The sequence below is a fragment of the Sinohyriopsis cumingii genome, unplaced genomic scaffold (genome assembly GCF_028554795.1).
Source record: "Sinohyriopsis cumingii isolate HCF-2022 unplaced genomic scaffold, ASM2855479v2 utg000552l, whole genome shotgun sequence".
NCBI lineage: Eukaryota > Metazoa > Mollusca > Bivalvia > Unionida > Unionidae > Sinohyriopsis > Sinohyriopsis cumingii.
The window spans coordinates 300550-877265 of record NW_028315908.1 but is presented as its reverse complement, the minus strand read 5'-3'; the positions used below and the strand labels follow the sequence as shown (position 1 = coordinate 877265).

The 576716-nt window shown below is 36.0% G+C and overlaps 7 protein-coding genes, 1 long non-coding RNA gene and 1 other non-coding gene across 20 annotated transcripts in view; 6 read left to right on the top strand and 3 right to left on the bottom strand.

The window, feature by feature from the left end:
* Window positions 1-143455: 143455 nt before the first annotated feature.
* Window positions 143456-286398, bottom strand: LOC149773814 (uncharacterized). Its single transcript, XM_089945968.1, has 5 exons — window positions 284443-286398; window positions 155444-155599; window positions 147952-148103; window positions 146123-146236; window positions 143456-143940 (listed from the first exon to the last, which is right to left on the bottom strand). The coding sequence occupies exons 1-5, from the start codon at window positions 285338-285340 to the stop codon at window positions 143692-143694; spliced, it is 1569 nt and encodes a 522-aa protein (XP_089802094.1). The 5' UTR covers window positions 285341-286398; the 3' UTR covers window positions 143456-143691.
* Window positions 286399-287781: 1383 nt separating this feature from the next.
* On the top strand, window positions 287782-296937 carry LOC149773813 (uncharacterized). The gene is made up of 3 exons (XR_016417267.1): window positions 287782-287918; window positions 295305-295410; window positions 296152-296937. It is a non-coding gene; the product is annotated as an uncharacterized LOC149773813 (long non-coding RNA).
* A 14532-nt stretch (window positions 296938-311469) lies between these two features.
* On the bottom strand, window positions 311470-347694 carry LOC149773812 (cytosol aminopeptidase-like). Its single transcript, XM_089945949.1, has 14 exons — window positions 347584-347694; window positions 339410-339531; window positions 338521-338681; window positions 336448-336516; window positions 335013-335124; window positions 333046-333207; window positions 330160-330312; window positions 324986-325110; window positions 323619-323707; window positions 319056-319158; window positions 317386-317465; window positions 315489-315638; window positions 314846-314939; window positions 311470-311712 (listed from the first exon to the last, which is right to left on the bottom strand). Exons 1-14 carry the CDS (start codon window positions 347668-347670, stop codon window positions 311651-311653), a joined length of 1569 nt encoding a protein of 522 aa, XP_089802075.1. The 5' UTR covers window positions 347671-347694; the 3' UTR covers window positions 311470-311650.
* A 516-nt stretch (window positions 347695-348210) lies between these two features.
* LOC149773811 (arsenite methyltransferase-like) lies at window positions 348211-379235 on the top strand. 2 transcript variants are annotated; one of them, XM_089945951.1, is made up of 10 exons: window positions 348211-348285; window positions 351341-351515; window positions 354469-354619; window positions 356368-356504; window positions 359193-359262; window positions 362062-362143; window positions 364826-364957; window positions 367823-367962; window positions 373081-373206; window positions 375777-379235. In XM_089945951.1, the coding sequence occupies exons 2-10, from the start codon at window positions 351349-351351 to the stop codon at window positions 375867-375869; spliced, it is 1098 nt and encodes a 365-aa protein (XP_089802077.1). In that variant the 5' UTR covers window positions 348211-348285; window positions 351341-351348; the 3' UTR covers window positions 375870-379235. The 2 variants fall into 2 exon arrangements, with proteins under 2 accessions (XP_089802077.1, XP_089802078.1); XM_089945952.1 differs by lacking the exons at window positions 356368-356504; window positions 359193-359262.
* An 18655-nt stretch (window positions 379236-397890) lies between these two features.
* On the top strand, window positions 397891-439420 carry LOC149773810 (arsenite methyltransferase-like). 2 transcript variants are annotated; one of them, XM_089945985.1, is made up of 10 exons: window positions 397891-397990; window positions 402813-402987; window positions 408052-408202; window positions 409951-410087; window positions 412776-412845; window positions 415704-415785; window positions 418468-418599; window positions 421471-421610; window positions 426722-426847; window positions 429420-439420. In XM_089945985.1, the coding sequence occupies exons 2-10, from the start codon at window positions 402821-402823 to the stop codon at window positions 429510-429512; spliced, it is 1098 nt and encodes a 365-aa protein (XP_089802111.1). In that variant the 5' UTR covers window positions 397891-397990; window positions 402813-402820; the 3' UTR covers window positions 429513-439420. The 2 variants fall into 2 exon arrangements, with proteins under 2 accessions (XP_089802111.1, XP_089802112.1); XM_089945986.1 differs by lacking the exons at window positions 409951-410087; window positions 412776-412845.
* Window positions 439421-447657: 8237 nt separating this feature from the next.
* Window positions 447658-576716, top strand: part of LOC149773802 (arsenite methyltransferase-like) — a 248677-nt gene continuing 119618 nt past the window's right edge. Inside the window, exons 1-10 of one of the 3 annotated variants that reach the window (XM_089945989.1) lie at window positions 447799-447916; window positions 453570-453744; window positions 457874-458024; window positions 460353-460489; window positions 466046-466115; window positions 469133-469214; window positions 473177-473308; window positions 476771-476910; window positions 478309-478446; window positions 483197-489555. In XM_089945989.1, coding sequence (XP_089802115.1) covers window positions 453578-453744; window positions 457874-458024; window positions 460353-460489; window positions 466046-466115; window positions 469133-469214; window positions 473177-473308; window positions 476771-476910; window positions 478309-478446; window positions 483197-483283 — 1104 coding nt within the window. In that variant the 5' untranslated portion in view covers window positions 447799-447916; window positions 453570-453577 and the 3' untranslated portion in view covers window positions 483284-489555. Of the gene's footprint in view, window positions 447745-447798; window positions 447917-453569; window positions 453745-457873; window positions 458025-460352; window positions 460490-466045; window positions 466116-469132; window positions 469215-473176; window positions 473309-476770; window positions 476911-478308; window positions 478447-483196; window positions 489556-576716 lie in introns of those variants that run through there. The other 2 variants (XM_089945988.1, XM_089945987.1) reach the window with 2 other exon arrangements.
* Window positions 494918-532776, top strand: LOC149773809 (uncharacterized). Of its 3 annotated transcripts, none has more exons than XM_089945965.1 (10): window positions 494918-495042; window positions 504544-504604; window positions 506761-506876; window positions 508803-508866; window positions 512210-513629; window positions 516016-516183; window positions 517473-517758; window positions 523048-523256; window positions 527189-527434; window positions 529475-532776. In XM_089945965.1, the coding sequence occupies exons 5-9, from the start codon at window positions 512210-512212 to the stop codon at window positions 527431-527433; spliced, it is 2328 nt and encodes a 775-aa protein (XP_089802091.1). In that variant the 5' UTR covers window positions 494918-495042; window positions 504544-504604; window positions 506761-506876; window positions 508803-508866; the 3' UTR covers window position 527434; window positions 529475-532776. The 3 variants fall into 3 exon arrangements, with proteins under 3 accessions (XP_089802091.1, XP_089802092.1, XP_089802093.1); XM_089945966.1 differs by having other exon boundaries at window positions 508803-508889; XM_089945967.1 differs by lacking the exons at window positions 494918-495042; window positions 504544-504604 and adding an exon at window positions 505297-505565.
* Window positions 545466-556850, top strand: LOC149773807 (uncharacterized protein CXorf38-like). 6 transcript variants are annotated; one of them, XM_089945960.1, is made up of 4 exons: window positions 545473-545745; window positions 554753-555346; window positions 555961-556119; window positions 556434-556850. In XM_089945960.1, the coding sequence occupies exons 2-4, from the start codon at window positions 554810-554812 to the stop codon at window positions 556467-556469; spliced, it is 732 nt and encodes a 243-aa protein (XP_089802086.1). In that variant the 5' UTR covers window positions 545473-545745; window positions 554753-554809; the 3' UTR covers window positions 556470-556850. The 6 variants fall into 6 exon arrangements, with proteins under 6 accessions (XP_089802087.1, XP_089802086.1, XP_089802085.1 ...); XM_089945959.1 differs by having other exon boundaries at window positions 545474-545745; window positions 553878-555346; XM_089945957.1 differs by having other exon boundaries at window positions 545474-546054.
* Window positions 546926-546998, bottom strand: Trnar-ccg (transfer RNA arginine (anticodon CCG)). The gene has a single exon. It is a non-coding gene; the product is annotated as a tRNA-Arg (tRNA).

Sequence of the window (576716 nt, the reverse complement as noted above, 5' to 3'; positions counted from 1 at the left end):
TTACAATTCTGGTGTTCATTCTCTTGATCAATCAACAAAGGTAGCTAGACTAACGAGCGATTTTCAATTTATACTAAAAGCGCGGACGTGAAGGAAAACATCCCCTAAAACAAAATTGATCTTACCTAGATCATGACCAAACAACGCGCGGACTTAAAAGAAACACTCACTGACTTTTTTATACTACCCATCACTATTCTAAAAAATTGTCATTTAATCAATAATATACTATCCACATACGCAAAGCAATCAAATCAAACCCCAAATCTACTCTCCCCACACGTCAAACAGCAAAAAACATGATCTTAATCTACTATCCACACAAACGTACGTGAGCACTTACAAACACACAATCATATACACAAACACATACACTCACACTATAAAAAAGAGTCAGTGTTTATATTCACACTACTCTACATACACACATTGGCAAATGGATTGTTATTTCTTTTCTAGAGTATTGGGTAGCCCTGAAAAGGGCTGTTGTTTTGCTTGTGCAAAGTTGAAGCTAGGGCGATCTTTAAGTTTCTAAGAATGCGATGTCCTCTGACGATAGACTTTCTGACGATAGGTCTGCTTCTTCGGAAAGAGAAGAAGAACTCTTTGGTGTCGATAGGACAATCGACAAAGCCTCTGTCAGGTTCAGGTTTCTGCTGCTGCTGTTGTTGCTGCTGTTGCTGCTCTTTCTCTGTTGTTTCTGAAGTCTGTACTTCTCTGTCCATTCTTCTTTCTCCCTGTTCACTTCTTCTCTAAAGAGCTCTTCTATCAGGTCTTCAGTGACTTTTAGCATTCTCACATTCTCTATCTCTTCTGGCTTCGGTATCAGACTGTGTCTGACCCTATGCAAATTCACGTAGGCTTCGTTTAGCTTAGCTAGTTTGGAGCACATCTTCGTAGGAGGATGAGTCGACAATGGATGGTTAGACTGGAGGCTACCCCGGCTTTAAAGTCAAAGCACGGACGTGAAGGAAAACATCCCTCCACGGTTTTCGAGCCGGAACGTTCAATGAGTGCCATGAGAGGGATAGTAAGAAGTCAAAGAGCATGAATCAAAATTCTTATAGCCAAACAAAAGACAAAGGCATTTTTTTCAAAACACAACATTTTTTATTCAAAATCACTTAACACTAACAAACAACTCTAAGATTTTTTAACAATAACTCAGCAATATAACATCAAACATTTTTTTATCAACTAACACTCTACTTTAAACAGGGCTGACAACGTTGTGAATGAAATTGTGATTTCTACTGTTGGAAATCATTAGGCCATTGATGGACACTACGTTTCCTAGCTTGAGACAAAAGATAAGCATAATGGTCACAAAACCATTGATCTACTTTCACATCATTTCTAGAATAAGAACGAGGATCAAAATGAGTCACTAAATGTTCTAAGGAATAGCCCAGGCTGCGATGATGCAGAAAATACGCACAGTACTGTCCACACACCAAGGAATCTGTGCCTTGTAATTTCACATTATTGAATCCGGTGGTCTGAGCATTTCTTCTCATAAAGTCAATGATATCGTCTTCCAAAGGGGGCAATCCGTACGAATCGAAATATTCCACACATCCTTCTTGAGGAAAGTAAACGGCTACCCAGTGGGTTCCTGGGAGATGACTGTCGTCCGTGTTGATCACATAAGCTAGATGGTCTTGAGGTTTGCGATGAGGGAGTTCATCTTTAGCACAGACGACAGGATTCCAAGAAGCCGTATACGAACTGTGGTTCAAAAGGTAATAAAGTTCCCAGGTATCCATTGATTTGTGTGGTTTTCTTCTTCACAGGTAATGATAAGTGACCAATTCGATCCTGACTTTTTGCTTGAAAATGCCTGACAAGTAACAGGCGTTTAGCTTCGTCTCCCCACTCTGATTCAGAAGAGCTTCGATACGATGGATCTCTTGAGTGGTTATTGGTGGACAAGATTGTTCACGCAAGTCTTTCTACCACTGATGCAACACGACTTCGTCCGAGATGAGACTCCAAGCTTCGTCCAGATACTCGTTCAATTTTTCTTCTTGACTTAACATCAGACATTTGTCGTGTTGAATTTGACTGGGATGATCGTTTTGACATCCATAGCAATCTTTCTTGATCAATTCCGTCATTTTTTCGACCAAGTGTTTGGCAAAACAGGAGACTAAATGGGCTTCTTGTTCTGGCCATCTTGACTTGATCATGATAACTTCTTCGTCTTTGTCTTGAGATTCTTCTTCCCCGGTCTCCTTACATTCCATCTCCAAAGTTTCTCCACTAGGTAAAGAGGGATAACAGTCTTCCATGGCTTCTAATAGTCTAGAATGACTTCTCTCAAACTGTTGATTTCTATGGTATTGTCAAATTCTGCATACAGGAGGATGTTCACCGTGTGATCTGGAGGTGGATTTGCAAACTGAAGTTCCACACGAATCTGACCCGATTTTATAGGGTGGAAATGTCCCTCGTCGCTGCCTTGGTCTGGAGTGAAATCAAAACCCCACAAAGCATAGCCTCCTGCATAATCGTCGTACGAAATACCGTGACTGGTGTTGGTTCCTAACTGTCCGGTGGCTTCGTACAGGGACAAGTACGATCTCAAATAATTCTTCGCGACACCAAAGTTAGGCTCAAAGGGTCGGGTACACAAGGTCTTGCCGTCGAGACTGACTTCGATCTTGGACACATTGTAATGTTGAAACTCAAAAGGATTTTGATCGTGGGTTCCGTTGAAGGCTGAATTCCTGACGATACCAACAATCAAACGCTTGGGTAACTGTCCTTGGAACAGATGATCTTCGATCATGGATCGCTGTCCAGCGGGAATGGTGAACGTTTTCACTTCGACGCGTCGTATCGTATACTTGGAGGTCGTTCTGCTCAACGTCTGACTGACGCCGTTTCCCACTTTAGGTAACACTTCCACACGACGGACGTAAAGTCGGGCTTCTTGAATAATAGTTTTGTATTCATTGGCATGGGCCATCAAATGGAAAGCGGCACTGCTACGATTCAGTCTCAGACGGATATCCACCCCGTTGAGCAAATACTTTTCTTGTAACCACATGTCCAAATGAAAACGATCCATCAGTTCTAAACTTCGCCCTTGCAGAATTTTCTTACGACGGTCGTTAAACTCCACATTGTGAGGATTGTCATCTTCTGTCAGGACTGTGTCGCTAAACGTGCCTACACCTGCCGTGTCAGGTTTCCATACCACGCAAGCATCCAGATAAGTATTCTTGGCTTCTTTTCCGTACGTCAAGAGATTTTCCAGGTAGGCACGATATGGGTAAGTATCCATGCTGCTGCTGACCAGTTTGTTATTCAAGTACAAGTCCACTTCGCTAAACAAGGAATGCATGAAATTGTTGACAGGAGCTACTCTAGCATCGCCTCCTGGATTGGTGTTGTCCGTTTTGATCACTTTCACTTTCAAATACAGGTAACTGCTATTCAGATCGATGTAATCTTCGGGTTGTCCTTTGATTTCAAACTCGATGGGAGCGGAATCCGTCAAAGAGGAGACGGGATGAAATTCCACCCACTGGGATTCTTGCATGGTCATCATGGTGGGGGGCATGGCAAACAGATCCAGTTCCGACTTGGAACAGGCGCAAGACTCTCGGTGCATCATTTTTTTTTCTCTTTCTCAATAATCGAAAACGTCTAAGTCTCGAACGGTTCTTCTTTTCTTTGCCTTTCTAGCTTTAGACGTGTGAAGTCTGGTGAAAGGGTGTTTTCTTCGTCGTCTCTTTCTGCCTTGTCCTTGCTGAATGCTTGACTCGGTAGCGTGCAGGGCATTTATAGGTGTTTCTCGTCGGCCCAAAAGGTCTTTGCCCGTTTGCAGCAAGACATTTTTGCCTGCCCTCATGAAGGCTTCTTTAGGATTTTGTTTGTCGATGATGACATTTTGGAGAAATTCTTTGCCTTGCGTCAGTGCTGCATCTTTCAAGGCGTGCAATCCGCGTGTCACCATCGGTTTCAACACCGGGGCCACCGAACGAAAGGCCGATTTCAGCATATCTCCTAAACCGTGTCCTCGCTGTCGAGCAACCCCTCGGTACACTGGATACATGACTTACGAGTCGTGAGAGAACCGTTTTCGAAAACGGAGTTTCACCGTGACTTTTCCTTTGGTGAATGGAATATTTTGTCCCTGATCTCCTTTTATAGCAATGTTGACCGTGTCCAAATAAGACTTACTGACAGGCAAATGGTGAGGATGTACAAATTCGCGGTGAACGTGGTAAGTGTTTCCACCTTCCTCGTCAGCGGTCGTGGCAGAATCCACTTTGAAAGGAATGACACGCAGTAACGGCACAGAGGTGTGTCCCACCACGTTGTACTCCACCACATCGGAGTACACAAACATCAAATTCAGTCCTTGGTTCAGTTCTACCGGGGCACGAAATAACTTGCTAAAAGACTCGTTGTCGTAAATGATTGGTAATTCGTTTTTCTTGAGCATGGCCTTTCTCATGTCCATGTCTCCGCCCAACATGTCAAACAATTCAGGACAAAATAAAATGGACACGATTTTACTCCCGTCAAATTTCATCAAGAAGCGACGAGCTGCTTTGTGGTATTCCATGGTGACACTTTTTTTGACACTTTCCAAAGCTTTCAGAAACACGACATTCAACCTGGAAGTTATGGTGCTCACCAAATGTTGACCACTAAAATAATAGCCTGGGGGAACGAACAAGTGATAGGTGGTGTACTTTTGATTTTTTGTGCCAGGGGTTTTCTTGTCATATTTGCCATAGGTATCCAAGTACTGTTGCAATTGTTCGTTATGAACTTCCACATCAAAAAAATTTTGATTGGGAAGGACATTGAGGACTTGAGTCGGGTGAATGATTTCTACTAAAGCCACTTCCCAATGGGCTTCGTAATCTAATGGGATGGTCTGAGGTAATTTGGCCGTGTAACAGCACAACGTGTTCTTGGGAAACACCTCCAAGGAACTGTCACTGGGTAAGGTTAAGTAAAATTGGTTTTGGTTACTCATAATTCCAGAGTTCTGTGGCTGTCCGAGGGGTTACTGGACGTCAGAGGCGTGTCTCCGCCCAAAATAGGGTTGTTGTTGTTATTGGAGTGGTGGCTGACACTGGCACTGGACACAAGGTTCCCGTTGTTCCCGTTCGAGGAGAATTTCAGGGAGGGATTGGGAAGCAGGTAGCCAACGTAACTGCTCAATAAAATGGTCCACAGTTGTTTGTCTCCTTGTTGCAAACTCAAATTGGCAATGGCTGCACCGATGACACAATACGCCACGAAGATTTGGCAGAAAAAGACGATTTGCGTTTTAGGCACACGTTCTCCACACCACACCCACAAAGGTTGTTTTTGTAAATCTTGCAGAGAAGAACTAGGTGAAGGAGTGGTCGACGTAGCTGCGTCTGCGTGAAAGGGCATGATGGTCACTTCTTTTTATAGTCGATGACTTGCGAAGCGTCGATCCAAGAATCAAAACTGGGTGGATATCCTTTCCAACGTACTTTGACTTCTTTGACACGTCGTTTACCCACTTTACGGGTTCTGCGTTCGAGAATGCTTTCGATGTCGTACACGTCGTCTTCTTTTTTGGTGACACGTTGTAACTCGGGCAAATAAAACGTTCCTTTGAGCACTTCTCCGTTCATGTCTTCCAATTTATAGACGGCAGGATCACGGCCATGCACTCGTCCAGTGACACGAAACAATTCGGTCGTCCAGTTAGGTAAGTAACCTTTGTCGAAAGTGCGTTTGGTTTTGCCAATGCGTACCCAATCTCCTACGGTCAACACTCCACTTCTCTTGGGGGCAGCCCTCGTCGGGGACGTACGAAACAGGCGCTCAAACACCAGCACTTCGTTCTCGGGAGTCACTTCTTGCGGGGCACGTCCGATGCTTCGATGGTAAGATTGGTTGTACGCTTGCACCAGGTGCGGTAAGATGTCGATGTACTTCAGAGTGTGGTGATGCGTAAAATATTTCCACATACGTTCTTTCAAAGTGCGTTGAAAACGTTCCACGATGCTGGCTTTGGTTTCGGGATTCTCGGTGGTAAAAAAATGAATGTCACGTTTCTTTAATTCTTTTTGGAAAGCTTGGTTCAGAAATTCGGTGCCTTTGTCCGTTTGCCATCGAAGAGGGTGACGACCACTTTGTTTCAACACTCGTTGCAGGGCTCGCACTAACTCGCTGCTCGATTTGGAAGTCAAGGGTACGACCCAGGCAAATTTGGAAAAGACGTCGATGACACAAAACAAATATTTGTAGCCGCGATTGTAGCTTCCCAAATGAGAGACATCGGCTAAATCGGCTTGCCATTGATGATCGATGCCTTCCACTCGGGTGTGACCTCTGGAAAACTTGCGTCGAATGGGTTTGTGTAAAGTGTAGGTAGCTTGTTCTTGTAACCATCGTTGCACTTCAGGTAAACGGAAATTTTCAGTCGAGTTTTGGCGGCACGATACAATTTTTGAACTCCTGCGTAACCTGCAGGATGGGAGGGATCGTAGTAAATGCTGTCTAACACTTTTTCCATTTTGTGTGTGTGTGTGTGTGTTAATAAGGCACCCACTCTTGGAAGATGCTACTCTTTTTCTCTTGGGGTACTTTCTTGGATTGCAATGCTTTGCGTGTGCGACCAGCAATAGGTGTCGCAGAGGAGGATGTCGGAACAGGGGATATCGGTTCTTGTTTCACTTCTGTCTTCACTTTCTTTTTCTCTTGTGATGAAGAAGGGGTGGTCATTATCTTTTAAATCCATCCAATTCTGGAGGTAGGTGGTGTTGTTAACTTGCGTACTTTTCCTGGTGGAGTTTGAAACCCTTCTTCTTCTTCTCCTTTTTCTGTCTTGGTCACTGGTAGTGGTGGTGGTGGTACTGGTGATGGTGCTGGACTTTTCATCAAGGTCTTAAAACCTTTCAGAGTGGGTAGAGCTGTTTCGTCTAAAGCTTTCTGGTGAAAGAGGTGTAGTCGTTGCAAGAGTTGACCGTACTTTTGCGATTTTTCTGTTTCGGACAAATCTTGGCGATCCATCAAGGACTGCAATTCGTGTTGTAACTGGGACATTTCGCTCAAATGGTGATTAGGAGGTAAATGCGGGGTGCGTTGTTCTTGCCAACGATGGTATTCCATCCATCGTTTGTAAGGCACTAAAGCTAGTTTTCGTCCTTCCATGGGGTTGTCAAGGGTCGATTCTGAGATCTTGGGACTTCAGAGGGCCTTTTTATCTTGCTCCCATCAGTCCTCCCAACATGGTTCCCAAGACTCCTTACAGCAATGGGCCTAACAAGAGGGGTAAAATGCCTCCACGTTGGACCAACATCTCCTTCTTTTGACGAATGGGGATTTTCTTTTGAACCATTTGGCGAAGAACGTGACGATGTTTCCCTAAGCATTGTTTCTGGTGTTTGGACAAAGGGATCGTGCCTTTCAAGACGTTCAAACAACATTCGCACACGGTATCGATGACCTCTTTGGAAGCTGATTGAATGAGTTTTTTTCGTAGGGGTGGAGAAGCTTTGGACAGGACAGATAACATGTCCCCGTGTTTGACTAAACGTGGAGCAGTCCTTTCCTTTTCTTTCCTTGGGGTTGTTTAGAAGAGCGATGTTTTCTGGAATGTGACATCTTCAGGAGCACCAAAACACTGATACCCTACTTGGTCACACACCTTTTTTATACTGGATCGCGTCGCCACTGATTGTCTTTACGTCGTATCATCTTGAGGACAGGCATGACACGTCGTGCAGGGGTACGTAACGGACTAAATCGAGTCAGTTCTTGCTTGGACAAATCCAGTAAACTTTGTAACATGCCCGATCTTTCTTGGACTTTGATTTTGGGAGAAGGTACTTTGTGAGCAGCGGCCACTGCCACTAAATTGGAGGGTCCTGCCACTGGAGAAGTTCTTGGGGTCATCAACGGAGAAATTCTTGGTGTGATCAACGTCTCCAAGTACTCTTCAGTTCTTGGTGACATCAACGGAGAAGTGAATGAACCTGAGGCTACCGGAGACGCGGTCACCGCCGTGGCAGGTCGTGGCTTGCGAGTGTAAGGTAGCGTCCTGGCCGAAGTGCCTCTCTTGCGACTAATTTTCTTCTGTGGACTTTTCTTTTTCTGGGGGCTTTTTCTCTGTTTCTTTTTCTGGGGGCTTCTTTTCTTTTTCCGGGGTGGTGTCTAGTAAGAGGAGGCTCCCGCCACTGGAGAAGTTCTTGGAGACACGGGTCTCCTTGGAGACCTGGTCTTTTTCTTCTTCTTGGAACTTCGTTTGAATTTTTTGTTGGGGAGAACTTTGGGGGGGGGGGGGGCATTAGGATCCCATGTTAAGAGAGAGCGAATGATGACCCCTCCTAGAGTACCGCTCCCTCCAGGTTTCAAAATGATTTGTTTTTTGGTTTGAGTGTCGATGCGGGGATCGGCCAGTTGGGTCAAAGCGACTTTGTTTCGATCAAAAAAGCGTTTGGTTTGATGAGGAATCTGAATGATCCCTTGTAGTAATTGATGTGCTGTCACCGTGAACCATCGTAAGACTTCTTTGAGACTAGCTTCTAAGACACGAGCTCGTGTTTGTGGATTTTTTTCTCGACTGATGCCATACAAGGCACGAATCAATTTGACGGGAAGATGCGACTGAAGGGACGTCATGTTGACGTTGTGTGAGACAGACGAAAAGTGTCTGAGGCTTTTATAGATTTTTTTTGTGGAATGAAGTTAAGTCGAGGACGGAGACGTGTACAGGACAGGCCCTCCGTCTTGGCACCAGTGGTGAAACAAGTGGGTACGAAATCGCAAATCCTCGGGGGTCGTAGGTTTCAAATCGACGAGTAAATAGGCGTGTGGCGTTTGAGTGGCATCGTCGTACGCCTGAGTCAGCCAAGGCGTTCCTAACTGTTTGGCTAAGACTTGCACTTGCGATTTATCTCGAGGGCTTTTAAACAAGACCACGTAATACGCATTGAGACTGATGGTGCGATGGGCTTTACTTTGTTGAAACAAATTTTGAGTGATGTAAATGACACTGGCATTACGATGATGCCCTTTGCGCGTGAACCACAGTTTAATTTCTTCTTCGTCTTCTCCTAACATGTCGTCGAAAATGACCAAATGGGTTTGACGGGAGTCAGAGACGATTCCGTCGTCTTCTTTAGGAATGCCTTCCACAAACACGATCGAATCGCCTTGACTTTCTCGCAAGAGGCTGTACGCCGATTGCCACTCTTTGTAACACCACACGACCCGCTGAGGTGGTCGATCGATCAAATGATGTTTATGTTCGATCAAGCGTTTGACGAATTCGGTTTTGCCTGAACCGCTAGGTCCAACAATAAGCATGTTAAATATAAGGCGAAGATACAAAGCCTCCCAACTGGCACAATCTAAGTGTTCGTCGATGACTTTGACAGTAGAGGAAGAGGAAGCAGAGACAGCAGAGGTAGCCATAGTGTTAGGAATGTCACTTGTGACACGAAAACAGACAAGACAAGAGTTTATATACTTTTTCAGAACACGTTTATTGAATGTTTCAAACATGAACACGAAAGACAAAAATACATAAACGCCAAAGGCTTAAGTACAACGATAAAAGGCACATGATAACCATCAACGTGGAATAAACACAAGTGTCTGTACAACATGTTTTGGGTAATGTTCTGACCAGTTCTATAGCGGGTAAGGTCACACAAGTGTCCTCCCGAAAGGGTCTTTCAGGCATGTCCACGACAGTCCTGTCCTGGGTGACGGGTTCTTCTGGCACTGTCGCTAACACAGGTTGAAAAGTGACTTTTTTCCTTGAACAACTCTCGTGCATACTGGGCCACTTCTTGGGTCCAAGCCTCAAAACCCCATTCTTTCCAGGCACGGACATCTGTCCAATGGGGGTGTAAGTCACAAGCTACACACACATCGTCATACACGTCTTGGGTAGCTAAAAGTTGACGAATCTTTTTTTCCTGTTGAGGTCGAGAAGTATCCAGAGGAAAACGCAAGGCTTTGAGCAAAAGGAGTCTTTCGTGACCATTTAAGGTCATTGGGGTGGTAAGTACTGTTCGTAAAGAGTCCACAAGGAATCGGCTGGTAAACGAAATCCCAGAAAACAAGTCACTAAGACACACACCACTTGTCGACCCAAATTGAATGGATACAGTTCTTGTAATAATCGATGGTAATGATCCACGGTTTGAATATGGTCATTGAGTTCCTTCCACGGAATCTGTTCAATTACATGTGACATAAGCCGTGGCATGGATTCCTGATTTTATAGTCTCTTTGTTTCGGAAGCAATAAAGGTACTTTCTAACTAGACATCTTCGTTCTCCAGTAGGGAATCTAAATCTTGCATACTGTAACCGAAACGTCAGAGTTTGTGTAGATGTTTCGTCTTCCGCTAAGCAGATTCCACGTAAAATATGTTGGTAATCCTTTAACTCGTCTTCCTCAATACGTTGCACTAGGTGAATCTCGAAGTAACCAAAATTACGAACGTTTAGTTCATTCACTAACTGAAAGTGTTCAACAAGATCTGACCACTGAAACAATTTCTGACGAATCAGTCCTCTTATACCATTCAGATACCAGTGGTTAAAGATCTGGTGACGTAACGGATGCAACTGTTCTTTACGTTTGACTTGTATTTTGACCAGCTCTCGGTAAATGGGTTCTCTCAACTCCACAGGCAAAGCACGAATGTTCTCTTGTAAAGTATCCATGAATAGGTCAGTCCGTACAATTCACAATCTTGTCCTAGAGCAAAAGTAATCCACATAGTGAGTAATTTCTGACCACTGCCATTCAGGGTAACGTCCAAGAATGTCACTGAACTCTTTTGATGTAAACGGTCTAGAGTAATACAATAGGACGAAGGTCACAGCGTACAGCATCGTTCCCATCGCAAGGCTCACAATCGCATTCCACTTCAGAAGCCCCACACTTGAATTGTGCCTTTTTAAACTTGTTTTGTGTTTCTCTGAAAGTATTCATCTTGTTCGCTTGGTCTTGGTAGTCACAATGAACTATCGATCTTGCCTAGGGTTCCTTTTTATATACAGACCAATACCCACGTGTCCATACGGTAAGGTGAAATGATTGGGAAGTCGCACTCGCTTCTGGTACACGATTTGATAGACTTTTTCCAAAGGTCGACTGACGATGTGGTGAGTGGGTAAACGTACAATCTTGTTGGGTTGATAGTTGGTCACTTTAAAGTGTTCATCCTCTCCAGATTGCAACGCTTCTTTCAATACCCCAAAGTTGACCACACGACTGGTACGATAATTCAGAGTCAATCCTTTCACTTTACACTTCGTGTGCATTTCTCCTTGTGGGTCCCGGTATTCGTAGCCGTAATTTTTTGGACTGCCACTGACGAAACTTAGAATCTTGTCGTCGGGATGCTCGTCTGTCCAGGCTCCTAAACGGTCTCCTTCGATGTCAGGGTGCTGTTGACTCGGGTGATGAATGTAGATGCAACTGTCCATGTCAAAGTACAGGACGCGTTCCCCTAACAGTTCTAAAGCTTCGTACAATTTTAAGCGAGCATGAGCTGTCACGTAAGCCGCAATGATGACATTTCCAAACGGGTCGTCTTGTACAAAGTCCAGATCTTCTTCGTAATTGACCAAGATCAAATCCTCGCGAACGACGTCCACGTGTTTCATGAATTTCGTTTTGTCGTGAATCATCTGGAAATAACGGGAAGGTTCGGTCAAATATTCCGTCTTGGGTAAACACGGTCGTTGTGCCATTTTACCCCACAAGCAATTTAACATCACTTTGGCAAACGATCGTCTGCCTTCGTTTTTCTCGATGTGATCTAAAGTAATGCCTTCTTGTGCCCAGTATTTCTCTTTGAATGTCTTTTGGTCTTCGGGAGTGTGACACCAGGAAGGATAGCCACTGGCTTCTTCTTTCAGTTTCAAAAAGGCATCCACGTAGTCGGCGAAAATGCCTTTCTGCGTGGGGTCACCTTGTGGTATTGTTGTGTCTTGGGAAAGTGACAAATTTCGTACACTTCTAACAGTTGATATCCCATGTCCAGAGCTTTGAACAATTATACGCTGACCCAGGTTCCCGTCAAAGCCCGTTCATCCTGGGTGTGCTGACAAGGCTGATCTTGGTTGCACGTTTCGGCACAAGTACGGCACAAAGGAAACATCAGTTTGCCTTGGCAATGGTGAGGTAGCACGGGATGGTACAAGTTAGTGGGAGGCAAGGCTTTGCACTTGATCAGACCTTCGTATTGTCGAATGTTTTTCAGGTCGATGTGTTCCGTGAACAATTGTGGGTGTCCTGCAGGAAAGCGACAATATTTGCACACGTAGGGATACAGCGAACACACGTCCAAGTATTTGATTTCTTCTCCTTTCTCTTCGTCGGCTTGGTACAGCAAACAGGTGGCATTGGTCCTTCCTTCGTACAAACTATCCCTCGGGTTCATGGGGTCCATGAACTGGTAACTTTCCACGAGGCGTTTAAACTCGGGATCGGTTTTCAAACGCTGATAGTATTCCTGTTCCCACATTTCCACCACTTGGCATCTTTCCTGTTCTAACTTTAGGCGTCGCTGACAAGTGGCCTGGTACTAGTTTTCCATGGTTCGTTGTAAAAACTGATTTTTAGTGCCACGGTCAGGATAACAGACGGGACATCCGTGAAATAAGCAACCGTTAAACTCGTACACGATCTTGGGGTTTTCTAAGTCTCAGCCATCGACCGAATGCGTTCCGATGGTCTTTTCGCCCCCTCCGTTGCGGGCATGCTGAATCCACTTGTCTTCCTTGTCGTACAAGTAATGTAACCAGCGTAGGGCTTTGACCGAGTATTGACGTTTGACATAGTTGGTCGTTTGAGGACTGATGACAGCTACGGTGTTTCCAGGCATGAATCGTTGCCGGTACACTAAGGAACACGCTTTGGCAATGGTGCAAGCTTCTTTCAAAGGATCGACCCCTCCGTGTTCCATGAACAGTTCTCGAAATTTTCCACAGCAACGTCGTAAAATGTCCACGTCGGAACGACAATACTTTAACATTTCTTCCTGAAAGTCGAAAGGGTCGGAGGCGTGAGCCTGGTACCAAGCGTAGAAAGCTTCTCGTTGTTCGGTACGCATGTTGTCGGGGTCGTAATAGTGAGCCTCAAGCAAATGGGATAGAACGGCGTGTTGATTGGCTTCCGTATTGAAAAAGTGTGGAAAGTACCCTTTAGCAATTTCTGTCATTCCAAATGTTTTAGGCATTCGACTCAAAGGCATGGCTAAGTAACTCATCGAATCTTTAAACTGCAATTGTCCCACTTGCAAGAAAATGATTTTGGCTCCGTTCAAAGTGACTTTAGGACGTTCGGTGCCTTGTTCCGTAAAGTATCTCAAAAGAAACTGTCCATCGTATCCGGAGAAACTGTGAGCCATCACTGTGGCATGACGATGACAATCTCCGTAACGTTCGATGTCCTCTTGGCTCCACGTCTTGTCGATGGGGTCTAAGACCCATTGGGCAAAATCGGCTAGCGTGTTCGGTCCCCGAAAGATTTGTTCACGCCCTCCGGCAATCTTGCTGCAGTGAGGGCAATAACTGAAGATAGGTTCTTAAATGCACTTCTCGCACGCTCGATGAGCCACGCAGAAATTAGGAATGTGAATACCGGTCTCTTGCATGCATTCGAAATCGAAAAAGATGAAATTGCTTTCTTCTTGTGTCCATCCTCTTTCTCTGGTGGGGATTGGTATTTTTGCACGTTGCATTGATGTTCCAAGTCCACGATGTGGTGAGAAATGTGACATTTTTTCTTTCCTGAACATACGTGTGCCTTGGCACTGTTGGTACGTATGCATTGTCCACACGTAGGGCACAATCTCAGGAGTTGACAAGCACATTTCTGCTGTGAACCTTGCGTCTTCAGATGTTGGTAACAGGCAGGGCTGACAAACGTACGCAGACAAGCAGGACAATGCACTCGTTCTTGCCCTTCGCTCAGACAGGGTGGAGAGGCCAAACATCCTGAGCATTTCCATCCGCAATGTTTGTGTTGCTCTCGATTTTTATAGCCATAGTCACATTTCTCACAGTAATAACTGTATCCCAGGAATGCAGTGATACTGGTAATGGTACCGAAATGGTCATCGTGATAATAGACATGAATGTATTTTCCATCCTTAAAGTCTTTCCCTCAAAACAACAGAGGCCCGCGGACTTCTTGAGGGTGCACTTTCAAGGTGTAGAATGGAGCTAGGTGATCTTGCAAGTTTTGCATTTCAGGAATGCCACAGGGTGTGTCTTTGGACAGGCCGGCTTGTTGCAACAGGAGTTCTGCTTCACTTCGTTGTTTGGCTTGGTTCGATTTTCGAATGTTCTCCCAGTCTCTTTTCCATTCTGCCGTGTCGTTCTTGTCGGCATAGGTTCGTCCCACCACGATGGCTCGGGCTAAACACATCTGGTCTTGAGAATTGTGAATTTGGACGAGACTCTTTTTGGTGCTGCGAAGGTCGTTCACCAATAACACCTTATTGCGTTGTCCGGTCCCTTGAGGAGGAGAGACGTGGGTCATGTCGAGTGTGGCTTTTCCATCGGTGATGTCAAACTGGTCATTGGATTGTTGCACGTGTTGAATCTTGTCCATGACTTTGGAAGCGGTCAATTCTGCAGGGGTGCTAAACTCGATCCAAACAGGGGATTTCAAACCGTCGTGTTGTATGGAGAGTCTCAAGCGATCGTCTTCTTTGGGTTGACATTGTCGCTTGAGTGTGGTGAGCAAAGAATCCCACACCCCAGTGATGAACCCTTCTGCTTTCTCTAACGGTACTTCGGACCTGAGATCTTTAAACTTCACCGTGTATTTGTAAGCCGTGGTTCTAAATTTTCTAGAGGAGCGCTTTTCGGTCTCTCGAATGGAATAGTATTTTTCAGGGTTGACTTAGGGTGGCGAACTTTGTTTAGAGGGTTTGGATTCTGGTTCACTCATGTCCTCTTCAAAATCACTGGCATGAATTTGTGCCAAGACTTCAGCTCTGGTAAGAGGCGATAGATCACGTTTCTGCCTCTTACTTTCTTCTTTCTTCTCAAATGAATTGGATCGTTTCATCTTGAAAGCAAAAAGTCAAATGACTAAAGTTTAAACACCATGGGCTACTTTATAGTCATGGCGTACCAGCATATATAAAAGGGTATGTGTCTTGTCCTTTCACTATTCGTTTCACTCTCTAACCGAGCACAATGATGGAAGAGACTACCCAGATCGAACGTTTCATCAGAGCTTTGCGAGGGGTCATTAGAAAATTCTCTTCAGACCAGCCGACAGACTACTCTCCTTCCTTGCGAGATAAAAGTCAAGATACTTGCTATATCTGTCAGAAGAAAGGGCATTGGTCTTCAGAGTGTCCAGACCGTGAAAAAAGCAAAAAAGGGGTTAGAAAAGACAAAAGTCAAGATACCTGTTATCACTGTCAAGAAAAAGGGACATTGGTCTCCAGATTGCCCAAAAACGAAACAAGAGGAGTCAGAAGAAGAGAGGGATTCTTCAGAGGAAGAAGAGGAAGAAGAGGAGGAAGAAAGCAGACAGGTGAAGAAAAAGAAACAGGAGAAGAAAAGAAGAAGGGAAGAAAGTGAAGAGGAAGAAGAGGAAAAGACTGTGAAGAAATTGAAAAAACAGAGAGAGTAAACAATGAGACAGAAGAAGTCGATGAACATTTTAAAGTACTCTGTTGTGAATTGTGATATGGATTGTAACTATTGATAAAAAAATAAATTAATTATAAAAGGTAAGTGTCTTGGGGTTTTGATTTTAAAATAAGAACGTACACTCAAACACTCATAAATACGTACTATAGGGATAAAATGGGTTGGGTTTTTTTTTTTTTCTTTTGAAATTTTGGCAATTGAAAGTGTATCTCTTTTCGAGAGACGTGGGTGGCCCTGAAAAGGACCTTTTTTGATGTAGGGGTGAGTTTAAGCAATCAACTTTAACTGTCTTAAACCTTTGCCACGGCCGAGGCCTACTTCTGATGATGATGATTTGGTTGAAATCACTAAGGGTGGTACGGTAGGCTTAGTCACAGGGTTGGCGTGTTTAGCTCGGGAAGGTAGTATTCTCTTCGGTCGTGATAAAGAAGTCTGATACATTTGTTTCAGACTTCTTAACTCCGCTAAAATGTCCAACAGTACCGTGACGATTTGACTTTCACCCTCTTGTTTCTTTGCTGCTTCTTCTTGTTGTTTTTTTCTTACCTCTTCTTCTTGTTGCTGTTGCTGTAGGAGAAAAGCTTGTTCTGCTTCCTTTTGCCGCTGTATAAATTTCTCCAATTCTTCTTTCTGTCTCTGTCTAAAATTCTCCACTTGCGGTAATGAAGGTGACGAAGGTTACGGAACAAATTCTTGCGAGGTAAGAAAATCCACAAAATCCCAATTTACCTCTTCTGAAAGTAAGTCCGGGTTCCCTTGGGCGGTCTCCACTGCTGGTGCAGCCCAATTGATCGTTTTCTGAGTTTCCGTCATGTTGAATAACTGTCGCATAGATTGACTGCGCACAGGCGCTAGCGAATCTATATAGACCACGTGACGTCACAGACTGCTCTCTTCGGATTGGATGCGGGCTGACTAAATTTTGTAACGCGTGTTTGGATTGGTCAACAAACTCAATCCGTTTCAATCCTACCTCTACCTATAAATAAGCGCAGTTCACTGCATTGATTCACCTGTTCTCGGCGCCTCAAGATGTGGACCGATGTGCAATCTTCTACGCTTGTGTCTTCAATGATGTTCCGGACGGACATACCCATGTATGTCCGATCCAACTGGACAGTTGTCCACAGGACAGACACCAGTCTGTGGATATGTAGGATCTACGTAGAAAGACAAGGATGCCTCAAAAGAGTCGTGATTTACGGTCCTACAGTGCGACGCAGCCTAAGGACAAGAAGAAGACCAATGCGGTGCCCCTTATGTTAATGGATACATTAACATAAACCCAAAGGCACTTTTCAGGGCCACCCATATCTCTCGAAAAGAGATAGACTTTCAATTGCCTACCCGTTTTTGTTTTATTTTTATTTTATTTTATTTTATTTTATTTTTTATTTTTTAAAAAAAACACAAAAAAATTCCCATGTTCAATTCCCCTTGTCCCTAGAATTGCTTTTTTCTCCCATGTTAAATTTCCCTTGTCCCTAGACTGACCCAAAATAGATTCCCATGTTAATTCCCATTGTCCCCAAAGTGCCGGGCCAGTTTTCCCCATGTTAAATTTACATAGTCCCCAAAGTGCCGGGACTCTGTTTTTAATGGTAAGTCCCATTGTCCCTTAATCGCCCCCATTCACTACTACTATTCACCCCTTGTCTTTGTATTTGCTAAAATAATTTATTTGTATTTTTCATCAAGTCTGTAGTTCTTATGTTAATTAAATCCAATATTTGCATTATATATATACACGCATATATTCATAATTAATTGCTCATGCAAGTCATCCATTATTAAACATTGTATTTATATCATCGTCAAAAGTGTTCTGTTGTGAATCCGAAAATCCCACCCGGTTATCTTGTTACACCATGGTGCACCCTTATTTCGCTGCTTTCTCTCGACGAAATGCCAGGACGTCCTTGGTTAGTGGACTTTATACCCTAGGGTTAAAATATCAAAGAAGGGTCCATGTAAAAACTTAATAAAGAGGGGACGTAATGGCTCAAATGGAAACGTAAGATGTAATCTGACAGCATATGTAGAGCTCTAATTACTTTATCTAGCTGGGATGTTCTAGAAATAGGCTGGAAATTTTTTTCTAATTTTCCTACTGTTAGAACGGATCACTACTTTCGTACTGTTCAACAGGCGTTGAAATCAAAATCCTCTAATCAGAAGTTCAGTTAGTACAAACTCTTGATTCAGTCTATTAATCTGTGCGTGTTTTTCATACCTGGTACCCGTCGGACGCACCTTATATCGCGGTTTGCTATCGACGAAATTCGTCAGGACTTCGTTCGAGAGTTGACTCTATCCCCTAGAGATAAAATATAACAGAAGGTTCCATGTCAAAAGTGTATAAAGATATAATGTTCTCACGGCATGTATCTTACTCGACTTTCATCTAGTAGTAGATTTCCCGAAATAGCCTCGATGATTTTATTTTTAAATTTTGTTTTAGAACGTGTACCTAGTTAGATAATATGCAGGAGACGTCGAAATCAAAATCCTCTTGGCAGGTGTTCAGTTAGTACAAACTATCGATGCAGTATATTAATATTTGCGTGTTGTTGTTTTTGTTGGGGTTTTTCGGGGGTGGGGGTGGGGTAATACCAGATACCCATAGGGCGTCCCTTATTATGCTGTTTCCTCTCGACGAAATTCGCCATGACATTCATGGATGGATCTCTATCCCCTAGAGCTAAAATGTCAAAGAAGGGTCTATGTTATAATCTTACGGTATGTGTCGTACGAGACCTCCGTCATCTAGCTGATTTCTCGAAATCGGCTCAACGAAATTTCTCGGGACTTCTTTTGTTACTACACTATCTTCAAGAGATAACATCTCAAGAAGGGTCCTTGTCAACTCTCTTTAAAGATGATACTTAACGACCAAACTGTATAAGTAAGATATAATCTTGCGGCATGTGCTTTACCCGCCGTCCACTCCCATTTATAACCCCAATTTCTGGAAAATGGTTACAAGTATGCTAAGTTCCCCAGTTCCAAGGACTTCAAGACAATATTCAAGTCAAATGAAGACTTCTTAAACTCGTAAATACTCCACTAATTCTCCTCTAAGGACATGACGACCACACAAGAGAAATCTCCAATTTCACACTTGTATTGTTTTTTGTGGTTTCCCTTTTACTTGAGCCATTAGTAAGTTTTTCGAACCCGAATACTAATACTTAACGCCATGCAACACAAGACACGACCCAAATGCCTAACACAACTAATTAATCCTATATCAAATTACAAAACACGTATTCCCATCAATATCCTAAACCATTCCTACATATAGTCCGTGATCTGTCTATATTTAGCTTCATATAGCACTCGTATTTCTCAAATCAGGTTAGGGGTCGTCCATTAATTATGTCAACAAAATGGTGGGGGGGGGGAGGGGGTTTGAAGAAGTTTGACAATTGTTGACATGGGGGAAGAGGGAGTTCAAGATAAATTGACGTCAACAAAGTTATTTTTTACAATAAATTTAATAAATCCAAAAAATAGGAAATTAGTCGGTGCGTTGGTATGGCACACACTCGCTCGCCCGTCAACAGCCCACCAGTTTAATTCTAAACCGGTTGAGCTCTTGCCAAGGAAGTCATAGTCTTGCATCATCATATTTTGTTTTTATTCAGTGTAGATTGTAGACTGTAGACAGATTTTGAAGGGAAGCTGTTACTAAATTCAAAGACTGCACTGAGCCATAGACATCTAAATAGTATAGCTATCCATGGACTTCTATTAAATAGCATCTATGTTATATGTATAGATGCTATATATATTGAAGTCCATGAGCTATCCCTCCATGGATGGATAACTGAGCCTAGGAAACTTGAGAGCTTGACTATTATACAGTCATCTTTAACATAATACATAAAATAAATTATGTAGCCTAGACAAGCATACAACTTCTTCAACCAGATGCAGTAACCTTACTGCCTTACAAATATTGTACACTTTGATAATCACCCGCGAATCTCATCACATACAATGAATCAACAACACAAGTAATTCCATCGGAAAAATGCACACACATTTAACATAAAAGTCAGCCGTATAAAATATTGTTAGTTTGTAGGGGGGTAAAATTTTATTAGGAGGGTCACTGAAAGTTTGACAGTTGTTGACAAGGGGGTGGTGGTAAAAAATTGCCTAAAAATTGTTGACATAATTAATGGACGTCCCCTTACAGTTATACCAATGCATGCCCTAAAACGCTTTCATCTGCATTAACTAAGTGGTAACCAATTACACACTGAATTGGGAGTAATGAATAAATAATTAAAAAAGCTCTGTGCGAATAAGGAATAAGTATTAAAATGTATGTGAAATTATTTGAATCGGCAATAAGTAACTGGTTACTTATTCCTTATTGAATCGGCAATAAGGAATAAGGAATAAGTAACCAACTTGATTTCGCTGGTTGTTCCTTCTATTATGTTCTGCTTAAGGTCTGACAGGGTAGGTTGGGAGTGTGTTATAATTTTTCTTTAAACCGGTTTCGTTTAGGAAGTTTAATATGTTTCGGCATGTTATATTTATGTTTATTTTTGTTATTGTCTAGGATTTGCGAGTATGGCATAGGGAATCCAATTTCTTTTTGGGCCTTTTTGAATTTAGTTCTTGCCAACTGATATTAAGAGCAAGTATTGATCGAGGTCCTGTATCATGTGGCAGTGGTAGCAGTTTGTGTTTGCGGATTTGGGTCCTAGAAGCTTACCAAAGCTGCCAGCTAATTTTCTCTTGCCTATCATAATTCGATTAACGATTTTTTTGGTCCGAGCTGTTTACTTTAAGTGTTTTGATGGACCTGTTAACTTCATTCCGGGTGGGGTATAGCTTTCTACATTTCGGGGCAGTATTCCAGTATTCCTGCCATTTTTTGTTGATGTAGGTTTTATTAAAACGTCGGGCTTCTGGGATGCTATACTTAAGTGCGGCAGGGTTTGGGTTTCCTAGTTTACTTTTTGCGACTTTTCAGCTTGTTCGTTACCAAGGATTCCTATATGCGATGGTATCCACATAAATTCAACATCTGACTTCTAGTGGATAACTCTTTAAGCAGGTGATAAGTCTATACAAGGAATTTTTCTCTTGATTTAGTGTTATGGGCTTTTATTGATGTGATTACGCTAAGAGAGTCGCTTGAATACTGATCTACGGAAACGAAATGTTGATAGAAAACACTTCTAAGTATTTGACATAAAACAAAAAACGAATTGCTTATAGACACAACTCTATTTTTTTAACGTAGAGATAAGCACAAATACACACATTTTTGGCAATTGGACTATTATGTCTTTTCAAGAGTATTGAGGGTAGCCCTGAAAAGGGCTGATTTTTGTGGACGGGGAGTTATACCAATCTTTTATCGTCTAAGACTGCGTCCCCGTCTGGCAGCAAGCTTTCTCATACGAGAAGGAGAACTCTTTCGTGTCTACACGGTAGTTGACAAATCCTCTGGCTGGTTCCTGCTGCTGCTCTATCTGCTCTCTTTGCTTCTGAAGTCTGTACTTCTCCGTCCATTCTTCTTTCTCTTTCTTGGTTTCCTCTCTGAAGACCTCTTCTATCAGTCTTCGGCCACTTTCAACTTCCTGACATTCTCTATCTCTTCAGGTTTGGGTATCAGGCTTTGCCTGACACGATGCAAATCCACGAAGGCATCGTTTAGTTTAGCTAAATTAGAAGGCCTCACCATAGGTTGGCGAGTCAACAATGGATGGTCAAACTGTCAGTCAGTCAGTCATTTAATTATAGTGATGTGCGTTCTTATGATCATGTATCACTGTTCAGTTTACATGTGATTTATAATTACTCCTGAGGGAAGGAATGGTGCCACATCCCCCAGGCTTTAATGTACTCACAGAGTACTATTTAATTCTAGCCGTTAGGTTGTAGGACTATTTAGTCCTCAACAACCTAAGTGTAAGGCTTTTACATGAGTAAATGCCCCGGGTGTCAACCCAAGCAGTATGTGACGTCCGCTACGATTGGTCGTTAGCGATGACGTCACATTAGGACACCTGGGCTTGTGGCAGGTGGAAATCGTTCCACATTCTGCCACGTGTACGATGTCCGAGCGAGGTCAAGGAGGAAAAGGTGCTCGGCAAGCCAGCCACGGACGTCAATTATTCCCCGAAACGCCAGCCCGTACTTGGTTCAAATCAAGTCCAGTAATTCCTAATGGACAATAAAAATACCAATAGTGTGTTAGCCACCTGTGCAATTAGTTCAAATCATACAAGTCTAATAACTTTCCTACTTCCTAAGTAGCCTTATCTAATGCTAGTACTTAGTGTACATGAAATTTGCCCTAATAGTCCTATTTAACTATATGTCTAAGCGACATTTAAAAGGTTTGTCACTGTTAGGGCATAAAAGGTTTAGAATTTGTTGCGGTGGTCCGATGGATCAGATTAGTGTAAATAAAAAATGTTTTATCATGGAGGGATACCAAGCCAAAATGGTTCCCTATGAGTAAGAGGCAATTTTGATTAGTCCTTAGAAGGGCTATTAGTTTTCAGCAGGTTTCTTGAAGGTATGTCGACTGGATTCCTCTTCACATACTTTCACAGCCGTCCGGGGTTCCTTGTATCGCCGGGTGGTGGGTGACTCTAGCTTATGACGTTGTGCTAGGAATTCTGCTGCATCAATGAGGGTCGACACCGGATATTGTGTGTTGGCAATTTTGTAGTTACGGTGGAGTACATCCCTACCGTCATTGCTGTATCCAGGGTTTTGTGGTTCTTAGTGATCTCCAAGCTACACAATTAACGGCCTGTATAAACTCTTTTGCTTGAGTTGGTTCTACAGCAGCGTCGTGCAGTTCGAGGGCGTGGATTCGCATTATATCAGGGTCGCTGTCTTCCTCGATTTGGGTTGCCTGTTTCTTCTTTGCCGCTTTTTCCCGGTTTTTGTTTTCGTCATGTATATTTTGTTCTTCTGTTAGGCGGGCTGTTTGTACTCGAGCCGTGTTTAAGAATTATTGTACCTTGCTGGTGATTAATTATGTGTCCAGCTGAGCTTGAGCTGTTGTTGTAAGAGTAGATGTTACAAATTTGTGTGTCCATCTCTTGGGTGGACTGGCAACAACGCTCGCAAAAGTTAGTTGTTGTTGTGGTTTTGTGTTATCCAAATCGAAATCTGGTTCTACTTGGGCAGTCGAAAACTTGAGTCCGGCCCTAGTTGTTTTTGTTGTTTGCGTTTCGATTAAAACAACTGGCCCTTCTAGCTGCCTTGGTTGGTTGGTTTCTTTGTTCGTAGTAGATGCCCGTGGCAGCTGTGGTTGCTTTCTTTGCTCCCTTTCTTCTGTGTCCAGCTTCTACTCTGTTCGCTGCAGACTGGAATGGAATGATTGTCAAACTGCTTGCTTGCTTAGTTAAATTATAGTGATTTTCGCTCCATTGGAGCATGTATCACGTGTCAACCCAAGCAGTATGTGACGCCCGCTACGATTGGTCGGCAGCGATGACGTCACATTAGGACACCTGGTCTTGTGGCAGGTGGAAATCGTTCCACATAGTGCCACGTGTCCCTTGTCCGAGCGTGGTAAAGGAGGAAAAGGTGCTCGGAAAGCCAGCCACGGATGTCAAGTACTCCCCAAAACACCAGCCCGTACTTATTTCAAATCAAGTCCAGTTTTGCTAATGGACAAAAATACCAATAATGTGTTAGCCACCTCTGCAATTAATCCAATTAATTGAGTTATAAATTTTGAATAAATATTTACGTACAAGTTGGAATTTAGTGTACATAGTGTACTAAAATGTTAAATTAAAAACCAATCGGTCCAGTCTAAACGACTTATAACAGTTTGAGTCACGCATGATAAAAAATAAGTGTAAGAATTTAAACGGCGGTACCAAAACGGGTCAAATTTGGTAAATTGTAAAAATAGATATTATCAAATAGGTTCTTAGGCCAAAATGAGAACCAAACATTCAACCACGCAATTTGTTACGCTGCTCGACCTTTTCAAATCGAGTTCGGGAACGTCACCGACATGTCCGGATTGGTCTCCACTGATAATTATCAGAAATGACGACTTTTTGGCATAGGGGATAATTCTATGCTAATATCCCGCAAGTCACTGGTATTCCGCTGTTTTTTCAACGGTTGAGAAGGCTGGGTAGCTAGGTTTCCGTGGACTGCATGCTCCGTGTTAAAGGTCGCGCCCCCTTTCTTGCATTTTTGATGCTGGTTAGTCACGACCCACGTTCCGCAGCTATGTCCACTCCTCGCTCCCTCCATTAACTCTTTTCCCTAGTAGCTTGCTGTCCGGAATAATTCTCTGTGTCGTTCTGTCTTCCAGTGTAACTTCGCTAATCAGATGCCCTTTGTGCTGCAAGGTGGATATTCTGTCTAGTACCACGGTGGTAGGCTGCACTGCACTGCTTCGTAGCACGTGGTCGGCTGCCTTGCACTGCTCAAGGCTTTTATGTGTTCATGGAACGCTTATTAATTAGGCCGTCAGATCGAGGTACTAATTAGTTCCTGGCGATCTGAATGTAGGGCCGTAGTGAGTGGGATTGGACCCAGCACGCACTCATTGCTTAGGTTGCATTGCTTTGCTGATTGAGACGAGTGGGATTGGACCCAACGCGCACTCGTGTATATTGCTATGGAGCGTGCACTGCACGCATGATGTTTGATGTCCGGCCGTGGTAGAGGAGGAAAAGATTTATGGATAGGGTGGCGGTTCATGACACAGTTTGGCGTTTCTAGGCTCCAGGGTATAGTTTCTAAAGTGTCGTCTTGCATAATTTGGAGGATAACTCTGTGCTGTTTAGAGTTGGTTAAGGATAGATTTCCAGGTTGACAGCCATGGGTATTGATGTTGCAACCTTGTGCAGCGGGCCCTGATGGTCATGGGTATTTGAGACCACCTTGGTTGGTATTGGTTTTAAGGTCTTAGTATTCTAATAGTGCTGTTTTTTCGTTGCAGCTTTGTACTGCTGGATCTGATGGTCTTTGGGTTTTAGACCACCTTATGCGTGTTAATTTGGGGTTTTATTTCCTAATGCAGAGATTTTTTGTTTTGCAGCCTTGTGCTGCGGGATCTGATGGTCTTTGGAGTTTAGACCACCTTATATATTGATTATTTTGGGTCGTTTTGTTCCTAATTTGTTTGAGTGTGGACTATCCTGATGGTCTGGGTTAAAGCCCACCTTATACGATCTGATTTTGGGTCCTGTCGGTAATTCTAGATATTTGTTAATGGCTGTCATCTGGGATTGAGTGAGTGAATTCGTAGAGGTGTTAATTTTCATGCCCGATGTTGTTTAAGAGACAAGGAGAAGGGAGATATATATAAGGTTAAATAGTAAGGCAGGACAGAAGTATAGATTAAAAAAAAAATTGTTTAAATTTAATTTAAATGTGTACTTTAAAAAAAATTATAAATAATTTTAATTTTACGTCTTGCAATTTATAATTTCCAGGCCATGTGTTTTATCCCAGGTGGTTGTCCTTGTCATTGATTAATCGAACCAGAAGGGCCTCGAGGTCACCTATTCTGGGCGGTCCCTATTTAATTGGCCTGGTTCCCTATAATTAATAGTTTTGTATTTTATTCCTTATTTTGATTCCTTATCTTATTGATTTGGAGTATGAATCTTGTTTTATAGTTATTTAAATCTTATTATATAGTCCTGTTTTAATTAATTCCTATTTTCCTATTTTAATTTTTTGTGGCCTTGGTTGGTTTTTATTATTCGGGCTATGAACGGCTGTGTCAGTCTGTGAACCCACGAGATCGAGTCGGCCGTCATAATTCCCAAACAGTGATTTTGTAGATGTATTTTGACTGGTCTTCATTTACTTTTTAATTTTTTTTAATTAGATTAGATTCATGTATGAAACTTATGATGTTTTTGAATGCTAAGTTAATATTGGGGTTTGTGTTCATCAAGAATTCTTGGTATGTGGCTGGGGATCCAATCTTGCTTTGTTTAACTTTAAACTTAGCCCTTTCTTTTTTAAGTGTGTGGCAGTTGTTAGAAATATGCTTTAAGTCTTCTGGGACCCGGCAGTGGTAACAGTTAGGGTTGTGTGGTTGTGGTCTTATGTACTGTCTGAAGCTGCTAGCCAGCTTGGTTTTGTCTGTGAGTATTCTGTTTATGAATTTTTGGTCATTGCATTTTGTTTTGGGTGGTTTCCTATTTCTACAGACTTCTTTAATGATGGTTTTTAGTTTCCTGCCTTGGGTGTATGTGTTCCATAATTCCGGTCATTTATTGCTAATGTGGGTTTTAGATATGCTATAGAGTTCACATATGCTATAATCTAGGTTGATGTGAGTGGTTTCATTTAGTTTTTGTTTAGCTGTCATATCTGCCATATCGTTACCTGATATGTTAATATGGGATGGTATCCACATAAATTCTACTTGTTAGTTATTATTGTTTAGTTTTTTTTTAACAATATATTGGTTTGCCTAAGATAGTTTTCTCTTGATTTGGTGTTGTTATTAAGTATTGAATTTATGACGCTTAGCGAGTCACTTATTGTTACCGCTTGGGGTATTTTGTTCTCTTCGATCCATTTGAGAGCTTCAAGAATGGCCCAGAATTCAGATGTGTATATAGAGCAAAGGTTAGGTAATCTTCGTCCTACTTTAATGTTAAGTTCAGGAATTACGTAAGCTGCTGCTGTTCTGGGTGGTTCTGTTATTTTGGATCCATCAATGTACATCTTAATATAGTTGCAATATTTTGTGTTGATCTCTTCTGTACTGATTGTTTTTAGTTTGAGTTCTTGTTCGTTTTTATTGCAATATTTCGTAATGAGGGTGTTAACTGAAGGGTTGGTATTTATCCATGGCTCTTTTGTCATAGTGATTTGTAATTTTTGCTTGAAGGTTGTCTATAGGAAGTTCTTCAACTAATTGATGGACTAATTTCCCTGATGGTATGTTTTGTGTTAATTTAGTTCTAAAAGGTATGTTGCATTTATTTATAGCTAGCCGGGTGGGGTGTGTATCGGGATGTGTAGTCCTGCATAATTTGGAGGATAGCTCTGTGCTGTTTTAGAGTAGGTTAAGGCTAAATACCCAGGTTGACAGCCATGGGTTTTGATGTTGCCACCTTGTGTAGCGGGCCCTGATGATCTTGGTTATTTGGGACCACCTTGATTGGTATTGGTTTTTAGGGTCTTAGTATTCTAATTAGTGCTGTTTTCGTTGCAGCTTTGTGCTGCTGGATCTGATGGTCTTTGGGTTTTAGACCACCTTATACGTAATAATGGTCAAACTGGAGACTGCTTCGCTTTATATGGTTCAAGCGCGGACGCGATAGAAAATATCCCTGCCAGTTTTGTTGGGTCGTAACGCTAAGATAGTTGATTTTAGGGTGAGAGATAGAGAGAAGTCAACGAGCATGTATAATGATACAAATTAAAAACAAACGACAGACACATTTTTTCAAAACGCAACATTTTTTAATTCAAATAACTAACAACCAACAATTAACAATAAAACAAACTATTTTTGACATGGTTGACAACGTTGTGAAGTTAAGTGAGATTTCCACCCTTAATGTACATCTCTGCACACACTCTTTTTGGTACACCATATATGCCTAAAACAGAATAAGCGGCAAACTATTGTCAGCCACTGATCCATTATGAATCAACCCCACTTTCTGTTTCTAAAAGTATTTACCAGGCACAATTACAATCATGCTGCATTCTAACTCTTTCTAATCTACACATCTACTTGCATTATTTATATATATATATTTTGTGTGAGCAACTTTAACTAGTGGCATATGGTTGTAAGGTCCCAAGAGAGATACAAAAGTTTCAATAAATATAAAATATACCATATTTTGTGTTTTTTGCTTTACTCATGTTAGGATATCAGGTTTGGGGCAAGCTGAAATTTTCCATGGAAAATTGTTTTCTGGCAAGCTTGCCCCGGGCAAGCTGACTGATAAAATTTCTAAATCCCTGTACTGAACATACCACCATAATGGCTGCAAATAAATAAAGGGAAAAGAAACCACCTTGGCAAATTCCTTTGAATGATATAAATGTCATATAAGTAGAGCATTGTTTTCGCAAAATCATTTTATCATCATATGCCAAACACTCCACGATAATGCAGTCTTAATAGAAGTGACTTTTTAATTGTTTTAAAATTAATAGCATAGTATTTAAAATGAAATGGTATGACCACATTTTTAAACAAAATATAATTTGGAAATTACTAATTATTATTAACATTATTACTGAACTCACAAAGAACTATAGCCATATCCATGCAGACTTTAAGTAAAATGTAAATATTCTAGTGACATTTCCTTCATTTTACAGAAGAAATGACAAATATAAGTAAAATTTTTTTTAAAAAAAACATTGTAAAATAATAGCCATGATTATTCATAATTGAAAAAATAAGAAATTTAATCAGTTTTTCAAATCAACAAAATACTTTAATGATAATACCAATAATTTATATATTATCAGAGTTTTTTTTTAAAAATTCCATGGAAATTTGTTTTGTTGTACTACTACTACTACTACTACTACTACTAATAATAATAATAATAATATCCGTACAACAGACGGGGTTCCTGATCTTTTCATCGACATTCATATCATTAAGTTTGTTTGTTTTTTTAAAATTATTTCATAGACTGTTCATTTTGTTGTCAGTCATCAGATTGACTTGCACATACCATTTAATCCTTGAAATCTACCACTTTCAAAAATTACAAAAGAAAATTAATGAAAAATATAAGTAAACAAACCCAAACACAGTATTTTCATGTGTGCTATCAACACATTTGAGAAACCTGACAGAATCAAACTAATTAGGGACCAGAAATGTTTCACCAGTACAATGACCAGTGCAATGATGCATGTCAGATCATTGTTCAAGGACACTTGACATGTGTATGTAACTGTTAACTGATTAGTTTATTGGTGGAATTTGTGGTGTTTAATATCACACACTGCATGTCTTTTGAGGTGTTATATGTAATAAAAGAATAAAGTGTGGTCATGTCTTCTGAGCCTTTGATGAAAATCAGCCAACCATGACCAGAGGGGAGATAAGATAGAGAAACCAAGCATAAAAAATTATTTGGCAGGCACACTAGAGTAAGTATTTGATTTTTTGCCATGCTAAATTACTACTGTATTGTTCAAGATGTTTTACTATTGTATTGTTCAAAATGTTTTAAGAAGACTATTTAATTGCAGATTTTGCATTTGTTTTTGTTTGATTCATGACAAAATGACAAAACGTGTGCTTTCTCACAATTCTAAGAAACTATCAGTTAACAAATATGACAGCTTCAACAGTGCAAAGATATCCGAGATTTAAGCATTATCAGGCAAAGGTCCTGAGTTTGCATTGTGGTTTCAAAGGTATGCAAGATTTGTATTTCATGTGCATAAATTAAGCTCAATCCGTACATAAAAATATATCATTTAACAGTATATTACAAGATAATTAAGTTGGGATAAAGTTACCATACAAGCATAAATACATCATGTATTTTTCACTGCATATTTAAAGTCTAAAGTCTACACAACCACCAAGCATTCCTGACATTTCTTTAAATAATACAAATATATAATGCTCATATCTATATTTTTAGTCTCTTTGAAACATGTTTTAAGGTTTCCTTTTGAACACATTTTTGAGTTATACACTTTACAAGGACACACACACACACACACATAAATGCCACGTACATTAAAAATAACATGGTTTTTAAAGTGTTGGCATAAAGCAATTTGATATACCAATACTGTTGGTATATCAAATTGTGATCTGTCCATGGTGCACTAATATGCATACATATATAAACATTCTTGCAATGTGTGCTAATGATTAAAGATCAATGATGAATTTCTACTCGGTTATTATTAGTGACGTTTGAAAATAATGATAACAAGTATTAATAATCCCCATTTTCTAAATGAATTTAATATGGTATGCAATTTCAGCCCAATTCTTTCGGCTTATCATTCCCCCTCCTATCTCATGCATGCGTGCATAAGGGACAAAATACGCAGAAATCTGGAGAGAGAGAGAAAAAGAATTAAAGCTGGATGTAGTCACTGAAACTGAACTTGCAACAAGTAACCTACAAATGTATGGTTCATCATAATGGTATGTGTACACTTTCCTTGGGATGTATATGCAGTATTTATATAGGACCTAATGAATGACACAAAGTTGGAATAGACTCTCCACATTATACGGTGAATTTCTTGGTTACATGGCATCCATACTGTAGAGTATTTAATGTGCTATTGTTGTTGTTGCTGTTGTTTCTTAAACCTATTATAATATTCTAAAATCGATCATTATTAATTAAATATGAAAATGTCCAATGCCATCCTCCTCTGGACAATCGTAGACAAGCGTAGAGAATTTTAGCTTGTGTCATCCCACATAGCACAGTGTCTAGATTTATGAATGATGGTAAATGTTAAGTCAAACCAACCAAGGGATGAGAGAGAGAGAAAGAGAGTGAGAGAGAGAGTTTTATTGTCGGTAGTAATGTTATTAAAGCAAATTAATGACTTAGATTAACTATAAATATATTAAAATATTTTAATTACCTCTTGTTGGTTCATTTAGTTTTTATTCCACGCTAACTTCAATGCGCCTATACGCAAAAGGCTGAGCGTACATGTGAATGGCATAGCTAACCATATGTTTTGCTCTACTTTCTTCATTAAAACCATCTTTCATGTTTAAATCATAAGTGTGTCTTACATTGATTCAATCAAAGTGAATAAAAATGGAAACTCAAAAACAAAAACAATCAACTTATTAATACACAAAGGTGACTGTAAATAGCAACAAAAGTCATAAAACTACATTTTGTAGTGGACACACTCGGAATGGATGTGAGGAGTTCATTCACATACTTGCCTTTAGTCAATCTTAAATTACACTCAAATGGCAAATATATGTATTTGTATGTGATATAAATAAAATATATGTACAGTATGTATGCTGCATCAACGATATACCTACCACTCGTATAAATTTTTCAGTAAAAGCAAACTCGGCAAAACTCGTTTCCTTTTAATGAAAAATGTATACGTCGAATAGTATATATCATTAATCCAGTGTACATACTATATATATATATATATATATATATATATATATATATATATATATATATATATATATATATATATATATATCCACACACACACACACACACACACACACACACATATATATATATATATATATATATATATATATATATATATATATATATATATATATATATATATCCACATTTCAGAAAAGGACTTAAGTATATTTAATTTATCTCAGTGTCCTTCCATCAATTCATACACACAACATATTTCTTGTAAATGCAAAACACTTTCTTACTGTTTAAGATCAAATGACTATGGATAATACATTTTCACGGTTGTAAGTCTGCTTGTTGTAGATTAATAATAATTTTTGAAAACAGTAGCATGTAATTAAATACTGTCGTTCAGTGACATTCTATAGCATAGTGTTTTGACAAAAATAATTATTTTGATGAATAATCAGTTTGAGAGAAAAAAGTTAATCATGGAAGGATAATAATAATAATATGAAAGCAGCGACAAATCCAAAACCAATGGCAAAACTTGTTATATCTCCTTTCAACGTTTTCATACTAAATTTGACAAATATATTACTGCCATGTCAATATTCATAAAAAATGTTCACAACATGAGCCATTTGAAATTTGGTGTGTGTGATGTTGTTGTTCTTGTTTTTGTAGGGTTTAACGCCATTTTTCAGCACACGATAGGCTATACTTGGCGACCAGTATTAATGGTGGAGGAAGAACCCGGGAAATCCCCGGAAAGAACCACTGACCTTTGAGAAGCTACTGGCAAGCTTTCTCACATACCCACATTGGCCGAATTCGAGACTCGAACCTACGCAGACAGAGGTGAGATGGCAGTGATCCGTAACGGAGAGCGTTTTAGACCACTCGGCCACTTGGGGCCCCGGTGTGTGTGATGTGATGTGTTTTGGATTTTTAACGTAGCTTTAACAATTTTTCAGTCATATTGCTACGATGTCTGCAGTGTGGCAGTTTATAGTGATGTCTAGCAATTGGGCATCATGCCGCAGACATGTAGCATGATGTCCCACCCAGTCACATTATCCTGACACCAGACCGACCAGTCTTAACACTAACCTCGTAATGCTGAGCGCCAAGCGAGGCAGCTGTTAGTACAATTTTTGTAAGTCTTTGGTATGACTTGGCCAGGGATCGAACCAACGACCTCTCGCATCCGGGGCGGACACTCTAACCACTAGGCCACCGGAGCGGTCATGCAACAAAAATAAATAGATAAATTGATAAACTGATTGGCCTACAATCAACTATGATTTGATGATTGATACTCTTGAGAATACACTAAACAGTCCTCGAAGGGACTGATATTGTACTCCAAGATAAAACCATTTCTTCTTTTTAACTGCTGATTGTTGACATCATTCTTGATGTTCCTAAGTGATTTTCAAGATGGCCATTATGAATGTAAGATCAGAACAATTTTCATTTAGGAGCAACTAGACATCACAAGAAACCTTTTACCGAAAACTCCATGTTCATACAGCAATCTATTCAGGGCAAGTAGTATTAACATGGTTTTCAAGATGGCTGTTGTGGTGGTCATATTGACTGTCTGAGCAAAACCATTTCAGCTAGGGCTAACTAGACCTTGTGTCAAATGTTTAAAATTTCTTGCCAAATTCAAAGTTGTTTAGGAAGCATAGAAATAATAAACTGGTGCTAACAGACAGACAATGACCGATGGACAACAGGCCATCCCACAAGATGTTTATACATCTATGACCAAAAGAGATGAAAATGATGATCCCTTGATATTAAAATATAAATAGACAAGAATTCTGACAGGGGATCTTTTGATGCAGAAGTTGACTCTCCCCAAAAGCATAGGCAGCTAGCCTAATATATTTGTCATGCACAGGAGCACTAATTAATCCTATCCAAGCCAGTATTTTTTCATACTGAACATAAGAGATCTGTATACAGCTTATGTGGTCACAAAAACACATTGGTTTAAACACTCATTTTCTGAATAATGGTTTTATTCTGAATTCCAAAGTATGCAAAAGTAACTGATACATGATTGGTTGTTTTCCTGAAAGATTACTTTCCTTCACCTCTATGACTGCTGTAAATTATCAACTCATTGACAATGGAATTAAATTTCAAATGTTTTATTATCCCATAAATCTAAAATAGGTGTGAAAGATTTATGTTGTGGTAGTCTCAAGCTGAGGATTATCTATATGACAGGTATCAATCAATTTTACTGATTCAAGCAAGTCGTGGCAGAGAACAACAAGTTTAATTTTCACAGATGGCAATATCCAGAAATGGGAAAAACAAAATGTATACACTTTCAACTATCAATTTCCTGTGCAGAGAACTTATGTTACATGCTTAACTTTCTGGACCATGGCCTTGTGTCATTTCTTCCCCATACACGTTTCTAAAAACAGCCAATTCTAATGCTTACCCATCCTACTGTTTTGAAACAATTTAGTATACTGAGACTATATTAAAACAAATACTGTTTTGGACATGTACTGTATGTCAAACCATGATTAAAGTATTGCTGTACATTTTGTGACCTTGACCCCAAAGATCAAAGGATTACATGAGTATATTACAGAATGAGCTGTCGTAGCTTCCCGTTCATCCTAAACACGAACAAAATCCATTATGGTGTTTAGGAAATATAAGTGAATGAAGACACTTTACCCAAAGCCATAACACGTTTTCTATGACTGGGACCTTTACCCCAACAGTTAAATGGGCTTGTGAGTGTGTTACAGAATAAATTGTCATAGGTTCATAATGATTTGTTACAAGTGTGAAGAGAATCCATTGACACTTTAGGACATCAATGATAATGAAAAATTTCACCCAAAACCAAAACACAAATTATACATGGCCATTAATTTTACCTCAAGGTCAAAGAGGCTAGTGAGTGTTTTGCACATTGAACTATCAAAACCTCAGAATGATTAAGCTCAGATATGAACAGATGAAGAGAATCTATTCATGGGTTTTTGAAACATGTAAATGAAAAATTTAAACTAGAACTGTACCAAACTGTTGACAATGACACTACTGGTACTGGAAAAGTGATTGCTACGTGTTACTTTCCCACTAATGTGGGCTCAACCAGAACATAGAGGTTAATTTCATCTGTTTGCCAACTCACCTGCCATGCCATTTTAACTTTAATTTAATGACATTAACTAAAGTTTGTCTAAAATAAAGGCACATCAATCCTTTTTAAATTTAAGGCTGAAGTATTCTAATATTCGTCTGCATAAATATGGTATATGTATCATTATAATTTGGTTTTGGTTGACATGTATGTACTGTCAATTACAATGTTTTAATTTATCATAATAAGATGGTTGTGGTTGACAAAAATATCCTGTTAATTTGAGTTTTTAGTACAATATTCAGAAAAATATTTATTGTGTACTGGTACTTGCATCTTGCTTGCATAGACTGTATGAGGTATGTATACATGTAGTATAGTTTAACAACACATCAGCTAAATAATGTCTATATAAAGTGTCATGTACATGTAGAGTTCTACAAATTTTAAAACAAAGATTTGCAGAAAAATCTTAGGTCTGTATGAATTGTCTTTTGCACATCAAAGATGTATATTAGCACGTTTTTCACGATACCTTTGTTTCCAAAATGGATACTAGACTTTAATCTCTATTCTAATGAAAGGTCAAATTCATGATTCTTGCCATCACACACTTCTGACAAATTGTTACAGTATATAGTCTGTCCTAAGATACACTGGCTGCAGCAAACACACATTCAAATGATTTTAATTTGATAAAAATTACAAATATACAAAAATACACATGGCCACAAAGAAGTGAGTCTGAGTTTCAATTCTGACTTACCTGAACTAACAGCAGGCAGAGGAATCTTTGAAAACATCTTTGTGTTGGCCTCCACAAGAACATTCATGATGGTCATGAACAAGTCCTTTGCATACTCCTCCTTTACTTTGTAATCTGGCCACATAGGTCTCACTGCATGTATGACTCCTTCATAAGGCATTTTACCAGCTGAAGATGTAAAGTTCTTTCCCACAGCTAACTTTGTCTTGTTCTTAATATAATTGTGGCATTCTATTTCTAGGGCACTCTTGTCACCACCTGCAGCCATGGAAATGTGGTACGCCACACCACCAATATGCTTTAGATCCTCATTGGCAGCATTTACAACAGCATCAATACCTGACAGACTGACAATGGATGCCTCATACACAAAGACCTTAATTCTACCAGAGGGTGTAAAAAATAGTAGTTTATTATCTGAACTTTTTTCCTCAGAACCAGAACTATGTGAGGATGGTCTGATGTATGATCTGTCCCTCTTAAATTAGTAGGAAAATTTTGATGTCCAGATGCATCCTATGACTGCATTAAAGTATTTTGTTTAAAATTTTCAGCAATATCAGTTGATGTTTCTGATATCACTGATTTAATTTGGTTATAACCACAAGCTTTTACATTAAACTCTTATATGTCTGAGTGATCATTTCTTTTTATCGCTTCATCACTGTATATTATTTGTACGTTACCACAGTGGTCATGCCTACCCAATGCTACAAGTAATTTGAGTTTCTCCACTTTTGGTTTCATATCCTTAAAAGTCTTTATATTACAAGTGATGCGTAATCTTCCTGACTTTTCATACTGAACTGATTCTTGCACAAGTCTTTCTACTTCTACTTTTTTCTGATGATAATTTGGAGGCAAGGTCACCCCAAAACAACTATACAACATGGCTTTCTATGATATCTGATAAGGGGTTCTTTTTGTCATCTTAATTATATCTTCTAATTTATCACTGTTTCTTCTTTTTCCTTTCTAACCATGATTCCAACAAATTCTCAACAAAATCCAATAATTCTATCCCATCAGCCTTTATCTCAAACACCGTTTTTGATTTGTTGACTTGAACCTCAAGTCTGTACGTTTCCTTCACTAGCTTTACTGCCTCCTCAACAAATTTCTTCAAATCCTCATAAAATGTTTCCTGGAGTGCTGTGCTAACTGCTATCTGCAATGTAATATTTAAAATTCCAGAATAAAAAATATAAAGACTTGAAGTTAATTGGTAAATGCCATAACTGTATCTAAAATGGAGTCAAGAAGACACAACCATAGAAGGCACATCTAGACCACAAAAAACCCAGTAACAGACCAATGCAAGTCTGTGAAACAATGTACACATTAAATTGCATCAGAATATGTTGAATGGTTCATGAGCTATTCTTACTTCAAAGACCTGCTTTAGCAGAGATCTAACAATGTTGAAAAATAAGGGCAATAACTCTGTCCAAAACAATTAAACACTGAGAACACCCAAATCTTCGAAAGGGACATCAACATGTAATAAGCAATTCAACTGTCAAATAGCAGCCAATTATTTGAACAGATTACAGAGCTTTGTTGGTTACAAGAGGTGTGAATGGACAAACAAACAGGCAGACAGACGAAAGAGGTGATTACAACATTGCTCCCACATCACAATGCTGGGTCCTAATTACAGTACAGACAATATTTATAAATGTTTTGTAAGTTTGAATAAATCCTGAAAAGGAGGACACAGGATGCACCCTTAGTGATATTGTGGTGGCAACAAAAGAAAGTAGAACCTGGCTATGGTTTTAAGCAAGTTTAAATAACTACTGTGAAGTAAGTCACATATAACCATTTATTAGTATGTAATAAAACCTCATTCCAATATGAAACCCAAGAGCAAATTTGGTGGCTATAGGTGAAAAGGTATTTGAATTTTCAACCCAGGCACAATCTTTATCCAAGTTTGAAGAACTCAGTGAAAGTAAATCAATGTGACCCAATTTGGTAGATGAAACACCTTCATTCTAAGATGTGACCCCAATTTAATTTTTTTGATAACAATAGATGAAAAAGTATTGAAATAATACCCAGAACACAGTTTGAATTATGTCTGAATAAATTTGAGAAAGTAGGTCAGTGACCCACTGATGGGGTGCAACACAACTTCATACCATAATTACCCCACTATGCAAATTTGGTTTCAGTAGTTGAAAACTGGTAGCTTTTAGCCAACTAGCATATATCCTAATATATTTGCAATTCTTATCTTACCCTATTCTAAAAAGGAAAAACAAAATCTAACTTGCATACCTCAGACTTTATTTTTCTTCTATGCTGATACTGCGCAGATGAATGAAAACAACATACACAAGAAAGTGACACAATCCTATAGATTACAGTGAGCAAAAACCGTTTTCGCAGCATACATACATGTACCATTGAAATCTATAACCATCATATGTCCTGCCTCAGAGATGGTTACTGCATTAATACTAATATTTTGTCAGTTGAGCAGCTTGGTGCATTAAGTACTGAGTCTAATAACCCATACATAAAAATCTCACCAATTCACATGAGCTGCTCATAAGCTGCACATGAGAACCTTGTTAGAAATGTATGCAAATTGGGTAGATTTTGCAGGCTTATGTGTGCAGTTTGTTAGATCTTGTAAGCCAAGGAAAAACTAACCTGATTCTCACGTGTGCAGAGTTTGCTCACATGAGAATCTAAATTTTCACATGAGAAAGTAGAATTTAGAAAACATTCTTTTCCATTACATACAACCATGTTTGAAAGTAAGGCAGAGTTCTAATTTCTCATGTGAGAAAATTGGACTTGATTCTGAATAAATACTTAATTCAAATTGATTCAAAGTTGGATTTTCTCATGTGAGTTATCACATGAGCAGTTTGGACTTAAATATTTTGTGTAAATGCTGAACGTCAAGCATCCCCATTATTGTCAAGTAAACATTATTTCTATTTTGCACTTGCTGTTGCTTTGTTGTATTTTTTAAATTTTAAAACATCTTCAACTTATTTTCTCACAGTGAGTTTCAATCTTATTTTGACCCAACAGGCTACTTGTATTTGAACATATTAAGGTTCATTTCACTTTTCCTAAAATGAAACAATTCAGAATTAAGGTCTTGTATAACCAGACTACCCATTAAACTTTAACAGCTGTCAAGTTAATAACTTGCATACTGATCATGGTTGATGTTTAATAAAGTAATCCGTACAAAGGTGAAATGTTTCTCTCCCCAAAATACGCAGTTTACAAATATAAAAAAGAAATAAAACTTTTGCCCTAAAATGAATGCTATGTACCATACACATATGATGCAACCCCTTTATTCACAAACTTCTCAAACCCCACTATAAAATTGTAAAACAAATACATAGCCACATATCTGGAAAAAATAAACACTGATGCACAGTCCTTTTGGCCTAATAAACTCTCAAGTCATTTTCCAGAAATTTTGGAGAATTACATAAACTACGTCATTTTCTTCATCCCTAACATTCACACAAAAGTCAATACAATCTTATACTTACTGAATTGTGTAATTCGGCTTAGGGGACATCCATTTAGTACGTACGCAAAAATCTGGCAAAGCTTGACCCCGCCCCCCCCCCCCCCCGGTACGCATGCATACTTTTTTTATGCCCCCCTCCCGCGTACGTACGCTTGATATCCCCTTCCCTAATTCTATAGAACGGCATATATTTAATCCACGCAGAAACCATAAAGGATTAATAATATTAACGTGTCTAATAAAACATAGACCACCAACGTTGAATGTCTGGCATCAAAGAAAATATACGATGCGTAACATCAAACAGTTTGTCTAGTGTCCGCTAAAATTCAAACACCGACTGAACAGTTACGTATTAGACAAATTATTATCGAGGTTTCACCCCCACCCTGTTTCCTATGCGTATGTACATTATCAGTAAAAAAGAAGAAAAAAACATACGCAAGCGTATGCATTTGGGTTACCCCCTCCCCCTCAATGCATATGTACTAAATGGATGGCCTCTTATTACTGGCAACGATGTGCTCCATTAGTCTTATTTTCAGTGACATTATCATAAAACTCATGCAAGACCTTGTTAAAGTCATGCTTCACAGCAAATCTGATTGAAAGGAAACAGAAGAAAAAAAATGGAAAAATATTCACATGCCAGTGGGATATCTGTTCTAAGCCAAGCAAAAGCTTGTAAAATATAATACAAATCAGATCATTATCAAAATATGCAAGGCCTTTTTAAGATGAGCTTCAAAACAAATTTGGTTGAAATAAAATGAATGTCAGTGTTAAAATCTCACAAGTCTGAAGAAAGCCTAGTATAAGTCAATCAAGAGCGAAACAAGTTCAAATATATTCATCATAAAACCAATGCAAACTCTTGGTGAAAAAAAAGCTTCATGGCAAATTTGGTTGAATCACATAAAGAAGGGTGGGCAGGAGCTGGTTAATCTGGCTAACACTGACCTTGACAGTCAAATATAAGCTGGTAAGGAATCTGGCTCTGTGAGTAGGATGCATTCTGCTTAGATTTCTTAGACGTTGTTGATTGTACGCAATAATAGCTATTTCATGGTTATTAATTTTTATTACAGCAAAACCTGTGCCAAAAAATTATGGTCTCTGAAGACAGGTGGTCTCTCCTAACAGGTCACAATGATATATAATCAATACATCTATGGATTGCGAATATGGTCTCTCTAGACAGTTGGTCTCACATAGTGGTCTTACAAGACAGGTGGACTGCATCTTCATCCATATCTAGAGGCACATCAGCATAATCTTTCTTTTAATGAACATACATTATGCCAAGATGGTTTCTGCCAAAGATGGTTAAAGTAGGCTGAACAGTTTTGATTCAATACAGTTTGTAAAATGTTTTTCAATTTTGTGTAATGGTAACCAAATTTGATGGTGGATTTGACATGATTTGTTCAAAATTGTAAAACCTTCATGCCAGTATACTTTCTGTCAAATGTTTCTTCTGCTGAGTTGTTTTAGAGAAGTCATTTAAAGGTTTGTCTATTTTTAGTAACAGTGGCCATATCTGATGGCATATTGTCACCATCTATACACAATTAAATTCCTTCATTACTTGATGTTTTCTTTTAAATTTGGTCAAATTCTGTTCATTTATATCTGAGAAGTTTTTAAAGGTTTATAGCTTTAGTAGTGGTGCCAGGTGGCCATATCTAATGGTAAATTAGCATCATCTGTACAAACTTAATAGCTCTGTATGCCAAAATGCTTGTTGTAGTTTCATCAAACTCTGCCAAGTGACTTTCGAGAAGCCTTCTATAGATTTTTTTTATTTTTAGTAATGATGGTCATATTTTGATTTAAATTGTAATTCTTTGTACAACAGACAAAACAAATGAAAGGTCCATATGACAAGATTATTGCTGTCAAATTTGGTTTAATTTTGTTCAATGGATATGGAAAAGTCATCATTTCAAGACTGTTCTATTTGAAAGCAAATCAGCATTATTTGTGCAGTTCGAAATGATTTTTATGCTTAATTTAGTTAAATTCTGTTCTTTTTCAAAAGTGATTTGAAGGTTTTTAGAGTAATGGCAGCTATTCAATCAAAAATAAAGGACAGCTTTATAAATGTAAAAACCCCTAAAGTTAAGATACTTTCTCTCAAGTTTGGTCACATTCTGCAAAGAATTTTTTTTGATGTCACTGAAAGGCTTTTCTATGTTTTTTTTTCTGTAACAGTGGTTATGCTTGGATGTGAATTGACATTGTTTGTATTGAAAAAACTTTCATGCCAGTATGCTTTATGTCAAATTTATGTTGAGCAGTTTTTAAGAAGGCATAATTTAAGCATTTTTTTAATTTTAGTAATGGTGGCAATATTGGTAATGTGTGTAAAAAGTTTAAAGCAATTCATTCCATGATGCCTTCTTTCAATTGTAGCCAATTGTCTTCAGCATTATTTGAGGAGTCATTTAAAAGTTTATCTATTTTTAGTAACAGCAGCCTTATTCAATGTTGAAGCAGCATCATTTGCAAAATTTGATATGTCTTCTTGCCAGGATCATGTTTGCCAAAGTTGGTTCAAATCCTGTTATAATGGCCTTAGATAGGCTACAGACAATGCAAGATGGATTGTGGGCTATAACATTACTTGAAAATAGATGTCTACTAGCCCAAGGCAAGTAGATTTTATGTTGGACTAGTTGTATTCATATGCTCAATAACCGAATGTTGCTAATCAGCTAGCAAAGAAGGACTAGTGAAGATTCAGCAGGACTAGTAAAGTCCTTCTGAATATATTGAAATTTATGTTCAATTCTAGCTTTTCCATTCCATAATCTCACTTTGTTTTATGACAGAGACAAATTGGCTATTTATGCTGCCTGGGCAAGGAATTGATGGTCATGAAGCAATGAAGACAATAAAATTTCATTATTGATGAAAATAATTAATACCACTTAGAGTAAGAACCAATGCTACATAATGAAGCACTAAACATTTCATTCAAATGCTCCAAGCAGTATGATAGTTTATTATGATACAAATCCATAACTTTACTGTGATATCATCATTGGCATTCAAAAAATCAAAATTTACAATTAAGAAAATGAAAACCACTTTCCAGATGATTTATGGAGGTGCCTGGTTCAGTTTTTATCCATTTAGGTGTTTGACTTGAATAGTAAACAAGTTCCTTCTTAGTCTGTTGGGCTCAAAATTAACTCTCATCCACTAACCTGAAGTAATTTTGCTGACGGATCACTAAATCCCATGCTCTAATCCATTGGCACAGTAAAAATTGCTATCAAAACAGCTAAGAAGTGGTCTTGAGTAGTATGTATAAAATAAAATGAGTCAGCATTCCCTTTAATGTTTATTGTGTTAACTGAATACCTACCAATATCCTGCACTTGACAAGGTACAATAAATGCTTGAGGTGCAAATGGACAGGTGTTAAACCACTCTTCCACTCATGAAGTAAGTTAGTGCGATCCTTGTCAAAACAGTTTTCAAACATGTGAAACCAGCCCAGTAAATTGCCATCAAGCACTGATTTCATTACTGAGGATAAATAAGGTATTGGGTCTCAGAAATCTTTTTACCAATCGGAAAAATTCATTCACTGACTCAAGGGATAATCCATAATTGTACCAAACAATGAGTTTTAATATTTGTCTTTGTTGATATACATTCAGTGCTCTCTACAGTGACAACTGTAAACATGTGCAAGCATTTGCAAGGTACAAATCCAACACCGAAAATGGTAAAATATTGATGATGACAAGAAACAGTACAACTGAAAATATGATTAAGAGAAGAAACTAAGAAAGTCAAAGAAATGCTGAAAAAATGAATGTAAAAGGCAGAAGTATTGACAAAGAATGTGATGCTGTGCACTTTTTGCAATGAAGATTCAGAGAGATATGAAAGTGCACTGGGTACCTATTTATGATTTGTTGATGGGTTTAAACACTGTCAAAAACTGTTGCTGGAATCGCACTAATCTTGGTTCTCCTTAACTCACCAGACGTCAAGGATCATAATCCAAGAGATGCCATCAAGCCATTGCATTCTAGAAGGTCAGAAACTAGGTCTTATGGATCTAGATCTTCAGATACAGAAAATGAATATGAGCTTTCATCTTTCAATGAGTCTTGTTTGTGAAATACAGTTGTTATTGTTTTGAGTTGAGGTTTATGAATAATAAATGTTGAATTAAAAACTGAATTGGCTTCTATTTGATTTTCACAGAATCAGCAACATATAGGCATGCTGATCCTGTGGGTTAGTGAAACAAAAATCATAATTTCAAGACCCAGACTGTCATTCGGTTTTGGTACTAAATTTTTATTGCTAATAACATAATGAAACCTATTCCCAAGGTTTTTCAAGACTAACTTTGAGAAATTTTATATCAGAATTTGTAAATTTTAATTCATTCTAAAGGGAAAGACTTGAATAAACAAAATGTTTCCACAAACCTGAAACCTGAGTCAGGCCCAGTGTTGTCTTTATGTCAAAACCATCTTTGTCATTTTGTTCAATACTTAAACTCAAAATTAAAACATATTTAAAGCACACCACTGTAGAATATAAACTTAAATTAGTACCAGTACATCTTCTTTCTCTTTTTTGTCTTCTCTTTAGACTGCAGAATAATGTCTCACTAAAGGTTACAGCTGCATTCGGATTATTTGGTCATATTTACTAGAACAAAGATAAATACCTTCTCACTTCTAAGCAGCTCAGAAGATTCTGAACTGCAGTGAGTAACCTCTCTTTAAGAAGAGAATTCTTTATTTCAGACTACAAAGTCCATACCTCTAAATTAAAATATAATTATAAAGTAAAAACATTGTAAACATAAAAGAACTTATATATCATACATACAAATATACACATACATTTAAAACAAATAATTGTGCCATGCAGTGTTAAGAAGGAAATTAAATGGCACATTTAAAGAGTATAAAATGTCCCACTGCTTATTTTTTGGTGAGCTCTGGCTTGATGGTAAGTCTTTGATCGTGCAACTGGGATTTTACTGCAATTTATACAAAATATTAAAAACACACTGACCTGAGCTCTCTGAATGCAAAAAAAGTTACAGATGTCACATAGATGTAAAGTCAAAATTGTTCTAATGCTCACCTGTATATAGCAATCACCTGGATACAAAGACCATTCTAATCCCCCCACCCTAATGAAAATTTCCTACAGATATGTCCTGTGTGTAAGAGTCACTGCCTTCTGTAGTACATACCCTGGTGTTTCTTAATCAACAATGGCTTCTCCCTGCCTTAAGCAGTCACTGGAGCATAGTAAAGGCAACTGCTCTAAGTATGCAAATTAAACTTCTTTTCATGAGCAAGGCATTGTTTAGATAATTCATATCATAATTCACTTGTACTCGCCATCCTCCAGTGTCACTGTCAGTCTAACTCAAAGATGTAAAAAGGTCAGGTTCTAAAGCAAGGTGGTTTTTATCCATAGAAGAGAGGATAGTGGAAAAAGTAATCATGTAGTCACAGCATATATGGGGCTTGGGCAACCAAGGATATAATGGATAAGCAAATATTATGGACAATTTTGAAAACAAAGTTTATCTTTAGAAGCGATCCAAGCTACCTCCTTTTCATAAGGGTCTCGAGCCACTGAATATTTAAAAATTGTTAATGTCAGGCAAAGTTTTGGTTCATGAGTCACAACAAATTTCCATATATGGCGTCTTTTGATTCACTATACAACACAGGCCTCTCAAAATAAGAAGACAATATTTGGATCTCTGTGAGTTCAGCAATCATCAAATACAGATATGTTTTTGAAGCATGAACAGCTGTTAAATCAAGGCCTAATGTATCGAAGCTGCCAACCAAAGAGTGAGTCCTCTGTTTTATAGTCATACATAAGCTGTCAATCAGTAGTGAATTTAAAGTTTTGTCATAATGGTACACAAATCAAGATAAATTCAGTGCTTATTTGAAGTCAGTGCTGATTTTAATTACATCATGGATTAAAGTGAGCAGGATCCTGAAAACTTGTGTGGAAAATAATTTGGGAGAAAACAACTTATAAACATATTTTATCATTCTGCTAAATAATGCACAATAAACAATTCTGATAACAAAAATGCTAAAAAAATAATGGCAATAATAATATCAATAATAATAACAAAAATTATATTGGGTGCATAGTGTTTGTTCAGAAAACAATTTTGATAGGCGAACCTGTCTACAAAGGCCAGTTTTTCCTTTTCCCATGGGAGGCTGCTATTGAAAGGTACTAAAGTTATCATGGCACATACAATTTGATCACTGTTACATATGGGTAACAGGACTGGTGTAACATATGCATAAAAGTGTAGCTTTTACCTAATACTATTTGAGACAGAAATAAAAAAAAGAAAAATGATATTAATTAGAAGTGAATATTGAAATGAAATAATAATTTCATGACATTTCCTGAAAATTTAATTCAATTTTTGCATTAGCCAGAAATCTACAAACTGTGTGCTGAAAGATGCTTCAATACATTTTGTTTAAGGGAAGTAACACAAGATGAGGTTAACATCACAGCAGGATGAAGTAAAAGGCCCAAGCTTTAAAATGACTTGAATGCTATCTTATGTCACAACTGTGGTGCAATAAATGAGCAAACAAATATATTGGAAGTCATTACGCTGGAGCTACCAAAATGTTAATAAAATCTTGCTCAAGTAAAACAATGATCTAACTCAAGTCAGCGTAGACCCTTGATTAGATTACATGTCAGTGGAGGCACTTTCACAAATCAGTGGAGTCCAACATAGGCTGAGAGAAGCTTGCTAGAACAGCTATTAAATGTGAAAGGTAGCTGACAGCTTTTGAGACTTTAAAAAAATTAAGATACATTGTTGCACTAGACAAAATTTTGAAAAAAAAATGTGTTTTCTATTGCACTAGTTTTAAAGTTAAGACAGGCAGGTTCTATTTTTTAAATATTATATATACTTAATGTGATTTTTTGTGATTATGTTTTTTACCATGGGGGAAAAAGAGCTAAGGTCAGCAATGAGAAACAGGGATGGTTATCTGACCGAAAACATATACTGGAAGGGGGGGGGGGACCTTATTATGGCTTCCTGTTTGCATTATTCGGTAAGATTAATTTTTACTTTAGAAAGCTACAAAAAAGTTAATGCAAAAAAGTTAATTACAACAGGAGTGGTTATTAAAACCTGGAGCCTTCCTGGAAAATCTAGAATCATCAAATATGTGAACCTGTCACACGTACCCAGTGTGAAAATGTCCTTTGTCTTTGCTTTTAAAACAAGATCAGGAAAATGTAGAATAAACAGAACATAACAATCTGAAGATTTAAATATTCAAAATATTAAACGGAACAGACATGGTAGATAGCTCGGAGGACTTACATAGTAATTCACCCCAAACAGTACACATTATCAGTATTGCCACTCAACATGATCAAATTATATAATGAATGGATATTGACGATTGTAAGAATTGTTAGTCACCTGAATACCTGACTTAAATCATTCCACAGGGATACAACATTTTGTTTAAACACTTATTGCAATTGCTCACAACCCCAACTGGAGTATCTTACTGGATACGCCACCTTAGAACATTGAAACCAAGTGGTTTAAACCATGAAGACTAGGAAAAGACAGCTATGCTCAAATAAAATTATCTTTTGCAGCCGACACACTTTCTTTTAAATAATTCACTAAATTTGCTTAATAGTTTATATTTACTACTATAACAATAAAATATCCGGGATATTATTTGTGCTTACCTAAGTTTACATAAAAAGCAGATGTCGTTATGGCTCATCAATTTCTAGGTCAATACAAATATTTTCAAGTATTAGGGACAAGCTGAAATAAACTAGTTGAAACGTAATAAAGATAAATCAATCAATCAATCCTCTCTGCGCCGTCTGGTGCTTGAGGCGACAGCAAGGGAGCTCCATTTTGGTCTGTCGGCTGCTGTTATGGGGACGGTCTGCTGGGTGAGGCCTCTGGTCTTGAGTTCTCGCTCCACGGTTCGGAGTTAGGTCTCTTTGGGTTTGCCACGGTTCCTTTTCCCTGTGGAGTCCATCTCAGTGCCACCCTTGGTAGTGAGTCAGGGGGCATTCTGCAGACGTGGCCGAGCCATCTCCATCGACGAGTTGCAATGGTCTCAGCGATGGTGCTTGCGCCCGTTCTGTGCCGGAGTTCCTCGTTCGAGATCATGTTTGGCCAGAAGACCTTCATGATCCGTTGCATGCACTTGGTCTGGAAGACTTCGAGCTTGCGTTCTATGTTAGCAGTGGTCTTCCAACACTCTGACCCGTACAAAAGGACGCTCAGCACGTTGCTCTTGAAGATACGGATCTTCGTGTGGGCGCTGAGGTTTGTTGTCCTCCAGATGGGCTTCAGCACTGCGAAGGCCTGGTTGGCCTTAATCTCCATCCGTGGCGACCTTGCTGCCCAGGTACGTGAATTCGTCTACTTCTTTCAGAGGCTGGTCGTTGATGGTGATTGGGTCACCCACTCTAGTGTTCTTCCTCAAGACTTGTGTCTTCCCTATGTTGACTCGAAGACCTATGGTGCTTGCTGTCTGTATTAACTGTTGTGTCTTTTGTTGGATATCCTGGTGTCTGCTTGCCAGCAACCCAATGTCGTCGGCATAATCCAGGTCATCCAGCACAGAGGTCAGCGTCCACTGTATTTCTTGCCTCCTGCCCTCTGTGGTGCGGCGCATGATCCAGTCAGTGGCCAGTGAGAAGAGGATCGGCGAGAGAATGCATCCTTGCTTCACTCCGGTTTCCACCTTGAATGGTTCAGTGAGTAGGTTGTTGTGGATGACTCTGCACTCAAAGTTCTCGTACATGGACCTGATGACGTTGACAAGTTTCTGGGGGATGCCGTAGTGTCGTAGGATCTTCCACAGAGAGGCTCGGTGCAGGCTGTCGAAGGCCTTCTCAAAGTCCACAAAGACCACATAAAGGGACCCATTCCACTCATGGGACTGCTCAAGGATCTGTCTCAGATCGAAGATGTGGTCGATGCAGGATTTGCCCTTCCTAAAGCCTGCCTATTCCTGGCGTAGGATGCCGTCCACAGCTGTTGTGATGCGTTGGAGAATGATGCGACTGAAAATCTTACTGGAGATGGATAGTAAGGTGATTCCTTGCCAGTTGTTGCAGTTCCCCAGATCTCCTTTTTTGGGAAGTTTGACGATGATTCCTGCTTTCCAGTCATTCGGGGCTTCTTCACTATCCCATATCTTTTGGAGACTCTAGCAAAGAAACTGCGGTGTCTTTGTGTCTTCTGCCTTCAGCATCTCGGGACATACTCCATTATCGCCAGGTGCCTTCCCATTCTTCAGCTTGTGGATGGCCTGCTTGACCTCCACAACAGTGATGTGGTCGCAGTTGATGTCAAGGTCCTCCTCTGCTTCAGGAATGTCAGCGAGTACTGGCGGGTCTGGGCGATTCAGTATGGACTCAAAGTGTTGCCTCCATCTCTTCAGCTTCTCCTCCTCCACTGTGACATGGGTTCCATCTTCATCTCTCACTGGAAGGTCGTGGTGCTGGCCGTAGTCGCCCTCCAGTTTCTTGGTGTTCCGGTACACCGTCTTCATGTCTTTCTGCTCTGCTGCTGCCTCCGCCTCCTTTGCTAGTCTCTCTGTGTATTCTCTCCTGTCTCTCCTTGCTGATTTCTTCACCTCCTTGTCTTTTCCTAGGGGCCCCGAGTGGCCGAGTCGTCTAAAGCGCTCACTGTTACGGATCACTGCCATCTCACCTCTGTCTGCGTCGGTTCGAGTCTCGGATTCGGCTAATGTGGTTATGTGAGAAAGCTTGCCAGTAGCTTCTCGTGGGTCGGTGGTTCTTTCCGGGTTTATTCTGGGTTCTTCCTCAACCATTAATACTGGCCGCCATGTATAGCCTATCTTGTGCTGAAAAATGGCGTTAAACCCTACAACAACAACAAGTGTCTTTTCCTCTATACTCCTTGGAGTCCAAAAGTCTCTTGTTAATCTTAAAGATAAAATGTTTAATTCCTGTAGAAACAGACATGTAAAATTTCGCAAACATAACCGTTCTTCTGTTTATTTGTTTGTCTTGTCTATGTTTTGTATTTGCCTTTGAAAAAGACTCATTCAAGAGTCGAAAATGCTCAGGCCAGATAGATACTAGTTTCGCACGGTTTGTTGTCAGTTTATTGCATTTATCTAAATCGATCCCTGACACACGTGATTCCTTGCCAGGATCCAGTGCACTTGAAAGGATTGTTATTCGCAATATTATATATATATATATATATATATATATATATATATATATATATATATATATATATATATATATATATATATATATATATATATATATATCCACCATAGCTATTAGCCTTTAGAAGTGAGACGGAAAAGTATCTGTTTAGCAATGCTATACAACTTAATTAAAGCGAGACAGCTTTTACCAATATCCCCCTTTAGCTTCGCACTTTCCTCACTTTTCTCCATATGGCTTTCGTTGAAATGTTTGTGTACAGGACATTTATAAGCCCACCATTATCTTATATATGGCACGACGTGGACGAATTTGTAAAATTTGCTTCATACAGATATCTTCATCTACATTGTGCTGGCAACTATAGTGTCGTTTCATATTTTTCTCAAGTATTGAACATGGTGTCAGTTTTCACCTTTTAGTTTATGTGCTTTATGTACAATGGCTTTGAAAAGTATGACATTTACAGACGCAGTTTCTTTCTTCATCTGCTTAACACTGTTAGTGGATTTTATTGATGAGATATAAACTATTCTATCTGTCCTAAAATACTTATCGGTACCGATAACATCAGGAGCAGCAGAGGGGGCGAACAGACCACTTGTCTGAAACGTGATTTGCTTAAAATATAAGCTTCTTCCGAAATAAAAAAATAAGGTCACTGAACCAAAGCGTCTAACCTGACCAAGAGTTTTTATTGCAATCTGCGTTTACCCACCGGACGTCTCATTGAGGCCCCGCCCCCTCTGCTGCTATAAATTTATCAAAATATTTTATCAAGTCCAATACAATATCTTGTTCTAGGATCATGTAAATTTATTGTTATAAACCCGTACTGGGTTGATTGTGCTTGTGAAAAGAAATTTCTGAATTTAATTATATCCATGTCACCGCTACACCAAGTTTGATGAATATTTCGCAACGTATGCATATCAGCTCCATTAAACATAACTAAAATATTAGTTATCTCTGATTACTTTTGGTATTTGTGTGTATCGTTGAGTAACATAAATCACATCAGTGTTTTTATGTCTGCCACGTGAAAAAATTCTAGCAGGATTTGATTGCTTATCCAGCATCACATCATCGTATACAACTAAATTATTAATAAATCCGTCTAAAACATCAACATTCGGCGCTTCATCAATATCGGTTATAAACTCGATAACATCGTTATCTTCGTCCAGTAATCTTGCGTTTTCATTAAAATCTTTAAGTACATCATAACATCGTTGATCATCAACTGATGGAGAGCTACTAAATACAACCATCTCATTATCAGATTAATAATAATTGCGTCTTACCCGATCCAGATGGACATATTATTATCATTCTGATCGAATTTGGCAACGCAGGATGGTGTTTAACTGGCTCTTGTTTTCGTGTCGCTGAGAAATCAATTATATCCATATTATAAATAATACGAATCTATGTTGTTTACATTGTAAAGTTAAAACTCCAACTAATGATCTATCTACTGTTACAACAAAAAATAAAAGAATAGCATATGGTGGAAGGTGTGCAGTATGTAACAAAAAAGTTTTCTTTTTTACCCAAAAAGACGGTGGTGATATTGCTACCATTAATGTCAAAGTTTCCAGGAACCCCATGGGCTAAATACCCTGGAGAAAAACATCTACCAGGATATAATTATTGTGGTCCTGGTACTCGACTTTATATCAGGCTTGACAATCAGGATCAACCAAAACCAGGTGAGTATCCCACAAATGATATTGATAAAGCATGTCATGTTCATGATGTGGCTTATAAAAATAAAGATCTACAACATAGGCATATTGCAGATGTGAAGTTGATTCATTCGCTAGATTCCATAAAAAATAAAAATATCAGAGAATCATTTAGCTAACTGGTTAGTAAAATCTGCGATGAAAGGTAAACTCGTATTAGGAGCTGGTAATTAATTATAAATGTAATCAATTTATTATAGTCCAAGGGGATACTGGAGGGGTAGAGCAGCAATTAGTAAACTCGCTGATGCAGCAGAAGTCAAACAGTCTACTGCTAAAGCGTGGTTATCCAAACAAGCAATATAGCAAATTTACCTACCATCACCGAAACGAATTCAGTACTCACATTTCGATGTTAGTGTTTCTAATGAAGTTCATCAAGCAGATATTCTGTTTTTACCTTATGATACGATTAAAGTAAATAGACGTCAAATAACATACAAATACGCCTTAACTGTCATTGACGTTGCAAGTAGATATAAAGAGGCAGAACCATTATCAACGAAAACATCTTCTGAAGTAGCCGATGCGTTTGAACGAATTTATCAACAAGGACCATTACGATGGCCACAACTATTACAGGTTGATCCTGACTAAGAATTTCTTGGTCCAGTATCATCGTTAATGAAGCAACATAATGTCAAAATCAGACGAGGACATACTGCAATTCATCGTGATAAGGCAATTGTTGAACGATTCAATGGAACACTTGCTGAGCGGTTATTTGGATATCAATACGCGAAGGAATTCATTCAAGATAAAAGATCTCGCGAATGGGTTGCAAGATTACCAAGTGTGATAACTGCGTTAAATAATGAGATTACTCGAACAACCAATATGAAACCTATTAACGCAATTACCAAACAAAATATACCTGTACAACGACGTGATTTTTCAGCGCAGCCAGTATTGGGTAATACACTGTAAGATATTTATATGAACCCGGTGAACTTGAAGGTGGTAAAAAAGAGCGACTTATCCTATTTGGAGTATTACGACACACAAGATATCTAGCGTAACAAGATCCACTGGTAGACCCGCAATCTACAGACTGGATTCAACTGCTCCTCAACGTGGTTATACACGTGAACAATTGCAGGTGATTCATGAAGATACACAGTTACCACCGCAATCACTCAACTAGCACCCCTACGTCGATTAGACTCAAGACAGGTCAACATCGTGTTTTCTCGTGTATGGCCGAGATAGTTATCTTTCCTATCTATGGTAAATTGTCTTGGATCATTTTTCAGATACCGCCATAACATTACACAATTACAACTTGCACAGTGATTATTCTGCTGTTGTTTCAGCGTATTAATAAATTCAACGTCAAGATCAAAGTCGAGTTTATTCTTTTTATCACACTGTTTATAACCAGCTAATTTTTTTCTTATTATATCGCTGTCAATATCATCATCATTGATCACTGACTCGTTCATGATAATCCTTCGTAGTTGAGATATTCTTCTGACTCAAGACACTGCGAGATAAACCAAATTTGACCACTCGATACGATCATCGACGATCCAAACAACTGTATCAGTAATAGTTAATCCTTGAGAAGAATGAATCGTCATCGCGTATCCTAGCGTCCACGGGGATTTATTTGTTTTTAGCGCATCCTCAACAACATTGACATCAACTGTGACAATATCATTTAATACTAAATTCTGTTTCTCGATCTGTCCTGGTATATCAACATCAATATTTTGCCGCCGTGTATCAGATGGTTGATAACATAACGGAACTGGCAACGTTGGAAACTTCTCTCGTTGTAACTGAAACAACCGCTGCTGAAGTGTGTCTCTGACCATCTTTCTACTTGCAGCTATCAGATCGTTTGGTCTCAACGTTTGCAGAAAGTCTTTCATGGGTGTTTCTGAAATTATCTCACGCATTACTTCACATTGAATTGTATTCGGCTGTAGTCTGATTAATTTTTTAAACTCACTTAATTCTGGATCAAGTGCTCTATGATCATCAGCCACTTCTTTGAAGTGGTCAACAAAATCTTTCAGCCAATCATGTGGAGATGGTCCAACAAAAGGTGGTGGTTGACCGTGATCGCCACACATTCTCACATCAGTATTTTTTGTTAATAGCCAATCTAGAAATGTTTTTAATGTTTCTAACGGTACTGTACATATTTCATCCCAAACGATAATCCTTGGAATATATTTCTATCCCAGCCTCGAAGAAGTACATGCATCACCCTTCCATCGGAAGAAGCTGTGATAGGTACACGACTGCACTCCTCGTTGTTTCATCTCTCGCGCGAGTCTATGTGTAGGCGTTAAAACAATCATATCTGAATTCTGAAATAATTCGATTGCTCGAGTCGTCTTAACAGAACCTCCCGGTCGGTTCCGATAAACCGTTTTATTTCTGGTTATTGGATCGTACACCGATGGTGCAGATGATAATTTTGATATCTGATTATTTATCAGGTAAATATCTTTAATCGTAACATCAGCGGATTTGGAATAATCGAGTATGTTATCTTTTTTTATTCTCCACGAACTTCCATGAACCCCACTGTGCACAAGTATCGATATGTAGTTGTTCTAGCAATCCTGAGTATTTTTTATTGATATAAAACGAATCCAGGGCAACTATGACAGCAAATTTAGAAACCTTATTTATCATCGATAATAGATTTATCGAAACATATGCGAGCATTGAAGATCTTAAATGAGTATATTGAGGTGACTCACTGTCCATGTAGCTCACAATTGTACCTAGTTTATTTCCATTTGGCAGGAAAGCTGTTTTTCGATTTATAAACGTGTTTCTACTCGTTGTATCAGCGATTATAAAATCTAACTCAGCATCGTCCATGATCAATCTTGCACAATGTCGTTTATGATCGTATGATCCTCCTTGACTGAACTTGACAATTATTTTTCTGGCAAGATCTTTCGTAATTTTATTCTCGTAATCTGTTTTATCCAGGTTTTCATCATCAGAATAGTTTTTGTTGTGGTAACCAAACTTCGGTTTGTTTCCGATATGATATAATTGCTTCGTTTACAATCAATGATATTAACATCGCACAATCAAGCATATACCGTAATAATACTATTGGTACCTACATTTTTTCTGAAAAATATTTTGAAAAAAACCCATAATAAATTGGATGAAGTCCCATAGCAAACTCGAATGACTCGATACAAGCGAATCCAGTCAGGTCAAAATCCGGTAATGGTCCATTTATTGATACTTGTGTCATTTCGTGTGTCGGATGACCGAATCTTTTAAAGTACATAGAACAATCTCCCATCAGGAGAAAACTTCCGGGATAACACGCGACCATATCAACCGAAATAACATCTATGTGATCATATTTAGTATTCCATAATCCACCGTGTCCATATTCGACACAACTGGATATTATGTCATTGAGAAATCAAATCTAGTTGGTTTCCACGAATTTTTCTTTCTAGCAAAATGAGCCGCAACTGACGGAACAGTAAAACAGTTGCTCAATAGTTCGTCAGTATCATCAGTATATTGCAGTGCAAGATTTTTCATTTTCTCGTTGAGAAGATCTTTTCGATAAATAACGCCATTAGGTCGTACAAACTGATCAAATTAATTTTTTTCTTCCATGCATGATTCTTCGTTAGAACTCTGAAATAACCATACTGACACAGGATCGTCTTTACTTATTTCGTTGATAAAATCAAACATATCTCCGATAGTATTTAACAGTTCGATTTCGTGGAAACACTGTTACTGCGCTGGTCCATGCATGCGCGTTATGATCAATAATTTTAATCGAAGCTCCTTTTGATTTATATTTTGATTCATATAATATTTTTCCAGTTATCGTCGCTACAGTTATTGGGAACTTTAGTTTTTTTCCTAACTCAGTCACATCTTTGATTGACGCCCCGGTATCTTTAACCATTTCTCCCCACGTTTTCATTATTTTACGTCTATTATCCGTTAAGCCGTTTCCACGAGTCGAAACGGTAAAATGTTCTGTTACTCGTTCAGCCACACGGTTTATTTTTTAAAATTTCATCGGGGCCAGTTTATCAACACTGGGTTTTTCATTTATCACATAGATTCCATAAATAACTGCTGTTGCAGGACACGCTCGCTCATAATACGGTTTGTCAATGCCAGTCAATAGACCTGGTTTGGAATCTTTACTTAGTACGACAGTTTTTTCACCCTTGTGTACAGGATCATATTTGTCACGGATAATCCAATTACCTGTTTCTGTTAGCACGACAAATTTTATTCTGAAAAGATACTTTCGATTATCAATATAGTTAATGATAGTTGGGGTTCGTTCGTCATTCATCGTAGCGTCGATTACACCGTTGCGTATAATCTTGAACGTTGACCATACATGAGATGCACCATCTGTGTGAAATTCTTTCTTGGCGCCGTGAATTTTATTAATCAAACTTTTATTTTTCGGATCAACCAGATCTCGCATCGGTAGGTCTGGAGATATTCTGTCGAGATTAAATTTATCTCCGCTCCAGGGCTTGATTTTGGATAATCTATCGAACTCGTTCATATTATATTTCAAACAAGTATTTAAATCAAAAATATTATGAATAATGTCTCGATGCAAATGATTGATGATCGGTTCATTGACTCCTTGTAATAAATCCTGTAAAAACGAATTCTGCGGACAACACTTGCAGAGCAATCACCGTGGAAACTTGGGACCAATACCGTGCCTGCGATGTGGTGTCGGAGTACGAGAAAAAACACAATTATGCGCAAATGTTGGTGGAAGAAAATATCGTGAGCTTAAAAGATACTATGATAAAAAATAGTAATGACAGTGACAGATCTATAAAATCCGTAGAGGACTATCTAAATAAGTCTTCAGGCAAATTATGATTTAAACAAATACTATTATTATATAAATGGAGCAAAATATGAACAACGAGTTTATAAAGCATCCTACAATAACAAACTACGAATAAATCGTAATGGTATGATGAGACACGGTCGGTTGAAAAGACCAGTTGGTGTTTTTAATAATACTGGTTATCTAAGATTTACTGTTGGGAAGAAAACGTATCATTGTCATCGATTCGTATACGAGTGTCACAAGGGGATGATTAAAAATGGTCTTGTGATCGACCATATTGATGGAAATAAACTTAATAACAATTTATCCAACCTTCAAGCTATCTCAATGTAGAGACCGGCGAAGAGATGATATTTCAGTCAATAAATTCAGCTGGCAAATACTTTGATATTCATCCGCATTCAGTACAAAAAGTCGCGGAAACTATAACCAAATCCGCTTTCTCTAAAAAATATGAGCAAAGAATCATCTTTCAACATCAATAATGGAGATAAATCATCAAGTCAGTAAGTAATTACCTCGAATTATATTTATTAACTATTTATTTAGTATTTAATTTTTTTTTGGTCTGTATTGCACTCGCATACTACTTACCTGAACAAGGGAGATAACTCCGTTGAGCATACTCATGTAATTGAGTTACTTCCCTTTGACCATGTCACGGATCCGCAGACGTGTTTACGATCGTAAGCGGAAAATTGTTGTACATAAATATAAACTTGTAAATAATATTTTTTCTGTGTATTTCTAAAGTCAGTTGAGTTCGACAAACCGTACTTATTTAATTTCGATTTGTCTAGAGCTGGCTAACGGGAAGAATATCAGTTTTTTCCGTTGTCTTACAGGAAGAGTATCAGTTATCTCCCTTATTTTATATCCGTGACTGTCATTATGGTATATTTAGCACAAACAATATACTTTTAAGAAACAGTATTTTTTATTTTCTTAAACTCGTTCGGTTTTCCTGGTTCATCTGTATTGTCTTCTGCGATAGTAATTAATAAAACAAATAGCAAGTAGCCAGAACGTTTTTCGAATCGTTTTTCACGTACATATATTATCCCGAAAAATAACTAACTTTTAAATCTGACTTGTTAAGCAGAAATACGTTTTATATAGCGTATTTCTGTGTTAAGAACTGAAAATCAGTTGTATTTGGGGAAAAATACCCAATACTGATTTCTTCAGCGAATGGCTAACTATATAATAACTTCTGAAACATATACAAGTAGATTAGAACCATGGCGCAAGTGGTAGTGCATCTGACTCTCATTCTGGGGGTCAGCAGTTCGAATCTCGCAACAGGCATATTGTCGACGGTACCTATGGTAGAGTTTTTCTTGTATAAAGTGGGGGCGGCAGCAGCCAGTGTACATCTCACACTACGAAAACCACGTAGTGTGAGTGCATTTTTGCAACCCCGGGTTTTCTCCTGGGGGGTGTACATGAAACTGGCGCATCGTCCCTAAAATAAACAGCAGCGTGGATGTATAAGCTCTAAGTCACATGGGTAATCACAAAAAAAACATTCAGAAAGAATGTTTGGCTAAAAGAAACGATCATGGAATGCCGAGAAAAGACCATCAGAAAGGTCTCAAATGAAGACAAAAGTCTCAAATGGAGACAAAAGTCTCAAACAAAGGATCCCATGGAGACACAGGCCAGTGCAAGAACCCATGAAATTGATAACCGCTCATCATGCTACTGTTTATTTTTGTTAAAATTTATTTTAAAGATTTATTTATTCTGAAATATATATTTCTGAAGTATTTTTTTATTCTGAAGTATTTTTTATTTATCATAAATCTGATCGATTTGAGTACCAACCACCCCATCAGAAATAACAAACTGATTGATTTGCACAATTTTAAGTACCAACCACCCCATCAAAATCAACAAACTGATTGATTTACATGATTCTGAGTATCATTTACCCCATCAAATTAACAAACTGATTGATTTTGTTAATTTTGAGTACCATTTACCCGTCAATTTCTGAATAAATAAAATATTTCTGAATAAAATATTTCAGAATAAAATAATTATTTCAGAATAAAATATTTCAGATTATAATAATTATTGCAAAACTGATTGATTTGCACAATTTTAAGTACCAACCACCCCATGAAAATCAACAAACTGATTGATTTTGTTAATTTTGAGTACATTTACCCCGTCAAAATTAAGAAACTGACTGATTTTGTTAATTTTGAGTACTACTAACCCCAATAATAATAAAATATTTCAGAAAAAATATTTCTGAAAAATCTACGATTTCACATACAGCTTCACAATTAATTCCTCTCCCCGCAGGTCAATTAAGCGTCCGAGGTGGTCTGTGAACTTAAAATTTATTTCTTGTTAACATATTATTATGAACCGCTAATATACAGGATTGGTTGGTACTTGCACGATCAAATACCCAGGGGAAACATGTGGTGTGAACGTCTATAAAATGTACCCTTGTTGAGCCTGATTTGATTTTCCAAGATCTATTTGATAGCTACCATCGATCACATCACAAACGAGATTAACCGCAATTGTCGATGTTATATTAACGATTCCTGGTGAAATATGTCTGCCGCCGCCTTATGGATCGTTATCATGTTTGAGAACAAGCGGAGGTGGGGCTATTTTTCTCCATGATTCGATGATTTTAGGAAAGTTTTGGTTGATAATATCGTAGAGTGATTTTACTAGTTCGTCGGCATTAAATCCTGGTATTACAAATGTTGGTAATTGTTGTTCAGTTATTTTGTAGTGATTGAGAAACAATCGTTCAAGGGTCCTTGTTGTACGTGGTTCTGTATAATGATCAGCATCATCGGAGCTAATCATACTCCAAATGACAGTTTTATTGATGTATCTGAGATCTGATATAACCTGATTTAGATGTTTTATGGTCTCAACGATTTGTTGTTTTACATCATCACTGTAGTATTTTGTGATGTCAGAAAAGAAATTTCGTAGTTTGTTGATTGATTGTCTAAATTCAGAATTAACAGGATCAGAAAATGACTGAATAAATCCTCCATCGATGATTGGATTCATTTTATCATCATGGGTACACAATTGTTCTATTATTTCAGGAAGATGTTCACCATCAGGAGCGGTTACAATTCCGATAATTCCAGTCCGTCTCCAAGGATATTCATCTCGATATCCTGGAGCTGTTATAAATTTCTTTTCATTTATTGTAAAATCATCCCGACGTGGTTCTGGTGGTCCATGATATTTTGGCGCAATATCAGACCAACCTAGTACGGATCTTATCGATGATTGATAAATATCAACGACGTAATCAGGAGAATGTATCTCAACCGCAGAAGATAGCGTCGGCTCATGAACGTTAATTAATATCTTTGCTTCTTTTCCGGTTATTGATTTTATTCTACGCGCAAATTCTTCATTGATCTCTTCAATCTCATAACTGCCAGTGGGTATCCCAACAACGTTCCAGTCAGGTGTTCCATCATCTTTATTTTTATTAGCAAATACAAGCGAATTATTTGCTGGTGTACCATTAAATGATTTTGATCTGATATTTTGCCAACTGTAATATACTCGTAACTCTGCCAGTGCGATTTCTTTTGCTGGAATCGCAGTTGGAAAACTGACATTAAATTCAGGATTAGTCGAACTTACTGAGATCATCGTTGTTTTTGGTGGAGTTGTGTTTGTCACGATCTGCTGCAGTAGCTCTAGTGATGTCATTATTTAATATATTTGTGCCTTTAATACCATCGCATTCGTGATATATTTTAATCATTTCTGTAAACTCAGAATCGGAGATGATTCCATCATTAAGACTCGCTGATAACAACAAAAATAACTTTGAGTATGCTACCGTCGCTGTGTGTAATTTTATCATGTAATCGGATAATTTTTTATTCGTGCAAGTACTTATCTTTTTTGCAATGATATTGAGCACACCTGCAATTGATGTTGTAGCTGAAATACAGATTGTTACGGCTACTGGCGCCATAATTGTTATCGTTGATAATAATACGCCGGTGGACACAACAACAGCGGATACTCAATAAACGATTACGTCAACGATAACTAGTCGTCGTCGATATTTATTTATTTTTACCGTGTATTGTTCGACTCGATTTTTTAAGTTCGTTTGCCATTCACGTGCTTGACTGTACCTGTAATGTTGCGATGCTGAGGTACTCATTATATTTTATACAGTAACCAATTGAGGTGTTTCAGCTACAAATTCTAGACACCGCCAGAAAGATGTTGCGTTAATTTCTTATCAGCTGCTTCCAGAATAAATATTTCTTCGCTTCCTTTATTTAATATGATAGGCACAACTCCAGAAAACGTGTCGGTGGAATGACGTCATGGGTACGTTGTGAAAATCTCGAATTTTGCAGCACTGAACACAGACAGCCTATACAAGCCAGTGACTGTTGCGGTATATTTAATAGTTTTATTTTGCTGTGACCATGCTGCGAATCCAGATGATACTGTGCATACGATATTTTAATATGCCCGGGAGTTATTCCGGCTGGAATTTTAATCAGACTAATTTTGTTAACGATATCAGGAATTCCACTTACGACATCTTCGAGTGTTTTTTTAGTTGCGTCTAGGTTAGTTTTGATATCAGAAAGTTTTATGTCAACAGTGTGCGGAGTGCCGAAGAATGTATCTATGACTTCATCGGTTTTTTGAAAATTTCTTCGAAATCTTCCAAAAGCGCCTACGTGCACATCATACTCGGCCCGCAACGTGGATAATTTACCGTCAACGGTATTGTAGTTAACGTCCACATATTTTTTCGTCGCGGCATCTTCGTCGGATGTTGGATCTCTTAACACTTTTATCTTGTTTCCGTTCATGCTGAGTTCATCTGTCATTATGTCACCGGTATTTTTTAAGCGATTAGCAACACTTTTTGCAATTTCATCTCTGATGGTTATAAACGATATACTTGAATCACTGATTCTACCGCCGTCAGTAAACACGGGAATGTTATCCGTGACCGCACCGAGTACTCGTCGAACTATATCATTCTATTTGATAATGCTAGTTTTTAGTTTTCCGTATCGGTTCTGAAAAACAACAACTTCATCTCGGTCAACTCCAGCCAGGTTCATAATATCAGCGAGTTCATCTTTAGTCGCGTACTTCGACAAATCAATGTCATCGGATTTTTTCTTAGTGGTAGAAGAAGATCTTCCGTAAATATCAACCATTATAATTTAAGATCCGTTCAAAACGAAGCGGTTACTTGCATAATCATGCACGACTTTATGAGGTGCCGTGGAAGACTTTGATATAGCGTCGAGTACATTAATTACTTCACTGCCGCATATTGGCGGATCCATCATTGTTTGTGTTGGTAGCGTTGAATACCAAACCGCTGCGTGAAGGGGCGCGACATACTTGATAATCTTACGAGGTGGAGCAAACCCGTACGAATCGAAATAAACGATTCCAAGTGGATCAATTGCGTATGATACCCAATGAGTATCGGGTTCTGAATTATCATCGAGATTAATGATACCCATTTCAGCGCTGTTTGGTCGGTCCGGCAATTGATCTCGCATAAAAACACCTCTGAAGTTTTTTATTTTTAGTTGTTTAGCAGCATCAAGTAAATCAAAATTTGATGCTGGAATAATTAACGAAGTGTTCCTGGAAGCCTCAGACCTCTTCCCCAACGTGATCCCGGTAATCTTAATCCGGTCCCTCTTTTTTAATCCTCGCCCTGTTGCTTTCTTTAATGCCATTCCAGCAGCGGTTCCAACAGCACCTAATGCGGCTGCTTTTGCTACGGCAGGTGCGGCTGCGGAAATTAATGCTGGAATAGCCACGAGAAGTGGAAACATACCACCTGTTTTAATTGAGTATTTAACCGCACCCGCAGAGAGATTAAGTTTGACGCCTGTCTTTGATTGTATAGCGCCGTTGAAATGTTTAAGTTGACGTTCTGATAATGATAATTTATTTTGACCACCCGTGATCTGATCTCGCTTTAGTGATATTTTCATTCCGCAGTTTTTTGCTGAATTTGATTGAAGGTTTTTAATCTGACCAGGAGTCAGACTGACACTAACGTGATGATATGGCATTTTATGATAAATACTTGCCACGCTCCAAATAATGGATATAGATTTTCCACTGGTGCATCAACGACTCTCATTCGACCACTACCACCTTCAAGTAACATTGCTTTATCGCTGAGTATGACCGCGATTGCTCTGTAGAGGACACCACCACCTGGCGGTTCACTAACACGAGCTCGAAAGTGTATATCAACGACGGATTGCTTGGATAAATCAAGATGCTCCAGCGAAAATTAATAAATCGGATACAGATTTATAAAATCTAACTGTGATATTTGCAGCCCAGTATCCACGTTTTGATCACTTTCCATAAATGACATCAAGCGATGATACGCACGCGCTACGTGATTTTGATTAAAATTTAACGAAATATCTTCAGCTGGTTCTTGATGTCCATTTATCCGCAAGGAAACTTCATCAACTCCAAGTTTGTCAAATATCATATGTGAACGTTCTTGACTATTCAACCGATTACTATTTTGCAGCGCAAAAAAATATGTCGTGGCGCAGAAACACCTTGCTGTCATGCTATATGCCATGTGAATAAACCATTAAGATTACGTTGAATAGCATCTGTGGTTACTGTTAACCATGATAGCAATGATTTACCGCCTTGATCCTTAAAAGAGAGTAATTTTTATTGTTCAGCAATAGATGGAATCATTACAGGCATCCACAATGAAAGTTTCGTTATATTTACTTTACCAGCATCATCAACAGCAGCACCTCGCCAGATTGCATCATTATCATCACCTTTTCTTACGAGCACAACTGTGTGTTTAGCTCCAAAGATGACCTTTCTAACATTTCTGCAAAATCCAAAGATGTGAGACAGTGGAATTACACATGAAAAATCTCTATCACCTCCCGACAACGCTGCTCGGCGTGTTGCAAATCCTAAGTTGTAAGTTGTATTAACTTTTCCCATCATATCAAAAGCAGCACCTGGTCTAGCTTCATGTTCAAAATCAACTGGTTGTGGATCGGTTGCAGTACCCTGTGCTGTCCGTATTTTAGTATATTGAACATGATCAGCGTGGTTAGTAATATCCTTAGCAAACATCATTGTTGGACCGGCTGATCTTGTGTAATCATCAGAATATCTCGCTAGACCAATTATTGTTGTAGCAACATCAACATCCTTCTGAATTGATTCAATATTTTTTCCATCAATCATGTATGTGGCGCTATCAAACAGTGCCACAATCCCGTTGTTGACAAAACCAGCTCGCAAATTGGCATTATATGGCGTATCAGCTGCAACATTCGTTACAAGTTTGCCTTCTACTTCAACAAACGCCTCAGCGGGCAAGAAATATCTACTTGTATCCTGAACCCGTAATTCGATTCTCCCCCGCTGATTTGGTTGTCTTGCGTCATAGGAATAAAATTGATAATCAGGCACTGATTAATCTTTGAGGACCGGTGCATCCATGTCAAATGCTGGGTCGGATATACGCTTGAACATTTTATTATAATTACCCATTTTTCCAAATGGTGATCTAAATTATCGTTGTCTGACATGAAGACCACTTCCTGCCATTAAATTTGCAGTTATATTTCTTTCTGCTTCTTCAGATAATTCGGCTAGTTTTTTATTTGCGGCTTGATTTATTATTTTACTGACATTTGCGGGCATAACTTCAGTGCTGTCCAGTTTTATTGGTTGCTGCTGTTTTCTTCGTACTAATCGAGATAGTCTGTCCTTGACTGCTGCTTCAGGTGTGTATATAGAATTATCTCTCGAGTTATGTGCCTTAACAATAGCGGTGACGATCATCTGCTGGACGCTTTCCTGTTTTCTTTTAATAGATTCCAAAAAATCGTCTCTTCGTCCTTGGAATTTAGACCGGTAAGTTATAACAGAAAAATAAAAACAGTAATCTTACCGTTACCGTAACTCCAAAACATTAATATGGCATTTATTTGCCTAAATGAATTAAAAATTTACTTGCCTAAATAAAATATTAATTTATTTGCCTAAATAAATATTAATTTATTTGCCTAAATAAAATATTAAAATTAATATTAATTGGAATGTTTCTAATTATTCAAGGTGCCTCAGAACTGAGTTTTGAAACATATAACTCGTCGACATAATAGAATAATAGGGAAACAAAGCACTAGGTAATTATGGACAAAATATAAAATCAAGTAGTGATGTGATGTGATTTTGATTTTTAACGTAGCTTTAACAATTTTTCAGTCATATTGCTACGATGTCTGCAATGTGGCAGTTTATAGTGATGTCTAGCACTGGGGCATCATGCCGCAGACATGTAGCATGATGTCCCACCCAGTCACATTATCCTGACACCGGGCCGACCAGTCCTAACACTAACTTCTTAATGCTGAGCGCCAAGCGAGGCAGCTGTTAGTACCATTTTTGTTAGTCTTTGGTATGACTCGGCCGGGGATCGAACCCACGACCTCCCGCATCCGAGGCGGACGCTCTAACCACTAGGCCACCGGAGCGGTCAAATCAAGTAGTGACTCATAAATTAGTGATAAAGGTTTAAAAAATACTGCTCGACATTTTTATTACAAATGGTGAAAATAGTAATCTGACGAAACTGAATATGATTTTAATGGCATAACGATCAAACACAATTAAGTAGGTGCTGGCGAAGACATGATTTCTTGATTTTTTTACAGTCACTGTAGAACAGTGGCGGTGGGTGTGGATATGACATTTATTTCCATACCATATTCGGATTATTGGTTGCAATTAATTGATTGTTAAACCTTTTATTTCTTATTAATATGTTCCTACGATGCAAACCCAGGGTAGACATTCACCAGAACTAGACAGCAAAAAAGGAAGAAAACGATACAGTATATTCTTCACGAATGATATAAACTTCTGTTTTACTTTAACTGCTGTTGGCGTGTCAGTGATGTTTATTTTTAAATTTTACTAAGAAACATTTTCAAAATTAATAAATGGATCTATTGATAATGCACCTTACTCCCTACATATGTTTCCTGTCTTTATGGCACTCTTTGTCTCTTTGTCACTCGTATACCTTTTACATTTATCAATGTCATCATAACAAAAATCAACAAGTATGCGTCATTGTGTTTTCTTATTCCATGATAGTTATTTCATAATTAATTACGTATTGTAAATAAAACCCATCACAGTACCCATGTTATCATAGCACCATTCAACATAGTTGGGCAAGATGTACATGGGATATGTTAGCAAGATTATGACCTGGAATAAATCCAGCATTTAAACTGTATCACCTTGTTTCTGCCAAAATCGAAACGTGAATCTATCTCTTTTCAGGGTAATCGAGGTTGCAAACACACACAAAACACAAACTGACCGTGAATGAATTTATTTCTTGGCCATAGTATCAAAAAACCGTGTTCATTTTTTCTTGTAGTGGAATATTTATGATGGCCAAGACCATTCGAAAAATAGGTATAATGTGTATGCATCCTAGTATCATTGTCTGGAGAAACTATTTCGTGCTCAACGAGTATGTGTCGTGCATAGATACGACTATGTTTTATTTACTTCAGTAAACCAAGCGTCGCTATTTTTTAAAATGAAAAAGTCACATGGAAAGTTCATTCTAGGCGACCTATACATATTGTTGCTATCGGGTACGCATGCGTCAACCGACTGAGGTTTAACAAAGCAAGTTCTAGTCCACGAAAGGCGCAAGATAGCATTTCTAGGGTTTGACGGTCGTTCTCACTTAAGATAGGGTCTGACTTCCGTTTTCAAGTGATTGCGACATTTTCGAGAATTCGCTTGTGTAAAAATCTGCCAACATAGGAGGAGTTAAATTGTCTACCGGAAATATTTTGGAATAGAACATATCCTGCAATACATTATTTGAATATGATATTCTTTGTAATATATTATTTGATTAGATTTATTTCCACAACCTATCATATATCTATCTATCTATATATCTATCTATCTATCTATCTATCTATCTATATATATATATATATATATATATATATATATATATATATATATATATATATATATATATATATATATATATATATATATATATATATATACCAACATTTGTCTTTATTTCAACATTTGTCTTTCTTTCTGTGTATAACGCTTGCCAAGCAGAAGGTTGCTAGGTCGAAACTCGCTGCGGTATCAATTTTTTTAAATACTTTCTTGTATTTTTGTGTTCAAACTTTATTTTTTAAATCGCTCATCCTAATTTATTTGGTAGTTTTTATTTTCATTTTCTCCTATCCTTTCTGTATTTTGTATGCTTTTTTATGCTCAAACTTCTTTAAAATTCGATCAGCCCAATGTTTTTAATTTAATTTTCTTTAACTATTTTTATTCCCGTCCCAGGACTGGCAATCAACCTAGTTATTTGAATAGAGTATGTTTGTTTAAAATAATATGTAGACTTTTATCTGATAACAAGTTTTATTCTACTCTCTATGTAATAATCGTCAGACATTTTTTTTAAACGTTCTGAATCTTAGTACGCATTACAACAAAAATCTTTATTAGTGATCAATGAATCTTCTCAGTGTACTCCCTATGCACCTATACACACATTCTCAGACTGAGTATCCAGTTATTATATGCCATTTGGTATTCACTTTCTGATATGTGGTTCATACACTCGAAACACGCACTTCTACCTGCATGGCGACTTTCTGCCCCTCGGCTTTTTTGACAACAGAATTCAACGAAAAACTCACTTGGAGTTAAATCAGGTCTGTATATAAAATGTGGCAATGTTTGGACGTTGTACTCCTTCAAAGAAGTCTGTCACGAAGCTGAAATTGTGCAACGGTGAGTTGTCCTGGATTATATGGATATCCCGGTTAGAGGTGCGCGGACGGGTGATTTTATAGTGTTGCACCGCTTTGGGCGAGATTTTGAAGATCTCATAATGCCCAATGACAATAGAGAGACAGGTTCAGGTACTTGGGTGACAGTAACTTTTGCATCGAATAATAATGCGTGTAAAACTCTCTTGACAGTCTAACTATGTTGAGCAATATGTTGTCTCTACTCGTTTTCTCTCATCCAGACTGTGTCAATGTTTTTTTCAACCCGAGTCTGATTTAGACCAACCGTCAAAACATACGGGACCCATTTTGCACAAAATTAGCAGTTTGAAATGATTATTTAGTATATTAAAAAAGTTTACGAATAAATGTCCCTGATAATAGAAATATCTTCTACTGTGTATCGAGCATATTCATCAATTTCTCCCATCACTGTAGCCAGAGCCACTCACCAAATGGAGACACCGGTCCTCCATAACAAGGTAAAGCTTCAGTGGATTCGCGGCCATCTTTAAAGCAATGATGTTGTTGTTGTTGTTGTTGTGGGGTTTAACGCCATTTTTCAGCACGATAGGCTATACATGGCGGCCAGTATTAATGGTGGAGGAAGAACCCCGAAAACCCCGGAAAGAACCACCGACCCACGAGAAGCTACTGGCAAGCTTTCTCACATGCCCACATTGGCTGAATCTTAGACTCGAACCGCCGCAGACAGAGGTGAGAGGGCAGTGATCCGTAACGAAGAGCGCTTTAGACCACTCGGCCACTTAAAGCAATGAAACTATCTCAGACTTGTAGGATATGACACAAATAATTATATCTATAAATTTACCCAGGTCGGCCTTGAATTTAGTTGGAGAGTATTTTAATAGCGCCCGGATGCATCCTTTTTTTATTAGAATCGTTCTCCTTGTCCAATATTTTTACGTCACTCTTATTTACCTATGTTACGTCACAAGCATGTATCTGCATGCATCATGCGTGCTGTAGGTGGAGCTGAAGATTTTGTTATTTTATGTAATTTTGTATATCAATTGGCATTAAATCTACTGACAGGTTCAAATAAACAAGAAAGTTTAACACAATATTCCGAACATTTCAAATAGCCCTCGTGTGCAATGTGAGATGTGACATGAAAAGTAAGGTATTTAATCGGACATACTAGTAAGTCATACATTTGGTTCACTGAAGACGGAGACATTCGCACTTTGATGGATGTTATATTATTCAGACACTGTAGTTCGTAATATAATTGTCGTGTTTTCTATTTGTTAATATTTATATATAAAAAAATTGTTTCTTTTACTTGTGACCTTTGTCTGTGTTCTAATCCATCCCAGAGTTGTTATTTTATCTTCGCTGGGGAATGTAATGGTGAAACAGCTGTTACCTTGTGTTCTGCCCGTTGTAAGTACTGTTTGAGGCTAGCTGGTTCCGTTGGCTCATTATTGTTGTGAGCATCATTTCAAATGCATCTGTCATTATCAAATTAACATTTCGTTTTTCATTGGTGGGTCCAATTTGTGTCCATTTGCAAATTTCTTAGCCACTGGAATCGACCTGACACCAAGTCCTGGTTGCGAAAGTATGACTGGTTTGTTTTCAGATATGCTCTTCAAGTTGGTAACACCGGCCGAGTTGTTTGGTTTTATTGATATTTGGACACCGATTGCATCATTATATATCTCTTCATGCTACAAAGTTGAAAAGAAAACCAAAGGTAATGCAATAAATGAAGCTTTGCTTTTGTTCAGAAGGCGTGGATAGCACAGCAGGTGACATGTTTTCTTTGCAACCTGCAGTTCTTGGTTCTATCCCCATCTTCAAAGATGTACAGGGTTATATACAGTGTTGCATCTTGGATGCGTTGTCGGGGGTGGGTGGGTGTTTTATGCACCTATGCCCTACTATAATGAGCAAGAAATGGGGATTGATTTGCTACATTTAGAGGTGGATAAATGTCCCTTTGTGATCGTTCAAGGTGCAAGTCTGTATACATGGTAGTTTCCTCCACCCCAAAGACAATTCAACAAGTTCTGAACTGTTGAGATTGCAGGATATGTGTAGGCACTACTACTTTGTATTTGTTCTACAAGACTGTGATACTCTAGCAATTGAATCCTATGGCAAGTTCTCTCAAACTAAAGTTTGTAGAACATATATCCAAGTCCCTCTCTCTCTCTTTTATATATATATATATATATATATATATATATATATATATATATATATATATATATATATATATATATATATATATATATATATATATAAGATTTTCATCTGGTTCTGGCTATTGCGTGCATTAAGTGAATTCGTAAACATTTTGAAAGCAAACGAACAAGTCCCTCGAACAATAAAATAAGCTAAAATAACGCCGATGTCCTATCAACACTTCTGTTTAGCGCAGAAATGTGGCCGGTCACTAGAGACCAGGAAAAAGGCAACATGTTTTTGGACAATATTTCCTACTTCAAATGCTCACCATCTCCTGTGAGAACAAAATAAGAATATGTCAACCACAGGAACATTTTATTTGACAGTTTCAAAGTGCAATATTTAGGTTTCTTGATGAAACTTAAGCAGGTTAGATTGTATGTTCTATCTGGATAGATAAAGTGTGAATAAAATTACCGCAATTTCATATTAACCGAAGGAGCTTTTACATATTTGTATCCTTAACAAATACTTGAACTGACATTATTTATGGATGTGACAGGCGTCTGTACCTTTCTAATGTAAGAAATAAAAAGCAAGTGCGCGGGCTAGAAGATTACCTCTGGTTTTCTTTTTGTTCATAGATATATAGTATGGTGATATGGAAATACTATGCTGACACGGATTTAAATTTCGTTTAGATTCGTTTTCAAGTGGCAAAAGACAGAAGTATAGCCGTAATCATTCATCTGTGCGCATGGCATGTGAAATATTCTGTCAAGTTATTTTTTTGAAGATTTACTTTTCATAGAGCTATGGAAAACCCTCGTTTGATTTAAATGGACTTAAACAGACGTGCATACGCATACGACGCAATATTGAACCGGAATAAAGCTGAATAGGGATTCAAAGGACACTCTTATAAAACGTTATTGCACTACTGAAACCAGAATTTAAGTAGCGATCTATTGAATAATATTGATTCTTACATAAACAGTTGCTGGGGAAATATTCATTATTTGTTATTATACAGTCTTGTGTTTCTTTATTCCCTACGACAAGGAGTTTATTGATTCCAAATTTCGACTATTTTACAAATCTAATTGCTTTTGACACAGCCTCTTATATTCATTTTTGTTTTAAAAATGGGACAGGGTGTTTTCGGTGCGAGCTTTATGTATTTTAATGGAACTTTTATGCATCTATTTTAACTCAATTTGGCATATACTACACCAGGAATTAAGGCCTGCTTTTATCAACTATAACTATCAAAATACATTCTGAATATCTGAATAGAAACGTTGATATGAACCCTCTGTCCCAAAGAAAAATTTCATGACACGCGACACCAGTGGATGAAATCACAATAAACTGAAGATAATTAAATAGCTGTGTCAGTTATCATGGCAAACTGTTAAAAGTCTACTGTTTTTTTTCCCCCGTGCTTATTATTCTGTTACAACTAACTTTCGAACAAGAACAATCAGTAAAAGATTACCTCCACAAAGGTGTACTTATTGATCTCTAACAAAAAAAACCCAAAAAACAAACATTCGCCCCACTAATGTCATTTCATTCTTAAATTTCTGAAAAGAGGACACACACAGATACAAATATGTATGTATGTATGTATGTATGTATGTGTGTGTGTGTGCGCGCGCGCGTGCGTACGTGCGTGCATGTGTGAGTGTGCGTGAGGGCAGGCGTATGTATTGGGAGCTTTCTAAATCCTTCGTGTATTTTACACACTTTAAAACGATTGTAACATGCTGTTTACACATAACATATGATATGCAGGTATTGTAATGAAATTTAAATGAACTAATTACCAATTATTCGAAAAAATCCATCGTCACAATAAAACTCTTCTGTAATCATTAAGGTTCATTAAAGCTTGATAATTTTTTAAAAATATAAATCCAATGGCCTGCGTAAAGGAAGAAGGAACGGATCACTGTAGGAAAGTTAATGATATACATGTACATATACTTATCATAGGTTGGTACAAACAGTAAGATAGGGTACGGAAAGGTTCGCTAACCCAGTAACAAAGAAACGTTTTGAACAGTTCTTTTCAATGATAGGAACCTGTATTCCTTTCAACAGAATTTATGAGGAATCGATTAACTTCTTTGCAATCGAATTAAAGAAGAAAACCAAATTTCAATAACTGCTGGTAGTGAGACGCTGGGGGAACTATTTTGAAACGACACGAAATCGTAATGTACGGTAAGAAACGGTACGTATAAAATTGAACCGATTAAAAATGTTAAGGAAACTGTGAGCAACTATGTTAGCATTAGGCATTACAAGTACTGCAGATGTGTCCTTGAACATTGATGCCAGAACATTGCCATCATCTGCTACAAATACATAAGAAAGTACTTCTGGAATGCATCAGATACCATAAAAAAGCAGAAAAATCTAGTCAAGGTTGGATTGCACATACAAGTCGCGAATCTGACACGTAACTGATAAATTCTAGTTGTACCATTAATCAATGGCAAGAGCATCAGCATGCAACCTTTTTACATTCTATGATAGATCACTGTCGACACTGAATGGGACTTGTATTAATACAGACCTAAGACTTCTTTGTAATCATTGGAAGTTTTAACAGTGTTTTAGTTATTTTTAGTATTATCAATCCGACAAGAATAACAGCTCAAAAAGACATAACCGATATATAATTAAGGCAATTTCGCCTATATGGAAGAATTTTGTGTCCATAAATGAAGAAAAAAAACCCCACGCCTTAGTATAAAAAGGGTACTTATCGTCAGTCTCTGTATCTTTATATTTATCGAACATTTATATCTGTTACCCTTCTTGAATGAAAAGGTGGATCATTGGTAACGTGCTGTTTTGCAATAGTTTGGATGAAACTTGAGTGCATTTACTGGAATTTTGAAATACCACATTTGAATTGACTAGCCTTGGAACATTAACATTAACAGATCCGTCATTAATTCAATTACCACAATACTGATAATTTATATTAATACCAGAATTATATGAACATATAGGCATAATGACTAGATGCTAATCAAAACATATTAAAATGACAATATTGATAGCAATGTCGAATATCATTTGACTAATAATAATAATAATAATGAGTACTTGGTACAGAACTTAATCTTTAAAATCTCTTTGCGCTTTAAAATATAATCACACACACACACACAGAGGATTAAAAACAAACACCGTCAAGCTACAAAGAAAAGGAACGCTGAACAAAATTAAGGGTAAAGAAACATTGTGATGTCAAGTCTGTTCTTGCGGTATAATAGGTGAGCTTTTAGAGGACTCTTGAATGAGATCAGTGTGTCGTTGTGTCTAAGTTCAAGAGGTAATTCATTCCAGGTAGCTGGGCCATGAAACCCAGAGAATGTATTCCAGGTAGACAGGCCATGTTATGCAAAGAATTATTCGCAGGACATGGATTTGATAGCTAGAATAATGAGAATACTAGTGTCAGATGAGGAACACAAATATCTAGACTACGTGTCCACGCAGGTGAGGTCAAATAGGTACGTGGGCTGGAGGCAGGCAACGAAAATAAAACATAGAGAACATATTTTGTTTTTGTTTCTGGGGCGAACCGATAGACAGTGCAGGTACAATGCAGGGGAGGGGAAAACTTGCTCAGTTCTTGTTACTCTAAGGATGATCCGAGCAGCTGTTTTTTTTATATAACTTTTTGAAGTGTCTGTAGCAGACGCTGAGATGAACCAGAGAGTAGCGAATTACTCCAGTCAAATCTAGAAAGTACTGTGGAGCACATGTGTTTTTCGTAGCCTCAAGAGAAAGAAAATTTAATTTTTACTTTAAATTTACAAAAACTTACAAATAGTCTTTATTTGTAATATAAAGTTTTACGATTTTCAATGCCGTGATGTAAAAAGATCAGTATTGATGTCAACAATGATCGCTGATTAATAGGCATATTTGATAAAGGTCCTGTTACTAGCTTTTATCAGAATATTAAAAAGGCAGAGTTGAACGTTATTTAGCCCCCAAGTTGTAGAATGAGTTTTTGACGCCATAATAACACCAGCTGCAGTGTAATTGTAAGCAATTAACTACACTCCATATCAACCATTAACAATGCAACAGGCGGAGCAATTGTATGTACTTGACATATTTAACTTTAGAAAAAAATTACATGATTAGAAAAGCAGTATCTCGTAATTACGCTACTCATTTCCAAGCAGTCAAAAACAATGCATCCTTTGCTTGGATTCGACAAGTACCTTTACAAGTAGAAATGATAATATCAGGCGAGGAATTCATAAATAGCGTAATTAAAAATAGTTAGACTATTGTCTCAAATTATAATTATAATTTATCTGATAATAAAACCTTGAACATTTTGTGTTTTTGTGGGTTTAAATCCATTAGTAACCATATGATAGGCTATACATGACGGCTAATATTTTTAGTGGAAGAAGGACATGGCAAAAGTCGAAGAAGAACCGACCTGCTGTCAGCTGCTAGAAAGCTTTGTTACACACCGATGTAGGCTGAGCCAAGACTCGGACCTACGCGGACAGAAGTGAGATGTCAGAGTCTGTAAAGTCGAGTGTGTTATACCACTCGGACAACTGTGGCCCTTCTTGAAAATTGTAGAATTGTGATAACTAGTGTTGGAATTTTCCTGCAATTATCTCAAGTAACTCCAGATCTGAATGATCCGATATTTTTTTTACTAACTTTGAATTCCCTCTTTTACCAACTGAAAATGTAGTTCCGCTATACATTTAACATTAAATCGTAATTTTTGTATGCAGTGATGAATACTCAGGAATTCGTAGCATCGAAAGATGAATCTTTACTAAAGAAGTCCTGACGCACGCCCCAAACAATTTATACTTCAATAGTCGCCCTTGAGTACATGATAAATAGTATAGTGGGGCTTATAAGGATAATGGAAAACCCAGTCAACAAGGTCGTGGGGCTGTATATGACAAGATTTATAGGGACAAGGGAAATCACAGTCAAAACGGTCTTGGGGCTGTATAGTAACAATGGGACTTACCATTAATATAGGGAAAATAGGAATGGAGCAGGTAAGGTGACGTTACGGTACTGAAGATTGGTAACAATGTAGCAAGGGGCTGACCTTAATCGGGACCAAAGAGAATTGTAGTTCTTTACATAATGTGTGGATCATTTTCCAAGATGGCGGGAAGGGGACGAGTCTCCGGCTAAATGGGATGTTGCATTTGTTAATGATGTTCCTTGTTGGGTGGTTCGGATTTTGTATCTATTCTTCTGTCCTTAGTGTTAGAGATGTTTCGCTTGTTAGGATTTGTATTTCTTCTTTAGAGGTATTTCGGAGTGTGCCTGTGCATATACGTAAAGCTTTCGCTTGGATTATGTCAAGGCGTTAGAGTATTGATGGTTTGGCAGATGCATAGATCTGGCATCCATAATCCATTTTGGATCTATTTAAGGCCCTGTAGAGTGTTACCACTGTATCTTGGTCTGCACCCAATTGTGAGCCTTTTGTTTTTCCCCCAGACGATTAAGGTCTCCGCTGTATTTCCGGATTTATTCGGTGATGTGATGGTTCCATATGAGATGTTGGTCGTAATACATGCCTAAAAATGTTGCCACTCTTTCAAATTTGGTCGGTTCGCCTTGAGTAGCCAGACTTACTTACTTACTTGCTTACTTAGTTGCATTAAAGTCGATATGGTCCTGTCGGACATGTGCGACTGTTTTATGCACGCACAGCGTGCTTGTTAATTACTCCTGGGGGACGGAAAGAGAGCCACATCCCCCAAACTTTTATGTGTTCATCGAACACTTATTAATTAGGCCGTCAGATCGAGGTACTAATTAGTTCCTGGCGATCTGAATGTAGGGTCGTAGTGAGTGGGATTGGACCCAGCACGCACTCATTACTTAAGTTGCTATGTTTGCTGAATGTGACGAGTGGGATTAGACACAGCACACACTCGTGTATACTGCGAATTTGGTCGGGCACTGCACGCATGGTGTTTTGATGTCTGGTCGTGGTAAAGGAGGAGCGGTCATGGGTTGGGAGGCGGTTTCATGGCACAGGTCAGCGCTTCCAGACTCCAGGGTATTTTGTTTAAAGTGTCGTCCTGCATAATTTAGAAGATAACTCTGTGCTATTTTGGGATGGTCAGAGATAGGTACCTAGGTTGACATCAATATGTTATTGATATTGCCACCTTGTGTGACGGGCCCTGATGGTCTTGGGTTTGAGACCACCTTTGTTGGTATGACTGTCTTGGGTCTTAGCGGTCTATAAGTGCATTTTATCTTGCTGCCTTGTGCTGCTGGACCTGATGGTCTTTGGAGTTTAGACCACCTTATACGTATTAATTTGGGGTCTTATTTCCTAACTGAGTTTTACTTTGCAGCCTTGTGCTGCTGGTCCTGATGGTCTTTGGAGTTTAGACCACCTTATATGTGATAATTTGGGGTCTTTGTTTCTAAAACTGTTTAAGTTGAACCACTTAATGTGGAGGGTCCTGATGGTCTGGGTTCGAGACCACCTTATATGATCAATTTTTGAGGTCTTGTAAATAAATCTAGGTACTTGTATGGCTGTCACCTAGGTTGAGTGGGTGGATTTCATAGAGGTGTTAGTTTATCAGTACGAACGCAGGATGTTTTTTAAGAAGGTTGTTGTTATTAAGGTAAGTTGAGGGGGATGTTGTAATAGGGTTGAAGGATAGTAGGGGTACATGCTAGGGCTAATTTGTCTATTTCCTGTTATTTAGTATTTCTGGCTAGGTATATTTGTTCCAGATAGATGTCTTTGCCGAGTTTTCTGGTCGCAGAGGACGCACAAAGACACCTGATATGGGTCATCCCTAATTTGTTAGCCTGTTTCCCTATCTATTTACCTTTTTTTTCTAAATAATGTAAGTTTAATTTTTTTAAGTTTGAGATTCTATTTTTAACTAATCAATTTTTATTTTAATTTAGTGTGGTTTTAATTGGATTTATTATTTAATTTTATTTACTTGATTTACTTTGATTGCTATTTATTGCTGAGGTTTGGATATTTAGAATTTCAGGCTACGTATATTTTTGTTCCATATAGATGTCTTTGCCGAGCTTTCGGGTCGCAGTTGACGCACAAAGACATCTGATTTGTGTCATCCCTATTTTATTAGCCTGTTTTCCTAGCTTTTTAACTGGTGAATTAATGATTGTATTATGACTAATAATTGTTTACTTGGATTGTTATTTATTATTGGATTTTTGATATTTTAATATCACCGGTTAGGTATATTTTATTCCAGATAGGTGTCTTTGCCGAGCTTTCGGGTCGCAGTGGACGTACAAAGACACCTGATCTGGGTCATCCCTAGTTAATTAGCCTGTTTTCCTATACAATTAATTGGTGAATTTTATGATTGTATTATGACTGATATTGTTTTAATTTTATATTTTTTAAGTAAACTCGATTTGTGAATGAAACTTATGTTTTCAAATGTTAGGTTGATATTGGGGTTGGTATTCATCAAGAATTCTGGGTAAGTTGCGAGGGATCCAATCATACTTTGTTGAACTTTAAACTTAGGCCTTTCCTTTTTAAGTTTGTGGCAGTTGTTGAAAATGTTCTTTAAATCTTCTGGGACCCGGCAATGGTAGCAATTAGGGTTGTGTGGTTGTGGTGCTAAGTACTGTCCGAAGCTGCTAGCCATCTTGGTTTTGCTAGTGAGTAGTCTATGATTTTTTTTGTCTTTGCCATTGATTTTGGGTGGTTTCCTATTTCTACTGACTTTTTTAATGGTGGTTTTTAGTGGCCTGCCTTGGGTGTTTGAGTTCCATTATTCCTGCCATTTGTTGTCACTGAGATTTTTTGATATGCTATAAAGTTCACATGTGCTATAGTCTAGGTGTATGTACGTGGGTTCGTTTAGTTTTTGTTTTGCTGTTAAGTCGGCCAAATCGTTACCGGTATGTTAATGTGGGATGGTATCCACATGAATTCTATTTGAAGGTTATTATTGTTTAGTTTTTTAACAATAGATTGGCTTGCCTAAGATAGTTTTCTCTTGATTTGGTGTTGTTGTTAAGGATTGAATTTATGACGTTTAGCGAGTCGCTTATTATTACCGCTTTGGGTAATTTGTTTTCTTCAATCCATTTAAGGGCTTCAAGAATGGTAGCCAGACTAACGACCTCTATACTTTATATACTTTAAGCACGGACGTGAAGGAAAACATCCCTTACAATAACTTAACATATTATGTACTATCCACACAAACGGACTCGAACGCTTACAAACCCAAAATATTCTATCAAAACCGCCAATATCTACTATCTACACACGGGAAGGAGAAAAAAAACCCAAATATCTACTATCCACACAAACTTACGCAAACTCATGCAAACACACTCTACTATCCACAAAAACGTACGTGAACTCATACAAACCCTAAATTTACTATAAACACAAACTTACGTGCACACACACACACACACACACACTATCACATCAGTAAAGGAGTGAGTGTTTATACTCATACTACTCCACACTCACGCACATTGGCAACTTGAATAGTCTAGAGATTTGGGTAGCCCTGAGATGGGCTGGTTTTGTTTCTGAACTCCAGATACACCTGATTAATGGTGACATCTCCCAGGCCGAGCCCCCCACACACAACGCCGGCTCCTGTCATTGTCCCAATTGTCTATAGCTCCTGAGAGTGCGGAGGCAGCTTGAGTGGCCTCATCATCCCTAGCTTCAGTTTGTCGGATCCTGAAGACTTCCCTCTGTCTTCTCCTGTGCCAGACCCGTGGATGCTGTGGTTGTCGTGGTTGCTGTCTGAACTCCTCCTCCCAGTTTTCCGTCTGTGGGATCACGGCTGTTGGTACTCGTGGCAGAGGCTGTGGCTGATGTTGCCTGTGGAGGTGTCCTAACCATTGGCTTCACCTCGTACGGAGGCCTTAGCATGAGGTGAGGCAGGATTCCGTGCTGTTTAAGGTTAGTAGAGCATGCAAGTAGAGGTAGAAAAAATTATTTTTTTGTTTATTTTTTATATATTTTTTATTTTTTTGTTGCATATATTCAAATTTCAGTGTAAATTTAAATTAAAATTTAAATTTTTTAAAAATAAATTAAAAAAATTAAATAAATAGATAACTGAAGATTAAGGGTTATTGTATTTTATTGTTCCTGATGCGGTTTGTTAGGGTTGTTTAGTTTATTTTGTCGTAGTTTTATTGATGGAGCTATTATTTTATTTCCAGGCTAAGTTTTATTTATTAAGATATATGTCTTTGCCGAAAGATCGGGTCTCTATGACATGTCAAAGACATTTGATCTTATTTAGTCCCTAGTTTTTACGTTTATTAGCATATTTACTAATATGATAATTGATGTTGTTTTGCTTTATTTATGTGTTATTTAATTTCAGGCTAACTCTTTTTCAATAAGACATATCTTTGCCGAATTACTCGGGTCGCTTGGAAGGGTCATGAATATCTGAACTTATTTTGTGATTTTCCCCCTAATTTTAGATTTGTTAGCCTGACTGCTAGTTATGGTTGTTTTGTAGGTTTTTAATTAGAGTAATCGGTTTTCGTATGGTGATAAGTTTTGTGGAGGAGGTTATTTGATACTTTTTAATTGGAGACGGGTTTCTTTGCTGAAAAATGACGTCTCGTTAGACGTGTCAAAGTCGCACGTATCTTGTTACCTGCCTGACAAGGTTGTTTGGGGCTGGTTATATCCTATTTTTAAGTTCTGTTTTTTCAAGCAATTTTAATATATTATGGGAAGCTAATTGTATGTATGGGTTTTAAAAGTCTAGGATTTCTGAAAAGGTATGAGGGGATCAAATTGATTTTTGTGCTTTTTGGAAATTGGTTCTTGCTTGTTAGAATTTAGTGCAATCCCTGAATACATGTTGCAGGTCCTCTACTGTGTGACAGTGGTAGCAGTTTATGTTTACAAGTTTGGGGCCTATGTATTTGCCAAAACTGCCTGCTAATTTGGTTTACCTGTCATTATTCGGTTAATTATCTTTTGGTCAACATTGTTACATTGGGTCGGTTTAATGGACCTGTTAACTGTTGTTAGGATGGAGTGAAGTTTCCTACCTTTAGGGGTGGAATTCCAGTGTTCCTGTCATTTTTTATTGATATATGTTTTTACGAAGCATTGAGCTTCTGTGATACTATATCTAAGTGTGGTTGTCTCCTAACTTACTTTTTGCGTCCTATATGTGATAGCACCCACACGAACTCAACTATTTGATGTCTTGTGGATAATTCTTTGAGCTTATGGAAGGCCCCGGCAAGGAACAGCTGTCTTGATTTAGTTTTTCGGTTTTTAATCGAGTTTATTACACTAAGGGAGTCGCTAATAATGACTGCTTTTTGCTTGGATGTTATTGTTTTTGATCCAATGAAGTGATTCAATAATTGCCCAGAATTTAGTAGTGTATATAGAGCAATGGTCTGGTAGCCTGGTTCCTATTTTAATGTTAAATTCAGGGATTCCTATTGCAGTTGCCGTTCTGGGTGGCTCAGCTGTTTTGGACCTGGCTGTGAACATTTTATTGAAACAAGGGTAGTTGTCCTATATGTCATTTGCGATTATGGATTTTAGTTTATTTTCTTGTTCCAATTTGTTTCCGTATTCTGTGGCCATGGTATTAACCCTTGGTTTGGTTTGTATTCAAGCGGTTTGGTCAGGTGGTTTGGTGTAATCTTCCTTCAAGTATTGGAAGTTGTTCCCTAAGTTCTATGATTACTTTACCGCCTGGTATGTGTGGAACTAGTTTGTGGCTAAAAGTGATGATACATCTGCTAATGGCAATTTTAGTGGGAATGCGTATTTGGATGGTTAGCTAATCGAATGGAGTATTTGAGTAACAATTCTTGTCTCAGTTTTAGCAGTAGTTCCCCAGCGATACTTGAAGCTCGTCCGATGAGGTGGAGGGGAGTGTTCATGTGCAAACGATTAAGGCTTTTCTTTGGATGACATCTAGTTTATTTAGGAGTGGTTGTTTTGCTGAGTTATACACTTGGCAACCGTAGTCTAACTTGGATCTTACAAGGGCTTTATAGATGGTAAGAAAGGTTTCTTGGTTGGATCCCCATGTGGTACCTTTGATGTTTCTTAAGAGGTTTAAGTCTTTATTGCAGCTTTGTATAAGGATATCTATATGGTGTTCCCAGGTTAGGTGGCTGTCGAAATACATTCCTAGGAATCTTACTACCTTGACGTATTTGATCAGTTGATTTTGTAGATAGAGGTTAGGGTAGGTTAATTTGTTATTTCGTTTTGGGGTAAATATTATTGCTAAAGTTTTTGCATGTGATATTTTTAAACCCCCATTTATCCACCCATCTCCCTATGTTATCTAAACTTTTTTGTATTTCTGTAATGATTGTTTTGCTGGCGGCGTTTCCTGCTATCCAGATGCCACCGTCGTCGGCGAATTGTGAGATATTAACTTTAATGGAGGCTAGGTTATGGTCAAGGTCGTTAATCATAAGGTTGAAGAGTAATTGAGTACGCTCCCTTGTGGTGTTCCAGCTGGGGAGACTTTTTATATATTATATACCCGATTTGATCTTTTCCGTGTGATGTTTCTTTCTTTGACCCTAACGCTATTTCCCATTCGTATAAATTGATTTCGCTATTTAAGTCCGAATCTTTGGTTCCCCTGTCTTGAAATAGGTGTTGAAGGGTGTTGTCTGCCGTATTTCTTTGGTCTTGTAATTTTTTGAATGGTTCTTGTCGCTGCTCATGTCGGAGAAGTGACTAGCAGGCATATCGGCCTTTTCTTGATTGGTGGTAGCACCTATTAGTTTCGGGTTGAGTAGGTTGATTTTCTTCTAATAGATTTTTTTTATATCCCAGACTTGTTTGGAATTTGATTTTAGGTTTAATTTAGAACAAAAGGTTTGCCAGGATTTTTCTTTAGCTAATTTTATGATGTGTTTAAAATTATTTTCCTGATGTTTGTAGTGGGCGAAGTCTAAGGAGTTTCCCGTGTTTACATTTATTTAGTGGTCTTTTTTTTCCTTATGTGCTGTGCTGCATTGGTCACTCCACCAGTGTATTGATTATTTAGTTGGGATCTTACAGTTTTTGGTATGCATAAACTAGTTGTATTGTGGATGGATTTCATTATACTATCGTGGAAGATGTTGGTATCTGGTTTTTTTTAGATCTTTAGTGTCTATGATTGCCGATATTTTTGAATTTATCCCAGCCTGTTTTGTTACATTTACATCTAAGGGGGACTTCAGTGGGGTTATGTTGGGTTGTAATTTGGATGGTGATGATGGGGAAGTGGTCACTGTCTAATGTATTTTCTTGGTCTACACACCAGTTAGTTATTTGTGAAAGTTTGGGTGTGCATCTGGTTAGGTAAATGACTGAGAGGAAGCCATCCTCGGGATTTAATCTGGTCTTTGATTCGTCGTTGTCGATGACTAGATTATATTTTGTTATCTAATCTTCGACCAGGTTTCCTCTTTCGTCATTCCTATTTTCTCCCCATAATTCACTGTGTGCATTGAAGTCACCACAGATGATTAAGTTGTGTGTTGGGCTTTTGGTGATAGTTTACTTGTTGGTCATTACCTCCTGGGTCATATATGTTTGTATGTTGAATAGTAGTTGTTCCATAACTTATTAGCATAGATTGTATTTCAAGGATGTTGTTGGGTTCATTGGCAATTGGAACTGGTAGGGTTTCTGAGTTTGTTAACGTTTCTAATAAAAAAATATTGCCAGGCCTCCTCCCCTTTGTCCATTAGTACGGTGTTTGAATATGCCTGGTGAGTACCCTGGGATCTTAGGTAAACGTTTTAGGTTCTATGATAGGTGTGTTTCTTGGAGGCAAATTATATATGGTTTGTTGATTGATTTATTAATTTTAAAAAGTAGCTCTGTCAGGTTTTTAATTAATCCCCTACAGTTCCATTGCCAGATTATAATTATTTTTTTGGTTGTATCATCCATTGTTGGTGTTAGATCTTTTTCTGCTATATTGATGGTCAGGGGAGTAATTGCTAGTGGGATTTGAAATGCTTAGTTATTGTTGGGTTTATTGTAGTTATTATGGTTGCTAGGTTAGTTGGGTTGTTGCTATATAATTCGGATAGTTTCTTGAGTATGTGTAAGAGAACGGGCCATGTTACTGTGGTTTTACTATCATTGGGTGGTGGGTTTATTTATTTGTTACAGCTAGAGTAGCTATGATGCTGATTTGGTTTAGGTTTTTCCTGTGTTCGGTTTGTTTTTGTTTGTTGAATATTGGTTAGTTATGGTTTTGTTTTGGGGGTGGGGAAGTTGTCATTTTGGGCTGGGGTTTCTGCTTAGCATAGTGTGACTTTGGTTATTTAGTGTTTCGCTAGCCTGAGGTGGGTTGGGGGGTATTTTTTGTTTTGTTTACTATGTTTTTGGCTGCAAGGTATGTAAGATGTTTGGTGTTCATTAGAGTAATGATCATCCTTTCTTTAATTGTGTAGGGACATTCTGCTGCTTTGGGATGGTGAGGGTCCTTGCAGTTAGGGCATTTTTGGTTGTGTGAGTGGCATGTGCCCTTGTGTTGGCCGCCATTGTTGACATATTTGTATCGACATTTGAGGGCATAGTGTCCCCATTGTTGACATGTTGTCCAAAACCTAGGTTTGTTAATAAAGGGTTCGAGTCCGTGTCTCACCCCGTATGGGCCTAACTTGATCAATGGTGCTAGTGGTTCGGTGGATTCTAGTACAGCTTTTGAGACGTTTTGTCCTTTGTAATTTAGTTTTTGAATAATATTTCATTGTATGGGTCTTTCTTGTGACCTTTGAGTATTAATACTCCCCTTAAAGTGTGTTTGTGGGGTTGGTTTGGTAGGTTCATTACATGGGTTTGCATCATTTGTTGGTTTGGGGGTGTTGATTTATAAGATGCAGGGTTGTGTGGTATTTTTTTTGCATCTTGCAGTGCCTTTCTGTTTTAATTTTAATGTGCCCTATGTTTTCAATTTGTAGTAGTTTTTCTACTTGACTGAGGGTGCTGCAGTGGATGATTAAGTAGTTAGTTTTTGGCATTAATAGTCTAAACTGTCCTTGGTGAACTCTTAGTAGGGCTGACATGATGATGTTAGTGCTTAAATTTAACAGTTGGTTGGACTTGCTGCTGATGTATAGTGTATGTTCTAATGAGTGGTTTTTTGGTTTGTTGTCTTGATGGTGTTATGAGTGGGTTGTCCCTATGTTTTTGGTTCCAATATGGTTAGGGTTTGTTTGAGTTTTGGGTTCCATGGGGCTCTTTCCTTTCCCTATGTATGTAAATTTTCCGGTGGTTTTCTCCTAAATAGGGGGTTGACCAAATTTGTTAGGTGTGTTGGTGTTCTGTTTGGGAGGGTTTTTGCTCTCAAGGTGGGTCCCTGATGGTGCTGGGGTTTCGTTGTTGTGTATTACTAGTTTTTGTGGTTTTGGATGAACACTGTTCGAATTGGTTTTATTAATTATATTTTTTGTGGGGTGGTGGTGGAGTTTGATTTCTTGTGGCTATTTAGATTTCTTGTGGCTATTCTTTGTGGGGAGGTTGTCCGATTTAGTTGAGTTATTTGGTTTTTGTTGGGATTTAGTTCCCTTTTTGCTTGTGATTCCTGATAGGTTAGGTGTTTGGCTATTACGGATTACTTCCTTTTGAGTTCTTGGTTTGGTTGTTCTGTTTACAGTTTTTACTTTGGTTGCCCTATTTGATTTGTCAGTATTTTGAAGTACTTGCTTTGGTTCTAGTTCAGTTGGTTTTTGTAACCGTATTGGGGCTGTTTTGGATTCTATGTTTGTTCCTAATTGTGGAGAGCTTGTGATCATGGTAAAGTCTCCGCAAAATATTTTCATTTGATGACATGGGGATAGTATCATCTAGTTCTTCATATTTGTATGATGCATTTGGGTCTTTGAAGTAAGACCGGTGAGAGTATGCATTCTGGGTTTTGGTTAGTTTGAGTTACTTGTTTTGGGCTAGTGGGTGTCCTAATTGTGCATTTTAGTGTTTTTTCTACTAATTGCTTGATGGACGGGTTTTTGTAATGTTTAATATCGCCTATTGTTATTTTGGGGTGAGGTACTAGTGGTGCCCTGAGAATGGGGTTGAGTTTCTGTGGTATCCTGAGACTGAAGTTCCATTTGGCCAATTGTTTTGTAATGGTGTTTTGTTTCATAGTTATGTTCTGCCTTTGGTTAAATGCGGCTTTGTTAATTCCAGTTTTTTGAGACATTTTGTTGAGATAGTTGTGTTTTCGGTTTGTCAATATTGTGAAATGAATGAAAATTTTTTAGATTTAATTAATTAGTTTTATTTTTTGTAGATAGTTTGGGGTTATTTTTGGTTTGTTATAAGAAAGCGATATCCTCTAATGGCAGAAAATCTATGCAGAGGTGTGTAAGAGCTAACAGACTTGCTAGGATTCTGCCCAGGTGTTTACTAGTGTGTTTCCTAGTACCTGTTTTCCGATTTTCTTTTCGCCTGAGAGGGGTTAGGTTTTTAGTAGAGAAAGGTTGGGAAAATAGTGGAATTTAGAGGTGTTAGATTATCCGATAACCGTGAATCTTAGTGTTTTTTCTTTGTTCTTAGAAATATGTAAGGACAAGGTCAAGGTGAATGCTAGTGTGCGGCCTAGCACCTGTTTTCGTAATAATCGGAAAAGGTAGAATATTGATTAGTTAATAGTGATTAATATTTGATAGATTAGTAGGTAGCAGTTGGCGTTATCTAATAACTGAGAATCTTGCAGTGGTTTTCGGTGCTTAAAATATGCAAGGACTCGGTCCAAGTGTTTCGCTAGTATGGTACCTAGCACTTGTTTTAGGTTAATGGCGCCAAAGAAAAATTATTATGTTATGTAGCAAAGAAGAATAGATGTGGAATGGAGTAGTTAAAATTAGTTAGAAAGTTATTATTAGTTTAAAATAGCACAGCATTATTGTTTACCCGTAGGTTTAATGAATGTTTTTAACCTTATTTTTTGTTTGGCGGTATTCCTTTGTTCCAATTCCTTTGTTCTTTGTTTCAGCTTGGCATGCTTCTATTGTTGCTTTGGTCCTCAATTCCTTTGTTCCGGACTCCTGTTCTTCTTGTTCCCCTCTTGTTCTTTCTTTCTTTATCCGAAGATGGTTCACTACAGGCTCCTGCTAAACAAAGCACATCTCTCTGCAACAAGCACACAACCGCGCGTATGTGTGTATCAAAAGCCGTGCTTGGAATGGAATCTTGGTCAGACTGGTAGGTAAGTTAAACCGACGTCGATTTCGCCCGTTAGGGCACGTTCGACGATTTATTCCAGCTCAGCTGGACGTTTAATTACTCCTGGGAGAAGGAATTGGTGCTTCATCCCCAAGCATTTATATGTTCAAAGAACACTGATTTATTTGGCCATCAATCGTAGGACAAATTAGTCCCTAACGACATGAATGTAGGGTCGTCATGAGTGGCAATGAACCCAACACGCACTCATGATTAAAAGTTTGAATTCAGTTGAGACTGAACGCACCATGTGTCCCCCAAGCAGCATGTATCGTCCGCTACAATTGGTCGGCAGCGATGACGTCACATTAGACACCTGATTTTTTGACTGGTGGGAATGGTCCCACATTACGTCAAGGTGCGATGTCCGAGATAGGTCAGGAAGCAAGGGACTCGGAAAGCCAGCCATGGATGTCGTGTACTCCCAGAAACGCCAGCCCGTACGTATTTCAGATCTAGTCCAATTATGCTAATGGACAATACAAAAAACAATGTGTTAGCAATTTTCAAATCGAAAAAGTGATAATTTTTGAAAAAAAGATCCATTAATGAGTTAGAATTTAGTGTACAAAGTGTACATTCAATAAGCTAATTAAATACCAATCAGTATAGTCTAAATGACTTGTAAATAGTTTGTATCACGCATAATAATTTAAGAACAAAATTTTGATGGCAGTATCCAAAATGGGTCAAATTAGGTTTTGTGAAAAGAGATATTATTAAATGGGTTCTCTAGCCAAAATGAGAACCGGATACATTCAACCAGGCAATCTGTTACTCGACCTTTTCAAATAGAGATCAGGAACGTAGTCCAGGTATGTTCGGAAATGGCCTCCACTGCCATTTTATCAGTCATGACGAATTTTCGGCATCAACGTTAATACTGTGCTATTAATAACCGGTCACTTGTAATCCGTTCGTTTTTGTTTACTCGGATTCTAAGGCTGGGTAGCCGGGATTTCGTGGGCTGCAGTCCCGTGTATGTGGCCTCGCTCCTTTTCTATCTATTTTAATGGCTAGTCACGGCCCATGTGCTGCATGCTATATCCACACCTTCCTCTTTCCTTTTCTTTAGTGATGGCCGTTCCGGAGTGTTTCCCCTGTAACATTCTATTTGTCTTCCAGCGAAGTTTATTCGGCAATGCCTTTTGCTGTCCACTGCTAACAACTTGTTAGTGTCTGGCTGGTGGCTCATCAATAATCTCCAGTCTTAGTTGCATCTTTATAGCCTGCACGTGGACGCTCCGCTGCACTGCTCTGCGATGTTCACTGGAAGACGTTCTCTGACTGAATGGAATGGAATGATTGTTCAGACTGGAGACTACCTCGCTTTATATGGTTCAAGCGCGGATGTGATACGGTGAGGGATAGAGAGGAATCAAAGAGCATATATCATGACAAAACATGAAAACAAACGACAGTCACAATTTTTCAAAACATTTTTATTCAAATAGCTAACAATCAACAATGAACAATTTTTCAAACAATCAAATAAACAAACAAACATTTTTCAAATAACAAACTATTTTTGACAAGGTTGACAAGATTTTGAAGTGTAGCTAGACTTCCACTGATGGAAATCATTGGGCCATTGGGGGGGGGGGGAGCACGTCCGATCCTTCGATGGTAAAATTGTTTGTACTTGAGAGTGTGTTGATGCGTAAAATATTTTCACATCTGTTCTGTCAAAGTGTGTTGAAAACGTTTCACGATGCTGGCTTTGTTTTCGGGATTCTCGGTGGTGAAAAATGAATGTCACGTTTCTTTAATCCTTTTTGGAAAGCTTGGTTCAGAAATGTGGTGCCTTTGTCGGTTTGCCATCGAAGAGGGTGACCACTTTGTTTCAACACCAGTTGTAGGGCTCGCACCAACTCACTGCTCGATTTGGGAGTCAACGGCACGACCCAGGCAAATTTGGAAAAGACGTAGATGACACAAAACAAATATTTGTAGCCACGATTGTAGGTGGCCAAATGAGATACATTGGCTAAATCGGCTTGCCACTGATGATCAACGCCCTCCACTCGGTGCGACTTCTGGAAAATTTTCGTCGAATGGGTTTGTGTAATGTATACGTAACTTGTTCTTGTAACCATCGTTAGACTTGAAATAATCAGACTTTTCAGTCGAGTTTTGGCAACACGATACAATTTCTGAATTCCTCCGTAACATGCAGGATGGCATGGATCGTAGTAAATGCTGGCTAACACCTTCTCCATTTTTGAATAAGTGACCCACACTTCACTGATGCTACTTTGGACGGGGCGAGATGGTGGTTTGGAAACATCTTCACGTGTCCGACGTGCCACAGGAGTAGAAGTCGAGGGTATTGGTGACGGTGGGGATGGTAATATGATGGCTTTGGTATTCTTTTCTTTTTACACTTCTACTTTCTCCTTTCTTTTTCACTTTTATCGAAGGAGGAGTGGATATCATCTTTTTAACAAAAACGTTTAATTCTTTTTGTTGGTGAGTGGGGGATGGGGTCAACGAGGACACTGCAATCTTACTTGGAATGGGAGCTGCTGACGCTGTTTGAAAGACTTCGCGTACCTCTTCTTCCTCAGGCATTCGTGGTGCTGCGTCTATCTTCACCTCTTGGGTTGGTGGTGGTGTTGGTGATGGACTTTTCATCAGGGTCTTAAAATCTTTCTGAGTGGACAGAGCTGTTTCGTCTAAAGCTTTCTGGTGAAAGAGTTTCAGTCGTTGCAACAGTTGATCCTACTTTTGTGCTTTTTCCGTTTCGGACAAATCGGTGCGATCTATCAACGATTGCAATTCGTGTTGTAACTGGTGACATCTCGGTCAAACGAGGATTGGGAGGCAAATGCGGGGTACGGTATTCTTGCCAACGATGGTATTCTATCCATCGCTTGTTAGGCACTAATGTCAGGTTTAGTCCTTCCATTCGATTTCATTGGTCAGGTCTGAGTTCTTTTGACTCCAGAGGTCCCTTTTATCTTCCTGGAAGCATGGGTAAAACATTTCCCAGGAGTCCCATTGTAGGTCCTACTATTGCTTTGGTAAGAAGTCCTAACAATGGTAAAAATCCTTCGTGTTGTACCAACATATTTATCTTATGACGAATGGGTATTTTCTTTTAGACCATTTGGCGAGGAACGTATAGATGCTTGGCTAAATATTTTTTCTGGTGTTTAGACAAAGGTTATCGTGCCTTTCAAGACGTTCAAACAACATTCGCACACGGTATCGATGACATCTTTGGAGCTAGTTTGAATAAATTGTTTTCGCATGGGTAGAGAGGCTTTGGACAGGACGGACAACACGCCCCAATGTTTGGCTAAACGAAGAGGCGGTCATTTCTTTTTCTTTACTTTGGGGTTAGAAGAGGGATGCCTTCTGGGGGGTGACATTTTCGGGTGTTCAGGAGCACAAAAATACTGATTCCCATTCTTTGCCTCAGGTCTTTTTATACTGGAATGCGTCGCCACTGATTGTCTTTACGCCGTATCAACTTGACGATAGGCATTACACGTCGTGGAGGTGTTGGCAAAGGACTAAATTGGACAGTTCGTGCTTGGACAAATTCAGTAAACTCTGTAACATGCCGATCACTCTTGGACTTTTAGTTTGGAAGCAGGTACTTTGTGAGCAGCTGCTACTTCAGCTAAAGAGGAGGAGGGTGTCACCGCTAGAGACGTTTTTGGAGACGCGAGTTTCCATTGTTTCGTCAAATAAGGAAGAATGGGTGTCAAACTTGGTTTGGCTGCCATCACCAGCAACAGAGAAGTGGATGAATCCGAGTCTACTGGAGACGCGGTCACTGTCGCTGCAGGTCATGGTTTGCGAATGTAAGGTTGCGTCCTGGTCGAAGTGCCTCTCTTGCGGGTAGCTATTTTCTGGGGGCTTTTCTTTTCTGGGGACGTTTCTTTTTCTGGGACTTTGACCTGGTCTTGACACCGTTGCTCTTTTTTTGGGGGGTTCGTTTGACCTTTTTGGGAGTGGGTTTTTTCTTGGGGAGGACTTTGAGGCATTAGGTTCACATTTTAAGAGGGAGCGAATAATGACACCTGCTAGAGAACCGCTACCTCCAGGTTTGAAAATGATTTGCTTTTTGGTTTGAGTGTCGATGCGGAGATCGGCCAGTTGCGTCAAGGCTGCTTTGTTTCTGTCAAAAAAGCGTTTGGTTTGATGAGGAATGTGACTGATGCCTTGCAGTAATTGACGTTCTGTCACCGTGAACCATCGTAAGACTTCTTTGAGATTGGCTTCTAAGACACCAACACGTATTTTTGGCACGAATCAATTTGACGGGAAGATGAGACTGAAGGGACGTCATATTGACAGACCGAAAGTGACCGAGGTTTTTATAGATTTGTTTGTTAAGTCGATGAAGGGAACGTGTGCACGACAGGCCCTCCGTCTTGGCACCAGTGGTGAAACAGATGGGTACGAAATCTCAAATAATCGGGGTGGAAGGTTTTAAATCGACGAGTAAATAGGCGTGAGGGGTTTGAGTAGCATTGTCGTACGCATGAGTGAGTCAAAGTGTTCCTAACTGTTTGGCTAAGACTTGCACTTACGATTTATCTCTACGGCGTTTAAACAAAGACCACGTAATGAGCATTGAGACTAATGATGCGATGGGCTTTACTTTGCTGAAACAAATTTTTGAGTGACACTGGCATTACGATGATTTCCTTTGCGCATAAACCAGTTTAATTTCTTCTTCGGCTTCTCCTAGCATGTCGTCGAAAATGACCAAACGGGTTTGACTGGGGTCACAAGAGACTGTACGCCGATAACCACTCTTTGTAACACAAAACGATCCATTGAGGTGAACGATTGATCAAATGATGTTTATGTTTGATCAAACGTTTGACATATTCGGTTTTGCATGAACCGCTGGGTCCGGTAATTAACATGTTAAAAGGATGGCGAAGATACAAGGCCTCCAAACTGGCACGATCTAAGTGTTCGTCGATGACTTTGAAAGTGGAAGAAGAGAGAGCTGAGACAGCAGAGATAGCCACAGTGTTGGTAATGTCACTTTTGACACGAAGACAAACAAGCCAAGAGTTTTTATACTTTTTCAGGACACGTTTATTTTAAAATAGAACACGAAAAACAAAAATACATAAAAACCAAAGGGTTAAGTACAACGATAAAATACACATCGAAACGATCAAAGTGGAATATAAACAAGTCTCTGTACAACATGTTTTTGGTAGCAAAGTTGTCCTGAGGTCAGTGTGTAATTTTCTTACAGTCTCTACATTGGGTACAGTCACACACGTGTCATCCCGGAAAAGTATTTCGCGAATGTCGATGACAGTTCTGTCCTGAAGAGAGTGGTTATCCTCGGTGTCTGGTTCTTTTTCGTCTGACACTGTCACTAACACATGTTTAAAAAGTTACTTTTTTCCCCAGGACGTTTGAACTGAGGATCACAACTATTGGGCATAAATGGCCACTTATTTTGTCCGAGCCTCGAAACCCCAACTTTTCCAGTTACATACATCTGTCCAGTGAGGGTGTAAGTCACAAGCAACACACACATCTTCGTACACATCTTCAGTACCTAAAAGTTGACGAATCTTTTTTACGTAGAGGTCGAGAAGTATCCAGATGAAAACGAAAAGGTTTTTAACGGAATAAGTCTCTCGCGGACATTTAAAGGGACTACTTTCATGTTTTATTTGGATGTTAAGTACTGTTCGTAAAGTGTCCAAAAGGAATCGGCTGGTAAACGAAATCTCAGAAAGCAAGTCATTAAGACACACCAAACGACGACCCCAATTAAATATACACAGTTTATGTGATAAGTGTTGGTAATCCTTCACCGTTTGAATACTCTCATTGATTTCCTTCCACTGAATCTGTTGTATCACCAGTGATAAAAGGTCGTGGCATGGTAGCCCGTTTTTATACCTCGTTATGTCGGAGACAATAAGTATACTTTCTGAACAGAGATGACCGTACTCCAGTGGCGAACCTAAATGGTTTAGTCACTAACTTGCACATCACACTCCGCTCAAAAGTTTCCTCTTGAACTAAGTTTACATTGTGTAAAAGATTTGGTAATCCTTTAACTCTTCTGGAATTCGTTGTAGTATGTCTACCTTGTAGTAAAAGGAATGAGTCACAATAAACCAACCTTTCTCGCCCACGTCCAGTTTAACAATGTCTGAATACTGGAACAATGTCATCTGAGTCAGTCCTCTTATAGCATTCATGTACCAGTGGTCTCAACATCGGTGACGTGACGGATGCAATTGTTTTTTGCGTTTCACTTGTATTTTGACCAACTCTCGGTAAATGCGTTCTCTGAATTCCACAGGAATACCACGAATGTTCTCTTGTAAAGTATCCACGATCATGTCAGTCAGTATTATGTAATTTAAAATCTTCTCGTAGAGTGAAAGTAATTTCTGACCACTACCATTCAGGGTAACGGTCAAGAATGTCAATAAAATCTTCTAATGTAAACGGTCTAAAACGGAATAATCAGATGAACGCAGACTTGATCCAGAGAAATCTGACAAATTTGTTGACTTTTTCACTTTCCTGTTGTGAATTTCTCGATACAAAAGTTCTACAGTCACCAATTTAGATTTTGCCCTGTCAAGTCTCCGCCAAACATCCTTGTAGGTTTTCTCTTGCAGTTCGTTTGGTAATCGTTGAATATTTTTTAAATCGGGTTTAAATACTTCTCTAGGTGTTGTCCAATGTTTGACTCCTAGCCAAGCTGGTATCTTAAACGACATCTTATGCCATTTCAATGACTATGTCCCACTAAAGGCAGGTAGTGACAATGCGGAGGCCATCAAGCTTGTTCTAGGTAAGCCGAATCTTTCTGCTCCCACTCGTGAAGTGACACACGGCAACTGAAGCACTTGACTTTATCCCCTGTGCCCAAGTAGAAAAATCCGTCTCTGACTAATTCTTCGGGGATAGGTCCTCCAAGATATTTAGGTCATTTTCCTTGGAAGGTTTGAAATCGACTTTCAAAGTTGCAGTATTCAGGCAAACGCACATGGAACGAATATTCGTCTTTCACAGGTTCATTTCGATGAGGGTGCGGTGAAATCCGCAGGAGTTTACTTATGGTTACATGACATCCGTAGGGTGGTAGCTGCATGGTTTCATGTGGAGGATGACATTGACCATGAAAATCAGTACAGAGTCCACGATAACGAGTGGTATCGCTTTTTCATACGTCAAGTTTGACACGCACATCACTACTTTCCATGGTACGTACGGTAGTAATAATCATAACAAAGTTACCATGATGTGGCACTGAATCATTGAGGTCACAGTGTACGGCATCGCTCTCATCTCAAGGCACTGCAGCGCACTCCACTTGAGAATCACCGAACTTGAATGATGTCTGTTTTAAAATATATTCATCTTTCTCGCTTGGTCTTGGTAGATGCAATAAACTATCGGTCTTGGACGTTGTCCCTTTTTATATGCTGACCAATATCGACGTGTCCGTGCAGCAAAGTGAAGTAGTTGGGAAGTCACACTCGCTTCTGGTACGCGATTTCATACACTTTTTCCAAAGGCCGACTGACCGTTTGGTGTGTGGGTAAACGTACAATCTTGTGCAAATCGTAGATCGTCACTTTAAGGTTTCCATCCTGTCCAGACTGCAAGGCTTCTTTCAGTACTCCATAGTTCACCACTCGACTGGTGCGATAATTGAGAGTCAATCCTTTCACTTTACATTCAGTGTACACTTCTCCTTGTTTGTCCCGGTATTCGTAGCCGTACTTTTTAGGACCACTACTAGCAAAACTTAGAATCTTGTCATCGGGGTGCTCGTCCGTCCAGGTTCCTAAATGGTCTCTTTCGATGTCAGGGTGACGTTGACCCAGGAGATCGATGTAGAAACAACTGTCCACATCAAAGTACATAACGCGATTTCCTAACAGTTCTAAAGCTTCGTACAATTTTAAGCGAGCGTGGGCTGTCACGTAAGCTGCAATGATAAAATTTCCAAATTCGTCGGCTTCTACAAAGTCCAGTTCTTCTTCGTAATTGACTAAGATCAAGTCATCACGAAGGGCGTCAACGTGTTTCATGTATTTGGTTTTGCCGTGAATCATTAGGAAGAAGCGAGAAGGTTCTGTCAAATATTCCGTCGTGGGTAAACATTGTCGATGTGCCGTTTTGCCCCACAAGCAATTCAACATCACTTTAGCAAACGATCGCCTTTAATTTTTCTCGATGTGGTCTAAAGCGATACCTTCTTGCTCCAAGTATTTATCTTTTAATTTCTTTTGGTCTTTCAGAGTGTGGCTTCTTGTTTCAGTTTCAAAAAGGCATCCACGTAGTCAGCGAAAATGTCTTTCTGAGTATCGTCGGCCTTCTGGTACTTTTTTGTCTTGGGAAAGTGGTAAATTTCGTACACTTCTAACAGTTGGTATCCCAGGTCCAGAGCTTTAAACAATACCACGCTGACCCACGATCCCGTCAAGGCGTGTTCTTCCTGGGTGTGCTGACAAGGTCGGTCTTGGCTGCAAGTTTCGGCACAAGCACGGCGCGAGGGAAACATCAGTTTTCCTTGGCAATGGTGAGGTAAAACGGGATGGTACAAGTCAGTGGGAGGCAAGACTTTGCACTTGATTAATTCTTCATATTGTCGAATGTGTTGCGTCAGCAATTAATGGTGCCCTAATGGAAAGCGACAATATTTGCACAAGTAAGGATACAGCGAACACACGTCCAAGTATTTGATTTCTTCTCCTTTCTCCTCGTCGGCTTGGTACAACAAACATGTAACATTAGTTCGTCATCCGTACAAACTGCCCCGCGGGTTCAGAGGGTCCACTAGCTTGTAACTTTCCACGACGAGTTTAAACTCGGGATCGGTTTTCAAATGGTGATCGTGCTCGTGTTCCCACATTTCCCCCACATGGTATCCTTGCTTTTCTAACTTCAATCGCCGCTGACAAGTGGCCTGGTACAAGTCTTCCATGGTCCGTTGTAAAACTTTATTTTTAATGTCACGTTCAGGATCGCAGAAGGGACATCCCTGAAATAAGCAACCGTTAAACTCTTACACGATCTTGGGTTTCCTAAGTCGCAACCATCTACCGAATATGTTCCGATGGTCGTTTTGCAGCCCCCGTTGCGGGTATGTTGAATCCATTTGTCTTCCTTGTCTCACAAGTAATTTAGCCATCGTAGGTCGTTGACCGAGTATTGACGTTTGACAAAGTTCGTCGTTTGAAGGCTGATGACAGCTAGGGTGTTTTCGGGCGTGAATCTTTGGCGGTACACGAAAGAACACGCTTTGGCGATAACGCAGGCTTCTTTCAAAGGATCGACCTCTCCGTGTTCCATGAACAGTTCTCGAAATTTGCCACAGCAACGCCGTAAAATGTCCACATTGGAACGACAATACTTTAACATTTCTTCCTGAAAGTCGATGGAGTCCGAAGCGTGAGTCTGGTACCAAGCGTAGAAAGCTTGTTGTTCGGTGCTCATGTTGTCGGGGTCGTAGTAGTGATCCTCAGGCAAATGGGGTAGAACGGTGTGTTGATTGGCTTCGGTATTGAAAAAGTGCGGCAATAGCCTTTGGTCATTTCTGTCATTCCAAATGTTTTAGACATTTGGCTCAAGGGCATGGCCAAGTAACTCGTCGAATCTTTAAACTGCACTTGTCCCATTTGCATGTAGATGTACTTGGCTCCGTTCAAAGTCACTTTTGAACGTTCGGTACTTTGTTTCGTACAGCATTTCAGAAGAAACTGTCCATTGTATCCCTCAAAAATTGTGAGCCATCACCGTGGCATGGCTATGGCAATCTCCGTAACATTCGATGTCCTCTTGATGTTCGGAATGGTAGTTTTTAATGTAGCATTCGTGTTCCAAGTCCACGATTTGGTGACAAATGTGACATTGTTTCTTTTCTGAACATACGTGTGCCTTGGCATTATTAGTACGTATGCCTTATCCACAAGTACGGCACAATTTCAGGAGATGACAAGCACTTTTCTGCTGTGAACCTTGCTTCTTCAGATGTTGCTAACAGGTAGGGCTGACAAAAGTACGCTGACAAGTTGGGCAATGCACCCGTGGTTGTCCTTCGTCAAGACAGGGTTGAGAGACCAAACGTCCCTCACATTTCGATCCACAATGCTTGTGTTGCTATTGATTGCTATAGTCATAGTCACATTTCTCACAGCAATAGCTGTATCCCAGGAATGGGGCGATACTGGTGATGGTATCGAAATGCTCATCGTGATCATAGACGTGAATTTGCCGTCTTTGAAATCTTTGCCTCGAAACAACAGAGGTCCGCGCACTTCTTGAGGGTGTACTTTCAAGGTGTAGCGTAAAGCCAAGACATCTTGCAATGTTTGCATTTCAGGAATGCCACAGGGTGTGTCTTTGGATAGCCCCGCTTGCTGTAACAGGAGTTCTGCTTCACTTCGTTGTTTGGTTCGGTTCGATTTTCAAATTTTCGCTCAAGCTCTGTTCCATTCTGCCGTATCGTTCTTGTCGGCATATGTTCGTCCCACTACAATGACACGGGCTAAACACACCTGGTCGTGAGTGTTGTTAATTTGAAAATCGCTATGTTGATGCTAAAAAATTCGTCAACCAATATCACCTTTTTGGGTCCTGTCCCTTGGGGAAGATACACGTTGGTTATGAACAGCGTTGCTTTTCCATCGGTGAAGTGAAACGTGTCGTTGGATTGTTGCACGTGTTGAATCTTGTCGATGACTTTGGAAGGTGTCAGTTCTGCCGGGCTGCTAAACTCGATCCAAACGGGGGACTTCAAACTGTCGTGATGAATGGAAAGTCTCAAGCGATCGTCTTCTTTGGCTTCACATTTCCGTTTCAGTGTGGTTAACAAAGAATCCCACAACTCAGTGACGAACACCTTTGCTTTCTCCAACGGTACTTCGGACTTGAAATCTTTAAAATTGACCATGTACGTGTAATTCGTACTTCTAAATTGTCTAGAGGAGAGCTTTTCCGTTTCTTGAATGTGGTAGTACTTTTGAGGAGTTAATGTTGGTGAACTTTGGTTGGTTGTAGACTCTCTGGGTCTGGATTCTGGCTCACTCATGTTATCTTCAAAATCGCTGGCATGAATTTGAGCCAAGACTTCAGCTACTGTGCGAGGCGATAAATCGCGTTTCTGCCTCTTACTTTCTTCTTTCTCGACGAAATCATGCGATCGTTTTATCTTGACTGCAAAAAGTCAAATGACTACATTTTAAACGGCATGGGTCCCTATATCCATGTCAGACCAGTGTCTTCTCTCCCAGTAATCATTTCACTCTCAAAGTGACCAGAACGGTGGAAGAGCCCACACAGATCGAACTTCTGATCAGAACTTTGCAAGTTGTCATAAGAAAGTTTTCTTCAGACAAGCCGACGGACTACTCCCCCTCCTTTCGAGATAAAAGTCAAGTTACTTGCTATATCTGTAAGAAGAAAGGGCATTTGGCTACAGAGTGTCCAGACCGTCAAAAAAGCAAGAGATGTGTCAGAAGTGACAAAAGTCAAGATACCTGTTATCATTGTCAAGAGAAAGGACATTTGTCTTCAGAATGCTCTAAAAATCAAATGGAACAAGAGGAAGAAAGGGGATCAGAACAGGAAGCAGCGGTACCCACCCAAAAAGAAGAACTCAGACACATCTAACAAGAGAAAAAAGAGAAGAAAAGTAGACGGGGAGAAAGTGAGGAAAAAAAGGAAAAACCTGTGAAAGTAATGAAATTCAACACAAAAAACCAGAGAGAGTGAACAAAGACACCGAAGAAGTCTGATTTTTTTTAAGTGTTGTGTTGTGAATTGGATTGTAAAATTTGTAAAAGAACAGACCAGAAATAAAACTTAAGTGTCTCTTGGTTTTGAGTATTTAGAATAAGAACCTATACTTACTCATTCACACACCTACATCATGGGGCACAAAAGGGATTTTGAGTTTGCATTGATTTTGGCAAAATGAATGCTATATCTTTTGTAAAGTGGGTGGCCATAAAAAGGACCGTTGGGTGTTTGTTTTTAAAAGAAACAACTCAGGAACGGGTCGTAATCCGCTTTAACTGTCTTAAGCCTTTGCCACGGCCAAGGCATACTTCTGGACTTGCTTCTGTAAATCATTTGGTAGAAATCACTAGGGGTGGTATCTCAGGTGTAGCAACAGGATTGTGCTGTTTGGCTCGGGAAGGTCTTTTTCTCTTGGGTCGCATTAAAGAAGTCTGATACATTTGTTGCAGACTCCATAACTCTGCCAAAAAGTCTAAGAGTTCCGTCACCGTTTGACTTTCACTGTCCTCTTTCTCTCCTAAACCTTATTTCTTCTCTGCTGCTGCTGCTTCTTGTCGTTTCCTTCTTCTAGCTGTTGCTGTTGAAGGAGAAAAGCTTGTTCTGCTTCTTTCTGCTGCTGTAAAAAACTCAAATTCTTCTTTCTATCTCTGTTTCAAATCCTTGACGTGCGGTAAAGAAGGAGAAGGTGGCGAAGGTACTGGTATCGGAACAAATTCTTGCAAAGAGAAAATCAACTAAATCCCAATTAAAATCGGTCTCTTCTGGAAGTAAGTCTGTGTTGACTTTGGTAGCCGCTGATATGCCATCGCTTCTCGTCTCCACGGCCGGTGTACCCCAGTTCAGTGTCTTCTTAGTTTCCGTCATGTTTGAAAACTGTCGCATTGATTCACTGCGCACAGACGCTAACGCATCTATATAGAAAATATGACGTCACAGTCAGCTCTCTTCGGATTGGAAGACAGACTCCGCACTGTAATTGAATTTTGTTACGCGTGTTTTGATTGCTGAAAAAACTCAATCCGTTTCGATCCGCTTTTCCACTATAAATAACCGCGTTCACTGCATTCCCTTCACATGTTCTCGTCACAAGATGTGGACTAATGTTGAATCATCTACTCTCGTATCGTCGATGCTGTTCCGTACAGACTTACCCATGTATGTGAAATCATCGTGGACAATTATCCGGATCACCGATACGATTGTTTGGAAAAGAAAAATTTATGTGGAGAGACAAGGCTGTCTTAAGCGAGTTCTCATCTACGGTCCAGAAGTGAGAAGAAGTTTGAGGTAGAGAAGACCTATGCGATGCCCCCAATGTTAACGGAATGATTTTAACATAAATCCAAAGGCCCTCTTCAGGGTCACTCACATGCCTCGAAACGATTTGCTTTCTTGCCTACATTTTTTAGTCGGTTGTATAGTTGTTTGTGTGATAGATTAATGTTCATCCATCTATGTATGTATGTTGTATGTTGTACGTGTTATATATGTCTATGTCCCGGTACTCCCGTTCCCGCCAAGCGTTCTAGGTATTGTTTTCTTTCAGCTCTTTGGTCCCGACTGAGGTCAGCCCTTTGCTATATTGTCACCAATCTTCAGTACCGTGAAGTCCCATTGTCCCTATATAGCCCCAATATCTTTTTGATTGGGATTTCCCTTCTCCTTATAAATCTTGTCCCTATACAGCCCCACGTCCTTTTTGACTGGGTTTTCAAGTGCCCCTATACAGCCCCACTATACTACTAGGATAGTTCATTATAGTCATATGTATGGCATTTGATGAAAAGTGACGAGTTTCCACATTTCCATATGGTTCTGGTTAGATATAATATACGGAGCGGCGATAAAAGGGAAGTATTGAGATTTGTTTTTTTTTCCAGCACACATTGTTTCTCGAATTCGCAAAACTACGACTATGTCAGATGACATATTGTAAATGTTTCACCACAGTGTTATGACTGACTAGCACATTGCAAGAAACGTCCGTATTTTTGGCTGCACCTAACCTGGAAATTATTTATGGCTGTTCAAAATAATGATCAAAACTCACTCCAGAAAAATAACTTGTGAGTATCGAAGAACACATCCCTTTGAATAAGAAAAAGATATATGGTTTACAACCTGTTTAACATGCAACTAGAAACAGAAAAAACCTACTTTTTTGTACTAGCTATGGTTGCTGATTTAAGTTGTATACAACCCAATAATTTCTTATAGTCTCTTCCTTTATACTCCGTACCTTTCTTGGTCTACTTGAGATTATGGGAACGCTCTTAGCAGCTCGAGGTGCGCTGTATTACCGTTATACCACGATCCATTAGCAGCACAAGAACGGTTGTGAAGGATTAGAATGTATTGATAAATGTTGTGCAGAACCTTGCGATTCCATTTTCGATAAATCCGACGCTAATGTTATACAATATTTTTCCTTATTCACCGCTTCACGGTAAAATCTATTTTGGTGGATATCCGACTTTGGCAAGAAACTAAAGTGTGTGGGCATGCGTGTGTGTGTGTGTTGCGTCACAGGGGCATGTTTGTTCAAACGTGCCTTGGCAATTGGAGTAAAGCGCCATGTCATTGACGCATCACTATAGCCGATCCAGACTAATCTGATGGTGGGTATCGAACTTGCAACCTTTGGTCACGAGTATAACGCCTTAACCACGGAGTCACTTCGGATCCCAATAGGCGTGGAGGCAAACACAATAAAAGCTACTGGTATTATTTATTTGACGGAAGGATTTAATTTTGAAATGATACTTCAATCTTCTTACCTTTACTCATTGCACGACAGATGTAAGAGAATAAGTGTGTGTGTGTGTGTGTGTGTGTGTGTGTGTGTGTGTGTGAGAGAGAGAGAGAGAGAGAGAGAGAGAGAGAGAGAGAGTTGGATTTTGTAACGTAGCTTTAACAATTTTTCAGTCATGGCAGCTGTTAGTACCATTTTTAAAAGTCTTTGGTATGACTCAGCCGGGTAGAGAATAATATCTACTTGTTGGTGCAAGAGGATGACGTGATAGTATACCATTAATACCACATTGTATTGAAATTAACTACAAGGCGAAAGCATACGAATTGTTGGTAAGTCAGAACGGATTAAAGATGGAGCAGTTGCTCCAAGGTCACCGCAACGCATTGCAATGGTATTTAATGGTGGGGGTGGGGGTGGGGGGTGCGCCTTATGCAATTACTCTAGGGACTCCTACCACCTTAATCTGGCTTTGTCGTTAAGTGTTCCAAATTAACAATACAGTAATTCTTGTTTATCGGTAATAAGCCCAAAATACAGGCATGAATGCTTACTCGATTCTACAATTGTAAACACTTTGCTTACTTTTATGCATTAGTATAGTGCCCATCGATCAGCGCCACGTGGTGTGTTGCAACGCCGTCTGTAATATTATACAGATCCAGCAAGATAGCCATCCTAAATTATGTGGCCTTGATTTCTACAAAAACTGCCAAGTAGTGGTACAGGATTTTTCATACAGCTGTATTTAATTTATATATTACATTAACTATACATATAATAATTTATGTAAAAATGTTTGATTTGATGTACTTTCATTAAAAAAATTATGAAATGAAAATAAACTGCTTTCTCGTATTTGTAATATTTACCACTGGTTCCTCTCTTCTTTGCGAACAGAAGAATCCCAACACTGTTCACCTTGTGCAAACAATTTGTGCGATGATTGTAACGTAGTCGAGCTAACACCCTTTGAGACTGAATTGGTATTTAAGAAATAACAAATACATATGTGAGTGACAATAAAAAGATGTATTACTCTCTCACACTAATGATGAAGTAACATGACATCAAAATAAATACAAAGGTACATAATATGGATCCAATGGAAAACCATGATGAAGAACATAATTATTTGAAACGTTCAATAATTATAAAGTTGTCTCAGATGATTAAACACTACCATGCTTTTTGTCTCTATGGTCAACCAATATGCTGACCTTTCCCTATATAGTCAAACACTAATGGCATTCTTATAGTCAAACACTATAATGAAATTCTCTTAGTCAAACACTAGGACCTTCTTAAATTCTTATAGTCAAACACTATAATGAAATTCTAATCGTCAAACACTATAATGATATTTCTCTTAGTCAAACACTATGACCTTCTTATAGTCAAACACTATAATGCAATTCTTATATGTATGTCCAATGTTTACTTGACATTTCATATGCCGTTTGACCCGCTTCCCGGCTCGGTCACTTCAACCATCCAGACTTTTCATGCACATATACGTTGGCACTTTCCTGACGGTCTTTCATCACTATTGCTGCGGCCTCTGGCTACACCTAGTCAGTCCGCACACAGTTATCCACACCTAGACACTCATACCTAGTTATCCGGACATAGGACACAATTAATTTTGCTATATGTTCTCTACATTTGTTTCTCAGTACTGACCTTTCCACTGTGTGACAATCAATACAAATCAGATGTTAATCTAAAATACCTTCAAAGATGACTTCACAGTGAAGTTCTCGTCAAAGATTGACCTGCTCTTTTTTAGATGCTGGACTGTCAACATAGCATGTAAACAGAACACAGATTTCACTTCCGGATCATCAACAAGGCCTTATTACTCACTGTGCACTGTCGCCGAAATACACACAGACAACAACACCCTGAGCTCATATTATCAACAATAAACAGTTACCTTTAAATCCCTACCAAAAATGCATAAATAAAACTCTTCTATCACCACCAAAATGAGAGGAAAAAATGTTCTAAAATTAGACTAGAACTACATTCGTGGGTACTGAACTGGAAGTATTAATTGTGACGTAATTCCATCCACAACTAGTAATCCACGCCTAGTTATCCACACCTAGTTAGCTGAATATGAAAAGAAACAACTTTCCAAATAGTCTGCTTTCTGTGTGTCTAGATTAACATATCTGAGCATTTCAAATGGATTAATACTAACACACCTGAAATATTCCTAATGTACGACTGTGACGTACGAATGGCATACCAAAAGAAAATATATAGAAATATGATACACTAAAACTCTAATACATACATAATACGTCTTCAATATTATAGTAGCGACAAGATAACCCACCAACAGGAGTATTGCATATGTGTTCATATCCCTGTTAATAATCCGAATCGTACCATCTCTCGCTACCAAATTACATAAGCCATACACTCTTGATGAATTAAACTACAAGTACGATAAAATAACGCAAACGTATATTACAACATTGAACGTGTTTTGCGAAACTGAAAATTAATTAAAAACAGTTGATTAAAAAGAATATGACTCACCCAACTCGTTGGCTCAAACTAAGTAAGACATAATGGTGATCCCACCCCGACAGCTAAACACGTCATGAGCTTCCCTCTAATGGCTGTCTCAGTCAAGATCCCTAAGTAACATATATAGTCGCGCGCGTTAACGTGTATTACGCACGTGCCGCGCAAGCAATGAAGGCGTCACGAGATGCAAAGAAAAAGTATATTTACAAGATACTATGGCGCGCAAAACAGGTCAAATACTGGAATTTATGGTGGTCTAAGCAATCCATATCAGGTATTTCGTAAAAAAATGATACAGAAAGATCACAACTCTCACCAGAACAGCACACCTGTCATCGAGGGTCGAACTTTTAGATGACCGAAATAAGATGTTAAATAAAACTTTAGCTTTGTCAAAGTACATCACACATCTTATGCTGCCTCAATGTCACGTTCAGCAAAAATAGGTCACTGTGTCACATCCAGAGTATTTAAATAAAGGAGGAACAAATTATTCTTCAGGCCCGAATGCAGACTTGTCTTAGTTTGTTTTACGGAATCTAGGCCCCAATGCAGACCTGTCTTAGTTTGTTTTACGGAATCTAAGTTTTTTCCCTTTCCCAAATTATACCAGCAAGGCACCAACAGTTGATGTGATGCGACAAAAGTTGTTACTGGACTGTAAAAGTAAAAATTGACGTGCTTGACTATCCGACACAACACGACACCATTAATAATTACAGTTAATATTACAGATTAGTGAGTAATTATGTAGAAGAGTTTCTCGAATTGCTTTCAATGGGCTGAAACTTAATCCAGCCGCAATTTTTAATCATCACCTGAGGCCAGAGGGTATGCCTGATTTTCATGTTGGAGGAAGTCTGTTAGATTTCTACCTCAGTTTATGATTTCTATATAAATACAATATCACTGAAGTTCATTCTTCACCGAATCAGTCTCCAGTTTTATTTCTTTAAATGGGCTCTGAGTGGGTCAGTCCTTTTATAGTATTCTGACAACTGTTCTTATAGCAAACAGTCACTGGCTCATTTGAAAGTTTCGGTTGCTTTGATCATCAGACTCAACTCTTCAAAAATTATCCTCCATTTCTTAAAAAGAATTCCAGTCAAAAATTAAACGAAAATCACTATAACGAAAACTAGAAACATTTTTGCATGTTGCGTATAGATGCTTGCTTCCTTAAAGTACATGAACGATACGTGACACGTTTACGGACGCTCGACTTGAGCAGGTCAATTATTGGGGGGTGGGGGTGGGACAAAAGCAATCAAACCTTTCAAATGATCACGAAGGTGCTGAAGTCATATCTGATTTGTTGCTGAATCTAATGGAACAGCTGAATGTAACCCTCAGATTCGAAATCGTGACAGGAGGAAGAGTTGTCTTATTCCGTGTGGATTTACATGTTGTGAATCTTTGGATTTGATCCAGAAATATTCTGTACATATCTCTGAAAGGACTCTTCATCCGACCTTAACTAAACAGCAGCCAAAAATACATGTAGGTGTCTAAAATGTACACTGATGTGTTGCAGACGAAAGTTTAAGCACAATTGCCCGATTTAATGAATAAGTAATATAGGGTCCAAACGGTCCGTTAGTAACAGTACAGGTTTGGGGGCTGATTTATCGTAAGCAGCAGGGAGGGCGAACAGACCTAGGGGTTCCGACAAAAAATAAACCTTCCACAGAAATCTAATCCGGAGAAGGCTTCTATTTAGCGAATAAAGGCTTCCTGGAAGAGTTACATCGTTACTGACCCTCAATCCGAAAATAAAACCTTAGTTCGAAGATATAGCTGCAGAATAATATGTTCATGATTTTTTTTGTTTTATTGATTACATTTTGTCGACCGGCTATCGGTGGGCGCCCTCCCTGCTGCTGTCGTGTTTAAATGGAATTTAATTCTCAATTTTAAGATACAAAATTAAAATAAAATAATATGGATGTTGGAGAATCACTGAGAAGTAGAATAGCACGAAAGAGATTAGAAGCAATAAAGAAATATATACCAACGAAAGAATCAGTTAAACAAAAAATAAAAGCTATTCGAGATGCGAAGGAAGGATTCGCGGAGGCAACTGAGGAATTATTTAAACCAGTAACTGAAACAACAGAAAAAGTTCTCTTAGGTGATGTAAAGGATCTTGAGGTGAGAAAACACGGTATCCTTCCTGTGTTGAAAAGAACTGAAGAACAAACTCGACCGCAGCCTGCTGCACCCGCTATACACGTCGTACCTCCACCTAGAGTTGCGCCTGCGGTAGCTGCTAGGGCTAAAAAAATAATGCGTTCTGTTTCACCCGCAAAAAATTTACTAATCGAGGAATAGATGAACTAGATATAGGAGAACCATTAAAGCATTTGAATTTGGTCGATTAGCAAGTAAAACTTTTTTATCTAAGAGAGTTTATTTATATCCTGAGTATCCTGTTAGCAGACGAAAGGAGTGGATGGACTTATTATTTAAGGCGAAACAAAATATTGACAGACTAAATAAAACTAATGAAAAGTATAATGCGTATGCTGAAGGATTTAGATGTGAAGAAATTGAACAGAGGGAAGCGAGAGGATATCAAAAACAACAAGAAATAGAAGATAGAGAACAACAAAAAAGACTTAAAATACTTGAGAAAAAAATAAAGGAGGATAAAAAAGCAAAAGCAAAAGAACAAAAACAATTAGAAAAAGAACAAAAACAATTAGAAAAAGAACAGAAAAAAATAGAAAAAGAAAAACCAAAAGAGGAAAAGAAATTTCCTGTGAAAATATATCAAGTTAATCCTATACCTCAGGAAATACCCGAAGATTACTCCGAAATGTTCTCAAATGCTGCTATTGATGTAATTCGTTCCAGTGAAACTACGGCGGCTAATGTGGCGGCTACTAGTTATGAGAAAAGAGATATTTATTTGAGACCGGACTACGTTGATTTAGTGCCAGAATATTTATGGAATCAAGTAATTTATTCTGTTTATAAAGATAAAAAAATGAAACCTGATGATCCGAATTTTAAAGATTTTCTCAAAAAAGTTAACACGATGAAACAAAAATCTCCTTTATCCTTATATTCGCCTTCACCTCCATCTTCACCACCATCTGATGCTACGGGCGGTCCTGATACTCCACCAGCAACATCGGTACCAGTTCCACTTCATTTATCTGTTAAAAGCGGTCCAACTGGTCCTCGACCTTTCCCTGCTAGTTCTTTACCTGGTGAATCTACTGCTACTATATTTTGGGAGGAGGGTTCCAAAAAGCCGTCGGTTGTAGATCGTTACAAGAAAATTCTTACCGATCAAACTACTTCGAGGATTCAGCGAGGTGATAAAGAAGACGCAATTAAAATTGCTTCTCGATACGCCATGAAAGATGCACTGTATATAAAACCAGAACATTCTGGTTTGGATATACCAGAGAGTATATGGACGCGCATGATATATACGGTGTATAAAAATAAAGAAATTGATTCTGCTGATCCAGAATATAAAGATTTTTATGAAAAAGTAGAAGGAACAAAAAAAAGGGAAGGATTTTTACGACCTTCTACCGGTAGCGGATATAATTCTACCTGCCCCGATAGCTTCGTTAATGATGTATCTCAATTGGAAGTTCTTATTGGGGGAAAACGAGCTGGAAATAATTCACACGAGATAGTTAATGAAGCATCAGAAATCTGTCGAACATTGTTTCAGGGAAAAGTTATTGACGTATCTATTTATCGCGATCTTATTGATGAACTCGTAGATGATTATCACAGCGATTAAATAATTAGATTATAAATAAAGATGATTATTCATAAAAGTCATCAGAGACCGATACGAGTTCGTGTTGTAAACTCGAGGTTACCCATATATAAATTCAAATACGGATCAGGGTTAGGTGAACTATTCACTCGAATAGCACCTAAGATTGGTCCGTTAGCTAAGCAGCTATCAATGAAAGCTATAGGACTTATTCGCGATAAAGTTATAGGTACTGTTGGTGATGCTACTAGTAAAGCATACGACGCCATCAAAGACAGAATATTAAGATTAATAAGACGAAAAAAACCTGTTAAATTACCTGTTACTGCTGAGATGCCAGGTGATGTTGGTAAAATAATAAATAATGCAGCTAATCAAAAATTAGCGACACTGGCGTTAGAACAACCATCAGTGTTAGAACAACCATCAGCGACGTTAGTTCAAGATATACAAGTACGACCACGTCGAGTTAATACTAGTGCATACGGAGGTGGTATTCGTTTTAGAAGATAAATAATTTATTATAATAATGTTTTCACCAGCATCTAATGACGCTTTTAATCTGGAAGAACCAGTAGCAAGAGATAGATCAATACAAGATTATCAGCATTATTCGTATGATGCAAGAGAACCAAATGCTACTGGTAGAATAGAATTACAAGTGCATGATACAACCAGATACTTTCTGCCGTGTGAGGCATTTATCGAGGTTGTTGGTCGTATTGAAAGAGTTACTCCCGTTCCCGGTCCTCCTATTGTTACAACATTTGCAGATGTTTTTAAAATCGGATTCGTTAATAATGGCATTATGGCGTTATTTAAGAGCGCCTCGTACATGATCGACGGAAAAGATATCGAATCGATTAGTGATAACGTTGATGTTGCTACAACAATTTTAGGTCTAGCAAGATACTCAGATGATTTTATCAGATCAGCTGGTCCCAGTATGATGTTTGCAAAAGATAATTATGATGAAGCTGATCACGAGCAATTTATTATAAGACAACCAGTCGATCGTACTGGTCCTCCTGCTGCTCCGTTTCCCAACTTCGAAAATATGATAATAGATTATAATCCTAATTCCAACCTTGGATTTGCTATACGTAGAAGTGCATTAAAAAACGCTGAAAGAAGATTTTCGTGTGTGATTCCATTCTCACATATTTTTGGATTCTGCAGGGATTTTAGAAAAGATATTTTTGGAGCTAAACATACTATTGTATTTTATCGAAAAGGCGACAGCCATGACGCTCTCTGGAGAGAAACAGGTGCTGGTGCAGGTGATGATGGTAAAATTATATTAGAAAAACTAACTCTGTGGATGCCATCAATGACGCCAGCACTACTCGAAGAAGAAAAATTAATTTCTTTCATGGAACACGGTGGTAAATCAATATTATCTTGGTTGACAACTATCACTGATGTTTCTTCTCCTACTAACGTTAGCGGTAATTATACTTGGCATATAGCATCACAACAAGGTGTATCTGCACCAAGACATATCTTCATAGCTCTTCAGCGAATTAATAGATTGGGTAACCAAACTGAAAGTCACATGATATTTGATGATCTTGGAGTTAGTGATGTATCACTAAGGATAAATGGACATCAGGAACCAGTTGAAGAGATTCAACTAAATTACGAAAATAACTCAGTAGCACGTGGTTATCACAGGCTGTGGAATTATTTAGGACGAGATCAAAATATTGATACTGGATTACAAATATCTCAAGTAGATTTTAGAGAACGTTATCCGATCTATTACTTTTCACTGGAACATATGGATCTGATAAAACAGTCTGTAGTTGATATACATTTTAAAGCCAGAGTGCTTAATCCATTTAACGTCAACTACAGAGCTATTGCTGTTATACTCAGCGACAGGACCATGATTCTCGAGGGTATCAGTGGTAGAATGAGAATTATTGATGCTCCTGTAGAGAAAATGTAATTTAGATTTAATCTAAATTTATAAATGCCGTATGAACACGTTAGTGTGACTCTGACTCAGGGTCAGATAAAAAAACTACAATCAGAAACAACAAAAAAATATTTGACGAAATAGACGTTAAAACACGATCAGATTCAGGGTGGTCCAAATAAAATATCGATAACAAAAACGCAACAAAAACATTTCAATAAAGCTAAATCATCTAACACCGGAGTACAAATTGCGCTATCTGCAGCTGCTATAAAGGATATGGTTAAGGTAGGTGGACTTTTCCCACTACTAGCTGCAATACCAGGATTAATAGCCGCGGCCGCACCAGCTATAGCAAAAGCTGTAGGATTAGGTGCTGCTGGGGCGATAGGTTCAAGAGTCGTCAATAAAATCATCGGCGGTAAATATAACAAAAAAAAAGGACGAGGACTCCGATTACCAGGAACGCCTCCATGGTACTACGGGAAAGGAGTTCCTCTGCCAGGAACTCCGGCGGTGTGGTACAGAAGATAACACCGATGTCGAATTACGATCTAATTAATGCTGCTAAAAAACAAAAAATAAAATTTTTCAGAGGAGTATTTATGCGAGATCAATTACCGTCTCATCCGAATAAATACGAAACAGGGATTATAAATCTCGACAACAGTACCGGACCTGGTACTCACTGGGTAGCGTACGCGATAAATCCGCGTGAGATTATCTATGCTGACTCATACGGGTTAGCCCCACCTGTAGAGTTTTTAAAATATGTAGCTCAGCTAAATACTCCAACGTGGTATTCTACGCTACCAACACAAACACTAACTGATCCTCCGATATGTGGCGACGAAGCAATCAATATTTTATCAGCGATATCCAGGTCAAAAAAAACCTATCATAAAACAGTACACGAGTATACATCAGATAAATTAGATCAACGACAACAATATGATGGTTGACATCTACGGTAGATCTCTGCTAACAAGAACAATAAGAAAAATACTGGAGAGAGAAAAATTTGATACCGGTGATTTATCAAGATACGCTACGAAGGACGAGTGTTAACAATATTCTGTCGCTGGCGCAAGCAGATCCTGGTGAGGTTGCTGTTTTTCAGGATGAATATGGAAAACTAAAAACTAGCAACGTAAAGATAGGTGATATAATCAACGAAACGAATATGACGCTCACGTGGCTGATTTTAACGTCGTCAAAGAAGACACCAGGAAAAATACTAACGCCGCCGAGAGAAATCGTGGAGATATCGAGCTTATATCCGGTCGAGTGTTTCGAATGGCTAGCGTAGATGAAACAGATAAAATCAATAGAAAACTCGCTGTCATTAATACCTCTATTGATGGTAAAATTGATTTTAACAAGATTCCATCAGCGATGAAGGATTTATTCATCAATCTAACGCCTATTATTGCATCAGGAGTATTAAAGTGGACGAGTGCATCAAATACTCTCAAGTATACAACACCTGTCACTGGTGCGTACAGAATAAACTATTTTTCCTCAGAGAGATTTAGAATCACCTGCGATAAATATAAATGGCGACACCACTCAGATAGATTTCTCGGCACATTAAATATTTTGTTAGATAAAAATGTCGAAGAGACAATTAAATTCGAATTCGCTGACGCTAATAAACCAGCACCTCCAGAGATATCTATATGGTGGTTCATAGAATTCCTCGCTGAGATGCCTTCTTCATTTAGTTTTTGATAGATAAGTATAATAGAATACAGATACAGTCAAGCTCGTGCATGGCAGATGTCGCTGAAGAGTATCATCGACGTCTATCAGGTAAAAATAAAAAAATACCAACGCAGATTGGTTATCATCGGTGTTGCTGTTTATTCTGTCTCGGCGGTCATAACCTGCGCTGGTATAATCCTGTCTGCGTTAACGATGACCGCTCCTGTTGTTATCACGGTGATTGTTTCGACAACCACCACGCTAGCTGGTGTATTTGGTATCATAACAAAAAAAATATCCTCGTGTACCAACACGAAATTAATCGCGTATAAAGATAAATTAAATACGGCAACAGCAGCGTATTCCAAACTATCTTTGTTGTTATCAGAGAGTCTCAACGACGGCGTTATATCCGACACAGAATTCGCGTTGATATCTAGGATTTATAATCAAGCGATTAAAGATATCAATATAAATAATGACCGAGTTACTGCAACAGATTGCAACGAACACGACGGTGACAAGAACGACGATGATATCAGCTAGTTCAACTAAGCCCGAATTCAGTATAGTTTTTCCTACTCCTATCTCTATCGACGAGATAGCACTAGCTCAGTTACGCGTTTATTACAGCTGGCCAAATATCAGATCAAAATCATTTGGTGGACTGCAGTCAAATAATTCTCTTGTTTTTGCCTATAAAAACAAAGACGATGGTACTCCTGATTGGAATGTGGTTGGATTACCAGCGGGTAGTTACCAGATTGATCAGATCAACGATGAGCTAATACACAGAATAAAAAATATAACAGGATCCGATCCAGGAATAAAGATAACCGTACACGAACCAATATCAAAATCGATTATCAAGATAGGCTCTGATTATCAGGTAGATATCTACGCTAGCTCAATATGAACCGTATTAGGTTGGCCAGTGATTAAACCACCGGAACAACCAATACCACCAGAACCTAAAAAATCCGACTTTATCACAGACAGACAATAAACGTCAACGTTAATTGTTTTTGACGATATAAGAGAGGCAGCTAGATATTCTGTTAGAAATCTTAAGTACTATGTACATCTAGGATCTGGTGGTAGAACCATGACATGGAAATTTGCAAAGTATTCACCAGAGGTATCAATATTTGTAGAATATTCCGCCGATGAAGTAACTAAAATATTTAACGATGTGAGCGAAAAATATCGTGATGAATTAGATCATCTGAAACGACGCCTTGATGAATGTATTTTTGATGCATCATCAATTTCATGTAGCGAGATCATTAAAAATGTAGAAACGATGAATTATTTAGCATCCAACTTGGAATATGTTCATCAATTACTAATTCAGACGATAATTGATGAAAAATCGCTTAGTAAACGAATATTTATGGAAATATATTCACTGAAGAATGATGAAGAAATAAAAAAATTTAAATTGCCCAGCTACAACGTAGATGAATTGAGAAATTCTCTCACTAAAACCATTGATGAAAAGTTTTCTGAATTACACGCTGCATGGAGAAAAAAACTACCACCACCATCCATTCTCAAACGCGACAACGCCGAAGATGGCACCGGTAGACATCTCTCGCCTGAGATAGTCAATATAACCACCACCATCGCGGTCAATCTTAATTGTGATATCGTCGAAAACAGCTACATCGCTGATGCATCCGTCTCTGATGAGGCGAAACAAGGATTTGTTTTGTAATCGTTTTCACCCAAAGATCCACCAGGATTTTTTACTGATACAAGAGCCAATTAATCCTGTTTATCTTAGGTGTCATAATAGATTGTTACAGCACGTAAATTTTTCACTGACTGATCAATCTGGACATCTACTCCACATACGCGGAGAAACGCTGAGCATAAATTTATTAATGACATCATAAAAATATTTTTTTATAATCTGCAGATTTTTGGTTTTTTTTGTAAAATTCACTGAAAATAGCAGAAAAAATATTTACAGAAAATAAAATAAAATAAAATTATTTTTCACTATCTATTAGCTTTCGTAGCTGTCGTGCACGTGTATCTATTGTTTTTTTGGACTCATATTCATCAGATAACGATGATCGAATCTTTTCAACGATACGTGCTAACGGAGTAAAATCACCTATATCAGCCTCATCAATGTTGATGAGTGATTTATACATCGCAGATTGTATCTTTTTGATGAGTCTATATTCTGACGACAGAGTATATCTATTTTCTTGTTTGTGTTGCGTTATTGTATCAAAATCAGCAGCAATTTTGTCAGAATCTAAATCACTCGATAATTGTATTTCTTTTATTTTTAATGCTTCAATAGATTTTATTATTTCATTGATATTTTCTTGATTCATATTTATAAAAATATTATTTATCTAATATGAGGGGAAAGTAAGAGAATTTAATCCACACTCCGAATTTATATGAGAAGGTCGATTTAATTATCCCCTCTGCAACAAATCTTACTGAGGATGTATTGATACCAAAATATTTACCAGCGAAGTTCATAGATTGAAAATATAATTCCTCGTTTGTTTCTGTGTTAATTGATTTAACAGCTTTAGAAACTCTTCGTCCACCCGTATCGCCGTTTATAGCATTTTCACTCTGAATAATAGCCTGAAGATTGTCTATGGAGTTATTTAATCTATCTCCATCGATATGATCAACCACTAATCCGTGTTCGATGGGTCCGTGAAAACATTCGTATATAAATTTATGATTAAGATAATTTTTTGATGATGTTTCTTAATGCTAAATCTGAGATAACCACCATGATTAACGAAACCAACAACAGATTTTTTTTGTTTTAGCATTTCTAACCGTACCATCAGCAGATGCTTCATGGCTATCAATGATCGGATGCTTCTTGTATTGGGAATTCATATACAATATACCATTTGTCTAAATCAAAGTTTGTCCGAGAATCTACTTAAATAATCCTCCTCACACCTGATAGCGATATTACTATCAGGAGATTTTTTATCGTAATGTCTTTTTAGTTCTCTGTATTTTTTCCACCACATTCTAAACATATTCTAGTTTTTCCCCGAATTCCAATGTTGCATCTGATGCATCTCGTCGGACCAATTCCACCTCGTCGTATATAAACTAAATGTATTCCACAATATTCTTTTCTGCACAATCTATCACAACAAGTAAACGAACCAACCATTAACCATTTACAATTGTTCATATTTATTTAAAGATATACTTGTTTAAAATATAACAAAATGGTATTTGATCTCGACGAAGTAGAATATATCATTCCTGAGCTAGATCAGGCTAAGAAAGAATTTTACGATGATGGAGCAGCTCATGTATGGTCGACGTGGAAAGCAGCTGATATTGATAACACGATGAACGATACACGAGCCAAAAAGATAATTAACTAGCTCGGTAGTGATAAATATATATTTAGAATAAAATTCATTGTGAATAACGAAAATGACGTTTGGATTACTCGTGATAAACGTGATCCTGTAATTAAAGGAAAAAAAATCTGTCACTGTGAGTAATAATTCTAGACCAGGATTATTGACAGGAATAGATAAACCATACTATGTACGAGCATATCCTGTAGCAGCTGTTGTTTATGGTATCTACAGACTGAATAAACCTGTTGCTGAGAATCTTGTTAAGATGAAAATGTCAGTAAAGATCAATTGTGTAGCTGAACGAGTGATAGAGCATTTTACTAACATAAAACGCGGTAATGGATTAACAGATTTAAGAAAAGAAAAAATAAATGACTGGGCGGAGTCTGTTGCTGATGGTGCATCAATAAGCAATGTTGCTGTATTATCGGCAAAATTAAAATTCCCGATCACGGTAAAAACGATATCAGGTGAGATATTATACTCATCCGCGTATAAATCCAAAGGATCTCCCATCGAAATAATTGATCATAATTCTCATGCTTGGAGTAGCGCAGTAACCCTTTTTCCTCGGAATCGTGTTATTAAATTCTATTCTACAACGGGGAATATATTCGATTTTATTTACGAGGTGAGTAAATCAGATCCTGTATCTGTTTGGTTGTTCTCCAGTGATGATCGATATGATCAGTTTGTCAGGCCTAACGGGGATATGTATCGAAGTGAATCTTTACATAATTCGATGGCGGAGATAGCGGAAAAATACTCAGTGAATAAAGAATTACTTGTTAATTGTTTCACGATTCCGTCTGTTGTTGCTCATGCAGCAAGAGAGAAAAATTCATGGAAACCAACCAGAAAAGATTTTCTCAAAGATATTCAGCAGAGTTGTGTCGAATACGGTCATGGTGGATTATGGAACACAAAATATAATTTTATTGATATGATTTCGTTTGACATGATAGCGTGTTATCCAGGTAGTTTCTTAGGGATGGAAGAATGCAACAAATACTTCACTCGGTTTGGTCATCCTTGCGACGAGATGACAAGAGTATCAATTAACGGTCCGTTACCGGATTTCCCCCTAACAGGATTCGCTAAGGTCACATCGTTCAAGCTTGCTGCAGGATTACACAAAATATGCTACGTTTGGTTTGGAAGACACTTATCAGAACAACGTTGGGTTCCAATAGTATTATTGAGATATATGCTAGATTCTGCTATGTTAACGTCGTTGATGGTCAGCGAAGCGATTATTTCGTATCAGAAACAATTTGACTCTGGCTACCAACTGAGCATGATGACGCAAAGGATTTAGGTAGAAAAATAATCGGCAAATTCACTCAGGGTGGTGCTTATGATCATCAGAGACGTAATTGTAGATTGATTATGGATGAGGCTGAGTTGGATTTTATAATAGCTGATACCGCTGATAGGGGAATATTTTGTACCAGAGAAGATATTTATGTTGCTGATGGAACGAAATTAGGTACCGTGGTTAATTATCATAAAGGAGAATCACCGCAGTATGTTCATTTAAGGTCGTCGATGTTAGCTTATGCCAGTATAAATCTTTTATCGATGATAAATAAATTTCCTGATACCGCAGTTAGAGTAGCTACTGATTCGTTTTATATTGATAAAAAATACCTACCAGAGTTAGAAAAACTAACCGGAGATGGTTCATGGGGAACATGGCGAGTGAAAGACGAATATATCTTACATTATTGTGAAGACGCTGACGTAGCTGATGAAGAAAAATACTACTCAGATAGCGTATCAGAAACATCGACAGCACCATCTGTGTATGATCCTGCTGCAAGATACAAGATGGTCTACATAAACGGACCAGGTGGATCAGGTAAAACAACCAGAATAATAGAATTATTTAAGAACTCTGATATGATTGTGTTGACACCAACGCACAGATTAGCAAGAGAAATGAAACAACGAGGAGTAAATTCGTGTACATATCATAGTTTTTTCAAGTACAACGGTGGTACGTGGAGTCCGTCTAGGATGGGAGAAAAATATATAAATAAAAAAATTATATGGGAAGAAATTTGCACAGTATTTGCTGGTACATTGAAAATGTTCTTAGAATGGTTATTAACAAAAAACACTGCTGTGATTATGTGCGGTGATCACGGTCAACCAAATCCTATTGATGGTGAATCTCCTCACGAATGGTTAAAGGGGTTTGTTGATTACTATGAGAAGGTCGACACCGATTACAGATCACTTGATGGCAGATGAAGTGAATTCAAGAAGCTAATTCGATTAAAATCAAATAAAATTCAGTGTGATGTAATGAGAGGTAATTCAGGAAACATCGATGAAAGATTTCTTATCAATGTGGACACCAAATGATCTGATAGTTGCCAGCAGAAAAATAATCAGAGACGTACTTCAACAAAAACTATTCAAGATACATCAGGAAAAATTCCCTCTGATGTCTGTTCCGCTGTGTTATAGACCAATCGATACCAGACTACAAAATATTGACGTCGATATACCAGGACGGGGTAAACAGAATCTTATATTGAATAATAGTGTTGTTGTTGATATTGATTTCGTTGATGATATGCTAGGTGCAGAAAAATCTCCGTGGACGTTAGGATATGCTATGACTATTCATTCTTCACAGGGATTAACTATCTCAGATTGTCGGGTTTGGATTGTAGATGATAACATAGGATGGTCTAATCTGGTGTATTTAGTTGCATCTAGAGTGAGAAAAATATCTCAGTTGGGTAGAATCACCTTAGATAGATTAGTTATTAACGACAAAACGAACGAATACGTGATTTTAAAAAAATTGTTCAGCTATAAACAAACTGATAAGAAAACTAATCACGAATTCGATTTGGATGTAGATTTTATTTTATCGTTGAAAGAAAAACAGGGTAACCACTGTTCCGGTTGTAATTGTATTATGACTTGGACGTATCAAAAGAATGATTCAAGACAATTCACCGTGGACAGAATAAATAATAATCTGGGACATAAAAGAAAAAATGTCACTCTAGCCTGTTTAGAGTGTAATAGACGCGGCATAGATTATTTGAGTGACTGAGGAGGTAACTGAGTATCAGCCGGAATTACTTGTAATTCTTCTCGTGTGAAACCACGCTGAGGAGCGAAAACATCGAGTGTGTAGATAGCTGGTCTACCTGATGATCTTGTTACAGATACTATTTTGTGTGTTGTTACACTCCAGATAGGATCTGTTGCTCTTTTTCTGCCACCCTCAGCTTCACCATGTTTATATAAGTACCTAACGATGACATCGCCGAGGACCGGTCGAATTGAAAAATCTTTTCGACGAATACGTATAATTTTTTTTTGTATAGCTATTGCTGGTTTCATATTTATCGATCTTGTTATCTCGTTATTTATCGCTGAGATAACACTCGGTAACCTGACGACCCAGTCGCTGGATCTTTTATCCTGAATGAATTCTCTCGCGTATTGATAGCCAAATAGTTTTTCAGCTAATGTTTTGTTAAATCGCTCAGCAATAGCCTGATCGTTGTGAATATTTACTTTACCACGTCGTATTGCCACATTCGTTTTGTTCATCAAATAAGTAACAGCACCAAGGAATTCTCGTCCAGGATCAATCTGAAGTAATCTCGGCCACGTTAATGGACCTCGTTGATATATTCTTTCAAAGGCATTAGCTACTTCAGTTGCTGTTTTCGTTATCAGCGGCTCAGCTTCTTTATATCTACTAGCGATATCTACTACGGTTAACACGTATTTGTAGGTTTTATCGTCAACGGTATCGTGTGGTAGAAATATTACATCAGCCTGATGAACCTCATTTGGAACGTTGACATCAAAATGCGCGTACTCTATTCGTTTGGGTGGTGGTAGATAAATCTGCCAGATAGCCTGTTTAGATAACCACGTAGCAGCTACTGATGGTTTTACCTTAGCAGCCTTTGCTAGTTTTTTGATAGCGGATTTACCTTTCCAAAATCCAACAGGAGAATAATAAATTTCTTCCATATAATACTAATTACCACCTAGGACTAATTTGCCTTTCATAGCGGCATTAATTATCCAGCTGGCCAATCTTTCTCTGAGAGTTTTATCTTTTATCGAATTTAATGCATGAATTAATTTAATATCAGCTAGATGCCGTTGTTGCAGATCCTTCCTTCGATATGCGATATCGTGAATATGACAGGCTCGATCAATCGCATTTACAGGATCCTCACCAGGATTCGGTTGATCTTGATCGTTTAATCTGATATCGAGTCTGGTACCTGGTCCGCAGTAGTTATATCCTGGTAGATGTTTTTCTCCGGGATATTTGGACCAAAAGAATCCTGGTAACGATGATAATCCTGACGTAATATCACCTCCGTATTTTCTTCTTTTTTTAAATCGTTTTTACTTTAACTGATTTTTGGTCAGATGAAGAGAATCTAAATTTCTTTGTGCCACATATTTCACATTTACCAGTAACGGCTGATCTATTATTTTTTGTAACGATAGTTGCCAGATCCACCGTTGGAGTTCGTGTTTTACACCGTACACAATATAAATCCATGATATAATTATATCATGAATGTAATTGATTTTTCGGCTACAAAGAAATCCGTTCCGGTGAAGCATCATGCTGCTTTACCTAATTCGATTAGAATGATCATCATAGGACCATCAGGGTCGGGTAAAACACAGTTATTGTTGAATCTGATTATGAGGTGGCTGAAATGGGACAAGCTATATTTAGTTGCACCATCCGTAGATGATCAGCGATGTTATCAGGTATTGAAAGAATTTAATGAGAACGCAGCATTGTTGAATAACGGTGAGAATATAATTGATTTTATCACTGATGTAGAAGAAGCTCCTTCTGTTGATGCTTTAGATGGTTCGATAAATAATTTGGTGGTCTACGATGATGTTATGCTAGATAAACAATCGAATCCTGCTAGAATATTTTCTCGTGGACGGCATAAAAACACCGATGTTATTTATGTAACTCAGAGATATACTCAGATTCCAAAGGTAATCAGAGACAATTGTAACATGCTAGCGATCTTCAACGGTGTGGATACACATACGCTAAGAAACATTCATCAAACGTGGTGTAGCGGCGACATGGATATAAATAAATTCAAAAATTTCTTTGGACGAGCTCAGTCTACACCGTATGGATTTGTCACTGTGAATTTATGCGATCCCAGGACACGACATAGAGTCGGCCTAGATAGAATCTTTTAATGAATCCGAATTCTAAATTCCATTTAAACACGACAGCAGCAGGGAGGGCGCCCACCGATAGCCGGTCGACAAAATGTAATCAATAAAACAAAAAAAAATCATGAACATATTATTCTACAGCTATATCTTCGAACTAAGGTTTTATTTTCGGATTGAGGGTCAATAACGATGTAACTCTTCCAGGAAGCCTTTATTCGGTAAATAGAAGCCTTCTCCGGATTAGATTTCTGTGGAAGGTTTATTTTTTGTCGGAACCCCTAGGTCTGTTCGCCCTTCCTGCTGCTATCGTACTATTCTGAAATGAGTTTTTGTGCAACACTTTTGGAAGCCATGCAGATTATTATAGACCCTAATTGTGCTTGACTTCATGGAACATAAAACTGAGGGGTGTTTCCGCATTTAAAATTAGTAAACTCATTAGTCATCATAGCCAGATTGGGGGGGGGGGAGAGGGTGTCTGGATCCCACTCAACCCTGTCTAAAAAGAAACGTACACACAAAAATAGTCACTTGTCACTTAAAATTTGACCATCGTTGTATTCTTGCGCACGTTTATTGTGTATTGTGCACACTTTGAGCAAATAGACACATAAACTTTTGCTTTGGTGCCCTTTCGATGAAAGTCGGGGCCCTTTTGAAAATTTGAACACCCCCACCCCAATAATCGACCTGATCCGGCTCTGGTCACCGCTCGTGTACTTAGTCGCTAATTCAGATAGATTTGTTCATTTGATGCAAGATCCTATTTATTATCACAACTATAGAGTAAACAGTGGCAAGATCTTATTTACAACTCCTACACCACCTTGAGTTCTGGTACATCTAACATCTTTGCCTGTCTGTACCGCCTACTGAGCATGTAATCTCCAAACGCTAATAGATGTCCATCATGCTACAGTAAGGCTTCAACGATAATCTTCAAGTGTTTAAGCGGCTTGACTATCCATCATTATGGCATGATTTGGTTTCGTAGCATAACTTCGCCCACAATAACATTTTGTATTAACTTTCACATTAAATAGCTCAAAAGTCTTATAATGCCTGTATTTTGACAAAACACGAAACAAATGAAACTTTTTTTCCTCATATAAAACAACAAGTATAAATTAATTAACAACAAGAAGTTTAGTAAAGACAGCAAAGGGGAAGCTTTTCAATAACAGCATTATTCCTGCAGATCTTTTCGTCAGAACAGAAATAACCGCGCATGCTCGTTGACATAGAACGTCACATAAAATCATAGTAGTTAAGTCTAAAAATTACCATCAAATTAATATGTGTTAATTTGTTTTACATACAATGAAAATTTAATTAAGAAATTGTTGTTATGAATTCGTACATGATAAATAGTGGCACTCACATAGGTTAAGGTCATTGATCTGAAGTGTCTGAAAAACTTAGCAGTGTGCCTGTAACCGCCTAAGGCCTTACATTTTTAGCAGATATGTTTTCGTCGGCAGTCATTAGGTATAGGCAGGCATATTAAAATTTGATTCACTTACAGATTTATTGCCACGGATAGGCGAGACATTGGTATTGTGTTTCTGACATCCTTTTCAGCTATGGCGTCGAGGTTGCATTTTTTACGTTTTGCTCATTTTCTCTGATATTGTTGTACATACATGAAACTTAATGGATGTATTATTTCTGGAGGGTGCTTAGTATACCTACCAAAGTGATGGTTGGTCACAGTGACTTACATTATACGTTTCAGTTCTTGCATTAGCCCAGTTTCTCCTATGTGTCGTATGTACAGTTTTTCAACTTGAAATTCATCTTGAAAGATGCTACCCTGTAAGTGGCAAAGTAGGTGAAACTTGCCTACGTTTCAGTGATTTTGTTTGGGGGAGTGTGTTTGCAAATAGCTCTGTTTCACTGACACTGTTGTATGTATGACTGTGAAAATTAACCTTACTTTCGGCTCGATAGGAAGCCCAAACTATCTGTAAAATTAGGTCGTCATAACATATATTTCAAGATCGAATGATCACAGGCACTTTTGTATATGCAGTCATCAACTTTGATGAAGGTGCTCACTTGAAATATCATGTACAAAGTTGCATGTATGTGGCAGTGACCTACATGTTCTTTTCATGATCCATTGGATATTTTTTCACTTTTCTGCATTTACATGTGGTTCACATTCCTAGACATTGTTTACATAAAGGTCATAAACCTTGATGTATGAATTCATTTATATCACTTATGTTAGCACCTATAACAATTTAATTTTGGCTATTATGACGTACTTTTCTGGCTAAAGTGGTCATGCTTTTCTTCGGGATTATGTTTCGGCGAAGCAGGTGAGATATATTATTATACAGAATGTTCTATTGATTCTGTCAACGGACACACCTTCAAATTTGTATCAGCCAAACAGAAAGAAAAATCTTTCATTTGGATTAATCTCATGCATGAGAAACACATTAGATATCTGTTATATGCATTATCACTCTCGTCATCTCTTGATGCTTTTCTCCAGTGGTGGGTACCACAGTTTATATAAGCATATCGAGATAAGTACGACGGTATACTGCAGTTATATTAGGGATCAACAATTTAATGTTCTGAGACTGATTATTGACACTTTTGCTTAAAATTTCTGTCCCTCAGTAACTGGAAATATATCTTGCACTGATTATTATAAAATAGCACCAATTTATATATTCATTATTTTATTTGTAAGCAAATAAATAATCATGAGATAAAACAAAAATAATATATCCTAGCTCAATATAAATTCGTAGCCTCCCCCCACAAAAGATAAGTGATCAGAATATTATAGTACATAAATTTGCCACGTGTGTGCTAATTGTTGTATAAGGTGTGATCTAAACCTGTAACAAAATTGAGATGATTAAACTTAAACTAGAGCTGCACCCTGTGAAATACATTGTGCTTTCATTAGAGTGCTTGTTGATAAAAATGGAAGTGTTGACACTAAAGCCATCACTTTACAAGCTATACTATTGATATAATAGACAGATAAACTTTGAGTGGGATGCCAACAAACACCCGGACAATATAGTTATCAGAGAGTGACAGAAATCATGAAAGACAATTACTGAACAAACTAAGAAAGTTTTACTGTACTATAGAAATTACGCAAACTTCGAAGAGAAAGCAACAGCTTTCCAGAAAATCTTTGGCTGATTCGCAGGCTTAAAGGTCATTTGAAAATTGTTCAGTTTAAAGATCTTCTGTAAAGGATAGCTATAATACTTGAACTGTTGAATCAACTGTCAAGCACTGCTCTCTCATACATACGCACTCATACACTTCTATTTGAACTATTGAACCAACTAGCAAGCACTGCTCTTTTATACGTACGCACTCATACACTTTATTTGAACTTTTGAATCAACGAATCAAGTAGCAAGCACTGCTCTTTCATAAATATGCACTCATACTTTTCATTTGACACTTAGGCAAGGTATATGCATTTGAAAATCCTGGTTTAGTTTTCGATTACAGCTTCTTTTCTTCTGTAAATTTTGAGAGTAAAAGACTTATCTTTATTTACAAATCGATCATTTTTTTATCCACATGCAAGTGGAAAGGTTATTATAAAATAAAAGATAGCTGTACTAAGCAGGAGAGCGGACCAGATATATAGTTCCTTTGAACTGTTGTACTTCATAAATTTATTGTAAATGCGTGAACCTGTAATATTTCTATCTTTATTTACGAATGAGAAAGGAAATGTGTGAGCAATGCATGTTATGTTGGTTGTGCGTGTGTGGGGGTGGGGGGTTATAGTAAAGCTATCAACTCACCTACAACTTAATATAAAACAAACCCTCTCTCATGATATTGTTCGCTTTCGTCGATTTATGATGTATATCGCAGAATGCTAAATATTTTCGATCTTATTGGATCGTAATTATATCAGTTCTTGTTTATTCATGGTTGTCAGTGATTTAGTGGTTATTTATTCCAATTTGCTCAACAGATAGATGGCACATGGCCAACAGATGTTCGTGTCAGTTGCCACCATGTTAAATGAAAGTTTAGCCTCTCAAGTAGTATAAATATATAAAGTGTCAACATTGTAGGAAAGTGCAAATTTGTTGCGTATATCGGTTGTTTAACGTGGTAATCATGGATGTAGAACATGACATATGATGTTCCTTCTTGAACTTCCCATCTCTCTATTTGTTTTATTCTAATATATTTGCGAAACCTGTGAGGAAATTCGCTGGTTTATCTCAGTTACTCAGAATTCTAATGGTTATCTTGTCTACAATAAAAAAAATTAAAAAAATATCACACTACGAGGTATATCAAACTTGTTTCTTTCCAGGCATTCAAAATTTATATTTGTAGGGTGACATAAATACACGATAATAAAAAATAAAACAAAATTACTCTCAACATGTTAAAAAACGTATCTATTCTACAGAATCTTGTAGTGTAATTTTAGTATCTATTCTTCACTGCTAATCACACTCGAGTTGGCTAAGTATGCATTCTTATCCGTGATTTATGGTAGCGACACAAGTTAAAAGCAAGTAGAGCGGAGAACTGGATTCCGCCTATAATATAACTTCCCGATCATTAACTATGAAAGTAGTCCCTGTCTAGCTTTAGAACAACGTATCCTATCTTGTTATATTTGGACTAACTTTAGGCATCCTTGGTTCACATTTAAATAAAATTAATTTATTCTTTTTGAATATAAGAATCATGCTGTAATTCTCTGCGTGTATTTTGGCAATCAGTCCATATTACGCAATCAGCCATTGTTACTGTACAGGGAGTGAAATCTGTGACCCATGGTACGTTGCTCAGTTTACGCGTCAGTGTCTCCCGAAAAATGCTGGTTGACCTATGGCAATACCTTCACTGTAAATTTGTCATAGAAGATAAGTATGGAGTTACATGTTTTGCAGTTCTTGAAAAGTTTTAAGAGGGGCCAAAATTATGTAATGTACTTATGAAAATCATATGAGTGTCTCACAATAGGCGTATCTAACATGATACCTCTGGCATGATTATGTTTATGGTACGCATTTATAAATATATATGTTGAAATATTTAAAGGGTAAAAGAAAAGTATATGTATTGCCGCTGCTGCGTAAAAAGGATATGACACGAAATCTGCCATCAAGCCCTGCATTTAAATTGTTCGTTTTAATTTACCGCGAGGTGATAATACAGGACCAAACAGCAGGCCCATTTGAATTTAAAGTGAAGTGCCATGACGGGATTGCAGGCTGAAATATTGTTACCAGCTGGATATACAAATTAAACGTTTTTCCAAAAAATAAACTTATCTCTGACCCCAAGGGTAATCCACATACATATTTTCCTTGTATCTCCTGTTTTACTATCAAGCAAATTGATGGGGTTATCTAATAGACAAATCTGAACATCTGCAGCTTGTATACAATACCAGTGCCGACTGCAAATATCACATAATACTTACATAATCTCGACGAACAATTAGTGGGTTATAATACTTGCTCGTTATCTGATACAGAGAGAGAGAGAGAGAGAGAGAGAGAGAGAGAGAGAGAGAGAGAGAGAGGAAAAACGGGATAGGGGAGGCGCAATCATTATTCGCCTACGGCGTGTTGATGATCGACATCTATTTGCGGTACTGAAGTCTACAACAATAGTTAAACACGAATGCTGTACTTAGCACGAGCGACACGATACATGTGTGTATGGGATGATTCAGCCGAAGTTAAACAGACAGTTCTGCCATGAATATATTGCACGTTATACTGATATTGCAAACTTTCCCATTTCATATTATTTTATGCACACGTTTGAAAAGGATATACAGATAAATAAATGTTAGATTTCCAATAATTACACAAATACTATAGATAATGTTTATCTCCCACGTGTTTTCGCCTCTCCCATAGCAAGCCATTTCGACATCCGTAACCCTCCTGAAAGGCATCTGTTCATTTTAGCATTCATACATCAAGTGTAGAAATGAACTAGAAGTGAGCCACGAATTGATAATAATAACGAAACAAGATATTCTAAGAAACTAGCTATATATCCACGTGTTCTCTTTCTTCATTTACTCTATGGGAGTAGATTCCTTCAGGCAACCACTGAACCAACCCAAAATAAAAATACATTATTAGAGATAATTGTTTGCGTATATAAATCAAATGTCGTCTGGTGAAGTTACCAGTACAAACGGAAGTTATGAATTGATTCAACAATGAATAAAATATCACAATGACATGATTATAGCATGCTTTTAATAATTCATGAAAGGCGATAGACTTTGGAAGAAACGGAATTCACGTTATTGTGTCGATAAGACATATTTTCTCGGTTGATGATAATAATGTGCAGGATTTTTATTTACTCTCGCTATTTCTCATAACAAACGCGTGTTCTTTTCTAAGAGAAGCATATGGAGAGTGCATTTTAAATTTTTTCATGTTAATTACTGCTGACTAAAGAAGGAATCAATTAAAAATATTTGTAACAAGTTATGGTATGGTTAATTGAAAGGAGCTTAATATTTAGTTTTTAAAATTGACAGATTTGGAAATATTTGCACCAAAAAGAAATCAGGGTTTACTGCAAAATGTAACAATATAAACTGTAACAATATACCTTTTGATACCTGGCGTATTAAAAAGTATTCAAGATTTGAAGACTTAGATTGAAAAGTCAACCAACGTGATACATAAATATTAACTAATACCATTATCATCAGGAGCGGCATTTACGTCCTAGACACTTCGACTTTCTCTTTGTTTAAATGATTTGTTTTATATATCTTGGCATATATCAGGTTTTGTCCAGGAAAGCTTCAGAAAAACAGAGCTTTGTTATATATTACGGTTAACGTAACTAGTCTTTAGTGGGAATAAGTTAAATATCTATCTACCCTCCTATGGAGCAAACCAATGAAGACTGATCCCAAAGTGAAAAGTCGCCCTCTCAGGGTTTAGCGTCACATTTATAATTTTCTCCCTAATTACCGTTCTCGAAAACATCATCCATCGCCTGCTGCGACGTGTAAATGTATGGAAAATATTGTCTGAAACAATAGTTTAAATCATTTAGATATCAGAATATTTTTCCGGTTGTTTTCAATATGGACATGTATATGGAGCAGTAAATATCATTTTCTACAACAACAACAACAACAACAACAAACCTACCCCACACAGCAATTCATTGACGAAAGAATTTTCGACGGTGCGGATAAAACGTGGGCTACTTATGATCCTACCCAAACCAGATCTACTTTCGGGGACAATTAAAATATACATAAAGTTTACACGTAAATTACCTGTCAATTATATGGCAACCACTGATGCAACACCACTAAAACAGTTTTAATGTTAAAACAAAAGAAAAAGTAAAATATCTAATAAAAGGCCGCAGAAATCATAGCTTTCCCGTTGACTTCAAACATCTTGTTTTGTATATTTGTTGTTGTTGTTTTGTTTAGTTAAGGTTGGCTCTATTTCTTTGTGTTTTCGTCTTGAAAGAACAGCGCATATAAAGTGCATACCTATGGACGATTCACATGGTTAATTTAATTAATACATTTTTAGATCGAAGGTTTGATGGGTTTCCGTAATAATTTTGGCTAGACGTATAACTAAATAACGGTGTTCATGTTATGTTACGTTAATAGCATATGCAACGTATTTTACTGAAGTAGCTGAGACAGCTTTGATAAACTGTTTCGGGTGAAATAGGTAAGAGCAATACAATTATCGAATACGGTACAGAATACATTGGAAACATAAATGTGTGTTTAATGAACTTAAAATGTTTAATGAGCTTTCAGATATAGAGATAAAAGAATGTCTGCATCACTACACTTTAAAATGTAAAGCATTTTGTTTACTATCAGTAAAGTCCATATTTATTTAGTAAGAACTAGGCATAAATTTTGACAGTCAAATTAAACGCTGCAGATCAGTTATATTTGTTGTAAAAATGCCTTTAAAATTTCATTTGCTATACATTCATGAAGTGGAGTTTTTGGGGCAAAACGCAAAATGTAATGTTTAGTATAATACGTTGAATGATAATAAACCTGAAAGTTTGGAAGACGCAATCTATCCAAAGTGTACACCTTAATGACACGGTTATGCCATGTCAAGATGAATATATAAAATGTTTGGTACATATTTTTTATATGCGGTTTTGACGAGATGCTCCAGGTAAGACACTCGTGAGCATCCGCATGTTGCAGTAATTATAATATCCAGGCCACACAGATTCAAAATCTGCAGCAAAATTAGTCTAAACGCAACTATCGAACCCTACTGATGGCAAATACCACATGCAAATAAGTGAGATGAATCGCATAAATATAGCTTGTAATACGTCTCACATAGCTGTGTCATTTTCGTCAATTCTGAAAGCGTTCAATAGATTTGGCAAACTGACACAATTTTTATGAATGATTGATCTCAGTAAAAGGTATCATGCATGAGGAATAATGTGTATGAATGCTGCTACGAGTGTCTCCATTAGAATTGTATCGTATTATATGCTCATTTTTTTCTCCGTTAACTTTACATTGTCAGAATCGTTCAATATTTTACGATATTGCACACCTTCATATTGCACTCACGTGCAGGACATGTGTGCCCAATAGTGTATTAAGAAGTACTCTGTAAACAAATCATGTACACTCGTGTAGCAGATGCTTTACGTTTTGGCTGACTAAATTTGTTTCTGAATGAAATAAAGCAGATGTTTCGTGGACCGCCACATACCAGCTGCTTTGCTACATTCCGTGTTAACCTTTTTGATACAATTTTTCGGATTTGGCGATAGATGACAGATTTAATACAATGGCTGGGTATCTATAGATAACATGCAAGTAACAAGGCATACACTGTCTCCTTTAGCTGATAATAAGGCTGGGAAAAACATCCTTCGAATTTTATATCCTGAATTTCCTCAAAATGTACTTGCTTAGTTCTGCAAATCCGAATTACATGAGCCATGTCATGAGTTCTCAAGCTTGATTACACATCATTTAGACTATATTCCAAGTGCGTATGCATCCTTTTTACTGCACATTAAAAATGAAATAAACCATTAAATTCCATAGGGTCTTTTTGATAATCGAAATTGAAAGACTTCATAGTTTCCCCACATTATGATTTCAAATAGTCCATGACAGAACAAACACACTTGAAGATGTCAACACGCTTCTCCTTCGCTGCTTCAGTCCGATGTATTTCATGTACAATTGGCACAGATGAATCCAGCCCATAATCACCAAATTTCATAGAATCGAAAAAAATACCAAAATCTATTCATTCCAGATCAAATGGAAAATTTGTTGTAATGCGCATTCATCCACAATATGATTCCAAATTTCAATTTTAAGTAGCGAGGGACTAAGTTCAAATCTATCTGGGCAGAATAATGTTGTTGTTGTGTAATGATGAATATGCGCTTGTGTATTTAGTTTGGAATACGGCATACATTCAGTTCCTTTGTTTCTGGTAGTGCATTTTGTTTATATAATTAAGCCTTAGGTAGAATAAGAAAATGGACATTTAATTAAAAGGTTACTGCGTTTGTATGGGAAGATATGAACTCGTTTAATCGGATGGATATACTGCACTCCCAAGGTCGTGCAGTATTCCATCCGAAAAACTCGTTCATATTTTCCCATACAAATGCAGTAACTTATGTATCTTCAAAGCATTACAAACATGGTGCTATGTACATGCTATTCCCAGATCACATCCTATGTTTGGCCAATTGCACATCCATGATGAATAACACAACTCTCTGTCATGTAGCCGTTTTGAATGTCTTGCTAGATATGGCTGTTACCAAATACCGGTAAGTGTTTCCGGTGTGTTCCGGAAAGATTTGCAAGGAACAAAATTTCACATTTCAATAAACATGTGATATCATCCCAAATTGTGTCCATCAATATCAAAACAGATCTGGGGATTGATTTATCGTACTAGGATGAAACTAGGTTGTAAATAACAAAGCACAGATCAAACGTTTCTTTTTTCTACCTTAACTGTTTATTATAAGCATACCAAACCAAATATATTTTTAAAAAATAAACATTATTAATCTGTGATCGTTAGTCTGTCCATTGCTATTAGTTTGTCTAACCCGTTTCTTAAGTACGAAATTTGCAATTTTCTCTGAGTTCCATGTTTAGTTTTTTGTGACACTTTTGACACAGGTTTGCTGTTAGACTCAGACAGGTCCTATCATACTTACAGCAATTATAAGGGAACAGGCTACGATATTTTAAAACTCGATGAGCTGAGGGTAACATTCCTTTCAGAGCAATCCGAAAGGTACTGTTCAAATTGTAAAGTCTTGAATCATGATCTCACGGTCTGATTTATATTCAGGATTTTGAATGATTTGAAAATGCTCAAACACAAGCTAACTTTGCCTAAATTGTAAATTATTATGACAACAAAAGTGCAAAAAAAGGGTTCAGAAGTTTTGTGTCACACTCAGACACAAAACTTTACCGAGTCACACTGGAAGTTGGTGACGAGTGCAAAGTGAAAGGTAATGCACGTTTTTGTGAGCCAGACAAGGGAAAAGTGTTTCTTTCTTTTGTCCTCTTGGTAGATTATCCTATTGGTTCACAACAACTACGTGGGTGTAACAAAAGTCCAAATTCGCAGGTTAAATGAAATACATTCAACAGGTAAAATGAGTAGTTTCTATATTATGCTTATGCGGAGGTGATACAATTCCATCGTTTAATTATGGTCAGATTTCCAAGCCCAGATTGACATATTTATTTCAAATGTCATGAAGCCTTCATAATGGAATTCAACTTCAAACTTCGCCAATTGCTGAGTTAAGCAAATAACACTTACGCAGCACAAATTTATCAATATAACTTTTATTCACAATGAAAAAACATCAATATGGCTCTTAGAATACGTTCATGAGATAATAATAAAAATCGACTACACCGAATATTCATTTGAAGCAGTGACAGAGGAGGTCCTTTAAAGAAATAATTCAGAGCCAATTAACCAGCTTGACATCGTCGCAATTTCGAGACGAGACTTTCTTTTTAAGCAGATCTCTTTTGATATAAAAGATATTTTTTAAATAATTTTATTTAACACATGTTAACATTTGATTGTTCGAGAGTAATATATTTGGACTGTAATATTTGTGTAGGCAAGTTCATCTAAGTATGTCAGATTGTAAGGCCTGTCCGTATGACGTGAAATTGTATCCAACAACAATTTTATGAACGCTTTTGTGATCGTTTTGACATGAGAGGAATACATGTCACACAGATTGATCAAATTGAAATGTACGACAATATAGCTTTTGAATTAATTCAACACTTATGACATTGATAAAGATCAAAATACAGTGTTATCTTGCTCTTTCTGAACCAAGCAATTCAGTGACGCTTACACTTGTGTATTACCAGTAAGAAGATTCGCCTGTGTCCATACTTCACTATATGATTTGGGCCTACCGGCGTAATGTTGTTTTTATTGTAACAACATATTACATAATTAATTCTTCTCCATGACAGTAGCATATATTTAAAATAATTATAACTTGTAGGCAAAAATAATTTACGAGTCATTTTGACCCTGGAATTTCTAGAAATGATATTGTTTATGAATTTAATGGTAAAATGACCTTCATCCTGGCTTTGTTGTTGTGTCTTAGGTTTTGATATAACGTAGAATATATTTTTCCCTGCCTTAACATCTGAAATAGAATCAGCTTTTTAGCAGTGTTTCAGTTATATTTGGTAATATTTATTTATTTGATTGCTCATTAGAATTACAAAATTGCTGGGGCCCCGAGTGGCCGAGTGGTCTAAAGCGCTCTCCGTTACCGATCACTGCCATCTCACCTGCGTCGGTTCGAGTCTCGGATTCAACCAACGTGGGTATGTGAGAAAGCTTGCCAGTAACTTCTCGTGGGTCGGTGATTCTTTCAGGGGTTTTCCCGGGTTCTTCCTCCACCATTAATACTGGCCGCCATGTATAGCCTGTCGTGTGCTGAAAAATGGCGTTAAACCCTACAACAACAACAACAACAAAATTGCTCATTATCATTTTCTTACTAAATCACTACTTTGTGATTATTGTGGATTGATTTGGAGACATTTTGGATTATATCATTGCGATAAATGAAGACTGTTGTGTTGTTGTGCTGTGATTGGAATTTTAACGTAGCTTTAACAATTTTTCATTCATATCGCTACGATGTCTGCAATGTGACAGTTTATAGTGATGTCTAGCACTGGGGCATCATGCTGCAGACATGTAGCATGATGTTCCACCCAGCGAGGCAGCTGTTTTTACCATTTTTTTAAGTCTTTGGTATGACTCGGCTGGGGATCGAACCCACGACCTCCCGCATCCGAGGCGGACGCTCTTCCCACAAGGCCACCAGAGCGGTCCATCAAGACTCTTAGGTCATCACAATTATTCCAGGCTACTCACACGTCAGTACATGCAAGATAGGAATTCATTCGGAACACCACTGGGATTCATTCAGAATGTTCTATACATTGGGACAAACATAACTTTTACAACTATTTGGGGTTCAATTCACAATACTTTAAGTTTTTCTATAATTTCCATTTTTTGTATTCTAGGCAAAAACTATTTGTTGAATTTTTACTAAAATTATTGCTTTCGCTCTTTATTATTACTTAAGACCTTAGAGTCGTGACATAAACTTGGGGACTCGTCCGGGATACGAATTTCTGAAAAACATTTAAGAGAAATTGTGTTGTCGTGCTTTGTGATGCATTTGTTGGGACACTGTGAAGTTAAACCTAAAGAAGGCTTGTCTCTGAATTCACTGTGCCTATCATTAAAAAAAACAACTTATGACATTTTGGATATGAATGGATATTTATTATCGGAAATTTTCTTTCAATTTATTGAGCAACATAACGAGGTTTCATTGGTCTGACAATATCACACGGTTTTTCATAATTTTGATTGCAATACTTAAGAGTGCACCAGTTCCTTCAGCTCCAAATTTCCAAATTTCATTCACTCATTTAAATTGTCTGTTGGTGCAAGTGATGTATGGGTTGGTGATTCAAAAAGGAAAAAAAAATGGTATAGATCATCCAGTGTGCTATCCTCTAAATAAAAGACTAAATAAGCACCTGAGAAATTATTCTACAGTCAAGACGGAATATTTAGCTTTAACATTGACTTGACAACGTTTTGAAGTGTTTATTACTTCATCTCCTTTTCCAACTATTGTATTCAATACCCACTACCACCTGAATTTCACTAACAAAATAATATAAAAATATTCAGAGAATATAAGAGTAGATGAGTGTAATGTTGCAAGAATACAGCATTAACATTAGACACGTCAAGGGAAAATATCACTTATTGCAAATCTCTTTTCTTTGTATAGGCATACTATATAGCTGTATTTTGTTGTGTGTCATTCATAAGACATATATGTAAATTTAATTATTTTGTATCATATGCAAAGTTTAATTGTATATTTAATTTTCTATTGCTTTATCAGCAGGGGTGTTGTGTATATTTAATGTATATTGTGTTATTGACCTTTGTCTAAAATGGAGGATAGGAGAAGGCCTTCCTGGTTTTATTTTCACGCAGAATATTGCATAGCTTATTGTCATCTATGAGTAAATTAACATCGTCTCAGATTTGTATGATTTCGTTATGCAAAACAGACATAAACATGTTTTGATAGATCAGTAGTGGCCTTATAAAAAAAGCCATGTCAAAACAACCGTATTGAAGGTCAGATCGATAGTTGTTGGTTTGAGGACATATTTTTCCTTTAGACGCGATTTCTTTTTCATTTATACTAGTTGGATGGTATCGGTCATTGTGGTAGTAGTCGGTACTCAAAGATTTTATAGTCTGTCTCATCTGCAATGCATTCCCCATGTTTTCGCCTTTATGTACAAAACCCTGTCAATATAGGAATCATATATAAAGTGCTGTATAAAATGATTCATGTTGTTGACGGCCAGTATATGCAACTGAAAGAATGTGTATAATTTTTCTAATGGCTGGCGTTAATAATATTAAGAATTTGTAACCAAATTTTTTGAAAATATCTAATAATGCATCCAAACATGTTACATATGTATTTTATCAGTAATTAGAACGTTAAAGAAAATCATGTTAACAAAATACAGCAAAAACTATATTCACACATTATCAAGAGGCTGTGTTCAGGGACCTGTCAATTATAAAAATGATATTGCCATTCCTCCGTTACCTTTTCTGTTGAAAATAATATACATGTTCTCCCACGTGATCTTAATGTGAAATTTTATTTTGTTTATGTTAACTCATTTTCTTAGCGTTAATATTTCCTTTGGTCTTCTTGAATAAATGCTCTGCTAGCGAGTCATATGATTAATTTGTTGTGTGGTTTGTCTCGCCTCCCGACCAGTCAGTTGTTTAATTATTTACTTAATACAAACCTTAGTCCTTGCAATAAAGTTAATGTAGTTTTCCTTTATTACCCCAAATCCCACCTTCAATCCCTTTAGTGGTTCAACGGTGTAACTTATTAACCTCCCGTTGTAATTACACTGGCCGAGAAAAATCAAGTTCCATTTTTGTCTCTGTTTGTAAACAAAGGATGGAAAGTCAAACTCTGTTTCTTTTTCTCCGTCAGTAAATAATTGACGGAAATAGAATGACCAATGATATATAGGTTGTCGGAGATACCGTGATGACACAGTCACGGGATCCTTTACAAACGTGTTTGCACTAGCCTTTACTTAAATATTGAAGGAAGAGAGTGGATATCAATCCCTTGGTTGGAGATAATAACAATACTTTATCGTGACCAGAAAAGATTGGATTTTTTGTTCACTACAATACTGAATGTTATCATTTGTCATATGGCGTATGTATATCAATTGTAATACTTGGATACTTGGTTTGTCTTGCACAGGTTAAATATAAATAACTGTAACGAATACTGAATTTCTTATTCCATGGACGGTTCAAGCAAACACTTTATTCATGATCCTTCTACAGAACTCGGGTCATTCCAGATTGCAGAAAAATACAGAAGAGCTCAAACATTCAAACTATGTTTATAATCCTTGTATATATATATATATATATATATATATATATATATATATATATATATATATATATATATATATCGCAGCCTTTCCTGATGAGATGTTTCTGTAATTGTTTCACTTGTTAACGGTAATTTCCATTGCAGTTGTACTATATGTCTAGAGTGAAATCAAACTCGTCCCAGAAATTTTGGGCATCTTTGCTGTATCATTAAGGTACCTAGGATGTTTGTTTTGTTTTTTTGTAATTTGACACACGTCAAATTTCCTCACTTCAGTCTATCATGTGACTTTTCAACTATTATTGTTTAAAAATGAACGATATTGGATATATTTGTCATTTACGTCTTTCAGGCTTGTGTTGATCTTGAAATTGGTTCTAGGTATGTTCACCTCGCATAATTATTTCAAAGTATCCGGGCAGTGAAATACCAATAGTCGGCTAGGAGGGAGAGCTATCTATCCATAGCAGCAGATACGTTAAGTACTAAAGCTGAAGAACGGCCTGGATAGCAATTACTTTGAATTGCATCAAGCTGTTTAGTACAAAATGTTTATAAAATTATCACATAGAGAAGGATTGTGCTTGAACTGTGACCATCATTTTACATCAACAATGGCCTTCGGACATGAAGAATGTATGTCTGTATTAGGTACATAAACATTCACTGACTTGACTTAATTAACGGCTCGGTGGCCTAAGTGGATAGAGCAACTGCCTAGGATGCGGGAGGACGCTGGTTCGAGTCATACTAAAGACTTATAAAAAATGGTACATGCATCTGCCTTGCGTGGGGCTCAGCATTAAGAAGTTAGTGTTAGGATAATGTGACTGGCTGGGACATCATGCTACATGTCTGCGGCATGATGCCCCTGTGCTAGACATCACTATAAACTGTCGCACTGCAGACATTGTAGCTATATGACTGAAAAGTGTTAAAGCTACGTTAAAAATCTAAATCACACACACACACACACACACACACACACACACACACACACACTTGTCAGGTGCAAAACAACATTCTTGTGTTTTGACTTATTAAAGCAGAAGTATAGACTTTTCATTCTCACAGGTTTACTTTGCTTTGTGTCAATGTTTACATTAGGCAGACTGATCTGGGAGTTTTCGTATTTTATACATTCTCTCAAAGATTGTTACAAATGTCATGTATGCGACTGTTTCTAAAATTATTTCCAGATTATAATGAAAAAAATAATTTATCGCAGGACGACGAAAATACATTATATTATTAGAAATTTAGTAATTTAGTCACATTTTGATATTAGTTAAACGACTCGCCAGGGGAAAGGCACCAAAAATAAAAATAATATAATAAAAACCTACATATAAAGAAACTAATCAAGAATCTTTTTAGCTCCATTATCTATGCAAATATTGCTGTTGGATAAACTGTTGCTGTCTTTGTAGATTCTTGTTTGATTCATTGCTTATGTTTGCCTGTAAGATAGTACAGATGTGGGCTCGTGAATGTAGAATAGACCCTCATGCATGACGGAAAATGTGTCTAAATGCTCAGTGTTTAGCGTGCCGTAAGCCCGACCGAAAGTGTGGGTTCGTCTCATACCACTGGATCAGAGTAGATAGGATACGATTGTGCGTTCTTTGGCAAGGGTTTCTGCTCCAGTTGCGTCGCTAATAAATACTTGTTTTGCTGTAAAACACCAAACCAAACCAAACTATCTGGATCATTCTGATAAGCTTTTCACTACTTCATACAAAGATCTATATCAGTCAACAAAGATACTGTTATGCCATTACAAATCTAAAACTCGATAATTATATGCTAACACAACATTAACAAAGAATAAACAAAAATTAAAAGGGTGTTCTGTTAATTAGAAACTGCTTTGATAGCGTGACAAAAAAATACCCATCTTTCAAACTTGAAAGGTAATTATTCAAACCTATTCTCAGCTATACCAAAAATGATGAAGCAGTTTTCCTATCAAGTGTGAAAGCTAACAGCCGAGGATGATAAAACCTGCAATAAGTCAGTTTAAGATGCAGAGGTGTCGAAACAAAGTAAGAGCATTCTTGTTTATTTGCCTTTCGTCGTATCATGATAGATGAAAGACGACAATGTTTCTTTTGAGAATATGGAGACCAAAAAAAATAAAGATGTTGCATTAGTAGCAGTTTTGTATTCGTACATTACTCTCGAAATCAAACAGAAACTCCCTCCCTCTCTCTCTCTCTCTCTCTCGTGTTACTACATATATCTAAAATATCCAATATTAATGAGATATGCCACCATAAATTCACATGCTCCAAGTGAAAGCAAGATCAGTTTGCAACTGCTATTGAAGGAGAAAAGAATGTGTGATGTATACATCGGGTACGATGAATGCACGTGAACAAATTTCTCTAAGCAATGCAAAAACAAGACAAATTATCTCTCAACAGTTATTCTGACATTGGGCTAGAACTTCATGAATAATCAACTGAAAGGCCATTCGTCTCCAGCGAGAATGAGCACACGATATCTATATTCTTTAAAAATTCTGTAGATTAATAAGCGAATTCCAAGAGAAATTCGTATTCGTATAAGTATGGATTTACAAAAATTATCAGTAATCAAAATGTAATTAAATGTAGGCTAATTCGTGCGCGTTAGTTTGCAGTACTTAGTCAACTAACTGTAAGCTCAATCCGGAAGTTCAGATGTTGACAACGATAGAAATTATATATCTTTCCTGCAATAAATCAATTAGTCGTTATGCAAACATACAATAATTACATTGCAATATTTACGACTGACATACATGTGCACATATACAAATACAGAATTTAAGTATTTATCTACAGAATATGAAAGAAGTAAAAGTGCGATTTCATCACCATTAAAGGAAAGAAGAAAAAATAATAATTGAAAAGTGAGTATCAAATATCAATGATCCCCGAGAGGGAGAAATTTCTAAGTTATTAATCATGCAGTTTGTATTGTGCATGACTTAAGTATATAATCATGCACTATGCACATTAGCTAGGGTAATTTATTGTGACTTTAAACCGGTAACAGACTTACCTAGCATTTCTTTCAACAACAAAACATTATCCAAAGAAATTCTTAACTTTATTGCTATAGTATACCACAACTAAATATTAAATCCCCATATTATAATTTGTTTGGAGTTCTCCAGTAGAATTTGGGAATATACCTTTTTTGTGTCTGCGTTCAGAATGCGAAGGACATTCAACACAGAAATCATCTTTGTCCTGTATAGTTAAACAGCGTTGACTTTGTTGGTTTCTCTAGGAGTTCCACTTGATTTACCAGCTTACATTTCTCATTTATGTGAAGATACGCTTATCTTAAAATTAATGTGACATCCAATTAGTTAATGGCATGCACAGTTCTTAAGTAAAATAAAAGGATGGGACGTAAATGTATATTATAGTGATTTCTCTAATGTAATTTATACATTTTCCATTTTTATTCTTATCCTAAGAAAATTAATATTTAAAATGTGACCGATTAGCAGCCAAGGCCTTGCATGTGGTTTCCTACTGGATTTGTCGTTTTGTTTGTTTTTTTTTATAGTTTGATTTTTAATTTTTAAAGGTTGGGTTACATCAGAAAGGAATGTATAATTGTGAGACGGAGGTAATCTCACGTATTCATAATTGGGCGGAAATCTAAATCTCCGTTAATTTCATGAATTGGGCAAAGAAAACTTCATGATTGAGTGATACGATATATATATATATATATATATATATATATATATATATATATATATATATATATATATATATATATATATATATATATATATATATGTATATCAAACGTATATTAACAACATGACGAGATGGCTCATTTTAAATATACAAGGCGGTGTTAGGTCGAAATAGTCTGAAGAAATCATTTATATTGATATAGAAGGACAAAACACAACTGATACACAATTTGACTGTGACTTCAATAAATATATATATTTGTATCTCCATCATCATGTCTTTGCCACTTACATTACTCCAAATGCATTGAGAGCTGTGCTTTTGCAACTGGGACCTTTGCACTATTCGAACAGAACTGCGATTAAAGCATATCATATAAATATGACCATAGCCAGAGTTATCTCTCCATTAAAACGGTCATCATTACAAGTAGGACTCTTATGTTTTACTGCAAACAATGCTAAATTGGAGAGAGAGAGAGAGAGAGAGAGAGAGAGAGAGAGTGATTTTAACATGACGATGACGCTTGGGGTGGGGCACAACGGGAACATAATATTACACCTTTAGTCCATAGGTTTAACATTAAGGGTCGATATCGGGAACAGTAGTGAATACTGAACAATACTCCTTAGGTACTATATATTACCGTGTGTTTACTATCCAATACGCTGCGTGTAGCTACCAAATACCCATAAATTATCTAGCACTCCACATTATAATATCAATACACCGTGTGTAGTGATCAATACCCCATATTTGCTATCCAACACCCCTTTGTAGTATGACCAATGCTCATTCATCCACTAAACACAATACCATCAACATGACTTGTGTAGTGAACAACACTCATTTATATACTGTCTAGCACCAGTCATATATCATCAACACGTTGTGCGTACTTACCAATACTACACACCAACTATCTAACACACGTAATGACCAATACCAAGTAAGGTGCTATCCAATACCCAACATTATAACATCAACACGTGGTATGTAGTGACCGGTTGGCTAGTGGCGCTCTGCATTTAATTCATGCTAGGCCGTGGATTTTCCAGATGAAATAATTGTGATTATTTACTGGAGTGAAATACAATAAAAATTTTCGTTAACTCTATAAACAAAACTTTTAAGGAATTTTTAGACGCCTTTCGATGTTTAAATATAAAATGTGAAGATATTTCTTTCAATGTTATATGTGCTATTTTGTTATGTATTAGGAAGGAAAATTATGTTACTACTGATATGTTTCTGTACGAATATACACAAAACACAACGGAACATAACCGGCAGACATTGTCGCAAGGGATACAGGAAGTAATTTGTTACCTCACTATATTATGCCTATTGCTAATTATTGCGTTTAAGCATAAAATGAAAAAGAAAATTTGCTTGCTTCGAGTGAATAACAAATAGATTTCGTCTCGTTTGTGAAACGCTTCGCCACTAGTGAAATAATGAGTTTGTCACGCACTCTATGAAATATATCCGTTATTCACTCGTATCAAGCAAATATCCTCTGTGTATTACATACCCATTTAATCATACTTGGCTGATCTAGTATTCCATGCAATGTTCTATCTTTCCATATCGCACACCTAAAATTTCCCTACCGCACATACAGCCTGGAACTGCTTTTACAACTTGATTTTTTCAATAATTATCTACTAGTAAAACATCGTCGCTCATTTATTGGTATAAATTTAAACTATTGTGTATAATTTAAAAGATTTCAGCAAATGCACAGTTTATACGTTGTTTTATAAAATAAATCAGTCATTGGGAGGTGGAAGGTTGTATAATGGATCTGGTTAAAATGGTCCAATTCGCTGCTCAAGCCTAATGGGGGATTACCGAGTAGTGACGGAAACTTTATTTGCATTTCATAGTACCTACCACCATGAAATTATAGTACCAGTTATCAATTTACTCAACAAGGACATACCTTACTAATGACTTGTTTATAAGAGCACATTCAGAATCTACCAATGGAACTGTGAGTAGGCATTTACGGACCATTTGTAACGATTCCAGTCAAGCACGATGAACAACTGCATTCAAAATTGCAGACATTTTAATCATTGGTACCTGAATACTGTAGGAAGATCAATTACTTTGAAAAGTTTCAATCAAACAAGCAGTCATTAACACTGTACAGCTTGCAATGCAGAGACTTCTTACACTAAATTCCATGGAAGGAAGTCAGTGACGGGGAAGACGAAAAAGAAATTAAAAGATAGTTTTCAAGAGTTACATCTGAAGTTCAAGCACTGGTCAAATATACATCTGAAGTTCAAGTACTGGTCAAATCGTTAGACTTTGACTAATGCTTATGACGAATCCACTCAGTTATCTCATATCTATTGCAATTAGATTAAAAACCTACCGCCGGTATTTGAAAACAAATACAGGACAGCGACTAAGATTACAATGTCACGTTCGTCGACAAATGGTGACTGAAGTGCTGAAAATGTTTGCTTCTTGGTTTGGACACATTGCTAGACCACTTTGGGAATGAGTGATAAGATGAAGAAGACAAAAGCTATATACATTTCTGGTAACACATACTTGTAGCCTTAGATCTCATGGAAGGACAAAAATTAAGTTTGGTTCCTAACAAACCATGGATGGAACTCCATCGTTGACACAAACAGCGCCAACGAGAAATAGTAATGGTGATGGACAAGAAGTGTTTCAAACTCCGTCTACTCAAACACCTAGTAAAGCAACATTGTCGACAGTTTCACCTACTCCAAGACGAGAAGAAATTAAATCTTTGATCTAAAAAAGGGGTCTCAAACTCAAACCACCTGACGGTCGCATGATGTCATATTCGATGGCCCAAGGACCGCATCACATTTGTTATCTCGTATGACACCTTGTGATGCCAGTCATATAGAGGGCCACAGGATACGGCTTGGCGGGCCGCAGACTGCCCACGTGCTGCGTGTTTGAGATCCCTGATCTATAAGATGATGTCGACACGCTTTTTAGCTGAAGAAAAAAGAAAGTAAACAGAAGTAAATAAAATCAAGAAAAATCTTTTAAGGATCTAACTGCCACATCTACTCCTAATGCTCGTCGGACATGTCAAGCCTTACACTCCAAAATACCAGACGAACAACCTAAAATGAGTATCGAAGGTTAGATGACTTCTTCAGCAAGTACAACATCTTGGATACAATTTTAGCCAGCATTTACTACAATCATGTTGATGTCACCGGCTGCAGAGGAATTACAAATTATAGTCAATGATTTACGTCTGCAAGATGTACGACAATGGTTATAAGAACAATCGACGTATACGTTACGCAAAACTATTCAACGAAAACCGTCCAAACTTTAACTAAAGTCCCAGGCATCAATCATCAATCGCAAGCTGATTTAGTTAACGTATCTTGTTTAGAGTCGTATAGATGAGGTCACAAACTTTTATTTAGTGTCATCGATGTGTTAGAACAACTCTAAGATAATTCCATTTACTTCTTGTAAATATTTATTAATATTGAAAGAGAAATAAACTTGATCCGAAGTATTCTTTCACTAACGTTCAGACTAAACTTAAAATCCTGGTTTCTGATTGGCTAATGCAAAATGGCTTATAAATCAGATATCAAGATGTCAGAGTAAATGAGACTGTTGTGACATGTTTGTGTCACGCTTTTATCTCATAGCCAGTACACGCATTTGCGTCCTAATTTATATATCTGGAAATAGTACATTTACCTCCAGAAGAATATCATAATATATGCTTTTTGCAATTTATAAAATTGCAGGTTTACAATCATTGGCTGGTTAAAAAAAATCTTGAAATATGAAGTACTTGACTGTAGGGATAAATACTCGTTCAAGGACAAACTTACCGTTGCTAGCTGCTTCCCCTCCACAAAGGTCAAGCGTTTCAGATGTCGAGGACTTGCATAACAGAAAAAAGGTTGCCAATGAGAGATACAGTGGAAAATAAGAGAGAAAAAAAAACCAAGAGAGAGAGGACAGTACTAAAATTGACTACAATATTGAATCTCGTATTCTGCTTTGCATCAGCGGTAGTTTGAATGAGCCTATGGCTTGACTTTACATGCATTGAAAATGTGACTACAACTGCGAACAGATACATGTATGCTGTTTGTTTAATACGTATGCTGTTTTGCGTTTTCTTTAATACGTATGCTGTTTTACCTTTTGTTTATACGTATACTGTTTAGTGTTTTGTTTAAAATGTATGCTGTTTAGTGTTTTGTTTATGACGTATGCTGCTTTGCGTTTTGTTTAATACGTATGCTGTTTTGCGTTTTGTTTAATATGCATGCTGTTTAGTGTTTTGTTTAATAAGTATGCCGTTTTGTGTCCTGTTTAACACGTATGTTATTTAGTGTTTTGTTTAATACGTATGCTGTTTTGCGTTTTGTTTAATACGTATGCCGTTTTGGTTTTGCTTAATACGCATGCTATTTTGTTTTTGTATATATATATATATATATATATATATATATATATATATATATATATATATATATATATATATATATATATATATATATATAATATGCAAACTGATGGAACGATAATAGTAAAACTGGTTAGAAGCTTATGTTGTTAATTGCATATCACAGGTGTACATTTTCCCTGGTTTTCTCTGGATTTTTTGCCACAGATCACAATCATATTCATACTAAAATCATTTTCATACACAACAAAGAAAAGAAAAATCATGCAAAAATGAATGTCTCTGTTATATGCATCTGTTCTGACAGTTCAAAGGAAAACAATAAGGTAAATTCATATTACCGAACGAGTCATATTCGTTAAAACAGCAAAAACTAAATTTTAAATGCATTCAAAAGTACATGATCAAGATCGTCCACACATTCCTTGTATTTCAAAAAAAGAAGTTAGACATCATAGATGTAGATGTCTAATGGCAGAAAGATACGTGCAGCAATACATTAGTATTTGACTGCATTCGTGTCGTTTTGCGTCTTTTTTTTCTTCTTCTTAGCACACACACGTTTCTTCAGATTACATACACCAATACAGGCATTTTTGTTAAAAATAATCTTAGGATTGTTTTCTTGATTTCTATGTGTCTCTTTGCTAATCAACAAAAAACCACACAATTATTATTTATTTTGCTTTTATGCTGTCAGGTGACATGTCTTTTTCACTCAAAGCTTGTGGTATGAAATCACTAAACTTAACGTAGCCCATCACTGATTTTATTGTAATTAAACTTTGTATTAGGTACATTTTCCCCATGTTCTTCCTGGCAGTTTTGCTTCCTTTATGGTTATATTTCGGTAAAATCTCTCATTTCATATTTGACAAAAGGCAAACAGCTGAAATAAATCCACTGTTCATTACTTCTTCATTGCTGTTCTAGTAATTTCATTTTAAATTTCAAGTAAATACATTGGTGTACAGCCAAAGCAACCTACTGGTACATGATTACTTCCAGATGCGGCAAAGTTTACGGTTTCTACTTTATTCTGACTCAAAGTATTCAACTTGGGTCGACGGTGAATTTTGTTAAAGTCAGGAAGATATATTCGTAATATCGGACAATGATAACAAAATAACATATATTAAGACACTGGCAATACAACTGCATTCTACTCAATCACTTGATACAACTGCATTATCATACACACAGTTAGCGAAAATCGGCTTTAAACATTCATGTTATTATCATCTCTGAGACGCAGTTTACTATTCAATATGACACACTACTTTCCAGCTAATGCAAATTGAAAACCTTCGCTGTTGTGCGAGCGTTTGAATGCAGTTTGTAATACGAAGTGACCTATTATTCAAACCAGTTTTGACACACCCAAACTATTTCGTGGCATTTTCTCCAAACATTTGAATTAGTTGTCAGGTGCTAGAAAGCAAATTGAAACTTAAACCATTTATTGTTAGTAATGAAAAAAGATACTTCAACCACCCTAATGGATTCGAGGCGTATCCTTTTTTCATTTTCTCCACGAGATGTCAATGTCTTAAAGGAGACAAACCGAGATCCATTAAAACTAAAGTTATTGAAGTGAGATATCCTGGTACTTGAAAGAGAAAACCCACACACACAAAAAAACCAAACAAACAAACAAACTCAGATAAAACTACAGCTGCCTACGCAAATTCTGAATAACATCAACACTGAATGAAATATTGCCATATAATCTTTATAGCATGACTTCATGAAAGGCATATAAAGGTAAAAGTTTAGAAGAAACTGTACCTATAATGCTGTATAGATAAACTGATTCTTTTACACTAATATTAATGATTACGTAATCAGTACTCCCAAAATTTCTCGTAAGTTACGGATTTAAAAAATTGAAACGTGAAAAGGTTACCAATCTTGTACATATAAATCTATGTTGGTTACGGTATAACTTTAAAGAAATTATCATTGTTTCTAGAATATTTAAATCCAAACAAATTCGAGAATGTTTCTTAACACCGACATTATTTCCTTATACATGGACTGGAAGGACTGAAACTTAAAAATAATTAATTGCAGAGTTTAAATTCTTTAACTACATTTGAGGTTTTCAATTAGATATGGCACTGAACAATGCACGAAAATATAGAAAACTGTGTCCTTCTGAAATTTAGGGTCTTACTTGTAGACGATTTGTCTGCAGAACAAATTATTAGCTTTGATTTCTAAGCATAAGTTGAGATCGGCAAGAAAACAACCATTCATCATCCGGAAATATTAATGATGTGACATATATGCTAAATTCCGAAGCTCAAGCTTCTATTGGATATCTATTTTGTCCTGTTTTGTTTTATTTATACACAAGGCAAATATAGTGTATGTCGGAAAATCGCCGTGCCACTTCCGTCAAATCGAGAAATAACTTTGTTTGACGTTATATGCAGAGAATGTTCCGATTTATATAGTGTTGTACTCCAATGAAAAGTTCTCGGACAAAACGATCTCGAGCTCTGTCTGAGAGTCGAGCATATTCGACTCACTGAAAAAAGGAAAGGATGTTCCGAATAAATTCTACCCAATGCTTTTGACGAGCAAACCTTTGTACAAGTTATTTTCAATCAAGATGTTAGAAATGTTAATGCGCAAAATTATTTATTTCATGTTGATTCTACGAAAAGTTCTGTAAAGGATACGGGATGTTGTTCAGAGGTTTTTGACTTGGAGAGCAACATATTACCTGAAGAAAACCAATGACCAGACAATAGTAAACCAGGCTAAGCCACATCCTGTCTCTCTCTCTCTCTCTCTCATATTACCTTAATGTCCCTTTCGGAAGATTAGGGTTTAAAACAGAACGAATGCTTCTTAATATATACCAAAGCATACAAAGAAGAACAGAAGAAAAGAAAGAAAGAAAGAAAATATATAAAGCAAAGGAGACAAGGAGGAAAACCACATAATTTATTCACGCAAAAATTCTAGTTGATCTGTCATTTAAGGTCCCCAAGTTCTTTACCTTTAAAAAAAAAAGAGGCATGATCATTTTTAAACAAATATGATTGCTTGGATTAAACAGTAAGCTTCATCACTGGACACAATGTAAGCAACATGTTCTGGAAAATGCATTCCATATATTCAATGCAGCCATATATTTGTCTCTCTTTTTTTTTAGCAGCCATAGGACTATAGCTTAAGATTTTCCGCCGACTGTTCCGTTTCTTTTCCCTTCCTTCTCTCGTGCCTGTGTCTCCGTCGTAGCAGGCTTCTATACCGTTCAATCTGCGAAAGGACCGTTGAGTTGCTGCTGTTATCCAAGGATATTTGCACTGCTTTCACGGTACCCGAAGCAGGACAATCACCGTCTCTGACGCTAACGTCATCTATTGAGATATCTCCCTCATAACCGTTCTCGACAACACCTTCAAACACCAGCTGCGTTTATGAAAATTATGAAAATAAACGCAATAATATATATATATATATATATATATATATATATATATATATATATGGGTGGCAGGCGTGTATTTAAACGATTTGAATGAAATATTGTTTTGCTAGGAGAATTGATAGAGCATTCGATACGGACGTTCACTTGGTAAATGGTTGTTATAGCATCCAATACAGACGTTCAATTGGTATATTGTCGTAAATAGCATTCGATACAAACGTTAAATCGGTACATTATTGATATAGCATTCGATACGGACGTTCAATCGGTATCTTTTCGCTGCACAACCAGATTGGAACTATTTTGTTTTTTTCTCACTAGCGTCCACCTTTTGTTATTCTTAATTGAGTCTAATCAAACTTTTATAAGTTCCAGCCTGCTTTGAATGTCATCTACACTGTATAGTAAAAAAATATCTGGAATGAGAAAAAGAGAGGATATGTAATAAATTCAAAACCAGAATTGTCTTTTTTATTCTCCTCTTCAGTGATTATATCGAGAGTATCACAAGATATTCGTATATTTCTGAAAAATATTTGTACCAAGTTGTAGATGCGATAATGCTTTGTGCACATGTATTCGTAAAGATTCGTGATTTATTATGTCTCTGTCGAACCAAGACTGACCTTTATACCGTTTTCTTGGAAGTGACCCAGCTAGATTTTGCTTTCTGCTGACTGTTTTCATTGGGGTTTCTGCATCGTGGTAATGACAGTTATTGTTTCGACGCATTCGTTGAGATTTTTAAAAAATAATAATACTTCCTTGAGGTTTTGGATAAAAGACAGCCCTTCTTTGTTCCGTATATATTTATCTACGTTAACTCAGTAGTCACTTACAGCTTTTTATTCTAAAGCAGTCAAAGGAAAATGCAATCGGCATATATCTGTCATCTATGAAATAATAATAATAATAATAATAATAATAATGATAATAATAATAATAATGACGATGATGACGACGATGATGATGAAAGTAATAATAATAATAATAATAATAATATAATAATGATGTTGACGATGATGATAATAATAACAATAGTAATAATAATAATATTATTATAATAATGATAATACTACTACTACTAATAATAATAATGACGATAATAATAATAATAATAATAATAATAATAATGATGATAATGTGTTGGACTAGAATAAACCGATAGGTCATATAGCTTCACAACGTTGAATATTAAACTGGTAGGAACATGATCATTTTACTTTCAGCCGGATTCACTACAGGCTGCTATATCAGATGCTAAGCTTATGGGGCAAATTAAGTCTTACTTAAAGCAGAATTTCACTACAGGCTGCAATATCAGATGCTAAGTTTATGGGGCAAATTCATTCTGACTTAAAGCAGGGTTTCGTCTCACTGAGAAGCATTTCTAGAGACTGAACATGGTGTCCGGCTAAACTGAAATGGTTAGCTTGTGGAGCTTGTTTCCCAAATAACTTTTGTTATAGTTCATTCTCGTTTCGTTACGGCATTGGGATAAAGTGCACCTATCAAAACGTTTAACTAGCTCCATGTTCTCCCTCTGACTTATAATATATATATATATATATATATATATATATATATATATATATATATATATATATATATATATATATATATATATATAGAGAGAGAGAGAGAGAGAGAGAGAGAGAGAGAGAGAGTCTGTTCCGAAGGGCCTTCAAATACTTTGAGAAAGTGAACACTTCTTATAACCAATGATACAACTATTATCAGGTGCAACTTTATCGCAGAACAGTAAAGTGTATCTGTAAATAAATTATTATTTTTAGCAGAGAAATATGTTGTTTATAATATTAATCTATAAATTACTAGTTTCTTAGATTACCTCTAATAACCAGACACACACTCGGACACTATCAACCGAGTGCTGGAGACCTCTAACACTTAGAAATAAAAAGTCCAAGGAATAAAACGTTGAACGGTACGGTATGTTAAGAAATGGTATCTGTAGAAACATGCACGCAAGCCTCGAGTTTACAAGTGCATGTTGGAAACATTGTAATAAGTGAAACATTTGGTACTATATTTTAGAGAAAGATACCAAATTAAATTATTAGATTTTTAAAAATTGAGGCAAAAGTTTATAAGTAAAACAAAAAGAAATTAAAATTAAAAAAAATGTGTACATAATTTTACCTGATATCCAAGTTTTGCGAGGTGCTCAGGGACGGACAATCGTGCTAATATCCACACGTTGCCTTGGTTACCATAAACTCGCCACACAGATTCCAAATCTGTGGAACCACTGGCCTGAAATCAAATAGCAATTCCATCCAATGGTCATTACCATAGAAAAGTAAAGGAGAAAAATCGTTATAAATAAATTATTAATTGGAATATTATGTACGTTACGTTTTCGTTTTAATCTACGGTTGATCAGCAAAAATATACAGGTCAAAAAATGAATACGTTACTCTAAGGAAGCCGTAGCTGCTAAGTTGGTCATAACGTTGACTCGTACGCCAAGGGTCGCATCACGATACCAGGTAATGCAGGACAACCCCCTAAGTGTGTCCTTGGAAATGTCACGTAGCTCCCATTTCATATACAAGTACCGTTAAAACAAACCAATCAACCCTCCATTAGCATAATGAGAAAATGGATTTGATCTGGAAAAAGGACTAACAACTGAAAAAAATGTAATCTATTTTTTTAAATAAAAAATATCAACATACAAAGCATACCAAAATAAAATAAGATAACGGCGCACTTTTACGTACGCCACAGGATGACCAGAGGCGTCGCTAGGGTTGGTGTCACCCAGTGCGGTAAACTCACGGTGTCACCCCTCCAGACTTCCACCATGGATTTCTTCTTCTTAAAATAAGTCCACAGTATAAAAATGACAAGAACAAAAACAAATTAATTGAAGGTCAGAAGGTACAAGTATTTAAGAACTGTAACCACGTTAAGTTATAGTTATTTTATATGCGTGCTCTGTAAAATTTGCAATTTTTCATTTTTTTGTCACCCCTCTGAGATGGTGTCATCCGGTGCGGTCCGCACCCCCCTAGCGACGCCACTGAGGATGACACATATGAAACGTCGAGATTTAATAAGGATAGTTAATGTATTGGGTCAGGTGACAAATAAGATTCATTGGAACGTTTGTACGTACCCATTCTTCTGCTTAACCCTAGATCTACATCTATGCTTTAATATTCATCGCTGTACAAGACATATTTACCGGATGTGCTTATATCAACCAAGTGCACAGGATTAAAAAAAATTAATTTCCAGTGAATGTTACGGTTAAAAACGGATACATACAGGCTTTTATCATACGTTGTCATGCAACTTACTGTGATCACTCTATGGTGGTTTTATTTAGATGTTGTGCTGTAAGTAATCGTCTATTAAATGACGCTCTGATTGTAGCATCAGTTGACAAAACATGCCTCTAAAACTGACTTCTGACTCTGTCAGAATTTATAACGTTTAAAGGAAATAGCACATACTGATTTAGTACACTCCAACATTCTCAAAAGGGGTCATTAACATATAGGTTAGGTCCTTATCCTAAATATATGATTATTTTTGTATACTGATCCAGAAAATAATATGCTTGATATAATGAAACTGTTTTATACAAAATACACAATAATTTTGTCTTCCATCTTGGTTCCTATTTATGTATTATAACATTATTATTCATCTTTCTGTTTAGGACAGGCATCCGCAACCTTTTAGAACTGCTATGCCACGTCAGCACAATTGCAGAGTGATGTGTGCCAAGTCATATTCGTCCGTTTAATTAATTATCGTTTGTAGCACATACAACACAAAAATGCAACTCGTATCGCGTGCCTTTCTAAAGAGTCTGGCGTGCCATATGTTGGCCGACACCTAATTTGGAACATATAAGCTGATAGACTGTGAGCGTGCCAAAATGACATATATATATATATATATATATATATATATATATATATATATATATATATATATATGGTGATATAACATACCAACTTATAGACGGTGAGTGTGCCAACATGGCGGCCGTACATATGGTAATAAAACTCGATGCACTGATTGGTCAGACCACGATATTGGGGCGAGTAGAGCAATGCGTTTTGACCTTTACCCTTCCCTGACGCCTCGATATACATGTACTGACCTGAAACAAAGGAAATATAAATAAATGCATTTACAACTCTTTTCTTTTAAAGCTTCTTGTTGTTGTCGTGATTATCGTCGTCTTTGTTTGTTTGTTTTTACATAAGAGGATTGTTTCACTGAGCGCGGAAATATAATAATATGCGTTCTGACATTCCCTTTGCTCCAAAGCGTCAATATACACTTGATGAACAAAAGAAAGGCAACAATGGAAGACAAGAGGAAACAAGGGAGGCGGGAATCAAGCCTAGGACATATTTATTACGTGATGAATAGGATAAAGATACATGTATCTCCTTGTATATGTATAAAAATAAATCCCGATAATATACTTTCGTGATATCGCGGGACGACTTTCCTTTTAAGTTATTTGCTATTTAATCTTTTGTACAATTTACCGATGACACAATATACCCATGAAAATAAAATCAATAGAACTATAAGTTTCACACTATAGTCCTAAAAGAGTTTCCCATTTCTTTTTACTTTTATTTCCAAACAAAACCTTGAATACTCACATGTGTAGCTCAAAAGATATATATATATATATATATATATATATATATATATATATATATATATATATATATATATATATATATATATATATATATATATATGACAAGACGCGAGCTTTTATTATAGCGTTAAGTGATGATGTTGATGATTGACTTGTTTTAGTGTTGATTAATGCATCCAGAAAAAGAGCTAAAAATCATGCGATTTTCTCTTCAAATACGATATTGAACTATTTAATTCCTGAAGTCGCCCCCCAGTGAATGGTATGACGTTTAGCGAGGTTTTCACGTTGCTTTAGAAGTGTTGATATAAACATCTATTAAAAAACACAATCATGAAATGGATAAATCACGTAAATTCTTAATATCAATTTGTACAAGAATTTTTTAGAGTGCTAACTCTTTGCAATTTTCAAGACAGCTAGTAAATAAAAAGAATAGAACAGGAAAAGAAAACGGCAAATTTCGATGAATTTGGATTTAGCCAAACTGTTACAAGATGTTTTAGATATGATTCTTACTCAGTTTTTGTAAAATGTGATACAGTACTACGAAATGTGACTCAGCACCACGAAATGAGACTTTTAAATTAGTCAACAGAGTGTGTTAACTAATTGCAAGGAAACTGCAATCGTGAAAATAAACTCATTTAAATATTTATATAATATCAATGTGGATGGTTATGTAGATGTTTCAAAACTGATTGCTTCCAATTATGCGTTATGAGTTTGCAAACCACATACAAGATTTAATTACCACTGAAATCAAAGAGCTTGACAGTATGCAAAACCAAAACTGAAGATTTCACAACAGAATTGTTCCAGTGTCTATGGGCAATTTATAATTTGTAAAAACACCGTAACATATTTGTACAAAGAATTTGGCTTAGTTCAAATTACAATCAAGTAGATTGACCATAGCAAATCACCACACAACAAACAACGTGAAAGGTCAAAGTATTGGAACTATTTTGTTAAACCCCTAACATGCAAACCCGTCCGCCGAGTTGATCCGCATAAGGATACTATCTAAATATGTCTAGTAAATCTCCAGATCGCAGAGGAGCTTACTTAGCGGCGTTAGTGCCGAGTGCAAATCACCCTACCGTTACAACGCACCAAACCTACAATACAGCAGACACCAACCCTATCCCCCAATGTTACAACAGCTCACACTGCCACCGCAATGCCCAAGCTTATAACAAAGCATTTGGATACAGTGGTCTCAAATCGACTCTTCAGATACCAGCCCGATCTCCCAATATTACAACAACTCACGCTACCAGCGCAATGCCCAAACTTATAACAGAGCATTTGGATACAGTGGTATCAACTCAATCGACTCTTCCTAACGTCTGAAGGGCTTATTTCAAGAAGTTCGTATGCTTGCATACCGTCGACCTAAAAATATAAAGTACCATATGCTACGTGCCAAAGTACGTTCAGACAGGACCACATACGCCGACGAGTATGTACAATTGCAAAAGCCATGCGCTTCATAATCTGTGAACATATGCCCGAGACCAAATGTTTCTGAAATTTGGCTACATAAGAAGTAGAGCCAATAATGTAAGATATCCGTCTTAATCAAATAGACATAGCCTGAAAATAAAATAACAACATACTAATAGCTTCATCCAAAAAACTAGGAAAATAAATCAAACATAAAGATAGATTAGCAAGTACTTAGCCCAGCCCTAAACCAACACATATAGAAACAAATAAACTGCAATAACCCTTAATCTATTTTTTAAAAAAATCTTTCTTTTATTTTTTCTTTCTTTTAAAAAAAATTAATTAATTATTTTTCAAGGGCATCACAATCCAACAGCATGAAATTAAGGACACTAACATCTTTTCCTACCGCAAGGTGACTTCAGATTGTATGTAGTACAATAAACGCAACTGCACTAAGGCACAGCCTCTCCTCGAGACCCTCAAATAAATTAGAACACCTAGATAAGACACCAAAAACTAGTATATATAAGGTGGTCTAAAAAGCCCAAGACCATCAGGCCCCGCTGCACAAGGCGGCAAAGTCTATCAAGATAGGAAAACTTACTATAACCCAAAATTAATACCTATAAGGTGGTCCAAACCCCAAGGACCATCAGGCCCGGCTGCACAATGCAGCAACCAAATACCTAGCGAAACTAGTTAGGACCCTAAACTTAATAATATATGAGGTGATCCAAACCCCAAGGACCATCAGGCCCAGCTGCACAAAGCGGCACACCATTAAGCATAGGAAAGTTTAAATACCCATACACAAAGGTGTGAACCCAAACTAAGAACCACCCCACCCAAATCAGACCCAATAGATACAGTTTAAATAACCCTACAAACTATCACTAAGTGGTCACTGGTGCGGTACTGTCTTAAAAAAACGGCACAGAATATATCTCCAAAAATCCGTCAAGACGACAATTCATTAACCTTTTGGCAAGGGAGTCAAAACATTTATACGATGGATAAACCAATGTGCCTTCCTAGTTAACAGGCTCTTCCCTTACCTAACCTTCCTCCTTGCCACCCACGGACATTAAATTAATAAACGTGCATAGCACATATTAAATACATGAAGGGAGAGGCACCTTTCCCTCTCTTCATGAACAATTAATTAACCCTCCACATGGGAATAAAAACCTAGGTGTCCCGATGTGACTTCATAGTGGCGACCAATCGCTACTGGCGTCACATACTGCTTGGTTGACACCTAGCGCAGCTAATGCAGACTGAATTGCTACCTTTAACTCGAGTGTGTGCTGGGTCTATCCCCACTCGAGTATAGCCTTATATTCAGGTCGCTAGGGTCTATGAAGCCAGTCATATTGACCCAAGACCTGACGGCTCAATTAAATAGTGCCTTTTATGCACAGTAATGCCTGGGGAATGAGGCTCTAATTCCTTCCCCCGGGATCAATTAAATAGTCCGCTTATGGACATTAACCAGACGTACATGCCTGTCTGGGCGAAAACGTCTATAATTTAAATGCTGCTGATGATGTAATCGAACTCTTGACACGCAAAATATGTACAAGTAATTTGGTGAAACCACTGACTACAGAAAAAGAATGAATAACCAAAAGAGTCACATTCGCTATAGAATCAATGCCAAAACAGTTCCACGGGGCATTCAGAAGAGTCTTCTGAGATATTACCGATCGAATCTATTCCGGGGTGGAACGCATACGTACTTGATTCTGCAACTTAAAACTCATGGGTAATTGGTCTAAAAAGGAAAAGAAAAAACAACCTTTGCCAATCATCTATTACCAATACTTCAGACAATGATTCATTTATTACATACACATACATCTTTGCGACAACTTTCACCCATGTAAATACTTCAGGGCTGTTTACGTGAAATTATATGTTAGTTTAACTGTTGCTTTTTCAGTATCACGCGACAATAAATTTCATGACATGTTTCGTTTACTACATTCTCAACACATACCATTACCGAGACATAATTAGTTTCTCGCTGTTCGCAGTTTCACTCATGTGTTTATATCATGACGTTACAGGTCATGCCATCTTGTACTCCGTACTGATAATATGCATTTATGCGAATCATCGTACCATAGATTCGTTATTTTGAATAAAACTCCAAATAATCGTGTAATTTGCACATTTTAATACTAATTATTATCTATTTTTTCTGTAATTATTTTATGAGGTCTCATAGTTGTTGGAGGCGGGTGTGTAGGATTTAGTTTCTATGATTTGGGTTTTCTTGTATAATTCCTCTGTCGTCAAACGACGAGTAAACACGTCAGGTTTTCTCTCAGCTTTTGTATCACGTGTTTTTGTTGTTGTCTTGATAATATTTTTTATGCTCGAAACTAAGAGCATGGGAACTGATGAAGAGATCGGAACTGTTTTGTAATTGTGACAGTGTACATATATGCACAAAAAAGCATAGTTGCGCATCGTCGTTTAAGTTATTTATGAGTTAAATGATGTGTGCAGAAACGAAAATCAGACATGCAAATGGAATGAATAGGTATGTCTTGATGTTGTATCAAACCACAAACTTGGACACTTCTGATATTTGATTCAATTATCAGTCTGATCGGAACAAGTTATTCAATATAAATTCTAGAAGAATATAAGTCATGTAATTATAACAAAAATCAATGACCTTAATTGACGTCAACATAGGGGATACCTTGCAAAGACAGGGAAATATATAAACGTAAAAAGAATTACAATACTAAAGAAATCCAAAATGTCGATGTAAGTAAAAAAATAAATAAAATGAAACACTATGTCTCTCCTGAAAACATTTATGTGATGTATATTGTATGACTTTCAAACAACTAACACGTACTCTTAATATACTGTGCTTACAAGTTCAGGCGCACTGCAATAATTATAAAACAACATTTCTTAATAATTTCACGCTTTACATGTATAAAATTTAAAATTGCTGAAATGTCTAGAGACTTATATTAAATATTCAGGTGAATAGTTTAATTTTGAATCGTTCACAACCTTAATTAAAATTTGTTACTGTTCCTATAACCATTCTTAGAGCCATCTACTGGAAAAGTAATAACCTATGTGTCATTAAATGTTGACACGGACAAGATACATAGAGAAAACTGCAGAATAACAAAAAGAAGTCCGTTGCATTTTTAATGCGGAAATGTTCTTCTTGCATATGACATATTTTTGTTTTTTATGAGCTTTTTTTGTTGTTGTTTTATACGAAAAATATAATAAAAAATAAATGATGCAAATTCTAAGCTGAAATGTTCAGTGGCAGGCAATATAAATCTTTAATTGTCTTTACATGATTATAAATATACTACAATAAAACAATTATCCGCCTTTACAAATGATTTTTAGTATAGGGTCATTTCCAAAAATTATCTCCAACGAGATTTACATGGAGCGATTTGTTTTCCTGTAGCGATAAAGGCTCCTTTTTTCCCTTCAAATATTTGAAGTGTTTTTATATTTTCACAGGCTTGATTAATGTTGTCGTGAAAATATTTACTTGGTCTGTTCTTTTAATAGGTCAACTGATTTTACTACTTTTAATCCGAAATTTAATCTACTGAAAAAAGACAAAGTAGTGTCTCTTCATTAGTTGTCTAGATGTTGTTTCAAGGAAGCATACACATTTAGACAGATCCCTCGTCAATAGCTTTAATGATGAAATTATATGGAGCCGATGAAGCGGCAGGTGTTGTTGGTTGCTTAGGTCGCCTTTCCTCCCAGCACTAATTGTTAGTCGTGACTAATTACTCTGCTAGGGTCAAATTAATCTAGTCTTTTCTCTGTCAGTAGATAATTGATGTTAAAGGCAAAACAGAAGGCATTTTTATTGTTGGAAAATGTTCCAAATTACATACTCAGAACGTCAAAAAATGTTTCTATAAAAAAAATCGAAAATGAGAAAATGCATAGCAATCAGTTGATCGAATTTTAAACGAAATTCGTGATACTTCACGCAATAAGACATGCTATATTCGGTTAAGTAACATTATTTAAAGTTATTTTCTGACATATGACAAACGTACAGCAATTATTGGCATCTGAACACGTCTCCTTATATGATGTGAAATTAAGGAATGCTGAATACGATGTTATAATTCATATGAAACGTGATGAGCTAGCGCATTTATAATTTTGATTTTAAGTTTTGGAGTGACTGGCAAACAAAACAAGATCATAATTCAAATTTATAATTGGAGGAATCGTTTAATATATCACAGCATCATGAACTTGTGTTCTATTACTGCAGCATTGCTTTGGCTTAGCCAAGAAAGATGTAGAAATCAACACACAGAAACGTCTTTTCTCTCTATAAGTCAATTCAAATCATGTGATAAAATTCCTTTCCTGCGGAATATAATTTGATTTTTGTGAAAAGGGTATATAAAACAAGCAATTAGTTTATATTAGATTGCAACCAACTTTTGTTACAGATCTCCATACGGTATAAGTCATCAACTACCACGTTTTACACATTGGATACGGTATTCTAAGTATCTCATCGTAAGTGACGACTTTATCGCAAAAAGGAAAATAAAGTATCAGAGTGTAAATCCGTAAACATAGCTCCTGAAATTTTCAAAGTGAAAGAAATGTCTTAAATGGAACAATAAAAAATAAATAATGCATTTTTTTTAATCAATGAATGTACTCCATATAATTCGCTTAATTGCATTTATGAAAGGGGACGTTCCTTTGGAGTTGCAACATCATTTAACTATTTTGCCTGTACGATGAATCGACTTTCATCATTAGCGACGTCAAACTCTATAGAATAGCGCACCCTACCGTTGTTTGTACCCCCTACCGATTTAAAAAAAATTTAAGCAACAGTAATTCAAAAAAAGCCATAAAACTTTGTTATTTCATTTATCACTTTATAAGTTCGAACCTAAATGTCGCCAGGGAATCCCTAACTCAATTCAAAATTTATGTCAATATCTTAAGTCCATATCTGAATATTATCTTGAATATTTTTACAGCAATTTAGATTTCATCAGTTACCCATCGTCCTCTATTCTTTTCCACTGTTGAGAAAAATACATATAAACTTTTTTCAGGTACCCATCTACGTCTAGTGCTTCTTATATATAATGCAGATACAATCATATTTTAAAAAAGAAGCCACTAGTCACCACCACCATTACCATCACACCACAATTACAATAAATAAATCTAGCAGATAACGTGTGCGAGATATGGGTTCTCTATTTCAGAACTTATGCTTTTGAAAAAAGCCTTCTGAAGAAAAAAACAACAGACAAGTGCACTGACTCCATTTACCTACTGACAAGTGTGATAAGTGAGTTTTGTTGTACCTCTGTTATTTTGACAGGTATGGTCCCCATCAGGTCCCGTGCTGCTGGATGGGGTTGGACCTTTATGCCACTCCCAATCAAAGACGTCGGTCACATTTTCTTGTCTGTAACCGCAAATTCCCGAGTCTTGGAACGTACAGAAAGTGTCTGTCTTGGCTGAAAAAGATAAAGGAAAACAATTGTCGAAGTCTCCTGAAATGTGGAGGCGAAACACAGGAGGTGTAAGAAGAGAAGCTGTGTGCCTTTATGCATCAGTAGGGTTCTAGTTTTTTTTCCTCCTAAGAACCACATGACATCAGTGGAATTCAAAGACTATCGTGGGGCCTAAGAATTCTTAAAATCCGAAGATAAATAGATCGTTTTACTTAAAATTTGTTTCCTTCTTTAAGTTTTTAAAAATACATGTACTTCATGGTCGAATGGTATGCTGTTTAATTTCCTTCTCATAGTACTATTTTAAAAATAGTTTAGGACCAAACTGAGCGTTTCCATTGGAAATCGAGTGTAACCTTTCTCATAAACCATAATACCGACTGTATCGAGTGCCAGGTTAAGCGAATCAAAGTAAACGGTGACAATTTGACTTAATTTGGTTCAAAATACAAATAAAAAAATTCAGTGTTTATATTATTTCGATTTTTCACAAATATTGACCTTTTTGCCCTTAGCCTCTTTTATTCTCAAACCTACAATAAGCTAAACTTTATTACATATTTTTTTTTATACAAAAATCAAAACAACAATAATCCTCTTTGATTTTTCTTACATCGAAGAAGAGGCTTACAATTACTTATAAGGAATAATTTTGCAGATGGCAAAGTAACTGTTTAACTGTATGTACTATTTATAAGTCGAGTTAAACTGCAAACAACAAAGACCCTGCTCTGGCGTAGCATAATGCGCCTGTAGATCATGGTTTATGTTATTTGTTCTACTGACTACTCATAACAAACGACACAGACCCAGAACAACCGGTGCATTATGCGACTGCATATCTTGGTCTTTGCAGTTTACACTTGGACTGGTCATAGAAGCGAGTATACACGATATATTTTCTTCCTGAGTTTGTTTGCTTATGTATATTTTTTTAAGTAAAGACTATCACGCCATACCATTTATGAAATGTATTCGTCTGATACTCAAACACCAGAAATAAGGCCGAACCTACGTGTCTCAAATTGTAAAAAAGCATATAATTTGCCTCGAAAGATGGGAAATAATAAAGAAATGAATATCTCCGAGTAAGTATTCGTCATGTTCATTATAGGGCGAGAATCATATTATGTGTGTCAGATTAAAAATAAATGTCACATACGTGCAATATTTTTTAATGCATTAATGCTTAATTCCTCGTTCAATGAGCTGTGTTACACTCCGTAATACATAAAATACGAGTGTAACAACGAATTATCTTAATAACCATCACAAGGAAAAGAGCACACGCCACAAAGCATCGGATGAGTTTGCTTTGAGGTTGTACGGCACATCAATACTAGTATAGTTATATCCTCTCGAGGCAAGAAGTGTAAAGTTCTTTGCCCAACAAAACGGTAGCATACTAGGGCTGATCTCATGGTCGGAATCCAATCTGCATCCTTGCTGTAAGAAACAACGTCTTATGTTCTACTCCACACTTTCGTATACTGTACAGATAATTTATGAACAAAAAGTTAATCCGGGCATTTGAACAATTGGCACATGCATTATTTAGTGCAATATCTCGTAATGCTTATGTTCACGTGCATCAATTTAACTGAAGACTTTAACACGTACCAAATGCTTGGCATATCTAGCTCCGTATCGTAACAACAGGGTTTGAATTCGTTACTTATTCGCTCAGAGCGAATACATTTTTTTCAAAAGCAAACGCGTGTATCATATGTTTGGGACGAAATTAAAAAAGTCATGTCTGTATGAATTTCTTCATATTTTATAAGATTAAAGTAAATTCAGGTTCATGAATCGCCATTTTCAAAGTAGTTGTTTAACATTCGTTTTTCTCAGAGCGGGGAGGGGATACATAATTTCGGATGTATTTAAGGCTAGTTCACAGGCTGAATTTTTAACGAGTCCGGCTTAGGAATTACAATAAACCATATATACACAGAAAATTCTAGTTTGGATTGTAAGAGGTGAAAAATGTCCTAGTAGTGGACATGGATTGAAGCATACTACAGACTTGTGTGAAGCAAGAGCTTGTGAAGACTGTGGAGTGTAACCTTAACCTTGACCCTTCTTTGGCATTTGTGTATTTTGTGTGCGTGGATATTTGTGGGTACTCTCTGCCGAATAACTGTTGCATGAGTCAGGCGTTTTATTGGAAACGTGTTACACTCGTTTTACAAGAGTTGACCAACCAAACACTGGCATGAGGCTATACTACATCATTGCAATCCGTACTATTTCGGCTTATTTCCGTTAAATGTTTTGTCTTTATCTCATGTACAGGCAGAATACATTTTTCCATTGATAAAAAACTCGCACACACTTCATCAGAAGGAAAATATCTAATTTGGTATATGGCATCTCACATTAACTAGTTGATAACATATGTAAAAACAAGCCAAAAAGAATATATTATAATAGGAAATGACATCGAAAGAATCTGCAATATTTTTATGGTCATTCTTAAATTAGATATGATAGATATTCAGGAATAAATGTCCACTATAAAAAAGCACAAAATGTCTACCAGCGTTAAACATTAAATAATCAATATACACCAATATACTGGTCGTTACTTTTCATTAACTTTGGTAATAATGATGGAGTCAGAGAAAAGAAAATGACCGATGTGAATTGTAGAGATCTAAGTTTGATCCAAGAGTCCCGTAGATCTCTGTCAGTGCCTTTTTGTTTCTTCAATATTTAATCCTTTCAATCCATGAAAATACTTATGCGCTAATCTGTTTTGGACGATGGAAGAAATGTGGTAAGATATATTTGGAATGTACACGCAGGGAGGTCTCTCTTAATTAGAAATTTGTGGTAAGATATCTTTTTGGAATACACACGCAGGGCGTTCCTTCCTAATTACCAATACTAAGATAATCCTATAAATAAAAACAAAAGCTTTTCTCCTCAAACCAGACCTGTCAAAGCATCCCTGTTTTATCACGTGAAAAAGAGCAAAAACAAACAGCTGTGGACTATACACTCCATTGCAATTCATTCTCAGCTGAGGAGGTCAAAAATCAAATTATCACCATACGCTTCCAAGCATTCATTTGCGTAACCAGAAAGGTGAAAAAACTGGGAGACCCTTACTATTACTGAGTGTGTGAGTGGAGTTGGAGTACGATGAAGATGTTTTAATAACAGTGGTTTTATTATCATCAGGGTACAAATAATAGCTATATATTCGTTAAAACGAATTTCCTCAATGTCATAAATATCAAAACATTTGCTTTTAGTAAAGACACGATTGCTGTGCTGTTTTAATGTATGTATGTATATATGTATGTATGTATGTATGTATGTATGTATGTATGTATGTATGTATGAATGTATGTTCGTCTTTGTATTGTCATCATTACCATCATCATCATCATCGTTTCTTCTTAATGATGATATTTGTCTCGTCCCTACATCAAAGACTTGATTACTACGTCCATGTACTCACTTTCGGATGCGGCATAAAGTCAATTTCTAGAGGTAATTTGTAGAGAGTATTAAAAGATGTTGCGAGCACTCGCCTATTAACTTTAATGTGTGTGTGTGTATATATTCAGGTTTGTCTGCTGATCTATGCGACAGTCTGCCATTATTTTTCAGTATTTTTCCATGATATGCAAGTATGCCACTATGTGTTGTATTGTATCTCGTTTCAGCGGCTCCTTCTCTGAAAGTTCTGGCAGACCTGCAGTGATGCATATGAACCACTTGTCACTTGGATCATTGTCTATACTAAATAAGGTTTACCTCCCAGACATTTTTTGATGGATAATGGAGAAGGAGACTTTGTCTTGCCATCTACTTATTATATTCAACTAGAGCACTTCTGCCTAATGTGTGAGTTGTGAGATTAGTCCCGTTGGATTCATAAGGTTCCATATTATAATATGGATGTCAAGAGTTTTGCTTTACGTATTGTGTTATATAACAGCTTTCCTTCCTTTCAATATTGAGTATTGTGTTCTATAATAGTTTTTAATATTGTCAGACTTTTAACATTGTATTCTATAATAGTTTTCCATATTGTCAGACTTTGAGTATTGTGTTCTATAATAGTTTTTAATATTGTCAGACTTTTAACATTGTGTTCTATAATAGTTTTCCATATTGTCAGACTTTGAGATTTGAGTTCTATAGTACTTTCCTTGTTTTCAGACTTTTAGCATTGTATTCTATAACAGTTTTCCTTATTGTCAGACAATGAGTAATGCGTTCTATAACAGTTTTCCTTATTATCGCTCTTTGAGCATTGCGCAATATCTTTGTTGTCAGACGTCTAGAATTTACAGACGAAAGGCCTAAATTAATATAAAGGGGTAGACACCTTGAAGTACGTTGGATGGGGACCTTTTCAACAACTGCTGACGTGTGATATCTTCAAAAGTTTACGCTCGCATGGACCCTATTCAGATTAATCCCACATAAGTAAAATCAACTTAGGTCGCAATCCGAGCATAATATTTCGGAGAGACAAACAGACAGCCAGACAAACATACAGATAGAGACAGAGAGTTCCCATAACATTCCAATCCTCGACATTGAACGGAACCATGATCACGATGTGCCGAAAAGCAGAGGGGACTGACACATTCAAAGGATATTCTTGTCAGAGTATTGCAAGTATGCTCTGATAGTTTATTTTAAAAGGGACGAAATTTTCTTTTATAAACAAGAGATGCTGGCTTGCTGGCTTTCCGCAGTCTCAAACCATTGATCACGTGAGATATTTTTATCTTTAAAATTCAAGTAAAATTGTGAACAACATCAGACCATAGTCGTAATGGAGTGATCATTTAGATTGATCAAAGAACAAGGCATCTGCATCTTTACAGCTGATAAAAATTACCTCTGCATGCATGATCCTATCTAAAACATAGTTTCTGAGTCTTTAATGGCACAACTAAATGTATGGAGAAAACAGATCATAAGGAAATGAAGATTAGTACTGGCTAGTCGTTTTCAAGCACAGCAGTACTTTACGGGCTTTTGGTAAAGTGAATAGGCTTCGAAGGTGGGTGGGTGTGATGTTGCCAGATATCATGTATAATACGTACTAATTTGAAAAATATACAGTATTAACTTAAAACGAAAGGTATTTGTAACTGCTAAGATCGGCAATTGCATTTTACGCGCTAAAATTCACGGCATTAATATTGAATTGGGCTATTGCATTCTAATTATCACTTTGTATAAAGACTAATAAAGATGCATCAAACATTACATTTTGAATATACATTGGATCATGCGTGCACTCCATGTGGCAAACATCACGATGCTATTTTCTGGGTGCGCCATATTTGTCTTCTTCCAGTAAACCTATCCCTTGACTGACAGTCACATTACATGCATATCTGTAAGCCTATGGCTATCGAACTTTTCATAAAGTATAGGTCTAGTCAGTAATAGTTAGTAAAGATAATAACGAAGAAAATTCTCGTTTAAAGATAATGAAATTTCCATCACATTAGCTAATTATCCAAAATAAATCTTATATTTATGAATAAATGGGATATATGTTGATTTTGCTTGCAACTACGAGAACGATCATAATTGTTTTATTTTCCGCTAGTAAAGGCAGGAGTGTGGTTTAAAAATAAGAAATTAAATAATTTTAAATAATTACGAATTGATCAGGTAAGATGTTTTAGCAGTGGCATACTTTAGAAGAAGGTACTTGATTCAGTTTTCTTGCATGTGCTGATTGTCACTAATTGTGAATGTTAGTGAAAAATGCTTAGTAAAAGTGAACACGATATATATATATATATATATATATATATATATATATATATATATATATATATATATATATATATATATATATATATATATATATATATATATATATATATATATGTACATGCATACCTCCGTGTTTTACGGTAAATTCTACCTAGTGTCAGAAAGGCCACGCGTATAGAAATAGCTGACATTTACATCATTATTTATATACATATTAGTGGCGGTTTAGTGACATTTTTGTTGGTATTTGTGATACACAGTTGTTGATATTGCTTTGCGTGTGGCAGTTAAACGCAGTAAAAATTAGTTATTAGGGTTTCCTGTCATTCAAAAGTGAATTTAGCTTGGCTAAGTACCAGAGCTGAAATGGACACAACGGGTAGCACTATTAATGTCTCGGTTCTTTTTGCTAATTTAATGCTTAGCATATGCAAGAATGATAATAATACTGCAATAGTTTCCAAATTAGGATCTGGACTCTGTCCCAGGGAAGGACTGAGATGACTAAGGCAATGCCCCAGGTATGTGATGAGATTATCTAACTATGTCCCAAGGAAGGGCAGATGATATGGACTATGCTCCAGGGAAGGACTGAGTGGACCTGGACTATGTCACAGGGAAGAGCTGAGATGATTGGACTCTGTCCCAAGAAAGGGCTGAGACGATTAAGACTATGTCCCAGGGAAGGGCATATGATATGGACTATGTTCCAGGGAAGGACTGAGAGGATCTGGACTATGTCCCAGGGAAGGGCAGATGATATGGACCATGTTCCAAAGAAGGGCTGAGAGGACCTGGACTACGTCACATGGAACGGTTGATGACTATATCACAGGGAAGGACGGAGATGATGCGGACTATGACAATCAGTAACTGCAGAACATTACCTTATACACAAGGTTTCCAAGTTTATATAAAATCCCCTTCTCCTTGCCATTTAATTCATAAATGTCAGTCACATTCTTTTTTCAGTGCCTATAGACTCCATATTGCTGTACACTGCATCAAAATCTGTGGATAATATTTACGCTTTTTAATTTTATTTTTATTATTAAAGTTATTCTTTTACACACCTATTGCTAACTGTTACAGGATATTAATTAAAGAAACGGAACATCACTGCTACCATAATGTGTAGTCATTTCTTTGCAACCAACGTACCTTGTCCCACGTACCCGTCCTGAATTGTGTACAACCAATGGCCCTTGACGTCAGTGCACGACTAACAGCCTTTGAAGTACTCCTGGCAAAGTCAAACTTATTACATCAACACACATGTACATGAACACAACAATAGTCAACATGAATGCAATTACAGCATGTGGTAATGATAACAGCCATTACAGCATCTGCACTTAGTGTCCCTGTGCTTAATTTTCCATGTCCCACGAAATGAGACATTGTTCCCATACAGAATAAATCAATTCATCCCTTGACAATACTGTCAGAACACTTCCAGCATGATTTACTGATAGGAGTGCAGCATGCAAACATAACGTTTTATTCTGCTGATTTCACATTATGTACCAAAAAGACGAAATTTATGTGTTTCATTCTACGATGACCGTCATCCAATTTATGTTTATTACAGTCAGTGTATCGTTCTATTATATTTTGGCATTAGAAAGCATCTGTAAAACCCTTAATTCGGAAATACTGATAGCTGTTTGAAAGTCACATGCTAAATGTTCATATTATTTGAAATTATTTTTCCATGATATCATAGTGGCTTGCAGAGGCGGCGTTAGGAGTACGCGAGGCCTCGAGCCGACCATGACTGCGCGGGGCCAGAATATCGGTATCTCGACTGGTATGCTACTGCAAACACTGATTATGTCTAGACTAGATCAACTTTCGCGATTTGGCGCACGAATTTAGTTTTTTCATTATTCATTCTAAAATATCCTGTTTGTAGACAACGGGTGTCTTAATTGAAATAATAACATGACGCAATGCCTTTGGCCTAATAAACTGATTATTTTTGTCATCTTTTTCAAATAACATGAAGACACGATTTAAGAACAATAATTTGCTTAATTGCAAGTGTACTCTGAACGTCGACGTCTTGGTCATAACTCGTTACATAGCCAAACACAGCTGGCAATAAGTCAATATCAGACATGCAATAAAGAGCTGCTGACTAGGCTATATATCAATATATGACAGTCTTCCGCACATAAAAGTCAGTTTCAGTGTTTTCAAAAGAGATGCTCTGCATTAACTTACCGTTATGAAATCCTTACAAGTTTCCAGGTTTACAGGCGAAAGTCCACTTTTCTTGCCTTCCGTGTGGAAAATTCATGGATGAGGTCTTCGTAGTCCAAAGTGGAAACAATGTCTTTTTCTAATGATAGAATCGCCAGGCCGCAAAGCCTATCTTGAGACATGGTTGACCTCAAATAGTGTTTGATCAACTTCAGTTTGGAGAAACTTCTTTCAGCACTTGCGACTCTCACAGGAACGGTTAGCAATATTCTGTACGCTATCGCGGTGTTTGGAAATGAATCCCTAATTCTCCAAAGGTACTGAAGGCACTGTATGGATGTTCTTACACTTTCTGGCACAATCTCCAGAAAAATCCTGAGTTCCGCACACAAATCTGCACCATCCAAATCATGTGAGCTCTCCGAGCGTAACGCTAAGTCAAGGTCCATGCAACATTTTAACAAGTCATCATCATTTAATTGTCGCATGGTGTTTATGTTGTACAAAAAACCGAAGAATGTATCATATTGTTGTAGTCGTTCAAACCGTGTGTTCATAGAAGTGATTGATTGGTCTATTATGCACAAGTAGTATCCCGTTCTAAAAGCCTGTTCAGCTGATAATGTTCCTTCATTCGTATTCTCATAGTCGAATTGTCTCTTCCTCCATCTGTTTCGTTTCTGTTTAAATACTTGTTCCACATTCATTACGCTTGCAATTTCCTTTGCAGTAATCACAGCAGAATGAAAACCAGCGTCTCGATACTTTGTTTTTACGTGACGAGTCCTATAATTTGTTGTACTGCTACATCCAATTGCATGTCAGATCATTGCAGCGATTTGCTCACAATATTAACAGTAAACAGACTGTCATACCATATGATCGTGGCAAAGATGAACTCAAAATTTCCTACCTCTAAATATGCAAGAGACTCGGCTTCGGCTTTTACCAGAGGTTCCCTGGATTCGTCTGCTACAGCGAAGAGGGCCTCTCTTATTTCAATCATTTGGTACCGCAATGCTTTTACACTCTTGATGCGACATTCCCATGGTGTATCTGACAGTGGTTTTGCAGTGAAGTAAGGGACAGTGTCTTCCAAAATGTTCCATCTCGTAGGTGAAGCAGCAAATATTACATAAATTCGTTGTAAAAACCCAAAGAATGTCACTGCTTGTGAGCTGCACTTGGCCATATCTTCTAACGCACGATTAAGATTATGGCAACCACATGGTGTGAAAAATGCACGACTATTCACACGGAGAATATGGGCTCGCACTCCTTCATGCTTTCCCTTCATGTTAGCGCCATTATCGTATCCCTGCCTTTGACAGCCATCAATATTTAAGCCAAGTTTCTCGATTGTCGCCAGCAACAAATCTGACAACCCCTTCCCTGTAGTGTCTTCAACAATCAAAAATTCTGTGAAATGTTCCACTACTTTTATGTCACAGTGAAACATCGACAAAGCGCACAATCAGAGGCATCTGTTCTTTGTGACTGATGTCAAGCGTGCAATCAAGTATTATTGAAAAATACTTTGCAAGTTTCAGCTAATGAATAATTATCGTCTTCACTTTAGACGCCATCAATTCTATGAGCTCCTTCTGGATCTGGTGTCCAAGATAATGATCATGTGTTTCCTCATTTTTAATACGATGAACGTGTTCCTGCATAGTTGGATCAAATTTAGCAAGCATCTCAATCATCCCTAAAAAGTTTCCATTGTTCGGTTGATATAGCTTTTCTATCTTCCCACGAAAAGCAGCGTTATTCTCAGCAAGATACTGCACAATCGCCAGAATTCTTGTCAGTCCTGCACGCCAATTAAGCTTTTCTTTTTTTTATCTGTTCCAGCATCATATTGTCTATCCCCTCATTCCTGGACATCCGCTTTGAAGCTTCAAACCATGTCTTCATGTTTTTAACATGCTCTGTAGTGAGCTCGTGTTTTTCCAGTTTTCCTCCAAGATGTCTTTAATCATTACAACCTTCGTTTGCCAATTGTACCGCGGAAGATTTCCCATACATTTTGCAACAAAAACAAAACGCTGCATCTTTTAACTGAATAAATCAACCATCGCCAACCTACACATTCTTTGTTTGGCATCTTCCGAATATAAAACGTCCTTGAAAAATGTCTCTTCTCTTCATTTATATGATATTTATGGTCATCAGGTAACCTGATCGGACCTTTCTTAACCAGCAAATCACGTATTGCACAGATTACATGTTCCCAATTACCTGGATCGTACATGTCTTTTGCAATCTCTGGGCATGAATTATTCTCTGCAGAAATATTTTCAAAATAGCCGCTTTCACTGTTACTGATTTCAAAGTGCAGTCAATGTTTTTTTTAACCATCATTATCAGTTTTATCATTGTCAGCCTTCACTGCATTGTCCACACATGCAACGCTAGAATCCAGAACCAAATCAAAATCCTCTTGCTGTTTAAATGTCTCTTTTGGAAAGTACATATACAATGATCCTTTTTGAGTTTTATCAAATTCTCCTCTTAACGTGCGTTTCTTAGCTTTTGCTGCACCTTATTCATACTTGCGAAATCTATCTCGGTCCCTTCCACTCATGGCGTCGATGGCGAAAAATGCGAAACCACTTTGAACCACTATTAATAAATGTTGCTGCGCGCACCACTATTGAGACACTAGCTGAACGCAGTGTTTCAAGAAGCAGACTGAACTAAGTTGCTGTGGTATCTATAGGCTATCCAGGTACCTGGACAGGAATGATCATATACTAGAGATAGACGGGACATCGCCCGCCTAGCACAACGGCTCCCGCGCAACACTGCGAAAATTTGAAAAATTGAGATCCAAGTTATCGGACAGCCGTTGCCCGCTAGTGGCGTTGAGAAAATGGATACATCTGTCTGCATCTGTGCTGCCACCTGTTAATTGCGTTACGAAGTTGACTAAGTTGACTTCGAAACTTTGCGTGCATTACGTAAGGCCTGCATCAGCGTTTCCAATTTGCCGGAGAATATAGCTTGACAAACTCATAAGGACGACTTAGGCATGAAGCGCGGGGCCCCCTCAGGAGCGGGGCCTGGGGCGATCGCTCCACTTGCCACCCCCAAACACCGTTCATGGTGGCGTGTGCACGTTTTTTGCCTGCGCGAATGAAGTGCCTTTACGCGGTGTGGAATATTAACTTTCCCAATGAATATGGAAAATAGTTTTAGAGTTACGATTTCTATTAGCTAAGATTTGTCTTCGCTGCCATGTTTACTTAAGTAAGGATTAAAGGATGACAGAAACCAAAATGAGAAAATCAGAAGAAAGTATTTTCAACTGAACACCGTGCATACGATAGTGTTGCATTAAGAGTTAAGATGCTAAATGACCCTCTCTCACTACCATCGCTGAAATTCATTCAAGTATGCTGTGGAGGCTCATGATTATATGAAAGGTATATCACTTTGTATAAAATTGATATTAGTTTCCTCCCTTCTAAATAATGCTCAATCTCAATAGGAACTATCATAACTTCTGTTGAAAAAAAACCCGGAGCCAACCGTTCCAAGACAATCAGACACAGACAAGAAATGTAATGATAGATAATTCTCGAGATTTCTTAAATACACACAGGTGAGAAAAATCTTTCACATAAATGGTAGTATAACTTAAAGATATAGGAAATCAAAAAGTTTGACGCTGACCAACAGGCGAACAGACAGCAAATTTATAGCCAAACAATATTCCCGCACTATGAAGAACAGAATAGAACATTTTAGTGATGATTTGAAAAATAACTTGAGTGCTGTAGGGGAATAAAACCAACAGCAAATTAAATAACGCTGTAGAGAAAAGCAGAAGTGTGTGACAAAGACGTTCCCAGATGACGCAATGATATATGTCTGTGGAGGGGGGGGGGAGCTGATTGGTAGATTGTACCTTCGTACAAGGTGTCCGCTTTATTTGGTTATCATTATCTAGTGGGTGATTGCCCTCAGTGTTGTTGCCCGGATCGAGTAAATATTAATATAAAGTAAGCAACTTACAGACATTAAACATCATTGCAGTATAGGGATTTAACAAGCACTTGTTCCCATAAATCTAATTGACTGTTTTCTTGCCCAGATTAATGTGCTCTTTACAGATCGACAGAAAGTTGCATTCTTACAGTCTAAGATTAGTAAATAACTTATGAAAAGATCGTTCTTTTGCGTAGTGGTAAAAAATCCACATTCCCTATCAGCTTAACGCATTTTTGTGGCAGCTTTTCCGTGCACTAACGTATTTATCTCTTCAGATAAAAGAGTGTTACAATAGAAATGTTTTCACATCCTCCTAAATAATACGGTGTTGCTCCAGCTAGTTCTATCTTTAGCATATTTCGGTGCCACTTAACCGGCAAACATCAAAGTATGGCTAACTGTTTAATTACTTCACATTACAGCAAAAAGTATAGTGTTAGGTCGCGCCCCTGTAAAGATTGTGAACTGTTATGAGTTTAACAAATGTTTATGTCTTTTGTACCCATATTGTTAGGTAAAGACAGCATACCTATTGTCAGAAGTATACTTGTCAGACAAACCATCACGAAAACAAATTTTACTTTCTGGAAAACAACATCCTCGCTAGCCAAGGTTCCGATGTGTTAACATTATCTACACACTGGCAGATCAGTCAGATAATTCAGTGCTTCGGGTCTGATATATTCATTGGATGTAGCCGCAAGCCACCATATCCAATCAAAATAAAGGTTTTCAAATTTGAACACTGTTCACGAATGCTCGATACAATGGGAGCACACAAATGAAATGGGCTGATACAAAAAATCAATTTCCACTACCGGTCCGTGTTTGTACAATAACACTCTTTCCCTCAAATATACGTGTAATGGCTTCCCTCTGGTACTTAGTAATACTTTCGAAGTTAAACTTACAAAGTATCTTTTGAAGTCAATTGCCTCCACCCTTTTCGGCCGATTTATAGTGTACCACTGTTACACGCTATTGGTTACCTTGCATTACATGCTAAGGGAAGCATCTCATGAAATTCAATAGATGCCGCTAGGACAAAGCACTGAAATAACAGATCGATCCGCCAAGACGTAGATACGGTTAACATATCGGAACCTTCTAGTGAAGATGGGAAAACCATAACGAAACTGACCCGGTTCTACAAATTTTATATTCATCGTCAACGGAAATGTATTCAAAGGTAAGGTAAGTTTAATTTTCTTGTTATGGAGGGGTGGACCGGGGTGGGGTGGAATTATAAAAATAGCATTTCTCGATAAAGTGATGTTATTAAAATATTCTTTTCACCGAGGTTTTTATCTATCTATAAATAACGGTACCAAGTCGTTTTCTCCAATATTTCTAATATAACATGAGGCTACCTGTTTAATAAATTTAAAATAAAAAAACAGTCAGAACAAAACAAGAGGAACATCAGGCGAATTAGTGTTACGAAGATGTCTAATAACGCGAATCGTTTGGTACTAACATAGCAGATTACTCACTAACTCTATGTCGAAGTGGATAAATACGGTATTTCATGAAAGAATGCACGATATACGCTGCTTTCTTAAAGCCCAAAAAATGATTAGATACCATTGATTAGCTTTTATGATTTATGTAGGCCAGGATTTGAACGTATATGAATTATAACAGGCGAATTACTATAGCAGGTGTTTAACTTGGATATGTATAATGTGACATCTCCCATTCATTACCTTCAACAGTTTACTTTAGCATGCGTTTACTGTTTATGGAGCTAATATGTATTTAAATACGGTTCATCCATGCGTGACACGTTCTTTTCATCTTCTCCTCAAACTCCATTTTTAACGATATCGTATATAGTTGTATATAATTTTTCACATCCTTGTCATTCATACAGTTCTTGCAATTGTTCTTGCAATTATGCAAAAATATCATCTGATATATCATTCCAACCGATAAACCGTGGCACCACTTCTTATGTATATATAGTTTACTCTACATGTAGGGTGGAAGAAAGATCCAGATAAGTATGAGAATCATTTTTTAAATGTATCGCAAGGTTTTCACATTGTTGATATAAAATTACAGTCGAACCCACTTATCTCGACCTCGGTTAACTCGCCAACCCTATTAAGTCGACGTTTTTGAAGTGGAACCGCCAAATTCTCTCTTTGTCTTAGCATTTTTTCATCGGTTATGTCGATTCTTTTATGTCGCCGAACCCTAATATCTCGAGCACAAAAGAAGGCCAAATTTGCCACTTAACGTCGGTTATCTCGATCCCCATGACCAATCGCTTTGTTTGTATCGACAACCCCATCTTAGCAGTGCATTGTTACATCATAATCTGCTTATGCTGACATCTGGGCCGAGTACTGTATGCTGTGACAGTCAATCATGCTACCGTACTATACCTACAACTGGCCGACTTCTGAAGCCGCGAATAGAACAGATAAAATTAATGGAATGGCTAATCCTTCTGTTTGTTGGCTGAGATATGATAAAAAGTTAAAACAGATGTTCTGTGATGTATGTATCAAGGCAAAGTTTGTCAATTAATTTACAACTGGCTGTGATATTTTGAAGAAGGAGTACGTCACCAATCATAAATCCAGGCGGTGTAAATAATATTTGTGCATTTTACTCATTGATCTTTTCCTTTTGCCATCAATCCCGTGTTACGGTTACAGAGACTTAAACTCCGCAAGAAGAAATAGCAAACAACAAATAAACAAGTTTTGCATAATTAAAAATAATTATTTATTTCTCAAAATACAGGAGTGAAAGAATCCCTATATTGGGTGTTAACTTATGCTACAGTAATATATACGGTCCAATATTGCCAGGTGTTGACTCGTGTAAGTTTCTCTCGTGGGAATGGAGATCCTATTTTGCAAGAACACGGTCTTTTGATAGTAACCGCGTGTACGATACTTTTCAGAGCTGTGTCAGAGTGAAATGACTCGCGAATTTAATTTTGACACTGGTTAGCTTTTTGTAAAAACGAACTACACCCCGCACGTTTTTGTGATTTTGTGAGCGATCTTTGTGTTTGCAATGTTGGAGAATATAATAAAGGTTTGTATCGAGAATCGACGGTGGTTTGTATTGTATACTGGTAAATCTCTGCTGTTAGTTGGTGCACATATGCCTTTTGTTGTTAGCAAACATGTATGTACATTTTTATAGCATGCCGATCGCTTCATCAAACAAATCGCGGCAACGCTGTTGTGTAAAAAAACCTCCAAAAACACGTGCATGTACATTCTCATTTATTAACGCACATCATGTATATAAAGAAATTTCAAGCACATGTTAATATATTGCCGCCATATTGGTTTTCGTTTATCTCGATCATCGGTTATCTCGACGCTGTATCTTATTCTTCAGTGCTCTATCCACTCGTGCTTAGCTGGAGTGACACTAATTTCAGTAAAATCTGACCAAGGTCAGGTCGATGAAATTAGCACTAGAGACAGTTTGGGTTCAATATATTGTAACTAAACAGTAAACGACAAAATCGTAGTATGTCTGGTCAACAAATGACTTTCGAGTTTATTGACACCGACTTCTTAAACAGATATTATGTTAGGCGGTGATATTTAAATTTAAACACAAATGCACAATTAAGGACAACACAATTAAGGACAACACAGTAACAAGATATTCAGGGAGATGAAACCATGAATGTTAACTATGACCTTTAAAAAATAGCTCTAACGTTACTGGGCAGACATCGAAAATTACACAGTTTCATTGCACTATCTTTAAGGAACCATTCAAGACAAAGAACACAAAAGGTGTATAACATCGACTACTGACCATGAATTTGATGACAAAACGTTGACTGGGATAGATGAGATATCATCAAGCGTAGACGGGTGACCGTACCATTTATACATCAATGTATTTCAAAACAGCTTGCGTGATAAAATCAGAAACAAAAGAAGCCTTAACATACTGACCTATAACCTTGACCCTGAGGATTTTGACATTCATAACACGACCTCATACGTGAAATGTGCAATATAACTCCTCTCCTGGTGACATTATTTAAATAAACATCAGCCTAAAGAAAACAAACGTGATGGCTCAGGACATGGACCCCCAAGCATCATCATCAACAACTACGAACTTGAGGTAGTCAGTCACTTCAAGTACCACGACTCTACCATCACGAACAACCTCTCGCTCCTTGCTGAGCTCAACAAGCGGATTGGAAATACATCAACAACTCTCTCCAGGTTGTCTCAAAGAGTGTGAAACAACAGCATGCTGACCCTGAACAATAAGATCTCCGTGTACCGTGGCTGCATGCTAAGCACTCTCCTGTAAGCCAGCGAAACCTGGAATCTGTACGCCTCACAAGAGAAACGAATGAGCGCCTTTCACATGCGATGCTTCCGACGCATACTCGGGATCACCTGGAGCGATCGAGTAGCAAAGAACGAGGTGCTTGAACGTGCCAAGATTCCCAAATGGTCACACTCCTTCTGCCAACGTCGCATCAGATGGCTGGGCTCTGTACGTCGGATGGATGACGGACGGATCTCCAAAGACATTCTTTATTCGAAACTTGCCTCTGGCAAAAGGTCGATCGGACGGCCACGTCTCCGCTTCAAGGATGTCTGCAAGCGCGACATGAAAGCCCTTCACATCTATGTCAACGCCTGTGAAGAGCTTGCTCTAGACAGGTGCAGCTAACGACGTGCTCTGATCACTGGTCTGAAAGCCGGCAGGGACAAGCTACGCTGCTAGCTGATGAAAAGCGATCGCAGAGGAAGAAGAAGCAGTTCCAACTCACACCAGACTCAACATTCAAGTACAGCAAGTACAGCAAGGACTGCTACTCCCGTGTTGGGCTATATAGCCACAGCAGACGCTGCACAACCACCAACTGGGACATCTCTCATGGGCGCACTTCCATCGTCTCTCGAGACTAACGGATGCCAACCAACAGTTTTGCCAATTTCTATCTCTTCATGTCGAATGGCTGTAACATTAAAAAGTGAAAAACGGAACAGTAAAAGAACAATTCAACATATAATACCATGACATTGACCCAAAATGCAGCATACGACTAACCTGCTAATGATGATATACATGGAAACCAATTATATTCCCTAATCGCTCTACAGTCATAGAATTGAAACGAAAGTGTGATGGAAAACGTGTAATTTTGTGACGTAACCTTGACCTTGAAGATCGGATCCCCAATGAATCATACGTCACACCAAACGATGATGTACATGTCTACCAAGATTAATCCCTTAATCTAAAAAGGCTTCACAAGTTATAGAGCGGAACTGTCAGTCTGGTGAAAACATAATATACTGATCCATGACCTTGACGCTAAAGACAGCACCCTACCCATATAATCGACAAGCCATCTAGTGACGATGTACAAGCATGGGCGCTCGCAGAATTATTATCGGGGGTGGGGTGGGTCGGTGGGCAGATATGTAGTGGTCAGCTACTAGGTTTTACAGATGGAGGTCTAAACATGTTTAGAGGTCAAATCGGAGGGTGTGCGTGGACGACCAAATACCCTCCACCACCCCTTGCCCCTATGTACGTGCGCTAATGTGCACAAGTACACTAAGTTTCATGTATTAATCTCAAACTGCTTAAAGTTATCGAGCGGAATGTAAATTGTAATAAAAATTGTTGACATATAACAGCATGCCATTGACCTTGAAGATAAGACGCCCAGTGTAGGATACAACACACCTGCTACGGAAGTCAAATCCCTTAATATCAAAGAAAACTCTAAGTTACAGCCTGGAAAAAAAAGTGTGATGGAAAACATAGCAGCAGGGAACTTGAACAGACCAGAGTTTCCAGCCAAAATAAACCTTCCTACGCGAACTTTCTCCGTAGAAGCCTCAGAAAGCAGAAATAACGCCTTCTACGGGAGCTAATTTTCGTGCATTTCAGACCGGATGCATCGGGTGGTCGCGCCGTGTGTGTTAGTAAATATAGCACCCGAGACAGGAAAAATAAATTACGGAGAAAATTCTCCGGGAATAAGTTTTTGTGTTAATTTTTTTGTTGTCATTAGGGGCTGCTTTGGTCCATTTTACGTCGCATTAAAATGATATACTTGAAAATAATATGAGTTCGAAAACTAGTACAGTTGGAGAGCCTCATTCTGCTAGATTAGCGCGAGAACAATTAGCGGCACTAAAGAAACTTATTCCAGTAAAAAAATTATTCAAGGAAAAAGTTCGTGAACACGAAGATACGCAATATGGAATTACCGAGATATCGTCAAAATGGTTAAAGCCAGTTACCGAAACAACCGAGCGAGTCTTTTTTGGTGACATAAAAGATCCGGATATCAGGAAACGTGGAATTCTTCCCGTGTTGAGAGGTATCAAGGAACATTCACGAGTATTACCGGAACGATTAGCAATACTAGCACAACAACACGGGCAACAACCAGGAGGAGGAACCCCTGCAATTAGTTTTAAAATAAGTAAAGGAAAACCTGGAGGAAGAAAGCCACCTATAGGAAGAAAAGCGTTCCATCTCGAGAATTTAAGAGAAAATTTCACCGAGGAGGAATGGGGAATAATATCACAGCCGCTCTCGACGTTGTATAGTAATATAGATCAATTTGGTGAATTTGCGGAAAATTATTTTGATATTCGAAGAGGATATCTGACTGATATAGGGAAAAAAAGATACGCAAACCGTGAAAATTGGTATAATATGTTATATAAAGTTTACTCGGGAAAATCACAGGCGAGAGAAACGGATCCATATTACAGAAGATTTTTAACAGCCGCAAAGGAAACGTATAATTATAATATGCAACAAGCGGAAGAAGAAAGGCGACAAAAGAAAGAAGAAATTCAACAAGCGAAAGAAAAAAGACGAAAGGAGAAAGAAGAAAAGGCTAAATCTTCACGGAAAAGAAAAGCAAAATTAAAAGAAGATATTCAACCACAGGAAGAAGATATTCAACCACAAGAAGAAGATATTCAACCACAGAAATTAGGGGCCAGACCAAAAGTAAGAAGTCAACCTCAGGAACCAATAGTTCAACCAAGCGACTACAAAAAACCTGCGGACAAGGGAGATCGAGTATTAATTGATGAGGAAATTGCATCTCATTTAAGAGGAAAAGTTGATTATACTAAACCTGCTAATATTTATTTGAGAGAAGACAATATCGATAAGCTCAGTAACGATGACGAAAGATTAGATACCGCTGCGAATTATACTCCAGCGAATAAAAGATACTACTTGAAAAAAGAGTATATTGATTCATTTGGACCAGGAACATGGCCGCAGTTAATTTATTTTGGTAGCTTAAGAAAGCCGATGGATTTATTCGATATCGGATATTCAAATTTTAAAAAGGAGGTCGATGAATATAAAGAAACAATTACAAGAAGATCATCATTATCACAACATCCTAGCGGGGTACCAGGGGATCCTTATCCTAGACCAGGTACGCCACCACCACAAAATTCTAAAATAGGAAGCGGATATACCGTTTGCCCTGACAGCGTCGTCAACGATGTGTCTCGCCTTGAAATATTAATCGGAGGAAAGCGAGCTGGAAACAATTCTTCTGAAATAATCAACGAGGCCTCAGATATTTGTCAGCGATTGTTTCGCGGTGGTGTTATTGATTCTTACATTTACAAGGAACTCGTCGATGAACTCATCGATTAAAACAACGCAATTGAAATAACATGATTGTTCACAAACATCAGCGCAGACCTAGACAGGTCCGCATAGTTAATTCTCGATTGCCTGTATACAAATATATTCACGGTAATGGACTCGGCGACATCGTCAAAAGTTTCGTTACGCGAGTAGTCCCTAAAATAGGACCCGCAGCTAAGCAATTCGCGTCAAAAGCAATAGGAAAGATCGGCGAGACTGTCGTTTCTGGTATTGGTAATTTGGGAACTAAAGGCTTCGATTTTGTCAGAGGTAGAATATCAAATTTAACGCGTAAAAAAAAACAGCCTGTCAAATTACCTAGCACCAGCGAAATGCCCCCCGAGGTCAGTAAAGTTTCATATCGGGCAGCGGTCTTCGTTTTAGATGAAATTCTTATTAATAAATGTTCGCACAAGTGTCAAACGAAGTGTTCGACATGGACGAGCCTGTAGGTAGAGACACATCCGTGCGTGATTTCCAGTATTTCTCGTACGACGCAGTGACACCAAATACAAATAGTCGCTTGGAAATTCAAGTTCACGATACAACGAGATATTTTCTTCCATCTGAGGCGTATATCGAAGTTGTTGGGGAAATTAAGAAGGCGGATAATACCGACTATGGCGCAGATTTTAAAGTCGGATTTGTCAACAACGGCATCATGGCATTATTCAAGAGTGCCACTTACATGATCGATGGAAGAGAAATCGAGTCAATCACGGGCAACGTTGATATAGCATGATACTCGGATGATTTTACCAGATCGGCTGGTCCTAGTATGATGTTTGCCAAGGATAACTCTGATCACGCTGATCATCTCCCGTATAACATCGGTGTACCGAGAAATGCCGCTAATAATGCTGACGCCACAAACGTTGGTGTAATGCTCGGCACCAATGACAATTACAACCTCGGATTTGACATACGAAAAAAAATGTTAAAGGGAGATGATCGAAGATTTTCCTGTGCAATTCCGCTATCTCATATTTTTGGATTTTGCAGGCACTTCAGGAAAGTCATTTACGGAGCGAAACACACGATTTCTTTCGTTCGAGACGACACAGGCAATGACAAAGCCATCTGGCGAGAAGTGGGTGTGGCAGCTGATCGAGGTAAAATATTACTAACCAAATTTACTTTGTGGATGCCAGCGATAGTTCCGTCGATGCTTGAGGAGGAAAAATTATTGTCATTCATGAATCAGGGCGGTAAGTCTATTATGTCCTGGCTAACAACTACGACCGACTCTATCGACGTTAATATTAACGGAATATTTACTTGGCGAATTGCGTCACAGCAAGGCGTCTCGGCACCTAGACACATCTTTGTGGCTCTTCATGCCGCAAATAGATACGATCAAACTCACAGTCACATGATATTCGATAAATTCGCAGCAACAAACGTGTCGTTGAGGATAAACGGGCAACAAGAACCATCACAGGAAATATCGATTGATTTTGAAAATTACTCGACGGCCCGCGCATATCATCGCTTGTTGTGTTTCATGGGTCGCGATCAAAATATCGATACCGGATTGCAAATATCGCAGCTGGATTTCAATAAATTTTATCCTATCTATTACTTTTCCCTGGAACATCTCGATTTGGTAAAACAATCCGTCGTTGATATTCATTTCAAAGCCAGAATTAACACAGCTGGACCAGCTAGGGCAATCGCGGTGATTCTGAGTGATAGAACAATGATCCTGGAAGGAATCAGCGGCAGAATGAGAATTATCGACGCTCCTGTCGAGAAAATGTAACAAAACCTAGATTTCTAAATTTAGATTAAGCGATTATTAATATGCCGTACGAACACGTCAGCGTAACTCTGACCCCGGGTCAGATGAAAAAACTCCAAACAGCAACAGCAAAGCGATGCGGTGTGAAATTAACCCTGTAAAACGATCAAATTCAGGGCGGGCCTAACAAACTGTCGCTAACTAAGAATCAACGTGAACGCTTTGCCAAAGCCAAATCAGCGAATTCTGGCGTTCATGTGAATCTTAGCATAGGCGCCATCAGAGATATGGTCAAAACGGGTGGAATTTTCCCTCTGCTAGCCGATATTCCCGCGTTAATAGCAGGTGCAAAAGCGTTAGGGTTAGGTGCGGTTGGAGCCGCAGGTGCTAAATTAGCGCATAAAGTAATGGGAGGGCGATACGGTAAAAAAAAGGGAAACGGCCTAAGATTGGGACGACCTCCCATGTACGGATCCGGTCTGAATTTAGCCTACCAGCCTCAAATCTAGATTTGCTAAATAAAGCAAAAAATAAAAAAATAAAATTTTTCAGAGGCGTATTTATGCGGGATCAACTACCAGAAAAACCAAACCCCACCGAGACAGGAATAATAAATCTCGATTCAAATACCGGTCCTGGCACACACTGGGTCGCCTACGCGATTAATCATCGCGAAGTTGTTTATTTTGACTCGTACGGACTAGCTCCACCAAAAGAATTTATCGATTACGTGTCAAAGTTAAATATTCCAATTTGGTATTCGACACTTCCAACGCAGACGTTAATGGATCCACCGATATGCGGTCCTGAATCAATTGATGTCCTCGACGCAATTTCAAAATCATCCGACCCGTATCATAGGATCGTATTTAAATACGCCGTAGATAAATATCATGGTTGATATTTACGTTAGATTTATCTACAGGAAGAAGGAAGCAGAAGTGACTGACGTCGATCTATCAAAGTTCGCCACAAGGGATGATATTAACAATCTTCTATCGCTGTCAGAAGTGGATCCTGGCGAAGTTGCTATTTTTCAGAGCCGCGAAGGAAGATTACAAACAAGCAACGTCAAAATAACTGATATAATCAAGCGAGACGAATATAACGATCGCATTAATCAATTTACCAGCCTGTCAGATTCGGTATCAAAATCCATCGCTGATATCGCCGATATTATAGCGAAGTTACCCCTGAAGGCTAATATCGCTGATGTGGAAAAAAAGGACAACGAGCTATCAGCGACGTTGCTTCTGAAGGCTGATAAAGCATTACACGATGATCTTCAAGAAAGATTGACAAAAAGATTAAACGGGCTAAATAGAGATCTTAAAAAACTCGACGATACCCTAGCTAAATTTAGTAAAAAAATCGAGGAAGATATAAAAACATCCGTCGATAATATCTCCACCACCGCAAACGAGCTAGCAAAGAAAAAAGCCGATCAAGCATCGCATGACGATCTCAACGAGAGAGTAAGAAAAATCAACGAGGATATTACTAATATTCTCGCCGATATTACCGAAATAAATATCGTAATGAGTCAGAAAAGCGATAAAACATCGCACGACGATCTCAGCGAGAAAACAAAAAAAATCAACGATGATATTATCAAAATTAACGATGAAATTAACGTGGTGCGTGAATTGGCGCGTCAAAAGGTCGATAAAACATCACACGACGATCTCAGCGAGAATGTGAGAAAAATCAACGAGGATATTGCTAAAATCAACGATGAAATTTCCAAGACGCGTGATTTGGCGCCTCAAAAGGTTGATGTATCGTCGTATGACGGAGAAATTCGAGATTTGAACGCGAAACTTCTCGACGCAACTACAAAAATTAGCGATATTAACACAAAATTATCGTCAATGAATCTTGGAATATTAGCGCGTATTTCGATACCAGCGGAGGTAGAAACAGAAAATATTCCTTGTCATGTACCATTTGTGGTAAAAATACAGGATCTTACTTGGACACCTGAGAATAACACATTTAGCTTTACCTCGCCAATTACTGGCGTATATCGAGTATATATTATCTCCTTGATGACAAAATTCAATGTAACAATAGACGATGGTTATGATTTTCGTGAATATTATCCTGGGTTTTTTGTTATGACTATATTTAAAAATATAACGAAAACTTTTAGGCTAGAACCACCAACTAGAACCGTGATGATGGCCAATTGTCAAGTAATTTTCGAATATTTATCCGGAATACACGCAATTGGTTAGATAACCTAACTAATAAATGACTGCATCGGATTACCGATACAATCAGGCGCGTTTATGGCAGGATTCGTTAAAAAAGCTCCTCGACGAATATCAGATAAAAATAAAAAAATACCAGCGTAGATTAATTGCCATCGATGTTGCTGTGTACGCGGTAAGTGCAATAATCGCCGGTGCGGGAATAATCTTATCCGCGGTAACAACAATCGCGCCAATCGTAGCAACGATAATAATCTCATCGACAACGACAATCGCCGGTGTTCTCAATATTATCGCAAAAAAAATATCCTCATGCACAAATGAAAAATTATCCCTGTACACGAGTAAACTATCCCAGATCAACGAGGCGTATTCGAAATTATCGTCGTTGCTTTCTGAGAGTCTCAACGACGGCGTTATATCCGATCTAGAATTTTCTGTGATGGTAAATATCTACTCTGAGATTGAACAAATGAATATCAATAATGTCCGAACTAACTCAAATCGTGACAAACACGACACCACCGATAACGACACTGATATCGGCAAGCTCAACCAGGCCAGAATTTAGTATCGATTTTCCAACACCAATTAGCGTTAAAGAAATTGCGCTGTCACAGTTACGCGTCTATAACAGCTGGCCCAATGTTAGATCGAAATCATTCGGTAAATTATCATCGAATAATTCGCTTGTTTTTGCCAATAAAAACCGCCCCGATGCAACTCCCGATGGAACTCCCGATTGGATCGTCGTTGGCATACCAACAGGCAGTTACGAAATTGAGCAACTAGATAAGGAACTTACCAGTAGAATATCGAATATAACTGGCGATGCTACTCCAGGAATAAAAATATCCTCGCACGATCCAACGTTGTCGTCGATAATCGAGGTAAAATCGCCATATATCGTTGATATTTACCAGTCATCGATTAGGACAGTTCTAGGTTGGCCCGAAATCGCACCTCTGGCAAAACCAGAAAAATCTGATTTTATTATTCCAGGTTGGCACGAAGAAGCTCCTCCAGAGCTACCGGAGCCAAAAAAATCAGATTTTACCACCGACGAAGGATGGTACGGAGATATCAAACACAAGCCTCTGATCCACAGCGCCATCAACCTCATGAATAACCACAAATTTAACCTGGTGGTGTTCGCTTTTACTTTTAGGGACAAAAGAATTCTCTCGTGGTTGCCTCTTCCTAAAATTCCCCCCGGCGTGAAAATCTTCGACGCTACCAACATTAACAGGACAATATTCCCCATAGACGGTATCTTGATAAGAAGAACCCTCGACGAATTTATTCAAGAACATAAATTACAATTAAATTTATTGCGGGAATCCTTTCATGAATGCATCTTAAATAAATCAGGTTCATGTAGCGAAATTATCGAACGCGTGAAGATTTTAAATCAACTCGCGAATGATGTTGAATATTATCATGGTATGTTCATTCGGGCGATAATCGACGATATATCAATTGCCGATTATGTTCTTCCTATTAGCAAATTCGAGTTGATCAGAAATTCAGGAGAAAAACAAAAATTCATGAGAGTATTTGGATTAACCGAGGAAACGCTACCAAATTTCAAATTTCCCGATTATGATGTTGATAAAATGAGAAAATCCGTCAGTGATACCATCGATGATTTATTTCCGAAATTACATGCCGCGTGGACTAAAAAAATACAATCAGAATCGATTCTCAAACATAATAATGATCCTGCCGGGCAAGGGCGGCATATCTCGCCAGGTATCGTTAACATAACGGAGGTTATCGCGATTTATCTTCACGCGGACGTCGTTGAAGGTAGCTACAACGTGGATTCGTCTGTGTCAGAGCAGGCACAGCAGGGATTTATCTTATATTCGTTTTCACCTAGCGCATCTCCGGGTTTTTTGATAATAAAAGAGCCAGTAAATCCGTTTTATCTGCGATGTCACAATCGATTATTATCGAAGATAAATTTCAAACTGACGGATCAAAATGGAAATTTGCTTGATATACGCGGTGAAACACTGAGTATCAACTTGCTGGTGAGATCGTAGAATTGGAATTGGAATCGAAGATTCTAAAGATTCTTAAGATTCTTAAATCTGCCCGCAAGAGAAAAATAAATAAAAACCAGGAAATTTTTCAAAATTAGTAAATTTCTTAATTTTGATGGGGTAAATACCCGTCAAATTGAGTAATTTATATAATTTCGTAAATCTGTTGGGGTAAATACCCGTCAAATTGAGTAATTTATATAATTTTATGTTTTTGATGGGTAAATACCCGTCAAAATTAAGAAAATTGCACAATTTCAGTAAATAAATTAATTTAGTAAATAATAAAAAAAAATAATAAATATTAGAATCTGAGATTCTTGAAATTAAGAAATTTGTGTAATTTTATGTTTTTGATGGGGTAAATACCCAACAAATTGTGTAATTTATATAATTTCGTGAATCTGCTGGGGTAAATACCCGTCAAATTGTGCAATTTATATAATTTCGTAAATCTGTTGGGGTAAATGGTAGTCAGAAACAAGAAAATTGTACAATTTCAGTAAAATGAATAAAAAAAAAATAATAAAAATTAGAATTAGAATTAGAATCGAAGATTCTTAAGATTCTTAAGATTCTTGAAATTTTGTTTTTTTTGTGGCAAGAATGAAAATCAAAGATTTTTAAGAATCTTAAGAATCTTTGACGCTAATTTTACTTTCATCGACCAGCTTTTTTAGCTGCCTGACGCGCGAGCTGGTATTTTTTCTTGACTCATATTCGTCAGACAAACTCGACCTAACTTTTTCTACCAGCGTCGATAATTTAACAAAATCCTCGATTTGATCATCGCTGACAGTCGCAAGAGATTGGTACATCGCAATCTGGATTTTCTTTATAAACTTATATTCTGACGGTAGCGTGTACCTGTATTCGAGTTTTCCTTGGACGATCGTTTCAAATTCGGACCGGATTTTACCTGCGTCCAAATCAGAAGATAAATTTACATTTTTATTTTTTAAATCCTCGATGGCCTCGATGATGTTATTTATATTCTTCTCGTTCATTTATATTTATATTTGCAATCTTCAATTTAATTTTAGAAAATCCTGAGATTTTTAATCGGATATTATCGGGATATAGTAAAATTCGAACCATTCGCCGAATTTGTAGGAAAACGTCGCGTTGATTATTTTTTCTGTCGCACGTTGCACCGATGCTGGATTAATACTAAAATATCTTGCAGCGGCACTCATCGATGTGAATATAATTTCCTCGTTTGTTTCTCGATTTACTGATTTAACCGCCTTGGATGGTCGCCATACGCCACCGGTATTACCAAATTTGGAATTTTCACTCGGAGTTACCACCCGAAGATTTGACAGTTTGTTGTTAAGTTTATCTCTGTCGATGTGGTCGATAACAAGACCGACTTTTATTGGTCCGTTGAAACATTCGAATACAAACTTATGACAAAAATAACTTGCGCATCTTCGTTTTTTGTTTTTGTTGATGGTAAAAACAAGATAACCTGAATTACAAACCCTACCGATCCGATTCTTTGTTCTAATATTTCTAACGATACCATCGGACGACGCCTCGTATCCAGTGATCGTTGGATGAGATTTAAACTCGCATGTCATTGTTGTTTCTGGAATCACTGATTTCAAGTTCATTATATAATAATTATATGTCTAAATCGTTATTTGCCTTGAATCGATTAATATAATCTTCTTCGCAGGTTATCACGGTCGAGGATCTTTTTTCATAATATCGCCGCAATTCCCGATAATTCTTTCCTCCGCAGGCCAAACACAACCGAGTTTTTCCTCGCGTGCCAACTTGACAAACTAAACATCGCTGTGGTCCTTTGCTACCACGCCGAATCGCATGTATGTGAGCGCCGCAATAATCGCCTCTGCAGGATTTGTCACAATTATTTGTTGAACCGATTAGTATCCATTTGCAATGCATTATAATTTAAACATATGTCTAAAATATAATCATGGATGTATTTGATCTTGATGAGGCAGAATATATTATACCTGAGGCTGATCTGGCGAAGAAAGAATTTTTCGATGACGGAGCCGTTCACACTTGGTCGACATGGAAAACAAATTCCATCGATGCCATGATGAACCTGGAGCGAGCTAAGAAAATAATCGAGTACATAAAAACCGAACACAAAGAAGAGCGATTTATCTTTGGAATAAAATTTATCGCACAAATGCCCGACGATACTTGGATTATTCGCGATAAACGAGATCCTGTCCGTGGTGGTAAGAAAAACGTTGTTTTTGATAAAAATTCTAAACCCGGATTGTTACTGGGAATCGATGGCCCTTATTATGCTAGATCTTATCCAGCCAGCGCAGTTGTTTATGGAATTTATCGGCTGAATAACAATCCGGATGTGAAAAATCTACCCGCGATGAAAGAATCACCGATGATAAATTGCGTGGCTGAGCGCGTAATCGAACACATGAAAAACGCTCGACGTGGATCTGGTTTGACACAATTAAGGCTAGATAAAATTAACGCGTGGGCGAAGACTGTCGCTGATGGTGCATCGGTGGACGATGTAGCTGCGTTGAGTAAAAAACTTAAATTTCCAATCACGGTGAAAACGTTATCGGGAGAAATATTATATTCGTCGCCGTATAGATCCCGAGGAGCACCAATCGAGATTGTCGATCATAATTCACATGCGTGGTCGCAGTCGGTAATGATATTTCCGCGGGATCGTATTGTTAAATTTTATCCCGTGGAAAATTCTACGGAATTTTCTGCGGAGAATAATAATTCCGATGCCATGTTCAGATTTATCAAAAAATTAAGCGCATCTGATCCAATATCGATATGGTTATTCTCGAGTGAAGAAAAATACGATCAATTTATTTTGCCATGTGGCGATATTTACAGGGATGAAATATTACACGAGTCGATGAGAAAACTTGCGGTAAAATATTCGTCGAATCCCGATCAGTTACTAACGAATTGCTTTACAGTTCCGTCTGTTGCCGCTCATGCCGCTAGAGAGAAAAACTCGTGGAAGCCTACGAGGAACGAATTTCTCGCTGATATTCAACTTAGCTGTATCGAATACGGCCATGGTGGTTTGTGGAATGCCAAGTACGATTTCGAAGACATGATTTCCGTTGACATGAGCGCGTGTTATCCTGGAAGTTTCCTTGGATATGGCGATTGTGCAGATTATTTTGCTAAATTCGGCCATCCTACCAGCGAGATGACAAGAGTAGCAATTAACGGACCGTTGCCTGATTTTGTCATGACCGGATTCGCTTGCGTCACGTCGTTTGAGTTTGCTGAAAATTTGCATAAAATCTGCTACATTTGGTTTGGCAAGCATTTCTCTCAGCGCCGTTGGGTCCCTACGGTGTTGTTGAGATATATGCTAGATTCGTCGATGTTAGTATCGTTGACGGTGAGCGAGGCGATTATATCCTACAGAAAACAAACTAATGTGTGGTTGCCGACAGACTGTGACAACGCGAAAGATATAGGAAGAAAAATAATCGGTAAATTTACTCAAGGTGGATCCGTTGATCACAAACATCGACACGCTAGATTATTTATCAACGACGCCGAGATGGATTTTATAATCGCCGATACGGTATCACGAGGAATATTTTGCAACAGAGAGAATATTATGATTGATGGAGCAAAATTAGGTACCGTGATTAGCTATCTTGACGGAGAATCAGCGCAATATACGCATTTACGGTCGTCGATGCTCGCTTATGTAAGTATAAATTTACTCTCGATGATAAACAAATTTTCTGATATCGCGGTAAGAGTCGCAACGGATTCATTTTATATCGATAAAAAATACCAATGTAGGCTGGAAAATTTAATCACCGACGGTAGCTCCTGGGGAACTTGGAGGATAAAAAAACGAAGATATTCTAGATTATTGTGAAGACGCCGATGTTGAAGATCGCGATGAATTTCATCAAGGTAAATTTGAAAAATCTTCGATTTTGGAAATATCGGCAGCCGCATCTGCGTTTGACCCAATTTCACGCAGCAAATTTGTTTACCTAAATGGGCCTGGAGGTAGCGGTAAAACAACGCGAGTAATAAACTTATTTGCGAACTCCGATATGATTGTGTTGACTCCGACTCACAGATTAGCGCGAGAAATAAAGCAGCGTGGCGTTAATTCGTGCACATATCACAGTTATTTCAAATACAGCGGTGGATCATGGGACTCGGCACGCATGGGCGATAAATATATCAACAAGATCATAATATTTGATGAGATTTGCACGGTGAATTTAGATATATTAAAATCGATATTAGCTTGGCTGGAAGGGAAAAATACCGCTGTGATAATGTGCGGAGATCATGGCCAACCTGATCCTATCGATGGTGAATCGCCTCACGAATGGCTCAGAAACTTCGTTGACTATTATGAGGAAATCGACGCTGATTATAGATCGACGGATATTTTGTTGACCGAATTTAAGAAATTGATTCGATTACAGCCGAATAAGATTCAGTGTGACGTAATGAGAAGAATAATCGACGAGACTCCGATGAACGATTTTCTAAATTTGTGGCGTCCCGATCATTTGATCGTCGCTAGTAGGAAAATTGTTCGTGATATTATTCAGGAAATGTTATTCAAGCTGCATTGCGAGAAATTTCCAACACTGCAGGTACCGTTATGCTACAGGCCCACTGATACTCGACGACAAAATATTAATATTATTTTGCCATGTGGAAGGGAAAAAAACTTGGTCCTAAATGATATTATCTTTATTGATATTAGTCTCGTTAATGACGCGATAAATGCAGAAAAATCACCGTGGAAATTAGGCTACGCAACAACGATACACTCATCGCAGGGATTGACCGTAGATGGCCAAGTTTGGATCGTCGATGATAGAATTTCTTGGTCAAATTTAGTATATTTGGCCGTGTCGAGAGTAAGAAAATTATCTCAACTAGGACGAATTCGAGTAAATTATCTTAGTGACGCTGGCGGTAGTTGAGTATCTTCTGGTACTATTTGTAATTCTTCCTTGGTAAATCCGCGTTGAGGCGCTAACGAATCTAGGATATAAATAGCTGGTCTTCCTGACGATCTTGTTACAGCGGATATTTTGTGTGTTGTAACGCTCCAGGTTGGGTCGGTTGCTCTTTTTCTTCCTCCTTCAGCCTCGCCTTCTTTATATAAATATCTGACTGTGACGCTACCTAGTACAGGTTGAATTGTGGAATCTCGCTTTAGGGGTATATTCGATTTTGTAATTGCAATTGCGGGTTTCATTGCTATTGTTCGAGTTGTCTCGTTATTTAACGCGTTGATTACATGAGGCAATCTTGATACCCAATCGTGAGATCGATTATTCTGAATAAATTCACGCGCGTATTGGTATCCGAATAATCGTTCTGCAAGCGTTTTATTGAATCTTTCGACGATAGCTTGATTGTGATGAACACCTACAATACCGCGACGGATTTTGACATTATTCTTTTTCATCAATGAAGTAACCGCACCAAGAAGTTCTCGACCCGGATCAACCTGGAGAAGATTCGGCCATGTTAACGGGGATCGTGAATAAATTTCGTTAAATGCCTTGGCAATTTCCGTTGCTGTTTTATTCGATAATGGCTCGGCTTCTTTATACCTACTAGCGATATCAACGACTGTCAGGACATATTTATATGTGACTCCGTCGACGGTATCGTGAGGAAGAAACATCAGATCCGCTTGATGGACCTCATTGGGGACGCTGACGGTGAAACTCGCGTACGGTATTTTCTTGGGCGAAGGGAGATATATTTGCCAGATTGCCTGTTTTGATAGCCACGATTCAGCGACGGATTGTTTTACTTTAGCGGCTTTGGCAAGTTTGGCAATTGCTGATTTTCCTCGCCAAAATCCTCGCGGAGAATAATATATTTGCTCCATATTTATTTACCAGCACCGAATACTAATTTGCCTTTCATCGCGCCTTTTACCAGCCAGGTTGCCAATTTTTCTTTGAAACTTTTATTAGGAATCGCGTCTAATGCGTGAATTAGCTTGATATCTGCGAGATGTCTTTGTTGTAAATCTCCGCTGCGATACGCGAGGTCGTGATAGTAACAAGCGTTATCGATTGCGTTTACCGGATCTTCACCTTGCTTTGGTTGGTCATTATCGTCGAGTCTGATATCGAGCCTCGTTCCGGGTCCACAATAATTATACCCTGGCAGATGCTTTTCTCCGGGATATTTTGCCCAGGGAGTTCCGGGTAGATTTGACAAGGAGGCTGCGATATCTCCTCCGGTTCTTCTAGTTTTTTTTTTACAAATCTGAACTTGCGTGTCTTGCAAACTTCGCATTCTCCTGCAATTGCGTTCCTGTTGTTGCGTGTAACGATTTCGGTTGGATTTATCGTAGCTGTGCGCATGCGGCACTTAACACAATATAGATCCATGTATTTTAGTAACATGAGTGTAATTGATTTTTCAGCCACGAAACGACGCGAGCAGGTGAAACATCACGCGGTATTACCGAATTCGATCAGAATGATAATCATCGGCCCGTCAGGATCTGGAAAGACGCAATTGTTATTGAATTTGATCATGCGATGGCTAAAATGGGACAAATTGTATTTGGTTGCACCATCCGTGGACGATCAACGTTGTTATCAAGTGTTAAAAGAATTTAGCGACAATACCGACGAAGGCACAATCGAATTCATCACAGACATCAATGAAGCTCCATCCGTGGAGAATTTGGACGGCGATGTTAATAATCTTGTTGTTTTCGATGACGTTATGCTGGACAAGCAGACCAACCCGGCTAGGATATTCTCGCGTGGCAGACACAAGAACACCGATGTTATTTACGTAACACAGAGATATACGCAGATTCCAAAGGTGATTAGGGACAATTGCAACATTTTATCTGTGTTCAATGGCGTGGACACGCACACGCTGAGAAATATCCATCAGACTTGGTGTAACGGCGACATGGATATAAATAAGTTTAAAAATTTGTTCAGCCGCGCTCAGGCAACGCCGCACGGGTTCATCACGATAAATCTTCACGATCCACGCAGTTGGTATCGAATCGGTCTTGATCAAATTTATTCATGAAAAAGCAGCCCACGTTGCAACAAAAAAATTAACACAAAAACTTATTCCCGGAGAATTTTCTCCGTAATTTATTTTTCCTGTCTCGGGTGCTATATTTACTAACACACACGGCGCGACCACCCGATGCATCCGGTCTGAAATGCACGAAAATTAGCTCCCGTAGAAGGCGTTATTTCTGCTTTCTGAGGCTTCTACGGAGAAAGTTCGCGTAGGAAGGTTTATTTTGGCTGGAAACTCTGGTCTGTTCAACTTCCCTGCTGCTAAAACATAATATACTGAGACGAGACTTTGACCTTAAAGACCCCCCCTCCCAAACACACACATTTGTAGTTCACAACACACCTCTTCCAGTGATAATGTATCTGGACCTTTAGGATAAAACCTGTATAATGCGACACACCTTCTAGTCATGATGTATTTAAATAATATATTCCCTATATTAATCTCAAACAGCTCTAAAGCTATAGAGTGGTATGGAATGTATGTCAGACGGACGGACGAAATTCTGGATACTATGTTCCCCGCTTTGCTTTGAAGCAGTCGAGGGTCATAAAAAATGCTCTCGTGAAGTAGACCAAAAATCCAGAAAATAATTTCAAGTTTTAAAGACTTTAAATTCTGTTTCACCCAAAGACTCTTTCTGGGGCAAGTTGATATGAAGATTTAATGGAATACAGTTATAAAAGTTTCTTTGCTTTGTATAGTGTTTACAGTTTAAGAACCACACACCCCTGTTTATTTGTATATGTCGTGTTTGTGAATGTAATTTAGCAAATTTCTGGCAAACCTTGAACAGTAAATTGCGAATTGCACCTAGTTACTGAGTCAAGACGTATTTTGCATTTGCTAATTACATTACCGCCCCAACATCATCACAATGTCAATTTTTATACACTTAAGAACCATGTGACATTGATATATTGCTTCACGTCTCCAGCATGTATTTGGCATTCATGATACAGCCTTACTGTGGTTCAAGTCCTACTTGGTCAACAGGACACAAATTGTATCTGCAAATGGAATACACTCCAGCCCAGTTGATCTATGTTGTGGTGTTCCGCAGGGGTCTGTTCTTGGACATGTTCTCTTCATTCTGTACACTCAGTCGCTCTCAAGTGTCATAGATCATCATCAAGTGTCTCACCAATTGTACGCTGATGACACCCAAATATACAAATCTAGCCACCCAACTGAAGCTGATGCTACCATCCAAGGTGTAGAGAGGTGCATTTCTGATGTGAAATCATGGATGACATGTAACAAGCTGCAGATGAATGATGATAAAACTGAGGCCATTCTGATCACAACACAAACACTTTCTCATTCACATCCTTTACCTCAAACAATAAATATCAGCAACACCAACATTAAATTCACACAATCAGTACACAACCTATGTGTTACTTTGGACAGTACTCTCACATTGCACCACCATGTCATGAACATATGCAAGGCTGCATATCTTGAGCTCAGACGCATCAGCTCAGTTCGCAAATATCTTTCAGTTGATGCCACTAAAACACGTGTGTGTTCATTAGTACTTTCAAGACTGGACTATTGTAACTCAATTCTGTCTGGTTCATCTCAATATCTGCTCCAGAAACTTCAGAAAGTTCAAAACACAGCTGCTCCGATCATACTTAGTGTACCACGATCAGAGCACACCTCCCCGCTGCTCTTTAACCTACACTGGCTATCCATTCGATCCAGAATCAAACAAAAAATTTGTTCTCTGTGCTACGTTTCACTGTCGGACTCTAGTCCAACATACCTATCCGACCTCACCCATGTGTACACACCAGCAGGATACTTACGCTCCTCTTCTGACAATCGTATACTCATTATTCCCACTATGAAAACAAAGTCATATGGACAGCGTTCTTTTGTATACCAGGGCCCAGCAACGTAGAATGAATTGCCCACTGAATTTAGACGCAAAGACACAGTGATCCCATTCAAGAGTGCTCTCAAAACTCACTTATTTCGACTGCAAGAACAAACTTAAAGACCTAATAATGTTTTCAACCTTAAATATTCTCAGCATGTTTTTTTATGTTTTCTAATTTCATGGTGTTTGTTTTTGTAATCATATCATTATATGTTTTTTTATCTTATAGGTGTTGTCTAATGTTCTAAAGCGCTTAGAGCTTCTAAAGATTATGCGCTATACAAAGTCCTCATTATTATTATTATTATTATTTAAAACAACAGTTAAAAATTTATGAAAAAAAAATGACACAAGGAATGATACTAAAGCTTGTGAAATCCAAGATGTTTTTGTCACTGTATTGGGTTTCCACAGCTTTTAAGCTTTAATATACTGACCTCTGTCCGAAAAAGACCCAAATGACAGATTATCCTTATAAAGTAGAACCTTCAGGTGCATGGACCATGAGATCTATAAGAAGTTAAGTTCTATTCAGTGTCACAGAAGTTATTTTTTAAAACTATTTTTATACAGTTATTTCAAACAGTATTATATCATTTATAGTAATCTTGGAGAAAATAGTAATTGATGATATTTAAAAGGTCTAATTGCTCATTGCATGCCAAACAAAACGATACTTTATTTAAATAAAGCCCGTTGAATACCTATTATATATATTTAAGCCTGTAATTCTTCCCATTGTTGAAATTATTTATAGGTGTTCATTGCCAGTTTGTCGATAATACGCTTAGATTAGTTAATCCCAAATAAGTGCAGCGTATTTCTTTAAAACTAAATATTCCAATGTAAGCTTTAATTTGTTTATTTGAACTACATACATGATACTTTTCATAGAAGAAAAAAGCCTGTATCGCAAGTTACTTCTCCAAAAAGTATGTTCTCCAAACATCAATAGAGCAAATAAATTGGTTAATATATTTTATTGCTATATCAACTGTGAAAAATCGCACAATGCATGTGAATTAAAAAGAGGTTTTCCAATTGATTAACTCCTCTTACTAGCGAAGCAAGAAATTCTGCCCCCCTGCACCCCCTCCTTTCGAAAAACAAAACAAAATTGTACATGACCAATTTGTGGGATACACCTCTACCAGAAAGATAAATTAACACAAAAATAGATACGGCAAAATTTCATCACGAAATCGAATTAGCGTTTTGAACTTTAATTGTCCGGCATGTCTGCATAACCTAACAATTGGTTGCTGATTACTCTCCAGAATCAATATAGCTTGTCCGTTAAGGTCGACTTACGCAGGAACACTCTTGTTCCCTCTGGCCTACTCTTGAGTCACTGCCTTTAGGGGCCTCTATCGGTGTCCAATCTCTTTACCTGGCCGTCCACTTCTATGTGCAGTCGTTCACTCTTATTTCAGACGTGTCTTCCCGTACATTGGAAGTAGAATCCCTAGTATTAGGCGTGGAAGCCATTTTCCAAATAAATGCAATAAATGCAGCCTAACACTTTGTTCTTCCTAACTTCAAGAAATGAACTAACATTTAATTATCCGGTACATTCGAAATAGCCGTATCACGTGTCATAACAGACCCTAAACTGCTAATTATCTACAGGTCATAACCTTATATCTAATACAAATAAAGACGTAATTGTTTGCTTTCAGTAGATTTATCTTTTCATGGACATTTGACATAGTACGGGAAAATTAATGCATTTCTGCAATAGAACTAGTCAACATTATTAAATGATTAAATAGGACACCCCGCTCTCGCTTAACGACTTTTAAGCCCCTGCATTGTTAACTATTAATTTCTATCTTGATTAATGTCAAACACATGCACACATACGGCTTGTCAATCAATAATCCTACATCCCGTAGTGCTACTCCAGTATTGACAGAACCCATTCATATAGCAAAATGGTTCACATCTTACTTAAACAATAAAATTCACTTCTATGCTTAACTACACTATTGCTAACTAACAATGCAATGGCATAAAAAATCACACAAACCTAATACTAATCAATTCTTGGCATCCATGCCATTTAAAACAATTCAAACACTTATCTAGAGATTTATATCCAGAACCATTATGTATGAAATTAAGACACACTACCTTAGCGTTGAAGTTTCTTCATTTTCCCCATTAGCAGAACAATCTCCTTACACCTGCAGTTACGTGTCTTTCGTAGACTTTCAACTAAACGTCCATTGGACAAAGTTTATCAGTGTTTTCGGTTAACTCGGAGTCAAGACCCTTCGCCTTACACAAAAACTTAGACTGCCTAATTTTGCGGTGTAATATATTTGAAAAGGAAACAATTCTTCTCTTGTGTAACACAACCCAAACCGTTAACTTGCCCAATCAGAATATTCAAGTTTGTCTAACCACTATTATTAACATACACCCCTCCATGCGATGGAAATTTTTATATTTCTCTCCCGTTTCCATTACTATATTCCGATCTTTTCAAAGTTTCAACTTTATGACAAATATTTCAACAAGTACAAATCATGTTTCTGCAACATTTCAACCCTTGATATTTATATGAGCAAAACCAATTATTAAGCCTTTCCTAGTTTCGCTTGACGTAGTTATGAAATGGGACCTCAGCAAGAATCACATCCGTAACAAATGTAGGATCCTCAAATAGGCCATGGATTTAACCCGGCGCAAAACCACATACATCAATTTAAAATTGCTATGTGTCACAATGACATCTGCAAAATACACACTGTTACGAACTTTCAGATGGAAGGAAGGAAAACAGGTTGACAAAGGCCAACAGACGGTCAGACAGATAAAACATTTATAAACAGATCAGTGTTCATTAAGAGAACAGTGCTTAGTATCTTGATTCGGGAAGCAACTTTGGTGCAGTGGGGGAAAAAAACGGCGCATTAAATGATCTTGGAGATGGGAGCAGAAGATTACGACAAAGACGTTACCTATTTCACAGATGACTAGACGATATATTTCTAGGATAAGTGAATAACATACGAAGTAATCGTTATTTGGGGAAATAAAAAAAATCAACATTCCTTATCTGCTAAGCGCGTTCTTGTGGCACCTCCTAATTTCAAAATTGGATGTTTCGCATTGACGCATGTATCTTTCCAGATAAAAGAGTGCCTCAATGAAATGTTGCCTAACCCTTCCTAGTAATCTGGTGTTGCTGTAGTTAGTTCTATTTTTGTGCATATTTCACCACTTAACGGGAAAATACCAAACTATTGCAAACTGTTTAACTACTTCACATTACATAAATAAATATATGGCTTAGATCGCGCCCCAGTAAAGATCGTTAACTGTTATGAGTTTAAAAAATGTTTAAGTCTTTTGTACCAATTATGTTTAGGTAAAGCGAGGAGCATCTGCTGTAAGAAGTATACATGTCAGACAAAACACCATGAAATTAACTTTACAGTCAAGGTAAAACTGTTCCCCCGTTCTACCAAGTTTGACATTCATCGTCAACAGAAACCTTTCCAGAAGCAAAATGAGCTTAGTTTTGTTGTTATAGGGTTGGGCAATGGTATGGTATCAACTTTGTATTCATCTATACAGAAATTTTATTTGGAGTATTGCTTTCATTGAAGTTTTTATCTGTCTACGACGAACGCTAATAAATCGATCTCACCGACATCTTGAATATACCGCGGGATTACTTCTGTTAGAAACTTGTAATAACTCCATTCGTGAGCAAAGGTGGGGGGGGGGGGTACAGCTTTTAGAGTAAGAATATTGATGTTTAATAAATACTGCCTCAGACGTGTAGGTTTCTACAACTGACACACATAATCTTGTTCCACTGAATCTTTATATATGACCGATCTTATATTTATTGTGAATGTTGCTTGGAGACGGAACAGGGAGAGTAGAAACAGTAATAATTAAAACAAGCTTAAAAATGTCCAAATAGTCTGAGGAAAATCGAAATAGGTGCAAAAGCAGGCGAACTATTTTTCATTTAAGGAAGGCTCACGTGAGCACAAATACGAAGATTCTTGTAAGGCGAATCGTACGGTATTAACCTAGCAATCACACACTAACTATACGAGGTAGTAGATAAATAAGGTATTCTTGAACGAGTGCAAGATATATTCTGGTTTTCTTGAAGGAAAACATGATTAGATACCTATGATTAGCTTTAATGATTTATGTAGGCCAGGTTTTGAAGGTATTTAAATGGTATCAGGCTAATTAATACAGCAGGTGTTTAATTTGGACATATATAACGTGACAGCTCCCATTCACTACCTCCAAAAGTTTACTTTAGTGTGTGTTTAATATTTATGGGGCTAACATGTATTTGAATACTGGCTGGACGGGTTATGTATTGTGTAATAAAGAGTAAAGAGCAGAATCATAGCAAGTCTGGTCAGCAAATGGCTTCGGAGTTCATAAACACAAACTTTTAAAACAGATAATAGGTCCTGCGGTGACATTTCGATTTAAACACATATGCGCAATTTAGGACAACACAATACCAAGCAAATTCAGGGAGATCAAAGCTAACTATGACCTTTAACATACGTTACTGGGCAGACATTGAACATAATAAAGTTTCGTTGCACTATCTTTATGGGCATTCAATAAAAAAGTACATAAAAGGTGTAAAATATTGATCATTGACCTTGAATTTAATGAAAAAACCTTGCCCTTGATACATGAGATGCCATCAAGCGAAGAAAGGTGGGCGTACCGCGGTCCATCCATGTATCTCAAAATAGCTTGCACAATTTAATCAGAAACAAAAGCAACCTTAAAATACTGACCAGTGACCTTGACCCTGACGACCATGACATTCATAACACGCCCTCATACGTGCAATGTGAGATACAACTAGTTTTCGAGTAACATTATTTAAGCATGCCTAACTTCATCCTTGTACCTTAAACAGGAAAAAGAAACAAATTCAGCGAGATGATGAAAGTTAACAATCATGAAATCTGACTATGACCATCGAAAATAATCAAGATTAATACCCTATCTTAATGGTCATTCGAAGAAAAGTACACAAAATTCGTAGACTATTGATTAGTGACCTTGAATGTAGACTGTGATACACTAGATGGCATCAAGCTGGGATGAGTGAGTGTACCACGGTTCATCCATGTACCTCAAAACAACTTTATTATATAAATCAGAAACAAGAAAGACTTAAAACATTTTCACGTGACCTTGACCTTGCAATATAACACATCTTCTGGTGACAATATTTAAGCATGTCAAGCTTCATCCATGTGCCTTAGAAAACAGAAGGGCAAACTTGACTGAAACCTTGGCTGTTGACCTGTGACCATGTCTCTGAAGATAGGACACCGAATTCGGCATGCAACACTTCTAATGAATATATATAGGTTAAAAAATTTATATCCCTTTATGGCGAATGGCTCCAACATGGCAGAGTGAAAAAGAAAGTGTGATAGAAACTTCCATCCTTGCCATCGACGTACAATATAAGACCCACAGTGTAGTACATGACACAACTGTGAATGATGACATAGATGTAAACCAAGATGCATCTCTTAATCGCTCTACTATTATGGAATGGAAATGATACAGTATTGAGACGTGACCTTGACCTTAAAAAGCGAATCCCGAACGTGATATGTGACAGATCTAGAAAGATTCATCCCTTAATCTCAAAATGCTTGAAAGTTATTGAGCGGAGTGGACAGTCTGGTGGTAACATTAAATATTGATCTATGACCCTGACGCTAAGGACAACAGCCCTCACTCCATTTGATATGCGACACACCTTCTAGTCATGATTTACAGGTATAGCAAGTTTCATATCTTAATATCAAATGCCTTAAAAAGCACCGAGCAGAAGGGAAGCTGTAAAAGAAATTGTTTAAACATAACGCCATGTAATTGACCTTGAAGATCAGATTCCCAATGTAGGATACAACACACCTGCTACGGATGATATATATTTATACTAAGTTACATCCCCTAATCTCAAACAGTTCCCAAGTTACAGCCTCGAAATTAAAGTGTGATGGAAAACATACTATACTGAGACGAGATGTTGACCTTGAAGATAGCACGCACACATCCCATTTGTGATTCGCAACACACCTCTTCTAGTGATAATGTATGAGTATGCCAAGTTTCATCCTTTAATCTCAAACAGCTCCAACGTTATAGAGTGGAACAGACGTATGATGGCGTCAAGTATAGAGTAGTATCCTTAACATCGAAGATATGACCCCTATTTCGGGAACACAGAACAATAAGAAGCGTAATAAAGATGATGGTTTGGAGGATAAAGTAAAAGAAAGCACTCTAAAAATTTGATATTATTCATTGGCCGCTATCCAATATTTGGCGAGGTTTATCAATATACTTCTTTTGCGTAATTCACAAGGTTACAAAATGTTTCAGCATTAAAGTCGGTGGTGACACGGATCCATATATTGTTTCAGAAAAAATAAATAAATAAATCGTTGTACAAATAATGGAATTTACAGCAGATCTCCAGTTGTCACATAATTCACAACTACGGCCACTGTTGTCAAAAACATAAACAAATCTAACTTCAAGGGGTAGTTTACAATTTAAAATTATGAAATAACATCATGATTCTGCAGATCATTTTGGCGTAAGTGTATCCCTGACAGGTGTAAATGTGTTATACTGCATGCACTTACTTGTCTATGTAATTCTAAGCCACTTGAGGTCCACAATAGGGCGATAATGGGACGATATAATATATGAAACAAACTAAGCTGGTGTCTTTATCCAGAAGCGTCAGAAATGTATTTAAAAGCAAGGTCGCGTAATTACTTCTGACTGTCAAGGTCTATGATTACATGAACCGGCTCAGTGGTGAACGTGCTAATAGTCGCAGGTTTGAATCCTGTCCAGTCCAGCTAGATTCGGATATTGCGTTGTGACTCTGTGCAAGGTGTTCTACTTCAGATGATTTCCATCCTACTCAATCCCAGTTAATATCCCAGAGGGTGGACAATTACGGTTCTATTATTCGATGCTTTCACACATATAAAAAAACATACATAAATTACAGACAGACTCACAAAATATTAATTAATCAAGAAATGCATTTCATCACATTAAAAAAAAATAATCTTTTTTTTAAACATGAAAACAGACAACAGTCCGCACGTGTCTCTTAATCTAGAAGTTCGGGGTTCGAACCAGCGACCTCCCTCACCCGAGGCGAATGCTCTAACCACTAGGCCACATGAGCGGTCATTATATTGGCAAGTTTACGATAATGCATGAAGTGCAGTGCTGTGGGATGGGAGAATCTGGGGGTCAGAATGTAATTTTCTTACCTGTATAAAGTACACTAGTAAACGTGTCTGTACGGAACAACCACATCTGAAGAGATGATGTAATAACACGATCGGTACAATGTGTATGAAGTTTGGAGTCAGTTTAGTTTAGTAGGCGACAAATCCGGTTGACAGTGACTCAAAACGAAACAAACCTTTCTGAAGCTAAATGTGACAGTTCCATTATGAGAAACCGTTACAAATTTACCATTATACATGTACCTTAATTGGAACCATTAACACGCTATAATATTTGGTTAAAAAAGTTCCTGTTTCATTACGCAGAGCCTAACTTCTGGTGGTAAGGCTCGTACGTATTTCATAGCTGACAATTACTGTTACCCGTCTAAATATGTTGAGATTTCATGGATTAAATTTATCATATTTTCTATGCTTTGTATGGTTTTTACAGTTTGGGATGCCCAAACCGCTGCTTACTTCTGTATCTATTGTTTTTAGATGTAATTTAGCAACTTTCTGTCAAATCTAGAATAGCAAATTGCAAATTGCATCTAGTTACTGAATCAAGACATATTTTGCATTCACTAATTACGTTGCCGCCCCAACATCATCACAAATGCTATTTTTTTATGTTCTAGGCGTAGATCCGCGTGACATTAAAAACAATTTACGTAATTTATGAAAAAGATATTTAACACAAGGAATAATAATGAAGTCCGTGAAATCCAAGATGTTTTTTGTCATTGTATCAGGTTACCACACAAACAAGTTTTAGTGATACACCTGTTGCTTAACAGATTTTAATCTGTAGCATAATGACCTCTATTGAAAAAAGACAAAATGACAATTTTTTTTTTAAAATTATAAAATCGTCGAAACTGCTTGTGTACAGGCCAGGAGGATATTTATGAGAAATTAACTTAGATTAAGTGTCACAGAAGTTGTTATTTTTCGAACCTTTTTCACAGCTTATATCAGACAGACTTGTGTGTAATTTATATCAATCATGAAAAAATAGTCATGTAATTGAAGATGCTTAAAAGTTATAATTGCTCCTTCTTTGCCAGACAAAAAAATCTTTTCATTTAAACAAAGCCCATGGAATTGTATATTCAAGCTTGCAATTCTTTCCAATGTTCAAATTATTTAAAGGAACTCTGTCGCGTTTTCTCCATACTTCATTTGTGCTGTGTCTGTTCTATGCAAGATACTACATTTTACTGGAAAAAGCTTAATGTCACGGAACCGTTCTCACTCAAAATATTTAGTTAATTTACAGCGCAATAAAGCATACGATTGAGAGGAATCCGATTCCAAACACACAGACTGATCCGATGATGTGAACCAAGGCATACGTGACAACTTCGCATAAAAACAAGTGAACTGGAATCTTTCTAAAGACTTGCGTTTTATCCCCTCATTGCAAATTGTGCTCGGCTATATAGTATACATAAAGAACATCTTTGATACAAATAACTGTACTATCAGATATACACGACAGATAATGAAAACAATGACACATGGCAAAATATCTTCTCCTCGGTCCAATTAGTATGCCATCATTACACTATATATTTCTAAGCGATAAGAATGGGAAGAGTGCGAGTGTTTATCTGTCCTAAGCATAAGTATAGTGGTTATATGTAGCACAGCATGGGTTCGTGTATTTTTATGCCAGTTTTAAACGAGATCTTATAATCTGTTGCATACAACAATGGTTCAATATATTTTGGAAATATAATTTTGGGTGTTACTTAGGATTTTTCAAACATGGAAATTGAGATAAAGTTTTGGTAAATTTAGAAATATCTATAAAAAAAATTAGGAGAACGATAGGTTGTCTTGTGTTGTCGAAATAATGTCTTCTTAACCAACAAACAGCAGTGATGGGTATTTTAATACGATATTTTATTTGTCTACATGCACATATAGGTGCATCATAAAACAAAACAAATCTCCAATCGTATCATACCATACAGGTTCAATGTCGACTTGTAAAAGCTCCTAATTTATGTTCTAAATCACATAAACAGCACAGTCAAACTAAGGCAATGTTGCGGAAACAGAGACAAAATATATTTTTTATTGGTTTAGTCGCTGTCAACGATTTATGAGTGACAATTATTATACGACTGTTTAAATGTTGTTATATCTCCAAACTGTCATCGTCATAGCTGACGGAATGTTACAGACGAAGGGCAGTTATCATGTCCTTGCCTTGCGTTACTGGGGACATTGGCTAAGTATGTCATTCTTAAGCGAAGGACAATAATGAATTTAAAACAATATGGTCATTTTTACCTTATTATGGTATAGGTCACATGTCAAGGTCATACGTGAAACTAGACACGAGTTTAAATAAATTCAGTTTTGGTAACGATGGTGTTGGTGTAAAAATACTTAACTATTCGAAGTATTTTGGTGTTTTAAAATGTAGCAAGGGTACAGAATATTTGTACTGGTATGCTCGGGTGACATTGAATTCATTTTCCTGACAGATTATTTCGAACTCTTTTTAGCCTGATTTGTATTGAAATAAGTTTAACTACTGTTTTAGAGAAAAACTGTTGACATACGTTCGCAATCTTAAGGTTACCATTCCGGCAATCTTGCTAGTTACCTATAACCAGTTTATATATATATATATATATATATATATATATATATATATATATATATATATATATATATATATATATATATATATATATATATATATATATATCATTTAGACTTAAGTTAAGCGCCTAGACAATTAATATGACTGGACATAATGTTCGACAGTGCTTATAAGCAAATATGGATGATGTAAGTATTGCATGTAAACCCAGTTACAATCCCCCACCACCACCACCACGAGCATTTTATATACACAGTTTTATAAAATATTAATGTAATAAATGTTGCTTATTTAGAAAGGTTGGATATAAACTTCTTAGAACGACACAGAATTGCAACATCACTGACTGTGCTAAACCATTCATTGTCTGTGCAAATAAGTCCATCCTCTTGTCTGTATTATTTGTGGAACTTTCATAGCTAGCTCATACAAATGGACATCAAGCTAGTAATGCATACGTAGAAATTAGTTTATTTTTGGCATCACATTGCAACAAGTACTTACTGAGATAGAGTTTAATCGTACTTTAATACAAGCTGTGATGTTCTTGTCGTTTTTCATTTTTAAGCATTACTTGAAACTTCCATATTAACATTGCTAATTAGAGACCCGAACGCCATGCTACCCGATATAAGAACGTTCTTGTCCTTAGCTTATACTTGCTCATACGCGTCCTAATAACATCCTCAGCCATAAATATTTTTGCAAGACTTGTTCTGATACAGTTATGCTTTGTTATTACCATATTAATTTCGTTACATTGCTCTCCAACCATTTAATTATAGTTTGTCCGTCAGTGTCTATAGCTTTTCTTTACTTCCATGTAAACTATCTATGTGTGCAGGTTATTTCTTTAATGCCAACGAATTGCACTAGCTATGAATTCCCTCAAAGTCACTTTCACCAACGATTTTTCTAAGTTTCGGTATTACCTCTCCGCAGCTGTTACATTTTCCCAACAGTGTTTAGATATTTAAGGAATGCAAGCAGCATTATTGAATGAGTAGCAACGCTCGTTCCATGTCTCTACCTTTTCCTTTATTTCCTCCAAAGAGATAAAGTTTAATCTATGCACGAATTATACTAATGAAAATAATTTAATATCGTATGTTATCTGGCTAATTGCAGACCAATAATCAATACAAAGTATTTAATTTAGTACTGGAAAATGCATCTTAAAATACTGGAGTTGACTCAGTTACTCCTCTTTAAAACAAACTGGTTTCTCTTCATAATTATTTCGGCATGTTTTTAATCTGTTTCACTTTTTATCATGATGTAGACTGTGATTAGTTTGTTCTTATGATTTTCCATAATTGTCATTTTGCTGATAATATACTTCAAATATTTAAGCAGAATTATTTAACTCCATGGACTATCAATAAAACTAGAATAATGACAATAACCTTTACTCACCATGCAGATATAGCTTTGGTTATTTTTCTTCAAAACACACATCCAATAGACAAGTTATCTAATTCAGCTTATTCATATAAACAGAATTTGATGTTATTTACCCAAAATACATCGTGTACACGGCAATGCTGATTGCAGACAAACAGAACAAAACTGGAGTGTACACAGTGTGATGACTTATACTCTGTCAACTATGTTACTCTGCGCATGCGTACAACAGATTAAAGATTAACCAAATATAGTAAAGAAAGCACATAAAGACTTGTTTTATTGTCTCAAAGTCTTGAAATCTGAGGAGATTAGTGATTTAAGAAGACAATTGTTTTATTGTTTGGCCTAATAAAAGAAGACACCACCCCCCCCAAGAAAATCAAAATTCAATAGCAACCTCTACTCATCACTCATTTTCGTAATTTGAACCTTTTATTTCCATTCCTGGTTTGAGTAAAATTATAATATCCATTTTGGGCAAAATTATAATATTCATTTTGAGTAAAAAGAATAATTCCCAATTTTAGTAAAATTATAATTTCCATTTTAAATAAAAATTATAATACCCACTTTGAATAAAATTATAACATTAACTTTGAATAAAATTATAATATTAATTTTGAATAATATTAAAATATTAATTCTGAGTAAAAGTATGATTTCCATTCTGAAAAAAAGTGTAATACCCATTTTGTGTAAAAATGTAATATAAATTTTGCGAAATGTTCTTGTCAACTATTATTCTCTTTTTTCCCCTCTCATTTGTAAGTAAATTCATATATTGTTGCAATTCTCCTATTTGTCTATCATATCTAGCATATGTATACTGTTCCTTCATTCGTTAGTTCATTATTTCATTCATTTTATTCGTACGTCTTTTTGCCAAAATATATTCAACTACCTCCGTTTATTTCTCCATTTTATTGTGCATAAGACTGACTGGCATAATTTGAAAACGAAATTGATTAGATTATTAATGGGACTCTCTTTAATAATTATTAAGAAGGAAACAAAAATCGTCAGAAAAATCTTAATGCACATAGATATAACAAATTGATACAATCATGGTGTAGGAATTCCTGCAACAACAAAAAAGTAGAATTTTTATCGGGCGAAAAAATTTGCCCAATTTTAAACGTTTTATGCATTTACATTTTCAGACATTAATAAGATTGCACTTCTCAAAACTGCCACGAATAGGTAAATTAATCAACAAAATCTATGTATCATAAAGAATGTCGAGAAATATCTATCCAGAGGATTATTATTTTACTTTCCTTTGAACTTTTCTATAATTATATGTTCTAGCCCCGAACGTAATCACGAGGACGGTATTTATGATGGTGACGTTGATTTATAAATGTTACAAATATGATTAACTATTAGTTCGTGTTGAACACCGTGCATTTTGTTTAATTCACCAAGATATTACAGTTAAAATATTAAGATAAGCCATCGTATACCTTTCCATCTTTAGCACAATTATAAAGCTGATTTCATCTCAAATTCCACAGTCTGTATGCCATTTGTCTGCTCGACAAAACCCTGTTTTTAATATCTGAAGTTTAAGGAGTACACTGCGCTCCAAAATAGTGACCTTTTCTGTATGTGTTATGGGACGGTATCCTAAATTACTGAAACAAAGAATAAAAATTTACATCGATTTCCTTTTGCAGGCAGATGACATTGTAAATATCATTTCTGTTTGGGTGATTTTCTATTCGGCTGTAAGGCAATTTCGTCCTGGGAATGCCATCCTCAGTTAACTCCACATACTGAGACTTAGCCGCCATGAAATAAAGTTTGTCCGGAAAGTTTGTTCGAAGTGTTTAAGACACTGACCCAGGGAACTTGTTATTATTGTTGTAGAGTTTAACGCCATTTTTCAGCACACGATAGGCTATACATGGCGGCCAGTATTAATGGTGGAGGAAGAACCCGGGAAAACCCCTGAAAGAACCACCGACCCACGAGAAGCTACTGGCAAGCTTTCTCACATACCCACATAGTCTGAATCCGCCCAGGGAACTAAATTTAGGCCTGAGATGAATGTGGGTTGCGGTACACCCGCCTAATTCGTAACGTACTCTATTAAATACAGGTTCAAACAGAAATAACGTGTAGACATTTATGGAAATTTCGAAACCATTACGATGTTTATATATACATATTTGTGGATCTTAGACTGATTTTGGGGACGAACATTTCAACTTAAACGTGATCTTGACTTTTAAGACACTAAAAGCAATATTAATTTCAGACTCATTATGTCATCAGCTTTCAAAGGATTGAAATACTGGAATAATACAATCCTTCTCCACGAAGTCTGTAAAATAAGTCAACATAATCTTGTAGTTTTAGTTTTAATATTTAAACCTTCTGATGGACCCAGAAATGAGTCTCCTTTTTCTTAAGACAAGGTTAAACTGAAGTTTGAAACTGATACAAAAATCAGCTGTCCATATTAAACACAATCACGGGCACACTTTGAAAAAATACAACAAAAAACAAACAAAGATATCTTGTAATCTATCATAATCCTTTGATAAACATGAAATAGAAAAATGTTATTTCAGAAAAATCCTATTTCAGCAAGTTATGGTTTCTGAAGTGGACAAAAGTTTGCAATGTGGACAATAGTTGCTATTATTGCTTTGACCATATTATATAAAACTTTTATAATATCATTTCACGGCACACACATGACCATCTCTTCTCTCTCTCTCTCTCTCTCTCTCTCTCTCTCTCTCTCTCTCTCTCTCTCACACACACACACACACACACGGGGCCGACAAGGGGAAGCAACCGGGGATATATCCCCGAAACGGGGCCCGGTTCGAACAACATTTTTTAATTGTATAAAATAAACATTTTGTTTGAACAAGAACTAGGAGAGGCCCGGATGTTTTTTACCCCAGGGTCCGTGAAGGCTCTCTACGGCCCTGCACACACACACACACACACACACACACACACATTTTCATACTCGATGACGCAAGTCTGTAGAGTGTAGTCCTCTAGTTAAGATTATATATCCACTTGAATTTAATTTGGTGTATCTGTAATCTCAAAAAGCGTGTAAGTTGACGACTCCGCTATCATCTAGTGTCTAAGTTGATGACTGCCGGATACGTCCGAAAAGAATCGCTCTGCCATGAATTAATGGGTAGAAATAAAACTAGTGATAGCAAGCATTATATTGAATATATTTTCTCCGGTTCCTTCTAACCTTGTCTTAATCATTGCCAGGCTCCATTGCTACAAAAACTGGGAATATTCAAAAATTTATAAATAGGACGTAGAACAAAACAATATTAAAACAATAATAATAATAATAATAATAATAATAATAATAATAATAATAATAATGAGGACTTTGTATAGCGCCTAATCTTTAGAAGCTCTAAGCGGTTTACAACTTTAGACAACACCTATAAGACAAGAAACATAATAATATTATTGCAAAAACAAACATGAAATTAGAAAAACATTTAAAATAAACAAAAATTAATAACAAAAAAAAAATAAATAAAAAACATGCTGAGAATATTTCAGGTAGGAAACATTATTAGGACTTTAAGTTTGTTCTTGCTGTCGAAATAAGTGAATTTTGAGAGCCCTCTTGAATGTGATCACGGTGTCTTTGTGTCTAAATTCAATGGGCAATTCATTCCACGTTACTGGGCCCTGGTATGCAAAAGAACGCTGTCCATATGACTTTGTTTTCATACTTGGAATAATGAGTATACGATTGTCAGAAGAGGAGCGCAAGTATCTTGCTGGTGTGTACACATGAGTGAGGTCTGATAGGTATGTTGGACTAGGGTCCGACAGTGAAATGTAGCACAGAGAACAAATTTTGTGTTTGATTCTGGATCGAATGGATAGCCAGTGTAGGGTACAGAGCAGCGGGGAGGTGTGCTCTGATCGTGGTACTCTAAGTATGGTCCGAGCAGCTGTGTTTTGAACTTTTTGAAGTTTCTGGAGTAGATATTGAGATGAACCAGACATAATTGAGTTACAATAGTCCAATCTTGAAAGTACTAATGAACACACAAGTGTTTTAGTGGCATCAACTGAAAGATATTTGCGAACTGAGCTGGTGCGTCTCAGCTCAAGATATGCAGCCTTGCATATGTTCATGACATGTTGGTGCAATGTGAGAGTACTGTCCAGAGTAACACCTAGGTTTCATACTGATTTTGTGAATTTAATGTTGGCGTTGCTGATATTTATTGTTTTAGGTAAAGGATGTGAATGAGAAAGTCTTTGTGTTGTGATCATAATGGCCTCAGTTTTATCATCATTCATCTGCAGCTTGATACAAGTCATCCATGAAAGGATCTAATTGGCAGTCTCAAAAGTCAATTGAAATTACAGATCACAAATAATAATAAAGAAGAATGTTTGACAATAAATCATTTTTAGTCAAATTTTGTAACATGTCTCACTAGAGTAATTTATACCGGCCGAGTCATCCACCACCCACCCACCCACTCCAAAATAAGACCGCTTGTACTAAACTTATCAGGAGACATACAGAGATATAGTGTTTATGATATAACATAGCTTGGGGTGATCTAAGGAATATAAAACACCACAAGTAAGACCCGCGAGTGCATATTTACTTTTCATAAAATAAACTCAAGCTATGTTATTTGGTATTGATCACACAGCATCAAGATTTTCTTACTGACAACAAGTGTCCTTTGGGTTCTGATGCAAGAATGTGGTAGCTTACAATATCGAGGGATATCTAAATTGAAATTTATTTTGTATTCAACAGCAATATCTAAATGACACGGATTAAAATTAACTGTTGTCGGCGAACACTGTCTAAAGATTTTGTTCAAATTCCATCAAATGTTTTAGCAAGACATGTTTTCTCTTTTATTTGAGGTGTTTGTGTGGGTAGGGAGGGGATATTTTAAAATATAAAATAAACTAAGTCGCCCAATATTGGAATAATACTCAAAAATGAAAAAGAAAGTAAAAGGGAATTCAGGATTTTGGTGTTAAAAATGATAATTGACTCTTTTCAACTAAAATACCTTGAAGTACACGCTGATACATAAGTAGTGAATAGGGACTGTCTAGGGACTAGGGGTCTTCCATTTTAAAAAGGGTATATCCACTCTGGGGACTATGTAAATTTAACATGGGAGAAAAAATATCCACTCTGGGGTCTATGCAATTTAACATGGGAGAAAAAAAAATATCCATTCTAGGGACAAGGGGAATTTAACATGGGAGAGAAAAAAAACTATCCATTCTAGGGACAAGGGGAATTGAACATGGGGAATAAATCGTGGGACTGTCTAGGGACTAGGGGAAATGGAACAGGGTCGGGACCCTATTTTAATACGGTCCCGACCTGATGGGTCTATGGAAATGGAACAGGCGAAAATGGAAACAGGGAGGGGTCTCTATTTTTTATTTTTAAACAAAAAATAAACTAAAAAATGCTAGGCAATGAAAGTCAAGATCTTTTCGAGATTTAGGAGTGGCCCTAAAAAGGGCCTTTGGTTTTCTTCTTCTTCTAATTTCTTCTATTTCTCCACCAGCTTCTTATTTTCTGTCCTACAATTTTTCTATTCTTTTCTTTCTTTTCTTCCTCCTTTTTCTTCTTTTTCTCTTCTTTCTGCTTCTCCTCATCTTCTTTCTTCCTCTTCTCATTTTCTTCTTCCTTTTCAATTTTTTCGTTCCATGCTCTCATCTTTTTCTTTTCCTCTTCATCCTCCTTCTCCTCCTTTATTTCGTTCAACAGATTACTTATAATTTCGTTTAGGTTAACTAACATTTGCTCAATCATGCCCAAATTGTCCAGGACGTCTTGCAATTTTTTCATTTTATCAAAGTGGTTCGAAGCCATCTTCTTTGTAGAATGGTGCGAACGACGAACGTTGTGGGTTTTTATACGAAAAGTGCGGACGTGAAGGAAAACATCCCCTACTTTTCTCTTCTCATATTATCTACTATTCACATACGCGAAGCAGCAATAAACAAACCCAAAATCTACCATCCACACACGCAAAGCATTAAAATAAAATCCCAATAATCTACTATCCACACTAACCTATGCTAGCTCTTATAAACACACAATCATATACATAAACACATACACTCACACTTGTATAAAAAGAGTCAGTGTTTATATTCACACTACTCTACATACACACATTGGCAAATGGATTACTATATCTTTTCTAGAGTATTGGGTAGCCCTGAAAAGGGCTGTTTGTTTTGAACTCCAGGGCACCTGGTTAATCGTTGCACCTCCCCGGCCTGGCACCGCAAACGCATCTCCTACTCCAATCTCCTTTCACTCTTTTTGCTGGGAGTGCAGAGGCGGAATGAGTGGCTTCAAAATCCCAATCTTCTGTCTCTGGGATTCTGAAATTTCCTTGTTGTGTCTTTGGTACAGCCATTCCTCTCTCCTTTTCCTCCTCTTCTTTTTTTCTTCTCTCCTCCTCTTCTTTTTTTCTTCTCTCCTCCTCTTTCATCCTTCCTTCTTCCACTATAGCCTCTGCGGCCAGATCATTCAGTATGAGCCTGGCATATTCCAGGTGCACATGAAGTTCTAACAGTTTCGCTAGCCTTCTGCTCATTCTCTAGTGTTGATCAATCAACAAGGGTAGCTAGACTGCCGAGCGATTTTCAATTTATAGTTAAAGCGCGGACGTGAAGGAAAACATCCCCCAAGACCCGAATCTTATATTACCTAGATCATCACTTAAAACGCGCGGACGTGAAGGAAAACATCCCCAAGACAAAACTTATATTACCTAGATCATGACCAAACAACACGCGGACCTAAAAGAAACACCCACTCACTTTTTTATACTACCCATCACTATTCTAAAAAAATTTTCATTAATGACTTCAATATACTATCCACATACGCAAAGCAATCAAATCAAACCCCAAATCTACTATTCCCACACGTCAAACATAAAAAAACATTATCATTATCTACTATCCACACAAACGTACTTGATCTCTTACAATCACAAACACATACACTCACACCACAAAAGAGTAAGTGTTTATATTCACACTGCTCTACATACACACATTGGCAAATCGATTGTTATTTCTTTTCTAGAGATTGGGGTAGCCCTGAAAAGGGCTGTTTTTTGTGTGCGAAGTTGAAGCTAGGGCGATCTTTTAGTTTCTAAGAATGCGACGTCCTCTGACGATAAACTTTCTGACGATAGGTCTGCTTCTTCGGAAAGAGAAGAAGAACTCTTTGGTGTCGATACGACAGTCGACAAAGCCTCTGTCAGGTTCAGGTTGTTGTTGCTGCTGCTGCTGCTGTTGCTGCTCTCTCTGCTGTTTCTGAAGTCTGTACTTCTCTGTCCATTCTCCTTTCTCCCTGTTAATTTCTTCTCTGAATAGCTCTTTTATCAGGTCTTCAGTGACTTTTAACATTCTAACATTCTCTATCTCTTCAGGCTTCAGTATCAGACTGTGTCTGACCCTATGCAAATTCACGTAGGCTTCATTTAGCTTAGCTAGTCTGGAGCACATCTTCGTAGGAGGATGAGTCGACAATGGATGGTTAGACGGGAGGCTACCCCCGGTTTTTAAAGTCAAAGCGCGGACGTGAAGGAAAACATCCCTACACGGTTTTCGAGTCGGAACGTTCAAATAGTGTCATGAGAGGGATAGTAAAAAATTAAAGAGCATGAATCAGGATACCTATAGCCAAACAAAGGCATTTTTTTCAAAACACAACATTTTTATACAATAATCAAACACTATAACATCAAACATTTTTCCAAATCACAAACATTTTTTTCAACTAACACTTTATTTTGGACAGGGTTGACAACGTTGTGAATGAAATTGTGATTTCCACTGTTGGAAGTCATTAGGCCATTGATGGACACTACGTTTCCTAGCTTGAGACAAAAGATAAGCATAATGGTCACAAAACCATTTATCTACTTTCACATCGTTTCTAGAAGAACGAGGATCAAAATGAGTCAATAAATGTTCTGAAGAATAGCCCAGGCTGCGATGATGCAGAAAATACACACAATATTGTCCACACACCAAGGAATCTGTGCCTTGTAATTTCACATTATTGAATCGGGTGGTCTGAGCATTTCTTCTTATAAAGTCAATGATATCGTCTTCCAAAGGGGGTAATCCATACGAATCGAAATATTCCACACATCCTTCTTGAGGAAAGTAGACGGCTACCCAGTGGGTTCCTGGGAGATGACTGTCGTCCGTGTTGATCACATAAGCTTGATGGTCTTGAGGTTTGCGATGAGGGAGTTCATCTTTAGCACAGACGACAGGATTCCAAGAAGCCGTGTACGAACTGTGGTTCAAAAGGTAATAAAGTTCCCAGGTATCCATGTTTTTTCTTCTTCACAGGTAATAATAAGTGATCAATTCGATCCTGACTTTTGCTTGAAAATGTCTGACAAATAACCGTTTCTTCGCTTCGTTTCCCCACTCTGATTCAGGAGAGCTTCGATACGATGGATCTCTTGAGTGGTTAATGGTGGACAAGAATGTTCACGCAAGTCTTTATACCACTGATACAACACGACTTCGTCCGAGATGAAACTCCAAGCTTCGTCCAGATACTCGTCCAATTTTTCTTCTTGACTCAGCATCAGGCATTTATCGTGTTGAATTTGACTGGTATGATCGTTTTGACATCCAAAGCAATCTTTCTTGATCAATTCCGTAATTTTTTCGACCAAGTGTTTGGCAAAACAGGAGACTAAATGGGCTTCTTGTTCTGGCCATCTTGACTTCATCATGATAGCTTTTTCGTGTTTGTCTTGGGATTCTTCTTCCACAGTCTCCTCACATTCCATGTCCAAAGTTTCTCCAGTAGGTAAAGAGGGATAACAGTCTTCCATGGCTTCTAATAATCTAGAATGACTTCTCTCAAACTGTTGATTTCTATCGTATTGTCAAATTCTGCATACAGGAGGACGTTCACCGTCTCAGTTAGAGCTTCTGCAAACTGAAGTTCCACACGAATCTGGCCGGATTTTATAGGGTGGAAATGTCCCTCGTCGCTACCTTGGTCTGGAGTGAAATCAAACGCCCACAAAGCATAGCCTCCTGCATAATCTTCGTATGTAATGCCATGACTGGTGTTGGTTCCTACCTGTCCCGTGGCTTCGTACAGGGACAAGTACGACCTCAAGTAATTCTTCTTCTCAAAGTCAGGTTCGAAAGGTCGGGAACACAAGGTCTTGCCATCGCGACTGACTTCAATCTTGGACACTTTGTAATGTTTAAACTCAAAAGGATTTTGATCGTGGACTCCGCTGAAGGCTCTATTCTCGACCATACCAAGGATTAAACGTTTGGGTAACTGCCCTTGGAACAGATGATCTTCGATCATGGATCTCTGTCCAGCAGGAATGGTGAAGGTTTTCACTTCCACGCGTCGTATGGGATACTTGGCGGTCGTTCTGCTCAACGTGTGACTAATGTCGTTTCCCACTTTAGGTAACACTTCCACACGTCGTATGTAGAGTCTGGCTTCTTGGATGATGGTTTTGTAATTGTCACTATCAACCATTAAATGGAAAGTGGCTCTGCTACGATTCAGTCTCAGGCGAACATTCACCCCGTTCAGCAAATACTTTTCTTGCAACCACATGTCCAAATGCAAACGATCCATCAGTTCTAAACTCTGTCCATTTTTGATTTTGTCTCTTCGTTCTACAAATCCCACATTGTGGTCTTTCTTTGCATCAATTTCGGTTTGGTCAAACTCGCCTGCATCGTCAGCTTCCCATACCACACAAGCATTGAGATGAGTGTTCTTGGCGTCTATTCCGTACGTCAAGAGATTTTCCAGGTACGCTCGATAACGGTAAGTATCCATGCTGCTACTGACTAGTTTGTTATTCAAGTACAAGTCCACTCCGCTAAACAAGGAATGCATGAAATTGTTGACGGGAGCTACTTGCTCGTCATCTATAACACCTCCTGTTTTATCATTCAGGTACAAGTAACTGCTGTTCAAATCGATGTAATCTTCGGGCTGTCCTTTGATTTCAAACACAATGGGAGAGGAATCAGTCAAAGAGGAGACAGGGTGAAATTCCACCCATTGGGATTCTTGCATGGTCATCATAGTGGGTGGCATGGCAAACAGATCCATTTCCGACTTGGAACAGGCGCAAGACTCCCGGTGCATCATTTTTTCTCTTTCTCAATAATTGAAAATGTCTAAGTCTCGAACGGTTTTTCTTTTCTTTGTCTTTCTAGCGTTAGACGTGTGAAGTCTGGTGAAAGGGTGTTTTCTTCGTCGTCTCTTTCTGCCTTGTCCTTGCTGTGGAATGCCTGACTCGGTAGCGTGCAGGGCATTTATAGGCGTTTCTCGTTGGCCTAAAAGGTCTTTACCCGTTTGCAGCAAGACATTTTTGCCTGCCCTCAAGAAGGCTTCTTTTGGGTTTTGTTTGTCGATGATGACATTTTGGAGAAATTCTTTGCCGTGTGTCAATGACGCATCTTTCAAGGCATGCAATCCGCGTGTCACCATCGGTTTCAATACAGGGGCCACCGAACAAAAGGCTGATTTTAACATATCCCCTAAACCGTGTCCTCGCTGTCGAGCAACGCCTCGGTACACTGGATACATGACTTACGAGTCGTTAGAGAACCGTTTTCGAAAATGGAGTTTCACTGTGACTTTCCCTTTGGTGAATGGAATATTTTGTCCCAGATCTCCTTTTATAGCAATGTTGACCGTGTCCAAATAAGATTTGCTGACGGGCAAATAATGAGGATGTACAAATTCGCGGTGTACGTAATAAGTGTTTCCACCTTCCTCGTCAGCGAGCGTGGCAGAATCCACTTTGAAAGGAATGACACGCAGTAACGGTACGGAGGTGTGTCCCACCACGTTATACTCCACCATATCGGAGTACACAAAGATCAAATTCAGTCCTTGGTTCATTTCTACTGGGGCACGAAACAACTTGCTAAAAGAATCGTTGTCGGAAATGACTGGCAATTCGTTTTTCCTGATCATGGCCATCTTAATGTCCATGTCCCCACCCAAAATGTCAAACAATTCAGGACAAAATAAGAAAGACAACATTTTGTGCCCCTCAGGAAATTTCAACAGGAAGCGACGAGCTACTTTGTGGTACTCCAGGGTGACACTTTTTCTGACACTCTCCAAAGCTTTCAGAAACACGACATTAAACCTGGAGCTAATGGTGCTGACCAAATGTTGACCACTAAAATAATTGCCTGGGGGAATGATCAAGCGATAGGTCGTCTTTTGAGTTTCTGAGTTATATATTTTGTGATCATATTTGACGTGGATATTCAAGTACTGTTGCATTTGCTCGTCATGAACTTCCACTGAAAAAAAATTTTGATTGGGAAGGACATTGAGGACTTGGGTTGGGTGAATGATTTCTACCAAAGCCACTTCCCAATGGGCTTCGTGGTATAACTGCATAGGCTGAGGTAATTTGGCTGTGTAACAGCAAAACGTGTTATTGGAAAACACCTCCATGGAACTGTCACTGGGTAAGGTTAAGTAAAATTGGTTAGTGTGACTCATAATTCCAGAGTTCTGTGGCTGTCGGAGGGGTTACTAGAAGTCACAGGAGTGTCTCCGCCCAAAATGGGGTTGTTGTTATTGGAGTTGTGACTGGCACTGACACTGGACACAAGGTTCCCGTTGTTCCCGTTCGAGGAGAATTTCAGGGAGGGAATGGGAAGCAGGTAACCGATGCAACTGCTCAATAAAATGGCCCACAATTGTTTGTCTCCTTGTTGCAAACTCAAATTGGCAATGGTTGCCCCGATGACACAATACACCACGAAGATTTGGCAGAAAAAGACGATTTGCGTTTTAGGCACACGTTCTCCACACCACACCCACAAGGGTTGTTTTTGTAAATCTTCCAGAGAAGAACTGGGTGAAGGAGCGGTCGACGTAGCTGCGTCTGTGTGAAAGGGCATGATGGTCACTTCTTGTTATAGTCGATGACTTGCGAAGCGTCGATCCAAGAATCAAAACTGGGTGGATATCCTTTCCAACGTACTTTGACTTCTTTGACACGTCGTTTACCCACTTTACGGGTTCTGCGTTCGAGAATGCTTTCGATGTCGTACACGTCGTCTTCTTTTTTGGTGACACGTTGTAACTCGGGCAAATAAAACGTTCCTTTGAGCACTTCTCCGTTCATGTCTTCCAATTTATAGACGGCAGGATCACGACCATGCACTCGTTCAGTGACACGAAACAATTCGGTAGTCCAGTTAGGTAAGTAACCTTTGTCGAAAGTGCGTTTGGTTTTGCCAATGCGCACCCAATCTCCTACGGCCAACACTCCACTTTTCTTGGGGACAGCTCTTGTCGGGGACGTACCAAACAGACGCTCCAACACCAGCACTTCGTTGTCGGGAGTCACTTCTTGCGGGGCACGTCCGATGCTTCGATGGTAAGATTGGTTGTACGCTTGCACCAGGTGCGGTAAGATGTCGATGTACTTCAGAGTGTGGTGATGCGTAAAATATTTCCACATGCGTTCTTTCAAAGTGCGTTGGAAACGTTCCACGATGCTCGCTTTGGTTTTAGGATTCTCGGTGGTAAAAAAGTGAATGTCGCGTTTCTTTAATTCTTTTTGGAGAGCTTGGTTCAGAAATTCGGTGCCTTTGTCCGTTTCCATCGAAGAGGGTGACGACCACTTTCTTTCAATACTCGTTGCAGGGCTCGCACTAACTCGCTGCTCGATTTGGAAGTCAAGGTACGACCCAGGCAAATTTGGAAAAGACGTCGATGACACAAAACAAATATTTGTAGCCGCGATTGTAGCTGGCCAAATGAGAGACATCAGCTAAATCGGCTTGCCATTGATGATCGATGCCTTCCACTAGGGTGCGACTTCTGGAAAACCTGCGTCGAATGGGCTTGTGTAAAGTGTAGGTAGCTTGTTCTTGTAACCATCGTTGCACGGAGACTTTTCAGTCATGTTTTGGCAGCACGATACAATTTTTGAACTCCTGCGTAACCTGCAGGATGGGAGGGATCGTAGTAAATGCTGGCTAACACTTTTTCCATTTTTTGTTTTTTTTGTTTGTTAATAAGGCACCCACTCTTGGAGGATGCTGCTCTTTTTCTCTTGGGGTATTTTCTTGGATTGCAATGCTTTGCGTGTGCGACCAGCAATGGGGTCGAGGAGGAGGATGTCTGAACAGGGGATATCGGTTCTTGTTTCACTTCTGTCTTCACCTTCTTTTTCTCTTCTGATGAAGAAGGGGTGGTCATCATCTTTTTAATCCATCCAATTCTGGAGGTAGGTGGTGTTGTTAACTTGCGTACTTTTTCTGGTGGAGTTTGAAACCCATCTTCTTCTTCTCCTTTTTCTGTCTTGGTCACTGGTAGTGGTGGTGGTAGTGGTGATGGTGCTGCACTTTTCATTAAGGTCTTAAAATCTTTCAGAGTGGGAAGAGCTGTTTCGTCTGAGGCTTTCTGGTGAAAGAGTTGCAGTCGTTGCAAGAGTTGACCGTACTTTTGCGATTTTTCTGTTTCGGATAAATCTTGGCGATCCATCAAGGACTGCAATTCGTGTTGTAACTGGGACATCTCGCTCAAATGGGGATTGGGAGGTAAATGCGGGGTGCGTTGTTCTTCCCAACGATGGTATTCCATCCATCGTTTGTAAGGTACTAAAGCTAGTTTTCGTCCTTCCATGGGATGTCAGGGGTCGATTCTGAGATCTTGGGACTTCAGAGGGTCTTTTTATCTTGCTCCCATCAGTCCTCCCAACATGGTTCCCAAGACTCCTTTCAGTAACGGGCCTAACAAGAGCGGTAAAATTCCTCCACGTTTGACCAACATCTTCTTCTTTTGTCCGATGGGAATTTGAACCATTTGGCGAAGAACGTGACGATGTTTGCCTAAGCATTGTTTCTGGTGTTTGGACAAGACGTTCAAACAACATTCGCACACGGTATCGATGACCTCTTTTGAGGCTGATTGAATGAGTTTTTCTCGTAGGGGTGGAGAAGCTTTGGACAGGACAGATAACATGTCCCCATGTTTGACTAAACGTGGAGGCAGTCCTTTCCTTTTCTTTCCTTGGGGTTGTTTAGAAGAGGGATGTTTTCTGGAGGGTGACATCTTCAGGAGCACCAAAACACTGATACCCTATTTGGTCACACACCTTTTTTTATACTGGAACGCGTCGCCACTGATTGTCTTTACGTCGTATTAACTTCAGGACAGGCATGACACGTCGTGCAGGGGTACGCAACGGACTAAATCGAGCCAGTTCTTGCTTGGACAAATCCAGTAAACTTTGTAACATGCCCGATCTTTCTTGAACTTTGATTTTGGGAGAAGGTACTTTGTGAGCAGCAGCCACTGCCACTAAATTGGAGGGTCCTGCCACTGGAGAAGTTCTTGGGGTCATCAACGGAGAAGTTCTTGGTGTGATCAACGTCTCCAAGTACTTTTCAGTTCTTGGTGTCATCAACGGAGAAGTGAATGAACCTGAGGCTACCGGAGACGCAGTCACCGACGTTGCAGGTCGTGGTTTGCGAGTGTAAGGTTGCGTCCTGGCCGAAGTGCCTCTCTTGCGACTAGTTTTTTGTGGACTTTTCTTTTTCTGGGGGCTTTTTCTCTGCTTCCTTTTCTGGGGACTTTCTTTTTCCGGGGTGGTGTCTGGCAAGAGGAGGGTCCCGCCACTGGAGAAGTTCTTGGAGACACAGGTCTCCATGGGGACCTGGTCTTGACACCATGGCTCTTTTTCTTCTTCTTGGAGTTTCGTTTGACTTTTTTCTTGGGGAGAACTTTGGGGGCATTAGGATCCCATCTTAAGAGAGAGCGAATGATGACCCCTCCTAGAGTACCGCTCCCTCCAGGTTTCAAAATGATTTGTTTTTTTGTTTGAGTGTCGATGCGGGGATCAGCCAGTTGGACCAAAGCGACTTTGTTTCGATCCAAAAAGCGTTTGGTTTGATGAGGAATCTGAATGATCCCTTGTAGTAATTGACGTGCTGTCACCGTGAACCATCGTAAGACTTCTTTGAGACTAGCTTCTAAGACACGAGCTCGTATTTGTGGGTTTTTTTCTCGACTGATGCCATACAAGACACGAATCAATTTGACGGGGAGATGTGATTGAAGGAACGTCATGTTGACGCTGTGTGAGACAGACGAAACGTGTTTGAGGTTTCATAGATTTTTTTTGCTGCGGTTAAGTCGAGGACGGAGACGTGTACAGGATAGGCCCTCCGTCTTGGCCCCAATGGTGAAACAATTGGGTACGAAATCGCAAATCATCGGGGTTGTAGGTTTCAAATCGACGAGTAAATAAGCGTGTGGAGTTTGAGTGGCATCGTCGTACGCCTGAGTCAGCCAAGGCGTTCCTAACTGTTTGGCTAAGACTTGCGCTTGCGATTTATCTCGAGGGCTTTTAAACAAGGCCACGTAATGCGCATTGAGACTCATGGTGCGATGGGCTTTACTTTGTTGAACCAGATTTTGGGTGATGTAAACGACACTGGCATTACGATGATGCCCTTTGCGCGTGAACCACAGTTTAATTTCTTCTTCGTCTTCTCCTAACATGTCGTCGAAAATGACCAAATGGGTTTGACGGGAGTCAGAGACGATCCCGTCGTCTTCTTTAGGAATGCCTTCCACAAACACGATGGAATCGCCTTGACTTTCTCTCAAGAGGCTGTACGCCGATTGCCACTCTTTGTAATACCACACGATGCGTTGAGGTGGCCGATCGATCAAATGATGTTTATGTTCGATCAAACGTTTGACAAATTCGGTTTTGTCTGAACCGCTAGGTCCAGCAATGAGCATGTTAAAGGGATGGCGAAGATACAAAACCTCCCAACTGGCACGATCTAAGTGTTCGTCGATGACTTTGACAGTGGAGGAAGAGGGAGCAGAGACAGCAGAGGTAGCCATAGTGTTAGGAATGTCACTTGTGACACGAAAACAGACAAGACAAGAGTTTATATACTTTTTCAGGACACGTTTATTGAATGTTTTAAACATGAACACGAAAGACAAAAATACATAAAAGCCAAAGGCTTAAGTACAACGATAAAAGGCACATGAAAACCATTAACGTGGAATAAAAACAAGTGTCTGTACAACATGTTTTGAGTAATGTTCTGACCAGTTCTATAGGGGGTAAGGTCACACAAGTGTCCTCCCGAAAGGGTCTTTCAGGCATGTCCATGACAGTCCTATCCTGGGTAACGGGTTCTTCTGGCACTGTCACTAACACTGGTTGAAAAGTGACTTTTTTCCTTGAACAACTCTCGTGCATACTGGGCCACTTCTTGGGTCCAAGCCTCAAAACCCCCTTTTTTTCCAGTCACGGACATCTGTTCAGTGGGGGTGTAAGTCACAAGCTACACACACATCGTCATACACGTCTTCGGTAGCTACAAGTTGACGAATCTTTTTTCCTGTAGAGGTCGAGAAGTATCCAGATGAAAACGCAAGGCTTTGAGCAAAAAGAGTCTTTCGTGACCATTTAAGGCCATTTGGGTGGTAAGTACTGTTCGTAAAGAGTCCACAAGGAATCGGCTGGTAAACGAAATCCCAGAAAACAAGTCACTAAGACACACACTATGCGTCGTCCCAAACTGATTGGATACAGTTCTTGTAATAAGTGATGGTAATGATCCACGGTTTGAATATTTTCAATGAGTTCCTTCCACGGAATCTGTTCAATCACATGTGATAAAAGTCGTGGCATGGATTCCTGTTTTTATAGTCTCTTTGTTTCGGAAGCAATACACGTACTTTCTAGACAGTTGGGAATCTAAATCTTGCATACTGTAACCTAAACTTCAGTGTTCGTTTAGAAGTTTCCTCTTCCTCTAAGTAGATTCCACGTAAAATATGCTGGTAATCCTTTAACTCGTCTTCTTCAATGCGATGCACTAGGTGAATCTCGAAGTAACCAAAATGATGAACATTTCGTTCATTCACTAACTCAAAGTGTTGAACAAGGTCTGACCACTGAAACAGTTTCTGACGAATCAGTTTTTTTTATACCAACGGATGCAACTGTTCTTTACGTTTGACTTGTATTTTGACCAGCTCTCGGTAAATGCGTTCTCTCAACTCCACAGGCAAAGCACGAATGTTCTCTTGTAAAGTATCCATGAATAGGTCACTCAGTACAATTCACGATCTTCTCCTAGAGTAAAAGTAATCCACATAGTGAGTAATTTCTGACCACTGCCACTCAGGGTAACGTCCAAGAATCTCATTGAACTCTTTTGATGTAAACGGTCTAGAGTGATATAATAGGATGAATGCACACTTGACCCAGAGAAATCTAACACACTGATTAAATTTTTTCACTTTCCTCTTGTGAATTTCTTGGCACAAAAGTTCTACAGTTACCCATTGAGATTTCACTCTGGCAAGTCCCTGCCAAACTTCCTTGTAAATCTTCTCTTGCAGTTCTTTAGGTAATGATTCAATATCGTTTTTGAAATGAAGTTTAAATACTGGTCTCGGTGATGTCCAACATTTGACTCCTAACCATTTTGGTTTCTTCTTCAACGACATGGTAAGTTACTTCAATGTCTCGGTCCCACTAAGGGTAAGTAATGACAATTCGGTGACCAACGAGCATGTTCTAGGTAGGCCGAATCTTGTGGTTCCCAGTGGTGAAGTGACACACCGCAACTGAAGCACTTGACTTTATCCCCTTCGCCCAAGTAGAAAAATCTGGCTCTGGCTAATTCTTCGGGGGTCGGTCCTCCCAGATACTTAGGCCATTTTCCTTTGAACGATTGAAGACGATTTTCAAAGTCGCAGTATTCCGACAAACGCACAGGGAACGAATATTCGTCTTTCACAGGTTCGTTTCAATGAGGGTTCGGTGGCATGGACAGGAGTTTGCTCAGGGCTGGATGACATCCGTAGGGGGGTAGACGTGAAGGTGGACATCCACATTTAAAACGAAACCCAGTAAAGTGTCCAAGAGGACGAGCGGCATCGCTTTCGCATCCCTCAGGTTTGACACGCACAGCATCACTTTCCATGATAGGGGCAGTGAGAACAAAGTTCCCATGATGCTTTACGACATCGCTAAGGTCACAGCGTACAGCATCGTTCCCATCGCAAGGCTCACAATCGCATTCCACTTCCGAAGCCCCACACTTGAATTGTGCCTGTCTGAACTTGTTTTGTGTTTCTCTGAAAATATTCATCTTGTTCGCTTGGTCTTGGTAGTCACAATGAACTATCAATCCTGACCATAGCCCCCATTTTATACTAGTCGTAATGAAGTCTCAAGCTTGTACATCGTTCCTTTTTTATGTTTTGTTTTGGAAGGTACCGTCTCTAAGGTGCCGTCATTATTGTACCGTAGTGTAATGGGTGGAAAGGCCATAGAAAGGTAAGGGCAGTGCGGAGACCATCGAGTATGTTCCAGAATAGCTGAATCTTTATACATACATAGATCCATTCGTAACTTCAGGCCACAACTGAAACACTGTACTTCGTATCCCAATCCAGTCTTAGGTCCCAAGTAGACAAATCCTGTTCTAGCTAAAACATGCGAAGTAGGTAATCCTTTCCTATCTGTAGGCCATTTTTGAAACGTGTCCAATCGACGGGCACAATCACAATAGTCAGGCAAGAAAACCGGAAAATGGTGGGGTTTGAACTTGGAGTTCTCACTGGATTTCTCACTCGATTCTTGCTGTGGCGAAGTCATCCTTCTGGTGGGTTGCTATCCTCTTACAACCAATGTTTTATACCGACATGTTCATACCGCAATGTAAAGTGGTTGGGAAGCCGCACTCGCTTCTGGTACACAATTTGATAGACTTTTTCCAAGGGTCGACTGACGATGTGGTGGGTGGGTAAACGTACAATTTTGTTGGGCTGATAGGTGGTCACTTTAAAGTGTTCATCTTCTCTAGACTGCAAGGCTTCTTTCTATAAGTCAAAGTTCACCACTCGACTGGTACGATAATTCAGCGTCAATCCTTTCACTTTACACTTCGTGTGCACTTCTCCTTGTTTGTCCCGGTATTCGTAGCCGTAGTGGACCACCACTGACGAAATTTAGAATCTTGTCGTCGGGGTGCTCGTCTGTCCAGGCTCCTAAACGGTCTCCTTCGATGTCAGGGTGCTGTTGACTCCGGTGATCGATGTAAATCCAGCTGTCCGTGTCAAAGTACAGGACACGTTCCCCTAAGAGTTCTAAAGCTTCGTACAATTTTAAGCGAGCATGAGCTGTCACGTAAGCCGCAATGATGACATTTCCAAAGGGATCGTCTTGTACAAAGTCCAGATCTTCTTTGTAATTGACCAAGATCAAATTCTCGCGAACGACGTCCACGTGTTTCAGGAATTTGGTTTAGTCGTGAGTCATCTGGAAATAACGGGAAGGTTCGGTCAAATATTCCGTCTTGGGTAAACACGGTCGCTGTGCCATTTTACCCCACAAGCAATTTAACATCACTTTGGCAAACGATCGTCTGCCTTCGTTTTTCTCGATGTGATCTAAAGTAATGCCTTCTTGTGCCCAGTATTTCTCTTTGAATGTCTTTTCGTCTTCGGGAGTGTGACACCAGGACGGATAGCCACTGGCTTCTTGCTTCAGTTTCAAAAAGGCATCCACGTAGTCTGCGAAAATGCCTTTCTGACTGGGGTCACCCTTGTAGTATTGTTGTGTCTTGGGAAAGTGGCAAATTTCGTACACTTCTAACAGTTGGTATCCCATGTCCATAGCTTTGAACAATTCTACGCTGACCCACGTCCCCGTCAAGACCCGTTCTTCCTGGGTGTGATGACAAGGCTGATCTTGGTTGCACGTTTCGGCACAAGTACGGCACAAGGGAAACATCAGTTTGCCTTGGCAGTGGTGAGGTAGGACGGGATCGTATAGGTTCGTGGGAGGCAAAACTTTGCACTTGATCAAGCCTTCGTATTGTCGAATGTTTTTCAGGTCGATGTGTTCGGTGAACAATTGTGGGTGCCCTGGAGGAAAGCGACAATATTTGCACACGTAGGGATACAGCGAACACCGGTCCAAGTATTTGATTTCTTCTCCTTTCTCTTCGTCAGCTTGATACAGCAAACAAGTGACATTGGTCCTTCCTCCGTACAAACTATCCCTCGGGTTCAGGGGGTCCATAAACTGGTAACTTTCCACGAGGCGTTTAAACTCGGGAACGGTTTTCAAACGGTGATCGTATTCGTGTTCCCACATTTCCACCACTTGGTATCCTTCCTGTTCTAACTTTAGGCGTCGCTGACAAGTGGCCTGGTACAAGTCTTCCATGGTCCGTTGTAAAAACTGATTTTTAGTGCCACGGTCAGGGTAACAGACGGGACATCCGTGAAATAAGCTACCGTTAAACTCGTACACGATCTTGGGGTTTTCTAAGTCCCAGCCATCTACCGAATGCGTTCCGATGGTCTTTTCGCCCCCTCCGTTGCGGGCATGCTGAATCCATTTGTCTTCCTTGTCGCACAAGTAATGTAACCAGCGTAGGGCTTTGACATAGTTGGTCGTTTGAGGACTGATGATAGCCACGGTGTTTTCAGGCATGAATCGTTGTCGGTAGACTAAGGAACACGCTTTGGCAATGGTGCAAGCTTCTTTCAAAGGATCGACCCCTCCGTGTTCCATGAACAGTTCTCGAAATTTTCCACAGCATCGCCGTAAAATGTCCACGTTGGAGCGACAATACTTAGCATTTCTTCCTGAAAATCGAAAGGGTCGGAGGCGTGAGCCTGGTACCAAGCGTAGAAAGCTTCTCGTTGTTCGGTACGCATGTTGTCGGGGTCGTAATAGTGAGCCTCAGGTAAATGGGGTAGAACGGCGTGTTGATTGGCTTCCGTATTGAAAAAGTGTGGAAAGTACCCTTTAGCCATTTCTGTCATTCCAAACGTTTTAGGCATTCGACTCAAAGGCATGGCCAAATAGCTCATCGAATCTTTAAACCGCACTTGTCCCACGTGCATGAAAATGATTTTGGCTCCGTTCAAAGTGACTGTAGGACGCTCGGTGCCATGTTCCCTATAGTATCTCAAAAGAAACTGTCCATCGTATCCGGAGAAATTGTGAGCCATCACCGTGGCATGGCGATGACAATCTCCGTAACGTTCGATGTCATCTTGGCTCCACGTCTTGTCGATGGGGTCTAAGACCCATTGGGCAAAATCGGCTAGCGTGTTCGGTCCTCGAAAGATTTTTTCACGCCCTCCAGGAATCTTACTGCGGTGAGGGCAATAACTCAAGATAGGTTCTTGAATGCACTATTCGCATGCTCGATGAGCCACGCAGAAATTAGGAATGTGAATGCCGGTCTCTTGCATGCATTCGAAATCGAAAAAGATGAAATTGCCTTTCTTCTTCTTGTGACCATCCTCTTTCTCTGGTTGGGATTGGTATTTTTGCACGTAGCATTGGTGTTCCAAGTCCACGATGTGGTGACAAATGTGACATTTTTTTCTTTCCTGAACATACGTGTGCCTTGGTACTGTTGGTACATAGACTTTGTCCACACGTAGGGCACAATCTCAGCAGTTGACAAGCACATTTCTTCTGTGAACCTTGCATCTTCAGATGTTGTTGGTAACAGGCAGGGCTGACAAACGTGCGCAGACAGGCAGGACAATGCACTGGTTCCTGCCCTTCGCTCAGACAGGGTTGAGAGGCCAAACATCCTGAGCATTTCGATCCACAATGTTTGTGTTGCTCTCGATTATTATAACCATAGTCACATTTCTCACAGTAATATTTGTATCCCAGGAATCCAGTGATAGTGGTAATGGTATCGAAATGGTCATCGTGATGATAGAGGTGAATGTATTTTCCATCCTTAAAGTCTTTCCCTCGAAACAACAGAGACCCGCGCACTTCTTGAGGGTGCACTTTCAAGGTGTATCGTGGAGCTAGGACATCTTGCAATTTTTGCATTTCAGGAATGCCACAGGGTGTGTCTTTGGACAGGCCTGCTTGTTGTAACAGAAGTTCTGCTTCACTTCGTTGTTTGGCTCGGTTCGATTTTCGAATGTTCTCCCAGACTCTTTTCCATTCTGCCGTGTCGTTCTTGTCGGCATAGGTTCGTCCCACCACGATGGTCTTGAAAATTGTTAATTTGGACGAGACGTGTTTTGGTAATGCGAAGGTTGTTGACCAATAAGGTCTTTCTGCGTTGCCCGGTCCCTTGAGGAGGAGAGACGTGGGTCATGTCCAGTGTGGCTTTTCCATCGGTGATGTCAAACTGGTCATTGGATTGTTGCACGTGTTGAATCTTGTCCTTGACTTTGGAAGCGGTCAATTCTGCAGGGCTGCTAAACTCGATCCAAACAAGGGATTTCAAGCCGTCGTGTTGTATGGAAAGTCTCAAGCGATCGTCTTCTTTGGGTTGACATTGTCGCTTGAGTGTGGTGAGCAAAGAATCCCACATGTCGGTGATGAACCCTTCTGCTTTCTCTAACGGTACTTCGGACTTGAAATCTTTAAACTTCACCGTGTATTTGTAAGCCGTAGTTCTAAATTTTCTAGAGGGACGCTTTTCCGTCTCTCGAATGTCATAGTACTTTTCAGGGTTGACTAAGGGTGGTGAACTTTGTTTAGAGGGTTTGGATTCTGGTTCACTCATGTCCTCTTCAAAATCACTGGCATGAATTTGTGCCAAGACTTCAGCCCTGGTACGAGGTGATAGATCACGTTTCTGCCTCTTACTTTCTTCTTTCTTCTCAAATGAATTTGATCGTTTCATCTTGATAGCAAAAAGTCAAATGACTAAAGTTTAAACACCATGGACTAATTTATAGTCATAGCAGACCAGCGTATATAAAGGGTATGTGTCTTGTCCTTTCACTATTCATTTCACTCTCAAACCGAGCACAACGATGGAAGAGACTATCCAGATCGAACGTTTCATCAGAGCTTTGCGAGGGGTCATTAGACAATTCTCTTCAGACCAGCCGAGGGACTACTCTCCTTCCTTTCGAGATAAAAGTCAAGATATTTGCTATATCTGTCAGAAGAAAGGGCATTGGTCTTCAGAGTGTCCAGACCGTCAAAAAAGAAAAACAGGGGTTAGAAGAGACAAAAGTCAAGATACCTGTTATTGTTGTCAAGAAAAAAGACATTGGTCTCCAGGTTGCCCAAAAAAGAAACAAGAGGAGTCAGAAGAAGAGAGGGATTCTTCAGAGGAAGAGGAAGAAGAAGAGGAAGAAAACAGACAGGTGAAGAAAAAGAAACAGGAGAAGAAAAGAAGAAGGGAAGAAAGTGAGGAGGAAGAGGAGGAAAAGACTGTAACGGTGAAGAAATTTAAAAAAAAACAGAGAGAGTGAACAATGAGACAGAAGAAGTCTATGAACTTTTTAAAGTGATGTGTTGTGAATTGTGAATTGGATTGTAAATATTGATAAAAGAATAAATTAGGTATGCAAGGTAAGTGTCTTTGGGTTTTGATTTTAAAATAAGAACCTACACTCAAACACTCATACACACGTACTATAGGGGTAAAATGTTTTTTTGAGTTTGAATGGATGTTGGCAATTGAAAGTCTATTTCTTTTCGAGAGACGTGGGTGGCCCTGAAAAGGGCATTTTTTTGGTGTAGGGGTGAGTTTAAGCAATCAACTTTAACTGCCTTAAGCCTTTGCCACGGCCAAGGCCTACTTCTGGACTGCGTACTGTTGATGATGATGACTTGGTTGAAATCACTAAGGGTGGCACGGTAGGCTTAGTCACAGGGTTGGAGTGTTTAGCTCGGGAAGGTCGTATTCTCTTCGGTCGTAATAAAGAAGTCTGATACATTTGTTTCAGACTTCTCAACTCCGCTAAAATGTCTAACAGTACCGTGACCGTTTGATTTTCACACCCTTGTTTCTTTGCTACTGCTGCTTCTTCTTCTTGTTCGTTTTTTTTCTTACCTCTTCTTCTTGCTGCTGTTGATGTAGGAGGAAAGCTTGTTCCGCTTCCTTTTGCTGTTGTATAAATTTCTCCAATTCTTTTTCTGTCTCCACGTGCGGTAATGAAGGAGAAGGTGACGAAGGTTCCGGAACAAATTCTTGCGAGGTAAGAAAATCCACAAAATCCCAGTTCACCTCTTCTGAAAGTAAGTCCGGGTTCCCTTGGGTAGTCTCCCGGTTGGTGCACCCCAATTTATCTTTTTCTGAGTTTCCGTCATGTTGAAAAAAACTGACGCATGAATTGACTGCGCACGAGCGCTAGCGAATCTATATAGACCACGTGACGTCACAGACTACTCTCTTCCGATTGGACGTGGGCTGACTGAATTGTGTAACGCGTGTTTGGATTGGTCAACGAACTCAATCCGTTTCAATCCTTCCTCTCACTATAAATAAGTGCAGTTCACTGCATTCCTTCACCTGTTCTCGGCACCCCAACATGTGGACCGACGTACAATCTTCCACGCTTGTGTCTTCGATGATGTTCCGGACGGACATACCAATGTATGTCCGATCCAACTGGACAGTTGTCCATAGGACAGACACCAGCCTATGGATACGTAGGATCTATGTGGAGCGTCAAGGATGCCTCAAAAGAGTGTTAATCTATGGTCCTGAAGTTAGGCTCAGCCTAAGGACAAGAAGAAGATGTCACAGATGCCCTTTATGTTAAGGGTATATTAACATAAACCCAAAGGCCCTTTTCAAGGCCACTCCTACATCTCGAAAAGATCTTGACTTTCATTGCCTAGCCCCATTTTTTATTTTTTATTTTTTGTTTAAAAAATAAAAAATAGAGACCCCTCCCTGTTTCAATTTTCGCCTGTTCCATTTCCATAGACCTATCAGGTCGGGACCATATTAAAATAGAGTCCCGACCCTGTTCTATTTCCCCTAGTCCCTAGACAGTCCAAGATTTATTCCCCATGTTCAATTCCCCTTGTCCCTAGAATGGATAGTTTTTTTTTCTCTCCCATGTTAAATTCCTCTTGTCCCTAGAATGGATATTTTTTTCTCCCATGTTAAAGTCCCCAGAGTGGATAATTTTTTCTCCCATGTTAAATTACATAGTCCCCAGAGTGGATATTTTTTTCTCCCATGTTAAATTTACATAGTCCCCAGAGTGGATATACCCTTTTTAACATGGAAGTCCCCTAGTCCCTAGACTGTCCCTATTCACTGCTTACATACAAAGTTAATTTGTTTATTTATCATCCAGTTTGTTTTAAAAATTGTTTGTCATGAGCAACACATTCAAGCTTGTCGTGGATGCAGCATATAATCAAATCCTTTTGCAGTCCAATATGTATTTGTTTATATTTGTTTTAGTGTCATTTAGAAAAACATTGAATTTATTTTATTTTTCTGCACACGCAAAGTCTGACACGTCAGAATTTTACTTACTCACTTTCAACAATATTTTTGCTTAAAACTTCTAACAACTGTGGCACCCGCGTTCATAATCGCATCATTATGGTCAGACACGAAAGGGAAGTCATTGACAAACAAGGCAAAATAATAGTGGTTCTCAACCTAACCCTTGCGGTGGCGGAACACCAACACTGGATCAAGTAAAACACCATTAAAACATTTTCTGATGTCTTTTGTTTAAATATGAGCTAAAACTAGATTTTTTAAATTTGAACAGCCATACATTCCGAATTTCAGTGAAAAAAAATATTTGGAATGACCAAGTCAGATTCGTTCCCAAGAAAATATTACAGTAATATTCCAATAAGTTTCATTTTCATTATTTCCCGATTCAAGAATTAGTAATGTTCATTAAAGATGTTTTACAGGAATGAGGCTTCTAAAATCATACTGATTTTAGATCACAAGTTTCTGCTGATAGCAAGGAATGTAGACATATGTTATGAGGAGATTTAACATTCTGTGAAGATAGTAATTTGGACTATAATTTCAGTTATCGTCTTCTTTGTTTGAAGTAAGGCATGACTTAAGCCGATTTCCACTGATTTAGAAATTATCAGTTTCGAAGCCTAGTTCATAAATGTAGGTAGTGCTTTGATGGACATAGCATCAAATCGTAGAAATTGCACACTGATTAAATCAAATCTAGTTGATATTTTCAACGATCAGCTGGTTTGAGAATATCTAAAATTGAATAGGTATGAGGTGTGCGAGTGTTGGATTTTGATACCCTTATACAATTTGCTCGATATAGATCACGTTGTTCTTATTAAAACATGACCTGATTTGTTGCCTACTTTAATGTATTGTGTATCAACATTAGCAATGAATCAGTTATAAAGATTTCCTGTTTTTCCTCTCTGTAATGTCTGACCTGTTAGCCGTTAAAAATATAGAGTTTGTTGCTCGTCAATTCGTTAAATTATATCCGACAATTTACCAATACTCATTTATAGTATATAGCTATATTTGTCAAAAATAATGTAGAAGTCTTTCTTTACTTTTTGAATAAGATTAGTTCCGGAATTCTTCCACTTTAAAACAAAACAAATTTCAGAGGTTTGAGTTCTAATTTTTTTTAATTATCACTGACTTTGAGATATTTATATTCTTATCTTCATTCCATCACTTCGATAGGACGATTTGCTCTTTTCTTAAAGGGGGCGCCGGATGACTGAGTGGTCTAAGGCGCTCGACTCACTGGCACATCTGACTTCTATCTCATGAGTTAAAGTCTCAGTTTGACCAACATGGGTATGTGGGAAAGCTTGCCAGTATCTCCACATGGGCCTATGGTTCTTCTCGAGGACCAAATATACTGGACGCCATGTATAGCCTATCATGTGCTAAACAATGAGCATTAAACCCACGAATCAAACGTTTTCTTTGAGCAATGCATGCTCATTGGAGAGTTGCGGTGTCGAACTTGTAATCCAACGGTTGCGGATTCAATGCGTGACAAGGTCAACTGAGTCGGCTGCTTCTATGTGTCTTTGAGGGAGGCAATCAGCTCTGCTTTCCTAGGCATGATAATGTGTTTAAAAATAATGATTTGTTCAGTAATGGTACGGACTGACACTTGGAACAAATTATTTAGTTAAGTCTTAAATAAATATGCCTTTTATGTTTGTGTTGGATTTATTTACATTATTAATATATTATTGGCTATATCATGCCGAGGAAATGAAAGCTAAGTGTCTTTCGTAAGGACACAGAGATTTGCCAACATTATTTCCACCTCAAGTAATATTTGCTGTTTCTCTGCCACGCAGTTTTTCATCTGTTCTTTTTGTCCCAAGAATCCCGACTTCGACAATTACTTGAAAAGTCTTAGGGCTGGGTGGGTGGGTCGGAGATGTTGCTTGTTCATCAGTCATGATGAAAATCGTTAAGTTTCCTTAAGGGAGCCCTTGGATTCATTATCTAACTGCCTCGGAGCTTTCTCCCATATTCCTGTAACTGATGAACTGATCCTCCAACCCAACATGGAATATGACATCGAATTGGCAGTATGATAATCAAAGATGATGGGTTCTTTTCGTCCATGTCTTTTTAGGTTGAGATACGCTTATTTAAATCTTTGATATTCCCTCTGTCTGCATTTTGCTTGAGAACCGATTCACTTCTTAAAAGACTGTCGCATCCCGTCTTTCAAAGTTGGTGAATATTGCTATACACTACTAAGCATAACAGAAGACGAGCATTATATTTCTTTGTTGGTCTGGAAATATTAGGTTCGCATTTTAAAGAACTTGCATGAAGATTTCTTACAAATCTCTCTCTGATGCATCAGCACTGAAAATATCACCATAAAAGGTGCAATTATGCTTTGCAACAAGGTTAACGACTAGAGAGGGTATCAGATGCATCAGAGATGAAATGTGAGTATGTGTGCCAGTGTAGGTCAACCTATCACTAAATAACAACTTTTGTAAACAACTTATAACTCTATAATTCTTTCTTAGCTAGTGCTGTTCACATCAACTGCAACCACATAAAATCAAGGACTTGATACACAGCTGCAACTTCATATCACTTTCCTAGCGTAGGCTACAAGCGTTATATGTCTCTCTATAAAGCATTCAGTTAGCATTATCGTTAAATGGGTCTGGCAAAGTTGCATGTTTCCTATTATTTGTATTCTTGGGTAAGCTATGGAGTGCAAATGGCTGAACCTTTATCCACCCAGAACTCAAGTTCCCAATCTGACATTTGGTGACGAGAGGCCATTGCAGAAACGCGAGCAATCTCAAAAAGAAAAGAAAAAAATAATTCTAGGCACTATCGCTGAATGCTAGATAAGCCGGACCCATGTATCACCTCTACACAGCAGAACAGATTGGCCCTAAAAGAAGAAGACCGGGAACTACATGTGGAACTAACAATGAAAGCATTTATATTATAATTATAACATTGACTCGGAGGTCAAACGTTGAGCAAGTGTGCCACATAAATGTTCCTGTATCCTAATGAAACATCCCAAGAATGAACTAACTCCACAACGTTTTACTTTTGTTTTTGTTTTGTTTTTTTGCTTTTGTGGGTTCTTGTGGGTACTGTTTAAAATAAATATACTTGAACGAAACAAAGTTCTTCAAAACCTTAACAAAAATATTCCTTTATTTCATTGTCAGAAGGCACAATGCAAAGGAGGTACATTAATATTGTCTATGTTTCATGATAATTAATCCCAAGGTTAAACAGAATCCATTAAAGGGTGCAGCTCATTCAAGCAAATAATAATTTTAAATAAAACCGTCAGGAAATAATTGATTCCGACAGCAGCTTTGGATAAGTTACTCTCTTTCGCTCTTTACTAACTTGAGCTCTGTACAAAAGTAAATACATATTCATTACCAATCTGTGAACAAAGTTGGGCTGGCAGCTAGTATTAGTTATAAACAATGATACTAAGTTTGGTTCACTAAAATAATTTTTATCCTTCGGTTTGATGTCACGTTAGAATAATAAATATACTTAATAAACGTTTTTTTTATTCAATAGGTCCTCATTAACCTTGACAGACTTGTCACGTGTCCTACAAATGTCTTCAAATATTCACCAAATGAAAATCTGTCTAGTCTATAATTGCGCCTGTCTGATACTAACTTATATACGCGATGGTGTAGGCATCCTTTTTCTTTAGAGATGTTAATAAAAGGGGTTCATAATTTATGTTGCAGAATCACAATAATAAGATTAGAGCCTACGGATTTGAGATATCCTATTTTGTATTCTGTGACCTTCCTTAGGGTCGGGAAGATACTTAGATTTCTGCGCCATCATTAGTAACGAAACGTTTCTAAGAGCAGCCTTGCCATCGCAGTCGCAAAGTATCCAAACATTGCATTTAACAGATAGTCCATTAATAGTTTAACTTTAATCGATATATATTCCTTTAACATTATCTGAACTTAGAAATCATGAACACATTTATCACTTCTGTCCTGTTCTAAATTACATTTAATGTAAAGGTACGAATTCAAGAAGAAAACAACGAAAATATCAAATACTGCAAGGAGTTGCAATGGTCCCTCTCCATCTCTGTTTTTCTGCATCATCCATGCCACTTTCTTTATCCCTTACATTCAAATAGTGATTTTAATCGTCATGCAAATGATTTGAATTTAAATGGAATAATGACGAATATTAAAAGACAAAGAAATACCGATTGAATGTTATCTAAGCAATTTAAATAATACGAGTACATGTATATGTTTGTGAATAATTACAACTAATGACACATCATCTTCAGTTCCCATTTCAGAGCACTTTTATAAAAAAAGAAACTAAACAAATCAAAGATTTATTATCCGTGAACTTTCTTCAAAGTAGGGATGATAAAACTGGCGGGACATTCTTGATATTGCTCTTTTCCACTGCGTGTTCAGTTTCTTGTATCGGAGATCCAAGAGTGATTTTTCATTAAGATATTCGTATTCACTTCGAGCTTTTACAAAATAATTGTTTCATGAATATGGCAGATGAATGGCAAATGTTTTATCATGAAAGAGAAACGCATATACTTGTCCATAAAATAGACAATGTCGTATACAAACAAGCGAACAGGAGATTGGTACATTATCATCAACAATGAGTACCTCTTCAGAATCTCTAATTTTACAAGTCAAGAAAGTAACTTGAAAGGTTTATACATCGGACGCCAGTGTCAAAACAAAAGCGTATGGTTCGTTGTTTATATCATCGAACAATTACTATTAAGCAACGATACGTAGAATGGTCTTAGAACTATATTCTCAAGCTACTAAAATGTTAAATTAATGTTCTGCTTTATTCTAGACTGATCCAATCTGCTTAATCTTGTACATGCATTGCTTTTCAAACATGTTAAACATCAGCAATAAAACCTGTTAATTGCAAAGATATCTAAGTTTTCAAATGGGAGCCATAAACATCTCCTAGAACAGTTGCAGTTACAAAGTATGACATTCAAACACAATCTTACCTCACACAATACTGTCGAAAAGATTGCTCTAAAATATGTAAATCGACAAATACGGATTTTAGAAGCAAACGTGTAGCTCTTTCTAGTAGACTGAATGTCTGTTGCACCGAAAATATTTATACGATAATTCTAGAGACGCGACTCGCACAATAAAGAAGAATATAATAATCCATTTGGTTAAAATTGTTTTTCCGGCCTTTAAAATTATCGAAGCAAAGCAAGAAAGAAAACGGAAAGATTGTATGCTGAAATTATCAAGTCACTATTTATCCTAATATTTGCTCTTACACTTAATAATGTTGGATGTGTTCTTTTTCAGAGAGAAGCGTGAAAGTTAAAATCAAATAGAGAATATACAAATAGTTCGCTAGAGGGAAAAACACATAAAGAGTGCCGCCTTTTTTTTTATCTCCTCCATATACCGCAGAGTATTAAGTACACAAACAAACAAAATAATCTGTATGACCTTGCTTTCTGAACAGTAAGTTGTTCAGCAATTATACACATTATACTAGTAGATTCTTTTCATCTGACCTTTGGCATCTTAAAAGCTTATTTGAAAAAATCAAAGGAGTAGATGAAAGCTTGATCCTTTCTTAAATTTCACTGATTTCGTTACACCGTATCTAATAACCAATAAACTTTGTAACTGACGTGATAAAAACACGCTATTTGCATATCTCAACCTACCATCAAAACCGGATAGGTTGACCCAAATTTGCATCATGCATTGATCAGCATTGTATTACTGGCTTAAACAAATAAACACAAGCGCACATCGCCAGACCTCAAAAACCGTCCACCGACTAAACGGAACAAAACGTCCAGCATTTTTCCCACGTGGTTAATGATCTCAATCCCATTTCTAACTTCCGAATGAAGAATCATAAAATTGTACGATAATTCCGAAACTTTAAGGGTGATTCGAGTAAAGAATGTACCTCAAAACAACAATAATTTTTTTTTCTAACAGCTTTCTGTCTCTTGAACCGCTGATACACAACAAAATTTAGTTCAATGTGTACCAATGATTTATTAACTATTATTTTTCCTGCTCGATAACTTACACTCCATCACCTTCGATATCCTAAAAATGGGATACAAGAGGCTTAGAAAATAGCTTGTTTTTTTGGCAATTATGAACATATTATCCTCCCCGAGCATTAATGTATCCGCCGTATAAAACATGACCGCATACTGACATATATGTGGCATTGAGAACCAGTTATTATATAAATATATTATATGTTCCTATTCTAGCATAATTTAGTCACCGTGTTAAACATGGCAACACCCTGACATATGTGTGACTCTGAGAAGGGCTTAGGGGCCATCCATAAATGACGTCAAGCGATTTTGGCCTATTTTTGACCCCTACCCCCCTCGCCACACATTTTTTAAACAAATTCCTTCCCCATGTCACACATCGTCACAAATGTGTGACCCCCTCCCCTCTAGGTGCGCGACGTCATTTATGGACGGTCCCTTATTCATCTTTGCATTATCCATATATTATCTCATCCTTACACTGTGTATCCTCCGTATAAACTATGACATTACCCTGACATGTATATGACGTAGTAGAGCGTATGTATCAATACATATTATAATACCCGAGCATAGTGTAGCCAAAGTGTAAACTACTATAACACATTTTATATATGTGGCTCTGAAATGAATTTGTTTATTGATGCGCTTTACATACGTTATCCTATCTGAAAATTATAGGATATATATATATATATATATATATATATATATATATATATATATATATATATATATATATATATATATATATATATATTAGAGAGAGAGAGAGAGAGAGAGAGAGAGAGAGAGAGAGAGAGAGTCAAGTTTGCTATGCCCCAGCAATAGATTCATGTATAAGCTATGATCTACCTGTCTTGGATATATTGCAGCGGCCTTGGGTTCGATCTCTAAACATTGCTGCTGGGTTAGTGTAGAACTCTTACCCAAGGTTACCATGACCAGCCAGAGACCGGAAACTTGCGAAAGCAACCGGTCGCGTCACTTAAAAAAGCCTTGCCGTTATTACACCTGTATGTTAAAGGTTAGTTCAAGAATCAAAAGGAAATCCACGGGGTGAACAAGGTGTATTCTTATCCGTTCACACGTTGACATGCATAGAGAGGGACATTGTCAGCTAAGTTTGATTGGATAGACCCACAGCGGTATCCAATCAAAAATTGAGATAGGGAGCGTGATTACTATTCGGAATGATACCTTCCACGCTCGTAAGATTAATTCTGTATTCGCCTGAAAGGATTGCAGATCAGTAGGGTTTACTATTGAAAAGAAGCCACTCGTAATCTGGCGGCAGATCTTAGAGGTAGATTCTAAGGAAAGACAAAGCTTTTAAAAGGTCAGAAGCTTTTTAGGGGACAGAGAACTTCCGGTTCTATTGGGTCCCAAGTCTTCAAGCTGTTGGAGACAGAACTGAGACTGTAGCCGAGACAGTCGAAGTCGAAAGAAGTGTAGTCGTGTGAGAGAAATTTGAGGAGGAGGAGGAGGAGGAATCTTTAGAAAGTCGAGGAGGAGGAGAAGGAATTTGGAGAAAGGTCAGGGGGGAAGAGGAGAAGCAATTGGGAGATATAGGGGACGTCCATTAACTATGTCAACAAATTTTAGGCAATTTTTTACACCCCCCCCCCTTCCCTTGTCAACACCTGTCAAACTTTCAGTGACCCCCCCCCCCCCATAAAATTTTACTCCCCCCACAAACAATCGATATTTTATACGGCTGGCTTTTATGCTAAAATAGAATTATGGAAATTAAAAGGTCTACAAATAAATTTTAATACATTTTTTCGTATATAGGCTACAGCAATTTTACAGCACATGCAAATTGGGGGGGGGGGGGGGCGGCATTTGCCTGAAATGAGCAAGAGTCTGTTATCAAAGTGTACAATATTTGTAAGGCATTAAGGTTACTGCATCTGGTTGAAGAAGTTGTATGCTTGTGTAGTCTACATAATTTATTTTATGTATTATGTTAAAGATGACTGTATAATAGTCAAGCTCTCAAGTTTCCTAGGCTCAGTTATCCATCCTTGGAGGGATAGCTCATGGACTTCAATATATATAGCATATATATATATATAGCATCTATACATATAACATAGATGCTATTTAATAGAAGTCCATGGATAGCTATACTATTTCGATGTCTATGGCTCAGTGCAGTCTTTGAATTTAGTAACAGCTTCCCTTAAAAATATGTCTACAGTCTACAATCTACATTGAATAAAAACAAAATATGATGATGCAAGACTATGACTTCCTCGGCAAGAGCTCAACCGGTTTAGGATTAAACTGCTGGGCTGTTGACGAGCGAGCGAGTGTGTGCCATACCAACGCACCGACATATTTTCTTTTTTTTTGATTAATTAAATTTATTGTAAAAATTAACATTGTTGACGTCAATTTATCTTGAACTCCCCCCTCCCCCATGTCAACAATTGTCAAACTTCTTCAAACCCCCTCCCTCCCCTCCCTCCCATTTTGTTGACATAATTAATGGACGACCCCACAGGAGAGAGAAAGGATACAATAGACGAGTAGAAATACAAGGACAGGTGGAAACCAATCTCACACTGCTAATCAAGTGATGCAAAAGGCTTATTAAATGGTTGAGCGGAAGGAGTGTAATTAGAGATATGAATCATTTGATTATTGAATTGTTATTAAATTGTTATTCATTGAATTTCAACCTTTTTATATTTAACCATCTAAACGTCGGCATTGCTGACTGGGGACTCGGAGCTTTGTATATATCTTTCACTAAATTTAACTTTCAACAAAATAGTGACTGGGTAGGGTTTCAATAATAGTTTAAATAAAATTAAGGGAGCACCCCACCCCAACCATATAGTTCTTCATATATATATATATATATATATATATATATATATATATATATATATATATATATATATATATATATATATATATATATATATATATATATATATATATATATATATCATGAATAATGCGAAATAGTATCCTTTTATGGGGAAATATGCTCTTGTTTTATGAGTTTAACATATATAAATCAAAATGGTGCAATATCATAAACACCTCCATACCCCCACCCCAAAAGAATATATAAATATCAGTATATGAGTATCAATCCCTTATGTTTCTCAATAACTTTAGTAGCCAATTCTTCCAACTTTGGAAATAGGTATATCTCAAAATCGTCAGTTCGCTACGTTGAAGTAAGTTTATTGAATTGATATGTTTGTCAGCATTAAAATCTCAAACTGCAGTTTAAAAGATGTATTACAATCGAACTATGGTAAATCTGCGCATGTGATAAAGATGTCATAATGTAAATTTTAAATATCACAGACAAGTATCCATAGAACACGACAAAACAACGGATACATAAAGATTCATGAATGCTCATTTCAAATGTCCCAGTCAAAGATCCATTGAATAATGCATCAACTGAAAATTATGAATTTATACAAATTGAAAAGAATATCACACACAACTCTTGGTCACACATTGCCGGAAACAAAGAATATCACACCCAACTCTTGGTCACACATTGCCGGAAACAAAGAATATCACACCAAACTCTTGGTCACACATTGCCGGAAATAAAGAATGATAAAACAGGAGGATTTCTAAACAATATATGCAATAACCAACGGTCATGACTGTAATTACTGCTTCGGAATAAACTCTCATGACCTCTACGCGTTGTACTTTATTAGTGTGCTAATTTGTGTTCAGATTTCGAGTCATTTTCGAACGGAAACCATCAATTTACATACAAATGTGGACAGTGACATTTTCATAGTTTAGCATCTAAAATCCCCCTCACTGTAATAAAATTTAAGTAGATACACATAAAAATACTTTTAAAAAGTATTGTATTGAACCAGGGATGTAAACATAGCTTTTTATGGTAATAATATCTTTGCATTCGTCTTGTCCTTAAAATGTACTTGTTGAACATTGTAGACTGAATTACTTGCTAGAATAATGTAATTTACCGTCAAATTCAAAGTAAGTGTGGACCAGCTAGATAGGACATACAAAACAAATGTGTTTGGCTTCGATACAGTACTATATATATATATTTGTGTGTGTGTGTGTGTGTGTGTGTGTGTGCTAAAGTACTAGTACACTGAGTATGGAATACAAAAATATTTTGTCTAAGTGAATAGCAAGAATAGGGTATAATCTTGGCATTATCCACTCAGACTTTCACTTGTTTCTTGAATCTCTCTACACGCTGAGATGCTCTTTCCAAAAACACATGGTAGTAACACCACCGTGTGTAAGATCAGTAAGCGCTCTTGTTATAGTTTACCATTATTGTCTACAAATTTAATTTCATCAAACCAAAATCAAACTTATATAAAACATCTTGTCATGAATACCTTGGAATGACAAACTATTCTGAGCATCAAATGCCCAGAATCGTTTGATTTCTTTAGATATATTTTCATGTAATCGGATGCATTCTACTCTGCATTCTATTCTGCACAATCAAATCAAACAAATTGCATGCACATATCAAAGTCACTTGCACATTGCAGAAGTGTGAATTAATATTCCATCCAATACCAAAATTAATAAGGCATGTCAGCATATGTAAATGGCGTTATAACGCACTTTTTGTACACTTCGCTGATGCATCGTATATCTTACGAGGCAAAATGCTGAAAAATGTTTGTATACGATAACGTGGTTCTAGACAGATGGTGCAAAGGGTTGCGGAAAGCAGGAGTGATTTGTTGGGAATTAACATAATGCAGACTTCTTGAAATCATGAGTATTCTTGGGATTGCAATCAAATACACATATTAAAACTACATCTGTATAGTTTTCTCTTGCTACAAGTTATATGTTATACTAATTTCTTACTACTTGAGAAATGTATATATTTTGTGGATTTATGACCTTGCTGGAGTCAATATCCTTCCACACTCTTCTTTACGCAAAATTAACCATAGTTAACAAATTTGAACCCATGAACATTGAAAACGTTCTGCGCCGTAGCTGTTATTGACTAGATCGCTCATCATTCCTCCTTATGGACTACTTAATTACATCAACATTGTCCTTGTGGGTTTATGCCTTTATTAAATTAGTGGTTAGTGTGCCAGACTGAAGACGGAAAGGACTCGTGAGTTTAATCCTTCGATTGGACCAGCCTGGGTCAGATACCTTGTTGTGTCCTTTGATAGGGTACTTTACTCCAGTTGCCTTCGCACTAAATAACCCACTTGTGTTACTTTGCAGTAAAGCAAAAACCAAAATAAACATATTTTAGGTACCTTAATAAATGGTATATAGTGTTTAAGCGCATTGTATCATTACCTCGGCGGGGCGAGACAACGACAATAGATATAGTCAATCCAAATCGATAGTAAATATCACTGTAAACTGTCTTTGCCAGGATATGTTGAATTTGCATATCAATTTATTTCATTGAAATTAAGAAAAGACGTAACATAAAACAAACAATGCACTGTCTTTTGTTTACGCGTATAGAAAAAAAATTAGACAAATCTCAGTAAATGTATAGGAAAATACATATAGAATCTATGTTGGGCTTTGGACCGAGACAAGGAAATCCCAGTCAAGGGGTTACATTATTTGTCTCCCCACTAGGCTTGCCGAGGGGGTTGGGAAGATATATAATGTAACCCCACGACTGGGATTTCCCCGTCTCGATCCAAAACCCAACGTAGACTCTTTTTCTCACCCAGTAATTACCTTAAAGGTAAAAATGAACGTCTCACTTTCGCAGTATAGTTCACGTGCAAATGTTTACATGCGGTGCATTAATACAAATATGTTTATGAGGACTGTGGCGTGACCGTGTCATCCGAAGTACACAGTTTGTATGCGTGAGCCAAAAAAATAACAACATAAAACGTTGCATAGTATTGAGGTATTATCATATTAAATATATGGATGTTATATGAAATTAACAATAAATAGCTAATATTTATTAAAAGAAAATGTTTCATGTTCATCAGTTCCAATTTAGAAAATTAGTAAATAATAAAACAATACTGGGTCCACACCTCTGTTGTAGTAGGCTATTATTATAACGAAAGGTTACATGTAGCATGAGTGTCCGTGCTTGGGTTATTCACGGGTAATTAGTGATCTGTGTCACTATCGTATATAACTCTTCTTTTCTTTGGAGTAGTTGAAACTGTTTGTGACATACTTGTGTTGTCCTTAATATTGATTGTTAAAATTACCACCGTGCATAAAACACCCTCCAAATACAGACCCTAGCGGATAACCATGTGCGAAACTTTCAAGTTCACGCATTCTTTGAAAAATTATTTTTCTGTCTTGGAAATATGGCAAGTGCTACCGCGAAATTTGCTTATGGATTAATGTGTTGACGGATAAATGATTCCTTCTGGGTATATTATAGGTATATTTTTGATTCAACTGTGGCACAATGGAGATGCTTAACAAAATTAGAATAAAGCATGTTTAACATAACACATTTTCTGGCTGTTACTAAGTTTTCAGTAGTTGTTAAGAGGGTTGGAAGGCTATGAAATGAATAGGTCTCTAGTCTATGTGCATGGATCAGTGTTTTCTGTCATAATTCATTTCACACAACATTGAGAATTTTATCCTATCTGTAGCAGTCATTTTTCAGCTTAGCGTCATTAAATGTAGCTAACCGTATATAATTTGTTTCACACAAAGTATTTAAAACTAGTTAGCTAGCTTTAGCTACATTTAATGACGCTGACCTGAAAATGTACTGCGCTAGGCCTGCATATAGGATAAAATTGACCATGCTGTGTAGAACAAGCCAGCATACTACCAAAAATTTCACATCGTATACGTGAATCTTTGTCGCTCTCGAATGTTTTTGTATGGTGTGTTCTCTAAGATGGATTTACCTTTAGTTATTATGTTTTTGTTATATATTTATTGTTGTTGTTTGATTTTAGAACAACTACGTCGGGCACAGCAGAGGCAACAAGGGTTTATCTTTTTTAAAGTACTTCTGAGCGCGTGGACACCTTGACTGAGACGACTGGTCTGAGATGACTAGACTGAGATAAGAAAAGTAAGGTTAGCAAAACAGCTATATATCTCTGGTCGCATGGATGAGAAATTATTACAGTGACCTGTCACAATATCTACTTCACGTTTATCAGTAGGTTCGTGCAAATGACGAAAACGTAGTATAACACAACCCAAATTTTTGCCTTACTTAATCATGACGTGAGAGACACCCCCTCCCCCATACATGCCCCCAAGTTTAATGCAATGGACAAAAAAGATAATTGACATGCTGTCTCAAGCACAAAAAGATTATAACCGTATTGGTTCCATTTTTATTACTGTCATATTAAAGTAAATGTTAATATAGTCAAGAAAGGAAATACTACACGAGAACATCTTTTATGACTTGTTGCACGGAGATAAACTTGACGTCAGCTAACTTTGTGTTTAATGTGTAACTGTAACCTACGGTAATTTATGGAAGTATGTTGAGCGCATCGTTATCTAACAGTTGGTGATATGTAGACAAGTTCATGTCCCAGTGCAAGGTTTCTACCATCAAACGTGCTCTTACATTAAATCATTACTGCGTCTATTTAAATTACACTTGTTAATGTTTATAATGTTTTTTGATCAAAACATTAACTAGTATGGAATGGTACATGTAATTTTCTGCAGGGTTAATTCACTGTCATTATTCTCTGAATACATGCCTCCATTTACCTTTGCGGAGAGAGAGAGAGAGAGAGAGAGAGAGGGGAGAGAGTCAGAGACAAAGAAAAGATATATATATATATATATATATATATATATATATATATATATTGGTTAGAGTTAAAGAAATAGCCCCGTTTATTATTTTGGAATTTCTTTCATTTTTCCAGTCATACTGCTGTTTTAGCAACTTTTTCACCATCGGTATATAAACATCATCAACCAAGTTTCCGCCTCCGCCGTCAATATAAATAAATAATGTGATTATAATATACTAACATGTTTGGTGCCTGCTACTGGACTAAGGACACTGCTGGCTACTGTTAGTTAACGCTATCTGTACTTTCCAGGCATTACAATGTATCTTAGAAGTATCAAGGATATAGTAAAAGTGCAGTTTCTTGTCTTGGCGTATGGTCAGTGTATATACTCACGTCATAAGGTAGTCGTCACTCATCTTTATTTGCTATTCAGTGAAAGGTTAGTAAAAGTATTAATTTAAAAAAAAAACGTTACGTTATGTAGTGAACATTATATAGTGATTTATGGCACACCTTTCCACAAGCCTTGTCTGAAAATGAAAATATTCGTTCAAAAAAAAGAAAGTGCTTGCAGTGAAAATATTATGGAAAAAAAGCACTCAAAATGCATTCTCATGTTCAATGCCAATATCCTTGTTGGCAATTAACTGTTATGTTTTGGTGTTTTTAAAATTATATATCTTATCATTTTTCCGGGATAAAATTCTTTCTGATTTTGTGTAATGTCTATATTTTTGTATCTAAGGATTTTTAATTTGCATGGTGCGTACATACAAGTCCATTGTTAACCCCTAAATAGTAAGACAATGTATGGTAGATGCCGCAGGCTTTACAGTAACCCATAAATTAATTGTATAATAACTAACATTACCACAGTATCTTTTCTTTACCATAAACATTCTATATTTTTTTTCAAAAGTTTTAATGTGTGAATTCTGTGTATGTGAGATGGAATAAGAATAATCTAATATGAAGATCTTACGATTAAAATCAAATAATTTCATTAAAAATCTTTTTAAAATACATTTCTTTTAGGTTTAAAGCAAAATGTTCGCACAGACTTAACTTCGCTGGTTTTAGTTTCAGCAGAACATAGACTTCCAAAGAGTGTTAGAAGCTTTTAGATCACTGTTATATGGATATCAGAATATAACTAGTGTGTCTAAAGTTATATATATATATATATATATATATATATATATATATATATATATATATATATATATATATATATATATATATATATATATATATATATATATATATATATATATATATATATTCTTTGATTGGCTGATTTTGTTAATTGGACTTTGTTATGTCCCATTTTCTGGTATAGCTTCCCATTTATTTTATATGCCTTTGTGCTGTCAGGCCAGAACTAACATATGTGAAACTTGTCACATTGGCGATAATATCATCACCATCGTCATCAAGATAACATTTTTGTCCTTTCACATCAAATGAGATATACTTTTATGCGGTTATAATTACTAATGAGAATCATTCAACTTGAAATATGACATGTTTGCGAATCAGTCCAAAACATTGGGTTATAAAAGTTTGCTTCATTTCATTTTCATTTCTCCCGTAACCTGGCTAGTCGTAAGCCGCCACGGATGACTTTGTGACAATCTTTCTTTGTTTTCCTTGTTCTCAGCTGCTCTTTGGGACTTTGCAAAATCTATGCCTGTCAATTCTTTGATGTTATCTTCCCATCTCTTCTGTCTGCCTCGTTTTTGCTTTCCTCTCACTGTGCCCTGTATTGTCTTGGACAGGCCATGTCATCTTTGTTTTCATTTCTTTACGGTGGTGAGCAGATCTTCATATGGTCCTATTGCACCTTGGATTCTAATGCTCGCCTCATCATTAGAGACGTGGTCTAAGTATGAAATTCTTAAGATCCTTCCATAACATATCATCCAAGGCATCGGACATGATCCTTTCCAGGTAGATGTCGAAGAGAGTAGGTGAGAGGAGGCAATCCTTCCTGACTCCGACTGTGGTTCTGAACGAATATTGTGTATTGTCATTGCCAAGAACTGCGCTAATGTCATTTTCATACAGGTTTTCTATGGTGCTGATTAGTTTTGCATGTCATACCTTGTCAAAAGCCTACTTAAAGTCAACGAATATATGATAGAGGTCCTGTTGATGCTGCATATACCTTTCACAGACGATTCTAAGATTAAAGATTTGTTCTGTTTTTCAGCAGTGATGTGCTATGCATAGGTTTGTTGTGAATGATCTTAACCGTAACCGTGCTTGGGTAACTGATGATGCTGATTGTTCCGTAGTTCTGGCACAGCTGTATATTCCATTTCTAAGGAATGGTGCTGATGAGAGACTGGGTCTATGGGGTGGGCCATTCTTCTGTTTGCCAGATTTTGTTGCAGATTATTGTGAGGACATCTATCATGGAGTTTCCTCCTGCTTGAACAAATTCTGCTAGTATATTGCAAACCCCAGATGACTTCCCTTTCATAGGTGCCTTTACTACAGCCTCTACTTCTTCCCTGAGAATTGGGTGGTCAACATCTGTTTTGATCAGTGGAAAGTTTAGTACAGCCTGTTCTCCAGACGTCTCCTGGTTTTTAAGCTCTGAAAAGTATTCCGCCCTTCTGTTAACAATCTCTAGATCTTCTATGAGACTATTACGAGCATTTTCCTGGATCATGGTAGCTCTCCCCTGTTTCTCTGTCGTTAAGTCTTTGAACAAGTGGTATGACTTTTTACCGTTATTCTCGTTCAGGCTTTTCTCGAGTTCCTTACACTGGTTCTCGAAACAGCTTTTCTTTGCTCTCCCTGTATTTTTCTGGTCCATCAATGCCTCCTTTGATCTCCCTGCATTTTTCTGCTTCTTCAAGGTCTGCTTGATTCCGCCTCAGTTTTCTCTTTTCATCACAAGAGGTCGAGGATATCTGCTGTGACCTAGAGTTTCCCTACCCTTCGATGCTTCCTAAGAATCTCGCTGGCTGTGCCTACTATTGCCGTGTTGAAGGTGGTGGTCATGGAGTCAAGGTTTATTTCTTTAGCACCAAGACTTGCGAGTGGTACAAATTTTCCGCACACTGATGCTTCAAATGCTCGTGCCACTCATGGACCTTTTAAGTTTTTTCAAGTTCAGTCTTTATCCTAACCTGTCTTGGATTCTTGGTCTTCTGCAGACGAAGTATGAAAATCATCATCAGCAGGTTATGGTCGTGTAATATGTCAGCTCCATGGAAGCTACGTGTTCTGACAATGTTGACGCTAGACCGGAAGCACTTCCTCACTAAGGTATAATCAATCTGCTTGTGATGTTTTCCGTCTGGACTGTGTCAAGTCCATCTTCTAGATAGCTTGTAGGGGCAAAAGGTGTTCGTAAACATTTGTTTATTGTAGGGGACGAAGTCCAGGAGAATGAGTCTTCTCTCACTGGTCTGTTTATCGCAGCATCGACCACAGACTTCTCGCCAGTCTGCCTGTGTGTTTTCTCCTAAGCTGGCATTCCAGTCTCCTTGACTATTTTGAACATGATTCTTGTGTGTCTGGTAAACGAGAGTTTGAAGCTGGTCGTAGAACGCACCCACTTACTCACCATCATGGTTAGATATTGAGGCATACACATATCTTATGGCTATGTTGAGGTTAGATGCCCTCAAACAGATGGCAATAATCCAATGAGACACAAAGTTTGCTTAATACCAAAAAATCCTCTTATTTTTCCCTTTGTAATTGTATGTCAATGGATAGTATTTGAAGTATGTAAGTACTATAGGCGTACGATCTTCAACTTCTTTTTGAAGGAATATCACCTTTATAGTGCAAAAACTAAAATGTTCTCATATTTCAGATATACGTTACAGACTTGCGTGTTTTTGAACTGTCCCTAACATAGACACACATATAAAAATCGCAAGCCTGTTTCTTGGCGGTTATTACTAGCGTTTTCGCGTTTGTTTCTTCTGCTCGAACAATACAATTTATTTTCAAGCATATTTTCAAAAATATTATAATCGTGTCATCAAAGCATAACCCTAAAATATTGTGAAATGAAATGCATCTCAGCTAATTAATATAGTTATTATGGGCTGTCATTAATTTAGCCTCTGATACCATCACATTCTGGTTGCTCTCTGCAGTTTCGCACTTTGCATTGGGTTTTAATTTTTAAAGAAAAAGAATTGATCCATTTAAAACAGATCATGTATATCTTAGGTACTGTTAAAAAAGTTTTAATTCCCTCTACTTTGGTGTAGATTGATGAATGTAACTTGGGTTAATGAGTATTCAGTTTGGTCTTACTTCAGGTGCGCAACTCTCAAAAAGACTGCTAGCTCCGCTTGGTTATTTTCCCTTCCTGGACTTCAAAAGTCAATTGGAAAACACGAGCTGATAACTGTTTTTACTTTTAATATAGCTCATGATTCATTTATTGTACTTTTAAAATCTGGTATTATATAATCTGACAAAATTCATTTTTCCTAATTTAATAACTGCTAAACTTAGTTTAATTTGGAGTACTTTAGGCCCATCTTTCAAGCAGATGGGAGCAGCCATGTTATCAGCTGTCTTTTCTAGAGCGTATTTACTTTCCATAATGACTACACATAAATACAATTTCGGTCACATTTCATGAAATTAGGAAGGTATACCAACATCCTATCCACTGTGCATTTTGCCAATGCAAACAACTTCATCTTTTACCGGTTTCTCTCTCGAAAGTACATACTATCTAGAGCGCTACCATTCTCTGCCTTGAAAATGCTGCCCCGGTTGACCTGGTGGTCTAAGACGCTCGCCTTTACAGATCACTCACACATGTCACCCCTGTCCTCGTGAATTCGAGTCTCGATCGACTGACGTGAGTCTGTAAGAAAGCTTGCCAGAATTGGTGCTTTTTCTCGGGTTCTTCCTCCACAAATACGCTGGCCGCTATGTGATGAAAATGGCGTTAAACCCCATACAAGCAAACTAAACCGCATTGAAATATATAAAATGCTCCACATCAAAGTAATTGCTTGCTTTTTTCTTTCTCATATTTCATGTCCTTTGAATTAAGCATTTCTTACGAATTTTAACACAATGGTAACACCCAAAACATCTGTTATTTTATTTTACGGAAAAGAAGAACTGTCATTACTATGGCAATATAATATAAAAAGCAATACAAAAAATTCTAAAATGATTATAACAAGTTTTTCCCAATTTTAACTAAATAAAAAAAACAAAAACAACGGCATCACACGGAACTGTTCTGATTATCAAAGATGAAAGATCATTACATTAGAAAATATGTTTGGGACCATACTGGTGTTTTCATGGATGCTGGCCAGAAAAGGTTTTCAGTAACATCATATGCATCTATAGCTGTGGACGATTATCATGCCAATTATTTAACACTATTTTTGCAAATCTTCGTACCCAGCCCTTCAAACGCTCTCAGCAATATATGAATGTGTATGTTCCTAACGCGTGCCGCTTACTGTAAGCATCAAGTCATTAGTACGGCTTATGCGTTGGACTTCATTTTGTATAATGAGGCCATTTTATATTGATATTAATATTTTCCTTTACACTCACGTGTATTCTTTTGATTAAAATCATATCGCAAAGTGTAAACTCATATCGCAACATGTAGACTCTTATCTTAACGTGTAGACCCATATCGCAACGTGTAGATTCATATCGCAACATGTAGATTCATATAGCAACGTGCAGAGTCATATCGCAACGTGTAGGCTCATATCGCAACGTGTAAACTCATATCGCAACGTGTAAGCTCATATCGCAACGTGTAGACTCATATCGCAACGTGTAGACTCATATCGCAACTTGTAGACTCATATCGCAACGTGTAGACTCGTATCGCAACATGTAGATTCATATAGCAACGTGTAGACTCATATCGCAACTTGTAGACTCATATCACAGATCTGTTTGGACATCTTAAAATTGTAATAAAAAAGGAAAATGAGAAACAGAAATTAAACCATTTACGCTGTATAAACGAGTCACAATTCTGTATATAATATCTCTATAAATTATGAAACCAATGGAACGCCTAAACTCGATTTGCGTATCTCACGCTCACATCGAAACTGATCGTCACACTGCTCCTTTGATATAACCTTGTAAATACATTACTTTTGTATATGTGTCAGGAAATGTCTAGATTAGATTGAATAATAGCAGAATGCCTAATGCTTGGCTATGTTGTGCCGTAGAATAGATAACATACAACCTGTTTTGATAGGTCAGTGTAAACGAAGACGATATAATATTTAGTGACCCAGATAATTGCTTCGTTTACCTTTACAGATGAGAGCTGTCTCGCTTTCAAAAAGAATTTCCACTCGGAATCGATACAACAGTATCTTTTCACGGCATTTCCTCACAAAATCGATATTATATTTCCTTTCTCCATCGTTTCCAGACTGTTTACCCTGCTGTTTCGTGTTTATCGAACCGTCTGCCCACTCTACTCTCCATAAATGAAATACAACATTCACCCTCTCAACCCCGCTCCGGTGGCCTAGTGGTTAGAGCGTCCGCCTCGAATGCGGGAGGTCGTGGGTTCGATCCCCTACCAAAGATTTATAAAAATGGTACTAACAGCTGCCTCGTTTGGCGCTCAGCATTAAGAGGTTAGTGTTAGGATTGGTCGGCCTGGTGTAAGGATAATGTGACTGGGTGGGACATTATGCCTGCAGCATGATGTCCCAGTGCTAGACTTCACTATAAACTGCCACACTGCATACATCGTAGCGATATCACTGAGCAATTGTTAAAGCTACGTTAAAACTCCAAATCACACACACACACAACCTCTCAAAACAGAAAAAGCAAAAACACGGTATGATGATGAAAACTAGCTTCAAAGAAAACTTAAAGAAGACATAATGGAACCAATAGTCATCGATTGGTACTGAATTCATATATAAAACCAATGGATCACATGAAAGGCTATCCAGTACGTAATTCACAGTCTTAGATTGCTGTTGTTGTTTTTGATGATGTCCTCTTTCTTTGGAAAACAGTGTTTGCCTACTTTAAAAAGAAAACAAAATGTTTCATTCTATATAACGACAAATATAAAGATAACATAATGTGTTCTATAGAATTACAATATATCAGGTAAAAAGAGCCGAGGAGGTCTCCCCCTTTCTCTCTCTCTCTCTCTCTCTCTCTCTCATTTTCTTACTGACACTCAGCACTTTATTTTACCAATGAAATATAAGTTATGCGCATTCATGATAAACTAATACAAATAAATTAAGCTGCATTTTTGTTAAGGGGACTTATTTTACTGTTAGAAAATTATATTATTTTCTTTGCGCAGATAAGTCTTTCACTGGAACATGCATTACACCTTTTCACCAGCTGTACCTCTGCAATCTCTCTCTCTCTCTCTCTCTCTCTCTCTCTCTCTCTCTCTCTCTCAGCATCTTGTCCATGTCATAGAGACACAACTGACATGGTAATGCGATTGTCACCTTAAGAAGTTATTAATACACGTCAGCCAGACACGCAACAGTGACTTGCTCTTAAAGGCTATATCTTCCAAAATAGATGTAGTTTCTTGTGTTGATCGGTCTAATAATAACAAAGAAATATGTGGTGTGTCATTATCTACTAAATGTATTCCATGTACAATGGGGGGTTGGGTGTAATTCTTGTATTCGACATGTTCTCAAGCAGAAATATCGGGTGTTAAGAACATATAATGCTGCACGTGTATTTGACAGTCGTCCCCATATTATGTTAATCTCTCAAGTAAATTAATTTTACGAGAACAACCTATCGTTCAGGTTATACAAACATCCAAAACGCTTATAGCACATCTAATCGGATAATAACGGATGCATTGGAAGTAACATAAACATGTCACATTATAAGGTGTAACAGTTTTATAGGTGAATTACTAGCAAATTTAAATGATTTTTTTTCTTACAAAATATTCTTGTTACTGAAACAACGTCTGTACTGTAGGCAAGGGTCGTCTGCATACCTGTTTAAACATACCCTACAGCTATAGAGGTACGGTATTGCTGAATTATGAATTAAAATCATTGAGTGGTATTTCGAGTAATTAATTATTGTAAATCAAGCTGGTAGAAGAACTAGTTTTGCATTATACGACTGCTATATAGGTCAGTAGCGATTTACTTTACAACGCTACGCTGAATGACGGGAAGAGTTTTGTTTAAAAGGTTCTGTAGATATGAATGATGGAAGAAAGTTCACAAAGCAAGGTTGAAAAAATATACCGTCTATACTCCTTCCTTATACGTCAAGTCAACCTGCAAAAAATAAAGATCCTGATCTGCCTTAGCATAGTACGCCTTCAGACCAGGGTATATGTTGTTTGTTCTACTGATTGTTCCTAACAAACTCCACAGACCCTGATCTGCCGGCACATTATGGGGCAACATATTTGGGTCTGTGCAGCTGGAATTGACTTATAGGCGAGTATATACGGTAAATGAGTTTTAGTTCACACAGTTCTTTAGGGATGAATAGCTGCTTGAAGGAAGAGAAAATGCAACATAATGTCATGCCTAAGTCTGGGTTGCATTAAAAAGACTAGTTATCATAAATACGTAAAAGTATTCCAGTGACATCTTCACTACATGTGTAACATGCTTGACCTTTGAACCAATGAGAATGTAAAAAATTCGTAAATTTGGTAAATAATGATGATGATGATGATGATGATGATGATGATGATGATGATAATAATAGCATAAAAATATCTTTTTATGTAAACCTAATCTCATGATATCAACCGTCAAAACGAAATAAAAAATAAATTCGTGCGATTTATATTATGTTGCAAATGAATCATATTTCCGTACTAATTTCAGACAAGAGAAATACTGTTAAACTGTAATTGCTCAAAATTCTTAATATCTCTAAAATACGACTAGCATCAAGCTTATAATAACACATCGTCTATAACAGATTCATTTACGTTTCTTGAGCAATCTGCAAATAAAACTATTTTAGTTTATTATACACGTTTGATGAATGCGGATTAGGTTTGATGCGCCGTCATGAATTTGTAGGAGGCGTCTAAGCGATTAATGGGGGATTTCTTTTGACCTGGGATGCGTCCCGTAACAATGCAGTCGGAAAATCCTTGGAATTTTCTGTAATTCGCCGCCATTGAGAACCCTGGACTACTGTTGTTCGCATGGCACAGCAGGGCGGCGGAAGGAGGCAAAGTCAGAATAGGATCATTGTCGGCCTTTCTTTCGTAACATATATGGTGTACTCCACCGCATACATATCAGTAAGTCCATAAAATCTATATATATTGCTACAAGCGCTTCCGGTGATATTTCTCCGCTGTGATGATGTACGCGTTGAGAAGAAAATGCAACTGTTAAAAAAGGTAGGTTCATATCAAAAGTTGACTTTGTGCTTTAAGGATTTGACATGTACCTTCGTTTGGTACACCTTTTCATTACTGGAACAATATATATGCGATTGCGATTATGAGCCGTTAAATCTAATACATACAAGCATACACAGATCAACTCCAGATTAAGTAAGAGAGATGGAGTAATTTCTATTTTTAAAAAACCGCCCCTCCCCCAAAAAACTGAACACCATTTCAGTGCGTTGCGCCCCACCGCACCCCACCCATCCTCTAAGCCCCACGCCGATCAGGGGCCCTGGTATAACTGCTCGATTTATCCGCCTTTAATGCGGCCTTGTATATAATTTATGCGAATGACTTATTGTAATAAGCATTTCACATACACTACTTACACCCCATCGCCTTCGATATCCTACTGTAGCACAGCACGTTTAAAATAACAAATATAACGTCATGAGGTACCTTTGTTTATCGGTGTACAATGTACTTATTATCCTTCCACTCAACCCATCTTGAAATATATGCTTAGTTACCCAGACAAAAATGATATATATTGTGATAAATAAAAAAGCAAAGTATTTGAAACATTAACATTGATGATACTGTTATTCAATGTTAATATCTTTGAAATCATCAGCTGTATGTGCTAACCACGGACCACGCTGAGTTTTCTCCATATTCTTCGTTTTGCGCGAACTTATTTACTTATTTTTTTTAAATAATCTACCTATCTATCTATCTACCTATCTATCTATCTAACTCTGTATATATATATATATACATATATATATATATATATATATATATATATATATATATATATATATATATATATATATATATATATATATATATATATATATATATATATATATATATATATATATATATATATAAAATTTGAGATAAATATCCACGGAATATTGTGATGCTTAAATAGGGATAGAGTTTGCCATTTCATGGACCTTTCTTCCGGTTGCAGACGAACAGCACCTTTATTCATTTAAAATATCTCGCATCTTCTCACAAAAAAAAATTCCCAATGCCATAATATAATAATATATATTTTTAACGATTTGTGTCGTTACGTCTTCCTCTTTTATTTAGCTGGAGATGTCTAATTTTAGAAGAGTGCAAGAGAAAATTAAAGTGATACGATGTGAAACTTGACAATAATTATTTGTTAAACGAGTACTTCAAACGTTTATAGAATACCAGTCCATCTGTGATTTCAGACAGCAAGGCCATCAAGTCATTTTCAAAGTCCCCAGATTCAATGCAAAAGCTATGTTTACCAGTATAGGCATATATTATGTGCGTGTGTGTGTGTGTGTGTGTGTGTGTGTGTGAGAGAGAGAGAGAGAGTGTATGTGTGTCTTTGTGTGTGTGTTGCGTTCTCATTATGCATCCTGAGAGAATAAGTATGTCAAAATATTTTTTATAATAGGTAGATAGTACACAAAACTAAGGGGATACTAATTTAACTATTATTCTCTTCAAAGAGTAGACGACCTAGCCGATGCTGCCTAAGGTACTGTAATAAGGGGCTAATCCCTAAACTAGTGAAATTGTCAAACGTGACCTACTTCCCTGCTTTCTTTCTAGATGATGGAAAAGGTGCACAAATAAGAAGAAAAATAATGCGAATGGATAAGTACTCAACCAGTATGTTATCTCTCTCGATAATTGCAAGAATACAAGAATAACTTCCATGTTTTTCATAGTCATCCTTTGGTTTCAAATGTAAATCAGCTTTGTATAAATAACGATCACAAAGTCCACATTTCTGTAGATTAGAGAAATGAAAAGATGAAAATATTTCAGCCAGTGTTCAGACTAGGGTATCGGTCGATTGAATATGTCATACATTCGTTCCTACTTTTCTTATTTCCATTTTTTTAAAATTTTGTCGTTCCACGTGACAAAAAGTATATTTAAATTGCTTTCGTCGTCTATCCATCACACACGGCTTGGTAAGATATATATATATATATATATATATATATATATATATATATATATATATATATATATATATATCTGAATAACAACTATATAACAACCAGAGATATATTTGTAATTTCGGCCTAAGAATATAATTTTCAAGGTGTTGTATGAGTATTGTGTCAACTTTTGTACCCGTCTGAATCAATTTTTAATTTCAACCATACTTTTCGTAAGTAGCGTATGGTATGTGATAATTTATTTACCCAGTAGCTTAACTGTTCATCTCACCGCAAAGGAGTGTTTGATTTATATTAAAAGCACCTTTAACCCAAGTTCTTTCGATTCCGTGGACTATATAGAATCTAGAGGTGGGCAGAATTTATGTTGACAAATTAGACGGCAAACATACGGATCTAAGGAACTGCATGTGGATAATTACAATCGAAAAAATATTGATTAAAACAAATCCTGTAATGTATGAATTAATTAAATATCTCAAAATAAGTATATAAAATCCTTTTCAAACTACGACTTATATGGTGTTTGCGACAGAATGTGCTGAGGACGTATTCTCTCAAATTAGATATGTAGTATTATAGATCTAGACACATTACTTGGGACCGCTCCGGTGGCTAGTGGTTAGAACGTCCGCCTCGGATGCGGGAGGTCGCTGGTTCGAAACCAGGCCGTGTCCTGCCAAAGACTTATAAAATTGGTACTAACAGATGCCACGCTTGGCACTCAGCACTAAGAGGTTAGTGTTAGGGCTGGTTGGCTTGGTGTCAGAATAATGTGGCTGGGTGGGACATCATGTTACATGTCTGCGGCATGATACCCCAATGCTAGACATTACTATAGTCTGCCACACTACGGACAATGTAGCGATATGGCTTAAAAGTTATTTAAGTTACGTTAAAGGTTCATATCACACACACACACACACACACACACACACACACACACACACACATTATGCACCAGCTAATCGAATGTCTCTGCTATTGAAGACCTACTTAGCATAAAAGAATCAATGTGATTGGCTTTAAATTGATAGTAAGTTTGTACATTAGATATTCAAAATTAACATATTTTATTTCATATAACTGTTCTGTTTATGTGGAAGACACATTCTTACCTGTGTGATCTAGGTCTGAATAAAGTTATCACTTTCTTAGAAGATATATGATAACAGTGGGGTAATGAGATAAGGTTATGTTTCTTTTCGAACTTGCCGATAGTAGTCGCGTTGTTTGTGGTATTTACCAGCCTTCAAAATTTTCCAACTCTCTAATCACGAGTGAAGATTGCTAATTTGGCGGTTTTGAGCAAAGTTACATACAATGGAAACATTGTATTATGTTATGTGTGAAAAGGTTTAGGTCAGAGCGCAAAGAATTTTTTTTTTTACTTGTCTAGTTATTTGGATAACATTTTACATGCATCACTATACATTACTTTAGGTGAATAATTTCTGGATTCAGTCAGTCAGAGCAAAGTCAATTAATAAAATTTGATTTCTCGGAAGTTTCTGTTACATATTTTACATTGTTCATGAAACGTATCACTAAAATATCACTGAAATAATGCTTAAAGCGACTTCTATTTCATGCCCCCAAGTATACAGTTACAGTAAGGTTAGCCCCTCCGTGTCTCCTTTGTAGCGTTCAAACGAAGGAACCATTTTATCTGAAGCTGTATCCCTCAAGGATGCAAAGTTTCAAGACAAAGGTCACATAGAGTAGAATATAATGTTATAATCAGCCATGTCAACATTTGCTTTGAGATCTGACCTCGTTTTACAAATACAATGTTGCGTTCCTGTGTACATCAGAGTATCAGATGAAGAAATTGGAAAAGGAACGAAAAGAGGCGGCAGAGTTCTGCCTTGATTTGGAAGAGAAGAAATCAGTAAAGCGTTAGGTTGAGCAGCAGAGGACAGCCCCAGACATGGGGACATACTCCAGTTACGAATGATGCTGGCAATAAGGGTACAAGAAAACAACTTGGGTAGCGTGAGGTCGCAGCTGATGAGTTTTGAAGGACGTAAGACAATGAGGAGGAAAAGTCAAGGCCATGTATCAATGAGCCTTGTATTCATGAAGATTGAACAAGACAAATTTCACTTCAGGATCCGTGACGAGACCATTTCCACAGTTCTGGATGAACAAGTGGGAACCCCCAGGTCGTTGGTACACAGAGGGTTTGAGATGCACTAAACCTGTGGTACCCGCAATATCGGGTGTGAAGCAGGTGAAGAAACACAATCTGTCTGTCTGTCTCTCTCTCTCTCTCTCTCTCTCTCTCTCTCTTTCTGCATTGCTACCTCGCACAGCAGAGGAACCAAATTAAGCCTTCCCTTAAAAGGACCCCTGAAGAAAGTTCAAGATTTCAAAGGGTATACTGCTCATAATATTAGGAGACAGAGTTGATCAATGGATAAGTGACACGCTTTCAGATGTCATATCAGTTTTGAAATGGTGTTCAAGCCAAGCAATTTACAATACAGAGGATAGATTAGGGCACAAAGAGGTAGCTGTAACAATACACCATGATTGTCGATGAAGATGTCATAAAAAAATATCATGATAATTAGGAGCCTCAGATTGGGAAAAGATATAAATTATAACCAACTAGATAACAAGTGTGAGAACAAAAAGGAATTTGCCAGTGCAGTCACCGGGTTACAACAAGATGTATGGTCAAGATGAGAAATTGTGGCGGCGGTATGGAATGCATTGCGGAGAAGAGAATCTGTAAGGAATAGCTTCAGTATTTGACCTGCTTCATGCAACAGCTTAACTGTAAAACTGGAAGCAGACTGTTTCGGATAAATGCCCTGCATGTGGTGGCGAATAAGCATGTCATCATGCACTTAGTGTCTTTTATATATCCTTTAAGAAGACCAGGTTTTATTGTTCAGTACTAAGATGATATGTTTATCGAAGGTTAACGTGCAATCCAGAAAACCATCTGCAAATTAAACAAGTTCATACCACTGGTCAAACACAAGCTGACGCAGAGTATAGCAATGTCTGTTTTCACGAAGCCAATGAAAGGAAGTACAAAGATTTCTAAATGGGATGTTCTAGTTCTTTAAGGACCCAGACCAATCCTAATAATTTGGTAAGCGTCCATAGAAGCATTGCATTCAAAGTCACAGTGCCCTCTATAATAACAACTATACACCTTTTCTAGTGTAATGATTCAATAAAATCTGAAAACCATCGTCATCAAAATGTATTGTCCGAACAATAAGGTAGAACGTAACGATTTTTATTTCCTCATATTTGCATCTAGAGCGTAACGATTTTTGTTTCTTCATATTTGCATCTAGAACGTAACGATTTTTATTTCCTCATATTTGCATCTAGAACGTAACGATTTTTATTTCTTCATATTTGCATCCTGCAGCACTATTGTACCGCATTCATCCTGCATTTAGGATATAGACCGATGCACCAATTATTTTTAACCATTTCTATTGACTTCATATATTTATATCCGTGACTGACATTTTTGTCACATCTCATGTCATATTACATCACTAAACCCTATGTAACATACCGAATTCAAGTTTCTTGCTCAGGTGATATGTCAGAGCTATTTTCAAGTACATTTAATATCGCCGACTTTTGGTGTCCATGCAGTAGGTTTCTAACAGTCGAATATTTTTAATGAACATCACCCAAGTGCCTGTTGATTGAAATATCGAGTAAAGCTTCAAAAATTAATTGCCTATAGCCGAAAGTAACCTATTGTTGCTTCATAAAGGAATGACATTAATTTTGAAAACTATTTATATCTAATTTGTGCTTTACTGTTAAATATATGTTCTGTGGAAAATAAATGACAAAGAAATATAACCCTTTTGACATCAAATGTAGCACCAGTGAGTTTGGTTTCCTTCTGAAGATCGTTGTGATGCTTGATGAAATAGATTTAATAGAGATTTGTTATGTTTGCTTTGTAATGATTCCCGACTGTAAAGATGTTAACCCGAACTTCCCAGACAGTAAAAGTAAAATAAAGCGTTGAAGATCCAGGTCACATTAAAAAGGTTATTGCTTATCATAAACTACACACTTTTTTTTAACTAACCATTAAATTGTGTAATTGGTGTTTTTAAAAATAAGTTTGTCCGCAAGATATCGGTGTACATTTTAGACACAAACCAGCATTTATCGCAGGTGTTACGTTAAGGTTGATTGAAGAGTCCATTTGGCGATATACATATAATATTTCCAGATCAAACCCTATGCTAAATCCATCAATACGTCTTGTCACCATTTCGAATTTCATAGCTACATCCGACTTCTATCAGATCCCGCAACCAATCAAATGCAACTTTCGCTCTTTCGCTCATTTGAAAGGTTTGGTTATTTTGGTTATGTGACCTGACTCGAGAGGCTGCGTATTTGTCACGTGGCTAATAACTGTCACGTACTCTTCGTGAAAAAGCAAATATGCATAATAGGTAAAAATATTAAAAATTATATCTAAAAGTGGAGTTCTAGTTCAGTTCATTGAGCGCACTATTTGACATCACCCCGCCGCGCCCGCCCCCCCCCCCGCCCAAACATGGTGGATAATATTTGACGAGTATAGTAATCAAAACTTTCAAATGAATAAATGAGCGAAAGTCGCGTCTGCGTGACTGTTGGAACGCCGGAGGAGGCCATGAAATTCATATACGACATTGTAGAACACCAGCCCTCAGCGTGGCGTGTATTTAATCCATTTAGCGCTACTTGATCTTCTCATTACCTCACCCCACCCCACCCCATTCCCATCTTTCTTTATTTTTGTTCCTTGAGGACATAAGCACAGTTCTATGAGTGGGATGATCTGTCGTCTCGTTCTGCAGGAATGAGACATCACTCCTGCATCATCTTCCCTGACTTTAAACATTTAGTAATCTCTCTCTCTCTCTCTCTCTCTCTCACACACACACACACACACACTCACTCGCGTTCATTCATATATATATATATATATATATATATATATATATATATATATATATATATATATATATATATATATATATATATATATATATATATATATATATATATATATGTGTGTGTGTGTGTGTGTGTGTGTGTGTGTGTGTGATTAAGCATAAATTTTTTCTCGAATTCATTGTATCTCACATTTCAGTGCAGTCTGTCATTTCAAACTATATTGTCCTCTAATATCAATCTATCACCCGCCTTAAAAACACGTTCCACTTTAATGAAAGTCTCTGTTTGAATATTATAACTGCCATCCATGCCTGGTTCTAATTATTATAATTTAATATAGTAGCATCATATAGACTGTGATACAAGATATTTACTTTTAATGTAACGCTTTATGTGATACATACTATCATATACGTCTCGTGAAAAATTAAACACGACAGCAGTTGCATATAAAAGGTGTCAAAACTCACATATGAGCTGATATAAATGTATGTGTGTGTTTTCCTGGTTTTACATAGAATGCTGGCCTGACATCTTTCCTACCTTTTTGTCGCTTACTTACAAAAAACACCTTGTTTATTTATCTACACGAGATGTAACTTAATTGGATCGAAAATGATTAATCTGTTATAAGGTACCAGGATAACGTATCTGAGAACAGTTATGTAACAACGAGAATGTTTTTCGTGTCATATAACAGAGCTAAAAAATATCTGACACATAATTCATGACTTTCAGCCCATATGTTCCAAACATTTATATGACAAAACTCGGGAACAAAAAGTAAAGCATCTGTGGGTTCAGTAACTGTAAATAGGAATAATTAAGCTATACACCGTTTAATCTCTCTCTCTCTCTCTCTCTCTCTCTCTCTCTCTCTCTCTCTCTCTTGTATTAGACAGAAAAGCATACCTAATTTTCCTTTGAACAGACAAATATGCACCAAGAAAGTGCCCTCAAGAGTTTGTAAGTGCTCTGATTATATAAACAAAGGATACACTATCGTCAACAGCAAGTGCCTCTTCAAGCTGCTTTATTTTAAAATGTTGCAGTCACGAGCACCTCAAGTGCTTATACATCTGATAAGAGCGTATGGTTTGCTTTGTTTGTATAACCTTAGAATTGCTATCCAGCGATGGCAAAAGGAATGGTCGGTCTTTGGACCATATTCACTAAATGTAATAAATATCAGAGGTCTCCTTTGTTCTCTACGCATTACCGGGCTATGCAATCCTACACGTACATTTTCGCAACACTTACTATGAAATAAGAATAAAATTCAAAATGAGCTATTGACGTTCGCAGACTCCTGTTTGAACAGGACATGACCACATTTAACAAGATAACTGCAGTTTCAAACTATATAAAACTGGAAAAACAACATTGCTCCAAAATACACTGTCGAGGGATATGGCTCTCTCAAAATTGTTAAAATGACATCTGCTTAATTTCTGAATATCTTAGGAATGTGGATCAGACAACAATTGTACGACAATTCCAATAACACAGGTACAATATGACCCTCTTTGCTATTAAAGTCAGGCAATAATTGTACGATAATTCCAGTAACACATTTAGCTACAATATGACCCTCTTGGCTGTTGAAACCATTCACCATAGACTGTGCTTTTCTTTACAGCAATCGACAGTTTAAAATAGACCTTTCCATGGATACAAGCAATGCTAATAATAGTTCATTGTTGTGACCTGCTTCTGTATCCTGTACGAATCTAGTCGCTACTTTTTAAACATTTGATTCTTTATAAAGATTTAACAAGATTTTGTGGACGTTTAGAAAACAATCCCAAACTGGTAAATGAAAATATATCGACATTTTATCAATATTATTCGGAACCATGGGGAAATTCGCTTAGAAAAACATAATTGGTGTGAATAATACATATTTTTGGTTTATGAAGCTCTGGTTAGCTGCATCTCTACGTGACAGAAGATAAAATAACACGTAACTTGCCATGCGTAAATCTTCGCTGCATCAAAAGAAAAATAATGATGATAAATGCGTTAAATACAAGACATTTTTTCCATGGAAACATACAATTATCCATCAAAATGTTATAGTTTTATTTTCATAATCAAAACTGAAAAACCTAGATTATCCACCGATACAACGGAATAAAATAAAACGAGCATTTTGTTTACCAAATAGGGTATAATGATATCATTTCCACATACTAAACTCAAACAGGAAATATTACATTGCACATTCTGAATTTCTATGGATGATTTTAGCACAACCGCTTTGCTTTCAGAAAGTTCGATTATAATAGTTCTGTAAGCTATTCTCGAAAAGCCTATTCACAAAACTAGACTTAATTTATACGTTTGACAATTTTGATATAAACTACTACTGTTCTCTGCCCTAATAAAATCAAGCATACACATTTGAAATTTATATTCACGTGGCTAGAAGAAGGCCCGTTGATCGGTGCACAACGCCCACATAATTCCTGTCTGCAATATTTCCAACATAATAATGTAACTAGCGTGATAAATATGATAATACCCAGTGATGAAAAAGATTCAACAAGTGTACGGAACTCAGACCTGGATATCACAGTTATTTGAAGGTGATGTCTTTGAGATAATAGAGTGCTATATCTAACCTATATATGCTATTACCTCTACTACTACTACTACTACTACTACTACTACTATTACTACTACTACTACTACTACTACGAATAATAATAATAATAATAATAAAGAGATTGTATCGTTTTTGGGGAGTGGAGATGTGTGGTGCTTTGTGAACTACATGTAGGGAGGATTTTGAATTCAAATCAATGTACCTCAGACCATACAAGTTTCATTCAAATAGTTAAGTGTCATTCGGTTAATTTCTTTCTTTCTTCCTGTTTGTGGGGCAGAGCCTTTATTTACTGGATAACATATCTTTCTTTTATAATAAGCATAGACTGATGATATCGTAGACTTCAATCTTGAAAGCAGACTATCTAATGTCAATACTATACAATATACTATAAAATTGGATGTGACAATATATAACTTGATCGAATACCTTAGAAGAACACTTGCACGCACAATATTCAATAATCAAACAAAATCAAATGGCGATGAAATAATCTTCGAACATTTTCTTTTTCAATTTTGTATTTCTTTGTTTCTGATAATAATATATTTCTGTACAAATTTAAATCACTTTATTTGCCCGCTGTAAACAAGCATTCGAAATTATATTGATAGAAGAATAAGAACATAGCATTCAATCCACCTAACATTGTCGCCTGTCATAGTTTCGCTACCGGGAAAATCTGGCTAAGCTCTGTGCCAGAAAACGTCAGTATGGAGCTTCAAAGTCAAACACTGACACAACATGTCTTCTAATCTGCTTGATGAACCACAATGAAGATGTTTGTGTCCACCAACGAATTATTTAAATGATTTAATATTCTTCCACAAACATAAAATTGCTTCCATATCATATCATACGGACGAAGAAAGTGATGCATGCAAGAGTCGAAAGATGAAGATACGAGGCAAAAAGTTGGGTTTTGCGCCATTAATTCGAAGCATCTCTTTTAATCGAAATAATAACTCCCTTGTTTCATATTTATCTTTCTGTCTCTCACTCAAAACTTGTTAAAATTATATCACAATTCTTTACGTACAGACGATCATAAAAGTGCTTCAAAATGGTATTAGCTTTTCATTTAAGGTATATTTATTAGCAACCATCTTGATTTCATGGAGTGATCAAATTCAGTTCAGTTAACGCATTAAACAGAAATCAAATGCTCTTGAAAATTAGTTCGAAAGCACATGGATATGTGCATATGAAAGTGACAATATTTTAAAAAAATATATACTTTTCACAGTCATTCGAAATCTCAGAAAGATGAGCACAATTTAAACAAATCTGCCTTGTATGGTGGTAGTAATTGCAGCATGCTGAAATATAGTCCATTATAGTTCTTTCAAAATAATTTATTGGATAATGCACCCATAGGGCCAAAGGTCTATTGAAGCCATATACTTCTGAAGCATAAGTAAAATATAAAATGTTTGTTTATATTAGTTAATAAGTGTTCTTCTATGGAAAATGTACCATACAAAATATAATCGACTTTTATTTCATATTCTTCAACTTTGATATAAAAAAAATCTTTTTTGTGTGTGTCTTTTAGACGATGCTTTTATTTCCGCTTCTTTTATTAACGACGTTAATGGACAGAAACATTTTCGTCTAAAACGTTCACCAGTTTTTCCAGTATGCTCTTTGCGGACGCTTTTATGCTAATTATCAGCTCTTTGAAATTACCGACTCTTTAGAATTATCATACTGTCTAATCATGCTGTATTACGGGATCATTACGGAAGCATGGAATGGACATAGGCAAAATAGAATTATCTCGTTGCATAGTTTTTATGGCGTGACAGCTGTTATTTCCTGGCAATGAGATGATATCCCATGACTACGTCATAATTATCTCGTGACCACGAAAACGAAAACAAACATTTTTCTGGTGGCCACTAGATAATATGTCATGGCCGTGAGGTAGCATTTCGTGGACATGAGTTTTTTTTATAGCTATGTCCCTACCATGTTTCCTTCGATAAACGATAAAAAGATAGACAAGGTGAAGCTTTGCTTTACGCACGGATGTAAAACACGGTTGCCACAGCGAAATAAACGTTTTTGGGCCATTTTCATGTGACTTTGAAATAAGCGATTTTAAGTGATATTTTATCATTTAAATAAGTATATATCTATAAAGTGTTTGTTACATAACATTTATTATTGGACTCGTCAATAAAGTCAAAGGAAATTTAACTACAAATCGATTTTGAAGAGCTTTTGCTTCTGTACTGTAGTTCCTGATCTGCAATGTGATTTTCATGGAACGTATTATCTACATTAATGAAAGAATAAGAGCCCCATAACAAATTTAAGGTTCATGGCCGAGAACTTTACATCATGTGATATTATTATTAGGTCCTATTAGTATTCGCTCTGTGGTTTCTAGCCACAAAGACCAGCTTTATGAAAATTTATTCTTTTGTAAAGTATCGCTCAAGAGTGGCTATGTTAAAGGTAAATGCCAAAGAGAGTGTAGTTAGTTTTAATGAGCCGTGTTTAAATTTGCGAAATAAACTTGTCAAAAAACAACATTACTTAACACCCGCTTCTGGTATGGATGGAACATTACAATGCATTTATTTCCTTACCCACTTCATGCTCTCCTTCTAAAGATATATATATATATATATATATATATATATATATATATATATATATATATATATATATATATATATATATATATATATATATATATATATATATATATAAAACATTTAAGAAATGATGTGAACTGTTTTCAAAGATCAAAAGCAAATTGGCTGAGAATTTTAGGAGCCTTGTGTGTGTGTGTGTGTTTTTAAAGTATTACACAACTAAATATTAGAAACTCCGGTGCACTACAATAACTTGAAAGTGGGAATCTGCCACATTTCACATTTAAATGCCGGGTCAAAAGGTCCATGGTACTGCAAATGGACGGTTGTGTATACTATTCAAGTAACATTTCCACTGGATTTTACTTGCATATGAAATACTTATTGAAGTCACTGATATTGTTATCATGCCTGCATCTGCACTGCACTTATCCTGTCAATGCCGGAATAGTAAGAATCAAATATAAAAGCCATGCTTCTTAAGGCTTTCAACACCGACAAGCCAAAAGAACTCCAAACATCTGTAGTACTGCCGGTCTGTTAGTTATACTTGTAGGCATTCGGTGCAAATTTTTGTCCAATTTGATCACTTAGGTAACCAACAACTAATGTTTCCAAATTGGCAATGAAAAAACGTTTCTAAGTACAGGTGAAATTAGACCAAATGAATCGCACATATTTCTCAGCATGAGTTTCTGACGGCTTATTTATTTTCTTTTTGTGTGTGTGTGCCATATATTCCTCTTAAGAAACTACTGAGACCGTACCGAATGTAACACAGTGAATTTATATCATGCTGGAGGCGAGGTCCATACTGTTATGCTGTGAAAATCAGGCAATAATCTTGACGTTTAATTCTCTCATATTTTGATTTTTAAGATGGAAAATCCGCTCTCACTGTCACACTCCATTGATAGTATACGCTGAAAGGACGCTAAGTTAGAAACTCATCAAAATTTACAACAACGTCCTCTAAAACGATTGAAATTAAAAGTATCGAATTTTCATTCACTGCTTATACACTATATCAGCCTCACGCCCTAGATGTGATGCAAATACTGATCAAGATTAGTCAATTGTGTCCGTTTAGTAGTTTCTACATGTTTTAATCTAACGAGGTCGATTATTAACGCTTTTTAACTGTTATAAAATTTAGACAATAGCAGGGTCAATGAACGTGGAAATATTAGAGTCTTGACGACCGCTTCAACCGTATTCGCTCCTGTCTGAATACTTTCATGTACTATTTTGTTGTCAACGTATCAGGCCGAATACCGTTGCACAATTATATGATATCTGGAGGTTCTATTATTTTTTAATAACTACCATTTGTAAATGAAAAGCAATTATTCAATGTACGTGACACATGCGCTATTTAAATGAACAGTATAAATACAAATCACCACTGTGACTGGACCCTCAATTTACAGTAAAAAATATATCTTCTATGAGAGAATCGAACTACAGATCATTGTGCACACATCAGAGAGATCAAATATCAAAGGCAGATTTTTTAGAACAGGTAGCATGCAATCAAAGAAAGTGATATCGTCGACTCAAAATGTTATGTATAAAAAACACATGTATGTAAGTATACCTGGAAGAAGTGACAGTAAAGTACGGTTGAATGTTTTTAGTAAAACCCACCCACTATAAGAACCAGACTTACTGTCCTCGATCTTATCAAGTGAGATCGAACCTCTTCTCACCTTTACCTACACATGTCCTTAAATAAAACAGCTTGAAATTAAAAATGGTCAGATGCCTTGATATTGAAGTATCCAGTATCTTGTGATTTTGTTTAATATATTTCCAAGTAATCTAAAGCGTTCTCTTCTGCACTTTTTCAACTCGTTTAATTAAACACTGTTCTATTGTACAAATATCATGCTTGTGTCATGTAATATAAATATCCGATCAAACTCCATAGCCTTGTTTAGTGAAATTATTATTGCAGTCACCATGAGGAGGAAGATAATATCCTTTCCAGCACGAGCTCATATTTTCCTTACAATTGTTCCTTTCTAATTTAATCAGTATACTCCAAAATATATGCATTTACAGATAATTTTAGAACTCGTTTAGAACTCATATAAGAATTGAACTTCATATTTTATAGGATTCTAGAAAAATTCGAGGCTTGAAAATCGATTGCACACGACACGAATGACTGTAGGATGGCTTGAAAATCGATTACACACGACACGAATGACTGTAGGATGGCTTGAAAATCGATTACACACCACACGAATGACTGTAGGATGGCAAAAGCCTTTAATGACTGGTGTGTAATCGTACTTCAATCTTCATGACGTCATGAATAACGTAGTATATGAAGACAATTTTATAATTAAAACTTGTTAAACAAACAAAAACCAATCTCAATAAATAAATAACAGTATACTATTTTAACCATTGTTTTCAAATATTATCAGTGCACATAACAGGAACATACGAATACATATGCAATTCCTTTCAGGCGTTATTCGCTAGTAATTTTTTTGCTTTCTACGTCACGAAATGCGATTCTGACCAATCCAAATGTTTCTTGTTACTAAGGCTAGGTGACGAGAAATTGCAAGCATAAGCTTATACATTCGGTACATTCAAACGCAAAATCAAATTCAAATTGTGCCAATGTATGACAAGCCCATCTATTACAACGCCTTTTAAGCTACACACATGAGAGTGAAAACTTGATGGGGAACAAAATTGGGCACAATGCCTATATTCCATCGGGCGATGTATCCTACCATTAGGGAATAACGATATCTTGTGAGTTAGATACAAGATACAAGAAATTGTATTTAAGGTCGGTACTCTCAGAAAAATACATAAAAGACTAAAGCTGTACGAGCTGTTTTACCGATATAACATAATTCAACAGACAGGTACACAGATAGTACATATCTACAGTGTAACAGTATCAATTACAGACAGTACATATCTACAATGTAACAGTATGCATTACCGACAGTACATATTTACAGTGTAACAGTATGCATTACTGACAGTACATATTTACAGTGTAACAGTATGTATTACAGATAGTACATATTTACAATGTAACAGTATGCATTACCGACAGTACATATTTACAGTGTAACAGTATGCATTACCGACAGTACATATTTACAGTGTAACAGTATCAATTACCGACAGTACATATCTACAATGTAACAGTATGCATTACAGACGGTAAATGTTTACAGTGTAACAGTATGCATTACAGTGCCAACAGTAACAAGTTTTAAGGACAATGCTAAGTTCAATAAAAAGAAAATAACACAGCAAATCAAAACACAACACAACAGTAGATAAAAGATAGTACAACTTAAAAATCTACAACACAGTAATATAACCCCCCCCACACACACACACACACATATCGTTGGTCGCAGATTAGTGTGGTTGCTAAAGCCTTTATTAATTTTGAGTTCTATGGGACTGTCACAAGGTAGGTCAATTTTACATACTCAGTTGCGCAACGGATATTCCCAGTACAAAATCGATTTTCCATCTTTACCTGTTTTAGGGGCAATCTTTTACATGATTGTATGGACATAAGTGTATTAGGTTCCCATTTGCAAATTATTTCCATTGCTATTTGGAGTTAAGTATTGAAACTGTTTCCTTGGACCAGTTTTACCGTAAGGCCTTGTATATACTTTCCCACATTAATTGTCACATGGAAAGTACATTTGGCTTCTTTAACTGATGCTGAGATACGGATTAATAATTAAGTTACTTAAATTTGCATGGGTGCAGGGTCAATCAGTGGCCGTTTTTCAAAACTTAAAAGCATAATACAATTAAAATCGGTTATAAAGGCTCCCATTTTTTAAGATAAGGTAACCTCTCTTTAAAATCTTCCCAAATACATGCTCTCGGAAAAGCCGATGGTTTGTATCCCTAGTAGATGTTTAATCCCAACACTGCGTTTAATGTTGTCTTAACTTCCGAAATTTTCTAAAACGTATTGCTGTGTTATATTTGTTGACAAATATAAAACAGCTATCAAGTTCAGACAAGTTAAAATATATTTTAATACAGTCGGCACTGTTTAATGTTTGGAGGAAGTAACATGCAGCTAGTTTGACATTCTCCGAGAACTATCAAACCGTTCAAACGTGTGAATTTGATCTCTTTGTTGGCTGATTGAGAAGTTTTTCAGATCCAACAATGAGGCGAATTATGTTTGATGCACCACCTGCATCAAATGAATGCCAGTGATTGTAAACTCCTTAGCAAGATCAAACAAACTTAATGGAGACAAACAAAGTTTCTGGTCTATCACAAATTACATTGTATATTTGTCAACTGATAATATACCATGTATGTTTATTGTCTTTAAATGACGCCTGGCATATGAATGTTACATTTGGAGAATTAACGTTCTGCTCCATGTGCTACCCCAGTCATTGGCTTGTCAGACTGCCATTTTTTCTTGTTCTTTTTCAAATTTTAAATTGCTAATTTCAATTGTCAATGGGTGTATTAACCTCGTCACCGTACACCGTCTTCGCCATACTGGCATGTATACCATTCAAAACTAAAGTATATTTGATGTCTGATGAAACTCGGTGAACAAAATAAACGATGTATAAAAAAGAGGTCAGTTAAAGCTGATGACATTGAAATTTCAATGCACATTTTCTATGGGGAAGTTTTTCGAACAATTTGTTAACGTAATCTCGCTTATGTCGCGGAGTTATTCTTTGGTTTTACCTGTACATGTGTAGAGGCTTCTACAAAATTCTATTCCGATTTGCCATTTATGTACATTCGTTATCACTTTCTATTGTCAGACAAATATTAAATATGCCTGTCTCTAATGATTCTGTATCTAATTTGTTACTAATTCTAAGAATGACCAAAAGATTACATATTGCTTTCGATATTAACTTACAGGAGCATTTTTGATTCATGTAGGTTTTGAGAACGTATTTATCAAAGTATACCGTTTGTTCAACAATTGATGGAAATAGAATAAAATTGCTTTAGAAAATGTATATAATTGCAGACTTAAAAAGCGGGAATAGACTCTTGATTGCAACTCGTACATAATGTGATATTAAGGAACAACAGCTTTCACCTCTGTATTATACAGATGATTCAGTCTCTGATTACAATCAAGCACATAAGCATTGCATTTCTAAGTAAAAATCCATTAGGTTTGTGCATTTTGCTGAGTGTTCTATTTCGCTTGGCTAGCAAGTGAATTCTCACGCATCTAACTCATTAGCTTAAAAACTTCAATATTTATTTGTGGATGATGGTATGAACGCATGGACTAGGGCGCTGGTACATAAAATCAAAGTGATAGGTATCGTAACGCTTAGAACGTGTTCGAGTCCTGCTAGAGTTAAATCTAACTGTACGAAATATCACATCTAAATACAAAAATACCTTGATTAAAACACAAAGCCGTCATTTGAAAAAAAGTACCAGCACACACAAATGAAGAAAGAAAGATCAACTATTTAAAGAAAGAAATGTACACACTAATATTCTACTCCCATAACTATGACCAAGTCTCAAAGCTCTTAAAGTAAATTTACTGAATTCAATATTGAAAAACTATTTTTTTAAAGCACAGTTGTAATGATATTAAAATAGTACAGTTGAAATGATATAAAATAGTACATTTGGTATGACATATAGTATTAACTGGAGTCTAAATGTGTGTATAATCTACATGGGTTTAGTGAACTAACTCGATAGAACATTACTTCTACTATTCTCTGTAAAACTATAATCTTCAAAAATTAGCAACGGTAGCTTTGTCAAATCTAATAATTCAAGGGCTCAGCCTACATACTCAAAGGAACCAGTCATCATCCAAGAGCAATCCTAAATTCAAAATTGGTACCATGTTTTTGTTTTGTTTTTTTGTTGCTTTCTTTTCTTTTTGGTTGGTTTTTGTTGGTTCTGGGGGGAGTTTCGAGTTTTTTTTTTGTGCCTGATTATAATAACTGATAACCTCCCTATTTCCATACATTTTTTTCTAACCTCATGTCAAAGTAGGGCAATACTTAATATCACCGCTAAAAGCAGTTGAAACAGTATTAATTTTTATACCTCAACGTCTCCCGGATAATCCAACGCGCGCACGCATATGTAGGCGTAGGAATGTGATTTTACTAGCAGCAACATGCGTAACATGCAGAAATCAGAATTATTGCTGCAACCACCACGCAATTAATGAAATATTGAAGTGGCTGAGAATTACAATATCACTAGGGGTTTATTTTGTGGGGTTTTTTATGTACCATTAATATAGTTAATTATTATGAACCGGGAACAATTCAACCGCATACAAATCACAACGAGTTTTTAATAACAGCAGACACAAGGTAAATAAAAGAAATTGGCTAAGAGATAGTTTGTTGTTGGGAAATAATATCAAGAGACTTATATATATATATATATATATATATATATATATATATATATATATATATATATATATATATATATATATATATATATATATATATATATAATGCTGTCGGACATTACCACGCTGTCACCAATATTGAAGCAAAACGCATACCCAATTCGACCCATTGACGTAAATAAAATAATGCATTGCATACCATATGAAAAGCGGCAATTGTCACCAGAAAATTCTGTTCGAAATAATACTAATTTTGGACACACCGGATACTACCCCTGTGGTTTCATGACTGGCGATATGCCGGCCTATTCTGGGTACTTTGAACTATTTCTGTAAGCATTTCAGTCGAATTATTAGGTCAGGTATACAGCCGTTTTTAAAAAATTGAACGTAACATTGCCAATAAATGTCAAGATATATTAAGCAAACTAAACATATCTTGTATGTTATGCATATTTGATTTAATTATATCTGATCTAATATATATTTATTTCAATTTAGTTGTTTGTCAGTTTTAGAATTTTTATTTTTCATTGCATGCTATTGTATTGTAAATTTATTCACTTAGAGATGATACCTTTTTCAAAACATAGTTTGAACTTATCTGTTCGTTTTGTAAAATCCAGGTGTTGACCTAGATCCTGACCTTGATTCAAAATTAGTAGCAACCACGTAAATAAGTTTTATTTTAAAATGAAATTGGTTGTTGTCGGGGTCATGATGGGACTACGTGTTTAAGATGTAATCAATATTTTTTTAATTTTATTTCTTAAAGTAAAACGATTGTTTTTCGTCAGGGCCACCCTGGATGTACTTGATCTTTAACAAGTATATAATTTTGACGAGGTTCTGGAACATGATCACATGACCTCCTGTTTACGTTTTAGAACAATATAACCTTTGTTTTGGGGAATTATTTTCAGTAGAATCTGGGATGTTACACTGGAAGTTGTGTGTTGTGCTGTTTGGAGTTATTTCAAATTACTTGGATTCAAAAAGGATTAATTCTTTTTTCCTGGAAATTACGTGTACTCTTGTGAAATTCCTGAACAAAGACAGCTTTTATAAAAAATTATTATGATTTCCAAACTGGAGTGATATTTATTGTTCCGCAAGGAACTGTAGACTTCAACACTACAGATTACAGCATACATCATCGTCTTCCATCTAGGATTCTTCGTCGGGACTCGAACTTGAAATCATCAGACCATTTTATTATTAGGATTTCAAAACTTTTATTCGTGGATTATTCTCGGATTATTTTTGGATTTGATTCTTCAGACCGTAAGTTCATATTTTTAAAATTTTTACAGAAATTTCCAGGGAAATTATTTATTATATTTTTCAAAGCTTGTTGTTTTCACTCTTTCTTGTGTTACTGTTTATTTGAGCCTAACACGTAACATAAGAATTGGGGAGCTCGTCCTAATGATAATTTTGAATTCTGGCTAGAATATTTCAGAAAAACTTTGTTTTTTTTTAAATTTGAATTCCCCATGTTTTTGAAATTTTAGTGAAATCGGCAAGGTTTTTCTAAAATATCATCAAAAGTGGAAATCATTCTTTCAAATCCTACCCCGGAACAATTATATCTTTTCAAAAAAAATGAAATGATTCAACTTGCCAGAAAATACGTTCTTTCTGAAGTAAAGGCTTCCTTAACGAAACAGGAAATTAGAAATATTTTGGTTCAGTATTTGGTAGAAAAGAATGATTTGGACAAAAGTCCTTTGGTTTCGATCAGAAAGACTGTATCAGATTCTGACATAACAGTAAAGGAATTAGCATTAAAATGCAAGATGGAATTGGAGTTGAGCAAGCTGGAACTTCAGAAAGAAGAAAAAAAGAAAGAAAGACAAATGCAATTACAAGAAAAACAAATGCAGTTACAGATGAGAAAGAGGAGAGGGAGAGACGGGAAAGAGAGAAAGAAAAACAGATGCAAAGAAAGAGAGAACAAAAGATAAATGCAGTTAAAAAAAAACAAATACAGTTGCAGAAAGAGCAAATGCATTTACAGTTGGAGAAAGAGAAGCAAGAGAGGGAATATCAATATAGAATGAAAGAAAAGGAACTGGCAAGTGAAAATCACATTCATACTTCAAATCCATATATAAATTTTGACCATGCAAAGAATATTAGATTAGTGCCCCCTTTCAGAGAAAAAGGAATAGACAAATACTTTACTCGTTTTGAAATAGTTGCTGAAAATTTGAAATGGCCAAGGGAGCATTGGACTCAGTTATTACAATGTGTTCTCACTGGTAAGGCTAGTGATATCTACAAATCACTGTCAGTCGACCAAAGTGGTAACTATGATGTGGTTAAAGAATGCATCCTAACGGGTTGAGTTAGTCATTGGAGCTTATCGGAAAAAATTCAGAAACAATAAAAAAAGAAGCAGGACAAACCCATCTCGAATTTGCTACAGAAAAAAGCAGTTATTTGATAGATGATGCTTAGCCAAGAAAGTTGAACGAGATTATGAAAGTCTCAAACAACTTGCATTACTTGAATATTTCAAAAACTGTGTACATAGTGACATTGAGACTTATCTTGACGAGCATCAGATTGAAACCTTGGAAAATGCTGCTCGAGCTGCTAATGAGTATTTTTTCACTCATAAAGTTTCTTTTATAAATAAGACTTCTACTCAGCAGTCTTCTGGCAGAAACGTATTTCAGTCTTATACAAGCCCTTTTAAAACTCAAATTGGCACAACGTCTGTCTAAAAATCAAACTTCTGAGAAGCTTGATTCAAGATCCTCGTCTCTTCCTACGTGTACCTATTGCAAGACGAAATGGCACGTTATTTCTGATTGCTATAAAAAAATTTTAAAAAAAGGCATCAGAATCAAGACAGACCTATTCCAAAAGCTCTTATTTCTAATAAGTCAAGGCACGGTCATGTATTGAAAGCAATACATTTGTTGGGTCTAATAATCCCCAGTCTGATTGGAATTTTGAGAATTATGGACCATTCATATCGAAGGGTTCTATATCACTCTTGGGTGATTCGGCCAATCCTATCCCTATTCAAATTTTAAGGGACACATGAGTTTCTCAGCGTCTTTTATTGTCAGGTACTTTGCCTCTTTCTGAGAAGTCCTCTTCTAATTATCCAGGGAATAGAGTGCGGCTTTGTTACTGTTCATCTCCACTGTGTAAATTTGTCATCAGAGTTAGTATCAGGACCCTTGACAGTAGGAACAGTCTGTTTTACCCACTGAGGGCATTCATTTATTACTAGGCAAGGACCTAGCTGGAGACAAAGTTGTGGTTAATCCACTTGTAACTTAAAAGCCTTGCTTGGATCAGAAAGTCGACCCAATTGAAAAAGAATTCCCTGATTTATTTCCAGCTTGTGCATTTACCAGCGCTATTGCAAAGGAAGCTCTTGAGAATGTTGTTGATAAGGAAAGTATTCCTTTAGCTGACACATGTATTGGTCAGGCTTTTGAATCAGAAGGTATTGGTCACATTGATCCTCTTTAAACTATTCATTCTCTTTATTCTAATCAGGGTGACAAACGACAGACACTTGTCGTTGAACAGGAAAAAGATCCTGAGATCTCCTGTTTGTTTCAGAAGGCCATAAGTGAAACTGAAGCTACTGAAGTTCCTGTCTGTTATTTAATTAAAAATGGAATATGAGAAAATGCAGAGCTATCGAGGTACCTGCTGATGACGAATGGTCAGTGAACTACCAAATTGTAGTTCCAAACCCTTACAGACAGGAAATACTTAGTCTGGCCAATGAAACTCCATTGGCTGGTCATTTAGGGATCAATAAAACTTATCAAAAGATCTTAACTCACTTATATTGGCCAAAATTAAACATGATGTTAGTAAATACTGTAGATCTTATCATACCTGGCAAATGGTTGGAAAACCAAATCAGAAAATTCCCAAGGCTCAACTACAACCTATTCCTGCCTTTGACAAGCCATTTAATAGAATTATGGCAGATTGTGTTGATCCCTTACCTAAGACCAAGTCAGGTAATTAATACATGTTGACCATTATGTGTGCGTCAACAAGGTTTCCAGAGGCAATTTCCTTGAGGAATATAAAATCTAAAACAATAGTAAAGGCTTTTGACTCAATTTGGCAAGTCTGTCCAGTTTGATCAAGGCTCAAATTTCAGGTCTGGAATTTCCCAGCAAGTTATGTGCGAATTACGCATTCAATAATTCAAATCTTCACCCCATCACCATGAGAGCCAAAGGGCATTAGAAAGATTCCATCAGACTTTGGAAAATATGATTCGATCATATGGTTTTTATACAGGGAAAGATTGGGATGAGTATATCATATTATTTTGATACGGGTAAAGATTGGGATGAAGGTACTCATTTACTATTGTTTGCAGTTAGGTAATCAGTTCAAGAATCTTTAGGTTTCAGTCCTTTTGAACTGGTTTTTGGACACACTGTGCTTGGACCATTGAAGTTATTGAAAGAGAAATTTCTTTCTAATGAAGATACTAAAATTAATCTTATTGATTATGTTTCTGATTGGAAGTATAAGTTGTCAAAGGCTTGTGAGGTTGCAAGAGCAATTATGAACTCTACTCAATCCAAAATGAAGTCAAGATATGATAAAAACTCGAAGGAAAGGAGTTTTCAGCCTGGTGACAGAGTCCTGGCTCTCTTGCCAATACCACAAAATCCTCTTCAGGCCAATTATTATGGTCCCTACATGGTTGACAGGACAATAAATGATTTAAATTACAACATAAATACTCCTAGGAGGCGTAAACAAACACAATTTTGTCACATAAACATGCTAAAAGAGTATGCTGTAGAGATAGCTAGGTTAAACATGCAATTAATTTAGTTGTACCTGTCCCACTGAGTGAAGATTTGAGTGAAGGAATATCATTGGATTATACTGATATTGGGGTGAGTAATCTTCGGAATTCAGAAATTATGAAAGATCTGGACAAGACACGTTCACATTTGCAAGAGCAAGAAAGAAATGAACTTAAACAGGAATTATTTGAATCTGAGCACTTATTTCCAGATGTTCCTACAAGAACAAACAAAATTTTCCATGATGTTGAAATTGTAAATTCCAAACGTGTGAAACAACACCCGTACAAGCTGAACCCTCTCAAACAGTAATACTTTAAAAAAGGAATTCAATATTTGCTGGAGAATGATTTTATAAAGCATGCAAAAATGACTGGAGTTCACCATGCATACTTGTTCTAAAACCAAATAAATTTTCCGTATGTGTACTGATTATAGGAAGGTGAATAGTGTGAAAACAGACTAATTTCCATTACCATGAATCGATGACTGCATTGATAAGACCGGGAATGCCAAGAATGTCACCAAATTTGACCTTCTGAAAGGATTTTGGCAAATTCCACTAACGGAAAGAGCAAAGGAAATTTCGGCATTCGTGACTGTAGATAGACTTTACCAATATAAAGTAATGCCGTTTGGCAAGAAAGGGTCACAAAGTACATTTCAACGTCTCATGAATATGATTACCTCCGGTCTAGAAAATTGTGATGCATATATCGATGATGTATGTCATTGTCTATAATGACACCTGGAAAGAACATTTAGCTACAATTCGGACAGACTCACTGATGCATCAAAAATTGTGTTTCAATTTCTCTATAATTGCTCAACCCTTGACAAATTTATTTAGTAAGAAAAATAAGTTCCTTTGGACTGAAAAATGTCATGAGGCTTTTGACAAGTTGAAAGCCATACTTAAAAGCGCGCAAGTTCTTACAGCTCAAAATTTCAGCCAATATTTTAAACTATCTGTTGATGCAAGTGATATTGGGGTTGGATCAGTGTTGAGTCAAGAAGATGACAATGGTATTGATCATCCAGTGTGCTATTTTTCTAAGAAATTAAATAAGCGCCAAAAAGAAAGTATTCAAAAATCCCGAAGGAATGTTTGGCTTTGATAGTGGCATTACAACATTTTGAAGTTTACCTTAGTTCAGCTCCTTCTTCGATTATTGTGTTTAGTTACCATAACCTCCTTACTTTCATCGGCAAGATGAAAAATAAAAATCAAGGACTACCATGGTAGAGTTTGTTGTTACAGGAATATAATCTTGACATAAGGCACATCAAGGGAAAAGATAATTTAATATCAGAGAACTTCCCCATGTATAACAATGTATTTTATGATGTACTCTGTGTGTAATTTATGAGTTCTTTTTAACCTTATGTATAACTTGTCTGTGGTAAAAAGAAAGCTTTATCGCATTAATCTTTCTTTTCTTTATGGGGGATTGTTATGTATATTTTATTTAATTATATCTGATCTAATATATATTTATTTCAATTTGCTTGTTCGTCAGATTTAAACTTTTATATTTTTCATTACATGCTATTGTAATGTAAATTTATTTACTTAGAGATGATACCTTTTTCAGAAAATAGTTTGACATTGAGTGTTCGTTTTGTAAACACCAAGTGTTGAGCTCGATCCCGACATTGATTCAAAATTAGTAGCAAACAAGTAAATAAATTCTATTCTTATTTTAAAATGATTGTTAGTTGTCGAGGTCATGATGGGACTACGTGTTTAAGATGTAAACAATTTTTTAAATTTTATTTTTTAAAATAAAATGATTGGTTTTCAACAGGGCTACCCTGGATGTACTCGATCTTTAACAAGTACATAATTTCGACGAGGTTCTGAAACGTGATCACGTGACCCCTTTTGCGTTTTAGAATACGAAATACGATATAACCTTTGTTTTGGAGAGATACTGAGTAGTAGTTGGGCTGTTACACTGAAGATATATGTTGTGCTGTTTGAGTTATTTCAAAATTACTTGGATTCAAAAAGGATTAATTCTTTTATTCCTGGAAAATACGTGTACTCATGTGAAATATCTGAATAAATACAACTTTTATAAAAAATGTATTATGATTTACAAGACCGGAGTGATATTTCTTGTTTCTGCAAGGAAATGTAGACTTCAACACTACAGATTACAGCATACGTCACCGTCTTCCATCTTGGATTATTCGTCGGGACTCGAACTTGAAATCATTTTGAAGAATATTTTATTATTAGGACTTTAACAATTTTATACGTGGATTATTCTTGGATTATTTTTGGATTTGATTTTTAAAAACGTAGGAAAAGAATTTTCCAGGGAAATAAATTATTATAATTTTTCAAAGCTTGTTGTTTTCACTCTGTCTTGTGTTACTGTTTATTCGAGCATAAACACGTAACATAAGATGTAAAACAATTTAGTAAAGTTCAACATTTTAATAAAACAAATAAGCTATTATGTTGAAGAGAAACAACAGTGAATAGGCTGTAATAAGTTTACAACGTCTCGTTTATGGGGAAAAATGCCAAAGAATTTAGAAACAGACTATACTCCCGGGTATTTCTTGAAAATCCCGTTCTAGCGGCAAGTTGACATTTTGGGTAGCAGACAATTTTGTATGTGTGGGACAACTGCTTGCAAATTTGGAAACTTGGATTAAAATGCAGTTTTCGTTTTAAGGTATATATTTCTATCTTTTATATAATGTATTTATTTGTATGAATATAAAAGATATATAGTAAATAGGATTTTCAGGGTTAGAAGTTCAAAAAGGTCATGGAGTGGGTCTTCGTGTTGGCATTTAGAAAGCACATTTTGATGTGCGTTTAGAGTAGAAATGTGCGATATTTTTTACATTTTATGAATATCACATTCTTTAATGAAGGGACGATCGTTTTTACTTGATACAAGTGGATTTTTGACCAGAAGCAACATGTGATCCAATGTTTATCACAAAACCATGTCATAGAGTAAGATTTAGGTGAACATGTCTTCCCCCAAGTAAAATGATCTGAACAGTGAATCCGCGCTCATAGAGAAATACTATGTATTTTGTTGTTTACAAACTGAATGTTTCTGGTCAGATGCACACCGAGATTTATTTAGGACTACGTCAAGTAAAAACTGCAGATGTGCATGACATATAATCATTAGGAAAATCCAATAAATAATAATGTATGGGTCTCTGCCAGCACGTAAATACTGAGACAGAGCAAAATTGTTTTACATCCACCTTTTGTATGGGTCCCTGCACGCTCGTAAATATTGAGACAGAGCAAAATTGTTTTACATCCGCCTTTTGTTTGGGTCTCTGCAAGCTCGTAAATACTGAGACAGAGCAAAATTGTTTTACATCCACCTTTTGTATGGGTTTCTGCATGCTGGTAAATACTGAGACAGAGCAAAATTGTTTTACATCCGCTTTTTGTATGGGTCTCTGCACGCTCGTAAATACTGAGACAGAGCAAAATAGTTTTACATCCGCCTTTTGTATGGGTCTCTGCACGCTCGTAAATACTGAGACAGAGCAAAATTGTTTTACATCCACCTTTTGTATGGGTCTCTGCATGCTGGTAAATACTGAGACAGAGCAAAATAGTTTTACATCCGCCTTTTGTATGGGTCTCTGCACGCTCGTAAATACTGAGACAGAGCAAAATTGTTTTATTTCCGCTTTTTGCACAAGACTCTGAAGGCGCGTAGAAAAGAGACAGAGCAAAATTGTTTTACATCCGCCTTTTGTATGGGTCTCTGCAAGCTCGTAAATACTGAGACAGAGCAAAATTGTTTTATTTCCGCCTTTTGCACAAGCCTCTGAAGGCGCGTAGAAAAGAGATAGAGGAAAATTGTTTTACATCAGCCCAATGTGCAGATCTCTGCGATTTCATTTAACGCACAGCTATATCATTGTTTTACCTTTGTATTTATAAATCTGCGTGTCCAAAGAATTATTTATGAATCTTACCATGATAAAAAGGATTAAAGAACGACAGAAAGGATTTAAGAACGATAAAAAGAATTAAAGAGCTTAGTGTAAAGCTGATAATGTTTTAACGACTTTTATGAAACGCAATCTTTTTGTTGATATAAAAAGTTTAGATTTGCATATCTTAATCGCACTTTGAAGCTAATGATGATTAGATTCGCGGTGTAAAATAGTAAAGTACCTCTGATCCTAAGATATGAAAGGCCTGTCTCTCCGTTTGTGCTTGTACATAATGCTATATTAATATATGAACTCTCCAATAGCGAATGTCCAAATACAATCAATAGGTAAACGAAACAAATCTGAACATATGTTCTAAGGTACATTGAATTGTCGGTGTACTCTGTGGCCTGCCCAACGCCAATATTAAAATGGCAATTAATGCTGTCGATATATTTATTTGTGATTTGTTCTATTAGTTACTGCGCTTTTCTCGCTAAAGCAATTCCACTCATATACGTATAAATAAAGAAGCCACTTCAAAGTAGAGCAATGCCAGTCATATACCAACAACTGAAGATATAATTCCGAAGTTGAACACTTCCAGTCATACACGCATAACTGAAGACATGATTGCAAAGTAGCGTGTGTGTGATTTAGGTTTTTAACGTAGCTTTAAAAAAAATGGTCATGTCTGCAGTGTGGAATTTATATTGATGTTTGGCACTGGGGCATCATGCCGCAGACATGTAGCATGGTGTCCCATCCAGTCACATTATCCTGACACCAGGCCGACCAGTCCTAACACTAACACCTCAATGCTGAGCGATAAATCGTAAACGTTGGTATGACTCGACTGGGGTTTGAACCTGCGAGCTATTGCATCCAATGCGGTCGCTCTAACCACTACAGGCCACCGGAGCGTTCTTAATTTCAAAGTAGAACAAATCCAGTCATTTACGCATACACCAAGACATGATTTCAAAGTGCACACTCGTATTCCTCTTTCATACTGAACACGTATTTCATCCAAACAACAAATATAAACCAGTTGTTTAAAGAAGCAAGGATATATCTGAGTCTTCCGTTTTATTCAAAATAATTTCTTACAAAGTAGATGAAGAAGGCTGGTGGTTACAACATGTACTCAACACCCGTGCTAAGCAAAATGAATATGTACAAAGAAAGCATCCCATCAAAAACGAACTAGTGGACGCATGATAATCCATTACTACTGTGTATTACATCGGTATACTCTTCGATTTAACAGGTAAAACATGTTATCATGGTGGCAAGTACGCACGTTACAACCAATTAATGTCATACGTGCTTTTTCCAAGTTGTAACAATTTTCTGACAATCATTAGCCGTCCCATATGCATTATATGCCGCAAGGTGTAGATCAGATGACCGGAAGCTGGATGACGTAATATTTTGAATCCATGAAATATCCTTCAGGAATTCTGAAGGATGTTGAATCAAACATGTACCTTTAACACTAAAATATAAACGGAGCCTAATTTAAATGTGAAGAGTACCTGTTTATGTTAATCGGAGTCAGACACAAGATCACAAGTATATGATATTTTACGTCCCAAACACAACGAGAGGGTGTAACTTCCTCGATTTCTGGCTGGTCTTATGTCAGATGAGTAGCCTATCTACCATTTGATCACTAGTCAGTGACTGGTCTTTAGCTACACTCCATCTACTGACGTTCAGTAGTGCAATATATATATATATATATATATATATATATATATATATATATATATATATATATATATATATATATATATATATATATATATATATATATATATATATATTAGTTAATGTAACTGAAGATCAATAAAATATCCATGCTTTATTCCTTCGAGCGCTTTCGCATCATCTTTATGGATGCTCTTCAATGACGTCAAATTGTTTATTTACAAAATTATTGTATAGGAATGATGCATTCACCTGAGGAGCATCCATACAGATGATGCGAAAGCGCTCGAAAGAATAAAGCATGGATATTGTTTGATCTTCTGCGACATTAACTAATTTTTCTATATATTATCCAACACACTGACAAATTCATTTTTTCACACACACACACACACACACAGATATATATATATATATATATATATATATATATATATATATATATATATATATATATATATATATATATTTATATATATATATATAGAGAGAGAGAGAGAGAGAACATATAAAATATAGCTACTGGTATATGCCGCTGTTGTTTGGAAGAGTTCTTCAAGTCCTACTGACTAGTGATGAGTTGTTTGGAAGAATTCTTCAAATCGAACTGACTATTGATGAAATGAGTACTGATGCATGAGATTGAAAACGTTTCATGTAAAACACTACTTCCTTAATGACCCGATGTTAGAAGTACTCACAGAATTTAATCTCACATCACGTATTTCTGCAGAAATAAGGGCAGGGAAATTTACAAAATTATATACAAAAGCAGAAGGATTGTATAAGAGAGAAGAACTGAGAAAGGGAGGAGAGAAACATCTTGAACAATTAAAGGATAATAGCAAAATGCTAACAGAGAAAACAGAAATTGTGGACCATATTCGAAAATATTATACACAACTCAAAACATTGATCCAAAAAATCATAAAGGAATATCTAAAAGGAATAACATGTGAAAGATTATCGTCAGAATATAGAGACAAATGTGACAAATCTATCTCAAGAGAAGAAATAAGAAATACAATCAAAGAACTAGCGAAAGGGAAATCCCCAGGGAGAGTTGTACTCGCTGCGGAATTTTTATCAAATATTCCAATGTAAGTTATCGCCGATCCTTAAATTATTATACAGTAATACTTTATTGAAAAATGAAACATTGTCACCGCCAATGAGATGGTGGGTTTAATCACATTAATCTACAAACGGAAGGGAGGTATGGAATGTTTAAAGAACTGGAGTCATATGGAAAAGCTTCTGGGTCAAAAATAACTTATGATAAAACTGAAATACTAAAAATAAGAAACTGGCGGGGAAATCATCCTGTACCCCCCCCCGCCCCCCCCCCATCTAATTAAAGATCAAGTTAAAGCGTTAGGAAGTTTATTTTACGGAAAAGAAGATGAGCTAGAAAATTAAAGGAACATAAGAAAATCAAGGAAAACAAAAATCTGGGCACTTATGTCCCTTTGCATAATGGAGCGGGCCCAAGTGGCCAAGATATATTTGTATTCAAACATAGACTACATACTAAAATCATTTGATATAGAAAACAAGAAGCTGGATAAACTAGACAGTGAAATTTATTAAATATGTATGGGGCTATAATACACACTATATGAAGAAGGACACCTTACATAGGGCGAAAAATAGGAGAGGACTAGCATTGGCTATCCAAATACTACTAAAATGTACATTTTAAAAAGAATAAAAATAATAAAAACTGAACGTAAAACACCATGGGAGGCCCCATATGTATATTGGTTTGGGTTTACAATCAGAAGTAGAGAAGATACAAAAACACCCTAACAAAAAATCTAGCAGTACCCAGGAAAGTTTGGAAAATCAAATAATTGTTTGTTAAAAATTGGGGCGTAAATTGGGACTGGGCATAGGGGCACTGGTCAAACATAAGATCCCTAAAGATGCAAATCCTAATATTTAAATATATGCATAACTCATGGATAATAGGAGAAGTAGCCCTTAGAAGGCACATGATTAAAATAATGCCGAAATGTCCAATGTGCAAGACGGCAAATTTTGCAGAGGTACATGCAATAGTGCAATGTGAAAAAAGAAAAACTAAAAGAATGAACTTAATTATAGAAATATGTAAAAGAGAGAGAGAGGAACCGGAGGAATAACAAATTATTTCTGGATGGGGATTTCGACCAAAAACGTTTAATGAAAATTACAGAATATACAACTAAAACCATGTTGACATGTGGTCAGGTAATTGTGGTCAAGAAGTAGCCTGATGAAACATGACATCATAACCGGGGGTGGGGGGAGAGATGGGGGGGAAGGCTTCGGTTTACAACCTAAATGGGGTATGTACTGGGCTGTGCGGGGGCTGGAGCCTTGACCTCATCTCTCACCTCATGAGAATAATTGACCAATTCTTTTAACCACGATATATTTATAAAAGCGAGTTCCCCGGTGCCTCTAAGAAAAGAAAAAAAAAAACGCTAAATAAATGTAACCAACAATAGGAAAAATGGAAAACCCAAATAGTACTAATAAGCTAATAAATTAACACTATTCTTCCTTTGAAACTTTAGAGGGATACAGGGAACCTGCATATGGGGGAAGTATCAGGCACTGACGTCGCAGGGTTAAGTCATAAGGCGCTACGCGAAGTGAACAGGCCTGCGAAAGAGTCTCAGAAAAATTCATATGCAGGAAATGGACAAACAGAACACACAGAGGGGGATATAGATATAGGATATAGGATTAACTTCAGCAATAAAGGATTACCCAAATTAACTTAAAGGTGATAACTAACATAATTTTGTCTTCCTTTGTATGATCTTATGCCCTCCCCCCCCCTTTTTTTTTTTTGCTTTAGAAATAAAATCCACACTAAATTTGACCGAATAAATTTAAATTTTCCGGCCATATTGGTGTGTATAATTGAACATAACGTTGAAGACGGCAGACAAGGCTATATCTACAGATTAATGGAAGCATGATGAATAGACAATGCAGGAAATACGGCTCCTTAAATAGGATATGGTCTTCTCACTACTTAACAACTCCGAGGAAAAAAATGAGAAACGTCACACAATAAACACACATGAAACACTAAGAATTTGTTTTGTAGAATGCAACCGTTTCTCATTGAATTTCAAAATTAGTAAACCAAATTACAGAAAATTAAATTTCGGACAAAATAAATGAAACTGACCATGTCCAAATTTTTTTTTAAATATTGTTTTTCATTCAATGATAAGTCAACTGGGGAGTAACCTTGATATTATTGCTGTCCTTACATACAAACCTGTAGCACACACACACACACACACACACACACACACACACGCAAATATACACATAGCATGCACATGACATATTAGATTCTTAGCAAAGATCACACGAATATGTAAGGGAAGGAATTCCGGTCTTGGAGATTGAAGCCAGAATCGGACGAACAACCCTTTAAAATACACTAGGGTCAATATAATAAATAACCCCATCAGATAATTTAGTTATAACTAAATTTTTGATCAAACTTCTTTTTAGAATAAAAACTTTAAACACACACACATACATGAAGACATAAAAACACCTGTATGGTTGGGGGGTTGGGGGGAATGGGGGGGGGAGGGCATATGTCTGGTCCCCCCCCCCCAATTTTTTATTATTTCTGCAACATTTTTAGAAATCTGAATTAACGGGCGGGGGGGGGGGGGGGCGGTAATAAGGCTTAACGCCTATTTGCAAAACGATCCAAATCAGCTCAGAATCAGCAACGTAATTTAAACAGTCTCGATCCTGATGATAATCTTTCCTGAACTTTTCATTGGCACTAAAATTGTACTATTATTCTCTATGTGAGTTAAAGAAGTTTCGTATGAAAGCGTGTGCACCTTGAGAGATCAAAGACTCTACAATGTATTCGCTGTTTAATATCTAAGTATAATAGGCACCTGAAAATGATTGACCCATGAAATTAAACATCTCGTAAAACTCGCAGATCTATTCTTTTCCTCTATAAACGAAGCAATTTTTATTTTTGTTAAGTCGTTAGGCCGTCACACATGGAGGGTGTACGTCCTAGGATAGAAAGCTTCGAGGTTATATATTTTGGGTCTAAATTTCTTTGATGCTGCCTCGTATCTTTAGGCATAATATCCAACAAAAGATAAATGTCCGACGTAAATTGATAGTTCTTGAAATAATTTAATATAAATGTCTAATAGATTTATATATAAACATACTTATTTACCCTCACTTTCATTTCTTGATCATTCAGTAATTATAGTATTTAGTTAAGAACATTTATTCCATGGTCTTCATTAAGCAGGATTTATAATAACCATGTGCTGGACACAGTTACGCATTTTATAAATGTGACTTCATAATCATAAAAAGCCATTATCAAAAGAATTTGTTTAATTCTATAAAAAGCATCGAAATATAATTTGTTTATTTGGTCTTCTGAGCATCGTAATAATTAGCAACACAAATTCTGGCCTTTACAATTCCATGTCGAGGACCCAACCCAACATATGCCTCGGCACTAATTTAAAAGGAAATGTTGTGACAGATGTCACCGAAATTGATGATTCTTAGAATCGCGTCTTCACGAAGATTATGTGATAATTTCTGGGTAAATCTGTCTAGGAAAAAAAATGATGTTGATTACTTTATTTGGAAAGTAACACGATTCACACATGAAAGTGTAATGTAACGGGCATATTCTACATACTACCAACGTCTGATAATATAAGAATTTTTCCAACATATATGCAAATATTGACCTGTTTCACCAATGACGACTACAGGATGATGCGAATATTGACCTGTTACACCAATAACGACTACATTTTGATGCAAATAATGGCCTGTTACACCGATGACGACTATAGGTTGATGCGAATATTGACCGGTTACACCAATGACGACTACATTTTGATGCAGATAATGACCTGTTACACCGATGACGACTACAGGTTGATGCGAATAATGACCTGTTACACCAATGAAGACTACATTTTGATGCAAATAATGACTTGTTACACCAATGACGAATACAGGTTGATGCGAATAATGACCTGTTACACCAATGATGACTACATTTTGATGCGAATATTGATATGTTACTCCAACGTTGTATTAAACATTTTCCTGAGTGGAAGCCATTTTAGAATGAAAACCTTTTCACTGTACAATACTTACATTTTTGTTTTCGACCAAATCAAATTATTTCAATGTAACCTTATTTAATGACTTCAAAACATATCTGAGGGCTATGGCATCGGATGGAAACTGAATCTCTGCGTTATGTTTATGATGCATCCGACATTCCAATACCAAGTAATGTTTTGAATTTATAAATGTATGACCTCAATTAACCTCGATTAAGTATCAGTCAGTTAAATGGCATTCATGTTAATTAACGGATTTTTGTAAAAAAGTTTCACCCAATTCAGTGAAGCAATATATAATAAAGCGGAGAAAAGTTCACTTACCGGTGTAGCAATCCATTAATTCCAGCTCACATCTTCTCAGGTTTCTCTTTACCTTTTGGTGCAGATTTGTAAGATCTGTGTAATTTTTCTTTAATTCCTCAAGTTCATTGAGAGTCTGGTTCAACTTGTATTTATAATATCCTAGTTCCTCTATTAAATTCGCCTCCGACCGTACCAAATTGTACAGTTGTTCTTCAGTTACCAAGCGTTTTGTTTCAGAAGCATTAAGTTTCTCGCTTGTAATCTCCAACCGCTCTGTTTTATCCTTCAACTGATTTTTCACAATACTTGCCTGATATTCTAAAGATTCCACTTTGCTCTCAGCATCTATTAATTGCTCGGAAGATTCGAACAGACTTTTCTGGGTATCTTTCAAGTTTTCTAAAGTTGCATTCAATGTTGTCTTGGTGTCCAGTAACTCTTTAGTTCGCGACTTCAATGAGGCCTTCAGCTTTGTAAATTCTCCCTGCAGTTGTGCTATCAATGTCCCTTCGTTACTATTGACCGAACTTTCGTTTACATGAACAGGAGGGGCTGGCGGTATGTGTTGAGAAGCCTGTTGCAACTCCAAAGTGTTCGAAACCATATTGCCAGAACTCAAGGCTGATCGAAGAACCCTCTGAATAGAAATTTCAAGTTCTTTGATGCGCTTCTCGTGATCATCTTTGATGTCATGGAACTCTTGTTCCATCTGCGATGATTTGTCACGGTCATTTAGTTTGATGGAATCCGCTATGCTAAACGTATTGTCATTGGTTTCACAGTTGGTTTTGCTTTGCTGCAGGTTTATATTATAAGTGCATATCCCGTCTTGTAAGGAGCATTTAGTGTCGGCTAAAATCGTTCTAAAGAACAGCAGTAGTATTATGAAACTTTCGCCGAGCCAAAATAGAATCATATTAAAAACTTTGAATCCTTTCTAGATCTGCAAAACACTGTTCATTAATCAACCTAAGGTTCTCGTTTGCACCTTATTCTGAGGAATTCTTATTTCAGATGCACGGGAAATTTCTGAAAACTAATTCTTGCAGGGTTATTACAGAGAATATTGGGTGCAACAGGTCAATGAGTCAGACTTTAAAAATTACATCAAAAGTAATTTGTTAGAAATTTTAATATTAGTTATTAAACTTTTGTAATTTTCACCCAATCACTCTTCCACTGTTGGATTTAATAGGTGTTTTCATAGTTTTCCGCATACCTGAAGACGATGTTATGCTATATTTGAGATTCAGTAATTATTCATTCATGCAGAATTTATTGACTAGATTCGTAATAACTTAATAACGTCTACTAAGCCAGTTGTATCGTACACCTGCATAATTTTATTCATGTTCAACAACTAACGACACATAAGGTTGTCATAATCTCCGTTCTATTGTAAAATATACTCTCGGGCAGAGAATCTTATCGTGTTTACGTTACTGTCTAATTTCAAAGAACCTTCCAGATGACAAGTATTTGTTTAACTGACCCTACATGTCCATGTGCACAGTGAGCTATGTTGCTACCAATGAATCCTCTTGTACATGCACAATGAATGAAAAGGAACTGTAACTATTTCCTCAAAGGGTAAATACCTTCGGAATGACAAAACTCAATCAAAATCACGAAGCCGATACCTCTTCTCACACTACACTATTTGACATATTATTCCCATGTGAACTTAAGACAAATCACTTGTGATCAAAATACACATTTCAAATAAAAATCAACTTTTATTTATCATTGCGTATAAAACTAGTAATTTTGTACTGGTAACTATACATCTTCAGTCTCAAGCTGGCTTTAGGCGAAACTATTGTACTCCCATTTATATACGCTCGATTTATTCGGCTATAATATCTTACACTCCATCTCAATGAATGTCCTTCCGTAGCAAACCTGATCCATTCGAGGAATAAATGTGTGACTGTTAGAGGTGCTTGTCTGTCAGCGAATAGCGCACAGTGTATCATCTCTACCTAATACCTAGGCCTACATAGTTTAGCTACCGTGAAAAAAAATATATATAACCGTGAGCCGGGAGAAGTAACATCATCAAAGTAGACTCCGCGCTTGATAACAGTGCTATCTCAGATTTCTATATTGCATATGATTACAAAGTACATTCTTGCTGACATTTTGAAATTTTTACCGTATTTATCCGTTATAGTTCCCAATCAACTACAGTCAGCTGCCATAAACCCTGATTTACTATATTTATCCTTTCATATATATATATTCATATATATATATATATATATATATATATATATATATATATATATATATATATATATATATATATATATATATATGTGTGTGTGTGTGTGTGTGTGTATCGACGAAATACAAACTGGATAGACCCAGATATACAGTCGCAAAACAAAGGAATATTACAGGCCTCTGATCTATTGGTGGATTGGGCGCATAATAAAGATCAACTTATTTTCCGTTTTAATCTGGATTTGTATTTTATATTGACGAATACGGCATATAGAGGCTCTTTACTGTTGTCGTTATGGTAAACTGGTCAATTATGAATGCTGGAGTTTTGATTGTTTTACCAGTCTAAGCCCATTGTTTATGTTTTTCCCCTTTGATGGATATTGGAAATTTTTGAAGTGGTCTTTTTCTGATTTTGCTTTAAGAATATTCTTTTGAAAGAAATTATGTATAGTGTAAACTACTAACATGTCAAATCTGAACTTGACATTTTACTTTAATATGATTGGCGACACGAAGTTGACAACTGATTAATATTTATAGTTTAGTCTGATGAAGCATTAAAGCGAAACCGGTCACACATTCTACGTGTAGGTGTTGTTTATATTTTAATATATATATATATATATATATATATATATATATATATATATATATATATATATATATATATATATATATATATATAATTTTGTGTAGTTGTCGATAAAACTTGCACTATATTTCATTTGTTTGACATTTGACAATGGCAACTAGTTTTTGCAACCATTTCTTCAAGTTGGTATTGCACTTCGCCAAAAACAGAGAACATATGTGTTTGGGTAGGAGAGATTTATTTGTTATTTAGGCTTCCCGCCATGTTCATGTCATTGTTATTTAGGCTTCCCGCCATGTACATGTCATTGTTATTTAGGCTTCTCAACATGTATATTTCATTGCTGCATAGTATTAATACATTTCAAACTCGTCATGAATTGAAATTATAGCTTCGTTCTGAGAGCAAACCTCATGAGCAATCCGTGCCAATCCGTGCCTATCCGTGCCAATCCGTGCCTATCCGTGCCTATCTTTGCCTATCCACAATCAGATTTGTCTCTTTGTTACCCATATAGTTAAATGTGCAGAAATTAACATTTTGAAAATTATATAGCACTGGAAATGTTATCGATCAGAAATTGCATCATCTAGACACTGGAGCATAACAAAGCACTGGGAAGGGTACCTTCGTGATTTCTATCATCTAGAGATTTGAGAATCCCATAGCAGTGGTAAGGATATATATTATGACTTGCATTATCGTGGGGGGGGGGGCATTATTTAGCACTGCTAATGATACCTAACGTGAGGTGCATTATCTAGCCTTTTGGGGGCATTTTTTTTAGTACTGATAATGGCATCTATCGTGATTTATAAAATTTGCATTATCTAGCCTTTTGAATTTTTACAGCACTGGTAAGATCACTGATGTTGATTTGCATAGATTGATTGCCTTTTGGGCACTTTAAAGCACTGATACCTATCAAGGTTTATCCGAATTATCCTCATCCTTTCGTCATGCATCGTTAATTAAGTGCAATTTGTACAAAGGGCCACATTCTTCAAGAGCAGCGTGATTAGCAATATAAATTGACGCGAAGAGTTAACATTCACGAAAATTACTTCCCATTGGTTTAATTTTATGACAAATTTCCAACCTCCAAAGTGATGATAGACAGCATGAAAAAGTTAAATCTAGATATCAAAATATATTGTTATATAAAAAGTGTCACACTTTGTTCGCTCAGTACAATTTTACATGATAGACTGATTCTTGGTTTATGCTGCCACTAATTGTTTGGTTTGCGCTCATTCAAATCAGGAAATAAGATACATCCCCATACATGTTGGAAAATACGACTTATTTAGGTTCACCTCTTCAGCAATATCATTAACATCGAGATCTATCTATCATAGGCAGATCTGACGGGCACTGCAATGTTATTGCAATGTTTGCTATTCCCAATACACGTAATTTTGGCAACGTACATAATAAACGTTGTATTTCGTGTTCGGGAGACATTGTTAACAACGTTATGTTTTGAATAACTTTTTTTTTGTTGCTTTAAAAGTAATAATTGTAATATGATTGGCGAATCGAAAAGTGAATAAAACATAACCCTTTATCTATTGTCGTTACATGATTCCGAGATCCCGTATTGTGCCTCTACGGTACTCATTTTCTTTGCTTTATATGTGACTATTTCTGAGAGAGAGAGAGAGAGAGAGAGAGAGAGAGATTTACAAACTATTCGACAATTTGTTTCAGGGTTGTTTTGTTTTATGTTTTTGCAAAATCAGCACTTTACTAGGCTTCCCCCTCCAACTTATTAATTTACTCATAAATAATGAAGAGCGACGATTAGGATAGTACGATGCGTAAGCTCTCGCTGGAGAAAGAAATAAACGAAGAAAACAATGTACAATATACAATACAAAATAGGCATAGACCAGTGATAACGTTAGTTGGTGAGATGTGGGTTCTAATACTCCATGATGGTTTCGTAGTGCCACCGATTTAAGCTACATTGTCGATCTAAAAATAAGAGATAGCCCGAACGAACGCAAAACAACCATTTTACATTTTGTACCTAGAAAAGACAGTAAATGGGTTAGATGGAATCCATGACCTTGCTGCTTTCGAGAAAAATACACACGACATTTTCACACCCAAATAAATCTAATCCTAATTTTGCGTTACTTAAATCGGTTGAAACGGCATTTCTGTTCAGATTATTAATCCAATGTACACATTAATTCAGTTACATTGTAAAGTATTGATAACTGTTTTGTGGATAAGTACATTATCATTGTCGGCTTTGTAGCAATGTACTTAATGAGTCCCTTACATTATGCAGTGAATTTTTGGGCGATAAAAACAGTAATTAAAGCGATGGGTACAGATCGTTCAAATAATTCAAAGATGCACTATATATATATATATATATATATATATATATATATATATATATATATATATATATATATATATATATATATATATATATATATAAAACGAAGCAATGGTCTTAAAATAAATAACAGAAAACAGGAACAAACTACAAGCTTTGTAAAATTCAACAAACAATTTATTTCCAGAGAATACAAAGAATACATTGTGAAAATGTAAAAGGAAATTCCGGTATTGCGAATAAATCGCAAATAATATTAGAATTACTTACTAACACAGGTCCTAATGAATAACGTTCTGAATAAACCTTGGTGGTATTCCAAATAATTTCCAACGCTGAAGGTATTGATGTGCCTGTAGAAGCCTGTAGTCTCTAATGTACTAATGTACCAATGGCATGAATTGTAATGATGTGCCAACAGTCCTTTGTTGAATCACAGTAATATAATCCAATGTTTCCTTGTTCGAATTCACTATAATTCCAAGTTAATGTCTCTAACCAAGAATAGTATAGAGTTTTTTATATTTTCCATGGAAGAATAATTTGTTTAAATAATTTCAGACAAAAATCAAATAATGAACACAATAAATGATTCAGCTTCAAGATCAAACACCACAAATGAATAATGTTTAGATGAAAAGGAGTATAAAGCCCTACATTTGGCCTACGTCACAATTAGCATTTTCTAAAACAACTACTACTTAATAGAAACTTCCATTCTAGAAGGTTATATTACTAAAATTATATCAAAGAAGACGGTTAACTGAATGTCCTCGACTCAGACTAAGATAAATATGTTTACTTCTATTGATAATGATCCTAATATTAAACCCACAGTAATGGAGTTAATATTAGCTATGTACTAGTTGTGCTTACAGACTGTTTTTTATATAAAAAAGGGAATGATTTTGGTCAGGTGGGCAACGAACTTGATATCAAGAATCTCCTCCTGCAAAGTAATGCTAGGGGTTAAAGAGTTACAAACAATAAGGCATTCATTCCACACCTGACACTCACAGACTAATGTCTAAGGATGAAGGTTGCATACTGAGTCTAACAAAGAAACAAACACATATTTATAAACAAGCGTCCACACTTATTTCTAGTGCCATGGGGAGATGGTGCTATGCTGACTCTTACAACCACCTTTACGTACAATCCAACACTCATCCTTACAAACTTATATCTCTGTTCCTCTCTGCATTTGTCATTTGATATTAATATAACAGTGCTGCGATGGGCAAGTTCATTTTCTGTTTCAATGTAAACGCACGTGGTTACTATGTTTCTCATTTGTCAAAGCAAGAATGATATGGACATAATTCCAAGTACACAATTCTTAATATTATCAATTGAGGGTTCTTGGTCAAAACTAGGCCACAAGTTATAAATTAGACGTAACGCTCAGAGTAGTTTCATATCGTAAAAGAATAGCATTACAATTTCTAACAACATGTAAAGGTTTATTTGTTTTACAAAATTAAGACAGTTAAGGCGACATTACTGTTTTAGCAGTATTGTTTAAAAACATACAGGAAGACTGCCAACACGCTCTGCACACTAACAAAACTAGCATGGGCTAATAGCAAGCTGACGGAACACACCAAAGTTCAAATATACAAAGCTTGTGTGGTGAGCAGACTACTATATTGGAGTGAATCCTTGATTTGGTATACACAACAAGAAAGAAAGTTTAATCCATTCCACGTGCGTTTTCTCGGGCGCATCCTTAACATTACCTGGAAAGACAAAGTTCACAGAAGCACAGTGCTTTACAGACCAGGGACAGGGATACCAAGTATGTACACCCTTCTTAGGCAAAGAGGCTTGCGCTATATGAGCCACGTGTCCAGAGGCGAGGACTGCCTCATTCCAAATAACCTCCTGTATGGGGAGCTGGAAACAGGGAAAGGACCAATAGGAAAACCTCATATACGCTATAAAGATACACGCAAGCATGACGTAAAGGCGTTTGGCATCAGAACAGCTACTCAAGAAGAGGCTGCCTCAGATAGGCATGCGTGGCAACATGGGGTACAGGAGGGACTCACAAAGTACGAGAGGGATCTAAAGCGGAAGAAAGAAGAAAAAAAAGGATCCAAAGAAAATCACTGCACACAGGAGACAAACCAACAACAGATCACAAGTGCAACTAGCGTGGCAGAGTCTGTCACTGTAGCATCGGCTTTTGTAGACATACATACTGCCAGACAGATCTAAAAATATGTGTGTGTGTGTGTGTGTGTGTGAGAGAGAGAGAGAGAGAGAGAGAGAGAGAATGTGAATACATAAATGAAACAACGACTCTTATTTCGAAGATAAGCAGTTAATGCAAGTATTTCTACAATCGCGTAATTTCTAAATGAATGTGACCGGTTTTGAAAAACGCCTTTACTTTCGAAGATTGCGGCCTAAAGGTTTTGAACCAATGTCTGGCATCAGACACAACGTAAGTTATTATCACATACTGTAATGTACTAAAAGAGTATCGACATATCGACATTCACTTCCTTTGGCCAAATTTGTATTGATCCTTCTTTTCGCTCTTATTAAACAAGTGTCTTTTTGAAACCATCTGTTCTACACAAGTGTAACCCTTAACCTACCCCTCAAGTATGTTACATCGTATCTTGATTTGTGTATCCTTTATCTTTCCTGAGGAGATTTTGTTTTAATTAAAGATATACATCATGTATTTACACCATATATTTGACTTCCTTTATAATTGTGTATATCATGACTGTAAAGTCAGTCAATCGGAAGGTTAAGTTCACATCTTGGTCCACATCAAATATTGCTTGGTCTCAGAGACGACGAATGATGTGCATCGACATGTTTTCGTGATGCAGTCACTTTTCCTTTCAAACAATTTTATTTCCTAATCTACCTGTTGGTATTTTTTTTATTTAAAAAATTCTGATTGAAATGTTCAATTTCATACAACAAGCGCCATGAATTCCACTTCATATATTTTCACTACTTATAACTCTAATTAAAGTTACATCTTGTAATTATCGACATTGAAAGGTCATAACAGGTAATTTCATTTTGTAAACTCTGGCTGGTTTGTGCGTTTGTTTTTATAATGTATGTGACGCCTCGGGGATGTAATCAAGAACATAACATCTATATGAATGTATATATCATCAGATCATTTTTATTAGTTTATTTCCTCTTTAAAGTCCCCCCCCCCCCCGCGCCGCAGATTAAGTAGAATCAGCAACAAAGTGTCCAATGGTATATTTGTCAAGCTATACCACTGGAACCCAGTAGCGTCTGAGAAATTGATCTTATCAACATAACTTAATGCAAACCATGGTGCATACAATACAGGGTGTTGTGACTTAATATTTCACACGATTCTCTGTCTAAAGCAGCTTTGTTGCAAGTTACTTTTCTCTTAAAGCGAAAGTGTTCCAGAAACTAACCTATATGTATGATGACGCTGAACAGGCATACAGATAGACTTATTGAATATGTTTATCCACTGCACGTAGTTGCTTTGCAATTCAACTAAGTCAGTTTGACGATCGTTAAAGTTATAACGAAAAAAAAACGATACGATTAAATATCATGGCCTGGAAATGTTTCGTGCGTGTACTGACTGAGTGTAATAATCACGTTCAAGTTTGAAAATGCCGAGCCTTATATTGTTCAAAGGGAACTAACTGCAAAGTGTTTCTCATAACGAGTCTTTATAACCCATCCTCATACTATTTTGGAGTCTAGTAGACGTTCCTCTACCTAACTAGCTAGATACTTACCAACCAATCTACGAATAAAGTTTCACACACTGTCGCCTCAGTCTCTCCCCCTCCCCTCTTTTGAAGCAGCTCATGCTTTGATTGCATGATGTCTATCCCAGTTTGTCACTCTGCCTGTCAACAAAAAGATTTTTTTCTTCTCAAATAAGTGTCGTCGTTTTCATTGTCAACTCTGATATCTAGGATCTTCGTCTCAAGTGCATAACCTATTCATCTGTTCGTATCCCTCTGCGAAGTGTTGCATTTTCTCTCTGCTTCATTTGTTTCGATGCCTGCTGTAATCAGAATATTATATAACAATTTGAATCTAATGATGATCTTAGGCATATTAACTAATACAACAAAAATCTTTTCTCCATCTTTATCCATAATGTGCCATATTTTACAACATGCAAAACTACTCATGAAACTAGGAAGTTTCGCTATGTTATCATTCGCTCATTGTGTTCTTAATTATCTTTCTTAACATCTAACTTGCAGTTCCTCGCTAATGTATGCAAAGACAATTTCCAAGCGCAATATCAGTCATTTTAATCTTTTCAAAATGAAAATCACGCATAAGGAGAACCACTGATAATCTCTTAAAATATGACTGACTTACTTTTATCAAACATGTTAATACAGTACCCACGCTCCTTGCGACCATACAAAAATAAGACAACATCCAATAAGAACAATGTATGATCAATACATTTCATTTTGCAAAAGAGCAATTATAGTATTTTAAAAACTTGTTCGTACTCAATAATATCCTCCTTTTTGCTGGTTCAATTGATCGTCTCATTGTGGGTGTTTTCCTGTGCACTTGGGTTATTTCTTCTCATGGAACTCGCATATTTATTTATTGTTTAGTTATGCAGCAAATGAACAACTGTCTGATCACCCGTTTGATATCAAGGAAAGATGATAATGACAAAGATGATAATGACAAAAGCCCTTGTCTGAACCGCCAATGTGAAAACAAGGTCAACAATTCACCAAAACCAGCAACAACATTAGCACGCGTTGTGTCGGTCAATAATTCACCCTACCCTTTCCTTTCTTATATTTCTTAAACCAGGCATACAACTTTTATATAAAAGAAATAAACGCAAAACAAAGCGTTTGATATTTCATACAGATATTTGTGTTCACAATACAAATGGTATGTCTTTTGATATGACAGGCATTTGATGCGTACAGTTAAACACATAAGACATCATATCACATTCTAAATCAGCATAGGGTGTCTGTACGCGACTGTTACCATCTCTCCATGACCTAATATTCACCGCTTGCATTCGTCATTTAGAACGTCCCTTGAAAACTTTTCTTTTACGATATAGAGAATGACGTTATAATGGTAACTCATTTTTAATGTATGTCACGGATATCAAAACACAGAGAAAATCCACCAACATTGGTTTATAAACAATTGATACCTACGACACATTGATTTCATCATAATTATTACAGATTTTCGCTGTTTTGTCATCTATTGTCCCTGAAAATAAAAAGAGACAACAGAGACAGATATGATATACATCATTGTGTATGCTCTGGTAGACCATAGTTTTTTGTTTCTAGTTATAATTTTGACCGAACAGAGCAGAGGTGATTAGCCGACGTATAATGCGAATGTTAAGGGTTGCAAGCAAGTATTTCGAGGCTAGATGCGCGTTATATGGGGGTAAATAAGGATAACAATAATGACATTTATTATAATCGGTTCATGGCATGAAACTGGATGAGGGCCGTCAATGGGTAAAGTGTACGGATGAAAAGAGCAGCCCACACACAAAGTTATATCTGTCAAGAAGTAACCCATACATCCAGTGAATTTATTAATGGTTGCCAGTAGTACTTGTCAAAAAGTTATGTTCTTCAGACAAGTGATTCTTGTATATTAACATGTATCGATACAGGTGCTATTTTAAAATATTTTTTAAAACAAATATTTCAGTGAGAAAAGGTATTTATAAGAAAGTGAAGTCTTAGACTAGGAAGAGGATATCAGACGTGAGCATTAATACCGGTATACTGGTTTACAGTGGCATTTTTTTCCGGTGGTACGTACATCGATATCTTTTCACTGTATTGGTAGGTCAATAGTTTCCCTCAGTATAGAATCTACCTTTTTTACAAATCGGTTATATATATTACAAATATAATTATAGTTATGATCCTTTAATTTCATGTTTAACACGTGTCACGCATATCAAAGCGGTGGCCAAATAGAATGCTGTGAAACATATTCGGTCCAATTCCAACTTTCGAAAACATTTTGGGATTTTTTTAAAAAAGCAAGCAAGTATGATATTTCCAGGAATAATATCTTTTCTACAGCTTTGAAAGTTTTGGAGTAAGTCCAAAAGTTGTGCGTTTCCTATATAAGCGTATTATAAATGTACCCTTCCCAATTGATTGCCTATTGAATCTATCATGACCTGTGTGTTGTTCCTATAGACTGATCTAAAAGTCCAGCTAAACATTTGAACTTGTTATGAGGTCATATGCTATCACAAAAACGCATATCGTCCATAAGTTCAAGTATGCAACAAAAATATAATTTGTATATGTTGATGATTCTGTTTTGAATATATATTCATTACTCTAGCTTTTGTCGTGTTAAATGCTGCTTTTTAATATACAAGTACCCATTCCTTACTTTGTATAGCCGCTAAATCAGCATCTACCATGTATTCATACATACACACGTGTCCTTTTTATTGACAGGGATCATGTAGAAGGTCTGAAATCTCTGTTATTACAAGCACTCATATTTAGTGTACTACTTACATTTCTTTCAGGCCAATCAAGAGAGAGAAGAAAACTGAGTACCCATAGACAACAATAATAGGTCATGAAATCTGAACACTGGCGTGAAATTGGATGGCTCAAGTTTATTGCACGTTACCCTTAATATAGTTTTCTCGGAGCTCATTTTCTGCAACATTATTCTCCTCTTAGGCGATATCTCTTCTATTTCTTGTGGAATTTATTGCAAATTTTTCTTAGGAACCTAGGAAGGACTATCTGTTACTCTGTGCCAAAAGGTTATATGTTACCCTCCCCCCGTGGTATATAATGACACAGACATAGAGACACAATAAACAAAATACACACGCATGAACGATTCGTTTCTTTGATGTATTACAAGTGTTAATTATCTGATTTTATAAACTTCATCCTGGCAATTTTAACTTTTTATATTGACGAAAATCTGCTGATCTTACATATAGACATCGTTTAAAATACTGTATTAAGATGACTTCATTTTAAATGAGAGAGAGAGAGAGAGAGAATTGAGGATCGGGGTGAGAGTATTTTTTGTTCAGATGAAAACACTTTCAGTATCATGCACGGCTGAGCAATAATGACTTACATTTTATTTATCACGGCAGACTCAATGAATTAAATTAATACTTTATTTATTAAGAAGAAACTGTCCCCCTGTAAAAGAGTTAGTTATGCATTGTATTTATTGCAGATTTACGGATGAAGGAATAACATACCTAATCACCTAAATATTTGTCTAAAATTGTGTTGCAATAACAGATTCCTGATTTTCAAACTCGTGTCTTACTGTGCTGATTACACACTAAGTAGAATGACTTGAAGTAAACAAGTCCACGGACAAAACAAAATTTTCAATTTTGTGTTATGTTTTGAATATTCCTGAATAAGAATTTGCTCTTAGCTGTGTATTATGCTTATGGGATTGTATACTTCACGACTAGAAAGCTGACACCATTGTTGTCTATAATGATATGGGTAATTTGTGGAAATGTGAAACAGCACGATTAAATAAGTGGGATGACTAAATTTGGTGCATCAGTTTTATTCGGCACACTGAAACTACATTCTCTATTGAGTAAGCGCTTCATCTGCGTTTCTGAGAAATTGTTTCTGTTATTCAGGTGTAATATTTGTTAATATTATTTAGGGATATGTTGAATTTTTACAGTGCAAGGAAATACTCTTTATTTAAATTGATGATTGACTAAGGAGGAATATATATGCAACAAAACGTGGCAAACATTTTCCACTCGTTAAAGCGTTTGCTAGTCATATTGGTTGTAAATGATATTTCATCCGTATTTTTTCCCCGATCTCAACTGACTGCTTCTACGTTAGTGGACTAAATTTTTGTATTCTATTATTCCTCGTATGTTACAAATTTTTATCCTAACTGAATCTGGCAAGCTGTGATCGGAAAGATGACAATAACACGGGAATTGTGCGATGAACTACTAATGAGAAGTATTTCAGATTTTACTTTCTTGGCATAGAGTACAAATATATGATCTGTATTAAAGCGATGATAACGAAGCGTACTAAAGCCATTCACAAAAGAGGCAAATCACGCTCCACTATTGAACTAAACATTTCTTCTATTCTAAGAGTTTTATGCTTTATCATGAGACTTCAAAACAATAACACTGACATCCCTACCTTAACACGGATACAAAAGTTGAGAACTTTACTTAAAATGAGAGATAAATATCTGCACGTGTTAGACTCTTACCGATATAAATTCTTTCAAGAGAAAAATACAAATGCATATTACGTATCATTATGCGGAGAAAATTCATGACCTTGAAGATCCAGATGGAACAATTTGAATTTTAAAAATCAAACGGATATTGTCCATTTTTGTACGATATTTAAGGAACAACTTTAGACTTGTTTTCTAGCTAATTTGGGTTATACTGAAAATAAAAAATTGGCAAGAGTGCTTTATTAATTAAAAATGAATCGTGGAAAAATATTTAAATCTACTCTTGCAAAGTAACTATACTTCGTATGATAGTGTTCAACTATAACAGAAATACACGAATTTTTGTAAAATCGAGACATGGGTAATAAGAAAAAGAAACAGTAAAGAAAAATGAAAAGAAAATGGAAAAATATTGACTCGAAGTGATGTTTGACAACTGGTCAGGTAACTTCATCAGTCACGCTTCTCTCTCTCTCTCTCTCTCTCTCTCTCTCACACACACACACACACACACACACACACACGGCGGCCGTTGTTAAAGGCAGATAAGCTTAATTTGTGCCAACTTGAAATTCATTCATGTCCGAATAGTTTTTGTAAAAATACATGGTCAAATTCTTCTAGGCGGTTTCTGAGAGGAATTAATTATACATAGTAACTGCAGTCATATTTGCTGACGGATTGTATAAACTTTCATGAAGCCTATTTTCTTTGATGCTTTCTGTCAGGTCTGATTAATATTTCGTCGAGTGATTTTTGAGAAGTTCATTAAAGGTTTACCTTTGTCAGTAAAGGTGGCTATATTTGATTGACTTGCATCACTTGTAAAAAAAAAGAAAAGAAAAAAAAGAAACGCAAAAGCCATTTGTCAAATTTTGTTTTGTAGTTTTTAAGTTGTCGATTATAAGCGTTTTGTATTTAGTAACAAGGGTAATAATTAGATTCCGGAACGGAATCATCATTTTTATATATTTTAAAGCACATTATGCCAGGAACCTTTCTGTAAATCTGGTCAAATTCTGTTTAGCTATTTAAGTGAATTCAAAGTCGTTATATTTTTAGCAATGGTGACCGTATTTGATAGTGGATCGGCATATTTTCCATAAACCTGAAAGGCCTTTGAGCCAGAATTCTGTCAAAGTTGGGTCAAATTCCGTTAAGCGCGGTTGTTAAGAAGTCGTTCGAAGATTTTTCAAATAGTTTTTTGTAACGGCAACCAAATTTGAATGTGAATCCGCACAATTTGAAGAAATCAAAAAGTACTTTATGTAATTAACAAACGAATGACTGATTAAGTGTACACAGACGTCACTAGTTATGACACTCCTTGAAAGCCTTACTAGTGTACACAATCAATAATGATTTTGTTGACATAAACCAATAATAAATACGTTTTAATAAGAACTAGAAATGATTTGTTCATCAACAAAGCAATCAGGATCCACGTTACATTGGTAATATGTTCAGATTTCATTGCATATTGAGCTCAGCTGAACTTTTAGAGATCAAGACGACTAAGCCATAAAAAGATCTATATATTAATACACCTCTCAAGCGTCCGCAAGGTTAACCAATCAAACCTCAGTTAAAACCGCAAGAGATGCGTAATCTTTAACGGCCCGATGAAATAGGCGAACTAGGAGGTCGCCAAAGGTCCCATGCTTGGGCGCTAAATTAGACGGAAATAAATTTCTTTTGGGGGAGAGGGGGCGCGAAAGTCACAGTTCACCTAGTGCGCAACCCCCATCCCACCCTCTTGGGCTGGCCCTGTTACTGATTATCAAATGATCGAATATATTCAAGATCTTGCTGATACAAAGAAATATTTCAACCTAGTAAATACGATACAGATCTGCTCATAAATAAAACATTAAGTCAACAAACAAGCGTTAACAATATGATGATAGACGACGGACAATGATGAACGTTTGAAAAACGTATTTCAGAGTGTCCGCCACTGGATACATAACAATACTTAATCGGACAGGTGGGTCGAGAAGTTACGTGGAGGAAATTACTTTGTCATAATTTTACTGTTTATCAAAATATTTTTCTAACATTTACTTTGTGCAAACGCATCCAATTTAATTTATTTTTTTACATACGATATTCATATCCAATCTTCTAGATGGCAAAATTGAATGTTGTGCATTTTGCCAGTCTGTGCAATTTGTAAATCGCGCTTTGCGTAAGACTGAGTACATACTTTGCAAATTGCATTGTGCGACCTTTCAAGGTCAACGTTGCGCTATGTATAATATTAAACCTGTAAGATCATTTGTAAATAGCAAGACATTTAATTTATATTTATTGTAGTCTTGTTGATACGAATTTTAAAGGGAAATATGTATCGGATATAAAATCATGATATTACTCCTTACTTACATTAATTGATGCAATTTTAACATCAATTGGTCAATTTTCTCCTTCAAATAAAGTTTTGGAGAAATAATATATTGTATTTGACTGGTACTTCTATCTGAAAATTACGTTACTGGTATTGGAAGAACGCGCCGCTCTATTTTGAAAATCAAGCTTTATTTCTTAACTAAAGGTGCAAGACATTACATTTTGTATTTTAAAAATATGGCACATAAATTGATTTTAAGCAAATTAAACAATGCACATTTTCATCTATAAAATAAATTTGATGAGGATTTATGTACCTTATTGGAAGAAGGAGATGCGCGAAATTTCCTCTTTTTTTTACCTTAAGCGTCGAAATTTAATATTTGATAAAATATATTAAAATTAGACGTGTCTTTAAACTTAAATAACTCCTGCTTAACTGTCGATTCAACGTCCAACTCTGACAAGGATCAAAATCGTAGTGCGTCTTGTTCTAGCCAGGTATATTGCTGCACCTGAAACAATTTTTCTCAGGAAATAACAAGATAAGAAAACATATTCAATTTAAACTATTAGTAATTTTAATTTGTATGCAGTCTGGCACCTAATTTTGATTCTAACTAAAGTAATATTAAAATTGGAAGATCGTGGCGTGATTAACAAAAATAAATAAAACTTCAAAACACAGGTGTAAGATTTGCTTTAATAAGAAAATTAGCATATTGAAAGAGCGCCCAGCGCGATTTTGTCAGTCGGGTGAATGGTTGCTCATAAAACTTCATTATTATAGTAAATTAAAAAATCAAAAGATTCTATATAGATTATATAACAGACGAATGATTTTCATTTTCACACAAAATTTTATACACATTAATGATTCCAAATAAAGTGATGAGAAAATTGGCAGCTCGATTTGCAACTCACTCAGAGCTTTCTTCCAATAAAGGAAAATAAATAAAAGAAAAAAAAAAAGAGAAAGTATGTAACTTCTGAGGCTATTTTAACAACTCTGACTTTTAACTCCAAGTTTAAAGGATCAAGAACATAAAATCACAAAACACCATGCAAACATTTCAGTAACTCTGACTCAAGGGTCATAAAGTGAGGAAGCTTACAATGATTTTTTCTTAGCTCCATAATGATTCATGCTAAATATAATTAGACTCTATCATGTAGTAAAGGAGAGGTAAATGATTATACTTAAAGCAAAACCTCAATGCAAATTTTCTAGGACTGACCTCGACTCGATAATATAAGGGACAAGTGCACATGTCAAGCAATGGGTCGACTGAGCTTCATAACGAAACATGCCAAATATGACGACAATCCATAATTAAGGAGTTTAGAAAATATCAGCAAATATAAAATTTTAACCAAAACTTAAACAAACTACTGACGCTGTCAGTGGTAGGAAAGTGACTATTGTCTTGGTACACGCTAACATTGGCTCAACAAACAATTGTTAAAATTGAGTATAAGTTACTCTCATAATACATGTATCAACTTTTTTACCTCTGATAGTATTAAGACCGCTTAGGTGGCCCAGCGGTTAGAGCGTCCGCCTCGGATGTGGGAGGTCGTGGGTTCGATCCCCAGCCGAGTCATACCAAAGACTTATAAAAAATGGTACTAACAGCTGTCTCGCTTGGCACTCAGCATTAAGAGGTTAGTGTTAGGACTGGTTCCAGGATAATGTGACTGGGTGGGACATCGTACTACATGTCTGCGGCATGACGCCCCAGTGCTAGACATCATTATAAACTGTCACAATATAGACCTCGTAGTGATATGACTGAATTTTTTTTTAAAGCTACGCTAAAAATCCAAATCACTCACACACACACACACACACACTGATCGTATTAAACACTAGTGCAGCACGATATGTGGATTACAGAGTGCAATCTTCCAATCCATTATTCTGTTACACAATAAAACCTACATTCATCATGAAATGAACAAATTTGTGATACGGTAACATATATTTTACATCTACTAAAATTAAAACACGAGTAATTATCATTTGTATGCAAAATCATTTATCTATTACTGATTCATAATAAAGTAATAAGCAAACAGAAACACTCCACAGTAATTTGATTTGAAAATTGCACATCGCATTCTTCCAATAATAACAAGAAACTAAACTTAAGAGTAAAATTTGAGTAAAATTTACCTATCTTTAATAAAAAATATGCCACAATTAATTGCATTAATAGCTTTCATGAAGCAAGTTCCTTCCTTCAATTACTTATTAACATGAAAGGACATTAGAAGATCAAGATGTGTGATTTGCAAATTTTTGGGGTGCATTTGTTGTATGGTACATTGGTATAAGACACGCGAATATTAAAATTATGTGAACATAACTGTAATTGATTCCAGAAACCAATCTTAAAACAGGAATGAATAAAATTTTTTACCATGTCCCCTTATATATATACACACACATATACCCACTTGACCTACAACACACAGTAGTGTGTTCTGGAAAACTAATAATTTCCATGGCAAATCCCACTAACCCTTGAGCTCCAACTCAGGTAAATATCTTGTTTACTACTTATAATCATGACAAATGTCAGGTAGGCAAAACTCCATTCACAACCCTCAATCACAATCGTGACAAAAGTCACGTATGCAAAAGCACTAACCTTAATCAGACAAAACTTAAGCACATAATATAAATTAAATATAACACATGGAATATGGCAACGGGGTAACATTGAAAGTGTGTGATCTTCTAATACTGTTAAGTTGTGGATGGTTGACATTGGAAGATCATGCAGTATTATTTACAAATCACAAAGATTCCAGAAGTTCCTTTTAAAGCGGGAGTGGCCATGCAGTTAGAATAAAAGGTCCATGATTTGTCAACATAGATTGGGTATACAAAGTAAAAATAATAAAATAAACACTAGTTTTAACCGTTTACACTGCAAAAACGTTCACTACAATTTCAATTTAAAATTTAAAAAAATATTTTCACAAGGTAGGTTTGCTGCTTCCTCAAACTCCAAGTTTCTGAATCATCAAACCATACGATTCACCCACTGTTGACAACAGAAATGTGCACATTATGAGTATTGTTGCCATCATTCCCAAAACATGGTTGTTGTGATCATTAGCAAACTGTACAAATTACCACTTGCAATTTGGGCTTAGACAGCAACACACTTAGACTGAACAAAATTTTCTGGTAGTGTAGGCAATGCTGTTTGATATGTAACATGCAAATTAGTTAAAAAGATCCATACCAATGGTCATTTGGAACTTAATCGACTGGTGGAAATGAAGGCAGATTATCTCCCTTTGCAAAACTCATTGGTGGTAATGCATCAAGTTTATATTATCTCGAAGGCATTGAGAAATGCCACTGCATGAATAGCAAGTACTGTTTCCCAAAAAATCTTATTGTTTTGCAGCTGGATGTCACTGTATATTAAAACTGGTGACAAAAACTGGAATGGTTTGTAATTAATTATTTTTGTTCATTTATTCTTCATTTAGGCAAAGATCACAGTGTTGAAAGAGCAGCACTTGAAATACAAAAATCCATAATTTTACTGCGATGTTCATCCTATCAAAAGTCACTCTAGACTGACTCAACATGATTTACTTGGTTTTTATCCATACAGGCATCTGACTATTAGTGAGCAAACTCCATCTAGCCTGCCATTTTTGTCCTAGAACTAACTGCCATTTTTGTCCTAGAACTATTTAAAGTGTTTTTACTAATAATATTTCAAAAAATTTTACGACAAAAGATTTTAAGAATATTAAGCAATCTAAAGTGGAAAACAAATGTAATGTAAACGTTTGTACCTATTATAAATTGGAGTCTACTTCAGTGTTGTTTGTATGTTAAAGTTAGGGAATAGTAATAACTTTCAATATCCCCATCAGCCGTTGCTGTTCCCTGTCTTCTTGCACCTTTGTGAACTCTGCAATTAATAACTTTATTTTAAATGTTCTTTTAGTATTGAACTGATATTTAAAAATGCATGTTTGAGGCACTGTATTAGCTTTCCATCAGAACGTCTATGAAACTGAATCCATTATGACAAAATGTGAAAATAAGTATAATGATTCCTCTAACCTTCCTCAGTAACACCACCATACAATATCCCATATGACAATGGGTTTTTAATTGGCACCAGTTTTGTTCAACTAAAAGACAGGTTTTCAAGGAAAGCTAATACTTGTTCATGTCATAACTGACCTTGATGCATATTTGAGATTTCAACTAACTGATTAATTTATTTGCAATAGATTTTTCAACATTTAGTAATGGGTGAAATTTAATGACTGATTAACATACTTTTCACACAAACAAGAAATCCATTTATGGCTCAATACATTCTGTCAAATGTAGTCAAAGTTTGTTAACTTTTAAAAAAGAAAGTAGTTTCAACATTTTGATTTTTTTTTAAATAGTGGCCATTTGGAAGAAATATTAGCACGATTGATGCAAACCAAAAAGCCATTTACACCAGGATTCTTTTTAGCATATTCAGTTGAGTAATTCTGAGAAAAAAGTTTTGTAAAGGTTTCTATATATATTTTAGTAACAATTGCTATATTTAATAGTGTTTTGCCATCATTTGAATTTAAAAAAGCCTTTGATGCTATGACGCTTTCTGTCAAATTTGGTCACAATTATGTTGAAGTTTAAACCAGTGGTTCCCAAACTTTATGGGCCACTGCCCCCTTGGTTATCCTCAGCACCTCCCTATCTTACCCTGTAACAAGCATTATTCAGCATTAGCACCCCCCCCTTCGGTAATCCCACTGCCACAAAGGGGGGGCAGTACCACCTACTTTGGGAACCAATGGCTTAAATATTTTCTATTTTCAGCAATGGCATCCATATTTGAATCGGGATCATCATCATGTATATACCATTGAAAGGCCTTGATGTTTGGACACTTTGTTTCAAGTCTGGTTAAATTCAGTTAAACAGTTTTTTCAAAAGGTAAAGTTTTTTCTATCTTTAGTAGTAGTGGCCATATTTGAAACATTGCATTTGAACAAACTTGAATAAAATGCCAAACTTGCATACCTTTCGTTAAAATTGTTATAAATTTTGTTCAGCAGTTTTTGAGAATCTTTAGAAATGGCAGCCATATTTTTAATTGACTGGCATCAACTCAAGAAATTTGCAGGCCTTGATGCCAGAATGCTGCCTGTAAAATTGTGTGCAAATCAGTTTAACAGCTTTTCTAAACTTGTAATGAACAACTGTGAGTGAACAAATGACAGACAATACAATAAGCTCACCCAGAAATATCATTTGAGCAGGAATATAAAGAAAATGTTCTTGTTCACGTGCTCCTGGAACACAAATGTCCCTGCAGTGTTTGAAAACTCCACATGTCAAAAAATCAGGACATCAAACCAGATGATTTACACATTTTGATCAATAGCTTGGCTTTGAAAAGAGTAATTTTTTAACAACAAAAATTTTACATGCTTAATGGGGACTGAAAAGAAAATAAGTTGATGTTTTACATAGAATTTATTCTTTTCTCTACAAAAATAAACATCAATCAGATTCTTATGGAAATAGTTAAAATAATAATGAATGAATACTCATCAGTGTATTGTCAATTCAATAAAATATTAAGAGCTGTTTATCTCATAGTTCACTGTAAGGATTTGTTATAAAATCCACAATTATTATTAGTTTCCTTCACAATAACAATGTCTGGTAACTGCTGATGACCATCAGTGTGATTATTAAGTTTCACACTTGTATTATGTTTCACACCTAACAGGTTCTCAATAGGTTTCTCATCATATTTCCCCTTGTAATTTGTGAAGAATGGAAAATTTACTCTCTATACCAGCATTAGAATGTAACATTGAAAACAACAACCATGCTATGCCTGCAAAGTTCAAACTTCAGCATTCCTGTGGCTGGGCTTTTAAAGTTGTTGACTGCTCTCCACTAGTCCTCCAAACTAAGTTAATCCCAAGGGAAAAGTTCCCAAGTTGGATTTCAGACGTCTTCTCAAGTCTTGCATTTCTCTGCTGGTTATTTTATAGTATTGGGAGAAAGTACATTTTTAGCATCTTGTTATGTATACCATATATACTCACATGAAAGCTGAATAATTTAGAAGAAAAAAGAAGGGAGGACAGCTCAACCATTGGACAAAGTATAAACTTGAAAACTTTTAAGTTCTGTTGTAGGCTAATGTTATATATTGTTATTGTTGATTGATGAGGACAAGACCACATGCCTAACCTGAATCCCCAGGACCTCCTGTATTGAAACCCCATGTGAACATGACCATCCATTCAAATGGAGTAGCAATAACTAGTTTTTCAATGTGGCTGGACTTAGGAGTTGGCTTATCTGCAGGTCATACACTTTTTAATGTTTTACCTATTCAGTTTGGTGGGTCGGCTTATATGCTAATGGGCTTATACACAAGTATATATGGTATCTATATTGTGTATTTATGTTTTGTTCATGACTGTAGATTGTATGGTTCATCTTTTAAACAATATTTCATAGCTCTTTGATTGTGGGATTGACTTGAAGATAATATGGGTAAATATGTTAATATGGTTTTTGAACTTGGAAGTTTCTAGAACTGATCTTGTTGACAAATTTGATAGGAAAATGACCATCATCCTGGTTCTCTTACTATGTCTTAGTTTTTATATATGGGTAATAATAAGCAGAAGTATTTATTCCTATTTTAACTTCTTTAATGTAATCAGCCTTTTAGTTGGGTTCAATTATTACCAAAGAGGATTTATTTATTTTAATTATTCACTGGAATTACAAAAGTGCTCATAGCCCTTGGATTACAGTGAATTCATTTAAAGACCTTCTGGATTATATCACTGTGATGCATCAAGACTGTTGATGGTATCACGGTACCAATTGTTTTTCCATATACCTCAATGCTAATGTTTTGTGAAATAAATATACTTTCTGTCCTACTTGGGCATGCATGTCACACGCTGTCATATAGAACAATGCTAGATTGTCAATTTGACAATGACATAACCAGGTACTCCATTGCATTTAAGAGAGATAACTCTACTGGAACTAGACAGGGGTAAGAGTTATCTAGTCACAACAAGCACATTTTCAGTCATGTGTACCATATTTTAAAAAAATCATAAAAAATACAAAATATGATCTAGATAGAAATTAACGCAAACTCACATGTTGCCAAGAGGCTCAACATTTTTTAAAGCCAAACAGAAAGTACAACTCTTACATAATGCACCAATCACAGCTAGTGTTGTTCTTTAATTCTGAATACAATGTTCCATACACCTTAAGCTCCGCCCACCTGGACTTGCGCAATTGGTACCGTTATACCTATAGCAAACCTTAATTTTTCCAATAATCTGTGAAATAGTTCGGGACTGTATAAGTAACAAATATACTTAGTCTCACTTGTGAAAAACAATTTGATGAGGTACTAACCTATGTCTTATATGAATGTGTATAGAAATGTCATTGAGCTGTTTGAACTATTGTTTTCATACTTTTGCTTCACCATCAAAATCATCTTTTGAAATAAAATGAATTCTTTCAACTATGAGTTGTATCTTATTCATATCAGCAATTATTGAACTTCACATAGGTGATATGGGATAAATCACATTATATCATATTATGTAATAACTAGGTCAAAGGTCAATGTACCAAATAGTATGCACCTGTCCTACTTCAAAATGTACAATTCACCTAAAAGAAAGGAATTTATATTTGTTTAGTAGGTGCAGAACTTAACATCAGAGACAGGTGGACATGACCCAATCTTATTATAAAGTATAAGCTTTGACCACTTTACACTATCTACAGATACAACAGGTCACTAACCACCAGTCCTCACACAAAGGTCCACCTACCCATCCTCTTTGTAACACAAATAGTAAGCTTTCCTCCTTTGTAATGTGAATAAAATTGTTTCAATAAGCCAGTCAGTCACCAAATATAGTAAATCGCAGCTTCTAAGTGGTTATGTTTGGATTGGGAGGTGAAATTAGGGGAATAAAATACAGAAAAATGCCAAATATAAACACTAAGTATAGCACATCAAATGGAGTTAAAAACAGGAGGAAAGTGTTTATCTAAAAGGGAGAGGTAGCTTATGATAAAGGAATTAAAGGTGGCAAAATCAGCAATGCGAAAAATGAGAAGTGAAAGTTTGATGACCTTACCTTGGACAAATATATGGGGCAGGGCCCAACAGGTCCAAGGACAGCCCAAAGGCAACTGTGCTATAACATCCCTTACAGGACCCAAATTTCAAGTGAAGTTGTGTTCATTTCCATCTAATATAAAAGGGTGAATAATTTAGATAATATAGATACATATAAAGTATATTTCTTCTACATAAGAATTTAATAATAATTGGCATAAGATGGAGAGAAACTTATCTCAGCCAAGCAGAACATACCTTATCAGTTTTTAAACTTGTAAACTTTACTGTGAGAAATTATCAAATTGCTTCTACTTACATTTGCATCAAGATTGAGGGCTAATATTATACTTCACAAATCTTCTCTTTATTTTCATAATCAGTCACTGAGATTTTATTTCCTTGAAATGATATGACTGGTGTAAGGGAGATAACTGAATGATATACATAAGGTGTGGTAACCTTGAATATATTATCCATGTAATATAGATGAGTTCATCAACAACCTGTATTAACTTCATTGCAATTAAATTATCTCAAAATACATTACTGACAAAGTGAGAACCTAACATTTAGACTCCTATGTTTAGTGGAGACCTCAAGAGTCATGTAATTTTACTTTCTAAGATGACGCAGCTCTTTCATATCACATAGTTCATATTTTCTACAATGCCGGCATGTAGAGTGCAGCCTTCCATAACCATGCAGATATCATCTCATGCCAATTTGGATTCTTGCGATGGGATGCAAAGTTTCAAGAACAGTGTGGATTTGAATGGAATGAATATGCACTGTGTGACTAAAATGGTTATCATTCTGTAATGTTGGACCAAACATGGAAATTCCACAGGAGCAGCTTGACAGAAAGAAATAGGATTAATTGAAAGTCAATAGTAGATTATAATTGGGCTTATACAAGTGCCAATGGGAAATGCTGACTTAAGGAAACTGTTCTTGTTTGTTGGTATTCACTGCTACTTCAACAAAAGGGAATGCAAGAGAACTGAACTAACTACATGAACAATTTCAAAGCAGGAGAGTGTAAAAAAAAAAGGGACAATTAGAGCAGGACAATTCAAATCAAAATGGGAAGGAATACCAAATCCTTAATAAATTACCTAAAAATTACTCATGCCAGAACATCCCACATGGTACAAGTGATCTATCTACAAGTGTACTTAGAATGTTCTCTATCCTGGTTTATGGCATGCCTTACAAGAACAAGATAGTTGTTTTTGTACACATGATTTTTCATCTTTTGCAGGTACAATAGCCAATATTTGGCCAAAATCAACTATATTATGTTTACATAACTTATTTTGTTGCATGCATTCCAATCTAGGAGGTAACAGCACATACATAAAGGCATCAGGTAACACAAGTCTATATCTATCATAGCTATAGTTATCAAAAGTCCCCATCCAAAGCCATCTTGTGCTATTTTCTAAAGATTTCATACATTTTATTCTTAAAGAACTTTCAATATTTGACCAAAAGTGTTCAGCATACATTTGTTTTCCTACATCAAACTAGTATAGTTCATAAATGCCGCCCACATGTATGCGTTTCTATGGAAACACTGTGAGGCTATTCTTTCCTTTAGGTATCACGGTACCAATTGTTTTTCCATATACCTCAATGCTAATGTTTTGTGAAATAAATATACTTTCTGTCCTACTTGGGCATGCATGTCACACGCTGTCATATAGAACAATGCTAGATTGTCAATTTGACAATGACATAACCAGGTACTCCATTGCATTTAAGAGAGATAACTCTACTGGAACTAGACAGGGGTAAGAGTTATCTAGTCACAACAAGCACATTTTCAGTCATGTGTACCATATTTTAAAAAAATCATAAAAAATACAAAATATGATCTAGATAGAAATTAACGCAAACTCACATGTTGCCAAGAGGCTCAACATTTTTTAAAGCCAAACAGAAAGTACAACTCTTACATAATGCACCAATCACAGCTAGTGTTGTTCTTTAATTCTGAATACAATGTTCCATACACCTTAAGCTCCGCCCACCTGGACTTGCGCAATTGGTACCGTTATACCTGATACATTACCACATTAGAGGCTATTGGCACATCAGCACATTCAATTTTGCAATTTATTTGTAGCACCGCAGGGATTCATTCGGAATACTCTATGCTTTTTGCACTTGTGAAAACATGTTTAGGACAATTTGGGATATAATTCACAATATTGTAGTTTCTTGATAAATGTTCACTTTGTATTCTTGGGAAATAATTTTTTTGTTGAACTTTATAAAAAACCTTTTGGTTTTGCTTTTTTCTTTTACTTAGTTTACGACCATAGAGTAATAACAATTTTAACATGAACAAAAATATATTCAAGGTGTCCTTCAAAATGCCTCTAAAAGATAACTTGAGCAATGCAAAAAATTAAATAACACAAAAATCTTAAGATACTAATTCCAGTGTTTCTGCTGGTTGGTCTCTTCATAATGTCTCACCTCCTCCAAGGATCAGCCGATTTTTATGCAAGTCTCAAAAGCCATCAATGATCAAATTGGATCCCTTTATTACTTACATCATCGCATAAAACATTTTGCATTTGGCCTTAAGATCTAAATTACAACAATAAGATAATCAATTAACAGCTTGTTGTGTACTTCTTAATTGGATTACTCAGCCACACTTCATTGCAATGGTATAACATTACCGGTCCCCAGTACTCTTGTTTTTACTAGTTTCTGTAATATGTGGATAGAACATGTAAAATAATGTAAACATTTTTAATTTTTTAAAAAGGTAGGTTTCAACTATAAAACACTATGTGTAGTAGTTATCTGTTAAAATGGTAATTTTGTCCTACCACCAGTAGAATCAAATGGATGAACATCTACCATCACAGTGTTTCAAACCTTCACTAGAGTGTTTAAAATCTGATCCAAATCCAGATTGTTGTGTGGATGGATAGACAAGGGTCAACAATATGCCCCACAACAGTGTTTAAAAACTCCTCAGCAATGTTTTTAAAAACTGACCGAAATCCTGATAGATGCATAGAAAAGGGGTACACTATATGCCCAAACAACAATTGTTGCAAGAGTAACAATAAAGGCAAGCATTATTTTATTACTGTTTTTAATCTCTTTCATATACAAGTTATTTGTCATTTCAGTATTTCACAGATCTCTCTACTACTCATGATTGTACATGGTACACAGTGCTAAATGCAGTAATTAATAAACATTTTCTATACAGTATATCTTCACATACAATACTAAGTATCTAAAATGTACATAAGATCAAGAGGATTGTTGTTGTGCAAGTCTCTGTATGAATTCAACCACTGTTCTGGTGGGTCTACCTGTAAAGATATTTAACAATACAACTTGTAAATATATTTGAAAATACTGCCTGTAAAGATATTTAACAATACAACTTGCAAATTAGTCAGAGTTTCCTCTGACCCGTGTCACCCCATTTTTGATATTTGGATATCAAATTTCAGCAACAATGTACTTTCATCTCGTCTATCAGCAGATTAAAGACATAACGAATGCTATGATTGCAATTTTTTAGAAAATAAATCATATTCCTAATGTATTTCATGAAGGTATATCTCAATGAAAAGTTGTTCAAGTTTGCTGGGCCAGCTAGTAAACATCTACCCCATGCCGACACCAAATTGTGTCAGCGAATTCCAACTTTTTGACAGGGAATGGGCTCTGACCCAACACCCCAACATAAATGTCCAAATATAAAAAATGGGGTGGCAAGGGTCAGAGCAAATTCTGACTACTTGTAATATATTTGAAAATACTACAAAGCATATGGTTATGCAACACTTAGGTATATCATCAAGATATCACTGGTGGAAAATTCAATGCTTTATTTTAATGCACCTGTGATTCACTTCAATGAAAAATATACCGAAGACTTCTTACAAAGTTAATGTTTACATTTTTTATTACCTCTAGTAATAAAATATTTTAATTATGGGTTCAATTTTTCTACAACCTTACCTTTAATTCATAAAATGTTTCATACGTCATAAAATTGTTGTGAATTTATTTTCGTCATAGTATATTTTAATCAGCTAAAAGAGAGCACAGTCAGTACACTGTGAAAGAGAAGTTCTTTTCTATATATTCCAATCTCATTAAATCAGTCCCTAACTACCTGAGAGTGAAGCTAGTCCACTGTGAAAAAGTTCTTTTCTAAACATTCAAATCTCATTAAATCAGTCCCTAATTACCTAAGAGTGCAGCTAGTCCACTGTGAAAAAGAAGTTCTTTTCTAAATATTCAAATCTCACTAAATCAGTCCCTAATTACCTGAGAGTGCAGCTAGTCCACTGTGAAAAAGAAGTTCTTTTCTAAACATTCAAATCTCACTAAATCAGTCCCTAATTACCTGAGAGTGCAGCTAGTCCACTGTGAAAAAGAAGTTCTTTTCTAAACATTCCAATCTCATTAAATCAGTCCCTAATTACCTGAGAGTAATGCAAACCGTGAGTGAGAAGTTATTTTGTATATACATTGCAATCTCATTAAGCCAGTTGCCAATTACCAGAAGTACAGTTAATTCACTGTTAATAAGTTGTTGTTTTGCATTAACATTGAAATCTCATTAAACCAGTCCTCAATTACCATACAACAGCTAGTCTGAAGTGAATGAAAAGTTATTTTTAAATTACATTCCAATCCTATTTAGCCTGTCCCTATTTATCTTGGAATACATCTAGTCCACTGTGAAACAGAAGGTCTACAATATGCTACTATGACATGAACTAATCAGGAAGAAAGCATTTAATGGAAGGGGTGGGAGTGGCTGGAATTTTTTTTCCTGAAAAACTCCTGCTCATATACAGCTTGAAAAAAATATCCTTGCTCTAATTTCTAGAAAATGAACTGATTATATGCATTACATAAGTTGACAAAAATAAATTAACTTGATGTAACAGAAGAAAAAAAAATATCCTTGAGTGAAAGAAAATTCCAGCCACACTCTAACATCAACCCCAGAAGAATAAATGGTTGATCCATTAAGAAAGGTTAAGCTAGTTTTGACTGATTAATATGAAAAAGACCAATGCATCTCCGACTCAACTTTGATCAAGAAACACTTCAGAGACTTTTGCAGTTATGGTCACACAATGTTTTGTGCTGAAGTAGAATGACAGGAAAATCCTGACAGAAAACTAGTCAACTTAAAACAAATTTATACTTTCATCTGAAGTGCAGCAGTTTCAACCTTGTGGCAAATAGTAAATATATATGACACTGTCAGGCAAGTGAATTCCGAATTAAGTCAGGTGACTTTTTCTTAGCCACTTGCCATTGGCCTTGTCTGAAGAAAAACATTCCTTGAGCACTATAAGATTAAACCTCATGGGAGACATGACTTTCATGAATTATCCTTGATTATTATTTGCAAGGGAATATAAAACAGTAATTTAAATTCTTAACAAAGTGGGCTGTAACATTTTACTTTTTCTATCATGGTAAGAGATAATCTGCACATCTAAAAACTCAACAGTTCAAGATTGCATGTCAATTACTGTTAAGCATCTATCTGACTTCAACAGTGGTTGAAAATTAACTCATCTAAGTCAAATTGTGAGTGCTGATTTTGAGAAGACCAGAATGTCTTTTTAATGCAAAGGCTGTTCTGTTGTGAATATTACTAACATCAATACTTACCAGCAGACTGGTCTCAATTTGTAATTACATTATATATTATTAGTATTTTAATGTACTGCAAAGAAAGGTGCAATACCATACCAAATACAATGAAAATGAACCCCTATTTACACTTGCAAAACCTGAATCCCTAAATGTACTGTGTACACTCACATACCAGACCAACTGTAAACAACAAAGACCGTGATCATTATGCACCAGCAGATCATTGTCTATGTTGTTTGTTATACTGGAAATTACTAATATACTGCAAAGACCAAGATAAGCACTATGCAATGGCAGATTTAGGTCTGTGCAGTTTGCTGTTTGACTTGACTCAGAAGCAAGTACATCTGGTATCATAATATAATCTTCTTATATCCTGTATAAAACCTATCTTCTTGGTATAAAATTTCTACGAAAAATAGAGGTAAACAAAAATCTCTAAAAGAATCCTTCTCATCAGTCAGCCAATCGCTAAAAATTTTCTTTCACCCAGAATAAAATCTTATTCAAAAAGATACAGAAATATTAAAGTTGACAATGTTTATTACATAAATTTGATTATGTGACAAGTTATTTTCTGGATCTTTCTAACATCAATTGCTGATGTACAGTATTGTGCATGCCATTTTGTGTGCTGGTCTCTTTTATATTTCAACTCCATAAACTGTATTCAAATAGACAAATCTGCATCCCCTACTCTTAAGCACATTAACTCTTCTGTGTTTATAAACGTGGGCCCAGATATTGTTGTCAACCTGTAAGTGACAACCAAATAATGTTTTAATAATGAACTAACATTAAGACTCATACCTGACATTCCTTTGCTGAGGTAAGGAATCTCATCTTTATTCATCATAACCCCTGCAATATCCAGGTGTAGCCAGTTTTTATTAGTGACAAATTCCTGAAACACAATTACGTTTAAAGGTGTTAAGTGTGAACTGAATTATATTAAAGCAGTGTTTCCCAAACTTTTAACATTTGCGTATCCCTATTGGGACACTAGTCTTATAGGTGTAACCCTTCTCCCAGTGCCATAGTGGCTTTTTTTAGTGAATTTGTTTCTGCTGCATACCCCATGAAACCCTGTTGCGTACCACCACTGGTACAAGTACCACACTTTGGGAAGCACTGACATAACTGACAATTTCATAAAATTTACAACATTCAAACTAATTTCTTATATTTAAAACCCATTACATTTTCTTTACTTTATGTTAAACATTTTTCTTGAGTGGGGAGTTCTTTATAGCTACTATAAGAAAAATCCATTAAATCTCCTTTATTCCTGTACATAATCTTCTAAATCTTAGATAAACCTCATGGACAGATTGAGACAATGGAAGTCATCACCATTTCGAATTTGTTTATATATTTAAACCTACCTCCCAAATAGGTAACTAAGTTTGCATAATGTATCAAACTTGGAAAGATTTATTAACGCAGTTCTTACCTTTAAAAAAGCAGCAGCAGTGCATGCACCACCAGAGCGTGAAAATTTGCCAATGTTGTTTACATCAGCCAGCTGTGACTCTGTTACTTGTTTCGTGTAGTGTTCCAAAAGGGGCATCCTCCAAACACGATCTCCTGTCCTAACACTTGCCTGCATGACAAAGTTTGTAATGGGAGGTAAACCAAACAGTATTTGAAAACTATGACAAGCACATAAAAAAGAGCATACATTATAAAAGTTTTCACAAGATTTACTTCTCTTCTATGATCAAAGTGGAAAAACCCTATTGACTGAATTGCATATAAATGGTGAAAATATCAATCCATTACCTTCAGATTGTATTACTATAGATATATAGATTTGCAAGTTGTAAAACAAGCTCAAGTACATTTGAGATAAGTTACATGGCTTACTCAAACCATTACATGGTAGTTTTAAATCAAACTGATTGAATATTTTAAAAAGGAGTCTTTTTGTTTCTACTATAGGTGACTGAATTTAAGGTGGCTCAAAATTATCTGTTCAAACCTGAAAGACCATCACAGCAAGATTCTTTCATTTGAAATTCGGTTGAAATCAGCCAGGTAACAGATAAAGTTTCTTTTATGTCAAATCTGCTTGAAATAAGATTGACATGACTTGACTAGAAGTTACTTGAATATTTCTTTAAAATAATTAAAGTAAGATTTTGCATCTTTGATACCAGAAATTTTCAAAACTTTCATAGGTTTTCATATCAGAACTTGCTGTATTATTTAATGAAAATAGTTGAGTAAATTAAAAAAAAATGTTTGCTGTTTTGCAGCTTTTCTTGGTAACAATAGTTATGTCTTGGGACAAACTTGCATAATTTGTCTGAATTTGAAACAACCCAATGCCATGATGTTCCATATCAAATTTTGCCAAAGTTGGATAAAACGTTTAGCTATATAAAAAAAAACTTGGTCTTGAAATGTTACTATTTTTAGTATTGTGATTATTATGTCACAAATTGAAATTTTTTACAAAATTAAAAGACTCTGATGGCAGAATACACTTAATTTTCCACAGCGTTCAAACTGATTGAGCAGTTTTCAGAAAGTCAAGCAAAAGGTTTCCCTACTTTTATTAACAATGACCTTACTGCTGCATGGACATTATTTAAAAACTGCACATTTGTATGCCTATATGATGCAAAATGGAAGACGAATGATATGTAATGAAAAGAAAATCATATCACACTCTCACCTAGCTTTGGAGAGAGAAAATAGAAAAACCCTACTTTTTAATGGCTTCATCAATATCATACTGCATACAAAATTTGGTTGATTGGGATCTAATGCATTTTTTCAGCATATGAGATACTATACAAGGCCTGTATATATTTAGTGAAGGAAGAACACTGTAAGACCCCAGGAAGAACTACTGATGAATGGGAAGCTTTCTAACATGATGGTCAAGATGAGACCAGAACTCACATGGACACAGGTGAGATGTGCAAGTGATCTGTAACAGATAGTGCCATAGAACACTTGACCAACTGGTACATATACAAAATCTGGTTGAAACTGAATAATAATTAAGGAAGTTATCGTTGAAAAAAAAACAAATGGATGGGTCCAATAATCAGGGGATATAACTCTGTTAAACGATGATGCAGAATGCTGACAATCAAACTCAGCCAAGGTCTCATCAATAGATAGCTGCATACCAAATATGCTTGAAATCAAATACTAATTTAGAGTTGTTGTTTGGAAACAAAATGGGATGGACAAATAGTAGAAAGGATGGACAGGCAGGCATCAGTAAAATGTCCTTTTCTCTATGATAAGCAGGGGACAGAAAGAAAAATAATAATAATAATAATAATAATAATAATAATAATAATAATAAATACAAACTAGTATGCATTTTCTACCTTCTGCAGAATATCCCACATGGGTGTGGAATTTGTAAAAACACCAGTTGCTCCTGATCCCAGGGCAACGTCAATGGCACCTATAAATATATGAATACATTGCAAAATTTAAGAAAATTCCAACAACCTATAAATACTTGTATCATTTTTCTTAAACAAATACCTTAAAGACAACTACATCTGGGCTTGAAATATCTTCAGCAGGCTGTTTGTCCTGCAGGGCAAATGACTTGGAATCTTTACTTGTCCTGAAGGGCAAATGACTTGGAACTTTTACTTGTCCTACAGGGCAAATGACTTGGAACTTTTACTTGTCCTGCAGGGCAAATGACTTGGAACTTTTACTTGTCCTGCAGGGCAAATGACTTGGAACTTTTACTTGTCCTACAGGGCAAATGACTTGGAACTTTTACTTGTCCTACAGGGCAAATGACTTGTCCTACAGGGCAAATAATTTGGAACTTTTACTTGTCCTGCAGGGCAAATGACTTGGAACTTTTACTTGTCCTGCAGGGCAAATGACTTGGAACTTTTACTTGTCCTGCAGGGCAAATGACTTGGAACTTTTACTTGTTCTGCAGGGCAAATAACTTGGAACTTTTACTTGTCCTGCAGGGCAAATGACTTGGAACTTTTACTTGTCCTGCAGGGCAAATGACTTGGGACTTTTTAAAAGTTTTACTTGTAGTGTCATGGATTGTTGTTGCTGTACGGTTTAACGCCATTTTTCAGCACAAGATAGGCTATACATGGCGGCCAGTATAAATGGTGGAGGAAGAACCCGGGAAAACCCTGGTGAGAACCACTGACCCAAGAGAAGCTACTGGCAAGCTTTCTCACTGTAGTGTCATGGAACTTTTACTTTTCCTGCAAAGCAAGTGATTTGGACCTTTTCTTGTCCTACATTACCGTTACTCATCGAACACTGCAAATTAATACTAAATCTACTTAAAATGCCACTTGTTCAATCAGACAAGCATCTTGAAAAAAAATGGCATGCCCTTCCTCAGTCAGCTCTCCTAAATAGGAGTGGATGAGTTGAATTTTATAGCCTCATATATGTCTTTATTATCGCCATTCACGATGGGTTCACAATTTTTTCTATTGTGAACCCATTGTGAATGGCAATAATAAAGAAATGAAAATCTGATGAAAACAATTTCAGACTTCTAAATCAGAAACTGTTTTGAAAGTTTTTATATAAAGGTCTATTTTTGGTCCAATAAAAATGCAAATAGTTTGACAGGCACTTTCTGATTCAATCACACAATAAATAACATATTTATGTCCAAAGCAGGAAAACTTAATCACAAATTTCATTTAACAATAAATCTGCAAATCCTGTCATAAATGTTTACTATTTATTGCATTTGGCAAACAACATTGTACATGTTGCAATTAATCAATTTCAAAATGGTCATGGTTCAATTTCTCTTGAAAAAGTACTGCATACATGACAGGATTTATTATTTCACTGTAGCAATAAGGATAAAATGGAGCTAAAAAGGCTTGATTTTTGTCTCCATTACTTATGGAAATTTGAAAATATACTCATTAAAACTTAAAAATACATATATGCTGAATCACTGGACAAAATCAAATCATTTCCTCTCTAAATAAATGAAAAAAACCCACTAAACAAAAATGTAATTTAGTGTATGCTGACAAACCTGTAAGTGTGGCCATGTCTAAGACCAACTGAGGGTTAAATGTCTGGGCATAACACAGAGTATCTGCTAGTATCAGTCTGCCCTCAGCGTCAGTGTTGTCCACCTGAAAACCAATTTTAAATTAATATATTTCTTTGATAATACTTATCTTGTCAAAATATATTGAGTCCTTTCCACTACATCACAAATCCAGACCTCTCATGCGAGAAAAAGACAGTAAAGTCTTTGGGGTTGTTTTAGCACAAAAATGTCATCTGCTTACAGAGACAAAATCAGATGAGAGTAGTCTCCTCTTGAATAGAAGAATTGGTGCCAAATTCCACCATTCGTCAGTTACAACTGGAGCAGACATATAGACCCTTCCAAGGATATAAATGAAAGCAGGATAGATTTATGATCAGTAAGTCTTGTTAAGAAATTTATTTTACTTCTAAGATTGAAGATTTCTTCAAATATATTATCCATCTTTGAATAGGTAAAAGGTAGAGGAATTAACATCTCCTTAACCTGGAGGTGGCCCTGGCTCTGGTTTCTTAATGTATGAACAACAGCTTCAAGTCGTGTATGAGATACAGGCAAAGGATAGCACAGTTCCATTAAGAGATGCAGTGTAAAAAGGAAATGCTCATGCAAATCTAATGAAGGTGAATAACCTGTGTCTTTACAAAGCTCCTGATGGTTACGGGAAAGGAGCCTGTCAGAACGGTGAAATAGACTCTAACAGATCAATTTCAGCCTGCTGAAAGAAAAGATTTTTCAATCAGAGCCAGAGAATGTCTAATCAGATTTCTGTCCCAATTACATATGTCAGCCTGGGAGCAATTTTGCTAAAATGCTAAGCTGGTAGCAACTGTTCTGGCTTTATGAGCTAATATGCATACCGAATTATATAAGTTTAGGTCAATTTTCACGGGGTTGAGTGAATAACCCAAAGAATCCAAGATGAAAATCCATCGGGTACCATTTCAAAGCTCTGTCAGGGTCCAGAAGACAACCTATGGAAAGACTGGTCTAATGATTAAAGGTTTCAAAACAAGAAAATATTTTCCCATGAATTAGCGCTTGTTCTTCACAATAAAATCATAATCCAAGATGCAAAAATCTGAATCATTGTGGCAGAACTACTAAAACTTTGGACTGACCAATAAAGCATGAATTCTGCTGGTTCTGCCCAAGACTAGCATGGCTTGGAAGTAGGTCTTCTTCAAAAGGTGAGGCAGTGAGGCTTCGAACACTGGTTTCAATAGTGACTTGTTTAACCACATCAAAACCCAAGGAAGGTTCCATTTCAGAAAACGGCAATTGCTTTTAGTTGAGACGTGGTGAAATTGGCTACAAATCTGGAAAGGTCTTTGTTCTGACAAATATCCTCTTTCCATGACAACAGAACATGTCAGAATTGTGGAAGCATAGCTTTTGATCAATAATGAGACAAACTTCTCCATGATAATGAGACAGTGAGCAATCTCCAAAACTGAGGCTTAAGGAAATAATATTTGTCTGCTCACATAGCTAAGAAAAGGGACTTAGAGCAGGTGCTTTAGATGCATGAGGTCACTGGTTAGAACCCCAGCCAAGACTTATATAAATGGTATGAGCAGCTGCCTCTCTTGGCATGAGGGTAGTATTAGGACTGATTGGCCTTGTGTCAGGATAATGTGACTGGGTAGGACAAGATGCTAGACATCACAATAAACTGCAACACTGCAGACATTATAGTGATATGGCTGAAAAATTGTTAAAGCTATGTTAAAAATACAACTTACACACACACACACACACAGCTATGAAAAGGCTCCATCCACATCACAGGCTTACAAAGTAGTGAATACTCTTGCCAGAGCGATTCTGTTGACCATTTGTTCACAGAAGTTTCTTTTTGGAAGCTTATTTGATATCAGCCAGGCATGCAGGTTCTGCATTTCTGGTTGTAAGGGAAACCTGCATGTGCAGTTGTTTGAGCTGGTGAAGAGATGGCAGGATTTTTTTGAGTATCTCCACTGCCATATTCTGGAGGTCATTTATCAGAAACATATAGCAATTGAGAGAAGCAATCAGGGTTAGTTCTGATCTCAGATACCACTGTCCTCTGAATAACCTTTAGAATCTGAGGTATTGGGAGAAAGGCACATACCCTGAGACTATTTCAAATCAGTGCAAGGTCATCAACTGCCATAACTTTCAGATCTGGCACTGCACACAGAGAAGTAGAGAGTTTGTGTTCCATCTTGTGGCAAAGATGTCCACAAAGGAACTGAACTTTTGCAGACTTTGACTGAAAACTAAGGGATGAAAGGACCATTCTTTGTGAACTGGTTGATTCAATCTGGACAGTGAGTCTGTTAGGAAACTGTGCTTACCTAGGATGTTGAGGACACTGAATGCAGGTTTGTCATGCTATCTACCGAGATGATCCCTATGTAATCTGAAACTTGTATCTTTTGATCAAATTCTTGAAATTTCAGCTGCCATAGAAGGAACATCCAAAGTGGTCTTATGAACAAGCCCACAAAAATGAGATCTGCACCTGCATTGAGAAGTCACAGGAGACAAAGATATCTCCAGAATGAAATCTGACAATCCATGCAGATGGAGGATTCAAAACTGTCAAACTGCAATGCACAATCCTGAGGGATGCAAACTTGATTTAGAGACTTTTTTAACTACAGACCCAGACAAATGAAATGCTGCTATATAAGATCAGGATTTGTTGATAATGAATTGAAGGCGCTTTGTGGTGCTGGAGAAAGTCATGCAGGTAATTTAACACCATGGACTTGGAAGTGGTACTGAAGTATGACGAAACCTGGTCGATGACTCTAAATGCACAGTGATTAAATTCAGACCAAAAATGAGTGCCCTTATCATGTATATGGTGTTTCTGTAAGGAAGACACATAAATGGGAATATGAGTATATAAGAGCTACTGATCATGAAAATGGAGAATTAAGACTGTGCCATACTGCTTATCATGTGACCATTTGTCAATGACAAAAATGAGCAATTTGGTGGGAGAAAAGATCGGGTATAATTTCCTAAAGATGAGAATTCATTGAATCATCTTGACTTCACAAAGAGCACAAACTGATGGGAATATGCATGGCTTCTGAACAGACCATTCTGATATGGCATGGCTGAGTAGAAGTATTACATGATGAATGATGGAATCTGGCAGACTTTTGTCTCAGCTTACAAATGACATTTTAATACCAAAACTAGCCAAACGATGTACCTGAAGAAGAAATATATATAATGGCAATCATTATGTCAATTTCTTGAGTTTACTGCTAATTTAATCAGAGATATTTTCAGTAAGAAAAAAATTCCCAACAAATTAACATAATCCTGAGCAAAGACAAATTTTTGAATTTATAAGGGGCCATAACTCAAGGCATATTTTGATTAATAAAGGTTTAGTCCAAGTTGACCTTTGGCTTTTTATCATCAAGCTTCAAATTACTATACTGGTTAAAAGCCATTAATTCCCTAGAGAGCTGTGTTGTGTCAAGATTGGTGTGGAATGGATGGACAGTTGGACACGGGGACATGAATTGAAATTAAAATATTTTTCAGCTATTTCAGGAACAGGAGACTGTATTAAATCCACATGACAAATTAAAAACAAATTATAGTGAATTCATTTAATTTCATGGGTATAAATGTTTGAGGCTTTGGATAAATTACATTTTTTTCAGTATTCAATTTCATCAATGTGTGAAGCTGTTCTATTGTTTTAACGGTGGATTTACCATCTTCTGAGTCATACAATTTGTTGTCTGTAGGAAGGCAACAAAATCCATGAAAAATGAAAACTGCTAAATTCACTTACGTTTTATACTAACATAGCTTGTGGAAATCTACAGTCTCATTTATAAATGTATGGCGTTTATCTCTTGAAACATAAAATGCAAAGGCCTTCAACATAGATGGGTGGATAAATCCATTCATCATGGATAAATAGATTCATCAATAAAAGCAATGGTACAAATCAATTAATACCCATATTTTCCCTATAAAAAGCATCAGAAAAATAATGAAGAATACATGAAATTATAAATTCACATGTGGTGTCTTATCTTGATTTAGATTTAGAACAGCAAGAAGTCAAAAATGAACACAACTGTAAATGAGTCATTTAACATTCCAGATATCACTGAGTGCAGTGGACGTACAATTAGGAAATTTAAATCTGTCAATATGTTAGTTTGGCCTATGCCTATCAAACATCATTGTGAAGTTTAAATCTGTCATTATGTTTAAATGAAAGGTAATGATATATAACATTTCCCTGTGTGTTAGAAAAAGGAAGCATTTAAGATGTTAGCATGTTGAATTTGATGTTTAATTATATTCTGGTTTGTTACTGTAAATTATATCTGTCTTATACCTATATTACATGCACATGCTTCCATGTGTAAACGGCAGCATATGATATTATTATTATGGGTAGATTAACATTTTAAAGTTTTGATTTAAACCCAAATTCTAAATATTCTTACATAGTTTCTACTAATGTCAGCTTAACAAAAATTTCAAAAGAAACTAAGAAGAATTTAAATTTACCTGTATGGTTTTTCCGTTCATGGCAGTCACAACATCACCTGGTCTGGTGGCTGTTCCACTTGGCATGTTTTCACACAGTGGTATATATGCTGAAAAAAGACCGATGTAAAGATACATGAATTCAGGCAAACAACATTTCAAAGGAAATGATAATGATACAGTAGAGCTGTGATTATCTGAATCTTAAATTTTGAACTTTGTTACTCATCTGCACCAACATCATACTCATAAAAATATAAATGGTTCACACCAAGAGATCTTCGTTTTGTCTAGCCTGCCCTTCATTTAAAAATCCCTCATAAGATTGAGGTTAATCTAAAATGTGGAGGAATGGATGTGCACACAGATGCCAAAGTGGTCACTATTTTGAGGTTCAACTAATGCGGACTTGACCAATGTAACCTCTAATATCCCAATGGTTAATTATCCAAACCATTTTCATACAGGCTTGTATAGTTACCTGATAAAGAAATCATGATTCTTTATTATTACCTATAAGCTTAAGGTTGGTGAGATAGAATGGTATTTTACTCTTGCATCAAATGTGTGATATTTTTTGCAGATATTCTAACTAGAAATATTTTTATGGAACAGGGCTTTCCCTATTACAGTGCCTAAAATAACCTAAACATAAAACATAAGCAAGGTGTGACAGGCATATGGTTGGATGGACAAGGGAGATACTACATGTTCCAACCACAGAAATTGTCTTCATTCTTTGCCTAATGATGTAAATGTAACCATGTAACTTTACCTTACCCTTACATAAAACTATAAGATAAAATTGTGCGGACTCCTGGAAACATGAATATACTCAATAAGATGCAGTTAATATATTATTTTAATCAGAAATGTACATATATAATCCCATTATGCTTCAGAAATTCATAGCAAGCTTTTACTTACAGGAAAAGTTTAAGAGAGAAATTGTTGTTGTTGTTGTAGGGTTTAACGCCATTTTTCAGCACACGATAGGCTATACATGGTGGCCAGTATTAATAGTTGAGGAAGAACCCAGGAAAACCCTGGAAAGAACCACCGACCCACAAGAAGCTACTGAAGCTACTGGCAAGCTTTCTCACATACCCACATTAGCCGAATCCGAGACTCGAATCCATGCAGACAGGAGAGAAATTGTAATCTTCTGTATGGTGATTATAATATTTACCCAAGATATACAGCTGACCTTTCCTACTGTTCATCCCCAAAAATTAAACCGCTCCATAATTACAACCAGGTCCAGTCATTTACATTTAGACTGAATGAGGAATGTATGTTCTTAATTCAGACTACATTCTATTTATGACCATTTTTATTTAATCTGATTGTTGGTCTTAATTGGAATTTATTATGTGCAAAAATATTACCTTTCACAGAAATTGGAACACGTAGCTTGGCAATGGCATACAATGCACCCACAGTACATGCTGCTCCCCCCATATCGGCTCTCATCTTGTCCATGTCTGTTGCAGGCTTGATGGATATGCCACCACTGGATAAAAAATATAGTTTGATGTTATTGGTATAATTCACTTAGTACATTTCGGGAATAATGTGTTATGTTGTCAAGAAATATGAAAATCTAGACTAGTCATGATGACTAATGTTACTGTAAACCTAAACTTGCATCAGGATATCACCAAACAATACTTTTGCTATAATATCACAATATTTATGCTCTTTCAAATCGATCAAAATTACAATGACTAATTGGCTACAAATGACCTGAAGATATGTTCATGGCCAAGGGTTGTGACTAGGGTTGCATCTTACAGAAAATCTCATTGTTTTTTTTTCTTCTACAGACCATTGCTTGTAAACTGTTGCTATTCATAGCTGACAAACATTTATTGACTGAAATGTAATATTGCTGAGGTCATAGATACTTATGGTATACTTACTGATATCATATGAACTGGAGACACACCCATCTACCAGCTCAGTGTTGCAATAAACTGGATACTGCTGGTAGATGGGTGTGTCTCCAATTCATATGATATCAATTAGCTATATTATATGTCAATTTCATTGTCGACAACAAAATTATGTTCAATATCTGGCATGCTGACCATGAATTTGAATGGTCTAATTAAATTCTGGCATGCCTGTGATAATCAAAAAACATTTTATTTTGATTCTCTTTAAACTCTGAAATCAAGAGTCTTCCAAGCATGATGGTTGCCCAGAAAATTCTTTAACTGAGTCGTATTATAGCAAGGATATGGAACTGCACTTATTAGAACCTAGCATGATGAAGTCAGCTTAGTATTTTCCTTCTGCATGATAATTTCAACCAGATTTGGTTTGCAGCTTAATGTCGATGTGACCTTGAGTTTCATCTTACGCTAGCTCAGCCATAATTTATAGAAATTATGACCCCTCATTGCCCTGCCTCTTAAGTTTGGTTTCTGAAAGATAATTTCACTTGGAATACTTCAATCAAATTTGGTTTGCAGCTTCATGTTGATGTGACCTCAAGTTTCATCTTACGCTAGCTTAGCCATGATTTACAGAAATTATGACCCCTCATTGCCCTGCCCCTTAAGTTTGGTTTCTGAAAGATAATTTCACTTGGAATACTTCAACCAAATTTGGGATGCATCTTTATATTAATGAGATCTCAAATTAGTCAAATCTCCTGCATTCCATAACGTCATTTACAATAGTTATAGTCCATGAGAGCACATCTTCCTAGCTTTCTGAAACATAACTTTACAAAAACATTTTGATTCAGCAAAATTTGTCATGCAGCTTTATACTCTTTGGACTGCTAAATAGTTCAATTTTCAGGTCTTCACATCATCAATTACTGAATCTACTGGCCATACCACCTGTTCACTTAACAGGTTTCCAACATTTAACTTCACCAAGGATTGTTGAACTTCAACCACATTTTACATACAACTTTATTTTGATAAGACTTGAAACAATGATTTCCAGCATTCCATTACATTTCTTCCTTGAGTCATGTTCCCTGATTGCTTTCCTTCCTATCTTGTGGTATCCAAAGCTTAACTTTACAAAATATTGCTGGATTTGTTTAATGCAGCTTGATACCTATGTGACCGTTATTGATTTGATTTCAAGCATTTATTTTCACTAGATGCATTAGTAATGGCCCTTGATCACACATTTTTAAAACCTTTGGTTTACAGTATAATTGTACTAGGGATTGCTCCATTTCAAATAAATTTCACAAGCAGTTTTATTTGCAAGGGCTACATATAAAGGTGGACCAATGGGATCAAATCTGCTGCTGCACTGAATAACCTGAGGAGCTGCAAGTAACCACTCACTGAAATTCCCGTCCCATTGGAAACAACTCACCAAGTTTGCCAAATGGCATCATGCAGACGTGTGGGATAATTACAAGATAACTTTATACCCATTTAGACAAAACATTGGAATGGGTTTAGGTCAGCATTTTTCTGATTTATGAGAAATCTAAGCTTATTCAAAGGGGAAGGAGATCAGTTTTTTCCTTTGCGGAGAATAGTACTTACCATAGACTTGGGGGCAGTGTCACAATAGGTATCAGAAATTGGCATAAGTTGTTACTGACTACAAAGACAAATTCCTTCCCAATTCTAGCACTATAATTTTATATACTTTCACAATTCATTACATATTATCACAAACTAAAAACATTATCTAACTTGATTATATTGTAATATTAGTCATAAAGTTTATGTTGGGGTTTAGGAATTTCTGGGAATTTATTGCAATGGTCGATTTAAACAAATTCTTTTTTTATATCAGGCAATATTAATATGCTATTTATACATGCTTACAAGTCAGGTCCAAGTGCAAACTGAATAGACCCAGATCTGTCATTGCATAATATGCCAGAAATCTGGGTCTATGCAGTTTGTTAGGACTTATCTGTAGACCAGATAAAACAGACCCTAATCTTCAAGTGTATTATGTGATGGCAGATCTGGGTCTATATTGCTGGCAGTTGGACTCAACTTGTACATGAAAACATACAGAATTCACTGTCACATTTCAAATTCTCATAATGTATATGTGAACACCACACACCTGTAAACACCACTCACTCCAATAACAAATCAAGATATTTCACTAAATCATCATATGATTACAATCATGATGATAAACTTTGTATGTCTTCAGTTTGTGTTAAATCTATCAGTAGAAATGATTATTTTCAAGGAACAAACACAGATAAAATCTGACAGTTAATATTGTCAGTACAATCATTTATATGACATGAAAGATATTTAAATCAAATCCAGTACTCATATCTGTCTTCTCATTGTGCTGGTGTTTGTTTTATTATGTACAACATTGATTTGAGGTGCTGTGTAAACTTCCATGCATTAAAAATGGTTTTATTTAGCTGATATAAAGCTACAGAAGTGTTCATATTTGAATTTGGAAGTCTTCACTGATGTCTACTATGAGCAACGGATTCCAATTATAAAATGAGAAATTTTTATCATTTCCCTGGGAATAAATATTGGTCCCAAAGTCAGACAAGATCAGAATTGAAAAATGACCCTTGAAATTATGGGAAAGGGATATTTTCTAGCCCACTGAGATAGAGTTGGTTAATACGGAAAGAATTTATTCATCAAGTTGATTTTATTACAATAGATCCTTGAATTGACTGATGTTCTACTGTCTGTAAAGAATTTCAATTAATCAAGATAAGATCATGTATTCGTTTTGTACACTAAAACCATCTGGTGGCCATATCTAAATGTAAAATCAGCACCAATTTCATTTAGAAATGACTAGACATCATAAAAAGTCATCCGATGGAAACTCGGTGTTGAAATAACAATCCATTCATAAGGAAGACTTTCAAGATCACGGCTATATATCAGATGTAGACTGGCACCATTACCATTTAGGACATCACAAGAAATCTTGTGGTGAAAACCCCAAGTCAATATGACCATTCATTCATTCAGCAATACCAAGAATTTAAAAATGGCCACCATGTCGGCCTATACTGAATGTCAGGTACACATCATCAGAGGTCATCTAATGAAAACCCCATGCTGATTAGACTTTCATTTAGGAGAAGTAATAATAAGACTTTTAAAATGGCAGCCTTGGTAACTGTATTGGATTTCAGATTGGAGTCATTTTGTTTCATGACTAACTATATATAATTATATTTTAGTCTTTTGGTAGGGGCCTTGAGTGGCCGAGTGGTCTAAAGCGCTCTCCGTTACGGATCACTGCCATCTCACCTCTGTCTGTGTGGGTCTGAATCTAGGATTCGGCCAATGTGGGTATGTGAGAAAGCTTGCCAGTAGTTTCTCGTGGGTTGGTGGTTCTTCCCAGGGTTTTACCGGGTTCTTCCTCCACCATTAATACTGGCCGCCATGCATAGCCTATCGTGTGCTGAAAAATGGTGTTAAACCCCATAACAACAACAAGTCTTTTGTTAAAAAATCTTGTTGATATAACTATCCATTCAGAAGAAGTAGCAACGAGATTATAAAGATGGCCACAACAGCAGCCGTAATGGTTTTCCAATCAGCAATGCTTTTATTAAGGATCAGCTAGACATCATAAGAAGTCTTTCAGTGAAAACCTGATGCTGAAATGACAATCCACTCAGAAGTAATTATAGCAACAGTTTCAAAATAGCTGTCACGTCAGCCATATTAGATGTCTGAGTAGTACCATTTTCATTTAACACCAACCAGACATTGAGAAGAATGTGGCTGTAAAGTATTTTTTGTTGGAATAGTGATAACAAACTTGTGAAAACATATGCAGGACATATGACCATTGCATAAGCTCTTCCGGTCTATTAGGTGGCGCTCTACAGTTTCGTATTTTGCATAGGGTTAGGATTTTAAAGAAAAAGAATTTCCCCGGCTTTCCTCACTGGTTATACTGGCTATTTAAAAAAGACCTTGTATATCTTAGGTGTAATGCAAAGAACCTTTAACTCCCTTTATTTTGGTGTATGATTGATGGGTGTACTATGGGTTATAGAGTATACAGCTTGGCATTACTTCAGATGTGCACCTTTCAAAAAAGTGCTAGGTCTACTTGGTCATTTTCACTTCCTAAACTTCAGAGGTAAATTGTATAAAATAGAGCCAATAACTTTTTTTACATTTTACATATTTGGTAATTCATTCATTGCACTTTCAGAAGCTGGTATTGTCTAGTCTGGCAAAATTCATTTTCCCTATTTTAATAGCTGCTATGTATAGTGTACTTTAGACTAATTCAGGCTGATTTTTTAACACAAGGGAGCAGTAATTTTAGTTAGCAGTGTGCTTAAATCATGTAAAATTTCCAAAAGTACAATATTCAAAAGAAATATCATCCACATTACATTAATGTAGCATAGAGGTATGCCAACATTCTCTCCATTGTGCATGTTTTAAATGCGAACTACTTCACCTTACATACGTCACTCTCTCAAAAGTACATATTATCTGATGAGCGCCCCTTTAGCAATAAAGCTATACATATCAAATTTGAAATTTCTACTACTGATTTTCATGCTAAAAGTTAATTAAGATTAAAGACAAATAAATGTACTCACCTATCAAATGTGATACCTTTGCCAACTAATGAAATGTGATTCTCTCCCTTTGATCCTTTGTACTCAATTTCAAGGAACTTTGGAGGTTCAGCAGAACCCTTAGCAACAGACAAAAAGGCCCCCATCTTCTTGTTCTCTATCCATTCTTTGTCCCTGAATTAAATGCACATGTTTTGTATATAATAAATAATGCCTTTATTTTCAACGATTATAATATTACATGACCTTAAAGTAATAAACCTGTCTGGTTTGCATTATATTTTCACAAGATAGGTTAATTACATATGATTGACAGAGGGTATGAACAGTCCACAACCTGTCACTGAGAACAAAATTAAGTGTTAATGCATCATGAAACACAAAAAAATGGAGCTACTTTATATTATCACTTCAAGTTCAGCTGCAAATGGGGGTGGGGTGGGGAATAAAAGTATACTTTTAAAAATATCTCAACACTGATTTACATCTTTAGAATAACACCTCACTTCTGTGAACAAGTGTGGGTCACTTCAAACTGTTTATTACAAGGAGGCATTTTTATTTATAATCAAGTTTTGCATCTGCCTATTCTAGTTAAAAACTGAATGTATGTTATAAAGAGGAATTTATCAAAGCATGTATTAACATGGTTCCCACGCTTTTCTAAATATAAATTTCCAGGTCTTTTCCAGGATGAAATTAATTTTTTCAAGGTTAACATATGACTATTATTAAATGGAATTAATGAACATTTTAGATTATAAAACATGCATTTTCCAAATCTGAAGATGTTTCTCTTTCAAGACTCTCCAAAACATATATGTCAGAAATGAAGATCATGTACAAAACCACAAAATGAGTCACATGAAACAAATTGGACTATATTCCCATAAATTGGCAATGTACATAATATAAATTCTAACTTTACTTTGCTGACCTGCATTATGTTGCTACATGGAAACAACATATTGAGCATTCATTATTTTGTTTCCTTTCAAACCTTTAATTCCAAAGAATTCTAGAGCAATATGTGTGCATGTTATACAAGGTAAACATTTCCTATCACAGTATGAAAAGCCCGCCAATAAATGCAAAGTTTCAGAATCTTATCTTGTTATGAAAAAAGTTTAACCCTGAAATTATGTGTACCAATAAAATCTCAAACAAGATTTTTCAACCAACCTAAACTTCTTAAGATGACTTGGTTAAAAATTCCATCATTTAAAGACATTTACAAAAGGGTTGACTTAAATTTTGACAAAAGATATTCAAAATTATATACTGTTGTATAAACAAGGACTGAATTTTCTGTAAAATCAACTTATCTTCTTGTAGTTCAATAAACCAGTCCCCAAACCTGTATTGATACATGGGCTATTATCGTTTCTTAATATATAATAAAAGGGATGACAATTTCCCATTTTTCCTGCGTTCCATTTAAGATCTGAGATGAATGCTTCAAGCTACATGTCACTGTGTAACAGTTTCACACCAAAGTTCAGCTCAGAGATTCAAAATATTTCTAATCCGGGTTTCCACCAAATATTTCAACCCCATTTTTCACATTCGGACGTTTTGGATGGAGTGTGGGTTCAGAGCAATTTCATATCAAATTTGGAATCTGCTGCCACCGTATGATAGCTTACCAGCAGGCCTAGCAAATTTAAGCTAGGCTATATCGACTTACACCTGCATGAAATCGAAAGGAAAATTATTTCTTTTCTCAAAAATGGCAAGTATTATAATCATTATGTCTTTAATCTCAGCATAGATGAAACCTGACCTGGTACTTGCCATTTATGTTAATAGTCACATTTCTTCACAAATCTCAAACAACAACATCAGAAGTCCAACAGGCATGTGATATCAACAACAAACTCCTTTTTAATGTTGTTGTATAAAATTTCAATTATATTAAATGAAAGTCTGATACCTTTTGTAAAAACCAGAAAGAACATATAATTCTCAACATATTTATTTTGAGAACAACTACAAGAAACTAGGCCAGTCTGATTCGTCAAGCAGAGTAGTCTGGTTACCTGCTTCGTATGCTCCATATGTGAGACAGCACATGTCAACATGGTAATCACGTGATACAACAAAACTCTGAAGTTGGTCTTGGAATAAATATTGAGAATTTTGTGCTCTTTTGTTTTTGTATTTTTATTACAACCAGTATACGGCTTTCATTTAATATTTTTTTCAGACAATATTTCAAAATGACGGATGAGATTCAGTCTGCTCGTGCGACATGCTATCGAAATAGCTAGAACCAGCTCAAATTTCATCAATGCATTAGTTTCATCATCTTTCAGCAGATTAAAGACATAACGATTTTAATACCCTCGCAACTTCTGAGAAAATAAATAATTTTCATATCGATTTCATACAGGTATAACTCGATTTAACAATGTTTAAGTTTGCTAGCCCATCCGCTAAGGGGATATGCATTAACGCCACTATGTTGGCCGCTTGTGATGCTAGACTGGTTTTCATACCTTCCATAATTTAAAAAAATATATGGATATCGAGCTGTCTGTGAAACAAAAAGTCCACTAGATGAATCTAATCCACTGAGCGTTTGGATTGTCTCAACAAATATATTTATGGCAAGCAACCTAATAATATGGTTAGAAATCGATAAATTAAACTCACAATCAGTTCAGTTATGACTCAATTACATAATTGTTTCGTGCATCACGTTGTTGGAGGAAAATTTCCAGGTTTTTCCCGACTTTTGTAAATATTTGCAAAATTCAAGGACTTTTCACAGTCGGAAAAAAATTATCATTTCTCCCGACTTTTTCCTGATAGTGTGGGAACCCTGTATTAAACAACCTGGGGTCACTATATCCTCTTTAAAATAATTAGTTTAGAAAGTTTGAACAGAGTGAGAGCCTGACTTACCTGACAAGAACTTGGCACTTAAGTTCTTGAAGTTGTGTTGTGACTATCTCAGCAAATTTAGTTGGGGTAAGGAAATTGGCCGGAGTTTCCATAAGGTGCCTGGCCCAATTTTGCCCCTCAGCCAGGATCTTACCTCTCTGCCACTGCTCTTCTGTGCTATGTCTAATTAATACAAACAAAATAATTCTTGTTTACCTCTAGTGATATCCTTGTTCGTGTTGATAGCACATAAACTATTTCACATTTATTTTAAAATCAACTTTCAGAATATTTTAATACTTTAACATTAAAATTAGTTTACTTCTTTATTTAAGGAAAACTACTGATCCAATTGTTCAAGGCAAGTGGCTTGCCATTTAGGCCATTTCTGAAAATAGCCTAATTGGAGCAGAGAGCCTCGTTCTACTTGGGGTGAGTATTTCCAGGAACAAACACTGCAATATATTAAAATATGACGCTTTTATTGTGATATGTATCAATATGTATTGGTCACTGACAAACATGTATGATTCAAACTGTAATTTTGCCTATTTTGTACTGTAATAATAAGAAATTCTCTTCCACATAATAAAATATGAACAAGAGGATAAAATGGTCAAGACACAATACAAACTATATACTTGTATAAAATACATGTAAAGAATTAGCCTCCTTAACTTCCTTGGCTTGAAGTAGCTGCTATGAAGCCCATTCCAAACTGATGCTTTGGACATAGGAAGATTGAATGACTGACATGCACTGAGACTGTCCATATATATCTGCCTTCATATGAGCAGATACTTATGTTGGAGGTCAAAGAGCTAATATAACTGATGCATTTTTTCTCCATCTTCCTTAGTGACCTCTGATGATGTTTGCAGACTCTTTTTAACAGCTTATCAGTGCTGATACCTCCAAATAAGCCTGCATGAAAATTTTAAATCAATACCAGCATGAAAGCTGTTAATGTAATAGCTGCTGACAGGTCAGAAGGTCAAGGTCAATGAATTGCTCATAAAACATAATAAAGATGTGTACCCGTCTCTAAAATACCTACTAAAACACACATACTACCTGATCCTGTAGGTTTAAAGGCTGCTATTAATCAAGGCCAGGGTCAGCACATTAAGCCCGCAATCAATGATTTCCTGTACAACATTTGACCTTGTCACAGGTTCAAAATGTTGCAGGAGTATGTTTCACAATCAACTGGTTTAGGTTCATAATGATTCATTCAAAGTATGAAGAAATTCCATCAGGGTTTATGAAATATAAGCAAATGAAAAAACGAGAACAAAGTATCAAACACAAATATTTTATGAATGCAAGCTCGACTATAAGGACAAAGTGGCAAGTAAGCACATCACAGAATGAATCATCAAAGTCTCATAATGATTTGTGCAAAGTATGAAGAAAATCCATCAATAGGTTTAGGAAATAAAAAGGAAAGGAATAAATTTTATCCAAAAGCTAAATGCAAAGTTTCCATCACTACGACCTTGATCCCAAGGTGGTCAAAGTCGAAAGATTATGTCCTAGAATGAATTTTCTTAGCTTCCTTATGATTCATTCAAAACATGACAAACTATCGAGGAGTTTTGAAAATATTAGCAAATGAAAGCGTAACTAGAATTGAAATGCACATTTTCTGTGACTGTGACAATAACCTGAAAGTTCATGAGGGAAACAAGAGTGTCACAGAATGAACGGTCTTAGACACTTTATGACGATTCATTCCAAGCAAGAAGAAAATCCATCCTGGAGTTCAAGAAATAAGAGCAAATAAAACAACACAAAACCTTTTGTGGCTGTCACCTTGAACACAAGGTCAAACGCACAGGCAAGCATGACACATAAAGAACTGTCATATGAATACTCATAATTACATATCATACAAGTAACCAAATCCAAATATCAAAACATCATCTTCAAAATCCCCAGCTCCATATGGGCACTGGGGAAAGATATTCAAATACAAAAAAATAGACCTGTCAATAAGTTGTTCAGTGAAACAGGAAGAAACAACTTTGGCCTTCCTCTTATCGGCTGCCTTTAGTTCGTCATATACAAACAGTCCCAGATAGCATCCCTCTGCAGCAGCTAGAATGAAATGAAAATAAAATTGAAATTATTGTCTTATTTGAAAGAAATATCACTTCCAATAACAACTACTAGATACCTGAGCAAACTTGAAATGTGACCCTCTAGCTCTGGCATTAGCAATATCCTCCAGGGAACAGGCTGGATTTTTAAAGCCAAACCTTATGATGTAAATTAACGGATAAAACCAGGTCACAGGTCACCTGCTTAAACTTGTGATTGCTTAGACAGTCACAATTTTTATGTGATACCACATGCAAAGTACCTTCCTGAATACAATGTCTCCTGTTGAATCTATATGCAAAGTCTGATGCTGAATATAATTTATATAGGAATTTACATAAATCAATATGCCCCAGGTGATTGAATATGCAAAGTCCTGTGGTGAAAGTATATGCAAAGTCCTGAGGTGAAACTGTATGCAAAGTCAAATAAACTAAGAGCTGACCAGTTGATTGGACTTATATAGATTTTGATAACTTTTCTTGCCTTATGACATATTAAAGAAAGCAGAGATAGAAATAAAAAAAACATGCAAATATTGACATCCTAAATATATCTTTCAGGCCTTCAAGTTGCAACAAATGGCTTAAATGTTACATCATTCCCTGGCAATGGAACTTCACTAAATTCGAAAACTTCGTGAACTGTACATTTTCAATATAAAGTAGAACCTCACAAATGCAAAGTGCTGTGGTATGAAGCTTCTGCTTCATGTTTTAGGTTGTTCCAATTTTTCCTGAGATCACAGAGTAGAGAGTGATCTACACTGGAACTTACTGGGCTTTTTAAGTAATGGTAAGTTTTTTAATGGTGAATATTTGAGTTAATGAAGTTTTACTGAATAGTAAAATATTAATTATCCTGGAACATTGAATGAAAGCTGGATAAATGATAATGTAAGGGATAAATTGAAGGTAGGGGGGAACACTTTTAAAACATAAAATTTAATCCAAGTCAGATTTTTTTTCTTTCCTGGAGTGGACAGCAATTGACTTTGCAAGTAGTTCATGATGGAAAATATGCATACCATGATTTCAGTCATGAGACTGATACTAATGTGTTTTTATCAAGAAATATATGTTTGAAATACAGTAAGATTTTTTATAACTGGAACATTAATCACTAAAATACATGGAATGCCATTGAATGACTTGAGTAGTCCAGATGTAAAACATCACCATGCCTATGACCTAATTATACTCAAAACTATAGAAAATTGTAACCAAACTTTGGACTTGCAGTGATTCAAATTTTCAAAGTTTTCTTTAATAAATAATATGTACTCATGGCTTTTCTTTTGAAATGTAATGAACCACTTACCCTCAGCATCTCCACATGGATCTACCTCTACGTCTGTTTCCCCCATACTTCTAAGTGTTCGCACACCTCCTGTAGGTGGATATGATGGTATAATTAACTTCATGTTACACATTATTCAGTTATTACAGTAAGTAAGCAAGATTTTATTTACATTATAATCAAAACATGTATCAAATAATAGAACAATATAGCACTTTATTATGCAACATCTCCCTTGATAAGTATCATGCCATGTCCACTTATGGGGCCTAATAATGGCAAACAGTAATGCCAGTGAGTGATATTTAGCATGGTCAAATAGCAACGTCACTAAGTGATATTTAGCATGGTCAAATGTCAATGTCACTAAGTGATATTTAGCATGGTCAAATAGCAGTGTCACTGAGTGATATTTAGCATGGTCAAACAGCAATGTCACCAAGTTATATTAAGCACTGTCAAATATCAATGTCACTGATTGATATTTAGCAATGCCAAAAATATCAATGTCACTAAGTTATATTAAGCATTGTCAAATATTAATGTTACTGATTGATATTTAGGAGTGTCAAACAGTGATGTCACTGATATTTAGCAGTGTCAAATAGCAATGTCACTGAGTGATATTCAGCAGTGTCAAATAGCAATGTCACTGAGTGATAACAGTGCCAAATAGTAATGTCACTGAGTGGTATTTAGCACTGTCAAATAGCAATGTCACAGAGTGATATTTAGCAGTGTCAAATAGCAATGACACTGAGTGATTTTAGCAGTGTCAAAAAGTAAATGACACTAAGTGATACTAACTACTTGATACCATGAGATAAAATGAATGTTAAATGTGTTCATTTAACAAAACATTTATGAAACTGATTGAATAATACATTATGCCACTTGCTGCCAGCATCTCATGGCATATAATATTATGTAACTCATTTCATTAATTTTAAACCAAATGAGCACCTGTGCAATGTCTTCTATTTACTGTCTGCTCTGCATCACAAATGACTAGACATGGATGTCAATCTTTCTGCATCAACATCATCATCAAGATTCCATTTTTGAGTTTTTGCTAAATATTATGCAAATGAAATACGTGGGGAAACATCCTAGCAAGGGGCAGAGCAAATACAGTGGGCAACATCCAAGCATAGGGCACAACCAAGACATCATATTCTGCAGAACTCGTTACCAAATCACCACTACCAAGTAATTAATTCTTTTAGAGCTTGCCCCATTTGTAAAAGCATCTCTACTGAAATAAGACAAAAGTGATATCATGTTGATGTCTTGTTTAATATATGAGTCTTTAACATTACACTTGTTTCATTTTAAATTTATAAACCAAACTGGATAATATCTAAGTTTTCAAAGCCTTGCCTTGACATAATCCCACAGTATTGTATTGAATTCATGTTAAATGAGTAAAAACATGAGATTTAATGTAAAAGATTATCAAATCAAATGAGATTTTGTGCAAATACACTGCTAGTGTACAGTGGTATGACTTTTATAAACCAAAGCAACATAGATATTAGACATATATATTTTGTGTAATGATACCACACATAATATAAGTCTAATAGCTATGTTCCTTGGGTTTATAAAAGATTTACCTAAAATATATCATGTCATTTCAACTATGGCATGTGATAAACTGAAATAACCTTGCCCTAGTAACCTTCATAGAAAGCAAGCCCTCAAACACTTTGAGAATGAATATCTTTGATTTTTCTCTAGTTCACATTGACTAGGCTCCCACTTAAATACTATTTACATTTTGTTGGTAATCATAACACATGCAGGTGTGGGTTTTTTTTAAAAATCAACAAGATTGTAAACAAAATAGGTTATGCCATAAATCTCATAGCCACAATGGGAAAATTAGTAAATAATGGCAACTGTGGCTACCACTAATAGGAACTGTGGCTACCTCTAATAGGAACTGTGGTTTTCACTAAAAGGAACTTTATGATGAATGAAAACAAAAATACAGCTGAGTGTTTGGCTGCAAAATGATTCATCCTAATAAAATAAACAAGGACCTGTTTGGTTAATACTGCTTATGACCTATGGATTATATTATTTGATTACCTGCAACAGCTGTCCTAATGTTGTCTCTCCCTTCATCCAGTTGCTCTTGCTCATTGAACCCTGCCCCCTTTTTCCCCACACAGCACACAGCAATGTTGGAGAAACCTGCATTATTGTCAAACAGAACACGGTGGCCTCCCTTCTTTAGTTTCTTACTGGAACTGCAGCAAAGAAACAAAAGGTGTGTAATATTGTAGATCAAGCTCTATAAATATACTTGTTTTGATTTCTAGTTTGTTTTTGTTTAATAGTAAATTATCTATTTTGACATTCACTCACAAACTAGACAGCTGTATAATTATCTAGAAATGAGATGATGTGACTAGATATCAATGTAGGCAAAAAGTATGGCAAGATGTACCAACCAAAAAAGCAAATTATAATTGGAAATGTTCAAAAGGGTGGTATGATCTCCTAAATGTACAAGTATCTCATTCACTTCATTTCAAACAAAAATATATTCAGTTAAAAGACTGAATAAATACTGTATGTTTGATTAAGATAATGAAAACTTTAAATTTCAACATATACCTCAAAGAAAGATCATGATAATCTCGGTCAAAACTGAATGTCACTTTTCCTGCGTGTCTTGCTTTGCTCCCACTTCTCCCTGTTCAGTTATCACTTCTCCCTGTTCTGCCCAAAAAGAGAAGTCACTTCTCCCTAAAATTCAGGTCAAGATTGACCCCTGATATACATACATGTATAAGTTGGAACCAACTGCAAACTATGGAGATCCAAATATATTCCATTGCATAATGTGTCTACAGATTTGGGCCAATGCAGTTTGCCTGATCTGCCAGTGAATTACTGATGGGCGATCAGGGTTTATGTTGTTTGCAGTTGGACCTGAATTATAAGCCAGTATACATAATAAAATTTGCACTACCTTTTAATGAAGCTGGCAAGTTTTCCTGAACATTTCTTGTCAAAGTCAGCGGCAGCTTTGGATAAAATAAAGTCTTCACCTTTGGTGGCAGGCTCATATAAACCAAGAATTAAACCCTTGTTCTGAAATATTAAACAAAACAAGAATGATTAAGGGACTTTATGTTTGAAACAAACCCAAAACCTTTGATTTATTTTTGCATAATTTTAATTTCTACCAACATTTATTAACCATCAGCTTTCCCCACCGTAGGTTACATGATTCACTTTGTACACAAAGTCTACAGCTTTAAGTTGTTATTGTTGTTGTTGTGGGGTTTAACACCATTCTTCAGCACATGATAGGCTATGCATGGTGGCCAGTTTTAATGGTGGAGGAAGAACCCGGGAAAATCGCGGGAAGAACCACCAACCCACGAGAAGCTGCTGGCAAACTTTCTCACATACCCACATTGGCCGAATCCTAGACTCGAACCCACACAGACAGGTGAGATGGCAGTGATCCGTAATGGAGAGTGTTTTAGACCACTCAGCCACTCAGGGCCCCTACAGCTTTAAGTAAGGGGCACACTGGGGGATAAATATTTATAATTTACTAGTCTTCCATCAACTTGAAAACAAAATTATGCACTTTGTCAGTGTGACTAAAATTTCTCAGGCAAATTAGTTTTCCTTTTTGACAAGCCCAATGAGACCTTTCACTTCAAATACAGGAGGGGTCCTTTCCATACTTAAACTTAAGGGGTCCTTTCCATACTTAAATGTAAGGGGTCTTTTCCATACTTAAACTTAAGGGGTCCTTTCCATACTTAAACTTAAGGGGTCCTTTTCCTTTCCATACTTAAACTTAAGGGGTCCTTTCCATACTTAAAGGGGTCTCAGGTATCAGACTCAGATTTTTTAGGACTGCATGTATGAAAAAAATTAGAGACAAGATTTTGAAGAATAAACAAAAATCTACATGGCCACCAGTTCATTAGGTCTTAACTGATGAAATCTAATAAAGGACTTGAGCTTGTCTGATCCAATGTCCTCAAGACACAATGAAGCAACAGTTATATGATCGTCAGGAGAAACTGATATACTGTGATATTTTATCCACTGTACAATGGCTATAAAAAAAGGAATAGTTAATTATTTAATTTGTTGAGGGGTACCAATTTCTTTAAATTACATGGTTGATTCAAATCGGAAATGCAGAAACAAAAGGGCATACTCCCCATCCACATCATTACTCCTATTTTTCAAGTGTAGCCAGGTACTGTTGAAGTTTGTTACACCCAGAACTATTACCACCCAGACAGTTTTTAAATATATGTATTCTGGCAGATCAATACTATATAATATAAATATATGTATTCTGGCAGATCAATACTATATAATATAAATAAATGTATTCTGGCAGGTCAATACTATATAATATAAATATATGTATTCTGGCAGATCAATACTATATAATATAAATAAATGCATTCTGGCAGGTCAATACTATATAATATAAATATATGCATTCTGGCAGGTCAATACTATATAATATAAATATATGTATTCTGGCAGGTCAATACTATATAATATAAATATATGTATTCTGGCACATCAATACTATATAATATAAATATATGTATTCTGGCAGATCAATACTATATAATATAAATAAATGTATTCTGGCAGGTCAATACTATATAATATAAATATATTTATTCTGGCAGATCAATACTATATAATATAAATATATGTATTCTGGCAGGTCAATACTATATAATATAAATATATGTATTCTGGCACATCAATACTATATAATATAAATATATGTATTCTGGCAGGTCAATACTATATAATATAAATATATGTATTCTGGCAGATCAATACTATATAATATAAATAAATGCATTCTGGCAGGTCAATACTATATAATATAAATATATTTATTCTGGCAGATCAATACTATATAATATAAATATATGTATTCTGGCAGGTCAATACTATATAATATAAATATATGTATTCTGGCACATCAATACTATATAATATAAATATGTATATTCTGGCAGGTCAATACTATATAATATAAATTTATGTATTCTGCCACAGTGGAGTATGTTAATCCCCTTCAAGCTTACTTCATGCTGAAGCACCACAGTGGATTATGTTAATCCCCTTTAAGCTTACTTCATGTTGAAGCACCACAGTGGAGTATGTTAATCCCCTTCAAGCTTACTTCATGTTGAAGCACCACAGTGGAATATGTTAATCCCCTTCAAGCTTACTTCATGTTGAAGCACCACAGTGGAATATGTTAATCCCCTTCAAGCTTACTTCATGTTGAAGCACCACAGTGAAGTATGTTAATCCCCTTCAAGCTTACTTCATGCTAAAGCACCACAGTGGATTATGTTAATCCCTTTCAAGCTTACTTCATGTTGAAGCACCACAGTGGGGTATGTTAATCCCCTTCAAGCTTACTTCATGTTGAAGCACCACAGTGGAGTATGTTAATCCCCTTCAAGTTTACTTCATGTTGAAGCACCACAGTGGAGTATGTTAATCCCCTTCAAGCTTACTTCATGTTGAAGCACCACAGTGGAGTATATTAATCCCCTTCAAGTTTACTTCATGTTGAAGCACCACAGTGGAGTATATTAATCCCCTTCAAGCTTACTTCATGTTGAAGCACCACAATGGAGTATGTTAATCCCCTTCAAGTTTACTTCATGTTGAAGCACCACAGTGGAGTATGTTAGTCCCCTTCAAGTTTACTTCATGTTGAAACACTACAGTGGAGTATATTAATCCCCTTCATGCTTACTTCATGTTGAAGCACCACAGTGGAGTATATTTATCCCCTTCATGTTTAAGTGCCACACTGGAGTATATTAATCTCCTTCAAGTTTATTACATGTTGAACACCACAGTGGAGTATATGTGTGTTTGTGGGTGATTTGGGTTATTTATGTAGCTTTAAAAAATTTGCAGTCACATCGCTACGGTGTCTGCAGTGTGGCAGTTTATAGTGACGTCTAGCACTGGGGCATCATACCACTGACATGTAGCATTATGTCCCACCCCGTCACATTATCCTTACATCAGGATGACTAGTACTAACACTAACCTCTTAATGCTGAGTGCCAAGCTAGGCACCTGTTAGAAATTTTGTATAAGTCTTTGGTATGACTCTACCAAAGTTTGAACCTGCAAACTCCCACATCCGAAGCAGATGCTCTAACCACAGTGGAGTTTATTAATCCTATCCATGCTTACGTCATGTTGAAGTGCCAAGGTAGAGTATATTAATCTCCTTGATGTTAACTCCACATTCAAGAACCATTGTGGATCAATAAATACCTAGCAACTCACCTCCATGACTCTATGGGCATGTGTTATGCACCTCCACCACAGACTGATTGGGTGATGTCAAAGTGAATGATAACTGAACAGCTAGTACATGAAGACCACTCATGGAAAGACTGAGATGTCTGTAATTCAGGATCAGATGCAATATGAAGAATAATCTTTATGTTCATTATATGTTTAACAAATAAAAAAAAATCATTTTTGATTAGAAAGGTTTGGTAAGTTTCTATGCAAAACTTCTATGTTTTTCAACGTGATCAAAGAAAACGGACTTTGCTCATACTTCCTGGAATTTTATGTTTTTACATTATTTCAAAGTAATCTGAATTATGAGAAGAAGCACAGTTTTCAGGTTTTTTTAGATGCATAAATGTATCCTCCTGTTAGAAATTAAATGGTAATATCAACAATAACATGAGTTCACATGGTTGTGCAATATGAAGGACTTTGATCCAAATTTGGTTATGAACCAATCAGACCCACCCTTTTGAGTTCACTAAAAGCCATGTTTTCTCTAGGACCTGATGTAAACCAGCATTCAGTCATTTCATTTATTGAATGCTGCAAAACTCTCCATATCATTCTTGCTCAAAACTGGAACAGAAATGAAGTTGAAAAGACATAGGTCATTCCTAAAATATCAATCTGTAAAAATAATTGCTTCAAGTTTTGCATCTAGTTCAACTCAAAGATGTGGATGTGTCACAATTATAGAAAATACTCTATATATCAATATAACATGCAGCTACCAACTCATGGAACTAAAGGGATTAAAATACAATGTAATTATCTCAGTTCCTTTAGGATGTAAAACTTCGTACTGGAGGAATTTATAAGTTGCTTAACTTAATGGTCATATAGGTACCACTCCATATATTTGACCAATGAAGCATTATGAAGTCTATATGAGTGTAGGTCAGCTAATTATTATTCATTTCAAAGAAGTGCTAATATTAGGCAACCAATAAAATATAGCGAATGGAAATAATACTGTTTCCCATCTGTCACATGCTTTGCTTTGTACACAAAGTTTATAGCTTTAGATACAATTAAGCATAAGACATCTTCATAAGGTTGGGGGCTAAACAAGGAGCAGGTGGGCTGAATATTAATAATTTACCAGTGTCTTTCAAGAACCTCATAATTAAATTCACATCTTTTTGGCATGTTCAGTGTTTCTTTCATGCAAATTAGATAAATCTTTTAGAAACCAATCCATTCAAAAAGCAATCATTTCATTTGTGGAGATGTGGTGGTTGGGCAGGGATTTTCATTAACAAAAAAGTTTCAATTCTCAAATAATTTGAAAAAAAAGAACATTTTAAATTTCCAGCAAAGGAAAACCAATTATACCTATTATCTTAATTGAAAAAAAATCAATTAACCTTTTCTAAATTAAATGGGGGTGGGGTCTCTTATAAGCCTAGTCCTACAATATAAGACATAGCACATGTTTTTGTTTTAGTGCTCTGTCTTACTACCAAATAATGACCTTGTATAGCTTGTTCTGATGTTGGCTGACATTGGAATGAGTAGTCAAAGTTTCAGGAATATCGCACACACTTGGCAGCCCATATCAACACTCTTCCACAAATTTATGTGTAATTAATATACTTTCTGTGCTCTCTCTGGATGCATTTTCATGTTCTGTTGACGTCATTGTTGTTGTTGTGGGGTTTAAAGCCATTTTTCAGCACACGATAGGCTATGCATGGCGGCCAGTATTAATGGTGGAGGAAGAACCTGGGAAAACCCCGGGAAGAACCACCAACCCACGAGAAGCTACTGGCAAGCTTTCTCACATACAGTAGTCCCCATCTTATAAGGCCACCCCTAATGCAGCAGGGAAGTGGCCTTATAATGCGGGTGGCCTTTCTAGAGGGGGATGACAAATGCGAATAGTAAATACATATGAAGAAAGTCACAAGTACATTTAATTTTAAATATTTAATATTTTAATTAAAAAATCACATGCATGATGTGAAATAAATGTAAAACAAACTGTGTCATCATTTTCAAAAGAATGCTATCAATAACCATTGATATAGTTTTAATTCTGTCTTCATATTTATGTAACAGTTCACATCATCTGTCACTTTGTTGGTAACAGTCTAAAAAACAAACCAGTCTTGTCACATAAAAAATATCCTTGCTGTCATATCTCCAGCAGATATCGTTAAGTCTTTTGTTCCAATCTTTGACAACTTCATTATTAACATCAGCTGATTCTCCACTAAGGACAGAACACTTTATATTATGTCGCACTTGAAATATGTGCAACCATCCGTTACTTGCGGTAAAGTCGTCATATCCCAATTCAACTGACAAAACTGTTGCTTTTTCTTGTCATTCAAATCAGGATACAAATGTCTCCTGGCTCAAACAATCTTCCTTTCTCTGTCCATTTCACCTTCCCACTTCTGCAGAATTGTTTCATTATCTTTCACGATATTGTTTATCTGAGTCTTCCCGACATTAGTTTTCTGCACGGATCCTCGATGACAACCCCGTCCCCGTCAGTTGAATTACTTTCACGTTCTCCTCTAAACTGAGAATTTTTATTTTCCTCGATGACATGTTGATCTTTTTGTAGTAAGTTATTCATGCTGCCAACTACAATACTGATAAAACAATTTTGTATGCATCTAAACAAATTGCCATGTGTTTTTAAAGGAAGTGATCTTGTCACGTGATTCGTTAGTCACAGTCTGGTACACTAGTGTTTTTATACATTTCTTTACACTAAGTGAGAGAAGCCAAAACGGCTTCGATATGTACCATTAACATCATGCAGATTTGACCTCGTGGCCATTAGGATTTGTAATTTTGACAATTATTGTCAGTAGTAATAGCCACTGATTATCAAAGTGAACAAGCTCAACATCTTACTAAGGGAAGCCATAAAGGCTACCAAACTATTTTCCTGTTGACTTGGGTATTGTACATCGATATTGCCACTTCTCAGCTGTTACTACTGTTCAATAATTGTAATTTTAACAATTATCAGTGACTAAACCTGACATCTTATGATAACACAGCAGTAAGGCTAATTGGATTACATGTATGTACCCTTTTGTATGGATTAAAGGTTGAGTATTTCTCAGTTTTTATGGAATAAATTTGGCTTCTCGTGAGGCGTAAATGATATAATATTAACCTTAGTGGTAAATGTACTTTACTCAACACTTCTTTCAGTAACGAAAGCCTGACAGTGGGGAAACAGAAATCGGATTACTTAACACAAGTTATGAATAAAATACTGGTTCTGGATACATATTCAAATAAAATGCGGCCACTTGTGAGGGGTAAATTTTATATTATTTCACTAATATGCTGGCCGCTGGTCACGTTAGCCGGGTGGCCTTTCGCGAGGGGTACTTTTGAATACAAACTCGTCGGTGCCAACGGATTCTGTCCGTAAGGAGCGGGTGGCCGCTGGTCAGGAGGGCCGTTCAAGAGGGGGACTACTGTACCCACATTGGCCGAATCCTGGACTTTCTGTTGACATACATTTAAATTTGTTGCAATGTGTCGGTAGTCGAGGTATGCCAAAGTATGTTTAAGTAGGTTCATGTGGAGGATATGTTTCTTGAACAAAACTACATGTTGCTTACAGTTCCAATTGGCATAATATATTTTTATTTGTTTCGTTAAAGAATAACTTAACCCAATTTTGGCATTCGCAGCTTTCCAGCCAACTGAAATGTAGGCCAATGAAACTTGAAAACAGGTCCACCTCTTTTGTGAGAATTTTAATTTATTAGAGAAAAGACATCAGGGTAAGTAAAGTCTGACAAAAACATTGTCTTTACTTTGCAGAAAAGTGTTGTTATTGGTTACCAGTTGTGTGTGATATTCATGAAAATTTTACTTTTGTTACACGGTTAGTCGACACCAAAACATGCTACAGAGTTAGGAAGTAAGACCCATCACCCCCCAGAACAAAAATATCAGGTGATGTGTGTTATGATGTAGGACTATTATAAGCCCTGATTTATAATATGAGAGTCACTTATCTAGATTCAGAGAGGCTCAGACTATCCAACATTTTGAGTTCTACAAATATTTATGTCCCTGGTTGTTGTTGTTGTTGTAGGGTTTAATGCCATTTTTCAGCACAAGATAGGCTACACATGGCGGCCAGTATTAATGGTGGAGGAAGAACCGGGCAAACAACTAGAAAGAACCACCGACCCACGATAAGCTACTGGCAAGCTTTCTCACATACCAACAAAGGCCAAACCCGCAAATCGAAAACACGCAGTGGTGAGATGGCAGTGATCCGTAACAGTGAGCGCTTTAGACCACTCGGGGCCCCCTTATGTCCCTGGTTTTCATCCACAGCACAAAGTACAAGTATTTATCAGTACCCTCAAATTGTTCTCCTTCTCTTTTGCATATGATAAAGCTGCCACGGGAAAGCACAAAATGGGGGGCTTGCCGATCTCTGTCAAAAAATGGGGTGGGGGCTTGCCGATCTCTGTGTTATGGTGCCTCTGTTTTCGTATGCTAAGTTTTTAGTCCAACAAGTTGTCCTCCAATAATACGTAGGAAAAAAAAACAGAGATAAACTAACTTGTCCGTCTAGCTAATTGTTTTTTTTTACAAGATGTTTCTTTTGAATTAGATGATGTCTGATGCCTTATAATGTTAGACAAATGTAAACTATGGAGTGGGTTTTAGACCAAACCATAAGAAAGGAGTTTGGAAAATCTAGTGGAAAACACCAGTTTTCGATATTTACTTGAAAACTAATCTGCAAGACCTTGTCATAGAGTATAATAGATACAGATATTAAAGTAATGACGTGTCATACTTTCTCACCCTTAGAATGCTTGTATGAATCAGACGGCACAATTTATGGGTAGTCACAAATCCAGCCGTTCGCATACACCTCACGGGCGCAGCCATATTGTGTGAAGGTCATGACCTAATAGCTTAAACCCGCACTCAGGATACGGAAAGAATTTACAGAAAAATATATACGATCGCCTCCCGCTGATTCAGATAAAGCAAAGTGGTGTTACTTTTTTCAAAATTATTTGAATTACGGGCAAAATTTAAATGATTGATGGAACCCAACAACTATTTTTTTGCTTACTTAATATGACTGAAATGTCAAATACTTGAAAGTTTAGCTTAATAATTGAAAGAGTAATTTCTTTATTAATTCGTAAGGAGGAACCGCCTGACGCTGTCAGCATATCAGAGCCACAGGGGCTCGTTACAAAGAAAATCAAGGGATGGGGGTTCTAACCTGTAATAATATAACAATATTATATTATTACAGATTAGAACCCCTCATCCCTTGATTTTCTTTGTAACGAGCCCCTGTGATCAGAGCTGTATTTTTTTCTTTCTGTTTCTGTGATTACCGTAAGATAAGTTAATTTCAATTTCCGGATCTTCATTTGTAGTGCATGTTCTATCCTTAATTAGTCTGGCATGATAGGATTATCTTGGGTTTTATCACGAGCCTGTGTTTCCCGCGGGCCAGCACGAACGACATAGTACGTTGACATGAACGTAAGTGTAAAATAATACTCAGCTTACCTGTACCACATCCCGCAGTAATGAATAACGTAATTTTATAGACAGCGCTACTGGCTAGGGATTAGATGAGATCAGCAGGATGTCAAATTAAATCAAACAATCGTTATTTAAAGTTGGTTCATATTAAGGTTCCCATAACACTTAGTTCCATGCGAGTTAGTCTTACAACGTAAGACACATCACCCGATATTTTTGTTCTGGGGTGTGATGGCACTAAAACAAAAACAAAATGTGCTATGTCTTACATTGTAGGACTACAAGGGAGTTTGACGTTAGATTTGTGTTTTCATATTTTTTCTCCAGTCCAGGTCCAATTTTTATAAACACCATCCTTTCCAAAAAATTAAAAAATAAAAAAATAAAAAATTAAGCAAAAGCTAGCAGATACTATATAATAATGGACTCTAACAGCTTGTGCACCAATATTAAATGCTGGTGTTACATATAAAACTTGCCACAATTATCCGGAAATAATCTGTCCAGAAATTACAATTTAAAGAATCATATATGAAAATAGTCAGTCAGATAACACAAATTGAATTACACAAATTTGGAAGTGTGTCACTTTATCAATCTCTGACTGGCCAAAGTCAAGTGGAACATTTAAGTTATAAATTGATCACATAATCATGTGTGGATAAACTTAGAGTAGCAGGACTGTATTGTAACCAGCGATTATAGAAACAATGTTTGTTTTGCCAATTGTTGTGTTAATAGTTAAATAAACACACTTGGATCAAATGATCCACACTTTTGACATATGGTCAATGGATAGGCATCAGTTTTTTTTGCGGGGTTCAAACTAGACTTGAATTTTAGGGAGAAGTAACTTCTCTTTTTTACAGAACAGGGAGAAGTGGAAGCAAAGCAAAAAAGGCAATATATATATATATATATATATATATATATATATATATATATATATATATATATATATATATATATATATATATGAAAATAAATTATTTCCTAAATCCAATGTTGATTCAAATAAGAGATTCATACATATACACATACACATATACTTGTGTGTATGAATCTCTTATTTGAATCAACATTGGATTTAGGAAATAATTTATTTTCAGGTAGAATATTTTTTTAGTGTAATGTATATTATAAACACATTTGGTAACTGTTTAAAATTTATCATATTCATATGTAGTGTATTTTGGTCATATGACTTTGAAGGAGAATAATTGGAACTATACATTATAATGAATTTGAGTAACTCGATTACAATATTGTAATTGCAAGTTAATAAAATCAACGTAATCAACTACGCTTAATCAAGATTTTTTTCTACTTTCTAAAAGTTCACTACAAGAGCACTTGAAAGAGTTCTAAACTTGTTTGAAACAACCCTGTACCATGTACATGAGAGCAAATGCACACGTCTTCAGGTTATACTGATTGTCCTAATTTCTTTGTTGCCAATAAAATATTACTGTAACTATTCATAGATAACACACTCATAAAATTACAGACATGGCTCCTTTATAGTCAGCATATTAACCAAACCCTACTTTCCAGCAGAATCAATACTGACAACATGTGAGTGCATCTATTTTTAGAAAAGAGAGGTTTTCATAATGTAACCACTCACTTTATACTTCATTACACAATCCATTGATAGGATTGCAAATTTATGGTCTTATTAAGTAATGTTAAGGACTGCCCTGGTGGCTTAGTGGTTGGAGCATCTGCCTCCGATACGGGAGGTCATGTGTTTGAACCCTGGCCGAGTCATACTAAAGACTTACAAAAAGACCTACAAAAATGGTACTAACAGCATTAAGAGATTAGTATTAGGACTGGTTGGCCTGGTGTCAGGATAATGTGACTGGGTGGGACATCATGCTACATGTCTACGTCATGATGCCCCAGTGCTAGACATCACTATGAACTGCCACACTGCAGACATCGTAGCAGTCTGACTGAAATGTTATGTTAGGGATTGGTTAAATAGTATTTGCTTTGCTGCTTTTTGGTATTTTGACAAATAGGCCTTCAACGCAAGTCAGAAAACAACTTTGACCTTACAGTGTTTCTCACAAATTCCACAACAGCATTGTACCATACATTTCTGACCTACATAATTGCATTTTAAAGCTAAATCTTAAATAACATAATATGTAGACTTTGCTTTCTATAAATATATTTGGGGGTCCTGAGTAGCAGAGTGCTTTAAAGTGCTGTCCATTACAGATCACTGCCATCTCACCTTTATCTGCGTGGGTTCGAATCTATAATTCAGCCAATATGGGCATGTGAAAAGCTTGCCAGTAGCTTCTCGTGGGTCGGTGGTTCTTTCCGAGGGTTTTCCCGGGTTCTTCCTCCACGATTAATACTGGCTGCCATGTATAGCCTATCGTGTGCTGAAAAATGGCATTAAACCCTACAACAGCAACTATAAATATATTTGCCCAATGGTTTACAAAAGCAGTCTAATTAAGTGGTACCTACCAGACACAGCGATACCTGCCATTATTTCCCCATTACAATTTACAAGTTCAAACTGATTTTATGAAGAAATAATGTACATGCTACAGTTAAATTCCAGATCGCCAATTCTGTTCTTAATGCACAAATTGCTATTTGCATACTATTGTTGAAGTTTCAAAACACAAGCATGTATGTTTTTATCATTCAAGGATAACTTGCAGAAATCAGGCAGTAATAGTTGCTATAACTTACTCAGGAAAGGGTTAATGGTCAAACAGCTATCAAAACAAGTACCTGTGAATGTGCAAGAGTTTGTTGGCACAATTGATATCAACACTAGCTATTTTGATGGCTTGATACCTACATTTCACCTTGAGCAAAAATAAAACACTGGAACTAACCTGGCTAAGGTGAGTGGGCATAAATAAAATGACTAAAAATGACTGTCACTCAATGTACCACTAAAAAATAACAGGGCAAAGTCATTTTTGCTTTCTTATCAGAAGAAGGCAAAGTTTACATTTTTTAGGCAATGTAGTCGCTCACTTCGCCTAATGTAGCATGACCCCTGCTTTTGTATTTTCAGCAGAAAGAATGGCGATGGACAATGGAATAATTTTTGATTCAGTCAAGCATTGCTATGGAAAAGTGTTTCAGAGAACTGAAGATTGTAAAGTACAATCATGTCCAGAAAGTAAAATGCCAAAGGAAAAGCATGTTATAGAAGCACTGAGAATGGTGCACGAACAGGTGACCACAAGGTACAGGTATACTTATATTATTATCTTATTCCAGAGTATAGATGGATTTCAATGGATATAATGGAAATACAGGAAAAATTCTGTCTGTTCATGTGTCTGTTCAGAACTTTTGCGTATCGGTATATATATATATATATATATATATATATATATATATATATATATATATAGTATAGATCATATGATTATCTTTTTCTCTTTGCATCATACGGGGGGTGTAGAGGAGTATGGAAAATCTCCATATTGCCACTTTGCAAACAGGAGATTCATGGCATTTGAAGGGTGAGAAATATCTCTTACACTATGTATTCTTTCAAATTTTTCAGATTTAAAGCACTGTATTACTTATCTACACAAGTTGTTCTTTTTTATACTCATGATATATTTTTCTCATATTTTTTATTGTTCTTTCAATGATTTTAAAATCTGACTTCTTTTTCATTTGTAATGATAATATAATACATTAAAATAAACATTGGTAATTCTTCTAAATTATAGTAACGTTAACTGAAAATATAATAGCATGACTGTAGAAATGCTGGGTATGAAATATCCTGGCTATGAAATGACGTATGCACCAAACTGGACTCCCCAGCCACACACAGACACACACCAAGCCTGAATTTGATTCAACATATTTAATCATGTTTTTTAAAACACATGGTAAAAAAGGGTATGTAAACCTATAGTCCTTTTCTGAGTCCAGGCCTTTAAGTCTTTGTATCAGTTCTGTAACATGATGGCAATTAAATGATGAGGTAGTAGCTTGTGCTCTAACAAAAGAAAAGCATTTTTACTGTCTGTTAAACTCACATGATTTTTTCCAAGACATGTTTGGTGTTTAAGGTCTAATTTGAAAGGGTAGGTTTGTTTTACTCCCATCCAGCTGGGTATAATTAAATAATTAAATACATGCAGAACTTGCCTTTTATGGACAGAAGTCTGTCATAACTCGAGGGACAAACATTGCTTGCACCCAAGGGTTTGTACCATATCATACCTGGGCCGCAAGATGGAGAGCAGCAACATGCATCACTTACAGTCTCTCTTATCAGGATTATGGACTGGATACGTGGATCAAGTATCCTATAACATGTCCCAACCTCAAGAACTGGACTATGTCATGCCGGCCAAGATGGCCATGTTCCTTCATGACTGGACTTGCCCAATAAGTGATTGCAATGGGCCATGACCACAATTGATCATACTTTATCGGCTACCAGAAAACAAACTTGTCCAGTTCCACGACTTGCATAGTGCTGCCAAGCTCTTCCTAGGTATATTCTCAGTTTAGTGCTGTTAAACCAACAAACCCACTTCACGAAACCAGTTATGCCTGAACTAGTCAAACTCACATGGTACTGCTATGCACTTCCTGTGGAAGATGTACAGTTTATAATGATACCCTCATGGATCACTCTTCCTCACAATAGTAACTCAAAACACTTCCGGCATATGATGTCCTTCTTGGAACCTCCATTTTCAAGAGATATCTCTTCACTCGCCCTCAAACCTTTGCCACCAAGAGACTTTACTTATTGACATGTTAGAAGTAATGGGATCTAACTCCCAAGTGTCGTGGGCCACATGATTGACATTCTTCTCCATCTACTTCATAGGTAGCACTGTAAACATCAACTTGACTACCTCAATCTATAGCTGATGAAGCATCATCATTAGAGCTTACTTGGACTAGTTCAGTCCTTATTTTTCTACATCACCTGCCAAGTCTTAGGGTAAACAGTTCCGATATAGGTGAGAATTATCAATGGAATAATCTATTTTCAATTGCTTGCACAGTCAGAACAGTTATTGAGATTTCAGAGCTGAGTACATTGTCAATTACAAGTTGCAAGCATCGACAGGTGTATTATATGATAAATACCTCCTGTTTTCCATTTGAATACTCATGAGTTGATTTGCAATGTCGTGACCATGGGAATAAACTTGTATCCAATATTTTGATGGTCCTCTATATGCTTCCACTAGGAATCTCAATGGAAGAAGCGGGTGCATATTCATAGGATGGTCCATTTCATAACAGAGGTACAACATCCTATAGCTGAACTAGCAACTATGAACTTTAAAACAGGTGGAAGAGATTTGATGCTCTCAACCCCCACCTTACAGAACTATCTCTGCCCAAGGTATGCTTGCAATCTCCATGATCTATTCTCCTACCTTAATGATCAGGTTGACAGAATTTGCTACAAACCATTGTTCCTTTCGATCTCAGTTATAGCAGAGGATTTTACAAGGCAACAAGGTTACAAATTTTCCTAGAGTGCATGCCGATGGGAAACAGTCCTATAAATGCTGAACTAAAAAATCACTCTGCCTGGCCACCACCTAAATGGGCAGATAACTTTAGCTTTTTAGCCCAAAGGTTTTAACTTGGGAGGGCTGGATTTTTGAGGTAGTAGTAGTTCTCTTATGGTATTATGATGGGTAAGTATTCATGAAGGATTTTACTAAAAATATTAGATTCCTCTGACCAAGATGTCAAACCTTGAAAATAAAATTACAGTTCTTTTGTGAGCTTCTTATTGTTGCTGACTGCAATCAGTCATTTAATTTAATGGAACTTGTTTCCTAATTGCAGAGTTTTGATAGTGGCATCAGAGTTCATATTTTCCTGGAGAGTTATCACATGAATTAAGGTCCTTATATTGCCAAAAAAACTATAGGTTAGTTTTTTTATGCAAGTAGCTTGTTCTAATTTTATATCAGACGGCTTCTAGTTTTGGTATTTTGAAAGATGAAAGCCCAGTACATACAAATATGCTACCAAATGCAGGAGTTGAACAGTCTGATTTAAATTAAGTTCACTTAATACCTTGAATTGATTTACTTATATTGCATATACATAAGTGTTAAGTAAACAAATTGTATTGGTGCAAATGAATGTGTAATCAAAATGTTTTTGAATAACTAGAGTGTGAATTTTTATCAGACATTTTGGATGTGGCCTTGTGATCCCAGAGAAGCTGGAGGGCATGCATGTCCTTGACCTTGGCAGTGGAAGTGGGCGTGACTGTTTTGCCTTGAGCAAGTTGGTTGGCCAGAATGGCTTTGTAACTGGCATTGACATGACAGATGAACAGGTGATTTCAAAGGCAGTTTGTTCATGCATGATACAAGGCACCTTATTACCTGTAAAGTTTTATAAACTTTGCATCTTGATCAGTCTTTTTGCATGCATTTAGGTTATAACCTATTTTCTAACTACTTTTCTTTATTTGCCATATGGTATACTTCAGTTGAATTTCCTGGTATTTTGTTTTTGCCTCTGGTTGCAAAGGTAAAAGATTTTAAGTTTTAAGATGCCTTGTAGAAACAAAAAGTAATCCACAATGATTTGAAAAAAAATGGCTGATTTATCTGGCATTCATGATTTGAATCCAGAAGTGGGTTTTTCAGCATCCAGAAGTGGGTTTTTCAGCATATTGTTTTGCAGTACGATAGGTGTTTGGCATTTTCTGCATCTTGCAACAGTTATTAAACTTCCAAAACCCTTTCCTTTCTGGTAATATTTTTAATTCGGCTTTAATAACAACTCTAGTGTCTATGTCTTTCTTCTATAATATGTTACGTGTTTAGGCTTGAATAAACAGTAACACAGAAAGAGTGAAAACAACAAGCTTTTTAAAATTTAACAAATAATTTTTTTTGGGGAAAATTCTGTAAAAATGAAAAAAGGAGAAGAACTTATGGTTTCAAGAATCAAATCCAAAAATAATCTAAGAATAATCCACGAATTAAATTACAAAAGTCCTAATAATAAATGTTCTAATAATTTCAAATTCGAATCCTGATGTACAATCCAAGATGGATGACGATGCCATATGCTGTAGTCAGTACTGTGCTTATCTACAGTTCCTTGTAGAAATACAGATAATGGCACTCCGGTATTGGAAATCCAAATTAAACTTGTAAACAACGTCTTTCCAAAATCTGTGAGCACTCTTCAAATATTTCCAGAGAATAAAGAATTAATCCTTTTGAAATCCAACTGATCTGAAGAAAATTATAGCTCAAATCTGGCTACAACAAATTAACTTGACATCAATATGAAAAGCTCAGAACTGAGAAATCTCTCTCTACACATCTCTATTAAAACTAACAAATGAGTAGTTATGGAAAAACCAGATTTGCGAAATAAAAGGGGGGTCACGTGATCTTGTTTATATCACGTATACAGAATATGGCCTTTGATTAGACCAATGATTTTATTCCCAGAATAAAAAAAAGTGTTAACTTCTTAACCCACGTAATCCCATCATGACCTTGACAACAACCAATCATTTTAAAATAAAATATAACTTTGTTTACTAATTTTGAATCACGGTCAGAATTTGGATCAACACCTGGTGTTTATAAACTAACAGTCAGGGTCAAACAATTTTCTGAAGAAGTATCATCTCTAGTGAAAAAATTTGCATTATAATAGAATAAAAAATTTAAAACTGACAAACAATTAAATTAAAATTAAAATTAATATGACTATATTGAATCAGATATACGTAACAATTAAATATTATATATATAGAGTTCTTCCTTGAACATTCTTCATACAACATGGGTTCACTTGTTATGGAGATTATTGTTCATTTGCAGTCAAAAGTAGGTTACATTATAATGACCTAATTTCCATGATAAAGTGACAGTCTGAAGATGCAGAATGTGAGTGGGTAAGACAAAGCAGTCACTGGAGTCCTAGTGATATTATATTTTAATCAGTATTTTTGATGCCAATCATACTTAAATGAACCATTGCCATACATTTTCTGGTTGCAAAAAATGTTTTACAACAGTAACATGTACATGCAATCTTTTCTCCCCATTATTTCAGTTGAAAGTTGCCAGAGATTACATTGACTACCACACAGATAAATTTGGTTACAGCACTCCCAATGTGAAGTTTATTCAAGGGTACATTGAAAAATTGACAGAAGCAGGCATTCCAGAAGACTCACAGGATATCATTATGTATGCTTATTTTCCTTAAGAGATTTTCCCAAGTCATTAGTACTATGTCACTGCATGGCCATATTTTGAATACAGTATGTATTATATAAATTAATGTATTTCGAATACAGTGTGCATTATATAAATTCTTGTGTGAAGACTTAAAAAGTTTTTAATTTTGTTTATTTTTTATGCCCATCATGACTGTGGTAGCTGCATATTTTAACCCTTTTCCCCTATCTTTCCATGTGTCCATTCAGTTAATTTTTATATTTAGGTCTGTGTTTAGGCACTACAGATGGGGATTCATGTTTCATCAGTGTTTTTTCTTTGTTATACTATACTATGTATCACTGATCAACAACTGTACATGCTGTAGAGTAGAACCTGTCTTGAAAGACCACCCCTTCTGCCTAAACGTAATGGTCTTTCAAGATAGGTGGTCTATCATAACAGGTCATAACACTATATAATCAATAAAGCTGTACATGGAGATCCTGGACAGGTATTACTGTATTATGTATCAGCATGTCATTAACTGTTCTGCATTTGTACATAATCTACTATACATCAGCATGCTGTTCACTGATTGACAACTGTACCTATTTTTTATGTATATGCAATCTGTTAACTGAACTAAAGCTTTACCTGCTGTTTTAGTGTGCCATTAACTGATCTACAGCTGTACATACTGTATTATCTAACAGTAATGCCATTAACTGATCTACAGCTGCACCCACTGTTTTATGTATAAGCATGCCATTAACTCAGTCTACAGCTGTACCTACTGTTGTATGTATATGCAAACTATTAACTTTATCAGCATGTTCTTAACTGATCTACAACAGTACTTACTCTACTTTGTATCAGCACACCTTTAACTGATCTACCTGCCCATCCTGTATTATCTATCAGGATGTCATTAACTGATTTACAATGTCATTAAACAGCCAATGACATCACTGTACAAACTGTACTATGCATCAGCATGCCATTAACTGATCTACAACTGTACATACTGTATTATCTAACAGTAATGCCATTAACTGCTCTACAGCTATACATACTGTATTATGTATAATTATGTCTTTAACTGATTTACGACTGTACATCCTGTACTGTGTATCAGCATGTCATTAATTGATTTAGAACTGTACAGTCATGCTGTGTTGTTATTAGCATGTCATTAACTATTCTACAACTGTACATACTGTACTGTGTATCAGAAATTGATTAACTGATCTACAACTGTACATACTGTATTGTGGATCAACTACTGTACATAAGGTACTGTGTGTCAAATGCCATTAACAGATTTAAATTAGCCTACAGTTTTGTCTCAAGTAAATAATGATACTTTCATGTCTTTTTGTCTTTTGTTCAGTTAGTCCCCTCACACCACAAACCATTTAAAATATTATAAATTAGGTGCCCATTTATTTTGTGTTTCACTTGTTCAAAATAAGGTAATATATATTTTAATATTTTCATTTTCTATTATCTATATGGCAGAATGGTAAATATAAAAAAATTTCTTACTATTTCTATTTTCCTTATGATACTTGAAAGTCTGATCAAGATAACAGTGTTGTGATTAAAGCATAATTCAGTCAGTAATAGTTAATAATAGAAAAATGAGGGAATCATTAAGTGAAAATAGCTTGCTTTGCAAGTAGTTATCAGACCCTCCTTCACTAATGTTGGAAAATTTCTCCTATGAATGACTTTTTTGTGCTGTATGTGATGCCTCTGACAATTTAGGGACTTGATTATTTGAAAAAGGTGTAGAAACAATACCAATAAGTTTATAATTATAAATTGTGTACTTGGACATCCAACACTGATGCTACCTTTCTCATCCTGAGAATCTTATTGCTACTTCTCAAGAATGGACATTCATTTGGTCCACTAAAAGTGATTTAATATGATGTTAAGATTGCCTTAAATTGAAATAGTTCGAATTTTACATACAGTATAGCTGTCATGGCAGCCATCTTGAAAATCCTATTACACTGTATTTCTATTCCTTCTGAACTGAGACATTTATCGATATTAGGTTTTCACCAGAAAACTTCTTATGATGTTTAATTGGTCCTAAATGAAAATGGTTCTGATCTGACCTCTTCAAAAATCTTTTTATTGATATTCCTCTTTGATTGATAATGATATCAAGATGGAGTTTTCATCAAAATGATTTTTTGTGATGCTAATTGCTGCTAAATAAAAATGGTGCCAACCTGAGATCAAATATGGATACCATAAAAGTCATATTTAATATCTTTTTATTGCTTCTTCTAACAGAAAGATCATGTCAACATCAGGTTTTCACCTGAAGACTTCTGGTATTTAGTTGGCACTAAAAGAAAATTATGCTGATCTGGCAGCTACTATAAGCACCATGGCAGCCATCTTGTTATTGGTTTCATTCCTAAATGGATGATCATATCTCTATGGATTTTTGCTAGAGGTTTATTATGATATCTATTAGGTCCTGAATGAAAATAGTACATATCTTACATATAATGCAGCCATCACAGCCATCTTGAAAACCTTGTTATTGCTTCAGAATGGCAGAGATGGTTTCAGCCCTCAGCAACTAGAAAGAAGAAATAAAATCAGCCTTACCTTAAAGTCCAGGAGATTGATTTTAGCCATTGGAGCATTTGTCGCACGTGACTCTTTTTGTTTTCAACTTAACCTTTTTTCCAGATCAAACTGTGTCATATGCCTTTGTCCAGATAAGAAAAGCGTGCTAAAAGAAGCATACAAAGTTCTGAAGGTATAGTTAGGTTTTACATTATGAGTATTTTTGATAGTTGTCATCAAATTTTGTTAACGATGTAATATTGCATTAATAATTCATTATGATACTTGGATAGCTCTAAGGCTGGGGTGACCACTTTGCACCACTATGATTTCAGTTTTGTATCTCTTCCAGCAGGTGCAAGTATAAGTGGTCATTTCCTAGAACTTGTTTATATATCGTCTCTAAGACTGCTGTCTGCATCCACCTGGCCATGGGAAGAGTACGTCTAAGTTGCATCCCCTGTTTTAGTGGAGACAACATATTTATCACTCATTTTGACTGTCTGTATCATCATTGTTATCCATTGTCGATAAGGTTTTCAGAGGTTTTATGTGTGGCTATAATCTTAAAATTATTTGAAATATTGCTGTCATACTCAGTAAGTATTGACCTGATTTATGCATTCCAATCCTCCCATTTGATTGGATAGTCAAGGTCATTTTAAAATCTTGATTTAAGTTTTTTGTCAAAGTTTAGTTGAACACATTGTTGGCTGCATAATGCCCAGGAAATCGGAGATAAGGGCCTTTCAGAGAGCCACCAAAGCAGCCAATGCACTTTGGCCTGATAAGGAAATGAATGCATGACCCTTGGATTAGAAGTTTGATACTCTACCAGTTGAACTACTGTAAATCCCAACTATATTGTTTCTCAAACTCATGTATATTCATCACTTAATTCTCATTTTGTATGAGTCATAATTGGGTATAACTGAAATACATATAAAGTCATCACCTAATTCTAAGTTGTACGATTCATAATTGGGTATTACTGAAATACATATATGGCCATCACATATTTTGCAGTTATGAGATCCTAAATTGGGTAGTTCATGTAGGCAAGGGGAATAATTCCTTAATATATATATATTGATTGAATGCCCTTAAAGTCAGTAAATAATGAACCCCTTGATAAAGAGGGTGTTTTCTCCATTTAACTCTATTAAATAATTCCCTTTTGGTTGCCATAAAATTTTAAGATGAAAACAAGTAAAATTCAGTTTTTTGTGTGGAATAGCAGTCATAATAAGGACCATGAGACATACAGAAAGATGAATAATTGTTCATATTAACATAAAGTACAATTATTGTCTATTTTGCCCACACAGACCTGGCATTTCCCAGTGATCTTGTTTTGTAAACCTTTTTAAGTTTCATTATGCCTTTATCAACCTTTTTAAGTTTCTATATGGCTCAATCAACATTAATAACAGTTTCCATATGGCTCAATCAACATTTTTAACAGTTTCTATATGGCTCTTTCAACCTTTTTAACAGTTTCCATATGGTTCTATCAACCTTTCTAATGGTTTCCATATGGTTCTATCAACCTTTATAACTATTTCCATCTGGCTTTTTCAACCTTTTTAACTATTTCCATCTGGCTTTATCAACATTTTAACTATTTCCATCTGCTTTATCAACCTTTCTAACTATTTCAGTCTGTTTCTATCAATCTATTTAATTTCCTTATGGTTATATCAACCCTTTTAACAGTTTCTATCTGGCTTTATCAACCTTTTTAACTATTTCCATCTGGCTTTATCCACCTTTTTACCTATTTCCATCTGGCTTTATCAACCTTTTTAACTATTTACATCTGGCTCTACCAACCTTTTTAACTACAAGTATTTCCATCTGGCTCTATCAACCATTTTAACAGTTTCCTTATGGCTCAATCAACCCTTTTAGCAGTTTCCATCTGGCTTTATCAATCTTACCATCTGGCTCTGTCAACCTTTTTAACAGCTTCCATATGGTTCTATCAACCTTTTTAACAGTTTCCATTTGGCTTTGCCAACATTTTTAACTATTTCCATCTGGCTTTATCAACCATTTTGACTATTTCCATCTGGCTTTATCAACCTTTTTAACTATTTACATCTGGCTTTATCAACCTTTTTAACTATTTACATCTGGCTCAATCAACCTTTTTAACAGTTTCCTTATGGGCCCTATCAACCCTTTTAACTGTGTCCATCTGGCTTTATCAACCATTTTAAGAGTTTCCATCTGGCTTTATCAACATTTTTAACTATTTCCATCTGGCTTTATCAAACTTTTTAACTATTTCCATCTGGCTTTATCAACCTTTTTAACTATTCCATCTGGCTTTATCAACCTTTAAGTTTCTAACTATTCCATCTGGCTCTATCAACCTTTTAAAGTTTCCTTATGGCTCTATCAACCCTTTTAACAGGTTCCATCTGGCTCTATCAACCATTTTAACTATTTCCATCTGGCTTTATCAACCTTTTTAACTATTTCCATATGGCTTTATCAATTTTTTTAACAGTTTTGCAATATTACGATCATCTGAATCATTTTTATATAATGAATTATGATGATTCAACAGCAAATAAAATATATGTACTGGCTTTGCTTTTCATGCCCCCACTATATCTATGGAGGTATCTTATCCTGTTTCGCACATCTGTCACATCATGTCAGATCAAGGTTATTCTTTATCAGTGTATAAATTATGTAATAATTTAATAAATAATAGATTGTAAAATCGTTTTGTTGAATATGTTACAAACAGGTGGTGATCCTGTTATGTAGGATTTAATAAATTGTAGCAAATTTTATAATTAGGTTTTAGATTTAGTTTTAAGACAGTGGTCAAATTTGTCTTTGTCATGTTATGTACAGTCCCTTTTTGACATATAGGATTTTACCTTTTATTTGCATCATATTTGCAGGGGCATCTTTGTTGCTTGGACGCTTTTTTCATATAGTATTGATTATATAATCTTTTTATTCCTAACTCTAGGTTGGAGGAGAGCTGTACTTCAGTGACATGTATGCTGACAGAAGAGTTCCAGAGTGTGTTCATCATGATGAATTTCTTTGGGGTAGGTTCGAATGTTTGCTCACTCATAATTCAGTCTGTCAGTTTAATATTGTATTGCAATGAATCACAAAATATGTTACTATTTCTGTAAATAGAATTGAGAATATTGGAATATTATAGGATATTAAAACAGGTAAATAACATTAATATTTTATTGTTTTTATTGTCATCCACTAACCTCCCAGAGATCATTACATTTTTTTGAAACTCAAAAAGTGTGATTTTACATCCCAAGGAGGATTAGTGCACATGTTAAAAAATGTACAATTTCGAATCTTGTTATCTGTCCATATAATGCCATAGAAGTTTTTTACTGGAAATTCAAGTCAGATTAAAAGAAAATAGAATATTTGTTCCCTTTGAAGCATTTCTTGCATTTTGAAACTGAAAATAGTTGGTATACTTAGGAACTGACCATTTACTTTTTGAGGTGGTGGGTGATGATCGGTATGTGAATTTTTTTAACAACCCTTCCCCCCTAGAAAACTAAATAGACCTTGAACATTGTGAAATATCATCACCACACAAACAGACAGACACAAAACGAATTTAAAAATCTGTTGGACAAGGGAATTAAGTTTTTACTGCTCCCAATTCAGTGGTAGGTGTGGAGTTGATGCAAGTGCCATTAGTGACTGGATTAACTTGCCAGATGTTGAATTTGTGTCAGCCTAGAAAATGATCTTTTTTCCTTTGCATTGCTGTGAGGGAGTTTGAAGCATGCAACAGCAGTTTTATCTTGTTGACCGAGCTCTGCCTTCATGCATTTTCCTGTTGCTTGGTTGCTGTTGATATTGTACACTCCAGGATGACTAATTTTGATATGTTGTTTGTTGTATGTGAAAAGAAACAGAAGAGTGTAAAACACATTTGTTGAAGAACTGTGCAGCCAACTAGAAACAATTCATGTGAACTCTGAGAATGTCGGGGCATTCATTAGAGATTCTGTGTACTCAGCTGGATCCAAAACCATTGGTCAAACCACAGGTAAACATCAAGATTGGTTTGACAAGAACAATGCTGCCATACAGAGACGACTGAATATAAAACACCAGCATCAAAAGGCCTGTTTAGTAGACAGGACTTCATCTCAAAATGCAGTTTTCAAAAACATCAAAAGGAATGTCCAATGCAAACTCTGAGAATTACAAGACTCATGGCAGAGCAACAAGACAGATGAGATTCAGTTCCACACAAATGGGAATGACATGAAGAATTTATATAATACCTTGAAGACAATCCATGGGTGACAGTCATCAGGAACATCTCCAATATTGAGTGCTGACAACAACACCACACTGCTCACTGACAAAGAAAAGATGGTGCAAAGATGGGTAGAACAGTGAGGAGGCAATTGATCGACTGTTCCAAATGGAAAACAAAATATCACTTGCTGATCCTCCATTATTGTCTGAAACTGGGAAATCAATTGACCTGCTATAAAATGACAAAGCACCTGGAACGGATGCTATACCAGCAAAAGTCTGCGAAACTGGAGGCTCACACATGGCACAGAAACTGACTGCGCTCTTCCAGTTAATGTGGACTCAAGGAACTATACCACAGGAGTACAAGTATGCATCAATTGGGTCATCTCCTAGCTATAAACAGTCAGCAAATTCCTTGCCAGAATGGTGCTATATTGACTTGTACATCATGTTACTTCAGGAAATTATGAAGAACCACAGATAGGGTGTTTGCAGTTCATCAACTCCAGGAGAAATGCCAGGAACAGAACTCCATCATGTATATAACATTCATCAACCTTACAAAAGCCTTTGACACAGTCAGTCATAGAGGCTTTGCCAAGATCATGGCAAAATTTGGTTACCTAGAATAATTCGCTTGGCAACTTCATGATGGCATACTTGCTTGTGTTAGGGAAAATGATGAGTCATCTGAACATTTCCCAGTCACCAGTGGAGTCAAGTAAGGTACTGTGTTTGCCCCATCTCTCTTCAGTAAAATAGTCTCTTCCATGCTCACTGATGCCTTCCATGACTATGACACTGGGATTGATATCAGATATGAGTAAAATCCAACTTGAAATAAACAATGCCTTTAATAAAATTGCATTAAACATTGTCATTCAAGCAACAAAAGTGATCACTTTTGTTTCTTTAGTATGCACCTCTTTGATATACCTGTGTACTTTGCCTATGCAAGTTAGCAAAATAGCCTCTCTAACAGCAGCGCTTGCAGGACTTAAAATTATGTCAGTATGGCTATTGTTAGCCAATTAAATAATCTGTGAAATGGTGGATGCTTATGTCGGACTACCTAGCCTATCGATTGCCTCTATGAAAATCAGTTGTATAAACTGCCTCAAAGATAGTTGTATGTGAGCAGTACATCTCAAATAAATGCAGAAGTGTTTCTGCTGACGATTTGTCTGCTCTTCTTTACATTTTCTATTTAAGATCATTGACTATGTGATCTCAGTTTGTAATCAAAATTAGAAAGGCATTTCTGTCAGCCAGTGAAGTTAATCACCTTAGGCTTCATTATGTTTACTTTCTTGAACACTATTGCCTGCACTGTAATGCAGCATTACATACAAATGCATCATGAGGAATGCCATTTTGACAGACTTGCCAAATCCAAATATACCAACATTGATAGTTTTTCTTGTCTATTGTTCCATTTACATGTATTGCAGTTTTATGTTTCTGAATTGTCACAGGAGAAGGTTTGGCAGGTGCCTTGTATTGGAAAGATCTGTATTCCCTTGCTGAAGAGATTGGTTTCAGTCGACCCAGGCTTATCACGGCATCCCCAATGTTAGTGGATCAAGAAGACTTTAAACAGAAACTAGGTAAGACTTTGATGTATCACTGCATGAAAAAGTATGTAGATGTATTAAGTAACATTGCTGTTTGAAAATTTGTCTTAGGTCCCCAATAGTAATCTTAATGTAGATGTATTAAGTATCGTAGCTGCTTGAAATGTTGTCTAAGTTCCCAGTAGCAATCATAATGTAGCTGTATCAAGTATCATAGCTGCTTGAAATGTCTATGGGCCCCAGAAGTAATCTTAATGTAGATGCAGGTATCATTGCAGTTTGCAAAACTGTCTTAGGTCCCCAGTAGTAATATTAATGTAGATGTATTAAGAATCATTGCCATTTGAAAAACTGTCTTAAGTCCCCAGTAGTAACCTTAATATAGATTAAGTATCACAGGTGTTTGAAATGTTGTCTTAGGTTCCATGTAATAATCTTAATATAGCTGTATCAAATATCACATCTGCTTGAAAAGCTCTCTTGTGTCCCCAGTAGTATTTTATTGTAGAAATAAGTATTATAGCTGCTTGAAATGTTGTCTTAGGTCACTAGTAGTAACATTAATGTAGATGTTTCTAGTATCATAACTGCTTGGAAAGCTCCCTTAGGTTTCCAGAAGTAATCTTAATATAGATGTAAGTATCACTGCTGTTTGAAAAACTGCCTTAGATCCCCACTAGTAATTTTAATGTAGATGTATTAAGTATCATAGCTGCTTGAAATGTTGTGTTAGGTCCCCAGTGTTAATCTTAATGTAGATGTATTAAGTGTCTTACCCATTTGAAAATCTATCCTAAGTCCACAGTAGTAATCTTATTGTAGATATAAGTATCATAGCTGCTTGAAATGTTGTCTTAGGTCTCCAGCATTAATCTTAATGTATATGTATTAGGTGTCACAGCTGCTTGAAAAGCTACCTTAAGTTCCCAGTATTAATTTTAATGTAGGTATAAGTATCATAGCTGCTTGAAATGCTGTCTTGGGTCTTAGGTTCCAAGTAGTAATCTAAATGTAGTATACCTTTTCTACACCTAAAGCAAATTTCATGGAAAGCTGAGACTATATGTTAATAAGTATTAATTGTATATTATTTAGTAAGTTAAATTACAGTGAACATTTTTATTTTATTCTTTCTTGGACTTTTTGCTCTCAATCTCTCATTGAATTACATATGAATTTGCTTATGACTGCACCAAAGGGATACTCATTAAAGACAGTCTGCAATCCATGGACTAACAGTTGAAAATACTTAATTACAGTAGATGAAATTTGTTTCATGAGATTATCCATTTCTAAGGATATGTTATACTAAAGTTGTGTTTTTATTAGCTTCCTTAACAACTCTTTCTGCTTATGGTGCAACCTGTTGCCAAATGGTAGCAGCCAGGAGGAAAATGTAACTTTATTCCCCCACCATAGAACTTTTTGATTTTGTTCTGTCTGTCAATCCCACTGTCCATCCAGAGATTGTCATCATCAGGATGGCACAAAAACCAATCAAGACAGACAGATGAAACTTGGCATATTTGTATACACATTTCAAATACAGACAGATGAAACTTTTCATATTTGTATACACATTTCAAATACAGACAGATGAAACTTGGCATATTTGTATACACATGTCAAATACAGACAGATGAAACTTGGCATATTTGTATACACATGTCAAATACAGACAGATGAAACTTGGCATATTTGTATACACATTTCAAATACATTACTTATATTTTTGGACCATTATAACAATTGCTAATACATGTTTTTGAACTTTTGGAATGGAGACTATTTTCGAAGAAATCCTTCTTAGTACAGTTAGAGAAAAACTGCTTGATATAGATATGTAAAACTTGGTATTCATAATTACTTTCATATGTACATGACCTGATTCATTTTATGTGACCTGTTTGGATTTTTAGTCAGTTACAGCAAATTTTTCATTTTTTAACACATGTTTGAACTTTTGGAATGGAGAGTGTTTGATAAAATCCTATTAGAATGATTAAACAAAGCCACCTGATGTAGACAAATTAATATTTATATTTGTATATTGGACCTGACTTTTCTGACAAAAACCTTATTAGCACAATTAGGCAAAGACCACTTGAGAAACACAAATCAAACTTGGTAGTCATATTTAAATGCATAAATAATTGCTCTGATTTTATTATTAGATCATTAAAGCAACTAAAGTATTTTGTGCATTTTTCATCTTGAACTTCTTTTACAAAAATCTTTGTTATTACAATTAAGCAAAAACCACTCGAAATAGACAAATCAAATGTAGATGACCTGATTTGATTATAAGGCTATTTTAGCATTATTTTTGGTATTTTTGCATGTTTTAAAAAAGTTTGGAATTGGCTTTCTTTTTACTGAAAAGCTTGCTTATATACTTAAGCAGAACCTACTTTAGGTTTACAGATGAAAATTAACTTTCATGAATAAACAGATAACCTGATTAGATTTTCGTTCTATTAGAAAAAATTCTAAGTTTTGTAAGTTTTAAACTTTGTTAGCTTAGACATTTTGTTTTTCAGTTGCAACATATATATTTTAGTAAATTAATGCAGATCTAGCTGACATCTTATCCAATACTTACAGATAAATTAAAATAATATGTTGTAGGATACACTTTCTGCCATGGTTCAAAGTTTAGTTTTCAAAGGCCTCCCTTGCAAGTATTGAGTTTCCGTAGCAACCACATGAAAATTGTTGTACAACCAGATTACCTTCAGTTTGTTAATTGATAGTATGCATGGTTTGTAGATTAATAGAAGTAACATGAATAATATTATATCCACCTTTGCCTCTTGACTGATTGTATTAATCAAACATTAATCAATAATATTTATGTAGCTGAGACATTACATGAATATGCATTTCTAAATTATACAGGTGATATTAAATACGCATCTGTCACATATCGTCTGTTCAAACTACCAAAAGAGCGACAACCTGCCAGACACGTTGTCTACCAAGGAGGGATCATGGGTTTTCCAGACCACCTCAGATTTGACCAACAGAATGTCTTGAAGGTGAATAAATGTTATTTTTTCATTTTGTGACAAATTAAGTTTTTAATTGGGAATTTAACATGAATGATTTTTAAGGTTATAACAGCATTATTTGAGTCCATGAGATATAAGTGCATCTTATTCTATTCCCATAGCAAATCATTGACATTTTTTCTCTGATATTTCTTGGAAATGTGCTACAGTAAAGAATGTCACTTACATTCACTGGATAGCTGCATTTTTCTAGGTCAAGTTCCTTGACCAAACTTTGTGGATGACTTGCAATTGGGGTGATAAGAAGGTCTAATGATTTTGGTGTCTAAAGGTCATTGGTCACATTGGTGGTAAGTGTTGTAAAAAAAACCCAACGGCTTCTGCACACATCTTGATCAAAGGTCGAGGTCAAATAGACTATTTGGTCAAGAATCTCTGTGGTCAACCATATCCTTCTAGTGCCTACATAGAGGACTATCGAACACAAGATAGGTGTATAATATACTATTGACAGTGCTCTTTTTTATCGGTATGGCAAAGTGTCTTTATGTTTGGACTTTGCTTTTATTGCCTAAGACACTAAGGCATGACATAACACTCCACTGATAAAACTGTCTTGTAAGATAAATTGTACACATTACACTCATCCGAAACTACTGTCTTTTAATTAGAAATGTACACATGATACTCCACCGGGACATCTGTCTTGTAAGATAAATAGCACACATTATGCTCACCTGAGACATCTGTCTTGTAAGATAAATAGCACACATTATACTCATCTGAGACATCTGTCTTGTAAGATAAATTGTACTTTAGAGCAAAGGCAGCCAGACTTGTTATGCTTCAGTTTTGCAAAAAATACAGAAAAGGACAATTTATTAAAGCATTGTATAAGTTGCCATCTCTTAAAAGGTGTGCTACTGATTGATTCAATCAACTGTTTATTGTCCTTAGGAAAAATCAATAATATTCAACAGATAGCAACATTAAAACATAACAAGGTAATTAAAAGGTTTATTGGGTTATGCTTCTCAGCTTTTCCATGGTGGTACAATGCCAACATTTGTGACTTGGCTAGTACCAGCAAAGGTCAGTGGCACTTACAATTCCAGTCATTTACTTCAGATGCAACAATTTATAGAAAATGCAGTATATGACATATATCAATTTATGTTATTTGGCCCACTATATCGGGAAGCAAGACATAGTTATTTTTTATGTTGGCGGAGGTGGTGTCAACAGTTAATTAAGGTTTTGCTTCCATTTGTTTAATTTTTTAAAAATATTTCCTAAACCCCCTGAGATTTTGGCATGAATCATTTTGAAGCCATTTAACCCAATTCATTCCATGATGTATTCACCTACCCATTTTACCTTTGGTTCAAGGTCATAGTACCGTATTTACCTCATATGTTGGGACACGATAAAATAATTTTTTTTTTCCTGTCCCAGAACTTATGGTGAAACACTTTTTCACTTTGGTCATATGTCCCAAGATTTAAGATACAAAATAAATTTGTATTGCATTTGTGCTTGCCCCCCCCCCACTGCATGTTGCAATAAAATAGATAAATAAAACGCTTAATTGATAATAAAAACAAAGAAACTAACCTTGTGTTGTTACCATTTATTCCTTTTTTCAACATGAGCATTAAAGAATAAAATATTTCCATGAAATCCTTATAAGTGGCGTAGGCTTCCATACTGTAGCGTGTATCAATTATGTCCGATATCACACACCACGTTGTTCATTGACGTGAACATTGAGAAACAATTGTGTGTGGTTGTGCTCAAAGGTTTGAACATGTTATCCGACTGAAAACTGGAGCCAACAAAATTGCAAACAAGAGGGAACTAGTCAACCGATATCTTGAAGATGCCATACACGCATGGCACGGTGTTGGGTGGAAAATAATCAAGATTGAATTATATCCAGGTCTACTGTATGACAGTATGTCGCAAATAAAAATCGTCATTTGAAAACACATTCACTTGAGTGCAAGTGACAATGTTTTCACCAGCTCGGGTTATAAAATTATCCTTATTGTTTACCCGCAGACATCAATGCTCCTTTGTATTAATTGTAACCACATATGCCAAGAACATAGAAGCCCTGGTGGTGAATAAACATGACTGGCAGCAAGTAGTTAACTCCTTCTTTGAACCTACTGACGGGACATCAAAGACAAAAGGTTATTTTTATTACAAAGCAAGCCGATCTCAGAAGCCGACTTTGGTTACATTTTTTTGTGTAAAGGATATCAAAACAAAGGTTATTTTATTGCAAAGCAAGCTGACATCGGAAACTGACTATGGATTCTATGAAGAGAGCCGATTTTTTTTTTTTTTTTTAATTTACAAAGACGGCCGAGATATGGAAGTAAACTTGAGTTCATTTTCAACTGTATTCTCGGGAATTTTGAAAATAAATTGAAACAATGGAGCAAATTTTAAAGTGACACAATATAGTGCTTTGTGCACAGATGTCTATGAACCAGCAATATTTGGAGAAAGTAAAATCATGTGATGAATTCATGAAGGCCAGAAGAGAAGCAAACAATTTTGCAAATGAGAGGGAAATAATCAACCGATATATTGAAGACAACTGCCATTCACACATGGCACGGTGTTAGGTGCAAAATAGCCAAGATTAATTTATATCCAGGTCTACTGTATGAAAGTATCTTGCAAATAAAAATCATTGTTTGAAAATACTTTCACTTGTGCAAGTGACAATCTTTTCGCCGGCGCGGGTTACAAAAGTATCATTACTATTTACCCGCAGACACCAGTGCACCTTTGTATTAATTATTACTACAGATGCCAAGCACATAGAAGCCCTGTTGGTAAATAAACACAACTGGCAGCCAGCAGTAAACTTCTTCTTTGAACTTACCGACAGGACATCAAAGACAAAGGTTATTTTTATTACAAAGCAAGTCGACTTTGGACTCGGAAGCCGATTTATTTTTTAAAAGGATATCAATACAAAGGTTATTTTATTGCAAAGCAAGCTGACATTGGAAGCCGACTGGATTCTTTTAAGTGTGCCGATTTTTTTTATTTTTTAGCTTTGAATATACAAAGACGGCCGAGATATGGAAGCTAACTTTGGTTCCTTTTCACAACTATTCACGAAAATTTTGAAAATAAAGTGAAACAATGGAACAGTTTTTAAAGTTACACAATATAGTGCTTCGTGCACAAACATCGATGACCCAGCATCATCCAGAAGATTTGGAGAAAATAAAATCACGTGATGAATTCGTGAAGGCCAGAAGAGAAACAGATCATTTCGCTGACAATATGATCATTAACATATGAAACTCTAGTGTACTTTGATCGCATTCCTGGATGGACTGACAATAAGATGGGTGTCAAAAGTGTGAGAATCAGCAAGACTAGTGCAGATTTTGAAAAAATCTGACTTTTGTCCTTGCAGTTTCCGCTTCATGTGGTGTGTTGCCTCTAACAATTTTTCACAGTATGAGAAAGCTAAAAAAAATATTCATATACCAAAAGAATAGATCGTACGTATGCAGGAGAAGGTTTGTTTTGATGACATGCTGCTGCAGTGGATTAAAGAGTTTTATCTCAAGTAAACAGTTTTATATTTTTTAAAATAAAATTTCAGCTGGAGTGCAGTTTCCGACATGTAATTTTTGAATGATTTAAAAGGTGTCCCACAACTTACGACTCGAGAAAAACGATGTGTCCCAGAACATATAGTGCACAAAAAAATTACTTTTAAAATGAATGCATGGTGTCCCAACAAATATGGCGTCCCAACATATACGGTAATAGAAAATTTGTGTTATGTTTTAGGTTAAGCTTTTTATCTTCTTATTTTTCTTAAACCTGTTGATAGATTTTCTTTATTATTATAATGTATCATTATGAAGCTAAAATAATTTATACTGTGACATGCATATATGTCCTTTTGACCTTAATGGCAAGGCCACAATATTAATGGCAAGGTCACAGTCAGAGAATTTTTCAGTTGCTTATATTAACCAAATTCTTGATGGATTTTCTTCATACTTGGGACAAATGATTATCAAGCTACGACAATTTATTCTATGACATATGCTGTGATTCCATTGATCTTGGGGTCAAAGTCATTGTCATAGAAAATTTCCATTAAGGTTTTATCATTGGCTTATATTTTTGGAACTCATTGATGCATTTTGTTTACATGTTAAATGAATTAAATCTACATCAACATTAAGACAATTCATTCTGCAGCATGTTTTCTCTCCCCTTTTGACCTTGGGTCAAGGTCATGTTTTCCAGCAGTGCTTTGATCAGGGGCTTGCCTTACATGCCCAGGTTTTTATGTTTAATATGTTGTTTTCAGTTTAGTACCTAACATAAGAAAGTTAGTCTTGGTACATCTGAAGTTATTATCAATGCAGTGGATTTCATTACAAAATGATAAGAACAAAAGTTTTACTTTCTACTCAAAATAGTTATAGATGGCTTGGATGCTGTGTTTTTATTCATGGTATTGTAAAACATTTGTATGAACCTGATGAAAAGCATATGTTGTTCAGAGATGCTTGATGATGTGATGATATTTGGCAAATGCATACCCACCTGATTGCTTTGAGAGAAAAAAATCTGATGCTACTAGAATCACACATGATGTTCCACATTGTCTGGTGCATGAATTTGCCCAGTATTTGAAGACTGAGTTCTGATTCCAGAGATTGCCTGTTTCACACCAGAATTTTGAGCATTACAGCTGGAGCTTATGTGCCTCAGAACTCATGGGAATGTAGTACAAAATAAAAAAAACCCAGGCTTTTTTACTTTTTTATTTGTTTCATGGACTGTTATATTTACATAGTTTTTTGAATGCATTGATGGTATTGCCAACACTTTCAAACTATGGTGATTTTATCAGAAAAACCTGGAGCCTAATATCTTTTAGTGGACTGGCTTCTTTGAAATGGAACTGGTCTGTTGGCCAGTAAGTCTTCAGTTAATTCAAACACTACATACAGGAACCTTTTTGTTGGTATGTTCACTAACAGAGCATGAAAGAAAATGACTACTTAATCTTATTTTTATACCCCATCCCTGTTCTTAAACTGATACTTTGAAAATCTCAGTTAATAGATAAAGGTACTTCATTTACAGACCAGTATAGTGGTTTCTGTTGATGATGAATTTTCCACTATACTGTCATCCTCGAGGTTTGCTGATGAGTTTGACTTCCAGCCAGTTAGCAAGCAGGATGACTGCTGCTACTTCATTGAAGCTGTGGTAAGTAAATCTGGAAAGTTAAAATAGTCTGCAGTGAAGGTATTTCAGGTGAAAAAGTCACCCAAGTGCCTATAATGTTGCCCTTATATGCAGAGAGAATGAATGTAATTTCCCTTTTTCTCAGATATCATAAGGTTAAAAGCAACCCCACCATTTTCCAGGTTTGAATGCTATCATTTATTCTAAGTGTAGTATCAAGCCATGTCTTTTTCTGAACATAGATGCTTGCAGATGTTGGTATAATTCCATGCATTTTTAGCCCATAATTTTTGTAGATTGTTCCTTGATGGAGCTTTTGGTAGAATTGTTTGATGGTGTAGGATGGTATTATGATAGATTAAATCCTTGTCAGTTGCTGGCATGAGCTAAATTATGTCTGTTCCATTGTCAGGTTGCTAGTAAAAGTAAAGATGATTGTTTTAAATTTCATCCGTTAACAATAGGAAAAAAGAATTTGTACATCGATATCTATGACACAATTTAGTAGTAAACTATTCTCATGGTTACTGCCTTAATTAAAGTAACAAAGTCACATAACAATTTTACTTTATTAGGCTAAAAATATATTTACTGTTTTCATACATTTTAATGAGCATTTGCTTTGTTTTTAATTATCTGACTCAAATGGTTAGAGGCTGTTTGTAGAAAAAGCAAAGTTGACTTTGCGATTTCTCCATTTGATGACTTTACCCCTTTTTCAGGCCAGTGAGTGATTTTACATTGTGATCTGAATTTCAATTATTAGTGTCTTTTCTCTGTTCTGTGTCCAGTAGGATATGTAATACACTTCAAAGGTAGTATTTTGTGTTTTTATCAATCTGTATGTTACTTGAATGATCATGTGTCCTATATATGTTTCAGTCTCTAAGGTTACCAATAAACAGATAAAACTTTATATGTGAAGCTTGAACAAGTGGGTGAAATCCCATGCATTTGTGAACCAATTACAAAACGTGGATGAAATCCCATACATTTGTGACCCAATTACAATATAAATTTTACATGTGATGCTTGAAAAAGTGGGTAGAATCCCATGCATTTGTGGTCCAATTACAAGATAAAACTTTAAATGGGAAGCTTGAAGAAGTGTGTGGAATCCCATGCATTTGTGAACCAATTACTAGAAATGGGTGAAATCCCATGCATTTGTGACCCAATTACAAGATGAAGCTTGAAGAAGTAGGTGAAATCCCATGCATTTATGATCCAATTACAGATAAAACTTCACATGTGAAGCTTGCATAAGTGGGTAAAATCCCATTTATTTGTGACCCACATACAAGAAGTGAGTGAAATCCAGTGTATTCATGACCCACATACAAGAAGTGAGTGAAATCAAGTGTATTTGTGACCCAATTACAAGAAGTTGATGAAAACCCATCCATGTGTGACTCAGTTACAAGCAACCTATTACAATGTACAGCTTTATAAGCTAATTGCTAGTAATTGTAAATTTATAAGCTAATTGCTAGAATTGTAAATTTATAAGCTAATTGCTAGTAAAGTCAACAAATTTGTTTTCATGTTTCATCCTGTAGAATGAGGAAGCAAAGTAATTTGACAAGTCACCCAATTTTGATAGTAACCTATTTTTGAAGTTACCATCTTACATAATAACACAGGACTAGGAAAACTATTATTTTCTTCGGTTGAATGAGCATTTCTTTTCTTTATATTTGATATGATCCTAGGGTTTCACTGATGTTTTGAGCAGCTGTTATAAATATTCTAAATACGGACTACCCCATTTTTCACTCTTTTCAGACTATATAAAAATCACTTTTCCCAAAAAGTTCAGTCCAGTTCTAACACTAGATTCATTTCCATGGCTTATAATTGTTGATATTTCGACCATATGCTTTGCAAACTAAAAGGTATCAAATTTCTAATTTGCTTCAGGTCCTCTACAAACCTAATTAGAGAAGGAAATAAATCCTTTTAGCTAGATGTTGGTTTATAACATGTATTTGCAGATATGTATATTTTCAATACATGATAGTGGTTTTCATGGGCTTTTAACACCAATTTTCAGCACATGATATATGGTAGCCAGTGTATTGGGCAGAGGAGGAACCCTGAAAAATCAAGTAGAAACACCAACCCATGACAGTTACTGGCAAACATTCTCACATACCCACATTGGCTGTGCCTGAGACTCAAACCCATGCAGACAGAGGTGAGATGTTGGTGATCTGTAAAAGTGAGTGCCTTAGATCATACAGCCACCTGGAGCTATTTTCTATATGAGAGCCATAAATATAAATGTACCAAAATTTAATTAATTATAATGCAGAGGAGAATAAAAGTCTTGTATTCTTGGATTGAGGACGTTAATTGTAGTTTTACAATTTACCTTGATCGTGTGTGAACAGGATGTAAAATGCATTTAACTTGGACCTTAAATCCCATTGATGCCCTCAAATTCTTAAACACAACTGTTGTCCCCATTTTAACACTATATTAAAAAGCCTTTAAATTTTGACATTTTTATCATGCTGCATTTGCAGATGTTTTAGATTTCCTTTATTTTTTTTATCATTCTTGTTTTATTTTGTTTTTCTTCTCTGCAGGAGGTTAATCCTTTTCAGTATTTTGCTGAGACAAAGGATAAAGGAGAGACTTTGATCCAAACCTGCTCATCACAAGTCCAAAATTGCTGCTGATATATTTATTCAAGTTGCCAGTTTGACCTTACCTGCTGGCACAGCTATGATTACCCTTTTCTCAGCTGTTGCATACTTATGGGAAGGGATTCAAATAAAATCTTGAAAACTTGTAGTATGACCCATTGCATACTTATATACAAATACATTATGTTGAAACTAATAGTTTAGCTCTAAGTTTTGCCATTGATGTTGCTTGATTTGTGATGATCGATTTTTCTTATGTTGCAAACTTATAAAACACTTTTATTTTTATCTTGGTAGTAAAACCCATGTTGTTGTTTTTCAAATGCTCTAGTACATACGTTTTGGTAAACATGAAATGTGATGGTTTCTTATATGACTGATAATAGTTTTCTAAACAATTTTTATTAGGAATACGTGAGCCTTTTAGTCTTTACATTCATATATCCATTTGTCCCATTTTTTTTGTAGAAAAGCTCACTAAAATTTATTATTGAGCTTACGTTAGTTGGAAACAAGATGTATCAATCTCTTTTCTGCTTGTGGTATCAACAGTTGAAGGTTTTGGTTAAAGATTTTGTTGGTATATCTTTTCTAAACCCCTGATAGATCTTCATTAGTTTTGGCACTGAGACATTTTGTTCTTTGATATGCTTGCTTGTCCTTTTGACCTGGAAGTCATGTCAAATGCATACAAAATTTACAATAAGGTTTTTGTTACGGTGCTTTCATTTGCATGTATTTTTTGTAAACCTTGGATAAATTTTGTTCATACCATGGGGTGAATCATTTTGAAACTAAGATGAATCATTCTGCAGCGTGCTCACTTGAACTTTTTGTCTTTGGATGAAGGTTACTATCATAAAAAATTTGGTTTGGTTTGAAGTGTTTTATTTTGTATGTTTCTCAACCACTTGATGAATTTCATTCATGCATGGGATGAATCATTATTAAACTTAGAGACTCTGTCCTGTGATGTGCTCACTCACCCCTTTGATCTTAGGGTCAGGGTCACTTAGAAAATTTGCAGTAAGGGATTAAAGTTTTGTTAATTTGTTATAATCTCTTAACACATTCAAATATTTCATTCTTACATGGAATAAATCAAAATAGAACTAAGAGTTCATTCTGCAACACACTTGCTAGTCCCATTTACCTTGGAATTAGGGTCACAGGTATTAAAATAATGTTAAGGTCAGGTTGAATTTTTTCATTCACTTGTAGACCCTTTGATGTATTTTGCTCATGATTTGGGCAAACTATTGTTTCATCTTTTGGTATAATTTTTCATCACACTTTGGCTTTTGCTGCATGACTTTACCAGGAATTTTTTTATTTCAAATTAATTTTGTGTACCAGAGATGAGCAAGATTTTTTGAATCATTGTGGATAAATTTCTCAGCATTTAATGGATTTCTGTCCCACATTGCCTACTGCAGTTAAGTTTCTTTTCGCACATTCAGTCTTATGTCTTTGAATTTTGCTATCGTTAGGTTTTCAACTTGATATTGTAGAGGTCTTTATTACGGCTGAGTTGCCCAACATTATTTATTTAAGAAGTAATGAGTAACTAGATAACTATCAACACAATACCATATACGAGTTACACAATTAAAGAATTCGGAGAGATAGCCTCCAAAAGATAGAAGACAACATGTATAAAAGCATGGTAGAAACTAGGAAACAGCTTATTCTGTACCTGCTACTTTTCAAGAGTGTCACAAGTTACATGTTGAGAGTGAACAATTAAAAATGTACACAGAAGAATGTACCATCAATGAAACAAAGCAGCATTGAAGAAAAAGACCAAAAGAAATGAACCTAGGAGAATAGATTGAACTGACTTAGAACAAGAGTTTACATTTAGAATAGATTCCATTAAAACTGTAATTAGATAAAAGGCCTGTGCAATAGGACGTAGCAGTGAGCAGGTAAACCAAATTGTATCAAAGACGGAAATAGACATAAGATGTCTTACATTGGGTGTTAGAATGGATGAATTAAAACAGGAAATTGACAACTATGAAAAGGAGTTTGACCAAAAAAATAAGTCTGGATGTATAGTGGTTTTATATTTAATGCACCATGTGCATTTAGCAGTGACTGGTTCTTGGGTGTTGTCAGAGATGCAGAAGCATGTGCCTGACTCTTATAAATAGCACTGTGGGTTTGGGTGCGGGTTCATCTGTGAGAGCTTCCTAGTGAGTTTGTACTGTGTGCAAGTATTTCTACTTATTCCATTTCAAGAATGTTCAGTGAACGTGAATCATCATGTCTAAGGCACAACAGTCACTGTGCCAAATGCAATAGTTTGGTATGCATACACCATTGATTGACTATGAAGTGGTCCATTCACTTCACTGCCTGTCCAAGATATCAACCCATTTTTACCAAGTTCTTTTAAGGTAAACCTGTGTAATCAGTTATCAACGACTGTAACTTACAAATCAGTTTCAAGTGCATTTTTGTTTTCTGCAATCTGCAACTAAAGGTTAGTCTTTGTTTTATAAATGTAAATGAATTTCTTCAGGTTTTATACAGGTTATATAAACATAAAAGAATTTTCAAATTTATTTATAAAATTTTACCAGTATCAATATTGACTGATATTTTATAGATTTTTATTTTATGCAAGTAATTTGTTCGTCATTTGACAACCCAAGCCTTGAAGATTGTTGATATCTGGCTACATGAAATAACTACCTTGAACTTGACCTTTTTTTGACAATTATTTATTTTTGCCATCTTTGATGGAGTAATATGCATGATTTGCTGCAGCATATCTACCATATGTACTCACAGTCAAACTACAAACAACAAAGATCCTGATCTGGTGTAGCATAATGTACCTGCAGATTAGGGTCTATGCTGTTGGTTCTACTGATTACTCTTAACAACCTAGTAATACCAAGGTCTGCTGTTGCATTATGCGATGGTAGATCTGGGTCTGTGCAGTTTGCATTTGGTCTCATCTTATAAGAGAGTATAGATGTTGTGTGCTAATGTGCTCACAATTCATTCTGAATCATATTAAAGAATCAACACTTCGATTTCTACACTTGTTAAAGGTTAACTTGTCTCATTTGCTAATAAAGGAACACTAATAATGAGCAGGGTCTACTTTGTATTTTTTTTTAAATACAGGAATTACCAAATTCTTTTTCTTGTGATACAGTGATACCTTCTAATCCAAATAAATAAACAGCATATGTAACATTTGTTTAGTATTTGCAGTTTTCAGTGTTACAACTGAGATTTCTTCTGGTATTACTAGTAGTTTTCAGTGTTACAACTGAGATTTCTTCTGGTATTTTATCTTTCAAGTTATCTATGCTATTACAGTATTTCTTGTATTATAACTTTTCTGGTATATTTAAAATAAAGCATCTTTTTACAACAACAGTATGTTTTCTTTTCACTTTTTTTATCTGTAATGACTCAAGTCTTGAAAAAATATCTTTTATTCCAGTGTAATGGTTCCTTCTGTCTATAAAGTTATTAGGACCACCATGTTGAATATGATATCTTTCACTCTCTGTTTCAGTTAATGTGACTGATTTGTTGTACAGTGGTTGAACTATTTTATAAACAATTTCAGATATCTCAAATTTATGCTCAAATTATTCCAGTGTTATGTTCTCTATTTTTAGTTGATGTCAATTTAACAAAAGGATTTGCCTGTATAAAAAAATCATTTCATGGTCCCTGAATATTTTTTGAGAGTGGGATTGGTTAGGAAGCATTTAAAACTGATTCCAGAGCTTTACGAAAACATTATTACATGTACTTGTTATAGGATATAAATTGTTTTTAGATCATCTAGCCATAAGACCAAGTGAGTTTTTTGGCATGGTCCTTTATAGTGCACCTTTTGTCATCAGAATTCCATCAAGAACTGCTGAGCTGCATTTCTCAAGAACTGCTAGACAATTCAGCCATAAAGGCACAGAACACCCAGGCATAAGGGTCTGTTAAGTTTATACAAATGATGCTGTTTTGCAGTCAGTTATGGCGAGCATTACTATAAATGCAGAATCCTTTAAATGTCTTTTTGGCCAACAGAACTGATTATGATAAAAGTTTATAGAAAGAATTATACAATGAAGATCTTCTATTTTATAGACAAACTATACAAATCTGCTATCAAATATGGCCACCATTATAACAAATAATAGAAAAAACGTCTCTATCATCCATCAAATTATTTGCAATTTTTTCTGAAAACCGGTTCTAGAGTAATATGGGGACATAGTATCCAGAGCAGCCAATTAGGAGTGGACTATTCGCAGACAATTCAGAGATGGGCTAATCGGAGAATGGACAGTTCAGAGACAGTTTGGAGATCGTGAGAAATGAATTCAGAGTTGAATTAACAAGACTCATTTATAAAAACTTGTGTTAAGAAGAATTTTGAAGTAAAGGATGAAATAAAAATCTTGCATATGAAGAACCAACAAATTTTAGCTAAATTACACAACATACGACTGAATGCATACAGTATAAAATAAACTAAATTACACAACATATGACTGAATGCATACAGTATAAAATAAACTAACTGTAATAAGTCTTAGTTGGAGAAAACCTTGTGATTTGTGAACAAAATATTTTTAAAAATTGCAACAATTCACCAGATTCAAGATTTCCATTATCATTTTTTTTTTAAAACTCAGATAATGCTGCAATCAAGTTCATGTTGTGGTTACAGCCATGTAAGTGATCAATGAAATTAAAAGTGCTTTTTAACTGGTTGCAATGCAATAAAGACTGCAATCCTTATCTTCATATTTTTAATGGAGTGGAGGAGTGTGAAATGGCCTTTGCATGAACGATTTCTACATCACCAGATTTCTTTCATCTCTGTGTGTTCTACTATATTGATATAGATGACGAAATCAAGAAGAAAATGTAAATGGAGACATTTAAAAGAAAATTTTATAAACGAATTTGTGATGACATTAAGAACTTATGTTTGAAGTAAAATATGTTCAGTAATACTTGACTGATCATAATACATAAGAACAATAACTACCTCTCAAATCAAAACACTCAATCTTCTTTTAGCAACAAAATTGCTAAATATTGTCTGCATACTGCAGTAGAAATATGACACCAGTGATTTCCCATTGTTGAGGGGATGATGCTAAATCCTGTCCATACCTCAGTTACCATTGGAACAGATGTACATTCTCTACCAGGTATTAATGTAACACCAGAGAAGCTGGGAGGTGCAGCCATATTAGGAGATGGTACTAAAAAATTTGGCTTTATCGTCATATATTTTACCTGGTCATGATATATTAGGAGTGTATGTAAGAGGTGGAGGTAGTTACATCTTCTTACCATGGAGAAGGTCCTGTCTGTGGTTAAATAATGTACATGAAGCAGCTTCATAAAGTTGATACAAAACTGTGGTTCAGATTTTTATACCTGAATAAATCCAATACAAAGATTGAGCCAGCATGTATTGTTCTTGTTGCCAGATGGTACCTTGTGGAGGCTGCAGCTTACTTTGGTGTTTAATATACTTATTGCAAACCAAATATTTCACCAGCATTTCTTTATGCAGTGTAAGAGACCATATAATAAAGGTTATTTTTTTATCAACCTTTCCTACTAATTTTTTTGATTATTTATTCTAAATAGAGATGATTTAATTTCATTTTGAATTACATGATTTATTACCTGAGGAAGTGGAGCATCCGCAAATGCTAAATGGATGTGCACTTCTTAATAGTAATAATTGATAAAAGTAGACTATGCCATTATAAAATGTTCAACGACCATTCATCATATTAATATATAAATCATAAATATATACAGCTTATAATCAAATTTAGACTGACATTTAACAATGGTTAGTCTCCATATTTCCTAACATCTAAAGGCACATAATGTATGTTATGACAAACATATTAATCATTGGGCTCTTCAATCAGTGTATTTTTTTGTGTTATTAAGTGAAATTTAAACGCAAATTTCTGAGGATGTTTTCTTCTACACAGAAATAAAGGCATTTCTATTTAAAGGCCACTTTAAAAGCAATTTATTCCTTTCTGTAAAGAGTACCTTGCATTGTCTATGATTTACAACAAACTGTATTTGGCCAAACACACTATTCATTATGTTTACATTTATACTTTCTTTTCTTTTTATTAAAGACATCAGTCAAAGACTTACCTCATTCTGGTTTATTAAACAAATTAAATTTTTGCATGTATTTACAAAAGTGAAAAGACACAGTTGACTGTGAATCAGAACTTCTCTATTTAAAATTGTCAGAGATTTTCAAATCATACAGATGAATCATGATTTATTTGTCAAGAATATATAAGCCTCTTACTACTGTATACAGTATTTTCTGTTGTAATCGTGTCTCCTATAACCATTATTCACATTATTCTGGTTTGGCGAGGGAAAAAACACAATTGTTTGGCTGATATTTAATTATGTTTACTTGCCAACCCAATTTATATACCTTTAATTAAATTGTCATGTTTGTCATTCAGGTTTAGTTCAATTTTGGGACCTACTTCAGTTTTTCTTCAAGAAGCCATCAATAAAACTGCAAGGACAAAAGCAGCACATGTGTATTTGTGTTGTATTTATTTTTTTATAGAACTCTAATAAATTGTATAAAATAAAAATACAGATCTGTAACGAGATTTTACTTGTATATGTGGTACATATGAGCATGTTATAGAAAAGCACACAGAACTATATGTCGTAGTACGCAGAGAAAATTTGAACCATCAGCTGCAACTTTTGTTCTTTTCTGAAATTTTTCATATACTTTATTGTACATGAAGAACATATGCTTTTTATATCAGTGGTATATTTGGGTGTATCTGGGGCACATTTGGGTTTATTTGTATATTTAAAGTAACCGCTTATATAAGAGTTTATGGCAACTGCTTAAATATTCGTCATATAAATATCTCGGAGCACACAAGACTTTTACTTTTTCCCAGTGGTGTTCTTATCACTATGGATGGTGCCACTAAATATAACTTATCTCACTTGAGCCATCTCATTATCAGATTAAATAATAATTGCGTCTTACAAGACCTAGATGGACCTATTATTATCATTCTGAGGGAATTTGATAATGCTGAAAGATGTTTGATTGGCTCATGCTTTCGTGTTGCTGGGAAATCAATGACATCACTATTATACAAATATAATAAATAATATGGATTTATATTGTGTTCAATGCAGAGCATCCTCCCCCACCAGTGGATTAACAACAATAATAACAGAAAGTAAAAAGCATGCACTTATAGGCAAATGTGGTACAAAAAAATATAAATTTATTTTGTCTCATATGAAAACAGGTGGTGATATCACTGCTTCATTAGGAAAATTACAGGGGCTAAGTATCCAGGAGAAAAACATCTTCCTGGATATAATTATTGTGGTCCTGGAACTCGACTTGATATCTGACTTGATGAGGGAGATCAACCAAGACCTGGAGAGTATCCAGTAAATGTGATTGATCAAGCATGTCATGTTCATGATGTAGCATATAAAATAAAGAATTACAACAGTGACATATTGCCGATGTGAAGTTGATTCTCTCATTAAATTGCATAAAAAATAAATCTTTCAGAGAATCATTAGCTAACTGGTTGATAAGATCTGCGATTAAAGGTAAACTAGTATTAGGGGCCGTTAATTAATCAACCGATTATTATTATTAGAATGGAATTGATATATTATAGCCCAAGAGGATATTGGAGGGGTAGAGCAGAGATTAGTAAACTCACTGATGCAGCAAATGTTACACGTTCTGTAGCTTCAAATTGATTAGCACGACAGGCAATACGGCAATCTAACACCACATAAAAAATATTCAGCATGCACATTTTGATGTCAGCACACCTAATGAAGTTCATCAAGCAGATATTTTGTTTTTACCACACTGTACTATTAAAACTGGTAGACATCAGTCATGTACATGCACATATGCGTTAACTGTCTTTGACTTTGCAAGTAGGTATAAAGAAGCAGAACCACTATCAACTGAAACAGCAGCTGAAGTTGTATCTGCATTTGAATGAATTTATGAACGAGGACCCTTGCAATGGCCACAGTTACTACAAGTTGATCCTGGCAAGGAATGTCTTGGTACAGTATTATCTCTGATGAAAAAACATAATGTCAAAATTAGACAAGGACATACTGCAATTCATCATCATCAGGCAATTGTTGAATGATTTAATCGAACACTTGCTGAGCGCTTATTTGGATATCAGTATGCAAAGGAAATGATTCAGAAAGAGATGAGATCTTGGGAATGGGTTGCAAGATTGCCAAGTGTTATAGCTACGTTAAATAATGAAATTACTCTTGCAATTTCTATGAAACCCATTAATGTAATTACAAAAACAAAAACAAAACACAGACCAATACAATGACAGGACTTTTCAAAACAACTAGTACTAGGTAATGTGACTGTCAGATATTTATATGAACCCGGTGAACTTGAAGGTTGTAAAGAAAGAGCAACTGGTCCTATTTGGAGTATTACGACACATACAATTTCTAGCATGGTAAGATCCACGGGTAGACCCACAATCTATAAACTAGATTCAGCTGCTCCTCAACGTAGATTTGTACGTTGAGGGAATTTCCAGATATGACGAAGTTTCCAGAATAACTGAATCATGTAATTTTTTTAAACATGCGCGAAAGCAAAATGACGGGGATTTCCAGACAAAGTTTCCAGAATAACTTAGTCACGTGATTTTCTGGAATATTCTGCGTGGACGTATTCGTGACTATAAGAGATGGCCAGAATTTTCTCTTCCAGTCGGTCTGGAAGTGCATTCGGTAGTGAACAGAGGTAAGTGAAATATTTATTTAGTAATCTAGAGGTTGTGTTTGCGCTATCCTATACAATTGTATATCGTCTTGGTGGAGAAATATAATTTAAATATATATTTATAATATAATGAACTACGAAAACATTAATGTTATTATTTCTGCAATTAAAAAATTAAAACACGAAAATTTTAAATTATCTGATAAACTAAATCCTGAAAAAATTATTTGCAATTTTGAATCATTACAACAATGAAAATTTTAAGATAGAAATACACTACCAGCAGAATATAGATTCATTAGGCTCATTCTGCAAGTTGTTTTTCGATCTTTGGTGACAGTGAAAGATACAGAAGTTGAGAAATTGGTATCTCTCTCACGCACTATTGAAAAAAATAGATCAGAATTAGCTAATGAATGCGAAACCAAAAAATTATTAACACACACTTGAGGCTATTGAGAACGATTATGTATGCTCGTGAAAATGAAAGTGTCAGTAATTGTGAAAGTGAATGTTATGGCAGCGATCGTTTAATCTTTGTCTAGTGTAACGGATTGTGAAAAGATTTATTTCTCGTAATATTTATTCTCATTTAGATTTTTCTGATAATATTTATTTACTTTTATTTCTGATAATAATCTCTATTCTCATTCAACCTTTTAATTATTACTTTAAGTACCATATAGCCCCATCAAAGTATAAAATCAGTCCTATAATTTTTTTAATGATCTTTTATCCCAACAAATTCGATAATCAGTGAAGAATAAGATTTTTATTTTATTCTGATAAAAATATTTATTCTGATTCTGAAAATATCTTTTTATTCTGGTAATAATTTTTTTTATATTTCTGATAATATTTATTCTGATTCATATTTATTTCTGACTATTTATTCTGATTCAAAATATTTCTTTTTATTCTGATAATTATTTTGATAATATTTATTTAAATTCTAATAATAGTCTTTATTCGGATTATGACATTTATTCTGATAATATTTTTTTATTCTGATAATAATATTTATTAATGATGCTGATTTTTTGCAAAAATCTGAGATTCTTATCAAAATGTATCCTATTTTTTTTATTGATTTTAGTTGATTTGTTAGTAGAAAATCTGTTAAATGACTAATTTTCGAAGGGTCAAACACCACGCAATTCTCCAAATGATGTTAGGATTTATTGATAATTTTGCTCATTATTACTAGAAATGTAATCAGAATCAGATTAAAAAAATACTTTGGACTGTGTTTCATGAAAATATATGAAGAAATACTAAATTCAATTAGAAAAGCACGTCGGGTTTGACCCTTCGAAAATCAGTAATTTAATGGATTTGCAAAGATCTTTTGATTACAATAATAATAATAATAATAATTATTATTATTATTATTATAATTATTATTATTATTATTATTATTATTTTTCTGATAATAATATTTATTATGTAATTTTCTGGTTTTAGTAGGATTTTAACAATTACGGGTACTATTCACCCTATCAAATTTGAGAATTAGTGAAGAAGAAGATTATAATATTTATTCTGATAATAATATTTATCTTGATTCTGATAATATTTTTTATTCTGATAATAATTTTTATATAATTTTCTGTTTTCGATGAGATTTTTATTATTTTACGTATCATTCACCCCATCATTTTGATGAAATTATTTGAAAATCTGAAAAATTATGGGTACTATGCCCATCAATTTCGTGAAATTGTTTGATAATCTGAAAAAGTATTAATAACGATAAAATCAAAAATAAAATTATTGAACATTAACTTGTTAATGAAATTGACTAATAATCTGAAATTTTGTGGCTGTCTGATTTTCATGATTACGAGTACCATATACTTATCAATTATAAAATCTGACTGCCTTGCCCTTGTCAAGGTTGAATATCATATACCTTAAACGAGAATGAGTAATAGATAAATTTTGTTACATATATTTTATTTCCCCTGACTATGAAACAGGATTGAAAATCAATCACTCACGTGATAATCTATGATGCAACATAGAGATTCAAATTCAAAATTGCATTTCGTAAATCAAGTAACTGTCCGGATTGGTCAGTAAGTTTGAAATGTATCCTTGATAATAGCGGATTATAGCATTGCAAAGAGACCGATTAATGGGTTCTTGTACGATTAAATATTCAGGAGGTATTTGGGGTATAGATGTGTATAGAATACACCCTTGCTGAGCCTGATTTGATTTTTCAAGATCGATTTGATAGCTGCCGTCAATTGCATCACATGCAAGATTGACTGCGATCGTTGATGTCATATCAACGATTCCGGGTGAAATATGCCGGCCTCCACCGTATGGATATATTATTGTTATGTTTGAGAATACTTATCCGTGGATTTATTTTTTCCATGACTCAACAAGTTTTGGAAACTATTCATTGACAGTATCATTAACACGTATTTTTAGTTTTCCAGTTTCAAGTTCTGGTAGTATAAATGTTGCCAGACCTGCTTCGGTTATTTTATAATAATTGTGAAATATTTCTTTATAACCAATTTCTGTTTTATGTTTAAAAATTGTTGCATTACTTTTTATAATATCAACGGTTGATTTATTAATATACTCAAGGTCTGATGTAATTTGATTAAAATGTTGTATTGTTTCAATGATTTTCTTTTTTAGATTGTCATTAGGATACTCCTGAATATAATTTTTAAATAACCGTTCTAGTGCTGCTGATATAATTGCATGTTCATCTTTAATTTTACAAGATAATGATTTGAATATTCTTTCATGAACAAAATACACATCGTTTTCATCACTTATGACTAAAGAAGCGGGATAGAGATGTTGAAGAACAGGATGTAATGGAGATTCTTCTTCTCGGTAGTGTGGTTCATTTATAAAATATTTTTTGTTAATAGAGAAATCATCTCGTTGAGGTTCTGTCTGTCTTTTATACTCTGGTGCTCTTTCAGGCCATGCTAAAACGCTTTGAATCAATGATTAATACATATATACAGCATAATCTAGAGAGTTTATTTCTATCGCAGCGGATAATGTTGGTCTGTAAACATTGATAGCAATTTTGGATTCTATTTCTGCAATAGATTTAAATCTGCGCTGGATTTCATTGTTGATTTATTCAAACCGATAATTACCTGTAGGTATACACACAACTTGCCAATCGGGACTTCCATCAGGTTTATTTGTATTTGCAAATACCGATGAATTATTTGCTGGTAATCCACCGAATGAATTTGATCCAATATTTGGCCAACTATGATATACTCGTAATTGTGCTAGTGCTATTTCTTTCTCTGGAATTGCAGTTGGAAAGTTTATTTTAAATTAAGGATTGGTTGAGCTTCCTGAAATCATCGTAGTTTTTTGACGGAGTTGTATTAACGACAATCTGCTGTAATAACTCGTTCGGGGCTGACATTATTATTACTGTTATTATTATTATTATTATTATTATTATTATTATTATCTTTATTATTTTCTAAATCCCGATTATCTAAATCAGACGTAGATTCTATCACAGTCATTACTTTATAAATTTTAATCATCTCCGTGAACTCAAGATCTGATATTTTTCCATCACTAAGGCTTGATGATATTATAAAAGATAATTTGGAGTATGCTAACGTCGCTTTATGTAATTTTATTTTATATGATGTAATTTTTTATTTGTGCACGTGCATATATTTTTGCGATGATATTAAGAATACCAGAAATTGTTGTATCAGCTGAAACACAAAGTGTTACAACTACTGGTGATTTCATTGTTGTTGTTGATAACAATACGCCGGCTGCAGCGATAACATCAGATACCGAATACACAATTATGTCAGCGACAATTATACGTCTGCGACATTTTTTTACTTTAACTGTATACTCGTCAACGATATTTTTTAGTTTTGTTTGCCATTTACGTGCTTGATTGTATCTGCAATGTTGAACTTTGGTTGGGGAGCTCATTATATTTTAAGTAGGTGGTAGTTTAGCAACTAATTCAAGACACCAATAATAAATCAAGCCGAGTTTTTTTTCTTCGGGTTCTACCTTCAAATGTTTCTTCGTCGTTTTGCACCAACATAACAAACATATATCCAGAGGATCCAGTTAGTGGATAACGCCGTGAAATTGTGGTGGATATCGTAATGTTCTAACGCCAAGTACTGGGAGCCTGTATATACCAGTAACTTCGGCGCGATGTTTAATGGATTTATTGACTGGTGACCATAATGCTTGTCCAGATGCTACTGTATATACTACACTGTCGGTCAAAAAGAATATGTCAGAGTTTAATATCAATAGCCGCTGGATTTCCAAAAATTCATTATTGTTTCTATTTGTGTTTCTACGAAAACTTGTAAACGCTTGTACATAATTAGAATATTCAGATAAAAATGTGGCCATTCCATCATTGATTGTCATTAACGAGTTCATCATCGGAATGTTGCTATCATTGACATATTTCTTCGTTGCAGCCTCATCGCTGGATTCTGGTTCTAATTTTGTTACTAGTATAGTTAATAAACGATCATTGATCTCACTTCTGATTTTGTTGTTGTTACTGTCTATATATCTTTTTGAACCACATCATCTGATTTTGGTTCTCTCCCATTAATAATTGTATTTTTACTGTATTGAAATCACTGTACATCATATCCGCAATGCTTCTGATACGTCCAGCAATTTCTTCCATGATTGATAAAATTGATTCCTCCGAGTTTTAATTTTACCGTTTTTAGTAAACACCACTAAGTTATCTTCTGTTGCATCTGAAACCCGCAGAATAACATCTGTCAACAGGATATTACACGTTTTTAATCATCCATGTTAATCATGGAAAACGACTTAATTTTGGTCCACATTTGAAAGACTCAAAAGATTAGTGAGTTCATCCTTGACCTCGTCATGGGTTGATGTTTAGATCAGTAGCCTTGAGGTTTGCCCTGAGTCTTACTCAGAGAAGATCTTCTATAAATATCTACCATTATACTTTAAGATCTGTTTAAAATGTTGGACCGTCTGCTTGTATTATCATGCACGACTTTATGAGGTGGTATTAGGGACTTTGACACAGCGTCGAGTACAGCAATTACTTCACGCCTACATATTTTTGGTGGATCTGTTATTGCCTGTATTGGTAATGTTAAATATCATTCTCGAGTTTTTATTGTGCTTAACAACTTTAAAAATTCTTTTGGTGGCGCTAATCCATACGAATCAAAATAAACGATTTCATTTGGATCAATTGCTTATGCCACCCAATGAGTAACTGGACCGAAACTTTTATCGAGATTAATAATGCCTGTTTCAATATTCTTTGGTTATTTCGGTAACTGATCACGCAAAAGGACACCTCTAAAATCTTTTATATTTAATTTTTTAGCAGCATCAAGTAAATCAAACTTTAACATAGGAAGATTCAGCGAAGTGTTCCTGAAAGTCTCAGACCTTTTCCGTACCAATGAGGGGTTCCTGATAATGTTAGACCCGTTCCCTCTTTTAGAAGTTTATATTCCTTTTCTTGTTGCTTTCATTAGTGCCATTCCATTAGCAGTTTCATCAGCACCAAGTGTAGCTGCTTTTGCAACAGCTGGTTCCGCAGCGGCTATTATTGCTGGTATATCTGCAAGAAGTTGAAATATTCCACCTGTTTTAAATACGTATTTAATGGCATTCGCAGAAAGATTAAATTTGACACCGGTATTTGATCGTTTGGCGTTATTGGAGTGCTTGAGTTGACGTTCAGTCAGTGAAAGTTTATTTTGACCACCTCTGATCTGATTCTTTTAGTGTTTTTTTTTTTGTTTTTGTTTGTTCCAGAATTTAGTTTTGATACTGATTGAAGTTTTTTCATCTGACCAGGAGTCAGACTGACACTAACACGATGATATGACATTTATAATATCATGAGCGATTTAATTACATGTTTTTACTGGGCATCAATAACTCTCATTCGTCCAAAAACACCTCCAAGTAACATTGTTTTATCGCTGAGTATAGCAGCGATTGCTTTCTAACCACCAGTAGGTAGTCGAGCTAAACGAGCTCGGAAGTGTATATCAACGACAGATTGCCTGAATAAATCTAAATGTTCCAACGAAAAGTAATAGATTGGATATAATGTTGTGAAATCCCGCTGATATATCTGCAATCCAGAATCAACATTCTGATCACGTCCCATAAATGTCATTAACCGATGATAAGTACGCGCAACATGATTTTGATCAACAGTTAGCAAAACGTCTTCAGAAGGTTCTTGATGTCCATTTATCCTCAAAGCAACTTCAGAAACACCAAGTGTGTCAAATACCATTGGATTTCTTTCCTGAGAATCTACTCTGGCATTTTCCTGAAATGCAATGAATATGTGTCGTGGTGCTGACACTCCCTGATGTGATGCTATCTGCCATGTGAATAACCCAGCAGCATTACTTTGAACGCTCTCTGTAGTCATTGTCAACCATGACAATGTTCATTTACCACCTTGACCCATAAAAGATAACAATCGTTGTTCTTCGTCGATCCATAGTGACAGTTCTGTTAGTATTACTTTACCTGCATCAACTACGTTGGGTCGCCAGATTGCATCATTGTCGGTGGCTTTTCTTACAAGTTCCACGGTTTGTTTAGCACCAAATATAACTTTTCTAACATTTTACAAAATCCAAAAATATGTGATAGTGGAATCGCACATGAAACATTTTCTTCTCCATTTAACATTTGTCTTCGCGCGGCAAATTCTGAGTTGAAATTGTCATTTATCGATGCACTTGCGTCCCCAGCAGCATTTAGTCTCACGCTGCTAGTTTCGGGGTGATCAGTTGTATCCTTTGCAAACGTCACTGACGGACCAGCTGACCTCGAGCAATCATCGCTGTATCTTGCAAGACCAATTATCGTCGTAGCAATATCAACATTTTCTAAAAGTTTCAATATTTTTTCCCGTCAATCATCTATATGGCACTGTTAAACAATGCCATAATACCACTGTTAACAAAACCAGGTCGATCTAAAAGTCCGTATGCTGTATCGTCTGCTTTCAAAAGTCTACCTCCTACTTCAGTAAACGCTTCAGCAGGTGAAAAATATTTACTTGTATCTTGAACTTGTAATTCGATTCGTTCAAGTGCGTTAGGTACACGTGCGTCCTAAGAATAATACTGATAATCGCGCATAGATTAATCTTCGAGAACTGGCGCATCCATGTCAAATGCGGGATCAGATACACGTTTAAACAGTTTATTATAATTTTTATCGTCTAACACGAAGAAAACTTCCAGCTATCAGACTAGCAGTTATTCTTTTATCCTTTCTTTTTCTGATATGGGTACACCAGCCAACTCTGCTAGCTTTCTATTTGCAGCTTGATTTATTATTTTACTATCATATGCAGGCATAACTTCAATGCGGGGTAATTTTACTGGTTGTGTTCTTGGTCGTATTAATTGCGCTAGTCTATCCTTGATTGCCGAGAATGCTTTACTAGCAAGAACACCAATACCTTTATCATCTTTATCCATCTCCGTATGTAACTTTGTATGTTGGTAATCGCGAATTTATCACCCTGACCATTACAGTTCCACCTCGAGCATTATGTACGATCATCTTATTTTCTTGTCACTCATCTAATTGTATACCTCAATCACTGTGGTAATCATCAACGATTTCCTCAATGAGAGACCGATAAGTATTAATGTCCACGATACCGCCTGTAAATAATAATAATAATAATAATAATAATAATAATAACAATGAGGACTTTGTATAGCGCCTAATCTGTAGAAGCTCTAAGCGCTTTACAAATTAGACAACACCTATCAGATAAAAAACATATAATGATATGATTACAAAAACAAACACCATGAAATTAGAAAATATAAAAACACATACTGAGAATATTTAAGGTAGGAAACATTATTAGGTCTTTAAGTTTGTTCTTGCAGTCGAAATAAGTGAGTTTTGAGAGTACTCTTGAATGGGATCACTGTGTCTTTGTGTCTAAGTTCAGTAGGCAATTCATTCCACGTTGCTGGGCCCTCGTATGCCAAAGAACGCTGTCCATAAGACTTTGTTTTCATAGTGGGAATAATGAGTATACGATTGTCAGAAGAGCAGCGTAAGTATCTTGCTGGTGTTTACACATGGGTGAGGTCGGATAGGTATGTTGCACTAGAGTCCGACAGTGAAACGTAGCACAGAGAACAAATTTTGTGTTTGATTCTGGATCGAATGGATAGCCAGTGTAGGGTACAGAGCAGCGGGGAGGTATGCTCTGATCGTGGTACTCTAAGTATGATCCGAACAGCTGTGTTTTGAACTTTTTGAAGTTTCTGGAGCAGATATTGAGATGAACCAGATAGAATTGAGTTACAATAGTCCAGTCTTGAAAGTACTAATGAATACACAAGCGTTTTAGTGGCATCAACTGAAAGATATTTGCGAATTGAGATGATGCGTCTCAGCTCAAGATATGCAGCTATGCATATGTTCATGACATGCTGGTGCAATGTGAGAGTACTGTCCAGAGTAACATCTAGGTTTCGTACTGATTGTGCGAGTTTAATGTTGGTGTTGCTGATATTTAGTGTTTGAGGTAAAGTATGTGAATGAGAAAGTCTTTGTGTTGTGATCAGAATGGCCTCAGTTTTATCATTATTCATCTGCAGCTTGTTACATGTCATCCATGATTTCACATGAGAAATGCACCTCTCTATACCTTGAATGGTAGCATCAACTTCAGTTGGGTGGCTAGATTTGTATATTTGGGTGTCATCAGCGTACAGTTGGTGAGACACTGGATGATGATCTATGACACTTGAGAGCGACTGAGTGTGTAGAATGAAGAGAACAGGTCCAAGAACAGACCCCTGTGGAACACCACAACATAGATCAACTGGGCTGGAGTGTATTCCATTTGCAGATACAATTTGTGTCCTCTTGACCAAGTAGGACTTGGACCACAGTAAGGCTGTATCATGAAAGCCAAATACATGCTGGAGACGGTGAAGTAATATATCATGGTCTATTGTGTCAAATGCTGCAGACAAATCAAGGAGGGTGAGGACTGTAATCTTTCCGCTATCCAACGCAGAGAGAATGTCATTAACTGCTTTTAGAAGAGTAGTTTCAGTACTGTGGCAAGGACGATATGCAGATTGTACATTGCTAAAGTGACTGTTTGAATTCAGATGAGATACAAGGTGGAATAGAACAACTTTTTCTAAGATTTGTGATATGAATGGGAGATTGGAAACTGGGCGGTAGTTCTTTAAATCGTTATGGTCTAGTGTTTGTTTCTTCAACAGAGGCTTTACAATGGCAGTTTTGAAAAAATGATGGCAATTCCCCGGATGAGAGAGAGATATTAATAACATCAGTTAGTGAAGGCAATACTGGATCTAAGCACTCAAGCAGCTGTGATGTTGGAATTGGATCAACTTCACATGACTTTGGTGCACTCTTCATCAGGATTGTACGTACGAAATCCATAGAGACATGTTCAAATGCTGCTAATGGTTGCCTCTCAAATTCTGTATCCGATCTGTATGGTGACGACGAGTCAGTTGAAATTGTGGTGTCAAGTTTATCTCTAATGGTTTGTGCTTTGTCACGGAAGAAATTTGCAAACATGTCCGGAAGGTCGACTGGAGAGAAGGTAGTTGGAAGGAAGTGGTGAACATTTGTTCCTTGACATTAGCTTGTTAGTAATCTCGAAGAGCTCTTTGCAGCAGGAACTTTCCATGATCTTAGTAGTGTAGTGGGCTGATTTCGCTGCATGGACTATATTTGTGACATTCTTCTTAGCGGCTTCATAGATTTGCTTATGAATAGTGAGTCTGGTGGAAAGCCAGAGCCTCTCAGCTTTACGGCGGTCTCTTTTAGCAGTGCGAAGCTGGTCCCTAACACTGCTATACCATGGAGAACACTTTTGAATTGATACTGTGCACTTGGTAGCTGGGGCATGTTTGTTGAGCAATGAACACAGGCAGTTATCGAGTTGTTCTGCTGTAGGAGATAAGATAAGCAAGTTGTTATGTTTGCTTGGATGTCATGCATTAGTTTGGCTCTATTTATCATATGGAGGTTTCTCTTAGTAGCAGATAAAGGTGGATGGTTAGGGACTGATACGTCAAGATGGCATATAATGCAGAGGTGATCTGATGCAAGGTCATGGGATACCAGGGAGGACCGTAGAATGTTATCATCAGGTCTATGAAGAATCCAATTTAAAATGTGACCATGTTTATGGGTGGGTTGGTTAACAGACTGTTTGAGGTTGAAAACATTAATGGGGACTTTGAGTTTTGATGTGTTTGGGTTTCCGGGACAATCAAAGTGAAAGTTGAAATATCCAAGAATAATCAGGTTGCCACCTATCGAATTTCCATACTCCAGGAGATTCGGAAACTGCTGAGAAAAAAGAGAGATTCAGCCAGCTTGTTTTTTTTCTACAAAGAGGAGGGCGGTATAGGCAGAAAAAATGGACTGAACTTTGCTCCAGTGTGAGTGTGGTTTGGACTAGTTCAAACGATGTGTGGTCGAAACTGAATGTTGTGGTGTGGTTAAGACGTTTGATCATGGAGTTCTTTGTGATGACAACAATTGCACCTCCGCGAGAGTTACGGGGGAACGACTTGATGCAGTAACCAGTGGGTGTTAGATCCACACACTTGGGCTCATCGCCTGATGTTTTTAGCCATGTTTCTGTCAGGAAAAAGACGTCAATATTCTGGTCGTTTATAAAATTAACTATTTCTGTGCGCTTTTCTGGTAGTCCTACTGACTGGGCACTGAATATTGCAATACGCAGAGGTATCTCTTGGATAGTTGACACAAAGGTTGACGAATTAATAGGGATTTGAATTAGGTTATCTAAATTAACGGCTGAGTTTGTTTTTAAATTGTTGAGCCGAAATAAGGGAGATACCTGGAATTCTTCTTCCTGTTCTACGCCGGCAAGCTTTGAAACAACGTTTCTTTTTTCGCTTCTTTTTACATTTAGGTAATGATGAATGTAGTCCCAGTTCGTTTAGTCTAGAGCACAATGTAGTGTGGAGTGCCAAGGAGTGATCATTGAAAGAAATTAATGATGGTCCATCATAGCATAAATGGGTTGGATGGCGAGTATCACGCGATGTCGGTTTGTTCAAAAACAGTGGAGCAAGACAGCTGAGAAAAAGTCTAATTGTTCTCATTTCCAAAACAAGGAAATGAAGAAACACACACGAATTGAACAGCCAATACATAATGAACACAATAACGTAGATGAAGCAGGCAACAAGCACAAATATCATGAAAACGGCACTAAAAAACGGAATAGCTGCTTCAAGCCGGTTAAGCGATAGCGGCCATCTTGTTTCCTATAACAATAATTGTTGACCAATATCAGCTGCTTCAATAATAATTTCTGAGGAATTATTACCGGCTCGTTTTCCGCCAATCAGAATTTCTAATCGTTCAACATTGGCAAGGACATTATTGGGACATGGAGTAGTAAGACCACTTCCTCGAGTAACAAGACCACTCCCGGTTGCTCCTTCTTCCTCTCTTGTTGTTTCTTCCGATTCTTTCTTACTTGGTGAAGAATATAATTTCTTCCATCGTCTAATTTCTTCAAACTGCACATTTTCTTCTTTTTTTTCTTTTCTCGTTCAACCTCCTTAAATTTCGACTTCGTTTCTTTTTCTCTCTGTTTCCTTTCTGATTTTGCCTTTTCAAGTTGCAACTTAAGTTTTTCTTGTATTTGTCTCCTTTCCAGAATTAATCGTCTAATACGCTCATCTACTGCCTGGTTAAAAATGTTAAAGTTATTAACAACTTCCTCAAATCTGATTTGTTGAGTATTAGTAGCGATGCGATATACATCCCTAATCAAATCAGAATTCGGGTTTTACATACTTATGTGTATCATGATATCCAAACGTAGCAATATCTAGTATTTAGTCTAGGTCTTTGATAACGGCAATACCTTCGGGTGCAAATTTTTCAATGATGTTAGTTCTTGCTCTTGGAAAAGGATGTGGTTGAACTTCAGGTTGTGGTTGAGGAGGTTGTTGGGGTGGTGGTTGAGCTGCTTGAAGACGGCCAGCAATATCAACAGGCAGTGTCTCAAGAGTTTTTTGAACCGCCTCAGTTGCTGTAACAATTTGCTTTGTTGGTTCGACATTTGGTTTGAATAATTGTTCTGGCCCTTCTGCAAGTTCCACCTGAGACTCCTGACGCTTGTAGATGCTGCTTGACAGCATCATGGACAGGGATATATTTCTTAATTGACTCAAGTCGCTCTCGAGCTAGTCTAGCTGTACGATAATGCATTATTGAGATAATAATGATTTGATTACTCACACATTACAGCAGCAGAGAGGGTGAGACCACAAATTAGTGCCCGACAGATAAACGAAAACACGCATTAAAATTTTGAAAAACACGAACGACAAAAATTAAAGTAATAAAAAAAACTCTAAAGCTAACCCAATTAGAGAAACTTTCGGTTTTGGTTAGAGGCTTCGGTTTGACTTTATTACGTTTTTATTTTTCATTTTCGTAGGAAGCTTTATTTTTAAAAACGGACCTTCCAGCAAGTGGTGTGTTCACTCTCTCTCTCCATTATTATTATTATTATTACACTAAGATGCATATGTTACAGTTATACTGTATTAAACAAAATTATTGTTTAGTTTTACTATGAATGTTACTGATATATTGGTATAACGGTACCAATGCACAGAATACAGGGTGGGGTGTGGGGTGGAGCTTAAAAGTGTAGAAACATAATGTTCAGAAACAAACAAAAATAAGTAAATACATAAAATAGCAATGAATGATGCATTATGTAAGAGTTAGAGTTTCTATCAGGTTTTAAGAAGTTAAGTATCTTAGCAACATGATAGATATTGTTAATTCGTAACTAGATTATGTTTTGTATTTTTCATGATTTCTTAAAACTGGGACACACGTTATTGAAACTAAATCTTGTGACTGGAGAAATCTTTGCCCTGTCTAGTTCCAGCAGAGTTATCTCTCTTAAATGCAACGGCGTATTATGTGCCCCTGTTTCAGTCCCTCTCAAGTTGACAATCTAACATTACTCGTTATGACAGTGTGTAAAACACATACTCAAAAAGAAAAGAAGTTATATTTATTTCGCCTAATGCTAGCATTCCGGTCAATGATACTTTTTTGTAACATAGATGAATAAAAAAGTTGGACTCAGTTACCTCCCGTTGAAACTTAAAGAGTTATAAATTTCAGACGTACAGCTACTGCTAAAACTGAATATTGTCGCATTTCGTCAGAACTTGACTTGATCAAATATTCGTTAGGAAATTTATGATAGGTATGTTTTCTTGTATAATTCATATTACATGACATGAATTGTTGTAGGATATACAGAGACCTGTACTTGAGTGATTTATTTACCGTTTTGTGGTTTAGTAACTTATTTTCGAGGTTAAAGATCATGCGTAATTAAAAGTAAAACGCAAGTTTGTATTTGTTATTCAAATATATAATACTGGCATTATCATGCCGGGTCAAAGTTAAGTTATTACAAACATTAATGATAAAGAATTGTCCAACAAAAATAGATAAGTCTTAATATTAAAAAAAAAACTTTTCCAAGGAAAATGTAGGTAGCTACGATGTCGTAGCCGCCATTTGATTTGTTGTGGTAGGAGATGGGGTACTAATATTAGTGCTAAACGTAGGCATAAAAAAAAAAGTAGTTAATCGTCAAAGACTATTTTCTGATGAGAGTAATATGGTTTTCTTGTTCTAATATAGTAAGTTATATTGTGATAAATTTATGGACTGGTTATGCTTTAAAAGTTTAATCATTTCAGAGATTTCAAGTGTGATCTTTTTATATTAATGAATTTCTTTTGTTCATCCTCATCAAAATCGTTCTCTAGGTAAAGTTACCCATAAATTGCAACAGAAAATTAATCTTCATAGAGGGCGATGAAAATCCATTTTAAATCAGAGGCTTAACTACTGCCCCACAATGTGGAAGTTGGGCCATTTTCAGAAGGTGTGTGGAAACGTTACCTTTCTCATTAAGGGGAAGGGCCATTTTCTCAATTTTTGTGGGGGTTGGGGATGACAAAATTTTAAGAAAATAAAATGAATGAATTTGTCAATCCATGTGTGTCTTTAGACGAGTTATTGACTACATAAAAATGTGTCATTATTTATGAGAAAATCATCTGTAGTTATGACAACCTATTCTTACAAGGTGAACTAAACAGTTTTGAGACAAACTTCAATATAATTTTTTATATGATAAAGAATACATGACTGGACAGGGTAAATATTGTTTAATATGGAGAGAGACTGTAGAGACTGCATTTAAAAAGTCAGTTTGAGATTTTCAAACCCTGGGCATATTTTTTCATGAAGTCTTCTGTAGTTTTCTTGTCTTCGAAGGAAGTATCAATTCATTTATCACAATGTGCATTACAGTTGTACTGACAGTTGGTCCTTTCTGAATTAATTTATCTTAAGCTGCTTGTAATAATTTAATTCAGTTTGTGATTTTAAATTAATATAAATAAAGAAAAGGAATGTGCAAACAAATAAATGGACAAACAGGCAGAAGAGCAAAGTGAGAGAATAGGTATGAAAACAAATGAATGAGCAAATGTTCAAAGAAGAGAGAGATGCGAGAATTATAAAGCTTGTGAATGCAGAAACAAAAGAGAATAAACAAGATGATTAAGAAATTTTTTAGCAATGTAAGATTATAAAATCAGACAGCTTGCTCATTTTCATGAACAAAATAATACCTTGTTTCACATCTGGATATTTTCACTGTAGTGAAACCAGGAAATGAAATTGGGTTGTGAGGTGTATATTACAAGAATAATGGATGTTACTCTTTGAAGAAAGATTTTGTGTTTGTATTAGAAGGAGCCAAATAACAATTGTCTATTGGCATGCTACTCTGGTATAGACAATAAACTTTCAACAAACTGTGTTTTATGATATAATTGTGTCTTTCTGTACACTTCACAATTTAAAATATAGTAAAGATTTAATGAGTTGTTGCTTACTTCAATCTAATATATATATATATATATATATATATATATATATATATATATATATATACATAATGTTTCATTTGAATTTTTGATTGTTATTTTTAAAATGGTACGTTCGCAACATGTGAAAAAAAGGAGTCAGAAGTAAGGGCAAAATGAGTGTCCAGATTTTACAGTATGTTCTTCTGTTGGCGGTTGATGTCCTGAAAGTAAGTTGACATTAAAAGACATTATTATCAGTGATAACTGCTGAACGAAGATTGTCACCAATGACATCATGCTAAGAACAGTATCTCTGCTTGTCTTATTGAAACTCAGTGCATTCTATTCTTGGTTGGGTGACCATTATGTTTATAAATAAAACTACAGTTTTGTAATTAGTAAAACAAACAGATAGCTGGATATTGTTAATAAGATAGCAATACTGGTATTTGATTGCAAACATTTCTTTCAAAATTTGAAAAATATCTTTTAAGAATAGCAAAATGTGATTTTTCCATTGCCAGTTTCCTCATGGCATAAAAAAGATACATGTATTACAATAGAGGGGAAAAGTAAATAGTTATTTTTATACAAAATAATAGCAAAATATTTAAGTCATAATATCACGTTGAAACATAAATAATAATTACTGTTTACTTCTGCTGGACAATTAGGAAAGCACAGTTAGATTTCAAGTTTTTGGGCTTTTTCAATATGGCTGTGCCATTGATCTTACTGCTCAACCAGCCACATAGAGTACATTTGCATAGTAAAAGGATATGTGTGATATGTGGAAGCTGTCTGGAATTTCCATGCCCAGTGCTATATTATATTTCTTGTTCTCATAATGAGTGCTGTTGTGTAAGCTGGAATTCCCATGGCCTGTGCCATATAATGTGCCTTGGTGTAATGATAAGTGCTGTTGTGTAAATTGGAATTCCCATGGCCTGTGCTGTTTAATGTCCATTGGTGTAATGATAAGTGCTGTTGTGTAAACTGGAATTCCCATGGCCTGTGCTTTTTAATGTCCATTGATGTGAAGATAAGAGCTTTTGTGTAAGCTGGAATTCCCATGGCATGTGCTATTTAATGTAAACTGATGTAATGATGAGTACTGTTGTGTAAACTGGAATTCCCATGGCATGTGCTATTTAATGTAAACTGATGTAATGATGAGTACTGTTGTGTAAACTGGAATTCCCATGGCCTGTGCTGTTTAATGTCCCTTGGTGTAATGATAAGTGCTGTTGTGTAAACTGGAATTCCCATGGCATGTGCTTTTTAATGTCCATTGATGTGAAGATAAGAGCTTTTGTGTAAGCTGGAATTCCCATGGCCTGTGCTTTTTAATGTCCATTGATATAAGGATAAGTGCTGTTGTGTGAACTGGAATTCCAATGGCATGTGCTATTTAATGTACTTTGATGTGATGTTGAGTGCTGTTGTGTAAACTGACAATTTTTACTTCAAACAGTTTTATCTAGCTATCAGGATATAAATGAAATCACAAATCAAAGTGTTGAAAATAAATATGCAGATGAGTAGAAAGTTTTAAATGAACCATATCTAGTCGTGATATGAGCATTTGACCATATTGCCAGTCTTGTATGTGTTCAAAATGTTTGCAGTTCTGTGTAATTTTCATTAAGATCTGTTTCAGTTTGGGATATAGATGCTAAGAAAGTAAGTACTGTTTCAGTTTGGGATATAGATGCTAAGAAAGTAAGTCCTGTTTCAGTTTGGGATATAGATGCTAAGAAAGTAAGTACTGTTTCAGTTTGGGATATATATGCTTAGAAAGTAAGTACTGTTTCAGTTTGGGATATAGATGCCAAGAAAGTAAGTACTGTTTCAGTTTGGGATATAGATGCTAAGAAATTAAGTACTGTTTTAGTTGGGATATATATGCTTAGAAAGTAAGTACTGTTTCAGTTTGGGATATAGATGCTAAGAAAGTAAGTACTGTTTCAGTTTGGGATATAGATGCTAAGAAAGTAAGCACGACACTGAAGATTTAAGATTTTGTGAAAAAAATGTCTTATCCAACAATAAATTTCAGTTTTCCAATGCAAAATTGAATACCAAAATGGCAATAGTTTCAATGTTGACAAGGTCAAGTGTGCATAGTTATTACTAATACCTTCTTTAGAACCAGCAAAGTGATTTAGGTAAAGGTGAAAAATAAAATTCTAATACTTTGTTTCTTGTCATAATATTGATTTTACAGTTAGGTCACTAAAACATGTCTGTGCAAATCTAGAATCATCACTTAAACATGTCGGTGCAAATCTAGAATCATCACTAAAACATGTCAGTGCAAATCTAGAATCATCACTAAAACATGTCGGTGCAAATCTAGAATCATCACTAAAACATGTCGGTGCAAATCTAGAATCTTTACTATTAAGTTTGATGGTGAGAACAGTGGTTCAGTTTGTTTACAGTAGTAATTCTACCAAACTGTGTGCTATTTTAGCTAGAAAAGGGAGTCAGTACAGTCTACCCCTCTCATCCATCTATAAATCCACCATTTGACATGCTAAATTATTAGGCCAAAAATATTTGAAACTTTATGCAAAAATGACGTTATATAGAAACAAGATACATGTAATGAGCTTGTCTGTATTATTTCTTTTTCTTCCACATAATATCTTGTTGTCATCGTACTTAGAATTATGGATAGGTATGCTGTTACATATTCTTTGGTGTGGGGTCAAACTTAGCTTTTTCTGAATACTTCTGGAAAATGGGGGTGGGGGGATTTTTGGATATACCGGTATTTTACCTGCAAAGAGCTTCTTCTGTAGGGGACTGCCATTGAACAGCCCATCCTGAGATATGTTGCACTATTTCGCAGCTCTCACCCATGATGTTGGTGGAGGCATTTAGAAACAGGACCTTGCATGTGATTGATTAGTTACAGATTTGCATATACTGTATCTGCAGCCAGTTAAAAATATTGAATCATGGGAAAATTGAACCCTGCATAATGTGAGGAACTTACGACAGCATTGTCCTCTGAGAAAAAGATACATGTCTGAGTTGAATGGTTTATCTTTGAGAACACATGCAGATTGACAGGCAGACAGGGCAGGTAATTAAATATGTGGTCTACATTGATTTTTGTTGTTACAGGTTGAAGAATGGCAACAGACAAGGAGAAAATATTTGATTCAGTGAAAGATTATTATGGAAAAGTTTTAAATAAAACAGAGGACCTCAAGACACCAGCATGCATTTCTGGCCAAAATGTGATGCCCAGACATGTAAAGGAAGCTATGTCCCAGGTGCACGAAGAGGTGACATCAAGGTATGATCCTGATGTATATTTGCGTTTTGGTGATACTGTGTTGTATGTGATGTCCGTCTGTCTGTACATCCATCTGTGTGTTCATCACTTCTTTTAAAGCAAACATTGTCTACTCTAGTTAGGAATGTTAATAATAATTGACAAGTAAATTGTTTTACAAAGATAAGTTTGTGATAAGTAGTCTATATATAACAACAAAATATTTTGGATCCTGGATACACGTCTTGGGTTTAGAATGGAGGATATAATGGTACTGATTGGTGTCAGATATTATGGAAGAAATTATAATTATATTGTAACGTAAAAAATTCACATATTTCTTTGATTGACAAAAATAAAAGAATAAAAAATATCAATATAAGTTCCCTATTTTTAGTAATAAAAATCCGTAACTGAATGAAGTTATCCCATATTCACATCAGTCATCAGATCGGCAATTTAACCTCAACAAACCTTGGGATTAAGCCAATGCTTTCATACCAAAACTAGGTTGCTGGGCCTGACTGACCCCACAGAAACACGGCTGTCTTGTGGGCATCTACTTGCTGACAACTGTTATATTTAAAGCAACATTTCCACTTAAAGTGAAATAAAACATTTGGGATGAAGTATTATAAGCATTCCTGATAAACCACTTTTCATATCTGTTCTTTTTCCCAACCATGATATTTACTTATTACACCACTTCCTCGATAACTCGCACCCTGATAACTTGTGAACCCACTTATTATACAGGGTCAGTGTGGATCCTATTTTTTTAACCAGAAAAAAACCCTTTGATTGATCCCTATTTGTTGAATTTGAAGAAAATTATGATCTAAACTGGTAACTGAGACTTTGATATATTGCTCAGTTTATTGTCAAAAACAGTAGTTAGGACCTGGAAATTTTAATCAACATTATGAAATTATCAACCTTTAACAAAAAGTCATATACTTTTGTTGCATTTCCTTTTCAAACGACATAGTACACCATAAATAATGATACTCAATTACATATCAATCCATTAAAATGTCACGTCTAGTGGAGGCAGTACTTTAATAAATAAATACCAGAAACAAGTTTTTCATCAAATGACATTTATGTTTTAGCTCCATCTTTAATTTAGTTTAAGTATAATCATCATAAATGCAACATGCCCTCTTGTATTTAAACAAAATGTGTCAATCTACTGCAACAGCTACGTCCACGAGTGTTTCTTTGTGAACCCAATTATGTGCCGACTGTGTTTTGATATCTTTGTCTAGCTGAGATTCCCATCACTTACTATTATTTTGCTTTAGGTCCCTCAGTAACTTGTGCCCTTGCTTATAGTGCAGACTATGTTTTTGGACCCACTGTGCATGAGTTATCGAGGGAGAGGTTTGGTTCATAATATTAGATCTGAATATAAGAATGTTTTTCTTCAGACTTAGTGGCACACACACACACACACATTTATATGACATACCAGTACAGTGTGACCCTCCTATAACACGGTAGCTGGGAGCCATGGAACTCTACCGTGTTATTGACTGAACTGTGTTATAAGCAACCAGGTCAATTAGCTGAAGAAAATAATGCATGTACCCCCAAAAATGTGCATGTGGGTGGGTGGTAATAAATGCGGGCGATAAAATACATGCTTCATTAGCACAGTTACCATCTTAAATCGATGCATATTAAATGGGAAATACACCTGTAGATAAGGCGTATATAATATTTTGCTTTATTTAGAGAACCACAGACTGGTACATATATGTGTATACTATTTATGTTGTTGTTGCAGGGTTTAATGCCATTTTTTAGAACAAGATAGGCTATACATGGCGGCCAGTATAAATGGTGGAGGAAGAACCTGGGAAAACCCTGGAAAGAACCACCGACCCACTAGAAGCTACTGGCAAGCTTTCTCACATAACGACATTAGCTGAATCCAAGACTCGAACCCACACAGACAGAGGTGAGATGGCAGTGATCCATAACAGTGAGCACTTTTGACCACTCTGGGCCCCTCTGTATACCGTTTATATATACATGTCTTATGTATAGCAAGAACAGAGTATCAACACCGTGTACTCACCCACAAATCTCATCACATACATTGAATCCACAATAGAACTAATTCCATCCAAAAAATGCACACAGATTTAAAATATTCAATAATTTTGTCACAGGTCATATTGGTCTGGATTCACTGGATAAACATAGCACAGTCACATAACGAATGATGAAGCACATTTACTTTCCATCCCAAGTCGGTAAAAGTTAGTTTGCGTTTTAAGCGGCTGTTAGTAGTATTCGTAAGCACAAACTTTTTCCCTGCAAAAAGGAAACTTTCACAGCACAGTAAACGTGTTCCAGTCACGTTGGAAAATGAAAAGATGCGTCAGATTTCATTGCTTTTATTTAAGTTTGGTACTGACTTCTTTGAAGAAAAGTTCTTTGCATTTATTGAAGATTGTAGTCAGCTTTCCTTGAAGAAATGTTCATGCATTATTGAAGTCACCTTTAAAGGCCAGCTTTGGAGAACCAAACAAATGCCCATTTCCATTTGCTTAGTATGTTTTCATAATAGTCGGTGCTTCAAAGGTAATGTTTTCTCTGAAAATTCAGCAAACTATTTTATCTGGGTACATTTTTAAAAAAGGAATTGGCCATTGTTGGTCGATTGTAGTTACAGTTCCTCCCTGCCTATTCAATAAACCAACAAGTAAGATTTTAAAAAAAAAAAAAATTTGTGGTAGCAGAGTGATGCTGCCTTCCACTCATTTTAACAAAGGCAACAGACGATAGAGACGCAGGTGTTCTTGTCTGATGACAAGAATTAGTACAGAAAATGTGGGTGATCTGAAGGATTTAATTCTGAGTGGAAAGAAGAGGAATTTTACATACCATCCACACACAAATGTCAGTCTATGTAAATATATTAATTACTAGGGAGCAGCCGAAAATCTGACAAAAGATAGATTTTGAGATAATGCCTCGTCTGGTTGATCTCCACTACCAGAAATATCAACAACAAAAAAAGCGGATATCTCACAACATACAATACTCATGCTCGATGTCAACATAAGCAGATTATGATGTAACAATGCGCTGTTAAGATGGTTTGTCAATATGGACATATAAATTGTTTATGTAACTATAGATAAATTTCAGTCTATTTTATATCACGTTTGTGGCTTCCTTTAATGGGGCCTCTGAATTTCTCCACTCCAAACTAATGGTTGTATATACAAGTTTAAACAGCCAACAATGTCGCCAATAAAAAAAAATCACCAGATGGTATATTTTGCCGCCAATAAGGAAAATAAAATTGCAGTTTGTGACATTGGCAAAGCCCTACGTGATCCTAGAATAAACATTTTACACTTCATTTTTCGTACTTTTAAGAAGAAAAAAGTATTTTTTGGTGTACAAGAAAAATATATATAAAATTTCAGGAGCCACTCCATGATTGTTGTGTGTAATTTATGCGTGATCTCTTCCCCAAAATGGTAATAAACTTTGTACGTTTGTTTTCATATTTTTCAGAAAGATTTTTTTTTGTGTGCATGAAAAATACATGTATATAAAATTTTGGTAGCCATGCCATGACCATGTTATATCTGAATTCATGTTATAATGGAGCATGCTATAGCAGGGTTATACTGTACTTCTAAATCTAAATGTATTTTAAGCATAGAAAACAGAGATGTCTTGTGTACAAGTATTGGCACACACAGTCAAAACCGTAACTAGTGGTCGTTCATGGGAAAAGGCCCATTGTGATCAGATGACCACTGCATACAGGTTCACCATTCAAAATTGGTTTTGGAACATATAACATGTATTGAATATCATTATCATTATTATTATTATTATTATTATTATTATTTTTGTTATATGTATACTGTACAACAAAATCATAGCTGCAGGTAAATGTTGTTCTGTCCCAAATTTATGTTCCACAGAAGATTACTTTATTTTACTTGCTTTAATCCATCCTATTAGTGAAATTATCACTAGTTTAAATATATCCAATGGTATTAGTATGTTCATGATATAAAAACAATATCTGGGTTAGACAGTTGCTCAGCTTGCTATGATCAAAAGACAGTTGGCTTATGTGAGAAATCTTTGATAAACAGGAAATCAAAAGAAGCTATTTATGGCTATCGATTGTCACCCATAAACTGAAACTTTCTCTGCCGTTACAGACACATTTTTGGACACTGAATGACCCCTGACCTTAATGAAAAGGGATGTGACTCGTATCTCTTTTCAGAGACAGACGTTTTCTTCAGAGACAGTTTTAATTCAGAGGCAAATTGATGTAGATATCTAACTATACCTGACTCACTGATGCAAAAGGTGACTTCAGCTTCTGCTTCAATAACACAACTTCTTTTCCTATCAACCAGCAAATGAATTGCTTCGATCCTATACCATAGTAATACAAACTGTATCGCTTTCAAATTTGACATATTGAGTTATGCTGGAGCATGGAGTACAAGAAAGATAAGAAATATTTGCACATGAATTCACATGATACTCCCTTATCCAATCAATGCCTTCCTTGTGAAAAAAAATTCAGTTTGCTTGGGGGAAAGCATTGTTTAGGTAGGAAACACCTGGTTGATGACCACTAAAGGCAGGTGACTCTTAAGTACAAGACATTTATAAGGCAAATTTGCTGGAGGGGAAATTAGAATGGTTGTTATGAACAGGTGACTGCTGAGTAAAGGTGATTGTTTGAACAAGTTTGACTGTATATGACTATTGAAAACTTCCTTTAATGTTAAGAACAAAATTATGTATGATGTTTGAAAAGTAATTTGTTCCATATATGAAAAAACCAAGATTTAAAATAATATCATAGTTCCACAGAGATTTAAAGGTAATATTCTTACTATTTGATATTCATGTCATTGTTGAGAACACATACCTTCCTTTTTGATTCTGAAAAACTAAATACCATATAATTTACAACATTGGTAGAGGTACCTCTTGACATTAACCATATTTTTCTCTATAAATGTATGCATATGAAATAGTGAATATTACTTGATGAATGTTAATTACTATGATTTATTATTGTAGATATTATGGGTGTGGACTGGTGATTCCAGAGAAGCTGGAGGGCATGCATGTCCTTGACCTTGGCAGTGGAAGTGGGCGTGACTGTTTTGCCTTGAGCAAGTTGGTTGGCCAGAATGGCTTTGTAACTGGCATTGACATGACAGATGAACAGGTGATTTCAAAGGCAGTTTGTTCATGCATGATACAAGGCACCTTATTGCCTGTAAAGTTTTATAAACTTTGCATCTTGATCAGTCTTTTTGCATGCATTTAGGTTATAACCTATTTTCTAACTACTTTTCTTTATTTGCCATATGGTATACTTAAATTGAATTTCCTGGTATTTTGTTTTTGCCTCTGGTTGCAAAAGTAAAAGATTTTAACTTTTAAGATGCCTTGAAGAAACAAAAGGTAATCCACAATGATTTGAAAAAAAAATGGCTGATTTATCTGGCATTCATGATATGAATCCAGAAGTGGGTTTTTCAGCATCCAGAAGTGGGTTTTTCAGCATATTGTTTTGCAATACGATAGGTGTTTGGCATTTTCTGCATCTTGCAACAGTTATTAAACTTCCAAAACCCTTTCCTTTCTGGTAATATTTTTAATTCGGCTTTAATAACAACTCTAGTGTTTATATCTTTCTTCTATATTATGTTATGTGTTTAGTCTCGAATAAACAGTAAGACAGAAAGAGTGAAAACAACAAGCTTTTTAAAATTTAACAAATAATTTTTGTTTTGGAAAATTCTGTAAAAATGAAAAAAGGAGAAGAATTTATGGTTTCAAGAATCAAATCCAAAAATAATCTAAGAATAATCCACGAATTAAATTACAAAAGTCCTAATAATAAATGTTCTAATGATTTCAAATTCGAATCCTGATGTACAATCCAAGATGGATGATGATGCCATATGCTGTAGTCAGTACTGTGCTTATCTACAGTTCCTTGTAGAAATACAAATAATGGCACTCCGGTATTGGAAATCCAAATTAAACTTGTAAACAATGTCTTTCCAAAATCTGTGAGCACTCTTCAAATATTTCCAGAGAATAAAGAATTAATCCTTTTGAAATCCAACTGATCTGAAGAAAATTATAGCTCAAATCTGGCTACAACAAATTAACTTAACATCAATATGAAAAGCTCAAAACTGAGAAATCTCTCTCTACACATCTCTATTAAAACTAACAAATGATTAGTTATGGAAAAACCAGATTTGCGAAATAAAAGGGGGGTCACGTGATCATGTTTATAACACGTATACAGAATATGGCCTTTGATTAGACCAATGATTTTATTCCCAGAATAAAAAAGTGTTTACTTCTTAACCCACATAATCCCATCATGACCTTGACAACAACCAATCATTTTAAAATAAAATATAACTTTGTTTACTAATTTTGAATCACGGTCAGAATTTGGATCAACACCTGGTGTTTATAAACTAACAGTCAAGGTCAAACAATTTTCTGAAGAAGTATCATCTCTAGTGAAAAAATTTGCATTATAATAGAATAAAAAATTTAAAACTGACAAACAATTAAATTAAAATTAAAATTAATATAACTATATTGAATCAGATATACGTAACAATTAAATATTATATATATATAGAGTTCTTCCTTGAACATTCTTCATACAACATGGGTTCACTTGTTATGGAGATTATTGTTCATTGCAATCAAAAGTAGCTAACATTATAATGACCTAATTTCCATGATAAAGTGACAGTCTGAAGATGCAGAATGTGAGTGGGTAAGACAAAGCAGTCACTGGAGTCCTAGTGATATTATATTTTAATCAGTATTTTCGATGCCAATCGTACTTAAATGAACCATTGCCATACATTTTCTGGTTGCAAAAAATGTTTTACAACAGTAATATGTACATGCAATCTTTTCTCCCCATTATTTCAGTTGAAAGTTGCCAGAGATTACATTGACTACCACACAGATAAATTTGGTTACAGCACTCCCAATGTGAAGTTTATTCAAGGGTACATTGAAAAATTGACCGAAGCAGGCATTCCAGAAGACTCGCAGGATATCATTATGTATGCTTATTTTCCTTAAGAGATTTTCCCAAGTCATTAGTACTATGTCTCTGCATGGCCATATTTTGAATACAGTATGTATTATATAAATTAATGTATTTCGAATACAGTGTGCATTATATAAATTCTTGTGTGAAGACTTAAAAAGTTTTTAATTTTGTTTATTTTTTATGCCCATCATGAATGTGGTAGCTGCATATTGTAACCCTTTTCCCCTGTCTTTCCATGTGTCCATTCAGTTAATTTTTATATTTAGGTCTGTGTTTAGGCACTACAGATGGGGATTCATGTTTCATCAGTGTTTTTTCTTTGTTATACTATACTATGTATCACTGATCAACAACTGTACATGCTGTAGAGTAGAACCTGTCTTGAAAGACCACCCCTTCTGCCTAAACGTAATGGTCTTTCAAGATAGGTGGTCTATCATAACAGGTCATAACACTATATAATCAATAAAGCTGTACATGGAGATCCTGGACAGGTATTACTGTATTATGTATCAGCATGTCATTAACTGTTCTGCATTTGTACATAATCTACTATACATCAGCATGCTGTTCACTGATTGACAACTGTACCTATTTTTTATGTATATGCAATCTGTTAACTGAACTAAAGCTTTACCTGCTGTTTTAGTGTGCCATTAACTGATCTACAGCTGTACATACTGTATTATCTAACAGTAATGCCATTAACTGATCTACAGCTGCACCCACTGTTTTATGTATAAGCATGCCATTAACTCAGTCTACAGCTGTACCTACTGTTGTATGTATATGCAAACTATTAACTTTATCAGCATGTTCTTAACTGATCTACAACAGTACTTACTCTACTTTGTATCAGCACACCTTTAACTGATCTACCTGCCCATCCTGTATTATCTATCAGGATGTCATTAACTGATTTACAATGTCATTAAACAGCCAATGACATCACTGTACAAACTGTACTATGCATCAGCATGCCATTAACTGATCTACAACTGTACATACTGTATTATCTAACAGTAATGCCATTAACTGCTCTACAGCTATACATACTGTATTATGTATAATTATGTCTTTAACTGATTTACGACTGTACATCCTGTACTGTGTATCAGCATGTCATTAATTGATTTAGAACTGTACAGTCATGCTGTGTTGTTATTAGCATGTCATTAACTATTCTACAACTGTACATACTGTACTGTGTATCAGAAATTGATTAACTGATCTACAACTGTACATACTGTATTGTGGATCAACTACTGTACATAAGGTACTGTGTGTCAAATGCCATTAACAGATTTAAATTAGCCTACAGTTTTGTCTCAAGTAAATAATGATACTTTCATGTCTTTTTGTCTTTTGTTCAGTTAGTCCCCTCACACCACAAACCATTTAAAATATTATAAATTAGGTGCCCATTTATTTTGTGTTTCACTTGTTCAAAATAAGGTAATATATATTTTAATATTTTCATTTTCTATTATCTATATGGCAGAATGGTAAATATAAAAAAATTTCTTACTATTTCTATTTTCCTTATGATACTTGAAAGTCTGATCAAGATAACAGTGTTGTGATTAAAGCATAATTCAGTCAGTAATAGTTAATAATAGAAAAATGAGGGAATCATTAAGTGAAAATAGCTTGCTTTGCAAGTAGTTATCAGACCCTCCTTCACTAATGTCGGAAAATTTCTCCTATGAATGACTTTTTTGTGCTGTATATGATGCCTCTGACAATTTAGGGACTTGATTATTTGAAAAAGGTGTAGAAACAATACCAATAAGTTTATAATTATAAATTGTGTACTTGGACATCCAACACTGATGCTATCTTTCTCATCCTGAGAATCTTATTGCTACTTCTCAAGAATGGACATTGATTTGGTCCACTAAAAGTGATTTAATATGATGTTAAGATTGCCTTAAATTGAAATAGTTCGAATTTTACATACAGTATAGCTGTCATGGCAGCCGTCTTGAAAATCCTATTACACTGTATTTCTATTCCTTCTGAACTGAGACATTTATCGATATTAGGTTTTCACCAGAAAACTTCTTATGATGTTTAATTGGTCCTAAATGAAAATGGTTCTGATCTGACCTCTTCAAAAATCTTTTTATTGATATTCCTCTTGGATTGATAATGATATCAAGATGGAGTTTTCATCAAAATGATTTTTTGTGATGCTAATTGCTGCTAAATAAAAATGGTGCCAGCCTGACATCAAATATGGATACCATAGAAGTCATATTTAATATCTTTTTATTGCTTCTTCTAACAGAAAGATCATGTCAACATCAGGTTTTCACCTGAAGACTTCTGGTATTTAGTTGGCACTAAAAGAAAATTATGCTGATCTGGCAGCCACTATAAGCACCATGGCAGCCATCTTGTTATTGGTTTCATTCCTAAATGGATGATCATATCTCTATGGATTTTTGCTAGAGGTTTATTATGATATCTATTAGGTCCTGAATGAAAATAGTACATATCTTACATATAATGCAGCCATCACAGCCATCTTGAAAACCTTGTTATTGCTTCAGAATGGCAGAGATGGTTTCAGCCCTCAGCAACTAGAAAGAAGAAATAAAATCAGCCTTACCTTAAAGTCCAGGAGATTGATTTTGGCCATTGGAGCATTTGTCGCACGTGACTCTTTTTGTTTTCAACTTAACCTTTTTTCCAGATCAAACTGTGTCATATGCCTTTGTCCAGATAAGAAAAGCGTGCTAAAAGAAGCATACAAAGTTCTGAAGGTATAGTTAGGTTTTACATTATGAGTATTTGTGATAGTTGTCATCAAATGGTGTTAACGATGTAATATTGCATTAATAATTCATTATGATACTTGGATAGCTCTAAGGCTGGGGTGACCACTTTGCACCACTATGACTTCAGTTTTGTATCTCTTCCAGCAGGTGCAAGTATAAGTGGTCATTTCCTAGAACTTGTTTATATATCGTCTCTAAGACTGCTGTCTGCATCCACCTGGCCATGGGAAGAGTACGTCTAAGTTGCATCCCCTGTTTTAGTGGAGACAACATATTTATCACTCATTTTGACTGTCTGTATCATCATTGTTATCCATTGTCGATAAGGTTTTCAGAGGTTTTATGTGTGGCTATAATCTTAAAATTATTTGAAATATTGCTGTCATACTCAGTAAGTATTGACCTGATTTATGCATTCCAATCCTCCCATTTGATTGGATAGTCAAGGTCATTTTAAAATCTTAATTAAGTTTTTTGTCAGAGTTTAGTTGAACACATTGTTGGCTGCATAATGCCCAGGAAATCGGAGATAAGGGCCTTTCAAAGAGCCACCAAAGCAGCCAATGCACTTTGGCCTGATAAGGAAATGAATGCATGACCCTTGGATTACAAGTTTGATACTCTACCAGTTGAACTACTGTGAATCCCAACTATATTGTATCTGAAACACATGTATATTCATCACTTAATTCTCAGTTTGTATGAGTCATAATTGGGTATAACTGAAATACATACAAAGTCATCACCTAATTCTAAGTTGTACGATTCATAATTGGGTATAACTGAAATACATATATGGTCATCACATATTTTGCAGTTATGAGATCCTAAATTGGGTAGTTCATGTAGGCAAGGTGAATAATTCCTTAATATATATATATATATATATATATATATATATATATATATATATATATATATATATATTGATTGAATGCCCTTAAAGTCAGTAAATAATGAACCCCTTGATAAAGAGGGTGTTTTCTCCATTTAACTCTTCTAAAATAATTCCCTTTTGGTTGCCATAGAGTTGTAAGATGAAATCCAGTAAAACTGAGTTTTTTGTGTGGAATAGCAATCATAATAAGGACCATGAGACATACAGAAAGATGAATAATTGTTCATATTAAAATGAAGTACAGTTATTGTCTATTTTGCCCACACAGACCTGGCATTTCCCAGAGATCTTGTTTTGTAAACCTTTTTAACAGTTTCAGTATTCCTTTATCAACCTTTTAAAGTTTCTATATGGCTCAATCAACATTAAGAACAGTTTCCATATGGCTCTTTCAACCTTTTTAACAGTTTCCATATGGTTCTATCAACCTTTCTAATGGTTTCCATATGGTTCTATCAACCTTTTTAACTATTTCCATCTGGCTTTTTCAACCTTTTTATCTATTTCCATCTGGCTTTATCAACATTTTAACTATTTCCATCTGCTCTATCAACCTTTCTAACTATTTCAATCTGTTTCTATCAATCTATTTAATTTCCTTATGGCTATATCAACCCTTTTAACAGTTTCTATCTGGCTTTATCAACCTTTTTACCTATTTCCATCTGGCTTTATCAACCTTTTTAACTATTTACATCTGGCTCTACCAACCTTTTTAACTACAAGTATTTCCATCTGGGCCTATCAACCGTTTTAACAGTTTCCTTATGGCTCAATCAGCCCTTTTAACAGTTTCCATCTGGCTTTATCAATCTTTTTAACTATTTCTATCTGGCTCTGTCAACCTTTTTAACTATTCCCATATGGTTCTATCAACCTTTTTAACAGCTTCCATATGGTTCTATCAACCTTTTTAACAGTTTCCATTTGGCTTTGCCAACATTTTTAACTATTTCCATCTGGCTTTATCAACCATTTTGACTATTTCCATCTGGCTTTATCAGCCTTTTTAACTATTTACATCTGGCATTATCAACCTTTTTAACTATTTACATCTGGCTCAATCAACCTTTTTAACAGTTTTCTTATGGCCCTATCAACCCTTTTAACTGTGTCCATCTGGCTTTATCAACCATTTTAAGAGTTTCCATCTGGCTTTATCAACATTTTTAACTATTTCCATCTGGCTTTATCAAACTTTTTAACTATTTCCATCTGGCTTTATCAACCTTTTTTAACTATTTCCATCTGGCTTTATCAACCTTTAAGTTTCTAACTATTCCATCTGGCTCTATCAACCTTTTTAAGTTTCCTTATGGCTCTATCAACCCTTTTAACAGTTTCCATCTGGCTCTATCAACTATTTTAACTATTTCCATCTGGCTTTATCAACCTTTTTAACTATTTCCATCTGGCTCTATCATCCTTTTTAACTATTTCCATATGGCTTTATCAATCTTTTTAACAGTTTTGTAATCTTATGATCATCTGAATCATTTTTATATAATGAATTATGATGATTCAACAGCAAATAAAATATATGTACTGGCTTTGCTTTTCATGCCCCCACCATATCTATGGAGGGATCTTATCTTGTTTCGCACATCTGTCACATCATGTCAGATCAAGGTTATTCTTTATCAGTGTATAAATTATGTAATAATTTAATAAATAATAGATTGTAAAATCGTCGTGTTGAATATGTTACAATCAGGTGGTGATCCTGTTGTGTAGGATTTAATAAATTGTAGCAAATTTTATAATTAGGTTTTAGATTTAGTTTTAAGACAGTGGTCAAATTTGTCTTTGTCATGTTATGTACAGTCCCTTTTTGACATATAGGATTTTACCTTTTATTTGCATCATATTTGCAGGGGCATCTGTGTTGCTTGGACACTTTTTTCATATATTATTGATTATATAATCTTTTTATTCCTAACTCCAGGTTGGAGGAGAGCTGTACTTCAGTGACATGTATGCTGACAGAAGAGTTCCAGAGTGTGTTCATCATGATGAAGTTCTTTGGGGTAGGTTCGAATGTTTGCTCACTCATAATTCAGTCTGTCAGTTTAATATTGTATTGCAATGAATCACAAAATATGTTACTATTTCTGTAAATAGAATTGAGAATATTTGAATATTATAGGATATTGAAACAGGTAAATGACATTAATATTTTATTGTTTTTATTGTCATCCACTAACCTCCCAGAGATCATTACATTTTTTTGAAACTCAAAAAGTGTGTTTTTACATCCCAAGGAGGATTAGTGCACGTGTTAAAAAATGTACAATTTCGAATCTTGTTATCTGTCCATATAATGCCATAGAAGTTTTTTACTGGAAATTCAAGTCAGGTTAAAAAAAAATAGAATATTTATTCCCTTTGAAGCATTTCTTGCATTTTGAAACTGAAAATAGTTGGTATACTTAGGAACTGACCATTTACTTTTTGAGGTGGTGGGTGATGATCGGTATGTGAATTTTTTTAACAACCCCTCCCCCCTAGAAAACCAAAGAGACCTTGAACATTGTGAAATATCATCACCACACAAACAGACAGACACAAAACGAATTTAAAAATCTGTTGGACAAGGGAATTAAATTTTTACTGCTCCCAATTCAGTGGTAGGTGTGGAGTTGATGCAAGTGCCATTAGTGACTGGATTAACTTGCCAGATGTTGAATTTGTGTCAGCCTAGAAAATGATCTTTTTTCCTTTGCATTGCTGTGAGGGAGTTTGAAGCATGCAACAGCAGTTTTATCTTGTTGACCGAGCTCTGCCTTCATGCATTTTCCTGTTGCTTGGTTGCTGTTGATATTGTACACTCCAGGATGACTAATTTTGATATGTTGTTTGTTGTATGTGAAAAGAAACAGAAGAGTGTAAAACACATTTGTTGAAGAACTGTGCAGCCAACTAGAAACAATTCATGTGAACTCTGAGAATGTCGGGGCATTCATTAGAGATTCTGTGTACTCAGCTGGATCCAAAACCATTGGTCAAACCACAGGTAAACATCAAGATTGGTTTGACAAGAACAATGCTGCCATACAGAGATGACTGAATATAAAACACCAGCATCAAAAGGCCTGTTTAGTAGACAGGACTTCATCTCAAAATGCAGTTTTCAAAAACATCAAAAGGAATGTCCAATGCAAACTCTGAGAATTACAAGACTCATGGCAGAGCAACAAGACAGATGAGATTCAGTTCCACACAAATGGGAATGACATGAAGAATTTATATAATACCTTGAAGACAATCCATGGGTGACAGTCATCAGGAACATCTCCAATATTGAGTGCTGACAACAACACCACACTGCTCACTGACAAAGAAAAGATGCTGCAAAGATGGGTAGAACAGTGAGGAGGCAATTGATCGACTGTTCCAAATGGAAAACAAAATATCACTTGCTGATCCTCCATTATTGTCTGAAACTGGGAAATCAATTGACCTGCTATAAAATGACAAAGCACCTGGAACGGATGCTATACCAGCAAAAGTCTGCGAAACTGGAGGCTCACACATGGCACAGAAACTGACTGCGCTCTTCCAGTTAATGTGGACTCAAGGAACTATACCACAGGAGTACAAGTATGCATCAATTGGGTCATCTCCTAGCTATAAACAGTCAGCAAATTCCTTGCCAGAATGGTGCTATATTGACTTGTACATCATGTTACTTCAGGAAATTATGAAGAACCACAGATAGGGTGTTTGCAGTTCATCAACTCCAGGAGAAATGCCAGGAACAGAACTCCATCATGTATATAACATTCATCAACCTTACAAAAGCCTTTGACACAGTCAGTCATAGAGGCTTTGCCAAGATCATGGCAAAATTTGGTTACCTAGAATAATTCGCTTGGCAACTTCATGATGGCATACTTGCTTGTGTTAGGGAAGATGATGAGTCATCTGAACATTTCCCAGTCACCAGTGGAGTCAAGTAAGGTACTGTGTTTGCCCCATCTCTCTTCAGTAAAATAGTCTCTTCCATGCTCACTGATGCCTTCCATGACTATGACACTGGGATTGATATCAGATATGAGTAAAATCCAACTTGAAATAAACAATGCCTTTAATAAAATTGCATTAAACATTGTCATTCAAGCAACAAAAGTGATCACTTTTGTTTCTTTAGTATGCACCTCTTTGATATACCTGTGTACTTTGCCTATGCAAGTTAGCAAAATAGCCTCTCTAACAGCAGCGCTTGCAGGACTTAAAATTATGTCAGTATGGCTATTGTTAGCCAATTAAATAATCTGTGAAATGGTGGATGCTTATGTCGGACTACCTAGCCTATCGATTGCCTCTATGAAAATCAGTTGTATAAACTGCCTCAAAGATAGTTGTATGTGAGCAGTACATCTCAAATAAATGCAGAAGTGTTTCTGCTGACGATTTGTCTGCTCTTCTTTACATTTTCTATTTAAGATCATTGACTATGTGATCTCAGTTTGTAATCAAAATTAGAAAGGCATTTCTGTCAGCCAGTGAAGTTAATCACCTTAGGCTTCATTATGTTTACTTTCTTGAACACTATTGCCTGCACTGTAATGCAGCATTACATACAAATGCATCATGAGGAATGCCATTTTGACAGACTTGCCAAATCCAAATATACCAACATTGATAGTTTTTCTTGTCTATTGTTCCATTTACATGTATTGCAGTTTTATGTTTCTGAATTATCACAGGAGAAGGTTTGGCAGGTGCCTTGTATTGGAAAGATCTATATTCCCTTGCTGAAGAGATTGGTTTCAGTCGACCCAGGCTTATCACGGCATCCCCAATGTTAGTGGATCAAGAAGACTTTAAACAGAAACTAGGTAAGACTTTGATGTATCACTGCATGAAAAAGTATGTAGATGTATTAAGTAACATTGCTGTTTGAAAATTTGTCTTAGGTCCCCAGTAGTAATCTTAATGTAGATGTATTAAGTATCGTAGCTGCTTGAAATGTTGTCTAAGTTCCCAGTAGCAATCATAATGTAGCTGTATCAAGTATCATAGCTGCTTGAAATGTCTATGGGCCCCAGAAGTAATCTTAATGTAGATGCAGGTATCATTGCAGTTTGCAAAACTGTCTTAGGTCCCCAGTAGTAATATTAATGTAGATGTATTAAGAATCATTGCCATTTGAAAAACTGTCTTAAGTCCCCAGTAGTAACCTTAATATAGATTAAGTATCACAGGTGTTTGAAATGTTGTCTTAGGTTCCATGTAATAATCTTAATATAGCTGTATCAAATATCACATCTGCTTGAAAAGCTCTCTTGAGTCCCCAGTAGTATTTTATTGTAGAAATAAGTATTATAGCTGCTTGAAATGTTGTCTTAGGTCACTAGTAGTAACATTAATGTAGATGTTTCTAGTATCATAACTGCTTGGAAAGCTCCCTTAGGTTTCCAGAAGTAATCTTAATATAGATGTAAGTATCACTGCTGTTTGAAAAACTGCCTTAGATCCCCACTAGTAATTTTAATGTAGATGTATTAAGTATCATAGCTGCTTGAAATGTTGTGTTAGGTCCCCAGTGTTAATCTTAATGTAGATGTATTAAGTGTCTTACCCATTTGAAAATCTATCCTAAGTCCACAGTAGTAATCTTATTGTAGATATAAGTATCATAGCTGCTTGAAATGTTGTCTTAGGTCTCCAGCATTAATCTTAATGTATATGTATTAGGTGTCACAGCTGCTTGAAAAGCTACCTTAAGTCCCCAGTATTAATTTTAATGTAGGTATAAGTATCATAGCTGCTTGAAATGCTGTCTTGGGTCTTAGGTTCCAAGTAGTAATCTAAATGTAGTATACCTTTTTTACACCTATTAGTAAAGCAAATTTCATGGAAAGCTGAGACTATATGTTAATAAGTATTAATTGTATATTATTTAGTAAGTTAAATTACAGTGAACATTTTTATTTTATTCTTTCTTGGACTTTTTGCTCTCAATCTCTCATTGAATTACATATGAATTTGCTTATGACTGCACCAAAGGGATACTCATTAAAGACAGTCTGCAATCCATGGACTAACAGTTGAAAATACTTAATTACAGTAGATGAAATTTGTTTCATGAGATGATCAGTTTCTAAGGATATGTTATACTAAAGTTGTGTTTTTATTAGCTTCCTTAACAACTCTTTCTGCTTATGGTGCAACCTGTTGCCAAATGGTAGCAGCCAGGAGGAAAATGTAACTTTATTCCCCCACCATAGAACTTTTTGATTTTGTTCTGTCTGTCAATCCCACTGTCCATCCAGAGATTGTCATCATCAGGATGGCACAAAAACCAATCAAGACAGACAGATGAAACTTGGCATATTTGTATACACATTTCAAATACAGACAGATGAAACTTTTCATATTTGTATACACATTTCAAATACAGACAGATGAAACTTGGCATATTTGTATACACATGTCAAATACAGACAGATGAAACTTGGCATATTTGTATACACATGTCAAATACAGACAGATGAAACTTGGCATATTTGTATACACATTTCAAATACATTACTTATATTTTTGGACCATTATAACAATTGCTAATACATGTTTTTGAACTTTTGGAATGGAGACTATTTTCGAAGAAATCCTTCTTAGTACAGTTAGAGAAAAACTGCTTGATATAGATATGTAAAACTTGGTATTCATAATTACTTTCATATGTACATGACCTGATTCATTTTATGTGACCTGTTTGGATTTTTAGTCAGTTACAGCAAATTTTTCATTTTTTAACACATGTTTGAACTTTTGGAATGGAGAGTGTTTGATAAAATCCTATTAGAATGATTAAACAAAGCCACCTGATGTAGACAAATTAATATTTATATTTGTATATTGGACCTGACTTTTCTGACAAAAACCTTATTAGCACAATTAGGCAAAGACCACTTGAGAAACACAAATCAAACTTGGTAGTCATATTTAAATGCATAAATAATTGCTCTGATTTGATTATTAGATCATTAAAGCAACTAAAGTATTTTGTGCATTTTTCATCTTGAACTTCTTTTACAAAAATCTTTGTTATTACAATTAAGCAAAAACCACTCGAAATAGACAAATCAAATGTAGATGACCTGATTTGATTTTAAGGCTGTTTTAGCATTATTTTTGGTATTTTTGCATGTTTTAAAAAAGTTTGGAATTGGCTTTCTTTTTACTGAAAAGCTTGCTTATATACTTAAGCAGAACCTACTTTAGGTTTACAGATGAAAATTAACTTTCATGAATAAACAGATAACCTGATTAGATTTTCGTTCTATTAGAAAAAATTCTAAGTTTTATAAGTTTTAAACTTTGTTAGCTTAGACATTTTGTTTTTCAGTTGCAACATATATATTTTAGTAAATTAATGCAGATCTAGCTGATATCTAATCCAATACTTACAGATAAATTAAAATAATATGTTGTAGGATACACTTTCTGCCATGGTTCAAAGTTTAGTTTTCAAAGGCCTCCCTTGCAAGTATTGAGTTTCCGTAGCAACCACATGAAAATTGTTGTACAACCAGATTACCTTCAGTTTGTTAATTGATAGTATGCATGGTGTGTAGATTAATAGAAGTAACATGAATAATATTATATCCACCTTTGCCTCTTGACTGATTGTATTAATCAAACATTAATCAATAATATTTATGTAGCTGAGACATTACATGAATATGCATTTCTAAATTATACAGGTGATATTAAATACGCATCTGTCACATATCGTCTGTTCAAACTACCAAAAGAGCGACAACCTGCCAGACACGTTGTCTACCAAGGAGGGATCATGGGTTTTCCAGACCACCTCAGATTTGACCAACAGAATGTCTTGAAGGTGAATAAATGTTATTTTTTCATTTTGTGACAAATTAAGTTTTTAATTGGGAATTTAACATGAATGATTTTTAAGGTTATAACAGCATTATTTGAGTCCATGAGATATAAGTGCATCTTATTCTATTCCCATAGCAAATCATTGACATTTTTTCTCTGATATTTCTTGGAAATGTGCTACAGTAAAGAATGTCACTTACATTCACTGGATAGCTGCATTTTTCTAGGTCAAGTTCCTTGACCAAACTTTGTGGATGACTTGCAATTGGGGTGATAAGAAGGTCTAATGATTTTGGTGTCTAAAGGTCATTGGTCACATTGGTGGTAAGTGTTGTAAAAAAAAACCAACGGCTTCTGCACACATCTTGATCAAAGGTCGAGGTCAAATAGACTATTTGGTCAAGAATCTCTGTGGTCAACCATATCCTTCTAGTGCCTACATAGAGGACTATCGAACACAAGATAGGTGTATAATATACTATTGACAGTGCTCTTTTTTGTCGGTATGGCAAAGTGTCTTTATGTTTGGACTTTGCTTTTATTGCCTAAGACACTAAGGCATGACATAACACTCCACTGATAAAACTGTCTTGTAAGATAAATTGTACACATTACACTCATCCGAAACTACTGTCTTTTAATTAGAAATGTACACATGATACTCCACCGGGACATCTGTCTTGTAAGATAAATAGCACACATTATGCTCACCTGAGACATCTGTCTTGTAAGATAAATAGCACACATTATACTCATCTGAGACATCTGTCTTGTAAGATAAATTGTACTTTAGAGCAAAGGCAGCCAGACTTGTTATGCTTCAGTTTTGCAAAAAATACAGAAAAGGACAATTTATTAAAGCATTGTATAAGTTGCCATCTCTTAAAAGTTGTGCTACTGATTGATTCAATCAACTGTTTATTGTCCTTAGGAAAAATTAATAATATTCAACAGATAGCAACATTAAAACATAACAAGGTAATTAAAAGGTTTATTGGGTTATGCTTCTCAGCTTTTCCATGGTGGTACAATGCCAACATTTGTGACTTGGCTAGTACCAGCAAAGGTCAGTGGCACTTACAATTCCAGTCATTTACTTCAGATGCAACAATTTATAGAAAATGCAGTATATGACATATATCAATTTATGTTATTTGGCCCACTATATCGGGAAGCAAGACATAGTTATTTTTTATGTTGGCGGAGGTGGTGTCAACAGTTAATTAAGGTTTTGCTTCCATTTGTTTAATTTTTTTAAAATATTTCCTAAACCCCCTGAGATTTTGGCATGAATCATTTTGAAACCATTTAACCCAATTCATTCCATGATGTATTCACCTACCCATTTTACCTTTGGTTCAAGGTCATAGTACCGTATTTACCTCATATGTTGGGACACGATAAAATAATTTTTTTTTTCCTGTCCCAGAACTTATGGTGAAACACTTTTTCACTTTGGTCATATGTCCCAAGATTTAAGATACAAAATAAATTTGTATTGCATTTGTGCTTGCCCCCCCCACTGCATGTTGCAATAAAATAGATAAATAAAACGCTTAATTGATAATAAAAACAAAGAAACTAACCTTGTGTTGTTACCATTTATTCCTTTTTTCAACATGAGCATTAAAGAATAAAATATTTCCATGAAATCCTTATAAGTGGCGTAGGCTTCCATACTGTAGCGTGTATCAATTATGTCCGATATCACACACCACGTTGTTCATTGACGTGAACATTGAGAAACAATTGTGTGTGGTTGTGCTCAAAGGTTTGAACATGTTATCCGACTGAAAACTGGAGCCAACAAAATTGCAAACAAGAGGGAACTAGTCAACCGATATCTTGAAGATGCCATACATGCATGACACGGTGTTGGGTGGAAAATAATCAAGATTGAATTATATCCAGGTCTACTGTATGACAGTATGTCGCAAATAAAAATCGTCATTTGAAAACACATTCACTTGAGTGCAAGTGACAATGTTTTCACCAGCTCGGGTTATAAAATTATCCTTACTGTTTACCCGCAGACATCAATGCTCCTTTGTATTAATTGTAACCACATATGCCAAGAACATAGAAGCCCTGGTGGTGAATAAACATGACTGGCAGCAAGTAGTTAACTCCTTCTTTGAACCTACCGACAGGACATCAAAGACAAAAGGTTATTTTTATTACAAAGCAAGCCGATCTCAGAAGCCGACTTTGGTTACATTTTTTTGTGTAAAGGATATCAAAACAAAGGTTATTTTATTGCAAAGCAAGCTGACATTGGAAACTGCCTATGGATTCTATGAAGAGAGCCGATTTTTTTTTTTTTTTAATTTACAAAGACGGCCGAGATATGGAAGTAAACTTGGGTTCATTTTCAACTGTATTCTCGGGAATTTTGAAAATAAATTGAAACAATGGAGCAAATTTTAAAGTGACACAATATAGTGCTTTGTGCACAGATGTCTATGAACCAGCAATATTTGGAGAAAGTAAAATCATGTGATGAATTCATGAAGGCCAGAAGAGAAGCAAACGATTTTGCAAATGAGAGGGAAATAATCAACTGATATATTGAAGACAACTGCCATTCACACATGGCACGGTGTTAGGTGCAAAATAGCCAAGATTAATTTATATCCAGGTCTACTGTATGAAAGTATCTTGCAAATAAAAATCATTGTTTGAAAATACTTTCACTTGTGCAAGTGACAATCTTTTCGCCGGCGCGGGTTACAAAAGTATCATTACTATTTACCCGCAGACACCAGTGCACCTTTGTATTAATTATTACTACAGATGCCAAGCACATAGAAGCCCTGTTGGTAAATAAACACAACTGGCAGCCAGCAGTAAACTTCTTCTTTGAACTTACCGACAGGACATCAAAGACAAAGGTTATTTTTATTACAAAGCAAGTCGACTTTGGACTCGGAAGCCAATTTATTTTTTAAAAGGATATCAATACAAAGGTTATTTTATTGCAAAGCAAGCTGACATTGGAAGCCAACTGGATTCTTTTAAGTGTGCCGATTTTTTTTATTTTTTAGCTTTGAATATACAAAGACGGCCGAGATATGGAAGCTAACTTTGGTTCCTTTTCACAACTATTCACGAAAATTTTGAAAATAAAGTGAAACAATGGAACAGTTTTTAAAGTTACACAATATAGTGCTTCGTGCACAAACATCGATGACCCAGCATCATCCAGAAGATTTGGAGAAAATAAAATCACGTGATGAATTCGTGAAGGCCAGAAGAGAAACAGATCATTTCGCTGACAATATGATCATTAACATATGAAACTCTAGTGTACTTTGATCGCATTCCTGGATGGACTGACAATAAGATGGGTGTCAAAAGTGTGAGAATCAGCAAGACTAGTGCAGATTTGAAAAAATCTGACTTTTGTCCTTGCAGTTTCCGCTTCATGTGGTGTGTTGCCTCTAACAATTTTTCACAGTATGAGAAAGCTAAAAAAAATATTCATATACCAAAAGAATAGATCGTACGTATGCAGGAGGAGGTTTGTTTTGATGACATGCTGCTGCAGTGGATTAAAGAGTTTTATCTCAAGTAAACAGTTTTATATTTTTTAAAATAAAATTTCAGCTGGAGTGCAGTTTCCGACATGTAATTTTTGAATGATTTAAAAGGTGTCCCACAACTTACGACTCGAGATAAACGATGTGTCCCAGAACATATAGTGCACAAAAAAATTACTTTTAAAATGAATGCATGGTGTCCCAACAAATATGGCGTCCCAACATATACGGTAATAGAAAATTTGTGTTATGTTTTAGGTTAAGCTTTTTATCTTCTTATTTTTCTTAAACCTGTTGATAGATTTTCTTTATTATTATAATGTGTCATTATGAAGCTAAAATAATTTATACTGTGACATGCATATATGTCCTTTTGACCTTAATGGCAAGGCCACAATATTAATGGCAAGGTCACAGTCAGAATTTTTCAGTTGCTTATATTAACCAAATTCTTGATGGATTTTCTTCATACTTGGGACAAATGATTATCAAGCTACGACAATTTATTCTATGACATATGCTGTGATTCCATTGATCTTGGGGTCAAAGTCATTGTCATAGAAAATTTCCATTAAGGTTTTATCATTGGCTTATATTTTTGGAACTCATTGATGCATTTTGTTTACATGTTAAATGAATTAAATTTACATCAACATTAAGACAATTCATTCTGCAGCATGTTTTCTCTCCCCTTTTGACCTTGGGTCAAGGTCATGTTTTCCAGCAGTGCTTTGATCAGGGGCTTGCCTTACATGCCCAGGTTTTTATGTTTAATATGTTGTTTTCAGTTTAGTACCTAACATAAGAAAGTTAGTCTTGGTACATCTGAAGTTATTATCAATGCAGTGGATTTCATTACAAAATGATAAGAACAAAAGTTTTACTTTCTACTCAAAATAGTTATAGATGGCTTGGATGCTGTGTTTTTATTCATGGTATTGTAAAGCATTTGTATGAACCTGATGAAAAGCATATGTTGTTCAGAGATGCTTGATGATGTGATGATATTTGGCAAATGCATACCCACCTGATTGCTTTGAGAGAAAAAAATATGATGCTACTAGAATCACACATGATGTTCCACATTGTCTGGTGCATGAATTTGCCCAGTATTTGAAGACTGAGTTCTGATTCCAGAGATTGCCTGTTTCACACCAGAATTTTGAGCATTACAGCTGGAGCTTATGTGCCTCAGAACTCATGGGAATGTAGTACAAAATAAAAAAAACCCAGGCTTTTTTACTTTTTTATTTGTTTCATGGACTGTTATATTTACATAGTTTTTTGAATGCATTGATGGTATTGCCAACACTTTCAAACTATGGTGATTTTATCAGAAAAACCTGGAGCCTAATATCTTTTAGTGGACTGGCTTCTTTGAAATGGAACTGGTCTGTTGGCCAGTAAGTCTTCAGTTAATTCAAACACTACATACAGGAACCTTTTTGTTGGTATGTTCACTAACAGAGCATGAAAGAAAATGACTACTTAATCTTATTTTTATACCCCATCCCTGTTCTTAAACTGATACTTTGAAAATCTCAGTTAATAGATAAAGGTACTTCATTTACAGACCAGTATAGTGGTTTCTGTTGATGATGAATTTTCCACTATACTGTCATCCTCGAGGTATGCTGATGAGTTTGACTTCCAGCCAGTTAGCAAGCAGGATGACTGCTGCTACTTCATTGAAGCTGTGGTAAGTAAATCTGGAAAGTTAAAATAGTCTGCAGTGAAGGTATTTCAGGTGAAAAAGTCACCCAAGTGCCTATAATGTTGCCCTTATATGCAGAGAGAATGAATGTAATTTCCCTTTTTCTCAGATATCATAAGGTTAAAAGCAGCCCCACCATTTTCCAGGTTTGAATGCTATCATTTATTCTAAGTGTAGTATCAAGCCATGTCTTTTTCTGAACATAGATGCTTGCAGATGTTGGTATAATTCCATGCATTTTTAGCCCATAATTTTTGTAGATTGTTCCTTGATGGAGCTTTTGGTAGAATTGTTTGATGGTGTAGGATGGTATTATGATAGATTAAATCCTTGTCAGTTGCTGGCATGAGCTAAATTATGTCTGTTCCATTGTCAGGTTGCTAGTAAAAGTAAAGATGATTGTTTTAAATTTCATCCGTTAACAATAGGAAAAAAGAATTTGTACATCGATATCTATGACACAATTTAGTAGTAAACTATTCTCATGGTTACTGCCTTAATTAAAGTAACAAAGTCACATAACAATTTTACTTTATTAGGCTAAAAATATATTTACTGTTTTCATACATTTTAATGAGCATTTGCTTTGTTTTTAATTATCTGACTCAAATGGTTAGAGGCTGTTTGTAGAAAAAGCAAAGTTGACTTTGCGATTTCTCCATTTGATGACTTTACCCCTTTTTCAGGCCAGTGAGTGATTTTACATTGTGATCCGAATTTCAATTATTAGTGTCTTTTCTCTGTTCTGTGTCCAGTAGGATATGTAATACACTTCAAAGGTAGTATTTTGTGTTTTTATCAATCTGTATGTTACTTGAATGATCATGTGTCCTATATATGTTTCAGTCTCTAAGGTTACCAATAAACAGATAAAACTTTATATGTGAAGCTTGAACAAGTGGGTGAAATCCCATGCATTTGTGAACCAATTACAAAACGTGGATGAAATCCCATACATTTGTGACCCAATTACAATATAAATTTTACATGTGATGCTTGAAAAAGTGGGTAGAATCCCATGCATTTGTGGTCCAATTACAAGATAAAACTTTAAATGGGAAGCTTGAAGAAGTGTGTGGAATCCCATGCATTTGTGAACCAATTACTAGAAATGGGTGAAATCCCATGCATTTGTGACCCAATTACAAGATGAAGCTTGAAGAAGTAGGTGAAATCCCATGCATTTATGATCCAATTACAGATAAAACTTCACATGTGAAGCTTGCATAAGTGGGTAAAATCCCATTTATTTGTGACCCACATACAAGAAGTGAGTGAAATCCAGTGTATTCATGACCCACATACAAGAAGTGAGTGAAATCAAGTGTATTTGTGACCCAATTACAAGAAGTTGATGAAAACCCATCCATGTGTGACTCAGTTACAAGCAACCTATTACAATGTACAGCTTTATAAGCTAATTGCTAGTAATTGTAAATTTATAAGCTAATTGCTAGAATTGTAAATTTATAAGCTAATTGCTAGTAAAGTCAACAAATTTGTTTTCATGTTTCATCCTGTAGAATGAGGAAGCAAAGTAATTTGACAAGTCACCCAATTTTGATAGTAACCTATTTTTGAAGTTACCATCTTACATAATAACACAGGACTAGGAAAACTATTATTTTCTTCGGTTGAATGAGCATTTCTTTTCTTTATATTTGATATGATCCTAGGGTTTCACTGATGTTTTGAGCAGCTGTTATAAATATTCTAAATACGGACTACCCCATTTTTTCACTCTTTTCAGACTATATAAAAATCACTTTTCCCAAAAAGTTCAGTCCAGTTCTAACACTAGATTCATTTCCATGGCTTATAATTGTTGATATTTCGACCATATGCTTTGCAAACTAAAAGGTATCAAATTTCTAATTTGCTTCAGGTCCTCTACAAACCTAATTAGAGAAGGAAATAAATCCTTTTAGCTAGATGTTGGTTTATAACATGTATTTGCAGATATGTATATTTTCAATACATGATAGTGGTTTTCATGGGCTTTTAACACCAATTTTCAGCACATGATATATGGTAGCCAGTGTATTGGGCAGAGGAGGAACCCTGAAAAATCAAGTAGAAACACCAACCCATGACAGTTACTGGCAAACATTCTCACATACCCACATTGGCTGTGCCTGAGACTCAAACCCATGCAGACAGAGGTGAGATGTTGGTGATCTGTAAAAGTGAGTGCCTTAGATCATACAGCCACCTGGAGCTATTTTCTGTATGAGAGCCATAAATATAAATGTACCAAAATTTAATTAATTATAATGCAGAGGAGAATAAAAGTCTTGTATTCTTGGATTGAGGACGTTAATGGTAGTTTTACAATTTACCTTGATCGTGTATGAACAGGATGTAAAATGCATTTAACTTGGACCTTAAATCCCATTGATGCCCTCAAATTCTTAAACACAACTGTTGTCCCCATTTTAACACTATATTAAAAAGTCTTTAAATTTTGACATTTTTATCATGCTGCATTTGCAGATGTTTTAGATTTCCTTTATTTTTTTTTATCATTATTGTTTTATTTTGTTTTTCTTCTCTGCAGGAGGTTAATCCTTTTCAGTATTTTGCTGAGACAAAGGATAAAGGAGAGACTTTGATCCAAACCTGCTCATCACAAGTCCAAAATTGCTGCTGATATATTTATTCAAGTTGCCAGTTTGACCTTACCTGCTGGCACAGCTATGATTACCCTTTTCTCAGCTGTTGCATACTTATGGGAAGGGATTCAAATAAAATCTTGAAAACTTGTAGTATGACCCATTGCATACTTATATACAAATACATTATGTTGAAACTAATAGTTTAGCTCTAAGTTTTGCCATTGATGTTGCTTGATTTGTGATGATCGGTTTTTCTTACGTTGCAAACTTATAAAACACTTTTATTATTATCTTGGTAGTAAAACCCATGTTGTTGTTTTTCAAATGCTCTAGTACATATGTTTTGGTAAACATGAAATGTGATGGTTTCTTATATGACTGATAATAGTTTTCTAAACAATTTTTATTAGGAATACGTGAGCCTTTTAGTCTTTATATTCATATATCCATTTGTCCCATTTTTTTTGTAGAAAAGCTCACTAAAATTTATTATTGAGCTTACGTTAGTTGGAAACAAGATGTATCAATCTCTTTTCTGCTTGTGGTATCAACAGTTGAAGGTTTTGGTTAAAGATTTTGTTGGTATATCTTTTCTAAACCCCTGATAGATCTTCATTAGTTTTGGCACTGAGACATTTTGTTCTTTGATATGCTTGCTTGTCCTTTTGACCTGGAAGTCATGTCAAATGCATACAAAATTTACAATAAGGTTTTTGTTATGGTGCTTTCATTTGCATGTATTTTTTGTAAACCTTGGATGAATTTTGTTCATACCATGGGGTGAAACTAAGATGAATCATTCTGCAGCATGCTCACTTGAACTTTTTGTCTTTGGATCAAGGTCACTATCATAGAAAATTTGGTTTGGTTTGAATTGTTTTATTTTGTATGTTTCTCAACCACTTGATGAATTTCACTCATGCATGGGATGATCATTATTAAACTTAGAGACTCTGTCCTGTGATGTGCTCACTCACCTCTTTGATCTTAGGGTCAGGGTCACTTAGAAAATTTGCAGTAAGGGATTAAAGTTTTGTTAACTTTTTATAGTCCCTTCATATATTTCATTCTTACATGGAATAAATCAATATAGAACTAAGAGTTCATTCTGCAACACACTTGCTAGCCCCATTTACCTTGGAATTAATGTCACAGGTATACAAAAAATGTTAAGGTCAGGTCGAATTTTTTCATTCACTTGCAGACCGTTTGATGTATTTTGCACATGATTTGGACAAACTGTTGTTTCATCTTTTGGTATAATTTTTCATCACACTTTGGCATTTGCTGCATGACTTTACCAGGAACTTTTTTATTTCAAATTAATTCTGTGTACCAGAGATGAGCAAGATTTTCTGCATCATTCTGGATAAATTTGTCAGCATTTAATGGATTTCTGTCACTCATTGCTTACTGCAATTAATTTTCTTTTCCCATATCAAAATGAAAATGTAAATGGATACATTTGAAAGAAAATTTTATGAACGAATTTGTGATGACATTAAGAGCTAATGTTTGAAGTAAAATATGTTCAGTAATACTTGACTGATCATAATACATAAGAAGAATAACATCTACATCTCAAATCAAAACTCTCAATCTTCTTTTAGCAACAAAATTGCTAAATATTGTCTGCATACTGCATTAGAAATATGACACCAGTGACCTCCCATTGTTGAGGGGATGATGGTAAATCCTATCCATACCTCAGTTACCACTGGAACAGATGTGTATTCTCTACTAGGTATTAATGTAACATCAGAGAAGCTGGGAGGTGCACCTATATTAGGAGATGGTACTTAAAAACTTGGCTTCTTTGTCATTTATGTTACCTGATCTTGATATGTTAGGAGTGAAAATAAGAGGTGGAGGTAGTTACATCTTCTTACCATGGAGAAGGTCCTGTCTGTGGTTAAATGATGTACATGAAGCAGCTTTATAAAGTTGATTAAAAAAACTGTGGTTCGGATTTTTATACCTAAATTAATCCAATAAAAAAATTGAACTGCCATGTTAGCCAGCATGTATTGTTCTTGTTGCCAGATGGTACCTTGTGGAGGCATGACTGCAGCTTACTTTGATGTTTAATATACTTATTACAAACCAAATATTTCGCCAGCATTTCTTTATGCAGTGTAAGAGACAATATAATAAAGGTTGTTTATCAACCTTTCCTACTAATTTTTTTGATTATTTGTTCTAAATAGAGATGAATAAATTTCATTTTGAATTACATGATTTATTACCTGAGGAAGTGGAGCATCCACAAATGCTAAATGGATGTGCGCTTCTTAATAGTAATAATTGGTAAAAGTAGACTACGCCATTATAAAATGTTCAACGACCATTCATCATATTAATATATAAATCATAAATATATACAGCTTATAATCAAATTTAGACTGAAATTTAACAATGGTTAATCTCCATATTTCTTAACATCTAAAGGCACATAATGTATGTTATGACAAACATATTAATCATTGGGCTCTTCAATCAGTGTTTTTTTTTGTGTTATTAAGTGAAATTTAAACGCAAATTTCTGAGAATGTTTTCTTCTACACAGAAAATGAAGGCATTTCTATTAAAAGGCCACTTTAAAAGCAATTTATTCCTTTCTGAAAAGAGTACCTTGAATTGTCTATGATTTACAACAAACTGTATTTGGCCAAACAAACTATTCATTGTGTTTACATTTATACTTTTTTTCTTTTCATTATTACTAAAGACATCAGTCAAAGACTTACCTCATTCTGGTTTATTGAACAAATTTAAATTTTTGCATGTTTTTGCATAAGTAAACAAGAATATGTGAAAAGCCCCAGTTGACTGTGAATCAGAACTTCTCTATTTAAAATTGTCAGGGATTTTCATATTGTACAGATGAATCATGATTTATTTGTCAAGAATATATAAGCCTCTTACTACTTTATACAGTATTTTCTGTTGTAATCATGTCTCCTATAACCATTATTCACATTATTCTGGTTTGGCAAGGGAAAAAACAATTGTTTGGCTGATATTTAATTATGTTTACTTGCCAACTGAATTTATATACCTTTAATTAAATTGTCATGTTTGTCATTCAGGTTTAGTTCAATTTTGGGACCTACTTCAGTTTTTCTCTAAGAAGCCATCAATAAAACAGCAAAGACAAAAGCTGCACATGTGTATTTGGTTGTATTTATTTTTATAGAACTCTAATAATTTGTATAAAATAAAAATACAGATCTGTAACGAGATTTTATTTGTATATGTGATACATATGAGCGTGTTATATAAATGCACACAGAACTATATGTCATAGTACGCAGAGAAAATCTGAACCATTAGCTGCAACGTTTGTTCTTTTCCGAAATTTTTCATATACTTTATTGTACATGGAGAACATATGCTTTTTATATCAATGGTATATTTGGGTGTATCTGGGGCACATTTGGGTTTATTTGTATATTTAAAGTAACCGCTTATATAAGAGTTTATGGCAACTGCTTAAATATTTGTCATATAAATATCTCAGCGCACACAAGACTTTTACTTTTTTCTAGTTGTGTTCTTATCACTAGGAATGGTGCCACTAAATATAACTTATCTCACTTGAGCCATCTCATTATCAGATTAAGTAATAATTGCGTGTTACCAGACCCAGATGGACCTATTATTATCATTCTGAGGGAATTCGGTAATGCTGAAATATGTTTGACTGGCTCTTGCTTTCGTGTCGCTGAGAAATCAATGACATCACTGTTATACAAAAAGAATAAATAATATGGATTTATATTGTGTTCGATGTAGAGCATCCTCCCCCACCAGTGGATTAACAACAATAATAACAGAAAGTAAAAATCATGCACTTACAGGCAAATGTGTAAAATATGGTACAAAAAATATATATTTATTTTGTCTCATATGAAAACAGGTGGTGATATCACTGCTTCATTAGGAAAATTACCAGGGCTAAGTATCCAGGAGAAAAACGTCTTCCCGGATATAATTATTGTGGTCCTGGAACTCAACTTCATATCTGACTTGATGAGCGAGATCAACCAAGACATGGAGAGTATCCAGTAAATGTGATTGATCAAGCATGTCACGTTCATGATGTAGCATATAAAAATAAAGATTTACAACAGCGACATATTGCCGATGTGAAGTTGATTCACTCGTTAAATTCCATAAAAAAATAAATCTTTCAGAGAATCATTAGCTAACTGGTTGATAAGATCTACGGTTAAAGGTAAACTAGTATTAGGGGCCAGTAATTAATCAACCGATTATTATTATTATAATGAAATTGATTTATTATAGGCCAAGAGGATATCAGAGGGGTAGAGCAGAGATTAGTAAACTCACTGATGCAGCAGAGGTTACACGTTCTGTTGCTGCAAATTGATTAGCATGACAGGCAATACGACAGATGTATCTAACACCACCTAAACAAAAAATCAGCATGCACATTTTGATGTCAGCACTCCTAATGAAGTTCATCAGGCAGATATTTTGTTTTTACCACACTATATTATTAAAATTGGTAGACATCAGTCATGTACATACAAATATGCGTTAACTGTCGTTGACGTTGCAAGTAGGTATAAAGAAGCAGAACCACTATGAACTAAAACACCAGCTGAAGTTGTATCTGCATTTGAATGAATTTATCGAGGACCCTTGCAATGGCCACAGTTACTATAAGTTGATCCTGGCAAGGAAATTCTTGGTGCAGTATCATCTCTGATGAAAAAACATAATGTCAATATTAGACGAGGACATACTGCAATTCATTGTGATCAGGCAATTGTTGAATGATTTAATTGAACACTTGCTGAGCGCTCATTTGGATATCAGTATGCAAAGGAAATAATTCAGAAAGATATGAGATCTTGCGAATGGGTTGCAAGATTGCCAAGTGTTATAGCTGCATTAAATAATGAAATTACTCGTGCAATTTCTATGAAACCCATTAATGTAATTACAAAAAAAACCACAGACCAATACAGTGACAGGACTTTTCAAAACAACCAGTACTAGGTAATGTGACTGTCAGATATATATATGAACCCGGTGAACTTGAAGGTGGTAAAGAAAGAGCAACTGATTCTATTTGGAGTATTATGACACATACAATTTCTAGCACGGGTAGACCAGCAATCTACAAGCTATAATTTCAACTACTCCTCAGCGTGGATTTGTATGTTGAGGGAATTTGCAGATATGACGAAGTTTCCAGAATAACTCAATCATGTAATTTTCTGAAACATTCGCGAAAGCAAAATGACGGGATTTCCAGACGAAGTTTCCAGAATAACTCGGATTTTCTGGAATATTTTGCGTGGGCATATTCATGACTATAAAAGATGGCCAGAATTTCCTCTCCCAGTCGGTCTGGAAGTGCATTCGGTAGTGAACAGAGTTAAGTGAAATATTTATTTAGTAATCTAGAGGTTGTGTTTGTGCTATCCTTCACAATTGTAAATCGTCTTGGTTGAGAAATATAATTTAAATATACATTTATAATATAATGGACTACAAAAACATTACTGTTATTATTTCTGCAATTAAAAAATTAAAACACGAAAATTTCATATTGTCTGATTAACTAAATCCTGAAAAAATTATTTGCGATTTTGAATCATTACAACAGTGAAAATTTGAAGATAGATATACACTACCAGCAGACTATAGGTTCATTAGGCTCATTCTGCAAGCTGTGTTTCAATCCTTGCTGACAGTGAAAGATACAGAAGTTAAGAAATTCGTATCTCTTCACGCACTATTGAAAAAAATAGATCAGAATTAGCTAACAAATACGAAACCAAAAAATTATTAACACACACGTGAGGCTATTGAGAAAGATGTCTGCACGTGAAAATGAAAGTGTCAGTAATTGTGAAAGTGAATGTTATGGCAGCGATCGTTTAAACTTTGTCTAGTGTAACGGATTATTTCTCATAATATTTATTCTCATTTAGATTTTTTCTGATAATAATATTTATTTACTTTTATTTCTGATAATAATCTTTATTCTCATTCAGCCTTTTAATTATTACTTTAAGTACCATATAGCCCCATCAAAGTATAAAATCAGTCCTATAATTATTTTTAAAGGATCTTTTATCCCAACAAATTAGATAATCAGTGAAGCTTCAGCTTTTTATTTTTATTCTGATAAAAAAAATTATTCTTATTCTGAAAATATTTTTTTTTATTCTGATATTTTTTAAAATTTCTGATAATATTTATCCTGATTCAGATTTATTTCTGACAATATTTATTCTGATTCTAAAAATAATATTTTATTTTATTCTGACAATTATTTTGATAATATTTTTTTGATTCTAATAATAGTCTTTATTCGGATTATGACATTTATGCTGATAATATTTTTTTATTCTGATAATAATAATATTTATTAATGATGCTGATTTTCTTGCAAAAATATGACATTCTTATCAAAATTTATCGTATTTTTCATTCATTTTAGTTGATATGTTAGTAGAAAATCTGTTAAATTACTAATTATTGAAGGGTCAAACCCCACGCAGTTCTCTAAGTGATTTTAGGATTTATTGATAATTTTGTTCATTTTTAGTAGCAATTTCATCAGAATCAGATATAAAAAAGAATGCTTTAGACTGTGTTTCATGAAAATTTATGAATGAATCCTAAAATCAATTAGAAAAGCGCGTGGGGTTTGACCCTTCGAAAATCCATAATTTGATGGATTTGCAAAGATCATTCGATAATGATAATATTATTATTATTATTATTATTATTATTATTCTGATAATAATATTTTTCTGATAATAATATTTATTATGTAATTTTCTGGTTTTAATAGGATTTTAACAATTACGGGTACCATTCACCTTATCAAATTTGAGAATTAGTGAAGAACAAGATTATAATATTTATTTTGATAATAATATTTATTTTGATTCTGATAATATTTTTATTGTGATAATATTTTTTATATAATCTTCTGTTTTCGATGAGATTTTTATTATTTTACGTATCATTCACCCCATCATTTTCATGAAATTATTTGATAATCTGAAAAATTATGGGTACTATACCCATCAATTTCATGAAATTATTTGATAATCTGAAAAAGTTTTAATAACGATTAAATCATTAATAAAATTATTGAACATAAAATTGTTAATGAAATTGACTAATAATCTGAAACTTTGTGGGTAATATACCCATCAATTTTGTGAAATTGTTTGATAATCTGATTTAATCGGGTAATACACCCATCAAATTATACAATCTGACTGATTTTCATGATTGTGAGTACCATATATTTATCAATTATAAAATCTGACTGCCTTGCCCTTGTCAAGGTTGAATATCATATACCTTAAACAAGAATGAGTAATATATACATTTTGTTATTATATTTTATTTCCCCTGATTATGAAACAGGATTGAAAATCAATCACTACCGTGAAGATGTATGATCTTACATAGAGATTCAAATTCAAAATTCATTTCGTAAATCAAGTTCCTGTCCGGATTGGTCAGTTAGTTTGAAATGTATCCTTGATAATAGCGGATTATGACATTGCAAATAGACCGGAATAATGGGTTCTTGTAGGATTATATATCCAGGAGGTATTTGGGGTGTAGATGTGTATAGAATATATCCCTGCTGAGCCTGATTTGATTTTTCAAGATCGATTTGATAGCTGCCATCAATTGCATCACATACAAGATTGACTGCGATTGTTGATGTCATATTAACGATTCCTGGTGAAATATGCCGGCCTCCATCATTATGGATTATTGTTATATTTGAGAATACCTATTGGTGGATTTATTTTGTCCAAGACTAAACAATTTTTGGAAAATATTCATTAATAGTATCATTAACACGTATGTTTAGTTTGCCAGTTTCAAATTATGGTATTACTAATGTTGCCAGATCTGCTTCAGTTAGTTTATAATGATTGTGAAATATTTCTTTATAACCAGTTTCTGTTTTATGACGTGTTAAAATTGTTGCATTACTTTTTATAATATCAGCGGTTGCTTTATTAATATACTCAAGGTCTGATGTAATTCGATTTAAATGTATTGTTTCAATGATTTTCTCTTTTAGATCATCATTAGGATACTCCAGAATATAATTTTTAAATAACCGTTCTAGTGCTGCTGATATAATTGAAAGTTCATCTTTATTTTAGTAGATAATGATTTAAATATTCTGTCATGAACAACATGCACATCATTTTCAACACGTCTGACTAAAGAAGCAGGATAGAGATGTTGAAGAACAGGATGTAATGGAAATTCTTCTCAGTAGTGTGGTTCATTTATAAAATAATTTTCGTTAATAGAGAAATCATCTCGTTGAGTTTCTGGCCATCTTTTATACTCTGGTGCTATTTCAGGTCATGCTAAAAGGCTTTGAATCAATGATTAATACATATCTACAGCATAATCTAGAGAGTTTGTTTCTATCACAGCTGATAATGTTGGTTCGTAAACATTGATGGCAATTTTGGATTCTTTTTCCGCAATAGATTTAGATCTGCGCTGGATTTCATCGTTGATTTATTCAAACCGATAATTACCTGTAGGTATACACACAACTTGCCAATCGGGAGTTCCATCTGGTTTATTTGTATTTGCAAATACCGACGAATTATTTGCTGGTAATCCACCGAATGAATTTGATCCAATATTTGGCCAACTATGATATACTCATAATTGTGCTAGTGCCATTTCTTTCCCTGGAATTGCAATTAGAAAGTTTATGCTAAATTTAGGATTGGTTAAGCTTCCTGAAACCATCATAGTTTTTGATGGAGTTGTATTAACGACAATCTGCTGTAATAACTCGCTCGGGGCTGACATTATTATTATTATATTTATTATTATTATTATTATTTTCTAAATCCCGATTTTCTAAATCAGACCTAGATTCTATCAGTCATTACCTTGTAAATTCTAATCATCTTCGTGAACTCAAGATCTTATATTTTTCCATCACTATGGCTTGATGATATTATAAAAGATAATTTGGAGTATGCTAATGTCGCTGTATGTAATTTTATTTTATATGATGTAATTTTGTATTTGTGCACGTGCATATTTTTTTGCGATGATATTAAGAATACCAGAAATTGTTGTATCAGCTGAAACACAAATTGTTGCAACTGCTGGTGATTTAATTTTTATTGTTGATAACAATACGCCGGCTGCAGCGATGACATCAGACACTGAATACACAATTATATCAACGACAATTATACGTCTGCGATATTTTTTTACTTTTACTGTTTACTCGTCAACGATATTTTTTAGTTTTGTTTCCCATTCATGTGCTTGATTGTATCTGCAATGTTGAACGTTGATTGGGGAGCTCATTATATTTTAGTAGGTGGTAGTTTAGCAACTAATTCAAGACACCAATAATGAATCAAGCTGATTTTTTTTCGTTCGGGTTCTACCACAAATGTTTCTTCGTCGTTTGGCACCAACATAACAAACATATATCCAGAGCTTCCAGTTAGTCGATAACGCCGTGAAATTGTGGTGGATATCGCCAAGTACTGGGAGCCTGTATATACCAGTAACCTCAGTGCGATGTTTAATGGATTTATTGACTGGTGACCATAATGCTTGTCCAGATGCTACTGTATATACTACACAGTCGGTAAAAAAAATTTATGTCAGAGTTTAATATCAAATAACTGCTGGATTTCCAAAAAATCATTATTGGTTCTATTTGTGTTTCTAAGAAAATCTGTAAACGCTTGTACGTGATTAGAATATTCAGATCAAAATGTGGCCATTCCATCATTGTCATTAATGAGTTCATCATCAGAATGTTGCTATCATCGGCATATTTCTTCGTTGCAGCCTCATCGCTTGATTCTGGTTCTCCAAGACATGTAATTTTATTACTAGTATAGTTAATAAATGATCGTTGATCTCAGTTCTGATCTTGTTGTTGTAACTGTCTACATATCATTTTGTTACCACATCATCTGATTTTGGTTCTGTCCCATTAATACTTGTATTTTTACTCATATTGAAATCGCTGTACATCATATCCGCAATACTTCTGATACGTCCAGCAATTTCTCCCATGATTGATAAAACTGATTCCTCCGAGTTTTTAATTTTACGGTTTTTAGTAAACACCATTAAGTTATCTTCTGTTGCATCTGAAGCCCGCAGAATAACATCTGTCAGCAGGATATTACTCGTCTTTAATCGTCCTTTTTTATCATGAAAAACGACTTAATTTTGGTCTACATTTGAAAGACTCAAAAGATTAGTGAGTTCATCCTTGACCTCGTCATAGCCTTGAGGTTTGCCCTGAGTCTTACTCAGAGAAGATCTTCTATAAATATCTACCATTATACTTTAAGATCTGTTTAAAATGTTGGACAGTTTGCTTGTATTATCATGCACGACTTTATGAGGTGGTATTAGGGACTGTGACACAGCATCGAGTACAGCAATTACTTCACGCCTACATATTGGTGGATCTGTTATTGTCTGTATTGGTAATGTTAAATATCATTCTCGAGTTTTTATTGTGCTTAACTACTTTAAAAATTCTTTTGGTGGCCATATGAATCAAAATAAACAATTCCATGTGGATCAATTGCATATGCCACCCAATGAGTATTTGGACCGGAACTTTTATCGAGATTAATAATGCCTGTTTCAATATTCTTTGGTTGTTTCGGTAATTGATCACGCATAAGGACAGCTCTGAAATTTTTTTATATTTAATTTTTTAGCAGCATCGAGTAAATCAAACTTTGACATAGGAAGATTCAGCGAAGTGTTCCTGAAAGTCTCAGACCTTTTCCATACCAATGAGGGGTTCCTGGTAATGTTAGACCCTTTCCCTCTTTTAGAAGTTTTATTCCTTTTCCTGTTGCTTTCATTAGTGCCATTCCAGCAGCAGTTCCAACAGCACCAAGTGCAGCTGCTTTTGCAACAGCTGGTTCCGCAGCGACTATTAATGCCGGTATAGCTGCAAGAAGTGGAAATATACCACCTATTTTAAATACGTATTTAATGGCATCCGCAGAAAGATTAAATTTTACACCGGTATTTGATCGTTTGGCGTTATTGGAGTGCTTGAGTTGACGTTCAGTCAGTGAAAGTTTATTTTGACCACCTCTGATCTGATTTTTTTTAGTGGTTTTTTTTTTTTGTTCCAGAATTTAGTTTTGATACTGACTGAAGCTGACAGGAGTCAGACTGACACTAACACGATTATGTGACATTTATAATATCATGAGCGATTTAATTACATGTTTTTACTGGGGCATCAATAACTCTCATTCATCCAAAAACACTTTCAAGTAACATTGTTTTATCGCTGAGTATAGCAGCGATTGCTCTGTAACCACCAGTAGGTAGTCAAGCTAAACGAGCTCAGAAGTGTATATCAACGACAGATTGCCTGAATAAATCTAAATGTTCCAACGAAAAGTAATAGATTGGATATAATGTTGTGAAATCCCGCTGAGATATCTGCAATTCTGATCACGTCCCATAAATGTCATCAACCGATGATAAGCACGCGCAATATGATTTTGATCAAAAGTTAGCAAAACGTCTTCAGAAGGTTCTTGATGTCCATTTATCCTCAAAGCAACTTCAGAAACATCAAGTGTATCAAATACCATTGGATTTCTTTCCTGAGAATCTTCTGTGGCATTTTCCTGAAATGCAATGAATATATGTCGTGGTGCTGAAACTCCCTGCTGTGATGCTATCTGCCATGTGAACAACCCAGCAGCATTACTTTGAACGCTATCTGTAGTCATTGTCAACCATGACAATGTTGATTTACCACCTTGACCCGTAAAAGATAACATTCGTTGTTCTTCGTCGATGCATAGTGACAGTTCTGTTAGTATTACTTTACCTGCATCAACTGCTTTGGGTGGCCAGATTGCATCATTGTCGGTGGCTTTTCTTACAAGTTCCATGGTGTGTTTAGCACCAAATATAACTTTTCTAACATTTTACAAAATCCAAAATTATGTGATAGTGGAATCGCACATGAAACATTTTCTTCTCCATTTAACATTTGTCTACGTGCGACAAATTCTGAATTGAAATTGTCATTTATCGATGCAAATGGGTCCCCAGCAGCATTTAGTCTCACGTTGTTACTTTCGGAGTGATCAGTTGTATCTTTTGCAAACATCATTGACGGATCAGGTGACCTCGAGTAATCATCGCTGTATCTTGCAAGGCCCATTATCGTCGTAGCAATATCAACATTTTCGAGGCCCGATTCAATGTTTTTATCCCGTCAATCATGTCTATGGCACTGTTAAATAATGCCATAATACCACTGTTAACAAAATCAGGTCGATCTAAAAGTCCGTATGCTGTATCATCTGTTTTCAAAAGTCTACCTTCTACTTCAATAAACGCTTCAGCAGGTAAAAAAATATCTACTGGTATCTTGAACTTGTAATTCGATTCGTTCAAGTGCGTTAGGTACACGTGCGTCATAAGAATAATACTGATAATCGCGCATAGATTAATCTTCGAGAACTGGCGCATCCATGTCTAATGCGGGATCAGATACACGTTTAAACAGTTTATTATAATTCTTGTCGTCTTATCGAACACTTCCTGCTATCAGACTAGCAGTTATTCTTTTTTCCTTTCTTTTTCTGATATGGGTACATAAGCCAACTCTGCTAACTTTTGATTTGCAGCTTGATTTATTATTTTACTATCATTTGCAGGCATACCTTCAATGCTGGGTAATTCTACTGGTTGTGTTTTTCGTCGTATTATTTGCGCTAATCTATCCTTGATTGCCGAGAAGCTTTACTAGCAAGAACACCAATACCTTTATCACGAACAACGTCAATAGCTTTCATTGATAATTGTCTTTCAATCGGTATTGCTTTTGGGGCTATCCTTCTAAATTGACCCTGAACAACATCAGCGACTCCGTATGTAACTTTGTATATTGGTAATCGCGAATTTACCACCCTGACCATTACGGGTCCACGTTGAGCATTATGTACGATCATCTTATTTTCTTGTCACTCATCTAATTGTATACCTCAATCACTGTGGTAATCATCAACGATTTCCTCAATGAGACAACGATAGATATTAATGTCCATGATACCGCCTGTAAATAATAATAATAATAATAATAACAATAATAATAATAATAAGAATGAGGACTTTGTATAGCGCATAATCTTTAGAAGCTCTAAGCGTTTTACAAATTAGACAACACCTATAAGAAAAAAAAACATATAATGATATGTTTACAAAAAAAAAAAAAAACCATGAAATTAGAAAACAAAAAAAAACATGCTGAGAATATTTAAGGTAGGAAACATTATTAGGTTTTTAAGTTTGTTCTTGCAGTCGAAATAAGTGAGTTTTGAGAGCACTCTTGAATGGGATCTCTGTGTCTTTGTGTCTAAGTTCAGTGGGCAATTCATTCCAAGTTGCTGGGCCCTGGTATGCAAAAGAACGCTGTCCATATGACTTTGTTTTCAAAGTGGGAATAATGAGTATACGATTGTCAGAAGAGGGGCGTAAGTATCTTGCTGGTGTGTACACATGGGTGAGGTCGGATAGGTATGTTGGACTAGAGTCCGACAGTGAAACCTAGCACAGAGAACATTTTTTTTTTATTTGATTCTGGATCGAATGGATAACCAATGCAAGGTACACAGCAGCGGGGAGGTGTGCTCTGATCGTGGTACTCTAAGTATGATCCGAGCAGCTGTGTTTTGAACGTTTTGAATTTTCTGGAGCAGATATTTAGATGAACCAGACAGAATTGAGTTACAGTAGTCCAATCTTGAAAGTACTAATGAACACACAAATGTTTTAGTGGCATCAACTGAAAGATATTTGCGAATGGAGCTGATGCGTCTCAGCTCAAGATATGCAGCATTGCATATGTTCATGACATGTTGGTGCAATGTGAGAGGACTGTCCAGAGTAACACCTAGGTTTCGTACTGATTGTGTGAATTTAATGTTGGTGTTGCTGATATCTATTGTTTGAGGTAATGTATGTGAATGAGAAAGTCTTTGTGTTGTGATCAGAATGGCCTCAGTTTTATCATCATTCATCTGCAGCTTGGTACATGTCATCATTGATTTTACATCAGAAATGCACCTCTCTACACCTTGGATGGTAGCATCAGCTTCAGTTGGGTGGCTAGATGTATATTTGGGTGTCATCAGAGTACAATTGGTGAGACACTGGATAATGATCTATGACACTTGAGAGCGACTGAGAATGAAGAAAACAGGTCCAAGAACAGACCCCTGTGGAACACCACAACATAGATCAACTGGGCTGGAGTGTATTCCATCTGCAGATACAATTTGTGTCCTGTTGACCAAGTAGGACTTGGAACACAGTAAGGCTGTATCATGAATGCCAAATACATGCTGGAGACGGTGAAGTAATATATCATGGTCTATTGTGTCAAATGCTTCAGACAAATCAAGGAGGGCGAGGACTCTAATCTTTCCGCTATCCAACGCAGAGAGAATGTCATTAACTACTTTTAGAAGAGTAGTTTCAGTACTATGGCAAGGGCTATATGCAGATTGTACATTGCCAAAAGACTGTTTGAATTCAGATGAGATACAAGCTGGGATAGAACAACCTTCTCTAAGATTTTTTTTTTATATGAATGGGAGATTAGAAACAGAGCGGTAGTTCTTTAAATCGTTATGGTCTAGTGTTGGTTTCTTCAGCAGAGGCGTTCAATGGCAGTTTTGAAAAATGATGGGAATTCCCCGGATGAGAGAGAGGTATTAATAACATCAGTTAGTGAAGGCAATACTGGATCTAAGCACTCAAGCAGCAGTGATGTTGGAATTAGATCAAATTCACATGACTTTGGGGCACTCTTCTTCAGGATTGTACGTACGAAATCCATAGAGACAGGTTCCAATGTTGCTAATGGTTGCCGCTCAAATTCTGTATCCCAACTGTATGGTGACGACGAGTCAATTGAAATTGTGGTGTCAAGCTTATCTCTAATGGTTTTTACTTTGTCACGGAAGAAATTTGCAAACATGTCCGGAAGGTCGACTGGAGAGAAGGTAGTTGGAAGTGGTGTGCATTTGTTCCTTGACATTAGCTTGTTAGTAATCTCTAAGAGCTCTTTGCAGCTGGAACTTTCCATGATCTTAGTAGTGTAGTGGGCTGATTTCGCTGCATGGACTATATTTGTGACATTCTTCTAAGCGGCTGATGCAAGGTCATGGGATACCAGGGAGGACCGTAGAATGTTATCATCAAGTCTATGAAGAATCCAAGAATAATTAGGTTGCCACCTATCGAATTTCCATACTCCAGGAGATTCAGAAACTGCTGCAAAAAGAGAGATTCAGCCAGCTTCTTTTTTCTACTAGGAGGAGAGCAGTATAGGCAGAAGAAATGGACTGACCTTTGCTCCAGTGTGAGTGTGGTTTGGACTAGTTCAAACGATGTTTGATCGAAACTGAATGTTGTGGTGTGGTTAAGACGTTTGATCATGGAGTTTTTTGTGATGACAGCAATTCCACCTCCGCGAGAGTTACGGGGGAACGACTTGATGGAGCAACCAGTGGGTGTTAGATCCACACACTTGGGCTCATCGCCTTATGTTTTTAGCCATGTTTCTGTCAGGAAAAAGACGTCAATGTTCTGGTCGTTGATAAAATTAAATATTTCTGTGCGCTTTTCAGGTGGTCCTACTGACTGGGCATTGAATAATGCAATACGCAGATGTATCTCTTGGATAGTTGACACAAAGGTTGACGAATTAATAGGGATTTGAATTAGGTTATATTAATTAACGGTCGAAGTTTGTTTTAAATTGTTGAGCCGAAATAAGGGAGATAACTGGAATTCTTCTTCCTGTTCTACACCGGCAAGCTTTGAAACAACGTTTCTTTTTTCGCTTCTGTTTACATGTAGGTAATGATGAATGTAGTCCCAGTTCGTTTAGTCTAGAGCACAATGTAGTGTTGAGAGCCAAGGAATGATCATTTAAAGCAATTAATGAGGGTCCATCATAGCATAAACGGGTTGGCTGGCGAGTATCACGTGATGTCGGTTTGTTCAAAAACAGTGGAGCAAGACAGCTGAGAAAAAGTCTAATTGTTCTCATTTCCAAAACAAGGAGATGAAGAAACACATACGAATTGAACAGCCAATACATAATGAACACAATAACCTAGATGAAGGCAGGCAACAAGCACAACTGTCATGAAACGGCACTAAAAAACGGAACTTCTGCTTCAAACCGGTTAAGCGATTGCGGCCATGTTGTTTCCTATAATAATAATTGTTGACAAATATCAGCTGCTTCAATAATAATTTATGAGGAATTGTTACCGGCTCGTTTTCCGCCAATCAGAATTTCTAATCGTTTAACATCGGCAAGGACATTATTGGGACATAGAGTTGTAAGACCATTTCCTCGAGTAACAAGACCACTTCCGGTTGCTCCTTCTTCCTCTCTTGTTGTTTCTTCTGATTCTTTCCTACTCGGTGAAAAATATAATTTCTTCCATCGTCTAATTTCTTCAAATTGCAGATTTTCTTCTTTTTGTTTCTTTTCTCCTTCAACCTCCTTAAGTTTCGACTTCGTTTCTTTATTTCTCTGTTTCCTTTCTACTTTTGCCTTTTCAAGTTGCAACTTAAGTTCTTTTTCTTTTTATCTCCTTTCCAGAATTGATCGTCTAATACGCTCGTCTACTGTCTGGTTAAAAATATTAAAGTTATTAACATCTTCATCAGATCTGATTTGTTGAGTATTAGTAGCGATGCGATATACATACCTTAGCTTCTCGTGGGTCGGTGGTTCTTTCCGGGTTTTCCCGGGTTCTTCCTCCACCATTAATACTGACCGCCATGTATAGCCTATCCTGTGCTGAAAAATGGCGTTAAACCCTATAACAACAACAACAACAACATATGCATACCTAATCAAATCAGAATTCGGGTTTTACATATTTATGTATATCGTGATATCCAAACGCAGCAATATCAAGTATTTAGTCTGGGTCTTTGATAGCGGCAATACCTTCAGGTGCAAATGTTTCAATGATGTTAGTTCTTGCTCTTGGAAGAGGTTGTGGTTGAACTTTGGTTTGTGGCTGAGGAGGTTGCTAGGGTGGTGGTTGAACTGCTTGAAGACGGACAGCATTATCAACAGGCAGTGTCTCAATAGTTTTTTGAACCGCCTCAGTTGCTGTAACAATTTGTTTTGTTGGTTCGACAATTGGTTTCAATAATTGTTCTGGCCCTTCTGCAAATTCCACCTGAGACTCCTGACGTGCTTGTAGATGCTGCTTGGCAGCATCATGGACAGGGATATATTTCTTAACTGACTCAAGTCGCTCTCGAGCTAATCTAGCTGTACGAGATTCCAATATTTATATAATAATGATTTGATTACTCACACATTACAGCAGCAGAGAGGGTGAGACCACAAATGAGTGACGGGTAAACAAAAACACGCATTAAAATTTTGAAAAACACGAACGACAAAAATTAAAGTAATTAAAAAAAAAACCCTAAATCTAACCCAATTAGAGAAACTCTCGGTTTTAGTTAGAGGCTTCGGTTTGACTTTATTACGTTTTTATTTTTTATTTTCGTAGGAAGCTTTATTTTTCAAACATGGACCTTCCAGCAAGTAATCTGTTCACCCTCTCTGCATTATTATTATTATTATTATTATTATTATTACACTAAGATGCATATGTTACAGTTTACTGTATTAAACAAAATTATTGTTTAGTTTTACTATGAATGTTACTGCTATATTGGTATAACGGTACCAATTGCACGCAATACGGGGTGTGGTGTGGGGTGGAGCTTAAAAGTGTAGAAACAAAATGTTCAGAAACAATCAAAAATAAGTAAATACATAAAATATCATCGAATGATGCATTATGTAAGAGTTATAGTTTCTATCAGGTTTTAAGAAGATGAGTATCTTAGCAACATGATAGATATTGTTAATTCATATATAGATTATATTTTGTATTTTTCATGATTTCTTAAAACTGGGACACACGTTATTGAAACTAAATCTTGTGACTGGAGAAATCTTTGCCCTGTCAAGTTCCAGCAGAGTTATCGCTCTTAAATGCAACGGCTTATTATGTGCTCCTGTTTATGTCCCTCTCAAGTTGACAATCTAATATTACTCGTTATGATAGTGTGTAAAACACATACTGAAAGAGAACAGAAGTCATATTTATTTCGCCTAATGCTAGCATTCCGGTAAATGACACTTTTTGTAACATAGATGAATAAAAAAATTGGACTCAGTTACCTCCCGATGAAACTTAAAGAGTTATAAATTTCAGACGTACTGCTACTGCTAAAATTAGAACATTGTCTCATTTCGTCAGAACTTGACTTGATCAAATATTCATTAGGAAATTTATGATAGGTATGTTTTCTTGTATAATTCATATTACATGGCATGCATTGTTGTAGGATATACAGAGACTTGTACTTGAGTGATTTATTTACAGTTTTGTGGTTTAGTAACTTATTTTCGAGGTTAAAGATCATGCGTAATTAAAAGTAAAACGCAAGTTTGTATTTGTTATGTAAATATATAATACTGGCATTATCATGCCTGGTCAAAGTTAAGTTATTACAAAAATTAATGATAAAGAATTGTCAATTTTTTTTAGATAAGTCTTAATATAATAAAAAAACTTTTCCAAGGAAAACGTAGGTAGCTACGATGTCGTAGCCACCATTTGATTTGTTGTTGTAGGAGATGGGGTACTGATATTAGTGCTAAACATAGGCGTAAGAAAAAAAAAATAGTTAATCGTCAAAGACTATTTTCTGATGACAGTAATATGGTTTTCTTGTTATAGTATAGTAAGTTATATTGTGATAAATTTATGGACTGGTTATGCTTTAATCATTTCAGAGATTTCAAGTGTGATCTTTTTATATTAATGAATTTGTTTTGTTCATCCTCATCAGAATCGTTCTCATGGTAAACCATAACTTGCAAGAGAAAGTTAATCTTCATACAGGGCGATGAAAATCCATTTTAAATCAGAGGCTTAACTACTGCCCCACAATGTGGAAGCTGGGCCATTTTCAGAAGGTGTGTGGAAACGTTACCATTCTCATTAAAGGGAAGGGCCTATTTCTCAATTTTTTTGGGGGTTGGGAATGTCAAAATTTTAAGAAAATAAAATGGATGAATTTGTCAATCCATGTGTGTCCTTAGACGAGCTATTGACTATATATAAATGTGTCATTATTTATGGGAAAATCATCAGTAGTTATGACAACCTATTCTTACAAGGTGAACAAAACAATTTTGAGACAAACTTCAATATAATTTTTTAAATGATAAAGAATACATGACTGGACAGGGTAAATATTGTTTAATATGGAGAGAGACAGTAGAGATTGCATTTAAAAAGTCAGTTTGAGATTTTCAAATCCTGGGCATATTTTTTCATGAAGTCTTCTGTAGTTTGCTTGTCTTCGAAGGACGTATCAATTTAGTTATCACAATGTGCATTACAGTTGTACTGACAGTTGGTCCTTTCTGAATTAATTTATCTTAAACTGCTTGTAATAATTTAATTAATTCAGTTTGTGATTTTAAATTAATATGAATAACGAAAAGGAATGTGCAAACAAATAAATGGACAAACAGGCAGAAGAGCAAAGTGAGAGAATAAGTGTAAAAACAAACAAATGAGCAAATGTTCAAAGAAGAGAGAGATGTGAGAATTATAAAGCTTGTGAATGCAGAAACAAAAGAGAATAAACAAGATGATTAAGAAATTTTTTAGCATTGTAAGATTATAAAATCAGACAGCTTGCTCATTTTCATGAACAAAATAATACCTTGTTTCACACTGAGATATTTTCACTGTAGTGAAACCAGGAAATTAAATTGGGTTGTGAGGTGCATATTACAAGAATAATGGATGTTACTCTTTGAATAAAGATTTTGTGTTTGTATTAGAAGGAGCAAAATAACAATTGTCTATTGGCATGCTACTCTGGTATAGACAGACTTTCAACAAACTGTGTCTTATAGCATAAAAAAGATATATGTATTACAACAGAGGGGAAAAGTAAATAGTTATTTTTATACCAAATAATAGCAAAATATTTAAGTCTTAATATCACATTGAAACATAAATAATAATTACTGTTTACTTCTGCTGGACAATTAGGAAAGCACAGTTAGATTTCAAGTTTTTGGGCTTTTTCAATATGACTGTGCCATTGATATTACTGCTGAACCAGCCACATAGAGTACATTTGCATAGTAAAAGGATATGTGTGTTATGTGGAAGCTGTCTGGAATTTCCATGCCCAGTGCTATATTATATTGTTCTCATAATGAGTGCTGTTGTGTAAACTGGAATTCCCATGGCCTGTGCTGTTTAATGTCCCTTGGTGTAATGATAAGTGCAGTTGTGTAAACTGGAATTCCCATGGCCTGTGCTGTTTAATGTCCCTTGGTGTAATGATAAGTGCTGTTGTGTAAACTGGAATTCCCATGTCCTGTGCTATTTAATGTAAACTGATGTAATGATGAGTACTGTTGTGTAAACTGGAATTCCCATGGCATGTGCTATTTAATGTAAACTGATGTAATGATGAGTACTGTTGTGTAAACTGGAATTCCCATGGCATGTGCTATTTAATGTAAACTGATGTAATGATGAGTACTGTTGTGTAAACTGGAATTCCCATGGCATGTGCTATTTAATGTAAACTGATGTAATGATGAGTACTGTTGTGCAAACTGGAATTCCCATGGCCTGTGCTTTTTAATGTCCATTGATGTGAAGATAAGAGCTTTTGTGTAAGCTGGAATTCCCATGGCATGTGCTATTTAATGTAAACTGATGTAATGATGAGTACTGTTGTGTAAACTGGAATTCCCATGGCATGTGCTATTTAATGTAAACTGATGTAATGATGAGTACTGTTGTGCAAACTGGAATTCCCATGGCCTGTGCTTTTTAATGTCCATTGATGTGAAGATAAGAGCTTTTGTGTAAGCTGGAATTCCCATGGCCTGTGCTATTTAATGTAAACTGATGTAATGATGAGTACTGTTGTGCAAACTGGAATTCCCATGGCATGTGCTATTTAATGTAAACTGATGTAATGATGAGTACTGTTGTGCAAACTGGAATTCCCATGGCATGTGCTATTTAATGTAAACTGATGTAATGATGAGTACTGTTGTGCAAACTGGAATTCCCATGGCATGTGCTATTTAATGTAAACTGATGTAATGATGAGTACTGTTGTGTAAACTGGAATTCCCATGGCATGTGCTTTTTAATGTCCATTGATGTGAAGATAAGAGCTTTTGTGTAAGCTGGAATTCCCATGGCATGTGCTATTTAATGTAAACTGATGTAATGATGAGTACTGTTGTGCAAACTCGAATTCCCATGGCATGTGCTTTTTAATGTCCATTGATGTGAAGATAAGAGCTTTTGTGTAAGCTGGAATTCCCATGGCCTGTGCTATTTAATGTAAACTGATGTAATGATGAGTACTGTTGTGTAAACTGGAATTCCCATGGCATGTGCTATTTAATGTAAACTGATGTAATGATGAGTACTGTTGTGTAAACTGGAATTCCCATGGCCTGTGCTATTTAATGTAAACTGATGTAATGATGAGTACTGTTGTGTAAACTGGAATTCCCATGGCATGTGCTATTTAATGTAAACTGATGTAATGATGAGTACTGTTGTGTAAACTCGAATTCCCATGGCCTGTGCTTTTTAATGTCCATTGATGTGAAGATAAGAGCTTTTGTGTAAGCTGGAATTCCCATGGCCTGTGCTATTTAATGTCCATTGACATAAGGATAAGTGCTGTTGTGTGAACTGGAATTCCCATGGCATGTGCTATTTAATGTACTTTGATGTGATGTTGAGTGCTGTTGTGTAAACTGACAATTTTTACTTCAAACAGTTTTATCTAGCTATCAGGATATAAATGAAATCTCAAATCAAAGTGTTGAAAATAAATATGCAGATGAGTAGAAAGTTTTAAATGAACCATATCCAGTCTTGATATGAGCATTTGACCATATTGCCAGTCTTGTATGTGTACAAAATGTTTGCAGTTCTGTCTAGTTTTCATTAAGATGCTGTTTCAGTTTGGGATATAGATGCTAAGAAAGTAAGTATTGTTTCAGTTTGGGATATAGATGCTAAGAAAGTACTGTTTCAGTTTGGGATATAGATGCTAAGAAAGTAAGTACTGTTTCAGTTTGGGATATAGATGCTAAGAAAGTACGTACTGTTTCAGTTTGGGATATAGATGCTAAGAAATTAAGTACTGTTTCAGTTTGGGATATAGGTGCTAAGAAAGTAAGTACTGTTTCAGTTTGGGATATAGTTGCTAAGAAATTAAGTACTGTTTCAGTTTGGGATATAGATGCCAAGAAAGTAAGTACTGTTTCAGTTTGGGATATAGTTGCTAAGAAAGTAAGTACTGTTTCAGTTTGGGATACAGTTTCTAAGAAAGTAAGTACTGTTTCTGTTTGGGATATCGATGCTAAGAAATTAGGTACTGTTTCAGTTTGGGATATATATGCTAAGAAAGTAAGTACTGTTTCAGTTTGGGATACAGATGTTGAGAAAGTAAGTACTGTTTCAGTTTGGGATATAGATGCTAAGAAAGTAAGTACTGTTTCAGTTTGGGATATATATGCTTAGAAAGTAAGTACTGTAACTTGTTTCGGTTTGGGATATAGATGCTAAGAAAGTAAGTACTGTTTCAGTTTGGGATGTAGATGCTAAGAAAGTAAGTACTGTTTCAGTTTGGGATATAGATGCTAAGAAGGTAAGTACTGTTTCAGTTTGGGATATAGATGCTAAGAAATTAGGTACTGTTTCAGTTTGGGACATAGATGCTAAGAAAGTAAGCACCACTTTGAAGATTTAAGATTTTGTGAAAAAAATGTCTTATCCAACAATAAATTTCTGTTTTCCAATGCAAATTGAATACCAAAATGGCAATAGTTTCAATGTTGACCAGGTCAAATGTGCATAGTTATTACTAATACCTTCTTTAGAACCAGCAAAGCGATTTTGGTAAAGGTGAAAAATAAAATTCCAATAATTTGTTACTTGTCATAATATTCATTTTACAGTTAGGTCACTAAAACATGTAGGTGCAAATCTAGAATCATCACTAAAACATGTAGGTGCAAATCTAGAATCATCACTATTAAGTTTGATGGTGAGAACCGAGTTTCAGTTTGTTTACAGTAGTAATTCCACCAGATTGTGTGCTATTTTAGCTAGAAAAGGGAGTCAGTACAGTCTACCCCTCCCATCCTTCTATAAATCCACTATTTGACATGCTAAATTATTTGGCCAAAGATATTTGAAATTTTATGCAAAAATAACATTATATAGAAACAAGTTACATGTAATGAGTTGTCTATATTATTTCTTTTTCTTCCACATAATGTCATGTTGTCATCATACTAAGAATTATGGGTAGGTATGCTGTTACATATTCTTTGGTGTGTGGTCAAACTTAGCTTTTTCTGAATACTTCTGGAAAGTGGGGGTGGGGGGATTTTTTGATATACCAGTATTTTACCTTTTGTTGTTGAGTTTAATTATAGTGGCGTGCGCACAATTGTGCATGTGCCACTTTTTCCTGACTGCACCTCAGCCTGCTAGTTGTTCCTGTGGAAGGGAATGGTGCCACCTCCCCATTTTACCTGCAAAGAGCTTCTTCTGTAGGGGAATGCCATTGAACAGCCCATCCTGAGATATGTTGCACTATTTCGCAGCTCTCACCCATGATGTTGGTGGAGGCATTTGGAAACAGGACCTTGTATGTGATTGATCAGGTACAGATTTGCAGCCAGTTAAAAATTATTGAATCATGGGAAAATTGAACCTGCATGATATGATGTGAGGAGCTTACGATAGCATTGTCCTCTGAGAAAATGATACATGTCTGAGTTGAATGGTTTATCTTTGAGAACACATGTAGATTGACAGGCAGACAGGGCAGGTAATTAAATATGAGGTCTACATTGATTTTTGTTGTTACAGGTTGAAGAATGGCAACAGACAAGGAGAAAATATTTGATTCAGTGAAAGATTATTATGGAAAAGTTTTAAATAAAACAGAAGACCTCAAGACATCAGCATGCATTTCTAGCCAAAATGTGATGCCCAAACATGTAAAGGAAGCTATGTCCCAGGTGCATGAAGAGGTCACATCAAGGTATGATCCTGATGTATATTTGCATTTTGGTGATACAGTGTCATATGTGATCTCCGTCTGTACATCCATCTATGTGTTCATCACTTCTTTTAAAGCAAACATTGTCTACTCCAGTTAGGAATGTTAATAATAATTGACATTTAAATTGTTTTACAAAGATAAGTTGGTGATAAGTAGTCTATAACAACAAATATTTTGGAGGGTGAATGCACATCTTGGGTTTGGAATGGAGGATATAATGGTACTGATTGGGGTCAGATATTATGTGTAGAAATTATAGTTATATTGTAACGTAAAAAATTCACATATTTCTTTGATTGATAAAGATAAAAGAATAACAAATATAAATATAAGTTCCACATTTTTAGTAATAAAAATCAACAGCTGAATGAAATTAACCCATATTCACAATTTAACCTCAACAAACCTTGGGATTAAGCCGATGCTCTCATACCAAAACTAGGTTGCTGGACCTGACTTGACACCACAGAAACAGGACTGTGCATCTGCTTGGTGCTGACAAATGTTATATTTAAAGCAACATTTCCACTTAAAGTGAAATAAAACATTTGGGATGAAGTATTATAAGCATTCCTGATAAACCACTTTTCATATCTGTTCTTTTTCCCAACCATGATATTTACTTATTACACCACTTCCTTGATAACTCGCACCCTGATAACTTGTGAACCCACTTATAATGCAGGGTCAGTGTGGATCCTATTTTTTAAACCAGATAATACCCTTAGATTGATTCCTGTTTGTTGAATTTGAAGAAAATTATGATCTAAACTGGTAACTGAGACTTTGATATATTGCTCGTTTTATTGTCAAAAACAGTAGTTAGGACCTGGAAATTTTAATTAACATTATGAAATTATCAACTTTTAAGAAAAAGTCATATACTTTTGTTGCATTTCCTTTTCAAATGACATTCATAGTACACCATAAATAATGATATTCAATTACATTTCAATCCATGAAAATGTCACTTACGTCTAGTGGAGACTGTACTTTAATAAATAAATACCAGTAACAAGTTTTTTTATCAAATGACACTTATGTTTTAGTTCCATCTTTTAGTTCATTTTAAGTATAATCATCATAAATGCAACATGCCTTTTGTATTTAAACAAAATGTGTCAATCTACCATAACAGCTATGTGCACGAGTGTTTCTTTGTGAACCCAATTAAGTGCTGACCGTGTTTTGATATCTTTGTCTACCGACCCACAAGAAGCTACTGGTAAGCTTTCTCACATAACCACATTAGCCGAATCCAAGACTTGAACCCACACAGACAGAGGTGAGATGGCAGTGATCCATAATGGTGAGCACTTTTGACCACTCAGCCACTCGGGGGCCCCTCTGTATACTGTTTATATATACATGTCTTATGTATGGCAAGAATAGAGTATCAACACTGTGTACTCACCCGTGAATCTCATCACATACATTGAATCCACAATAGAAGTAATTCCATCAAAAAAATGCACACAGATTTAAAATATTCAGTAATTTTGTCACAGGTCATATAGGTCTGGATTCAGTGGTTAAACATAGCACAATCACGTAATGAATGATGAAGAAAATATACTTTACATCCCAGATTGGTAAAAGTTAGTTTGCGTTTTAAGGTGCCATTAGTAGTATTCATAAGCACAAACTTAATTGAAGATTGTAGTTGGCTTTCCTTGATGAAATGTGCATGCATTATTGAAATCACCACTAAAGGCCAGCTTGGAGAACCAAACAAATGTCCGTTTCTTGTTGTGGCGGCAACACCAAATAATTGTATTGCATGGTTCAGACTGATTTTTTCCATTCACTTAGTATGTTCTCATAATAGTCGGTGCTTCAAAGGTAATGTTTTCTTTGAAAATTCAGCAAACTATTTTATCTGGGTACATTTTTAAAAAAGGAATTGGCCGTCATTGGTCGATTGTAGTTACAGTTCCTCCCTGCCTATTGAATAAACCAACATGTAAGATATTTTTTTTTTATACATTTGTGGTAGCAGAGTGATGCTGCCTTCCACTCATTTTAACAAAGGGTCGATGGATGATAGAGACAGGTGTTCTGGTCTGATGACAACGATTAGTACAGAAAATGTGGGTGTTCTAAAGGATTTAATTCTGAGTGGAAAGAAGAGGAATTTTACATACCATCCACACACAAATGTCAGTCTAGGTAAATATATTAATTACTAGGGAGCGGCCAAAAATCTGACAAAAGATAGATTACAAGATAATGCCTCGTCCGGTTGATCTCCGCTACCAGAAATGTCAACAACAAACAAAGCTTATATCTCACAACATACAGTACTCATGCTCAGTGTCAACATAAGCAGATTATGATATAACAATGCACTGTTAAGATGGTTTGTCAATATGGACAAATAAATTATTTATGTAACTATAAATAAATTTCAGAGCATTTTATATCAGGTTTGCAGCTTCCTTTCATGGGGCCTCTGAATTTCTCCACTCCAAACTAATGGTTGTATATACAAGTTTAAACAGCCAACAATGTTGCCAATAAAAAACATCACCAGATGGTATATTTTGCCACCAATAAGGAAAATAAAATTGCAGTTTGCAACATTGGCAAAACCCTTCGTGATCCTAGAATAAACATTTTACACTTTATTTTTCGTACTTTTAAGAAGAAAAAACTTTTTCTGGTATACAAGAAAAGTACATATAACATTTCAGGAGCCACTCCACAGTTGTCGTGTATTATTCATGCATGATCTCTTCCCCAAAATGGTAATAAACTTTTTACATTTGTTTTCATAGTTTTCAGAAAGATTTTTTTTTTCGTGTCCGAGAAAAATACATGTATATAAAATTTCAGGAGCCATGCCACAACCATGTTATATCCGAATTCGTGTTATAAGGGAGCATGCTATAGCAGGGTTACACTGTACTTCTAAACCTAAATGTATTTTAAGCATAGGAAACAGAGATGTCTTGTGTACAAGTATTGGCACACACAGTCGAAACAGTAACTAGTGGTCGTTCGTGGGAAAAGGCAAAACTGGCCATTGTGATCAGATGACACTGCAAACAGGTTCACCTTTCAAAATTGGTTTTGGAACAAATAACATGTATTGAATATCATTATCGTTATTATTATTATTATTATTATTATTATATGTATACTGTACAACAAAATTATAGTTGCAGGTAAATGTTGTTCTCTCCCAAATTTATGTTCCACAGAAGATTACTTTATTTTGCTCGCTTTAATCCATCCTATTAGTGAAATTATCACTAGTTTAAATATATCCAATGGTATTAGTTTGTTCATGATATAAAAACAATATCTGGGTTAGACATTTGCTCAGCTTGCTATGATCAAAAGACAGTTGGCTTATGTGAGAAATCTTTGATAAACAGAAAATCAAAAGAAGCTATATATGGCTATCCATTGTCACCCATAAACTGAAACTTTCTCAGTGCCTTTACAGACACATTTTTGAACATTGAATGACCCCTGACCTTAATGAAAAGGGATGTAACTCGAGCATGGAGTACAAGAAAGATAAGAAATATTTGCACATCAATTCACATGATACTCTCTTCTCCAATCAATGCCTTCCTTGTGAAAAAAAAATTCAGTTTGCTTGGGAGAAAGCATTGTTTAGGTAGGGAACACCTGGCCGATGACCACTAAAGGCAGGTGACTCTTAAGTACAAGACATTTATAAAGCAAATTTGCTGGAGGGGAAATTAGAATGGTTGTTATGAACAGGTGACTGCTGAGTAAAGGTGATCGTTTGAACAAGTTTGACTGTATATGACTATTGAAAACTTCCTTTAATGTTAAGAACAAAATTATGTATGATGTTTAAAAAGTAATTTGTTCCATATATGAATAAACCAAGATTTAAAATAATATCATAGTTCGACAGAGATTTAAAGGTAATATTCTTACTATTTGATATTCATGTCATTGTTGAGAACACATACCTTCCATTTTGATTCTGAAAAACTAAATACCTTATAATTTACAACATTGGTAGAGGTACCTCTTGACATTAACCATATTTTTCTCTATAAATGTATGCATATGAAATAGTGAATATTACTTGATGAATGTTAATTACTATGATTTATTAATGTAGATATTATGGGTGTGGACTGGTGATTCCAGAGAAGCTGGAGGGCATGCATGTCCTTGACCTTGGCAGTGGAAGTGGGCGTGACTGTTTTGCCTTGAGCAAGTTGGTTGGCCAGAATGGCTTTGTAACTGGCATTGACATGACAGATGAACAGGTAAATTTATCTTTTTCTTTGAATTAAGAATTGTCAGATTTGATTAATTGTACAAGATAGTTCTTCCATTAACCTTAAGGGCAAAGTTGCAGTACATAAGTGTTTTGGAGGCACTATTGAACAGTACGCAATGGGAAGACCACTAATTGTTTATATAAGTGAATACTAAACCTTTCCGACTGTAAAATTTTACTTCTGAATCATACACAAATATATCAAAATAAAAATAAGTCATCTCAAAACTTAATGTCCCAGATTTTTAGATTTTAGGATTTTGAAACATTATTTGAATGTAAATTTTACAGTGTGTTAGTTTGAATCTGATCAAACACTTTCTTTTAACAGTCTTGAAATTTATGTCTAAATATTATGTCTGACCAAACCGGATTTAAAATGATAGTTCATCTGTGTATGAAACCTAATTAAATAATAACTTAATGAGTTACCATGGTTATAAGTTCAGTCCAACTGCAAACAATAAAGATCCTGATCTGCCATAACATGATGTGCCAGCAGACCAGAGTATATTTTGTTTGTTCTAATGATTATTCTTAACAACTGAAATGGTGGCATAACTGCCATTCTTGCAGATCAAAATAGTGATTAATACCTGTCCATGTACAAGCGTACATATACAAGTGTATGCAAGGTGGACGGTTCTTTGATCCAGTGGGGATGAACATAAAGCAATTATCCCTCTTCTCCATCTATTCCCCCCCCCCCCATCAAGTTGTTTTTTTGGTATATACTGGAGTCACTTTGTCCCTTACACTTTTGTTTACCTAATATGACCCAAACTGTTTGAGATATCTTCATGAAACTTGGTATGCTTTGGTATTGTGTCCTGAAAAAAGAAATGGAGTCTCTCTGATCAAAATGTTAAGATTTATCCCCATTTTCTTACAAATAGTGTCCATCCGTCCGACACTTGCCCAGTTAACATCATCGAAACCCGTTAAACTTATTTCTTGAAACTTGGCAAGCATTTGTATTGTGACAAGAGATTGTGACTCCCCCTGTGATTTCATGATTAATGTGCTGGACTTGTGACTGAATGGTATGGATTCAGAACCTAGAATTGGGTCAGCTACTATGGTGTGTCTCTGGGCAAGTGTAACGTTATCTGATTTAATCATGTTTATTTTTAATTTAATTGTTTGTCAGTTATAAATTTTTTCTAATATTATAATGTAAATTGTTTCACTAGAGATGATACTTTTTCAGAAAATTGTTTGACCTTGACTGTTTGTTTATAAACACCAGGTGTTGATCTAAATTCTGACCTGGATTCAAAATTAGTAAACAAAGTTTTATTTTATTTTAAAATGATTGGTTGTTGTCAGGGTCATGATGGGACTATGTGGGTTAAGAAGTAAACACTTTTTTTATTTTTATTCTGGGAATAAAATCATTGGTCTAATCAAGGCCATATTTTGTGTATGTGATATAAACATGATCATGTGACCCCCCTCTGATTTCGCAACTTGGGGGAATTTCAAAATTGTGTCTTATGATACAATATAATCTTTGTTTTGAGAGAGATTTCTCAGTTTTGGGCTTTTCATACTGATGTCAAGTTAATTTGTTGTAGCCAGTTTTGAGCTATATAATTCTTCAGATCAGTTGGATTTCAAAAGGATTAATTCTTTATTCTCTGGAAATATTTGAAGAGTGCTCACACAGATTTTGGAAAGACATTGTTTACAAGTTTAATTTGGATTTCCAACACCAGAATGCCATTATTTGTATTTCTACAAGGAACTGTAGATAAGCACAGTACTGACTACAGCATACGTCATTGTCATCTATCTTAGATTTTACATCAGGATTCGAATTTGAAATTATTAGAACATTTATTACTAGGACTTTGGCAATTTAATTCATGGATTATTCTTAGATTATTTTTGGATTTGAGTCTTGAAACCATAAGTTCTTTTTTTTTCATTTTTACAGAATTTTCCAGGAAAATAAATTATTGGTTAAATATTAGAAAGCTTGTTTTCATTCTTTCTGTGTTACTGTTTATTCGCGCCTAAACACGTAACACAAGGCAATTGACACCAGTTGCCCTGGCACTAAATAATCTACTTGTGTTTTTGTGCATGAAAACACCAAAACAACACAGATGCTGTTGTGGGTGGGGTATTCCTGGAACATTTGCTTTCTGATAGAGCTAGTGTTACAAACATACTTGCTGTATACATGACAGCAGGAAAGAAGGCTGTTCAAAATTTAGATTAGTAACTGTTCATTGCAAACCTTTAGTCAATATCTCCAATGTTATTTTTGAAATAGAATTCATTATGTACTAACTATACACTGTTTCAGTTGAAAGTTGCCAGAGATTACATCGACTACCACACAGAGAAATTTGGTTACATCACCCCCAATGTGAAGTTTGTTCAAGGTTATATAGAGAAACTGACAGAGGCTGGCATCCCGGAGAATTCACAGGATATCATTGTGTATGTTTTTTGTTATACATTTAAAAATTTGCATTACCATGTCATTTATGTGAAATTGTAAAGGCATTTTCAAGCTATTTCTGGTTGATAGTTTGTTATGTCATATGTGCAGGTTTTTGCAAGTACTGTTTATAATGCATAACCTTCTAAATTTTGTTACTCTAGATTTGTCAATTTCCTGTATGAGATTTTTATTAAAATTATAGGTGCTCCCATATTTGCAAATTATGATCTGAGCAAGAACAAAATCATAGGTGTGAAAATGTACCAGGTGCTCGTTTCCACATCTCTGCCTTGAAGGACTATTTAGTAGGATTTTTCTGTTAATTCGTTTCTTTTCAGAAAGGATTACCTTTCCAAAATGCATCAGCTAGTTTTCAGCTTTGAAGAGTCTGACCCCAATGCTAACGTGGTCGCCATGGCTAAATTTGACCAGCCTCAGCATATTTTGTGCCTCTTATTTCATGGCCAGATGGAGGAGACAAAAACAGGCCATCGCAGGGGCAAACCTTGTGCCAGCTGAGCAACACAGTGCATAATATATGAAGAGAACATCTGGTTTTGACCCAGCTTTTCTTCATGACACCATTCTTGCAGAAAATTATACACCACATCAGTGTTGCCCTTTTCCTAATATTGGATTGGAGAAAGTCTTCACCTTCAGCCATAAAAAGGGAGACAGTATCATGCCCCAACAAACCATAGTTCTTATCGAAGGTATTCTTTTCATCATGAGAAGAACACCAATGTTCCTTCATAATACAATGCCGTATGAATCTTCCTCCAGGCCTTCTCAAAATTGTAACCATCTCATTGAACACCTTTGGGCACCTAGTGCTGCATGGATGCCCCAAGATTGCTCCTCAGTTCCATTCAGAGGGAGACTTTACAGGCCCAAAGGACAGGGTGAGCATACCTTTGTAGAAAGACACAGAATCCTTGTTCCACTATGCTCTGCCTTGTGGTCATTGTTAACAAAGATAAATCCTATCTCATTCAGTTCCAGCTCTTTGTTTTTCAGGACATTGGGTCCAAATTGTTCTTTGGATTTGAGTTTTCTTCCTCAAGAACAACACTTGTGGATCACTTCTTTGGTGTCCACCCTCTTCTTGAAGCATCATATTTTAGCTGAAGGATCTTCTTGCCTCCTGGGTCTTCTAAATTCAGCCATGAGTACTCAGGCTTGTGCTGATAGTTTACAAAATCCAAACCTTTCTGCTGTCCTCAGCAGTGGCTTAGGCTTAAATTTTATGTTCCAGACCTGTTGATTATTGTTTTGGACTATTTGAGGTACCACCAATGCAAATGGGAGCACATCTTCGTTAATGGTGGATATGTCACTGAAGGATCAACCACTTGACAGCAAAATCTGCATGGATGCCAGGATGACTACTTATGGTGCCCATCTTTTACCATTTTATCCCAAAACTCCACCAGTTTTAATGATGGAATACATAATGTTAAAGGTGAATATAATATGTCACTATCTAAATTTATAATTTTTGTAATTTATATATTTTCCAAAAATGATAATAATACTAAATAGTATTGATGAAATTGGGAGGATCAAATGACACATGATATTGGGTAGTTACCAGATGCAGTTGCAGTAGAGGCATGCTAGTTAGTAATGTTTTGCTTCTTCTTCTGGACATTAAGGCCATGGATAATGCCTTCAGGAGATGAAGGCCAATGATAGTGTCTTCTAGAGATGAAGGCCATGGGTAATGCCTCCTAGAGATGAAGACCATGGATAATGCCACTCTGGTGATGAAGGCCATGGCTGATGCCTTCTTGAGATGAAGGCCATGGCTAATGCCTTTTGGAGATGAAGGCCATGGGTAATGCCTTCTAGAGAATGAGGCCAAGGATTATGCCTTCTAGAGATGCAGGCCATGGATAATTCCTTCTAAAGATGAAGGCCATGGGTAATGCCTTCTAGTGATAAGGCCATGGGTAATGCCTTGTGGAGATGAAGGCCATGGGTAATGCCTTCTGGAGATGAAGGTCATGGGTAATGCCACTCTGGAGATGAATCCCATGGCTAATGCCTTCTTGAGATGAAGGCCATGGCTAATGCTTTCTATAGATGAAGGCCATGGGTAATGCCACTCTGGAGATGAAGGCCATGACTAATGCCTTGTGGAGAAGAAGGCCATGGGTAATGCCTTCTAGATATGAAGGCCAAGGATAGTGCTATCTAGATATGATAACCATGGGTAATGCCTTCTAGAGATGAAGGCCAAGGATAGTGCTATCTAGATATGATAGCCATGGGTAATGCCTTCTAGAGATGAAGGCCAAGGATAGTACTATCTAGATATGATAGCCATGGGTAATGCCTTCTAGAGATGAAGGCCAAGGATAGTGCTATCTAGATATGATAGCCATGGGTAATGCCTTCTGGAGATGAAGGCCATGGATAATGCCTTCTGGAGATGAAGGTCATGGGTAATGCCACTCTGGAGATGAATCCCATGGCTAATGTCTTCTTGAGATGAAGGCCATGGGTAATGCCTTCTGGAGATGAATGCCTGTATAATGCCTTCAGGAGATGAAGGCCATGGATAGTGCCTTCTAGATATGAAGGCCAAGGATAATGCCTTCTAGATATGAAGGCCAAGGATAATGCCTTCTAGAGATGAAGGCCATGGGTAATGCCACTCTCAAGATGAAGGCCATGGCTAATGCCTTGTGGAGATGAAGACCATGGGTAATGCCTTATGAGATGAAGGCCATGTGTAATGTCATCTAAAGATGAAGACCATGGGTAATGTCATTTAGAGATGAAGGCCAATTGTAGTACCTTCTGGAGATGAAGGCCATGTGTAATATTTTTGAAGATGAAGGCCATGGGTAATGCCTTCTGATGATGAAGAATATGGCTGATGCCTTCTAGAGATGAAGTGCCATGGGTAATGCCACTCTGGAAATAAAGGCCATGACTAATACCTTCTGGAGATGAGAGTTCATGGATAAAGTCATCTAGAGAGGAAAGCCATGAGTAATGCCTTCTGGAGTTGCAGCAGTAGATGCCTGCATTGGACATTCTCATTCTTTCCTGTCAGATGAAATGCAGAATGAATCCAAATGAAATGATGAATCCTTTTTGAAGAAAATGGAGAGCACAGATGCCAGTGCAGAACAATAAATGATAAAAGGTAATAAAATAAAACGCATTTCATGAACAAATTTTAAAATAGGATTATTTTCAAGCTGCTGTTAAATTTCCTTTGTTTAAATCTTTTTTGTATGATAATCCAGGTCCTTATGTTGACAATTTTTTTTTATCCCTTACAATCCATGATATTGTTCTGGTTGAGGTAGACATAACAACAATTCTGTTTACTGCAGTGACATCCTCACTGGTGGCTGTACTTGTATAGATGTTCATTTGAACCAAATGATATAACAAATAAAAATTGCTGAAAAGTACCCATCAACTATAATTTTGCTCTTATTACAGAGGCACTTACATTTTAAATTCTTACAAATTCACTGGTGTATTTTGCACATTTTGTATTTACAATTTCATTAAAGCACACATTAAATAAGACATGATAAAAGATTCTATCCATTTAAAGTAATAGTCATGGAAACCTGAGTTCTATAAAATTAATGTATTCTCATTTTATTCCAAACAAGTAAATTCAAAAGGAAATGATGAATGAAAGCAATAATCAAAAGCTGAATGCATTTCTAAAAAGGATGAATGAAATGTATTAAATCAATTAACAAAGTCTGAATGCATTTCTAAGAACCATGAATAAAAAGTGATGACAGGTGAAATGGCAATGTGAATGGAATTCAAACATAATGCAAACAAACAATGCAAATGAAGTGAGAACATAACAGATTTAGTACATTTACAAATTTCAGGGTCTGTACTGCCTCAACATAGTGGTGGAAATTCCTAGGACAGTCTTAACATCTCTGTGCTTGCAGAATCAGCCATGAATACAGGTTTCTTTCCTAAGCCAGAGATGTTTAATATGCATGCTTGGTTCATATCAAATAGTTCCTTAGGAAGAAATATCTCACTTGATAGGTGGGAACAGAATTGCTCAGTCAGGCTGGCCCATCACATCAGAAATATATGAGGCGAAATTGAGAGTTATCTTCCTTTTAAAGCCTTAGCACTGTAAAAGCTGTCCTCATCCTGTGTTCTTTATAAAGACAAAGTTAGCTCCCATCACAAACAGTGACTTCTGTTCCAGGTTCTCAGATAAGTTTTGTCCTCATTTAAGGTAGGATATAGGCCAGGAAAATTAAATCTATGCCCATCTTGTGAATTTTGACTTGTCTTGACCAGTCTTTGGCACTTTGTAGGATTGAATCATCTGAAGGTTCTTGGTTGGTTGACAGAGACACCCTTTGAGCCTTCATAATGAGTTCTTGAACAGGATCAGTTTCTTAGTCATCTTACAGCATGCAGGATTGGTTACAATATGGGCTTTGTTGGTCAACCTGAACCTTATGCAGTTCACATGGGTTAAATTTATGTCTTGAGAGTTTCTACTCTCGTTGCCAAGAACAGGCTTCTGCTCATGAGGGATCAGCCTGTTATCTAGTAATTGCTTGTCTTTGGACTCTCTGTCCCAGGTACATCTACAGGACCCCATCAGGATGCTGAAGTGATTCCTGACCTGAAATAAACTCAGCCAATCAGAAGCGTGATACCTCACTTGTTCTTCTTGTTCAAAGAAGAGATTTACAGTATTTTTTTCATGGGATTAGGACATGTTAGAGCATCTGCTCAGTCAATGAGGAACTGATCCAGGTCCAGTTTAATTTGTTGTGCATTTCAGCAAAAGAGATCACCATTAGCATGACCTTGATGCAACAGTTTCCTAAATATTCAAGCAGTTTGATGGAGATCTGAGATGACATTCTCTTGCTTTTGCTTCAGAGGCTTTTTTTTAACTAAAGGCCTTTATTTGATCAGGTGACACCTCAACCAGCCACATGGCAGCTACCTTCTCAGGCTGCTCATCAGCTTCATGACAGTGAAATTAAAGAAAACAAAATCCCAAGGAATAATACAAATTCAAGTTATTTATATGATATTTATAAAATGATTATTGGTCCTGCTAATGGAAAATATGTTACAGTTGTACACAGCAATTCAATGAAGATATTCAGTGTAGTATTAATCAAGGGCAATAAAACAATTAGTTCTAATTGTACACAGTAATTCTAACACATTCTAACACATTCTAACACATTATCAGTCTTACTAATGGAAAGTGCCACTCAAGCTAACATGCTTGTTTAAACTATTTAAGATCAGCAAATACAAAATAATTTAATAATTTCCTGTATTATGGCATCTTGTTAAATATCACCTTTTTTATAGTTGTGGTGATCCATATCCAGAAATGTATCGATATTTAATATTTATCCAAATTCACACCATTAATTTGATAATATTAATCCAGTCAAGTAAGCCAGCCAGGTAGAACATGAGTGTAATTAAAGGAAACTCTTTTGGTAACTGTCATCTTAATAACAGATATGTCAGGATGTGCATTTATTATTGGTTTAATTGTTTTCCAGTTCAAACTGTGTTGTCAATCTTTCCCCAGATAAGAAGAGTGTGATATCAGAAGCTTATAAAGTGCTAAAGGTATGTATATTTCTTAGCTGTACTGGTCATAGACAAGAAATGCTTATGGGATGGCCTGTTGTTCATTCTCTGTCATCCATTAGGACAATTTTTTTATCACATCTACACCTAAACTATATGGAGGATTGCCATGAAATGTTACACATTCATTCATCTCAACACCTTTTTGGTCCTAAATGAAAATTAGTCCAGTCTGAAATCCATTATGACCACCAAGGCAGCCATCTTGCAAATCATGCTGTTGAAACTACTCTAGAATGGAAAGTGATAGTGACAGGTTTTTCACCTGATTACGTTTTTATTATGTCTAGTTGGTCTTATATGAAAATGATGCCATTCTAACATCCAATATTGCCAATTTGCAGTCTCCAGCTTGAAAAAATATGTTTATTGTTGCTTCACCTAAACAGATGTTTGTATCACCATGAGGTTTTCATGAAAAATCTTATTTTGTCTAGTTGCTCATAAATGAAGGTGATACAGATCTGACAAACAATATGGCACCATTGTGACCATTTTAAAAATCTTGTTATTGCTCATTCTCCAGAATAGATGGGCATATCAACATGGGGGTTTTCACAAAAAGGCTTTTTATAATGTCTGTTTGGTTCAAACTGAAATGGTGCCAATTTTGTTTTCAATGCTTGGATGGTCATATCAACATGAACTTTTCGTAGCAAGACTTCTTATGTTGTAAATCCAGTGTAACCCCACTACAGCTTGTTTTGTTATAACACAAATTTGGATATAACATGATTGTAGCATGGTTCCCAAAAGTTCCTGTATTTTTTTGTGTGTGAAAATATATATATTTTTTCAAAGTATGAAAACTAATGTGTAAAAGATAATTATCATTTTGAGGAAGAGATTGTGTATGAATTTGGTCATAGCATGGCCCATGAGATTTGACAATAATTTCACCAGTTCCTTGAAGAATTGCAAAGTTTTGTGCTAAATTAAATGAAAGATGTTCAAAATCTCCATAATTTGTGACTATTCATTTCAAATGTGTCAGTAGTTGATCACTCCGCATTCATCTTTGTTTAGTTTTGGAAGAAGTCAGCTCATTAAAAAGCTAATTAGTGTTAATCTTATTATTGTTGAACTGTGAACAATAAAAGCCAGTAAGCCTTTTCCATTTTTCTTCAGTGCATTCTGTTTACAAGTTTCGCTCCAAGAAAAGAAAAGATTCTCATCTGAATTTATAAATCAATTAATTTCAGAAATTGCTAATCATCAGTGTTAATCTCAAAGTTAAATTTGTTAAAATGATTTATAAAATAAGACAAAAAATAATATCAAGAAAGCTGCCAACATGTGCATTTTGTTTTTTAGTGTTATCAATCGTCATGGAGTCAGTTGACCAGTGAATGCTATTCTTCATTTCCTAAAAAATGACCATGTTGTTCCATAACAATTATTCCTTCTGTAGTCGTTCAAACAAGTATGGGTCAAAAGTGTTAATTAGGGAATATTTACAAGAAGTAATGGGATATATGAATGTTTTGAAAAATACACACGTTTCAGAAATATGTGTGAATATGTTGGCATGAAATTAAATGAATACGAGTGGACCTAGCAGATGTTTTTATTATTAGTAATTATTCTTCTTTATGCAGTTTTGATGGAATTATTATTATGGATAAGATTTGACTGGTGAGTACACGAGCACAAAAAAAAATATGCTTGTGTTGCAAATTTTGTGTACATAAAAATAAATATTACATGTACATATATAACAATTGTTCAAGTATTTCTTGTTGAATATGGAACAAATTGATAGCTGCATCAATGAAGTACATTATATTTATTGTGCTCACTTTTATTCCCCCCTCATGACACGATATGGTACATAATAATATCATTGTATGGACCTCAGTCATTGTGTTATATCAGGGTTCCACTATAATTTGTCCAAGAAATGGTGCCAGTTTGACACCAGTATGGCTACGATGATGGCCAACTTGAAAATTGTGTCATTACTATTATTCTTAAAGAAATGGCCATACCAGTATGCGATTTTCATTGAAATGCATTTAACTAAACACCACTTCCTCTTTTTAGTGTGCCGAAATAACTTGTAAACCTATTTATTATGCAGGGGCATCTGTGGATTCCAATTTTTATATAAAGATAGGCCCCTATTTGCAGAATGCAAATTAGACTGCAGTCAAACTGGGTAAATTAACATCGATACATTGCTCATTTTATGATCAAAAAACAGTGGTTTGTGCCTAGAAATTTGAACTGACATCAAGAAATTCATTCTTTTAATTAAAAGTTATATATTTTATTAAATTTTCTATTTTTCTGTAAACTGTATACAAATGTAGGTTGAAATATCAGTCGATTAAGTGGTAGTAGTGCATACTGGTGACAGTACTTTTAAGAATATGTACCAAGTCTTGTCAAGTAAATTGTGTTTCAGTTTTATCATTTAAGTTCAGTGTAGTCATCATGAGTGTGATATGCCTTGTTTTCAGACGTGAAAAGTGTCAGTTGGTTGTCATAGCAATGCCAGCAAATGTTTATGTTAGAACCAAATTAAGTGATGGCTGTGGTTTGATCTTTGACTTAGAGATGTGTATGTTGCATTGTGACAGTCAGTTAAAAGTAGACTCACTCTTTTTATCAAATCAAGTGAGGGGAATAGAATAAATCAGTTAAGGGAATGCTAATTATACCTGTATAAGAGCCAGTGGTCATGGTCGATTTGTCAAGACAGCTTGTCGTCGTATTTTAGGTTAAAGGGAAAGGTCATTGATTCATGGAACCAAGGTGACAAAAAACTATTGTTGCCAGTGGAATAAATGTTGTCATGACTTTTATTTAGTATATTGTAGTGTAATGCCGTAGGACATGTAATTTTACATTTTAAACATTTATCAAAGACAAACAACATTAACATAACTTGATGATTCTCTTTAACAGATAATAATTACATACTGGAATGTATTAGTGCTTTTGTATGCTAATGTTCAGTTATTTATTTATTCAGTTGTTATTTCACATTTCAGGTTGGAGGAGAACTGTATTTCAGTGATGTATATGCTGACAGAGAAGTATCAGAGAGTGCCCGCAAACATGAAGTCCTCTGGGGTATGCAGCAATGATAAAGCATCGGAAATTACTACAATACTTTTTCTGCTGAAGTTATTTAAAACAGAGGGCATACATTTTAATCATCCTGCATATGAAATGACAGCAGATCGTGGTTTACTCTGACTGCAATTGGATTTACTTTGATTATAAATAAATACAGGAGCAAGAAATGTCCACCTGTACGCTGATATTCAGAAAAATGTATTTCATTTAGAAAACCATGTACGGCCTCGTTTCATATATATCTGACTTGTAATTATTTTGGTTGATACATCACTCAGAGGTCTACAGTTCCCTAACCCAACTAGCCTGGGTAACAAACAATCATTGCTGGGCAAGTAAAGTCTGTATAATAGGTTGAGCTGGAATTGCTACTCCTTCTTTCAGTATGATGTCATAAGTAGAAAGATTTTGTTGTGGTCAGTTTAAATTTGATTAATTAGGTTAATTTATCCCAATGTTGTACCTAAGATCCCAAAGGCAGGAGTCAATGTGTCAACCACCATCCTAGTTTGGGTGATGCATAATATTTTAAAGGGACAAAGGAGAATCATAATGAATAATGCACTAGTGGGACTAAATAAATGAGACAATCTTACTTCCTTTGACTGTTTTGTCACCTTAACCTAGCCATATTTTCCTTGGACACTTAAATTTGCAAGAAACTTTTTATCATGTGCTTGAGTAACTTCTTGAAATACTAAAATGTTTGAATATCTGGTTTATCTGAAATGAGCTGCACCGTGGAATTTTCCATTCTGGACCTAGCTCATTTAATTTTAGGGTTTACTCAATATCTAAGAACATTTATTAAATAAATATCCATGCTTTCTTAATTACTTTTCAAAATTATAAATCATTAATTTAAATGATTAATTGTGTACTTGCAACATTGTAGTCTTTTTGTCATTAATTCTTCCTCAGAAAAGATTAAACTTTCCTAGGCTTAGTTGTGACTTTAACTTCAGAAATGTTTTACTTGTAGATGTCAGAGACTTTACATTACAACTTGGCCAACTATCACAAACCTAATATTTTCATTGCCAGATACAGCATTAAAATGGCTATTTGTTGCCATGTTACAGTTTAATTGCCTTCCACCATTTATATATGCTGACACCATGATGGATATTGATGGACATCTACTTAAGACACATTATAGGTGTATTTTTCTTTTCTCCCTGAGGAAAAGCACACAGGCTCAAGATTTGGGGGACATAGGAAAAACAATTGTGGGAAACATGCAAATCTCAAACTCAGTGTGCAACACTGTATCCAATGGTTGGATTAACCTGATATTTATAAAAGGCACAGTTTTGCATTGCATTAACTAGATTATACTTTATTTTGGTGTACAATTTTCATTGGAAACCAGGATCTAAAATGTTTATCCGCATTATTCATTTTTTTTATTGAGGCAAAGTTACATTTTAATGACCCATGATCAGGTAATAAAAGAGATAAAATTTAGATGGTATTGAATATTTTGATTTCTATACAACATGCCCCCATTGCAGACAGCATAGACACAGCTCTGTTGACACTTGATGCACAAGACTCCAGTATCAATAATTAGCTAAAAATTTCTTCCTCATTGAGACTTTCTAATATCTTTCTTGATTGGTAACAATCATTTTTTAATAAGACAGTCAGCAGGCGTCAAGTATAACAAAAAATTGTCATAAAGTCTTGAATTTTCTTCAAAGAATCTTAGGATGTTTCTTGGGGAAATTTTGAGGATTTCCTCCAATTTGAGAAATTTCTCATCTTGTTTTTACATATAAAATGGTTTCATTTTGTTAAATTCCATTATCTCTACCCCTGACAGAAACATTTGATATTGTCTGAAACTTCATAAGCAAGAGAATATTAAATCTGAATAAGAGGCAAAATTTGAGAAGTTTAGTGTAAAAGCTGATCTGCTTGTGGATGATATGACAGATTTGTATTCATGCTGTTTGCAGTATAAATTAAGAAGAAATACAGTGATGGTAGTGCCTCTGTTTGACAAAAACAGAAATGACATCCATGATAACTTTTTTAATGATATTTCAGTTTGAATTTGGGATATGACCCTGAATTTTTATCGCATGATCCATCTTGCATCTTTCATTTCTTTCTTTCATAATGTCATTTGGAAAAAATTTTATTAACCACATTTCTCAATTTCAGCTCACTTCTTGGGATAAAGTAGTTTATAATATCCGTGTTGAATATCAAGATTTTCTTGGAACTTACCTCCTCATATTTTGGTGTCTGATATAACCACTTAAATTTGTGGTTTAAACACATGTAAGTCTTAATAATGGATTGTAAATGTGTTTTAAATGATGCAACCATTACTTGAAGAGAGAATGCAACACCAATGTAATGAGCTATCAAAATGGAAAAAATTAGCTAACTCTGTTAGCATTTATATACATGAAATGGTAACATCATTGATGTGCACTTATTATGAAGAACTATTACCTCATGTAATTAACCAACTGGTATATAAGATTTAGATAAGGGCACTGTCAATTATTATTGTTGGATATGGTACAAATTAAGATTACCGTAGTTTTGTTTATTTTTCATGAGTATAAATCTTGTAGGTTTTGTGTATTAAAAAAAACCAGAACAAAAAATTGTGAATGCTTAAATTTATGGATTTGCTTCTCTCAAAGTTTGCATATTTTTATGTATTTAATTTCATGAATTAAGCTCTTTAAGAACCCAAAGTTAAGATTACAAGAGAATAAAAATATGCTTAAGGTTAGTGGTTTGAATGGTTAAAAAAATACTGCAGCTGGTATACGAACAAATCAGACACCTAGCAGTTATCAATCTCTTACACTGTATTTTTGTCTGAGTGCCCAGCATCAAATGGAAGCATCACATCCATCAACACAAAGTCAGTTGGTTAGTGAAGCACATTAGTATACAATATTTTACTTAGGCCACTATATACTGGTATGGTAATGATGTAAAGAGTGGGAAAATTCATGTTACATCACCACCACCCCCAAAAAAAATAATATCTGAGAGATCAGACATATTTATCTAGGATTAAACTGCACCAGTGTAAGTCTGCAATAATTCAGAATTATTTCCATGGCTAAATTGTTTGTGTATCTGAAAACTTAGTTGATGTTTATTTAGTAATTTTGTATAATTTTGTCCAAAAATTAGTGACAGTTGAGCTTACTTCTGGATGGTAATTAGTGGACATATATCATTCCATTATGCTTTTGTTAATTTTCAGTAATAGTTTATGCTCACTTTTCTCTCTTTTCTTACTGAGCTAATTAATTAATCGATTAAAGACAGCTGTCAGATACTGCATACATTAATGACCAATGAAGGCAGAATTAACTGTTTTAAATTATTTTTGTCAAAAATGGTTAAAATAAAACATACACAGGCAAAGACAGTTCTATATTACGCTAATAAAGTTGAATTATCAAATATCTGAGCTTTGTTGATCATTAGCAATGTATCAGTGTACACGTTTTTATTTTATGGGTCTTTAAATACAGCATGTAGTGCAATCATGACATCTACAAAATTGTTATATTGTAAGAACAAGTACCAGCCACTTTCACCCCACCCCCATTATTAAAATATGCTATATCCTGTGCATATTTACTTTTGATCCTTTTGTGGGTCTGAGTGTTGTTGAATAGAAACCATTCCCAACTATCAATTTAGAGGCAAGTTTATTGTAGTAAATTCAGCTTATTTCTGCTCAGGATGCTCTGTCTGTCCTTGTGTCTGTATTAACGGACAGAGATTGTAGCAGTTTCTTGATGAGCTCTCAGGAGAGCATGCACAAAGCAAGAAGAATTTAACTTAAATGACATTTCCATGGAAGAGTACGTGGAAATTGTTCATCTTGTGTTTGATATTTTGTCAAGTAGTTCAGTAATTGGACTTAATGATAATCACTCATAATGTATAATACTTTGTAATCATTACAGGAGAATGTATATCTGGTGCTCTTTGGTGGAAAGAACTTTATCGTTTGGCTGAGGAGATTGGTTTTAGCCGTCCGAGACTTGTCAGAGCATCCCAGATTCCCATAGAAAGAGAGGACTTCAAACAGGTGCTTGGTAAGAGTCCTTATTTTAACATGATAAGGCAGTTCTGCATAGCTGGGCCTGTTCAATATTATGCCATAAGTTGCTCTTTGATAAATACTTTCTCATGATAGTGATGTTCATAGGAGCCATAAAATTGTATTGCAATCTTCATTGATTGACTAAAATGGTATTTCACAACCAAGATTGTATTATAATAGAGTCTGTTGTACACAAAACCACAAAATATTATATTGAATTACGTGAAACTGCATTTTAATTTGTTCCTATTAAGAACCAATATCACTTGAAATGAGAGGTGATGGAATTAAATTTAGCCATTTTAATAGGATTTGTGTCTTTGCCAATGCATTATGACTGGCGATGTAGTCCTGATGGGCTTTAGAATGTGATACCATGTTGTAATGATTGGCAGTATAATGAGGGACCATAAACTAAAGTTTGTAATCAGGGACCTTGTTGTACTGAGAGGCCTTATAATGAATTACCACATTTTACTGATTGGCATTATAACAAGGGAACATGTTGTACTGAAGGGCTTTATAATGATTGACCATATTGTACAGATTGGCATTATAACAAGGGACCATGTTGTGCTGAGGGGCTTTATAATGATTGACCATGTTGTACAGATTGGCATTATAATTAGGGACCATGATTTACTGAAGGGCTTTATAATGACTGACCATGTTATATTGAGGGGCTTTATAATAAAAGACTCCTGGTATGTTGATGGACTTGGTGAGGGACATTTTATATGGAAGGGCTTATATTGAGGGACACCTTATTGAAATAACATTGGTTTAATAAGCTCAGGTTTTATATTTATGTATATGTGGTTTAAGAGGGCATTATTCTTGTATGCTTGTCCACAGCATTTTTAATTCCATCTTATAAAAAAAAATTTCACATGCAATAATTCACTGAAAGAAACTAAAATGAAAGTTCATTATTAATTCTTTACTCAGTGACCTTCACCTTCCTAAGCCATCACAAACCAAACTATATGATTCAGATAGTGGGGAAAATGGCTTTCCTTAACAAATTGAGAAAAATGATCATTTTGCTTTTAGAAATAGAATAATTATTTATAATAAGCAACAAATGCATGAAAAATTTGGAAATAGAATAATCTCTTAATTGAAAGATTGTGATGAGATTTGAATGGATCTATTTTCAATTTGACATTTCTTATAAACACCACTTCAGTGGCCCAACTGGTCAGAGTGTCCATCGCAAATGGTACTGGCAGCTGCCTTGATTGTCACTCAGCATTAAGAGATTAATGTTACGACTGGTCGGCCTGGTGTCAGGATCATGTGACTGAGTAGGACATGATCCTTCATGTCTGCGGCTTGATGTCCCAGTGCCACAAAAACTGCCACACTGCAGACATCATAGCGATATGACTGAAAAATTGTTAAAACTGCATTAAAAATGCACTAATACATTTCTTATCATGAGAACATGTACATGCGTTTAAAGGAAGGTAACATCTGTTGCATATGTATTGATAATGAAAGAAAACTTGCATTTGTAACTGAAAATGTGCTCTGTGAAACCAGTTAAAGAAAAAGTAAACATGGATAACAGAATTTTAAAATGAAGAAAACGAAAGGACATAAAATAGTAAAACTTACAAGACTTTTCAATTGATACAATTTTCAGGAAACTTTTTTAATGACAATATCATTTTAAAAAAATCTTTTTATTTATATGCCAGGAAAAATGCTGAACATATATTATTTTGACATCCATCCATCTGTCATTCCATCTGTCCATGTTTCCTATTTTCATTAAAGTCTTCTTTGAAGTATATGGTAGGAACGAGGATGAGAATGGAAGGCAAAAGTCATTTAAAGCAGCATAGCTGTAATTCTGCAATAGGTAGAAGTGATTATGTTTCCTCATCACTTATTGGAATTATCATTGATCTTTGACAAAAAACATTAGATGATGTCAATATTAGGAAGACATTTGAAAATGTTTTTTATTTAAAGTAAATTGTGCAAAATGTGAAAACACCAAATAATTTTAGCAGCTTCACCTCATGATTGCATTGGGTATGGCGTCCTTAGCTCACTTTCATCATCATGATTGCATTGGGTATGGCATCCTTAGCTCACTTTCATCATCATGATTGCATTGGGTATGGCATCCTTAGCTCACTTTCATCATCATGATTGCATTGGGTATGGCATCCTTAGCTCACTTTCATCATCATGATTGCATTGGGTATGGCATCCTTAGCTCACTTTCATCATCATGATTGCATTGGGTATGGCATCCTTAGCTCACTTTCATCATCATGATTGCATTGGGTATGGTATCCTTAGCTCACTTTCATCATCATGATTGCATTGGGTATGGCATCATTAGCTCACTTTCATCATGATTGCATTGGGTATGGCATCCTTAGCTCACTTTCATCATCATGATTGCATTGGGTATGGCATCATTAGCTCACTTTCATCATCATGATTGCATTGGGTATGGCATCATTAGCTCACTTTCATCATCATGATTGCATTGGGTATGGCATCCTTAGCTCACTTTCATCATCTTGATTGTATTGGGTAAAGCTAAAATAATTAGAAAGCATAAAAGAGAGGTTTGTCATAAATTATAAAACCGCATACATGTTCTTGGTTGGGGGAAATAGTTTGTTTGATGTGGCTATTGATTACGTTTGTGTGTAATGACCTCGACATATCCCTCTGCTCTATCAAACTTGTTCTTTCTGCCATCCCAGAACAAAACACATATGCAATTTTGCATATTGACATTATACATTTAATGCATTTCAAACACCTTTATCTGTAAATTGTTGTTGTTTGTCTAATTAAGCTATATTACACTCAAATAATCCATTACCAAGGATACAACAGCACACAAACTGTACCATTGGTTGTGCCAAGAGATGCATAACAAATCCTAAAACATCTAGCTCTGTATAGTTGATTTTGCTTGCTTCCTGAAATGTGTCATTGACTGATTGATTACGAAGACAGCTGTTTATGTTTAGTTATTCTGTGTATTGATGTTGATATTTTATAAGTTGAGTTTATTTGTTGGCATTTTCTATTTATTTAACCATTGCTGTTAAGGATGATTATTGGTTATCGTATCAGCATTTAATATTGATCCGTGCCAATTTATTAGTATAGAAGTCTGGACCTATTGATGGGCACAGTGGGTTCGATTTTAAAAAGTATTAGTTCATGCCCCACCTTCACAATGCTGTTTTTTCCTCTGATCAAGGCTGTTTTACCTAAATGGGTACCAGCATCTGCTGAAGGTTAACCTGTGATGGGCTGGCATCCTATTTGGAGTAAAATAGTGCGCTGTTAGTTGCTCCATACTGTGAAATATGACCCATATAAGCTTCCGTTATTATTGAAAATACTGTTGTTCAGCAGCTAATTTTCTTCATTCTATGAACATTAGATGAAAAGTACATTTATTTCTCCATAGGTGATGCCAGATTTGTATCTGCCACATACCGCCTGTTTAAACTGCCTCAAGAGACTCAGCCAGCTAGACAGGTTATCTACAAAGGAGAAATCACAGGATTCCCAGATCAGCTTAACTTTGACCATCAGAATATCTTCTTGGTTAGCTATTTCACACAATGAAATTCTTGTTAGGGACATGGGATTTCGTTGCAAAAATATTTTGCATGCTCTTTATATGTGCCGATCTCTTACAAGATTGTACAAAAAATACTCAACACAGACTAATGAAATTTGGCTTGCATATGTAGATGACCAGAATAGATTTACATTATATATAATTTTCTTTACACAATTTAATTTTTTCTAAAGTTGAAACTTTTTGACAAAAACATTTTAGCATTACTTAGCAAAAATCACTTTTGTTTGAAAAATTAAATTTTACAGACATTTGTATTCAGATATAGAAGAGCTTATCAGATTTGTTGGTCCACATTTTTTTTTTAGATACTTTTTAACTATTGGAACTTGGATCTATTTTGTCACCAAACGCTTCTTGCCATTATAATAATGCTAAACCAGTTGAATTAGACAAATGAAATTTATTTAGGCATGCTAAGATGACCTGGCAAGGTTCAGATGCGCTTGTGTCAGTTGATCACATTTGTATTATTTTCTAATTTAGAATCAGCAATAGTTGACCAGTATATGTTGTTTATCTTTTCTTCTACTAATACGTTGCCCCATCATAATACCTTAGGAGAACTACCACTACCTCCAGGACTATACAGTAGAAAGGAAACTTTTAATGTAAACCTAACTCTTGTAAGAAGTCAAAGACTTTCTTGGTGTGACCACCATAATGGGACATCTCCCAGGTAAAAAAAGAGGCTGTTTCAATAATATGGAAGAGGGTGCATCACACCTATTCTGCATCCTTAAACCTGCAGGGAGAAGATGAGATAGGGAAACCAGTCTGACACAAAATTGCTGATCTTCTATAATGAAACACTCGCACAGATGCAGCCAAAGAGATGATGGCTATTTAAAAAATAACAGATTTATCATAAATGTTCAGAAAAACTTAGGTGTACCAAATGCAGGTGGCAAAATTCAGTAAAGCTTTAAGTCTTCAGGCTAAAATTTTGAAATATGAACATTCTATGTTAAAAGAAGGAAGTACATGATAGAATGGTATACAGAGTTGAATACATAAACATATGGTTACTACTGTAGCAAGAAACTGGCCAGATATAATTTCTTTTTGAAAAGTAGCAGGTGGAAGAAATAAAAAGGGGATGGGATATACAGAAAATATTTAAGGAATACTCACACTTATAGTCAAAGATATCCTTAAGGTTAAGGATTCAGTTTTTATTCCAATATTTTGGTTAGAAACTGATATCCATTATATTTAGCATTTCTGCACATATGCTAAGAGAATCAGGATTCTCACATTTAAAAAAATAATAAATGAAAAGAAAAATTTTAAAAGACAATGAATAGAAGCATAGGAGTGGTTCTAAAGTAAGATATTTATTGAATTTGTTTTTTTTACAGACCAGTGACATAGTTGGTGTGGATGAAGAATTGTCCACCATTTTGTCAGCCTCAAGGTTTGCTGATGAGTTTGAATTTCAGCCAGTCAGTAAGCATAACAAGGACACCAGGAATAAATGCTGCACGGACAAAGATGTGGTAATTATGACAGCTTGCAGTACAAGTTCTTCCTAAGTTGACTAGTCGCTCACAAATTTTAAAATATGTTCAGACTTTCATGGCATGCCATGATTTGACAGTGGCCCACAGTAGGTTTACATCCTTTTTATCCCCTTCTGTCAGCACATTTAAAATCATGTTGAATTGGAGCAATTTGGGTTAAAGTTCAGTTATGGAGTTTGAGTTTCAACTTGTATTTGAAAATTTTTGTACCTGAAAATACACTAATACTGTTCATTTTTGAAGGCATTATTGTGATCTTGGCATTTCAAGTTATTATTTTCTAACCTTTATGGAGAGCATAAAGAGAAAATAAATAGATCATGTGAAAACTTGTGCCATGATAACTCATGAACCAGCTTATAATGCATGGTCAGGTTTGGATCCTATCTTTTGCAATAGAAAATATTCAAAACTTGGCCCCTATTTGTTGAAAATGAACAAAATTGTGATCAAAATTGGTAACCTAAACCTTAATATATCACTTGTTTTATTGTTGAGCACAGTAGACTCTACCCGGAAGTTTCAATCAACATTATAAAATTCTCAGCTTTTAATAAGAAGTCATGTATTTTGTTAAATTTTCTTTCCAAACAACATTCTTAGTATACTATAAATAGCAATAGTCAACAAAATTTTGATCAACGAAAATGTTACTAACGTCTACAGAATGTAGTACTTTAATAATCATTAAATACCAACTAAGTTTTGTCAAATGAAATTTGTGTTTTTCTTCCATCTTTTCGTTTAGTTTAATTATAATCATCATAACTGAATGTGCCTCTTGTGTTCAAAATTGAAATTAGTCATTCTACCATAACAGCTATTTACATGCTAACCATGTTTTGATATCTAACTTGCATAAGTATTTGTTGTCTTTTTGCACTAAATTCAAAGCATACCTACTTTTGTATTAGCACATAAATTATGTTTTTTGTATCAAATAAAGGGTGTGGAATAAAAGAGAATTCACAAATGTCATCAAAGATAGCTGTCAACAAAGTGAAATAAATTCTTGGTGAATACAAAGCTTTGTTTCACAGACACAGTTCATTATGGATTATTGATCTTCAGACTTAGTCGTTAATTTATAATTCCTGAATTGGCACTCAGAACTTTTCCGTTTTTGTACCAAAAACTCCAGACACTTGTAAACAGAACAGCTGTTGTAATCAAGAAACTTGCTTACTTTATAAAATAATATTTAGGATTTATTTGTTCAGTGAAAGTTTGAGAAGAATCAACACAAATTTCACAAGACAAATATCTGTCGGGACCCCGAGTGGCTGAGTGGTCTAAAGCGCTCACCATTCCGGATCACTGCCATCTCACTTCTGTCTGTGTGGGTTCGAGTCCAAGGCTTGGCTAACGTGGGCATGTGGGAAAGCCTGCCAGTAGCTTCTCGTGGGTCGGTGGTTCTTCCCTGGGTTTTCCAGGGTTCTTCCTCTACCAGTTATACTGGCCACCATGTATATCCTATCTTGTGCTGAAAAATGGAGTTAAACCCTAGAACAACAACAACAAACATCTGTCCCTATTTTTGTCTGAGTCGTTAAGATTTCATCTTTAACTTAATCTGTTTTTGGAAACCGCTTTGTTGGCCTAGTGGTTAGAGCATCTGCTGCGGATGGGGGAGGTCGTGGGTTCGATCCTCAGCTGAGTCATACAGAAGACTTACAAAAATGGTACTAAAAGCTTCCTCGCTTGGTGCTCAGCATTAAGAGGTTAGTCTTAGGACTGGTCAGCCTGGTGTCAGGATAATGTGACTGGGTAGGACATCATGCTACATGTCTGCAGTATGATGCCCCAGTGCTAGACATCCCTATAAACTGTCACACTGCAGACATTGTAGCGATATGACTGAAAAATTGTTAAAGCTATGTTAAAAATCCAAATCACACATATACACAGTTTTTTGAGTGGGCTAATTTTAAACTGATTGCTAACCTACTTAAATTAGTCAAACAGAGAGATATCTTGACATTTTAAACATTTTAAGACATCTTGATAACCGAGCTTTTTCGAGATAGTATGTTATGCCTGAAAATGGGGGTAGAAACAAAATAGCATCAGGCTCTGTACTGACAAAAATTCATCCCTATGAATATTTACAAAAGAAAGACACAAATTTATGTTTATCTTCTTTTCTGAATTCAGTAGGTTGTTGTTGTTGTTGTGGGGTTTAACGCCATTTTTCAGCACACGATAGGCTATACATGGCGGCCAGTATTAATGGTGGAGGAAGAACCAGGGAAAACCCCGGAAAGAACCACCGACCCTCGAGAAGCTACTGGCAAGCTTTCTCACATACCCACATTGGCTGAATCTTAGACTCGAACCGCCGCAGACAGAGGTGAGATGGCAGTGATCCGTAACGAAGAGCGCTTTAGACCACTCGGCCACTCGGGGCCCCGAATTCAGTAGGTAGACAAACTGTAAATGTATGTGGCCCAAAAAACTTCGGTTTTATTTTAAATAACTTGCCATCAATAGTTTTACATATTTTCATAAACTTTTGTGTACAAGCTCAGAAAACTTAAATTACTTGCCATTGTGGTTGTCATGTGCATTTGATGTATTAATTTTGGCTCTGTCCTTTTCCACGTGGTCTCGGGAGGAGTGTTAAAAAATCAAAAGTGATAACCAATATGACAGCAAATAATCTTTGGAGTCTTTATCTTTCAAAACATAAAGTCATATCAACATGGGATTTTCACCAGAAGATTTTTTATAATGTGTCATTGGTCCTAACTTTATATGATACTGATCTGACATTTGGCCATCATGTTGACCATCTTTAAAAACTTGATTAATGTTCCTCCATTAACGAATGTTGTCTCTACTTCTCCCAAATAGATGTTCTATAGATTCAGCAGGATGTTTTCAGCAATGATAGACTTGTTAGGGTACCTAGTTAGTCCTAACTGAAAATGGTGCCAGTCTTATACCCAACGTGGCTGCCACAACAGATGTCATAAAAAATCTTGTTGTCACTACTTTCCATGAATGAATGGTCATATTGACATGAGTTTTTCACCATAATGACTTCTAATGGTGTCTGTTTTTCCCCAGAAGTTAATGATGCCAAACTGACATCCACTTCCTTCACCATAGTAGCTAATTTGAAGATCTTGTTATCGCTGAAGAATATCAGATATGGTTCAACACAAAGCAGTTAAAAGGAAGATATGGTCTTACTTTGTCAATAGAGTGTTAGTCCCTTCTTTTCTTTAATGTTCTTTATACCCCATCACAGTATGTATGCTTTTATGTATGTAGGTGGTACAGTGGGAATGTTATTATGTGGTTTAACAGTACATCGGCACAATACTGAGTGTACAGTGCTGATTAAATTTTATGTTTTAAAGGCTTCAAGTCAAAATGTAGAGAGTTAAAAATTTATTGTCATGATGACTTTAGGCCAACCTTATTTTTCATGATAATTAATGTTTACAATGTTAAGCTAATGAAAGCATCATAAAGGTGAGCTATGTAATCATTAATTAAACTCTTGTTATTGTTTACTATACTACAATTAGGACCAAGTACTTGATCCACAATGTCTAATTATGTGGTGTTGAGTAATGTCACATGATGACCCAATGTGGCCTTCGATAACCAACCACCCTTTGGGATGATGAAGTAATATGGAAAAAATCTGGGCAACCTGAAAAAGTATCCCTTTTTTCGGTTATCTTGATTCAAAAGATAAGATGTACACAGTATGGTACTATCTATGTCCTAAAAACTTGTGAGGCTAATGAATCCCACATCTTTCCATGGCCTGTATGGAAACTTTGGAGGTATCATTGTCATGGTAGCTTGATAGAGTGTTGGAATTGTAAGTCAAGGGTCATGGGTTCACTACCTGCATATGCCACCATGGTTCAGCTGCATCAGTGTGCCCTTGGGAAAGGCATGTGGCTCCTATTTCCTCCATATGATATAGCCAGTAATATGCTAAAAGTGCTGTTAAAGACAACAACAAATTTGTCAACACATTTGGATATGTTTTTCCAAATATATCCCCCATTTTAGTGTTACATGTGTATGGTATATATTATATTACATTTCTCTTGTGTCCAACATGTCTCACAGCTTTGGATGTATTGGCCTGGAGCTTGGCAGAGATATCAACATGCACATACTGTTTTTTCATCTTGTTCTGTTGCATGATAATTCTTGTATTTCCAGTGGGTCAGTGGGTGTTCCCATGGTATTCACATTTTCTTCCTGCACCATTTATATTTGGTGGACATGTAAAGCCTATCTTGAGCTGAAATATGATGTTAGACCCAAAACAACAAACAACAAGAAATTTTGGTGACATTAGTGTATGAAAATTCTCCAGTAATTTTGCACAGTCTTTAGCGCGTTGAATACTGATTACCAGCATTTTACTCTAGAACTTATATATAATCTACATTACTTGAAAATATTGAACAATTTCACAGTATGAAGGAATTTGTTCATGTTCTTCAGAAATGCTAAAGGCCTGAGACTGAGAACCAAGCACCTTTTTATTATACAGTACAACATTTTAGCTTTATCTAAATATTTTTAAAGGACTTTGTTAAAATTTTACTTATGCATATAAACTTATAATAATGTTACCTTTTAGGGAAATGGAAACAAATCATATTTTTATTTGTTATTTGCACATGCATCTTTGTATTGCAATCAGATCAGAAACTTGTATTTAATAAGATATTGAATTTGTTCTATGCAGGAAGTCAATCCCTTCGATTATATTGCTGATAGACTGAAAAGAGGTGAGACGATGGATAAAGCATGCTGTTCCCAAAAGTGTTGCTGAATGAATGACCACATGTGCAGAGTTTGCTTCCATGAGCAACATGTATGAGTTGTGGCCTTGTTTCGTACAGTTACTATTTCAAATAGTATAAATATAACCTTTAAATATTCAGAACCATTGTTTTATTTTTTCGTGTGTCTTGCAGGTCGAATCAAAAGGCAATTTTGTTGTATATCTTACGGGTCTAATCAACAGGCCGATGTTGTCTCACATTTGTTAACAGATGATATTATATTTCTATCAAACTTAGCATCATTAAAATTGACTGGTGGAAACCATTTGAATCTTTTTTTGTAATCTTTGTGGTTAATATGTGAGGCTTATGTTGAATATTATCATATGGATATATTTTGTACATTTACTTTTTTAAAGAAGAAGGCAGTGCACATTGTTTCGATGTAGTTCTATGACAGTCGCTACCATTTATAATCGAAAAAAGGTTGTGGGTGTATTTTTTGTCCATCATCTCGACCAGGGGTGGGCAAACTATGGCCCGTGGGCTGCATGCGGCTCACCAAGGACTTTCATGCAGCCCACCAAGGGTTTTCATGCGACCTAGGAACACTGACTCTGTTTATGTTACTCTGTTTATCAAATAAATGTGCTTCTTTTGAAGTTTAAGTTAAGTTTTCAAATATTAACAACATATTAACAACTGAAAATTAATTATATGTTATTTAGAAAAACCTTTTGTTTTTGCTATTTCAAATGTTAATTATTTTACTTAATGAACTATGCGGCCCGCGACAAGGTGTAAATTTGTGTATGCGGCACTTGCACTGGAAAGTTTGCCCACCTTTGATCTAGACTGGTCTGCTGTTAGCTTGCTGAGGAGAACCGTACTTTTACTTTTGCGCACACGTTTTGTCCACACAAAAAATATGAACCCATTTTCTGTTGAGTGCAAGGGACAATCCACTCCCATTTTCTGTGAAGTGCAAAGGACAATCCAGTCCACTTTTCAGCTGCAAGCTCATGCATCAGAATTTAGCTTCTGACAAAAAGTATTATTTCCTGTCAGAATTTTTAAATTAATGTTAAATCTAGAACATGTGCTGATAGGTTTTCCAGTTATATAATTGTAATAATTATGTTAAAGTAAGAGAATTGAATGATGTAATTAGTTTCCAGTGTATTACTGTAAAATAACTTTGTTATACTTTCAAACCAGTGATTATGCTGTACAGAGCTAAAGAAATATCTAACAGCCTGACATCTGTATCTTCTCTAAATTACTTGTTCTGAATGAATATCAATAAGCTGTCACTTGGTAATGCATCGCTGGTTAAATATATCAAATCGTACTTATGTGGTTTTTTGTAATTAAAGGTAAGCATGATGATTAATGATTTATAAAACCCTCCAGTGTAATGTTTTTCATGATGATTTACAAAAGCCTCCAGTGTAATGTTTTTGATGATTAATGATTTATAAAAGCCTCTGGTGTAATGTTTTTGATCATTAATGATTTATAAAAGCCTCCAGTGTAATGTTTTTGATGATGATTTACAAAAGCCTTCAGTGTAATGTTTTTGATGATTAGTGATTTACAAAAGCCTCCAGTGTACTGTTTTTGATGATTAATGATTTATAAAAGCCTCCAGTGTAATGTTTTTGATGATTAATCATTTATAAAAGTGTTTTCTGGATTTATAGCACATTGAAAGTACTGTCACATGAATTATGTTGATAAGAGAGTGAGTGTTTTCTGGATTTTATAACACATTGACAGCACTGTCACACTTTCACATGGATTCTGTTGATAAGAGAACACAGAGATTCTGTTGATAAGAGAGTGAGTGTTTTCAGGATTTATAACAGAGATTTAGTGGCCATGGTTTCTGTTGATAAGAGAGTGGGTGTTTTCTGGATTTATAACACATTGACAGTACTGTCACATGGATTCTGCTGTCAAGAGAGTGAGTGTTTTCTGGATTTATAACACAGAGATTTAGTGACCATGGATTCTCTTGATAAGAGAGCGAGTGTTTTCTGGATTTATAGCACATTGACAGTACTGTCACATGGATTCTGTTGATAAGAGAGTGAATGTTTTCTGGACTTATAAAGAGAATTTAGTGGCCATGGATTCTCTTGATAAAAGAGTGTTTTCTGGATTTATAACACTGAGATTTAGTGGCCATGGATTCTCTTGATAAGGGAGTGAGTGTTTTCTGGATTTATAGCACATTGACAGTACTGTCACATAGATTATGATGATAAGAGAGTGAATGTTTTCAGGATTTATAGCGCAGAGAATTTAGTGGCCATGGATTCTCTTGATAAGAGAGCGAGTGTTTTCTGGGTTTTAACACATTGACAGTACTGTCACATGAAACTTGAAGCTACTGTTTTACTGATTGATTTAAAAAAGGCCATTGTCTCTCTGACTTCATTTCAGTTCTTATATTTGAGAAACATGGATATTTTAACACTGTTTAGAAAACCAAACTACCCCAAGGACCCTGAATACTCATCCCTTATGGATCATGATGGGATACATGGAGTGTACATTGACCTGAATATTCATCCCTTAAGGACCATGATGGGATACATGGAGTCTGCATTGACCTGAAAACTCAACCAGTACAGATCGTGATGGAATACACCGGGTGTGCATTGACCTGAAAACTCAACCCGTACAGATCATGATGGAATACACCGAGTGTGCATTGACCATACTCATCCCTAATGGATCATGATGGAATACGCCGAGTGTGCATTGACCTGAAAACTCATCCTGATATATCATCATTGAATACACCGAGCATATTTTGACCTGAAAACTCAACCCATACAGATCATGTTGGGATACATGGATGTACACTAACATGAAGTTAAATTGGAAGACATACAGTCAGACATTGCAAAAGCAGAGGTATGTGCCATAGATCGTTCAGAAATCCACACCTGAGCACACAGAATTAGTGAATTGCTGAAAATCGCATTAGTTATGAGCCTCTCTGTAGCAAGATGTAAACAAGGGTTCTGTGTTTGAACATTATCACAAGCATAAAGGACCTCCCATTTAATTCTCAGAACAGAGTTTGTACGGTCTTCGAAGGTCTTTGAGAATTTGGGAAAATCAAGCAGATTACCCTGAGGTCTTCAAAAATCTTTGAAAATTGAAATAAACTCCTAAATTTGAATTTCTTTCCCTAATCACAATAAAAATTGTCCAGGGTTGTTAGATTCAAATGTATAGTCTGACTGTACCAACCCGTTTGCTGGTACCCCCCTACCGATTTCAATAATGGAAACCTTTAATATGATAAGAAGTGCCAGGAACTTAGTCAATTCATTCATTGATTTATAATTTGTAACCTGACTGTGAGTAGTCTGGCCCAAACACCCTCATCATCTGTGCATTTCATGCTTAACAGAAGTTTTCAGTATAACAGACGGACAAGGTCCAGATCCATTTCCAGTTCAGAGACAAGTCCATTTCCAGCAAAGGTGTGTGTGTACGACTAAAGATGTACATTCATATGTTGTCTGCTTCTGATATTTACAATGTTGAATCAAGCAAAGGAAAAGAATGACAATTAGAAATTTGCCTTTCATGTGGATTTAACAAGCGGTTGAGTTTATTTGTTCATGCGTGCAAAGCGATATAATTCCAACCTCTCAATGATTTAGTAATTTATGGAATTACCCAGCAGTTACTGAATAGGATAAACTACGTCATCATGTTTTCTGATGGAAATAAAGTAGCCCATAGTGTATGCAATATGGCACCATGTTAGTATGGAAACTCCGCTAAACATGAAGGGTGCAGGGGATGCCAGTATTAATGTCATTGTGGTCACAGTCAGGTTATAAGTTATAAATCTATGATTCAGTTGACTTAGTTCTATGCACTTTTTATCACATTCATTGTTTTTGTTATTGAAATTGGTGGGGGGGGGTACAAACAAATGGGGATGTTTAGTCAGACTATAGTTGAGTTTTCCTGGTTTCTTTCTATTGATGAGCTGTTCAGTTTCATTGCCACCGCAATAACAAATGAGCATTTGTTTGGCATTCCAAAGTTGGCCTTGGCGGCAACTTCATTAACACATGCACTCTTCATGAAAGCAAACTGGCTACACCCTTCATCAAAGTAAGTCAGCACCATAACTAATTCTAATTTCATGTTGTTTGTTTTTCCTAGTCATATCATTATATATGTTTTTAGGTGTTATCTAATGTTTTAAAACACTCAGAGCTTATAAAGATTAGGTGCTATACAAAGTCCTCATTGTTATTATTATTATTATTATTATTGTAATCACAGATAAAATTAACTACGGTCGTTAGAGTTGGATGTAGTCGGTTTTCCTAACTTCTTTCTTTTGATGAATCATTCAAATTGATTGGATGAGTCCATCAGCTTTGGCCAATCAAAATGTTCTTTACACTAATTCACAATTTTTTTAACAAGACTATTCAGCCAGTTGAATTTTGCTACATTGAACAAGCCTCACTCTATGTTGAAAGTATGCAAAAGTAACACATGCTCGAGGATTCAAAATTTGTTCAGTCGTTTTACATATTCAGTTTTGTTTCACCTCGTGTTTAAAAATGCCAGGTCTTTGCTCTTTCAACTATATCTGGCTTGAACATGAGGAATACAATCAATGGCTGAAGAATGGTAAAACATATAAACAAAAGGCATTTTGTGCATTGTCAGATAAGGAAAAGGGAGAAGCAAAACTCTTGGGTCCTCAGAATTATGTGTGAGGCAGGAAGAAAAGTAGAGTCCTTGTGAGATTTAATATTGATTCCGTATGGAAAAACTAGTGGATGAAGTTATCCAGGCAAGACAATCATCCCTTGAATTAGAACAGATGACAGCCTTGATGAAGTGTTTTATTCCATCCTTTCCAAAAGAAAGGAATATGTTGAACTTTGGAATGTTCTCCAGAAAATGTTGTTGTCATACCAGTCAGGCTACAGTGGAGAGAGGATTTTCTGTCAACAAACAGGTATCTGTTGAAAACCTCAGCAGAGAAAGCCTAAGAACTCAAAAGCCAATGATTGACACAATGAGAAAAGCAGGTGGATCTTTGGAAATTATCATTAGCAATGAAATAATGATATATGCCTCCTCTGCAAGACATAAGTACCATGCCTATCTGGATAAGAAGAAAGCAGAGGAGGAGCATGAGGAGAAAATCAGAAAAGGAAAGAAATGGAAGTTAGCCTTGGATTAAGTGGAAGAACTTAAAGCCAGAAAGCTGCGTCTTGAAGCTGACATTGCCAACCTACATACTTCCTCTATTCAGAGGGCAGAAGAAGCAGAGTTAAAGGACTCGTTGTGCTTGTCACAGAGTCAAATGCTCTTAGGAGGAGAGCAGAGGAAATGATGTCAATGGTGGCTTCTCTTTCCAAAATGATTGAAGAGAAAAAACAGCAATTATAATAGTGCATTTAAAGCAGTGCTGATGTCTTTTAAGAGAACAGTTTATTTTGTATTAAATCTGGTGCATAAGTTACACATTTCTGAAATAACTGAGTGTTATCCTATCTTCCAGATCATTAAAAAGTAATTTTTGGAAATTAATTATAGTTTGAATTTCGTCATTAAACATTATTGTAGTATTCTGCATTTGTTGTTTTCTTATCAAACCTGTATATAAAATGTTAGCGAAAATAAGTTTTGGAAATCTATGTTTGTGGTCTTTGAAAGTTTGGGAAAAGTCTTTGAATTTATCATTCAGGGTTCAGTACCAACCCTGTCAGAAGGGAGCTGGGAGTATCAAAATAATAGCTATTAAAAAACCTGAACTTGTCAAGCTCGTGAATTTATGTCAGGGCAAGTGATTTTTTTTTTCAAGACACCTGGACCTTTGTCTGAAAAAATTCTCGGGGCACTGCTTTTTTGGAGAAGATTGATAACTTTTCATACCAATTTTTTTTATTTGAATGAGTATAAAGGAATTTTATGAAATGCATAGCTGCATATTTGCAGTATTAACTGATTCTGTTTATTAATGTTTAATATTCAAATGTTCACATTTTAAATCTTTTTTTAAACTCTATTATTCAGACATTGTTATCTGTTACTCAAATATATTGTTTGTTACTGTAGATCATGGCCCCAGTGGCTGATTCAGTTACTTTGTATACATGTGGAATTTGCACTTTTGTTTTTATTTATCCCTTCAAAATAGTGACGTATTTTCTATAAATTATATTATCAGCTGACTTTAAAAGAATTCAAGGTGTAGGGTTTGCTGTCTAAATAACTTTGATCTGTTGATTAATAATGATTAAACTGGTAAAGATGACTTCCTCTTCTGATTCATTCATTTTTACCCAACCATTTGAAAGAAGGAGTACATGCCATTTTAAGGCCCCAGTTGATGAGGAGTTGTATAGTAATCATCACTAGATGAAGAGGAGTCCTATAGTAATCATTTTTTGTCTGTCTGTTAGTCCATCTGTCCATCCATTCACACTTGTAATCAACATAGCCCAGCATTCCATATATACATTTCAGTGTCATTATTTATATGAATTCCTTGTTAAGTGTTGACAGAGTTATTGCCCTTATCCCATCACTAGTCACGTCTCCACTTTAGCAGATCCTTGTAAAAAGCATAGCTCGTGAACCATAAAACATTTTGTGAAGCACTTTGGTAAGTACATTGTCTCAGAAAACTAGTTGTATCTTCTTTTTGTCTCATCAAGTCTTTATATATTAGAGGTATATCTTTCACATTTCATTTATTTCATCTTTCACTTTAAATGTTCCTTGTAACCAGAACGTATCTGCAGCTCTCACACATAATTGGAGTTGATGCCATTTGGTACATGAATCACCTATTACATGTACATGCAGATAAGTGTTTAAATTTTTTCGAATTTTCAGATCCTATTTTGGTGGAGTTATTGCCTCTTTTCCATCAATATTAGATCACTGCTACAGCGTGTCCTCGTAACCAGCATAGCTCAAAAACCATTCAACATAATTCCAATGCAGTTTGGTTTGTACATATTTTTTCTCGTAGCCCTTGATGTAACTTTTATGTGTTTCATCTCATCTCTGTTTTAGACAATAACTCATAGACTTACAAGTGCTTTATATGGGATCACTCTCATTTACAAGAAATATGCCCCCCCCCCCGATTGTGCATTCTCTTGACTGTATTAACTGCATCACTTTTTGGGGGATTTGGAGAGGGGTGGTGATTTCAGCAAACTTTGGCAAGTGGCTTGAGATAAATGAAACTGAGTAAATTTGATTCTAGCATTCAAGATATCATTTAAAGGAGTTATGGCCCCTGATTTCTGTCACGCAGACTTGGGTTTTGGAAGTAAGGATGTAATGTTTACCAAAGTTTATAATATTACATGTTACACAAATACTAAAACAGTGCAATTTAATCAAACCGATCGGAAACTTAAACTTTCTCTCATTTGTATGCAAGTGACATCTTTGTATATGTAAGGCACTGGAAATTTCCTTGCCATAGCTTGCTGAACATGTGATAATTTCAATTTGCTGTATGTATGCATGCATGTTGATGTTCGCCCTTCTGGAGGGATGTGTGAGTCAGGTATGTGTCTGATTTGCAACTGGCATAACACCATCTCGTCGTGTCTGCAGTTTGTACTATTTGAGGGCTGCAACTCAACAAACCTTGCTCAACTTGGGATTGTTTCATTTGCTATATGTCATTTACCTCTTTTGACAGGATTCAGTTTGTAAGATATATCATAGTTATTATAGTTAATTATATTGAATCAGTAATTTCAGTAAAACCTCTTTATGATTGTTACGATATTGTTTCATACTACTGCATATATGTTTTGTTGGATGTACAGTGACTAAGAAACTCTGCAGTGACTTATAAATTTGAAATGGTATTTCTCAGGCAGAATATATTACCTGACTGCTTTATATTAGGATGACTTGATTTGCTAGTTCTGAATCCAACCCTCCTGAAAAAGATGGAAAAAAATGTCTGTTTAAATATGATGTGGACAAAGGGAAGCAACTCTTACACGTTAACTCCCCTGTCTACTCGCTAGACGGCTTATATCTGGTTTAAACCACTTTTTCACTTTCGCTGCCATGTGCTTGGATATCCTCCAGACAATGCAGTTAAATGCTAGAGATTATATAACTTAAATTTAACCATCTACATTTCTGCCTCAGTTTTACTGTAAGTAGGCATGTTTTATATGCTGCATACAACGTTTTTTGTTAATTCTTAAGTAAAATCTTGCCTCAGTCAGCAAAGGTTGCATAAATCACCAGGATTTTCAGGGAAATGTCAGATTCGAACTGGTGAGAAATATTATATCAGCCTCCTCACTACCTGACTTAACGTCCTTGGCAATTTTTCGCCTCGCTGATTAGGACTGAAGTGACTACGCGTGGGATTCGGTGAGTCGTATCGCTAAGGTCGTAAATAGGAGTTCTTACCATACCATGGCTAACGCCCTGACGGCCTTCTGGAGTATGGACTTAGTGAAGGGGGTCGAAAACAAGCGGTACAATAGTTGCCACTAATCACTCGACAAGCTCCCTTATCCAGACATCCTGCGGTGTGTGTGTGTGTGTGTGTGTGTGTTTGGATTTTTTTTAACGTAGCTTTAGCAATTTTTAAGTCATATTGCTACGATGGTCTGCAGTGTGGCAGTTTATAGTGATGCCTAGCACTAGGACATCATGCCGCAGACATGTAGCATTAGATTGTGTAACTCGTGGTTCAGGGCAACCACCTCCGTTGTGACGGCCACGTACCTAGAACATATTCTTCAAAGACAATGGGTACGTTCGGTTTTCATCTAAGATACGCACAACCTTCTTTCTCCCATGCGCAGTCTAGAGTAAGTAAGAAAGGTCGAGCTGTCGGACAATATTCCCTCTCAAGATCGTATCCATCTAGGTATGAAATGTCTAACACACCACAATCTCGCATGTCTCCACAAAAACGCATCGGAAAGATCAATCATGCGTTGGAGAGGATTTCAAATAAAAGATTTCAAGGGATATATAGATCAGAATATTACCATATCGACCCACATGAAGAAAAAACTTCCTTCATTGGCAAGAACAAATGAGGTGGCGCAGAACAGGAATATATCTCGAAACCCACAAAGGGGAATCAGGATTTGTACAGATGCCAGTCTGTCTGGTTGGGGAGCACATTAGCTACCGGACTTCACGATGCCCACTGGTAAGTGGACGTGTCGAGAGATGGCTCTTCACATCACCCTCCTGAAAATGAAAGCCATCCTCAATGCCTCCAACAGTTTGGTAGAATGGTTGCGTGGACATACGGTCCAAATACCGTTCAACAATTCGGTAGTCGCCACAAACCTTCTCGAACAGGAAGGGATGAAATATCTAGATAGTCATGGTATGTGATTACCTTCAGTGGTGTACCCAATACCAGCTTATTATTAAAAACAGCTCAACGTTTTAGCCAACCCACTGTCAAGGAGCAGGCAGATACTTCACACACAGAATCTCCATGTTTCCTGATCTTGAAGCATGCGACGTTAGTCAGCTGGGAGGGAATGTTGGCCTACGCCTTCCCTCCATCAACCGTGATACCAAAAGTAGTTTAGAAAGTGAGGAACACGATGAGACAAATACTAAATCAAAGATCTCATATCCCTGACGACAGATGTATCCAGAAAAGGCGCAGTGATACCCCCACCGTCCGAGATCGCTACTGTTCCATCCGTTTCCAGAGAAACCGCTTCACGCCTGACTATTGTCAGTGAAGCCTGTTTCCAAAAAGGAGTTTGAAACTTCAGTTGTGAAGAGGATCTAAACAGCTAGAAAGTCCCCCCCCCCTTCCGAATGTGTAAGAAGTGAAATGGAGAGATTTTAACCACTGGCGTCACATCAATGACATCGCACCACTATTTGTCGCCACTCCTCAGTTGAACAACACCTTTCTCTTTGAAGCCAGGAAGTTAGCCCCACATCACTATAAATAGATCCTGATCCGTGTTCTCGGACATGTTCCAACATCATAGACCAGGTGATATTGTACACAATAAAGACCTTCCACCCCGATTTACAATTTTGACCAGACGATTCTCACTCACTTTATTCCCAAAATATTATCTCCCCCTTGGTGCTGACATGGTTTAACTGATCCAAAGTTCGAGCCACTGTCATCCACATCCACAGGGGGCGGGCAGATACTTCACACAGAATGATCTCTCCATCCTTCCACAGGATGATGTTTTGGCCAGGCGGCGGAACAACAAAGTGCTCACCTCTGACTCATTTTTTCGGATCCAAAAGCAAGCTATCATATTAGACGTGCTTTTCAATGGTGCTTTCCTCATCTTGCAGTCAGTGAACTTCATGCCCTCTCCATGGACCTTCACTACGGTTCCTTCGCGACGGCACAGATGCATTAATGGCACAATATTATATACATACCAAAAACAGATTGCCATCACTAGGTAATCGACAAGTAATTATACCCCCTTCTTCGATTGATGCGCCGAGAGTGACGAACTTTTATGATCCCAAACGTATTCTCAAATACTATCTGAAGCGTACGGAGAACACCCGCAACGGACGGATCAGACTTTTTATGCCCATAAGTCATGAAAGCATATTATAACACCACTAGCACCAGCTGCTTGGTTAAATGGTGTTATAAAATCCGCGTAGACTAACCCCTCTCAGGATCAGGTATGCCTTACGTAATTCTCGGCTCACGAAATACATGCGATCTCTATGAGTCAGGTATTCGAACATAATATCTCCATAGTCATTTGGCTGGCATATCCATACCATTTTCTCCAGTTTTATGTGCGGGATACGACCCTCGCAGAGGAGAGAACACTACCGCATCAGGCCAATGGTAGCTGAACAGACAGAAACCACTCCCGTTTATGGCAGCACAACCTCGTAACCAGGCAGTGTTTGCAACTTTTCGCTCGAGTCGCCCGAAGAAGAAAAAAACTTGGAGCGTGAGACCATAATCAAGTAACGAAACCCATCGGGATCCTCTAGCATGTGTATAACTAAACTAGACTTGGGAGAATTTCACCCGTTAGTAGAGTAGTCATGCTTCTTGGTGATACAAGTAGACGTAGGTGGCTCGGCATTTCTTTATTCTTAACTATTCTACTAACGTAGTATGATAGATAATGTATGTACTGGAGAAGGCATTTGTTTTTCTTTTCTAAATTACAAATAATCCTTCATACTCTTTATCGAAATGCGAGCATACTTTAATGTGCCGCTCAATGATAACAAAGCCCAAACAATTGGTTGAAACCGTATATACCGGTAGCCCTTCCGGGTGAAAAGGGGACTAAACCTCTCTCTCTCTTTCTCTCTCTCACACACACAGCATAGTAATGTAAAACATAAGTGATTATGCTGATTTGTCGTGCAGCCATATACACTGTATATGCTCTCTCTCTCTCTCTCTCTCTCTCTCTCTCTCTCTCCTATACCAGCCTGGCATCGAAAAATAGAAAATAACCATTATTATTTTTGTTTTTATAGTAAATTATCAAAAACATTTTCAATAAGTAATTGAACGGAAACTGTAAAAGAAAACACTAAACGACTGTTGATTAAGGTTAAGTTCGATACATCCACAGGTGAGCTTGTCGGTGACGTAACTTGTCATAGGTGAACCAGATTCGGTACCCATTGTCATAGGTAAATATCGTAATCGTCACATATAGAATTGATCCGCCGATTTCCCCATTGTATTGGTTTGCTCCGCCGCTACGACGGTCCGATCGTTCCACGAAAGCAGGGTTTACTGTTAACGCAGGTAAGAATGATTTAAAACCAATAAAACTCAGGTTGATACACAATTTTGCAAGTTGTTGGATATGCTCACTATAATGCTATGATATTATGGTAGATAATATCATTAGTGAAGTCCTTAGACACAATCTGAACGCTATAGGCAGTGTACAGTAGGAATTTTCTTGGTTCTCACAATATCCTTCCTGGTAAGGATATGGATACATCTACTCAAGGTAGGCAAAACATATTGAATGAAAATTCGTTTTACCTTGAAAATAAGACGAGTATCTACTGTTTTCGTGCAGCATGATTCATTTTGCATGTTTCATACCTGCCAATTTTGTAGTAACTTAGGTGGAGAGTGGACATGGAGGGCGGGGACTCATACATGGAATTTAATGGTTGAAAATGGGATCATTGCATATACTGCACATAGCCTAGGTAATGACATGTCACAGTGTGCGAGATGTTTTTTTTTTTTTTTTTTTAAAGCCATTTTAGAGCCAGACATTTTTTAAATGAGGGTCCATGAAGATGATAATTTCGAGCTCATATGTTACACCTGTCGTTGTACAGTAGTCCAGCTGAGAAACCTTCGTGTGCTTACTCTGCAGCAGACTGAGCAGAGAATGCCAAAATGGTATGCTTAGGTAATTTACGGCAGAGCGACACGTGCAGGTGCTGAGGCTATTGTGGCATTGTCTCTTTCTCAATGCCAAACCAAGGGCACACCATGATAGCCAATCAGGGCCGGTTTAACTCTAGGTGAACTAGCCGCCGCCTAGGGCGCCAAGATTTGGAGGGCGCCAAAAACGAGCTACAGTCAGGTTATTCGTTTATTATAATTAAATATGTAGACTAAATAATGAAATTATTAAATTATAAAGCCGAACATGTATTAATACTAATGAACAGTTTATAATAAGCGACACCAGGGGGTGCGGTGGGGCGCAGGGTGGAAGGTTCGCCTAAAGGCACCAAATACCCTTGCATCGGCCCTGCAGTCAACCCAGGCTGATCCAATGGTAACATTCGAACCCACACCCTTTCGATTGCGAGTTTGGTACTCTAAACATTAAGCAGGAGTCAGTGTAGTTTGGTGGAGCGTCAGAAGAAAGAGAAGACAAATTCTGCCTGTTACAAATTTCTAACTGGTTTTATATGTATTATGATAATTGAAGAAATTACATTCCACACAGCATTAAAACAAGTCTTTTGCGCAAGCGGGTCGGATCCGTGGTTGAAGAGGGCTTATGAGATGCCAACTTTCATTTTCCCAAAATAAAATACATTGGGCATGAAACAATTAGAATGTTGCTAAGAGCAAACTTTCTTTACATTTCGATGGTTAAAGTTATGCACTCAAAACTCTTAAAGTGCGGCCACCCGGACCCACCAAGGGTTCTGTCCCACAGAACCGTCGCCTATATGTCTGCGTCAACCCCTCCACAAATACACAACGATACTAAACATGTTGCTACATTATCCCTTGCCAATGCAAAAAATTATCTTGCCATCATACCATATTATTTGCTATTATTATGAATGTGTCATTGTGCTGTATCTGAAATAGCTAGAATACCCTAACCTTAATTTTAACGGAGTAGTGTATTACCCAATGTTTCAGCGAGGCTTACATGACCAGAAGTGATTTATTATTTAACAGCCCTAAACATTGTGGACTCTTGTGTTTGAATCGATATGTGTGACTAATCTAGTTCCTAGTGATTAGTGATGGTAGTTAAGGAAAACAACAAAAAAAAGTTCTTCGAAAAGAATTTTCGTCCGTTTTAAAGATAACAGTCGGATCTGCTGATTGAAAGTACACATACTTGTCATATGATAAGAATCTGTCTGTAGCTGGACGACTATGAAATGTGTATTGACTAGTGTATTAAGAAAATTTTGTAAGTACGCCAAAATAAACAGACGTTTTAATTAAGGACCGACCAAATAGCTTAAAAAACACAACAAAAAGAAAATTCTTGCTCTGATTGCTCGTGTCAAACCCCACCCTTCAGTCCCAGCCCCAATCAATTTTCTTTCATGAAATTTTACTTGTGATAGTTTCACAAATTTACGCTAACTTTTGCCCTGCTTGGATTGATTATGAGTCATGGGAAAAGTCTAATTAAGTCAAAATTCTGGCGTAAAATATCATTGTGTGTGTGTGTGTGTGTGTGTGTGTGAGAGAGAGAGAGAGACAGACAGACAGAGAGACAGACAGACAGACAGACAGAGAGGGTTTTTTAATTGTGTTCAAGACTTTACAAAATAAAATTATATTGGTTTGTGACTTTACTTTGAACTTGTCTGCAGTTGAAATTGTACTGCCCACTAACAAATGTTAGGTAAACATCAGTCATTAAGTCATTAAACAATTACATTTATTGAGTTCTGATTGAAAAAATTCTAGATATGACATACTGCACAACGCACAACCACAGACACACACACGGTGTATCTCCATACACGTTTAGAGACAATGCTTGTTTTATCCAGTTAATTAGCACAATAACACTTTGATAATTCTTTAAGCGGTGATCTTGACTCATTTTCACAAAATTCCTAAAAATAATTCCACAGACGGAGATTGTGCATCATCCTGCTTATGATATTTCTCACAATATTTGGATTTTATTTAGAGGTGTATATATAATATAAGGGCTGAAAAATAGCTTTCTGATTTTAAAGTCGGACACCTGGGAGCCTTTTATTCTCGAAATTCAAGTTGAGAAATTCTTTGTTTGAGAAATTCCAATATTTTTCCGAAATAAAACAAGGCTATTTTCTGGAGAATGCATAATATTGTGACTGTTTTAATCTTTGACTTTTTAGAGTTCAGTGAAAAACGCATAGTTCTAAATCTAAACATTATAAGGATGTTATTGAAAAGCGTAAAAGTGAGGACAACAATCTGACGTGTTTAGTGAAATAGCGGCCTTATTTAGCCACAAAGAAACTCCACCTTAGCCCAGTATCATAATTCTTTTGAAGTTTTTAAGTTCAGGCTCATCATGAAAAAATCTGACCACAATTTCTTTTATATTCTTTGTTTATCTGATAAATGTTCCGTTTAAATTCCTTCCAATCACATTCTCTACACATGTATTTCGTTTTATTCACACATCGTTTAATTAAAATACAGTTACTGATATTATCAGCACATACTTAGTACACTTTAATTAGTATTTGCGAGTTGTAATTTTGCTATGTTAACACGTTACCATATCACTTTCTGTCTACCGCTCCGGTGGACTAGTGTTAGAGCGTCCTCCTCGGATGTGGGAGGTGGCAAGTTCTAACCCAGGCCGAGTAATACCAAAGACTTATTTTAAAAAAAATGGTACTAATAGGTGCCTCACTAGGCGCTCGGCATTAAGAGGTTAGTGTTAGGACTGGTCGGCCTGGTGTCAGGATAATTTGGCTGGGTGGGACATCATGCTACATGTCTGCAGCATGATGCCCCAGTGTCAGACATCACCATAAACTGCCACACTGCAGATAGCGATATGACTGCAAAATTGTTAAAGCTACGTTAAAAATCCATATCACACACACGCTCACTTTCTGTCAGTCTGATTGGACTAAATAAGCCCACGAGTTCCATGCGCAGTTGTTTCATTATTGATTGTAACTTTGGGAATTTTCCTTGCACCGTCTAGAAGAATCCACGTTATATTACTATAAATATTAACATTTATTGCAGTCTTCTTTCCATTTGTTGCCAAATCGACAGCAACAAGAAAATGGAGGCTATCATAAAAAAAACGCCCCGTATTGGTTACATACATCGGAATATGTCCCATTTACCGTACACATAATTCTCCGAACGCCAAACGAAATCTAGAATGCAAGTAAAACCGCTTCACCTAGTCAAACCTAAAATGTAGGAGAGTAAAAAAAATCCATCACGCTCTCCGAACACGATCATACGGAGTCTATGCAGATATACGGCTCATGGCCTATTGTAATGCAGACCGGCCATTCATATCGCTGGTACCACTTGGCATGGATATTGAAACCCATTCCAGGACAATGATGATTTAAGGGACAACCTATTGAAGTAAATAAATGCAACTCTCTGCGATAGTTTTAGTAAAATTGTGGTATCCATTTGTCATCCCTTCACATGAATATTCACCAATGGAATACCATTTCTCTTGCCTTATCCAGTACTTCATCTGTAGTGAACGTCCATGGTAGAATTGAAACACTTTTCGGTTGTCACAGTCTTATTGAAATTCATGTATATGGTGCCCCAAATACTTAAACTGACATGACCCAGGTTAACTATGTGACATAACACAAAACTTTCCTTCAGTTATCTAGTGTTGAAAAATATTGCTGTCCTTGTCAAGTGTTCTGTTAATTTAGAAGAACATGTGCTCCTTGAATTATGAATTGTAAACCAAAGTAGAGTTTTAAATGTTGCTAGTTATTGAACTGTGCAATATTGTTTCAAGCCGTGTCTGGAAATATTTTTTTATTCATGAGCAAGAATTGACACGTGCACTGTCTGAGCTAAAGTGAATTTAAATGCCAAAATATATTCGTTTTACTTGTAATTTAGACGTTTTCCACTAAAATAAGTAATACAATTTGTCATAAATGGAATCCCAAATGTATAATTATTTAATATTGAATTTCTGAACGAGCTAAATAATGTACAACTTTGGAAAGCTGAAAATTGTTCAAATCGTTTAATATGGTCAGTATTAAATGATTACCCTGTATTTAACAGCTAGTTCGTAGTATTTCACTTTAAATTTGATTCGGAATTTCTCTGTCAATAATGAGGGGAATAACACACACCGCCGAAACAAAAACTAAAACAACAGATTTTCATAATTAAAGGTGTTGAAAATAACACTCGACATTTCAACATTAATGAAATACCTGGATATTTACTTTTTAATATTATTCCTGAAATTCTGTAATAAAATAAATAACTGAAGATATTTTCCAGTTGTCAATCATATGGCTCATACCTCGAATGTATGCCTATAGCTGCCTATCGGTTCTATAGGAGTACGGGAGTGTATTGGAGGGGTAACACCTCTGTTGTGGAAACAGTTGTACCTCCTTTGGGGTAGTTCGCCCACCTATGGTCCCCGAATGCACCCAGCTCTCACATGTGGCTCCAAGAAGATGTAACATGCGCAGCAGCCACACCCCTGTAAACCACTTCGACTGGCGGGCTAAACCAGGTGAGGATAGTCAACGGGTTTTAAACCTTCGGCGAGTCAGGGTTTGCCTACCCAAGCATGTGAAGACTAGATTAGACAGACTGCGCGGAAGAAACCAATGGCTAGTTCAACGGACAGAAAGGAGATGCGCTTTAGAGCTGAAAGAGCCGGACGAGGCATGTAGGTACCCCTAGTCATCCAATGCATCCGATTCCATCTCCAGCCGTCTTAACCTTATTTTGCCATTGGATCCAGATCGTCTTGGAAGAGAGAGCCAGGTCGACAACGCGCAACTATTCCTCACTTAAAACCAAGTCAACGCGCAAGTCACTTTGCCACCCTTCTCCCCAAAGAACTGTGGCGACAGACGAGCGACGAAGCAGCATGTATGGGTACAGTGGCAGCCGTAGACGCAAATCTGCACACAGACGGCTCAGGCCATATGGTCGTTCATCACTGATACGGAGCAGCAGTGGAGTTCGGCAGCCCCTGAGCGACTGATAGCCCTTTTTAGGAATGGCACTGCTCACCTCCATGGCATGAGGAAAGAGCTAGAAAAGGTGCCCTACAAATTGCCTGCTTCATCATTCCCTTGTCAGCTAACTGCGGATGGAGGGGACCCTTTACCAGCGGTGGAAACACCACAAAGAAGAAGATGAAAATCGTTCCTCTCCACTCGGCGCATAGAATGTACGCACACTTTTGGACAGAAGTGATGCTGACAGACCTCAGAGCAGAACTGCTCTGATTGGCAAGAAGCTAATCTGATATAACATCGATATTGCAGCCTTGAGTGAAACCCGCGTTACAGGAGAGGGCGAACTTTGGAGCGGAAGAGGAAGCGAGGTGCGACGTGAGGTTGGAGTAGGATTTGCAGTGAAGAAATATTTTATTAACAAGCTAGCTGGACTTCCAAAGGGTGTGAATGACAGGAGTATGACCATGAAACTCCCCCTGTCGAATGGAAGAAAGCATGTCATCATCATCAGTGACTAGGCTCCAACCATGGCCAATCCATATGAAACAAAGGACACATTTTATGAAGAACTCCACTCTATCATAACCTCTGTTTCCAAATCTGACAAGCTCATCGTCCTTGGTGGCCTCAATGCAAGAGTCAGTTCTGACAACATCTCCTGGGAAGGGGTCATTGGAAAGTATGGTGTCGGCTACTGCAACAGCAATGGTCTTCTATTGGTTAAGACCTCCGCAGAGCATGAACTGTTCATCACCAAGAGTCTGTTATTACGTATATCTGATTTAATTCATATTTACTTTAATTGTTTGTCAGTTTTAAATTTTTTATTCTATTATATGCTATTATAATTTAAATTTATTCACTACAGATTAAAATGTTTCAGAAAATTGTTTGACCTTGACTGTTATTTTATAAACACCAGGTGTTGATCTAAATTCTGGCATTGTTTCAGAACTTGTAGCTACTTTCATAAACAAGTTCTATTTTATTTTAAAATGATTGGTTGTCATCAGGTTCATTTTTTGGTGTACGTGACAAACACGACCATATGACCCCCTCCCCTTTTGATTTCGCAATTCCAGTTTTTCTATTACGAGCATTTGTTAGTTTTAACACATGCCTTGAGAGAGATTTCTCAGTTTTGGGCTTTGTACACTGATGTCAAGTTATTTTGTTGTAGCCAGACGTATAGTTCTAATTTTCTTCAGATCAGTTGGATTTCAAAATGATTAATTCTTTTTTCTCTGGAAATATTTTGAGGAATGCTCACACAGAAATTTTGGAAAAACATTGTTTACAAATTTAATTTGGATTTCCTACACCGGAGTGCCATTATTTGTATTTCTACAAGGAACTGTAGATAAGAACAGTATTGACTACAGCATACGTCATAGTCATCCATCTTGGATTTCCATCAGGATTCGAACTTGAAATTATTAGAACATTTATTACTTGGACTTTTGCAATTTAATTCGTGAATTATTCTTAGATTATTTTTGGATTAGATTCTTGAAACCGTAAGTTCTTCTCTTTTTTCATTTTTACAGAATTTTTCCAAGAAATAAATTGTTTGTTAAATTCTTAAAAGCTTGTTGTTTTCGCTTTTTCTGTATTACCGCAACAGAACGACATGGATGCATCCCTGATCTAAGTTGTGGCATGTCATGGACTACGTGATAGTCAGGAAGAGGAATAGGCAGGATGTACTGCTGACCAAGTCCATGTGTGCTGCAGAATGTTGGACTGACCACCGCCTTGTAGTCTCCAAGCTAAGCATCCGTATCCAACCTAAAAGACGCCCGCAAGGCAAGAAGATTCCAAAACGGCTGAACATCGCCAAGCTGAAGAACTCGAACTCCAAATCGACCTTTGTCAGCACTCTAGAAAACCATCTTTAGTCCACCCCTCTGGACACCCAGAATGTGGAGGCAGCCTGGGCGACCCTTAGAGGGCTGGTCTACAACACCGCCGCAGAAATCTTAGGGCTTTCCCCAAGAAAGCATAAGGACTGGTTTGATGAGAATTGCGAAAACATCGGGCAGCTGTTAAGTGAAAAACTCCACATAACATACCTAAATGATCCAAAGTCCGCTTCAAAGAAAGATGCCTTCAATAACAACCGCAGGACTGTTCAACAGAAACTTCTGCAGATGCAGGAGTCCTGGCTGAGTAACAAAGCTGACGAGATCAAAAGCCACACTGTAAAGCAGGATATGAAGAGATCTTATGATGAGCTTAATGAAGTCTATGGCCCATCATCATCAGCATCATCCCCTCTCCTCAGTGCGGATGGGAATACATTGATCACAGAGTAAAAGAAGATCCTCGAGAGGTGGGCTGAGTACTTCAACTGTGTCCAGGTCCGCCCAACATCCATCAATGATGAAGCCATTGATCGGCTTCTCCAAGTGCAAGTCAGTGATCACCGTGTTAGAAACCCAGAAAGCAATACGCATGCTCTCTAGTGGCAAGGCTCCTGGCTCAGACTCAATCTCAGCAGAGATATACAAGAAAGGTGGTGCAGCTCTGACTGAAAAGCTGCGTCAGTAGTTTCATCTCATGTGTCAAAAAGAGAAGATCCCACAGGAATTCAAGGATGCTACTGTTATACACCTGTATAAGCGTAAAGGAACTCTTCAGGCTTGTGATAACTACCGAGGTATCTCTTTGCTCTCCAGCTCAGGCAAGATACTCGCCAGGATTCTCCTCAACCGTATCACAATTTGACCATGGACTCCTACCGAGCCAGTAATTCCAGTTTCAGCGTTGCTACCATCCCATGCCCACAATGCCACAGAACATTCAGGGCGCACATCGGCCTTATCGGCCCCCTACGCACCCACAGAAAATTTGTTCCCGATAAAACACTGGATGACTAAAGTGGTCTTCATTAACTTGATGGACGAGCTAATATGGAAGTTAGGATTAACTGAAAAGCTACGAATGCTTATGGTGCCGCTCTACAGTTAGATTTTAAAAAAAAATAATTTCCCAGGTTTTCCTCACTGGTTATCCTGTTTATTCAAAAAGACCTTGTATATCTTACATATTGTTTAAAGAATGTATGATTCCCATCATTTAAGTGTATGATTAATAGGTATAATTTGGGTTACCGAATATACGACTTGGCCTTATTTCGGACGTGCACCTGTCAAAAAGTATTTACTCCCGCTTGCTCTTTTCACTTCCTCTTCTTCAAAGGCGAATTGTACATAATGAACCGATAATTATTTTTCGTATTTTGTAATTGAATCGTTGCATTTTCAGAAGCTGGTATTGTCTAGTATGGCATAATTCCTTTTTTTTCTCTTCATATTTTAATAGCTGGTAAAGGGAGTGTAATTTAGATTAATTCAGGCTAACTTTTAGCATATGGGAGCTGCCAATTTGGTTAGCGGCGTGCTAAGATCATGTACGATTTCCACAAGTACAATATCCAAAGAAATTGTACATGGAAGTAACATAGAGACATGCCAATATTCTATCCATCGTTCATGTTGCAAATGCAAACAACTTCATCGTATACCTGTTCCTCTCCAGCAGTTCCTACTAGCTGTAGAACACCTTCTATAATGTTTGTTCATTTGGACTCAGGTCACAATTATTAATTCGGGTTCAGTGCTTTGTCTATTTTTAGAGCAGTCTCTCCCCCTCTCATTTTGGTAGTGATACAAGAGCTAGATTCGGACATTCTTTGTACTGATTTAATGGTAATTGTTTATTCTTTAATATATGAACATTATGGTGTAATTGTCTGTATGTCTTTTGGAGAAAGTTTAAAGTGAAAAATAGTCACTGTTGATGATACAGAAGTAAAGTCTTTGACTCATTGCACGTTGCTTTGTTTACATTTCAGCCTGTTTAATAAATGCCTGATGATCTATAAGAAGAAACTCACCGTGAATTCATCTTTGAAGGTATTTTAGATTAACGTATCATTTATTATTTATTATTTGGACACAGTCTAAAGTTCAGTACTGAGAAAAAATGTAGAGACTATATAGAAGAAAAAATAAATAAATGTGACCTTAGTCCGTTCACAACTTCTCGATCAGTCCTAATCCGTTGTGGTGTAACGGGTGAAATTCTTGACAAAACTTGATTAGGACTGTCTCTGATTTTCACACCCGAATACCAATTTGGCTTAATTTATTGACAGGGGTGGGGGTGGGGTGCACGTCAATGAAGTTAGCGGACGAACGGACGGAATGAAGCCTTCGATAATACCCAAGTACTTTTCAGTTCTTATAACCCAGGTTCGTTTCTGTGAAAAGGGTATTCGGTGATATAATTTAGATATTGGAGAGAGAGAGAGAGAGAGAAGAGAGAGAGAGAGGTCTTAATAGAGAACGACAGAGAAGAAAAAGAAGAATAGCTCATGTATTAAAGTGAGGTTAGTACTTGCTGAAAATAACAGCGAAATATTAAATTGCAATGAAAATAATAAAGTTTACTTTAATTAATTAATTAATTAATTAAGCAGTTACAATGAAGGGTCTGTTTTTGATGGATGGAAACAAAGCTTACGATGAAAATTATGAAAGTATAAAATAATTTGATAAGTGATGTAATTAATGGGGCCACGTTGAATTTCTTACCATCGTGAACACCAAAAAAGACCATTATATCGTCTCGTTTAAGTAGCTTTTCAGACAAACAAGTTGATATAACGCCACAGTAGTAATCAGCATCAACAAGCGCAAACAGCGATTTCGCTCAACCGCCGGACCGGTCGAAAAGCATATATAAAATGAAATGTATACACGCGTTGTGACCGGACTATCCGACATACACAGCGAGTGGACGTGTGCGCTGACCGGTAAAAATGGTCCGACATATACAGGGTCAAAGTAAACACTTGCTAAAAGGATGTGGAAGGTAGGTAGGAATTTTTTTAATATCATTGAAAATAAGTCCTAAATGATCCAGATCGTATATTACAGAAGTACTTCATGGAAATTGCACATTCAATTTCCATCGGCCATCACAGTGGGTGACTTGGATAAAATTAATTAATAGCACTGGAATTTGATACGTCCACTGAGTCATCATTAGTTACAGAATCAAAGGTTTTCACTCCTAATGTCAAGGTTAATGGGCGAATTTCCTTCTGGAATTTGGGAGACTGCATTGCAATTTTGTGCATTTAGTAATATAAATGCATTGAATTGAACGAAAAAGTAGTGAGAGTATAGTGATATTGATGCAATGTGAAGGTTACGTGAACCTCACCTTTGGGGCTTATTTAGGTGAAATGACAGACTCGAGGGCGACTACTTTGTACGAATCGTTCCCTAGCGTGGATCTTGTGGCATTTGATTATTTTTTTTATTTTACAATTTTTGAATTAACAGTGTGTAAAATAATTCAAAGTACATGTAACTCATAACCTTTTATGCATAAAAAATCCAAGTGTTTCAAAGTTGCCGTCCCGTCTTTAAAACTAGTGAAAAAAATCGCTGATTATACATGTCCACATTTGTTGCGTTAATAATATAATACTATTCAAACTCTTCATGTTTCTTTCCTTTTTACTGTGAATGTTTGTATTTTCCTTTTTTCTTCTCTTGTTTAATCTTCTCCAGATTATCAATAGTTCATGTGTAGTAACATAGATTAAAAAATCCTAATGCATACACATTAAGTTTTGATTATAATTCATAACTATTGCACTTTTCAGTTAAGCACTGTGACTTTAAGATTCTGATTTTATTGCATATTGTTTTATACATGCTAGCCACAAATTCACGTTGATATGAGTTAATGTTGTATATATATATATATATATATATATATATATATATATATATATATATATATATATATATATATATCTGTGCTAAAGGCCAATTGGCTAATATGCAATAAAAGTACTTCTATAGGCCTACTCATTTTCCTAATATATGATGTAACATCAATATGACACCAAAAACAATGGCCGTCTGATGACACTGTACCATGAATAATCTTAGTCTTGTATTTTAATTTTGATGCTTTGTCGCTTGAAAAAAGTAATACAAGCTGGTGTAATTTTAATGTTGTACTTAGTAACGTTTATTCTGTTCTATTCCAGCCCAAAATTGAAACATCGATGATACAGTGGGGTTGTTGTCAGAGGAGATCGAAGATTGAGCACCAACATCCCCAAATGGCCTTAAGAAGAGAAAGGTACCAGTGCACAAAGTACAGGTAAGGAAGATATGGTCATATTTTGAATATGTGGAATTTCCATGTGTCCATTAAAGCATCAGTTCCTTTGGGTGATTCTTGCTTTAAATGTATTTCCATTATAGCTAATTTAATCTCTAAATAATCAAAAGCTTTAAGTTTCGTAAATGTCACAGTTCAGTGGATCCATACAATTTTAACAGACAGGGACTTGCCCATGCTTTACAACAGTGGTCTTTATTTATACATGTATTAGGCATGTAAGACTTCCTCCAGGGTGTGGGGTGGATAGTGATTTTTAAATACATAGGGTGTAAATATAACTGAATAAAACCAGAATAAAGGTCGGGTGTGACCTGTATGACATAGATTGCAACTGCTTAATTTATCATAACGAAAACAATTAAAATAATGATCACTGTTGTTTTTATTGTAAAGTCTGGTCAAGGTTATATTGATGAATGACTTATCCCCTCCATTAGTGTAATTGTCACATAGTCACACAGGAATTAATACACACCCACTGAGCCAGTGATATACTGCAGGCAATGCATGTGAGCTTAGCATGAGGTAACATAGCAAATCATTATTATTCATGAATGACAATAGAGTGCTTTTTATAGACAGCCACTGAAATAGTACTGTTCTTCATTTCCAAGATAATGTGTATTGATGTATACTCAAACATAAAGCTTAGCACATATAAATATTATTGTTCCTCATTTCCAAGATCATGTGTATTGATTTATACACAAAGATAAAACTTAGCACATAGAAATATTATTGATCCTCATTTTCTAGATCATGTGTTTTGATTTATACACAAAGATAAAGCTTAGCACATAGAAATATTGTTTTTCTTTTCCTATATCATGTATATTGATTTATTCACAGTGATAAAATTTAGTTGTTGCTGTTGTTGTTGTTGTTATGGGGTTTAACGCCATTTCTCAGCACATGACAGGCTATACATGGCGGCCAGTATTAATGGTGGAGGAAGAACCCGGGAAAACCCCAGAAAGAACCACCGACCCACGAGAAATAAAACTTAGTACATAGGAATATTATTGTTTCTCACTTCCTATATCATGTGTATTGATTTATACACAATGATAAAACTTAGTACATAGAAATATTATTGTTTCTTATCTCATAGATCATGTGTAATGATTTATACACAATGATAAAGCTTAGTACACAAGTGTGCAGACAATATTCCTATGGGTGATGGAAAAATGATGGGGCATCAGCAGAGGACTAAATATTAATCAAGTTATTGGTATCTGGAAGTAAAAGATATCCTTCTTTACTCACGTTTTTGTTATGCAGATTAGACAAATAAGGTAGATCTATTTGTTTTTCTTACAAGCCTTTTGGGCATCTTACTTAGTAAATAAATGGGGTCTAATCTAGAATTGGAGGACCCCATGCATACGGTTGTTCAGTTTTTTTATATATTTTGAACACAAAACCATCCAATCAAACAAAGTAGTATAAACTGTTAAAACATAGGTTACGTACCCAACATATTACATCTGTTTCTAAACATTATGTCCTTTCAACAGCAGCTGCTGTATATTCTGTCGATCACAATTTGCAATAAACTCTTTTAGTTCATTATTGCATATAAAACCTCACTGCTTAAAGTCCCGTTTTCGTGTGTTATGGTGTGACTTGGTATATATGATGCTATTTGTCCTAAGATGTAGAGCCCATTTGTTAATACAACACCAAAGTAATGAACCTTGATGACACTGTATGATACAAAATCTATTCTCCAGCTTTAGTACTGATGCTAATAGTCGTTTGAAAACGTTGACATGAGTTTGGGTATTTTAATGTTGTGCTTACTAAAGTATATTATATTCTATTCTGTTCTATTTTATTTAGTTCTGTTCTATTGTAGTCAAAGTTGAAATATTATTAATTCATTATGGTTGTTGTTAGATGAAGATGAAGATGAAGTCTGAAGATCTCAAATTGACCTTATGAAACTTTCAAAAGAAACAAGGTACAGTAAATCACAAGATTTAAGTAAGTGTGAACACAAAATTCTTAAGCTTGCTAAAATTATATGATGAAACTCTCTCTCTCTCTCTCTCTCTCTCTCTCTCTCTATATATATATATATATATATATATATATATATACATATGCCCATAATGCTCTACCCCGGAAAAGTTGTCACATACAGGCATTTTAACTACAATGAATCAGGGCTAATATGAATGTAGTCAGTTTTAAGATGTATTGTATCTGTTAGATTCAGGCAGTATCACAATGTGTTCCCTTTAGTCCAGTCAAAACTTTCTGATGCCACTTCATTTCATTAACTCACCTGGCCATTATGAATTAAGCCTATGTTATCCATCATGCTTCTGTCAGTAACTACATATTAGCTATCTGGCTGCCATAATTTCTAATCCAATTTTAATCAAATTTGGAATAAAAATTGATATCATCTATATTGTAGATGAGTTTAAATATAATCAAAAAAATTTTAATACATCTAGTAATAAGGTGATGGCTGATAATGTTTCCTCTCTGGAGGCCACATTTCTGATCCCGTTTTAATAAAACTTGGAATAAAGTTTATATCAATATTTCAGATGAGTTCAAATATGAGTAACATTCATTATTAGCAATCTGGAGATAATATTTCTGTTTTGATTTTGTTCAGACTTGATCTTTACAGGTAAGTTGATGTCATTGGTATGTGAAATGAAATCAGATATAAGCAATATACACACATAGTAATAAGGTTATCTCAAATATGATTGGCTGAGCTTGTTATCACTTTGAATTTTAATCAGACATAGCTAATATCAGAAGATCTGAAACGATTTAGTTATGATTGATATCCATGTATATAAGTGACATGATTTTGTACCTAATAGGCTGAGCTGTTTACCACTCTGTAGGCCATATATCACATTCTGTTGCTGTTAAACTTTGAATAGACATTTATGTCATCAAGATCATCAAAACATTTGAAATATCAGCACATATATACAGGGGGCCCAGAGTGGCCAAGTGGTCTAAAGCGCTCATTGTTAGAGATCACTGCCATATCACCTCTTTCTGCGTGGGTTCGAGTCTTAGACTCAGCCAATGTGGTATGTGAGAAATCTTGGCAGTAGCTTTCATGGGTTGGAGGTTCTTTGCAGGGTTTTCCCTGGTTCTTCCTCCACCATTGATATTGTCCGCCATGTTTAGCCTGTCTTGTACTGAAAAATGGTGTTAAACCCTATAACAACAAGAGCAATAACATATATACATATAATATTATAAATGAGGTTAGGTCCTGCAATGGTTGAATTTGTAATCTTTACCAGGGGCCCCGAGTGGCCGAGTGGTCTAAAGTGTTCTCCATTACGGATCACTGCCATCTCACCTCTGTCTGCGTGGGTTCGAGTCTCGGATTCGGCTAATGTAGGTATGTGAGAAAGCTTGCCAGTAGCTTCTTGTGGGTCAGTGGCTCTTTCCAGGGTTTTCCTGGGTTCTTCCTCCACCATTAATACTGGCCGCCATGTGTAGCCTATCGTGTGCTGAAAAATGGCATTAAACCCTAAAACAACAACAACAACAACAACAATTAATCTTTACAAAGCCATGATTCTGATCTGATTTTGAGCAGCTAGAATGTATGCTTAGTATATTCATCAAGCTCTTGAGTGATTGAAAGACATCCATGAATATTAATCAGGTGTTCTTGCATCTGTTTAGTCGAGCTTGAGCTTGTTAACATTCCAAAAGCCATAATGAGGTGATTTTGATTAAAGTTGGAACAAATATTTATATCATCAAGATCTATGACACTTTTTGAATTTGAGTGATGTTCATATACCGATACGGTAATTTGGCATCTGATTCGAAAATATGTTAATTCGTGATGATTTTTGACAAGTTAGGTCAGGAGCAAGTTCATTTACATATTAATTAGGTCATCTGGTGTTTGATTCTCTATGAGTTATGTACTGCTCTTACAACTCTTTTATCTGATCATATTTAAATTAAATATATATATATTTTCAAGATTTTTTGCAAGTTTTATTATTAGCGAGAGCAGAACATATTATTGAAGTCATATTGAATATGACAAGTTTAATTATGAATGAAATCTATGCATATTAGTGAGATGGTCTTACACTGATCGAGCTTAAGTTACTGTATGTACTTGCTGATAAGTTGAGTCAAACTGCAAACAACAAAGATTCTGATCTTCCGTAGCATAACGTGCCTGTAGAACAGGGTCTATATTATTTGTTACACTGACTACTCCTAACAAACTGCACATACCCAGATCTTTTGTTGCATTATGCGATGGCAGATCTGGGTATGTGTAGTTTGGTTTTGGACTCCTGTTATAAGTGAGTACATATGGTACCACTCTAAACTCTTATTTATATAAAGCAGTCTTACTGGGATTGAAGATGTAGTCTTATAGCATCAAGGTCCTGTTTGATAATGACTGATAGTCAATAATATTTATGAGGTAAATCTTGTATCTGATTGGCCAAGCTTGTTATCACTCTTGAAGTTTCATTTATAAATTGTTTTGGATCCAGTTTTTATGTGGGCTTATATGATCAAGATCTAAGATCAATTCAATATCAACACATATTAATGGCATCTGATTGACTTAGATTGTTACCTCTCAAGAACTTTCATATATAATTGGCATTCTCAGATTTTACAAGCTGGATTAACCAGTATGAGGAGTTTGATGAGGTGATCTTGCCTCTAACCTTGTTTCCATACTGTGGGCTGCATTACTAAACATAATTTGATTAAACTTGGCGTGAAAGAAATTTTCCAAGTTTTATTAATAGCAACATCTGGGCAGATGGTTGAAGGTTATCACAGCTGTGTGACTGAGCTTACTGCTGCACTTGCAGTTGCAAGTGAAATACATTCAAACCTGACTGTTATGTCATTAATGCATGTAAGCAATCTCAGGCCCACTTAAGCCTCTTCATCTATAGTCCTACAGTAATACATATAGGATATAGAACAACTTATGCTCTTTCATACCATTTTGGAGCCCAGCATAATGATGTCAGATTCTTTGAGAAGGAATTTTGTCTTCTGCCCCAATAAATTAAAAACTTCCCAACCTTAAAATATCTGCAATATTGCAAAAATCTTTGGTAGAATAATTTCTAATACTGATGTGCCCCAACTGTTTTGAAGTTCAATGATTTGACCTGGTAGTTGGTTGTATATTATGTAAGGATTTTTTTTTATCAAGAATGAATGCTTGTATGATAAAGAGCCTTGATAGCTGTATGTCATATTGTATGTATAATAATTTAAGATTTGTTTTTCTTCATTACTTTTAATTTCCATTTCAGATGACATCTCAGACAAGTCTTCCAGAATCATTTCGTACAGATTTGATAGAACATGCACTTTTTGATGAAGCAGTAAAGTTGGTGAAGGACACATATAAACTTGAAGTTGAAGCTAACCAATCAAAAAATGAATTCAAGATAAAAGCAAATGGGTTAAAGCTATTAGAATTGGTAGGTGACTTATTGGTATCATGGTTAGAAAGAAAGAAGAAGAAAAAGGGGAATAGCATTGAGGACAGGATTAAGATCACAAAAGAAAACCCATTGCTGGATATTTCAGATGGTCATGTTCAGTGGGTGTTTTGGGGCAATATTGCCTCAGAATTATTATTAGATAAGAATTATGCAAAGGTGGTAGAAAAACTCGATTCATTGGTAGATATAAAGCCTGACAAGACAGCTAAACTGTTATATATAACCTGCAAGTGTGAGGTTTATGATAATGTGAAAGAGACAGTGGAGAATGTGAAAACACTAGTAACATCAGGCCAGGCTGGGTCAGACATGTCAAAGAAATCAGACAGCAAGAATTCAAGTCAAATTGATGATTCCAAAATAAAAGGTATTAAAGATGGTAAGGAAGAAAAGATAAAAGTAAAAGATGACAAAAATAAGTTTCACTTGGAATCAAAAGCAGGGAGTAATGATTCCAAAAGTAAACGTAGTGATGATGCTAAGCAAGCAGAGATAAAAGGGAAAGGTGACATACTTACATCTAGCTTTGAATTAACTGCAGGGAGTGGAGATAGTAAAGTTATTAAAGAAGTAGAGATAAAAGGAAACAATGGCAAAGATACATCTAGCTCTAACTCAAAAATTGGGAGTGATATCCCAGAGAAATCAGAAACATCAACTGGTAAGGCTGAACATTTAAAACCAAGTGCTTCAAGCCAGTCAGAAGGTTTATCTGGAGGTCAGAATTTAACCCCTCTGTTAGAAGGGCCAGATTCTGTATCAGACCAGTCATTACCCAAGTCCTGTTCTGAGGATAAAAGCACAGATGATGATAAAGTTCTCTTTCGTACAGCTTATGGTGGCACTAAAGTCTTTGTGTATGAGGCATCTATTGTCAGTCTGCCAGGTGTCAGTGCTATTGTCAATGCTGCCAATGACCGTCTTTGGCATGGTGGTGGTGTGGCCTACCACATTTCTAAGGCTGCAGGTGGTGACAAGAGTAAGCTTGAGAAGGAATGCCGGGATTATATTGAACATTATGGGAAGATAGCTGTGACAAAGAACTTTACATCATCAGCTGGTAACATGTCATATGAAGGAGTCATACATGCAGTGGGACCCATGTGGTCAGATTACAAAGTAAAGGATGACTGTGCAAAGGACTTGTGCATGACTATCGTCAATGTTCTTGTGGAGGCTGACAAGAGGAAATTTTCAAAGATTGCTCTGCCTGCCATTAGTTCAGGTAAATCAAAGTCATTGGATCTCTATGTAATTTGATTGGAACTCAAACTTACTTCATTGTAGCCGTGTGTTTGTATATTTTACCATCCTAGTAAAAATCATTTCATATATTTGCTTAGACACAAAACTGTATCAGCAGCACATAGATCAACAAAAATACCTTTTACTGGACCTCTGATTAGGATAGATCTTGTGGCCTATAGTCCACTAAAGACCTTTGATACAATAGCTCTTGAAGCCTAGTCTGCTAGAGATTAGATTATTATCTTGTGGTCAAATCAGCTACATACCTAAATTGATTAGAATAGATCTTGTGGCCTAGTCCACTGAATACCTTTGATTAGAATAGATCTTGTGGCCAAGTCCACTAGAGACATTTGATTAAAAGAGATCTTGTATGCTGGTCCCATAGAGACCTCTGATTAGAATATATGTTGTAGCCTAGTCCACTAGAGACCTTAGATCTTGCAGCCTAGTGTACTAGAGTTATTTGATTAGAATCAGTATTATGGAGAAGCCCACTAGAGAGCTTTGATTAGAATAAATATTATAGTCTAGTTCACAGAAAGGCTCTACTTATAATGTACATGTAGGATTTACACAAGACAATTTGTTAAGATTATGGATGCTAAATCCAATTACACAATATTGATTTTGAGAGTGTACTATATTTTGCTTCAAGGTCAAAAGGACAGGCCATTCTTGTTGACATATACTGCATTGTTATGGCATAAGTGCTATAATTAATCTTAAGAAAACAAATGTCTTGAAAGTTCCTTGAATATTTTTCTAAAATTCAAGACAGGTGATGTGACTTCATTTGAAGAAAATGTAAATGTATACCTTTCAGTTAGGGTCACATGACAAGACCAAACCAATGAGTTTTGGCAATATAAAAAACATTCTGTTCTGGGGATTATTAATTTTTCTGTTGGGGTATACATTTTTATTTTCAACTGGGTAAAACCTAAATAATATGTTAAGATTCAGATCTTGTCTGTATTTCAATCAAAAACCTACCTTAAATTGATTTATTTTCCTTTTCAGTTGAACTTAGTGATTTATTTTAATTAAGCATAGCCCTTTAGTAATACTTCCAAACACACTTTGAAATATGTGTAACAAACTATGAATGATGCCCAGTATTGTTTAATTACACAGATAATTAGTCATTTACTAATAAAATATATACTTCCCTTTACTTTGGCTGTTCTCATCCATTTTGCCTATTCATTGCCATGTATAATATATATGCCAAGCCGTCAAGAGACATTTGAATACTGTCAAGTAAAGATATTCCCCAGTCCATCAATAACAACTTACTGTTATGTACATATGGCCTGATCCAACAGTTATACAATGCATCATAATGGCTCTGGGAAAGTAATCACACACACACACACACACACACACACACACACACACACACACATATAAAGTGATCCAGTGACTGCTCTGGTGGCCTAGTGATTAGAGTGTCCACTCGGATGTGGGAGGTTGCAGGTTCGAACCCCGGCCCAGTCATACCAAAGACTTATAAAAATGGTACATACAGCTGCCTTGCTAGACACTCAGCATTAAAAGGTTAGTATTAGGACTGACTGGGTGGGACATCATGTTACATGTCTGTGGCAAGTTGCCCAAGTGCTAGACATCACTATAAAACTGCCACACTGCAGTCGTAATAGTGATACGACTGTACAATTATTAAAGCTACATTAAACACACACACACACACCAGCTTTTAATTTCTTACAGATGTAGGCCACACCTATAAGAGTAGGACACCATTGTTGCAAAAAGAACCAATTTTTGTAACAAAGGGCATCTTTTTAAAAGTAGAACATATGGAAATTATAATTAAATTTTGGGATGTAGAATTGGCAAAAGCACATCCAGAATTGTATCATACATTAAAAAACCAACTGATGATAAATAGAAAAAGAACACAGTTTTAAAAATGTGTTTTATCAATCTGGAGACAGGGTACTACTTTGAGGACAGAAGGAAGGGCAGAGGACTAAAAGAAGGGCAGTGAAGGCAGAAGGTTGGGCAGTGAAGACAAAAGGGTGGGCAGTGAAGGCAGACACATCACTTTGTATACATTACTATATATGCTGTGGCCATGTGGTTATTGTAATTCCGAAATTGTTGGAAAGAGGAACTTTAAACATTGGCATAAGATCAAAGGCATTTAATTTATCCATATGTGCATTGTGGTTTTATTATTGTGTTCCATTTTCTAAAGAGTAGCTACAAATGATGGCTGGTTACATGGGGTGGGTGGGTAGAAGATGTTACTGTATAATTATCTGACTAAAAATGCCCAAGACAAACAGCAAGACTTGAATTTCTAGAAAATCCCATTTTTCTGTTCTCTGTTTTAGGCATCTTTGGGGTACCCAAGAAAATGTGTGCAGACATGTATATTAAAGGCATCATTGATTATGATGCCAATAATCATCAAACTCAAGTGAGGGAAATTCACTTTGTGGACATCTCTAAAGCTATTTTAGAAGAGATCAAAGATGCATATGGGAGATGGAACCAGAATGGTAAGACTCTGGATGTGAAAGATGCCAAAATCTCTATTTCTGGTTTGGATATATGGACATATATTTATAGCTCTATGCATTTTAGTCATGCACCAAAAATAAATATACACAATATAGATATACATAACAATATATGCACATAAGTGACATGTTAGATACTTCATCAAACTAGGAGAATTTATTTCCACTGTTAGGATCATAGCATGGCCACAGTGCCAGTGCTGAAAAAATGACATTTTCAAAATAAAGATTAATATAAAACCTATGAGTCACAAATTATAATAAGTCTCAAATCACACCCAATTACCTAGACTCTGTTGACGAAAGATAGCCATGTACATTGAACATCCAACTGTAGACAGAATAAACCATGATCTGCAGTCAATCATATGCTTTCAGACCAGGAACTATGCTCCTCTTTCCACCAATGACTTTGAAGATATTGACAAGGATCTTTTGGCACATAAAATAACTTATCTGCGTCAATGCTGTTCACACTTGGGGGTGAGGTAAAAGCATGCTGATATTTAACTACTAAACCAAAGAGTGCATGATTGGACTCGTATATATTTACTATTAAATCAAGCAATGCATAATTTGACTCAGATGCATTACTGCTAAATCAAACAGTTCATAATTTGGCTCAGATACATTGACTACTAAATAAAAGTTCATAATTTGACTCAGACACATTACTGCTAAATCAAACAGTTCATAATTTGACTCAGATACATTACTGCTAAATCAAACAGTTCATAATTTGACTCAGACACATTACTGCTAAATCAAACAGTTCATAATTTGACTCAGACACATTAATAGTGTTATTAAGTATTCTGTGTAGTTTTATTTAATGTCAGAATTATTATGGGTTGATTTGATGTTAAAATTAATTTGCTCACCAGTTTCTGATCACGTGTTAAGTATTCATTGCATAATAAAATTTAAATTTCATTTTCCAATTTCTGTAAAGATGTAGATTTGTTGTTATTCTGTTTCATCCTTAGCATCATAAATTTAAATATAACTAAGGATGCTCTAATGTAGTATGACCTGAAATGAATGTATTTTATTAGACTTAGTAGATCTTAGTCATGTACATGTACCACACAGACTGCTAGAAACTTGGTCATATTTTGTAAATTCTTGATGATAATTGGAGCTAGTTTTGAGAGTGATATTTCCCCTATTTTCATGTTGAATAGCTAATTTTATTTTTCTGAGGAGTTTTCTTGGATACTTTATTCATATGTATCGGGTGTTTCCAGGAATGAGATTTGATTTTGCAGGATCTTCTGGACAGATTGTAAAGACTATGCCTCCCATAAGTGTTCCAAGTGGAAACCCTACTGCTTCACAGCACATCAGTAAGGGTAGCAAGATGTCTACATTCCAGCTTGGTGAGAATACATGTGTCAAGGTCTATGTCTGTTCCATTGTTGAAGTGAAGAATGTAGAGGCTATTGCTTGTGAAGTTGATACTGACTTTAACATAGAGAGAAGAGCAGTTGCAAAAGCTATCAGAAAGGCAGGAGGTACCAGTTATGAAGAAGAATTCAAAAAAATGGTATCAAAGTAAGTAACAGTAAGGTTGTTGTCAGAGAGTTATCAATGTTCTTCTTTTGTTATTTTATATAAATACAATGCATTATCTTACTGTCTGTAGCATGTGCAATTTATAAAATATTTGATTACTGGCTGCTTTAGAAAGAGATTTATTCAGACAGTCAAACAACCTCTAATGTATATCAAGATGAGTATTGCCACTTTAAAATGTGCCAAAGAAGGTACAAATTTTACACAAGAAAATGAACAGGAATTTTGTCAGGAAATTGAGCCACCATGATTCCCTAATTTTCTCATCACATAGTATTAATTTTGTGCGGATATCTGTTATAAAGATACTTGTACTTATACAGCCCACATTTATTTTAGTGGGAGTGAGGCATAGTAGTCACTTTTGCAATCATGGCAGCTTCAGCATCATTGTTGTCAAATGCTTAAGGTTAACATTTTCCATTTGCACATAAACTCCATGGTTGATTCATAGCTCATCATTCTTGGAATGAATTATTATTAGTGAAACACAATCCATTTAAGCAACATGCTGGCTTGCCACTTTTTCCTTGTGGTCAAGATTATAGTCATAAAAAACTGCATTAAGTTTTCAGTAAATTTCTTTTTAATTGCTTTTATTTCATAGACCCCTTAATTATTTAATAGATTCATTCTGCAACATACTCAGCCCCATTCCCCTTTTTGTTTACAAATCTAAGCCACACTTGTAGAAAATTCTCATTATGGTTTTGATAAACTAATTTTCATTTCCTTATGCATCCTAAACTTCTTGATGTATTTTTTGTTCATTCATTAAATAAATAATTATGAAGTTCAGACAGTTCTACAAAATGTACTTGATCATCCTTTTGCCCTTGGGGTCAAGGTCATATTTTTACAGCAATGCTCTGATCATTGTCTGAACATGTAGGCCATGGCTTTCATGCAGTCCTAATACTGGTCTATTCATCTGGCCTATTTCTGTTTGGCTCATCATAAATATGGCTAAATAAGAAGAAACTCATGGAAACACATAAACATTTAGAGACATCACTGAAAATGAGTTGTGATTAAGCTACCAAATTTTGATACGTAAATAAACATCAAGTAAGTAATTTAATATTACTAATGACTAAAAATAGAGTAATATATATATATATATAATCCAAAAGGAGAGAACTATGAAGAGTACTGCCTGTTAATCCGTCCTTGAAGTATCATCTACAGAGTACACATTTTAATTCACATTTATCAAGTATAGGAGGGATTATGTTTTCACAGTGTGGGCACAATATGGGATCTGTGTGCAGATCTGATTTATTTTGAGTTTGAAGATACATTTTATATTATGTCTTAACAGTTTTTCACAGTCATGCTTAGGGCCAGATTCATAAAAATAAATAATGTAAGTTAGTAGTCTGTTCCTTTATCCAGGCCGTCACTCTTTATCCTGTCATAAATGACAAAACCTTACTCAACCAAAGACATTATTGTACAGTAGTCATACAGTTAGCTGAAAGGTCAAGGTCATCAGTCTGGTGTATCATATGCTCCTAAACTACTTGCCATAAAACTTTACACACACATTCATCCCATGGTTGTCTGGGCCTAAATGACAGTGGTGCCACTCAGACATTCAATAAAGCCACCACAAAACCCATCTTGAAAATCTTTCACAACTCCACTTGATGGTAATATCAACATTGGGTTTTCACTAAAAGACTTCTTATAATTTCTGGTTGGTCCTAAATGAAAAGAGAACCAACTTGGTTTTCAGTATGGCCACCACAGCAACCATCTTGGACATTTTGTTCTTGCCATTTATCCTGAATGTAATGATATGGCTTTTTTTGCAAGAAGGCTTCTAATGATATCCAGTTGAGCCTAAATGAAAATGCTATTCAATATGGCCACCACAATAGTCTTTTTGAATACTCCTAAATCAACAGTCACATCAGCATGAGGTTATCATTGAAAGATTTTTCATGATGTCTAGATGCTTCTAAAATGACAATGGTACCATTCTGACTTCTAATATGGTCATGACAATGATAATCTTTATTCCAACTTGTACAAGGCTGGTCATATAAATATATTTTCAACAAAACACTTCTTATTGGGGCTAGTTGGTCCTTAATTGAAATGATTCCAATCTATTATTTAATATGGCCACTTTGGCAGCCATGTTGAACATCTTGTTATAATTACTCCTCCAAAATGGTAAGTCATATCAACATGGTGTTTCCACCAGAAAACCTTTTGTGTTGTCTTGCTGGTTCTAAATGAGGTCTTATTTGTTGTAAACAAAAATGGTACGAATCTGACATCCAGCATGGCACCGCTCCGGTGGCCTAGTGGTTAGAGCATCCGCCTTGGATGCGGGAGGTCATGGGTTCGATCCCCGGCTGAGTCATATCAAAGACTTACAAAAATGGTACTTACAGCTGCCTCGCTTGGCGCTCAGCATTTAGAGGTTAGTGTTAGGACTGGTCAGCCTGGTGTCAGTATAATGTGACTGGGTGGGACATTGTGCTACGTGTCTGCGGCATGATGCCCCAATGCAAGACATCACTATAAACTGCCATACTGCAGACATCATTGCGATATGACTGAAAAATTATTAAAGCTACAGTAAAAATCCAAATCACACACACACACACACACACACACACACACACACACATCCAGTATGTCTTACTCAGCAGCTAATTTGAAAATCTGGTATTGCTGAAGAATATGTTTGTCAGAAGTGGTTTCAGAAATGATAAGGTAAAGGAAGAACTGGTTGTATTTTGAATTCCTGGAGAAATTTTTTTTTTTGTCAAGGGACTAGTGTTTCATATATCTTACCCCAGTCCCAAAAGGAGGATGGACAGTATGTATGATTCAGTTGTGTTTGTTTCTCTATGTTTATTGATGGTTTGTAAATTGTAATTAAAAGCACTTATCAAGAACAAAATTGAAATAATGGTGCATCCTTGGATAACTGAGTGGGAATGATGACTTTGATTGTTTTTAATAACTCTGTCAATGATATAATGAAACATAAATCTGTATCTTGTATGTCTTCATCTGCTGGTTGCAAAATCTGATTTTGGAGACTGATGACCCAAGATAAAGCGTTATCTGTTTCCATGGTAACCATGAGAATATGAAGAAGTTACAGTTACATACCTCATCATATTATGATACATGATTTAATGTTTGGTGCAAAAGTACATCTTCTATGGCTGTATTATACATCAGTAGTAGAAAGAAGCCATTGTTAGTGAAATAAATTTTTTTTATAAAAAGAAATGTGAAAAATGAAATATCACTTACTCCAGGAACTTTCAATTTCAGTTACTTTTCATGATTCAATGATTGATAGAAAGAAGATAATAGCAACAAAAACATTTAAAAAGTATTTCATACAAAGATATCTTGAGACTTTGATTAACTTTTAATAAGCCTGCTGCTTTCTCAGAAGTCAGAGTTTTGTGCATACAGCTTTAGTATAAATAAAAATAAAATGTACAACATTGATATACCATGGAAGGTTCAGACATGTTTTTTCTCTAAATTTTATACCTAAATCATAATGAGGTCAAACATATGTGTGGTTCTGGTAATGTTGAAAAAAATAATTAGTGTAGGTAGGTCTATACAAACTTTTTTTGTTCTTGTTGCTTTTTCCTTATTGAGCTAGATGGATTTAAATGAAGCATGAACTTGAATTTTACATCGATCATAGTTACATCCCTTTGTTTTTTTGTTTTTTTTCCTGAATATCTTTTTCTTTTTTCCAATTCTGTTTTCTTCCCCAAGATAATGTAATGTGGGCCAGAAAAAATAGTGTCAGTCAGGTAACCAGAACCACACATACTTTTTTATTTGGTTTGTAAATGTAGGGATGATTTTAAGTAGTGATTTACCTTCAAGAAATATGTTGTTTGTCCTTAACATAGCATCAAGACCATTTGAATTGATTCTATAGTTGATAATAAACTTAAGTGCCTATTATCAACTGATTTCAAGTTTGGATTGCAAAATCTTGATTTTCCCAAAAGCTCCTGTTCCTGAGTATGACTGTAAGCAATACATTTTCTTAGTTGTTGTTGGTCATAGAATCATAGGGGCTTGTAAGATGTCATGTTGTCCATCTTGTAACATTCTGTCTGTCTGTCCCATAGCATAAGTTTGTTATCACAACCCCAACTAAGTTATTTGGAAGATTGCCATGAACCCTTATACATACATTCATGCTGTGAGAATGTTGCTGATCTGACATTTAGTATGTCTAGTGCAATGGCAGCTATCTTGAAAATCTTGCTGTCACTTCTACTCCTGGACAGAAAGTCACGTTGGCATAGGGTTTTCACCAGAACGCTTCCTATAATGACTAATTTAACCTAAATGAAACTGGTACCAACTAACTGCCATGCCATCACAAAAATCATATTATTGCTTCTTCTCCTGGATGGATGGTCATATTTACATAGTTGTTTTACCTGAAGACTTCTCTTGATCTCCCTGTTGGTCCTAAGTGAATATGGTACCATGGTGACATCAAGTATGGCTGCCATGGCAACCCTCTTGGAAATCTTGTTATTGCTATTGCTTCTAAGCCAGTATCATCATGGTATGTTAACTGGAGGACTTCTTATCATATCTTGTTGAGGGTGATGCTGATCTGACATCCAGTATAGCCACCATGGTGGCTATCAATAATTGCTGGTTATCATTTTGGAGGCCATATTTCTGATTGAATGATTTTGCATCTCATTGGTTGAACTTATTATCACTCTGGAGGCCATATTTCAGATATGATTTTGATCAGACTAGGAATATTTGCTCATATCATCAAGATCTTTTACAGAGCAAGATCCATGTAGAACAAAAATATTGATTGTGCATGTGATTGGCTGAGCTTGTTTCCACCCAGTAAGTGAAATTTCTCATCCATTTTTGATCAAACTTGAAATATGTGCTTGTAGCTATTTTATCACAGTTTTACGAAGTTGTCAATTCTTGCTTAATAATAAATCAGAAATTACAAAGATTTTACCCAGTAAACATCAGTAAGTTTACTAAATTAATGTGTCATAAGAAAAGTCAGATTTTATAAGGTTTTATTTTTCCCATTGTTTTAGGCTTTATACTATAGCTTTGGGTTCTGATTCCTTGACTGCTGGGTCGAGGCTCATATTAGTTAAAACTCTACATTCTTTAATTTGCATTTGTATATTAGATTGTTGTTTTTTATAACAAGAAAAGCTTTATGTCATCTGAATGATTTTTTTCACATTTGTTTCTATATCTTTACAGCGCTAAGTCTGGTTCTGGTGGAGAAGTATTCATCTGCAAAACAGGTGGATCATTAAAAAGCAACAAGATAGGCCATGTCATCCACATTAAATGTGAAAAATTTGAAAGCAATGAAGATATTGATAAACTAAAGCATCTCTATGTGCAAGTCTTTCAATATGCCAAGAAAGAGAAAATGCAGACAATTGTCATGCCTTTGATTGGGGCAGGTAAAAGATTCAGTATTTGTATTGAGTCCACACTTGTTACTTTGTCACCAGCAGTAGGAAGTGTTGAAAGGTTTAAAGTTTCTCACATGCAGATATTTCCTAATCCCCTTATTGATTTTGCTCGTACTTGGGGTGAACCGTTATGAATCGAAGATGATTAATTCTGTGACACATTTAACTTTGCCCCTTTGATCTTGGGATCAATGTTACAGTCATGGAAGATTTTTTTTATGGCTCTGATCCAAGTGTTTAATTTGCATGTTTTTCTAGACCCCTTGCCATTCATTCTTGAGATGAATCATTAATAAGCTAAAACAACTCAATATGACACATTTGCACTCATCATCTTTGAGATAAGGTCACAATTACTGAAAATTAACATTATGGCTTTGGTTAATGTTTTTCATTTGCATATATTTTGTAAACCATTTGATGGATTTTGTTTGATTCACAGGATGATTTAATATGTAGGTAAGACAATTCAGTCTGTGACAAAGCTCTTTTTCTCTTTGACCTTTGGATGAAGGTGATGGTCTTAGAAAATTTTCATTAAAGTTATTCATTTCATTATGTTTTCTGAAACCCATCATGGATTCCATTCATGCTTGAGATGATTTATTATGAAACTAAAACAATAAAATCTGCAATGCACTGAGTACTCATTTGACCTTGAGATGGAAGTCAGATTCATAGAAACTTTGCATGTAGGTTTTCATTCAAAACATTTATTTTCCTTGTAATTTCTAAACTCCATTTTGGGTTCAGTTTATACTAGTGACAATTGATTACAAATGAAGATTACTCATTCTGTGACACATTTCTGAATCACCTGAACTTTGTGATTAAGGTTATATTGTTAGAATAATTGCTTTAAAGTTTATTGGCAACATAAATGTATCACTTTTTCCATTATGTTGTTATTGTTGTTGGTGATATAACTCCTTTTGCACCAAAATATTATGGACCTTCAATTAAAGTTTAATAAGACAAACTATGATCAATATTTCAGATGAGTATAAAGGTTTGTATATTTTATTCAATACAATTTTCCTCGTGATGGCCCATTAAGCAACTTTCTTAAAGCAAAGAAACAGGTGGAAACAGTGAAGTTTTCTAAGTGAATATTGAATGAATTACATTTGTGTTTTGGGTAGTTTATTTACTCATACACACATATGCGTGTGTACATTTTATCGTTTTCGGTCATTTATATTATACTATGGTTCAATACATAATGCAGGCAGCAGTTATGGACCCCACATTCCACATTTTCATGATGGAAAGCTATATATAGTGCATCATATGCATTATCAGTATTTCTATACCCTTCAGTCAAAATTTAGTCACTGTGATCTATTGTCACTCTTAGTTGATTTGCATCAGCTATTGCCATTAGCTGTCTCACACATTATTGCTTGCAATGTCATTTTATATGGTATGTAGATGAGTCATGAGGAATACTACACAATTTAGTCAAAACTTGGTCACCCTGACCTATATATCATGCTCCAATGGTGTAATGTTTCTTGATAATCAGATACATCATGGGGAGAACTATATCATTTACACAAACCAAAACCATGAGTCCAGTTTATTAGTTGCTGTTATCATTCACACAAATCAAAGAATTGAGTCCAGTATATTGGATACTATCACCATATACACAAACCAAAGAATTGAGCCCAGTATATTGGTTACTGTTATCATTCACACAAATCAAAGAATTGAGTCCAGTTTATTGGATACTATCACCATTACACATAGCAAAGCCTTTAGCTCAGTTTATTGGTTACTATTATCATTCATATAAACCAAAGTCTTGAGTCCAGTTTATTGGGTAATATCACCATTTACAAAAATCAACCAAAGCATTGCAGTCCAACAATACAGCCATTGGCATTTTTTGTGTAACAGTTAGAGCATAAAGTCATGTAAAATTGATACTTTTAAACATCATATATAGATGTTAATCAAACATGTCAAATTAGTCAAAGCATTTTTTCACATTTTATTCTTTTTCTTTTGGTGCAGTACTATTTTTTTCTATTTTTGATGTAGTATGAACTTAAAGTAGAGTCTGATGCTGCTGTAAGCTTTAAATAGCAACTAATTGTTTGTGGTCCTTGACAGGGAAATTTGTATACATGATTCTTTTGAAATACTGCTTTTTACACCTGCAAAATATTTGGAGGTAATTTCCAGCTTTAAAGATTGTACTTTAAAAATACAATTTACTTGTTGAAAGTGCATGTTCTTCTACAGAAAACCAAACCTGTCAATAGGTTTAGAACTTCACATCGTCCAAATATCCAGAAGTAAATAACCAATTATTGCAAACAATTATTTGCAAAAACATCTGGGAACCCATCTTAAATGTAGCCTTGTTTTAGATTTTCCTGAGATTTAACTGTTGTTTACAGTAATTATCAATTTAATTGAACACTGCTGCTGATAAATCAGTGAGTAAATTTTTAACTTGTGAAGCATTTTTTCAGGGATGTTTCAGTATTATGTCTATATACCAACTTTATTAGCAGCTAACCATTTTTAATTTTGTAAGTGGACTAGTCACATGACATCATGGTTGAACTGAAAAAAATTACCCCAAAATTCTTCTCAGATTGATATTTTAATTTATTATGTTTACATTAATTCTGAATATGTTGTCATTTTATTTGTGACTGCTCTGGTGGCCTAGTGGTTAGAGCATCTACCTCAGATGTGGGAGGTCATGGGTTCGATCCCCAGCTGAGTCATACCAAAGACTTATAAAAATGGTACTTACAGCTGCCTTGCCTGGCACTCAGCATTAAGAGGTTAGTGTTAGGACTGGTCAGCCTGGTGTCAGGATAATGTGACTGAGTGGGACATGATCCTTTATGTCTGCGGCTTGATGCCCCAGTGCTAGACATCATTATAAACAGCCACACTGCTGACATAGTAGCGATATGACTGAAATGTTTTTAAAGCTACATTAAAAATCCAAATCACACACACACACACAAACACATTTTATTTGTTAGAGGTTAGAGATAGCTGGAAGGCTGAAAAAGAACCCTACAGGAAATTGTTCTTTATTAAAGAAATGAGTTGGGGTATTCCTTGGTTTTGAAGAAATCTTTACAAGTTCCTCAGTGATAAGGCAAGACTCATTTTGCAGGAGAATCTAAACTCATATTCTTGCTGTGTTCTGACTGTTGAAAACTTAAGTGCTGCCAGTCAGGTGAAAAGAACAATATTTAGAAATTTTATTGTGAGGAAAAGAGGGTGACGATACCTGGCTTCTAAGTGGCCTTACTTTACCACGGTCGTCTTTAAATTAAAATGTTGGAGATATTCTTCTGTCCATTTGATGTGTACTAGTCATCATAGAGAGGTTCTTTCTCACTTGGTGTGTTTGCTTTTCTAATTGGTGGTCTATGTAGTTTTAAGGAAACATCTTTAAATTTGCCTGGGCAGCCTGGCTGATCTATTACTTGTACTGCATGAATAACAGAGACAGCATGTCAATGTTATCAGAACTGCAGTTTCAGAGAACGTTGGCAGCTGCAGTTTGAAACCTGTCTGTTCCTGTAAAATGTAGTTTTTAGAAAATTAGTTGAACATATTTTCCAGCTGTAAAAAAGGCCCTTAATTTTATTCCTAGTTTTTTCTCAAAAGGGTGCTTGAAATGCCGAGTAAAGTTACTTGTATAAAAATTTTGCAAATTTGTTGAAAACATTCTGCCAAGTTCATTTTCATCTTTTGTAGTTTTCTTCACAAACAATTACTCCTTTTTTTCTTATAAGAGAAAATAAAACTATGCTGCAATCCATCCAATATTTCAGGTTGCTAACTCCTGATACAATAATTTTTAAAAAAGTATTTTGTGACCATGTATGCAGAATGTCGCCATAGAAGGTGTAAAATAAGACCTTCTAATATACTTCCAGCAAGTCTGAAAGAAGCCACTGAAGATGTTACATATGAATGTAGTCGGCTCTTTGCAAAAACTTTAAAAGAGGTTGTTGAGTCCAGAGGGAAGGAAATTAATGTAAGGGAAATCCATTTGGTGGACCTAAATGAGAAACTCATCAGTTTAATTTGTAAAGCATTCCAGGAGCTTAACATGGCTAATACTGATGATGTGAAATCAAAAGGAGAAACACAGAGTGATCCTTCCTCAAAGTCAAAATAAGGTGAGTGTTACAAATGTTCTCACTCACAAATAATGTTAAACATTTTTTGTCTACAATAAATTTCACAAATTGGTTCATTGGAGTCATATTGTTAGCTATTATCTTATGTTTGATATTTGTCTATTGTCAGAATATGCCTCAAGTTTAGCTTACTTCCATGAGGAGAACTTTTAATCTCAATATGCAGCAGAGTAAAATTCAGATTTGCTAACCATACGCTTGATGAGTATTGTGTGCTTTATATGTTGGAACCATGAAACTTCATAAGTGGCATCTTAGTTACTACTATATAACCAACAATGGTAATTATATGCAACATTAGATGCTTGACTTGCATATGTAAAGTATTTATATTCAGATCATGACAATATTAATTTTTCCTTGTTGCTTCCACCTGTTCTCCTTTTTCAGGTGATAACTCTTATACTATTTCACCTATAATGTCAAACTTGCACTGTGGGTCCATCTTGGGATGTATATTTATTGCAGACAAAACAATAGATGACTGGGACCTATTTTTGAGATTTAAATAAAATTGTGAAAACAATTATGACTGGGCTCTAATTTGCCACCAAACTTATGCTCAAGGTGAATCTTAGAACATGCACCAAAATTCAGTCACTGTTTCATACTATCTGGAATTTATTTAGAATTACTTACAAATTGTGTCAAGCGTCTCTTTCCAAGATGCAGCTTTTATTTTACCATGCCTACTGACATTAAGCATGCTTATTGTTTGCATTCTGGGGTAAAAATGTGTTGTGCACCAGAGCTAGGTCAATGTATCCTTCTTTTCATGACTGAATCAAAACGCTGCAATTATGTCTGGCTTGTGATACCAGAACCTTTTGGAACCTATTACTGCCAAGCTTAAACTGAGAGCACATCTTCGAAATATACTGAAAGCATTTCACATATTAAAGCTGGGACAATGTGACCTTTTTCCAGGAGTTAAATTACTTAAAGATGGTTTATGTACTCTAATTTTAACAGTTTTGAACCAGTAGCCATGAAACATGTATTTTAAGTACATCTATGGATTAAGCTATGTCACGCAACAAAACTAGGCTGCCTTTAAAAATACTGACTCATGCCACAAAAGCAGGAGTATTATCCAAATTTCTTCTCACTAACTACTCCTGTTTTGAATTACTATTTTTCATGTTTGCATTAAATCGAATTTCATTAGGCTGGTATAATGTTTCTTCTAGGTACTATCATAGATCAAAAACCTGGGCATCAGTAAAGGAAATATTAGATTGAAACTAAAGTGTTGATTGTTCCTGGCAGGATTTTTCTATAACAATGGAGAAAGGATAAATAATATGCTTTTCATTGGATCTTAATCATCCTTTTCTATGACAGACCTTGCAGGTCGAAGTTAATATCCAGTTTCTGCAATGGTTTAATATGACATATCTGTAACAGCTTTGACAGCTATTTCATCTAGTTTTCCAATGCTCTTATTGAAGAAAAGTGACTTTGTTTATGAGTTAACAGACCCATCTTGAAAGTCCCACATTTATTAAGTTACATTGAAAATAAGTTTTGCATTTAGTACACCTCAGAGGCCATATTTTCTTAACAGTTTTGGTAAAATTAGCATGAATAAAATCACTTGTGTTCATTTTGAGCTTGCCTGTACACAGAACAGGTAAACATGCAGTTTCCAATCTAGAATCATCCAATCTGGTTAACCCCAGTGTTAAAATTGGGTTTTCTTGACATTACATCCATCTTTAGACCTGATATGATCAACATGAAAGAACAAATGTATGAGACTAGAATGCATAATGCACAGAAGTATCAAAAATTACAAAAGAAAAAGAAAAAGACACTAAATATAAATGAAAAATAACAAATCCAAAGAGCCATGTGACCAGTGTCTCCTTTCCCTTCCCGATTCTATTTCTTTATCTCTCATTGTTATAAACTCATTTTATTATGTGTAATATTGTATTTTTAATAAGCAAGTCTTGTACATATGTTTGCTTATATCTTCACACAGAGCATTCATGTATATATTCATATTTTATATAGATGATCCAAAAGAGGATTCACCTAAACCCAAATCTGGTTATGGAAAAGGATGGCTAAAGGTTGAGAGAGGTTCTGACAACTGTTTCTTTACAGGTTGTAAACGAAGAGGAACAAAAATGTGTGCAGATTGCAATAATTTTCTTTGTGATATATGTATTCCTGAAACTTCATTATCAAAATGTCCATTTTGTCAAAAGTAAAAATAAACACATGGTGGTAGATGTATAGCCTGAGTATACTGATACAGGCCCTGCCAGTATGGAATCCTTAACTATTTGTCTGTGGACATGGCTTTCATGCTGAATGAATTTAATACACTGTATAATACAATCAAACATGTCCTATTTATAAAAAACGTGCTGAAAGATACTATGGAATCTACCCACAGTGATTTGTGCTTTGTAATACAGTAAAATATATAAGAGTTATCTGCCCTTCAGGATGTTAGGAATGGAAGATAATTGAGATATTCAATAGCAATTCAGGTGGAATCTGATGTATGAAGTTTGGAAATTTATTTTGAGGTCATGTACCATTTAAAAGAACTATGCCAAATATAATGTCTGCAAACTTGTGACAACAAAATTTAGTTATAACAAGAATTAGAATGAAACTAATTGGATCAAAAGTGAATCTTGCATTTTGAAGCTTGCAGTGTACGATGTTATTTCAGCTTTAAATATAGGAATCTTTTCCATGGAAAAGAAAACTTGACATTAAAAACAAATTAATATATTGACAATATTGATGGCTAGAAGGGTTCAATTAATACTATATTAAAAATGACCAAAGGGATGAACATAATTGGTGAGATAATAATAATTAGGGGTGAAAGGATTCATTAATACATCGATGCATTGATACTTTTGCCATGCTGATACACATATGAATACAAGTAGTGGAAAATTGAAACAAAATTATACTTACTTTAATCTTCAGCAGTCATGAGTAATTATTAATTTACCTTTTTTCTTTAAATTCAGAATTCATCCAAAACAGATGTCACAAGCACAGGCACTAATTGTTTTTTAGTAGAAAAGAAAAACATCTGCTCGCTATCTACAAATTAACACAAGAACATGTGGTTCATAATGTCTTTTCCCCTACCTTGCCAATTCCATGCTTGTTATCTAATACCAAGTGAATATCAGCATGAGACATTCCAAATGTGTTCCCTGTGTGTAATTATTAATTACCCATCATTTAGTAACCACTTTTATGTGAAGTTTCTTTGTTGATTTGTGTACTGTCTGCTTAGGTCTAATTTGATGGCTACACTTCTGGTGTGTCATGCAGTGGAAAATATTACATTTAGTTCTGATTGGTGGTTATTGTTTATTCCAGTCCAGGGTAAACAATAACCTGTGACCAATCAGAACTTACTGTAGCTTATCCCCTGCATGACACAAAGGAAGTATTGGCAAAACAAGAGAGAAACTTAGCGCAAACATGGTTGTTAAATAATCTTTAATGTACATAAATTGTACATGTGGAGTAATCTGCGTAACTGGAAATACAACCAGCATGGCAACACACATGAGAGGGCACTGCCTCCCACAGACAGATCCTCTAAAAATGAAAAGACCACAAAGTTGATGTAGTTTTCAGTAAAGTTTCATATTGTAGGCTGTGTATTATGAATCCTTTTGATACACAGCACAGGTTTATCATTTCACGCCTACTAATAACTATGTTTCCTTTTATGGTCATAAGCAAATACCAGTCTTCCTCAAAATACATGTAATTTCTATCATAAATAATTTGTCTTTCACCACTTTATCTTTTAATTGAGAATTAATTAAAAATATACATTAATAATTTGATAAGTATTTTATGTCAAATTTATTCTATATTGATTAAAGTGCTACACAGAACTCAATCTAGGAAGATAACCATTCTCACTAATTATTTCCACTTAGTGTAAGAGCCTGGGGTCTGTACCCTTTAAAATCTTGACCTGCTTTGCAATGTCAAAAGGTCTGTAGAGCTAACTATAGAAAGTTCATTATTATTATAAAACTCAAATGAGACACCATGCCATTGTCTTTATAAAAACACTTGATGAATTCTGGTTCTGAATGAGAGAATAGAAAAGAAAATCAGTATTGATTGTATATACAAGGAACTGATATCTTCATTTAATTCTATGCCAAAATATATTAGCTGCTGACTTGTATTTTCATATAAAATCATATGCTACATATAAAATAATATACTTTCGTGAAATTTGTACTCCAGATTTGTACTCTGTCCCATGAAAGTATGTCGCTGTAAAGCGTACATGTGAATCTCCTGGCAGGGAGAGTTTTCCCCTTGAAATGATAAGTGACTCTTCCATCCCTCCCATCATCCACTGAAATCTCCCACTTATGCAAAATTATTATATTAAAAAAATGTTGTTTTCTATTTATTTCCACACATTGTTTCCACTGCAGTAAATTCATGGTAAGTGCCTGTGATCACATACCTGTGAACTGGCTAAAGCAGGGCAAGAGGATTTACCTGCTGATTTCAAACAGCATAAAACAGTTAACATTCCTTAGATTTTGGTCAGAGATTCATTTCAGTGTTTGCACTTTGACAAGATGGATTATGTTACTCATGTAAACACTACTGATTTAATCCTTTGTAAACGTGACTGCTTATAGAGGAGAGTTCACAGGCAGGGTACAGTAAGTTTTAAATGCACTGCTGTGAATGCCTATCGCAAAAACTGAGACAAACACCACCCACCTTTTTCAATCCATTGTAACTGTTACCACTTACAATGAAAAGACTGTAATAGTTGTAAACAACAGAAGAAAAAAATGATGGTGGCTACCAGTTTCCTAATTTGTGTAGGCCATGCTGATACTGTAATTTGTTATAGACTGTAAACCAGACTAAAGTAGTATACATCTTATTAACTGCCATTGCAGTGCCATAATCTTGTTAATACATTTTGAGATATAACCATGGACTTATATAGTAATTTCAAAGGTCTCTATTATGTCCTATCATTTGTGAATACCCACACAGTTCAGATATCATAATGAGAAATCTTTTTAAAGGGCTTCAGTGTAGTCATTAAGCGCATTGTTTGCTTTTGGAGTTACTCTGTAATGCCAGTGATTAATGAGGTCTTTGTCTTAAACATTTATTGTTTTCCAGATTTAATTGTCATCATTAAAGGCTCATGCTGTTTGTTGCTTGATAGATGTTACACTTTATCTCTTCACCTTAGTGAAGCCAGTTACACTGTATTTTATGAGTGAACTAAAACTGTGGCTGTTATCTCTAAATAAATTAATTCTATTACTTGATGAGTTTATTCTGATTTTTGAGTTTACACACACACACACACACACACACACACACACACACACACATGTATATTTCATATTTAGCAAAGGCTGAGCAAAACTGCTAGTCATTATTACAATTGATCACTTATACCATTAACATTATGCAGAACTTCCAACAAAAACAAGACTATAATACTGGAGGAAAGAATTATTATAATTGAAAGAAGTGACATTAAGGACAGGATAAATGAATATTACCTTAGTTAATTTTGAAAGTCATATGCTATTATATGTACATGCAATCTTCATATGCAAATGTTAATGCTTTATGATAGACTTATATTTATATTGCAATATTAAGGTATATTCAGATGAATGCATTCAATATTTTAACAAGAGTTCTGAATAAAGAATAAAATATACACTGATTATAGGTATTTTTCCTTTTTAAAACACTATCGAATTTTCTCTGTATAATGTTTTCTTTTATATATGTCTGTGGGGTAGTGAAAAGTAGTGAAAAATAAACCAAATATGTTTATTTAGGAAACAAACCCATGGTATAATCAATTTTTTTACAATTAAAAAAAATTTGGACATCAAATTTTAAGGAATCATTGAAAAAATAAGACATTAGCAGTCACGTTCTGTTCTATGAAATGAAAGAATAATAATGGCATTATTAATGTAACAGGAGAAAGAAAAATATGCTACCCCCTATCATTTCTATCATTTACCTCTGTGTACACTGTTTAGGACTTTATATTTATATCAACTTCAACATGTCTTTTAATATACCAGCATCATGAGAATTGAGAATGTTTGGGGAATTCACTGATATAACCATCTATTGACACACACACATATATACATACATATATATATATATATATATATATATATATATATATATATATATATATATATATATATATATTTGAACATGGCAGCTGTGTGCCTAAGAGTCTAGCATGTCTGTAACTCGCCATTAAACATTTAAAAGAAATATATGACCAGTATGAAAGTTATATGTTAAATATTTTGAAAAATAAAATAGTTATATGCAAACGTCAAACATTAGCTGAAAGATTCTATGAAGAGTCTTACCAATAATGGCATTGCCCTGCTCAGAGGTGTATTTTTCTAACTTGTAATACACATAACTGAAATTTTAAGTTTACACATTCCTTTAGGTACAAAGCTGTATACATTATGTTCTCCCAGAATGAACAGAGAACATTATTTCACTTCTGGGTTTGGTTTGATTGTTTCACAGATGTCGTCAAAATGTAATGTGTACCTTTTACCTACTTTTGTTTTTGTATTTGCACTGCAATTTAAATACCAGACAGATTAATTTTTGAGTGAATTGTTAATCTATTTATGAGATCCATATTTTGCTGAGTGACATATGCCAAAATTCATACATTATGCTTGTTCTTAAAGTTCATTTTCTGTTTGGTGATGTTCACTTTGGCCTCTGCATTCCTCTCATCTATGAAATGACCTGTAACATTCCTCTCATCTATGAAATGACCTGTAACATTCCTCTCATCTGTGAAATGACCTGTAACATTCCTCTCATCTGTGAAATGACCTGTAACATTCCTCTCATCTATGAAATGACCTGTAACATTCCTCTCATCTGTGAAATGACCTGTAACATTCCTCTCATCTATGAAATGACCTGTAACATTCCTCTCATCTGTGAAATGACCTGTAACATTCCTCTCATCTATGAAATGACCTGTAACATTCCTCTCATCTGTGAAATGACCTGTAGCATTCCTCTCATCTGTGAAATGACCTGTAACATTCCTCTCATCTGTGAAATGACCTGTAACATTCCTCTCATCTATGAAATGACCTGTAACATTCCTCTCATCTATGAAATGACCTGTAACATTCCTCTCATCTGTGAAATGACCTGTAACATTCCTCTCATCTATGAAATGACCTGTAACATTCCTCTCATCTATGAAATGACCTGTAACATTCCTCTCATCTATGAAATGACCTGTAACATTCCTCTCATCTGTGAAATGACCTGTAGCATTCCTCTCATCTATGAAATGACCTGTAACATTCCTCTCATCTGTGAAATGACCTGTAACATTCCTCTCATCTGTGAAATGACCTGTAACATTCCTCTCATCTGTGAAATGACCTGTAACATTCCTCTCATCTGTGAAATGACCTGTAACATTCCTCTCATCTGTGAAATGACCTGTAACATTCCTCTCATCTATGAAATGACCTGTAACATTCCTCTCATCAAGAAATGACCTGTAACATTCCTCTCATCTGTGAAATGACCTGTAACATTTCTCTCATCTGTGAAATGACCTGTAACATTCCTTGCCATCTCTGCAAAGTTTGACATTTTGTTTTGAGATTCCGGCATGTTCAAAATTGTTATGATATTTTGTCTGGAGTATTGTTCATTGTGGTTTCTGATCTTCATGGCCTCCTTGGATCAATCATTAATATTTTGTAGTTATTTTAGATTTTCACTTTCTTTCCTTGGGTCCTCCAATTCCTTCTCTTGGTAGTTTTCTATGTTCACTGAATTAATGTTATATTTCAACTCTTTTGTTTTGGTTCCAATTTGTCTGACCTCTTTCTTTATTAGTTCTACTTTAAATTTCTCAAACAGCTGAAATACAATGTTAGAAACTGAGCCACTTATTTCGTCTCTGGTCTCTAAGAGACTAATACCAGTTTTGATTTGAAGAAGGTCTCTGTAGATTAATTACATCCTCTTATCACATATCAGTGTTGAGGCTAAATGGCCTCATTAGTGGGATGTTACTGTCCTTTCTACCACTCTGACAACTAGTGTTAGTGGTAAACTGAAGAATTTTTGTGGATTGATCAGATTGTTAGACTTAATTTGACAAGTTCCAGACTTCAGCACTGCTTATTGTAATCATAAAGAGTCTCAGTGAAATTATAGAATGTAATTAGTGCACATTAACACATAGTGTTGAGAGTATTTTTTTAAAAGTGTAAATTGACACAAAGGTGCACAGATAAGTGAAGGAAAGTTCACTTTTTGCAAGAGACACTTAATTCACAAATGAATTGAGACCAAATAGTCCTAAAAGTACTTTCACTAGTCCAAAGTATAAGGTGTTCTGAATGAATTCCAGTGATGTTCCGAATGACTTCCAATCCTGAAGGTGCTGATGTATGATTAGCTTGGAATGTGTGAAGTGATAACAGTCTTGATAAATCACAATTATGCAATTCAGAATATCTTTAAATGAATTCAAAATAATCACAAAATAATGATTTAGCCCAAAAGTATCAACAAGCACTTAGAAATTTCAGTGAATAATTTAAATCCCCTCAAAATTGAGAACAACTAAAAGACTCATTCCACTTTATATGTTAACACTAAATGCTTTCTTGATGTGATTTGCCCTCGTGCCTTACGTTAAAGTAATTTTAAGTATTGTCCAACAATTAGTATTAGTATGTGTTGTAAACGTGGCAGCTGTTTTGGTTCTTGAGACAGATTTGTCTGATTTTTATAGCTAAGGAAATGATGAAAATATTTTGCAAATATCCAAGTGGTGGAGGTTTTACAGCCGTGTTGCAGCTCAGTGAAATAATCTGGGCGATAATTTTCTAATACTTTTGTAAGCGAAATAGTTTTATCACTTGGCTCTTACAGCTAATGAAGTCAAGCAATACAAGGGGAGGTACTGGAAATGGAAATTTAATGTGGTCTTTGCTGCCCAAATTTGAAAGCCTTATTAAAAAACTATTATTTAACAACAATCAAAAAACATTTCATGATTGCCAGTCTCTTTCTCTATTGATAATGAAATGCAATGACATGCTTCTGTTGAACTAAGTCGCTAAATATGCATACACACTGACTTTAAGCAGGGCAACAAATGCCATAATGTTTAGTAAAACCCTAAACAAATTGTAAATAAAATTGTTTTGCATTCAACCTATATTTACCCTGTGGTTCATTAAAGTAAGACAAACAAAAACTGCATCGGTTGTTTTAAACAAAAATGCAGATGATTAGTGACATCAAAAATGTAAATATAACTAACCATAACATGCCTACCATAATAAGCGTCTTCATGAAACAAATATCTTAGTCGCCATGGAACTCCTTAATATGCTGATAAAGGGGATGACCACAAAACCTGCAATACCCTTCATTATGCCTAATATTTCATTCTACAAGGGTCACAAAAATTGCACCAACTTCACATTAAAAAGATAAATTAATACACTGCAATTTTTTTTAGGTGTGTTCCCAATGTATAATGAAGTACTTTACGCATCATTTAATAAATGCTTTTATGCAAAGTTACTCTGTTGATTTGTATATTGTCTACTTAGGTCTAATTAGATGGCTACACTTCTGGTGTGACTTGCACTGAAAAATGTTCCACATATTTCTTATATCTTTGTTCCTGTTCAGTATAAAAAATAACCACCACTCAGAACTTACTGTAGCTTTTTCCCTGTAAGACACACAGAAAGTACATGTATTGGAAATGCAGTAGAGAAACTTTGCACAAAAGTGTTTATTAAATGATCATTAAAGTACACACATTGTTTATGAGAAGCAAATTTGCAGTGTATCTTTTTATGCTGAGATACTTAATCATTGACTGAATGTACCAATGGGTTAAATAAATTTAGTACAGAACCAGCAAGAGGCAGATTTTAAAGCACATGAGTTTTTCACCTTGCTTACATTTTTTCAATTGTTTAGAAGAGAAATGGGTGTTGTCACTAACAAAATCAAGTGCCTGTGGCCATGGCAGTTGCTTTGCATCAGCAGAAAGTGTGATATGATAGATTGTTTTTGGTATTCATCTCTAGTCTCACACCCAGACTTGTTCTAAATAAGATTTTCCTTGCATGAGGAAATTTCTTCCATTTTAAAGATAGCCCTGTGCTGTCTCCCAAGTTTCAGTGAGGATATGAAATTGGTAACAAGGTGTTTGTAAAGCATTCAAAACAAAGTGTATGCTGGTCATGCTGAGTCATGCGTCTGATCAAATGTGCAGCCTGTAATGGTCTAAAAGGTTGAATTAAAATCAATGTTAAGTAACAAGTAGTCTGTTTGAAAGTATTTATTTTTTTGTTATCTTGTCATGGATGAGAATTGCATATAATTAGATGCTAAGTCTATGTTTGTCTGTAATCTGCATGCTGGAAATACAACCATTATGTCAGCACACATAAAGGGCACCACCAACCACTGATAGACTTTCCCACACAAAAAAGGGCACCACCTACCACTGATAGACTTTTTAAAGATGGAAAGACCATCAAGTTGATATGTTTATCTATATTATATTATATCATAGACTGTGTATCATGAATCATATCGATATGCAGCACAGTTGTATTATTTCACTCCTACTTATAATCATGTTTGTTTTTTATAGTTGTAAGCAAATACCAGCATTCCTTGAAAAACATGAAATCTCCAATATAAATAATTTGTCTTTCACCACATTCTAATTATAAAAAAATTAATAATTCGAAAAAATATTTTATTTGTTTTGTTTAATTTATTGTTTGAAGTCACTCAAGGAAGGTAACCACTAATAAGTGATAGTCATTTTCTGGATTAGATTATCATCATTAAATGGTTTTTGCTGCTTGATAGATGTTACACTAATTACAACCCATGCACCAAGCCATCATATGTTCACCTTAGTGAACACATAACCCATCAGCTACCATTTTTCATAATGTATGGTGTATATAACACGATGTCAAGTTAGATGGTCGATACTATTTGTTATAAACTGGATGAGGTGAGTATCGTAAGTGTCAACATTTATGGATGAGTATTTTGACACTGCTGTAATTGAAGAGAGAGTATAATCCTTTTGTGGTAAATGATTTTCATGCATTGATTATTGATATATAAATTATAGCTAGGGGTGTAGTTTGAGCATGGAAGCATAATTTTATTACTAGATAAATGTTTTAAAATTGTCTGATTGTAACTTTGTGTGAGTGCTGAAGTAAAAAAAAATTTATAATTGCTTACAGGGAGCTAATCATTCCTGTTAAGTAATTCAATTCTGACTAAATAGAATGTGTCTGTGTGTATGTCTACATGTAGCTGTAACATGCTTTTCTTGTTATCCTTTATCAACACCTTTTGGTTGTGGTGGTTTTCCATTACAAGAAACAATATAATACATAATTACTATTTATCATGCATCAATAAAGAAACCATTCATCAGATGTGGTGAATTATTAGTTAATGATACTACTCATATATTTACAAATGTATGCAGTGATAGCATTTGCACAAAACCATAATGGGTAGGAAAATACTAACATCATTTGTGATGTAAAAACAATTCTTACCACAGAATAATATAATGGATTTATCTGCTAGTCATTTATTTAATAAAGTGCCTGAATTGTCATGTGCCACTTATCAGTGCTTAGGAACCTGGGGATTCATCATAGAACATATCTTTGTTATTTGTATACATACAAATACATTTCATGTGCACAATCAAGAATGCCTGTGACCAGAAGATTATTTTATTTATTAAAAAAGACAAAACAAATAAGAAATAGTTTTAGTTCAATATACTTTCAAATTGTTCACTTTGAACATCAGTTATGCAAATGCTTAGGTGCAGCAATGTCATCAAATATCATTGTAAATTACCAAATTTCCTACTAATACTATGTCGGATGGCATAATTGTATCTGAAATTTCCTTATTCACTACAAAATAAAGGTTTGTCCCAGATGGCGTTTATTTTTCTCTTACACTGACAAGTTTGCCCAGATGATAAAGTCTTTCAAAATATTCCAATGGTGGGCTAAAAAAACACTGATTAATTATTTCACAGATGAGGGTATAATTACTGATTTTAGAAATGTGTACCAATAATGCATCAATATCACCAATAAAAATGAATGCCTCTCAAGTGGAAACAAGGGTCAGTACAACTCTATTTTCATGCTTACTGCCCTTTATTCCATGAATGTGTACTATTTTATTGTGAAACATGCTTAAATACTGGATGATTTTGTACACTTGAGTTTAAAGGACATGTACCATTTCATGTGCCACTTTCGACTTTCCCATCAATGGAAATTATGCTAACATATTCCTAGCATGTACAAATCAAACTACAGACCACTGTAAAAGGTAAACAAAGTTTCAGATTTGGTTGGGTTTTACCTACTTTTATGTTTTTTTTTTTCTAGCGGCTTTAGATAGCTTCTGTTGAGCAATCCCAATGTTGCAGACCTTTATAACGATAATTGATCCATTTCGTTACATCAATAATGGTGAGCTTCAAAAAAAGGGAAAAGTTCCTAAACTTTTAAAATCTATCCATTTGAAACTGTCTTATATGATAAATGAACATTAATACATCATCTTCATATTTCATGCATTAGACATGATATTTTGGCCTGAATTAGCTTTGACAGTGCTATAGTTTAGCGGATTTTTTTGGGTCCAGGCTAAATATCTTTTCACAGGTTTGGGTGACACTGAGGTCTGATATTAAATAGTGAAAGAAATAATCAGAACATCTTCATCTAGAGAAAAATAACAATTGAATTCAAGATCTGTTAAGAACGTTGGAGACTTGTGAAAGTTTTCAAATATTCACGGAAAATAACTTTAATCTGTCCAGCTATTTTATTTAATATTCACCAGTTTTGATCATTTCATGCAAGAGTTTTATATGCTTAAACACAAATTAATATTATCTTTTTGATATCTTGAAGTATAAAGGTGTGAAAGATCCTGCAACACACTTTCAGGGTTATTTAAATAATTTTAGAAGCATTAAAATGTTCCTTCTAACAAGAAGCTCGCTATTGTCAATACAATAATGTCAAAATACTTGTTTGTAACATTTAATTCAGTCGATTTTTTCAAGGTTGTTACGCGTTTAGGCTTAATATTACAACTTTTCTTTAAAAAAAGATGATACAAAAAACAAAAAACAAAAGCAAACAAACGAACAAACAAAATGGGCCTGTATTGTGCTTTACTATTTGGAGTGCATACGATAAGGATCGGTTTCAAATGTACTATAAATTGGACCCGAAATATCAGCTGCATTATGTACGTACTTCTGTTTGAATAAAATATAAACGTTTAATAAATATCGGTAGTTTAGCTATCTGCTATTCCTGAAACAAATGCCTCTTTATCAGAGATGCATATTTCTTGAGATTCTCTCTCTCTCTCTCTCTCTCTCGAAATACAATAAAGGCGGAATCATTCTGTCGAAAATAAAGACTAAGATCTTTGACTAGAAAATTTCTGAAACTTTGTCCACACAATTAAGAAATGTTTAGTAGTGTCGACACATTGAACAGGGCGTGGCGTTGGATATCCGGAATGTTTTTGCACTCTGCACATTAGAATTGACGTTCAGACATTTTGTTAAGATTAAACTTCAAACACTGCTTTCATGGGAAAGATTACGAGTTGATCCTTAAAGCACGGTTTTATTGTCTCAAGCGATATATTTATGGTCTTTAAACCGTCGCATTACTTTGTCTCATGGCAAATACGCCAACCTGAGAGTAATAAAACTACATGCATTGGGATAATAGTACTTGTTTCATTTTATTTTATTGACCCAGTTTAGACTCCTTGTAATGGTCCACATTAAACCTAGAATTAGAATGGCTTGTTATTCTGATAAGATACAGACTACAAGCCAACTAAGAAAGCCAGTCCCACTATTTTGGAATCTTGTCAAGCAAGAAATTGAAGAATAAACACCAAACTCGGATATTATACGTGGAGGAAACCCACGTAATCGAAATATACCAGGTTAATAGCGGAACTAATGTTTAGAAGATCCTGAAAGTTCTACTACACGAAATTCATTTTGATCAAAGTTATAATACATCAAGTTGCCGATTTTGAGCTGGAACTTCATTTGTGCCTAAAACATTTCAAAAATACTGAGCCATGTTTTTTGGTATGCATATAATGTAATCAATCATCTTTTAAGACAGTGGTATCAGATAGTACTCTCAAGCTTTTCCCCTTCAACGGACAAGAAAAATTCAATCTCATTTATTGTTGAGTGTCATCATATTATTCCGATACAAATAATTTTATTACATTTGATACGTTCCTCTAACTCCAAAAAGTTTTCAGTTTTAAGTAAAATTATAAAGTAACAAAATTAATTTCAATGCTGAATCTGAACCTATTACATAAATCACGGTCGATCCATAATAGCACGTACTATTTCCCCTTCTAGTTCTTTTGATTAATATATGAAACCTGCTCCACTGTTCCACAAAATAAAGTGTCTGAGTACAATTTATTACATTATAAATTATTTTGAACTTGTGTATTATAAATTAAATTTACAAAAGATACTTAAGGTAAAGATAGTATTTCTTTCTTCATAACCTTTTGAGAGTACCTCTATAACGGCAGAAACGATCTGCGGTGCACATATACCTCCAGCAAGAGATGACGTTGCTTCATGAACGAGGCAGTCATAACTTATGACTTGCCCACTTTAAAACTAGACAGGTATATGAACGTTTTAGACAAGGAAGACGAAATAAATCCACATGACTCAACCCAGCTGGAAATCGTTCCAAGGTTTAGGTCTGAGAGAGAGAGAGAGAGAGAGAGAGAGGCATATTAATAGGGTGGGGAAGGAAATACGGAGCGTCTTGGGGCGTCAACATAGCTAATAATTCGTGTCCAAAAATGACCAAAATTGTATGTTTGTACGTTTGTTACTCTTGAATCCTGATCTTTCAGAAAGTAACACCCATATAAAAGAAATTCGCAAACTTTTTTCTGCTGACAGCGTGTGCTTCATGAACAAACTACTATTCTATCCATCGGCCCCCACCCCCTTTCTCGCTCGTACTCTTTCGCATCACCGCGAGTGAGAGGGATCCAGACATCGATCAATACCATCGCCTGGGCACAATAAGTTAAAATAGATGTCTGTCTTAGAATCCGTCATACAATCCCTAGTCGTTAGGCAGTTCGCAGTTTTAAAAGCTCGGAGAACGTATCGACCTTAATTTGCTTGTAGACCTATCTAGTATATTGTTTTAAACAAACAGTCCATGAATAAAACGATTTTGTTAAAATTTATGGTTTCTGCAAATGCTTATCAGTAGTATGTTTAAGGTGAAATTAATGGACGAAATGTAGAAATGAAAGACATACATAAAATGATACCTGATTATCTTGTTTGAATGATAGAATTTAGATGCCCAGGAAAGCCACCAACTGGTATTAAATTGCAGGAAATTCGCTAGCGGGAACTTTACAGTTTTATGTTGACTTATAAGTTTCATTTATTGATCATGTATGGCTTGGGTCTATTTAATGTCAATTTTAAAACCTTATTTTATACAAGTAAAAGAAATTCACAGTGTCGTCTTAAATTTAGTGAACAGTTTATGGATATAAAGTATCAATAAAAATATAAAGAAAAGATGAAATATTTGCGTTATCTTTCTGATATTGCTTAACACACTGTTTATGGCAAGCCCCCGCGTGAACACAAAAAATTTCAGAAATTAAATCAAACTACCTCATATTTGTAACATACATTACTGCAAGAAAATTGGCCATAAGGCATAAAACTGTCCTTATTCAGTATAGTCATTTTAGAAACTATTGTCGCAAAAAAGTACCGAAAATTTGTATACGACCATTTAAGTAGTTATTTAATTAGGAAAACACGTTGAAAATACATGTTTCGGGTTTTAGCCAATATTGCCTAATATTTATTTTTCATTACGAACGACACAATTTCGCTTTGTCTTTGAGAATATTTAAACGTTGCATATGTGTGACTGGTACGGTCATTTATATATCTGTGCTGAAAGTAAAGGCTGGTCCCCATATCTGACCACTGGAGGAAAGATTGGAGTGCCACTGCAGGGAAGAACAATTCCTGACAATATTAGGAACATTAGTTTTCCGAGCGCTTAGCTTCTTTTCACAGTGATTTCATGCCTCAAAGTCCGAGTGTTTTAGTAAATGATTATGATTTATAAAAGCCGAACGATTGGGCACAATAGCAATGATGAACGTTAGAATGTAAAATAAGAACTTAAAGTAAAATTACCAAAATTGCAAGAATAAATCACATATTGTGCCCATCTGACGATCAATACATGATTCAGAGCGAAGATGAGACGAGAAATACAGAAATAAAGTCAGTGCATCACATGTTGAGACAATAATTCCCCAACCAAACCAAACAAGAATATTGACTCAGATGCTTTTCAGCCTGTCGTAAGAAACCAATAAGAGGCATTTTGTTGTCAAATATCAGACCAAGAAAGGATTTAGATTTTGTCAGGACAAGATATAACAAGTTATTGCAAAGATATGACATACTGTAGCATTCGTTCGCCTTTTGAAAGAACGATGTCAGCGTAATAAATCAAATATATGTATATTTTGACTAAATGTATTGTAAAAAAATTGGATTTGATGATGAAGAATCCATCATTTTGGTGTTGTGAAACTGAATATAGGGTGGACCTTAAAAAGAGGAGGTAGAGGAAGGAATATCGGAACATCCATGTGGCCAAAAATATAAATAATATAATGCATAATGCCAACGGACATTGACCTAAAAACTGTCTTGGTGTCATAGCTGTGATTTTAATGCTCTTCTTTTCTACAAGCAATGTACGCAGTGTAATGCATAGCATGCATAAGTTCACTGAATTGTTACCTAATGCAGATCGATATCTTGTTATTGAAAATTGATTTTCGAATGAGAATCTTAATTGTTTATATAAACTACTTTACGATTATAAAGCTGTAGCCTTACCAAGGGAACGCACATCACAATGTCATGAAGATATTGGCTGTGTTACATTATTTTAGAAATCATCACTATGCAATGTCAATATTTTACAGTCTGATTTATTAAACATTATAATGGTGAAAGTCAGTATAAGAGATTTTCAACTCATCATTTTGTTTACGGCTTATTTTCCCATAGCAACCAGAACTGACGATAATTACGAAATATTTTGAGATTCTGTTTTTCATGTCTATGATACATATTTTGATGAAAATATACTCTTAATAACTAAAGGAGACATGAATGCATATATTGTATGTGAAAACGGTTCTGAAGTGATCTGACTCTCAGGAAGAGAATAGAAAAGATAAATATTACTACCGCTGAGATAAGATCTCATGAACATTCCATCACGTATAGATCTAAAGGCATACCATGGACTTCTACAATATACTGTATTATATATGAATACCAGGTAAAATCAGATGTGGTATAAAAGAAAACAAACTAAAAATATAAATAATCACAGCTTATCAACACGTCAAAGTGGAGGGATTAAATGACACTCTTCTGAGCAATTTATATTTAAATTTCAATGATTATGTTCATTATGCAATTTGAAGTGCTGTTAATTACGCGTGAAGAATACCACACCAGAGTCACAAATCCAAACAGAACAATCAGCATGAAAAATAAATAAAAACATAAATTACAACTAGTATCCCGCACACTACCCGAAAACAAAGCGCAAAACACAAAACAAAACAACACATAATGAATGACAGAATACATTTTGCCAAATCTGATCACGTACCAGGAATTACAGCATACATATGTTGAAAGACGATACAAAGACATATTGTTCTCAGACAGGTAAATAGAACTGAAAATGTATCAAAGTGAGGTTTATGCATTCCTGAATATAACCTAAGAGTGTAAGCTAGTGAAATACATTAGATTATGTTTCATGAACTTATAAATAAACGTGTAATAACGTACTCATATTTCAAGCCTGAATTCACATTTGAGGCCATATCGGAAGAATAATGGGCTTGGCAAGGTACATACAGCAATGACAAAAAAATCGTGTGGATAATGAAACCAAACAGGAAGCGTTAGATGCCCAGATATTACCATTAATAGAAAACACGGACGCGAAAAAAGAATTCAGAACGAAACACAGGTGAGATAATGTATACAACGAGTAGGCATTTGAAGAAATAGGAAATAGTGCAGAACTGTGAATAGGTGAATTCCACTAACTCGTACTAGAAAGCAGGAACGATATTTCAGATTATGGATAAATTGTATTCCATGGAGTAGAATCGAATGATTCCTATGAATGTGTCAGATTATGGAAACTGTACTTTTCTAAATTAAGTGACAGAACAGCTGAGGAGATTCTTGACGTAAAGGATGTTGAAATATGTACGAATACAACAAGTTTGAGAGTGATAACATACCATGTGATCTTGTCAAAGAAGAGGAGCAGGTATTTAAACATATCAATCCACTAGAAATTTTTAAAAATTTATCTGATATCAATTTCACGAGCAGCAAATATAATATGACGGGAAATAATTGATCAGACATTTAACTGCCCTTTTTAATGCATAATCTAATTTGAGTATTTGCTAACTCTCTCTCTCTCTCTCTCTCTCTCTCTCTCTATATATATATATAACAAATTTATCCGTTAAATTAAGAAAATTGAACAGATTAGATGCATCTGATGAATTAGCGAGGTGTAACTTTGACATCTTGTTTGGGTAAATTGCTTAAAATATATTCTTGAAGACCGGACTCCTAATAATTTACACAAAATAAAGTTTCCGATTCCATATAATTTTGGATTTTGTAATGATGCCGGAGCAATTAATGCTGCATTAACCCTTCAAGAATGCCTGATGTGCTATATAAATCATAGCTCGACTAATTGTGGTACTGTGATGTATTGAAAAATTAACATATTTGCAGATTAACAACAAAATATGGAGTATACAGTCAAGAGCCTGTGCATTGTGTAGGACGTACATGTCAGTTACAAAGGAAAGATGGTTAAGAGCGTGCAACAAAGACGGTTTTTTTTGTCCTCGTGTACAAAAATGATTTATTTGATGTGATGTGAAGTGATTTTGGATTTTTAACGTAGCTTCAACAATGTTTCAGTCATATCACTACTATCTGCAATGTGGCAGTTTATAGTGATGTCTAGCACAGGGGCATCATGCCGCAGACATGTAGCATGATGTCCCACCCAGTCACATTATCCTGACACCAGGCCGACCAGTCCTAACAATAACCTCGTAATGCTGAAGGCCCAGCGATGCAGCTGTTAGTATCATTGTTGTAAGTCTTTAGTATGACTCGGACGGGGATCGAACCCACGACCTCCCGCATCGGAGGCGGACGCTCTAACCACTAGGCCACCGGGCCGGTGATTTATTTAATGAATGAGTGAAGACTAACCGTGGTTTAACAATGCGCCAGACGAACATACCTGACGTCCTTCTAGCAGACGATGCCATGATTTTAAGTCCAACGTTGAATATATTACAGATAGTTTTAAGATAGTGATGATCCGTATGCCCAAAAGTGGAAATTAAAATATAATCATAAAAAATCTCAAACGAAACTGGTTAATATTTAGTAGAAACAAGGAAGTGTATTTATTAGTGTGAATTACATTGTGATTAAGGAATATTTCCAGAACAAATAAAGGTGAAATATTCAAGAATAATTAAAGTTAATGACAGTGTAGATCAGTTCTGAGATAAAGCTAAACATGTAATAAACTCATTATATTCAACTAGATTGAATGCAGATTAAAATATTACATTAATACTGTCACAGTCTGGGAAAGACATATTTACCCTGTTTTGTATGGTTTGATCTGTTATTCATATGACGTATCAGAGCATGAAAATATTGGGAAAAGTTCAACGATATTTTAATCGTGCAGCACAGTGTGTTCTTCAAAGATCACTTATAACATCAGCAAAGTATGGGTTGTTTTCACAGAAGTCACAACCGAGTACGCAAATACCCACAATGAAACGCGCGCGCGCCTTGCGCCGCCATTTTGAATCCCTAACAAACCTTTGTCAACATTAGTCATCATGTATATTCAAGATAATAATCTGATTTAACTATCGACAAGGACATTTACGTCATCCAAACGATACATAGATTATACTTGAAATTAAGCACCATATCGCACGAAAATAAAAATAAAGCTGGATGTTCCCTTGCTTATATCGAAAGACAGAATAATGAATTTGAACCGTAAGCGTGTATATTGCTATTAAATAAAAATTCAGTCATTGTTTTGCTTTTACAAACAGACAATACTGACATTTTAAAAAAGTGTTTCGTATCATATCCCTAAGCTTGTCATCTTGAAAAAGCATTTTCGGACACTGATTTTTGGGATGCAAATATCAGTTCTGAATTAACATTTCATAGCACGTGTTTTATGTCAGAACTTTTATGTACAAATACTTTTCGCAACAACACGTGTTTGTGACAAAGACAGTTGACAAACAAATTTGATTAGTATGGCCACATATCGTATTTGTGGTGGAGATGATGGCCGTAGGATGATATCGAATGAAAGCGATAACCGTTCAAAGAAGTTTCATCTTCAGTGTATTCAAACAAAACACGTGCCTAACGGAACATGACTTTGTGTCGAATGTCAAAGCGAAGTATTCCTGAAATGATTTAAGAAATATGAAATTAGCTTTTTAACTTGAACGATAACCAAATTATTGATTTCAGCCCATGAAAACTGAAAATCATTTCATTTTTCTACTTGTTTGTGTATCCATTTGTTTATGCGTTTGTTTATCGATCGATCTATTTGTTTACAAAAGAATAACAAAGATGGTTGAAATTTAAACGTTTTACTTGAAGAAAACAAGTAGGAAAGTCACGCATTCGGTCTTGTGCGGTTGACATGCACAGAATGTGATGTATTATTATATTTTTACGCACACAATTACAACTTGCATTCGTAATTACGCTAGAAGAACAGTGCTATTAGGTGCCGGTTTGCAGGGCAAGGGACTCAAAATGGTTGATATGGAAGTACACACGTTTTGTGACGTCACGTGAAAACAACGGATACGTCAACGTAGTAAGGTGGCGCTCACCAGATAATATGTACTTTTGAGAGAGTGACGTATGTAAGGTGAAGTAGTTCGCATTTAAAACATGCACAGTGGAGAGAACGTTTGCATACCTCTATGCTACATTAATGTAATGTGGATGATATTTCTTTTGGATATTGTACTTTTGGAAATTTTACATGATTTAAGCACACTGCTAACTAAAATGACTGCTCCCTTGTGTTAAAAAATCAGTCTGAATTAGTCTAAAGTACACTATACATAGCAGCTATTAAAATAGGGAAAATGAATTTTGCCAGACTAGACAATACCAGCTTCTGAAAGTGCAATGAATGAATTACCAAATATATAAAATGTAAAAAAAGTTATCGGCTCTTTTTTATACAATTGACCTCTGAAGTTCAGGAAGTGAAAATGACCAAGTAGAGCTAGCACTTTTTTGAAAGGTGCACATTTGAAGTAAGGCCAAGCTGTATACTCTATAACCCATAGTACACCCATCAATCATACACCAAAATAAAGGGAATTAAAGGTTCTTTGCATTATACCTAAGATATACAAGGTCTTTTTTAAATAGCCAGTATAACCAGTGAGGAAAGCCGGGGACATTCTTTTTCTTTAAATTCCTAACCCTATGCAAAATGCAAAACTGTATAGCGCCACCTAACAAAGGCACGGTTACTGACCTTACACAAAATATTATTTGTTGTTCTAAGATTTGATACTCCAGTAGTTTTACCCAAGTCTCTTCATTAGTGATTGTTGAGTAATCTGCACCTTAGTTGTTATATATAAAAAAAAGAACTTATAAACGAAAAAATTATCGAGTGCTGTGGACTTTTACAATGGCAGACTGACACTAAATTGGGTCAGTGAACACGGACGTCAGGTCCACTCTTTACTACTACTGGGGGATAGTTCACTTTTTTTTCCAATATGATGCGCTTTCATTGTGACATCATAATGCGAAATTCAATCCGATTTGCTCTGTATCACATCTATTGGTTGGCCTCGTCTAAACATGTCGAAGTATTTTAACATCGATTTGCGTCGCATGCATATCTTGGCGCATTTATGTATAGATCTTTCAAAGAATATTGATTGATGAGGGGCGAACTTAAGGGAATAATTGCCATTTAAAGGTGTGTGTAATCAAATTCTAAATAGCTGCAACAGTCAGTAACGAATGCTATCATGACCTGTATGACTTATCCTTTACGGCATGCGTCCTTGTTTAAAATTTTTAAACAACTTTGTTGGGCTGGTGGCATCCTAAATAGTGTGCCCGTTTCAGAATCCTTTTTATCCATTGTTTCCTCTTTCTTTCCTCTATTTTATACGGTTTGTATTACCGGTCGCTCGAACATGTAGAAGTCAAGAACTTCTCGTGGCTTTTGCGTGTAATGTTTTTCGTGTGGATGGAAATTGTTTCTTGTTAAGCTCTGAGTTCGAAATATCGGGAAACTCTTTTGCATTTGCACCGTAAGCGATGTATGTGAACAGCTTGCATTTGAGCCGTTATCGACGTATGCATTTGTCATATATGACTGAGTTTAATTTCCAGCATTACATATATATATATGTAACAAATCGTAGTAAAAATATGGCGCGGTTTGAGTCAGAAATTCTGCGCATTAAAAGTAAATACGGTTTATCGGCAGCTTTGAAATTCCACAAAGAAGTCATTATTCACCACTTGATTGATAATAACATAGCGTAGAATATCCAGATATGGTCTGGCAAGCCTTACGTTGAAAAGGGGTCATGGCGGACACGGTGAGGTTAGTGTAACCATGCCAATTTATTTTATCGTGTAAGGGCCTAATACATTCAAAATAAGCCAAACTTCTTTCACAACATGATTATACTTTTATAGTAGATTTCTACACTGTTTGTTTTTCTGACTTTAGTAATGATTGTTTTTGCTCCATTACATGATATAGGATCAGTTCGTAGCCACAACCACAACAAATCAAGCTGAGGTTACGACATCGTAGCTAGACTAAGCACACATCACCAACAATGATGCATCTGAGTGTGCTATATGCTGTTCTGTCTGGTGTATATTTATAATTCTCTCTCTCTCTCTCTCTCTCTCTCTCTCTCTCTCAGGAATTGTAAACTATTTAAAGGCAATTTATCGTTCTTGTAACAGTACTGAAGATATATAAGGTCTTTTTCTTAAAAAGCAAATAACCCGGATTGCCCACGAGGAAAACCTGTGTAGTTCTTCTATTTTTTAAAAACTCAAACCATGTGCAAAGTACAAAACTGTACAAACGATCGTTTTAGTTAATCTAAATATATATTGATGAGAGACCAAATGAGTTCTACTGAAAGTTCTGACAACAATCAACCATTTTATGACCTCTAATTTCCTATTCTCTTAACAGTGATTCCTACACATAACTTTACTAAGCAAAGATGGATTTCTACGACATTCAGCATGCGCCTTTATATGAAGAAGTTGTAGAATTGGTTTGATTTCTAGTGCTTTATTACATAATTTACAGGAGTTGTGATCCCTAATTTTCCGGTTTTCTGACTTGTTCTCCCTTCAGCATTACTTTGTGAAGAATAGCTGGATTTCAAACAGATTTAGGATGCAACTTTATATTGAGAAGACTTGAAATAAGTTTGTTAGCTTACAAGGTATAATTTACAAGTTAATTATAATTTATAAGTTAATGGCACATAATTTCATCCCTATGGACTTCGGTTTCCGTAGCTTTTCTTTAGGAAGGATTGTTGGATTTTAATTAGATTCAGCATGCAGCTTGATACAGGCGAGTTCTTGATTGAGTTTAATTTCCAGCATTCCATATTTTTAGTATTGTTGTTGCAATTATTATTATTATTACGTTGACAACAACGATGATAATGACAATTTTACCCTTGATAATCCTTTACCTATTGACCTTGATTTCTCACAACATTACGTTATCAAGGGTCTTAGATCACAACCAAATGTGGATCTTGAATGAGTTATGTTAATGGCCTTCCAAGAAGGCATTTAGAAGAGTGAATTGGACCCGATTGCCTGCCCTCCATACGTTGATTTCCGCACCATAACATTTGTTTGGTGTGTGTGTGTGTGTGTGTGTGTGTGCTCTACATATATTATGAACTTCTGAGACAGTGGTGGTGTTGCAACACGCAGAGTGGAGAGAATGTTGGTATACCTCCATGTTACTGTCATATACTGTGGCTGAAATTTATTTGAATATCGTACTTGTGGAAATTGTACATCATCTAATCTCACCTCTAACTAAAATGACTGCTCCCTTGTGCTAAAGATTCAGCCTGAATTAGATTAAAGTACACTATATTTAGCATTTATTAAAACTGGGACAACACCTTTTTGCCAAACTAGACAATACCAGGTTCTGAAAGTGCACTGAATGAATCACCATATATAATAATTGTAAAAAGTTATCGACCTTTTAATAACTTACCTCCGAAGTCCAGGAAGTGAAAATGACAAAGTGGAGCTAGCTGTTTTTTTAAGGTGCACATCAGAAGTAAAGCCAAGCTGAATACTCTATAACCCATATTACACATATCAATCATACACTAAAATAAAGGGAATTAACATTTATTTTGAACAATACATAAGACACACAGCGTCTTTTCAAAATTCTTTTTCTTTAATACTTTCCAAAATACGAAACTGTAGCGCCACCTTTATTACGTAATGTTCGATTACAACCAAATGTATAATGAACTATTGTTTTGATGAGATATAGATTAAGTTTTAGTCCAACATTCCATGTCATAATAACGAATATTTATGGCTCCTGAAAGACCATTCTCCTAATTTGTGTTTCACAACACAAGTTCTTCTGTTTAAGGCGCTGCTAAGGAGATTGTAATGAGTGACTTGATTTTAGGATTGTACGGTTAGTGTAGAGCTGATCCGTCGAGTGGAATGCAGGGATGCAGTATAGCTTTAAAAAACGACATTGTGACAATTTAATATTAATGGAGAAAAATGATTATATAGTAAAATATATTTAACTACCAACATTTCATCGATATTTCGGAACATATTCGTTACTTGCGTAAAGAAAATTCCTCCAATTTACCAAACGACTTTATCATGATTATAAATGTGTGATTAACATATATTCAGTTAAGATAAAACCTGTAGAAACAGTAGTACGAGTTGCAGAATTTGTTTTTCTTGCTATTGTTCCAACAGCAATAGCAGTAATACTAGTTCTACCATTACTACTATATCTACTAATACTAATTTTGGGGTTGGTGACTCTACTACTACTGTGATTAGAAACACTGTGGCACAATACTACTGCTATTACTAATAATAATGATTGTTATGTATATTTAATTTAATTGTTTGTTTGTTTATTTTAAATTTTTTATTTCATTATATGCTTTTGTGTGTAACATTGTTTGCTGTACTTGACCTTGTCCAAAACTGAATTCATTTCTGCTCGAGCTGACTGACGTTTTGAATTTTTTTTATTTCATTTATGTAAACAACTAATAATAGCTTCATTATTTTCTATGTGTATGAGCTTATTATCAGGATTATTATTCAGGTAAATAAGAAGTAGTCAATATGTTTGCTGATCAGGGTCAGGGTTTTGGAGATTCCTAAGTGAATTTTGTAGGCTATTGTATTGTAGATAAAAAAGGCTCATTAGATCATTCTAGAAAGTTATTATCCATTAGGTAATGGTTGCTTTTAGAAAATGCTAATTGTGACACGAGGTCAAGCAGAGAACTAAATTATCTTGTGACTGTGAGGATTTTACCAGCCGTGCTTTATCAACTGGCACTTTAAGTTGTATTATGTTGTGATCAGTTTGGGCTGAATTTTTCTTTTTAAAATCATTGAATTCAAGTTATTATTTTCTCTGGAAATACAAAAGTGCTCTGATAACATTCTTGGAAAAAGATACTCATTGGAATTTGAAATGAATTCAAACCTGGAATAATATTTATGTGATTCAGCAAGGGACTGTTGATACACCAACACTTCGCAGTCTATAACAGACACATCATCGCCTTCAATTTTGGATCTCTTCGGGACTTGAACTGAGTTTTATTCAGGACTTTTTATTACTAGGACTTGGGTCTTGGACTTGGGTTTTTTGCCGATGGTATATTTGCTTAGAGGTTTATTCTAGAAAGATGCCTGTAACAATATTTCTGATTTCAGCGGTCGCTGTTGAGCTCACACTTCGGTGATGTACTTTTGGTTTCATGTCTTACATCAAATTATATTTTCAAGATCAACAACAACGACAACAGCTATCATTGGTTCTCACGATCTTCATGACAAAAGAAACTTGGTCTGAAAATGTCATTTTGCGAACATGAGGGGTGTCCCTGGACACATATTACACACCAAGAGGTGAACGAAAATGTGACCATTCAGACGTGAATAACCGTCCCAGATGTAGAAACTTGGGAACTTTTCATTTTATGAAGCGCATATGTTATAATACTTCTGCACATGAATTCAAACTCAGGCTTAACTATAGCTATGGAAAACTTTCTTACGCAGAGTTGCTGCAATGCAATTAGTAGCAATATAAACAACTCTTCACATCTGACATATGTTACGAATAAAGGAAGGATGTCTAACATCCCGTTTCATCTAGTTGTTATTACTTGGAATGTACCATAATATCCAGGACCAGACGTATCAAATGACTAAGAACAAAAATAATATTTGATGTCTACTGGAATAAATGTTTATCACCTACTTGCTCCATGGCCCAAACAAAGTGTCGGCCACACTTGACCTTTTGACGGAAGCTTTGGCCTCTGCTGACCAAAGAGAACATTTGTCCACCTAGACAGTCATAGGTCTATCAATTTTCTTTAAATTACTTTAGCTTAATTATGAAAGAACGAACCATCAAATTACTCCATCACCGACCCATTTTAAGTACAACACTTTACCTCTGAAGGACATTGTTACGGTCATATCTCGCTTTTGCTGACAATTTTAATGGGTGGATAAAAACCAGACTAATTTAATTCATACATAAATTTCCCTTAGGAAATTACCACAATTATATTTTTCAGTTCGCTTGTAGTACGTTACAGCTACGGACTCTTCATCTAGCCGCTACGTAAGTGGATATGGCTTTAATGAGGCCAAACATAGTGGACGATGGTTACAAAAATTGGATAAAAGTTGCTTTGGCCCTGTACTACACGAAAGAAGGTCTCCGCAACTTCATTCAGAAGGAAATTAATGACATGCACACATCCCTAGTTGGGGTTATCCACAAAGGAACAGCAGGGACACTGCCTCGTTGCAACTATTGCAACGCTAGGGACATCATATGGCATAAAACGAACATAGCGTGGGAATATCGGAGACCATGTCCATCACACATTTGCAATGAATGGATGAAACAATTGATATCCCTTCACAGGGATCCTACTTCGGAATACATTTGTTGGAACAATTGCGATGTCACAAATTGGCCGTTCAGTTCCTGGGAATGTGCAAAGATGTTTATGCCCCGGGGTCAGAGAGCCTCAAACACAGATCCAAAGATGAGCGATATCCAGGCCCTTATGAGCTTGATGTACAACTGTAAATATTTTCATTATATGCATAGAACTTATCCAGGAAAACTGTCCCCGCTGGGAGTGTGGAATGCATCTGAGGTTAGTATGTGACTTTAAGCTTTCGTTAAAAAAAGTCTAGAGTACTAAAACGATATGTCCAACTATGATTTGACATGCAGAAGGATTGATTGTGAATGTGTCTGTCAGGCCGAAGCTAATTAGATTTTATTTCATGTTTATATGCCTGCTATATGACTGAGGTTCTTGTTTATGACGGCCATGTCCATTTGTACCTCAATCCCGTACGAAATTGACTTTTGTGCATTCAGATGCGTGATGTACTATATTATGCCAATATTTTTCGGATTGTATATACAGTGAAACTTGCCAATAAACGTCACCACTGGGACGATGCAGTTACATTCTGTATGGAAATGTATCCTTTATACAGAGGTTAAAATGTAACGAAAATAAAGAAAGGGAGTATAAGATGTTATCCTTTCGTAATTGGTGTCTTTTATATGAAAGTGTCCACTAAGGCAGATTTCACTGTAGAAGATGTATACAAGTACCTTCCAATTAAAATGAAAATAAACAGTTCGCCAGAATATTCATCATTGTCTTGATAAAAACGTTCATGCTTTATCAAATTTCTAACTTGAAATCATTTTGGTGATTTCGCATGGTCACTACGTTTATGTGTTCTTTGGCAGGTGTTGAAAATCAGGAATCTGGTTATGCATGCAGAAGATATGACGCTGACAAATGACTCGATGCAAAGGTCAATCCAGACAATAATTCAATTATTGCAGGACCCAATCCACCTTAGATCCCTGGAAGAATGTAAAAGTACCGTAGAAACTATATGCAAGGTTTGTTATCCTCAAGTACAGAATTCCCATCGAGATCAAATACCAAAGTTTTAATTGAGGTGCAAAAATTTTCTTAAGTCATTTGGTTATGAATCACACACACACACACACACACAGATATATATATATATATATATATATATATATATATATATATATATATATATATCCTTTTATGAGTTTCAGTTTTGAGTTTAAGGTTGATATTCTTAAAAAGACTAAAACAATTAAAACAATCATATGTCATAATTATTACTGCTGATTGTAAAAACAGTTTTCAGACTTTAAATAATATTATGCCATTCTTTTTACAGATACGTGATAGTGAACTAGATTTAGTCTTCAGGTAGACTCAGGACGGAAATCGCTATGGAAAGAGATGATGCCTTGCAACCAGATTGTTGCACTGCCACAGCAACATTTAGAGCCTCCTAGGCATCTTCATACCTTGGTTATGAGAATCACAGAAGATCTAAAAAATGTGTCAGGGGGCTGCACGCATTGAGAATAAATTAGTCTTTTTACAGCGACAATTCCATCACATTCCTAAAGATATGTACGTTGATGTGTTTCGGTCAAACCTGTTAGTTGTGGCCAGTATAACACACTATTTTGTTTTTGCTGTTTCAGAATTAATAGTAGTAGTTTGCTTGTACTACATTTGCTGCTATTACCAGTTTTCAATGACAATACAATTACTCCACCTCCTATTAAACGCATGTTCAATTACACGTACATGTTGTATATTGATTCATTCATGGTATAAGGTAGATAACCCAGCGTTCAACGTCTATGATATACCTTTACACTTGTGACCCTGTTACATCTAAATTTCCTGCTCATTCAGACGCAGTCTCTCATATATAAATGTCATGTGTAATGCATACGCACATTTCTCACCCACCCATCCACCCCATCACTGCATACGTTTTATCTCTTTATGCTTCTTTGAAACGTTTATACTAGTTTATTACATTCTTAAATAAGGAATCATATAGAGAGAAACATTGAACACCCACCCCCTGAAAATACCGACACAGTGTATTTACATAAGACAAGAAAGTTTCATATACTCAGCAAAACAATGCTTTCAGCAGGAATTAAATACTGGGTTTAAAAAAAATACTTAAAGTTTTGTCGTAGAGAGGTGTACTTCAGCTTCAAACTACCAACAAGTGTATCAACCTACCGTAAACATATTTTCAATTTTATACAATATAATTGTTAGCTCAAGTTAACACAATTGACATATCAAATGCATTCAGATAAATCGGATGGTATGGATGTCAGCATCTGGTTGTAGGATTTCCTTCTGGCATGTAACACATACAAATGTATTAGAATATCTCAGATATGGACACTCATTACATGCTTATTTCCCGATGCAACAACTGCGACCGGAATTTAACATTTACCTGATGTCGATGCTTTCAGATATAAAAAACTGAAGCAATCCAATTTGTTCTGCAAAATTCCACCACGTCATAACAGGAGATACCTCAATGGATATAGAAAAGAAGAAAAAAAACCCCAAGCATATATTTGACTAATAATAAGGTAGAAGAACATAAAAATCTACAAATCACAATCTGCACACATACATATAATTATGGAGCAAGTACGGTTTAACTCTATGCCACAGAAGGACGAGTCAATAGGTTAGAATTGTTTCCAGCGGACCCTCATACCGGCACTAGCACCACACATATTTAACGACATGGATAATGACTCTCATTTCGCTGAAATATATTTGGCAAATTCGAGTGGTGTGGCCACACCTGTAACAGCAGGTACTACACATTGCATGCATACGGATATAGGCAGGGTGCTGAATTGGATCCCCGCTGACCTTTACGAGTGCGCCATTCGTGTCTTCATAGCCAACCCGATAACCTACAATGAATGAACCACACACACCTCCGTAGCCAACTTGATGACCTGTAACACACTGTTGTTCGTGACAACACCAAGCAAAACTGTTCATTTAGACAAAAGCTGTGTGTAAGGATAAAAAAGCCATCACGACACACGTTTGATATAAGGTAGCAAAATAGAAAACAGCGATTGAATTAACAAAATGCTCATGGAGGCTAAACTCACTCTTAATATAGTGAAAAGATTGAATTGGCAGCTTTGAATAGGAAAGCATCCTCCGGTAGTAAGACCGTACTGCTAACGTCAGCCCTACGACGGGAAAGGCCCGAACCAGCCCTAACGCAAAGCCAGCCGCCAATGCCTGACTCCTGGCTTTGAATATACCTTGCTTTCTGCCTTTCACCCAGTCGACCTCAACGCCGCAACAGTCAGTAAGTATACCCAGTATCAGAACGCGTTATAATCTGATAAACCCAATTTTTTTTGTGAAGGTCTTGGACAAAGTTTGAGAGCCTTACGCAACCGTCGCATTTAACGTCTTTATTTGGTACCAGGCAATCTACTCCATTCGCGTAATACCATACACAGTTTGCTATTCGCCGACTTCGAAAAGCAGTATTATGCATTTATTAAAGAACGTTCCTGGTGTTTAGAAATAGCGGACCAGATTCTCAACTGCCGCATCGGCGATAAGCTCCATCGGACCACCATAATGACTCCTGGAAAGAAAGAGCTGTACTTTAAGCCCCTGTTCAAACATATCAAGGTGTTATATACCATCTATACCATCTACGCCGACCTTGGAGCCCTCAACGTCTCGGTAAAACTGGAAGATGTAGACCTGCTTAGCTTTGTGTTTAACACTGACAAGACCGTGAGCCAGACATGCGGCTACAGCTACACGGACATACACTGGGACGGCAGGACCAACTCTCTGATAATATAACGGGGACAAAAGCCGTATCCATCTGGAGTCTAGAGGACGAGCTCAAAGGAATTCACAAAATGTTCGCCAAGCCGTGAGCAACGGAAATGACTTTAAAGCCTCCAGTGCATGCCATATCTGTGAAAAGTGTCCGGTCCAGGACTACTGCCAAATAGCTGGCAAATACCAACATCAAATGTACCTTCCACTGCGAATCTCTCCGGAAAAGAACAAGAATCCCGTAATTTACAACCTGTAAGGATACAACGGTCATCGTTTGATAGGTCCCAATGGCATAACCTCGAAGGGCGACATTAACATCATATATAAAGCATGGAAACTTTTGACCTTCGTTTTAGGCCAGTTCCAAATTCATTGACATCCTCCAGGTCATGAAAGTCACAAGATAAAATCGACCTAAAACCTACCCAGGGACACCTTCCAGATCACCAGCCAGGATACCAAACATGAGTGTCATTCTAATTACACAAAAGGTTATCCACAACAATGAATACATAGAGCTGGGACCGATTCTACCCATAACCTATCGAGAACTTCCGCATCAGTCAGGACATGTATGCAGAGAAATACGCCGACGATAAAGACGTGAAGGTGAAGAAGAATATTGAAGAGAAGGATGCGGCCGTACCCCCCCCCCCAAACAAAACAAAATACAACACGCCGAAGACACGGACGTGTACGAAAAAGCGCGGTTGGGCAAAATGGCCGCAGTAAAGTATATTGACGACCAGGTCACTCTCAAGGAGACCATCAGAACCGGCAACATGAACATGGCGGTAAACAAGATCACGGGTTTTGCAAATCCTACATGAGACCATGACGAGGTGAGAAATCAATAAAAAAGTTGTAGTTCGAAACTTAGAAGAATACGTACATCGCCAAGACACACGAAGAGGTGTGATGACAGACCATGCAAAGTGTGTATAAAGAAAGTATATTAGCTTGTGCATAAGCTGTGTATATTTGTCTTTTTTGTGATCAAAGGAAATGGTTATGGTCTATACATGACAGTCAGATATTGGTAGTATGAGTTAAAATAATTTCAAACACATGTTTCGTTTACGAACATTAGTATATAATTTTACTCTTTTCATGGTCATATATACCTGTCAGGTATAACGAATCTTAAAAAGTAGTCATTCTGATTTCATGCAATCCATTTGTGTATTCAATTTTTATGACATGTTGTCGCTCTGCAACCTCATTTTGATACCTGTTCTGTTTCCGGTTTTTACTAGGTTACAGAGGGAGGGATAAGATGCTCAAAATATTCTCTACTATTTACGATTTATTTGAGGAAAAAAAATAGCATTGCTTAGAAATACATCATTAGAACTACTGTTGTCATATTTGCTTTGTTATAGTTGTTTTGTTTATTTATAAAACTCGATTACTATTATTGTTTAAAAAAAGAAAATAGGCTCCAACTCCGGCAGCCAGAGAAATTGATTTGCTCCTAGCCGGGCTGATTTGCATGTGGTCTATATTGTGTCCTTGTTAGGAAACAGTGGGAGAGTAGCTATTCGGTAGTATTTTGACACCATCCCTTTTGATTGTACCCCCCTTATGATTTTAAGAAAGGAAGGCATCACTGATATAGAAAATGCACAAAACTTAGTCATTTCATTCATTGTTTTATAAGATCTGACCTGTTTGTTGCTTGGGGGTCCAAACATTATCAACTTGTTGGCGTTTCAAATCAAACGGGAATTTCTTTAGTGTCATTGTCGCCAAATTTGTTTGAATCAGTCTATAGTTTCAAGCAAAATATGTCATGTACTTCACCGTCTTTGAAAATCTAAATAATTCCCTAAATTCTGGATGTACATCTATTTGAATGCATATATACAATAATCCTTCCTCATTCGTTGTTAAATTTGCTTTAGAAATATTAAAAGTGGACATTGCAAATATTGGACGCGGACCTCTCATATCTGCTGAAATAAAAACCAGAAATGGATAGCCAACTGTTTGTTTACTTGTTTATGTCGGGGGCTTCTGTTTGCATTGAAACGCCAATAATTCGACAGTGTTAGATACCTCTAGGTGACCGTCAGGTTAGAAAATATAAATCAAATAATGAAATGACTAATTTTTGTGTATTTTTTAATATCCTTGATGCTTTTCGTTTTAAAAATGGGTAGGGAGTACAAACAAACGGGACGGTGTGCAAATACGGTGGGTGAGTAGTGATCTTCCAGTGGATGTTTTTGAAGGTTAGTAGATGAATCATACACTATTTCCTTTGAACTCAGAAAAGAACTAGGATTATAAGCAAAACAACATGAAAATAGTTTAGGAGAATTTATATGTATGAATGTGTGCGTGCGTGCGTGCGCGAATGTATGTATGTATGTACTGGACCGTGTCCTACAATATGTTCTAAAAATGTCACTCAGGATTAAATTTTTAATTTGCCTCTCTCAACCTAACGAAGAATTTCAGGATTCCAAGCTACCTTTCCGGTTGTCGCTGAACATAACGACGCCGTCGATGTATGCAGGGGCGGTGTTAGGACTAGGGCAGACCATGTCCGCGCGGGGCAAGAGTATCCGGAGAATATAGCTTGACAAACTCATGAGGACGACCTTAGGCCTGAAGCGCGGGGCCCTCTCAAAAGCGGGGCCCGGGGCGGTCGCCCCACTTGCCACCCCCAAACGCCGTTCATGGATGTATGCATCACATGCATCCATATCAGATGTTATCATTTTCTTGAACAGCTGAAATTTTCATACCAAATGGCATCACACTGTATTGTTGAGTCCATTTGGAGTTCCAGAGGCCGCAAATTATTTTGTTCTATCTGTAGATGGAATCTGCCAGTATCCATTTCACGGGTCAAACTTGGTGACATAATGTGCGTTTCCAATTTTGTCAATACAGTCATCAATTCTTGGTATTGGAAATGAGTTCGTTTCGGAGACAATGTTCACTTTTCTGTAGCCAGTGCACATACGGGAAGGATTATCTTTTTTTCGGCGCAAGAATACAAAGCGAACTCTAGTTACATTTGCTTCGTTCAATGAAGTCATTCTCCAGAAAGTATTCAATTCCGTTTGAAACATTCCTGCTTGAGAGGGTTCATCCTGTAAGGGGGCCTGTTTTACAGGCTTAGAATCTACAATTTCTGTATCATGGTATATTTTGTTTGTTCGAGTTGGAGAAGCTGTGAAAAAATACACGTATTCACATATTAACTGATTTAACTCATTCTTTACTTGTGGCTTTTTAATATTGCAGAATACCGAAATATTGTTGAACCAAACGCATTACAATACGGTTGTTCATCGTCATTTAAATCGCCTCTGTGCGGGACAGGTACAACTAAATTTACTGTATAAATTACAGGACTATCTCGATCAGCATACTCCTTTAACATATCTATGTAGCAGAGTTGTTTCTGTTTCCGTCACGCAGGAGTATCGATAATATATGCGAAGTCACTTACTTTCTTTTTAACTGTATAGGGATCATAATATCTCGCCTGAAGATGATTGTGAGGTATGGGTAAGAGAGACAGAACTTTATCATCAGGCTGCAAGGTTCTTTCTTTTGTATTTTTGTCATACTTTACTTTGATTTTTGATTGAGTAGACCGAATATTATTTATTGCCACCTCACAAGCTTTCGAAAGTTTGCATTTACGGTCAGACACATAAACAAGTGTATTAATCTTAGAGGCATCGGTTAAAGACGTATCTCTTTCAGCAGCTTCAATGGTCAACAAACAATGTGTCCAAAGCAAGTTAAAAAGGACCAAAACCTAGGAACTCTTGAACTCGCTCCCTAACAACAAGCAATAACAAATGAACACCTTCGACCCAGATTTTTCTGTTATCAATCCAATATGACCTTATCCCATTCTTTGAAGTGTGATAAAATCTTTCCAACCCCCAACCCCCCTCAGGCTTGCAGCATGAGTTGCAGAGGACTTAAATTGTTGAATACCTAATTCATACATAACTTGTTAGAAGATCGCAGGTTTGAAGTTAGAACCTTGATCAGATTGGGCGTATTTTCGAAGGCCAAACATTTCAAAGAACTTTATTAAGGCTTTAACTAGAGTTTTAGTCTTACTGTTCCGTAATGGAATTGGCTCTGGAAACATTATCGGCGCACACATTATGGGCAACAAGTATTGGTTACATGACTTGGTCTTAGGTATGGGAAAAGCACAGTCTACCATTATTCTAGTAAATGGTTCGTCAAATGCAGGAATAGGCTGTAAATGAGCTTTAGGTATCTTTTGGTTGGGAGTTCCTATGATTGGAAAGTATCACAAGATCTAGAGTATTTATAAACATTACTCTTAATGTTCGGCAAAAAATGATGTAAGATCTTGTGAGATGTTTCATCGAGCCCTAAATGTCTAGCCAAGGGAGTTTCATGGGCTAAACTACAAACTTTCTGTCTATACGACTTTGGAACAAGCTTGCTGACTAAACTTCACCACCTGTACTTCAGATGATCTCCATTTGCTCATATTGACGACATTTAGAACAATGACAAGTTGGTACCTCTGCAGAATAAGCTTCGCTAACAGAGCTCGGTAACAAACTGACGATCTGAGGATCTCTTCCTTATTCGACGACAAGTGATTGTCATTTGTCACCCTGATTAAAAAAGGAGTGGTTAATAGAGGATTCCAATATTCAACACCTTTTGATTGATCAGTTTCAGATACAAAATTTTCTTCATCAAAAGCCTGACCAATAAATGTATTAGGCCAAGAAATATTTTCCTGATTAACTTCAATCTCAAAGCTCTTTTTCCCATGACTCGAGGAACTGCATAAACTGAGTATGAATCAGGGACTTCACTTTTAATTTGATCAACTTTTTAACCCAAGTAAGGTTTTTCAGTTAAAAGTGTATTAGCCACAACCTTATCTTCAGCTAACTAATTGCATCACAATAAATGAACACTTTCAATGGGCAAAGAATTTACATCTCCGATATTCACTGGTCATGAACCTAAGTGTGAATCCTTTGTAATTCTTAAAAAATTCGGACTGTGGCTTGTTTGGCCCAACACAAGTGTTGTTTCGTCTACATGACCATGACTTTGACTTCAGAGAAACAATGACATCTGGAACAGCTCTGTCTTTATTCTGCTGATTATTTTTTTAAACATAAAGCAGTCAGAAATAAATTGCCCTATTTTCTTGCAATAGGTGCACGAAGAAAGAGAACATTATTTCTGATCGGTCTCATCAGAAGATAGATCCTTATTAATCGTGCCAGATTAAAATGTGTAAGTAATCGCTTGAAACTGAATCGGTTTCCTGCTTAAAACAGGCTGAGAGGAAAAATGAAACTTTGTGAGTCAGGGAAAAGTCATCAACTGTACGAGCAGCGTTTTACAAAGTGTCTACATGGTGCTCATCAAGGCACGTAGGTAATGACAGTACTAAGGACGCAGCTCTTGAACTCTTCGAGCAATATTAGTTATATAAGTTTCTCATAACTTTGATTAATCGTTCTAGATGCACACCACCTGTCGAATAGATGTTCTTTCTCCCTGGCAACATCGGCATGTGTTTGGCTACTTTCTTCTATTTTTATGCCTCATGTACCGACTCATAACCCTACACAAAACGATCCTTAACACAACTATAAACAACCCTTGCTGCTACTCATAGTGAAGTGTACATTTCACGAGCTTTGCCAATGAGTACACTCTGTAAAAATAAGGACCAATGTTTTCTTGGCCATTTGAAATTCTCGGCTATTTTTCCAAATGTGAAAATATGGATTTACCTCTTTTTCTTAAAAGCGGGTACTGATCTCATATTTTTGTTATAATCAAAAACTGAACTTTCGTGAGGCGACTGCTGTTCCAGTTCTTTTAATTTCAAATGTATTTCAATCTCTCTTTCTTCTTTTTGTATTGGCCTCTCTCTCTTCCTCATTTCTCTCTCTCTCTCTCTCTCTCTCTCTCTCTCTCTCTCTCTTTCTCTTGCATTTGTGTTATGTATATTTGATTTAATTTGTGTTTGATTTAATTTAATTGTAAGTTTAAAATCTTTTTCGTTTTTGAAAATTTCATTACATGTCAATGTAACGTAATTTTGTCTACTAGGAATTTGATATTTTTCAGAAAATTCAGTTTGACCTAGATATTTTGATCAATAGCTAATAGTAGAAACATTGTTTCTATTTTTGACTTAGTTCCTGGCCTTGATTCGAGGTCAAGTAAACAACTGTGTTATTATTCATTTTTAATGTGTGAACGATAATCGTGAAATCGAGGCTGTACTGGTTTACGTGCCATTAGACTTGTAAATTCCTTCCAAGGCTTTCTATAATTGATCGCATGACCCTCAACCGTGCATTTGTTTTGCGCAGTATTCAGGTTTTATAACGATGTCTATGGACAATTTAGTCAGTATGGGCTTAAAACACTTGATGTCAAATCCTTCCTCTGTTGTAGCCAGCTTTCTAGTTATATGTTAATTTTTCTTCAGATTATTTGGATTTTAAAAGATTAATTCGTTTCTTTGGAGATAGTTTAATGCTCATACAGAATTCTTGAAAAAAGACATTTCTTAAAACTGTTTTCGGATTTCCAACACCGGAGTGTTATTTCTTGTGCTTCTACAAGGAACTGTAGATAACAGCACTGTATAGGATACATCATACGTCATCGTCTTCCATCTTGAATTCTTCGTCGGGACTCGAACTTGTATTCATTAGAACATTTCATTATTAGGACTTCTAAAATTTTATTCGTGAATTATTCTTGGATTATTTTTGGATTTGATTCTTAAAAGCGCAATTTCTTATTTTTTCATTTTTACAGCGATTTGTTTCAACGAAATAATTTGTTTCAAAAACTGTTCAAAGCATGTTGTTTTCGAGCCTAAACTAAATTATTTTTTGTAATTGCGTTTTCTCTCTCTCTCTCTCTCTCTCTCTCTCTCTCTCTCTCTCTCTCTCTTCCAGCATTTTCATCGCTCTTTCCACTTTTCTTTTTGAAGCTCAATTTTTCTCAGCTTTGATTCTGTCTGGTTGTGTAATTTCAATTTTTTAAATTTCATAGCTAGATTGAGATTTACTAATTAATCATACATCTGGATGCATAAAATGTCCCTCGCCACCAAATACTTGATTAAAATACATTTTAGTTCCTCTTTTAACAAAGACGATTTTATGTCCGAAAGTTAAAAGCGGTTAGCAGCACCTCATCTTTCCTCAAACACTGAAACAAGCATATTTCGGATTGGAAACAAAACTCTCCACTCTAGAAGACATAGTGAAAACTTATTGGTATCAACATGAAAATCAAATGGCCAGGAGCAAGAAAATATTCCAAACTAAAATAAATTAATATTTTTAAAACAGAAAATTTTATTTCTGTTAACTATTTCTGATGTTCGTATAAGTAATAAAACCAACAAGTTTCGTAAAACTTAACAAACAATTTAATTGTCCAGATCATAAAATACAAAATTTAAGAGGAACTTACAATTTTATGTATTGAATACAAAATAATTCTCAAAACGTTTTATCAAAGACCAAAATAATAAAACATTGCGTACAAACGGCAGATCAGGAACATACTGGTCCGCCAACAGTCCTAGCGTGTCCAAATGGCATTGTCTAGAAGGCCTTTGAATATCGCATAATAGTTGCAAAATAATAGTATTGTATAAGGAGAATATTTTATGTCCACTGAATAATCGTAACAGATTTGTCTTGTCAAATTATCTAAACACAACATTAAACACATCTGCAGACTGATTTCAACATATGAGATCAGAATCCAAGGAATATATTGTATCCAATATAGGAATGAATATGATTGCTATGTTCTCTCCTTATATGCACTTTCAAGATTCTATCGCGTCTGCATATCGCAATATATCCCATCTGACAGATCGTACTACTGAATCTAATATTTCAAAGTACCTATTCATGTGATCTAATTCGACCATTGGGAAATAACCAAATTCTTCTTAAAACCCACCTGACCTAACCTAAATCCTCTAGCCAATAAGAAATTATCCAAAAACTGTCAGCCGGTTTTATTAGGGTGTGTGCGTGTGTGTGTGTGTGTGTGTGTGTATGTCTGTCTGTGAGAGAGAGAGATAGAGAGAGAGATCTGGATTTTTTGTCGTAGCTTTACAAGAAATTCAGTCATATCAGTGTTGCAGTTTATAATGATGTCTAGCACTGTGGCATCATGCCGCAGACATGTAGCATGATGTCTCACCCAGTCACATTATCCTGACACCAGGCTGACCAGTCCTAACACTAACCCCTTAATGCTGAACGCCTAGCGAGGGAGCCTTTAGTACCATTTTTATAAGTCTTTGGTATGACTCGGGCGGGGTTTCTAACCCGCGACCTCCCACATCCTAGGCGGACGCTCAAACCACCGGAGGTTTTATTATTGGAAACGCGACATCTATTTATAGATCCGATGCAATCTTCACTCGTAATATCTTTAACTAGAATTGCATACCCTCGTACAAAAATTATCTAATATCCTGCCTACAGATGATAATTACAATGTAAAGTCATAAACAATAACTACACATAATATAAATACAGTCATGAACCAAGAGTTGCAAAAAATATAAATATACATAACATCATAACAGTTGGGCAGAACCCGCTGTAGATGTTTATCCTTACAGGCTTAATCAAACGCAGTATTTTGAAGAACCAATAGCTAACAACGAAAATAACCACCCCGGGCAGTGCTGTACGCGGTAAAGAAACTCGAAAACAGTTAATGTATAATTCATACATATTTTCTCAACAATTCAGCGAGAAATATTATCCAGAGGAAAAGAAATTTATGAGATGTCCTTATCGATATGATATGTTTAATAATATATTAGAATGCAGTTCTGGTTTAGCAACAGGTATTTTTCCTACTGTTTGTTTTTTGTTTCGCTTTAATATCCGATTGTGTGTTGTTATGTTTATTTGATTTAATTATATCTGATTTAATATATATTTATTTCAAATTAATTGTTTGTCAGTTGTTGTTTTTCTAATTTTTCATTGCATGATATTGTAATGTAAATTTATTCACTAGAGATGATACTTTTTCAGAAAATAGTTTGACCTTGGCTGCTAGTTTATAAACACCTTGTGTTGATCTAAATCCTGACCTTGTTTTAGAATTTGTAGCAACCTTTATAAACAAGTTCTATTTTATTTTAAAATGATTGGTTGTTTTCAAGATCAAGATGGGACTTTGTCTTTAAGATGTAAACAATTTTTTATATTTTTTGTCACAAATGATTGGTTTTCGTCAGAGTCACACTGGGTAAACGTGATCTGTAACAAGTACTTGCTTCTATGACCTTCCAGAAGATGATCAGGTTACCCCGTGTTTACGTTTAAGAAAGACCATATAACCCATGTTTTGGAGAATTAATCTCATTTGAAACTGGGCTGTTGAACTGTTAGTTTTATGTTGTGTTGTTTGTGGTTCTTTCAAATTACTTGGTTTGGAGTTTTTTTTTCTTCAGATTACTTGGATTCAAACGGATTAATTCCGTTATTTTTCTGGAAAATACGCGTGTTCATTTAAAATTGTGGAACAGAGACAGTTTTTTTTATAAACATTTATTCAGCTATCAGAAACGGGAGTGATAATTCTTGTTTCTACAAGGAACTGTAGACTTCAACACTACGGATTGCAGCGTACGTCATCGTCTTTCATCTTGGAGTTTCGTCGGGATTCGAACGTGAAATCAGTAGAACATTTTGTTATTAGGACAACTACAATTTTATTCTTGGATTATTCTTGGATTATTTTTGGATTTGATTCTATAAAACCGTAAGTTCATATTTTTTTCATTTTTACAGAATTTTTCCAGGGAAATAAATTATTGTATTTTTTCAAAGCTTGTTGTTTTCACTCTTTCTTGTGTTACTGTTTATTCGAGCCTAAACAAGTGACATAAGAATACTATTTCACCTATAGTGTCAAACTTGCACTGTGGGTGTATCTGGAAGGTACATTAATTGCAGACAAAAAGAAATAGGTGAGGATTAAATAAAATTGTGAAAACAATTATGACTGTGCTCCAATTCGCCACCAAAATTATGCTCAAGGTGAATCTTAGGACACGCACCAAACTTCAGTCACTGTTACATACTATCAAATTGTGCAAAGCTTCTCTGTCCAAGATGCAGCTTTTTTTTTTACCTTGCCTACTGACATTAAACATACTTGTTGTTTGTATTCTGGGGTGAAAATGTGTTGTGCACAAGAACTAGGTCACTGTAACCTTCTTTTCGTGACTGAAACAAAACTGTCTGCAATTATGTCTGGCTTGTGATACAATAATCTTTTGGAACCTATTGCTGCCAAACTTAAACTGAGAGCATATGTTAGATTTAGACTGAAAGCATTGCACACATTAAAGCTGGGACAAAGTGACCCTTTTCTCAGGATTTCTATTACTTAAAGATGGTTATGTGCTCTAAATTCAACAGCTTTGAACCAGTAGCCATGAAACGTGCATTTTAAGCACATCTATGGATTCGGCTATGTCACACAAAAAAACTAGGCTGCCTTGAAAAATACTGACTCTTGCCACAAAAAGCAGGAGTATTGTCAAAATTTCTGCTCAGTAGCAACTCCTGTTTTGAATCACCATTTCTCATGTTTGCATTAAATGGAATTTCATTAGGGTGGCGTAATGTTTCTTCTAGGTACTCTCATAGATCAAAAACCTGAGCATCAATGAAGGAAATATTAGATTGAAATTAAAGTGTTGATCGTTCCTGGCAGGATCTTTCTATAACAATGGAGAAAGGATAAATAATATGGCTTTAATTGGATCTTAATCATCCTTTCTATGACAGACCTTGCTGGATAGGCAGGTAGAAGTTAATATCCAGTTTCTGCTATGGTTTAATATGACATATCTGTAACAGCTTTGACAGCTATTTCATCTAGTTTTCCAATGCTCTTATTGAAGAAAAGTGACTTTGTATATGAGTTAACAGACCTATCTTGAATGTCCCACATTTATTAAGTTACATTTAAAATAATTTATGCATTTAGTACACCTCAGAGGCCATATTTTCTTAACAGTTTTGGTAAAATTAGCATGAAGAAAATCACTTGTGTTCATTTCGAGCTTGCCTGTACAAAGAACAGGTAAGCTCGCAGTTTCCAATCTAGAATCATCCACAGTCTGGTTAACCCCAGTGTTAAAACTGGGTTTTCCTGACGTTACCTCCATCTTTAGACCTGATATGATCAACATGAAAGAACAAATGTATGAGACTAGAGTGCATAATGCACAGAAGTATCAAAAATTACAAAAGAAAAAGACACTAAATATGAATCAGAAATAATAAATCCATAGAGCCTTGTGGCCAGTGTCTCCATTCCCCTTCCCACTTCTATTTCTTGTTCTCTGATTATTATAAAACTTATTTTATAAATGTGTAATCCTGTTGTATTACTGGGCCCTGCCAGTATGGAATCCTTAACCATTTGTCTGTGGACATGGCTTTCATGCTGAATGAATGTAATACACGCTGTAATACAATCAAACACGTCCTATTTATAAAAAAGTGCTAAAAGATACTACAGAATCCACCAACAATGATTTAAGGTTTGTAATACAGTAAAATATGTAATAGTTATTTGCCCTTCAGGAGGATGTTAGGAATGGAAGATAATTGATATATTCGATAACTATTCAGGTGGAATCTGATGTATGAAGATTGGAAAATTAATTTGAGATTATGTAACATTTAAAAGAACAATGCCAAGTATAATGTTTGCAAGCTTGTGACAAACAATTTAGTTATATCAACCTATCAACAACATCTGCTCACCTTCTAAAAATTAATACAATTTGATGTCGTTCATAATGTCTCTTCCACTACATCACCAATTCCATTCTTCTTATCTAATACCACCTGGATGTTCAGCATGAATGAGACAATCCAAATATGTTTCTCCTGTGTAATTACTCTAGTCATCATTTAATAACAACTTGCACATGAATTTACTTTATTGATTTGAATATTTTCTGCTTAGGTCTAGTTTGAGGGCCATATTTATGGTGTGTCATGCAGTAAAAAATGGCACATTTAGTTCTGATTGGTGGTTATTGTTTGTTCCAGTCCAGGGTAAACATTAACCACCAATCAGAACTTACTGTATCTCATTTCCTGCATGACACACAGGAAGTACTGGCAAAGCAAGAGAAACACTTAATGCAAAGGTGATTATTAAATAATCTGTAAGGTACGTAAATTGTACATGGGGAGTAAATTTGCAATTCAAATTTCAAATCATATTGGTTTGTGACCTTGCGAAGAAAAAAATGTTTAGAAGGGAAGGGGGTGTTATCAATAGGTTTCTTTCTTCACTATAAAAAAGATAAGTGTCAGTGGCTGCAGCAGTTGTCTTGCATCTGTAGGAAGTACACTTTGCTAGATTTTTGGGGTATTCTTCTTTACTCCACGCCCACACTTGTTCTAGATGAGATTTTCCTTGCATGATGAAATTGCGCTATTTCTTCAGTTTTGAAGATAACTCTGTAATGTCTCTGAAGTTTAAGTGAGGACATGAAAAGGGTAATAAGATGTTTTAAAGCATTCAAGCAGTACAAAACAAAGCATATGATGGATTGACATGATGAGTCATGCATCAGATCAAATAGGGCAGCCTGCAATGGCCTAAAAGGTTGAATTAAAATCACTGTTAAGTAACGAGTAGTCTGTTTGAAAGTATTTATTTTTTTGTTATCTTGTCATGGATGAGAATTGCATATAATTAGATGCTAAGTCTGTGTTTGTCTGTAATCTGGATACTGGAAATACAACCATTATGTCAACACACATACAGGGGCACCACCTACCACTGACAGACCTTCTAAAGATGAAAAGACCACAAATGTATATCGATAATGTATTATATCATGGACTGTGTAACGTGAATCATAACGATACACAGCACAGGTGTATAATATTACCACTACTTACAAAATGATATGGTCCAAAGCAAATACCAGTATTCCTTGAAATACATGAAATCTCAGTTATAATTAAGTTTGTCTTTCACCACTTTATCTTTTAATTAGAATTAATTATAAAGAATAATTAAGAATTTGAAAAAATATTTAATAATTTACCTTTGATACATATTTTCTGTTTAATTTATTCCATCTTGTTTTAAGTGTTACACAGAAGTCAATCAAGGAAGATAACCACTGTCACAAGTTATTTCATTTCAGTGTAAGAATCTGAGGTCCCATTAATATTTGACCTTCCTTTCAAGGTCAAAAGGCCTGAAGAGCTAACTGTAGAAAGTATGTTATTATTAGAAACACAGATGAGAATCTATGCAATAGGTTTTGAGGGGATGAAATCCAGCCAAGACAAAAACACATAATTTATTCATGTACTGAATGAGAGAACAGAAAAAAAAATCACCAAGCCATCCTAATTTCACTATAGTCAACCCATAACCCATTAGCAACCCTTTGTCATGCAGTGTGGTGTACATAACACAATGTCAGAACAGATAGTAGATGCTTTTCCTTATGAAATGGAGAAGACGACTATCTTATGTCTGTATTGGCCAGCATTTATGCATGAGTATTTTAACATTGCATGTAATTGAAAAGAGAGTATTTTCATGCATTGATTATAAGCAAATAAATTAAAATTGGGGTAGAGTTTTAGGGGTGTAGAGGGCTGTAGTTTTAGTGGTGGAGTGGGATGTAGTTTTAGGGGTTTAGTGGGGTGTAGTTTTAGGAATGTAGTGGGGTGTAGTTTTAGCATATCAGCATAATTTTATAACTATAATTTTTTAATAAAATGTATGATTATAACTATGTATGACTGTTGAAGTAAATTGTTATAGTTTTTCTTATAGTCAGTAAAATAACTTTATTTTATTATTTATAAGGACAAAAAAGAACGAAATAGTTTTAATGCAACATACTTTCAAATTGTGCACTTCAAACATCAGTTATGCAAATGTTTAGGTGCAACAATGTCATCAAATATTATTGTAAATTACCCAATTTCCTACTAATACAATGTCAGGTGGCATAATTGTATCTAAATTTCCTTATTCACTATAAACTTAAAGTTTGTCGCAGATGGTTTTCATTTTTCTCTTCCATTGACAAACATGTTCGCCCAGGTGTTAACGTCATTTAAATATTCCAATGGTGGGCTAAAAATCTCTAATTAATTATTTCACAGTCGAGTACATGAATATTGATTTTAGAAATGTGCACCAAGAATGCATCAAAAAAGCACCAGTAAAAATGAATGCCTCTCAAGTGGAAACAAGGGCCAGTACAACTCTATATTCATGCTTAATACATTCTATTGCATGCATATGCACTATTTTCTTGTTAAATACTGGATGATTTTATACACTTGAGATTAACCGAATCGTCCCCATATAATGTGACACTTTAAACTTTCCCATCAATTGAAATATGCTAACATATTCCTAGCATGTATAAGTGAAACTACAGACCACTGTAAAATTATCAGAGGCAAACACCATTTCTGATTTGGTTGGGTTTTACCTACTTTTATGTTTTTTATAGTGGCTTTAGATAGTTTTTGTTGAACAATCCCAATGTTGCAGACCTTTATAAAGATAATTGATCCATTACGTTCCACCACTAATACCGAGCTTAAAAAATGGAAGAAGTACATAACTTTTTTTAATCTATCAATTTAAAACTGCCTTACATGATAAATGAACATTAATACATCATCTTCGTATTTTATGCATTACATATGATATTTGTGCCTGAATTAGCTTTGACAGTGCTATGGTTTAGCGGATTTGGTGATCCAGGATAAATATGTTTTGGGTGACACTGATGTCTGATATGAAATATTTTAAAAAAATAGGACTTCTTCATCTAGACAACAATAACAATTGAATTTAAGATCTGTTAAGAACGTTTGGAGACTCGTGAAAGTTTTCAAATATTCAAGGAAAATAACTTTAATGTGTCTAGCTATTTTATTTAATATTCATCAGTCTTGATTATTTCATGCAAGAGTTTTATATGCTTAAACATAAATTAATATTATGTTTCTGATATCTTGAAGTATAAAGGTGTGAAAGATCCTGCGACACACTTGCAGGGTTATTTAAATAATGTTAGGAGCATTAAAATGTTCATTCTAATATAATGCTGGCTATTATCCCTAAAATAATATCAAAGCCAAGATGCATTTTATAAACATTTAATTCAGTCGATATTTCAAAATGGTTGAACATTATAATCTTTTCTTTAACAACAAGAAGAGCCTGTTCGGTACCATACTCGGTTGAGTGCATAAGAAATGGTTCGGATTCAAATGTGCAATAAAGTATACACCGTGTTGGCCGTATAAGAAATGTATATGCGGTACTTCGTTTTTTCCAAAACTATGAAAGAGATTAAAAAAAGAAGAAAGTAAAAATATCACAATGGTCAGTTACAAAACCGATTGCTGAGCAGAAGTATACGTCAACTTCAAGCATCACAGTGTACATCAACTTAACTGTTGAATCTAAACTTTCGTAAAATTTCAAGTGTCCAAAAGTCATTAATTAGAACCAGGTTCGAATTTCAGAAGGATACTTTTCGTTTACTAACCATTTGAATGGGACACATACTCGCTAATAGTGATACAATTTTTTTTATTTTTTTATTTTTCATTTGTTAACTTTTTTTTGTCTTTTAACGACACTTTTAACACATTATTGGATATACCAAATCCACGATACATGCCCGGTTTTGCCTCCACTGGCTGTCTCGGTTTGTTCTTGGGAAACGGATTTAGCTCGAATTCTCCTCTGCATGATATGATCCAAAAATGCGCTGAAAGTGCCCTTAAAAGCAACAAAAGACCCCCCCCCCCAATAAACCCAGATCCCTCTCCAAAATAATATAATTACCCCACTCCATATAATAATATGTATTAAAACGCTAATTCATTGCCTTGTTTAATATGAGCTACATATTGTCGACAAACGCTGAGTAGACCCGTATTATCTGCTTTAATATTTACGTGCAAAGTTCATGAAATAATGAAATAATGAATCTACTTCTATTGGATAAAATACAAACGTTTAATCAATATCGATTATTGAGGTTCCACGTTTGCTGAAAAAAAATACCATATTTGTTACTGTACATAATTATAGTCAAACATAATGTCCTTATTATCAGAGAAGCACAAGTGTTGATGTCTACTACTACTATCTTAATCGATCGATCTATCGAATAAAAACACAAAGCTATGTTATTTATCACTTCATTTTGTAAGGGTTTTAAGATTAAATGCGTAATCATGCTATCGAAATGAAGAATAAGGTCGTATACTGGACAAGTTCTGAAGCTTCGTTTACACAATTAAGAATTGAGTGAGGCGTTGGATGTCGGTAATGTTTATGCACTCTGCACATTAGAATGGAGGTTTAGAATTGTTTTGCTATGCTTAGACTTCAGATGGACTTTCTTCCTGGAAACCAACACTCCTTTCATCGAATAGAATACAAGCTGATCCTTTGAAGACCGGTGTTAATGTCTCAAGCGATATATTTATGGTCTTTTAAACGTCGCATTACTTTGTCTCATGGCAAATACCTGGGAGTTGTAACACTACATGTATTTGGACACATGTACTTGTTTTATTTGATTTTATTGATCTAACTTGTAATGCTTCACATTAAGCCTAAACTTAGAATGGCTTGTTACTCTGATAAGGTGTAGACTACAAGCCAACTAAGAAACCCAGTCCCAGTATTTTGGAATCTTGTCAAGCAAGACACTCAAGAATACACTCAAAACATCAAATTCAGATATTATACGTGGATTAAACCAACGTAATCGAAATATAACAGGTTAATAGAGGAACAGAACTTGAGAAGATCCTGAAAGTTCTACTAGACGAAATTAATTTTGATCAAAGCTATAATACATCAAGTTTCTGATTTTTAGCTTGAGCTTAAGTTGTGCATAAAACATTTCAAGAATACGGGGCCAGGTTTTAGGTATGCAACACTTGCAATCAATCATCTTTTAGGAAGGTAGTATTCAATAGCAATCTCAACCCTTTCCAGCTCAAAGAACTACAAAATTCAATTTAATTTTGTTGTTGAGTGTCATCATATTATTCCGATACAAATCATTTTATTACGTTTGATACGTTCATCTAATCCCACAAAATTTTCAGTTTTAGTAAAAATATAAAGTAACAAAATTAATTTCAATGTTGAATCTGAAACTAACATAGATCACGGTTGAGCCATAATTGCAGGAGCTATTTCTCCTTCTAGTTCGGGGTCCGGAGTGGCCGTGTGGTCTAAAGCGCTCACCGTTCCAATCACTGCCATCTCACCTCTGTCTGCGTGGGTTCGAGTCCAAGGCTCGGCTATCGTGGGTACGTGGGAAAGCCTGCCAGTAGCTTCTCGTGGGTCGGTGGTTCTTCTCTGGGTTTTCCAGGGTTCTTCCTCCACCAGTTACCCTGGCCGCGATGTATAGCCAATCTTGTGTTGGAAATGGCGTTAAACCCTATAACAACAACAACAACAAAAACCTTCTAGTTCTGTCGATTAATTTGTGAAACGTCTTCCATTGTTCTACAGATAAAGTGTTTGAGATACAATTTATAAAACATTATAAATTATCTTGAACTTATGCTTTATAAATTAAATATACAAAAGATACTTAGGGTAAAGATAGTATTTCTTTCTTCATTATCTGTTAAGAGCACCTCTATAAGGGCAGAGATGATTTGCGGTGCACATATACTTCCAG

Coding starts and splice junctions, on each gene's coding strand:
- LOC149773814 (XM_089945968.1), bottom strand. CDS start 285,340: ATGATTCTATTTTGGCTCGGCGAAAGTTTCATAATACTACTGCTGTTC. Junction 148,104..155,443: donor TACCTGTCAAAATAACAGAG/GTACAACAAAAC, acceptor CCTTTGTTTCAG/GTCAGTACATGTATATCGAG. Junction 146,237..147,951: donor CACTCACCGTCTATAAGTTG/GTATGTTATATC, acceptor ATTTGATTTCAG/GCCAGTGGTTCCACAGATTT.
- LOC149773812 (XM_089945949.1), bottom strand. CDS start 347,670: ATGGCTGCGCCCGTGAGGTGTATGCGAACGGCTGGATTTGTGACTACC. Junction 325,111..330,159: donor AAAGGTATCACATTTGATAG/GTGAGTACATTT, acceptor TTTTTTATCCAG/TGGTGGCATATCCATCAAGC. Junction 319,159..323,618: donor TGAACGGAAAAACCATACAG/GTAAATTTAAAT, acceptor ATTGGTTTTCAG/GTGGACAACACTGACGCTGA.
- LOC149773811 (XM_089945951.1), top strand. CDS start 351,349: ATGGCGATGGACAATGGAATAATTTTTGATTCAGTCAAGCATTGCTAT. Junction 356,505..359,192: donor GACTCACAGGATATCATTAT/GTATGCTTATTT, acceptor CCTTTTTTCCAG/ATCAAACTGTGTCATATGCC. Junction 359,263..362,061: donor AAGCATACAAAGTTCTGAAG/GTATAGTTAGGT, acceptor TCCTAACTCTAG/GTTGGAGGAGAGCTGTACTT.
- LOC149773810 (XM_089945985.1), top strand. CDS start 402,821: ATGGCAACAGACAAGGAGAAAATATTTGATTCAGTGAAAGATTATTAT. Junction 415,786..418,467: donor TCATGATGAAGTTCTTTGGG/GTAGGTTCGAAT, acceptor GAATTATCACAG/GAGAAGGTTTGGCAGGTGCC. Junction 418,600..421,470: donor AGACTTTAAACAGAAACTAG/GTAAGACTTTGA, acceptor TAAATTATACAG/GTGATATTAAATACGCATCT.
- LOC149773809 (XM_089945965.1), top strand. CDS start 512,210: ATGACATCTCAGACAAGTCTTCCAGAATCATTTCGTACAGATTTGATA. Junction 513,630..516,015: donor TCTGCCTGCCATTAGTTCAG/GTAAATCAAAGT, acceptor TCTCTGTTTTAG/GCATCTTTGGGGTACCCAAG. Junction 516,184..517,472: donor TGGGAGATGGAACCAGAATG/GTAAGACTCTGG, acceptor TTGATTTTGCAG/GATCTTCTGGACAGATTGTA.
- LOC149773807 (XM_089945960.1), top strand. CDS start 554,810: ATGGCTTTAATGAGGCCAAACATAGTGGACGATGGTTACAAAAATTGG. Junction 555,347..555,960: donor GAGTGTGGAATGCATCTGAG/GTTAGTATGTGA, acceptor GTTCTTTGGCAG/GTGTTGAAAATCAGGAATCT. Junction 556,120..556,433: donor CCGTAGAAACTATATGCAAG/GTTTGTTATCCT, acceptor TTCTTTTTACAG/ATACGTGATAGTGAACTAGA.